Source organism: Salminus brasiliensis, chromosome 5 (assembly GCF_030463535.1).
Source record: "Salminus brasiliensis chromosome 5, fSalBra1.hap2, whole genome shotgun sequence".
In the NCBI taxonomy this organism is placed as follows: domain Eukaryota; kingdom Metazoa; phylum Chordata; class Actinopteri; order Characiformes; family Bryconidae; genus Salminus; species Salminus brasiliensis.
The window spans coordinates 12,219,852-12,796,278 of NC_132882.1; the positions used below are offsets into that span (position 1 = coordinate 12,219,852).

The window sequence follows — 576,427 nt, forward strand, 5'->3', positions numbered from 1 at the left end:
CACCTATTGTTCAACTAGATTGCAATGCTGACAATGATTCATCACTGAATATGAGAGTGAATCTAACTGTGGAAAACAGGCCATTGCTAGGTGCACTATTACCCTTGTACGAGGAGATTTCACTAACTGTTTTTACCATTTGTGCAAAATTATGTTATGCATACACATTTAACCAGAGTGACTTATGTTTGAATCATGTTACACCTGAAGTAACATTAGTAATCTTGCCCAAAGGATCCTAGTCTACCACAGGGAAGGCAGTGTTGTTAACAACTTATACTACACTAACCACCTAACAATAAGCTTTAAGACAATCAATAAGACCTGGCTGTTAAGTCATTAATCCTCTTGCTTGTGAAAATGAAGAAGTTTTTAACTTTTAACTGCTATTTTTGGCCTGTATGCCTCATTGACCTGAACTCATACAATTGATTTTTCAGCTACAAGAGCACATGCTTTTATTATTTTAACTATTACAAAATGAGCTAAAGTTAACCCTCTGATTGTAATCTGTCAAAAAGTTGTCTCTCTTAAAATTTTTTTAATGTAATTAAAAATGTCATTTTTAACATAATTATCATGAGCATTCATGATTTTGTACACACAGGGTCTCTGAATGCCCCACCAGTTTGTGCAGTCCCTGTAGTTAAAGGTGCACATATCTGTCACTGTACAGCGAAATGTGTCCTCTGCATTTTAGTGAGCACACACACACCCAGCCGAGCCCGGGTATCAAACCCACAACCCTGTCATCAATAGCCTGGAGCTCTAACCGCTGAGCCACCACTGTCCCATAATATGCAGAAATAATTGTGCCCTAAGCCGTATTACTCAATAACTACGGGACTTCTGTACAAACTGGTGGGGCTGTTCTTTGGTAATAGAAGTTTGGAACAACACCTTTGGTCCGTCTGCGGGCCATAGGCTGTTTAAGGGTTAAAGATCTGTCACAACATTATAGGATAATTGATGTAATATCATGGATTGTTAATTAATCATAATAATTTTTACCAGGAACACAAAACTAGTCAACCTAAAATGAACGCAACAGGAGGTTTAAGGTTCATTGTGCCATATCATCCCCCAGTGTGAGTCATTGTCAGTCCAGTTGTCCATATTTTCACCATCATACTGCACCAGCCAATTAAGGAATGTAAAGAAAAGCATACAGTTCCTCTGAGACACACAATCAACACACCTTTTGGTGGTCCTGAAAGCATAGGTTCTGTACCCCAGACCTCTGATTGGTCAGCATTGCTGTAAACAGACAGTAGAAAGAACCTTGGAGATGGACAAGAGAAAGGTAGTAAGCTTTAGAGTCAAGCCGGGAAAGTCTGCACATCCCTTTCACCTTTTATTACGACACAGGCTTATTCTACAGTAGATTGAGCTCAATTTGTCACCGCAAACATCTACACACACTCGCCAATAATCATACTTTGGTAGCAATTACAGCTTGGGAAAGAAGCATCAAGCTTAGCACACATGTTTCTTGCCATTTTCGCCCATTCCTCTTGGCATATCCTTGCAAGCTCCATCAGGTTGGATGGGGGAGCTTCGGTATGCAGCCCTTTTCAGCTCCTTCCACAGATGTTCAATGGGACTGAGGTTTGAGCTCTGGCTGGGCCACTCAAGGACATTCAGACTTTTTCTGGAGCCTCTCCTTTGTTCTCTTGGTTGTGTGCTTTGGGTCGTTGTCATGTCGGAAGGTAAACCTTCACCCCAGTCTGAGGTCCAGAGTGCTCTGATTGCTTGGTGTTGAAAATCTCCAATCATGTCCAATCAACTGAACCACATGTGGACTCCAATTATGTTGTAGAAACATCTCAACATCTCAAGTGGAATCAGTGGAGCCTCAGCTCACTTTCAAAGGGTGTGCTTGTGTACCTGCTTTCATTTTGTTATTGTGGGCAATTTTATGTAGAATTATGTGAGAAAAATTCTGAATCTACTGTATATATAAGGTTCAGTGACTATTAAACAGCATAAGAACATTTAGTCCTAGCAAGTCAGGGTTCTTTGAGCGATGCCACTGAAGAACTTTACTTTAACCTTACTTTACTACCTCACTGGACTCTGGACTACCTCACATTGCACAATTTGCACACTACCGTCAATTATTTATTATCCTCTGTCTGTACTGTGTTGTGTTGTCTGTCCGCACTTGTTTGTTTGTGTTGCACTTGTGTTTTGTATGCACTGTCTATGTTGCACCATGGTCCTGGAGGAACGTTGTTTCGTTTCACTGTGTACTCTGTATGTAGTTGAAATGACAATAAACCCACTTGACTTGACTTGACTTGACTAAACCTTTAAAAGCTTCTTAAAAAATCCTTTTTGTGTTTACAAAGTGGTTCTTTAAGGAACTAAAAATGGTTCTTCTATGGCATTTCTTAAAGAACCATTTGTAACACCTTTTTTTCAAGAGTAGCACGGAAATACACGGATACACAGCGCTGCTGGAAAGCAGAAGTATCTGTGTGAGGTTTCTGGCCCTGTCTTTTCTAGGGTGCTCATAATTAGAAGCAGACTGAGGGGGATAATATTAACTATTAATCCTGTGAATCCTTGTTCTGCGTGATTTACTAATCCCTCAGAATAGAATTTTATATTAGTCTTGTTCCTGTTCCTTGTTTCGACTGGGCCCGTGACCCAGATTCATTTAAGAGAACTGAGAACATCCACCTACAGAAACTGATCTATGGGGAATTTCTATATTATTCATTTTAAAAAGTGACTTTTGCCACTTTCCAAGACATGTCAGACACATGACACAGGCAAAGGCGACGTATTTGAAAAAGAGGTTTTATTCCTTAGGCACCAGTTAAAATAAAAAATACTCCTCACTAAACACTGCTCGAGTTCTTTGTTCTTAATTTGAAGCAAAACGGTAAGAAAGGACATTTGTTGCTCTCTGTTGCTCTCAGTCAAATTTCCATAAGTTACAAAAATGGAAAATCATTTTCATCAACAGAGATGCTGTATAAAATCTTCTCTTTTATCAAAGAGGAACGGAAACAGGAGCAGAGTTCATCTGAACAACTGGAACTATAAATTACATATTCATCCTCATATTCAACCATCTTTTGGACATATTTAGATTATGTGCGGTCAGGTATAAATAAAAACACTGAAATTAAATTAAATACTGACACATCTTTTGTTATTCAAGGTGAAAAGATGACTTGACGTAACAAAAAGACATCTGTGGATTTGGAGGATTAGAACTGAGAAACAAAATGAGAAAAATGAGAAAATACAGTGCATCAAAATAGCGAGTTTTGGGGTTGAGGCCCGGTGCATCCCTCTGCTGAGACACGAGCGTCACGCCGCTTTACATTCGGAGAGAAATGGCTTTGCTTTTGCTACTGACATCCATGTGATGAACACCTGACGAAAGAACCGCACTGTGGCGGCTTATTGGCTTCTGGACGTCTCAATGTGGTCTTCAATCAGCTTACGTATATTTACACCTTCTGGAATGTTGACGGTCTAACGGCAGAGGCTGTAGTGTGGCATAGACGTTAATATCTGTAATGCCAGCGTCTGTGGCGGTACTGTGCCCGTCTGAGCTCTTCGATGGTGTTGTGGTCTGGACTGGTCTCGATGCACAGGACGATGAAGTGGTTGGAGCAGCTGCGGGTCTGCTGACTCAGCAGGCCGCTGTAGAGGAAGGAAGCCTGACCTGTGATGGCCATGTCGCCTGCCCTCCACGACTCGCAGTTCTTAGCATCCAGGCGCCTGCCACCCTCCGAGGAACCATGCCATATGGCCTTCTGTGGCCTGTGAAAAGACAATGCATTCATGCACGCACGCACACACACACACACACACACACACACAAAACACACATGCATATTTGAGTGAGTGTTGCAATACATAAACTATCCAAAAGTTTGGAGACATTTCTAGTCACTTGTTATATAAATGTTAATGTAATTGATTATGCGTTATGCAATATTACCTCATACAGTCTAGATTGAAGTATTATGAAATCAAAATGTATTAAAGTAACACGATTGGAGATGTGGGAAAAGTGATGTGACAACTGACTCTGCATTTCTACATACACTACAAGGATAAAAAAAAAGTATTTGGACACCTCCACTTCACACCTACAGGATTTTTCATGACATCCCAGTCTAAATCCATAGGCATTTAAATGGAGTTGGTCCCCCTTTGCAGCTCTAACAGCAGGTCTGGAGCTCTGCAGTTTGTAGGAGACTATGAGCTACACTATGAGCTGAGCTCAGCACTCTGGCCCTGACCACACTCTGTAACTTAACGTGGTCTGCCGCTTTGTGGCTGAGTAGCTGTGGTTCCATCTGATCGTGTTGCAGTGGTGGCTCCCATTACAGAACCACGCTGGAGTTCTTTAGAACAACCTATTCTTTCACTCACATGTGGAAAGGCAGACCGCATGGCTAGGTGCTTGATTCTATACACTTGAGACTAAATGAAACAGCTAAATTCAATGTTTAAGAGGTGTGTCCCAATACTTTTGTCCATATAGTGTACGTTGCAGTTTTGGACAAATGTGGACCAGTATCAGGAGAGGAGTGGACGTCTGTACAAACTGATGAGGCTGTACAAACACTTTCGGCCTGTCGGCGGGCCATAGGCTGTTTAAGGGGATAAGGGTGGCTGCCGTTCAGCAGTTTTTTGGTATTCGCTTGTCAGCTGTTCAATTAAAATACAAGATTAATCAGGTAATCGGGTATTCCGATCAGTAATCTGCTAATTCTTGATTGATTGGCATTCTGTCTTAATGCTTTAATCTGGACATATCAGTTTTAATATTTTCCTTCTGTTACGTTGCTGGAAAGCAGAAGTATTTGTGTGAGGTTTCTGGCCCTGTCTTTTCTAAGGTGCTCATAATTAGAAACAGACTGAAGGGAATAATATTAACTATTAATCCTGTGAATACAAGTAAGAGAACTGAGAACACACAAAACTGAAAATGCACTAATTATTAAATTATAATGAATTCCTAGATTATTTATTTAACATTCAGTTCCATTGCCAAGTTCCTGTTTTAAATTTAAGGACAACACATACAATAAATTGACAAAAGTATTGGGACACCTGGTCATTCATTGTTACTTTCAAAAATAAGGGTATTAAAAAAAAGATTCATCCTGCTTTTGTTGGAGTAAATGTCTCTACTCTCCAGGGAAGAATGCTTTTACTAGGTTTTGGACCATTGCTGTAAGGATTTGACTGCATTTAGAAACAAGAGCGTGAGAGTGAGGTCAGGATGTTGGCTGATCACCCTAATTCATTTCCACCTCTCCCAAAAGTACTGGATGGAGCACCATTCATCATTCCAGAGAACACGGCTCGACTGCTCCACAGCGCAATGCCACTACTAGCATTAAACTATTACTAGTTTTTGATATCTATCTAACTGATATATGAATGCTTACAAGTGTAACGATTCCTCTACTTGTCTGCTTTGTGCAAAGGTCAAGTAAGGGCAGTGAGGAAGAATGCATTTCCTAAAGTTCATCAGTGTTCAGTTTCAAAAGTCTTGAATTAATCTTACTCTTGGAAGAGCCAGGCACACTGGAAAATGATATTTAAAGGTCTCTACTTTCCATGTCCTTATTTTCCCACAGGAAAACAATATTAGAATAAATACAAAAAACATGACTACAATAAGAAGGGCAGCAAAAGCTGGTTTATCTAATCAATGCTTCACTAAAATCAAATGCTCTGCTGATGATTTTGAACAGGTTGCTTAGGTGCCTAATACTTTTTGCACAGTCCTGTAAATGTATCACTGCTGAAAAGCTGAAATTGCTGCAATTTGTTTCCGAATTGTCATGTTTTCCTTTAGCACAAAGCATCTAATCAATGTGATGGAACTGAACTTTACAAATCAGTTCATCACGCTTTAAGTGGCTCCCAGACAAAGTGTATACTCTAATATAACTAGTTATTATTGCCCTCTCGTGGCCAAAGCTTTTATATAGCTCATCAATCTCATTCAGAGACTTAGTCCCATGGGCTACTTATCAAACCACAACATGGCGTGCAAGTGGTGCAGCAATGGCTGCCCACACTGTCCAACTGGCTCTCCTTTAGACAGCTACTATAAATGGAAGCCACTTCTAATAAGAGTATTGAAATGACTATTAATATTAAGCCAATGAAAACTCAAAGGACAGGGAGTTCACTGGCATTCTCAAATTCCCTCGCTGGTTATCTTTCGGCAGGGCAGTGCATGTGTAATCGAATATGAATTAATATTATAGACCTGTCAGGACATCCATCCATCATAGTCTGACAATGTAAAAGAAAACAGTTCCTAATATGCAATGAAAACCCTTTTGTGGATGGTTCTTCAAAGAACCTTTTCAAAAATAGTTTGGCTCTTGAGTGGCGCAGCTGTCTAAGCATTGCAATGATCATTGGCTGATTTGATCCCCGGTAATACCACAGGCACCCATGACTTTAGGCACCAGAGATCGTAACTGGCCTCACTCTGGGTTGGGGGTTTAGCATCCTCCTCTAAGTGCACTCCAGTGCAGTGCAGTGCTGTCCAGTGATGTTGCCTATGTGGAAGTTCGAAAAAAGCACTTGGCCAGCGGTTTAATCCCAAATTACACACTACTTCCTATGTAGTGTACTATGCAAGCCAGAAATAGAGCATTATATACTTTCAACTGAACAGTATTTACACTTATTCATGTATAGAAATCTGAAATCTAGTGGCATCTGGACATTGTAATGCTGTGACTTATGTCGTTTGATACATAGGGAGTCTCAAAAGCAAGGCATTTGAGATTCAGCCAGGAAAATGCATGCACTGTGACGTCAGCATTTTCATGAAGCTCCGTTTTCCCGGTCCACACGACAACACAGAAAACAGAGTTTTCAAAAATCTCCATCTTGGAGAGCATTTTCAAAAAGCTTCATTGTTACTGACCAGAAACACCAGAGTGTTTTTGTGTGGACAGGAGGCCAAAACGCAGACAGAAACCTCCTTTTTTTAAAATAGCACTGTATATTAAAGAAGGTGCAAAAACTGAGGAATATCTCTACAGCAATGTTCTGTACAGCACCTGTACAGGTCCCCTAGTTTTAAGAACCCTTCTTCTGACATTCTGTTTAGTGTGTATGGCACCAACACATTGCTCTTAGCTGTAAAGATGTTGGTGATGCTATCCAGATCTCATCAGCAGATGCAGCCATCTTCTGCTACATCCATTCATACCTCAGCTGAAATGGGAGCTGCCACATGGCTCAGAAAAGCCCAACTTCACAAACAGCTCTAAAAAGGCCACGCACTAACCACAATTGCAGCTGTACTGTCTCAGCCTCCCCCCTGTGCACGGTACGAGTAGCTATATTTACCACCCCAGGGTATAAATAGACATAAACAGAGAACGAAAGAGCAAAGCTAGTTGTAAAAAAAAAAAAAGCTAGTGGAAGAAAACAGGCAAGGGGACGGATAGGTGCAGCCTCTTCTGTCTGGTTTGTGGCTGGGCAACCCTGCTTGTCTCAAGCGTCATTTCAGGGAAGGGCTCTGCGTTCGGTGCTGCGTGCTGGAACCGCATTAGATGTTTGGAGCAGGTTGTTCATAAATATGGGGCAATCAGTGTGATGGGATTCCAGAAATAGCAGCGGATGAAAGCATATTTTCCTGTGTTTACGTTTATACAAAATTTTCCTTTGAAATACAGCAATTTGCTGAACCTAGAAATCCATGGTGAATATTTTAAGTCCTTCACAATTACCAAGACACAATTACATCACTCCGCTTACTATTCATATAAAACAGTCAACAACAACAAAAAGTTCACGAGTGCTGTGTTTTGTGGCTGAAGTAATTAAAAAGAGCTGGTTTTGATCTCCATCACTAGATGAGTCACAAATGGTTCAGTGAGTCACACTGCATTGTTTCTTTTCAGTGAAGCTTCATAGAAACAATAAATGCTGCATATATCACCGCATAATAGCACTTCATATGCGCCTGACATATGACTTTCCATTACAGAACTTTAACACAGTACAATAAATCTCTCTCTCATGCGTCGCTCCAGTGCTAATACACAGACTCAGTGAGTCACCTCAAAATTTACAGGCTCCTCGATTAAGCTAAAAGTGACTCGGCAAACTGATCGCCATCTTTGAATTTGAATTTGGAGTGTTAACTGACCAGAAGGGATCGCTCATCACATCCCGTCCATCAAAGGAGTAGAGGGGGATCCCAGAAGGGAGAAGGTGGTTGGAGAAGATGCTCTCCCAGTTCTTGAACAGAACCTCACCCTGCAAATGAAAAGCCAACAGTCACTGACTCACACACACACTCACACACTCACAGAAGATACGTCTTATTTATTCAGTGGTTGAAATACTAAAATCACACAGCTAGACACATTAGAGCCTGGGAGCATTACAGCTAATTGAGTGGGCCTCATTCACTGATATCTTCCTAGGAATTTTCTTAAATTTGTACTTCATAAAAAATCCTTAAAAAACGTCTAAGTCAGATTCATGAACTGTTCTCAGCTATGCCCTTATAATGATGGATCCCATTGTGTAAGTGGGTTTTAAGAAGACATTTCTACTTAAGAACGGTTGGTGAATAAGGCCTGGCAGTCAAAAAGTGTTGATGTTTCAGTGAACTGCTATAAATGATATACTATACCATACTACACCGTGCTGGAGAAACTGCTGCCAGTAACGTACTGTAATTGTATTGCTTATTACTGAGTACTGTGTCCTTCCCTAAGTAAGTGCTTTATACTGCTTTGTTATATATTTAAAATATTTTCTGCCAGTCTTTATTTGTCTTTGGAGGCTGCTTTCCTGTTTGTTTAGCTGTTAAGAAATCATCACTGTCATGCAAAAACCTTGTATCTCCATTTTTACTTTTTTACATAATGTTAATCTGGCAGTTGTTCTTTAAATTCAATTGCATGATGATTGAACCAATAGAAATGCTCCCAAATCTTTTTACATTGATTTCAACTAAAAGTTAAGAAGGCATTTCCTTCTCCTTGAAAGTTGACATTTGACAGATCCAAGGATTGTTTTGCATGACAGTGACCAACTGATCTAGAGAACATTCACAACTTTTCTATGTACAAACTAAAAGAATATGCTATATGCTTTATTAAATTGAACTATAGTTTAATATCCAAATCCAACATTATCCTGACAAAACCTCCCCACAGCGACCACATCTGAAGTAGAGTGACAACGTCTGGCTCACCCTGAGGTTAACAATGGGTAGACTATTGCGGTAGGGTGCCTGCACCACGTCGATCAGGTCCTGGAGGTGGTGAGAGAGGAAAGCCTTGTACTCGTCACGTATCCCCATGGCCTGAGCCTGCAGCCGGCACTGCCTGTTCGCAGAGTGGATGGAGCCCAGGTCCCCGGTCAGCGGCGTGTTCAGTGCAACCATCCTGAGCTGTAAGAGGGGTCAACCAGCACAATATGATTAGAAACCTCAAGGGCTTCATTTTAGGCAGGCGGACACACTTGGGTTTATTTTTCGCACAGTCAAGTCTGAATTTTCTTTTTTCTCTTTTTTTCAAACACATATCTGATCTGATCAGTTCTGACATTTTCCTTGAAGTCTAAACTTCAAAAAAAGTCATGTCCAACCAGATCTTTCAAATTCTGAGCTGGATCACATTCATCACGTACTAAACAGCCTTTCTGGCAAATACTTACAAACTGTCCGCAAATCTAATAAAACACACAAATCTAATCAGGTAAAGATGGTAAACAAGTCTGATTGGCTGGTGAGCAGAGCTTGAACACATTTGATCTCAGCATTAAAAAAAGCTTAACCCCTTAAAAAGCCTTAATAAAGTGTTTGTAAACAAACTTGTAGTGTTAAGGGGTTAAATCATTTAACATACTTATGTTGCACTATAGAAGAGCACTACCTCACAAGTGAATGTTTCTGCTAATTCTATATTAAACATAACACAATAACAAACACCATAATATTTATTTATGCAGGTGAAAGGGTTTCATATTACAATAGCAACATCACCTGTAAATTGTGACAGCTCACTGACAGACATTTCTTTAAATATCAGCAACAGACTGCTGTTTGTGTGCTACACAAGAAACTTTGCTTATCATAAGAGTTGTGTGTACAGGTCACAAAACAAATGTGCTGTATTTGGCCCATCCTCTGTCCTCTAATCAGATTTACTCTGACCCAGGAACTTATACTGTTCAGATGGAAGCATGTCTGGGTCCAACAGCATAATACTGAATATTTGTGTTTTTATCAATTTAGCAAATTAGTAATGTACAGCTTGTCTCCTTACACACTTAATTCCCCCCTGAACACTCCAAGGCTTACTAAGGTGTATTGTTCAGTAACTACAGGAACTTCTGTACAAACTGGTGGGGCTTTTCTTTGGTAACAGAAGTGTATAATAACACGGCCCGCCGAATGAGCTGCTTAAGGCGTTGAAAGCAGGCAGTTAGAGTGGTGTGCAACTCAAGAGCTGTGATATTACACTACATATAATATATGTATAAATAATATGTAAATGTACCTTTCTGCTCTTTCTTGGACACAGAAATGCACTTGGTTTAATGACTTTAGAGTGGTGCAACTGTCTAACTGCCTGCTCGTTAAGATAGAGGAGATCAGAAGTTCAGACAAAGTCCTTATAGGCAAGTACGTTCACGTGGCGGCCATCTTTGCAACGCCACCGGGCAGTTATTTCCAGTCATACGAATGAAGAGAGACCAAAATACTCAAAACTGAAGGTAAAATTACTGTTTCAAAACCATATTTTGAATCAGTGATAAAATCAGACTAAAACCGCAGGAATAGTTTGTAGCATTTGGCTTAAACAGGCACAGAAACTTGATTTTTTGGCTTGCTCTGGCCTCCGGATCTCCACTTAAGGGGAGTTTTTCCGATTGCGGCGTAACCTGCAAGCTGACTGGCTCATTTTGTTGAAAGGTGGGACTTTGTCTTTAAACAACCGCCATGTTGAGAGTTACTAGGACTCCTATTTATATTTTAACCAGTGTCTGGTCTGCTCATTTATAGTGTCTCTGGTTCAAATCCCATCAACACCACAAGCCTCTTTGGTCAGGAGTCTGAGAATAGAATAGCCTTCCCCAAGTAACACAAAATACTGCAGCTGCAGCTGGTTTACTGATGTTTTTAAGGCTCAACTCAATCAGCGTTGCTGACTTGGGTTTAAGTAGGACTAACTTGATTTTTTTTACAGTGTAAAGTTTATTTATTTATTTATTTTTGTAGCAGAGATGTCTGTATTATGCCCCCCCAATAAGTGTTATAGTGATTAAAGACTTCTTACCATTACATGTGCACATGTGGACACACACAACGACTTGTTTGTTTGTCTTACTATTCTCAGACAAACCCTTCTTTGCCTAAACAGAGCATGGCCCTATTTACCCCATTGTCCTCATCTTTAGTGAGCGTGTGCTTTAGAGAGGCGATCCTTCAACATGGACTTGCCCTGCAGCTAACCACTAACATAAACCTAGACTGGCTGAGATGCCCATTCAACAGTGCTGGATGGACAGCACCATAATTTATTGTCTAAAACTGGATCTCTGGAAACCACAGGAACACAAGCTAGAACCCAGCCAATGGTTTTTCCTAACGGGTTTCATACGAAACCATGACAAATTTCAAATATCATGTATTTCTATCTTTGAGGAAGCGGAGAATGGCCTGGGAAAGGTACATTATATACTTGGGGTTCTGCAATATATTCCTGCACGGCTTTGCTTTACTATAACGTCTCCAAATGACATGAAACTACGAACTTTCATGAACGTCCTGAGTGTTTCTGTGAGCGAGTATTTACTGGTGTTTATCAGTATGTTTATATCTAAACGTGTAATTGGTCCATGTGAAACATGCATTTAGACATGACACACACATACACACACACACACACACATACATCCATACTTACCGCACTTCCTGTGTGGATTGTAGGAGTATTGCTGAGTCGAGGGGTCAGCATTAAGGGGCCAGCCTATAGAGGATTAGACAGGAATTTTTTTACAGCTGACATTGGTCAGTGCAGTGCACACACTCCGTCAAACCTCCCTTCCTCTAAAAGCTCTCCTCACATACTAACATATCTTACAGAGTAAACATCTCACAACTGCTCCTCAATGCAGCCTGCACATATTCTAGTCAGGGTGGGCGATATGGTGTTCTGTCTATTGCTATGTCTAATAGCAATAACATATGATATCATCACTCCACCCATTCCTAGCTTCAAGTATATTGATTTAAGCCTGTTTATCAGTTGGTACTGATGTGGCTGATCCTCCTAGTCCTCAGGGATGCCCAGTCATTTTTGCAATACAGAGTTCAGTGGAACCAGAGAAACTTACATCATCTTGTGAGAGGATCTGAGAGGGATACACCTCGACCAGCCCTCCAAGCTAGGGAGAAAAGAAAATGTATGTAAATTATGTAAATTACTGTTCAAATGAGTGATCATTTTATTATGTTTCATTTTGTAATAATAATAATAACAATAAAAAAATCATACACACACGGTATACATTTAAATACTATAATATCAGGGTATTTACAGTATTTATTCAAGTAGTATACACACTATATGTCACTAAATGTTTCTGGACACCTCTTTCAATTAATGCATTTAGCTACTTTTAGTCGCACCCAATTGCTGACACAGATGTGCAAATGCACACACACACATACACACACTGCTTATCTAGTCCCTGCTGAGAAGTACTGCCAATAGAACAGGACTCTGTAGAGCAGATAAACACGAACCTATTGGCACTAAGCTTTTTAAAATGCATTTATTTATTTTTTATTTGTATATTTATATGTGACACGGTCTTAACTTCCTACTAACCATTTGAAATATATAAAGTTGCACAGGCCTAGGATTTTATGACAAAAAATAATAATTTAATAAACTTATCAGCAACTAAATAATTGAAAACACTTAATTTTTAACAGTGGGTACATTCACACCTTGCAACTCATGTATGACACAGAACATATCATTGCTGTCAGAATTGTACTTTTTATCATAATTCACATCCAGTAGTTGTTCTTTGTATTGTAGCAAAATACCACGATGAACGAACCAATAGAAAAGCTCTAACATTTCCCCCTTTCCTGTAAAGGGAGCATGAGGTAAAAGTTAGCATGAGTAAAATGTTACCTGTATCTCTCTCCAACCTCCTGACACTTTGAGGTAGAGTTTACTTGTATCTGTAACCAAGGCGAATGTTCCCACATCATCCATGTATGAATCACGTTTCATTGCTTCAAGACTTGAGTATTTCTTTATCTGTGAAAACAACACCATTATGGTCGCACTATCCAGATACATTGTTCTTCATCTGACCTTCCATCTGCCACTCCTTAACTTTTCCTCCAGATTTAAAGGAAGCTGCTTCTCATGCAGCTGGCACTATGCGAACTGGTGGCTATTAACTTACAATACTCATTAGCCACATTAGCCACTTGGCTCCAGTGCAAAACTAAGGCATTAAGCATATCTTGGCTCATTGACTTGACTACATTTGGGAAAATGGGATGGGATGTAAATGTGTCATTTGACTAAACCAGTGCTTTGAAATTCAAGAGTACTGTTCATGATTTGCAGATAATCCAATGTTTTACAGAGAGGATTTTTAATTTGATCTGAAATGACTGTGTGAGATAATGGATGTCACTCACTGAGCTGGAGGCTGTGGAAGATTGTCCTGGGGGACCAGGTGGACCTCGTGGCCCAGGTGGGCCAGGGTAAGCAGCAGCTGAAAGAACAAGAACACATTAGTATTAGTCTATTATTCATAGTATTAGTCTATTATTATTATCTATATCTGTATAATATAAGATAAAGGAGGTCTGAATCTGCTGAGGTGCCAGCGTGTCCCGTTTCTTTGCAGTTAAACAAATAGCCAGCATGGAGGTGACCTCAGCGGGACAGAAGTTAACAGGCCAATTGGCCCCTCAGCACTGAAGTTGATCAGTGGGATGGCTTTCATCACCAGAACAGAGAGTTTAACATTGAAACATTAAGAACAGTTCCAAAAGTCAACATCATCAACAGGAATGTCTGGCTGATGGAGGCCCTGATTTGGTACATTGAGCAAGAAAATCATTAGCAATGCGTGTAGTACTGAACAGATGGCTATACAGTTCAGCTGGCCAACAGATGGACAATTGTATTTTTTTGGAGGTGTGCGTTATGATACTGATCCTCAAACATACCACATGTGAAAACTGAAAAGAGACATAGTCAGATAACACTGTGCGTTTTTACTACTTTTTCTTCTCACCAGAGCCGTAGCCAGGTGGCCCGGGGGGTCCAGGAAGCCCGGGGGGTCCGGTGGCACCTGCTCGCCCAATGCCAGGAGCACCAGTGGGTCCCTGCAGTCCTGGACGACCAGGAGGCCCAACGACAGATTCTCCTTTAGGTCCCTTCAGAGATAAACCATGAGCATTAGTAATATGATGGGAAATTATACATTTCTGTAGTCTATAAATGTTAATGAGCTTATTTATAATTAGCCAGGCTTTTATTATGTAGTGTTTATTTAATGTAGTTTTTTTATTTACTATCACACAAATTCACAGTTTTAAAATTTCACAAAAGTCAAAAATCGATTATCTAAATGTTAATTGATAATGTAATGTTAACAGAGTGCAGAAGGTGGATTTCAGAAATGTGGGAATACGGATGTGCAGTCTGTAGCATGAACATAACAGGGGCATAAGATAGGTGAGTGAGAAATCGATGGGTGGAAAGTCGCATCGTCCTTTCTGAGTTGAGTGGACGCTTTCACATTACTTGCTTGATGGTCCTTTGGTTGGCAGCAACTACAACCGACTGTTTTTCATTGCTGCCAACAAGAGGACCATCGAGCAAGCAATGCCAAAGCTCGGAAAGCGTGAAGAGCAGCGAATTACCAAGTCTATCGCTTACTAACTTTCACTGCTAAGGATTTGTGTCCATATGTAGTTGTTAAGAAGCTGGGCTTTAGTGCTATGTTGCACACTCTGCATCAATGATCACTTTGTCATCGCTTTGCAGCCCTCTGAATCTCAATCGAGTCAAATTCTGAGGTGCCTGAGATTGCCACCCTGAGTTTTCATTTACATTCTTATAGGTGTTACTTTGGATAATCATATTAATGATTTTATTTTTTCCTTATTATCTTTTATTATTTTATCTTTTGCCATTTTTTTAAGTATTTGTTTTGAATGATGTATCAATGGCCTGTAAAACACTCTGATTCTGAACGTAAACCTGATTTATCTAAAAAGTGCTACATAATTGAAGTTAATGGGGCTGAAGAAAAATGGGACGTACTCGCTTGCTGCCTCTCATATCACTGCAATTTGTATTTTGTGAAACAAATGAACCCCAAACCGATCTCCATCATTATATTTTACAGAGTTTTGCAGCTGATGTTTGGTTTTTGTTTCCGCATGGATCCTTTTTCATCTCGAACGAAGAAGGCCCGCCAATCCATCCATTTCTAATTACGTGAGGCAGCGCGGCAGTGAGAAATTTGAAGGCGGTTTGTCATCACGGCAATTAATTTTCACAAAGGCAAATCAAACATGACTTTCCTTAGTCACAAAGACTAAGATCAAACAAGCTTTGAGATGAGAGGGATTGGGTGTGCCCGAGGAGGAGAACTACAGATAGGGAAGAAATATGATTTGAGAGTGGGAGGCAGAGACGGAGAGAGAGGGAGGGAGCGAGAGAGATGTGAAATGTGTAAAGGAGAGAAGAGACAAAAAAATAACAGAGGAATGGAGATGGGCGAGATCAGAGAGATGAGAAGGGGAGATAGAGAGTAGGGGAATAAAGGAGGGGAGAGAGAGTCTGTAATAAATCTATTAGAAAAGGTCAGCTCTATAAGAATTAATTTATCTCTGTGATCACCTGATTTACAAAGACAACACTAGGCTGTTCAGAAATGGTCCTGTGTGTGTATGTGTGTGTGCAAGTGTGTGTGTGTTTGGGTGGGCATGTTTACTCACCACCAACCCAGATCTTCCAGGAAGTCCAGGTGGCCCTGGCATGCCGGCCTCTCCTTTCTCCCCCTTCTCTCCCCGGAAGCCCAGGTCACCTTTGTGCCCCTGTCATACACATGCAGGAATGTAAACACGTCCCAAAACACAAGCGCGAACGCAGCATTAGGCGCAACCACACGCAAGCGTGCCCCGGGCCAATGCAGACAAAAACAAAGGGTGTTATGCAGGTTTACACTTCTAACGCAATTTCACTCAGACACGGTCTGTCGACTTGCATCAAAGTTAAATACGATAATCAGACGGTTCAGACTCACCGCGCTGCCCGATCCCAGCATCGGAACTGTGATGGAAAAACCCAAAGCTCATGAACACGTTCAAACCGATGGCACAATCAGTTACAATAAACAAGCCAAACAACATGTGCTTAGAGAACTGTAAGAGGTTATGTGAAGGAGAAGCGATGCTCATAATGGGATTGCCTTGCACCACTGAAACTCAGCCTGGCCATAAGGAACATTTGTGTATCTCAGAAACAGTGGGCCTGGTTCACCAATATAAAAGAATTTTCTTCAACTTGGTCTTAAGAAAAGGCCTACCAAGAGTCATGATGTGCAGAACTGATAGCAGGTAGTCTCTTAATGTTGGACCCATTGTTCTCGTAAAGTGAACAAATCTCAAACAAGGAAACGCTGCATAATTGGGTTTTATGAAGATTTTTTTTTCTCAAAGACGATTGGTAAATAAGGCCCAATAACTATATCATCTTTACCTCTTTAACCTCTTTCAGCATAGCTTTTTTAAAAGTGGTCTATACACCGTAAAATGTCTATCATCAAAAACACTGTAAAAACATTAAAACCTAAAAAAACACAGCAGAGGCTCAAGGCCTTCTTATGGACAGTAATGATAAGTGTTCTGTTGTTTTAGGGTATTAGATAGTCACATACTTGTGGGCCCGGGAGGCCCTGGGAGGCCCCTTTCGCCCTTCTCCCCTTTGGCTCCAGTTGATGTACAGTTAGCTCCCTCTTTAGGTGGAAAACAGGGTAAGCAAGGATAAATAACATGAACAAGCTGGATAACATTTAAGAAATAATAAAATAACACTTGAATCATTCTGAGAAATCTTATCACTTTGAATTGAACAATCTACTGAATATGATTTTCACACGCTGATGATGATCTAACAAACCAAATCTGTTCTTTTCTTGTCTTTTTCTTTTTTTGTTCACTTTAACGTTTTGAGCACCAGTTATGATTTTGGTTTAATAAAGTATCAGCAACTGTTTTTCACATCATCTTTGCCTTTTTTTCTGAGTTTTCTTTTTTTGTCTTCAGGAGAATGATCTTTTGAACTGATGTACCTTGTCAACACTAGCTAATAAAAGGGAACCCTGACTTCAGACTTGTATATATATTTTTTAATGTAAGTTGGTTGGTCAAATTTTTCCCTTTTTCTTTAATTTGGCACTGCCAATTAACCCACCTGTCCATAACTCCCTCTAGCACTATTAATGCTCCTGAAACCTGGAGGCAAAGGACATGTCCCCTCCGATACTTGCAAAGCCAGCCACCGCCTCTTTTCAAACTGCCAATGTAGCATCGCCAGGCAGCCGAAACCCTCAGAGGAAAGCACCGGGTCTGGTGCCGGTGATGAGGGGAGAGAACACCATCTACCCACCCAGAGAGAACACGGCCAATTGCGCTCACTTGGACTCTGGTTGCGGATGGCAAAGTGTCATGGCTTGGGTTTCGAACTCGCAAGCCCTGGTCCATAGTGATATTTTGTTTGTCTTAAATAGTGAATTTGTTCAATACAGTAAAAATGTGATGCATAAACTACATGGAGTTGTTTTATGAATAACACAAGGACTGGACTGGTCCTACAGGGCACAAAACAACCATAGAAGAACCACTTTTGGTTCCCTAAAAAAACGTGTGTGTAATAGAGATGTGTGATTGTAAATTGGTAAAGCAACATCACGTCAAAAGAAGGTCCTTTAGACCTTTAAACCAAAAGCATCTGAATGGGTAGGGAACGTGCTCATGTGATTGCTGCTCAACCATTTAGGAATCATCTTTGGGCTATGATGATTTATGGAATGCAAGCCCAGTAACACTGTTCTTTCAGGTGATGTCTCGCTGTAGCTAAAGCTGGAAAAACTTAATAAAATATCTGAGTTTAAATAGATAGATAATTACAATGTTTCGCTGTCCCTCACTCAGAGAACAAGACAGAGGGCAACAATGTGATGCAGTGCTGTAGGTGCTGTGGTAAGGATAGCATGTGTGTTGCTGTATCTGTTTACTAGAACATATATTAGTGAACAGAATAAGAGCTACAGCTCTACTGAAGCATGAATTCAAAATCCAAACACAAAATATCATCAAAATTCCCCTCCTTGTTCTAATGGGTGTCTTTATTCGTTTGTGATTTCTGCCTGACCCACTGAATCTGAAATGAAAAAAGGGCCCATTTAAAGAAACAGTAAATCAATAGACCTGCAAAACTCACCTGTAGTAGAATCTCCATTGATCTGCGCAAGCCCCCAAAAAGGGAGAAAAACAGAGGAGAGAGATGTGAGGCAGGATGAATGGCAGTGTTTGAACAGTAGTAAACAGAGCACTGTTAATCTGAAAGAAACGACTTTAGAGTGAAACCATCTGAGACAGAAACTGTACACTGGACAAACAGAATATTTAGCCACACGGAGCAGAAAAGAAAAGAAGTGCAGAAAAAAGTGCAGATGTTTTTATGAAATATGAAACAGTTGCTTTATGTGAACTTGTGTTTTTCATCAGACCAAATGTGCCGTTGCTCTTTCTTCAATTGCAGTACGCTGTCTGACATAGAAAACATATTGGAGAGGTCGAAACACTGAGAAGTTACTGAGACGTTATGCTGTTGTTGGATTTTTAAGAAACATTTTACGTTTTTACAGTTTTACACTTTCTTCCAAATCTCTATAGCATAATGTATGTTAATCACATGTCACACAGTTACAAATAAATAAATAAAAAGGAAACAAAAACCTACATAAACATATATAAGAAACAGCAATTCAGGAGTGCAGAGTCAGCAACCACATAACCAAACATTCCCATGCAGTTGTCTGATGATATCTAATTTCTGTTTATGTGCAGTACTGTTCAAAAGGCTCGGGTATTTGTCTGATTTAGTGTGTGTTGATAGCTTAACCATTTCCAAAGCTCACCTTGAGAAAGTCCAGAAAGTGTTTCCAGTTTCCACCCAACACCTAGTTTATCTAATCAGTCCTTAATTACAGTAAATCAGGTAAGCTGCTGGTGGAACTGAGTTTTCTAACTGTGCTCTTCTAACCAACATATCAATAACTGACCTTGTCATCTTTTAGAGGCAAAATCTCTGGTGGGTTAATGTGTTTGTGATGCCCAAGCCTTTTGTACAGCACTGCATTAGTGTGAAAAGATGTCACTTGGTAAGTCCATCTCACAGAATGACACTAAAAGAGATGCAAACTCAAGCCATGTCCATCTGACATGCAACATGCCGGGAGCAGGTTCATCAATAACACAAGTTAAGTTACAGGCTACAGAGAGAGAGTGAGAGAGAGAGTCATATCCTCTGTACAAGCTGAACTTCAGTGATATCTTTTTAGGAAGGTTTTGACTAAAATTTCAAAATGACACCAGTGCTTCTTACTCTCTTAGTCCTGAAAAGCTCCACTGCATCTGCTTCAGCTTAATAGAATAAGCGCTTTCTAATCTGAACCTGATGTATTATAAACATAACCTGTGTGGCACTTCAGGACTGGGAGCAAACAACTGCTTTAGGCTATGAACTCTAAATAGTGCTGAAATATGACATCAATTAAATCTGCCAATCAAAGGTGTAATTTTATCTTAAAGATTTAATAAAATGTAATAAAAAATGATTTATTTATATAGATTTAATAAAAAACAGACTAACTGGAGTAAAGTTTACTGAAGTTTAACCCCCTAAACAACCTATGGCCCGCCAGCAGGCCGAAAGTTTATTACAAACTTCAATTACTAAAGAATAGCCCGACCAGTTTGTACAGAAGTCCCCGCAGTTACGGACTAATACATCTTAGTGTGTAATACGCCTTGGCGTGGTAAGGGGTTAAATAAAGTTAATAGGTTTCTACAGTCCATTTATGGAAGCTGTAAAAATCATCCATTTAAGTTCACTGTTTTTTTAAATATGGGTAGCCAATCAGAACAAAAGTATTTCAAGTGTTTCAATACACAAAAATCTGCTAAATAAAGGTAGGATATGGTTTATTTAACCCCTTCAAGAGCCTATGTTCCACTGGTGGGACAAATGTCTGTTACCAAAAAATAGCCCCACCAGTTTGTACAGATGTCCCTGTAGCTACTCAATAATACACCCTAGTGTGTAATAAGCCTTCCTGCGTTAAGGGGCTAAATCAAAGTGAACACAGACGGGCTTTAGACTCTCTACAACTACTGTACGTACTGTAACTACTGTAAAACTGCATGCAATGACAATAAACAGTTACTGGGAAGATCATGGTTAAAAAAGTTTGTTGTAGAACAAAGAAATGCCCTGGTCAGTTCCAAATACATGGTGCGTTTCCAAAATGAACAACCATGCAGAAAGCACCATGTACTAGGCCTGGTCAACACACACAGTAGTGAGTTAGGCAATCTCTGAGAGTGAGACTGAGCTCAGTGCTACATACACATACGCAGTCACTTACAGTCTTCTTGCAGTGGGGTCGAGGAGGGACCGGGAACACTGTCTATATAAATATGAAGGTAAAGTGGACATTGAGCATTGAGGAGTCACATTTCCATAGGTGATAGAGAAAGAGGGAGAAACAGAAAGAAGGGGTCTGAAGGGGTCACACTTACTCCTTTAGGGCAGTTAAATATCCCAGGACGTCCAGGTGGGCCGGGAGGTCCGGGCGGGCCCTGTCAGAGGCAAAAGATAGTGGGATGAAGAGACAAACAGTTGGATGGATGGAGGGACATCAATGAGAGAGCATGAGAGAGAAGGGAAAAGATCATTTAGCTCTCCTGACGATACATTGTGCATATCCAGATTTGAGGGAACTGGAACCTATGTTATGTAGATCATGCATTCATCTATAGCTAAAAAATGCACTGTGTATTCAATTATTATTCAAATAGAGGCACTAAATTAAAGATTTTCATAACATATATAATCTCATAGAATTTTCATTTGTGAATCGTCTGAAAATCGTATTTCTTTAATAGTATGAACTTGACCAGCACTGGACAGCAGGTCATTTACAAAAATAGAACCACACAAGAAAAAACTGTCATATCCTCAATGTTCGTGCCCAACCTAGACACCATAAAGCTCACATCTTTTATAAAATGCTCCAAAGGATGAGAACAAAACCCAAAAAAAACACCCTTTAAACAATACATAAGGCTAAGAAAAACTTTATGGGATGCTGAGGTTGGTGCGTTTTTGTCCACTAATTATTGACACATAGACATGTGCTACGGCCAGCTTGTTAAAAGCCATCAAAAAGCCGTTCTGTTTACAGGATGTTTTCTAAGGCACACGTGATGACGGGCTGTTGCGGTTGTAGAGTTGTTTTCCCATGTGGCTGTTTGGGCACAACTATTCCATTAAGAGAAGATAAACGTGTTGATCAGCATCATTATGGTCGCACTAAAGTTCTTCAGTTTCCTTCAGTGTAAAAACGACCATGACTGAGTCTTGCGAGGATGAATGTGTTTTGTGCATCTTCAGGACCTGCCGAGGCTCTGCAGGAAAATCAGAATGGGGCGAGGCTACAGGAGCTGCAAATTTCATCTCAAGGAAGAAGAGCTAAAGGTTGCCAGATTAGCCCAAGCATGTAATGCTAATAGTCGCGAGTGAGTGAAACACAAGTGAACTCCAGTGAAACTGTGTCTGGGTCCTGTGGCTTTGTGATGAAAATTTCCCTAAATAACCTGTAATATCTGCTTATATGCCTTTTGCCCCACTCTGGGCCTTTTGCCCCATTCTCCCCTCCCCACAATCCCTTGATATTTACACAATTTTAAAAACTTCTTCAACTTAATGTAAATTCCCCCTTCCTTGGACATTAAGTAAATGCACTGAGATGTATTTGGCCTCCTCAATTGATCAGGAGAGGAGAAAATATGGTAGGGAAGGGTATTTTCAGTCTGTTTTGAGTGGACCATGCTTTTTTAAAACGCTGGATGATCTTGACCACTGTGCTGCAGCTCATTTTCTCAATCTTCTTGTAGCTTTGGCCATCTTCATGTAGAGCAACAATTCGTCTTTTAAGATCCTCAGAGAGTTCTTTGCCATGAGGTGCCATGTACTTTCAGTGACCAGTATGAGAGAGTGTGAGAGCTGTACTACAAAATTGAACACACCTGCTCTCTAGTAACACTAACGAGTCACATGACATTTTGGAGGGACATGACATTTATTGACAAGCAGTGCTCAATTTGGACATTTAGAGGTGTAGTCTCTTAGGGGTGTACTCACTTTCGTTGCCGGTTATTTTGAGGGAAGAATAAATTTACACTGTTAAGCTGCACACAGACTACTTTTCATTGTGTCAAAGTGTCATTTTGTCAGTGTTGTCCCATGAAAAGATATCTGCAGAAATGTGAGGGTTGTACTGTACTTTTGTGATACACTATATTATACATAACATATTTTATGAGGTGAACGCACCAGTGCAGGTAATTGATGGCTTTAAAGTGTAAGATGAAATTCTTCAGAATTGTGGCAGAAAAACAAAACTGATAGACAGGGACCGTCAGCATGTTTTCTGGCTTGTGATTGAAAATTGATTTGCTTCCAGGCAAGAATTGCTTCTAAAAGTCACAACCAGTTTCTGAAAGAACCCTCTGCAAGAGACTGCATAGCATCAACATATGGAGCAGAGTGGCAAGCAAGAGGACTTTGCTCACTTCTGATCAAGACTGAGAAGGAGACTGTATGCTGGGATTTCTGCCATTGCTGGTAGACCTGTACAACCTTATGCTTCCAAACACCTGCAGATTCAGCTACTTTCTTCAATCTATGGCCCAAATGCAATCACTCCTATTTGACAATCATTAACATCATTAACATTTGCTGAGAGTGACACTCACTGCATCCACCACTGCCACACACCCCACAGTTATTCATAGCCCAATCATCCTGCAGGAGCCTGAAGGTACTGCCACCTCAAACGTACATGGAGACTAATGTTGTCCAGCAATATTGCGCTTTGTGACAGTATATATAAAGACGTATTTATGTACGTGAGTGTGTACATATGTGTGTGTGTGATACTTACCGGCAGTCCAGACGAGTCTCCTTTTTCTCCCTTGCGTCCATTTACACCAGGACGACCCTAAAGCAAACCACACAAGTGGTCTAAATCTTACAAAGTACACAGAGCATGACTCCAGTCATAACATATCTGCAGGTTTGGATGAAGAACATCCGCATATCATACAGGCGCCCCATAAAGTACGTTGTTGAGTTTAGGAGATAGAATATTAAAATAACTTACTGGACGCCCAGGAAACCCAAATTCCCCTTTAGGTCCAGTTGGTCCGACAGGGCCCTGTTTGATAGAGCCAAACACAGAAACATGATGTTCTTTGTGGCAAAGCTGTGTACTAATCAACACCAAAGTCTCTGTAACAGGTGCACAGTCAAATGAAGGCAATCTGTGAAAAAAGGAACGTGCCAGAAAACAGGCCGAGTGCTCCACACAGTTGCTCCAGTACAGGGCAACACTGGCCTCACAACTTTTTCCAAAACACTTTGAACAGAAGCAGCTGTAGCCATGCAACAAAAGCATGGGAAAAGAGGAAAAGACTTCAAACTAGAGCCGGGCGAGCACAATAACAGTGACTCTAACCACTACCAGCATGATGACTACTACATAGTGCTGAGAGGTACTGATAACAATCAGTGACATGAAATCGAATATCACTGGAGGAAGTTATTTTTATGTAGTGCATTAGCATTCAAAGTACACCTATTCTATGATAAAATAATGCCAAACCTTGACATTGGTTTGATGGTTCTATGTTATATACAAAAATATATAAAGCAGTTTTTGCACTTACTGTTATACCAGGAAGTCCAGGAACACCACTTTCACCCTATAAAGAGCATACACAAGTAAGTAAATAGTGGTTACATGGGCATAGACTGACATACTCACTTTTTCCACTGTGTATTCTGGGAAGACAAACAAAACCCAATGTTTTAGAGGAGGATGACTGCATAAATTAGACTTATTTCTTATGAATTGAACTTTGCTTTATTTTCGGCAGCAATTCCAAACAAGTGCTAGTCGAGTATAAGTGGTAGTACAAAAATAATGGCCTCCCACATGATGTATTTATTATTAATTTAACCAATGCATGTGTGCAATCAGTCTAATCTATAGTAAGTTCAAAATTAATCTGATTGAAACTTTTGTACTAATTAGTTAATCATTAGTTAATCAACTAATAAACCACAATCATATATGCTGTAAACACCAGTTGGAAAAATATTAACATAGATCTTAAGGTCAAAGAATGAGATTCTGGAAAACAGCATTAGTAGAGAATGAACTGGATGACTTTGTCCTTAAAAAGGGTGGTGTCAATGCACCAGTTTGGCAGTGTTTTGGTTTCCAACCTATTAAACAAGCAGATCCACTGAATGTTAACAGGGTAACATACTGTCTGTGGAGACTGTACTTATGCAATAATTATTAATAAATTATTAAGTATCATTAGAAGCTAGCAGTTGATAATTACATACTCTAACAGACTAGGGTAAAACTAGTATACAATACACTGTAGCTGGACCTGGATCATCACACCATCATTCTAATCCCTTCTCTAAAACTGCATTACTGTCCAAGCTTTAGAGTAGTTCAAGCTAAATATCCCAAATAGAGTGAAAGAACACTGTCTGAAACTTCAGTAATCCAATAATCCCAGCTCTAGCAATAATCCTACCCAGTAGGTAGGACTTTTCCCTCACACCAGGTATCATTCAAAAGTATTAATGTGTGTGCAGCTGCTACAAATGTGAGAAATAACCTGTGGTGTCATTTTAACTTTTACATTATTTAAAAGGCCCAGCTCTCCATGACAAAATGTGAACCATTAGAAATTATCCTTAATGACTTCCTACATTGACATCTATTGAAAGTCATAATGCATTACATTTACATTTACATTTACTTATCCAGAGCGACTTACAAAAGTGCTTTGCTATTTACCCAAGAAAAACCTCAGCTAGTTTGAATAGACTAATAATTGAAAGACTAAGTTTAGACTCTACTAAACACAAGTCAATAAGGAGACTCTGCTATTCGCCCAAGTACTCTCGGAAGGGGTGGGTTGCTCGGAAGCGAGCGACTCTGCCTTTCGGACAGCCAAGGGAAAAAAAGCCTGGACGCTTGTCTTCCATGGATTTTGAGGGATGGCGGGTCGAGCCGAACCGCACTAGAAGCTCGAAGGGCTCTTGGTGCGGATCGGCTTTTGACCATTGCCATCAAGTACGAAGGGGCTGGTCCAGTCTGGGCTTTGTAGGCCAGCGTCATGGTTTTGAATCTGATGCGGGCAGAAGCTACAGGAAGCCAGTGAAGAGAGAACGCAGCAGTGGAGAGACATGGCTGAATTTAGGGACGTTGAAGACGACTCGTGCCGCTGCATTTTGGATAAGTTGCAGGGGCCTGATGGTGTTTTCTGAATGCAATGGAATAGGAGTCAACATGTGTTGTATTTCACTCTGAATTGGCTGCATTTGTGGGATACACTATATGTTGTGGGAAGTCACTTGTGTTAGTCATTAACCCATAAGACTCCAAGGCTTATCACACACTAAGGTGTATTATTCAGTAACTACAGGGACGTCTTAACAAATTGGTGGGGCTATTCTCTGGTAACAGAGGTTTGTAATAACACTTTCGGCCCACTGGTGACCTATCGGCTTTTTAAGGGATCAATGATGTTTTTAAATGTGTGTGCGTGCATTGATCCAGTTACCTTGGTTCCTTTTGGCCCCTGCGGCCCAGTCAATCCAGATAACAGTGACCCATCTGCAGCGAGTGTGATGCCTGGTTCACCTTTCTGACCCTACACACATACACACACACACACACACACACACACACAAATACACAAATTAAAACAAGTGCAAACCTTCTTCCCCGTCGACTGTCGAGGATAATATATGTTGAATGCAAACATATTCAGACAGGTTAACCCGAAGCATAGGGGCTCATTACAACCTGAACAAACACACACACACAATACAAACATGCATGTGTGCACACACACACTGACACACACTTGCAGGTTAATACAAACCACATGTCACAAAAAGCACCCCAGGCACTTATAAGTGAGGTTAGCATTGGATAACAGTTTCATTCTCGTTTTCGAGTTGGTCTGGACTGAGTTTGCTGGTGTATGTGTGTGTGTGTGTGTGTGTGTGTAGAGAGGGCTTGTCTGGTAGTCATTAAGTTCTTACACATCAATGCTTTGTACTCTCCAGCAGCTCAATATGGAGGTGCTCTTTAATCTTGAACGGAGTGGTTCATTTCACACACTCTCGACTGATTAGGATCTAACAGGTTTAGACTGAGATTATGGCATTCTCAGGAGAGCAGGATTATGACACATCAGCACATTGATAGCACAAGATGACAGAAAAACAGACCAGAGAGACTGAAGTCAAATGGCTTGGGTTTCTAAAGGGATCAGATAGAGTTTCAATGCTTGAATTGGATGCAAAAATGCCCCAGTTCTTCTAAACGCTCTTAAAAACAAAGGTGCTACAAATGGTTCCTTGAGGGATGCCATAGAAGGGCCATTCACACTTATGGAACTAAAAGTGGTTCATCTATGGCATTGTTCAAATAACTATTTTACCAGCTATAATTGTAAGAGGGATCTTTTCCTGCATCACCCTTACCTTCAGTCCTGGGGGGCCCTGAACTCCTGGATCACCCTTTGGACCTCTTGGTCCCTAAAATTAGGAAAAATTAAAATAGGCATGTAAACAATGTCAAGTAACATCCATTCGTTATCCATAAAGTTTAATATAGTATAATTGATTAACTACCCTATGAACCAGACTGCACAATCCATTGTTTTAGCACTGCCATCACAATGGTCACATTGCAGGACAAGCAATGTAAGATGCAATGTCAAATTACATCAAACCCATCATGCTACAACTTTTTAGCTGCTTAATATGAAAGGTAAATCCACAACGTTCTCATTTTCCATCACATATCTACCAAAGGAAGTTAATATCTACACATTATTGTTCATTTTACTCCAATGTTGGGTAAACAGGGTGCATTATTTAAACCCTTTTGCAGGTAAGTTGGCTACATGTAATGATATGCCCAGTTTCTTTTCTGTTACTTTTGCACCATTTAAGGTGGAATGGACAATTCCTGCATTTTCCTCCATAGTTACAGTGATGAGGAAAGCGATGGCTCAGTGGTTAGAGAGCTGGGTTATTGATCACAGTGTTGTGGGTTTGATTCCCAGGCCTGCTAAGCTACCCCACTGTTGGACCCTTAAACAAGGCCCTTAGCCCTTTATGCTCCTGCGGGCACCATGGCATGGCTGACCCTCTAACCTCAGCTTTCTAAATTGGGATATAAAAAAAAAACTAAATTTGGGGGCAGCTTAGAGGAACAGAGCTTTCTCCTTACTCACCATTCATAGCTGAGGCTCATAACCCCCAATTTCTACCTGGTGCTAAGATGGTTGCTTATCCTCCGAACTGCCCTATTCACCAGTTTGAGTGTGTGCGTTTCTGTATTTTATTAATTTAGTCTAGTTGTTTTTAAAATGACATCAAAACAGGACTGAAATTATATCAATATATCAATACTGCATTATATCAATTATATCAAAAAATATGTTCTGCATGAGATACACTAAAATCTTTTCCAATTATTAGGAAATGTACACCCCTGGTAAAACAGAGAACCCACATACATTGCAAAAGTTCATAGATGTAAAATCATGTAAAATCATATACAATGAAATATGACAATTTAGCTAAATGTTGCCAATATATTTCATTGTCATTGTGATAAACATTGTGCTTTTCTAAGCTTGTTATAGATATGTGTAGTACTAATCGCTGACTGACTGCATATTTTAATACAGAGAGCAAAAGGAATCCCGTTTAATTTGGATATGGTAAAGAACTGTACTGTTGACACTGTACTGAGTGTTTGATAGCACTTCCAAAGTCTGCCACTTCTAGTGCATTCTCTCTATATGTCAAAATATCGTGATACACATTGTGCATTGTGAAAAAGTGTATTTTGTATATTGTTTTTTTTGTGATATCACCCACCACTAAGTCTAACTATTACATATCCTTTGTGTAACAGTAAGGATGGCCTGTTCAGTGGCCACCCTTTAAATCAAATCAAAATCAAGAGGTAATTCAGTAGAGAAGCAATTTCTCACTTATGTTTCTGCTCTGCATAATTTTAGATGTTGGGCCCAAACCTCACTCTCTCCATTCTATTCCAGGTATTGTTCTACAGAAATACTGTAATTGGGCAGAAATGTACAAACAATGCAGCATCTGTTTCTGTTTCCATATGAAGTCATGTTGGGCATGTTGTTTTTAATCAGAGGGCATGTTTACATGTTCTCCGGGCTTAATATCTGATCTCCCAATGGAGTTCAAAGCAGAAAACTGAACTGTGGAGATCTGAGCCTGGCTACGGACTGATCCTCTCATACTGTACATGCAACAACAATAACTGCAGAACTACAGAACAAGAGATTTTATCTTAAGTAAAATATGGGAGCTTTAGAGCTTTCATGCAAAGTAACAGGAGTCGAACCAATTTAAACACAACTTGAGGTTAATTGTTAGCCAATATTTAGGCTAATCGTAACATCATTAGGCATACACTGATATGAATTTCTGGTGATATGATATGAATAATCAAAATATAACACTTTACTGGGGCTTATTCTCATACCAAAGCTGATAATAATTATCCTTTGTCTCTATGTATGCCAATCAGCCCTAATATTGAGTAGGTCCCCACAACAAATCTGACCATTCAAGGCATGGGCTCCACAAGATCTCTGAAGGTGTCCTTTGGTGTGTTAGCAACATAGACACGCTACCCTTAGGTGTCCATGACTGTCCTTTCTTAGACCACTTTTGGTAGGTACTGACCACTGCATACCAGATGCCTGATGTTTTAGAGATGCCATCTAGCATCACGATTTGACTCTTGGCAGAGTAGCTCAGATTCTTAAGCTTGCCCATGTGCCCTGCTTTTAACATGTCATCTTCATTTGCTGCCAAATATATCCCACATCTCGACAGATGCCACTGTAGATGAAGATAATCATTGCTTTACACTTCACCTGTGAGTAGTACCAATGTTATGGCTGATTAGTGTATGTGTATTAGTGTACAGATCTGATACTTCAGTATGTCGATCTAACTGATTAGTTTAAATGCTTTACACTGTGTTCATTTTGTTTTTGTGCATCCATGCTGCACAGCTCCACAGGCAAGCATCACTAATGCACTAATGCAATCACAGTCATCTTTATTCACACAAAGTCAAGCTTCATTCAAGCTTTGTCCTCAAAATCCTACAAATTGATGCTGGATGTGCATTTGCAGCTTCCCACTGAGTGTCTGTGTTTTTCTCAAAAGGCCTAGAAAACAGCCCAAAGGTTTTAAGGCTGTCTAATACAAAGGTTCTCAAACTTTTCCTGTTATACAAAAGGTTTCCATTTTGTCCAGACAAAAAGGCTGAAAAATGGATTTAAGGTTTGCTGAAATAACATCAAGACCACGAGTGTTCCTCGCAAATAAAAAAAGCAACTTCCAACTGACGTTAACTTTCTCCATCAATGGAGACAAATAATAATAAAGTTTAAAATACATAACAAATGCAGGTATTTGGCAAGACATTATGTGAAAGCCAGTCAGTTTGTGATATGAGCTCAATTCATATCATTGCATTTGTGGCTGAAATGAGCCTGTTTTGCACTGCACATCCTTTTAAAACAGGTTTGTAGGCTTGATACTTCTGCTCTCAAGTCATGCTCAATGTTGAGCTCAGATCTGCACTTTGTTTTCAGAGAGGCAACAGCAGAAAAGCCCATCTCTCAGAGATAGGATGTGATGAATGGAAGCAGAATGCTGGCTGATAACTGTTACTTATTTAGTTGTTTTTTTAAAGCATCGCCCGTTTTTCTTTTCATCCCTGCCAAATATCTCTCCATTCTGAATCCAATGTGAAAGCAGGGTTTGTTTACACATTTCCCGTCACACACTTTGACAAATACTGTTCTGTAATACTGGGAAAAATGGGAAATGTCAACAGTCTAGCATAACAGACAACATACTTGTCAAAGTCTTTCATCTTTTACTGTAAAATGACGACTCTATCATACATGCTTATACTCAAAAACCAAAAACGGAATAATCAAAGAACTCAAGTGTACTCACCGCTGGTTCAAAAATCCCTGAGAAGTTGAATATGCCATCCGTGTCGTTCAGCATTAACTAACATGAAGACAACGGACGTAAACAGATTTTTAGTTCAGACAGCATTTATTTGTGCCTGATGAGATCTAGTGGCAGCATACAAGTAACAACTCGACTGCATGGATTTGATGTTGTTGTAAGAAATGATTCCCAAAAACATGCAGAAATCAGATGCAGTTTCATTTACTGTGCGCACTACTGTGTAGATAGTTCATAAGAGTTGATGAAGCATGAAACATCATGAGGTACAGAGTAATTTCCTAGAGTAATAAACAGATCAAATCTAGTCCGAGATTTACATCCCTATTAGAAACATGTTAAAAAGATTTCACTCACATCCTGGAGGTTAATGACAGGCCCTGGTGGTCCGGGTGGGCCTGGTGGACCAGGAAGACTCAGGCCATCCTGACCTCTCTCTCCCTATAACACACAGACACACACATAAACACTTAGTGTTACATTCACCATTTTCAACAGCAGCAACATCCAGGCTGTGTAGGCATTCATGTACACACCTTCTGCCCCATATCACCTTTCTCTCCTTTGTCTCCCTGAAAGAAAACGAAAAGGCAAAGTAAGGAAGATATTTGTGTCAATGTGTCTGTGGTAAGCATGCTCCTCAAATTGCACATGTTCCTCAAATTGCACATAAACCAAGTGTGTAAATTGAGTAAATAGTGAAGCACTTTTGTAAGTCGCTCTGGATAAGAGCGTCTGCTAAATGCTCTAAATGTAAATATAATGTAAAGTGCAGTTTACCAAATTGACCAATAATCATTAGGTGTGTAACAATGTGTATATATGCATATGCATATATGCAGATCTCATCCAATGAAAATGCTTCAACGCCAACATTTGCAATCAACACCTGACTCAGTCAGTCAGTCCTCTGTACTTGCACTGGTAATGAAAGCTGATTCCAGGCTGAGACTGACAATCCACTCAAAAAGCTTTAAAAGAGTGTTAAATGCTGGTGACATCCTTATAAAGATTCTTTCAGTGAACTACTTTGACCCCTACAGCATTTCAAACATTAAACCCTTACACTTTGTGACCATGCAGTAAAGATATACAGTATATGATAAATAAGAATAAATAATAAGAAGATAATAAAGGTTTTAACTGCTCCATTTAAGGGTTTAAACCAGGGGTCATTATTGAAACCACAAAAGGCCAGTGAGGTTGCTGCTGGCTTCCATTCCAGCCATGAATGAGCTCACCTCATATAACAAATCACCTGTTTGAAGACTGAGACCAACTGATAAAACAAGTGGAATCAGGTGTGTTCAGGCTCCAGTACCAAATAAAAACCCTGCAGCCCCACTTCTCCTTTATGGACAAGATTAGTGACCCATGGTTTAAACAATTGATAAAATACTGACATTTCTTCCAGGAAGTCCAGGTGGTCCAGGTAACCCATCAGGTCCTTGAGGCCCAGGCTCCCCCTACAGGAGGAAATGAATATGGTAATTCTCACATATATATATATATACACACACACACACACACACACACATATATATACATATATATATATATATATATATATATATATACATTGCCTATAGAGGAAGAGTGACTAATGTAGAGTATATGAAAGAAGAGTTAAGTACAATGAGTTCCATTGACCCCAACAGATGTGTTATGGAGGGATTATTTGCTAAATTAAGTCCTAATGGGAAGCAAATGGGCGGGAACAGCAGGCTTCCTCTGGCAACCAGGAACGGGAAACTGTGGGCCTCATTCATCAAAAATGATCAAACGCAAGCACGTTATAGGCTTGAAGATGAAAAAGAGCCAAATGAAAAGCTGTGCAAATCGCTGCTGCTCTCGTGATCTGAATGCAAAAATGGCAAAGGCAGGTGCACTGTATATCATACTGATACAGTACAGCCATTTATGGCAATTTACAGTCAATTCTTCACATGTACAATAACAGATTATCACAATGCTATGAGCAGTAAATTCCATTCCCATTAAAATGTCCAGATGAGGACCGTCCTGCACTGTAGCAAACAAGCGTAGCTCCTGAGATTTTCAGACAGTGAATATATTTATATATTTGTGGAATAGTACCTACTTAAGGCTTATTGGAATATGTACAAACATCATGTCAAGATACATAAGGCAGAGACTAACCTTTACTGAAGTACCAGGAAGACCATCTGCACCATCTTTTCCCTGAAAGTTTAAAGCATCATGCAGCTGAATGACAGAAATAGCACCACTTTTCCTTTTCCGACACCGAAACTGAAGTCTTGAGTTTCATCCCATAGCAATACTCTGCTCTCATAGCTCTATTAATTATTTAAAAACTATTAACTCTAAAATAAGCTATTTTTAATGTAAACACTTCACTTAAGATCTAAGAATGCATCTAAAAGTATGGTGTTGGGCTTAAACTAATCAAACACTACAAAACACTACACAGGTCCGTGCTACTTCAGCCAATATACCAACCAGTATTTTCTACCAACATTTTCTCTCTATTGCATGATAAAACTATACACTTCTGAATACACAAACTGAATTTATGGTATTAACCTTCATACAAATGACTAATCATACAATAGGCACCCTAACATACTGGGAAAAAAATGAAAATACAGCATTTATGTGAATTTCCAATCTAATTTCTAAATTAATTAAGTTTTTTGTTACTGCTTTTAAATATACTGCTAACACAAAAATGTATAATAGTGACAATAAAGACTATGAACCAAAGCAAAGCGTTCTGTAGTACTGTACACTTAAACCCACCTGTGGTCCTTGGGGGCCAGGTAGACCTGGAAGACCCTGCAAGAAAGAATTTTGTGTGTTGAGTTTGTTTCTGCAAAAAAAATATAGTAAATCTGCACAAACGCCAAATAACTCCAAGCTGAAGTAAAGAGTGAACTTACAGGTGGCCCTTTAGGGAGCATGGGCCCAAAACCACTGCCTCCACCTCCTGAGCCCTCTAAGTCCTACAGAAACAAACACACACACACACACATACAGAGATGAGAGATGCAATACTTTATCTTTAGCTGTGATGTGATCATTAATCATTAGATATGATACTGGGGCAAAGTCAGACGTAATTTTGAGGTTGTTTGTGTGATCAACCCACAAATTGTTTCCTGTAGATTTTTTCATATGTTCAAACGATGGAAACAAGTTGAACATGGGATGATAAATGAGCTGTCTGGAGTGCTCAATGTTGAGTTTTTGAAGTGCCTGGTTTTGTTTGGCCACATAAGCTGCACTTTTAAGAAAAAACAAACGAACAGTGGTGCAATTATGGTGGCCTCTGGTGGATCCTACAGGCAATACATGGTACCTACCAACAAGCAACCCAGTACAATTTTAACCAAGCCCTGGCCTTAAACTTACCAATGCATCCAAACTGAAGCGTGCTGGGGGGCCTGGAGGCCCGGGAGGTCCTGGAGGGCCTGTCTGCCCCTTTGGGCCTTCTGGTCCTACAGGCCCTGGAAGTCCTGGAACACCTGGCTGACCCGAATCCCCCTAAAAGAGAGAGAGAGAGAGAGAGAGAGAGAGAGAGAGAGAGAGAGAGAGAGAGAGAGAGAGAGATAGAGAGCACTAGAGAAAGCTGGTTTGTCGTATCTATAAAGTAGTTTCAATATGTGCTACAACAGAGTGCAGCACTGGACAAATGAACTGCTTATATGTCATGCAAATAGTGCCTAAGTAAACTATGAAGGATCTATGCAGTAATTCAGACAGCTTACCTTTGACCCTGCCAGTCCAGGCAACCCTGCTTCACCCTGTGAAAAAAAAAAATAAAATAAAAAAATCATTAATGCTGGGAGGCTTTATGTGGAAGTGAAATGGAAGCAGTGCAAACCAATGAATATACATTCCTCAATAATTTACCTATTACTAGCACTTTACCTTCTCTCCTTTTGGTCCCTCTTGTCCTGGTTGACCATCCCTGCCATCAGCACCCTATAAAATCCACAAGAACTTAATCAGTACCATCACTCAGCCAATCACAAAACCCTCAACAAATTTCCAGATACTGTTACAGTACCAAAGAAATACCTCATAACTGAATAAAAAATAAACATTACACATAAAATGTTTATATTTGGTCGCCGAACAGTAACTGAACAATGACCTGTGTCATTTGAAGACAGGCTTTCAAGTCTTATTTCCCTTCATATACACAGTACTGTGCAGGTACCTGATTATGTTACATTTTTCTGGACAGTAAGTGTTTATTTGTTCAAAAATACACTAATATTTGAGCTGATTCATATATCACTAATACAAAAAGTAGTTATTTTGGTTAACCCCTTAATGCAGCAATACTTATTACACACTCAGGCGTAAGGTGTATTACTCAGTAACTACAGGGACTTCTGTACCAACTGCTGGGGCTATTCTTCGGTGATAGACGTTTGTGGTCCCTAGGCTTTTTAAATGGGTTAACTAGCATCTATGTGATGGATGGAAGCATCAAGAAGAAACTTTCTTTTAACAAGAATTAATAAAAAAGAGCATTTTATAGGCAAATAAAATGCACATATTTTCCAGATGAACAGCCTTTTAAAAAACAGATTTTTAAAAATAACTAGCTTGCAGAACTAAGATGTTTGAAATTGTGTAGCTTAATACAACACAAAAGCAATGAAGGACCGAATACAGGTTTTGGAATATACCAAAATATTCCTTTTATCAATACTAAAAGCCTAAGGAGCAAGAAGTTAATATAACCCTTTAAGGACAGACATTGTGACAGTGAATTTAGAATGTAATTATTAATTTATTTATATGAATATATGATTATATTTATATAATATTGCTTTATATTATATATAATTTACATTTAATTATAAATGTAGTAATCTGGCATTAAATGTTTTTAATTGGTAAAAGACTATTAAACAAATTATATTTATAAAAAGTAGCAATTTTACATCACTGTGTTTTATTGATAGTAGTATATTTGATCATCCAACACCAGCTTTGGTAAATTAGTGAGCTGGTAATGGAACTGAAAAAATCCATGCTCTGGTTGGTGGAGTCCAGAAGGAATCTGGAATCAAGCTTTGTTCCTCACACTATTATAATACATCAGAATATCCCATAATCCTGTCCTTTTTTACTGTATTTATTCTTACCTGCATCTGTTCTGGAGTTTTAACAAGCAAAGTCTCTCTTATAGCTAAGTTATATAGTTTTAAATAATGTGCTTAGGTGGCTAAAACCTCTAAAATCTTTGCTGTCCAATGAAAAACATCTCCGAAATGGTGAGTTTACAGGAGAAGGCAAAATGAAAACTAAAGACGGACAATGAAGAAACATGTTTTCCATTGGACAGCAGCTATATATATTTATACACACACTAGACACACACCAGAGACAATAACCGAACTTCATCATTTTATGATCTTCACTCTTCAGATCATGTGTTCATATTTATATTCATGCTTTTTGTTGTTTTTCTTTTTCATGTCAGCTGTGAACTACTGAATTACTGAAAGCCTGGGTTAGTCCTGAATCCAACGATACTGTATAAAGCCAGTCTAGACAGTACATCACATCATTACCTCATGGTTACATGTAACAAGCTTAGTCCTGAAAGTCCTTAAAGGGTTAATGGGAGTTTCATCATGGATGAAATGGATTAATGCTTGTCTTTATGTTGTCAGTGCAGCACATAACAGTATTTGCTGGATTGCTTGAGATGTGATAGAGCAGTTAGTTGAAGCTTCAGTGGGACTCGTTCATAAAAGGCAGCTTCCCCTCAATGATACACTGATGTTCATGTTCCGTGAGAAGCGTTTGCTTTCTGTGAAATCAGCTCTCTCTCTCTCTCTCTCTCTCTCTCTCTCTCTCTCTCTCTCTCTCTCTCTCTCTCGCTCTCTCTCTCTCTCTCTCTCTCTCTCTCTCTCTCTCACACACACACACACACACACACACACTAAGCAGTTCTCAGACTCCTTTTCACCAACAGGTTGATCTTTTGACCAGCCTCCCCGCCACTCCTTCAGTTGACAGGTTTGCAGTAGATTCAGCTCTTTGTGGCCAAACATACATCTTAAAAGCTTATGGGATTAATTCAGTATCTGATTGGCCGGAGAAAAGACTCTCTCCTTCCCATTCCCTCTCCTGAGAGGTAGAACATTTGGAAAGAATTACTTTGATCTGGTCGATTTAAACACTTGTAAAATATTAATATGCACATAACTTAACAAGTGCAGTCTTTAGAGCGCCTGTAATAACAGTTTCTGACACAGTAATCCCAGCGCAAACATAACATAACACAGCCATTCCATCTCCAGTCGGACTTTAAAGCAACCGTAATCATGAATAGCAAATGAGTCTGTTAAGAAACCATGCTCAGATCCTCTGTATACACACTCATTTTCTTACTCAATTTGGCAGCCAGACTGCATGTTCTTCAGCCCACTTGGCAAACACCCAAACATGACAGCCTCAAACACAAGGGGTCCTGGACCAGAGTTTGGAGTGAGGTTGTCAAAAATACATCTGCTCTGGAAGAACACAAGCATTAGACTCCAGAAAATGTCAAACTGAGTAGAACTGGGAGTCTTTATACACTCTAGATCCAACTATATGTCCATATGGACGCCCCTGTTAATAAATGTTAAGTTAAGTTGCACCCAATACTGACACATATGTGCAAATGCACACACAGACACAGCTTGTCCAGTTCCTGTAGAGAAGTATTGTCAATAGAATAGAACTTCTTGGAGTAGATAAACAAGGACCTTTTGGCACCATGCCTAATGCCAGGCGTGGACTAGAGGGGTATAATGCTGTGGAACAGTGCAACTGTGTTCTCTGGAATGATGGATGGTACCCCATCCAATGCTATTTGGATGAGTCGGGCAGTTGATTATTAAGTTATTTTATATGGACAAAAGTATTGGGACATCTATATTTGATCTACTAGAAAATACCAGCACTGTTCACTGTGCATGCATCAGGTGTCATTAGGTGTAATTATCTGCTATAATTTCAATATTCCAAATATTCCAATACAGACCCAATATTTAATAACTAACATATATTGCCCCTACAAATCAATAAAAAACATCTTCAAGCATCAAGAATGCAACTAAAATCTAAAAAGAGTCAAAGGCTGCTGGTTTACTCTGCAAAGTTCCTGACATGCTATAAAATAGACACATCCACACTTCCCTTAACAAATGTGATTAACAAGTCAGTCATTTTCATAATCTCTTTTAATCCATTTTGACTAACACCACACACACCCTCTCACACACACATAAGCAGCAGATGAAAGCAAAAGCAGTTAGTCAGCCAGAGGCTAGACGCCAAAGGCTGAAGGTTACTGTAAGCTGCACGCAGGTGGAACATGTTGAGGGGAAATCCTGCCTTTTGTGGCCAGTGGCTTTAATTTACCAGCCAGGACCAGACACTATACCTCGGCTAAGTCCAGCCCTGAGCCAAGCTCAAATGCAGACCCAGCCTCAATTCCAGACCCAACATCAAATGCAGAACCAGCATCAAATGCAGAACCAGCATCAAATGCAGAACCAGCATCAAATCCAGAACCACTAAACCAGTCCTCAATTACCTGAAACACAGCATGGATCAGCTGAGACAGAGTGTCAAGACACAGCACTCATTCACAAGTGTAAACATGTGCTGACGCAGCTTCAACAAAACTTTCTGCAGCATTTCGATATGGAAGTGCTTCACCATAACAAAGCACATAGCTGAGCCACCTACACTGATGGTACTGCAGGGCTCATAGTATTATTACAAGTCATTTAATAAATGCTTTGAATGAAAGCAACACAATCAATTTATAGTCGATAGTAAGCTCCCAGGACAAAAAATGAGTCGCCTTGCGCTTAAAGTGGTAGTAACTTCAGGGTCCTGTAGAGGGCATTGCATGAGGATGAGCAGGCTATAAATCCTCTGCAAATCCCCTGCAGGATGCGCGATGGGACCCATAGATTGATAAGAAGTGTGCAGACTCGTTTGATGTGTGGAAAATGGGACGAAAAACATATGATGGAAAAACAACTTTATTGCACTTGGGTGTGCCAAAGGCCCTAGTGTGAAGGAAGTAGCTGAATGTGCAGGTCTGTCAAAGTGTACGGTCATACGGGTCTACCAGCAGTGGCAAAAATCCCAGTCTACAGGAAATATGGCCAAACTGCGAAATTTGTTGATGCAACAGTGGCTTGTGGATGTATTACATGCTATTTGGTCACACTATTCAACCGCAGGTGACCATTCTTTTGTCCTGTGAGCTTGTTTTTTTAAGAAAAGCTAAAAAAGTCGTCTAATTTCGTTTTGCACTGGAGTTGTAAGCTAAATCTGTCTGGTATAAACTTCTATTACTTGCTAGCTAAGTTAGCCTCACTGCTCCAATGCAAAACTAAAGAAGAATATTTGGATGTCAAACATATGTTGATTGATCAACTATATTTTAGATGAGAGCATAATTTACTAAATTAGATTAGTTTAGCATCACTTTATCCTGCATTCCAGTTAGTTTTATGCAAATATAACACTTTTTAGTATTCTATTAGAAAGAATACTTACTGGAATTCCAGGTTTACCCATCTCTCCGTCCTTCCCATCTTTTCCAGGAGCTCCTGGAGGCCCTGATGGTCCTGGAGAAAGACCTGCAGAGGGTCCAGGAGGGCCAGGCTGCCCTGGAGGACCTGGAGGACCCGGTGGACCCTGGTGAAGACACACCAAAGGCAAAACTTACTGTCTACCTATTTACCAACCATTCCCTTATTCACTAACTACTCACTATTTCACTGTATGCAGAATTATTAGACAAATGAGTATTTTGATCACATCATTCTTTTTATACATGTTGTCCTACTCCAAGCTCTATAGGCTTGAAAGCCAACTGCCAATTAAGTAAATCAGGTGATTTGCATCTCTGTAATGAGAAGGGGTGTGGTCTAATGACATCAACACCCTATATAAGGTGTGCTTAATTATTAGGCAACTTCCTTTCCTTTGGCAAAATGGGTCAGAAGAGAGATTTGACAGACTCTGAAAAGTCAAATATTGCGATGTCTTGCAGAGAGATGCAGCAGTCTTGAAATTGCCAAACTTTTGAAGCGTGATCACCGGACAATCAAGCGTTTCATGGCAAATAGCCAACAGGGTCGCAAGAAACGTGTTGAAAAAAAAGGCGCAAAATAACTGCCCATGAATTGAGGAAAATCAAGCGTGAAGCTGCCAAGATACCATTTGCCACCAGTTTTGCCATATTTCAGAGCTGCAACGTTACTGGAGTATCAAAAACCACAGGGTGTGCGATACTCAGGGACATGGCCAAGGTAAGGAAGACTGAAAAACGACCACCTTTGAACAAGAAACATAAGATAAAACGTCAAGACTGGGCCAAGAAATATCTTAAGAGGTTTTATGGACTAATGAAATGCGAGTGACTCTTGATGGGCCAGATGGATGGGCCCAAGGCTGGATCAGTAAAGGGCAGAGAGCTCCACTCCGACTCAGACGCCAGCAAGGAGGAGGTGGGGTACTGGTATGGGCTGGTATCATCAAAGATGAACTTGTAGGACCTTTTCGGGTTGATGATGGAGTGAAGCTCAACTCCCAGACCTACTGCCAGTTTCTGGAAGACACCTTCTTCAAGCAGTGGTACAGAAAGAAGTCGGTATCATTCAAGAAAAACATGATTTTCATGCAGGACAGTGCTCCATCACATGCATCCAAATACTCCACAGTGTGGCTGGCCAGTAAGGGTGGTGACATGGCCCCCTTGTTCACCTGATCTGAACCCCATGGAGAATCTGTGGTCCCTTATAAAATGTGAGATCTACAGGGAGGGAAAACAGTACACCTCTCTTAACAGTGTCTGGGAGGCTGTGGTGTCTGCTGCACGCAATGTTGATCGTAAACAGATCAAGCAACTGACAGAATTTATGGATGGAAGGCTTTTGAGTGTCATCGTAAAGAAAGGTGGTCATTGGTCACTGATTTGTTTGTCTGGTTTTGTTTTTGAATGTCAGAAATGTTTATTTCTAAATTTTGTGTTGTTATATTGGTTTACCTGGTGAAAATAAACAAGTGATGGGTATATATTTGTTTTTTATTCAGTTGCCTAACAATTCTGCACAGTAATAGTTACCTGCACAAACAGATATCCTCCTAAGATAGCCTAATCTAAAAAAACCCACTCCAACTTCCAAAAATATTAAGCTTTGATATTTAGGAGTCTTTTGGGTTGATTGAGAACATAGTTGTTGTTCAATAATAAAAAGAATCCTCTCAAATACAACTTGCCTAATAATTCTGCACACACTGTAATATGGTAGTGTTATTATATGTTAATGCATTATATCAATATATTTGTTCATTATGCATTTAAGCAATCCAACAATTTTGGATTAGATACTCACCCTGATGATCTCAGTGTCACTGTCAAAGTCCTCAAATCCAGAGCCGTCAAGGGCATCCTGTACATGGATAACAAACATGATGATGATCTTACTTCAAGACACATATCAAGAAGATCCTTATGATGATCCTTAAAGAAGTAGCTTAATACAGAACAATTCTCTAATTCTTCTTTTAACACTTAACACTGTTAGCACTGTTAACAAGTAGTGTGAGATACAGTCCACTGACTGTAGCCATGATGTGGAAGAGTGTACAATCATAGACGTCCAGGTGAATCATAGATATTTTTCAATGAATGACTTCAAGCATAAGAATTTAAAAAAATGAGATGAGTAGTTGGTGTTTCTATCTAGTGAAAGAGCAAGTGGTATGTGTTGAGCAGATTCTCTCTTTCCACAGACCTGCCTGACAGCTGGCCTGAGAAAAGATCAAGAACGTACCACATATGGATTCTTTCCCAGTCTTCCTGGTGGTCCAGGAGGTCCAGGAGGCCCAGGTAGACCAACTCCAGGATCACCCTAAAAAACAAAATGATCAGTTCATTGGGGTTTTCCATTTAACCCTCAGAAATTCTGATGAACATTGAGTCAATATCACATGTGATTTGACTTATAACGCATATAAACTGAAAGTAAACATAATCCTTCTGTTGCTAACTATATAATTAATTGCTATTGTGTAGTTATATAGAAATACAATAATAAAACAACAGCAGTAACAGTAAAAACACCTCCAAGGGTTAAACACAGCTTCACCATGTCAAATGACTGTATAGGACATGACCATGACCGTGTCTTCACAGGGCATTGTGCACTTGTTATTACCTTTTCACCTCTGAGGCCTGGATCACCTGGTATGCCTGGAATACCTGGAGCTCCTGTTTCACCCTGTAAATAATATTACCATTTAAAGTTATTATTAATATTAACATATTACTAACTGTGATATTTTACCACTGTAGAAAAAAACAGATTTTGAATATAACATATTATTAAAGCAATAGAACAAGAGAGGAAGTGCGTTATCGTGAAATAACGATAACAAACGGCTGTGATAAAGCTTAAGATGAGTGTTGTATTTCATCACAGCCATGCTATAATTTCACTAAATAAAATATTATAAAATGAAAATGAATAAAATAATGATTAAATGTAGCCGTGAATTTAGCATTAATTATGTTTTACATTTACATTTAGCATTCAGTAGAAGCTCTTATCCAGAGCAACTTACAAAGAGCTTCACTGTTTACTCACTGTTTACTGTCTACAGACTAGGATCCAAAACATACCTCTAAGCTTAGACGCTACTAAATACACGAGTCCGTACAGAGACCACAACACTATACACTACACTTTGCTCAAGTACTCTTGGAAGAGGGAGGGGGTCTTCAGTTTGTGTATGAAGACAGCGAGCGACACTGCTGTTTGGACACCAGGGGAAGTTCGTTCCACCACTTCAGTGTTTTACTATTAGCATATCCTTACCCCCAAATTGTAGTTCCTTAACCTTGTTGCAACGTCACAGAAACAAACTGCATTCACTCACTGCACAGCCTGCAGTTCCTTCTCCAGTTCCTCACACAGTCCAACCCATTAAACTCGTTTTGTTTGTGTCTAATTCATTATAGTTTTGTTTTTTGCTCAGGGTGTTTACATTAGTTCTTGGTTAATTATATGATTGATAGTAATGGCATTCGGCGGAGTGATACAGTGTTTGTGAAAAAGGTACAGTTCAGTTATGGTGAAGTGAAAGCATGGGTAGAGCGCTTCCTAATCCATCAGCTTGCATGGCTGCATTAACTGTTGGAAATAATATAATACAAAATAAAATAAAGTAAAATAAGATAAAATAAAATAAAATAAAATAATAGAGAAACATTCCATGATATATAGTTTTGATAAGTAATAAATAATATAAATTATAAATAATATATTGTAATAATGTATTATTAATAATTTATTGATATGATATCTGCCTGGAATTTGGGAGATCTGAGAGCTCGAAATAATTAATAGAAGTTAATTTGACTTTCTTAATAATAAGGAATTTATGTACAGCTCTGTTCATCACTCTGACACATGTAATATTTCTTACTACTAATTATTTATAATCTGTGAAGGTCCATATTAGTAGCACTGTGACAGGATTACTACATTTCCACATATCTGCAACCTTTTTTATTTTATAAAGAAAAAAAGCAAAACAAAACAGTGACTCCAACCCAGTGATTCTAAACTTTTGAATTTCAATGGTAGTAAACGCTTACATTTCACACAGTCCATCTGAAATAAGTAAAAGTAGGGAGCACAGCACCTCCACACACCTACACACACACACATGCACCCCATATGTAAGAACTGAACCCCTCTCTGTGAAAGGGAAGGGAAACAGGTCACGGCACTGGATTTGGTTTAATCAGGCACACAGGTGTGGAGGCAGGTGCTGCTATTATTCCCCAATCAAACCTACAGACAGATGAAAGGCCCAGGGACCACCAGTGAAGCCTCGCTTTGCTTCTCCGTGCCTGCCGCTGGGTCACACTCTACATTTCAATCAAGCAGCCATGCCTAACAAATAATGGAGCTGCATCCAGAGTTCTTCTGCTGCGCTCATTTTGCAAAGCATTTCCATGCAATTTCACCCGCTGTTTTGGCTTAGAGGTCCGCTCTGCTGAACATGTGTGAGACACTGTTCGGGTTTGAGCTGGTTTGGACAGTGATTGGTGTGGTATGAGTAAACAATGACCTCAGAAAATATGTGCTTATTTGATAGCATACAGAGTAAAGGATATAAACATACTCCCACTGAGACTAATCATGTTGGCATTCCAAGTTATTTTGTGAAATTGGTGAAAAGGTTGGGAGGGGGGTCACTGTTCTTTTGCTGCTACAGCGACTTACAGTGCAACTCTAAGCAAAATCACATCTAAATATAACACTCTAAATACACTCTAAACGAAAGGCCAAATAATACTCACTTGCGCTCCGTCATTTCCACGGCTGCCCTGAAAAACAAATGATTTTTCACATTTTCACTTATCTTAAGTGTGAAAGATGAACAGACTGATAACTAGATAACTACACCACTTTCCTACAGATGAAGAAAACATGAGGAATCTCACAGTGATCACCAGTCTTTTACAGAATTCCCTGTCTTTTCCTCAAAAGATCCCAAATCTACTGTTATAATGTAGCACAAACAAAGCTAATCTGGACCAGACAGGTATGTGTTTCCTTACTTGGACAAGAAGCAGGGCCAGGCCTAATCTATTTATCTATTTACGGCTTTAAGTGAGATCTTATTTTGAAGGTCCAGCAGGGTACATTAACATTTACATTACATCTTATCCAGAGCTACTTACAAAAGTGCTTTGCTATTTACCCAAGGATAACCTCAGCTAGTTTGAATAGGCTAAAAATTCAAAGACACCTCTAAGTTAAACATACCCCCATACCCCAAACAAAATAACCCCTATCAAGAATTAATGTTTTTTTTTTTTTTTTTTATCAGCCTAGTATATTATTGGGTGTTAATCAGTTCATGACCAATTAAAAAATATAAATAAGCACTTATAATACAACTAAAAATAGGCAATAGTGATTTGTTGCTAGCAAAACCAAACAGTGAGCCCACATTTATCTATACAGTTAAACCATTCGTAAAGCCCTTTATAAAGGGGCTCGTATTGTTAAGTGGTACACTGTTAACTTGTTCAGTCATCTATTGACTTATGATGTTATTACCTAGAACATGTGGGCGCATCTAGCAATTATATAATATACATAAATAATATAAACCTTAACTAAGTGGATCTATATTAAAAAACACTAATAAATAACAATTAAATATGTAATAATAAACTAAACAATAATAATTAAAAAACTAATAAATAACAAAAATAATACGTTGTTTGAGTTATTAGAGGTTATAACTGGTGAACTGGTAGTGTGTTAAAGCAGCACTATGATTTGCTGGCATTTCTTGCTCCTTGGCTCCCCCTACAGATGGGAAGTGTAATTTGCACTTTGAGACTGAATTGCACATGTGTGTGAATGAGCTGAGAGATACAGAACTTTGCTGAAAGTGAGAGAAGCATGTGGACTGAGGCAGTACAGTAATGTAACCAGATTTTACACAAATGTGACTTAATAGTGACGCAGTTCTCCCTATTACAGTCAGTGGATCATCCCAATGACTCTGAAGCTATTATTTGTAGGTAAAATGCTACATAATGCTGCTTTAAAAAAAGCACAGATAAATCAGCATATAATTATTTTAATTAGCAAACTATGAGGTGCAAGGTTTTGATTCAGATGATTCAGATTTGATTTGTGATGATACACAAAAAAACCCAAAAATGGTAGGGTAATAAACTATAAAAGGGTATATGGGGGTTCATTGCCTGTCTCAATCATTTGTATATGGCAAAAACTAGAGGCTAAATTTGTATAGTGTGTACTTGGCATATTGTTGCTGTAATTTTGGCATATGATGCCAATTTGGCATATGATGGCAATTATTGCCATCACATGATGAATGAACCAATAGAAATGCTCCAACAGGCTCCAAAAATATTTGTTTATATTGACCCCCACTGAAAGTGCAAGGTTTTCCCCTCTCCTGGAAAACTGCCATTCTGGAGATATGATTTTTTTGCGTAAAAGTGACGATGTCAAACTTGCAACTGCATCTTTTGATGAGGTAAGGATGTATATGCTGACTCTATGCTATTATTTGATTCATTGGAAATTGAATTGAAGTGAGGCATAATTGAATGTGAAGGAGTGTGGTAACACTATGGTAAATTCTGAATCTAATCCAATGAGATTGTGTAAATCTGCTGTCTGATACAAATAGGTGCAAGAGAGGATATAGGCTAATTATTACTGTCTCCATGTGTGGACTTGAAGCAGTTGTGTAACACCATGAAATGACGTTAACGCTGCTGCTGCCAACAAATTCTTGCAGAGAATTAAAGAGCAAAACTAAACCCAGTCTTACATTATGAAGAAATACAGGACAAACAAACCCACTATTAAGCAGTTCAAGTCAAAGGTCTGCATTACAAGGTACTGACAAGCTCTTAAATGAGATTTGTGTCCTCTGATGTATAAACAACAAAATAAAATCGGGCTTAATCCTCAAATGACTCTCAAACCAACAGACTGCTGAAAAACAAAGTTTGTTGATGACTGAGCTGCCAAATAAGTCGCGTTTGTTGAGCAAAGAAGAAGCGATGTGTGTTCTGAGTCGAGAGAAAAGGTTTAATCATCTGCCAGAGACCTTAGTCTTAGTGGATGGTGGCAAGCTAAGCAGACACAGTCAGATGTGGTGCAGCATGACGACAGTGCTAAGACACTGTGGTCCGATACAAGAAAGCATCTTTTCAGCAGCTCAGATTTACTGCTACGATTCCTTTATGTGAACACAACACTTTTAACACAGTAATGGCTGCAATAGGCGTCAGTTTCTTATTATGTACTTTACTGCCTTACTGTTTAGGATCTGTTTATTCCCTAAAGCATTTTGTTATAGTAAGGAGGACTGTTAGCCTGTTGAAAGGTTATTTCCATGCAAAGGTTCAAGTTCTGGCAAACTTACAGGTAGGCCATCGTTCCCTGGAGCTCCAGGAGGTCCTGGTGGTCCCACAGGGCCCTGGGCACCTGGCGTTCCAAACCAAGCTGAGTTGTCTCCTCTTGGGCCAGATGGACTAGATGTGCCTGGTGGTCCTGGAGGTCCAGGAGGCCCACGTTCTCCTTTCTCCCCTTTGTGTCCTGGCATCATCAAGGGATACTCCTGGTCATGAGCAAATAGGAAAAATTAAATAATGGGCCAGGAAAATAAGACCTTACAGCAGATCTATAGCATTAATTAACTCTGCTTTTTAAAAAAAATGCGATTTTTTAAAATCAAATACTTAAATTTGATTTAAAAAATAAAATTTTAGGTTAATTAAAGATTAAAAATGGGATAAATTCTTTATACTTCTTTTGGCAATAAGTGATTCAATGTACATGTCTGGGGAAGATAAAATTAGGACACCCCATGAAAACTTATTTTTCTGTCTTTTTTGACATTTGATATTCATTTTAAGAATATTGAGAGAAGGAGGTAATATAAATAAACGGAAAGGAAATAAAACTGTAAAATGTAATCAGTAGAAATGCACTGATGATTTTTTTCCACTTGATGGTGAAAAAATGCAACCAATTGGCAGATTTACATATATTTCATACAAATTTATGAATGCTCACAGCTCGACAAAACCAAATCCGTGGGTAAACACAGATTATTTTCTGTATAAAACATTATGCATAGAACGTTACAGCAATTGAAAGCCAAATTTGCAAGCAATTTGGCTTCATAATAGCAGACTGATCCCCCTTACATCTCCTGTTTGATATACTGCTTCCTCTGTCCTGGTTGGCTCTGTGTGTACAAACAAAAACAAAGAGCATTGCAGCCGTTTAACAGAACTGAAGAGAAAACACTCAATCTGCTATGTACTATAAAACAGAGCTACACACAAATAGGGAATTGAGACCCTGAGGTGCCAAACAAGGAGTCCAAGTAGCTCATTTCATTTCTAAGTAAGAAGAAAACCATGTTCTTCTGAACATTCTGCCCATTTTCCTATTTATTAAAAACTGTGCACCCATGAAACAGTCCAGCCAGACTAGAAAAACACCATCTGATGGTGGGAGGAACTTTTATTAAAGTACAGCTGCTTTTGGTGTGGATGTTTAAAGGCAAGCTGTCTGGAATATGTTCTCTATATTCCACTGTTCTCCATGCCCTCCATGCCCCGTGCCCCAAAAAAGTTCCTCCCACCTTCTACATGGGGCATCAGAATGACAATTTTCTTGTCTAAAGCATCCCAGATGTAGCAGCACTGCCCCTACTGGACAAATAAAGAACTAAGTCTCATCCAACCGTTAATCTGACCAATGTTAGAAAAACAGATTTCATCTGATCAACTTTTGCTTAAGCCACTTTATTCAATTAGCCAATTAGTCAAGAATACCAATTTTCAGCCATTTAAAGATGAGCAAACTCACCCTTTTCAGTGATGATCTCAATCTCTTGACCAGAGGACCCCTCCTCTTCCAGGTCTTCATCATCAGATGGAGCTCTAGTAGATGCTTCAGTAGGGGGAGCTCTGACAGGAAGTGTCTGATCTTCCTCTTCTTCTTGCTATGGGAAGAAAAGTGTGAAACTGAGTAAAGGACATTTCAAGACTTACAAGAGTTCCCAGATCAAGAGCCGTCAAAGACAGTTAACAAATATTAAGGGGTGTAAAATAAGTACGTCTACAATAACACACTGAACAGGAGAATCATCCAAGATGTTCAACTTTCACTCTTCCCACAACCCTCTCTTGTATCCTTCACTGTTGTAACGTTGATTTCTTGTGCCAGGAAGAAAAGGCAGGAGACGAGATTCGAGAAGAAGGTCTTCATCAGGTGATCAGTCTCACTCTCAGTCTGAAGAAAGTCGTTTTTTACCCAGGTCTTTATAGAAGGTCTTCACCCAGAGGCAAGGAGGGCTATAAACTGGTGTGCGTATCCATTAAACAGATGGTTAACTCTGACCCTCACATCTGCTGACCTGTATCCTCTACTTTCTTATTATTGTTTTCTAGGGAAATGTAGTAATCATATTAAACCAGGAATGTGGAATCATATTACTTATTATCACAGGCACACAATTTTATCTTGTGTTGTCCCAAAGAGGATGGGACCCTTTCTTGAGCCTGCCTTTCTCCCTGTAATCTTTAGCTGAGAAATATGTCTTCAACACAGTGCTTTTAGACCTTCTCAAGCTAGGACGAGAAGGTTTTGAATAGATTTTTGTCCTTAAACTTCAAAATCTTCATCTGCAACCTGCAAGCTCTTACGCATGTTAAAGATGCAGATATTTGTTTTCTACACTGATTCTAGGTAAATACTTATTAGACAATATATAATAAAATCATATAATTACTAAGATCTTATATAACAAATATGGAAAGGGGTAATAGCACCCTAAAACAATGGTTACTCATTAAATGTATCAAGTAGTTGCATATAAATGAAATACACTATATGTCCAAATATTTGTGGACACATTTTCTAATGAATACATTCAGCTACTTTAAGTTGCACCCATCGCTGACACAGTAGAGACATACTGAGAATAGAATAGGGCTCTCCAGAGCAGATAGACATAAGACTATTGGGCTAGAGGGGTAGAAAGCCCCCCAGGATTGAGATGTGGAGCAGTGGAACTGTGTTGACTGGAATAAAAGTGCTCCACCCAGTACTTTTGGGATGAATTGGAGAATCTACCTTAATCACATTACCTAAAAACCTAACCATTGGTCTTTTTTTACCTTTAGGTGTCATAATGTAGACACCCCCTCCCCCTATTCCTATGCCAGGGTTACTTTACCCCACATTTGCCTTATCCTGCTCACTGGGGTCTGGGCCTAGGCCTCTCTAAGCTCTGGTCCTCATTAGACCACACAGCAAAGCACCGGAACCACACAGTAACATAATCACTGAAGACAGGGCAAAGAATTCCCAATATCTCTGTTATAAACAAGCATGTGTGTTCAGAGGAGGAGACAGGATGTTGGAAGGATGTGTGCATGTGTGTGTGTGTTTGTCTGCTGCAAGTCAAACTGCTGTTTGAAGTGGATCTGATCTTGACATCAAAGCAGAATCAGCTGAAGGTCTAGTTTATCCCATCACAAAATATATATTTCCACGAGAATTTTGCAAATGGAGAAGCATTTGTACTGGCCAAATGCCAGCGTTATCAAAATGTTTGGGCTTCCACGATGCCTTCAAAGACTTTCACATCAGAGTCATTCAAGGACAAGGCAGCCTTCTGAGGTCAGGACGCCGATAGCAAGTGAATTCTGCGTCCTTATCTCTAAAAGCAGACTGTGCAGCCATTAAGAAGTGCAGAACGCCAGATCAGAACGCCTCAGTGTGACAGAAAGACTTTCTTTCAGCAGAGGAAATGTTTTCCTCCTGACGCTCCAGCCGTGTGAGTGCTGGCTCGCTCACGAGCATTTCAGCACGACTCGCTGAGAGCACGGCCAAGCGGTTGTGTGTGTGTGTGTGAGAGAGAGTGTGAGATGGTGTGCATGTGAGAGAGGGTGTGTGTGTGTGTCCAGGCGCACAGTAACTGTCTGTTCTGGTTGTAAGACGGAACTGTTTAAATGTTATGATGTCTTTGCAATTTTGTAGCCAAGACATCTGAGCTTAGATATGTGAGCGTGGGAGTCTGCGAGAGTGTGTATGAGTGTGTGTCGCTGCTCACCAGGGGGTATTTTCTCTCTTCCACTACTTTCTTCACTTCGTCCATCGTCTCTGTGTCGTCATATGCATCATCCCCACTGCCGTACCCAGATGCCTGCAATGGCCACACACAGTCACACACAATCTTTATTAACCACTTAACACTCCAAGGCTTATAGTCCCACCAGCTCTGTACAAACTGGTGGGTTTGTTATAACACTTTTGGCCTGCCAGTGAGGCCTTACCTTTGTCCGTATAGTGTGTGTAGCATATGCTGTTGTCTATATGCAGTTTGGACCCACCCCCCTTTGTTTTCTAAGTGAAAATACATATATATATATATATATATATATATACTTTACTTTTACTTTACATCACAGTTAATATTTACAATATGTTAAATTAAGCAAAGAACAGTAATTCTGCTTCAGATTTACTGTGCTTTAGAGAGTGTCTCTGTAAAATATGTTTTAAAATATAATTTTTTTTACTTAGAAAATCAACAACACATGATTTGACCAGGGCTGTTGAAATATGACCTGTTTTTCATTTTGTTAAATATGAATGATATTAAGCCTGCATGTGTATTTTGTGTTTTTATGTGTAATCACTACAGGAAAACCAGACCAATCCAGAGAAAAACATATTTTCAAGAACACTGATTTGTCTTACAATGGCCCACATGTATCTCTCCAAAACTATCATAAATCAGATTTCATAAACACTTCATTTAATAGATTATACAAGAGCTGTGATGTAGACTGCTATTACTATCACTGTGAACAATAAGCTCCCTCAGAACAGAGCATTTCACACCAATCCACACTGAGAGTAATCTGATTAAAAACTCACTCACAAAATGAGACAAGACAACCACATTCACCATTAGTGTTGGACACAGATGGAATTTGGCCTCTACCTTTAACCCATCCTTGCAGTGAACACACACACACACACACACACACTAGTAAGCAAACACACACAATGACAGTGAGCACACACATGCCTGTTGAGTTGGCAGCCATTGCTGTGGCACCTGGGGAGCAGGGAGGGTAAAGGGCAGAATAGTGGCAGCTTGCCTAGCCCGGGTATCGAACCCACAACCCTCTCATCAATAACCCGGGGCTCTAACTGCTGAGCCACAACTGCACAAAAATTGTGCATCTCCAAAAGGACTTTAAAGAAGAACGCAAAGAGCCTGAGAACTTTTACTGGATATAAATGTAAAGTGATTCTGGAGCAATAATTTATTTTGGAGCATTTCTAGAAAATATAAGATAAACAACTCATGAAATCTATGTAAATAAATATTTTAATGTTGAATGTGAAATATATGACATACACGCTGTCCTGTCCTGCAGCAAATCCTAACACTACAATATTAGCCATCAATACTCGATTTACACCACTAGAGGGCAGTATAACTCCATTTGTAGAGTCCTCTAAAAAACCCTTCAGCCCCACTGTTAAGAGAACCTACATCACCTCACACTTTCTAACACTTCCGCTCTTCTTCTTCTCATCTGTAGCTCTTTGTCTGAACTACAGTATATCACTAAATGTGCAGGTTGTGACGGTTACGTGTTCAAAGCTTCAACAATTATTTGTTGATTTTATAAGAAACTATTGGGAGAAATGTCAACCTCATCATTTTTTGGGCTTTCATGTTAGCAGTTCAAAGCTCTGGAGGCGAATCAAAGAAAGAAGAAGTGGATGTGAGAGAGGACACTGAGGACAGGGAGGAGTCCCAGAGGGCACTCACATAGGGGTCATCCTCCTCACACTGCTCATCAGGGGCTCGGGGGTCTGGAGTCAGCACCAACTGCTGGATAGATCCCTGTACAGAGAAAGAGAGAGAGAGAGAGAGAGAGATTAACAATAAAAAATGAGAATATCAGATTCAGAATAGATCGCATCCAAAAAGAAACCCTGATACACTCTTAACATTAAACATGGGTCGAATGGTTCTTTGAGTGATGCCATAGAAGAAGAAGAAGAATAGAGATGTGTGAGTGAACAACCAGGTGTAAAGGCTCTTCACCTGATTATTAAGGGGTTTTACTGGTGTAAAGGCTCTTCATTTCTGCCCAGTGTCTTTCTTAAAGTAGACAGACAGATGAGGCAGGTAGTTCTTTTGGGTTCTTATGTTCATCTGGGTTCTTTTGTGAACTCCTGGATGAGTTGTTAATGTGCTCTTGGTGAAATATTGGTTGGCAATTCATGGGAAGGTTCACCACTGTTCCACATTTTCTCTATTTGTGGATAAAGGTTCTCCCTGGGGTTTGCTGGAGTCCCAGATCTTAGCAATGGCTTCGTAACCCTTTCCAGATGGGTGTGTAGATTTTGGTGACTTTTTCACATCTGTTTCTGAATCTCTTTAGAAAGTGGCATCACGTGCTGTTTACTGAGACACACTGCCAGCCAGGTTCTGTTTCAGTGATGTTTAAATTCAGCAGGTCTGACAGTAGTTATGCTTGGGTGTGGCTAGTGAAATTGAACCCAACTGTCATTTGAATTTGGTTAACTGGTTGATTTAGTAGTTAAGGGGGTGATTACTTTTTCACATGGGGGATATATGTTGGTTTTGAATAAACCTTTAGTGTCAATAAATGGCCAATCTGCAAAAATTGGGTAGACACTTTGTACATAATGGGCAGAATTTGCACTGTATATAATTCAACAGTCTGTCTACAATTAACCCCAGTTTGTATGTGTAACCTGGACTTTTCCTTTTGGCCAGTTCTAGAAGATCTAGGCCATTAAATCCTAGTCTGACTTTCAGCCACCTGCACAGCCATCAACTCAAAGCCTCTTACTGCCTCTCTGCACAGCAGAGTTCAACCAAACACACAGAGGCTGAGCTGGCAGATTATTTGTACACAGCATCCAGGGTTTGACCACCTGTTTTCCATTCATTCAAGCCTTTAAAAAAGTTGGAGAGAGACAGAGTGTGATGCAGTTGAGAGACACGAAGAGAGTCTGCCTGCAAACATGGGCAAAATAAATCAACTCCACATGCCAGAGTAGTAAACAGAGCTTAGAGAGAAACCAACAAACTCTGAGCAATTTTTTACTATTTCATTTTTGTGCAGTACCATCCTTATCAGGCTAAGGAGAGGTGAGAAGACAGCGAGCGCATAAACATGTGTAGAGTCGCTAAGTTGTCCCTTGAAGTTTACATTAAGAAGGATCTATCTAATAAGCACACATAAGGGTCCACCTCAAATTCCACTCACTTCATCATTTATATGTTACATTTATGGTTATTTTCAATTCTTTCAATTATATTTTTATAGTATTTACTGGAGAATATAGCTGTGTCCACAATCTGGGCCCTGTTCACTACATATGGCACTATTTTGGGGTTCCACTATTTTGTAGCGGTGTCCGCAAACATAGTATTTAATTTTAGTGCACTCTGACAATCCCACAATACATCGTAATACACTCGGTACAAGCAATGTACACTTATGGGAATACCCACAATTGCCTTGTTTCTCTGAGGAAGGTCATAAAGGCGCCGTACTCTACTGTCACAAAGCAGTGAGCTCACACACATAGCAAGGTGCCCGAAATCGTTCACCACCTTGTTGAATTCTGTTCCCCATAACAGTGCTCTGTAGAGTGATCTGGATTTTTATACATGTGGGGGAGAGTGAATAGGGCACAGTTTGGACACTTTCCGACAGCTGATGTCCTAAAAAGGGAATTCCACTGATTTTGATTTAACATTATGCTTGTTCTGAGAATAGTATATTTGCTCCAGGGCTCCCCCTACAGTTGTGGAGTATAATTAACTTTTACTCCACTGCTGTAAAAACAAATTGTGGTTTGAGCTCCTCCTTATGGACAGCTACAAATGTGCATTTGTTGACAAGCTAGGAGATGACATCTGAAGTGAAGGTAGCATGTAGACTGAGGCAGGATTTTACACAAATATGACTTGAGTTATGTAGCTTCATGCGGTTCTGGCTAGAAGTTACCCTGATGTTGGCCTACAAAGCCAAGAATGGACGGCAATGGTCAAAAGCCGATCAGTACCAAGAGCCCTTTGAGCTTCATGTACGGCTCGGCTCGACCCGCCATTCCTTTAAGATCTACGGTAGACAAACATCCAGGCTTTTTTCTGTCCTGGCACCGAAGTGGTGGAACGAACTTCCCCTGGGTGTCTGAACAGCAGAGTCGCTCGCTGTCTTCAAACGCAGGCTGAAGACCTGCCTCTTCCGAGAGTACTTGAGCGAAGTGTAGTGTTGAGTATTATGGTCTCCTTGTTGACTTTTGTATTTGGTAGCATCTAGATACTAGCTGGCTACTGAAATGGCTAAAGGCTATTATCTGAGTACCCTTTTGTAAGTTACTCTGGACAAGAGCGTCTGCTAAACATGTCAATGTAATGTAAATATACTGTAGATACTGCAATCCCTGGTTCCTGAGACTGTTAGGTTCTCTACAATTAACCATTTAACATCAAATCTCTGTGAATGACTATGCTTGCACCTCAGTCACTGAATTATGCAAAACTTTTGTTTTTCATATGTGTGCAATTTCCCTTCAGGATTGAAAACTGCACCATTCCTCAGCAGCTGAAGAGGTTAAACACACATTCCTGATTTATACTAACCTCAGTTGTCTGCTGTAGTGGGATAGCCTTTGTTGTATAGTTGTATAGTATGTTCCCATGGATACAGATGACCAACAGGAAGTGTGAGTGAAGCCTGCATGAATGGGTCTCCCTTTGGGGCAGACTATCCTACTGACTCAGGCTGTTTTCTGTACTCTGAGCTGCAGCAGGGGAAGCCCGGCTCCTCAGATTCAAACGACTGCGTGACTTGTTTAGAGTAATCAGGGATTTCCACTGAGAGATCTGCAGCAGTCTGTGATGTGGTCTGGATCAGGAGTTTAGGCGCTTCAGGCCCAGATTTCAGTTCCTGTCTCTAATATAACTAGAATATAGGTTTATAGTTTCTGACTTATTTATAGTTGTTAGGGATTAACGAATCCTAAGAATAATAGCTAGCTCACTTCACCAATCAGGAGCGAACCAAACGCAATGTCTGAGGGTTAATAAGACAGGCTCCTGCAAAATCCCCTCTAATGATGTTCTAATCATCCGCAGCTGATGTGCTGCTCCTGATTCTAATTTTAGCCATTTAAAGTAGTAATAAATGTAGGGATGTCCTCTTAAGACAATTGTCACCATCTCTGATTTCTGTCTTTAACACTTCCAAAAAAATCCAAATCTGGAAGTATCTTAGGCTGAACTCACACTAGGCGACTTGTACTGTGCCTGAGCACGTTTCACCCTCAAAGACTGGTTTGTTAGACTAGTGTGACCATCCCAACCATGAACACAGTGAACAGAGTGCCCAGGCCCGCTTGAAGAGGTGGGCTCGGGCATGGTTCAGTTGGACATTGGCGCGGGAGCTCAAACATGACATTAGTGATGCTGCCTCCATCAATATGTTCTTATGTGTGCAGCAAGGCATGTGAGTGTTGTGTAGCAGTGCACACAAAACAACTCATGACTGTCAATAATAAGCAATAAGCATCAAAGTAAGTCAAATGTGTGCATGTGCAGTCTAAATCTGGCAGGCGACTCAGCTCGGGTAGCGATGCGATCCTAGTGTGAGTACACCCTGAAAGACAGAACTGTGCAGAAATGTTTTAAAATCGGTGGAATTCACCTTCAATTGGCCTAAAACCAAACTGACTTAAAGCAACTTGATGAATAACTTTACTCCTAAATAGAAGCTCATTTCAGACTGCCGTTCCACTACAGGTTAAAAGTCTGGAAACTAGGGATGCACCAATCCAGCTTTTTTAGTTCCAATAGCGATACCTATACATAAACTTTGCATATTGGTCGATTCCCCATAGCAATCCAATACCATTTCTGAATTAATAAATTGGATACCTCACCATGTGGGCGAGACTTAAGGTATCAGGATTGACGTTTACTTTACTAACTTTGTAAAACAAAATATAACAAATTAACACATAGATGTAAATAAACTAAATTGCTATTTCTTTGTCACTAAAATAATAAACAATTATGCAGGACTTTGACACAGCATTCAAATTTAAAATAAAAAAGTTAGAGTTAAACTTCTAAAAATATATTAAAATAAATAAAATGTATCAACCAAAACAAATAAAACAAAAAAAATATATGTAAACAAACTGTAATCAATCTTATTTTTAAATATTTAGTGTAAACAGTGTTTCAAAATAAAATCTAGCAGCTGAACCTGAGAATAAATAAGCAATGTGGCCAAGCAGTAATCAAACACTGCTAACAGGTAAACATTTAGTGCAGTCTCACACCAAGAAGTTCAAGTGAAAGGATCAGTTCCATGGATAGGCCTGATTATCTGATACCTGATCCAGCTAATTTTGTTAATATCGTAACCGATATCTGATCTTAATATTGGATCCCTGCTGAAAACGTGCCATAACTGTTGTTCTTTATGCAGTAGTAATGTATGCGATATGCTGCATTTAAAAATTCATTTCCTATAAGACATGAAATCAGTTGTCGGCTCTTTTAGGATTGGACTTTGTAGGATTATTGTAGGTGTTAATCTGATAATGACAGTTATTATACATTTCTGATTAGATTACTGAAAACACTGATTCCAAACTTTATAAAGGTAGTGTATTTATTTGGTATGTGGATGTGTGTGGTGTGTGTGTGGGCTGGTAGGGGGAATGGCACAGCCTGCATCCTTACTGGCTAGTTCATTGCACCAGACAGCTTTCGGACTTGTCGGCGCAGCATATGCAAATACCAGCTGCAAACAGTAAAGACATTGACCCGGGCAGGGCAGGGCAGGCCACACACATTGGCAGTGGTGTCCACCTGTGTGTGTCTGAGGTTGTATGTGAGACTGTATGGAGACACCATGATGCTAGAGGTTGTAAATCTCTGACCTCACTTTAATTTGTTTAGGAAAATCATAAATTTTATAATTTACAATTGTTTTGTCATAATTTAGACCTAAAGACACTGAATATGTAAAACGTGATTGGAGGAATGTTGACAAAATATGCCATATATCAGTGTCACACAATTACCTTGTATCGTAGAATGGCAACAAGAAGGAAAAAAAGGTCTTAACTTTGAATGGATGTCCACTTTGGCAGGTAAAAATCTTTCACTCCAAGTCATTTTGGAGCATTTCTGTTGATGCGTTCATCATTAAATTTCAGATTCAAATTATGTTAAAAAGCCAAACTGGAAAAATGGAGATACAAGGTTTTGCAAGGCTTTAGCAATGGTATATCAATGTATATATGCTATATCACAATTTTATATATGAACCTGAAGGAAGTGCAGAATAGTTGCACAGCTAAAGAGGATTTCACCTCCAGGACGTTGCTAGGCTGTGGCAACATAGTTGCTATGGCATTCATGGTGGTTTCAATAGTGTTTCTAGGTATTTGCAACGGTGTTGCTAAGTGGTTGCTATGTGCTTGCTGTTGTATCCCAGGTGGTTGCTATGATGTTACTATGTGTTTGCTCCTGTGTTTCTAGATGGTTCGCTAGGTGGTTGCTAGATGGTCTCTATTGTATCCCAGGTGATTGCTATGGTGTTGCTAGATGGTTGCTATTGTATACCAGGTGGTTGCTATGGTGACTCCCTAAAGAACCATTCAGTGGCTGGTTCTTCCAAGAAACCACTCTAATGTTTTTCAGTGTAATCTCCCATTTCGACCTTTACTTGGTAAATGAAGGGGAAGCCTATTGGAATCCACAGAGGTCAGTGGGCAGTCGCTATTAAATATAAATATAAATATAAATATAAATATGTATAAATAAATAATAAATAAAAAATAGTGGACTATTTCTTTAAGTCTCTTTAGGGACCAAAGGTGGTTCTTCTACACCAGTGGTCTTGAACCTTGCTCCTGGAGAGCTACGTTCCCGAAGATTTTGGATTCAACACTAAAGCACTCTATCTGGTTCAGAAGTCCGTGACTGGATGAAAGGGGTGTGTTAGATCTGGGCTGGAGGTGAAACCTGCAGGAAGGTAGCTGTCCAGGAGGAGGACCACTTTTCTATGGCATCACTCCAAAGAACCTGTTTTGGCACCACTGTTTTTCAGCAAACCAAAATTTCTGTAAGAAACACAGTGGCCCAGCAGCAACAGCTCAGTAAAGCTCAGTGAAGTAGAGCTACATGAACGGCGGCCAGGGCTGCATATTGAAAGAATATAGTGTATGTGGCAGCGGGGTGGGGGGATTTGGAGCCGAGCGGCAGAGGAAATACTCCCTGCACAGCATCACTGCCGCACAACCAGGAAACCATTAAAAAAGAGAAGACGCACAGCACACAGCAACTGCACTTCGTATTTATGAACCTGGGTAGGCTGCCAAAGCCACATGTGTGCATGTGCATACGCGTCTCTGCGGATGTATATACATGTGCATATGTGTGTGCGAGTGCGTGTGTCCATCAGCTGGTCTGCACTGCATCTTGGCATCCATATGTAACTGCTCTGAGGCAGAAATGCCTGTCTGTGTGTTTGTGTGCATGTGCATCATATAACACTGAGGGGAATAACACTGATTTTTCTCAATCTGAGCATCATTAAATGGTTAAGATGTAAATAAAGTCCTTCAAGGAGGTTTGATGTGAAACACGCTATTATAGAGAAACCGACAGAGTCAGAATTGGGCAGTGTGGTGATGGGAACCAGACATCTGAAGTGTTTACTGTCTATGAAAGCTACCTCGAAGAAGGCCATGATATGCAATAAGGGTCTAATTATATACACTATATAGGATTGCTGATGTTTTCCAATATTTAAGATATTAGGACAAAAAATTGTTAGCAGTACAGAGAAATGCAGTGTACCAATGCATGTATGTGGGGTTTCTAAATACAGTGTTGCTAAATGCTTCATTAGGAGTTGATAGATGGTCACTATGGTATGGTTCTGTGGTGTGTTTCCCTTTAACTGGCAACTTAGCATACGTACACAGACAGTACTGACGCAGAACTACTGTGACTTTTCACACTGTTGGACATCATCACTTCTCTCTAACTCTCTCTCTAACCTTCTCCCCAGATTTCCTCTCTCTCTCTCTCTCTCTCTCTCTCTCTCTCTCTCTCTCTCTCTGCTCTACTCTCTCTCTCTCTGCCCAAATTCTCTTCCTCTCTATGTGCTCTCTCTCTGTCTCTCTCTCCCTCTCTTTCACATTCTTAATCTCTTACGCTCTCTCTCTTCCATATCAAATCTCTCTCTCTCGCTCACTCTCTCTCTCTCGTTTCATATCTTCTCCCTGTCTCTCTCTGTCTCTCTCCATGTATTCTCTCTTCCTCTCTTCCATAATCTCTGTTTCTCTCTTTCTCTCTGCCCAAATTCTGTCTCTCTCTCTTCCATATCCTGTATCTGTCTCTCTCTCCCTCTCTCTCCCTCCATCTACTCACATTTCCAAATTCAAATTAGCTTTATTAGTATGACCCAGCATGATCACTCAGCATAAACACACACACACACACACACAAACACACACACACATACACACAAAAAACACACACCTTTTACACACAAATATACAATTCATTATGATAATACAAACGTTCAGTCTTACATTTAATAACAGTGTAATTATGAATAATTTGATCAATTACATGCATCTGATTATTGTATAAACTGGTGTCACTATTGGCAAAGTGTTATTACTGCCCTTTCACATTCTCTCTCTCTCTCACTCTCTCTCTCCCTCTCTCCCTCTCTCTCTCTCTCTCTCTCTCTCTCTCTTTCATAATGTTTGGCAAACGTTCAGTCACCATAATGTTTGGCAGTCACTCAAACCATATACCGGCAGCTAGAGCCCTTTTTCAGTTGCTCTTTCCAGCTCTTTAACAGGCGTGTTATTTAGGGTAACCTCTGAATGTAAATATTCTCTTACTCAGAGTGAGGACAGCCATGAGCACACAGAGGTCCTTTATATACATTTATAGCCATTACAGATTCCACCATTTCTCCCAGTGTTCACCAAGCCTTCGCATCAGAATGACTTCAAGCCATTTTAAAGCCAGAAGCCGCAGTTCTGTTACTGGTTGTCAACAGGAGCAGCCGGGCCAATGGACAGGCTCCTGTCTGCTCAGGCAGACAGTTCAGTGCTGACTTCTACTGCAGTACTCCACTGACTTCTACTGCAATTCTAACTCCAGTGATCTAACAGCGTTCTACAGTCACGCTGATGTAACATGAGGCTGCCACGTTGACAACACTGACATTACTCTGCTGTTGTTGCTTGTTGTTGAGGATTCACGTAGAACATCTGTCAAAGTCCTGATCAGTGGCCCAACCGCAGAGCAGAATCAGCTATCTGCCTGCATAGATGCTCTGCATTTTCCAACTCAAAGAAAAGAAAGACTTGACTGATGATTTCCATCATTAAATGCTCATGTTTGTTCAGGAAAATGTTATCTTTTAGTCTGAAGGAGAAAAAACTATCAATGAAAGATGAACTGCACATAACGATTCATTCAACACGCAGGCAGATAAGGTATGGGACTACTATGTCGTCCTTATCAGTTATGGATACGGACAGCATTTTTATGAAAGTGTGTAATATCTGCTATTGAGACAACCACTACTAAACCACTACTACTGTCCTACTAGATAGTTATTATACCCGTAAATGACACATTTGCTGGTCTTCTTTATTAAGGATGATGAGAAGAGTCATTAGGCCTCTTCCAAATACTTCATAACAACCATCAAGGATCACTGCACACACAACCTTTACCCCTTCAATAATCCAACAACCCAGACTGATGATGTTCACATTCTCTGTACTCCATTAATCCACACAGAACTAATTCCATCTCTTTAACTTGCCCCAGGTATATGACCGCCTTTCTGACCATCAGGCTCTCCTGCTACCCACCTCAGACCAGCTGCCCACCCTCCAGCTACTGCATAATGTTAATAACATTACCATCATCATTACTCTTATTATTCTTACCATCACTACTATGACTAGATCAGTACTCCTATGCATAACAACAGTCTTATGTGTTGGTATAGTGACGTTTTATTGATAATGTATATGTGGTTTTGACCAGATGAGGACGAGTCCCTCCCAAAGTTTCTACCTCCAGCTCTAAAGGCGTTTCATGGAGGTCATGGGCATCTACGACTCATTGATGTGATGCATGAAGGCCCCACCTCACAACTTAGAAGACTTAATGGATCTGCTGCTAACGTCTTGGTGCCAGATACCTCAGGATACCTTTAGAGGTCACGCCTCAAATGGTCAGATATGTTGTGGCAGCACAAGGGGGGCCTACTCAACATGAGGCAGGTGGTGCTATGCTATGCTATGGCTGATTAATGCTGGTGTATGTTCATATGTTGGTTGGTTTCATGACATTACAAAAGCAATGCATTTAAAATGAGCCATAAATGATACATTTATGACAGTGGTCAAATGGGTTAATTCTAAATAATTTGATCAGTTAGTGTTAACTCTGTCAGATCTCCCTTGCTGCTGCTGCATGATCAGTAGGTCATGACCCAGAAATATGCAGTGCCTTTATGACAATATCTATTGTAAAAGAGGCTACACAAATAAAGTGGAAGAAACCACCACACTCAAAAGTGCAGGTCAGTACAGCCATAAAGAACCACTCCGCAGAGCAGGTGCACAAACACAAGGCCTCAAGCATAAACACACTTACTTGCACAAACATACCATGGAAAAGCCTTTAATACACAACCGTAAACAGCTAGTTACTCACCACAAACCTCTCCAGCCTGGTCCCTCCTGCATTCCCCACAAAGATCCCGGAGCTGGGCTGGAAGGTCAATCTCTCCTGGCTCCTATGGAAAGCCACTCTGTGGTGTTCCTCACAATCCATGTAGAGCTTCACCTCCTCACCCTGCACGGCCAGAGTAAACCTGGCCCAGCGGCCTGTCAGGTCCCCCATCTTGAAGGAAGCAGCCTCCTGGGTGCGAGTGGAGCCTGGTTCAGTGTAGTACAGAACCACTCGTTGTGAGCCATCTTCCACTGGCGCTAACGCTACTCCTAAGTGCACAATCTTCTGCAGGGCATCGGTGATGGCGAAGAGAACTCCACCGCGGCGAGTGGTGGGCTTGGCTGTGACGATGATGGCAAAATCCTGGAAGAACGGGTCAGGGATGAAGGAGCGTGTGAGGCGGCCAACGTTGGCATCTGGACCAAAGCTGTATGCAGGGAAACCCTCAAAGCCAGTGATGAAGGAGACAGAAGGAGGGAGAGGAACACCAATCAGCTCTGTCAGATCCAGCTGCCCACTCGAGCTTCTCTCTGACAGAAAGGGAAAGTGAGAGAGAGAGAGAAATTTGAATCTCAAAAGAGCAATTTTCCACATATTTCAGGTCCAGCTATGATGGGTGAGTGGGATTATGTACCGAAAACAGTCGTAACTCATTTTAACATGACCATTTTCCAACCTCTCCTTATTCCTTAGAACTAAACAAGCTGTATTTGGTGCAGTGCCTTTCAGGCTGATTTATGTAAATGATGTATGCTCTAACTGGCTTTCATTGTATTATACCTCATAAAAAAGTAGTTCAGGCTCAAATGTGGAACAGTTCCAGCTAAAATCTTCAGGAGAGTCAGAAAAATACATTTCGGCTGCTACTTCTGTCTGGGGCAGTGGTGGCTCAGCGGTTAGAGCACCGGGCTAATGAAGACAGGGTTGTGGGTCTGATACCTGGGCTGGGCCAGCTGCCACTGTTGGGCCCTTGACCCTCTCTGTTCCCCAGGCAATGCAGCGATGGCTATCCACCCCTTCGGACACATGTGTTCACTCCACTAATATAGTCATCTTGTCTTGTATAAGGCTAGCAATAGCTTTTAGCCTACTGCGGATCATTATTTGCCCTCCCTTCCCTATTCTAGATTGGACTTGTTCAATGCATAGCAACGCATATTTCCATTAGTACCAGAGTCTAGAGGATACTGAAGAGGTCTCCCGTATCAACAACATATTCTCCTGAAGGGGCCATCGTGTTTACTGTTACACCAGCTTTGATCAGCACTGCTGCTAGTGGGGTGGGTGTGTTAAATTTGCCATTGTAAACATGACCCTCCACCCATCCTCACCCTCTTCTATAGAGGGACCACAGAGAGCATCCTGAGCAGCTGCATCACTGCCTGGTTTGGGACCTGCACAGCCTCTGACCGCAAGACCCTCCAACGTATTGTGAGGACAGCTGAGAGGATCATCAGAGTCTCTCTCCCCTCCATCATGGACATTTACACTGCCCGCTGCATCCGCAAAGCAACCAGCATTGTGGATGACCCCACCCACCCTTCACACAGACTGTTCTCCCTCCTGTCATCAGGAAGAAGGTACCTGAGCATCCGGTCCAACACGACCAGACTCTGCAATAGCTTCTTCCCCCAAGCCATCAGACTTGTCAGCAGTGTTTGAGGTTCACAGTATGTCACTTCCATGTACAGAAGATTTTTTTTTCATTCTATGGCACATTTAACAGTGTAGTTTTACATAGCTAAAAGCATAGTAAAGACGTGAGCTTTTAGATGATGTAATATTTTTGAGTGTTGGAGGAGTGTGACAGACACATGATGAATCACGACGAATCACTGAAATAACAAACAGGAGTTTTTCTTTATTATTCTTTCAGTAAAATGTCTTCAGTGAAAAAGAGTCACACTACACTGATAAAGAGTCATAAACTGCTGTGTGTGCAGTAGTTGCAGGAGTTAGTCATAACTCTTCATAATTACCCCATAGATTTCGCATCATACTTGCATAGTGAAAGAATAGCCAACTATCCAGCTGTGCTTGAGCCACACACACACACAGACACATTAATGGGTTCCTCTGTATAGATCCAAGGTAACTTTGTAGGTCTCTACATCTTGTCTCCTGCCCACATCAATCAACTTCTGTTTAAAAAAGACCTTCCCACCTCTACCCATTCATCAGTTTCCGAAAGCATTACCATCTGACCAGCACTCCCAAACCAAGCACTGGACCTGATACATCAGGAACGAGCACACAGCTTTGGCCCCTGAACAGCAGATTCAGGCAAAATCGAATGAAATCTCGAGACAATGCTTCAGCCCAAATTCCTACTCCCTCCCAGTATCCCTACCCCACACACACACGGTCCTAATTAAGTCTGCAGAGAACTGTAGAAACAATTGCTCGCTCTGTATGAGGTGAACCGGCGTGCGACAGAATCATCTGGAAGATATTAGCTGAAGCTAATATGAGCAATGCTGCTGAGAGTGCTCCTGTGAACCAGGGCCGAACCATGCCATGCACACCTCAGCCTCCACCTCAGAGGGTGGTTTTCAGACATGAGCAATGCTCTGGTCTTTTTCGGTTGACACTGCGATTTTTCTTTTGTTAGCAGAGTGTGTTTAGTCGAGTAGGTTGAGGTTGGTGGTCTATCTTGGGTTCTTATCTTAAACAAAGTGCTTCAATTACTTCATCTGATCAGTATCAGGACAGGATACTCAAGTAGGCTACTTTCAGTATTGATAATGGAAAGTAATAGTATCAAGTAGGAATCAAGTAGGCCTATACAATTAAAAGCTTTTTCCAAGTAACCCATGGTAGTAAATGTGCATTCTGGATCCTCACAAGACATTTGGTGAGAAAGTCCCGATTCAAATCTAAGTCAGCAGTCAGATATTTGTTTGTTAACAGGAGGCTTTGGGCGTTGCCAGGCTTCATCACAGCCCAACATCATTGCACAAGTTTGCGTGACATACTGCATTTAATCCCACAGTTGGTAGCCAACAGAATTCCAATTCTTGCATTGATTAATGACTCAGATATCACAAAAAAACAGGTGTTCACAACCGCCCAACACAGTCAAGGCATGCTACAAGTATTTCAGGAGCAGTATGATCATAAAGCAGACAGTGGGATCTTATACAGAAGCCAACAGTGTCCAGTGTCACTGTCATCAGGTCACTAAGTTTACTTTTATCATCAACCTACTGAACCGTTGTGAAACTATTGTCTGCAAACCAAGGCCAATGTGCTCAACATTATCTCATCTACTTGGCCAGTCAATAAGCAGCTGTGCAGTTGATGTCCCCTTGATCGGACCTCAATTCCCATGATTCCTCAGTGAAATAAAGGACACTGTCTCATGCAGCTGTGAAGAAGGGAGCAGTAACTTCATGTTTGGCCTGGAGAGGTTTTTGTAGGCCAGATCTCAAGTTCTACATGACTGTTTGGACAGCAGCCTCTCTCTCTTGCCAAAGTTCGCCAGTGCAGTACTGACCCACGCAACTGTAAAAGAACTTAAGCTATAAAAATGAATCTCACTAAGATGATTAAGGAGAAAGGTTCGGAGAGAGCGTATGAAACTAACAACTAAGACTTTCCATGTTTGTGTTACTAATGAGCGTTTCGAAAGCAGTTCAGAGAAGCTGCAGTTATATAAGCAGATCATCGTAATGCCTTGGCAACTCCTTTTCCTATATTGTTTGCCTATAATTACAGCTATTACTCACTGCACATACTGCAGGTCATTTTTATGAAATAGCAAATACACAATCACCATACTGACATATTTATTTATCACATCTATTGTACTGTTGCAATGGATATTATTTAACCCCTATTTTAAATGAGGTTTTTTAGCACAATGTACAAAAGCTTAGCTGTTTGCAATAAACCAATCAAACAAGACCAATTTAAATAGATCAACACAAATAAAAAATGTGGGGTTTTTTTATTCAACACAAAATGCCACTTTTAATGACTACTGATGTCTTAGAATTATTCAATCTCTTCATGTGGTTGGTGTGGCACAACAGATAACATCGTAAGCTGCCACACCATGTGGGAGACTGGGGTTCGATTCCTGGTCTGGGTGACACACTATACTGCACTACACCAATTCGAGTCCTTGGACTCCTAACACTGCATTGGCTCACATCCATAATACGAGTAACCTTGCAAGTCGCTCTGGATAAGAGCATCAGCTAAATGTCACAAATGAAATGAAATAATAAATTACAAGCATATTTGGTTGAGCAACTGTTTGCTGTTGTGACCTGCTGCAAACGTGCTTCTGAAAAAGACACCAGCCTCTGGCAGTGTTTATAAAGGAAGCTTAGCCCATTCCCCATTCACAGTGGCTTTCAGTTCACTAATATTCTTGGGTTTGTGTGCTGCAACCACCTTCTTCAAATCCCATCTAAGTCAGGCGAATGTGACAACCTCCTCCAGGACTTCTTCTGAAACCAAGTGAAGAATTCCTGTTTTGTTTCATTGCTCCACAGAAGTTTTGGGATTCTATTCTGTGAAACAAAACTGGAACATTTATGATCAATGGGTCAGCAGTATATCTGGAGAAGGAAGAATGAAGCATACAGTGAAAGAAAACCTGTAGTGTGTGGAGGGCAAGATGCACTCAATCAACTATCAGAAAATCTTGGGAAAAAACATCATGTATTTTGTGAGGAAGCTGAAGCTTGAACATCATTGGACCATCCAACAGGGTGATTATCCCAAAGATACCTCAAAGCCTTGGTATCAGTAGAAGTCCAGGAAGATTTTGTCTGTCTTGAACCCTATAGAAAAACTCTGGTGGGATTTGAAGAAGGCCGTTGTAGCATGTAAACCCATGGCCACTGCCCATGAGGAATTGGATAAGATCCCACAGGAAAGTCGGTGTGTGGCCATGCATCATGTTTGCATGGCATCATGTAACAGCAAAAGGGTGCTCTACTCAGTAAGTACTTAAGACACTTCTCATGAAGGGGTTGAATGAAAGCCCTGACATTGTGCAAATGACAAATAAACCTAGACATGACATGACTTGACATTAATGTATGTTTGAATATAAAACACCCTATAACCTATTAAATAAAAATTTGTACACATCAACACAGTATGTTCTGTAGTTCAAGTAAAGTAGTAATAAAGTTACTGGTATGTTGGTTTTGGTTCATGATGGCTCTGTGCTCTTTAACCACTGTATGGATTTGTTCATTTCCACCAGCAGCTCACCCAATTTACCTTAATGAATGATTGATAAACTAGTTATTGTATAGGAACTGCAAATACTGGACTTAGGGGTCCAGTAGAAAATATAGGCTCCTGCACAATTCAACTGAAATACTGAAAATACTGTTTGTTTGTTTGTTTGTTTATTTATTTGATTCTAATATTAGTGGTTTTCCTCAAACACTCACTGGCCAAATACATAGCTTTACCCACAGTATATAGGCCTATGGTAGATATAGTTATATATATATATAATATATATATATATAAGTTTTTATAAACATTGACTGGTGGTCATTACTTTATGGTCCTTGGGGTCAGGGTCATAATGACGACATAAATAAAACATTTCTTTGTTAGTTCATGCTTTATAGCGTATCAGACAACCCTTTAAATGTTTCAGAAAGTTCTAATAAAGGCTTTATAGATGTTGGCTTACCGTAAGGTTACCAGAGCTACCAAGCTTTTGCTGGAAATACCCAGCTTGAAAGAGATCCATTTGGGAGCAATCATTCTTCATTAGCACATTTGCGCAATGGAACAAGGAGTCTTTGCTGATCCAGATGTTGCCTATTACCTGAGTTAGCAAGTGGCGTAGAATGGAAGAATATGGACAATTGTCATCCTCCAAATGAAAGGTCTGAGTCCATACTTGGCACTCTTTCGGTTTTAAGTATGGATGAATTGGAGGAATTATCTAAACATGCGAGTATCACTGTGGCTCTGTATGAAATATAATGAGCATTCTGTCCATGTATTGTTTATTTTGCCATAAACATTTGCTTGGATTCATTGTGTGCAGCCCTGGTTGAAGGCAAAGAGACCTGAGACATGAATATTATAATTATTAAGTGTTTCTTCCCATTGGGTAGCAGAGTGTTAAATGATTGCCACCAGTATTGTGTGGAATTGTGCCAACTCTGGCCCTGAACATGGGATATGGAAGATGATCTGAACCCACATCTCAGTGTATTAGCTATACTGAAGCAAGACAGACATCAAGGCTAAGGAAGACAGAGATCTTCATCATTTTACTTCATTTGTAACGCTACATTTGTAATGCTAATACAGGAGAAATTTATCCTATTGCTATGCAATGTATTGGCATCTGCTGATATTTACATGGAAAATATTGTATATTGGCATCAACCCACAATTGTGATATTGCTGCATACCTGTTTTTAAGGAAAAGCAAAAATCACAATCCAAGGAAATGCAAAACTATAAACCATATACATTAACCTTACTTCATATCCAGGGTGATATATATGCCATTTATATTTTGTATGATATTATTTCTAATCAGAGTGGAAGAAACCCTGAAACACAATGAACTTTCATGGTGGTCCACATCTGGGTCACTACATTTTAAACTGTGTGTGCATGTGTGTATGCTGGGTCTCCACAGCTAGTCCTTCAGCCCAGAATTACTTAATATATCAGCTCTGCTGCCATCTGTTATGAAACCACAGACTCCAGTGTAATCTTCACCCTAGTTAGTGGTCAGTTCTCGAAGTCCCAAGCTGAAAGAACTCATACCATCTGTAGAGCAATCCGCCTCGATTAGACATCCACAGGACTCTGAGTATCTAGAGACCAACAAAATCTGTGACCACCTCATAACCAGATGCAGCACTGGACAAGGAACACTCCTTAGCGTCTCCTCAGATGACGGAACCCCAACGGCACAATTTTGTGGAACAATTTATGTGCAATTGACTGTGATGACACTGCACATCTTTGGTAACAGTAAACTTTTGTAACACAAAGGTTTAGTTTAGAGCTAATGATTTTTTTATTCCTGGAGAATTTTGGCAGAATATTATTTTTAACTGATCTTAAAGTGCTTCTTACGTTTTTGTACTAGTAAGCCAGCCAAACACTGGCTGTTTCAACACAGTTTATGAACACATATTGTGTGCAATATCTTCATATTGTTAAAATACTTTTGTACCTACAGCTGATTTAATCACACCTACACTCTTAAAAACCAGGGTTCTACAAAGGGTTCTTTGAGCAATGCTATTGAAGAACCAATTTCTATAAACCTTTAAAGCAGTATTATGCAAGAACTGGTGTTTCTTGCTCCTGGGCTCCTCCTACAATCAGGAAGTGTCATTTGTGCTTTAAGATAACCAAAAAAGAGGTTCTTTACACATTCTGGACAAGCTGAGAGATACAGAACTGGCATCTGGAAGTAAAAGAAGCATGTGGGCTAAAGTGGTAAAGTAATATTACAGGATTTTACACAAATATGACTCGGGTTACGCAGCATTACACAGTTCTACCAAGCATTGAATCACCAAAGTTACATAGTGACGTTTCTTCCATGCTGAGCCTGAGGTAGCAACATTAGCAGCAACACTCTTTCTATTATATGTCAGTGGAGCATTAACAAGTTGTTGATATTGTTATTTTAAAGTAAAAATGTTACATAATGCTGCTTTAAAAGGTTACACACACATACAGTTATTTTACAGAAAAGGATCTTTATGGATCAAAAATTGTTCCTCTATGCCATCACTCAAGTAATCCTTTGTAGCAACTCTAATTGTTTGGTAGTGTATGGGAGCATATTTAGCATATTTAAACAAATACAACCTGTTTTAAAGGTAAAGGTAAAGGTGTGTCCTCCACATTTAACCCATCTGTGGTAGTGAACACACACACTAGTGAACTAGGGGCAGTGAGTACACACACACCCAGAGCGGTGGGCAGCCAACTCCAGTGCCCCGGGAGCAGAGAGGGTAAAGGGCCTTGCTCAAAGGCCCAACAGTGGCAGCCTGCCAAGCCCGGGAATCGAACCCAAATTTACATGAATCTGTGTGTCAGTTGCTAATACTCCCATCACAAACAATGCATGTTTTTATGGACACTGGTGGAGTACAACACCACTCTCTTCCTTCAACAAACAATATCTTTAATACCATTAGGTGGGCATTCCTGTAAAACTGTGTGCTTATACTAAATGTGATGGTTCCCGTCCACTCAATGATTTTCTCATTAGTCAGAGCTCCAGTAGAAGGACCACCATAACTAGAGTGGAGAACCACAGACAGGAGCACAACAAGTGATTATACGAGAGTCATAATTCCACGGCAGTGAGTACTGCGTTAAAAGCCACAGCAGGAGTGAAGCTGTGGTAAACATTTGAGGTACAAATTAGGCTCACTGTGGAATGTATCATAGTTTCAGTGGTGGGATCCCTCTGAATCAATACAGCAGAATATTACAGCAGCAGTATTATCCCTACTGCTGTGCCAGACACACAACCTTATTAGCAGTGATAATTATGGACTAGGAATATTTTATATTTCCAACAAAAAACACAGTCACAGCCTCCTCCCCATAGCTTTCTTTGTATAAAGTGAGTTGGAATTGTGAATTGTAGACATGGTGGTAAGAACCACTGAATTAGGCCTCATTAAATTGTCATGATATTTGGGTGTTATGATATGACATTCATAATGTGATTGACATTACTTTAATGTATTCCCTAGAGACACTTCTAGGTATAGCAGTGGTGGTCCTGCCTGGACAGGAAGAAAACCCCAGTGTCTGATGTAATGTGGAACAGTGGTGTTATCCACTACACTATCCTAAAAAATATAGAAAGGGTCTTTAGTCTCACCAGATTATTATTTTATTTTTTTGATTATGTAGATTTTGTATCTACAGATTTTGTAATCATTTTAAGATATAAACATCTACATCTACTATCTGCTTCTCCCCCATCCTACTACACAAGCTAACTTTAGCCTGAATATAAAAAATGCTTCAATTTTAAAAGGTCTGACTAAAGAAATACAGCAGTGGTATTGGTACGGCAGATTTGTTAACAAATAGTAAAAGGCTAATAATCAGATCTTAAAAACTGTAAAAAAAAACAAAAAAAAAAACAACAACAACAGTAGCTGCTTTCTCTGACTGACAACTAGGTCACTGACTGTCTACCGCTAACTTTTAGCAGTACATAAAATCATATCAACACCATGTATTACATGCAGGCAACATACCAACAGTGTGCAATATTTTGGCAAAGCAGTAAAACCTTTACCACATTAACAAACTAATTTCATGTGAGATTCTGATTGATTCTGTGAAGAGTGAAGGATATGTACTGGCATAAACCTGCCATTTAAAAGTAGTGTGATGTGTAATTTCCGTCAGTACTGCCCTTATTCGGGTGGCCGTGGAATTCACCACTACTGTACAGCAAATCTGAAGATTTCCAGTAGCGCTAATCACCACATGATAACTGTCTTATCCACAGTGAAGTGAGAAGTATCGAAATCACTTGCTTTGACCTGAAAACAAATGCACCTGTGATCAAGCTACACTTTTACTGCTAAAGTGAGACATGTCTTTATGTTTAGCCCACAGTGAACAGAAGCCACTGTGTGGAAAGGAAGAAACCGAACGCTTGTTGCCGAGTGCTTGTTGGCACGTGTGTGACCAGAGCAGTAGCCTCAACTATGTTAAATCAACCACTAATGTTTCAACAGAGCCTGTTCATAGAAGAAGGGAAACTTTTAGAGATAAAAAGGTCTAAAAATGTTAGAATTTCACATCACAGCAATATTTTAAAAGATTGTAGGTATCATTTAAGCATCCATTACAACCCGAGCTGCTAAAGATTACCTGGGCTGCACCAAAACTGGATCTAATTCCTTCACTTTTGTGAAAAACTGAAGTCTGCGGTCGAAAGTTGCACGCAACATGGGCATGAATGTCAGGGCACTATAGAGTTTTCAGAGTTTTTATTTGACCGGTTCTTTTTCTGGGGCAGAATGAGTAACAGCATACATCTTAAGGAATTTGGTGCTTCTTAACCAAAGGCCTCTTAAGTTCTTGTTAGTGATCATGATTGACTACATCGGTTGCTTTTTTAAGGGAACAAAGAGGGTTTGTTTGATGGCACCCCCTGGATTGCTCAACAAAGGTTATAATGGCAAAGCCCATGGAGGTCAGTGCAGATCTGAGAAAGATGATCATAGATTTACACAAGTCAAGAATATTTCTTGGAGCCTTCTACACAAAATTGCAAGTTCATTAAGTTTGCTCTTATACATTTTGTAAAATCAAAGCCAATCAAAACCCTGACGATGTGCCATGTGATTCTGTAAAACAGCTCAGTAATATCTACTTTTTAATAAAATAGGACTATTGGTGTTATCTATTGATACTAAACTAGGACTATTGATATCTAGTGACACCTGTCAAATTTATATAGCTGGATTAATACAATACATGAAAAACACTACACACTGATTTTGCTAGCTATTGTAATGATTAAATGTGTTAAATTGCAGGGTGGGGGATATGGCAATACTACACTTAAAGCCAGTTTCACAATGCATAATATGTATCATATTTTGACACACAGACAGCAATATACTAGTGGTAGTGGATACTAGTGGTGCCAGACCCTGCTGTCAGGACTAATTGTGTTCTTTGTAATGGGAACTGCAAATTGCCCAATTCTATTTACATGTAAAGCTTTTTGACCTGGTTTGTGTTCCTGTAAAGTTGCATGGAAATTACATTTCATGCATCTCACAGCCTGTAACTGTTTGCATTAAAGCCAGACCTAGTCCTGTGACCCTTAATCAATGTAATATCATAGCAACGTCAAAAACTTTTAAACTCCATCTTACACCTTATCAGTACATCAATCTTATCTTAAATCTCTCCATCAAACCAGCTGCACAAAGTTATGTAAAGTATGCATAAGACATAAGCATGCAGAAAAGACTTTCACCTACTTCAACTGCAAAAAAGCTACAAATCTGCTATCATTTAAACTGCCTTCTGCTGACAGTTCTAAGACTTTAAGCATGTGCTTCAGACAGACCTCTGAACTGAGACGTTTTCCACTATAAATCTCACATTAAAAACCCATCTCTAATGAAACTTTGCTGTGACACTCAAGCAGTGGATTAATACATAGAGCACAGTGGTTTTAGTGCCGTTAAAAGTTCGCTTAGCAACACGTTCCAGATGGCTCCAGGCATCCAGCATAAAATGGGTGTCTATGCAAGTCTACTCTTACTGAGCCAAACATATTGTCTTCAATACTTAAATCACTTTCTTGGCATTCGAAAATATAGCATGAAAAATATATACCAAATGCTGGTGATTAGGTGAATCATTGTTTTATTGATGTTTATCAAAGAAATCGTTGCTTTTGCAAGTCTCTCATTAGAAAAAGATCCTGATCAAGTTGCTCTAAATGCTTTGGTGGGACATTTGGAAAGTATTACAATGCTACAATCATGGCAGGAATAATGACAGGAATGTGTCTAAAGGTCCTAAAAGTGTTTTTTGTTGTTATTTCTTTTACCTATCAATGGATCTGGAGCATTTTCTGGTGTGCAGTGTGGCTCATTGTCCAAAAAGTGTCTAAAACCTTAAAGGAATGGTTGACCCAAACAATCCCATTCCTAGTTTGGGAGTCACAGATCTATGGCGTTTACGAACCAAAGTACTGGCCTCAGTAACACCATATGCTCAGTATTAGACTATAGACTTCATGAATGACCCTCGAGTTATTACAGTGAACGGCATCATCCGTCATCAGTGAGATCATCTAGCTCATAATGAGTTAGTGAGAGAGGCTGTGAGCGAGTTGGGAGTGATGGAGAGTGTGAGAGTGAGTCCAAATGGGTCATCGCCACACACTAAGGATGGTATTTGCCAAATGAGGCAATGTGGACTAGAGCATTAGCTCATCACACAGCAGCACCGACATTCACTCCATTCCCATGGGCTGCTGCAAGGGAAACTCTAGAGGAGTGCCTAGTGGGGTACAGTAGGGGGGACAGTGGGTTTTACTGTGCTTTTTAGTGGCTTATTCCAGCCTCAGGGAGGATTCAGTTGAGATGAAGGTGAAAGCCTAGCTGAGCTCTTGTGCTGAGTGTACGATTAACAGTATCAGGGAAGGAATTCGGTAATAGAGCTACAGTACAGTCAAGCATCAGGCAATGCACTGAATGTATTTGATGTAAATGTGTACAACCTATAAAGACAACTTTCAGTCTGCTTACTTTTGGAATCATTCTATTAGACTAATATTATTGGAATAATGAAGACTGCCCACCATGCAACAGACAAGGTTAGACCCCTTGGTTAGTCCTTGGGCAAGACGCCTAACACTACACTCTCCAACCTTTGTCCATGTGCATTCAGTACATTCTTTTTCCAAGAGTACCAAAGCAACACACAATATGTACACCTACTGTAAACAGAGACATAAACACAGACACAAAATGTGTATTTAGGTGATTATTTGGTCAGTGTTTTGAAGATCTGAATGAAATCATAAGGAGTAATTAATAATTACCTCTAGTAATTAAATATCTTCCATCCCATAGATCCAAATGGTGCATTTAATAACATATTAGTGTTCTTAGAGAGAACATACTGTAGGAGTCCATCCAAACAGGCCCTATAACTTACATATAGGTAATACCAAACACATATATCAGTCCCTATCACTCAACAGTAGCCTGATTCCATCATGGGAACAGCACAGAGACCTTCAGTCACAAGGAGAGACTGTAGACTTCACCCAGAGCAGCAATCTGCAAGATTTCATTAGCACCAGCCTCTCATGCAATCTCATTTCAGCACAGCTGCACAGGCAATCAGGTCACCTCCCTCTGGCCTCATCATCTTGTACTGTGTGATCACCAAGCCAAAATCAAATTGCCTTCCATTTCTTCAGCCATGTGAATTCAAGCCCTGTAAACACTGTAGTTGTGTACGAATAAATCATTTGATTATATTTGGATAATCAAGATTTTTCAGAAATCTCAGGAAACACAAACAAAGAGCAGCCCAGCTGTGGATAACTGCCATGGTAAACTGCCTTTGGTTAGGGTTGGGAGAGATGCACACAAGCACTTGTCAATCATCCGTGATATTAATGGGCGATTTAAGCCACAGCATTGCACAGATTAACAGTACCCTAGTTTCGGCCTCAGAACCGACCCTGCAGGGATACGTGGACTATTTGAGATATATATTGTAGAGTAAGATGACCACAGTTTTGTCAGTTACACTCTATGCATATGTCCTCCTTTCCAATGTGGATGTGGATATGCCATCCACACTATGCATATGTCATCCTTTCCAACGGGAGACAAGTTTTCTTTAGCAAAAATCATTTAGTGTGCCTGCTGTGCCAATAAATCGTGTAAAATGTCCAGGATTTTGCATTGTTCTCACTTCAGAGTTTGCTTCTATAGTCACAACACATTCTGTAAGCTGCATGCTTATAGAATACTCCCTCTTACCCTCACACATACACACAGTCACGGCCCTACAACTTGGCCTACTTGAAACCACAGCCACAACATCCTAACCACGATGGACGCTCGTGTGACCACAGTGTCCAAAATATGGTCACCCTACAGGACGGTCTTTCATCTCCCATATCACTCACTGTGATGCAAGCCAGCATCTGTTAGCTGACGTACCAGGATTGGCAGTTAGTGTTCTCCTCCAAGCATGTTCAGCTTTTCAATGAGGTTGTCATTGTGTGACGGAGGAGTCCAAACTAGTAGGTGGGAATAGGAAATGACTAAACTGGGGAGAACATTGGGGAGAAACATTCAGATAAACATACAAAAGGTTTTGCATGCAAAGCATCTCACAAACCCAACTGTGCAAATCTAGCAGAAAGGCTCCAGTGTCATGAAAGATGACAATTATTTTACAATATTTGCTACATAATATCTCTTTATAAACACACTGGGTCAGATTCATTAAAAACTGCCAAGTTTTATCCCTGCCAAGTTTACAGAAGAACGATCTTGGTCACACTGAGCGACAAAAGCCTCAAGAAACCAAAAGCAGTCTGTCGGGCAGGAGCAGAAGTTAAGTGTTTTGGCAGTACAATAGCACATGTAGACGGGAAGTGGCAGTGAATGGCATGGATGACAATTGTCAGAAGTCTGGCTTGAGAGATTAGCATTACCTTCAACTACAAAAGTCTTGATGTATTTATCTGCAAGCTAGGGGAAAACAGTACACTGATGGGCTTGACTGATGGGTCAGAACTGGAACGGTTCCCCTGCTCTGTGCTATTTAATATCACACATGACCTCAGTGCCAGGACACATTGAAACTGGGCCAAATCAGACTCAACCAAGTCTGACCTAGCTGTTTTTGGCTAAACTCCTGGTCAATTATGTCTCACAGTCACACCCATTGCACAACTCGGGGAGAAACAATTAGCTATTCACCACTTCCTGTCTACATCTGCTAACGTGCTGCCAAAACACTTAGAGTCCGCTCCTGCCCCACAGACTGCCTTTGATTTCAGAATATTATTCTTTAGGGATCTCTCTTATAAAACGCATCTTTGAGATAAGGTTTCATTAAAGTCTATTTCACAGCCGATACAGGCAATCTTCAGTAACGGCTCCTGGCAGCTTAAGCAGGAAATGTTTGAATGAACAGTCAAATGGCACATAGCGTCATAGGCCTAGCGTAAACATTGTTCACGTTGCTGGATTAGCTTTAGCAGAAAACACTTTTAGTTACCCTGGTAACTTTTAATCACGTCTGACAGTGAAAGCTGCTTTTAAGCCCAGCTTGACTTTGTTATGCACAGACATGGGAAGCCGTACAGTGTAAATGTAGTGTAAATCACCACCTTATGATACTGAATTCAAGTGTGTCGGGCAATCCACCTCCCCCTTATGTTTACATGCTACCTGCGTTTTGCTTACGTGTGCAACTAAACACACACGCTGCTTTCACTTCTGAACTGTAGACATGAACCAGCATACAGGGCAGCATTTCTGTGGTTTTATACCCCTTGAAGTTCGCCTCTCTTCCTCAAAAGCTCTAGTCAGGAGCCTTAGTTGGGGATGTAAAGTTATCCAGGATTTTCAGACATATTTTCATTGACTAACATTTCTAGGAAGACTTAAGCCGATATGCTCCTTAAGCCCTCCACTCCTTCAGGACTGTTTCATGGCTCAAATATCTTTAAAGATAGCGAAAGAATCCTGAAACCTTGTCTCGTATGTCGCTCTGCAGTAAGCAACTACAAATTAGTCTGCATTATCATTTGATTGTGAAATGACTTGTCTTGGACAGCTAAATATAAAAGTTCTAAATGACACCTGGAGCATCTTTTGCGTACACCAAGCAACGTCTGTTTAGGCTGCAGCCTTCCAACCAGTAAATGACTGGGTAGTCTAAGTTGGATCATTGGACTTGTGCTGGAGTCAAAATGTTGACATTCACTCAATGTCTCTTTTTACAGCAGGGAAAGGCTGTGGGAGTAGTCAGGTTTACTAAATGGTGACCATTTGAGTGCTCTAAAGTGAGCTATGATTCTCATTGGGAGTGAACTTTGCAAAATTAAGAATGCACAATCTACACATGGTAAGAGAAGTAGCACTTTAAGTGCTTTTGTCTCTGTTAGTCCATTAGAATTACAAAGCTTTTGAGATACTGGGTTCAAAACACTAAGGAACAGATTGTGCCCTGGTCATGTTAGACACCCAGTATCTTAATTTCTGGTGATTTACGTCTTCCCAGTTACTGCATAGACTTCGAATTCTAAGAATAAGCCCCCCAATCTTCTTCCTCATAAAATCATGGTTACATGCTAATATCCCGAAAAAAATGCTGCTCATCTGCTGGGCATCCAGCTATTCATCAGATTTGAATAGCATTTCCTAGCTTAGTAAGGCTCAGCCATGCTATGACATCCCTGGAGCAAAGAGACAGGGTTAAGAGCCTAACAGTGTCAGCTTAGTGAATCAGGTATCAAGTGTTCTAACCACAGAGTCTCCACTGCTTCTGAACATCTGGTGGGGGATTTCTGGTCTCACTGTGCTTTTTTTCAAGGGATTTTAACATTCTCAGGCCCCCTGGTGGCTTGGGACCTTAAGCTACTGGTTATGCCTATTTACATTGACGGATAATTGCACCCATATCCCTGTACATCCATTGTCTATACATATAACAATGTAATGATTATGCTTATACTAATATTCAGGTATACCTGAAGCTGGCTAAACCTGGCTAAACTTATCACATGACTGTGGACTTCTGAAGCAGTGGAAGGATTGCAAAGCCAGACAGTCATGAGAGCCTTTGCAAATTTAAAGGACAAACAATTGTCCCATCTTAAAAAGGGAAAAAATTACCAAGCATTAGTTGCTTTGACACCAATGATTCTCCAGCATTCAGTACTGGCCTACCCCAAATTCTTCACAGTGCCACTCGAGGAATCTTTAGAATACCTATAACGCTAACCATTTGGTCAAGGATGCAGTCAATGTGTCTCCGTCATGTGTAAATATCTAATGTGGTAAGTGTTGAGTTCTTCAGTTTCTTTAAAAAGGTCTGGTTTAATGTAGTATAGCCTCAATGTGAACTTCTGCATTTCAGTGATCAGTACGTTTACAGGCTAACTCTCTGCAGAAAAGTCCTCCAGTCTTGAGGAAATGTAAACGTATTCATCAGTTGTAAATCGCCACTCATCGCACAGTCACTAATAAACACCCATTAGCTATTTAGACCAAGGTAAACCCAGGCAAGTAAGACAGCCAGCAAGCAGATTACAAACCACATGAAACTTGGAGCAGAAAAGAGACACGCTTCAATACAGACTTCGGTTTGTAGACACAGTGGTGTGAAACCATGAGAGGAAATGGCATTCACCTGTGTATACACACTCTATACTGTAATGCAGTATCCTCACAACCAGCGGTGGAATTTGGGAGGGGGAATTTTGGGAATGCAGTATTCTCAGCCCAGGTCCACCCTTCTCTCATTATTCATCACTGCAATGCTCAAGTGAACATGTTGGGATCGCAAGTCGAAGATACCACAAGCTAATTCTGTGGTAAAAGGTCCACAACAAATCTTTCTTACTAAAATACCAGAAAATAAATCAATGGCAATAAATACGCTGGATGATGGCTGTTCTCCCCTCCAATTTAAAACTTCCGTCTGTTGTAAATGCTCATTCACTTCTTAAATTTCACAAATGTCCATATCTTAAGGTTATTAAATTCTTGGAGTGTTGAAGTATTTCTATTTCAGGACTCTAAATAGTAGGGGTGACCTGTGGCACATAACATCAACACCTCAGAGGTTGTAGACTAGTGGTCTAACAACGACACAGTGTGAAAAATCCCCCAAAGTTTGTCACAGCAGAGCGAAAGGGAATTCCAAAGCCTGCTCTAATAATCAGTATCTGTTTGGACTGACACAGCCACCCTACTAAAACTCACTAAAAGACATTGTACAAAATGATATATATATATATATATATATATATATATATATATATATATATATATATATATATATATATAAATGAAATATATCACTTATTATTATTATTATTATTATTATTATTATTACCTCCTGCTCATTGCACATTCTGCACTTTGCACTCACACTTAAGAACTCGCCTCTACATTGCACAGTACTGTTAATTCTTCTTTTCTGTATTTAATGTATACAATTCTTTCCTTTCTTATATATATTTTTATTTATATATTATCTCTGTATCTTTTTCATGTGAGTGGGCAGTTGCCAAAGCATTTCATTGCTAGTTAAACCCTGTATGACTTTGTATGTGACAAATAATATTTGATGTGGTTTGATTTAATACTTCACAGTAGATCGGATAACAGCCACAGACATGTGAAATCAGAACAAGCAAACATGTCAGATAAATCTGTAAGCCAGCTAATGAAGTTTTTGGCTAAGTTAAAGGTGCCCTAGAACTGAAAACTGTATTTCCTTGGCATTGTTGAGAGTATATACTGTTGTCTTACTGAAAGTCAATCCAAAACAGGGCTGTAAAATTGGCCAATTCCAAAACTGTTTTTGGAACTGTTTTCACTCACTATATTTATGCCCCCAAATGTACATACATCCAGAACCCTTGGTAAAGACATTTCAAGGCTAAACTCAATGGCTATGTCAGGAGATTATGGAAGCGGGGCTAAAAAGGACAAAAGCTAAAGCTAGGATGACCAAAGATGGGAGAATGTTCCAAGAACCATAAAAGGAAAAACAGCATGCTTCATTCAAAAATATCAGGGTTGATAGGAGGCTTAAAAAACAGCATATCTATACAGCAACTGAAATACTCAATAAATGCATTATCTGCTATTTTTAAAGCCAACTGAAATCAATTTGACCCTTTATACCCCTGTCCCTGATCACACTGAGCATAATTCATATAATAGTAGGAAAAAACACCCTCTTGACACAGCGCTTCGCTCAGAAATACCTCACGATTCAGAAGGAAAATTCCACTTTATAAAGACTTTAACTCAATAATGGAAATGTTTGGTAAGAGATCAAGTAACATCCAGCCTACTAACACCTGCTCCTGACAAATTGCTACGGGCCAAAAATCAATAACCTAACATGAACGGAACAAAACAATGTAGGATATGTGGGCTCACATTACGTGGTGCTGAGAGATGGTGGGCGTTTGGGACTCAATAATGAACATCTGCGCCTGCTGATATTACGAGCCTCTGGGCAAATAATTATTTTGCCCTGAGCCAGGCCTGTTGCAATTGTGAGGTCATTACCCACTGTGGCCAAAGATGGCACTGAAATTTAGACAAGTTTATAGGCAAAGCTAATGTCTGGGAGCATTAAACTAAACGCTTAGCAGCAATAAGGGCCTGCAGATTTCAACCACTGACAGCCTTGATGAAGAGTAAATTGCTGCTGCTGTAACAAAATCTTAGGGCTTATTTTTTTCAACTGTTCTTTTCGGGCCAGGTTGAAGTTCCCTTCAAAGATACCTACAAAGTGTTGTCTTGCTGTGGTAATATCACTGTATTATTTATAAAAAGAATTAAAATCCTTGCTCCTAGGCTCCTGCCCCCTGCAGTTGTAAAGTGTATTTCACTTTAAGCATTAAAAAGTACCAGCAATTGTTGCAGGATTTTGCAAAAATGCACCACTGGTTTTCCAACAGTACAAATATGGAACTCTAAGCTTTAACAGGACGGCAGTGAAAGGGCAATGGGTACACGGCACTCAAGCAAATACACTAACAACTACGAATGAGAAGCGATGTCAGGAAGAGAATCTTGAGGTCTTTAGATGAACATGCTTTTTAGCTTCCAGGAAAATGTTCCAAACCAGCCTGGATGTGTGTGTGTATGTGTGTGTGTATGTATGCCAGGACAGAGTGTGTATTCCTCTGTAAGGCTCAGTTTGGAGCCATGTGTGTGGTCAGGGCATCAGGCTGCAGCCAAGACATACCCCATCACATCGCCCACACCATCAATGAGTAGTGTATGGTGAATTTGTCTGCTTCTGTACAAACATATACACATTCACAATACACACTCACGCTGTGTGCAGATATGTAAGCCCTATATGCACTTTCCCATTTACATTCTCAAGCTTGCATATGCCTATGCACACACTTATAACATACACATACACACACAGAAATGCGACAGGTAGGGAGTGAAGGAAAAGCCGTCCTTGGGCACATTCCTGTAATTCATCCAAAATTCTCAGGGAACAGGGGCTGCTTCTTCTTCCTCTACATGCACTTTCATTATGTTCTAATCTGCTGAGAACATAATGAGAAACTACAGGGTCTTGCAACCTGATAAATTTACGTTTATGATGTAAATGAAGTAGATAAACCCAAACAATCATGGTTCTTCATTATTTTCATCTAAAGGAATACAGGGCTTATTGTCCAGGACAGCCACAGCACTGTGCTTTCAACTCAACTCAATTAACCCCTTAACACTCCACGACTTATTACACCCCAAGGCGTATTACTCAGTAACTACAGGGAAGTCTGTACAAACTGGTGGGTCGATTCTTTGGAGAAGGGTTCTGGCGGTCCACAGGCTTTTTAAGGGGTTAAGTACCTCTTTGTGAATTGATCTATCCCTGCCCTGCACACAAATGTGTTCTTTTGTTGCTACCGTTGAGCCGTACATAAAGCTGACAGAAATCCAGTTCAATCCAATGAGAAATTGTAGTGATCTTTATAATAAGTGTCTTAATTATCACTGCATTTCCTGTTGAACATGCTGCACTACCAGGCTGGACATTGTTTTTTATGGCTAATCAGCTAACTAGCTTTATAGCTAACTAGACAACACATTTTCCATGAACAGTGTTGCTGTTCCTACAGATACCTCAAAAAGATACAAATCTCTAAGGATGCATAGGCATGGGAATTCTGTGCCGATGCCAGTATCTGATGGTATATATAGATGGAGAAATATAACATTTATTTCTGTCAGGCTATACATGCAGATATTTTTGCCTACAGAATCACCTACACATTCTGCTATTAAATTCATACTTCATTTAATCTCAGTCTAAAATATCAGTGAAATCTAAATCTAGGCAAAGATTGTTCGTCACAAAATGAACAAATAGCAAATAATGTAATTCCTAATATGGGAATTTGATGTAAAACATATGACAAAAACTAAATTAAACATTATATGGAACAGCCTTTTTGGCAGCTTTCAATAAAGATAGTCCAACCTCACAAAACCGCTGGGAAGTTCATAAAAGAACACATTTGCATTGGAGCATGGAGAGATAAGCTGTGTCAGAGCAGGAATCTGCAGGGACATATGAAACTTCTTGTTTCATATGAGTACAAGAAAAGATGTACTCTTCTTCACCCTTCTTCAGGGGCCTACCATAGGCTAAAGATGATGTCTTTCACATTTAAAACATTTAAAGGATGTCTTCTGACCTGGAGGAACAAATATAAAGCTCATCCAGAACCAGTAAGATCCAGTAAAACAACCATGTGTTCTACTGCAATGCCTCTTCACCACCAAGTACTACATTAAAAAACATGCCTTTGACTTTGACTACTGAAACTACTAGGTTTTACTAGAAAGAGTGTGTGTGTCTGGGGGGGGGGCATTTATGACCTTTATGATTTTTCAGGAAGTGGTTATTAGATGATTTATGTTTACCCAAGTTTAACATAAAAAAAACCACACAGTGTCTTTAGGTGGTTTAGATGTCACCACTCTGTAAATCACTCAGCAACAATCTGCACAGATCCCACTGAAGCGACGGGTAAAGAACCCCTGCAGATCTGCTGACAAATCCACAGAATCCACAAAATGTTAAATGCTGAATGCTGCAAACTGTTCATGGCTCAGTTTTACGTTGAAAACTGACCCACCTAAAGCTCTGTTAAGCGTATCAATGATGTATCATATAACTGCCTATACTGAGAGACTGAATTTCCTCTTGGAAGGAAACCAACAGTCATTTAAAAGTACACAAGGCCATCAAACTCTTCCCCTACTGTTTGGAGAAACAATTTAACTGAACGGTTGCATCTGTGTTAGTTTGGTGCCAAGAACAAGAGATCAGGAGGGCAGAAGACAGAAATTAGCTGTCACTCATCACTCGGGCCTGACAGTCTGTGTTTGATGGAATTTGATGGAGCCGTGATAAAGATAGGAACAGCATTATTTTTAATTTGTGAGAAAATGAGACAGGAGAAAAAACATGGGAAAGGAATTTGTGAGAATTTTCAGGACACAGTCTGCTGCTCCAACAGTACTGCTTTGTACATTCTTAGAAATGGTGCCAAGACGTTATTCAGCAGAGCCATATTTACGGCCCTGAGAACCTTTACAATGGAGGGTTCTTTAAAGAGCTATTCTTGTAAATGGTATATTTGAGGATGATGAAGCTTTACATATTTACAAGTAAAGAACAATGTATGTCCAAGCCTGAAACTTGAATCTTAAGCTGAACAGTTATAGCATTATAAATGAACATACTTAGAAATGTGTGCCGGCCTATTTAGAACTACTGTAAATACAGTTGAACCTCCAGGACAGCCGACATGTTGGAGCAGTGCCCAGACTAAACCTTCTGTTTTACAGTTTGGATCACTTTGCACGGAGCAAGATAAAGCGACCTACTGAAGTCTAACACAGCTTACTAAAGAAATTTCCGACTAAGTAGTGAACGACTATTGGCAAACAGCACATAAACACTTAAAAATTAATGTTATCAGCATGATTAAAAAAAAAAAGAAACCCATAAGAAACTCATGCTCATATTTTCAAATTTAATAACTTTTAAATGTTCTAATGTTATTCTCTTCACCTCCAGCTAATCAGTAATCAAGGCACTGCCGTATATTGACCTAAATGTTACAAAAAATCTAATAAATGCTGTGTTGTGTCTTCCAAACATAAACATCCTTATACGCTCACATCTCAGTAATATCTCAGCAAGCATGAAGAAGTTCTGTGTAGCACGTCCCATGGGTAAACCCCAAGGCACTCTATGGCCCCCATCTGTGTTTGAGCAGCTGTGAGGCAATATACCCAAAACCCAACGTTGTAATGTACCTAAAATTGCTGGCACTCTTTGGCAGATTGCCTTAGAGTTTGAGTGTGAAGCTTTCTGAGTGATGGGGAAGGTTAGAGACTGGGGGATGGACCAAGTGGGACAATTTATTTGCACTGATAAAGTGACAAAGACAGCATGGGGAAAGTGTTGACTTTTGAGGAGAACTCAAGTGGGTGTGAATTCTTTCAAATGTCAATGAGAGAAATAGAAAGAGAGAGCGAGAGACTGTGTGTGAAACAGTGGATTATAAACTGTAGACAAGACAGGCACTGTTGTATGTGAATGATGTCACTCTCTTCTCACTGCTAATATAATCAATGAAGACTGTCTTAATAAGAGTGATCAAAGAAAAGCAATTATAGGATTGCATAGTTGTGCAGTTTCAATCTATAGTTAATATGACTTTCTCAACAGCATGGAAGCAGTACAGGTTCACCAAGATTCTGAAAAGCTCCAGAACAGCATGGGTTCCTCCATCATTCAGAAAAGCTCCAGTACAGAACAGTACATCTGAGATTCCGAATAGCTCCAAAGCACCCTGTTTTCTCCAAGATTCAGAAAAGCTCTAGTATAGAACTGTTCCTCCAAAATTCAGATTAGTCCTAGTACAGCATGGTTCTCCATGATTCAGAACAGCTCTAGAGCATCATTTAGAAAAGCTCCAGAACAGCACAGTCCCTCCTAGATTAAAAAAAAGACTCAGAAAAGTTGTAGATCAGCATAGTTTCTACAAGACTCTGAAAAGCTTCTGAACAGCATGGTTCCTCCAAGATTCAGAGCAGCTTTAGTGTAACATGGTTTCTCCAAGATTCAGTAAAACTCCAGAACAGCACGATTCTTTAATGATTCAGAACAGCTCTAAAGCACATCGGTTCCTCTGAGACTCATACTCAAGTATATCATTGTTCTTCAAAGATTCGGAAATCTCCAGAACAGCATGGTTCTTCAAAGACTCTGAACAGTTCTAGAGCACTATTTAGAAAAGCTCCAGAACAGCACAGTTCATCCTAGATTCAAAAAAGCTCCAGTGGTTCCTCTAAGACTCAGAAAAGCTGTAGACCAGCATAGTTCCTCCAAGATTCAGAAAAGCTCCAAAGCTCCAAAACAACATGGCTCTTCAAAGATCCAGAAAAGCTCCAGAATAGCACAGTTCCTCCTAGATTCAGAAAAGCTCCAGTACAAACATGGTTCCTCTAAGACTCTGAAAAGCTTCAGAACAGCATGGTTCCTCCAAGATTCAGTAAAACTCCTTAACAGCATGATTCTTTAAAGATTCAGAACATCTCCAGAACAGCACAGTTCCTCCTAGATTCAGAAAATCTCCAGTGCTGCAGTCACTTCTTTCATTATGTCATTCTTGAGTTGGAGCCATGCATTTCAACAGCACTTTTTTGTTTCCATTAGTAAGTTTCCTACTCTTCAGTAATGTGGAGGGCTGAGATAGTCCTATAATGTTCCTAGCACACACTTTAGAAACACCCCTGCAGGAACTGGGTAATATTGAGTTTTGTGATTGAAAACAGCTGTCCTTCACATCACACTCAAAGTGATATCACTTTGTGATAAGGCCTATAGTAGTTAGGAACGTTTTGCACAGGCTTGTGAAACGGGACTTTACAGCACAGCAGCATAGATGATTAGTCTACTAAAGAATGGGCTATTTTTAATGAGTTAGAGGTTTTACAAGTTATTTTTATAGCATTTGTTCACAAAGATGTTGTCTCAGACCTTAACAATCAAGAAAATGGCAGTGGCAAATGTTCTGAGAAGCAATAAAGACTACATGTTGAAGGTATTTAAAGTTTTTGCAAAAGGGAATGTAACTCGGAAATGGAAAGATACACAATCTTTAAAATACAGGTGGAAACCACACGGAAGATTCTCTAAAGAACCACTTGGTAAATGTGATTCGCAAGTGTTATGCTAAATCCTTTATTTTAAGAGTGTGTTGTATATGGAGAGGATTCCAGATGTTTAAGGCAGCTTGTAATACAGATGGAGTGAAGTATTAATGAGTATTGATACCAGTGGTCTTACAGGACACAGCTACAGACCTAAACTATACCCAGGCTATATTAAAATCTTGTAGACCAGGTCAATTTTCCACTGACATTTCAAAAAAGGGATTATTTATTGCTACTGTACCAGTATATATTTGGCAGGGAAGTGTTTCCAAGACACGGAAAATGTTTAGCACACCACTGGCAAAAAGAGTGAAAGCTTGATTCATGGAGTACATTTAAGGGAATAACAAACATGGCCTATATAAACAGCATCACTGGCCAAGCCGTATTCGCTGGATGATCCAATGGCCCTGCCTCTACAGTGTATGCACTGCACACTTTTACTGACTATCTGCACTGTGAACCCATTTAAACTGTGTTGTTGCATCTTAAAGGTCCCCTCACCAACACACACACACACACACTCACACACTACATACTGTAAATATTTCTGCCTGAAAACTGATATATGTTCCCAATGGAGCAATCAGTCACATGTTTGAGTCGGTGCCGTTATTAGGGTTAGCCAAAAGCTTCTGATGTCTGTCACCCATCTGTGGAGCACTGCTTTGCGGAGCAACTTGGGGTTTCTGTGTGGCCTGTGGCGTCCCAAGAGGTTTACTCTTGCAATGGTTGGGAGGTAAGCAAAAGCATGGGGCACTCTTTCAGGAATGGGTTCTTTTTAGTACCAGCTTAATAAAGCAAAGCACTTACAACACTAAGGCAGTGCACACAACAGAAGCAGACAATAAATTGAGAGAAGTACCGCTAGCTGAACTGGAGTGTTAGCTACTGAAAGCCCTCATTCAGCTATAAAACATCTGCAGCTGAAAACACACGTAGTAGTTAAATGAGAATTTCCTTCCAAACGTAATAAGCCGACTAATAATTCCACATCAGAGAGAGAAAGATGAGAGAGTGAAAAATCAGTACTAAAACACTTTCACCTGCTCCTGCAATACAAGGAACTTAAGAAACTGTTACAGACGAAACTCATTTGCATATCTGTAGTATTTCCAATTAGATCTTTGCTGGCTTTGCTGTTTAAAAGCATGTTTGCATATCTTATTGCTCTGGCTTTTGAGTCTAAAAAACACTATAGTACATGTCCAAATGCTAGACACCTCGTCTAATGAATGCATGCAGACACTTTAAGTTGCACCCATTGCTGACACACAGCTTTTCTAGTCCTTTTAGAGAACATTGTAAGCCCTAATAAGTTATGTTTACTTAAATCATCTGAGGCAATTCGATGCCGCAAATGAATTTGAAGTTTTTAAAACTACTGTATTAGTCTTCTTACTGTGTTTGTCTAACCGATATCAGTAACTTTTATGGAATTAACACATTCTGACAGCTGTATATATGTTTATTTCTATGCATTTTAATGTTATGTAGTGTTGTACTGGCACAAACATGCCTACTGTTGAGATAGCTGCAAAGTTTTGAACAAATTCTGTGACTACTTAAGACTTAATACAGTACTGCTCATTGCCAAAAGGTATTTCCGAGTTCTAGTGGCTGCCTACACACCTACAAATAAAGGTGCTTTAAATGGTTCATGGTGTTATTCTATATAAGCTCTACTTTTTGTTTCATAAGGAACCATGTTTGGCACACAGACACGTGAGTGTGAAGAACCTTTTAAACCTTTAAACCAACAGTGGTTCTTCTATGACATTGCTCAAAGAACCATTTTTAGCCTCTTTATTTTAGAGAGTGTAGACATTTCCAAGACTAGACAAATAATTAACCTATGTCTGATGGCAAAGCATGTACCCAGAACTTCTAGATACTTTGTGTTATGTTTGAAAACCATGTTCAATTCCACTATAAATATGAAGATGATGGTCCTAAACTGGGCTGAGGAAAGATTTATGGCAAAGGGTTTTTTTCAGTTATGTTCAGTCTGCCTCCCATGAAGATACTGCAGTCCACATGTTGGACTGACACACGCATAGTTTGTAGGAGAGTCCACTCTTTACCCGCTCTCTAGTAATTTCTTGGAACACTAGTAATATGTCCAGGAAAGCAAATCGGTCATTTTCTAGCTGATGTAACAGCTATAGCCATGTACAATAACTGATACTGAATGAACCCCTAAAAGTAACAGTCATTAATTTGATTTATCACAGAAGCTAGCCCTGATTCCTTTTCCAACTTTACTCCATAAGTTTCTGCTCTTTGACTCCCTTTTTCTGTGACATAAGATGCTTCTAGCGGCCCTAAATCTCACTTCATGTCTTGTCCCCTCAAATTAGCATCTCTGCTGCCCTCAAAACCTTCAGCTGTCTCCCTCATGACCTCTGTATTTCCTCTGCTTTCACCCAGCCAGCTTATAAGTTTTCCTTTCCTTTGCTCCTCTCACCGCCGAACAACCTCTAAAAGGATCTAAAGGGCGATAATCTCATATAACCCTGTGACACAAAATATAAACTTGCAATTGCTATCAATTCTACACAGTACTTGGCAAAGCTGTAAAAACACACATAACTAATAAGCAAGCAAGTAATTTTTAAACATCTCCTCGCATTTCCACTGAACCACATGCCGACAGATGAGGCCACCGCAGCCTTATTCCATGTCCCCTCGTCTCAGCTATGCGTGAAATAAAGAAAGAGACGGCACCATCCAGTAGAACATCAACAAAGACCTTAGCTTTTGCGGGTCTTCAAAATGAACAAGTCAAAATAAACAGAAGAGAGACACACTGACAAATGAAAACCACTTAAGCTGCCACGACAAATATGACCCTTCAGAAGGCCAGCCAGAGACATCATAGCGCTGGAGGATATTTAAGAATATCATCTGCAGCTTTCTGAGAATCCAGTTGGCCAGAGCTCAGGCACTATTCATTTTAGTAAAGAAATTTATTATTAATGAACGTGGCTTCAAATACGCATGTTTCATTTGCAGTAACTCAGGAGCTTGGTTTGTTTTTGATTTGCCGAATTGGAAAATAAGTCCAAGGATTTTGAACAAAAGTCATACATAAAATCCTTGCTGCAAGCCTACAATTTAGCTGGGTTTTGTTCAGTTTTGTACTTATTAAGTCTTTTTCTCAGTACAGTCTGCTTGTTTGATTCAACACAGTGGTTAACAAAATGGCTACTGTCTCAACGTGTTTGGCATTTGCTCTGATATGACAGACTTTGACACTGACTTACTGGCAGAAAGAAGCCATGCATTCTCAGCTGGCAAGCCACCTCTGGAATAGTGAAACAGCCGTGGTTTCCAAGAAAATATATCACTTGGACTCAAAAACCCACCAAAATAAAAACAAATCGTCTTCGTAAATGAGAGGATTCAATCAAATACAAGACCAAAACATTTCACTGAAGGGACTGAATACAAACTATGGTCAGAGATATATAAGCATAAATATCACATAGCCCAGCTTTTTACCCATTTTTACCCCTTTGAGGTTGTATTTTTCTGGACTGGTGAAAATGGCTTGAGTTCATTTATTCACGTATTTAGTTGATCTGAATAAAACCTGCTTGTTACCATATGAAGTAAATTTCCTAGTCGTGATAAACTTTTTTTTTACAGTGCAGATGTAGGATTTTAGTGCCATCAATCAATGTTGGACAGCTACTGTTGCCCAGGATGAAGTCTGGAATCAATCGGCTCTCCGGTGAGACTGTACTGGATCCAGGCACCTTGCATTTACCTCAACACAACTGGAAACAAATCTACCTCGTAATGAACGGGCTCTCCTAAAACTCCATCTGTTTCTTGGATTGGGTTGCCTTTTACAGTGACCTACTCTGTGGTTTTATGGAGCAGGTTAGACCTGAAGCACAATGCAGACATTTTGCAGATCTCAGTTGTACACTATATGTCCAAACATACTCAAATCAGTGAATTCAGTCAATTTAAGAAGCGGCGCACATGATCCTGAGGTCATCATGCCCAATATCATACATCTTGAAGGTCTTTCAGCACTGGGCTCTCTAGCAGTGAAACTATGTTCTCTGAAGCAATGGAGCACCATCCAATACCTCTGGGATCCACAACTAATCATCCTACATCAGCACCTGACCTCACTAACGCTCTTATGGCTGAACGCAATCAGAGCTTCACAGCAATGTTCCAACATTTAGTGTACTGCAGCAAACAGAAGACCAACTACCAATGAATACCCTCCATTTCAGAAGAAAGAAGAAATGTTGGATGAGCAGATGTCTGCAGAACGCAGCTCTTTTGTTCACCACAGCTAATGATATGTCAGAGTTATAGAGTCCTTCAGTAAAAAGTGACTGCATGCCACCACAGTCACGTTCTCGCTGTCTCTTCAAACTTTGTCAAAAATATATGACATCATCACTTCCAAGAGCTCTGTTCCTTCCCATTTACTGCATTTCGACTTCAAGACCTAATGAAAACACAAGCTTAAGGGTTCTATTCTGGACTTATGTCAATAAAACCATATATGGTAATAGGGCACACACATAGGATTTCTAGACCTGACTCAGCAAGTTGCTCCTGGTGATGGGACTGACTCAATGGATTCAAACCAGTTGGATTGTTCTCAAAGTAATGGTGACTCAAAAAAAACTGCTCCAGGGCAGGTGTCTGGCTGTTAGATTTGGACTGTTGGACTGCTTTTTTCAGCTAGAACCTTTGTATCTTTAATTCTAGCATAATACTGTTAGTAGAGCTACAAGCATTACACAGGGTTTGAGGGTTACCTGATCTGTGTTTAAAAGGAAGCAGTCCAAAAATTCTTTTCAGGGCCTACACACTTTGTCTGCAGTTTAATACTGATTAATAAGCAGTCTATACTGTAATACTGCTATTGGTTTCTATGTAATTCTCTGAGCACTTAAGTAGAATTCTGTTTCTGGAAATCTTGGGTTTGTTATTGTAACTTGTTGGATGTTGCGAGTGGATTAAACTATAATGTGAGCACAAACGTCTGGGGAGTTTTTAAAGAGAAATGGAGAACAGTGGTGCAGCATAACCCCTATTAGCTGTACTAGCACCCTGTATAGTACACATACTATACATACTATATAATCTTTAAACTGTATACATACATTTACCTCCCCCTACCAATGCTGCTTATTTTTCCATGTCATCTAACTAGTGTGCTATTGCTGTTTACTGGCATTTCTATTTTTATTTACTGAGAAAAGCTTTTTAGACTTGCCAACAGTAATCGATTAGTGGTGATTTATGTAAGATTAAGAGCTATTCAAGCTGCTGAAGCTCCACTCTAATATAAAACAACACTCTATATCCAAATATTTGTGAACACCGCTTCTAACAAATGCATTTAGCTCCATTATGTTGCACCCATTGCTGACACAGATGTGTAAATGCACACACATAGCTTGTCTACTCCCTGTAGAGAAAAGTACTGCCAATATGAGTCTTTGGAGCTAATAAACATTAACCTATTGGCACCATGCATTGAACTGTCTTCTCTGAAGTTATGGTTGGTGCTCCATCCAATACTTTTAGGATGAGGTGGGGAGTTGTGGATGAGGTAAGGTGGTGATCATCCAACATCCTGACCTCACTAACCACTGATTGCAATCAAATCCTTACTGCAATGCTCCAGAATCTAGTAGAAAGCCTTCTTCCCTGAACAGTAGAGACAGTTACTCCAACAATAGCAGGATCATTTTTTTTTATAATAGCCTTGATTTCGGCAGAAACAATTGCCTGGGCTTGAACACAGGGACCCTCAGTCCCCAGAAACAGGCAAGCAGCATAAACAGTCCTATTATTGTGGAGCAGTAGAACATTGTCCCATAGGTACTACAAACCATGTAATTAGTGCTTTTCAGAGGTTTTAGAGGTATTTTCTCCAAGCGTGTTGCTTAAGGAGCTTCATTTCTCCAGAGAGGAAACCCAAATGCTACATTTGATTATTAGCTACAATCCGTGCACTGTTGGAGGTATCTGCCAGAACAGACCTGGAACATTTTCAAAAAGGTGCGGGAGGTTTCTTGGCCCCACACACCTCAGCATGGGTAATTGCATCTTACTGAATTAAAGCTAATAGCACAAGTTCTGTCTGGATAGTTTGGCAGCATGGGCTTAGATATGATACCGTCTCTTGAAGAGCATATATGATATGAACTTCCTGAGTGCCAGTGCTCCACTGCTGTGCTCTACGTCTGCCAAGTGGTCGCACGTATGCTTTAGCCTAATCGTTGCTTTAATCATTTCATGACTTGGCTTGTGCAGCCTGACCACAATTTGTGAGCTATAGCGTCATTACAAAGCACCTCTCTGCAGAGTGAGACAAGAAGCCATGGCTGCACTCTAAACACAAGAAAGCAGCAACAGCTTTCACCATTAGACCTTTAACAGCTTAATCAAGCCTGTGAGGAAAGCGATGATTAGCCACTAAAACAATCCATTTGGGTGGGAAGACAAGGGATAAATAAACTTGTTAAATGAAAGAAACGAGAAAGGGAGAGGAATAGTAGGGAGTGTACAAGGCTCCATGTGGGCGAATGTAAATGTGGTAAGGCTGATGAAGAGCAGTCTGTTGATGCCTTTGCGGAAAGCCTACATGCCACCCCTGTAGGCCTACAGTATGTGTTGTGCCTCAAGAATGTGATGCAGCTGCAGCACAGCTGAGAAATGACATCCTTGCCAGATTTCTTCTATCTACTTAGCCATCTGTACTTAGGCCATTATCCCAGAAACATGACAAGAAAACAGGACCAGTTATCACTGATTGTGTCCAATTTAATGCACGGCCATATGTAACTAAACTAGAAATGTTCAAGCAGAGAAATGACTGCTGCAGAAGGTTGTTTTACTATGCATACCTGACAATTTCATTCACAGCATTTGGCAGATGCTTGTATGCACTAAACTAAATTACAGCTTAATCATGTTACAGCTCTCACCATTAGGTTTTTAACAGCTTAGACAAGAACAAAGGAAAAGCGATGATTATCCGAATGCCGTTCAGACTCTTGCCCAAGGACTCTTATAGGTAAAGCATAGTGTGTGTACCAAACACAGCAACACAGCACTGTGCATGCAAGATTTCAAACCTTCAGAACCTTCTGAATGATCTGAAGAGATTTTGCTCTGTCCAAATGCCTTAATCAGTCCTATCATTAAGAGTCATCATAGTTTTTTTAAACCTATATGTACAATGTACAAAAATGCTGATTTGTATATGTATATATATATAAATATTATTAATAATAGGACTGATTATGGCATCTCCACAGAGCAAAATGTCTTCAGATTAGATCTGTGTTTTGTTTTTTTCTGTTTTTTTTTTTTTAATATAATGGCTCAGTTGGACTATTAACTACAAATTGGTTTAAAGTGTGTACTGGTTTACCATCCGGTAGCATTATCATGGACGCCTTAAAATACCTTAGCTCACACTACCTTTGCAAAGGCAGGGCTACAAAAGGTGGCCACAGGTCAAAATATTCGAGTTGCAGGGTGCTTTTTTGGGCTATTTTAAAAATGCACCTCAGCCGCCAAACATTATACAGCAGACAGCAGGAAATGGAACCAAACTGCATCATGAGTGTATAAATGGATCCTTATCTGAGTAGCTGGAAACCTAAGTACAAAAAGGCAGGCGTAGCTGACTACAGCCGAGATAGAGAAAGAGAGAGAGATAAACAGGGTGTGTGTCTGTGTGGCATGGAACAGGGAGGAAGCGAGTGAGGCAGAGAGAGAAAAAGAGATGCGAACTCAAGGTGAAGTAAATGTTTAAATAAAGGTAACGTTAGCTTGTGCAAGCAAAGACAAACGAGAAGTCTAGGGATTTGTGTAGTCGAGAGTGCTCTGTGGCAGAGGTTCTCAACTCCAGCCCAAACCGAGATTAAAGTGGGTCCAGCCACAACCATCAAAACAGGCAAAGTCAATACATCTGTTCACACCATCTCGCTTTTCTCTGTCATTACCAGTTCTCTATGCTTGTGCTGTAACTTCTTTCATGTTCCGACTCACCCAATAAAAGTTCAGAGAAACTTTACTGCCTGCAGTGTATAGCCATGTGCACCCTGTGTAGGTTCAGCATAGGCAGTCATATCCTGTCTCTCTTGTAATCTGAAAACATGCACACCTGCTGGAAGTCCCCGCTGTTCTATTGTCCAGTGTTGACAAGAACTTTCCAATTGCTCACTCCATCCAGACTGGATGAAAATAACCTATAAATGTCTCTGTACTGCATATAGACGAACAAGTGCTGATAACACATTTACATTCATCACATCTGGTACCCTTATCCAGACGAGTCTGCATTATAAGGGAAAAATAAACCTAATCAGTCCTATCATTAAGAGTCATCATAGTTTTATAAAACCTATATGTACAATGTACAAAAATGCTGATTTGTACATATATAATCATGTTACAGAGGTCCGAGAACACCACCTGACAGCAATTATCTGCAATGATTTGTGATTATCTAAAGCAACATTACATTTATTAAATCTTTGTACAGTGGAGGATTGCTGGTTGGAATCCCAGGTCATGCAACCCATCATCAGCAACCGGAGCCCAAGAGAGCACAACTGGCCTCTCTCCGGGTGCGTAGATGTTATGCGTCTTTTCAGTGTGAAGCTGGCTGGCACAGGCTTCTGCAAGCCAATGAATTAGGCTTTCCTGTCTGGTTGCCCAGTGATGTTGCATCCACAATAGTTCGAAAAGAGGCACTGGCTGGTTAGGCATGTGCCAGAGGGGGCGTGTGGATTGGTGTGTAATTGGCAAAAATTGGCTAATATTGGGTAAACACAAAAATAGCTACACGTTTTTTTTTACATGACAGCAACAATAAGCAGTGATAGAGTGACCAAATCAGAATGTACTGGTAGAAACCTAATAAGTCGATACTGCCACACAAAACCCTGTATCTCCAAAGTGACAAATTTTTGCAAGAAGGAGAAAAAACTTCTTAACCTTTAAAGGAAAACAAAGTAAAAAAGATTTTATTCCAAGTTATTTTGGAGCATTTTCGTTGGTGCATTCATTATGAAATTTAAATACAATGCAAAAAACAAATGCCAGAATCAAATTATGTCAAAAAGTAAAAAACAACAAACAGATACAAGGTTTTTTGCATGACAGCAACAATATGCTATCCTGTGCCAGCCTGAACAAAGTTCTCTATATAACTATGGGCACATTAAAAGTAAAATTACATCATCAGTATAGCATTTCATGTTAGTGTAATCTTCTATGATCTGCTAAAGTAAATGAATAAGAAGAAATCACGTTTAATCAGTCAGTTTGGCTAGAGCTGGGTGATATGGAAAATATTTCCATCACAATATTTAAATACATAAATGTTTGTTGTGTAGACAAAATCACCAACAGTGTAAATAAAAAAAATCAGCTATCCAAATACTCTCCCGAACTGAGTACTGTGATTTTTACTCAAAATATGCTGCATTCCATTCAATCAAATAAGACTGATTACACTCTTTGTAATGAAACATGCAGTTAATCAGTGCTCTTTACGAACTGACGATATTCACGATACACTCATAAAAACATATTGTGTACCGCGATAACCAAATATATCACAATACGATAAAATATTGTCATATTACCCAGCTCTAAGTTTAGCTGTAAAATCAGTTTCAAATGAAAATAGTTACTAAATTATTCAATTTATCTTTTCATCCTCTTTCTTATTTTCTCAATACAACAGCGCCTCTTACGCAACTGAAATACCCTGCACTCAAAAATAAAGCAGCCATTTAAAGTAGAGTCCCATAATTACTTTGTGATGATAGACATATTTTAATAATAACAGGAAAGAACTAAAAAATAATATATAAGGAATGTTGCCATCAACTTGATTGTAGTTATATTCTTTATGTATGTTCTCAGAGACTGACTAACCAAAAACACTCTCCACTTGTTTCATATGACTCATATGATCATACAAGTAACAGTTGCATGTGATGAATTACTATTCTGTTGTACAGGAACGACCGACTGACTCTAGGGGGGGGGGGGCATATACTGTACTGCTCAGTAATATATGCCATTACTCAAAGGCTACCTATGGCGTTTATCTTTCCAGCGGCTGTAATGTGTCATGGAAGCTACGGAACCATCCCCTGCCTCACTTTCCTGTTTTACTTTTAGCCATCAGCATATTTCAACACAAATATGTTGCCCTTTTCAGTCAGGTCCTTTGCCATGCCCTTACACGGCTACATGTTTTCCAGAACTGTTGTTTGAACATTCTTGTTGAGGTCACACAACGAGTAGGCGATGGAGTACAACCCCTCCCCATTTGCCTTTGATATCTACAGTGTTTTATCGATTTATGGAGAGTGTACAAAGTTGAAAAGAGAGACATTTTAAAATTCAGAAAGATCACATGTAAAATTTAGCAAACAAAGACATATTGGGTTTGTAAAACGCTTTGTTATGCTGTCCACCTGCCTCAGCGTTTCTGTAATATAAGCAACCTAAAAATACATGGCCTACTTGTGATCTGTCCTAATGGGTACAGTGAATTACTTGGAGATGTCACAGCGGTAGTGAGATTCATCCTTTGCTAAACATCCAGGATTTCTCTGGAGGAGCACGAGGCTCAGGTTGCTGGGAGGGTACGGTCACTGTTTAATAAGCAGATGCTAAACAGATGCACGTTGGGCACCATTCTGAACCAAGACTGTGTTTACAAAACCAACGGCCAGGATAACTGAACCTATTCTCCTGGTCCAAAAGCCGTCATGTCTACCAGCCTCTCAACATCTCCAATATCTTTAAAATGAAGTAAGTACATCACAGTTATGGCATCCATCACTAACATGAGTGAAGATGAGTAAATGCCAGTACTATCCATTTTTATGGGCCTTTTTACTGAGATCACAAAAAATGAACAAAAAGAAATATACATACAGGCTGAGTTTGCCACAGTTTTCCCTGATGTCACTCTGGGAAAGTCCTGTCACTACAGCTGTTGTTTGGACAGTGCTGAAGACTTCCTCTTGATGCATTGACATTTTCTGTTTGATTTTTTCCAGAAATTGGAAGCAGAGTTGCTAAGGAAAAATCCTCTCACTTTTGTGAATCCCACATGCAAGCGAAGCAGCACAGTTGGCCTTCATCTATTAGGCTACTTCTCTAGTTGTTACATAAGCAGATCTAAGATATGGTTGACTTATTTTAAGCTGTTAATGGTTTCTGTGCAACATAACTGACTTATGGTAATTACAGTGAATCCCAAATCCATCCAGAAATTGGCATCTAAACTGCCTCTATACATGTTTCTAAAAAAAATGGTCACAATCTTCCACAGGCACCATATTGGCACTGCCATACAATAACTGGCAAAAACTTTACAGGAGAACAAAAATATCGTAATTTTCAATAAAATTGAAAGTACATCGATTCACCAGGTCATTTTTAGAGCATTCAACACTTTGCATGCCCTAAAAGTAACATACTTTACCATGTTCTGACCATCTTTTCTTCCTGTCAATGTAATCTAATAGCATCTAAAGCTGAAGGTCAGGATCCTGAATCCAGTTTCACTGTCTGAAAGGTGATCCTCTCTATCTTCCCTAAATGTCTTTGAGGAATGTAATACCAAAGCCATAATAGATGCCATTTTTGAGTTTGGACACATGGGTCTTTCTTTATTTGAAAAAGGCTGATTGTTTGCCCCCCAGCCCCTATTTGAGTGTGCTGGCGGTGCAACCAGATACAGCACATGATAATGAAACAGCTTCAGTCAGCTGAGTGAGCGTAAGAGCTCCCAAAACCAGCTAATGTGATATTTTAAATCCCTTATTGGGATGCTGCTGGTTGGTGGTTTCCACACTTGAAATCAGCATTCCCCACACAACCCTCACTAAAGAGAGAAATGTACAGAAAATTCCTCAGAACTCCCCAACGACAGCCCTCGCTCACTAAACCCATTTCAAGCTACATAATCATGCGAATGTTTTCCACACTTTGGAAATTTCTGTATTTATAAAATAAAATGTAATTGCTGGTATATAAACAAAGTCATTCAGAGTGTTTTATAGTAAATATGGTTTTGCAGAAAAAAATGAATTTTGTTCATTGGTAGTGATTGGAACCAGTGGGTGCACAGTCTATACTGTCATTTTATTTGCCATCCAAAACAAGTGGAGTGTTTTTATGTAATGTTGATAAGGGTAAAATGATAAAAGGGGAAAATCTGTTTTCTTTGGGAACTATATGCCAGTAACCACCTTATATTTTACCCTTCGCCCTGAATCTACGCCCCTCTGCCCTGAATGTACCTCTACGCCATGCATGTATTTTCCATTTCATGCCAAAAAGCTTTTGTTATCAGTTAGTACCATTTAGAGGCATTACATGCTTTAGACGTCTCGTTCCTATCACCACCACTGTGAGCAGTATTGACTCACTGCATTTTTTTGCGATGCATCACTTCACACCAAAGCACTCTCACTGTGATTTGCTTAAATTGTAAAAATTTAATTAAAAAAGCGGTGGAATTCCTCTTTAACTTCTCAGCATTTTATATTGGTGTCTAACTTCTCAACACAGCACAAACACAACCACCGCTTCATAGAGGAGATGATCCTGCTTCAATAATGTGGGTGAGAAATGCTGAACGAATGTTTCTCAATCGTGATAGGGCAACTCTGCACCCCTGAAACACTAATGGTAGGCCTACTACTGAGCAGAGTTCAGTTCCTCAGCTCTGGAACACAGGAACCCACCTCAATTCTCCCTTCCAGCTGTGTGGAAAACTAATAGAAGAGAGAAATACTTGATGTAAGGTCAATACAGATGGATAGAGTCCCAAACTACACTGGCAAGCAAGCTGCTTTGGCTGATAAGATAGTTTCCGCCATTAGGCCCACTTAATGTCAAAGGCAACAAAAAAAAGGAAAGCAGGAAAGTGAAAGGGGTTCTCTAGTATGCTGATTACAACCTGTATAGATGACTGTAAACAACAACCAAACACACACAGCAAGCAGACTGTGGGAATTAACACCCATGCTACTGCAGATGTGAAGCTTAGGAATCAAACAAACATTTGAATTAGAAAAGAACCTGGGTTCCTGCTAACACACGGAGATGGGCCGTTTCCATACCGACGGCTTTATTTCTTTTGTGTTTACAGCTGGGGCTGGAAATATTTGTCCCCAAACGGTCTGCCTGGCAAATACACAACAGTGCTGGCTGTGTTCTTCTACATGATGACTCATAGTGTTACAGAAGTCCTCATGGAAATGGCAACTCTACAACAGCCTGTTTCACTGAAGCCTCAGGAAGCATTGTGCGATATTAGTGATCACAGAGCAACACCTCTAACACACATCCACACATGCCTGCCTCACATTTCTTATAATTAAGAGCTATTCTTCCAGAACTGGCACAAAAAAAAGCAGTAAAACTGTTTTCCATTCACAAACCTGTCCAATTACAGCACTCCGGTCAGAACAGCCCTTCTACATTGTATTGCATTAAGCTCACAATTACCTTCGAGTGTGTGTTTCTTTGGCATGTTCCATAGCTGGAGCAGGTCACTCTCCAGACCCTGATTTTACAGACTGAAAATAATACAGCCTTTGTGTGTGATGTCATCCTTAAGGGGCCATTATATGGTCTGCGCTGCTTGACATAATAGCAATTTGCTAGTGACTCCTACAGATATGGAGTCTACATTTGGTCAACCATCACTCAGTACTGGGGTAATTGGGGTAAAAATCACAACTTGTCCTTCAGTGGTATTGACCTTGAGGACCATCACAAAGGCATGCACCTGACCTATCCAAGGGTATAAAATACCATAGTTTCTCTTGAGTCCTTGGTCTATCTGAAAGGGACAGTGCCTTGGATGCAACTGTCAATAGTGCAGTTTCTAATATTTGTAAAGAACTAAACAGGACTAAACTAAACTCTTAAGTGTTTGACCGTGTTGGGCTGAGAGAATTAATTCTGGAGTATTTAAAGTCCTTAACATATTGTCAAGAAACCAGAGATGACATAATGATGTCAATGGGTATCAGTATTGAGTTGATAACAGAAGAAAACAGTGCATCAGATTTTATAGGGTAGAAAATGATCAATCAAATAAATCACTATGAGATGTAATGTTGTTAGCTGTGTGTTTTGTCCAGTGGGGTAGAAGAGTGTTTCAGTAGTTTGAGCAAGATTCCCAACATTGAGATGGTCTTCTTATGCCAAGGCCTTCAAATAAAAACACCTAATTCTCAAGCTTAGCAGTTTAAAGCATAATTGAAGTCCATAAACACTGCGATAGTGAGGAAAAGTGGTATTATGCCATCTCTGTACCAAACATAAAGATCTAAAACAGTATAAATATGAATAACAATTTGAGCATAATAATTGGGTAGAAAAAAGTACACTATTTGGACAAAAGTATTGGGACACCTGCTTATCGATTGTTTCTTCCAGAATCAAGAGTATTAAAAAGAGTCTATCCTGCTATTGTAGGAGTAACTGACTCTACTGCCCAGGGAAGTAGGCTTTATACTATATTTTGGAGCATTGTTGGGAGGATTTGATTGCATTCAACAATGAGAGCATTAGTGAGGTCAGGATGTTGAATGATCACCACCCCACCTCATCCCCGACTCCACAACTCTTCCCTAACGTATTGGATTGCACAGCTCAATGCTGGGGGGCTTTATACCCCTCTAACCCATGCCTGGCATTATGCATGGTGCCAGTAGGTTCATGTTTTTTGGCTCAGGGAGTCATATTCTATTGGCAGTACTTCTCCACAGGAAATAAGACAAGCTGTGTGTGGGTAAAGTAGCTGAATCCATTCAATAATAATAACAGGGGTCCACAAACATTTGGAAATCTAATGTATATTGATATGGTGACCTTTGTTCTATTCTGTTACTATTGCTCACAGTATCATAAAACAGACCCCATTCTTAATAATGTGTTACAGCTCTTGGCCTCTGTAGCAAAGAGCTGACAAACATCTTGCTTTACTTTACTGATTAACTGTGAGCATCCTAAATAACAGAGCTGTGACAGGGCACTGAGCTCTTCTGCCTCCAGAAAGGAAGAAGAAGCGCTCTGCTGCCAGAGCATCGTGAGCATCATCACTGCTGTCCAAGCTCTACAATCTGCATCTAAACCTCCTGTCTTACTGTGTATGGAGAGATACAGGATGGTTGCATTCCAATGAGCTGACTTGTGTTGAACTTTTGAACTGATAAAGTTCTTCAGATGAGAGGCACAATGTGCTCAGTGTGATACAAGTCACCTCCATTCACCGCTACACTACTGGGCTGTGTTTCTCAGCGCTGGAGCTGGAGGAGCCCTATCTGGCACTTGACTCAAGTTGATGTGGGTGTGTCAGAGCAGAGGAAACACTGTGCCATGAGAAACACTGGCACTAGAACACTTTTCTGTTCAGGAACCAACACTAAACGTTCTAGACAGAATGCAACATTGGTCAGAACCCTTTTTGGAGGTATATAGAACCAAAGAACTATATGCAACAGAAGAAGAACCATTAACCATGCAAAAATGCTTATTTAAGTTTAATAGTCCTTTGATGTGTCACAGTTCTATACAGAACCTCTGCCCTTATTACAGAATGTCTGAAGAACACACTTCTTTAGGAGTGTGGAACCCCAAAGTGCTAATTAGACCACATGTATGCTGGCACGCTAGTTAGAATAAAAGTATGCCCTTTAGAACAAAAGTATTGCAGTTAGAATGCCAATACACTTCTACACTAGTTAGAATGCATTTACACCAGTTAGAACACAAGTACACCCGTTACAGCTAGCTAGCTAGTGCAATTAGAATGCCAACATACTGGTTAGAACACGGTAGCACTCTAGTTAGAACGCAAGTGTGCCGGTTAGTTCACCAGCTGATTCGAATGCCAACAATGTGCTTAGAACACAAGTAATCCAGTTAGAACACAAATACTCAGGTTAGAACACAGGTTAGAACACCGAGGTTAGAACACCAGCACACTGGTCAGAACCCACACACTCTGTTTAGAACGTCAGTACCTCAGTTAGAACGCAGGTACTTCAGTTAGAACACCAGCGCATTTGGTCAGAACTCTGGCACTCTGTTTAGAACACACCGGTACCTCAGGTAGAACGCCAGCACGCTGGTCAGAACTCTCACACTCTTATTAGAACGCAGGTACCTCAGGTAGAACCCAAGCCTTCAGTTAGAATGCCAGCACTCTGATCAGAACTATAGCTGTTAGAACATCAGCACTGGTTAGAACGCCGGCACAATGGTTAGAACTATAGCTGTTAGAACACCAGCGCTGGTTAGAACTATAGCTGTTAGAACATCAGCACTGGTTAGAACTATAGCTGTTAGAACATCAGCGCTGGTTAGAACTATAGCTGTTAGAACATCAGCACTGGTTAGAACTATAGCTGTTAGAACATCAGCACTGGTTAGAACTATAGCTGTTAGAACATCAGCACTGGTTAGAACTATAGCTGTTAGAACATCAGCACTGGTTAGAACGCCGGCACTGGTTAGAACGCTGGCACTGGTTAGAACGCCGGCACTGGTTAGAACTATAACTGTAGCTGTTAGAACGCCAGCACTGGTTAGAACGCCAGCAGTGCTTAGAACGCCAGCACTGGTTAGAACGCCAGCACTGGTTTAGAACCCCAGCACTGGTTTAGAACGCCAGCAGTGGTTAGAACGCCAGCACTGGTTAGAACGCCAGCACTGGTTTAGAACCCCAGCACTGGTTTAGAACGCCAGCACTGGTTATAACACCGGCACTGGTTTAGAACCCCAGCACTGGTTTAGAACCCCAGCACTGGTTAGAACACCGGCACTGGTTTAGAACCCCAGCACTGGTTAGAACCCCAGCACTGGTTAGAACTATAACTGTTAGAACGCCAGCACTGGTTAGAACGCTGGCACTGGTTAGAACGCTGGCACTGGTTAGAACCCCAGCACTGGTTAGAACTATAACTGTTAGAACGCCAGCACTGGTTAGAACGCTGGCACTGGTTAGAACGCTGGCACTGGTTAGAACCCCAGCACTGGTTAGAACTATAACTGTTAGAACGCCAGCACTGGTTAGAACCCCAGCACTGGTTAGAACTATAACTGTTAGAACGCCAGCACTGGTTAGAACGCTGGCACTGGTTAGAACGCTGGCACTGGTTAGAACGCTGGCACTGGTTAGAACGCTGGCACTGGTTAGAACCCCAGCACTGGTTAGAACTATAACTGTTAGAACGCCAGCACTGGTTAGAACGCTGGCACTGGTTAGAACGCTGGCACTGGTTAGAACGCTGGCACTGGTTAGAACGCTGGCACTGGTTAGAACCCCAGCACGCGTACTGGCGCGCAGCCTCAGCGCGTTCTCCACAGTGAGCGTGGTGAGGTGATGGAATCGGCGCTGGAGCCGCAGTAGATCCGCTGCTGTCAGTGCGTCCCGTGCAGCGCTAATAACCTCCATAACTCCACGTGATCAGAAGTCCCCTAAATAAACACTCCAGACAACGACTTTCATTCACACCGTGAAGCAGCGCGAGAGCAGCAGCAGCAGCAGCGGCCTGTTTAAACCAGCAGCAGCACTTCCAGACAGAAGCTCCTCTCAGCTCCAGGAGCTCCTCATCTCAACACGGCTGCAGTCAATGACAGAGAGCGCAGAGAAAACACGCTACGCTGCTTCTAGGAGACAGACTGAGCACAGCTTACCTTCCAGCAGCTGAAAGGCAGACCCCGGATGGCAGTGCCACAGCGCAGCGAGGCAGAAGAACCTCAGAGTGACTCTGAGAGGAGAAAAGTGGAAAGATGGCATGAGAAAACTCTCCCCTATCACTTACTCTCTCTCTCACACACACACACACACATACACACACACAGGCAGTGTGGCAGTAAACAGTGTTAGTGTAATTCACCTCAATATTGCAATGTCTCCCCGAGCCATGGCACAGTCTCAACGGTCCTGCAGCGCGCACCAGGCTGCCTCTCTCTCTCTCTCACTCTCTCTCTCTTTCACTCTCTCTCTCTCTCCTGCTCTCTCTCTCTCCTCCCTCACCTCCCTCTGGTGAACAAAGGCGGTCTCAGTCCGGCCGAGCTCAAGCGGCCCACGGAAAAACAGTGAAACCTGAGTCGCGCGGTGGAGCTGCGCTTTATCCACACCCCGCAGGCAGAAGGACGACGCGCGCCGTGTCTCCTCCTTTAAGATTTACGATAACGCAGGATCTCTCCCACTCTGTATCTGAAAGATGCCCAAACTCATATTTCAGAAGCCATTCAGATGCTGTCTCGTGTCCTCACTGATAAAAAAAAGGCCTTTGATTGCTTTCCCTCTTTTGCACATTTGCAGAAAGAGAGAACCATATATGCACTCTGTTATACGTATAAGTTCCCTGAGCAACTTTTAGGGGTTCTTCAGTTTAAAACTGTGGAGGAATCCCCTTAAAACGCTTTGAGGAACCTTAGAGAAAAGGTTTTTAGAAGAAGAAAGGTTCTTTGAAGGGTTCTCTTATGCACCTAAAGAGGTTCCTCCACAGTTTCAAATTGAACAACCATTAAAAGTTCCTCAAGGAACATGTACTTGCTCAAAGTATTGACCTTGAGACTCTCAGATTTGTAGAAAATCTTATTTGGGTACCAATTAAAAGAATTATGGGAAACTGATTTTCTCAGAGTCTCTTATTTGACAGATTTCTGAGGAAAGTCCAGATCATATATTGAGGCCACAAGATAATTTATTGAGGCCACTAGAAAATATATTAAGGCCACTAGAAAATATATTGAGGACAAAAGTAATATATTATCTTGTGACCTTAACATATTATCTTGTGGCCTCATTATATTATCCTGTGGCCCTAATATGTCACTACATATCTTTAATATATTGCCTCATGGACTCATTGTCTTACTATATTATCTTGTGGCCTCAATATATTATCTCATTGCTGCAATATATTTTCTCATGGCCTTAATATATTATCTTGGGACATTAACATATTATCTCATACCCTTATTACATTATCTCACAGCTTCAGTATATTATCTTGTGGTCTCAGTGTTCTATTTTGTGGCTTTGACATTTTACCTTGTGAATGTGCCTGAATATATTATCTAGTGGCCTTAATATAGTATCTCATACCCTCAATATCTTGTGCCCATGATATATTATCTTGTGGCCTCAATATATTATTTTGTGGTAACAAAACAACCAGACTAAAAATAGCTAGGTAAGAATCAACAGTGGCAGCATTTCTGGCAACATTGAGATGTATTTCCAACAAACAAAGCTTTAGTGTTTGTCTTTAGACATGAACTGAATCACCAACCAGAGTATGGAGTGATATCAGTGCCTCTACACCTGGCTGCCTGGACAGACAGATATTTCATTCTCCTTCAGGCTGTGACCAGTTAATCATCACTCAGCAAAGAGAACAGCCAAGCCAACCTACTGTTCATCAACTCAGGGATGTACCTAAAGCACTGGGAGCACATCACCAGTGTTTTTATGTTTTCTGTCACATGTGAATCAAGTGTGATAAAATGTTTGAACTGAGATTTTAATATTTTTTGGAGACAAAGCATTAAAGGCATTTTTATGATTCACATGAATCCATCACCACTGTGCTGATAAGCAAGAAATTTATGGGGAACCTATGTTACCTGTGGTGAACAATTTAAATGCCATCAGATAAGTCCTGGAAACTTAAGTAAGGTAATATGTCAGGTTGAGTTGGGCTTTATGAACCATCTGCTTAGAAATAAATGAAGGGAGAAGAGAGCCCAGGGAGTCCAGCTCTAGATAAAAGCCCTGAGAAAACTCCATTGTTAAATTTATATCTTTCTCAGTACACTTTCTGGATTACACAAATTCTCTAATTTACATTTGAATAGAGTCCAGATATGAGTTCTCCTGGGTTACAATCCAACTTGTCCTGTGTTCTGCAATATCTGTAGTCACAAAACGACGCTCTTATGAGATTTGTCAAGTGTACTTTATTACAGCCTGAAAACAGTACCATACAAATGCACTTCATCCTGGCTTAACCACACCATTTAATTCAGTTCCCAGAAGAGTTTCATTACAGACCATTTCTGACCTTATAGCCTTGAACAAATAAAGAGTCTAGGTAAGACAGTCTGCTCATAAACTCAGATGACACCAGGTTTTCGCTGTCAAAACAAGACCTGAGGATTTTTCAAGGCTTGTGGACGAGACTTTGAACAGCCTTGAAGCTGTCTATGATCCTTCAACCATGGGGAACCTCAGGCACCGCAATGTGGTCACCACAACATATGACTTCACTTTTGTAGACGTCTGGGAGATGCTGATCAAGCATTGGAGAACGTCTTCTGAACGACTAATGGCTGAGTACAGGCCGTGATTCATCCATAGGGTTATTCTAATAGGATGAGGTATGGAATGTACTCCCCCAAGGCAGTCTGAAAGGTGCCGAGGGGAGTAGATAGAGTCAGACATTGGAATTCCTGTCTCCAACCGCACTGATACAGCAGCGTCCAACCAGCGGCACAGCCGACAGTGGACCTTCAAGTAAGCACAGAAGCAACAGGCAAAGACAAGCCTGATGGCTCCATTGTTGTAGCCACATAGTTCTGGGTCTGGGAGTCCATGGTTGTGGAGCCACTGTTCGGATGGCTCCTGAAGGCTGGTGTGTGACAGCATGCCACATTACATTTACAGCCGTGTTTTCTTTTCCAAATGGGTGGGGATGAATACAAGGCAGACAGAAGCTCACAGGAGCATGTAGTCGATGCAAACTGAGGTTCAGGGGAACGTAGTGGGCTTAAAGAGCCGACGTTATCTTGTATTTGATCTTTTTTCCCTTGAGGTCTTTATATACCAACAACAGTTTCACTGTGTGGACATTTTCCATCCTGTCTTTAGTCTTTAGTCTTTCGGGAACAAACACCTGGGTGGCCACCTCAGCACCGGGAACTCAGTTGAGGTTAGGTGCCTCGTTCAAGGGCATCTCAGCTGTGAACACTGAAGGAGGAGAAAGTGTTGTTCCTTCACTCCCATCACCTCCCACTTCGGTCAAGGGGCTAGAAGCAGGGATCTCCTTGTCCCAGGTCTAGCCTTTAGGCATGGCTAGCCAGACATGGGCTACAGAAGTATAAAGCCCTTCATGTGTTGCTGTGGAGCAGTGGAACTGTGTTCTCTGAAATAATGGTGCTGCCCCCAATACTTTTGGGATGAATTCGGGAGTTGGGGGTGACCTCACTAATGCTCTTGTCGCTGAATGCAATCAAATCCTCACAGCAATGCTCCAAAGTCTAGTAGAAAGCCTTCCCTGGACAGTAAAGACAGTTACTCCAACGAAAACACAATAAACTCTTTTTTTCTTTTGGAAGAAACAATGAGTGAGCAGGTGTCCCAATACTTTTGTCCACATAGTGCATTTTCATTTAAAACCCCTTTCTATAACACTTTCTAAATGAGTCACAGTGGTTTGTTTGATTGGTTGAGGCTTTAAATGCAGATGTTTAAACATTTGCTGTTACAGCTTCTCAACCCCTGGTAGTTGTTAAAAGCAGGCCTCTTGAGTGGGTTTTGCTCTAATAAGAAAAATATGCCCGAAAATGAAAACACTGTTCTTAAACCAGATTGTTTTAGAACCTAAAACACAAAAACAAGGCTAAGGCTAGACTCGACTGGGCCTAAATGCATATCATGCAGCTAGTTCACATCATTATGTATAACTCATGTCATGTCATGTCTTTCAGACTGTGATTAGATGCTAAGGCAAATGTAAATAGCTTTATATTGTGGTGATGTAAATGCAAACCACTAAACACTCCAAAAGACAGCATTTTGAGAAGCGTGTCAGAGGAGCGTAAGGAAGTGCAAAGCATCGTACAAAGTGAGTGTTAACTTGCTAACCGCCCACTGTGCATAATCCATAGAGCCCCATATCATAGGCAGAGATTTACAGGGTGGCAGTGGGAAACATCTGGGCCTTTTTGCCATAAACATCTTTCTCATGGGTGTGTGGGAGTGTGTGTTTGTGTGTGTGTGTGTCAGTCAAAAAGTGCTAGCATTTAGGCAACTCTGATATGTTCATCTTCATTTCTCTCAAAAACAAAATCAGTGACATACTTTTGGGTCAGAGATAATACCAACTACAGCCATGCACTTAGATCATTAATCACCACCCTCTTGCTTAAATAGCTTCAGTGTTTTTACTTCTCCTTTTCTGGGAGGGGGTGGAGAGGGGTGTTGCTGAAACCCAATTTCTCTCAGTTTGACATGTTTCTTGTATAAAACCATGTGGAGTGTATATAATTGTGCTGAGAAGTAGCTGATCTTGCTAACACTTGCACTGTCAGAGTAAAGGTCTCCATGGTGATGTGCAGTTGTTGTAGGAAAACAGCGATGTTCAAGGGTATCGTCAGTGATGAGGAGAGAGAAACTGTGGGTGGGAGAACTGAGGCACATTCTAAATGAAACTGCAGGTTTGTAGTGAGTCAGCACAGCCTGTGAGAACAGACGAGGAGAGAGAAAAATGTGCCCGAAAGCACATCCTTTCCTGAGAAAACAGCAGAACTATTCCCCACAGGGAAAAACTAACTTGGCTGAAGGTAAAAGACAACGGGACTCCTCTTAATTACTCTGCTTTATAAAGCACACTGTCAGCCCAACAGTTTGTAGACATTCGCTCTTCCAACAGTTCTACTGAAATCAAGGCTATTAATCGAGAGTCTGTCCCTCTCTGGTGCAGTAACAGCCTCTACTCTTCTGGGAAGGCTTCACACGAGATGTCAAAACATTGCTGCGAGGATGTGATTGTGTTCATCCACAAGAACATTTGGGAGGTCAGGTACTGATGTTGGATAATTAGTTTTGCTCAACAGCTTAATGCTGGGGCCTGATGCTTGACATTGATCATTATTGAGCATGGTGATCCATGTTATGTAAGATTTCTGTATTGCACCGTTGAGAGGTTTTAATTCATTAATGCTGACATAGGTTATTAAAACAGGAATTTGTTGAATAATGGTTTTCTAAAATAAATACAGGGTCAAAATTATATAGAGAGGATCATGTCTATCTTAAATGTCCCTCAGCAGGTTGCACCATATTTGTTGGTGACTTTTGGAAGCTTCTAATGGAATTCTGTTCTTGGCAGAATAGTTTTAATGACATTTAAAAGCACAGTTTTTAACCACATTCTTTCATTAAGGTGAAAAGGTAAGGGCCATAGGGAAGGCAATTCCAAAAGCTTCGTATTAGCCTGCTTTATCCATTTCTCAGCCACCTTGGATGTGTTTGAGGGTCATTGTCTTGTTGGAACACCCAGTTGCGTCCATGTTTCAACTGTATATCTGATGTTAAATTATGCTGAAGAAATCTGAAGTTCTCTACATTGTCACGTGGGGCTCAGATGGGTGAAACGTAGGCTAGGTAGGTTCCAAGTGGCCATGGACTCATTGCAACAGTTCACCCAAATCTCACATGGGTCCCATCTAGACCCCATGTGCAGTATACAACCCTTATCCATGTTTAATTCCTCCTGGTCCCATCATTGACCCTGGTGGGAATCCATATGTGGAGACAACACAGAACCCACAGAGAAACCCACAGAGCCACCCATATAGGCCCCATCTGGGCATGTTATCTGGGTTACAGTGTAGCAGTTCCACTTGCAACAAAACTGACCCGAAGCATGCTTAACAGTTGGTACAGTGTTTATGGGGTTGAACGCCTCGCTTTTACCCCTCCAAACATCTTTGTCTCACCTGACCACAAACTTTCCTCCAGGAGGCTTTTTCGCTGTTTGTGTGGTCAGCTGCAAGCTTTGAATAGTCAAGCTTAAAGATGTCAATTTTGCAGTGGGGGCTAGCTTGACTGTTGACAGCAGTAAACATATTTTGTCATTTGGAAGCCCCTTATTTAAATGTCTGTGACCGAAAATGTTGATTATTCTGTTAAAAAAAAAAAAAGAATTTGTCATTTCAACTTCAAAAGTAATGAACAGGGATGGTTTTAAGCCATTAGACCCTGTATGTAAGCCCACATATCATCTACTCTCATACTGTCTCATAATTAACAACAGTTTCAGAGGCCCCAAAATTGATCCCTGTGGGACTCCACAAGATATGCTACACCAAATGGTTTACCAAACAGTTCACAACAGTTTCTACATTAGAATGAAGAACTAAATAATAAACCCAGAATTCAAAAAGTTAATTAACTTAAAACACAAGTCATTGTTAACAAAATATTTGATATTCAGCTGTTGTAAAAGTTTAGATTATCAACCAGTTAATTAACTGGAATACAAAACCTTAGGGTGCATGTTTTCCTTTAAAAAGCAACATTTAATGAGTTGTATCAGTAGCACTGAACTGAGAGAATATATCCTTTAGCCCTTCAGAACTGTGACCAGAAAGACATTTGAAGTAGAAATAAAGTACAAGGACCTCCAGTGAAAATCTTCCTACTAAAAGATGATTGTTTTTTGATAGTAGCTCTCTATGAAGTGCAGTATTAACTGGCAGATACAAAGTGTATCTTGCTAATGATGCATGCATATATGTTGGACCTATTAGTCAACTGAAACTGTAAGCTAGAAGGAAGCTAGTGGAAAGGTAGAAATACTCAGTTCTATCTTCCCACATTAATAAAGTTTACCTTTTAAACAGATAATAAGTACTGACACAAGCAAACGTAAAAAAAAACAGCTGAGATTTTCAACGATAAATAGCAGACTTTGATGCTTGTTTGTTTTGGCCACCCACCATCACACAGCATTGAAAGAGCTTTGTGTTATCAGATGGCATTGGCGTCAAACCAGTGTGTAAACACAGGCTCATGGTGTGCGGATACACACAGAATAGAACTCAACACTAACCTGCCAACACAACTGAGAGCTTTCCCCCGGAAGACCCCAGAGAAGCATCCTCAGAAACTCAGAACTTTACCAAAATCCAGCTGATATGTGTAACGGTAACATTATTAAACACTGTCTTGGATTTAGAGGCTGAGGAAACACTTAGGGAAGAATAAAACGTGGGAACTGAAACAAACTAAAACAAAGATCTAAGAAGCACAATTAATGCTATTTTCAATCAGCCAAGCAGTTTTGAAACCAGAAGCTTCTGAAGGATAACGCAACAGCACTCAATTTAAGAAGATTCATGGTCTTTATTTCTTGCAGTCCCGGTTGAATTCCCCCAAAAAGGCCTTTATGAAAAAAAGGAAATAAAGACCCAAATAAAGCTAAGAAAAACCTCTTCCCGTAACGTTCTCCTCATAAGGTCACAGTTTGTCAGTGCAAGACTTGGAGGAGGGTACAGCAACAGTGGAGGTCATGTTGACTCACGCTCTGAGAGAGAGTGGCTTCTATGTTTGCTCATTGGTTTTCACACACATGCTACTTCTCTCCATCTCTTTGTCATACACCCCCAGCCCCCAACCTACAGATAAACAGGAAGAACCAACAGTTTCTTTAAGAATGCTCATCACAGCACCATTGTAGTACTGGAGTCTCTGTATTTAATCTATCAGTGGGCTCAAACAAACACACCATAGATATGATGATGAAGAAATTATAATAAAAATCACTGAGCTATCCAGCTGTCTGAGGTGCTGCCACTGTAACCCAAGGATTGCTGGTTCAAATCCCGGGTCATGTTCGTCCAAGACTGGTGCATAATTTGCCTGGTTCTCTCTTTGAACAGCGTGTGTGTGATATGCGATGCTGTTGCATCAGAGCTAGGTAGCTGCCACTTTCCTCCATACATTTTGGTTGCCCAGTGTATCGGCAGAACCTCCAAACAGCAGAGAAGGTGTCGGAGCATTACATGTGAGTACTAATAGATGGGTAATTGGCTATATAAAATTGGGGAGAAAATTTTGGGAAAATGGTTCTGCCCTTTCTTTTAGTCTTTTACTTAAAAAGATACAGTAAATTGATTAAGGACATTATGTAATATTTTATCTATAGCAAACACTTGCATTTTTTCATTCATTCAATTATTACATTAAAGGTTTGCAGGCTTAGGGCAGGTTGGTCGCTGGTTTGATCCCCTGGACCGGCAGTAGGTGGGGGAAAGTGAAAGAGCAGTGTTTTCTCCTCGCTTAACATTTATGGCTGCATTCAATACAGTCAATTAAACCAACCAGTTTGTAAATAACTAGAAAGAAAACATTATTAAAGTGCTGGGTTTGTTTTGAGTAAATGTGTCAACTGAGGTCAGAGGTCATCTTGGGATTCACCCTCATGGGAAAGGAAGCTAAGCATAGCATTAGCTTTAAACCTGAATGTATACCTACATGTGCACAGACACACAGACACAGACACACACACACACACACACACACACTAATTCTAAGTGTTTTGTGTGCTTCTTACTGTGGGAGTTCCTGGAAGGAGTCTGCAGTTTGTCATCTTTGGCAGCTGTGATAAGCTTGAGCCTTTAAAAGAGGCCATTTATATCCTACATTCTCTTGGCCACACACTCCTGTTAATGTTACATGCTGAAGGTTGTGCATCTGTGCGTCCAGCTCTTTGAATTTTTACAGTCTGGATACGTGGCATATTAGTGACTATATATTATAGAAAATGGAAAAGTCAATTTGATCATATTTTAGACCTAAGCCCACTGCCTGCACATCTGGCTCAGAGGTGTAAAGCTATCATTAAAGATCAGTACTGATATGTCTGATTCTACAATTATAAAATAGAGGGTTCTTCAGAGATCTCCTTGGTAAAAGCAACTTATTGTATGGATTAATTATTGTGATAGTGATAGTAGTAGAAGCAGTAGTAGTAATAGTAGTAGTAGTAGCAGTAATAGTGGTAATAGCAGTAGTAGTAATAGTAGTAGTAGTAGTAGTAATAGTAGTAGTTGTTGTATTAGTAGTAGCAGTGATAGTGGTAATAGCAGTAGTAGTAATAGTAGTAGTAGTAGTAGTAATAGTAGTAGTTGTTGTATTAGTAGTAGCAGTGATAGTGGTAATAGCAGTAGTAGTAATAGTAGTAGTAGTAGTAGTAATAGTAGTAGTTGTTGTATTAGTAGTAGCAGTGATAGTGGTAATAGCAGTAGTAGTAATAGTAGTGACATTAGTAGTAGTAGCAGCAGCAGTAGTAGTAATTGTAGTAGTAGTAGTAGCAGTAGTAGCAGTGATAGTGGTAGTAGCAGTAGTAGTAATAGTAGTGACAGTAATAGTAGTATTATCAGAAGTAGTAACAGCATCAGTAGTAGCTGTAGTACTGGTAGTGGTAGTAATAACAGCAGTACTAGGAATATACCTGCTTTTATTACAATTATAAATAATCTCAATTTCTGTTGAAGGTCACTGAACCATTTATTGAAGTTTCTATTAGAGCTAGGCCATATAGTCCAGATCCTGAAGACCTAACCAATAGGAGACCTTACTGGGCTGCTTAGATACTACACACATTTTGACTGGGCAATTTCCAATGTTCCTTTGTTTTGAAATAAATAGGAATATGGCTGCGATACTTGAAGAGATCAAGTACAATGAACATGATTCTCCCCAACATTACATATATATATATATATATATATATATATATATATATATATATATATATATATATATATAGATAGATAGATAGATATAGAATACTTTTTGCCAGGACTGTACCCAACCCAAGGCCTCTCCTCACAGTTCAGACCCGAATCAAAAGAGCACTATCATAAAGGGAAAGCTTTCTTCCCTCTAAACAAAACCAACAGTTGATTATTACCCAACAGGTATGGAGAAGGTCACTGATATTTCCCCCCGTAAGTCTTTCTCTGTTGTACTGCCATGAGAAACTAACTGAACTCCTTCTGAGACTTTCTTCAAATTCTGCCTTGCCAGAAGATTTTGTGCTGTCACAGTTTGTCAGATAATCGACTGCTTACTGATGCAATGAAATCTGCACTGTGGCATATAAAGTCAGCCTAGCAGGCCTGGTGTTGAGGCCAGATCCATTCAGTCTGAACAGAGGTTCCACGGCCTGGGAAGCTTGCTCATAAGGGAGGAGAGGAAAGCTGGGAAAATGCCAAATACTGAAGGCACCAAGAGGAGTCCTTATGCAGTGCTGGGAGAGGCTGACTCCTCCACTCATACAATAAATGCAAACGCTTCAAAGTCAGTCAGGACATGCCACAAGACACCCTCAAGGACACACCCGGAGTTTCCTCCACCCTCACATACAGCACAGCATACAATGAATCTCCTGTTTAATGCTGCTCTTTCACTTCCGATCCCATGTTCCTATAAACAACACATACTCACATATATACATGAGCTGGTGTACAATGGATAAAAAATCTGAATCTGACCTGATTTCCAAAAGGTATACGTTTAGAGACAAAACATTACTGTAATATTTTAGACAACATTTATTTTATTGCTATATTTTACATTTAAAAAAGTTAAAAAAGCAAAAGCAATAGGTCTAAAGCAAAAGTCCTGGCAGGCTGCATGGTCAGTACTTAATAATACCCTTTGGCAAGCTTGTTGTAGACTCCTTTTTCAGGGATTTTCAACCACTCCTCTTTGCAAAAGACGATACGTTCTGTGAGATGTTTTGGTCATCATGAATGCACTGTTTTCTGAGGTGTATCCACAGATTTGTGATGATGTTTTAGCCAAGGGACTGTGAAGGTCATGTTGAGCTGTTTAGGGTCATTAAGCTGCTGTAGAAGCTATCCTCTGTTCATCTTCATCTTTCTTTTTTTAGGTGTTATCACAGTGTGATGTTGGCTTTCAGAATTTGCTGGCTTTTAATTGAACCTGGTTTTTTTTCTACCAGTGAAATGTTCCAACACAAGCCCAAAGACGGGTCGATCTATTCCCTTGCTTAACAGTTGGAGAGGTGCTCTTCTCATGAAGTTCCACACCCTTTTTTCTCCAAACATACCTTTGCTCATTGTAAAAAAAACTCTATTTTAACATCAACAATCCATAACACTTTTAAAATGCATCAGGCTTTCTTTGAAAACATCTGAGCCTGAAGTTTGTATTGAGATACAGGATGGTTTTTCCTCTGATGACTCTTTCATTAAGGTCATATTCATGCAGGAGTTCCTGCACAGTAGAATAGTGCACCACCACTCCAGAGTCTGCAGTCAAACTATCATTTATCATTATTTATCATTTGCCTTTCAAGCTATTCTATGAGCAGTGATTGCAGGAGTCACAGTGCACAGGAGCTGAATGAATGTCTGATGTCTGGCTTAAACTGATTCTAATGACTTGGTAAATCCAGAAGGTTTCTTTGTTGCGCATTAACTGCATTAACTGACCCTTATAGCCAACTCTTCGTTACACTATCAACTTTTATATGGCTGTAATAATACTAAACGTACACTAAATTTAGTAGGTTAGTCGAAGCGAGTGTACACTCAGACTGCAACAGAATGTCAACCATATTATGCCCTGAAGCTAATGGCAACCGTGGTAATGTTTCATGTCCAAAGAATGACTTGGGAAAAGTACGTCATTGCATTTCAAACACTAAACCATCTGCTATTGCCTCCTTCTCTTTGCTCATCCATCCAGCCATCTCTCTGGACCCTCTCAATTTTATGAATGACCATGTCATTCTCACACTCCGTTGAGACCAGCACAATTACACCAAGTTTAATTAGTCTCTAAATTACATTCATGTCACTTCCACTGTGTCCTACTTCACCATTTTATGGAGTGGTTTTAAAGCGTGGTTACAATCACAGGGTCATACTTTCCATTTTGAATCACTGCATTCCTGACATGAGCGGATGCAGGTTTAATAGAGTATAATGTAAAAAAAGAGTAAACAGATCAGTCAACATAAACAAGCTGACACTGGCTCTTAGACTCAGGACAGGCTGTAGACATCTACATGTTAGCCTCTGCGTTCATGGCCTTCTTGGACGGACATTGAAATTGTCCGGGAGGGTGCATTCTGAGAAGAACACATGACGAAGTAATTACCTCCAGGAACGATCTCATGGCTCGAAAAACGCTGCAACTCTCAGGGCCAAGCTTTGATGTGAAAAGGCTGTTTGGGAATTTTTGTGTTGGGTGCCGAGTGAAGTGAGCATTAGAGGAACGCAAAGACGTGTTTATCTAACTAGGCATTTTGCATTCTGCCTGAGTGTAAACACAGCACAGGCTCAGTAAGCCACAGGTTTGTGAGTCTAGTGACATCATGTTCACAGTTCGAGAGCTTATCCAATATATCTTAAACAGCAATAGCAAAACCAATCACAGAGAACAACAACATCTATATTTACATGGACTATATTTACTTCATACACGTAAACTATCATAAGTCGAAATATGAACTTACAGAATTACACAGCAGTAGCACCATTGCTGGGTTGTCCAAATCCTCAAAAATATCAGATTGGGTCATTTGCCTTCTTAAAGCAACATTATGCAAGAACTGGTATTTCCTGCTCCTGGGCTCCCCCTACAGTCAGGAAGTGGAATTCATGTTTTGAGCCACCTCTAAAAGAAACGCTGTTCACATGCATTTTACAAGCTAAGAGATCAGCAGTCAAAGTAAAAGATGGGTGAAAGAGCATGTGGATTAAGGTGGAAGAGTAATATTACATAATTTTTCATGACTATAACTGTAGTGACAGAGCATTGCGTAGTTCTCGTGAGCATGGCAACGCCTCCGTTATCCTGCCACTATCCCGCTTCACCAGAGTTACATACTACAGTTTCTGGCATGCTGAGCCCTGAGTAGCAACAATAGCTATTCTCTTTATTACAGGTCAGTGGAGCATCACAATTTTGTTATTTTCAGGTAAAAAAGTACATAATGCTGCTTTAAAATTAATAGGCAGATTTCTGAACGTTAATACCAGCTAATAAGATGTGGACATGTATCTAGGACCAATCAAGATACTAGGGATAATCATGGGAAGATTTAAGAGATATACAGGCCACAAGATGATTTTATCTTGTGTCGGCTTTGCCCATATTCATGAGTAAGTATGTATATTACAGTGTATAGTACATTGCTGTTTGCAATATTTGCAGTTTTACAGTACAGTGAAGTTCCTCTCATTGCACATCCAAGCTTGGAAAGCCAGGATCACAGCGCAGGGTCAGCCATGAGCCATGTTGGGCCCTTGAACAAGGGTGCTTTCGCTTTGCCTAAGGGCCAAAGCTCAAAGCAACCCAGCTTGCTAACCAATGAGCTAGAACCCCTCTTTGATGTTAACTACGGTAGCTGATGTTTGTTAGGTTCATAAACAGTGAAAACATATTTCTCTCACAAAATAACATGTTGGCTTGTAGTCCACTGAGGAGAAAAGACCTCACATAGAAGACAGCTTCTTTACTCAGTAACTCATTTCCTGAACAAAGGGTTTACAGTAGCTCTGTTGATCATCTGACAAAAATACCTACAAATTTCCTTCAGCTATTTTTATAATAATATTATTCTAGTGTATTCTTCTGTGTGCAGGTAAACTGTTGTAGAACTGAATGTTTTTGCCACATAACACCAGTGCTATCATCTAAAAAATAAGCCTACAGTCCCACATCAACTTCAGCTTTTTTTGTTGTTCATTACTTGTTAATGGTTGATAAAATACCATTGTTCAAATATATGACTAATTGATATCAATGTTAGTGAAATTGTACACCCCTAGTAGCAAAAGTCTTTGTTTTAGTTTTCAGTTGTCAGTGGGGTAGAACATCTGTATTTTGGAAATGGCCCAATTAAAACAAGTAGTCCTTACATAGAGAGTAAACAATGCAATCTTTACAAATTCCTGATTACAGCTTTGAGAACTCAAATCTAAACACACTATAATCAAATTCAGGTTCACCAAATAAAGGCTACTAAACAGTTCTTGTCCTGGATATAATTAGCATTGAACCATGAGAAAATTCAATCAACTTTCTTGATATTTGAACTTCTCATTTACAAATATAGTTCTTTAAGAGCCGCCTTTAGGGATCACAAAGTGGTTCTTCTATAATTTCACTCCAACAAACCCATTTGTAGAACCTTAATTTTTGTGACACAGCATGGAAGGCCATGGTTAGTCAAAGCATGAAATAAATAGATAATCAACCTAGAAATGAAGTAATAATAAATAAATAAATTGTGAGACATTAAAAGAGTGCTGAAACTGTTAGAAAATGAAATATTTTAAAAGCTGGATTGAGGAACACTCAACATTCAGAGTCATGAATAGTGATAGAAGGGTACAGAGATACCATCGAAGTCCAGAAAATACACAAACCTTAAATAAATTACAATGGCAAAAGATGGGCCATATAACAGAGCATTCAGACAAGACACAATTGAAAATGATTAGAAAGCGAAGGTGTGGCATTTGGGTGGAGCCATACAGGGTATTCTATTACACTGGTAAAGCTGCTATCATTTTAAAACTGGTAAGAAAGGCTGCCTAAGAAATATCTCAAAAACTGAAATCAGTAGCAGGAGGCTCATTTTACCCAGGTATAAAAACTCCCCCCATCCTACTCCTATGTACTCCTGACCTCTGAGAGACAATCTTTTACTAACTCATCTGTCCGTCATTGTCAGGCTCCTATTTAACCAGTTGTCTTCCAACTACTGTCTCTGACTTCACTTATGCCAAACATGTATTCCTGATTACTCAGTAAGGAGATAATGGTGCTATAACCTTCTCCTGTCTGCCCTGTGCTGGAAATTACAGAGCTGACAGTCAAAACTTTGGCACACTCTCCATATTCTGTAAATCTCTGTAAGAGTTTTCTGAGCACTGAGGACAGAACCGATCACACATAAAAAAGGAATAGAGATAAAACACATTAAAACACATAGGCCCTTCGCAACTTCCAAGCAAAGATTTATCATCTTTCTAAATACTTTATACAGAGTTATCTTCTTTAAGTGGCATGTTGGCAGCATTCAGAGACTGGGAGGCTGCAGAGGAGTATCTGGAATTGAAATCAAGCAGTCTTGGGAAAGCCTTTCTGTCATACGTATGAATTAAAGTTGCACTTTGTGCTTCAGTAACATGATTCGGTTCACAGAACATTTGGTACATATCACACTCAAAACGAAATAAACAACAATCTAACTCTTACTCAACAGAACCCAGTGAAAACACCAATGATGCGACTGGTCGGAGGTGAATTACCTTTGCAGAAGTTTCTTTCATTCTCATTTTTCCCACTTCGCTTCCATTTGGAAGTCCTTTAAAAAGGTCTGGCAGTGAGTACAGGCTACACCCTCTGCATATGTAATGGTTGGCACTGATGGGCAAACTGGGCAGACTTGGTCATTGCAGCGGCTATCAACCTTTGTCCAGATCCAGCAGTACTGTAGCCCACTGTGTTAAACTGCAGCCCACTGTAATCCAGCTTTGTACATTGCATTACAAATTTAATTCAAAAAGGTAATCTATCATATGTTTTATGCTCATGACACATTAAATGAAAATATTTCAAGCTTTTTTTGTTTCCCTTCTGATCAGTTTGGCTTATAGCCACATACATTTAAATTTATATTTAAGGCATTTAGCAGACCCTCTTATCCAGAGCGACTTAAAAAAGTGCTTTGCTATTTACCCAAGAAAAACCTCATCTAGTTTGAATAGGCTAAAAATTCAAAGATACCCCTGAGTTTAGACACTACTAAACACAAGTCAGTAAGGTGACCACTCTATTATTCACCCAAGTATTCTCGGAAGAGAGTAACATGACTTGCAACATGGCTTGAGAACGATAACTGATCGTCCATGACTACACCAAGGCTATATAGAAATCTAATATCCAAAATTATTCAGAAATTTAATTTCCAAATGACTATTATAACAGTATGAGTATTGCATATCTCTCGGTCTAGTTGAGCACACACAACCCCAATTATGGGAAATTACAGGAGGCCATGGCTGAAAAGGCTAGCTGTTGGCAGAGTGCTGTATCGAAGCATATTATGGAAAGTTGTCTGGAATTGGAAAAGTGGTAGGAAAAGGTGCACAAGCAACAGTGAAAACCGCAGCCTTGAGAGAACTGTCCAGCCAGAGACAATGTCAGAAGCAACAATGTCTAACCTGGATTAAAGAGAAAAAGAATTGGACTGTTGCTTAGTGGCCAAAAGTCCTCTTTTCAGATGAAAGTAAAGTCTGCCTTTCATTTGGAAATCAAGGTCCTAGAGTTCGGAGGAAAACTGGGAAGGCACAGAATCCAAGATGTCTGAAGTCCAGCATGACGTATCCACAGTCTGTGATGATTTTGGGGTACCATAGTATCTGCTGGTGTTGGTTCACTGTGTTTTATCAAGTCCAAAGTCAAAGCAGATGTCTACCAGGCGATTACACAGAGCACTACATGCTTCCATATGCTGTTTAATGAAGATGCCAATTTCCTTTTTCCAGCAGGACTTAACACCCACCCACAGTGTCAAATCCTACTACCAAATTGTTTGCTGACAATGATATTACTGTGCTTGATTGGAAAAACTCTCCAGACCTGAACCCCAAAGAGAATCTATGGGGTATTGTCAAGAGGAAGATAAGAAACACCTGACCCAAAAATATAGACCAGCTGAAGGCCACTATCAAAGCAACCTGGGCTACAACAGCATCCTAGCAGTGCCACAAGCTGATTGCATCCATGCCATGCTGCACTGAAGCAGCAATTCATGGTAAAGGAACCCCAGGCAAGTATATAACCGAGTATATAAATAAACATTCTTGTCAAAAGTTGGACATTTCTGCATTGTACATTCTTTTCTGTCTGATCTAATGAAATAATTGAATAATTTTAGATAATGGATTTTTTACGAGCTATAAGTCCTGCTGAAAAGTAAAACAAAAAATATGTGACATACGCCCATTGTATTTGTACTGAACATAAAATATATGACTAAATTATGAACAAAAATTAAAGTTTTAATATAATTCTATTTTTTAAGCGAATGGTGCAACTCGCTGTATTGTGACCTGGTCTAGGGTCAGGCATTAACAGAAACTGAGAGTTGGGCACCATCCATCATTCCAGAGAACACAGTTCCACTGCTCCACAGCTCAATGCTGGAAGCGGGCTTTATACCCCTCCAGCCCACAAAAGGCATTAGGCTTGGGGCCAACAGGTACATGTTTATCAGCTCCAGGGAGTTCTATTCTGGACTACTGGCAATCGTTCTCTACATAGACTAGACAAACTGTGTATGTGCATTTGCACATCTCTGCCAGCAATGGGTGCAGTTTAAAATAGCTGAATGCATTCATTATAGAAGAGGTGTTCACAAACATCTGGACACATAGTGCAATGACACTGGTTAGTACTTCACTCACACACACACACAGACACACACACACACACACACACACACACACAAACAATTCAGCTTCCATTCCTAGGAGCAATCCATGTCTTCTCTCCCCTGGAATCTGCCTGTCAGGGATGATTATGCTCTTTGTCGTTTTAATCCATATGAAATAGTGCTCAGTTTAACTTTGGCTTCTGGCTCGTGCTGTGCTTCTGAAGAGGCAAGTAAAAGCTCAGCTCGCTGCTCCCCATAGACCTTCCAACAACAGTGCGTCTGCACATACCTTTACACAGGCAGGAATGACAGATGGATGGAGTGATGAGAGAAGCCAAGTACTGGCTCACACAGGTGAATTCACACCGACATGTGGAACATGTGTTCACTGACTGCTCCTGCAGTTTGCCTCTTTGGCATTAGCTTAACTGCTGCTTCAGTGCTAATGAAGCAAAGAGATTGTGGAGGATGGGACCGGCTGCCACTGGTAATCTTTTGTGTGGTTAACCCATTAAGAGCACAGTGAGAGGGAAAATGGACGTGCACTAGAATACATCTAACATCAGAAATCACCTCCTTGTAATTTTAGTAGGCCTCACTGTTGGAGTGTGTTTGCTATTGCTACATTCTTAATTTTAGCATAAACCTGCAACTAAGCAGATGTCCAGAGAGTGGGTAAACAAGGGAAATTGCAATTTTCCAAATGTTAATTGATAACTCACTATTGGTGAACACAATATGCAGAATTCGGGAGTGCTGAAGAGCAGCGCCGGACAGTCTGTGGCATGCACATAACAGAGACGCAAGATACATAATCAAGAATTCACACTTTGACTCTCAAGACAAAACAAGACATATTCACCATTTGTGTTGGACACAAGGCTTCCGTCTTTAACCCATCCGTGCAGTGAACACACACACACACACACACCAGTGAAACACACATAGTGACTGTGAGCACACATGCCCGGAGCGGTGCCCGGGGAGCATAGAGAGGGTGAAGAGTCTTGCTCAAGGGCCCAGCAGTGGCATCTTGCCGAGCCTGGGTATTGAACCCACAACACTGAGCCACCACCGCCCCGCCAGGACCTCAACAAGATCATCAAGCAAATGATGTCAAAGCTTACACCCATCTCAACACTGCTGCCTCCCACGTGCCAGCTTGGCTGCTTGGCCTATCACCTGCATCAGTATGGCACCTGGGCAATACTCCTAACATTATATTCACCTACCTGTGTAACATGACTACACAGTCAGTTGCTCCTGACCATTAATGGAAATGTAAACAGAATAAGATGCTCTGGAGTAGCCACAAATGAACCCTCAGGGTAACCATAACAGCAGTCAGGATGGGTTCCACAGCCCAGTGAAGCACCCTAGCATTCTTCTAGCATTAGGGAGGCATTTTTAATCCAGAACTAGAACTAATCGTCCGTATTACTGCTCTTGTGGTTGAATTCAATCCAATCTTTAAAGCAAGCTTTCGCAGAGGTCAATATGGACTCAATATTTATTGCACCTTGCATAATTTGCACATTACCCCTAGATTATTTATTATTCTTTGTCTTGTCTGTCTGCACTTGTACTGTGTTGCACTTGTGTTTTGTATGCACTGTGTCTATGTTGCACCATGGTCCTGGAGGAACGTTGTTTCGTTGAAATGACAATAAAACCCACTTGACACTTAACTTGACTTGAGGTGGGGGTACAGGTTTAAACAACAAGAAAATGAAGACATAAAACCATGTCAGGTGTAAAACACTGATCTTCATTTCCTAGTGTTCCACAGTTAATAGGGGCAGGAGTGCAGTATTGGGGTTTTGGGGGGAGTTGGGATGATTCCTAAGGACATGTGACTGGGCATTAGGCATCTTATTTTGTTTCTGATTTCTTCAATGCAAAAAGACTTTTATTCATATTTATTTAGGCAGATTTGTACGGATATGTTAATGTGAACAAGATATGGTGAGTGGTAAAGCTGCAGACCTAGACTTAGAATGATCTAGAACCAGACGTGTTGTACATGAATGTCAAGTTCATACAGCTTAAATGACTGCACATGAAACCCGATAATCTCGGATCAGTTGCTTAAATAAGTAATCACAGGAGCACGACTCAGCCGGCCAAAGTCCAGCCCTGACAATAAACAGACAAGATACTGTGGATGTGCAGACTGCAGAACGTCATCACCATAGAAACGACAAGGGGGATATGAACCCCTCTTTCCCCGGCGACTGCAGTAATGACCCTGCTAATGAAAATCCATCACCCATTACTCTCTTACGCTCTCTCTCGCTCTCTCTCCCCCCTCTCTCTCTCTCTCTCTCTCTCTCTCTCACACACACACACACACACACACACACACACACACACACACAGGTTCAACTGAGGTATGAAAATAATCTGAGTAATGCAACAGAGGGACATCTCATTTTACACCCCATTCTGTATCTGGGTTGTTTTATGAGCATATGGATATTACTTCAGTGCTGATGTCAAACTGATGAAAGCACCCCCCCCCCCCCCCCCCCCCCCAAAACCAGTCTTTATTGTGAAACCAATTAGACGTAAACGTCTAAAGCATGGAGAGCCCAATTTTCATCCTGAGGTCATCTGTCTTTGGTTGCCAGGTCTTCCACGGGTGAGCAATTAGATGAATGTTCAGATTCAAGCTCAGATTCAGGTTCAGCCAGGTTCAGAGATTAAAGGTGTTTACATTTACCAGACTGTGTATTTAAATTTAAGGATTTTGTGACCCAAGGCTTCTTTAAAATGAGCCAGAAAGTGTTTTTTGGAGCAATGCCATGGAAGAACATTTTTATTCCCTAACAAAACCACTGAGTTTTAATTGAGAATCATCAACTATAAAAAAAAAACTAATCATGTGGAATGCATTGTTCTACACTCAACTTTTTTATTTTATTATATTTTTTTACCCAATTTTACCTCTCCAATTTTAGTTAGCCAATTACCCCACCCACTCGCTAGTACTCTCCCCCCTATTACATATAATGCTCCCAACACTGGAGGGGTAAAGACTGACACATGCCCCCTCCGACACATGCGCAACCAGCTACCAGCCACCTCTTTTTAAATTGCCACCAATGCAACATCACAGAGCAACCAACGCGCTCAGAAGAAAGTGCCGGGTACCCAGTTCTGATGCATTAGCTAGCAGATGCCTGTGCTGGCCAGCATCACATTGAATTGATGTGGGGAGAGAGTGCAAACCATCTACCCACACAAAGAGTGCAAAGCCAAATGTGCTCTTTCTGTCTCCGGCTGCTGATGGCAAGGAGGTTCTACACTCTTAAAGCTAAAAATGCTACAAAGGGTGCTTTCAGCCATAGAAGAACCACTTTTGGAAAAAAGAGAGAGTGAGAATGATCTTTAAATTAGTTAAGAAACTTTGCATCAAGAAAAGGTTCTTTTAAACTTTAGAAGGGTTAAAGAACCCAACAAAAACCCACTAGAACTCAATAGAAACTTACTATTTCAGACAGTGAATAAAACAGCACTGTAGACATCACAACCCCTGGCTCCTCTCACCACCACTGTAAAGAAATTCTGAAACTGTAAATAAATATATAATACTTTCTCTTTAATTGACCAATCTACTATACATGGTTACATTTATAATTCAGTGATTTAATTTTGCAGAAAGTTGAAAATTGGTGCAATTATTTGTCACTTGGTTCATCAGTGGCATCATATGAAAATATATATATAATTTTTTTTCCAATCTCATGTTTGTACCAATTTAAATGCAACTCGGTTCAGTACTTCTGCACAAGCCACTGGATCCTATAACACAGCATTTGAGGAACATAAAGTATCAACAGAGTCTTCAGACCACTCTGACGCTTCTTATTAAAGTGCACCTGTGAAATCCGACACTGTATGTCCTCCAACTGAGCTGTCTTTGTTTCCACAGTAACACACTGTGTCTTTGAGCAAAAGTGAAAAGTACTGTTAAACAGTGAAATGGCATCCTACACATGACCAGAGTTTGACCTCGCGTAGATGTTCCATTTCATCCAGAGCAGTAGCTGCAGTGTGACAGACCCGCACTGTTCTGTCGCTGGTCAGCCTTGATCAAGGCATCATCTGACATAGCAGATACTCAAAATATTGAGTAGAACTCTAGGGTCGCAAATTTGGTCTCCATATGAGCCACAAATGCTTTAGAAGGGAAGTGATGTGAGGCTTCTTGATAAGGGTTGTAGGTTCAATACCTGGGTCCAAATGTCCAACCACATTTGTCCATAGTAATACATTGCTAATAAAAAAGAGACACTGTTTGAGTGACCCTGCACTCTGATAATTGTAAAATGACAAATGAATTGTAAAGCATTTCCAGTAGAGTAGTTGCTGCACATTTAAAAAGTAAATGTGCTTTAGTTGTTTCTTTGAGACATGAGTTTATAGAGCTCAAAAAAGAACCATGTTTTAACCATGTGTAGAGGTGTGTAGAGGTGTGTAGAGGTGTGCAGAGGTTTGTGTGGTATGTAAAGGTGTGTAAAGGTGTGTAGAGGTGTGTAGAGGTGTGTAGAGGTATGTAAAGGTGTGTAAAGGTGTGTAGAGGTGTGTAGAGGTTTGTAGAGGTATGTAAAGGTGTGTAGAGGTGTGTAGAGGTTTGTAGAGGTATGTAAAGGTGTGTAGAGGTGTGTAGAGGTTTGTAGAGGTATGTAAAGGTGTGTAGAGGTTTGTAGAGGTATGTAAAGGTGTGTAGAGGTGTGTAGAGGTTTGTAGAGGTGTGTAGAGGTTTGTAGAGGTTTGTAGAGGTGTGTAGAGGTTTGTAGAGGTGTGTAGAGGTGTGTAGAGGTTTATTGAAGTGTGTAGAGGTTTGTAGAGGTGTGTAGAGGTTTGTAGAGGTGTGTAGAGGTTTATTGAAGTGTGTAGAGGTTTGTAGAGGTGTGTAGAGGTTTGTAAAGGTATGTAAAGGTGTGTAGAGGTGTGTAGAGGTTTGTAGAGGTGTGTAGAGGTTTGTAGAGGTTTGTAGAGGTGTGTAGAGGTGTGTAAAGGTGTGTAGAGGTGTGTAGATGTTTGTAGAGGTGTGTAGAGGTTTATTGAAGTGTGTAGAGGTTTGTAGAGGTGTGTAGAGGTTTGTAGAGGTGTGTAGAGGTTTATTGAAGTGTGTAGAGGTTTGTAGAGGTATGTAAAGGTGTGTAGAGGCTTTTAAAATAAATAATTTGCAAATGGAAACAGAGAGTCTTTGGCTAACATTCTGTTCTCCTGGCTTCTACAGAGCCTTCTTTAATCTCCACGTAGTAAAGTCATGCTTGAGACCTTTTAACAAAACAACAAAGACACATCATGTGGAGCTGGGTGAGTTTGGACAAGCTTGACAGCAGCAGAATCGAAGTGTATGTCACAGGAAATGAACGAGCACAGATGAAGCGGTATGAAAACTTCTCTTGTATCCATGGACAATAATCCCTTGGTTTATGGAGAGGAGCTGGGAGGCTGGAGTCCAGGCTCTCTGCGTGGTGCTGTGGGATGCATCCCAAAACAGACAGCAACAGAGCACCAGCATTGTGTGCTGGAGTAGCTCTTTTTTTCCTCGTACACTCCTTCTCAATCTCTGTTGTGAGCATATAAATGCTGGAGAAAGAGAACCATCTTAGCCTTCCAGAAGAGTAAACGAAAAAGAGTTCTTTGTTGGTGCTGCTGCTGTTATTACACCATTAATAACTAATACACCATTTATTATTCTTTAAAAAAAAAAGATCTGTTAGGAGTTGTTTACTATGGGGGCTGCATCATTTAGTGCCATACCTCCTAAAGGAACTGCACCACACTCACTTCTTTCCAATCTAAACTTAAAGGGAAAACTTTCCACACTGTTAAAGTGTTAAATTATAAGCACACTTATTTAAGTGGTTTGATGTGGGATGCTCAGATTCAGTACAGGTACATATTTGTTGCCCATAAGGTCCAAAAAATTTAAAAGTACCCTCTAAGGTACAATAGACTTCTGTTGGACTGACTTTTAACAATGTACCTTACTGATTAACATGGAAAAAGTTGTATATTTCTTACTCAAAATAATAAACAGCTTGGTGTCAGACTCTTGTGTTTAGGGGAAACAACTGCAATAGAATATTGCATACTTATGTTCCCAGACTAAAGGTACCTTGAGAATTCCACCCCAGTGACAGTTTTGTGATGGTAGAAGAAACCAGACGTCTGAAGTGTTTAATGCCTCTAAAATGTAAGTCTCAGAATATCAGACATATGTTGTCTGTTAGTGTGTGCAATCTAGGTTCATCACAATCATCTGATAAGTGATTGTTTAAAGTGGAGCAGTTTTACAAGAAGCTGCTTTTCCGGCCACAAATTAAAGTGCAAGGGGATTCTCCCACATGCCTTCTTTGGTCTTGGGGTAGATTTAAACTGTGTGTGGAAAGTTAGATTTAGGAGTGTTAAGGCTGCACGTCTGGTGAATCATCCAGTCTTACCGTTTCCAAATGCTTTCCACAATCTGCATCTCATCTACTGACTAATTCAGCTAGTTCTCCAGATCTTTCCTGGTCAGCCTTGATCATTTTGTTCTAGCCACAGATGCCACAGATAGCGTTCCTGCCACTAAGGCTCAAGCAAGAGTTAATAGAGTACATCAGAGTAGGCCTTGCTTTTGTTTATTGTGGGAATAGTTAGATAATTAACATAGAAATACATAAATGTATGAAGAGTGGAAATAGGAAGTGAGGAAGTTCCTGTTTTTCCCCCTTGTGGTCAGTACTACGTCCACTCTAAGCCTTTATGAATACCAGTGAGGTTTACATACTAATTTATCTCAGAGACTTTTTATCTCTGATTACTGAGCGCTGTACTGAGGGCTGGTCATGGGACACATCTGCCAGAATATGGAATATTTTAGATAAATGAACACAATGATAAATAATATCAATTAATAAGCATGTAGAATTAAACATTAGTCAAAAGGCATAGTTAAATGTTCATAAGTTCATGTGACACAGTCACGTATGTTCATAAAAGTTATTCCATTTAAATGAATAATACAGTAACTAATGATGCATACTGTAACTATCTATGAACAGTACTTTTTTGTCAAGTGATCTATCCTGAGGTTTGCCTCCATTCTGAATATTATTATTATAATAGTTATTATAATAACTGTATAAAAGTCATTTTTAGAATACAACAACCTTGTTCATCATTCTGGGCTGGACGTAAAACAATGTACTGCAAGTTGCAAAGTTGAACACAGCTAGAATATTAGAATTTGTCTACAGAATTTATCTGCAGTCAAGCCTGATTTAGAAAGAAAGGTCTTCAGGTCTTCGTCTTATTTTTCTGCTGTTTTTTGCCAACTAACTCAATCCAGTTTTCCAGATGTCAACACCATGCCAGCTAGGGTTTCACAATGTTAATAATGTACTCCAATGAATAGAGTAAATGAAATTATATTGGGCATAAATAACCTGCCTCTGGTACTGTCATGGAAAATGGGAACAGTGTGATTTTGGTTTTGTAATGAGCAACAAAATATTTTTTAAAAAACAATTTTTTTTAGACATTGTGATGTGACTGTTGTGCTGAAACTATATATTGCGCAGACCCTAATTCCAATGCCAGATTGTTCAGTCGGGTGGATGATGGTTTCTATGTGCAGATTTTTCTGGGACCTAGGGACATAGGATTTGTGCACAATTTGTATATGCCAATAATACAAATTTAATACCCAGCCATGCACACAGACATCTTGGCAATGTGCTAGCAACCACTTGAGATCTCAAAGCAAAAACAACCTGGGACACCATAGCAACTGCCTTAAAACCACCTAGCAACCACTAAGCAACTCAATAGCAGCCACCTATTAAAAACCCTACACTGTTATTACACTGTTTTACCCTACACTGTTATTACACTGTTTTACCCTACACTGTTTAAAATGAAGGATCTACAAAGGTTTTCTTGAGCAATTCCATAAAATAAACATTTTCAGTTCTTTAAAATACTATATCTGTGATAAAACATACTATACTACATATAGTATATATGTGAAGAGCTTTTGTTTTTTTGTTGAGCTTTTTGTTGGCTTTTGTTCACCTGCTCTGATTCACTGAATGCATGTCAGACCAGATAGACTTGACTCTCTCGAGAAAGAGCCAGCAGCTCTCTCACACACTGTTGTTTTAAGATCTTCGGGGGGCAGTTAGGCGACTGCCTGCCACTGCAGACAAACAGAACCTCTCTTTGAGGAATCAGAGTTAACACCCCCACATCATATAAACACATGCAGACCCCCAAAACCGACAGGGTTTCAGTAGCTGTCACACACTGCTCCCATCTTTGTTTGCAGAGTTGTGAATACACACACACACACACACACACACACACATATCAAGGAAAGCAGCAGTCTTGTGAATGCAGCTCCAGGAAAAGTGAGAAGGTTTGAGGGGAGGAAGGGGGTAAGATTGACCCTCTGGTACAATAGGCAGAGTGAATGTCTGCTCTGCATATGTGTGAAAGTGTTTCTGAGTGCGTGTGTTCTTTTGAGGCTAGGATGTTTGGGGGGTGGCACCAGTACTCGAGTACTTTCACATTCTGGCGTGTCCTAAAACAGCATCTGACATTGATTACGGTTGTGGGGAGAGCTATAAAAAGCTGTACAGCTGACTATTGTTTTTCCTGTTTGTGACTATTATATATACATGGCAAGAGAAGAAGGTGAGCAGAGGTATTGCCGATCTTCACAGCACTGTGTCATTATCTTGGATGAAATTAGACCTCCACTGATTCATTTAGTGCTCTCTTGATCCATTTCAACATGAAGAGGAGTTATCAGGTATACTGAGTAAACACTACAATGTGCACTTCCTGGGGAACTATTAATGGAAAGCTCTAGAGCAGTAAATTATGAGGGCCTCATCAATAAATGATCAGTTATTTATCTCAGTGTTACTGAACTCTACTAAAACATGAGTAGACTGATAAATCACTGTGCTGATCAGTTATTAATCTCAGTGTTACTGAACTCTACTAAAGCCTGAGTAGACTGATAAATCACTGTGCTGATCAGTTATTTATCTCAGTGTTACTGAGCTCTACTAAAGCCTGAGTAGACTGATAAATCACTGTGCTGATTAGTTATTAATCTCAGTGTTACTGAGCTCTACTAAAGCCTGAGTAGACTGATAAATCACTGTGCTGATCAGTTATTAATCTCAGTGTTACTGAGCTCTACTAAAGTCTGAGTAGACTGATAAATCACTGTGCTGATCAGTTATTTATCTCAGTGTTACTGAGCTCTACTAAAGCCTGAGTAGACTGATAAATCACTGTGCTGATCAGTTATTTATCTCAGTGTTACTGAACTCTACTAAAGCCTGAGTAGACTGATAAATCACTGTGCTGATCAGTTATTTATCTCAGTGTTACTGAGCTCTACTAAAGCCTGAGTAGACTGATAAATCACTGTACTGATCAGTTATTTACCTCAGTGTTACTGAACTCTTTTAACAGATGATTAAATTAAACTCCTTCCGTGGTGGAAGTGATAAGCTCAGTATCAGTATGGTTTTACAATCATGTATGTTTTGTGCCATGGCTTTGCAAAGAAGTAATTTACTAAAACTCAGCTACCCACTTTTTATTAAACGTTTGCAGGACATTTAATTTCTATATAGTAGGAGGTTATTTCTATATAGTACGTTTTTTGCTAAGCTGATGAGACACACAGTAGTTGGATTCTTGTTTTGAAAACTTAATTCAGATAAAATCTGTTATATTGACCAACCAGCAGTTTTCCCATATTATCAAGATGTTGAATGTTATTACACTTATACATAAGTATATTCAGATTATTATGTCATCAATACTTTTTTGTGGTTTTCTGTGCAACCCTAAAAAACAGTTTATTACAGTTATGATGATTATGCTCTGTAAACTGATTCAGTGGAGAGTTTGTCAGATCAGTCAGATCAGGACAAACTGTAAAGATGTGATAAAAAATAAAAAAGGTGATCTCTCTATTTGGCACAGTGTGTGAAGCTGGAGAACCCCTTCTGGAGTACAAACAGCAATTAATTAAAACACACAGCTTCTACAAGCTTCTACTAAATCTCTCACTCAGGATCTGTAGATCTGTTTTCTCTACATCAAACCGCACTTCAACCAAAAAGTGAAGAAGATGAAAGGCTTCTGTACTTCCTTTTCTGAGATAAACGATCAACTCTAAATGAGAAAATTGTTGATGCAATTTAGCAATAATAAGTAACAACTGGATGTGCAAACTCTCTAATGTCTTTGTGGGGCTCATCTGGAGCAGTGAAAGTGGATTGTTTGTTCCTGCCGTCTGTTTAGGCCGTTATTTCACTTGATTGGGGCCATTAAGAAGCGAAAAACACAGGAACTGCTAGTCATCAGGACATTGAGCAGGGATAATGGGCACACACAGGACTTCCTGTCAGAAGTGGGGCAGGAACGCATACCAGGAGCTACTCAACACACTGTCAGTACAGTGTCAAGTATTAAACACAGAAGGCTCACTGGAGGCTCGGAAAACTCACAGGTAACTTTAATAGAACCCTGCTGTGTGGATGTTCTCTGGTTTCCACAAATGAACACAGCGGAGGACAGTGATACTCAAAGACTTGACTGTGTGTTAATAATGATCCAGAAGAGGAGCCTCTGGTCGAACATAGCAGTTTAAAATCAGGGTGACCCCTATACACTGATTTACATTCATTCTAGTAGTTTATCCGCTGTTGTTGGATATAAAGACTGCCATTCTACAGATGCTGGTGGAATCCCCCTGAATAGCAGTCACTGTTCCTGTGAGTAACCTGAGCCTACTCACAGGTGAAAGGTTAAAGTCAGGTAGACCAATATAAGACACTAACACTGAAAGGAACAGGTGGAATCCTTTATCATCAAATTAGCATTTCCCCTAAGGAAGCTTTGTGAGAGACAGAATAGATGTGTCCATTATGACTACATAGGCATATACAATGACTACACCACCAAAGTACCATTGATTACAAGACATTCTACCAATGTGTGGTGTAGGGGGTGTATATTTTTGTGGAGCATTAATAACAGACAGAGCATTGTTTTCTCACACAGTTTTCGAGTTATTGACACAATTGCATCACATTTTTTTACTTGAACTACCTACACAGGCCTTCATAACGCTACCATTACCGTATTCTGGCAGATACTATCTGTTGTTTGATGTCCATCATCAAATTTGGAATAAAGGATATTGCAAGGGTTCAGAAAATGTTTTAATATAAATAAACATGGGGACAAAATCTCTCTTTCTCTGAGCACCAACAATGTCAGCAATGTCAGCACCAAAAATAGGACAACCCTTCCTTTTCTCCAAGCATTAACAGCATACAATCTATATTTACTATCAGCCTTAGTAAATTAATTCTTCATTACATTTCTCCCCTCTCAATATGTTGTGTTTGGAGAGGGAAACTCCTTCAATACAATGAGGTAAAAGCTCTAAAGCACAGCGACCAAACCTTAAATCCTATTATGGGTACTAGAGAGCTGCTGCACCTATGTTTAAATGCAAACACAGGTGGGTAGGTGCTAGTGCAGTGGTAATAAATCTGCCCCTAGCGGAGGACTTCTAATTTCAGTTTGAGAAGCACAAGAACCTCTTTTTGAATACTGACCTTATATGAGATGCTAACTAAAACTGTAAACACTTGATAGTGTGCACCACAGGAGTTTTCGAGACATGCATGCTAATATGACAACTCAATCAATCACTTACTGTACCCTAACCATTTCATGTTGGGTTGCTTGAAGTTCCCTCAAGCTGGTTTCCTTCCTGAGGTGGTTTGGGGGTTCCCAAGCACAAAATCTCCTTTTAAAAAAGCTATCCTGCAAGAGAGGCCTGCTATTAGAAACAGACCTGTAGGAATAGCATGATAGCCCCTGGTTATACTGGCAGTGGGCTATAACCTAAAACAGAGGTTCAATGCTTCTCACAAAATCTTGGAGAGATCCTTCCCTCTATTTCTGCTACCAGACTAAGAACACCAACAGCTGTGTGCGAGCCATGAGCCACAGCAGCATTATGTAGTCCGGAATAAGCATGCGCCAAACATAATCAACAAAACCTTATTAACTTATTAACCCATTAATGAACATGTGTTTGCATATGCAAGCACCTAATCAAAAGGAAATAAACTAAAATGCAACCAAATACCAAGAAAATAAACACTAGACACTGAGACAAAAAGTAAACATACACCATATGGACAAAAGTATTGGGACACCTGCTTCATAGTTTATTTTGTTTTTGTTGGAGTCTACTTGTCTCTACTGTTTCTGGCTTTCTACTACATTTGGAAGCATTGCTGTGAGGATTTAATTGCATTCAGTGACAAGAGCAGTAGTGAGGTTAGGATGCTGAATGATCACCAACCCATCTAATTCCAACTCCTCAACTCACCTCAACAGTATTGGATGGAGCACCACCATCACTCCAGAGAACACAGTTCTACTGCTCCACAGCTCAATGCTGGGGGACTTTATACCCCTCTAGCCCACACCTGGTAGTAGGCATGGTGCCAAGAGATTTATGTTTATCTGCTCCAGAGAGTCCTATTCTATTGACAGTACTTCTCTACAGGGACTAGACAAGCCATTGTGTGTGTGTGTGCGTGTGTGTGTGTGTGTGTGTGTGTGTGTGTGTGTGTGAATTTGCAATCTGTGTCATCAATGGATGCAACTTAAAGTAGCTGAACACATTTATTAGAAGGGGTGTCCACAAACATTTGGACATATAGTGTGTTAATGTCTATTACTACACATTGTTAGTGTGAAAGGAGTACAGTGCCTCATCTGCAAGCTGCTCAATAGCAGATGGTTGGTCTTGACATCAAGATGGAAAAGGAAGGGAAGGGTGCCATCCTTGAGAATACAAACCTCCAGCCATTTATTGGCATCATGTCCAGACACCAGTCAACAGGAACAGCCTCATTAGTCAGTTAGGCAGATCCTTAATCTTACTATCAAAACTTATTGGGAGAGAAAAGGAACACGCTTCAGCACTCAGACAATCTGATATTTGTTGTGGGCTAATTTTGTGGTGGGCAGCCATCGTGGCAGCGCTCGAGAAGCAGAGAAGGTGAAGGGCCTTGCTTTCTGAACCCAGGTATCGAATCGACAACCCTGTCATCAACAGCCTAGAGCTCTAATCACTGAGCCACCACTGCTCACAGCACCCCACGCCTCAGTTTGTTTACTGTTCATTCCCATTTGTGGGTTAGGACTCCCCCATCACATGGAGGGATGCCTTCCTATTTACAGACTCCAGACCATGGAGGGCTGTGGTGATGATGGGATTTAAACAGTTAGACAGTTGCATCACTCTACAGCTGTGAACCCATGGACATTTCAGTGTCCAAACAAGAACAGGAAGGTAAATTTACTCAGAACTGTGGTTTTATGTAGTGCAGTTTCACAGCTCTAGAGTGGGCCAATGATCTAAATGCCTGCTCATCAACTGTGAGAAGAACTGGGTTCAAATCCCAGCAAGGGCTCAGTGCTACATTGTCAAAAGGCTCCCAGTCTGGAAACGTCATGTGAGAGGGGGAGTTTTAACATACAGACAGGACTAAACAGTACACAAACTGAGGGGCGGGGACAGAGACTAAGATGTAAGAAAGTAAGATGGAGCAGCAAGATTGAAAAATGTGAGGATCACATCTTTAAAAGTTAGCTAAGAGTTTTCTTTGAACTTACAGATAATATGTTTTACATATATGTAATATACAGATAATTATCACTAGTTTGTGGATCCATACAATACAATTTTTTTAGTTTTCAGGTCTTGGTTACAATGTGTTCTTTGAGCTTAGGCATAGAAGAACCATTTTTGGTTCCAAAAAGAGTTGTTTTTTTAAAAGAGTTAAAAAGTAAGAAGTAAAAAATTGGACCTAAAACCTATAAACCTATAAAAGCTTCTGGTTTCTTATGGAACCAAAATTGTTCTTCTATGGCATTGCTTACAGAACCCTTTGTAGCACCTTTATTTGTAAAAGTGTACCAGACTCTCTAACAATAAGCAGCGACTGACCTACAAGACTTGCTCAGTTGCAAAAGAGTTTAGAAACCTCAACCATTTCCCTGAACACTGTTTACTGTTTGCTACCAGTCGGCACGTCTCTCTTAATATTTAGTTCTGCTTCAGTTCTGTTAAACAGTAGCTAATTATTCTTGAATTAAACTTGAAGGTCAAAAAAGGCAAATACTGGAAAACAAACCCACTAGAATAGGGAAACAAGGGGAATAATGAAATAAGAAATACAGCTAAGAAATTCAAGTAAACACTAGCATAAATTAAGCCGGAAAGTCCATGAACAAGAAACAGGAGCAGGTAATAATGATAGGAATGTGCCAATCAGAGGCACAATCGTAGCCTCTAAGGTTGAGTAGGGCCTGCTGGGATGAAGAATCTCTGACACATTCACTGCATTTCTCACATGTACATCTCCAGGCACCTCTATCCTGTGTGTGCGTGTGTGTGTGTGATGGCCAAATGATGCACAATGCCTTAGCTGTGAACATTCCAGCCTTGATATGATTACTGGAACAGCAGACTAGCAGCCTGAGACAATAAGGGAGTCCATAAAACACCAGCCTTCTAATAAAGGAAGTCCAAAATCAGTCCCAAAACATATTTTGAGTTACAAGCCACACTAAACATAGTGTGTCAACCTAATTGCTGTAAAAACATTGTTTTTTTTTTTCACTTTTATGTTGTTGGCTTTATCTTTACGTAAATATTCTGTGGAGTTAATCAAGCTCTGGATTTGATTTGTTCTGTGTAATCAATACAGTAATCAATAACAGTAAAATACAGAAAAATGGCCTGTTATAGGTCAGAGGGGGACACTTTGTGTGGGTGCTGTACACTGGACACCACACATGGCCAAAGATGGGTTGAAAAGAATGCAGTTTACAATGACTAACACAAACGCTTCCTTCTTACTCCCCTCATTACTACAGCTGTTTCACAGGGGACATATCCGCACAAACGCTGTATGTTGCTGTACAAAAAGCAGCTAACAGACTAATAATAATAACAATAATAAGTTTACAGAAGTTTATAAGTTTACAGAAGTTAATCCCAAGGTCAACAGGTGCGATTTTGAAGGAAGAGACATTAGTACAGGCCTGGAGGGACTGTGGTAGGGTTTTGTGGAGCTTTGGTGCCACAGCTTGGAGAGATCTGCCACCAATAGTGACGAGGGGATAGTGAGGACATGAGGGCACAAGGGAGGCAGTAAGGGTGGAAGAGCTCTCTAAGATTCACAGGGGCCAGACCATGAAGTGGTCTTAACCTTAATACAGGATGTTACTGGTGGCCAGTGCAGTTCTTTGAGAATGGGAGGTGAGATCTCTGGAGAGAATGGGAGGTGAGATCTTTGGACATTGAGTTTTGAATGTGCTGAAGCTTGCTTATGATCTTAGCCAGGAGATCAGTGAAAAGGGAGTTACAGTAATCTGGATGGGATGGGAGAATATAAGGTAAGGAATCAGGGTTGTCACATCACTAGTAGTACAGACTGGACATGGGTAGTATGAAGGAATGCAGTTTAAGTTAATGACCTGACATGAGCCTCAAAGCTAACAACAGGCAATGGCCTTACTGACAAGCCATCTATGTCAAACCAGTAGCTGAAAATTCTAGACCTTACTAACAAGACCCCGAGACACAGTAGTGTATCAACACTGGATTACAAAGACACACTTACAGTGTATAACACTTTCTAAATAATATGTCTCATTTTTTATTTCCTTGAACTCTGGGGTTATTATTTAGTTATCAGTATTAAGATGTATTGTCCAGGAACTTCTACACTAAGTTATGAGCATGAGAAATTAAATATGTAACGTATAACATCCTTTTAGTTCTCCTGCCTTTTCACCAGCTCCATGCAGGTGTAAGCCACACTTTGTGTACTGGATACTGTAGTTTGTCAATATAGTAAATGTTATCAGATAGCCGGTGTTTCCATGTCCTGCTTTTAGAGTTTTCTAGGCCAGGCCGTACTGCTAAAAGAGAAGCTGATAAGAGATAAGGGAGCCCCGCTGCCATGCAGGCGATTACATGAGCTGGAGCATGCTGGGGTAACATAGGGGACACCTCATTCTCCTGCTACTCCTCCTCTATCTGGAACCTTATCAGCCCATGGGGAGGAAAGTGGAGCCCCACTGGCTAGAACATTCCCACAAGCAGCCAAAGTTAAGTGATGCATTACTGCTTTCCAATGTGGGAGGTGGGAGAGAGAGAGAGAGAGAGAGAGAGAGAGAGAGAGAGAGAGAGAGAGAGAGAGAGAGAGAGAGAGAGAGAACATATAATACAATAAGTAATAAGTAAACAGTTCCTTTTCTAAAATCTGATTGGCTGAGTCATTTTCAAAGCCATTGTAAAATACATAAAATATACTCATATGAACCCACACATTTAAAAATATCTTCTTGGTCATAAATGAATGGGTCACGGTGAGTCTGGAGCATACCTGGAAACACTGGGTGTAAAGCAGGAATACCCCACTGACAGGACACCCTGTCCATCGCAGGGTATGACACACACACAAACACCCAAGGCCAATTTCGGATTGCCAGTACACTGTGTTTTTTGGGAGGGCGGATGAACACCAACCTCCTCACAGACTTTGCCTAGAGTAAGGAACAAACCCAAAGGTGGTTCTTCTCCACATCACATCTCATAAAGAACTATTTAAAACACCTTTATTTTTTAGCATATTTATGCACAATGGCTAACACCACTGCTTAACTGTGCTCAGATCACTGGAACACACTGTCTCTCAGGACTTATTGGCTCATTGTCTTATACAGACCACATGTGCATAAAGTAAATGCATGGGCCGGAATCCAAACTGGAACTCCTGGATGAAGGCCATCTATGACCAAGACCTATCAGTATAGGTCCCTGTTGAGCGGAAAACATAAGCCAAAGGCCAAACAAGTTGCGGATGATGTGATGAGTCATGCTGCAGAATGAGGCCCTCTCGGGCTCTAGACTGCCCGAAAATCCCCCTTTTCCAGCAGAAGCAGAACAGGGTTTACTGGGTCAAGGTTGGCTATACAGAATAGGAGAGGGTAAAATATTTAGTACATGAGTGTAAAACGAGGAATGTTCCCAAAAAGGGTGGTTTGATGTCTAGAGGTCAAGAATACAGCTTTATTCATTGTCCTGTCAGCAGTAGTAGAGTATGTTCATTCTAGTTATGATGAGAAGCCCTGTGTTCTGTTATATTACTGTTACATGCACTCACCAGATGAAAAGAGAAGAAAGTCTCCAGAACAGACCACAGAGGATGGGAAAGTCGTGTGAAAGGGTCACAGAAGAAGTCCACCAGGACAGCTGCACTGAGACAAGCAGAGCTTACCAGCTCAATCACCATGTCTTTATGAAAGATCAATGGAAATGGACAACAAACACTGACAGCCTTTGAAAACATATCGCATATCCCTTTTTTAATTTAGGATGTCCTTTCTGTGTTTCTTTGATTTACAGTAATGCTTACAAGTGTATAAAAATGACCTTGGAACTTGCAAAGAACACCATGAAGTGCAGACAGGCAGCTCAAATCAGATTTTTCGGTGTATCCGAGTCAAGACGGACAGATTTTCTGCAGTCTGAACAGCAAAAAACACATGGAGCCTATGGTTTCAAATCTGACTCAAACGGGATGTGACTTAGCAGCCAGATCAGACTTAATTTTATTGGTAGTCATTCACGTTACTGCAAATCTTGATGGCAGAATGCATTTTTAAGCTCTAATATGATTTTAACTTATATCTAGGGAGCAATTTATTAATACAAATAGAAATACAAAAATACATTTAAACAGTATATATATATATATATATATATATATATATATATATATATATATATATATATAGCCATTTTTGTGCATTTATTGGCATAATAATATAATATAATAATATAAAATGGCTCATTTGAATATAGTCAGCACATATTTTCAAGATATACATATATATTGTACATATATTTTTATTATGAGCAAATGCACATGCATAAACGCTAATGTCATATTCTTTATATACTGTTTTTAATAAAAAGGGTAGTGCTGATGTGAAATGTAACATGTCTGTTCTGTTAGCTAGTTATAGCCATTAAGTGGTATTGACATTATCAACAAGTTCATAAATAGGTCCAGAATTCTGCCCCTCCCTAATCAGCATATGTCATTTTTGCTTAGTACAGGTTTTAAAGTTTACTTGCTAGCTAAACCGTTATGTAACCAGCACATGTTTTACTAACAGGCATCAACTTTCCCTTTAAAGATGTAGGATACAGGTTAATGGCTCCTAAAATAGCCATAGACAATTGACAAGCGGAGTTATTAGATTATTAGGAGTACAAGGAGAAGGAGAGAAGAAGGGAAGTTTGGGCTGAACAGTGATAAAGGGTGTGGGCACAGTTAGAGAGTTAACTCCTAGTATCATGCAATAGTCCTGCATTCCGGTCTCACAGACACAGTTCTAGTAGATGGGATATTTTTAATGCATTGGCTCAAATATTTGTGGAAACTGTGAGCTGCAAGTGATTGGCAAGAGCACAGGATAAGGTCCCTGTGCCAGTGGAAAAAGAGCTGGAAGGAGCAGGCCTACCGCATGTGAGATGCTGAATCCTGAACACGTCCTGTGCCTTGGCTAACACACACACACACCTTTTCTCTCTTCAGGAAAGTATGTGCTACAGGACAGTGTATAGTGATGGACTGAGCGCTGTGAGCACAGTACAAACACTAGTTATCTTATTTTGATCCTGAAGCTTCTGCTAGGGCTGAAGCGATAGTGATGGCGGGTGGGTATGAGGACTTGTTACACAGTAAGGTGTATTATTGGGGCTGTTCTTTGGTAGATAGAAGTTGATATGGCCTGCTGGCAATTAATCAGTAGAAATGTTTGGAGCCGTAAAAGCAATTAAGCAATGACCCAGAAAGTTGTACAGCATAAAGCAAGCAAATTAAATGATAAAAAATGAATATTCTGAACATCTCTTATTTCAAAATTGATGATATGAAATATAATCAACCAGCTTAAAATACACTATATGGTCAAAGGTGTGGACACCTGTTCTTGCAGTTTTTCTTCCAAGGGTATTAAAAAGGACTTGGTGACCCTTCTGCTGCAGTAACAGGCTCTACTCCTTGCAGAAGGCTTTTTATCAGATTGTGGAATGAGGATGCTATTAGGATCTGACTGCAATCAACCACAAGACTATCAGTGTGGTCAGGTACTAATGATGGATGACATCGGTTCTGCATACAACTTCTAAAGCTATCGGATGGAGCTCCATTACTCTAGAGAAGACAGCTCTACTGCTCCACAGCCAAACGATTAGGGGCTTAATGCCCCTCTAGCCAACACTTGGCATTGAGCATTGGTGGTCCTAGGCTCATGCATGGCTGCGTCAGAGTGTACAATTCTATTGGCAGTGCTTTTCTATGGAGATTATATTTTTCTAAGTGGATGTGTGCGCTTATAAACCTGTGGCAGGAATCTGTGTGTCTTCATCTTATCTTCATCTTTAATGAGGCCACCATGGGTTTCCTTAAGATTTCGGCCCAAAGAAAAGCTTTTAAATGTCCACCATATGAGACCTGCTGCTCAGAGCTAACAGATTTATTGGGCAGTCTAAGTTTTCCATGCTTAACATGCAATGTGCTAATAGCCACACTGATACACCCAACTTATCTGGAACTGAGAGGGAGAGACGAGGGTGGGAGAAAAAGAGAACGAGAGGGAGAGACATAATTGGCAGTGAAGCAGAATGAGGCAGAAGCTGAGTTGCCTGCAGTAAGCAGGGAGGGTCATCGGGGCTGGGATCAGGAAGTCTCACGGGACAGGAAAAGTCAGAATGGGACATTCCAGCGTCTCTGCACCTGGACAGGCCTGAAGATCACAGGAAAATGGAAGATGAGGATCAGCTAAGGACAACCCTCCCAACCCCTGCAGGATTCCCAGCTTTAAAACTCATCCTTTCTAAAGAAGAACAAGCCAGTCCTAGTCCACAGCCAAAAAGCCTTTTCACTGGAAGAATCACATTTGCATGATTCAGGCCAGGACTTCATTTAATCTCTGCCTGGAAAAGCAAAAGCCAGAGAGTGTAAATTATATTAAACGTTCAGTAAAGGGTTGCTAAAACAACATCATGGCTGTTTCAGGGTCAATACTTTTGACTTGCAAAGATTTCTTGGAGTGTAAGCAAGAAGGAGAAAGACTGGAGCTCAGAAGATTATGTCCAGAAAGTGGGTCCAGAAACTCTCAGCTTGAACACCAAAAGGCATGGAATCGGAGATGATTTCTACAGTGGACTAAAGTAAGGAGCAGACAAGAGTCTGACTGAGATGTGGTCAGTTTCATGAGACAGGTTCAGAACAGGTAGTATATTTCTCTCTTTATCTTTAAATCTTTAAAGTCACGCAAGAAAGCATCAGTAAATCTCTCTCTCTACGTCTTTCACTCAGTTTAGCCAGTAATGTGTGAGACAAATGAACAATTAATTCCTAGACATCCTAGCACAGTAAGACAGCTTGCAAACATAAATGCAAAATATCTTCAAACTATTTTGAGGTGCTCTGAAATTGAATGGGAGTGTATGCAATGTAATATGACAGTGAGTTAACTGCTCCCTCCGCTGTCCAACACTGATAATACATAGTTGGAGCTGCATCTGCCAAACTGTGACCAACAATAATCCATGCCATGCAAAGTTATGTTAATAAAGGTTTTGCACAGTAAAATAAATCAAGGATCAAATCAATTTGAGATTATTCCTCAAATTGTTGCTTTATTATTCCTTTATTAGTTAAATTACTATTTTGAAATGTTATATTTTAATCAATCTGTGCCTAAATGATTCCACTATACACTGTACTGCCACAAATGAACACTTGAAACGTTTGAAATGTCAATTTTGCTTGGTAATTAAATAGATGCGATTCCCGGGCTTGGCAGGCTGCCACTGTTGGGCCCTTGAGCAAGGCCCTTTACCCTCTCTGCTCCCCGGGCGCTGGAATTGGCTGCCCACCGCTCTGTGTGTGTGTGTGTGTGTGTGTGTGTTCACTACAGATGATATATAAGATTTGAGTCGACTATAATTCTACTATAATCATTCAGTTCATTTAGCACCATATAGCTGTATGTTGAGGTCAGGTGTAATCTCTTTATTTGATTGATCCTGAGGGTTTAATCCCACCCTGTAAAACATAAAGCTAGTGAGTAAAGTGCACCTACAGCACAGCAGAGTCAAAAGGACCCCTAAACAAAGTTAAGGTGCAAGTATTTGTCTTTGTACACAGGACACAACTGTGTCCTGCACATTTGACCCATCCATGGTGGTGAATACACACACACTCACACTAGTGAACTAGGGGCAGTGAGCACACACAACCCTGGAGCGGGCAGCTGCCAACTTCAGCACCCGGGAGCAGAGAGCATGAAGGGCCTTGCTCAAAAAGGGCCCAACAGTGGCAGCTTGTCGAGCCCAGGTATCGAACCCGGAGCCCGGAGCTCTAACCGCTGATGTAGCCTAAATTTTCGAATAGCTCTCTACACACCACATAAGTAATGGGACAGTAACGGTTAATGTGATGTAGTCGTGCAGCCCATGGCTGACAATAAATGCGTTTTATTAGACATATAGTACAGGATTTGTGTGTTGACTGCTCCCTCTGCTGTCTAACACTGATAATACATGGTTAGAGCTGCAGCTCCATGGCAAATATGTGGAGGTTTTGCACAGCAGAAGAAATCAGGGATTTTACAATTTTTTAATTATTATTATTATTTTAAACATTATTTATTAATTGTTATTAGTTCAAAGTGAAATTCAGGTTATTAATCTGTGATTGAATAATTCCACTATATACTATAATGATACAAATGGACACTTAAAACAACTGGCTGGAAATACATTTACAGACAATTTATTAGACATACATTACACCATTTGGGTGATATATCCGTTGTTTTAGTGGTTCAGCTACATAGTGCACTACATAGGGAGTAGGGAGCGACTTGAGAGCACTGGCTGAAACGCGTGGTTCCTCTATTACCGCTAAGCCCGTAATAGCGGCGCAGTGAAATGTAAAGGGCGGCTCGTGTTTTCGGAGAAAGACGACTCAGAGCTCAAACCAAGATGGCAGAGGTGACAGGAGCGCAGATCATCGCAGAGGCTCTGAAGTCTCAGGTTAGTGCTGTAACACTGGCACTAGTTTATCCTAAAGCTGAAGAAGCTTTTTTTTCTTTGCGCCTGAAAAAAATAAGTTGCTTCTTTAGCTTATCTTTGATGAGGGAGGACAGAATCAGCCACAGTTAGTCAGTGAGGTCATTTTTGGGACACTTTCTCGACTTCAAGGCAGCTCAGATAGTTAAAACATCAGGAAATTGAGTTAGAAACGCAGAACCCATAACATAACTCATATCCATTTAGGGTTGAACTCTTTAGTGGATGAACTGGGACAGGAGGGTTGGCTGGTGGAGACTCACCTTTGGCACAGTGATCAGGTTCAGGTTTGTTTATTGCACTGATCACCTTCCCTAAACTAACTAACTAATCTTAACCTGGATAACCCTCCTCTGATCACCTGCATTTAGTTACACCACGTGTCCAAAAGTATCCAGACACCCCTCTGCAGCTGCTGTAAAGGGGCACCCATGACTGACACAGACCTATAGCAGCTCATGTGGAGAATGGGAATAAATCTGCCTGAATTAGTATTAAAGATATATACACTAGCTACGCTGTCCTAATACTTGTGGACACCCCTTCTAATGAATGCATTCAGCTACTTGAAGTTGTATCCATTGCTGACACATATGTGCAAATGCACACAGCTTGTCTAGTCTGCAGAGAAGTATTGGCAATAGACTAGGACTCTCTGGAGCAGATCAATATGAACCTATTGGCATTACCCTAATGCCAGGCTTGGGCTACAGGGGTGTAAAGCCCCTCAGCATTGAGCTGTGGAGCTGTGTTCTCTGGAATGATGGATGGTGCTTCATTCCACTTTTGGGATGAGTTGTGGAGTTGGGGATGAGGTGGTGTGGTGATTATCCAACATCCTGACCTCACTCACACTCCAGTCACTGAATGCAATCAAATCCTCACAGTAATGCGTTAGATATCTAGTAGAAAGCCTTCCTATTTGGACAGTAGAGACAGTTACTCAACAAAAGCAGGGTCCACTTTTTTTATTTTTTTTTTTACAAGAAACAGTGAATGAGCAGGTGTCCCAATACTTTTGTCCAAGTAGTGTATGTGCCCTATATTATGTCATGTATTTTCTGTAGACTCTGATTCAGTTATTTACACCTAATCATATCGTAATGCTGTTGTGTTGCAGAATGTGGAGTACATGTTTGGCATTGTCGGGGTGCCCATCATTGAGGTGGCCATGGCTGCTCAAGCTGCTGGTATCAAGTATGTGGGCATGCGAAATGAACAAGCAGTAAGGCCACCTTACCTCACAGTGTTTTAAACAGGGAGCTGTGTTAACAGATTGAACAAGACCTCAATTCTGCTCTTCACTGATGCTGTTTCTGTCCAACAGGCCTGTTATGCTGCTTCTGCGATTGGATATTTGACAGGACGGTATGTGTTAAGTCTGTTTCCTGCACACCAAAATGATCATTTGCTTTTTGTGTCATTTGCTTTTTGTTGTGTGTGAAACTTTTATCTTGCATCATGTATTCGTCTGTCACAGTCCAGCGGTGTGTCTGGTTGTGTCGGGACCAGGACTGATCCACGCACTTGGTGGGATGGCCAATGCCAATATGAATTGCTGGTAATTCATATACACTTTAATTGAATATCATCTGAATCTCATTCTGTGTAGAGCTCATAAACAAAATCATTAGAAACATTTGCAAAACAGGCACCAGTCTGGCACCCTTTCACAATAATTGTTGTCACAAAGCACTTTAGAGAGATCCAGGTCCATGCCTCTTATGAGCAAGCACCACAATACAGGTGGTAGCGACAGTGGCAAGGAAAAACTTTCTCATACTAAGAAGAAGAAACCTTGGGAGAAACCAAGACTGTATAGGGAGGCTATAAGCATTTAGTAAGCTTTTGTGTGCATCATTAAACCCACAGCAGCAAAATGTACTTGGTTGCTGTCACAAACTGCAAACCTAGTATCTGCAAAATGGTAACTTTACAGGAAAGTGGAAAACACCTTTAATGGAAGTCAATATAAAAAGATGGCCTGTATTTTTATTGGTTGAATTTTTAACTGCCAGTTCCATGTCAAAAAGTGAAAAGAAAAAAAAAATAGAGAAGCAAGCTTTTTGTGCAACAGCAGTGATATGATGCTAAACGCCCAAAACCGTGCTAAATGCATGCACCCCATGTGAGTTCACTAGTTCAAGTTCACAGAGCAATGATACTTCAGCTTGGTGGCAGAGCTGACCAGACAGTAGAAGCACCAGGTGAAGAGCTCTACATTGATGACACTGTGTATCCTTGTTTAATGACAGGCCTGTGATAGTCATTGGAGGCTCCTCTGATCAGAACCAGGAGACCACTGGAGCATTTCAAGAATTCCCTCAGGTTTGTTTTATAATGTGCACACATTTCCTGTTCTGTGTGTCAGTTGGGTCCCAGTGAAAGCGAACTGGCCTCCTCTTTTTTCGACCAGGTAGAAGCCTGTCGCCTTTACAGCAAGTTCTCTGCCCGCCCGAGCAGCCTGGCCATGATCCCAGCTGTAGTTGAAAAGGTAAAGTTAGATTATTTTTCCTTTGTTGTGTTCATTTGTGTGCCTTCTATAAGACATACACTATGTGGACAAAAGTTTTGGGACACCTGCACAATTATTGCTTCTTCAGAAATCAGAGGTATTAAAAAAGACTGTCCAGGGAAGGTTTCTCCACTAGAAAGAGCATGAGGTCAGTGAGGTCAGAATGTTGGATGATCACCACACCACCGCATCACCAACTCCCCAGCTCATCCCAAAAATATTGGATGGAGCACCAACCATCGTTCCAGAGAGCACAGTTCCACAGCTCAATGTTGGAGGGCTTTATGCCCCTCTAGCCCATACCTGACATTAGGCATGGTGCCAGTATTTTCATGTTTATCTACTCCAGACAGTCCTATTGTATTGGCAGTACTTCTCTACGTGGACTAGACAAGCTGTGTGTGCAAATCTGCACATCTGTTTCAGTAATGGGTGCAACTTTAGTAGCTGAATGTTTGCATTAAAAGGGATGTCCACAAACATGTTTTTAATGGACTTTTCCAAACTTTACAAATGTTCTTTTAAGCGTATTATTATATCTTAATTGGGATAAGATATAAAAAAGTACACTGTAATTATCAGGATTTATAGCCATCTATTTATATTGTTTAAGTATTTGAGGCAGAGTTGGTGTCTGTATCGGTACTGGGTATTGGCAGATATCAGAAAATCGTGTTTTCCAGTATCGGAAAGGAAAAAATGGTATTGGTGCATCCCGAATCTTAATTTTATGTTTTCTCTAGGCAATAAGGAGCAGTATTTACGGTCGTCCAGGAGCATGCTACATAGATATCTCTGGAGACATGGTGAATGCCAAAGTGAACCAGGACAGTGTCAGGTGAGGCAGCCTGTGTAATTTCTGTTAGTTTTATGCTGGCAGAATGCAATTCATGTTGATTGTTTACACACAAAACCACTTGTAAAGAGCCTACCAAAATAACTCTACAAAGATTTAGTAAATAAACACCAAATATTAATGTTTTAAGTGAACTAGTGATTGCTATGAGTAGTTAAGAGCACATTGATGAAGCTGGGCTGGTGTAGTCTGTAGGCCCGGTGTCCTCAGTTCTGGTCCTGGTGTGCTGGAGGTCATGTCCTGTTTGATGTTTTCTCTCAGACACAGATGGTGAATTATTAAGTTTAGTGAGTTGAGCATCTCCAACAGAACAATTGATGACCCCTGCTGTAGGAAGAACAAATACCCTTGTAACAGGAATGGTCTATTTATAATTTAATAATAATATAATACTCAGAAATCCAATTGTTTTGCACTTGATTACTTAAGTTTAAAAGTGGTAGGAACATGGTGTTGTTATTTAGCAATTCATTTTTTTAGCTTTTTAGCTCTTACCAGTAGGGGGTGCAGTGCTCCAGACTCTTTCTAAGTGCCTGTCACTTGTTGTCACTCTTCTCAAGACTATATTTAAAAATCCGTTTGGAAGACTTTGGTGGATGAGCCCCATGGTTCTGTTTCTGTGTGAGTTCAGGTTTGTATCCTGCTGTCCCCCTCCTCCAGTGAGCCTGGCTAGCAGCGCAGAAATCTCTGTGGCTGTCCGAGTACTTAAACAGGCCCAGAGACCACTACTCATCATCGGCAAAGGTGACAAGGAATACATTTCAATCATACTACTAAGACCCACTCTCCTACTGCAGTGAACATTAACTAGTTTTTAACAGTTTGCTGATCTTTAGGTTAACCTAAAAGTTAGTTGACTTCTCCACGTCATGGCAAAATCAGCTGCTGAAGCTGAAATACGAGTAATAAAGTACAGTGAAGATCGTGGTTGCCAAACATTCTTATTAGTTGAGGATGACATTGCGTTAACGAGTATATCCACCCTCCATATTAGAGGGTCTCCTGCTCCCTTAGCTGGGCTTTGTGAGAAGCAAGCGGAGTATAAAGCTTTTGCTTCTGCTTCATATGCTGCGTCAACATTGTGAATCTCATAAATAAACTACAGTAAAGATCATGGTTGCCAAACATCCTTACTGGCTGAGGATGACCCTACACCTGACCTCATATGTCAAACACCCAGTCTACAATGGGTGTTACCATAAATGTTTGTGTGTGTGTGAACAGTGTGTTTTCTCTGGTGTAGGTGCGGCGTATGGCCGGGCAGAGAAGGAGATTAAAGAGCTGGTGGAACTGACTGGGTTGCCCTTTCTACCTACTCCCATGGGGAAAGGAGTGCTTCCTGATGACCACCCAAATTGTGTAGCCGCTGCCAGATCAAAGTGAGTAGGAGTGCGTGGTAATGTGTTGTATACAATCTATTGCTAGCTGTCTGTCTGTCTGTCTATCATTATCTGTTGTATTGTATCTATATATCTGTCTATGTATCTGTCAGAGCTCTCCTGCAGGCAGATGTGGTGGTGCTGCTGGGGGCCAGACTTAACTGGATCCTGCACTTTGGCTTCCCTCCCAGATTCAGTCCTCATGTAAAAGTTATTCAGGTAGGCTAAAAGTACACATTGTCTGGCTCTGTTTTGACTGACTGTGATGGGCTGAATTATATATAATTACATAAAATACATGACCTGTGTGCAGGTGGATGTGTGTGCAGAGGAGTTGAGTAATAACGTTAGAGCTACAGCAGCACTGCTGGGAGATGTGAGGGCTGTGGTGGGCCAGGTATTGACAACACAGCAGTAATCATTGTTTTTCTTTCCCATTCTTCACCTTGTACTCTATAATTTTCACACAGTCAATACACAGACTTTCACGGCAGGAGACGTGTGTGTTCAGTGTATAATGAGTTTTAATGGCTGATTTTGTTTTAGTGAGTAATTCTACTTTGACTGAATTCTAGCTGGTTGAAAGTTTGAGGTCAGACAGATGGAGATACCCATCAAACACTGAGTGGTGGGTGACACTGAGAGAGAAGATGGCTTCTAATGCTCAGATGTCAAAGGTAAGGACATTTAGTTACATTTTCTTGAAATTCTATTTTATTTTTCTATTTTTATTTTAATTCTATTATTACAAGTTACATTTTCCTCCTCTCATTTACAGGCTCTTGCTCTCCGTGCTGCTCTGCCTATGAACTACTACACAGCTTTCCACCACATTGCTGAGCTTTTGCCCAAAGACAGCATCATTGTGAGTGAGGGAGCCAACACAATGGACATCGGCCGCACCATGCTTCTCAACCACTACCCCCGGCACAGGTCTCCTCTGCGCTTTTTGAGTTCAGTAGTACTGCAGCAGAGAACCTTAAAGCATAAGAATTAGGAAGGACACAGTAAAGCTTAAACCTGAAAGTAAAGTTGTGGGACTATTTGCTCTGAGGTCATGCTGTAAGCTGTTTTTTTGTTTTTTTTCTTTTCAGGTTGGACGCTGGGACTTTTGGCACTATGGGAGTGGGGCCAGGTTTTGCCATTGCAGCTGCAGTACTGGAGAAGGCTCAGCAGACAGGTCGCAGAGTGGTGTGTGTGGAAGGAGACAGCGCCTTTGGCTTCTCTGGCATGGAGGTAGAAACCATGTGCAGGTAATCTTGATGCTGCAGGACACTCTAACAGCACTGTGTCCGTATGCTGTGTGAAAGACAAAAGCATTGTGTTCATCATGTGTTCAGTAAGTGCTTTTTTGAGCACCTACATGCATATAATTATTGCACACCAAAATCTTGTATCTCCATTTATGCCGTTTTTCACTTTTTTGGCATAATGTGATTCTTCAGCTGTTCTTTACGTTATGTCATAAGTTCATGATGAATGAACCAAAAGACATGCAACAAAATAGGATCTTTTTACATTGACTTCCATTAAAAGATCAGGTTTTTACCTACTCTAATGAAGTTACCATATTCTGTGACCTGTGAGGTTTTTGTGCAACAGTGATTATGTTCATTTTGATTATTATTGTTATTTGTGCATAATTTACATAATGTATACTTTATACATTGTTAGTAATATTATATGTAACTACATAGCTTATTGTATGGGATTATGTCTCATGGTGTATCATGTCTAGCATGTTAAATTGGGGCAAATGTTATTTTGTGACTAGAGTTTCAGATATTGTACTATGATGTTAAATGCTCTAATAACCCTGAACTGCAAACATTAACACATTTACCTCAGACACATGTTTTAGACACTCCTTATTTTTAATGAATTGGAAATTGTCTGAATTTGAGACCCACTGTAACATATATAATAATATAGCATTTTTGTATCATGGTAGCCCTAATAAGTGCTTATGTTAAATGGTATTTACATTGACATGTTTCTATTTCATTGAGAATGTAAACCATGTTGAATGCATTTTCTAACAGATATAAACTACCAGTCATCATCATTGTCATCAACAATAACGGCATCTATAGTGGAGTGGATGCAGATACCTGGAGGGAGATGGAGAAGATAGGAGACATGACCACTATGTGAGTTTTGTGCCTCTGTGATTGACAGGAGGCTTCTAAAGTTAGTCTCCCGGGTTTAGTCCTGGTTGTGAACTACAGGGACATTGCTCTAGTGATATTGTGTCATGGACCCTCTGCTACCACATGCTTACCCTTTCTCATAAGAAATGTGTGTGTTTGTGTGTGTGTTTTAGAGCCCCTCCAGTGACTCTACTGCCAGAGGCACGGTATGAGCAGGTGATGTCTGCGTTTGGAGGCTGTGGGTATTTGGTGCGGACAGTGGAAGAACTTCGCAGTGCACTGCAGCAAAGCTTAAGAGACACAGCCAACCCAAGCCTGCTCAATGTGCTGATAGACCCGGCCTCCGACCGCAAGCAACAGGTAGCCTGCAACCTCTGTTAGATCTGTGTAAAACTATTCATTAACACAGATCAAAGCTTCCATTTCTCACTTCCGTAACGTCATGTTTTGCCTAGCAACTTCAGGGTAGTTAATACATCATTTGTATTACTTACTGCATGATGGTTTTGAGCTTATTTTATTGAATACTTCCAAATATCACCACAGTGCATGGTACTACTAACTCTTCTGATAGTTTAGACGATAATTTAAAGGATGAATTCCAGTGGCTGGTGGTGGAAGGAACTTTTTCTGACTAACTGCTGCACTGGTGACAAAAGTCAGTACTGTACAGCACATTAAAACAGACCGTAAGTTTCCCTGTGTTTAGTCAAACAGCCAAAAACTGTCTAATCTTTATTCATTTAGCCCTTTTCTTTTACTGTAACGCATAAACCATAAAACATAGTTCCACCCATGAATCAACTATTATTTGATTAATCGATGAATTTGACCATTCTGCCATTTTCTTTTACAATAAAATACATCCACAATAGTTTCTGCAGTGTATTGCAACCCTTTTTAATGACTGCATGCATTATATGGCCATTATAGACAAGGGTGGAAATTTGGTCGGCCTAGAATCTGTAATAATCTACAAATTATGTTAATGAGAGAGTTTCTCTTTAAGATTAAGCTTATTGTTCAGTTATTAAGTGATTAATGCATTAAATTATGTGAAATTCTCTTATCAGTATAAAGGGTTTCAAAAAGCACGGAATAAATACTACTGGAAGGTGAGGAATGTCAGTGATGTCAACATATTTCTCCACTGTGGGACTAATAAAGATTATCTTATTTTATCTTATATTTCACCTACTCTCCTCTTGGACTGCCAGGCTGAGGACTATGCAATGTGAGCATCGCAGGATCACATAAAGCAAATTTAATTACATGTTACAACATCATTGCTGCTTAATGCAAAAGAAAAAAATCACTGTTATCATTTTTCATGACTTATCGACTAGAGGCAGATTATATGCCCAATATCATTTATTCTGGTGATTCTGGCGAGTTGTTGTTTTTTTTTTTTTTTTTTAAATCGCAGTATATAGTCAGTTTTTTTCAATATCGTGCAGCCCTAGTATGACTGCAGGTGCAGATATATATATATATATAATACTATAGACTACCCTATATTGTTGGGTACCCATCAGTAAATTACTATCATAAACCAATTAACACTAAAACTTGTTTATCTCTATAATAGTTATTGTAGTATAAGAGGTCTCTGCCAAGTGTAAAGAGTGTTAATTGCACTACGGGCTACTAGATACACACACATACAGACACATATAAACACCTCTGACCCCCCTGACCTTGCTATTTGTGGACCCATTATTAAGAATAGTGACCTGTTGTGTTAAGCTGCTCGTGTTCTGGCAAACACAGGTTGAGGGATTGGGTGTCATATTGACTGTTGAACACCCTCAATCTGCTATATGCAGATGAATTGACTCTATGCAGTATGTACTATGCAGGTTGCATTTCAGACAGGAGGCAAAATGTGCATCAGAGTGCATCAGTCATTTTCAGTAAGAATTATATTTGTTAATGTTTTATATTAGGATGGAAAATGCGATTCCCATTCAGTCCACAAGGTCATCCAGATCCATACAGACTCTATACAGTATGTTTTCAGCAATTGGATTGGGACCCTTACTGTAATAAAGTGCTCCTCTCATTCTGTCCGTCTCTCTCCAATTTGTGTTTGTTTGTCTGTTGCCTGTTTGTCTGTCTGTTTGTCTGTCTGTCTGTCTCTTTTAGGAGTTCCCCTGGCTGACTCGCTCCAATCTGTAACCAAGTTAGAGGAGGCATTAAGCAAGAACACTTTGCCATCCATCACTCTCCCTCTCTGCTCTTGCCAGTGATCAGCTCTTTCATTACTAACGACTGCAGTGCCTTACTGTGAGGAATCTACTTTCTGGATAATGAACTCTAGAGATTTTACTATAATAATCATAAATGGCGCCAATTCATGTACATACATTACAGTATGTTTGGAATCACAGTTGTTTTTATAATAATAAAAAAAAACAATATTGTTGCATCAGTTTTGTTGATGCATATGTGTAAAACTTCTAATGTTTTCAGCTTAATTTGTAGGAAACTAATTTATGTGTCCAGGATGATAACCAGAACGATAGAGGGAAACGACTGAGGCTGTGCAACATTGAAAATTATGTAATTTGTAATTCATTTAATATGTAGAATGTTTGATGTGTAGAAATTGGTGATCAGATTTCAAGATGAATATTTTGAATTGAGAAATATTGTGAATAGATAATTACTGTATATAATTTGTCCTTTAATTACTTAATGTTTTTTCAATAATATTTGAAATACTGAATAAAAGTTCTAAAATACCTTTTGTGTTGTTGATATGATCTAATTAATATCTGTAAACTGTTGTTTAACTGTTATTATGAAAATGTAACTGTTTAACTATTAATAAAATGTTATCATTAGAAGTATCATTAGTATCTCATTAGAAACTATTTAAATAACACTTGAGTCCCAAAATGAAACACTTCAGTTCAAATGTTTGGAATCACAGTTGTTTTAATAATAATGAAAAAATAATTAAACAAATATTATAAAAAATAATAATTTTGTTGCATGTTTTGCATCAAATGTTGATGCTTATAGAAAATGTTTCTAATATGAGTCATGTTTGTGCCTTCATCAAATCTTTGTAGGAAACTAAGTGAATTTGAACTAATGTAATATGTGGAATGTTTCATTTACAAGTTGGTAATCAAATCTTAAGGTGAATAATTTTATTTGAGAAATATTGTAAATAGATAATAACTGTGTATAACTTATCATTTAATAACAAAATGTCTAAAATACCTTTTTGTGTAGTTTGCATTATGTACATTTTGAATCTATGTATGTAAAAACAAATATGCCATTATTATTATTATTATTATTATTATTATTATTTATGTTTAACTATTTAATTTTGTAAAAATACATAAAATATATATATTAATATATTTAATCTTTATAAGAATGATTGACTGATTTAGAGTCCTGCTGATTCTACAGCTAATTCTACAGACATCAGAGCTGTGAGGATATCAGAGCCCCCAAATTCTAGAAAAGGAATGGAAACCTGCAAGCGTGGGGTTGGGTATCCCTGGTCTAGATCAGTAGTTTCACATTTTCTTTCTCAACACACATCTAATACACTCAACAAGTCTGGGTGTGTATATGCAGGTATTAATTGTCCTAGGTGAAGATCACTACACTCTAGGCAGCACTTTGTAGAATAGAGAACGTTCATTAATTGCATGAAATCATTTTTGTAACATATTTTCATGGTCTTGGGAGCTAGAAGTGTTCTGATCATCCCATGTGGCCTTGTTGTATTACCTAATTGACCTTGCCTGGGGTTATTGAATTATTGACTGGTCATCTCTTTATGGCCACGATCCACCCCTTGCCCACCAGCATCTGCTGCTTTACGGGAATGGTGACAAACCACCTAGTTTGTAGCCCCCTCCCACCCTGAAGTCACTACTAGTTCTTGTTTACATTGGAATATACACCAATCAGCCATAACATTAGTACCAGTTGCCTAATATTAAGTATGTCCTCCTGGTGCTGCAACAACAGATCTGACCATTTGAAGCATGGACTCCACAAGACCTCTAAAGGTGTCCATCTGGCACTGAGACATTAGCAGCAGATCCTGAAAGTTATGAAATGGTGCCTCTGTGGATCGCATCAAGGAGTCTTAGGTGTCCATGACACTGTCACCAGTTCACCATTTGGACCACTTTTGGTAGGTACTGACCTCATGTATACCAGAAAACCTGATGTTTTGGAGATGTTCTGACGTCCAGCCCTTATCAGTGTGGCTTAGATCCTTGCCCTTTTTTGCTGCTTTTAACACATCACCTTCCAGACCTGACTGTTCACTTGCTGCCTAATATATCCATTGTATCATTTATATCTTTAGACGCCACTGTAGGTGAAGAGTCATCAATGTTCTTTAATTCACCTGTCAGTAGTACTAATGTTATGGCTGATCGGTGCTTTGTACTTTACATGTATGTCAATGTGTTGGCAGTGGTCTGATGTCTGTCGCAGAGGTAAAAGGGCTGGAGACGGGCTCTGGTTACGCTCTGTTCATCCTCCCCTTAATTAAAACCTCCCTGTCCTCTGTTTCCCCTCTGTGTCAAAGACCATTACCTCATGGATCTTCTTTAACCAAACAGCAAAGCAACACTGCTTCTTGCAGGTGCAGATTTCTAAGGTTATTTAACTCCTTGAACCCCGCATAGGCCTACACTTCAGTTGGTCACCCTCTTAACTGCATTACTCCCATGATTAACATCAGTTTTATAGATCCTAAAATTGAGTCCTGTGGGACACCACAAAATCTGCAAAAATGTTGCCACACAATCTATATTAGTTTCTGCATTAATAACAGAACAATTGTAAATGTTAAAAATCTATTTCGTGAGGATGTCCAGTTTAATGGATAAGCAGGTGCGGGTGGTTCGGGTTTTACTGTGCTGTTGGATGATGAAAATGACTTGCAAATGAAATGTGATTATAGAAACCCCCTCTCTCGCACTTTCTCTCTTGCTCTCGCTCTCCCAGGCTGATAGGTTGGCAGCTACGGCGGACGGCAACAGTGTGTTTCTCTCCACTGCAGGACTTAAGTGGCCCTCTCCTTAATTGCTGTGTCATTAATTCCAAGGGAAAGAGAAGGCCAGTGGGTTCTGTGCTGCGCTAGTCGATACGTCCTGCCTGAAGGACAGCTGAGGGGGGAGGGAACAGGAGAAGATCTGCTAAGTTCTGCTGTAACCCATTCTAACTGTGTTACTAGGTCCCATGTTGTTGGACTTCAGGTGGTGCTTTTTCAAATGTTGACATGTGTTTTAGGTCCTATATTGTTGCATTTAGGTGGTATGTGAGTTTTTGTAAGTCTATCATCATAATCTTTTCCAACACGTGCATGTGACCTGTCACCATGTCCACTGAGAGGTGTGTACCTACTATATCTATATATCTGGGTAAGCCCGTAGTAAAGCACACATATGCATGACGCATTGACACCTCAATGTCAGGCCAGTTCGTGCCGTCGGTGTTTTCTCCCTGCTTTTGTGGCCGGGGAAAACAAAGGCAGTGCCAGTAGTAAGAAGCTAATACTGACAACAAAGAGCAGCTGACTCCTGTATATTTAGCATAGGGCCAATCCAAGGGAGCAGTTTAACTGTGGCATGGGCTGGCATTCCCTTCTCCTTGAGGCGTGGGGATAGTGAGAGATGCAGGGAGGGGAAATCTCTGGGTGTGTGAGAGAGAGAGAGAGAGAGAGAGAGAGAGAGAGAGAGAGAGAGCAGGAGAGAGTAAGAGTGAGAGTGAGACAGAGAGACTCAGAGAGAGAGAGAGAGAGAGAAGGGGGAGTGTAGTGGTGTGAAGCCTCAGTTTGCTAGCCAGAGCGGTTGGAGGTAAAGAGTGCACTGCAGTCAGCAGCATGTTCCTTCTCACCCTTGGACTTTATTTGCCTCTCCTCCTTCACCATGCATCATCATACTCCTTCCTCGACAACATTTTCCCCTTTCCAGCAGGTACGGCAACCCGAGTTCTGTGATCTGTGTATGGCAGAATGTCACTTCTATCTGTGGTCTAGTTTGAAGTCTGCACTCTCTGTACTTGCATTTTCAGCATTTTGCGATGTTTAGGGTCTGCACAATCAAGAACATGAACCTTTGTATTATTGTACTTTAGTATGTTTAAATGTTTTACAGTTTGCAGCATTTCTGATGTTGAAAGAGGTGCATGTGAGGGAGAACATGGTTGCACATTACCTCATACATTACTACTGCATGTTCCACTGTTAGACATTTGTGACAAAATAGGATTATAATGCTGATGCCTTGCAAAAAAAACTTGTATCTACATTTGTTTTTCACTTTTTGACATAATATGAATCTGTTTTTTTTTTTTTACATTGTATCACACTTTTATAATGAGTGGACCAATTGAGATGCTACAAAAAATCTTACATCTTACATTTACATTGACTTCCATTGAAAGTTAAGAAGGTTTGTCATTAGAGTTGCAATTTTGGAGAAACAAGGTTTTTGCCTGACAGTGACGATAAGGTTTGTGCCTCTTTTATCTGTCAAAATAGCAGAAATGTACTGAAGTTTAAGATGTTTTACCCACTTACTCTATATGAAACCTAATTACACAAGCTTGGCAACTAAATGCATGGCATCTGTGTACAGTGAGCTGCGAAGGGTGTGAAGTGCTTTCTCTCTAATAGGTTCAAACCAAGCAGCAGCAGATGCAGCAATGTAAAGAATGTGTTGCATCTTTTCATTTCAGTATACTGATTAATTGCTTGTGTCCAGTTGATTTTCGGCTACTACACTGGCCTAAAGTCTTAATACTTGCCTCTGCAGATGCAGGCAGTGGTTTAGGAATCCTCCTTTGTGTCTTTTTCCTTTGGAGGTAACTTTCTTTTTTTTTGAATGTAGATAATTTAGTTGTATCTCATAAATAGTTTCTGTGATTATAAGTTCTTATAAGAACTTCAATCACACTGACAATGGAGCTTGTGCCCTGTGACTGCAGCACATATTTCTTGTAATTTTTAGCCCAGTTCACTTAAAATCATATGTTTTTGATGAGCATACTGCACCTTTAAAACCTTTGGCTCTAAATATCTTAATGCAGTAAGTCCTGTACCTACAGATGTACCATACAGTACATACTGTACTCTACTACTGATGTAGTGAGTAGTCACACCCAGCAGCAAAACAGCTCCAGCATACCTGCCAGTGTTTATATCTAACACATTTTAATGTGGTGTGGCCATTCTGATCCTTCTGAACTGAGTGGCCTCTGGATAATAATGCAATATCCAACAATTGCCAGTTCAGCATCAGAGTAGATCTGCATAATAAGGACAGTCGTGCAGTCCTACAGTGATGCTGGTACCATGCAGGTTCTTCAAATGGTTCTTTGGGAGATGCCATTGGTTCCATCTCTATTACAAAACCGCTTCCTCATGGCACCAAAATTGTTTCCTCTATGGCAATGCTTAAAGAACTATTTGAAGCACCTAGATATTTAATATATATCTTTATACTGTAGTTCTGCAACTGATTAGAAAGGTACCCGTGAATCAGTCATGTGACTTCAATCCAATCCAATGAAAGATTTTTTATCTTTGATGAACCACATCAACACTCATTTGGATCTGCACTATATGTCCAAATGTTTGTGGACTCCTTATCTAAAGAATGCATTGAGATACTTTAAGTTGCATCCATTGCTGACACAGATGTGCAAATGTATCCACACAGCTTATCTATCCCCTGTAGAGCAGTGCTGCCAATAGAATAGGACTTGCTGGAGCAGATATACTTGAACCTATTACAGGTATGAGCAAGAGGGGTATAAAGCCCCCAGCATTGAGCTGTTCTCTGCTCTTTGAGTGTTCTCTGGTAGTGATGGTGTTCCATCCAATACTTTTATGGAGGAATCGGGGATGAGGTGGGGTGGTGACCATCCAACATCCTAACCTTACTAACACTTGTCACTTGTCACTGAATGCATTCAGATCCAGCCTTTCCTGGAAAGTAAATACAATTACCTTAGCAGAAGCAGGATAAACCTTTTTTTTTAAATACCCTTGAATTTGGAAGAAACATTGATTAAGCAGGTGTCCCAATACTTTTGTCCATATGTAGCAGTGTATGATCGCTCTAGATGCTTACAGCAGTCACTGTACACATAAAATGTGATTCGTTATAAGGATCTTTTGCATTTTTCAGCCTGCTATCGGATCAGTGTTGCCTCTATTGGTGATTAAGAAAAGCTATATTATGCAGAAAAGCTATATTATGCTTTGGGCTTCCAAAGACTAGCTATATGCTTTATAAATAACAGTATATACACCATATATTCAATTAAATTCCTTTTAGTGGATGCTGTTTTCACAAATTGGCCCCCCACCGCAGCTTTCCTGCAGTTCCTGATTAGTTCTTTAAATCCAGGACTTGGCGGAGAAGCACTAGACTCAGGAGACTCTTACTGTCTGGGCCACTGTCTGTTTCCAGTCTCATGCCCAGCTGTCATGCTCCATCCACAGGCACTGCTTGTACTGTACAGCAGGGTTACCATGTCCCGCTGCTTTGCTTTGCATGTTTGTTGACATGCTCTTCCATTTCTCCCAACCACAGATCTGGAGGCACTGGAACCCAGGAAGAAATTCAACCCATGCTGTTTACTGGCTCCACCCCCACCCCCCTTGTTCCCCCCACCCCCTTCGCTGTGGCGCAGGCCTACGGTAAGACATGTGACCTGACCCTTGCATCAGTAGCTATGATTTGTCCTTGGAAAAACGCCATGGTTCCTATGGTCCCCTCAGGTGCTCAAGTGGTGTAAGTGGTGGAAAACTGAAGAGGTGTTGATATTCTGTGAGTTGATGAGAAGGATTTCATCATGGTTGTAAAATCATTAGGGTGATAGAGATATCTTGGGTGTGGGACTGGTCATGATGACACTGATACAGTACCTTGTGGACGGTAAAATAAGATTGAAAGCAAAGCCATGCACAGGGGTTCGATGAGAAATGCCAGAGAAATTTGCCAACTCAACTGATTTGTTTAAAATTTTGCCAAAAAATGTCTATAATGTAAATTTAACCATTTACCGGGCAGCATTCATAACCATGCTGTGCTTTTTGTGAGGTTGCTTTTAAAGGAACTGAAAGCTGTTGTAAACCATTGTAAACGATTCTAAAAGTATGCATTCTAACATTTTAATTTTGACAGAATTGTGTAATGTCCCTTTTAGGGTGCCATAAAATGCATTTCTTTAATATTGTAAGCTGTTCTTTGATGTATAAATAATAAGCGTGAGGCTTTGGTTGGGGTGCAAAATGCTCAGATACTGGTTTACATGCTTTTACAACCCTGTTATTTTGCTTTTTGGGGAAAAAAGAGACCAGCTCTGCTTTTATTGGCTGGTTCATTGCTGCTCAACAACTCACAGGATGCCATGTACCAAAGCATAGCTTTTAACACATCAACAAGAGCACTGTTATTATTCCAGAGTCTAGCCGAATAGTGTTGCTGTCCCCTCTGTGACCCTTCACGTTCCTTTCAGCGCAGTGTGGGGTTAGTTTGCTGAAGAGATTATAGCTAGGTTAGCTTGTAGCCTAGCATCTATTTGCTTCCCTGAGTTTGTCTTTCTTGAGTCTTACTTGAAAAAAAATGGTGTACTGGTGTCTTTCCTTCTGATGTGTGTTTAGCTCCAGTTCGGTAGTCAACTGAGGAAGTCTGTTTGTTTTTGAGGAGGGTGAAAAAGCCACATGCTGTAGCCTCTTTTGGGGGCATAAATAAAGTGAGTGTGTGAAAGAGTGACTGTTAGAAAGGTTTTAGGGTTAGAATTGGCTGCTTCTCCCGCTTCGTTTTAGTTATGCTGGATTTGCTTTTGAAAGTGGACACAGCAGTGTTTGAGGTTCACAGTATGTCACGTCCATGTACCAAACACACATTATTATTAAACTATGCCAAGAAAAATACATTTTTCGTTCTGACTGACAAATCAATTATCAACGTTAAACAATGGATCAAACTATTTCAAACTCAGATGTCAGTCTATAGCTGGTTGAGGCAGGCTTTCCCCCTGACCTTAACAGTGAATGTAAGATGCACTCTTGCCTATTTTCTCTTATAGAGTGATGATGGCAGTACATGGGGAAAAGGAAACTCAGAGGAAGAAGATCATAAGCCAACAACCTCTACCTGCTCTGTGGGACCACCTGGACCAGCTGGGCCTGCAGGACCTCAGGTACCACCTTTACCTCCACCAGTAAAATCATGAAACTCATGAAGCTGTAGATTGATTTTTCAGTTCTTATTCTTAAAGCTTGTTGTTTGCTACCATGAAACTGTTGTGTAGTTGTGAGACTGATAAAAGTCTAGTTTTGTTTGGCAGGTTTCTGAGGCAGTGGTCTTCAACCCTGTCCTGAATCACATCAAATCAGATTTATGTGCATAGTGCTTTTTATAATGGATGTTGTTGTAAAGCAGATTTATGTTTATACTCCTTTATACCTTAGGCCCAGGGTGTAGACAAGCTTTGTGTGCTGAACAGATAATAATATATTTATATATATATATATATTTATATGTGTCTAGTGTGTGGTGTTTTAAATTAAGTTTAATTTAACTTTGTTTAATAGGAGAACTTAATAGGTATACTGGGTTACAAAACAAACTGTAAATAGTATGATCCACATTGTCTACTCCAGGCTAATAGTAATGTGTGGAAGAACTTGCCCCACATTTCTGAAGTACTCTGGAGCTGCACAGGCTGGAATTAGCAGGCATGTAATTTGATGGCTTGGTGGTATTAGAAAGAGAATACCACCTATATTAAACGTTCAGTTTTGGAAACCTAAAATAAGATGGCAAAGTAAGATGTCAAACAAACTGACTTGAATATCATTCCTCACATATAAAAAAACTAAAATCATGAATCTGCATAGTTACATTAAAGTTATTGTCCTATTGTAGATTAAGTTACTAAGTTACTATGTTACTAAGAAGACCATATGCGTGTAGTCTAATCTAATGCTTGGTAATATGCTGTTTATACTGATACTGGTCTTACACTGGTCTTACATTATTGAATACTAACATTGAAAGCCTAGTTTACTGCAGAGCATAATAGATAGATAGATAAATAGATAGATAGATACATAGATAGATACATGAATTCCCCATCTCAAATGAACCAAACCATGTGAGCATTAATGAGTGCTAGCTCCCTTTGTGAGCGTCTTCTTGACTTAATCACGTATAGAGTTGTGGAATGCTTTTGCTCAGAAAGCTCCACGGAGGTGTCAAGTCCTGAGTCAGCTGTATGTTGGTCAGATCAGTTTTGAGGGTGCTTCCCCCCTCAGCATGTGAGACCCATGTGACTTCCTCTGGTCACTTTCCGCATTGACACGGATGCACGGGGCCTGGCTCCATTGCAACATGGCCACCCATTAACGCTCTACATTTAGAGCGGACGGAAATAGCCTTTTTCCACTGCACAGCTCTGCCCCACGCACCTTTCTTAGAAACGGCCTGCTGATCACCACAGCTTCCTGAGTCCAGTCTGCCGGACAGACTAAATAAAGACGCTGTTTGTCTGCATGATATGTGGGATAGTATCATCTCAGAATGGATAAAGAGGTCGTTTGTCTGCATGATATGTGATATTATCTCACCATTATAGGTAATGGATATTCATTATCATATCCTCTGAAAGGTTGTTCGACCGCAACCTCCTTTAAAACGGGTTCGATAAGCTCAAGCGGCCTGTATGCAGAATCGCACGTCAATTCCTCACCCTCATAACCACAGAACTGAGATGTGAAACTATAGTTTCATAGTAGTTATTAGATAACTAAGCAGCTACTTGATTATAAGTATTAAGATTAAAGCAGCATTATGTGAGAATGAGTATTTTTGCTCCTGGGCTCCCCCTACAATCGGGAAAGTCATTCGGTAATACAGAATGTGCTATGATTGCCCCCTCATGGACAGCGATAACTGTGCATATGCTAACAAACTGAGAGATACTGCATCTGAAGGGAAAGCAGCATGTGGACTTACACAGTAGAAGGATAATACAGGATTTACAGAAATACGACTCAAGTTAAGCAGGTTAACACACAAGCTGCCTCCTCCAAAGTTTCCGCCAAAGTTTCATAGTGCAGTTTCATAGTCGGCTTTCCAGGCCCGTAGTGGCAGTGACATAATTTTTGCTATAACAGCCTTCAGCATGCTTTTGAAGCTGTTGCTCTAAGATATAATTGCTATATAATGTTTTTTTTTACATTTGAATGACAGGCTAACAATTCAAAGGTTTAAGGGACAGTTGTAAGTGCAGATGCGCTGATGTCAAATTTCTAGGACTGTTATGATAACCAGTAATTCATAGTAACCTAAAACAAGACTGTAAAGATGTTAAATATGGATTATTAATTATTGAGTGTGTTTACATGCACTTATAATGTAATGCCTGACTCATGTAAACCCAGAGTTTTCCCATTATTTGATTACCCAAGTGCTGGTTAACTCATTGATCGAACTATTGACAAAATCTAATTTTCTGCAGTTATCAGATTATTAAGTGTATGTAAACACACTCATTGTCACATGGCACATCAAATCTGGCATTTTATTTTGCGTAACATAAAACACAAGATCCATAGAGCCCTTCACAATATGTTAATCTATCACATAGAGTTCTGCCCAATGACTTTGGCACTCAAATAGCAGTGATTTGCTTATAATAATAAGAAGACGATAATAAGAAGACATTTTTCCATTTAAATAATACTGTATATATGTCCAAATGTTTGTGGACACTCTTTCTAATGAATGCATTAAGCTACTTTAAGTTGCATCCATTGCATCCATTGTCACACACTGTGAATCTGAAGAGTGAATCTGAATCTTAAATCATGTTTTAAAAGTCATTAAATATCTAAAGAAATGTTTTATAACATTTGCAGGGTCTTCCTGGATTACCAGGAGTAAAGGGACCAAAAGGAGAAAAGGTACTCCACACACACAACAAAGAAATGGCACAATTAGAAACTAAATATACCAGAGTACAATTAAAGCATCTCCATCTCTGCTAGTTCCAGACAGTTAATGAGGTGCTTGGTCTTTTAAATTCAAATCGTGGCAGTCGTGTGCAGCCCTCTCCTTCTGTACCCCCCCTAACAAGTAGCAGCATTGGACATGAACCACTTAGTCCCTTATTGTGGAAGCTTTAAGAAGCTTTCTAATGAGACGCACAGAGTACAGCAACAAATGAGGCCATGTTGATTATGCAGCACATTGATGTAGTGCCTCTTATCTTTTTTCTGCTCTTCTCTGCTCTTCTCCACCTCTCCACCCTCTCCACTTCACTCTCTCCTTTCTGTGTTGCCAGGGAGAAATTGGGAGACCGGGACAAAAGGTGAGACCTCGCATAAACCATTCCATTTTCTCCCGTAAGTGGATTTCAATGAAAGAAACGAAGGCTCTACTCACATGCGCTTTCATACACACACTTCTTGGCCCCTGCTGCTGGTTTTCCTTCACACCACAGCCTCACACACGCAGACGGTGCTAGCTAGTACAATGAAATTCTAAGCAAATGCAACCTTGACACAAATACCCAGAGTGCAGCAGATAGAGCACTGCAGCTGTGGAGCCAGTGTATGCTTAATGACAGCAGCAGCCACTGGCGTTCTCCCTTATTCAAGTCTGAACCACATCCAGCTCTCCATGGAACGTCCCTGTGGCCCTCTTCCCACAATCCCACTGACACGCAGGTGTGGTTTCCTGGAAGGCTTCAGAGAGCAGCATCAGTAATCGGACTGGTTTGATGGAGGACAAATTATCGGGGGAAAGGAGAGCAGTGGCACTGGTAGAGGAAGCTTTGCAGCATTGCGGTGCAATTTAGCTTAGTGCCGTAGCTGCTCTATAAATCATCTGCTTTCCCACTAGCCCTGGCTCCTGCCCCCTGCACATCATTTAATTAAAGCCGGCAGAGTGATGGGCCTTGTCCTAGTTATCCCCCTCTCTCTTTCTCTCTCTCTCTCTTTCCCTGTCCTTCAATGCTGCAGGCTTTGAAAAACCCTCTGGAGACACACTGTCCTCACCTTGTGTTTATTGTCCTGTCTTTGAACCCTCAAGCAAATTCAGACATCGCTCTACATTGATTTTAGGAACGTCGTAAAATAAAGAACGGGAGCGCTTTATGTGATCGGGCTAATTCAGCAAGCAACCACTCTGAGGCTTTAGCGTTCTTCTAGGCTGTGGTAAAAGACTGTGGGGACATTTGTAAGCTATGATAGTGGAACAAGCTCTGAAACTTCATGAAGACATTAAGGTTTCAGTCATGACCTAGAACCTTGTGTTTTGGTTCTGGATCGAAGCGCTGGCTATCAGGTTCCTGGCTTTAAAGGGCTCAGCTCCTCAAAACCGCATTAGATACCCTCTCCACCTCTGGTGTTTGACTTCCAGGCTCCAGGCTAAAATCTAAACATCCTTAAACTCCTGCCACTAATGGTTCTTTCAGTGATTCCATAGAAGAAGCACTTTTGATTCCATAAAGAACCATGTTTGTGATAAAGATGTGTGAGTATAAAGAACTTTCAAATTGGTAAAGAACCTGTAAAAATCCTTCACTCTCACAATCTCTGTTGCAACCATGTGTTTTTGGGAGCCAAATGTGGTTCTTCTATGGCATTGCTAAAGAACCATTTAAAGCACCTTTATTTTTTAATAAATTGCTTTACTGTCATTAATAGAATGAACTTCATCCTGAACTATACCCAGATTAACACCTTATTGCACCCATTCATACTTCATCTATGAAGAACCCCTGTGCTCTTCATCTTGCCCATCCATCTTTAGGTTATTCAAGTTCATTTATTACAGAATCAGAAATATAATCATTAAAAAAGAGTGTTATTAAAGTTCACACACACACACACACACACACACACACACACACATATATATAATAAATGTTTCATTTGCCTTGGAATTATCTTTACAGTGTCTTCTGCCATAATAATCTACGCCAAAATAATGTCTGTACATCACACACACACATTACCTACATCACAGCACATATTTTTACATATATACTATTTCACACCTTTCATCTCAAAGCACTTTGTTTTTTTACAATGGATAATCTATGTTTCCATATTAGGGGGTTAAAGAACTGAGTGCATAGTGCCGAATGCTGATTGAGCCAGGGGGCCAATTTCAGATACAGGGGTGTTATAAAGTTCTATGTTAAAAAAAAAAACACAAGAGTTTCGGGCTGGAGGAAGGTCGGGATGTGCAGACATTGAGAGATAAGCTTATTTTGATAGTCTGGGAACTTGGGAGCTGATGTAAAAAGGCTCTTTAATTCATATTTAAATTGTTTAAACTTGCTTATCTTTAGCATGGTCTTTGTCTTGATTTTTATTTTTTCATCACAAAATATTTTTGTCCAACGGTTTCATCCAATAAACTGGCAAAACTACCTTCGGACTCGGACCTGGACTGTTTCCACACCACAACGAAAATTTCCCATTTTTTCAATATCTTACAACTCTCTGCACTAAAACTTCAAAACCTTCAAACCTTCAAAACCACACTTTGGGAGGGTAGGATGGCCCTCCATCTCCTCCCATTAGTCAGTGCAAGCCTTGCCAGCCCTGGAGTCTGTTAGCTGAAATAACAGAATTAGCAGTTAGTGCTCTGAGCTGTTCAGTGATTTTTATGACATGTCTCAGAGGAAGCATGTGCTAGCCTTTATTAGCCTGGTATTGATATATATATATATATACTATATCTTAAGTCGTTCTGGATAAGAGAGTCTGCAAATGTGATTGTTTGTATTATTCCAGGGACGCACCGGTCCTCCTGGCCTCCCAGGGCGACAAGGACCAAGTGGATGGTCAGGACCAAGTGGGCCCAAGGTGAGTGAATCACATTAGGATCCACTGTATGGCATACACTATATGTCCAAATGTTTGTGGTAACCCCTTCTATTGAAGGCTGACTCAAATGCACACACAGCTTGTCTATGTGTAGGCGTGGACTAGAGGGGTATAAAAGCCCCCCAGCATTGAGCTGTGGAGCTGAATGCAATCAAAGTCTCACAGTAATGTTCAAAAATCTAGTAAAAAGCCTTTCTAGTTATTCCAACAGAACCTGGATACACCAATGATTTTGGAATAAACAATGAATGAGCAGGTGTCCCAATACTTTTGTCCATATAGTGTACTTTGTGTATGAAGTTACATGCTGTTTGTGTGGTGATCGTGGTACACTGTGAAATCTAAATGTAATGTGTTTGTCAGGGAGAGAAAGGTGACCCTGGACTTATGGGCATGCCTGGGTCAAGAGGACCAATAGGACCCAAGGTGTGTGCTGCTTGAAATGAAACATTCCTTAAAGTGTTGCTGTGGAACTTTCAGCCAGACCTGACAGACATCTAACATCAAAGAGTTATGATAAATATATAAGTAATAATATAATATAATATAAATATTATACAGTACTTCTGCATTTCTTTGTAATGTCATCTTCTTTCAAACACTGTTTTTGTTTTTGGTGATGCAGGGATTGCCTGGATATAAAGGTGAAAAGGTGAGTTTGCTGGGTTGGTGTGTGTGCCTGAGTTAATGTATCTGAGGTCACTGAAGCTTACAGTCTTACAATGATGGAACTGTGTTACGGAGAGTTACGTCTGTACTAACACTGTGTTCTAATGACGATTTCCCTATTGTCTCATTAGGGCTCAAGAGGAGACAGAGGTGAAGCCGGCCAGAGGGGTGAGAAGGTAAGTCAGCTACGTCATTCTTCTTACTCCACTTCTTTAGTAAAAATGTGACATTGTGGATCTGGTCATTTTTAATGGGGAATTGTATTGCATTTCAGGGCACAATGGGTCTGCCAGGAATGCTTGGTCAGAAGGTGAGAAATGAGGATTTTACCATTTAGAATCAGCTCTGGATCGATTTTCTTGTAAATTTAAATCTGGTGCAGTTACAGTTTCATCAGAAGTTCTGCTCAGAAAGTCTATTTTTATTTATGCATCTCAGTTGTGCTTAAATTCTCATTATTTAATAACTGAACTTATTAACATATTAATAACTGAAGTTATTAAGCTTAGTTATCTTAGGGTGAGTGCTTAGTGCCCTATGGTCAGAAGTCCCCCAGAGATATAATGTAATAGTTCTAGCCTCCAGGTAGGAATTAGCAGTGCACAAATTGAAAAGGAAGATACTAAGTAACTTGTAAAAGAGTCACTATGTAAAAGAGAAAACCATAGATTGGATCTTAGGACAAATCGCTCATTTTTGTTGTTCTTTATTTTTTTCTATATTTATTATTATTTTTCATAATATGAAATCGGAAGATGCTCTTTGCATGGTGTGAAAAATATGTTTTTACAATTAAGGGGAGCTTTTAAGCTAGTAAAATTACTATTTTGGAGATATGTGGTACTTACCTGAGAGCAACATACACAGACTTGCAGAACTTGTAAATGAGATGTCTTGAAAGAATGTTAATCTTTTTTCAGGGTGAAATGGGCCCAAAAGGAGAGCCTGGAATCTCAGGAAACAGGGGGCCGACTGGTCGACCAGGAAAGAGAGGCAAACAGGTGAGGGTTTACCTATATCTACAGACTGCACAGCTGCCCTGTTCTTAAATAGCAGTTATGTCCATCTCTGATTTCTGTTTGTAGAGTTGGAAGTGGATCTCTTATTTGCCTGTTGTCGTTTTCAGGGTTCAAAGGGAGATACTGGTCTCATTGGACCAATGGGACCTGCAGGCCTTCAGGGCCCTCCTGGTCATCCAGGTCCTCCTGGTGTGCCTGCTTCAGGTAAGAGTTTGTGCTAATGACAAATCAAAACTCGGTTCTTCAGAGTAAATAACTGAAAGCATTAGTGTAATTCCAAGGCCATGCTTGTAGGAAAAAAGAAGATATGCATGTACATGTTTTTTGCTTTTGCAGAAAAAAATTCTCCATAAGTAATTGGAGGGAGACCTGATTATCATTTTTGTTGTGTTGTTGCAAATTAAATTATTAGGATGAGGGATAAGGGGTGCAGAATGTCAACTTAGTCTACTTAGGAACCAGGGCCCTTGGCACCATTTTAGGGGATTATAACAACTGGACAAATTAACGTACATTTACATACATCTCCACAAAAATGTATTTCATATAATTGTTAAATGTTCAGTCTCTGCTTGTTTGCTGGGCATTCTACTTTCTCTAATCATATTTTTCATCCTTAATCAGTGAAATGCATACTCAAGGGTGTTGCAAGGTTAGGTTACTTCTTAGACCAGTCAAGAACATATGTAAAATAGGATTCCTGTAGAGGTTTTCCAATACCGATTGCACATATCCTCGGTTTAAAGCTGATGCCTTAGTCAGTGTGCCTTTTCAAATCCGGTTCTGAAGTACACAAGCTAAACAACAAAAGTTGTTTTTACTCTTGTTATGAATCACACTGCATACCACAAGTGTATGGAGGTCATCAGCTGTGTCCGAAACTGTGCCCTAATCACTATTCCCTCCATTCAAAAAATCTGGCTCATTATATAGAGCGCTATTATAGGGAACTGTGCTTGTGAGGGTTGTAAACGATTTTAGACACTACCATATGCAACTTTGTTTATTACTGATTGACAGCAGATTCCAACGCATAAACACACAACACATACAGCATGCCAGCTGTCTGCTGTAAGCATAGTCTCACTACATGCGTGGCACACATGAGATAATAGCTTGCACATGCTTGGAAATGTACACTCACTAAGCCCTTTATTAGGAACACAATGTGCAACCAGTGGTCTTCTGCTGTTGTAGCACATCTACCACTACAGTTGTAGATGTAGGTGATCTGAGTTACTGTAGCCTTTTCTGTCAGCTTTAGCCAGTCTGGCAATTTGCTGTTGACCTCTTCATTAAGGAAGTGTTCTGTCTGTAGGAACATCCAGCTTCTCAGTGGATGTTTTTCTTTATTGTACCATTCTGAGAAATATCCAAACCAACCCTTCTGACACCAACAATCATACCACACTCAAAATCAGTTCTTTCCCCTATTCTGATGGTTGATGTGAACATTACCTGATGCTGCTGAGCCGTATCTGCATGATTGTATACATTGCATTAGTGGCACATATTTGCCTGATTGGATAAATGCATGAATGAGTAGGTGTACAGGTCTTCCTAATAAACAGTGGGTGTATTTCTTCACTAAATCTGCTATTAAGGGTGGGTATCTACAGGCACTAGGCAGTTCTCCTTAGAGCACTTGTGCATGAATCATCAAACCAAATACCACACTGCATGACGGGTATTCCTAATCCACTAGGGGTTCCTCATTTGTCCACTACTTATTACACTGTGGGATTTTTAAAGTACACTAGATTCTCACCACTATATAATGGTGAAACCCCAAAAGAGTGCGCTATATAGTGAACAGGGCACAGTTTCAGACCAAGTGGTTGTTTCATACCACAGTGTGATTAGCTGAATGGGAATAAGAGCTTGCAGTACACAGAGCCAGCAGAGCTAAAATGACTTTAAATCAGTACAGGATGTCACACCAATGGATCTTTTTAGCTTCAGAGCAACCTGATATACCCTGCTGGATCCCAGAACCATGACATCACATCTTTAAACTGACTGAGAGAGAGGCCAAGCTCCTCACAGATACACAAACATTATGTCATCACTGTATTAAAGTGACAGCTGCTGTCTTGTTCAGATTTCTGTACAAATGAAGAGAAATTGCCCTTTGTGGTAGACGGTAGAAAGGTTTGGCACATTAGAGAGAGACGTCGCCTTTTGGTTCTTTGATTTAGCCTGAAATATACATTCCTGAAGAGGATGGTAGTTCTGTTTAGAAAATTTAAAAAAACAGAGAGATTTCTCTGGACTTGGTGTGAATGACTGTCTCTTTCTCCAGGGCTGTACATGGTGGGGCCAAAAGGGGAAAAAGGGCAGCCAGGAATACCAGGCCGCTGTGGCTGCAACTCCCCTATGAATATCAACAGCCCAACTTTTGACAAGCACTCGTTCAGGAGCAGCTACCCCAAAGTGCCAGCAGTAAGCCAGTGTTACAGTATTTCATTATCTACTACATTATTTACTAATTGTAGTAGCATTATAATCTACATCAACTACTAATACCAACACTAAGAATAAGACATTTTACTTAAAGAATAGAAAACTGGCTATAATTAGAGTTCAGTACATGGACGTGACAAACCGTGAACCTCAAACACCATTCTCTCTCTTAATTAAAAAAAAAATCGTTAACCATCCATAACCAAAACATGATCACTGTGGTCCACTGGCTTTTCTTACACCACCCACCATACATGTCTAGTGTTGCTTCCTCTGATTGGATAAGTTGATGGAGCAAACAGGTGGGAGGTGGACGCTAAGTTAAAAGATCTCTGTAGCTAAATAAGCATGCTGAAAAACCTGTGCTGTGCTATGCGTCTCCTATGAGAACTGTGAGTAAGTATAGAAAGACTTTGGTCATATAAACCCAGAAAAATGACTAGACATCCTAAAAACCTCTATAAGCAACCCCATAACATTAATAATTCAATAAATTGTTGGATATTTTTTTTACTGATAGACATTTTTACTGTCTTTCTAGGAAATGTATACATTTTGATTGATGCTAACGTAAAATGTGAAAATGTTACCTGAGAGCCTCCTTCCAACTACATAGCACAACTCTTAATAGCATTATTACTAATAACAAATAGTGGTATTCCTTTAGGGCTTGTTATTTTTTTCCCATAAACCCACCATAAAAGGAAAATCTGTGTATTTTATTCTGAAGAAAAATAACAAGGTTGTTAAACAGCATCTGGGCAGTTTTTACCCAAACCAGTCACATCCTTACTATTTATATATCCATGAACAACTTAAAAAAGTAATTGCATTCTGTGGCATCTTTAAAGGGGAACTCCACTAACACAATTTGAAATGGTGACAGACTGATTTCTTAATGATGATGAAACCAAGGATCATTATGTTTGCTGTGCAAGTTTAATATCTATCTATCTATATATATACTCTTTAAAATGAGGTAGATTTGTCTACATTGACCTACTGACCAGACCACATTTTATTAGTTATCAATCTATAAATAATAGGCATTTTTCTGTAGGTATAGGGTTCGTTTACTTTTTCTTGCAACTGTAGGTTTTACTTCAGTACTGTTTTGCCAGACCATAACATGTGTGTGTGTGTACCTCTCGATATAAATGCTTTAGGCCAAATCTCACTGTGACCAATTCTGACTGTACAAGTTGTTCACAATAATGAATCATCCCTGAATGATCTTTGATTGTTTTTTGATCCCCTTTAATGCATGTATTTACAGTGCTTACAAGGACCAATTAAAGAGCCCCTATAATGGACAACAGGCCCATACAATCTGTGTATATGTAAAACATTTGAAACGCATTTACATATCTCATATTTCCACAGTTTAGCCCCGCCATTAATATAGCAGTTCTCACAAACCTTTAAGCTCTGAGGAGCTTTTTGAAACAAGACAGACAATCAGAACAGAGCTCATTTACCTTGTATCCGTCTCAGAGGCAAAATAACAAAAAACAACTTTCTAGAGGATAAAGAGAGGTCATGGTCATGACCGCTTGGTCATGGAAAAAAATAATTATGGCCATTTTTGGAACACAAGGCCACATAAGCGTTGTAAGTAAGGTTTGGATGACTCATCTAATTCATATAATAAAAAGCTCTACTGTTAATTAATTCTGCTTCTTCCTGTAGTGCTTTTCAGAAGTATTGCACAAATCCATTATACCAACTTGATCCCATTTCAAACCCACTGTAAAAAATCCATATTCTATTGATTTGCAATGGTTTGCTTGCAGATTTTTGTGGTGGATAATGAACAAGAGCTGGACCGTCTGCACACTGATAATGCACTGGCTTTCCGCAAAGACCAGAGGGCTCTTTATTTCAAGGACATTAATGGATGGCTGCCAATTCAGGTACAACTCAGTTGATAGATTACTTATTTCACATTCATTCATTCAAGCATTTGCCGTTTGCAGTTGGGGACACGTATCAGTAGAGCAAATTTATGCTAAAGCTGAAGTTTCTATTCCAGCTAACACCTTTCCAGTCAATGGAGCATGCTCCCGATACGGATGGTTTCTGCGGGGACGGCATTGTGCAGGTGGAGAATGGAGAGGAGTGTGATGATGGAAACAAAGTGGTCACAGACGGCTGCATCAGTAAGTATGACCTCTGAATGGCGCTTTTCCTTTCAAGGAAATTAATCTTGTCTGGCACTCTGCTTCAACTCCACCACTGTTTCTCAGAGTGCAGACATGCGTACTGTGGAGATGGCTATCGCTATGAGGGAGCTGAGGAGTGCGATGGAAAAGATTTTGGATATGAGACCTGCAAATCTTACCTGCCTGGGTAAGTTCCAGTTCAAACATTCCCCAAATATGATCCATGGGTAGTACCACTGCTTTAGATGCACAGGGAGAGATTTAATTAGCGATGTTCTTTTTCTCTTCTCCAACATCTCCAGAACATATGGACATCTCAAGTGCACATCTGACTGCTTCATTGACTCTACAAACTGCAAGTATTTTACATGAGGAGGCAGGAGAACAACAGTGGAGCCCACAGTCTCGTGTGAGCGGCAGGGGACAAGATTCAGGTAACCTGAGACACTGCAAACAACGAGAATCCAAGGACGTGACAAGAATATGGTTGACGGGGGGAATTAGTAAGAATATGTATATTGTGTTCCTTTGTTGAAATGCTGCTGAGAAGCCACGTAGCTCACTGGGAAAAGAGCAGTCCATTCAGTCATGGCAAATGCACAGGACCCATCGCTCTCTGTCTTAAAAGAACTCAACCGGGATTTCAGACACTGTTCTCCGATCAGCCTCCTCTCTCTGGTGCTGGGCACCTGGCTCAACATTCTGCTTAGATGATTTGCTACACTAAGAGGAACCTGGAGAGCCTGCTGTCTTGAAAAGACCAGCCCAGGCCAGTCCTTTCAATACCTCAATCTAGAACATTTTCCACAAGAAGGCCATCTTCTCGTGGTCCAACTCCACTGTCCTTTGCCCAGGGTGCTGTGTATCTGGACTGCAATGTGAACAATTTACTGTATAAATGGGGCTTTGCATGGGGCTGAGGTCGCTGTCTCCAAGGCAAAAAAAAAAGAAAAAGAATAAGGCCACTTCGTACATAGACTTTGGCCAAATCTGGAAACCAGGCATCGAGTTAGAACGTTCTAGGTTATATAGGCTGGCTCTGCTTTAGTGCCTAGTGTCTTTGATTCTAGTGCTTAAGAGGTCCTTGATCTTTTCCACAGACAGGTGGGCTGCTAAGCCAAGCGCATGGCTGTCAAAGCATCAGCTGAGCCGCAAGGTCAGAAAAGCCCTCTCTATGGAAAACAATAGGAAGATTTGAGCAAGCTTAAGCTACTAATGCTTCTTGACTGAAGCAGTATGTGGAGGTGCTCTGGCTACAGTCTCGTAAAAGGTCAGGGGTAGATTTTAGCCCGACATTCGCATTCGTACCTCAGGAACTCTGTGAAGAGTTCTCGCATCAGTATTGAGCCTTGTCCACCTCTATGCCCAGGTGGAGCAAGGCTGGCGTATTCCAGTATTCTTAAGATGATTCTTCTGGTATTGCTGACGTTGCTGTCTTTCGTCTACTCTGTGTATGCTGAAATGCTTCACAATGCGGGAAAAAAGGCCCCATCTTGATCCTTTGGCTCCTGCCATCAAGGTCGTTCCAGGTAACTGTCAGTAACTGAATCACGTGAAAAGGCTCTCAAACTGTTATAAAGGTTTTCTGTACTGTCATGCAGATTTGGCAGAGGAAGTCTATCGCTGCTATCATGTAGACTAAAGACTGTTGGAATGAACCTCAAATCTGGACTTGTAACATGCCTTCGCTCTCTATGGTCAGTGTAGCGTATAGCCCTATATTGTACTCATTGGTATGCTTTTCTTGTATAAAAGTGGTATGTGACAATTTTGATACAGTATACTGTAAGCTACGTTTTTCCATAAGCTATTAGCAGCATTTGCTATGGAGACCTCTCCTTACTTAATGATGATTTCTGGGGTGAAACACCTGACCTTTCTATCTGTATGTATATTAAATAAGGTTAAAAAACTGTCTTGCTCTGGTGCATGTTATTGTTACTGTATACTCCAACTGAAAAGATCACAAATGCAGTATGGTAATGATTTAATGTATGTGTATAGTTTTTATTTCCAATATAATGAACCATGTTTTTAATACCATGTTTTTGCTCAAGCAAGGATGACTGTTAGCAAAGTGCATTAGTTTCCCATGGACTGCTACCTTCTTTTTCAGCGATCTGAGGATGTATGTTAATGGCGTATGTTGCACTGTATACAGCAAACGGCACAGAGGCACAGTATGCATCCACTAATGCAGTTGCATGTAGAGATAAAGTGCAGCGATGACTGTTCTGTCCTGTTGTAATGTGGAGGTTAAACAAATTCTTATGAAATTCTTATGTTTGATACAGTCTTGGAGAGAAAGAGGTCAATAAAAGCATTAAAACATTGCACTATGGGCTTTTTCTCATTTATTACTTAATACAATGGCATTATTTAAACAGAGCCTGAGCCTTTCTTTTCATACAGTTGAAACCAGATGTTTACATACACTATATAAAGAGACGCATATGCATTTTTCTCTCACTGTCTAACATGAACTTAGAATAAACGTTTTCCGTTTTAGGTCAATTAGGATTACTAAAATGATTTCTATATGCCAGAATAATGAGAGAGGGATTTTTATAAGGTAATTTTATTACTTTCTTCAAAGTCAAAAGTTTAAATACATTTCATTAGTATTTGGTAACATTACCCCCTTAAACTGTATGACTTGGGTCAAACGTTTTGGATATCCTTCCACAAGCTTCTCGCAATAGTTGGCAGGAATTTTGGCCCATTCCTTCTGACAGAACTGGTGTAACTGAGCCATGTTTGTAGGCTGCCTTGCTCGCACATGCCTTTTCAGCTTTGCCCATAAATGTTCAATAGGATTGAGATCAGGGCTTTGTGATGACCACTCCAAAACATTGACTTCAGTGTTCTCCTTAAGCCACTTTGTAACCAGTTTGGCAGTTTGCTTCGGGTCATTGTCCATTTGGAAGACTCATTTGCGCCCGAGCTTTAACTTCCTGGCTGGTGTCTTGAGATGTTGCTTTAGCATTTCCACATAATATTCTTTCCTCATGATGCCATCTATTTTGCCATCTAGGCTTGCAAGCTTCCCCCTTTTTCCTCCAAACATAACGATGGTCATTATGGCCAAAAAGTTAAATTTTAGTTTTGTTAGACCACAGGACATGTCTCCAAAAATGAAGGTCTTTGTCCCTGTGTGCATTTGCAAATATTAATCAGGCTGTTTTATGTTTCTTTTGAAGTAATGGCTTCTTACGGGTAGAGTGGCCTTTCAGCCCATGACGATACAGCACTCGTTTCACTGTGAATAATGACACACTCTTACCAGCTTCAGCCGCATCTTCACAAGGTCTTTTGCTTTTGTTCTTGGGTTGATTTTGGACCAAAGTACGTTCATCTCTGGGACACAGAACCTGTCTCCTTCCTGAGCGGTATGATGGCTGGAAATTGGCATCTTGTTTGTACTTGCAGATAATTGTTTATACAGGTGAAGGAGGCACCTTCAGGCATCCGGAAATTGCACCCAAGGATGAGCCAGACTTGTACAGGTCCACAATTCTCTTCCTGATATCTTGGCTGATTTCTTTCAACTTTCCTATGATGTTACACACAGAAGCAGTGTGTTTCAGGTGTGCCTTAAAATACATCCATAGGTGTGTCTCTAATTAACTCAGATGTTGTCAGAAGCTTCCAAAGACATGACATCATCATGTGGGCAGGCTCAAATTGTATAGTAAAAGGCATAGTAATCTTAGTGTTTTTAAACTTTTGACTTTGAAGAAAGTAATAAAATATAATTGCCTTACAATTCCCTCTCTCATTATTCTGGCGTTTAGCAAATAGAAATAATTTTGGTAATTCTAATGGACCTAAAACAGAAAAAGTTTAATCTAAATTCATGCCAGACAGTGAGAAACATGCATTTGTGTCTTTTTATATAGTGTATGTAATATAGTGTATTCTGGTTTCAAATGTATTTTACATGGATTATAGAGGCAGTAAAATTCACTGTTACTTTAGAAAGTTTATAGGTGAAGAACGAGCACTTGTGTACAAATTTAGTGGCATTTTGGCTCCATCCACACCGTCCAGTCAAACTCTCTGCTGCTGTACATAGTATAGTGAGTAGAAGATTATCTGATTGGTGAAAAGTATGTAAATAAAAGTTTATTTCTTTTTTTTCTGTTTTTAGCAAAATTACTTTAGTTTCATCTTTTACAAAAAAGGAAAAGCAATTAATAACATCCCCCTTGGCAAGTAGGACACTTAGTTAGTACATTTTCACCCATTCTTCCTTGCAAAAGGCTTCTAGTTCTTGAACACACACTGCTCTTTTAAGGTTTTTATTGATGTTTAGGTTGATAACCTGTAAGGTCCATGGTCATGGTCACCTTTAGCTTGCTCCTCTTGAGGTAGTCCAATGTGGACCTTGAGTTGTGTTTAGGACCATTTTCCTGCAGTAGGAACCATATTTTTTTATTTTAAGCCTTTTTTTTACAGATGTTGTGATGATTGCTTTCAGAATTTGGTGCTGGTATTTAATTGAGTCCATTCTTGGCTGACTGCAACAGAAGCCCAAATTATGATCAATCTACCCTTTGCTAAACAGTTAAGTTCTTTTCATGAACTTTCTATCAATCCTTTCTATCAATCCTAAGTGCAGTTTTCTTTGAAATGGTTCTTGCTTTTCAAGAACTCAGCTTGACCTCTAGCATCACTGATCACTGCCATTCCTTAATTACATTATGAAATAGCTTTCTGGAAACTTCATACAGCCTTTTTCAGCTTTATGAAACCTGGCATCACCTGGTCTTTCCTATTGATAATTATGATCAAGAAATAGCCCAAACAAGCTATTTCATGCCTGAGACCTGAGCTAGTGTTGCTGCTGCTACTGCTTAGAGCTGAGCAGTGTCGGCAGTCTAGCACCTGCTGAACGAAGGGATGCATGTAAGCTGGTGGACCCGCAGTAATCAACGTGCCAAGTCAGTGTTTTGATGCAGAATCTGACTGAGAAGCTGAATAAGGACCAGTCAGCAGCTGACTTGGTTAAAACCTGCTGTGCTGCACCTTAAGCTCTGCCACCGGCAAGACACCTGAGTCATGGTTTCTTTCCTGACTTACTCCTGGTGTCTGTATATATGTATAATATATGTGTGTGTGTTTGTAGGATGGAGACGGCGGGATGGGCGAGGGGAGAGTTTTGAGGCTGTGTGCTCTCCTCTGTAACTGTATTACACAGCCATATCTCTCCTGTTCTAATTACATCAGGGTAATTTGTCCATAGACGAGCTGGGTTAGAGCTTACACATGCCTTTTTTGCATTCAGTCATGGTCACTGTACGACGCGAGGCAATGTGATTTGGAAATGCCTTTATGTAACTTCAGAGCAAAGATTAGCACTTTGTGTAAAGTGATCTATGTCTTAATGCTGAGTATTGTTTGCTATAGATACCAACTCAGAAGGCACAATGGAAACTCACAGATGAGCTGGTATAGCTGGAGAAATTATTAAAAAAAAAATGTAGGGGAAGGCAGCTGCCAGCCCCAACTTGCAGAGATTATTTTAGTCCACGCGGGGGGAGGAGTGTCGCATTTCGGCAGCGGCCAAAACAGAAAGCCTCACAGACAGGAAGCTCTCGGGGCCAGCTGTCGGCTCAGGCCCAGCGAAAAGCCTTGACCTATAGGATGGAATAACAGGCATGTAAGGTGTAATGGCCTGTATAGGTCTAGATCATGCCTCTGATTACAGGCCACTAACGAAACACTGACCAGATATGAAGTAGCCATGACAACATATGATGTTTTCATTACAGACCAATGACTGTAGAAAACAAGAGCTGTGTCATATATAGGGCACTACTTCAGAGGTCTGCCATTTTGTAGTGGCGTTTGAAAGCGCAAAGGAGAATTTTCAGTGCACTGTAACAATCCCACAATGCTCCATAATATATAGAGTACAGACGATGTACACAAAAATGGATGTGGAATACCTACCTACATACCTATAATCCATTGTGTTGTTTGGTTTAAAGATTCACAGCATAACATCTGCTGGTGGTTGCAGTGTGCTGTGTGGCTCCGCCCATCCCCATGTTTCAATGACAAGACCCCATTTATCATCTCTTTCTATCTTCAGTGTTTAATTTCAGCATTTAGTTTTCTCTGTGTTAATATTAGCACATTTTTTTTTCCTTCTGAAATCAGCTTTATCATCAGCACTCAGGAACGTATCGTTACACTTAGGCAGTTTGAGATGCTTGGTTTGGGAGAAGGGGACGGTACTATGTGGTACCAAATGAGTAGGCGATGACTCTACTGTGCAGACTCTGGTTGCAAGCTTGATAACATGGGGGACAGTTTTGGCTTCATTTCTTTAGAGGGAATGGAACCATGGCATCCATGCTTTCTTCAGCAACTGTTACAAACCACTTACTGACCGTTCCCCCAATGTTGTTTCAAAATCTCTGTTTTTGGACTTTGTAATTACTAAACCCAATAGAAACAGTCCAAATGTACTTGTAATTACATTTGATTAAAACAACTTTTCGACTTTTTCTGTATCCTGTGCCACAAAGAGTTCTTCTAAACATTTTTTGAAGGATTTGAAGATCCTTCCCAGAAAATGAATACATTCATGCACTCGCTATAAAAATGGTCTTCTAAAGAAACTTCAACTGAAGGTTCTTTAGGGATCCAAAACACGGATGAAGCCAAATTGTCCACCATGTTGTAAAATTTGCAACCAGAGTCTTCACAGTAGAGACGAGAGGTGGAGCCAGACAGCGTTGAGCCTGCTCATTTCAGTAGACCCACCCCTTCTCTCAGACCAAGCGTGTCTCAGACCACCTTCAATGAGCTTACAGCGCAGAAGCAGAGCAGATTTCTCCCCTGGATTCCCAGTTTGTCCAGTATGTGTGATGTTTCAACAGTAAAAGTGCAGCTCGTGGAAGTTCCAGTACAACTCAGCTACTTCATGTAATGAACAGAAAGGGTGAGATGCAGATGGTCTCCTACAGCCAAGGCTGTCCATGACTTCATTACGATAGAGCAGAATAAGATTTTAAAAACCTTCTGAGGAAAATATGCAAATATCAGCACATAGAAAACTAACTGCTGAAATTAGACACTGAGGATGGACAGACAGTTCACAGGAGGAAAATGAGATGGAAAATGGGCTGTTTTGTCATTGAAACATATGGTAATGGGTGGAGCTACAGGTCATACTGAAACCAGCCAGAAGAGGTGCTTCACTGTTAAGAGACTGGTTCCCTACAACCATTGGTTCCAACGGAAGGTCTATAGAAAATTTAACAAGGCTCCATAAGTGTACAGGCCTAACTGTTATTGCAATAGATGGTGGTGTTAATTAAGATGGATTTTTCTAGAGCTCATTCTCCACAGTGTTTCCAAACCTGTCTTTATAGACGAGCACTCAAGAATTCTAGCAGAGCGGAATAAGGTCACATAGTAAAAGTGTTTCCACAGTGTACGGAATGTGATGCGCTTACCATTCAACCCAGCTGCGAAGTCCATACTATTTCTGTCTTACAACTACAGTAAATTTAGTCACAGCAGAGCTATACGTAATACCTTAAACAAAGGGAAACACAGGCCCCCGATCGTTCAGTCTGCTGAATTTTGTCAGAGCTGAATCTGAGGCCTCTGCATGACTGTCAGGGAGAGAAAAGCGATAATCTTAACTGCAGGTGCACAGGGCAGCTGTCCATCTCTCTCACCCTTACAAACACACAATCCTTCTATTCCTGGACCCCATTATTGGGGGTGGTGACCCTTTTTTGTTTGTGTTTTGCATCCTGGCAACCACATGCAGACATATTGAAAGATTGAGTGTCATAGTGACAGCGGTACACACTCATATACTGCATCCATAAATGTATGAAGATATGCATCAATGGCATGTTTTTCTTCTCAAGGACTGTTTAACCTTGAATTTATATGAATATGTGGATATAAAAGCAAATGTGCTTCATTTAGATTTCCCAAATTTCCCAAGTCCAAAGCTAGACTTGAGCATCAGTGCTAAAAGTACTGTGGGTTATTTATGTTAAATTATTTTAATGAATGAGCTCTGTTAAGGAGGCCTGTATGTCTGCAGTCAAGAAATAACTTTTATACATGAGCTTATCAAAATAACAACAATAACTGGTTACGTAGGCCAATACCTGTAGGATCCCCATGTTATAACTCATTAGCCCAACAAACAGCTTAGCTTTGACCTTTTATCCCCCCCCCCCCCCCAATTTCCAGAAATGAACATAGTAACTCGTTTTAAACCTTTAACACATTCTTATGAAAAATGCATTTCCGTGTTAACCATATGAATAGGAAAGTCCACCCGTGTCACTACTGAATGATATAACACCCTCCAGAATTATCACAAGATAAAGAGGAAAGTCTGTGTCTTTGTTGTTTATGAGTTTGGTCCACACTGACAAAACAGAGGACTCTTAAATATAATCAAATACAAACATTGGAATGGACTCCCTGCTTCACTAGGGTATAAATATGAGAAGACACACAGGCCAAATCTCATCATCAGCATAAGACAAACAAGACAAATCATATAATACTAGGTCAATACTAGGTCTATTAAAAGTACTTAACATGAAAAAAGTATTGGGACATCTGCTCATTCGTCGTTTCTTCTAAAATTAAGGTTTTTAAAAGAGATGATCCTGCTTTTCCTGGAGTAACTGTCTCTACTGTCCAGAGAAGGCTTTCTACTAGTTTATTTTCAGACATTTTTGTTAAATCTCTCATCTTTACCAAGGGTGCCAAATATTCTAAAGGACACTGTAGGACAAAAACATATAACAGGATCTAGGATCCAGGGCATGTCATGAAGAGAGATGCCTTGATGTGATGTTATCCTGGAACTTAAGTAAAAAAACAAGCTTGAGGGAATTCACATTTACATTACATTTACATTTATGGCATTTAACTGACGCTCTTATCCAGAGCGACTTACAAGGTTACTCGTATTACAGAAGTGGGCCAATGTAGTGTTAGGAGTCTTGCCCAAGGACTCTTATTGGTGTAGCGCAGCACAATCACCCAGACTGGGAATCGAACCCCAGTCTCTCACAGGGTATGGTAGCCCACAGGTAGTGGTGTTATCTGTTGCGCCACACCAACCACAACCACCAACCACAATTCACATGTGCTTGACCTCCATTCTGTCCTTTAACTAAGGATTTGGTAATAATATCTACAATTATAATAACTTAATATTAAGTAGGCACAGGATGCACATCTTAGCATTTGTGGGGGTGTTTAATCTTTGTCAAAGTCATTGTGCTTTTCTACTGGAATTTACTTTCATCTGTTTCACAAAAATAAAGTAACCAACACGTCTTGAAAACAACATAGAGAGCATACCCTTCAGTTTGTTTTAGAGAGAACTAAAAAAAGTTCTAATCCACACATTTTTGGTACGAATTAGATGCTCAGAAGACACTTCATTAGCCTCCATCATGAATGGCTAGTAGGTGTCTAGAGTAGTAAGTAATGACAGAGTATATGTAATTTAATAGGCTTATTATTCCATTATTGTTACATGTTTTAATTATTTAAAAGGGACAGAGTTTTAATTCCCTGCTTCTGTCATTTAAATTAATGTAGGTCATTTAAATTCAGATGCACTGCATCTCATGTTGTTACTAATACATATGCTCACTGTTTTGCAAAAATGTTTTGCGGTTATCCCCTGCTAACATCAAACCCCTAATAACGTGAATCTGACAGCTGTTTATATTTTGTGTCAAAATTTCATAATGAATGGGCCAATAGAAATGCTCCAAAAATATATATAATTTTACATCCATTGCAGTTTTTTCCTATTCCTGTTGCCATTTTGGAGTTTTTTGCGCAACAACATACACTCCATCAACAAAAGTATTGGGACACACCTCTTAATTCAGATGTTTCATTCAGTTCCATTGCCACATGTGTATAAAATCAAGCACCTAGCCGTACAGTCTGCCTTTACACACATTAGTGAAAGAGTGGGTGTTTCTAAAGAGCTCAATGAACTCCAGCAACTCCGCTGCTACAAGGCAATCTGAGAAATTCCCTTCCTCCAAGATATGGCACCTTCAACTGTGAAAGCCACGGAAAAAGCTACAGAGTGGGGGCGAGGGGGCTGAGGCTTATGGTGTATAAAATTCTCCACCACTCTGCTGATTCAATAACTGCAGAGCTCTAAACCTGCTGTTGGAGCTGCAAAGGGGGACCAACTCCATATTAATGCCTATGGAAGAGAGTAAGAATGGAATGTCCTAAGTGTAATTTTCAGGTGTCCCAATATTTTTGTCCATAGGGTGTATTTGTTAAACACAGTGTACACAGTGTACATTTCAAAATATTCCATGGTCTCAGAACAGGTCATTTATTAAAGAAACGCCTGAAAATAGTGTATAAAAAGCCACTCTAGTGAGCCAATTTAGGAGCACTTGGTGCCAAAGATGTGTGCATTACAACCTACATAACTGACTGTAAAGTAAAGTATATAAGCCTAATTTATAACAGCTATAAACCAGATATGCCAAATAAAGTGACTGCTGAGTGTACGTGCATAAATGGAATGTAATTTGCTGCAGTACAAACCCATTTTGTACAAACCCATCATTATTTTGTTTCCTAAGCAAAAGGGATGAGGAGCTGTGTTTGGACTCCTTGACTTCTAGCTGCACAGCCGTATTAAGCTTTCAAGTATAAACTATAAGGCAGAGTTAGCCAGCTTATAACTAATCACTACAATATTTAAATCTGGGTTAATTCATCTTTAGTTGGCATACACAAAAATGAACCAAACCCATGCAATACAACATGCACAGAATTGTTCATTAGGCTACATTAATGAGTAAACATGGCACGATTCTTACAATAAATCTACTCTTAATTCTTACTTAAGTAAATAACTTAATAAATAAGGTTGGCTAAAAATGATGATTTAAAATAACTCAGAAAAGGTTTTGACAAATTGTATATTGTCCATCATTTTGTCTTTGGTCCTTCTGGCCTGTCTCAAATAAAGTCTGTGAGAGTATCCTTAAAAAAAAACAAAAAACAAACATTGTGTGTGTGTGTGTGTGTGTGTGTGTGTGTGTGTGTGTGTGTGCGCACTGGGAATGTAATGATTTTGTTTTGTCCACAGACTTGTTCACAGGCTTTGTCCTCTACAATATCCTAGGCCATTAACATCAGAAGAACAGCTGTGTAAGAGTAATGTTGGACCTTTGTCTGAATACTAGAAACCAGTCGAATATTTGTAAATTGTGCTTGCTTCTGGTAGTCATGTAAAAAAGAAAAACTTGAAAACCTGTATTTTCTAACTTATTTAAACATCTGGACATTTGAGTTAAAGGGAATATCATTTAACAAATAGAACTAAAGAAATCTCTTCATTTCTAAAAAAATAATTTGTATTATTTTTTTTTTATTTCTTGTGAGGAAAAGTTAGGATACCCCCACATTCGTTACTACATTAGAACAACATTAGAACCAGATGCACCACATCACTACCGTTCACACTAGCAGGCGACAGAGTGACAAATGACCATGATTTGTAGTCCCATTGATGATCAAAACTTTCCTTTTTTCCACAATTTCCTACTGCCAATTAAGCTGTTGTTAATTAACCTTACATGAGGGTAAAGGCTTAACAAGTCTCCTCCAAAACAGACATTTAGTTTGGTTTGCTCTTGATTGTTGAAGTAGCATAATCCAAAGAGCTCAGAAAAAAGGCTGTAGATGCATAAAACAAATCTCAAAACAATTAGAAATCAGCCATTTCTCGGTCTGCAAAATAATTTAGTGAAGAACATTTAATAGCAATAGCCAACATGGACAAGTCAGGCTGTCCCAGCCTACCTACTGTTCCTTTAAAAAAAAAATTATATTGATTATATTGATCGTTTAAAACGTTAGATATTTTTAGTTTTATGTGTTCAGTCTTGTTCACCTCCATCTCTCAATAATGTACAAATGAGGATCAAATGTGCATGTTTAAATAGGTTTTCATGGGTGTTCAAGTTTTTCTACATGACAGTATGTGATATGTTAGTGGAAGTAAATGGTGCCAAAGCAAAATAGGGTGCTGCAATACAAAATAACAAGGGTATTTTAAATGTAAAAAAAAATTAAAACTGCATGCAGAGCACAAATACAAATACTGAGGTTTGTATACTTTCTGATTGCTCTGTATAATCACCACATATGTGCATGATTTCTGCATAAAACCTATTCTGTAACATTTTTTAAATGGTGTTTCAGAGAATCCACTGATGGTCTAACAACTATCAAAAAGAACCCAGCGACCAAACTCCAGAAGTTCTAGAGGTTACCGAATATTTAGCTGTTCCCTGAAGACAACATTCACAGTCTATGAGACGTACAATTCTTGGCCCCTCTTTCATCACTGAGAGATTAGGTGACTGCACCATCAAGCATATGGGCAATATTGCTATTCATAGAAGCCCAGCCTTCTTGAAGTGTTTGCTTTGTCCCAGCGGACTTGACTAGCAAGTATCAGGATCTGACACAGCAAATGATCCCTGTTTAACAGAATGCCCAGTGAGCGGTCTTGTATTTGCCCGTATGCATGTGTTGGCAAGTGGCTCACACCACCTCGTCAGACTCCAGGCCATACTCCTCGTACAGACTATCCAGGATAGCCAGCTGGTTCTCCATGGCAGGCAGGTAGATGGCCAGATCTCTGTGCATGCTCGTGGTAAAGCCCTCCTTCTGCTCATCACCCTCATGAGACACCAACGCTGCCATAAAGCCACTGTAGGAAGGAGCTGCCCTCAGAGCCAGCTGCAGGCCACACAAACAAAGCAGTCGGTATGCGATTTAAAGAAGCTTAGGTTAATCTATATACACACACACACACACACATACACATACACACACACACACACACACACACACACACACACTAATTGTAAAGACATTGTTTGTTTGTTTTACTTACAGCAAAGACTCCCCGTACAACCCATCCATGATACTGGCGGAGTGTCTTTCCATAGGCATTGTCTGGAAAAAGGGAAAACTGCGTTTCAGCAACTACATGGTTTTAAGGAGCTTAACTACTTTGCCATCATCGACTGGAGTCAGAGAAAGCACAATTGGCCGTGATTTCAACAGGTGAAATCCAGCACAGGTGTCTGTTAGCTGATCTCTTTCTCAAACGAGTCTGCATTGGTGGCAGATCGAAAAGAGGCAATGGCTGGCTTTGTATGTATTGGAGGAGATGTGTTAAGTACCTTACCCTACTAGTGACAGGAGCAACAAGTTACAATCGGGTGGGTTAATTGGCAGTACCAAATTGCGAGAAAAAGGGAACCTTCACCAAATAAATTAATATTATTCTTAAGGTGCCTCAAATGGTGCTTTGAGTGATGCCATAGAGTAACCACTTTTCCATGGTCCCATAAAGAGCCATGTGAGTAATGAAGATGTGAATAAAGAGAATAGAGTGTGAAGAACCTAAAGAATAATAATAATAAAAAAAAATTATATAAACAAAAATGGTTCTTTTAAGGCAGGGGTGTGCAATGGGCATCAGAGCCCACCAGAGTTCCATGATTCCCCTGCTTTAACAGACCTACAAAACCTGGCAAAAGAGACAAGTTACATCAGGTGGGCTTGAGCAGGAAAATAAAACTGTGCTGGAATCCGGCCCTCCAGGCCCAGAATTCCCCACCCTGTTCTAAGGCATCGCTCAAATCATCATTAATTACACCTTTATTTTTAAGACTGAAGCACATGAGTTGAAATTAAATGTTAGGTTTGATACAAACTGACAGGAATTTACTTTGCAGCAGAAATTTAAATCTAAAGAAATCATTATATGGTGCTTTTCCCTGACACTTAAAATGACACTATGAAACAACCTTAGTGGCAGTCATTCAACAGGAATGTGTGTTCATTTAATCATCTGGTCTTTTAGCTAGACTAAAGTACATAGAACTTAATATTGTAGAAATTGGAGTAGAAACAAGAGGGCAACTTAAGCAGTTGGATCGTTTGGCTATCGTTATAGATATCGTTAAGCTAAAAGAGGATCACCATAAATGGTTGTCCACCTTGGAGTTACCAAGTAGTTTCTGGCCCACAGATTCAGCAGCTGGGATTTCTAAGATTCAGAGGTCTAAAATATATAACCTGTGGGCTACCTGTAGGTTTTATACTGCTATCATCTTTGAAAAGATGAGGATTAATGCATTGGGTGATCAATCAAGGATTTTAGGATTTTGAGGATTTTAGTATATGACTAAGCTTTAAATGTTCTTAATTCACAACAATGCAGCATATATATATATTTTTTTTTTACATGTGCTCCTGACACTTACTCAGTGCTGCGTGGATGTCCTGCTCTCCAGTGTTCACCTCAGACAGAAACTCTTTGAGGAACTTCAGGCCTCGTTTGAGCCACAGCAGAGCTTCAGTAGCTGAGTTGCGCACCTGAGCCACCTCCATCTCCACTTCATGCAGAACGATGCTCTGAAGTGTGGGGAACACGCCGGGGTCTGACAGCAGCTTCTGTTGGACTTTCTAAGGGCAGAATTAAACATTGTTCTGGATTTCAAAGCTCCTCTGACGTTCAAAATGATGCTAAAATATTGGATTTTTCTTAATTTTGTGTGTGCTGTAGTAAAAACAACAAAAATCACATTATTAAAGATTGTCTTGTTGAAGGCATTGTTACATTTTGTCAGAAAGAAAACATGACATTATATAACAGGGAGGACTGATCACTTTTTTGTGAACAAGACCTTTAATAGAGTATCTAGACGGTGTAGAGACCACCTAGTGGCCATTAAAATAACTTGCTCAGATGATAATGTGCTCAATTCTCAACTGCACTGAAGTGACTAATATGTTTTTGAACTGCAAAAACAAGACCACTAGTTAAACTAGTAAACTAGTAAAGGGGGGGGGGGTTCTTCCACACTACCGTAATTAATGAAATGCATAATTTAGATTATACTTTATTGCACTTGCAATGGTCATTTTGATGCCCAACTATGCTCAGTCTAGAATAAGCACAGCATGGCCAGCATAACAGCACCACCTAGGGCAGTGTAGGGTGCAATGCCTTGACCAAGGGCACAAGTAGTCCCCAGCCCAGCCTGGAATTTAAACCTGGCGACTGCCTAGCTGCTGGCTTACCTTTCCTACCACTAGGCAATTAGCCACTGGCCACAATATATGGGCATTGTTTTTGGAATTAAGGATTCTTGTCCGTGAACATTTTTGGAATAAGTGACCTCTGAACTGACATAAGATTAAAATATATTTTTTTAGGCAGAAACATTGTTTCAATGGTAATTCTATGTGGACCATTTAACACTGCTGAAAACACTATAGACAAAAGTATTGGGACATCTGCTCATTCTTTCAAAATTAAAGGTATACAGTATACATTTAGGGTATAAGGATAAACAGTATCCTGCTTTTGGAACTGTCTTCACTGTCCAGGGAACACTTTCTACTAGATTTTGGAGCATTGCTGTGGGGATTTGATTGCATTAAGCAACAAGAGCCTTAGTGAGGTTAGGATGTTGGATAATCACCACCCCACCTCATGCCCAACTCCCCAACTCCTCCTTGAAGTATTGGATGGTGCACCACCCATCATTCCAGAGACCACAGTTCCTCTGCACCCCAGTTCAATGCTGGGGGGCTTTATACCTCTCTAGCCCACGCCTGGCATTAGGCATGGTACCCTTATGTTCACGTTTATCTGCTCCACAAAATCATTTTTCCTTGATAATACTTCTCTAAAGGGATTAGACAAGCTGTGTGTGTATTTTCAATAGATTTAACTTAAAATAGCTGAATGCATTCATTATGAGGGGTGTCCACAAACATATAGTGAATATAGTGGCCCTGTAAGGGCCTTTAGGGTTGCAAGTTATTCTTCAAACTCAGTTTGACACATAACAGGGTTTTTCAACTTTCACATTTGTGGCAACTTCATAGCACTTAAATGAGTATTAGGCAGTACCTAAGATGTCTAGGGTTAATTATTTTAATTAACATAAAAAAAAAACCTCATATGCAAAATAGACTGCTATTATTCCTTTTACAGAAGATCCTAGATTAATGGTGAAAAAGCTTGAAAATTACATGTAATCAAAAATCAAATGAGAAGATCTTCCATGATCCTCCAAATCGATCTAACTGGTTGTGATTTTTCATCATCGTATTAAATTTAGTTTAGAACAGAAGTGTTTTTTTTTTTTGAGTCACTCATAGATGTTGCCACTTACCTTAATGTTCCCCACAAAATCTATTTTAACTGGAGCGAAGACAGTTGGTCCCAGCTTGTCTGAGAAGAAAAAGCCTGCATCATTTTTTTCTGTTGAGTATTTACAACATCAAAGGCCTACATATATAAAGCTGTGTACTGGCTGATGAAGTGTCCCACAGGCGAGGAATTGGCCCATTCACAGCAACGCAACAGGTCATGGCAAGCAGAAAAAGTCCATAGTGCTTCTGATTGAATGTGGGCACTTTGTTTAAATCAGTGGTTCTCAATTTTGTTCCTGGAGTGCCACGGTGCTTCACAGTTTAGTATTTTCTCTGTTCCAATGCCTAGTTCAACTCAGCGCAAGATTGGTAAAAAGCCAGCGAGTTGGATCAGGTGCACTGGGAGCACAGCAAAATACTGAAATGTGCAGAGAAGTGTTACTCCAGGGCCTGGGCTGAGAAGCACTGACTACACTCTTAAAAATAAAGGTGCTTCAGTGGGTTCTTTGAGCAATAGAGCAGATCTTTGTGCACTTTATCCAAATGTGCTGTTTCTATGACCAATATATATATCTTGATATATCGCTAAAAGAACCACTTAAAGCACCTTCATTTTTATGAGTCTAGAACTGATTAAGAGCAGAACTCTACTGGGTCTTTACTTAGCACCAGCCTATGGCCATCCAGCAGTGAGAGTGCCTTTAGCTTTTTGTATATTTGGCTCTGTCCTTATACCAGCAATAACATTGTCTATTCCTACTGATCAGACCATGTTTAGTGCATGAAAGAAAAAAAAGCATGCATGATCGATCCCCCAGCCAACAAAGACAGCGAAGCACAAATAGCAATGACTGTGAAGTGGAGACGAAGCAAACAATCAGAAGGAAAAGAATACAGCTGCCAGACCACGAAGAAAAACATGTTCAGGGTGAAGACGAGAAAGCAATGGAATCGCTGTAGATCGGGAGACTGCCTTTAAATGGTAAGAAAACGGGATTGATGTAGAGAGTGAAAGGAGAAAACATCCTACCTAATACTGGCACTATAGCATAGCAAGAGTCCAAAAAGGCCTGTGTGGGGATACCACTGTCGTCCTCCAGTCTTATATCACTAAATCTACAAAAGGAAAAACCACAGACATTCAGAAAAGGACAGCGCATTAGTGCACACTTCAACTTGACAGACGTTTATTTGATGAACACAAACACCCAAGACAACAAAAAAAAGAATACAGCTGAAGCAAAGTCATGTAACTCAAGCAAACTTAGGAAACAGAAAAACAGAAGAACATGCAGCCCTTTCTGATCTGCGTCACAAATCTAAACAACGTCTAAAATCAGCACCAAAGACTGGATTTGTTAGTTATGAGTGATTCACTTATGAATAAGTAACTTTTGGACAGTTTATTGATGTCCTGCACTCCACTTTGCCTTTGAGTGCAAAATTCACCAAGGTAATATTTCACAGTATACATTAAATAAAATATTGCTCAAGACTCACTCTTACTACTGTGAGAGAATGATGGTGTAAGAAGTTATTGACAATTTCATTATTGCACAAGGGAAATGATAAGAGCAGTAGTGTAACAAAAAAGTCTCTACAAACCCATTATCACAGGCAGGGCCTCGTTTTCAGTGTAATGTGAGAGAAAACACACTCACGTGAATACCTGATCATTCACAAGCTATCCTCCAAATATTAAACTCTGTGTAAGTGTTGCATTGAAGTGCTGAAAGACTGCCAAAGTTATTTTAAGACCGATCACCTTCATACCTCATCAATTAGAATAGTTCAATCTACATAACGTGATCAGCAGTACAGCAAAGGGATACCAAATGACTACCGTTGTGAAACAAACACTTCAATAACAAACAAATACTCAATCTCAGTAAAGTGAATGAATTTTACTTCTTACTACATGAAAACATGTGCTACATGAAATGCTCCAAAATTTGGTCTTGAATCTCTATATTCATTTGTTACGACCGAGTACATGTCTCATCTCTAGCTCATAGCGGTAGATGTTCCTCATACCTGTGGCTCATACTACTGAAGAATGTTTCCACCTGATCTTCTTCTTCCTTGTTACCATGTGACTCGAGCTCAGCTTCTTCTGGAACAACTTCTTTTTGATCGTTGGCCAGCTGCTCCTGGCTCTGTCTGGAGCTAGGAAGGACTTCTTCCAGGGCATGATCTACTTCTTCTGGACATGTGTCAGCTCTTGCCTCCTCTCTGAGATGCTCACCCTCAGGAGCACTCTGCAGGGTAGAGTGAGTATCATCCTGGACCTCCGGTAGGTCCCTGTTCTCCTCCTCTGCTATACTGCTGTCTGTTACACATACTGAATACAAGGAGAAAGACAGGGTTAGAAACTGAATAAAAGGAAGAGGACTAAATGGACTAAAAACACCAGTAAAGACAATAGAACAATAAAGAATATAAGATCAAATTAATTTAAAAGTTGTTCTTTTTGGACACATGCAGGTGCTCTGCGTTTCAGAGTTATAGGTGACTATGAAGGGGTATTCATATGACCCAAGTACAACTAAATACCTGTAAAACAAGTATGATTTACAGAAAGGCAGGCATCTGTCAAACTACGTACACACACAATCCAAGACATATGATCTTACAATCAATCACATGATCCTTACACTCTCATGTCTAACAGTTAAAGACGTTCTTATGGTAGAAAGCTCTGTTGGTTTTAACAAAACATGACTTTTCATTGAAACCAAAAAGTTAAATTATAGATTAATCTGCCCACAGAACGTTCTTCCAATAGGCTTCTGGTTTATCCATGTGGTCCTGGGCAAACTTCAGATGGGCAGCAATGTTCTTTTTGGAGAGTAGTGGTTTCCTCCTTGATATCGTGCCATTCACACTGCTCTTTAATGTTTGCCTGATGGTAGAGACTCTTCAACATTGACACTGTTCAATTCTGTGTGTTCTTAAATGATACTTGAACTTACAGAAATATTATTCGTCATGCTCTTGGGAGTTATTTTTGCTGGACAATCACTCCGTAGGAGAGTAACAGTGGTGCTGAATTTGTTCTACCTTTGTATATCATATTTCTCAGGAATCTCCTTTTGTGAAGTAAAGACCAGACTTTGATAGGGAAAGCCTGCTAAACTCATATAGTAAACTCAATCATTCATATAGTGAACTTGAAAACATATTTTAATATTGTCAAAAATGTAATTATCAAGATTAACATTCATGCGTCTACCTGTGGGTATGTTATCTGGGGGAGGAGAAGGGGGTCCTCGTTGTGATCCACTCTCCACACCCTCATGTGCTGATGGTCTAGATGAGCTGTTTACCAAGCCCTTCTGCCTGCAAAATACATACAATATATGTTCTTTCTGTACACCGGAAAGCCCAGATACAATACAAACAGTTACACACAAAAGGATAGACATAATACATGTCAGTCAGCATACCTTTCCTCTGAATGGTGACTTGTTTGATTAAGAGGTTTGATCTGCAAGTCCAAAAAAAAAGAAAAAAAAAGAGGTCATTATAATTCACATCAGCAGCAAATGTTGAAACTAAGAGGACTGTGAGGTGGATATTACATGCAGCATATAACTTTTTTTATTAATAGAATTTAAATGGTGCAATTTATCCACACCTTTTGAGGTTTCACAGCAGCGACAGGGGGTGACCCTGGTGGGCTGTGGCCGAGCAGCTCAGGGCTGAAGGTTCGGCTGGCAAGCTGCATGCACTCCTCCAGAGTCTTCAGAAAGGTGGTGCATGTCGACTTCACCAGAGTTCCCGAATCATTCCCTGTCTGAGCCCCACACAGAACACTTGTCACAGTAGCCTACTCCAGTGTACACAGCAGTTCACTAAATGTACACTTCCACAGACAAGCTTAAATTCCAGATCACTGGAGGATCAAGGGTGGTTTTAAGCTTTCACACTCAACGTATTTGGCTCTCAGGACAATCAGACCGTGGTCAAGTGTAAAAGTGGTGTTTCCTCAACTTACCTCTGCAGAGCCAGTTTCCTCTTCACCCAGAGGATTCTCCTTGATTTTGTTGACTTGCTCGAGAAGGAGGTCACAGTATAGCCTCAACTCACACATCTTTGTTTTCAGTGCTTCTGTATTCTCTTGGAGCTCTGAGCAGACACAGACAGGACACAACAACACCTATCTTACACTGTTGCAACAACAGATACGACTAATCAGGAACTGACTAATCATAGCTTTGCCATTTTCATTCGCCTAAAATACGTAATCTCAACTTACGGTTAAGATCATGCAGGAGAAAACACAGGAGGTTTATCTCTTACCCTTCTCTCTCTTGGTCCGATTGTCTGTCAGGCAGGCTTTTGCTGTTCCTAAAGCCACCAGCCATTTCTGTCTCTCTGCTGCATTGATTGCCCTGAGGTAGAAGTACTGCTCTCCTGGTATGGTCAAATCAACTCTTGTGACATCTGATGGGTGCACTGTAAAGAGTTTAAGAGTTTAAATAAGCAGAAGCTGGTGCTTGTCAGAAAATGACGTTGGGTGCAATAAAAGATAATATAAGTTAATAGTAAACTCTGGACATCACATTACACAACACAAAACAATGAAAAAGTTTACATGTAGTAGGTGGGAAGCCTAACCTTGATCAAAAAAGGCCAATCACTGAAGACAAAACCAACTCTCAATTTCCACTGCAAAACTTCATTAGCCTCTTTATATTACCTTGTATTTCGCACACAGAGATCTTGATGCTGCCCTTGCATCCTTTCCAAGCGTCTTCTTGAGAATCATAGTATGAAAGGGTGCCTCCAGCTAATACAAACCAGCGAGGCTGCCACCCTAGAGAGGGAAGACGAAGGTCAGTGATATTCTCCAATGTAATAAACAGATAACTCTGAGAATCACAGCTTCATTGACAGAGTATCTGATTATGTATTTATATTTAGCTGAGTTTTACTGTTATCACTGCAGCTTTGTAATGGAATGAATCAGACTGTCATCAGACATCATGACAGGTCAATGTCAGATCAGGTTAGTTTCATGTGACCAGTTCAGTGAGCCAGAGTGACTCTCTGTTTATTTAGAAAATACCCTTAGCTAAATTCTATAGACTAGGATCCAAAAGAAACCTTAGACACTACTAAATACAGAAGTCAGTATGGAGACCATACAATACTCAGCACTACACTTCGCCCAAGTACTCTTGGAAGAGGGAGGGGGTCTTCAGTCTGCGTTTGAAGACGGTGAGCGAATCTGCCATTCGGACACCCAGGGGAAGTTCGTTTCACCACTTTGGTGCAAGGCCAGAAAAAATCTTGGATGCTCGTCTTTCCTACATCTTAAGGGATGGCGGGTCAAGCCGAGCCGTAATTGATTAATTAATTGATTGATTGATACTAACAGTTAAGGGGTTCCGATACTGATTACTGTGATGGTTTACTACAGTTTCACAACACATGTATCATTTACATTTGTGGCATTCAGATGACGCTCTTATCCAGAGCGACTTACAAGGTTACTCGTATTACAGAGGAGGACCAATGTAGTATTAAGAGTCTTGCCCAAGGACTCTTATTGGTGTAGTGCAGCATAGTCACCCAGACTGGGAATCGAACCCCAGTCTCCCACGTGGTGAGGTAGCTCACTAGCAGGTAGTGGTGTTATCTGTTGCACCACACCAACTTAAAACTGCATTATTATACAAGCCCGACGGCTTGGCTTGGCTTGTCTAGCCAAGGATTTAAACCTCTGGTCTGCAATGGGGAAGATGGGTGATATTACCCACGGCACTGATAAGTTTGATAAGGTGGGAGTAGTAGTGTCATCACTACTAGTGCTAGTGGTATCAAACAGTGAGTACAAGGAAATTCCTCATACTACACTGCTGTTCACTGTACACTTACAAGACCCATGACCCGGGTTTTGTAAGCGGACAGTCTGTTTTCTGCACAGGTATCAAGGCAGAAAAATATTTAGAAAAATGTAGACACTTCCACTGTTGGCTCAATTACAATACATTAATTTATAATAAAAAAAAATATTATATATATTATATAATATTATATATATATAATATAATAATAATTAAAATATATACATTTTTTTTGGAGGAAAAAAAAAAGAGAAAATATTTGTAGAGACTTCCACTGTTGGCTCAATTACAATACATTAATTTATAATAAAAAAAATAATATATATAATATAATAATAATTAAAATATATACATTTTTTTGGAGGAAAAAAAAAAGAGAAAATATTTGTAGAGACTTCCACTGTTGGTTCAATTACAATACATTAATTTATATAATATAAAATAATATATATAATATAATAATAATTAAAATATATACATTTTTTTTGGAGGAAAAAAAAAAGAGAAAATATTTGTAGAGACTTCCACTGTTGCCTCAATTACAATACATTAATTTATATAATATAAAATAATATATATAATATAATAATAATTAAAATATATACATTTTTTTGGAGAAAAAAAAGAGAAAATATTTGTAGAGACTTCCACTGTTGGCTCAATTACAATACATTAATTTATAATAAAAAAAATAATATATATAATATAATAATAATTAAAATATATACATTTTTTTTGGAGAAAAAAAAAAAGAGAAAATATTTGTAGAGACTTCCACTGTTGGCTCAATTACAATACATTAATTTATATAATATAAAATAATATATATAATATAATAATAATTAAAATATATACATTTTTTTTGGAGAAAAAAAAAGAGAAAATATTTGTAGAGACTTCCACTGTTGCCTCAATTACAATACATTAATTTATATAATATAAAATAATATATATAATATAATAATAATTAAAATATATACATTTTTTTGGAGAAAAAAAAGAGAAAATATTTGTAGAGACTTCCACTGTTGCCTCAATTACAATACATTAATTTATATAATATAAAATAATATATATAATATAATAATAATTAAAATATATACATTTTTTTTGGGTTTGTTTGCAATGTACCACGATAACGATATAATATCGTCACACCGTCCAACCTCTCCAGCAAGCCAAGTATCCAGCTAACGTCGCTGTTCCACCCCATACCATCATTAAATCCCCTCTGTAGAGAAGTTTGCTAACGAGTTAGACAGCCAGCTGTAGGAGTCCAGCGAGCAGTACACATTTTATAACCCCTACATCTCCTCAACACCCTGAACACCGGCGTATTCAGCTATGTGAATCGGCTTAACGCGTAAATAACCTAGTGCTAGGATAGCTAGGATAGCTGGTGGGATAGCTACAATAAGAGCTACAAGAGCTTCAACAGCCACAGGCTTAGCAGCAGAGAGGCGCTGATAAAGCCGAGCCTGGACTCCTTTCCTAAATCTGTTCAAGTACGTTGGCCTTTGGGGCGGATGAACTGACCCAGTCTAGAAACACTCGTGCTACCAGCTAAGTTCTCTGACATTTGGGCTTCAGTAGTTAAACCAGAACTACGTAACGTTCGCTAGCAAACTCACCGCTTATATAATTGGTCCATTTATAAAGAACTCCCTCCATGGCAGCGCTTCTAAAGGCAGCACATTTTCCAAAAGCTGCCCAGCATTTAACAGACACTTGTAAAATCGCGAAATCCGCAGGTTTGCACTGTGCTGGAGCTCATCGGTGACTTCAGACTACGGACAGACGCAGCGCACACACTGTACGAGAATACCGATCCATGTGACCTGGCGGGGCTCAGCCCGTGTGGGTGACGTCACACGGATGTTTCGTTCTGGCATGCTTCATTCTGATTGGGAGCCGTCGGTTCGCGTGGGCGTGGCTACGCCGACAGCGCTCCAATGGGAACGCTGCTTTGCGTTCTGAGGCGGGTTCTTCCGTGAATTCTACCAATAGCGGTGAAACGGAGCGTCTGGCGAACTGGGAAAGGGGCTGTTTCACGCGAGGGAAAGTTTGGGAGCCTTTAGGAAAACTTGCGATGCCACGTAGTCGGCGAGACTGGCTGCAGGGTCTTCGACACTTTGGCTGGCTAGTTTGCTGTTGTTCTGCAGATATCTGAGTGTAGTTTGTGTCGATATGATCCTGGAGCTGTGCTTTCTCTCTGCAGTCCTGGTCTGTGTCCATGGAGCAAAACTTCCCGAGCCGGAGGTGAAAATCGAGGTTTTGTACAAACCCTTTCTGTGTCATCGAAAATCCAAATACGGGGACATACTTTTAGTGCACTATGACGGATTCCTGGAGAGTAATGGCACTATGTTCCACTCCAGGTAATTGTTGCTGTAGCTGCTGCATGATTTCTGTAGTTAGCTGCTGATGAACTTTAATGCATGGTCTTCATAAACAGTGCACCGAGCTTCAGTAACTTCTGCTATTATAACTACTAACCAGTGTTTTAATGCTTAAAATGCTTAAGTAATGCATGCACGTCCATTGCAGTGTTGAGGCCTTCTAAAAGTCTTGCAACTGCAGTGGATGAGCAGTGATTCTTTTACACATAGCCTACACCTCCTAACACCTATCCCTTCACCTATTAACCAATGATGACTGGAAGCTCTCCAGATCCAAGGTGTGTAATATCAGCATATGTAGGCCTTCTTTTACTTGGTTCCTGTTGATAGTCCAATGGATAGTCCAGTGGATAGTCCAGTGGATAGTCCACTAAGCAAGTGTGAAAGCTGAGCAGAAGACTGGCCTTAACCCTAATTGTTTCTGCTCCTGGAAGCCGTCTTCATGGTGATAAGAATCCAGTGTGGTTCACACTGGGGATCCGGGAGGTCATCAAGGGCTGGGACAAGGGCCTCCAGAACATGTGTTCAGGGGAGAAGAGAAAGCTAACCATCCCCCCATCTCTGGCATACGGCAAGGAAGGCAAAGGTGGGTCGCTTATGTTCAAAGTTCTTGCTCCAAGCAGTCAAGGCCTTCAGATTTCTTGTAGTGTACGGTCAGTGCACATTAAAGCATGTCTACGTCCAAAAGAATTCCACAGAGAAGCTAAATGCAGTTGCTTCTTGCGTATACATAAGGTGTGCTTGTGTTTATATAGGAAAAATCCCACCAGAGAGCACCCTGATCTTTGAAATCGAGATCATGGAGATCCGAAACGGCCCGAGGTCACACGAGTCCTTCCAGGAGATGGATCTCAACGATGACTGGAAGCTCTCTAGATCTGAGGTGTGTAAAATCAGCATTTGTAGGCTTACTTTTGCTTGGCCAGTAAAACCAATACATACAGCCAATCAATTAACACAAAGGGATGCTTTCATGTTTCAGACCTGACCTACAAAATGTGTCTGTTTCAGGTGAAAGAGTATCTGCGGAAAGAGTTTGAGAGACATGGATATCCTGCCAATGACACCCATCATGAGGCCATGGTGGAGGACATCTTCAAGAAAGAAGACGAGGACGAGGACGGCTTTATATCTGCTCGAGAATTCACATACAAACATGATGAACTGTAGACTAAACTATTCACTTTTTTAGTGATACAGTTCCCTCCTCTAGCAATGTTCAAATTCAGAGACTCAACACTAACCACAGCTGATTACACTCCATAGAAAAAAGTACATTTACAAGTGAAAGCATCTTAAGTCTATACAAGGTTATTTGATAACTTATTTCTTGACTTTTTTTACATTTTAAGTCATTTTATGTGATAAAATTGCCTCACTATTATTTATTGTGTACACATTATTGCTTAAAACCCAGCAAAATGATCTCCCAATAGATGTTAATAAATACATAGAATATGTTCTCTAGATCTGGATTGTTCAGGCCACAGGGGGCAGTATGGGTGCAGGTTTTTGGTCCAACAAAGCAGGAGTCCACACAGGGACAGATATTTAAAGACTAAAATCAACTGCAGCCATACCAGCCCTTTATTGATATGAATGGACACCTTTGCTCTAGACAAAATTACACAAAACCAGTAAAAAAATAACTATCTAATAATCTGATAAAAATGTATGTTTATATATAAGTATATATATTTAAGATGCTTTCACAAAATCTTGTTTTCTGTGTAGTATCAGTTTAAATGGTGATGCAGTGAAATGCAGTATATGAGAATGGAGATTCCTGTCAATATGAATATGAATATGCAGTCAGGTGGTCACTGAGTTGAATATATGTTTCTGTTCTCAGAGATCGGTCAATTTCTATGCTGTCTAGCCTTCATGCACTGAGAAGAGGTGTGTGAGCCATTGTTTGTTCTTGAGTGCCTGTTAACATGTGGAACATACGGGATATTTCAGACCAAAGTGAACGTGTTGCTGTTTTTCTACAGTGTTTTACTAAAGAACTGAATGAGCTTTTATGAAAAATAAAAATGTCTTATTAGTGACTTTAGTGTTGTATATTTTAAGAGAACCGTTCTACTGCTGTGGGTGTTTAGCCTGGTGTCCTGGCAGGGATTAAGCCTAGTCCTGGACTACACAGCATTTTGAATGGAGATTTCCCACTAAAAGGAAAGTCTGGGTTTAATCTCTGCCCATGATCGTTTGTAGACACCTGCTTGTTAACCATTTCTTCTGAAATCTAGATTCAGGAGTATTAATCGGGTGTTTTGTAATGTGGAAGTGTGTACCATGCCATCAGTATGTGGCTGAACTGGTGTTCACGTGGCTTCTGCGTTGAGCAAGAAGGCCAAACCCTCCTTTGATAAATGAAGCTAGGATTGAGAGATCTAACTCAGTTAAAATGAGGAGATGAGGTGGTGGTGGGGCAAGGAAGGTAGATTTCCATCTACTACTTCAGTTTATTTATGATTAAATGCTGGAACATTACTGTGAGGATCTGATTGCATTGAGGCAAAAGAGAATAATAATAAGTGAAACCAGGTTTTGATACTATATAATACGCTCTGGATCACCCAGCCCATCCTGAGATGTTGGCCAATAGCTCCATTACTCCAGAGAATGCAGTTTCAATGCTCCACAACCCATTTCTGGGGGGCTCTATACTCCTCTATTTGAAGCTTGGTATTGGACATGGTGACATTAAACTCAAATTGGAACAATACTCCATACTTTACTATCTAACTATTTACAGTTGCTGTGTGAAGCACCAAGTGTTCATTTTAGATATCACCAGGAGGAGGCGCTCTTCATTCAATAGATCAGGGGTGTCCAATCTTATCCACAAAGGGCCGGTGTGGATGGAGGTTTTCATTCTGAACAACCAGCAACACACCTCCCACCTTCCACTGTTTAATCAATTGATCAGTCTAAAAACAACTGATCACATGTGCTTCTCTGCAGCCACACTGGCCCTTTGCGGATAAGATTGGACACCCCTGCAATAGATGATGCTAATCTTTGAGTACCAGAGAAATCAAGTGTATGTGCACCAGAATGACCAACAATCATGAAACAAATGTGACCCAGAAACAGACATTTTAATAACAAAGTTACATTTACATTTTACAAAAAGGGCTTCTGCTTGCTGCCATTAATGATAAAGCATCTGCGTTTACTTGTTCATTGGGTTTATGTGTGTACTGGACGTCACCACACCTGATGTTAAGCATGGTTTACTGAAAAAAAAAGAATAAAGATGATAAAGATGGCCGTGTTTAAATGCTTAAAAAAGACCAGACTTCTTCTCATGTTGGAATGCATGGAAAACAAGAACAGTACTTGCTTAAAAAATCAGCTTATTGAAAACCCAGTGATCTTTTACAGTAACACAGTGCAGTCAGTATGCACGTCTGTATGAGTCCCCACCCTCCTAAACGAGACAGTGAAGAAACAATAGTGTGCTTTTCTTGCGCTTCAGGACGAACTGGACTATGCAACACTTCCATCTTCCACAATAAACCACTCTGTGCTTAATGGCCCATCGCATTCCATCTGCGTATGACAGCCTGTCTTTACAGTAGAGCTTCCTGTCACAACACTCTTCTTAAATAATACAGGACCAGCACCGATGCTGGGCACGCAGCCACACCTCTGAAAAGTTTGTGATTACATGACATCTTGTCGTCTTGTCAAAGTCTTCTCTACATCAGACTAAATGTTGAGACATTTGTGCTGCTGTGCACCCAAAACCAGATGTTGAAAACTAGGCTGAATTCTCAACACTTGACAAAGAAAATGAGACTATTAGTATGAAGGTTGTGCTGAATCCTGAAACAATGGCTGATTGCTACACAGCCATATTCAAGAAACCAAAACTAAAACTGCCACCTCTTACCATGTAAAAGTGCAGTGTTCATGGATGTAAACACACACGCACACACATTACATTTACATTTATGGCATTTAGCTGACGCTCTTATCCAGAGCGACTTACAAGGTTACCTGTATTACAGAGGTGGGTCAGTGCAGTGTTAGGAGTCTTGCCCAAGGACTCTTATTGGTGTAGCACAGCATACAGTCACCCAGACCGGGAATTGAACCCCAGTCTCCCACATGGTGTGGTAGCTCAGTGGCAGGTAGTGGTGTTATCTGTTGTGCCACACAAACCACCACATTACATTTCATACAATCTAAATCAGACTTAAAGCATTTAACCATAGCTTACTGTAAATATCCTTCATATCAACCATATTTATAACTTACCAAAGTACCAAAAGTACTCAAATTCCCTTTAGATAATAAATAAGTGGCTGACGAAATTAAAAGCTGACCAAATGGCTACAGCCATGCACTACCACAGTACGCATGTGGATGAGGTTATACAAAAGCCTTTACAGACAGAAGTCCACAGAAGTCCAAAAATCCACAGAAGTCCAAAAATCCACAGAAGTTCAAAAATCCACTGCTCAGTTTACACTCAGACAGGCAGACGGCTGATGGGAGAGTTACTACTCACGTCAGCTTTTCGACCACTATATTAGATCCTGGAACAGCGGAACAAAGCAGTTTGTGGTTTGTAGCTGGTTTTGGTTCAGTTCTGAGGTTTTTAAACCACTGAATATATGGGCTTGTTTGACTGATCTTGGATTCGATTTCAGCGAATCAGCCCTGGCCATGGTGGTGGGTTTTGGTTTAGGCATTAAGCCTAAACCAAACCCACCACCATGGCTGAGAAATCCCATACATGCAAAAGCTGTGAGGGTTTGATTCCATTCAGTCACAAGACAGTTGATTTGCGGTGGATCACAAACATCAGTCCAACCCAGCCTGAAAGGTTTTCAGTGGCAAAGGGTTCACTCCAGAGAGTGCAGAGCATTGCTGAGTTGTTGGTCAGTGCTCTTCTATGGAGAGCAATATAAAGGTAAGTAGCGTTTAATAACTAGAAGGGTGTGTGGAAACCTTTGAATGAATCTAAACACCAAGATCATCCAAAGTCTAGATATTTTTTTTTTCTCTGTAAAAACAGTAGGGGAGCAATGTGGTAATATGTATCATTATTGTGAGGAATTATGTCCCATAGGCTTTTCAGAGCATGTGATTGATGATGTCAGCACAGTGCTAGAAAATTATATCACAATATTTATAGTGATATTTTGACATGTGGAGGGCAAAATTTGAAAAACTGCTATCCAAACACTATCACATACTTGGTACAATGATTTTCATTAAAATTTCCATTTGCTGCACAATGTCCAATTAAACAGGACTAGTTATGATCTTAGTAATATGACGTGTAGTCGGTCAATGTACTTGATCAGTTTGTAGTTGGTCAATGTAGCCTAGCTGGTAAGTCTGTAATTGGTCAATGTAGCGTAGGTGGTCAGTCTGTAGTTGGTCAACGTAGCCTAAGTGGTCGGTCTGTAGTTGGTCAGCATAGCTTAGCTGGTCAGTCTGTAGTTGATCAATGTAGTTGCTTAGTCTGTAGTTGGTCAATGTAGCCTAGGTGATCAGTCTGTAATTGGTCAGCATAGCCTAGCTGGTCAGTCTGCAGTTGGTCAATGTAGTTGCTTAGTCTGTAGTTGGTCAATGTAGCCTAGGTGATTAGTCTGTAATTGGTCAGCATAGCTTAGCTGGTCAGTCTGTAGTTAGTCAATGTAGTTGCTTAGTCTGTAGTTGATCAATGTAGCCTAGGTGGTCAGTCTGTAATTGGTCAGCATAGCCTAGCTGGACAGTCTGTAATTGGTCAGCATAGCCTAGCTGGACAGTCTGTAATTGGTCAGCATAGCCTAGGTGGTCAGTCTGTAGTTGGTCAATGTAGTTGCTTAGTCTCTAGTTGGTCAATGTAGTTGCTTAGTCTGTAGTTGGTCAATGTAGCCTAGCTGGTCAGTCTGTAGTTGGTCAATGCAGTCAGTAAGTCTTTAAGAACGGATGATATTCACAATATGCTCAGAAAAAGCATCAAGATAACAATATTTATCCAAATATGACAAAAAATAAAATTCTAAATATTGTCATCTCAGAGAAGCTTTTAAGTGCAATATTTTGGCATTATATAAAAAAAGTTTAAAACTGATTCATGTGTGAAATCATACATTTTAAAATAAAAAACTCTCTTCATGTCGTAAAAATATGTATATCATGATACTACTGTCCATGTTAGCCTACCTGTATCCTACCACCAACCAGCTGACAGTTGTGGACATGAGGATTGTGGGTATTGTAGTTTTTTACAATGGCAAACAAACTGGTTGAAGCTTCTCACTTTTGCAAGGAACAAAATTCACGAAAAACACCGGTGTTAGACCTATAAACCTGTTACCTGTTACCGACCTGAGTCGATATGCTACTTAACCGGCGAGAAAACACAGCAGGAGGTTGTGTCCACTGGGCTGGAGGTCCAGTTCATGAGCTACTTCGCCACCGCGGTGCTGCCCTCGTAAAAGCTGCCGGTGGCCGGTAAAGTCCCCCTCACTCTCCTCTTCTCCTTAAACCTGCCAGAGCGGGATACCCTCAGGTTCCTCCGGCAGGTGTTCTCGTTGAACACAGGTTCGAGCTGGGAGTCGTCGTAGGTCTCGTTACTGAGCAGGTTGGAGTTGGTTTGGCTCTCGGTGCCTTGTTTAGCTGAAGGTTTGACCTCTCCGTTTTCTGCCTCATGCTGGACAACAGTCTCTTTCAGGATGTTGGTTTTCTTCCTGCCAGTGAAGGACTTCCACCAGGGATACCTTTCTGCCATCTCTGACTTGTAAATGACCTGAAGATAAATCATTACATAAAAGCCTTTAATAATCAGTGTAATAACAATCATTTCACTTATTTTAGCTACAGAGTTTATTCTCTGTAAAAGAACTTACCAACGTCCCAAACTGTCCGAAGGCTTTGCAGTAATTTGAGATCAGATCTTCTGTTGTTTTGTTTGTTTGTTTGTTTGTTTGTTTGTTTGTTTTTTGATCCCACTGTCTAAACTGTAAAATCAGCGTCCTCAGAGAAATCCCACTGCATCTCATGACACCGTGTTGAACTGCCTGTAACTGTGACAGTATCAGTGAGCTTAGACAAGCACAGAATACACAGTTTACAGTTGCCGTTCTGCACAGACACACACACACACACACACCTTTGTAAAGTTGTAAGACGTCCCCCTGCCTCTTTCATTGGTCTGCTGACTCTGGCAGTTCTCCACACTGCCCTCAAAAAACTGGTTTCAGGTTATCTTGCTGTCATCTGTGAATTGGCAAAAAAGTCGCCTGCGGGCATACCTGCTGGATTGTTTGCCGGTGAAACATTGTGAGCTGCTTCACACCCTTTTATTTGGAAACAGGTAGCTGGGCCACGCCAGATTGCATCGCAACTATTTTACTAGCTTGATAAGGAAGAGCGGGGTCAGATGTCCCAGTCGATAGGTTGAGTGGGTCAGCTTCTTCCTGTATCCAGGGATCTGTGAATAGTTTTTTTTTTCCCTCATGTGACCGAATGTTCTGGGGTAAATCGAGCCAGTGATTTAACTTACTCCACCATATGATTCCCTGAATCAAGCAGCCAAGCTGCCTTGATGCATATATTCTAAGGGAAAATCAGTCCCCAAGAAGGGAATGTGATACCACGGCCTAACAGCAGACTACGAGTCAGGCTGGGATAGGGTTTTTTGCTAGTTTGGATCATACCATCAGCATATGAGGATATGGGAGGAGAACGAAGAGAGGGGAGAACTGGACTGAAGCTCAGATGGCTTCTGCTTATGGAGTTAAGACTGAATTAAAGCAAGAAGACGGGGTGGTGAAGGGTTGCAAAGACTTTGTCATAGACATATGAACAAGGTAGTGATTTACATGAAGTATTTATAGGACTATAGATTGGGAGGACGGGCTCCCGGCATGTTCCTCCTCCCAAAGTGTTGTTATGTAATACTTTTATACAAAACATTATTGCATGAAGGTTTGCACGGCCTTCTAAATATAGCCTCAGAAATGTATTACTCCTTAGGTGTTGATTGGCATTAGGCGTTGAGACTGGTTAGGCAGCTCAAGTAATCTCATTAGGAATCGTCAGCTGAGGACAACTTCAGAGTGTCATAAATTATCTGACTCTTCAAACTTTATTTCTAACATTCAACAAGCATGAACTATCCTAAGCAGCTGGCTGATGATCTGTAATTAATGCCTACAAAGCAGGTCTCAAAGCAGTTCAAGCTCACGATTCCCACTGTATGAAATATCATTAAGACATGACAAGTGAAGAACTGTGAAAATCAAGGCAAGATCTTGCAGACCAAAAAAACTCTCAGATAGAACTGCTCTTATGCTGGCCTAAAAGGCAAAGCACAACCCCCAGATGACAGCCAAGTACCTTCAGGAAGGTTTATCTCATCTATCTACTGTGCACTGTTGCTTGCTCAAAGATGATATGAATGGAATAGGCGTCAGAAGGGGACCTTACATGTTGCCTTTATTACAAAAGTCAACTTCTGAAGTACACACATTTTTGGATTGTGCACTAATGCAGTTATTTGGCCATAATCACCAAGGATAACTTTGGAAAACCAGAGCAACATTTCATGACTAGAAGCACTTGCCATCAGTTAAGGATGGGGGTAGAGCTGTTATCATTTGGGGTTGACACAGGGAACTTTCCAGGAGAAGGTATAAGCAATGAATTCCTTTTAATTAGGGAATGAGTTCCACTATATTAAGGAATTAATTCCACTAAATATCAAAAGGTATGAAAGGTCCGGAAGCAAAAATGGAAGATAAAAACTGGATAATGATCCAAAATATACCTCAAAATCCTCAATAAACAATTTAAAACAATGCAAACTGAAGCTTCTGCAATAAGTTCTTAGTTTGGGTAGATATTAAACATGCTGTGCCGCCAGACAGCCCAAGAAAACTGCAGACGTGGAAGAATTCTGCAAGAAAGAGTAGGTGGAAAATTCCATAAAAGTGTTTGCAAGCTGTGATATCAGCCAACGGAGGTGCTACGAAAAACTGACTTAGTAAGGTGTCACACTGCACATGCTACAATAACCATTTTCTTCCATATTGTTATTCTGTATCGAGTAACTTAAATAACTGGTCGGGCATTTTTTGCTGCAGAAATTTGGCAGAAAAACACATTAATTGTTTACTTTTGTCACAAACAAAAGCTGCCAAATGATGATTATTTTGAATTAATACACTCCAAGCTTTTGCATTTTGATTCTTTATATCTAATTTCAGCTTCTTCACAACTAACCCAATGTGTTAAACCATAACTTGCTTTCCATCACCTGCTCGTTCATAGTTTCTTTCAAAATCAAGGGTTTTCAAAAGGTTGGTCCTGCTTCTGTGATAGTAGTAACTGTCTCTACAGTCTACTAGATTTTGGAGCACTGCTGTGAGGATTCGTTTGCAGGTCAGGATGTTGGATGATCACCACCCCACTTCATCCCCAGCTCACCAACTCATCCCAAAAGATGGATGGAGCACCAGCTATCATGCTGGGGGCTTTATACTCATCTAGTTCTTATTAGACATGGTGCCAATAAGTTCATGTTTATCTGCTCCAGAGATTCTAGGACAGGATTCTAGGATTACTAGACAAGCTGAGTGTGTGTGCATTGCAATTTAAAGTAGCTGAATGCATTCTTTAGAAGGGGTGTCCACAAACATTTGGACATATAGTGTATATTAGGAAAAAATATGACTTAAAATGGAATTGTCAGTGGTTGGGTTTACATATTGCCTTGGATTAATGCACCCCTAAACTGGGACGAATTGAACAACAAGACAAGGGAACATCTTAAAATAGGCATAGTCATTATGCAGGCATTTCACTTCTGTCTCATTAGTCCCTGGCAAGGGGACAACCTAAGTAAAAAGTGGCTCATTTACTCCCACTGTTGCTACATGAGCTATGAAAAGAATTGACAGACGGAATGTATCTCTTACCTTACTTCTAGACAGGCTGCCAGCAGGTATCAAAACAAGCTAGCTTACCACTGAAGTAATAATAACCTAATCTTATGATCTTTTTAGATTATATACTTATTTTCTTACCATACTTAAAAGAAAATAACAATATCATATATATATATTCTTTTATAGCCCAGGCTGCTGTTTCACGTGTGTAAGCAAACTTAGCAAAAAACAACATTTTTGTCATGCAAAAATAAAGAAAATATAACCATGGAGCTTTACATAATTTAATAAATCATTATTTGATAAATTACAATCATAATTACATTCTTCACAGAAAATACTTTTCATAAAACAAATTTTTAGAAAGGTCTCATATCAAATGAACAACTTTAACAGACAAAGACAACAGAACTAGCTGTGATTATGTCTTCCCAGCACCCAGTCCACATTGGCTCACATGCCTGCATCACAGTCTGAGACGGTCAAATCGCTCCTTATGAGTACCACCCTTTAGACAGTAACAAGCAGTGTGCTACACGAGTATATACAAGCACAAAGGAACCACACTGAATGTTTTCTGTGCCTTTTTCTCCAGGTTTTCTGGCAAAAAAAATAAAAAGTAAAAGGGATTTTGGGGATTATATTCATGATCATTGACGACACAGAATAATGAAGAATATTTACACTCTTTGCAAAAGACAAAAGTGCTTAAAATTGGGTCATCTCATTGTAGCACACATTACAAATGTGTGCATATTCTGTACATATCACTCATTACAAAGAATAAACAACTTTTGAATCAGACCATGAAATCAGTATCAGTGCAACACACTGAGCACAGTCCAATCATGTACCATGCAGCAATTTACATTATTTGGTTTCAGGGGAAAAAGTACTTTTACAGTAATTTTACTGCATCACACAAAGAAATAAAGATCAAAAATAAAAAATATACTTTTTGTTTATACTTTGTAATTATTGATCTAATTCATTGATTTGCATGGGATCACATTAAATAATAATACATATAAAAAAATAAAGCAAGAGCATTTTAACTGATCAAGATAGCACAGTAACTCGAAGTCTCAAGATCATGTGTTAGAGTAGCACTCTGATTTCACAAAATTATTCTAATAACAATAATAGTAATTATTATTATTATTATTATTATTATTATTATTACAGCACATGTAGTGTAATCCAGAATGCAATGAAGCCATGTTTTGCAGTTGTCCACCAAAAATAGGGTCTGATTAATGGCTACCATTGACCATTCAGAAACCACTTCAGCAAATGAAGGCCATCTGCTGTTCTGTTCAAAGTATAAAACTGTTTACAGTTGAAGTGTTTAGAACAGGATATCTTCATGCTCAATCAATAACTGTACAATTAGTTTCTGGTGCCTCATGTCGTTGAGGCTGGCGAGTGTGTTCTGGTCTGGCGGCTGCATCAGAGTTGGGCCAAAGACGATTCCCAGGTTCTCTGCATTCATTAGATTGTCTTTTTCATACATGGTGACCCTAAAGGCAAAAGAGAAAGCACTTCAAATATGCCAACACTGCAGCCTTTCAGCGGTAACCATGCAAAAAGAGACAAATGACCAAACTGACTTTCTTCATCTTCCTTCAGACTTTCTAGAAAATGTGTGGAAGCCAGTCAAATCAGTGCATACCAGTAAAGCCCTTTTCTTAGAAAGACATGCTATACTTCTTCTTTAACTGACAAGCACAAGCACATCTGGACAAAGTAGAACAAATGGATGGGGAAGTCTAATATTTACATTTATATTTACATTTATGGCATTTAGCAGACGCTCTTATCCAGAGCGACATACAAGGTTATTCATATCACAGAGGTGGGCCAATGTAGTGTTAGGAGTCTGGCCCAAGGACTCTTATTGGTGTAGCGCAGCATAGTCACCCAGACTGGGAATCGAACCCTGGTCTCCCACATGGTGTGGTAGCTCACTGGCAGGTAGTGGTGTTATCTGTTGCGCCACCAACCACCTAATATCCTACTATTTGACTGCAATTCCTTTATTAAACTACAGAAACTACAAAGAAAGTGCAAAATTGAGATGTGTCTCACTTCTTTAGGTGGGTCATCAGGTAGCGAAGGGTTTCATAGTGGGCAGGAGGAAGCTGTAGAAGGCCATCATGGACTGCTTCTAGCCTGGCGTCAGGGTCATTTATTTCTGTACAAGAACACAATGTCTAAACATAAGGCTAAACTGTGAATTTAAACAGTTAAAACAACACAAAAAGCTGTGTCCAAGTTGTTTTGCCTTACATTATGGTCAGTTAAAGCAACACTATGTAGCAATTTTGCCTTACAATAGCAGCTTCAAAATAATTGATCTATTGACTTGTAATAAGGGAGAATGGTGTCTCTGTCATTGCAACTCTGGGCTATAACGCTGCTACTGCACTTTGTCACTTTGGTGGAGATGCACAAGGACTTCTCACAAAGGTCCATAAAATCCTGTAAGATTAGGTTCACATTACACTTTAAAAGGCTAAAGTAACTCTCAGCCAATTTTTTGCCTAAATGTGACAGATTTTTTCAGGGCTGTGTGGACATGTCACTTTTGAGTCACTTTTATATGTGGTCCTAAACCGGATATGTATCCAATTTGTGGGCATGTGACATGAATTTCAAGTGTTTTTTTTTGGCTATATGAATGTGCTTAGTGCGATCGTCATCAACCAGCACGGGCAGTACGGCTAAACAACAGAGGAGAGGAACAGCCGTGACAACAGCGGTCTATCTTTTCGCTTTTAACTTGTCAACAAATGCATGCATACAGCTGTCCATAAGGGTCCAAAAGGTACAGCTGTCCAAAAGGCTCATAGAGCAATTTATATATATAGCAGTGGAATAAAAGTGAATTACACTCCCCACCTGTAGGGGGAGCTTGGGAGCAAAACATTCTTGCATAATGCTGCTTTAAATCAAATATGTCCAAAAGCTCTTACTTGCTGCTTGTATGAATTTGGAATAGACGTCGAAGGTGATGACTGGAATAGGCAGATCGCGCAGATAGAGCTTCAGGGCTCCGGTAATGGTGTTGATGTCTGAATAGGCACTGGCACTGATATCTGCCTTCTCCCCATCTGTGGAAGAGAATGACAATGACCTGTCATCTTGAGAATGAACATCCAGACTGTATTGTGTGGCCTCAGACAAAATGTACACAATGGAATATGGCTATTCAGTGTAGATGGCACATTTCCAGCAGTATCTGGAAGCATAGTTTCATGGTTGTTACATCAGATGCATCAATTTTTAAAGATTTTTTTTTCTACACCCACCTCTGTCAAAAGCCAGCCTTACGTCTTCTATATGCTCTGTGAAGCCTGACACTCTGTAGAGCCCCTCTGACTTCAGCCCTTAAAACAGCAAAAAGGCAGCATTCAGCTAAAGGTTTACCATATATAACGTTTATGCCATACAGTAAAGCCAAGCATAACTTTAACTATAAGGTTTAATCAGAAATACATGTAAACTGGAGAGAAATTAATGTCTGGCCAAACCTGGTTACACCATATTACATAAGACTTACATAATCCTACTATTTCATGTTTAATATTTCATTTAAACAGAGAAACTACACGGTACAACAGACAGGAAAAACAAGATGAGGTCAGGGCTATCGAATGATCTTAGGATTAATCTTTTTTTAAAACCTAATAGGAAGGGAAAACACCAATCAGTCATAACTTTAGCACCACCTGCCTAATATTAAGCCACCACAACCGATCTGACCATTCAAGGCATAGACTCCACAAGACCTGTTGTATCTGACACCAAGACATTAGCAGCAGATCCTGTAAGCAAGTCCTGTAAGCTGTGAGGTAGGGCCTCTATGGGTCACACCTATGACTCTGTTGCCGGTTTACAGGTTGTCCTTCCTTGGAGCACTTTTGGTAGGTGCTGACCACTGCATAAGGAGGACACCCCTGGCAGGAATACCTGCCTGATGTTATGGAGGTGATCTGGTCTAGTCATCTAGCCATACACAGTTTGGCCCTTGCCAGTTTGGCTCAAGTTCTTATGCTTTTAACACATCATCACCTTCAAGAACTGACTGCTCACCTGCTGGCTAATATATCCACCCACTGACAGATGCCACTGTAGATAATCTTTTTTTTTCACTTCACTTGTCAGCGATGCTAATGTTGTGGTTGATTGGTGTATATGCAATGTAAAATATATACAAATACTAACTTTCGGATGCAGAAATAAGCCACTTCCACAAGTTGCCAGTATTTTTGCTAATGGTAAAAGGTAAAGGTACACGTATTTGTCACTGTACTATGTACAGCGTAATGTGTCCTCTGCATTTAACCCATCTGTGGTACACACACTAGTGAACTAGGGGCAGTGAGTACACACACACCCAGAGCAGTGGGCAGCCAACTCCAGCACCCGGGGAGCAGAGAGGGTAAAGGGCCTTGCTCAAGGGCCCTGCTCAATAGCCTGGCGCTCTAACCGCTGAGCCACCACTGCCCCACTGATAAACCAGTAATCAGTCATTTGCAATGTAATAGACCAGGCACTCACATACTAGGCCACTGAGAGTATTAAAAAAAGTGTGGAAGTTGTTACATTTGGTATTAAATAAAATAGATCATCGATATAGTGATTGATGATGCTGAAACCATAATCATTTGTCTGCTTATCATAATCAATGTCTTTGTATCTCTTGTTGAATGTGCTGACAAATGTAACTTTTCAACATTATGTGAGTTTTAAGTTTCTATTTGTTAACAACATTAATTCAGTATTAAACATAAAAAATACTAAAAACTTAATTCCTAATCTATTTGTATACAAACGCTACTAGTTAACTAAAGCTCAAACCTCATTTTGAGGCAGAGGGAAATGGCCTGATGGTTGTGGCTGAAACGCAGTTACCTCTGTGCTCTATCTCTCTGATGCACATGTCCAGGACCATGGGTCGTGGCGTATTGTGAGCTTTAACCAGTGTAGTGAGGTCACAACTGAAGACCTTCTTGATGCGCCGAAGGTCCGGCTGGCAGTCGCTGGGCACCAGCTTAGAGCACTGCTTATGAACATTCAGTCCACAGTCTGCAAAGAGATCACAGGACAGAAGGTCAGGAGGTCATCACCCTAGCTTCTCCAGAAAAGCAGGCACTTCTGGGAGTCACTACTGTGGTGTGCGCATAACGTGTGTTTATGTGTGTGTGTGCTGTTCTGGCTGTTAAGTGTTGAGGTCTGGAGACAGGTGAGTCAGAATGACTATCTCAGCCGAGCTGGATAGAAAAGGAGAGTGTGGGAATGGATGACAGTGTGTGTACTTGTTTATCACAGTGATGGCGTGGGAGAGTGAGCCATGCACGTGTGCACACATACAGTGGGTGGAACCCCATGTGTTTTCATCTGCATCTGTATGTGGACGTGCTGCTGACTGTGTCTGTATTGTATGTAATGCATCTTCTATGGCATCACTCAAACAACCGTGTGAAACACCTTTCTTAAGACTGCTGACTTTGAGCTCCGGAATCAGATGTTGCAACAAACAGTGTACATCTCTTAGCGCTAACAAAGATGTCAACCAATGGCTAGTTCTCGAATAATTAATAAATAAAGGTTTCATATGTTGCAGCAGAAGCCTGTTCAAATATTAATACTCAGTGAAAACAAACTCAACCCTCTGTGGCATGTTTTTAAATAATGTCACAGAGATTAGTCTTCATGACAATAAAATTAGGGGTAGAAGTGTATTTGACATTTCACCTGGGGGTGAAGCAATCCTTTCGGGACCATGCACAATGGATTAAGTGCCAGCAATTAGTATGTTTTTTATAATAATAAAATTCTAAGAATAACGTCATAAAAAAATGTATGTGGACATGAATATGTAAATAAGTATATTTGGTTATTTACATTTTACTTACTAAATGGAGTTATGACTACATTTTGGGAGAAGGACCACCCCCCTCCCCTCCCCCCTTCTTACATCGTGGTATGGCTTCATGTGGAGACCACAAGGAGGCCGACCCGGACTCAAACATATTCCACCCTCTCTTTCCATGTCAGAGCGTGGTCCACATGAGCAAAACCAGTGTTTTTTCATTCGTTGCCTCAGGGCAATACTATGCAGTTAGACCACCAATCATGCTAAAGTGGTGGTTCTCAACTCTGGTTCTCTGGACCCCCTGTCCTGCATATTTTAGGTCCTTTCCTGCACAGGTCCTTCCAAAACACCTGGTTTAAATGATAAGCTTGTTATCATTATATGAATCATATGAATCAAGTGTGTTGGAGCATGGATGGGATTATAGTGGAGTGGCACTTGATGTTTGTTAAAATAAAAATGAATATTTTGTATAAATCAACACGTTTTCTCCCAATTCCATTAAATTTGAATTTACAGAAAACCTTGATATTGTATTACACTTGAAACATGAAAAAGTCTGAGGTACCATTTACAAGCATTTAGATATATTTTGAAAACATAGTTTTATCTTAAGCAGCATTTCTGAAACATTCACAAAACCAGCCCTAAAACACTTGCGTGAGCCTGTTAGCATAGCCTGAGGCACAAATAGATCTGAACGTTTGATGTCAGATTTCTTAAGAAGCAGCATAATGTCCAAAACAGACCTAAAACAGTGCAAAGAATTTCTCAGTGTTTTATTAAAGCTATAAGCATATATACATATATATATGTGTACATATATATATATATATATATACACACACACTGTATGGCTGCATAGCTGTGAAATCAAATGCAGTATACACTATATGCCCAAATGTTTGTGGACTTCCCTTCTAATAAACGCATTCAACTAGTTTAAGTTGCACTAATTGCTGACACAGATGTACAAATGCACACAACTTGTCTGATCCCTGAAGAGACAGTTACTCCAACAAACATACCCTTGATTTCAGAAGAAAAAATGAAGGAGCAGGTGTCCCAATACTTTTGTCCATATAGTGTATTTTCTGATACATACAATTGTCGTGATAAAAAAAAGAATAAAAATCACTGAGATAATAAACCATTTTGCATCACCTCAACATCTTGTGTTAAATTGAACATTCCCCTACAATTTCACTGGTGAATAAAGAACATAAGCACATTTTTAAGTAAACAACATGACCAGACTTCAGGGTTTTTCATAATCGTGTTTTCCAATGACTAATAGGCGTCTGTGACTAGCAGCTGCCTCCCTACTGTCTATATATGTATTTGTTTGTCTATCTGCCGGCCTGCCTTCACAAACACATGCTGTCCCTACTCTCAAGCTTCATCAGCCCATCCATCACACTGTCACTTTAACTGCCTCCCTGGCCTGCCTGCACTCCTCCCTCGCTGTCTCTTGTCTTTGGGGCACTGAGAAAAGTAGAGAAGAGGAAAAGAAAAGTCTTCTGTGTCCCTGTGCTCTGTTGTAGGGCTGCGTTCACATCAGCTCTGCGTCTCAGCATGTCTGATGATACCACGTCCTGCCTGGGGCCCAGGCACCAACAAGAGTATCTCTTGTGTGAGGAAAAAGACCCGGACTATGTTTAAAACAGCTGAAAAACCACTTATGAGAGAAAAACAGCTGAAATAAGGCCTCATGACTGGATGGTGTTTCTAGCTCCTCAGTGTCTTAAGCCTCAATAAGAGATAGAAGTTAGTTCTTATTAACTAGGGCAGAGATTTGGGGAATTAAAGGTGTTTATAATCCAACATGTGCTTCTTTTCTACAGGCGATAGATTTAGAAAAACTGGACCATGGTCTAGATAGAAAGATTAGGAACAGTAAAATAGTATTTCAGGACAATTTCAGTTGGAAAGGAAATAAGAGTAAATGGCAGTTAAATAAATACGCAGTGGAAAACACCCAAATAAACAAGCGCTTAGGAGAGCCTCCTGGGAACAGATATGTTTGCGTCATTGTTTACGTACATGCAGACAGTGCAGCTTTGTATAGGTTCAAAAGAACATGAGACCTTTCTCATTGTGTGTGTGTGATTTGGTAGAGAGCCAGTTTTTACTTTGCACTGATACAGTTTGTGCCTATCCTGGTGTCACATGGGTGTGTCCCTCACTCTCTTTTCTCTTGCACACAGTGTGCATGCCACTATAAATAGTGAACTGGCGGAAGAACTGGTCTGTACCAGGTGTCAGTCAGGAATGCTATATACCCACATTGCAATGGCCTAGTTAAAACGTTGAATTGCTTGGTACAAACCAAACGGCCACTGCTTGGGATTAAGTGAACGGGGGCAGGTCTACAGCCAAACTGCCTGAGTTACTATAGCAGCTGATCTTCCTGACTGGACGATTGACATCTAAAAAAAACTTGTAATTTTGTTGTCCTATTTATGCAAAGAGTTCATTTGTGTTGGATGAAACCTTAACTGGATGGATCCCTAAAGAAACGCATATATATATAGCTGCACATCCAAGTCAAGAACAAGAGTATAGTGAAAGGTGTTGAGTTACCTGAGCAACGTACACCCTGGGCTATGAGACCCCACATGAAGTTGGCACAGTATTCACACCAGTGTGGCCCTCTGAAGGTGTGTACCTACACAGCAGACAGCACAGACAATGAGTCAGATTACTCTGCACACACACACATATACACATGCTCCCTGGCATAATCATAGCTATTTCACATGGACAGACACTGCTCAGGAATGAGGAATTTTACAGTGGCATTTACAGAGAACTACATAATAAAATATGACAAAGCAACAGAAGTCAAAGACTCAATGACGGGGCATTGACTTGACCCCAAGTAGCTACAGGGGAACTATCCCCTTCAAACGGCTACATACACTACAGGTCAAACAGTAGTTTGGAACAGTAGTTTTGAAAGCATTTGCTAGTACATATTTAACATATTTAATATGCATGGTATATACGCTATATGGCCAAATATTTGTGGATGCCCCTTCTAATTAATGTCCAGCTTGTCCAGTCCCTGTGGAGATGTACTGTCAGTAGAATAGAACTCTCGGGAGCAGATAAACACAATCCTATTGGTACTGAGTCTAATGCCAGGTGTGGGCTAGAGGGGAATGAAGCCCCCCAGCATTGAGCTGTGGAGTAGTGGAACTGTGTTCTCTGGAATGATGGTGGTGCTCCATCCTATACTTTTGGGATGAGCTGGGGAGTTGGGGATGAGGCGGGGTAATGACCATCCAACACGCAGAATGCAGTCAGAATCCTCAGAGCAAAGCTCTAAAACCTTTTAGAAAGCCTTCGCCGGACAGTAGACAGTTACTCCAGCAAAAGCAGCATAGATGAATGAGCAGGTGTCCCGATACTTTTGTCCATGTAGTATAAACATTATAGATAACAGAATTTATTACCACTTTGAGGCCATTCATCATTCTGGTCACATATTAACATATTATTGAGAACACACTGATTCCAACTTTGTAACTTTACTATAGGATATTGGTTCTCAAATTGGTGCTTAGGAACCCCAAGAAGGTCCAAACCTTACTCTGGATCATCTATGGGTCAGTGAGAACCACTGCTGTTCCTTATTTTGATCAAACATCATGACTGAATGCGAGCTGATGCCACAGAATAAACGAAAGCAAACAAATCACCCTTTTCTTTGATAGGCTTTACAGAGTCTATGGGTATGCGAGCATTTACCCAATCAGTGAATCAGTAAGTGAACATTAACAGAACTAATACATGAAGACATGTTCCATCTGCTTACATTTTACAAGGACATGAACAGTTGTCAGATGCCAAACTGTAATCAGTAACAAACATGTATAATCTCAGTGAACAGTAGACCAATGTCATCCAGCCTGTTCTCAGAGCGATTCAGTCAGTAAACAAAGATTGCAGCAGTGCTCTCAGCAGGGGGGGGGATAACAGGCGGAAGCCCGGGTGAACCCCCTGCAGTGGCACAGGCCTGATTTATCTACATTCCACTTTGACTCCATAATCTGAAACAACTCATCTAGCATCTGTTGTCAATATGGAGAAAAGTCACACACATGCCCTCAGGCTATGACACAATACAGACCAGGATGAAAGAGCACGCAGTACAACAACAATCCAATTCAAGGTTCATTCTGCGGTAACGCTCTATGAAAGCCAGCCCCGTGATGATGACAAAAAATGATGCTCCTCTTCATTATTGTGAGATGAGCACCAGTGTGAGAACTTTAGGAGGGAGTGCCAGGTTAGGGTGTGTGATAATCCATGTCTGAGTTTCTCAATTGAGAATAGCACAGTGTGAACGAGAAGGCTTACAGGTGGCATGTCTGGATAGCTGAATTCTCATGAATCGAAATGACCGCAAATGACAGGAAAACTCTTAAAAATAAAGATGCTTGAAATGGTTCCTTGAGTGATGCCATAGAAGAAGCCCTCATGATTCCATGATTTGTGAGTGTGAAGAACCTAAATGGTCTAAAGAACCATCATTTACTTTATCATCTTAAAGGTTCTTCACAGCATTCATATAAACATGGTTCTCTATGGCATCATTAAAGGACCATCTGAAGACCCTTTATTTTAAATAATGAATGATTCAGCAGACAATGTCCTCTCCTAACCATCTATACATCCATACTGCTGTGCAGGACCACCAAAGAGGGTCTGTTAGTGTGGGAGCCACTGAGCTCAAGGGATCAATATCTACTCATCAATATTGGTGTTAATTGATTAAAAGCTCTGTCAGTTAGATCCATTCTATACATTATGGCTTACTGATGCCACATGCAGTACAGTATAATCACATGCTCAAAAGAATAGTACAAAGTGGAAGAAACAGGAAGATGGGATACAGGATAAACTAGCTCACTCAGCACTCACCTTGAAGTTGTGGACTTTCTCATAGTTGCACAGCTTCTCAGACCCGTCCTTCAACGCGCTGCGCCTGCCCACTGGAGAAGTGGATATCTGTGGACAAGTCAAGAGCTTTAGTGGTTTCCAGAGTAGCGTACCCTTAGCCCCCAGCCTCACTCCTAGAGCCAACGCCAGCAACTCCTGCCGCTTACGCTCCTGCCGCTTTGCTCGAAGAGGAGCCAGCTCCCCCCCTGTAGGCACTGGGAGGCCTCCGGGGTCCCGAAGAGCCTGCATCTCCTCTAGGAGGGGGGAGAAGAAGAGAAGGTAGAGGAGGAGAGGAGATGGTGAGAAGTGAGGAGGTGACAGCAGCAGACGCTCAGCAGGGAGACGATTGCTGTGGCTGTTCCTTCCTCACTGACCAGTGGGGGCAAGACTGAGTAGTGGGAGCTGCTCCACTCTGCATGGGAAGAGGAGACGGGGGAGGGGGTAGGTTGATGGGAAGGGGCTGCCTGAGGGCTGGAGTGTGCCTCACACAATGGGACTCATTCAACACTGCCAAAGAAGGGTAGAGGCAGAGGGAGGGGACAAGAGGATGATGTAGGGCAATGGTCCATAAGCAGGGACTGCTAAATTATTCATTTATGATTTTTTTTGTTGTTATTTAATCAATCACATGTAATCAAAAATAGCACATATGTAGTTCATATGCTAAATAAAAACAAATTATGGTACCTCAAACTTTGGATCTACCATGGAACAGTGCCACATCCCTTTACATATTTTGTCCAGGCATTAACACAGCTAGAAAATAGGGCTTACTAATACTACGTTAGTTAGTTAGTTATAGTTGCAGGTACAACAAACTTAATCTGCAGAATTCAATTAAAAAAAATTATCTCAACCTTAAAAGGACCTATAGGATCTATTATTAGAGTTTTTTGCATCAAATAAATGAACATTAACATTTGAAGTATTACTTGAGAAGTATCTGAAAGGACAAATGCTTGTAAAAAGCATTAAAAAAATACTGTGCGGATAACAGAGTGAGAGAGGGAGAGGATAGAAAAGGGGGAGGAGGAGTTGTCGGTGCCGTTTGGCACGGCTGAGTGGCTCTCAAAGGCAGGATCAATGGAGTCCAGACTTTCTGTGCTGGATGAGGCACGCGTCTGTTAGAGTACCGCACTGCCAGTTACACATTTCCACTCCAGTTCCCTCAGACATGGATCATCCTGCACTTCTCTTGGATCATCCTGCACTTCTCTCTTGCACTTTCATCCACGATATGTCTGTATATCGTCTGTATACATCCTGATCATTACAATCGTTAGAATGTAAAATCACGCTTTTACATTCTACTCATCAGCCTTTACCCTCACAACCTCAAGCCAAACGGCCCGCTTAGGCCCGGGCCAGATTAAAACTGTAATCTCACCTCATGGTGTAATTCCCTGGTGCTTAAAACCCCAGCCCAGCTTAGTGAGGGGCTTTACTGGTGGGCCATGGCCCACACACTGCAGGGGGTAGTTGCCAAGGCCAGAAACAGTGTCTGAACATCCATCACAACAATAAAAGACACTGAACACTTTATTCACTGCCATTCGCAAAAAAAGGTTTTTGTGGTTTTGTGGTAAAAGACACTGAAGATTACTAGACTAGGAGATTCAGGTGGGGTTTAGGACAAAGTAATACATAAATCAGCAACCATACCAATGTATACCAATGCTATGTATATATACTCACTAAGCAATTTTTTTGGAAAACCTGCACATGCCTCTATTCATTCAAGCAATTATCTACTTAACAAATCGTGTAGCAGCAGTGCAATGCATTAAATTATGTGAATACAGGCCATCAGCATCAGGCAATATTCATATCAATCATCAGAATGGGAGAAATGTGATCTCAGTGATACAACAGGCTATACTTTTACTCAAGATTGCTTTTACTCCTGATCTTTTGTGACTTTCATGCACAACAGTCTCTAGAGCTTACTCACAATGGTGTATAAAGTGACATCCAGTGAGAAGCAGTTCTTCATACAAAAATGCCTTGTTGATGAGAGGGGTCAATGGAGAATGAGCAGACTGATTGGAGCTGACAGAAAGGCTACAGTAACTCAGATCACCACTCTGTACAATTGTGGTGAGGAGAAAAGCATCTCAGAATCTCGAACCTTAGCTATAGGCAGAAACTACAGCTACAACAGCAGACGACCAAGTCACATTTGTCAGCCAAGGACAGAAAGCTGAGGCTGCAGTGGCTGCATGCTAACCAAAACTGGACTGTTGAAGACTAAAGTGAATCTGATGAATCTCAATTTCTGCTGTCAGATAAAGTCAGAATATGGCGGCAACAGCTTGACTCCATGGAGGCAACCTGCCTTGTGTCAACAGTCCAGGCTGATGGTGTAATGATGCAGGGAATGTTTTCTTTGCACACTTTGGGCTTGTTAATACCAGTAAATAATCTCTTTAATATGAATTAACAACCTGAATATTGTTGTTGACCATATGCATCCCTTATAGACACCATTTACCCATCTTCTGATGTGTACTTCCAGAATGATCAAACTGATTTCATGAACATCACAGAAAGTTGAGTGTTCTTTAGTGGCCTTCCGAGTGATCGGATCTAGTTCAATGGAACAAATAAAAAATATCTATATTAAAAAAAAATAATATTGTTTTCCTGTATCCAAATAAAAGTGACAATGCGAAAATGTGACACAGAAAAAATTTGTTATTCAATTAAAAATTAGATTAAAAAGCAGAATTCTTGAAACTGCTTTTCCACATTGGCATTAAAATGTTAAGAGAATAAATCCAAGGCTAAAGCATAGAGGATTTTAAGCATAACAGTGTTTGCTGAGCAGGGCATCGAGGTTAAATGCCTGTGTGATTTTACTGCTGCTGACTTTTTTCAGTCCTGCAAGGCTGGACTGCAGCCTGGGGGGGCAGAACAGGTGACGCCACCTACAGTGAACACAGTGGACCTTTACATCAGCAGAGCAGCACTGCAGGCCATCAAGATAAGTAGGGCTGATGGAGAATGTGAGAATGTGAGGATTCTGACCACAACACAGTCATAAATAGAGGGTTCATTACAAAGACAGGTTTGAACCCTGGTGATGCCACAGCCATTCTTGACTGGGAGCACAACTGGCCCTCCCTCTCCCCCGTCACTCAGCACATTGTTAGCCAGCGCCTGTTAGTTGACGTAACAGAACTGGCACTTAACGCTCTCCTCCCAGCATGTTCAGCAGTGTCATGGGTCCTGAAGTAAGTAGATGCTAGGCTTCACCCTCCCAGTGCTGGTAGCATTGTGTGATAGAGGGAAACCCAGCTAGTGTGAGAGTTTTTTAGTCCAAAGGTCCAGACCAAGGTTCAGGCTATACTGTATCTACTTGACCTAGTTAGTTTCACACTGCAGTTTAGCGAGCACACTAAATAACTTAATAATACATAATTGTCCAAGAGCATATTACTGAATATACCCATGTCCAGTCGTCATCACCTACGTGGGCTGCGTGTCCCTATACATGACACTGATTGGTTTGTAGAAGGGTTTGTCTCTGATGTTGTCAATTCAGCATCTAGCCTTTCCCGGGAAATCTTAATGAAGAGAACAGGTTTGCACTACACTGATGACATTACCACCAGCAGCATGAATTTCAAGGGCAGACTTCAAGACTAGTTTGAATTGGGCAAATGAACGCACTCGTCACACAGTAATTATATTGTTACATAAAGACATAATAGTCCCCGTGTGCTTGTTCTGCTCATTTTCTGACATTTCTTTTTCTTCTTCCATTGTTTCATTGATGACTATAGTCTACCTCAACGTCTTGCTATTGGTTCAAAAGTCTAAACCATCTAATATATATATATATATATATATATATATATATATATATATATATATATATATATATATATATATATATATATATATGGTTCAGTTTTAAGCGAATCGAGACCACCTTTTTTGGTCTGACCAAATTTTGGTCCTTTGGTCTGGATTGTGGTCCGAGGCACATTTCATGCCTGCTGTTTTGGTCAGACTAAACTGAAAAGTCTGAAAATCCAAGACCAAACAAGGTAGGTGTGAACGTACCCTCAACAGCCTGTAATTATTGTATTCATTTTTGTTCATCATTAATTATATAATTAATTATATTCTTATTTTTTTGTTACTTTTATTACTTTTGTTACACAGTTATCATTATTTTAGTCATTTAAGTTTGGCTCACTTTTTCTCACTTTGACCTAATTACTTAACTAATAATTTAATTTATTTTGGTTCATTTATACAATTTTTCTTTTTAAAAAAATGTAATATTTCCATTCTATAATATCAGTTATGTTTATTTTTATTGCTTTCTTTTTTGTGTTTAATTAGTTAATTTACCTCTGTTGCTTTCAGTTTAAGATGATGAAATAATCACAATCAATGTACTTCTGCGTGACAATAAGGGCTGATCGACTGATTTGGGACAAAAAAAATAGTCCTTTTTAATTTGTTTATCTATCATTATTCATATGCTTATTTTAATGCTAATTATTTAAGTTAGTTCAGATTTATTTTGGTTTATTTCTCTGATCTTGTTTTCAGTTTTATCATTTTGTTTGGCTGTTTTAAAATCTTACCATGACCCATTCATTTTAAAGTTCATTTTAATTTGGTTGATCAATTTTTTTTGTTCTCTCTATATTCATTAATTTTTTTCTTTCTTACTAATTATATTTTAACTTGTTAATTTTACAATATCGGTTTTATTCTAATTGCTTTTTTTTATTTTCATTTGTTTATTTACCTCTGCTGTTTTTAGTTTAAGCTGATTGCTGATTATTTTCTCTTTTAATTCTGTTTACTGTCAATGCTTGGCTACATTGGAAATGAGGGTCACCCTCAAAGTACGTCCAAGTGAAAAATAAAGGTTGATTGATTGAACTATAGAGAAACCTCAGTCTGAATCAAAGAGAAAAATTGGCTCTGAGAGTGAGTTTATTATAGGAGCATAGGTAGCAGGAGCGTCGGCCACAAGGACTGTTGTACTGATACTGGTGTTTCAACAGGAACAGTGATTATAGTTACATCTGCATTTTAGATCTATGGTAAAGACATCAGTACATAGGGTCAAAGTGAGCACACTCAGAGAATGTGCTGAGGAGCAGCTGTTCCTCAGGTGACTAGGAATGTAAGTGCAGTACAGGGCTGAATGCTTGAGACCTACAGTGAGGGTGAGTATTTTGCTACCATGGTTTAGGGTATGTGTGTTTGTGTGTGTGTGTGTGTGTATATGTGAGGGAACAAGAGCAGGACTTGCACTTTTTGTCCTTAGGCAGATGGCTTCTGGTCTGTTAAAGAAAGCCAAGAGAAGAAATAGCACAACAGAGACAGACAAAGCGGCCTGGTCTCTTTTCAGAGCACGCTCTATTCTCCTTAGTCACGACAGCTGAACACACACAAAAAGGAGGACACTATGGCATAAAATAAAACTGCACAAGTGTTCCTCTGTTGGTGCATAAAATACGCAAGCTAGCACATCCTGCAGTACACAAACAGAGTACAGTAAAAAGCAACTGAAATATCATGAATGCTTTTATATTATCAACAAACACTGGCTGAAATAAAGAAAGAACATGTGCGGTCAATGCCTCTTTATAAGGGGGGCTATGGTGTTCTACAGTGAATACAATGGTCGCTGAAGATACCATAGATCTGGGAAAGAAAAGAGATAGATGTGATCTTAAATTTGGTCTTAATTAGTTATAAAAACAATGAGCAGCATAAAATCAGTCCTTTTCTAAGGTTAAACTGGGGTGTTTTCCTCCAGACATTCCACAGACAGACATGCCACACTGTGTGATCTAAAGATTATTTCATAAGAGAGAAATACATTTCCTCAAAAGAAAGAGAAAACAAAGAAAAACAGCAGCAGGACTGAATTAAACCATGGCGTGTTATGAGAGAAACAAATACTGCAGCATGAGACCAAGCTATTCATCCAGTCCATTGGCCCATTTTCTCCTCACAGAAGCTCTGCTGAAATAGCAAACAGTAACGCAGAGCTTCAATTTATCATCTGCAAGTTTCTTTATGTGGAATTTGGCAGGCAGTACACACAAACAGTTACAAATACAGAATGTGTGTGTGGGAAGTTCTGAGAACTGGTGGGTGGACAGGTAGAGTGAGTCAATGAGGTATCATTAGAAGGGACAGCATGTAAAGAGCATCACACCCTATCAATGTGCCCATGTTCATATATTAGTCTGAAGCTGTTGTAATCCAGTGAGTGACAGCAATTTGTGCAATCTGCCTCCAGGGTTAAAGCCTGTAGTTAAAGCCCTTCAGTACTGTATGTATGTATGACAGACTGGGATTGAGTTGCAAACTAAACATTTTTATTCAAAATAATTAAAAAATAATTTTATTTTAACCGATTTTTTACTCATTTCCACCAGTTTTTTGGGGATAACAACAATAAGGACAGTAAGCAGCCTGCCACCAGTGGACCACCTAAGGGGGGCTGTAAGAAAGAAAATGTCTCCAAAGATATGCAGAGGAGAGACCATGACAAGTTGAAAGTTGAAAGTAGTCATATTTTATACTGCAGGTTTTCTGTTGCAAGTAGGCACTTTAGTGTCTGAATTTTGGGAGTCTGGGAATAGTTTTAGTTGTGGCTCCAGCAAAAGAAGAATTCCAATCCAAAAAACAAGAGAATATTGTTGCTGTCACACAAAAAAAAATCTCTAAAAAGCAACTTAACAGAAGAAAGGAAGAAAACTTCCAAAAAAATGGAGGTCATTGTAAAATTTGTTAATCCAGGCTATTTGGGAACATGTCTGTTGGTCATCACAACATTTAACCCCAATGTGAAGAACAAAGGCCAGACTTACATTGTGTCAAAAAGTAAAAAAGGGCCAAAATGGAGGTGCAGCGATATGAATCCATGGACCAATGTTTAGGTATCTTATAAAATGTAGTTTGAAAGAGGGGTCTAATATACAGGATTTCTACTTACTGACACCTTTTATGTCAACAGATCAGTTGGACATTATAGTGACTAGAGCTTTGGAACCTACCAACAGAAAGTCAGGATACGTTCTAGTGAAGTACAAATATGCCAATCATGGTAGAACCAATCCTGCCACTGTACATACTTGTGTACGATATATTGACAGCCATTTCCTTTCCCAAATAAAAGGGAAACTATCATTAATATTTGCCTTTCCACACCTTTGCACTTTCAAATTCAAAATTTATTAAAAAGTGCTTAGTTTGAAATCTAATTGCACATCTTAGTCAGCTCAGAGAACACCACTATTAAACGTTGCTATGCTTCCAGGCACCTGTATATAAACAAACCAGAAGCTGCAATATGCCTGTATACTAGCATATGCCCCCGCAGATGGCACACAGTACATCTAGGACCTCCAGCAGGAACTCCAGCTGTAAGGAGCACTTGCACAACACTTCACAGTGCACTCCTTGAAAACTAAAGGTGCTACAAATGGTTTGATGTAGTGAAAAGATTCACCGATCAGTCACCAATGTCTTGCTAAGAAATGTCTTGAATATGTTTTTGAGAAAAGTCTCCGTCAGATTCATGATGAGTTCTTAATCCTCAGAATTGTTCACAGATCTGCTCTTATAATGATGGATCCCGCAGTCCTCGTAAACGCAACAAGTCCCAAATAAGAAAACATTAGTGAATGTCTCTTAGCACTTTTCCATTGGCATAGTGCCAGCACTGGTGCCAAAATCCTGCATAATGTTTTAGGCCAAAAAAAAACCCAAAACAACCACTCTGTGTCGTTCTGGCTCCATAATCTTGCTGGTCTGGAACCAACAAATCAAAACAGAGCATTTTACTGATAGGATGCTCTTAGCATATCTGAATATTTTACCTGCTGCTTTATTTAGGCAGCTGTACCTATAAATATATACTACTACGTTAGCATACCATGACAAGGTAGCACAACCTGCAGATCAGCTGACTGGTACATTAAACCCTGTGACTGCAGAGCATGAGGAAATGTGTGATCGTCAGCAACCACCTTTTGATGGAGTGCCCAGTGGACACACAAGGGTCAGTTCACAAAAGGTACGCTAGGTTGCAGGAACCGGCACCAGCTGCGGCACGAGCACCAGCACTTTGTTGGGGGAAAGGGTTTTTGGTGAAAAAGGCTTTATGAGTAGGCTTTATGAAGAGATTTCTTTTGAAGAACAGTAGGTGAATGAGGCTTCATGTTATTAATAGAGATGTGCGAGTGTGAAGAACCTTCAAACTGGTGATGTGGAGTGATGGGGCTTTAGGCTTTAATAAGGTTCTTCACACATCTATATTACAACCATGGTTCTTCTATGGTGACGTTACAAAACTGTAGCATCTTTATTTTAAAGAGTGTGCTCTGACTGATTTAACTCCACACATGCTGTGAGTGTGAGATGTTGATGTTAAGCTACACCAGATGCTGGGTGACTATGTTGCGCTACACCAATAAGAGTCCTTGGGCAAGACTCCTAAAACTACATTGGCCTTCCTCTGAAATAGGAATACTCTTGTCTGGATACAATAATAATAATAATGCTCTGGATAAGTCAGCTAAATGCCATAAATGTAATTACGATACCTTATAAAACATAGAGAAGATCGTTGCAATACAGTGTGAATAAGTGACAACTAAATCTGTCCTGAAACCATAATTATAGCACTTACATTAGTACTTAGGATTAGTCTCTCTCTCTCTCTCTCTCTCTCTCTCTCTCTCTCTCTCTCTTTAGGCTTTCTTATCCAGAGGATGCAGAGCAAAGCAGAAATGTTTTATGCATCCGGCTGAAGGAAATGTTCTGAGGCTGAGATCAAAGTGTTCGGGAACATCAACCCTACAGATTCCAGCATCAGCCCGCAGAAACTGGGAGAGGAGGAATTTTATTTGCATTTCTTGTAGCCTAGAGGATGAAACGAAGCTGTATCGTATTACTGCACACCAGATTTGAGTTAGCAGCAACGCGGTTACGTAATAACAATGTGTTGTTTTCTCCTTGTTAGGACAAAGACTTGAAGCTCTCCTACTGACAGTTCAATAACTCACAGTAAAGCCAAATTCATATTCGCTTAATTATTCCTGCAGTTTCAATTTCTGTGCTTCATTTCCTGAATTGTTTACTGCTGATGAAGTCCTCCAGAGGATGCAGGGTTTTATTCAGCGCATGGCGTTCTGTAGTGGTTCACCACTGACAGAAATGCCTCGACGGTATGCTCAAAATTGTGCATATTCTTTCTGCTCTAACTCTAAACAAGAATTTTTGATATTATTTTCTCTGTCAGCAGGTCTGCCCAATAGCATCACTATTATTAGAATTATTCATAAGAAATGCAGCAAGCAAATCAAACTGGTCCCATCCAGAGCTATAACCAATACAGCACATGGTTCAGACGTCTAATCATACCGCATTGCTATTTACAAAACAACTGTGCTGCAATTTCATTAAATACGCTGCATCAGTCTGTCAGTTTGGTCTGTTTACACCCCCTAGTGGCGACTAGCAGAAGAGAGGGAAAATAACTTTCTAATTGCAATTTGCAAAGCCACCAACTCCCCAGGCAACACACAGTTCATTAGCAATCCCAAATTCAACATCAGCAGAAAATAACCTCCAAATAAGATTATATGAGAACGCTAATTCACAGAGCTAATCACAACACTGCTATTATCAAGGGAGACCCCTGTGAAACTAACTGATAACACTGTAAATAGCCAACATTGCTTCAGCATTTAATTAAAAAAATAATTCACTGCCAGCAAATCACCTAGGGTCATTTCACTTGGAGTGCATCAGATTAGAATGCACACAATAGAGCGTGCAAGCCTGATGGTGGAGGCGGCCCGGACTCATCTGTCAGAGAATCAGACAGTGTGTCTGAGAGATGAGAGACTGAATCGGATGAAGTGTATGAGAGATGAGAAAGGCAACGGCACATTTGCCACCATTATCTTCCATCAGAGCCACTCAGGCGAACAGGAGCGCTGCACTCCTGGGACACTCCATCACACTCTGTCACGGAAGTGTCCAAACTCTCAGATCCATTCCTTTTTAACATTTATCTTATGTTTCTAAAGGACAAATGTTTGTCATAGCCATTACAGTCATGATAACTAGAAGAAAACTTCATTTTGTAACAATCACTGAAAGATATATACACATAAAAAAAGGTTTGAGGCGTGTCTACGATACTGTAATATTGTGCCTTTAACCCATATGTGCAGAAAACAGTGAGCACATGTGCCCAGAACAATGAGCAGCCAACACTGTCGCGTCTAGAGAGCAGAATAGGTAAGGGTCTAACACTGTCAGCTTACCAAGCCTGGGTATCAAACCCACAAAAATACCCTGTCAATCAATAGCTTGGTATGCCCACTATGCTACCACAGCCCCTTATATCCCCTTTTGGTTCCCTGAAGATCCATGTTTGCAACTGAGATGTGTGAAGGGCCTTTGTCGTCTTGCTGCCTACACGCGATCACTCAGGTTTGTTCAGGGTGCACCCGTGTCCGTGTTACCTTCTGGCTCTCTCCTTTTAATTAGGCTGTTATAATCAGACCTGCCGGAGTCGTCAGACATGCTCTGATGCTGATGCTCAACATTCTCCGCCCTCCATAAAATTCCTCTCAGAACAAACTTTCTCTTTCTCTTTTTACCTTCTCTGAGTAAATGGCCACCCAGCCCGACCTGCTGGAAGACTGCCCGCTGAGGTCCCCTCTACCAGCTGCCACCTACCAGTCCGGCCAGCGGGCCCCCCCACCCGCCACCACCCATGGGGGATCGGCGGCTCTCCCACCTGCCGCTGCTGCCTGTTTGGTGGCCGTTTGGTAATTTTTCCAATTCCCAGCCACTTGTGAGACTCCTCCCATCACACAATGCTAACAGGTTAAGACTATCAAGAGCTCACTAAGGCACTGAGTCCACTGTTTAGCCCACTAAAGCAAGTTTCAACCAACCACGTTGGCATGGCAATACATAATGATTCAGGTAATATTTTCTTCATTCAAATTTGTCATATCTAATAACACTGGTTGTGATACTGCATAGTACCTGCTAGAACCAGTTTTCTAGCCCTCACCTTCTCATCCTGTTGGAAAGTGACTCTCTTGGGCTCGGATCGTGCCCGGCTCAGGCGGTTGGTGATCTTGTCCCTCAGTAAGGATGTGTAGCCCAGGTGTTGGTAGATGGGGTTGGTGGTCATCTTGGCGATGTATTCGGCCGCTTTGGTCTCGATGTAGAGAGTGATGAGGCCGTCTGTGACCAGGTCATGCACCGACTCAAAGCGCTTCTCCCCCACAAAGTGTTTCCCATCGTAGAAGAGCCTATAGTTTAGTGTCTGACCCCCAAACCTGTGATGCAGAATGCAGGAGAAGAGGAACATTCATTTAGACAGAGGAATAAATAAGGAAAGAAATAAAGGGCAATTACTGAATCCCCTATTTGTGTAAACTCTCTCTATCACTAGAGATGCCCCCAACACTAGGAGGGTTGAAGACTAGCATGACTGGCACGACACATATAAAGCCAGGCATCGCCTCCTTTCAAACTACCGCTGATGCAGCATAGCTTGATCCCAAGCTCCAATACAACAACAGCAGCTAACAAATGCCTTTTCCGATAAACATCACAGTAGGAATGATGTGGGGAGGAAGTGCCATCAACCCAGCCCTGAGAGAGCGAGGCCGATTGTGCTCTCTCAGACCCCGGCTGCTGATGGCAAGCAGCATGACCCGGGATTTAATCCAGCGACCTTCAGATCACAGAGGCAGCACTTTAGTCCACTTGACTAAAGATAGATAGATTCTCTTTTTTTAATACAAAATATTTCAAATACAATGTCAAGTTGATTCTGTGTGACGTAAATTAAGTACTGAGTATTGAGTATTGAGACATCCGGGCATATTCTGTCCAATTTTTGTATTCTTTAAATGCTTGTATCAATGTGTATCAGTATTGGCAGATTCGCAGATGAAAAATCTCAGTCAGCATCTGCCCAGAAGTCCTATATTGGTGCATCTCTAGAAGTAACACTTGTGTGTTACGACCGGTCTCATGAGTATGCATGTAAAGTTGTGTGTAATGCATGTCCATGCGTGTACCTCAAGGCGAGTGTGCAAGTGCCAGACTGCCGCTGGCTTTCTCTGATGAGGTAAGCCCCTTCTGCTCCAGCCAGCAGCTCATCTGCCTGCTCTCTAGAGATTAGCCCATGGAACCTGCAGAAAGAGCCCAGTCCACATACATGAATGCATGCACAAACACACACAGACAATCTCATTTCCTAACACACTCAAATACACTCCATCCCAAACTACACACTCAAGGACATGCACACCCTCCATCACACACTTGACACATCCCCATTCATCACAGTCCTTTTTTCTTTCCAACTCTCGCGCTCTCTTTTATTCATATCCTCTCTTATTAACGCCCACACATCTGAGTGTCTTGCACCACATCTAATTCCAGTCATAAATGACACATCTCGCCGACTCTCTGCACATCAGGCAGACTATCTGAAAAAGGATGAGGATGGTGATAATAAAGTTATACACTCACTCTCGGCCATAGTACTTGGGCCTGCTTTCGATCTGAAGAGAGAGACAGAGAGAGAGAGAGAGATGAACAAGTGTAAGCATACAAATTAGTTCCAGCCATGACACACCTTCTCGCAAATCACGTCTTCAATAGGCAGGTCTATACAAAGCTGGATCAGTGCAGTATATTTAATGGTAAAGCCTTAATGTAGTCCCGTCTGTCACGTTGCTATTTCAATTACTGTGTAAATCTGCTCTAGCTTCTGGAAATGTGACATGGTAATACTTCAAAATTAGATACCCACAGGTTAACACAGGTGAGTTAAGTGAAGAAATACCCTGGCGGTGACCAAAAGGGCTCCCTATTTACATTTTAGAGTCAGCGTTCGAATTTTAATCAGTGTCCAAATCGCAAAGTGGAATTCGAGTGTGATTTTGAGGGCACTACAATATCCCACAATGCACTGGTCATTTCTAGCAAACACTGTAGCTTACTACATCAGCTGAAGGTGGACCAAAATGCATTGCAAGTCTCTTGTTCCTAAGCAACTGACAGTGGATCAAAATGGAGCCGACGACGTTTGCTCATTTAAACAAGATAGTTACAAGCAACCATACGTTGTGAATTTCCATGCACTATAATGTCCAATTGTTTGTGGACACCCCTTAAAAATAAATGCATTCAGCTATAAAGCAAAAATGGGGATTGTGGGAAGTGAAGTTCAAAGAGTCAGTAGAGTCAAAAGGCTAACCTAGAAGCATGGCACCCCTAAACTAAAGGACTTTCTTCTTCCCTAAGATTTACAGCTGAGGTGCCCTTGAAAAAGGCAACTAACTCCTGATTGCACCCCAGGTGCCGAGGTGGCTGCCCACCACTCTGGCTGTGTGTTCTCATTTCCCTGTGTGTTTTCATTGCCTTGGAGGGTTTAAATGCAGAGGCTGAATTCCACTGCACTACTATGCAATGGCTGTAAAGTGTGCTTTCCTTCCTTCCTTCCTTCCTTCCATTTATTACGCCATCCATCAAGACACCGCTGTAGAACAGATATTATTTAGGTGGTGGACCACTCTCAGTACAGCAGTGATACCAACATGACAGGGATGTGATAGTGTTGGGCATAAGGGCATCAGGTATTGCATTGTTATTAGAACTTTTACACACCACAGTGTCAGTGGGTTGGGAATAGTCCACAATCTAATAAATCAACCAAGAGTGGTTCTGTGGTCAGAAATTGACCACTGCTGAAGAGGATGGTCCTTTTTCATTAAAGAATAGTGTGTATTGTGGCTGATAAGTGCAGAAACAGTTGGGTTACAGTCAGTAATTGTAAACTGTACACAGTGCAAAGTGACTTACAGTTGCGAGAAAATAATTAAATCATAATTATAGACAAACACTAAATCTAACTAAAGTCCTAACACATAAACAAGTGCAGTGACCTATGCCTGCAGGTACAACAAAGGTGAACCTAACGAACTGATAACTTTTAAGCATTTAAGTGTAATCTTAACATTTTTTCTGGGCAGGTTTTAACAATATTGAATCCCTGGTCTAGTTCAGAGTATCTGGTCCATTCCAGTTCTGAAGGTAGAGTCACAGAGCATGTGATGTAAGAAAATGTACACTGTCACTAACATGCACCTTTACTGACCTCCTGTGGACATGTGATTCTCTTTGGCCTTGGTGCCTCCTGCTGTAGTTGGTATACTGTTAAACAGACAGACACACACACTTTCATTTGTCAGTTATTTAAAAAAAGAACAACACTCTGCACTGTAAGGTGTAGATATTTTATCCTGGACATTTAACCCATTCAGTTCATATGAACAGGGTCAGCAACGGAAACCCTTGAAGGTAATTTATCAAGCTGCATGGCACTAAAGCTATGAATGGTTAATGATCAGAGTATGGACCAAAAACAACTGGACACAGGAGATATTTCATTCCAATGTTCATAAACAATGTGTGCTGCTTCACTGCCTTTAAAATAAAGGTTAACTAGAACGATTCCATAGAAGAACCTCTTTTGGTTCCCCAAAGAGCCTTTTAATGAGGGCTGTGAGTACATACATCACCCTACTTATACTGTAATACTGTAAAAGCAAGATGATATAATAATGAAATAAACAGGAATATATAAAACAAGCAGGAAAACACTGGCTCAGTGAGCTCTGGAAAGCTACAGGTCACATTACCGTGCATGAACATCAGACCAGTCTCTCTCACATTGTGTATTCTACTATGTGCCTTCTCATGTTCTCAGCCTCTTCTCCCTGTACCAGCATCAGTGGCCTGCATGAAAGTGACTGTTGCACTGCAGAAGGCCTCCAACCACATGATGCTTGCTTATTTATTAATCCTACCAGCATATGTCATCAAAGCAAGTGGCTATGGATTATGCATGTGTGCTGGTAAAAGCCACTGCAAAATAAACTTCAGGCTTTGCAGAAGTAGAGATGATAAATCAGCAATAACAGTTAGTCAATCAGAGAGAGTGGACCGGAGAGTGTGCTGCTGCAGTTACTGTGTGGCTCAGTTCAGCAGTAATGTCCTTCAGGAACACCAGGTTTGGGGATGATACCTTGCATGTCTTGATCGTGTCTTGAGCTGTTGTAGTTCAATGCTCAAAATTCCACAAAACTAGATTGCAGACCCCACTCATCGCTCTCATAAAGACAGAGCTAACATACTAGTTTAAGAGTAGTTACTAAATAATTCCCAGTATATGTATTTTTTTCATTTCATTTGAAAGATTTTAATTTGATACTCTAAGGATTTTTAACAGGGTTTTACTGAGTAAAGTGATTATCAGTTACTGATAATTACAAACAGAAACTCAGTAAAGTAACAGTAAATAATAGAAACACTGGAATTTTTATTATTTCTAATTTTACTTATTTTTCATTAGTTCATAAATAAAGGGGTTTGTCAATCTCATGCCAAAGGTTGAGTCTGGATTTACATAAAAAATATCAATTTGACATATTTAAACAAATGGACATATTATCTTTCTTTAAACTATATGGAGAAATGGAGGTACTATACACACACAACACACACACAACACAAAAAAAGTACTGACTCAGGACTATTACCTGTGCCATTCAATATCCATTATTACCAATTTGAGCTCCATCCAACAAGATGAGTTTAGCAGCGGCATACGGATCAAAATATCGAGAGCAGCATGGCTCTATGGATTGACTGGGACATAAAAACAACAGCAGATGTCCTGGGGCACTTTAGGGTGACACAGGTTAGAACTGCTCTTGATGACTTTATTAAAAGAACAGGCTGTCCCAGAGAGGAGCACAATGCAAGCGCAGAGAGACGCTGGGACTTGCAGCAGATTTGCCATGTGGGAAGCAGGAAGGCATCCGGCAGCGATGCTGTTCTTGTGTCAGGGACGCTCAGGACAAGCAGCAAGGCCTGGATAACATCCACCAATACAACAAGGACATGGCAGGCCCCAAAATACCGCCCAGACAGAGTGGCGAACTGAACTGAGCAGTCATGAAAGAGAGAAGAAGAGTGCAATGTTCTCTTCACTGGCCTTCATTAGCTCCCCGCATCAGATTCAAAACTGTTACCCAAAGGCACTATGAGTTTCAAGTACTGCTCGGCTTGATCCGCCACCCCTCAAGCTGTTGGGAAGACTATTATCTGCATTCAGACTATTTTCTGTTCTGGCACCAGGGTGGTGGAAGAGTCTTGAGTCTTCAAATGTACAAAAATCAGCACTAATCTTGGAGTAGAGCTGGGCGGTGTGGTAAAAATATTGTATCACAATATTTAAAGATATTTTCACGATACACGATATTCATCAGGATAGACGTGATTGCAGCCAAAATGCATCAGTAGTGATGGAAACACTCTCCCATGTTTATTACTGTGATTTTTATTGAAATGTGCTGCACTTTATCCAGTTAAACCAAACTATTTAAAGGTGCAAAGGTAAAGGTGCACGTATTAGTCATTGTACTATGTACAGCGAAATGTCTCCTCCGCATTTAACCCATCTGTGGTAGTGAACATACACACACACTAGTGAATTAGGGGCAGTGAGTAACCCACAACCCTGTTATCAATAGTCCGGTGCTCTAACCGCTGAGCAATCACTGCCCCTGCCCCACTGCCACCCACTGCCCTACCACTGCCCCACTACACTGTTTATAATGAAAAATACAGATGATCAGTGTTATGCGTAAAGAACACTGATGAACTGCGAGTTGCATTACTAACAGTGTTATTAGACTGGTTTCATTAGATGAAGAGCAGCAGATGTGGAATAAAAATCCCAGTATTCAGTACGGGAGAGGATTGTCATGGCGTGCTGGGCCAGACACGAAGTGATGAACACTCACAGAGATGGAATCCAATGCAAGGGGGTTTATTCAAACAAACGAACATAAAACACCAAGAGTACGAAAACATGAGCAGCAATGAGAGGGAAATAACGTGAACAAAATTGAAATGTGACAACACAAAGGGCGAACATAACAGACCTTTGTAACATAACAGAGGAGTTGGGAGCTGAGCGGGCACTCCAGAGGCGCTCAATACATAGACAAGGAGAGCTGGGGAACCAGCAGCTAGATAAAACGTCAAGGCCGACCTAACCTGAAACGGCAGCGTGCTGCTGCAAGCTTGGGTCGCCTTGTTGGGACGTGGGTAACCAGTGAATCCTGACAGTGAGCGAGCGAGCCTCGCTGATAACGTAGTTAGCAGGGTGAGCTGCTCCTGAGTCGTGGATACCAAGCCAAAGCTGACCGTAACACACCTCCAGTCGTATGGGTAACCTCTCGAGCGACCTCAAGGTTCCAAACGATACAATTCTCAGCGCCGAATGGCAGTGTCAAGGCTCCTTAAATACCCCCAATCCCAGGTGAAAAATGTGAACCAAATGAACATGAGTCGATACACTGAATCAAACACATGAACGTAAATGACGGAACCAAAACACACATGAGCACAAACGAGGCGGTCCTTATTTGGGCCTGTGGGTGGGGGCTGACAAGGATCTGAAAAGGAGTCTTTAATAATCTGTCGCTACTGATGTATTTAGTCTGTAATTACATGTAATGTGATAAATATTGTGCATTGTGAAAAATGTCTGGTATTTTTACCATATCGCCCAGCACTAGCACATACTGTAAGTCCTGTTACATTTGAATGCATTTGAATCAAGCAAAAGTGCTTCCCCTTCCTCAGTGCACCAGGTCAGGTCACATTCCAATGATGCAGTGAACTTCTCAGACGGATTATGAAATGTTTCTGTGATAAGAACAATTGCAACAGCCCAGACTTGTTGTGGTTAGGAGCTCTAGTTTTCATGTGGTGGTTATGTACCCACACATTACTTCTCACTTAAAAGGGAAACTTAGAAAAGCATTCCATTTTTACTTAACGGAAATGGGATTTTGGCAGAAAGTCAGCTACTCAGTACAGCCGAATTAGGTTTAAGCTCTCTTATACTTACAGTAGGATTTCCATATTGGTGGCTGGTAGTCTTCAGGATCTGTAAAACAAACAAAAACAAGGAGAGATGGCAAGTCAATACACTGCAAACCCAACTGCCAGCCTAGGTTGTGTACCTGAGTGTTGAAATATGGTGCTATTAAAAGCTTATTCCCTGTTCAATAGGTTGTTGATTTATTTAGTGTCACTAAAACAGCAGGGAGTCTGTTTTAACATTGTTTCATTAGAGAGAGTTATTCTGCTAGCAGTGGCTTATACACAGTCACACGCTTCTGCCAATCCTCTTTCAAATCCCTGCAGGGGGCATGTGTTTTAATGTGATTCTGTTTAGTCCCCACACTCAATGAGAATCAATATACACCCGTCCACACCATCTCTCCAAAGCATACAAACCCACACCTATACTAACACACCCTAACTCTAATACATAATACTGCCATGAATGTGAGTGTGTGCGAAAACTGGTGTCTCTAATCTAATATAATGGTGTATTTAATGTATTTATTGTATGCTAATAATGCAAAATGCAAACTTAACCACTTTACATTTCATCAACAGCGCACAAAAACCTCCACTTTTGAATCTGTCAGATGTTCTTTACATGCTTTTAAAATCTCATGACGAATGGCCCACAGACAAAGTCATCTTATGCTGTGGCTTTAGTCCAGCAAAATCCTTGTTTTTCCATTTTAGCCATTTTACCTTTTGACATAATGTGAATATAGCAGTTATTCTTTATATTGTGTCAAAATCTCATGATGAATAGGCCAATAGAAATGCTCCAAAATGACTTGGAATATGATCTTTTTACACTGACTTGGAGATACAAGGTTTTATGCGACAGAGATGATTTAGTTAATTAGGTGTTTGCACTTGGTGGGTCTGGTTGACTGGGTGACCGCATCTTCAAAACATCAGCCAACTCTTGTAGTGGTGTTCCTTGTATGCAGTGGGCAGTACCTACCAAAGGGGGTCCAAGAAAGAACAACAGGAGAACCGGTGAAAGGGTTATGAGCACCTAAGGCTCATTAATGCACATGGAGGCCCCACCTCACACTTGACAGGACTTACAAGATCAGATCTTGGTCAGATCTTTCAAGGATCTGATGCTTGGTGCCAGATACCACAGGATGCCTTTAGAGGTCTTGTGGAGTTCGTGTCTCAAACAACATTTAAAGAGTTTCTGAGTTATATGTGCTGTGGGACGTGCATGGTGGAATATTCTGCCATAACCACAAAGGCACTGGTTCAAAACCACTTCACAAATTGCTACCAAGACATCAGACTGAACATAAGAAAGCAGCAGGTTTCAGAACTTTTTTAAAAAAAGCATGCTGTCTCTGCTGTTATATTATTTTTATCTCTGAAACTTTTTGTATCTATAAAATATACATTTATATATATTATATTATATACATACATTTTAACTAACAGCTACCTGTTTGAGAACACATTTGAGTTTCTTTAGATGTTTTATGAAGTCAACGGCATTGTAATGACATACAGTGCCACTAGGAAGTCTGTGAACCCTTCTCTAAACTATATTTCTGTAAATTTGACCTGAAATGTGATCGGATCTTCATCACAAGTCCTAAATCTATAGTTTTTACGATTATTTATTAAACAGAATTGTCCACCATTGCCATTTTTGTCAGTTACTTGTTTTCAGTAACTGGCGTGACATAGAGTAGCGATAACTGCAACTGCTGGTAACTGATGACCTAGTTCTGTGCAACAGGTTGGAGTGATTTTGGTCTGCTCCTCCTTACAAAGCTGCTTTAACCGACTGATGCTGGTGGGCTTCCTTGTATAAACTGCTCTTCTTGACAAAAGCCTTCCTACTGCTTTAACCGTTTCTTTGTAGGTTTACTTGTGTGTTTAGGGACACTGTCTTGCCGCATGACCCACTTACGTTTAAGCTTCAGTTCACAGACAGATAACCTGACAATCTCCAGTGGAATATGCTGGTACAATCCAGAATTCATACATCCATCAACAATGGTAAGCTGTATGTGTATGGCATAAGGTAGCATAGCAGCCCCAAACCATGATACTGCCACCACCATGCTTAATAGCTGGGGAGAAGTTCTTGTGTGCAAGAGTGTTTTTTGCCAAAAATACTACGCTGGATTTATCTGTCCACACAACATTCTTCCAGCAGACAACTTATGTGATGTTGAGCAAACATCAGATGGTCACGAGTGTTTTTTTGGGTTTTTTTTTGGAGAGTTTTAAGGGCTTTCTCCTATGATGCACATTGTTCTTGTTTAGTGTTTGCCTGAAAGTAGGCTCATGAACATTGACATTATTCAGTGCAACAGAGGCCTGAAGGTTCTTAGATGTTCCCAAAGTGAGTTCACATAATAGCATTCGTCATGCCCTCGGAGTGATTTTAGAGAGTAACAGCAAAGCTAAATTTCCTACATTTTTACATCTGAATAATAGGTGGAGGCCGAACTCTATTTCTAGCCTGAAAGGACATTAAATTGTAAGTTTTTGCATCACTTGTTTAAGTGGTATCAGGTTTCAGGGATTGGATAAACATTTCATCACAATTCAGGTCAAACTTATGCTGAAATACAAACTTTCTACTGGCACTATCAGGACCAGCTTATAAGTAACCCTGTTGTAAAGCATTGTTCCCAAGCAATGTAATGGCAAATGCTGTGAAAGGACATTTCTATTCTGTTCTTTTGTGCTGAGGTTTCAGTCTAGTTTGCTGGATTTGAACTGAGCTCATATCTGCACTGTTTCTGAACCGCTAAGTCACTGCAAGCTCTTTTTACAGCAACACTGTTTGGATGAAAGTATTGGGACACCTGCTCATTCATTGTTTCTGCTGTCTCTACGGTCTCTGCTGTCCAGGGAGGACTTTCTACTAGATTTGGAGCAATGCAGTAAGGAATGCATTTAGAGACAAGAGCTTTAGTAATGTCAGGACTTCGTCCTCAACTCCCCGGCTCATCCTAAAAGTGTTTAATTGAGCACTAAACATCATTCCAGAGATCACAGCTCCACTGCTCTACAGCTGTGGCAGCTCTGGTGGCTTTACACCCCTCTAGCCCATGCCTGGCATTAGGCATTAGGTGCCAATAGTTCCATGTGTATCTGCTTTAGAAAGTCCTATTCTATTGACAGCACATTTCTACAGGGACTAGATAAGCTGTGTCAGCAATGGGTGCAACTTAAAATAGCTGAATGCATTCGAATAGCTGAATGCATTCAATAGAAGGGGTGTCCACAAACATTTGGACATATACTGTGCATGATGACAATGTTACATACCGACTAAACCCCAAAACATCTTCTTTAAAGTTCTTTAAAAGATACAGGGTGAGTTAAGGACTGCTTCTTAAAATGCTGCTGTACTCTGGTCATTTTTAGGGCAGCATCACACAGTGCGAGAGACAAGACCTAAGGAACTGACTCACATCTTGTAAATGGAGTGGCATGATATAAGACATGGCAAAAATGGCATGAAAAATGTTAGGACAAGCCTACAATCTTAAAGATGACAGGGAAATATTGCATTAGGTTGCATTAGCACAGAATGTCTTTGACAGCTGGAGTAATTGCCTGTGTGTGAATATAAATAGCCTAAAACAGTATTCCCTCATTTGGAAAGCGGTTGACTTTCCGGCCATCCATCAAAAGATCAATACTGTCTTTAAAGACATTCTGCATGGTAAGTGGCGGGAAATAAATGTGTGTATGTGTGTGTGTGTGTATGTGGTCTATTTTCTTTTTTCTATATATATATATATAGGTATGTGCATCTGTACGCACCAAGTTTCCAATAACTACACACACCATCTCACACTTACTGGCCATTTGATCAGAAACACCTAGGTGTACATTGCATAAAATTATTAATACAACCTCCCATGCCTCTATGTTGTCGTTAACTGCTGTGGTAAAAAGGTCCATTGCTAAAATAGGATCAGTGCTGGTTTAATGGTGGTCTATCCAGGGACGGTGTAGAAGGGAGTTGGTGGACTGTGCAGGAAAAGATCAACTACAGTCAGTAATTGTAAACCCACAAAGGACACCTACTGCTGAACACTTACTGGAAGTCTGAGTTTCTGATAAAATGGCAAAAGAGGGTAAACACAAGGTAAGTGTACCCAATTAACTTGCAAGCTCCTTTAATGTGTGTTTTATACGAGCCTGGTGTGAGTGTACAGTGTGGTAGCATACATGCACAATGTAGGTGTGTGTTTCCAGATCTTCTGTGCATGTGTGCCACACTCTATAGATTCATGCCTTATTTCAAGCAGACTGTCTACTCTCTGTCAGCACTTCCAGCCTGCAGCCAGTCAGCACTTTTGCTCCTGTACTGCCTACACACTCAAACAAAAAGCACATATACACTTAAACGCACACACACACACGCACACACACAACCAGAGCCATTATCAAGCTTTGACCAGAAGCAATTTTGTTTTATCCCAATCCACCCAACCAACACACCACAACAACTCTCTTTGTGGACCCAAAAATCAGTACACTGTAAAAGTCCTGTATTCTCAACTTCACTCTGTATTTCTACTGATACCACTGATTCCTACCCTCTGTAATGTTACTGGCCTCCCGTTACTAAGGCAACACTCATATTAGCATTTTGAACAGTCATTAATCTGATCAAATTTCTTCAGACGTGTGTAAACACACAAAACTATTCTATTCAAAACGAAGTCAAATATATCTATGTATATCTTACTCTCCACTGTGAGAAGACGACTGTGGGTCTGAACAGATGTGGAGATGCTTGAGAAGCTCTTACTGAGCAAAGGAGAACCGGTAGAACATGTGCAAAGAAGCTGCTGGTGTTCTCAGAACAATGAACTGGCCTCCCCAGAGCGCAGACTTCTACTTTGTACTCTCTCACATCAGACCCAGACTTCACCCCAGAGTCCAGACTCTAACATCACCCAATGTGTTTGAGACTACTTTGATGATGAGAAGCAGAAAAAAGCTCTTTTTTCTAAGAACGAAATTCGAAAGGCTTGAAAAATCTCCCTGGAGAGCTCATTGAAAGTGAGTCCCCTGAACAGAAAGGAAGCTAATAAATGGACACACTAGATACTGAAACACTGACATTATTATTTAGTTTCTGATATTAGGTATCCAATATATCGTCACTGTCCAGTGGAAAACATGTATCTCCAAATCTTATGGAGATCCCTTATGGGAGAAGACACTGAATAAAAGTTACTGTAAAATAAGTTTACTAAGTTTACTCCAGGTAATTAAGAGATATTGCTCTATCGATCCAGAATGATGTACACAGTGTACAGAGCAGTTACAAGGTTCAAACCATGGACAAAATTACAATCAGACAAAAATGGAGATACATGTTTTTCATTGGACAGCAGCAATATAAGAACATATACTATATGTTGGATATACTGGATATACTGTGTGTTAAATGAAAGGCGGGCTCCAATCTAATCAAGAAGAATGAGCCCAACCACAATACTCATTTATTTAGTGCAATAGGTATTAGTATTGAGCAGATACTGTAAAGATGTTTGAGATAAATATGTATTGTAAACAAACTAAGGTGCTCCAAGTGCCTGTGCTCTCTTTTTGGGTGGGTAGATGGTGCTCTCTCCCTCATTACTCTTAAGCATTCTTGGCCGGCTAGCTAGTGTGATAGATCTGGGGATCCGGCACATCAGTGTCAGTATTAAAAAAGTTGGTGTCTGGCTTTGCATAGTCTGGAGGAGACCTGTGTGAAGTCCACCTCCAGTTTCAGAGGTGGGTTAATTGGCAGTACCAAATTTGGAGGAAAAAGAGAAACATTCGTTAAACTAATTCTAAAAGTTACTAAACTAATCAGGATTTCATTACTTGATTTTTTCCCATCTTAAGAATCACTTACAGCTGTGCAATGATTTTTCGCAAATGAGTTCTGCACAGGGTGAGGTGAGTTCTTGAATTTGACCGTTACTCGGTGTAAAGCAGTGTGGGGAATCAGCAGGCAGTTACTGCAAATGATCAGATCAAAAATCCTATTTGTTATTAATACAGCAGTTCTTTTGACAGTTTTAATAAATAGTTCTCATTACTTGGATTCCATAATTTACTGGATCTGTCTGATGTAAAATGCTCCAGAGTATCAACATATTAAAGATGTTCCATTAAAAATATGTAAATAAATAAAATGCTGCACTTATCTCACAGCATTAAATCTACATTCCATCTTAAAACAGCACTGCGATCACATGCAGAATGCCAGATCATCTGCACCATTTAAGGTGGAACAGAAAATTCAAGCATTAAGTTGGAGTTTACCTCCGCCTTGTGAGTGTAGGCGTGTTTCCTTACAGTTCCATGAATTGCCGAATTTGATGTTAGAAATGTACTTTCTGCACCAACAAGGCTGGAGTTATTCTCCAGCTTTTTACTGGAATATTTCGTTCCACCTCAAGCAATGTGGAAGACAGGGCTTTCTGCACTTAACTGCAGAGATATTTTAAGGTGGTATGTAGATATGTAGGTTGCCAGATAAGCAAATGTGTTACTTTAAAAGTATATAAGCAAGAAACGGAGCTTACATTTACATTTAAGGCATTTAGCAGACACTCTTATCCAAAGCGACTTACAAAAGTGCTTTGCTATTTACCCAAGAAAAACCTCAGCTAGTTTGAAAAGACTAATAATTTGAAGAGACCTCTAAGTTTAGACTCTACTAAACACAAGTCTGTAAGGTGACCACTCTGCTATTCGCCCAAGTACTCTTGGAAGAGGTGGGTCTTCAGTCTGCGTTTGAAGACAGCGAGAGAATCTGCCGTTCGAACACCCAGGGGAAGCTCGTTCCACCACTTTGGTGCCAGGACAGAAAAAAGCCTGGACGCTCGTCTTCCGTGGATTTTGAGGGATGGCGGGTCGAGCCGAGCCGTACTTGAAGCTCGAAGGGCTCTTGGTGCGGATCGGCTTTTGGCCATTAAGCTTAAACAAGCAAGTGGACCAGCCACGGCAAATCCCACTGGTGGGGTCGTACTTGCCAAAAGGGTAACAACACACTTAAGCAAAGAAACACAGCAAACAGATACAGCAGTTTGTAAATCCCTGTACTAGAAAGTGCTATATCACTAGTAGGGAAGTTTTCTCACATCTCTCATTCCATTCTGATGCATGGGAGAGTGAGACGCAGGGAAATTACTGATCACGCTCCAACATCACTTTCCTAAGATGGATGGGCCTTCCATATGGCTTTCCATGAGCACACATTTTGATTGGTTTAGGGGAACGTATTGTGTATGGAGGCTGGCGGGTACTGCTGCTCTGTCTGAGCACTGGCAAAGCATCTAAATGAGTTATTTTACTGTGAACCATTTGGAAAATGTGATTTCTTTTGGTCACTCGCCAGACGTTTGCTTCTGCCTTCCATCCGTTTTAATGAGAGGGGTCATCTGACTTACTCTGCAGTGGGACTGCATAGCAGGTAGTTTGTATGAGCTGCTAATGTACAATTATATGTTGCGCCACACTGCCCATTATATTCAAGTAAGTGTAAAGTACTTGACATGTAATTCATCCTATAATTGCATGCGATGTTCAAGAAGGATTTGTGAAGCCTAAACATATCAGCAGTAAGTATGTGTTGTCTTCTACACAAGGTGTTTTCTAGCTACAAGGTGAATCTAGCTAAACAACATCCACAGTAGTCAACATTTAGCTAACATCAGTTAGAGTACCCTGCTGAAAAGTCCAGCTCAAGACCAACTTTGGCTGGTAGCTGGGTTCGAATGGTCTCAGCTAGTCTTTAATGGGCTGGGTGGTTGAAAAGCTGGTCATCCAGACGAAGACATACCCTAAGGTTAACCAGCTCTTGACAAGCACAGTGTGTGTTGCATTTGATTTTGGTCAAGCATGGATATGCTGGTCGTACAGCTTGGTGATGGTGGTCATGCTGGTCGGCTACCTTCGTCTTGTTGGTCATGCTGGTTGTCTAGCTTGGTCAGGTTTATCAAACTCTAATGAAAATATACTCTAAGTCTAGCTTACATAATCTAGAGTGGATAACATCTAGCTGAATGTAAGCTAGAGTAATTAACATCTAGTTAAACACCACCTAGAGTAGTTAACATTAAGCAAGAGCATCAGCTAGAGTAGATAACATCCCATTAATGTAGGCTAGGGTAGTTAACATCTTGCTAACGTAAGCAACAGTAATTAACATCTAGCAAAAAGCTTATAGTTAACATCTAGCTAATGTCACCTAGAGAAATTACAGCTGCTCTATCTCTGCCTTCTCAGTCCGGCCCTTCACAGCGTGGCTCACGTTATGGTGCTAATGTTTTGTAGTAGAAGAGTGTATTAGATTAATATACATACTTTCTAGCAAGTATGAACGAAACTGTCACATTTTACAGTCCTGTTAAAAGACAGACAGTCTGTTTGGCCTGTATATTTTCTCAGTCTTCCTCTGATGAAACAGAACTACCGGAATGGTGTAGTCTAGGTACTCAAATACTGGCACCTCAAGCGATTAACTCAAGTACTGTAGTACAGATACTCAAAAAATAATATTTATATCATTATATTTTTATTATACATTTATATAATACAACAATAGTTTCCGCAGTCTAAGAAACATGACCATAGAGAACGGACAGTCATATTTGACATTTGATATTTACAGTTGACACCTCTAAAACCCTCTTTACTTAAACTACTGGAGTATGAAAATAAAATCTAAAATAACAATTAAAAAAATGTATTGGCCAACAAAATCTAAAATCTTTTATATGTACAGTCATGCCCGAAAGTATTCATACCCCTGGCAAAGTTTGACTTAAATTTACTTTTATTTAACCAGAAGTTATATTTTTGCCTTGAAACGACACAGGCATCTCCCAGGAGATAACACGATGATGTACAAGAGGCATCATTGTAGGAAAAAGTATTTCTCAGCTTTTATACACATTTGAACAAAAAGTGGCATGTCCAAAATTATTCATACCCTTTGAAAACTGTCACAGTATATGGGAAAATCCAAAGTTCTATACCATTCCAAATAGTCCAAGCTGTTTTAAAGCATCCTAATTACCCTGATTCATTAGGAACAGCTGTTTTAATCAACTCAACAGGAGAAAAACAGCAGCTCTCTGCAGTTGGTTTGTGGACAGTCATGGCTAAGACAAAGAAGCTCACTAAGGACCTGCGGCTGTGCATTGTGGCCGCTCACAAGTCAGGAAAGGGCTATAAAGCCATATCAAAATGTTTTCAAGTTCCAGTGGCTACAGTGCAAAGTATTCTTAAAAAATACAAGAAGTTCCGCACTGTGGAAAATCTCAGAAGATGTGGTCGGAAGCCAAAAGTGACACCTGTGCTGGCCAGGAGAATAGTGAGAGAGGTGAAGAAAAATCCAAGGATCACCACCAAGGCCATCCTGGTGAATCTGGACTCTGCTGGTGGCGACATCTCAAGGCAGACAGTTCAACGGACACTGCACACTGCTGGGTTCCACGGACGCAGGCCAAGGAGGACACCACTTCTCCAGAAAAGGCACACAAAAGCCTGCTTGACCTTTGCAAATGCTCATCTGGACAAAGAAGAAGACTTCTGGTGTTCTGTTTTATGGTCAGATGAAACAAAAATTGAATTGTTTGGCCACAATGATGTGTGCACCATTTGGCGTGAAAAAGGAGAAGCCTTCAACCCTAAGAACACCATCCCCACTGTCAAACATGGTGGTGGGAACCTAATGTTTTGGGGGTGTTTTTCAGCCAATGGACCAGGGAACTTGATCGCAGTAAATGGCACCATGAAAAAAGAGCAATACATCAAGATTCTCAACAACAACATCAGGCAGTCTGCAGAGAAACTTGGCCTTGGGAACCGGTGGACATTTCAGCACGACAACAACCCAAAACACACAGCCAAAGTGGTGAAGAAATGGTTAGCAGACAAAAACATTAATGTTTTGCAGTGGCCCAGCCAGAGTCCTGACTTGAATCCAATTGAGAATCTGTGGAGGGAGCTAAAGATCAGGGTGATGGCAAGGAGACCCTCGAACCTCAAAGAGTTGGAGCTCATCACTAAAGATGAATGGGCAAAAATACCAGTGGAGACATGCAAAAAGCTGGTCAGCAGTTACAGGAAGCGTTTGATTGCTGTAATAGCCAATAAAGGCTTTTCTATTAATTATTGAGAAGGGTATGAATAATTTTGGACATGCCACTTTTTGTTCAAATGTGTATAAAAGCTGAGAATTATTTTTTCCCACAATGATGCCTCTTGTACATCATCGTGTTATCTCCTGGGAGATGCCTGTGTCATTTCCAGGCAAAAATATAATTTCTGGTTAAATAAAAGTAAATTTAAGTCAAACTTTGACAGGGGTATGAATACTTTCGGGCATGACTGTATATACTTAAATATTTGAAAATATTTTAATTTAAGTGGACATATTTTAAATAGGCCTCAACATAGAGTATCCATTTTTTTAGGTCATCTCAGAAGGACGACGCATCTGATAACACCACTGCCCAACAAGGTCCCACAAAGTATAAAAGAGAGATGCTAGAAAAGACTGAGAAGCTTATTGGCAGTACAGTTATATTTCCACACCGTTTTCACCAATTTTTAAGTCGCATTAAAGATACTTTAATAAAATGTTAGAAAAAATGTTAAAAGAGACATTATCTTATATTTTAATATAAAATATAATAAAATAAAATATAATATAAGACATTATATTGTGAATAAATAAATAAATGAATAAATAAAAAATAAATAGGTTGTGTGTGTCAATATTGGCCACAAAAGATGTTAATCATCGGTAATCGTTATTGAAATAATCAGCACATTGCTGAATGCAATGAATAGCAATGTCACTAGAATGAGACAATGTAACAGACTGCTGAAGTGATTAAAATCATGAAGCGTGCATAAAAAAGCCTCCTCCATTCGTCCAAGACAAAGAACCAAATATGAGAAATGCATTTTCTCTAGAAAGAGAGGAAGCTATTAATTGTGCTCGGCTCTGCACTGCGCTGACAGTGTGGCTTTCTTTCAGAACAGTATTGAGGACTGTTTGCTATTAGAGAAAAGGAGACAGCCAGCCACAGATGAATACAGCATGGCTGGAGCTCGCCAAGGACAACATCCTTGCACAGAGATGCTTTGCGCCAAAACCAGGCCGTGATAAAAGGTGCCCATGTTTGTCGAGTTTGCTGATAGCAACAGTACAGGTGTGTATTTAAAGCATCTCTCTTGTGGGTTGAGTCGGGGATGTGGTTTGAGTGATGGGTATAGGATTTTGTTTGTTGCATAGGCAGCAGCCTGTCAGGAACCGAAAGCTGGCAGAGGAAATGATTCCACTGAGCGTTTCCAACGTGTGACGGCTGCGTTGAACAGGGAGCTTTGGCTGCAATCTGCAACACACACACACATACACACACACAAACACATGTAAATACACAACACCCACTCACACACTCAGAACCGCACTCAGAATGGCTTTTAACTATCTCTGCCTCCATGTCTGTTTCCTACTCTTTTCTCTTTACCCTTTACCTCTCTTAACTCTGTAAACCTACATAAATAAGCCCAGCTGGCCAAAATACGTTATCTGGTTGAATGTAGGTTTTGATGTTAAGTAATGTCACATGCCAACATCATAATAAGGTAAAATAGTTTGTGTTATTGCTATAAAAAAGCACTGCCAGTATGACAGGACGCATGACTGTAAAGTCAGCATGCCCAGTGCCATCTAATAGATAGAAAGGTATAAAGCCCAGCAGCACTGGACAGGGGAGCAGCCAAACTGACTTCTTTACAGTACTGGAGCTTCAGTCAATGGAGCCTCAGCCTGGGATAAGTCTGTGTGGCATTTGTGATCTATAACTAATCATCCATTATCAGTACTTGACCTCATTAATGCTCTTATGGCTGAATGCAATCTGATCCTCATAGAAATGTCCCCAAATCTAGGTTAAGGCCTTTGCAGAAGAGTAGATGCTGTTACTAAAGCAAATTGCCTATTATCACCCTTGATTTCAAAGGCAACTCTGGGGGTGCACATGTCTACAAACTTTTGGGCATATTGCATACCAGCATTTAGTTGTGAGCTACAGCAACCCACACCCAACGTCTGCTAAACTTCATAATGTTACTGTCCACACAACGTGAAATTCTAATGTTGTTAGACGTTGAAATGCTGTTGGTTTTCAGTCATGGTGTTTACTAACCAAAATTCAATGTCTGTACAACTTTGGAGGTTGATGTCAACCCAGTGTTTGTTACGGGTATGTGACTTTGATTTCCAACTAGGGCTGGACGACATGGTACAAATACTATATTAAAATATTTAAAGACTTTTTTGCGAGACACTATATTTATCACGATACATGTAATCTAAAACATCAATAGTGTCAAATTCTTAAAAACTGCTCTTCAGATCTTCTCCTGAACTGAACACAATGCATTTTATTCAACATCTGCTGCACTTTATCTAATTAAACCAGTCTAATTACACAGTTAGTAATGAAACCTGCAGCTGATCAGTGTTTATTAAGCACTAACAGTCTCTCTCTTTATCATAATACGATAAAATATCATCATATTGCCCAGCTCTATTTCCAACCAGGATTCAACATCTGAACAGCTTTGGGTTTTGAAGTTAACCTGATTTTCCTGGACATCTGTCCAACGTTAAGAGTTCAACATCTTTCTGATGTCGGTGGGAGAACAAACTGAAAACACCCACACTACGAACATAAAACACACACACGCACACACACACACGTAAAAAGCTTCCATGCAGCCTAATCCTAAACTAAACCACAGCCGAAAATGGAAGGTGGTCGTAGTAAAACCCCACACACATATGTTACACACACACTCCTCCCATCCAACTCACACAAACACATATGTTATCCATCCCCTACCCCCACAGTCATTCGCTCACACACTCACCCTCACACACACATACACACCCATGCAGATCCAGCACTTGTGGGGACATGTGCCGTCTCCTGTGGGGAGGCCATCTGTACATCGGACTGCTCTGTAAGTGCTGCAGTTTATTATGCAGGGATACACTTCATAATGCACCTCTCTCAGCCACAAACAGCCCATTAATGAGACACCTCTCGATATGCTTTTCCAGTTCACACAATGTGTGGGCAATATTTTAGGGTAATTTGCAAGTCAATGTAACAGCAATTGTAAAATGAAACATATTAAATGGGTGGTTCTGGATCTGAAATCTGATTGGGCTGAGCCACTTTTAAAGCTGTACACACATATAACACTCAATATACACACATGTATGACCCCCACACAACCGTTGAGTTTTGTGGTAATGCCACAAATCATTTCTGTTTGTGGAATAGATCATTTTAACAATTGTGGATTTAAGATGTTTGGCAGTCATGGGCTACTGTGAACAGGTGACTGTTTTTCTGCTATGACTAATACTACTAATCCTAAATTACACACCGTGACTGCTTTGAAAATACATTTAAGGTAAGTCTGCATTAGTCTGACCAAACTATTTATTATTAGTTATTATTTTTTATCAATTAATAATAATAATAATAATAATAATAACAACAACAATATTTTAATTGTTCTCATTTTTCAGCTTGCATTATATTGCCTCCCTCACACAAAAACCTCACATCTCCGAAATAGCAACTTCACAAGAGACAAAAGAAAAAGAAATCTTAACTTTCAATGAAAGTCAATGTAAAATATTTTATTCCATGTATTCCAGAGCATTTCTATTCGTCATAATATTGCCAGCTTTACATTATGTCAAAAAGTGAAAAACAGCAAGGTGTCTGAGTGACACTAACCATGAACACAGATCAACCTTAGCCTGACTATCTGTCAAGGGGTGGGATATATTGGGCAGCAGATGAACTCAAAAATGATTCTGAGCCACTCTGACAAGGGCCAAATTGAGATGGCTAGACGACTGGGTCAGAACATCTCCAAAACATCAGGCAGGTCTTGTAGGGTTTTTCTGATATGCAGTGGTCAGTACCTACCAAAAGTGCTCTAAGAAAGGACAACTGATTAACCGGCAAAGAGTTTCAGGCATCTAAGGCTCAGTAATTCTTAAGTAGGCCCCACCTCACAACTTACAGGACTTAAAGGATCTGCTGCTTATGTCCTGGTGCCAGATACCACGGGACACCTTCAGAGGTCTTGTGGAGTCAAGCTGTTGAATTAGTACACCATGTATTCAGTAAGTATTTAACCGATCTAAATAAAACCAGTTATAATATATAATAAAACCTCAGTAATCAGAAAGAAATGGTGTTGAGCATTTGCTTTTAAAACACATAAACACACACACACACACACCACTGATGGTAGCATGAAGATTCATTATTTGGTAATGTGATTCCAGCACTCTGTGATGGATGACACTGAGGCTGTCCACAGCTGTAATTAATAATGAATGCTGAGACAGTTGATGCATTGGGTTTTAAACAGAGCCTATCCAAAACTCTGGCTTTTCCTACTCCCGGGCCCAAGGACACCCCACACATCTATAAAACTCCAGGCTTAAATAAGCACCATATTTCACTGAGCTTCACTGGTCTTAAAGATCTGGATAGAATCATGGGACACACGCACAGTGGAAAATGTCTTTAAATAAACACAAATACAGTGTGTGCTTCAGCAGCCCCATCCAAAACATGAGCGCTGTACAGTAAGTACTAGACAGCCCTTATGGAAAGCTTTCAGGATTATACAAAACACTTAACCCTTACAAGTCTGAGTGATATCCAGTGATGAAAAAAGCCTGCTATAATCGGAGAAATTTGAAAGTATTTTTTACCTATAGCTGGATAATTAAAGTGAACATGCGGATTCAAAATTAGAATAGAACATCAGACCTTTTATTGTGATCTGGATTTGTTAAAAATTCATTATTTATAAAAATGCTGTTTATTTCTGCCACGGTTTTGTTACTAAACAAATAATTTGGCAAAATATAATAATATTTTTAAAATACCATGGTTTATGACTTGCCCCCAGATGCAATCGGCAAGCCAAAACATCTTTGGTAGATTTGCGAAAGTTTGCTTCCTCTTGCTTCTGCTTTTTTAGAGCAGGAGATGCTAATGTTGTGAACAAACACTGGACTTGAGGCTGTCACCAATTTCATCTTGGTACATACATGTCCAGAAATGTATTTAAACCTGCTAAAAAATCGTTCAATTTGTTTGGTGCACACAAATCAATGCGTTTTATGCTTTCAATAAATACAAAAATAAACATTTGTCCACACTTAGCTGGCCATTTTTTACTCAGCCATTCTGAGTAAAAAAGTTTAGCTTTAATGTTTTACTATATTGCTTTTTTTGTACTTGTTTTTGTCACTTTCCAATACCGTTTTTAAGGCACATGAATTACGAATGTATTTACCTACGAGGCTGGTGACAGTCCAAGTTCAATGTTTGTTAGCAACATTAGTCTAGCAAATAAACCATAAACATAAACCATTCCTTTAACCCTGAAGTCAGATCCGAAAGAAAACTTGCATTTGTTGGTAAAGACTGTAAATTACCAAATAAATATGTAACCTCAAGGTGAAATTGTCTACCATTCAGTTAAATTTGTAATAAGTGTCTGTATGGTAGAGACCAGAGGCCAGACTCACATAAATTTGGTAGGCCCGCCCCCATCTCATTAACCAAGCGTGTCTCAGACCGCCTTCACTGAGCCTACAGAGCAGTAAAAGAGCAGATTTGCCCCCTAGACACCCTGCTGATCCACTAAGTGTGATGTTTCAACAGTAAAAGTGCAGCTCATGTTCCAATACAACTGAACTACTGCATGTAATTTGAAGGGCACCATATAGATCCTGCAAATGGTCTCCTCCAGCCAAGGCTGTCAATCACTTAATTCCTAAGTTTAACCCTGCCTTCATACATATGGCAGAGTAACATTTTAAAAAATGTTAAAAATGTGCTAATATCATCACAGAGAAAACTAACTGCTGGAATTAGACACTGGAGATGGAAAGACTATTTAGAGGGGGAAAATAAATGGAAAATGGGCTGTTTTGTCATTGAAACAAATGGAATGGGTTACACATCATACTGCAACATGCTAGCAGAGGCGCTAGACCTATGGTCACTTTACTTTTAAAAGACGTTGCCCTGTCCACGTTTTCTACAATCCCTGATGTAAATAAACATGCAACAGTGTAGCTACGAGTAAACAGTAGTTATATCAAACAAATGACAATATCTCCATACTGAAAGAAGGGCTGAAAAGAGGTGTGCTTCATTTTCCAGCTTTGTCACTGTGGGTTGAGGCCCATTAAGACTCCATTCATGTGTTTTATTGCCTCTTGTGGAACTCAGGCATCTACATGGAGGTTAACAGGGCTTTTGTTCTTGTCCACTTTCTTATGATGCTGGTCTAGGAATCCAGGAATGGCTGGCTAACTGCGGTTCCTCAGGACAGCCCTATGCCCACACAACACGGCATAATGGCATGATCCATCACAATAAAAAAGAATGGTTGGGTGTGCATAGTATAGTACAAACGCATGCAATCCCTCGTCATGTAGTCCTGAATCCTACTAGATTTGTACTACTTAACCTTCACATGCTTGCAGCCCCAGGCTGGTTTTGTCTAGCATGGAAGACGTCTTCCCTTAAGGGGAACTTCAAAGGGCACTGACTGGCCTTTCATGTTAGGCGCACTGAACGCTGCAGCATCCAGACAGCCGGAGCTGCTCTCTGCTTGTTTTCAGCCCCAGTTTAGCACAGAGCAGAGCTAACGCGAATTCACATCCCCTGAAAAAGTCACATGCAAACAGGGTTAGATCGTTCAACCGCGAGCCGTGCCAAAAACATTCCAGGAAAATAATGATACCCTTGTGAGGGAGTCTGGAAGCCTGGCAGAGGCGCGGCGAGCAGCGTCTGATGATTGGGCTGAGGGCACGGCGTTAATGACAGCCCTGTGCACCACAGGCCGAGGAGACTTTCCTCTGCTCCGAGCTCGTGGTCGCAGCACCAATCCACTGCTTCAGCAACACACACATGAGATAATCTATTCGGGAATGTTTGGGGACCACAAAGTTGGGCTGGCTCGGCCTCTTCTCTCTCTTGGATTGGCCAGCAGAAGGAAATGTGATTCAGTTTGTGTTATAAGTGTGTGTGAGTGTGTGTGTCTGTGGAGGTAGGAGAGTTAGAGGAAACGTAGAGTGAATCACAGTGTACACAACCAACCCAAACTTGAGCTGAGGCCAGCATGTGCAAACACAGCTCGCTCTGTTCAGCTCCAGAGTAGTATTTTATCTCAGAGAGACTTTATCTTCCTCCACACTGAAGAGATGTTTTATACCACAGCACTCTGACAGTAGAGGCTCCCTGCTGAAGCAAACTGTATAACCCTGCTCCACAGTAAAATATCATTGCTGTCATGTCAAAACCTTGTTCCTGCTTGTGTTATTTATTTCTTTTCTATCAGATGCTGTCTGCTGCCCTTTACACTGTGTGAACCAAGATAAATCCCCACTACTCATAATACCATCTCATTACATTAATGCATATTAAAGTTAACTGAATAAAAGAGTTAATAAAAGTTAACTCTGTACTTTCAAAGGAAATCAATTTAAAACATCTGATTCCACATCATTTTGAACCATTTCTATGGGTCCATTCAATATTAAATTTTGAGGCAGTGAAAAACCTCAAAAATGGAGATCTAAGATTTTTGTGGGACAATGGCGATATGGAAATTATGGACGATCTGTAATGTCATGGCAAATACGAAACATTAACATACTGTACCAGTCAAAAGTTTGGTTGAATGTGTGCCGACCATCATCTTAAAAACATTCGGATCATTAGATGCTAGGGTGACCATAGTTTTGCCTTCAAAAATTAAGACACTGGGGACACACAGGTATCCACTATAGTTAGGATGTCACAGTTGAGGGGTTTCATGTAGGCCTAAGTTGTAGGATCGTGGCAGTGTGTATGTGTGAGGGTGGAAATACCTCTCAAACCATGTAGCTACAGTGTGTTAATGTACATTACATTACATAAGCATTTGTTCATATAGCAAGACCATTTCCTTTCAGTTCAACTAACAAAGACCTACTTGAAACCCCAAGCCAAAAAAATGTTTTTTAAGATAATGATCAGCACCCATTAAACCAGGTGTGTCCAATCAGTTCAGACCCATCCATTCATAATTTAATTAAAATCGAAACCTCCAATTGACTGCAAATAACCTTCAGTAAAATTCAGTCAGACTCTGGAGAGGTGGTGCACTGTTCTACTGTGCAGCAACACCTGCACAAATACAATCATTATGGAAGAGATATTGGGAAACAATTGTCCTGCATCCACACCACAAAATTCAGTGTCTGAGGTTTTCAATACATTATACATTTTGGAAACAAGTCATGTGGACTGATGACATTACAAATGAAGAACAGCTTCTATTTAAAAGGGTGCAGAATTTCATGAAAAGGACACCTCTCCAACTGTTAAGCATGAGAGCAGATCAATTATGCACCGAGACTGTGTTGCAGCCAGTGGCACATTTCACTGGTAGATGGAAGAACAGATTCAATGACATACCAGCAAATTCTGGACGTGAACATCACACTCTCTGGAGGAAAGCTGAGATGAAAAGAGTGTGGCTTCCACAACATCTTAATGATCCTAAACACACCAAAAGATCCACAACGGACTATCTCAACATAGTCCAATAGGGTGAGGGATTCACACGTGCCTGATCACAGTAATAGATATTTTTACCAGGGGTGCCCAGAAGATTGAATGCCACGGTTTTAAAAAGAAAGAGTTTAGGAAACCCAGAACATTTCCTTTGCTTCATAAACCCACACAGCCATCATAAAAAGTAAATAAAAATAAAACATAAAACTGCAGCCTTGGAGATAAGAGGTTGTGACAATCTGATTACCTGCCACAGAAAATGCCTGCACTTGGCACACCCACCGAGCCTGGTTATCTGAGCTAAGGTCAGGGGTTAGTTCTGCTTGTACCAGTCCACCTTCCACCTTCACTGAGCCTCCCTCTGTCCTCCCGTTGGATAGACAGAGCATTTTTCTGGAGGAGTGAGCCTGAGCTGGACCCACCGTGTTTCCACACGGCCCTTATCTCTCTCAAACACTCCAGCTTGCTGTGTGTTTAAACACCTGCATGCTCACTCGCTCTTCACACGTCGCCAGGCAACGCCACCAGCCATACACAACATCTTTATCACGGCTTTTGAAAATGTTCGATCCTGAGGCAAAATGATGCAGCGACTCCAGCTGCATTTGTCATAAGTGAGTGTGTATTGCTGTACAGTGCACAGACATGAATGCTGCATACCTGATGCATCTGTACGACTGAAAAGAGAATTCAGTGCCAATTGAAGCTAATTCATTGCCAGGCACAGCCTTCTGTACCTAATGTGCCTATTACTTGGTTAATGTTCCATTTTAAGCCATAATGTGGACACGCCTATGTTCAGAAAGTGTACTTCACCACTGTATATGTATCAGAGCATGCCTTAGGAGTACATTATGCACAGATGTGGGGTGCAAAAGACGGCAACTGTCTGCCCTCACTGCTGTCTGGTACACAAACCTCTCAGCATTTATAATGACAAACGATCTGAGGAGCTCATTTTCAACTGCAATGATTTTTCAGGATAATAAGGCCGGGATAATAGAAAATCTCCCTCAAGTGAATAAAGCGAAGGGAAGCGGAGCTCTTTGGATAATTAGCTTGCATCGGGCTCACAGCACAGGGCTTAATGACTCACTCAGAGTGGGAAAACATTTCTCACATCCAAAACCGCTTCACGACTTCGGCTTCACTGCGGCTATTACCTGAGCCATTTGTGCTTGTTTTGTATTCATATTTAATAACCTTTAGACTGAACAAAATGTATTATGCCTCCTTTGAGAGGTAAGGCTTTGGCAGGGGGAGAATCGCACTCCCGCCGACGTCTCAGGGGAGCTAAATAAGATATTAGGGGGCTGAAAACCTTGTACTGTCCCTTCCCTACAAACCCTGCTGTTAAATAACATGTTCATACTCGGTGCAGTTAACAGTGTTAAAGCTGTGATCACATCTGCCTTTCTGACTGTGGTTAATCATTCCCAAAGTTGGAGAAACTGGTCAACTGTTACGACATGCATAATCATCAACCCTTCCCTAGCCTGCCTTCTTCAGGGGCACACAGAATCATCGGCTAGTTTATGATACAAACTGCTCAGAGATGATCATCTTATGCTTGAGATCTAGGGATGGATGTTACTGATAAAATCAGTTTGATCAACCTGATGATTTTTAGTTCCAGTGGTGGCAGCAGTGGTGGCTCAGCGGTTAGAGACAGGGTTGTGGGACAGGTTGTTATTTATGACAGGGTTGTGGGTTCGATTACTGGGCTTGGCAAGCTATCTCTGTTGGGTCCTTGAGCAAGGCCCTCCCTATTCCCCCCGGCTGCCCACCGCTCCGGGCATATGTCCTTATTGTGTGTGTTTGCTCACTGGTGTGTAAGTGTTTACTGCATGGATGGGTTGAAGGCCAAACACAAAAGGCATTCATACATGTAACAAATCAGAATAATGTAGGGGTGGGTAATAGGACAATATTTTAGTGTATTGTGATAAATGTTATGATACAAAATATGCTTTTCTAAGCATAACGAAGGTATTGGCAGTGCTTAAAGAACACTGATCCACTGCAAATGATCTGGTTTAATTTGATTAAGCGCAGTTTTTAAGATGCAATCTCATTCAGGGTGTGATATAGTGTATAGTAATAAATATCATGTATCATGAAAATGTCTTTAACTATTGTGATATAGTATTTTACCATATCGCCCATCCCTAGCATAAAGATCTACTCACACCAAATACAAATTTTGGGACAAAATAAACAAATGCAATTTTTGACATAATGGAACCTTCACACCAAGTCCGATGTGGGACTACACGGGGCTAGAAACTCCACAGCTCTACTAAATTCCCACTCTTTGTTTTTCTCTGCTCCCTGTCCGCCTTGGCTCTCTCTAGTTTCCCTCCTCCACAGGAGTGCTCATTAGTGAGAGAGACTATAGGGATTAGCAGTTCTTTAAGGACATGAACAGACTATATGAACAGCACCTAGACAAGCTTAAAAAACGTAACGTTGCTGTAAAGTTCCCACCGTCATTTCCCAGCCTCTCCGCTCTGCGCCACCATACATTTTCTGTAACCTCTGCATTTTTATAGTCAGCGTGCCGTTGCGTTGCTGCTCCTCATATAGCCTTTTGTGTTTTTCTACGAACAAGATGATATGTTCTGCCGCCGCCTTGATGCTAATTTGTTTGGGCTGCAACCATGACTGACGGATTTACACAACGTCTCAGCCCATCAGTTTCAGACTCTGTGAAAGACATCATTAATATACATGTTCGCTTTGAAAACCTGATGTATTTTTACGTTTTTCAATGATCGTTCTCAATTAAATATACGTATTTATATATGTATTACACATATTAGTACATCTGCTTATTTTTTTTCTGAAATCAAGGCTATTAAATAACAGTTTATCCTGCTTCTGTTGGAGTAACTGTCTCTACTGTGCAGGGAAGGCTTTCTACCTACTTTGGAGCATTGCTGTGAGGTTGTTGGATGAGCACCACCCTACCTCATCCCTAACTCCCCAACTCCCAATCCCAAAAGTATTGAATGGAGCACCATCATTTCAGAAAACACAGTTCCACTGCTTCACAGCTCAATGCTGGGGGGGCTTTATACCCCTCTAGCCCACGCCTGGCCTTAGGCATGGTGCCAACAGATTCATGCACATGTAGTGCTATTCTATTGACAGCATCTCTACAGTAACTAGACAAGTTGCTGTGGCAGCAATGGCTGCAACTTAAAATAGCTGAATGCATGCATTAGAAAGGGTGTCTACAAACATTTGGACATATAGTGTATTGCTAAAAAACTGAAAAGCAAAATAATAGAATAAATGTATAGCTTATTTATCACCCAGCATGACATTTCCATTTGTGTGTGAATAGCCTCTTACCACTATAAAGAGAGGAACTGTCCACTACTTCCCCTATATTAGATTACCTGAGCTGTAGTTCACACAAGACTTGATTTTAGAGGGCTCTAAAATTCTTCATTATATTGTTTTAAATAATAAAACTGTACCCAAAGCAATCATAGTTTCAGTGAAGAAAGGGCAATGTTGGTTTTGCAGAAAATCGAGTGGCAGGGCGGCTACTTTGATCTAAAAACAGAACATGCCCTCTTAAAACTAAATAACGGTGATCAGAGCGGCTCCCTGTATCCTTTATTACAACCAAGCAATCTGTGCCTGCCCGAACCACAAGGCGTGCACCTCTAACTAAAGCAATCATGGCAGCCCAACACCAGCATGTTACAGATCTGTTCCAGTTATGAATGAGAACAGACATGTTTTTCACACTGGAAACAAGTGCTGAGCAGTGTATCTACTATGCTGATATAACGTGGGACAGTTTTAGCTGTGTTAGTTATTAGTGATGTTTAACAGATAACCGTCATTCTAGCCATGATATGATCCACAGTAAACAGCAATGTCCCTGCTGGCCTGTTTTCTAATTCTATTTGGGCTCTTTACTAATGGGATCTAGGACTTGGCAGTTAATTAGTGCATGTGTTTTACTAGGTGCTTTAGACTGCTTAAATCTGACAGTTTACAATCCATAAAATTGAAATGGTGGTTTGTGCCTGGTTAGCATTTACAGTGCATCGCAAGCAGTGGCTGAAATGTAAAAACTACAGAAGGTAATGTAATAAAATATAATAGAATAACAATGTTATTCTATGTATATTATCATTGTATATTCAGATATTTCTTTAAATAGAACTATTTTTTTGAAAACACAAATAGAATTGATAATAGACATATTAGGTGATCACCCTGAAGTAATACAAGACATTGCATCTTCTTAAACTCTATTGAACCACCACTAGTTTAGATATAGACTGCTCAGGCCTGTAACTTACTGACAACAGACATATTAAGTGATCATTACCAATAATCCTATCCTCATTACCAATCATTACCCATCATACCTTTTAGGATAGAACTTTACTCTTTAAAATTTCAGATATACCACACACACATTGTTCTGTAACTACAGTGGCTACTATGCAAACAAGCTGACTTATTCCCAAGGTATAGAAGTGTGTAATAAATGCAATATGTCCCAGTAATGTAAGACGACTCAGAAATGCAATTCAAGTGTACACTAAAATGTATAAATGCACCCAATAATGTGCAACAATGTGTAATGTTGTGTAATAATGTGCAATAATGTGTAATATTATGTAATAATGTGCAATAATGTATAATATTGTGCAATAATGTGCAATAATGTGTAATAACATTGCCTAATAACAGAATACGGGCATTTGAGGTAGTCTCACATGCCTTGGTGTTTTTAATGTTATCATTTTTTACCAATAAAGTATTTTTTTTACATTTTTGGGTTTCATTGCTTTTTATGTGTAATCATTTTTATATGATTTGGACAGTACTACAATATTAAGTGCTACAGGGCGTAATAAAGATCACAGAGTTTAAGAGCTTAAAATGATAATAGACATTTTAAAAGAGATCACATAATTGCATTAACTTAAAAATGGAAAGGAAAGAAGTATGGCAGTTTTCCAGATGGGAGAAAGATTACTTATTTTATTTATTAATTAATTCACTTAAATGCAAGGGAAAAGGGATCTCTTTGCACCCTCTCCTTCCCAGCCAGGCACTGAAGACTGTCTTTGGGGTCTTATAAATAAATGATAGCAAGCAAAACATTTTTTCTTTCAAAATGTAAATATCATCTAATACTGTGATATTGCACTCCATTCAACATATATATCAAAACAATGCTACACTACATGTCCAAATGTTTGTGGACACCCCTTCTAGTGAATGCATTCAGCTTTATTATAAGTTAGACCCATTGCTGATTCAGATGTGCAAATGCACACACACACACACACACACACACAGCTTTCTAGTCCCTGTAGAAAAGTACTGCCAACAGAATAGGACTCTCTGGAGCAGATGAACATGATCCTATTGGCTTAATGCCTAATGCCAGATGAGGGCTAGCATATAGAGTATGCAGCCCCTCCAGCATTGAGCTGTGTAGGAGTGGAACAACTGTGTTCTATGGAAGGATGATGGTGATCCATCCAATACTTTCGGGATGAGTTGGAGAGTTGGGGATGAGGTAAGGTGGTAATCATCCAACATCCTGACCTCACTAATGCTCTTGTCACTGCATGCAATCAAAATCCTCACAGCAATGCTCCTCCAAAATCTAATAGAACAGCAGAAACTTTGTAGTTGGTGTGGCGCAACAGATAATACCTCTACCTGCCACTGAGCTGCCACACCATGTGGGAGGCTGGGGTTCGATTCCCGGTCTGGGTGACTATGCTGCGCTACACCAGTAAGAGTCCTTGGGCAAGACTCCTAACACTGCATTGGCCCACCTCTGTAATACGAGTAACCTTGTAAGTCGCTCTGGATAAGAGCGTCAGCTAAATACCGTAAATGTAAAAGTAGTTACTCCAACAAAAGCAGGATAAGATCTTTTTAATACCCTTGATTTTGAAAGTAACGATGACATGATTGAGCAGGTGTCCCAATACTTTTGTCCATTTAGTGTACTTACATGTACACTCTTAAAAACATAAGAGATCTGTGAATGTGAAGAACCACTTGATGTTAAGGTTCTTTACGAAGGTTCTTCATGGAACCAAAAGTGGTTCTTCTACAGCATTGCGGTGCAGTGTGTGAGTAGATCTCAGTACTCCTCAGCATGCTCCTGTGTGAAAGAAGGGGCATGTTCCTCATCCAGGAACGAGGAAAGCAGACTTGGGAGCTGAATGACACACCTCAGCATGTTGTGTCCTGCTTTGATGAGTTACTAATATCAAAGCCACAGCCTCACAGCCTGCTGCAAACCAGCACACCACACCACGCCACAGCGAGAGCTTCTTACCCTTCTAGTAATGCTGGAGGCGCAAAAGGCGCAAAACGGTGCAGAAGGATCAGTGCCTAGCAGAGTTCCTAGTCCTGTAAAGGTGTTCACATGGACGAGCAGACTACTCACCAGAAGAGACGGAGGAACCTGAAAGACTGGAGTTACTAGATGCTGCCATATCAGTCAGTCAATCAGTCAGTCAGTCAGTCAGCTTCTGCCAGCTCGTCCATCTCAGTCTGCCTCCTGTGTTCCCTCTGTGTTCCAGTGAGAGAGGCTTCCCCTCCAGAGGCTCTCCAGCTTTCTCACAGAGCTCCGTGGCGCTCCACAGCAGACGGGAGTCGCCAACGCTGCCGCATTTACAGCCTCTTCAAAGGCAGCCTGGCAAAAATAGTCGAGACACGCGACGTGGGACCGTGTGAGGAGCGCGCTGGGTGACCTGTCAGTCAAACTGGGGAAACTCAAACTTTCACTCATTCCCTGTCACGCCATTCTCGCCTGTTTTCGCCATGTTGAACGAGACCAGCCTGTCGTTGCTGTATCTTCTCCATGTGCCACTCCAGGCTCGGTTAGAAACACACCACGCTCTGCGGCTGGATCCGCCTCCTTAAAGTGGAAGCGCGCCGCGAGGACGTGGACGCGCACCATGCTCGAGCACGTCGCCCGCGCGGGCGTGGGCCCGAAAGCGGTGAGCAACCAGACCAGGTCAAAGGGGTCATTTTTAACCAGTTGAGTTTTTGTGAATTTGTTGGAATGTATTTTTACAGATTCTGGCTGATGCTCTGTAAGCAACATTTTGGGGCAATTTAACCCTATAATAATCAATCAATCAATCAATCAATTAATCAATAATCCATATATTATAATAGAGAGCATAGCGTCTCTATCGTTGCCACTCCAGGTCGGAACCCTAAAACTCCTCTATCCCTGATAGTAACGTTTACGAGGTCCAACCTGGGCCACATCTGGCATTATCTATTGGCCCACTTAGAATGATGGCCCAGAGGTGGAGCAGAGGCGGTAGCTGAATTTTTACAAGTTGCTAAAAAAGTGGATGAGATATTAGATATTACATATTAACAGACAGCTATATTATTAAATGCTGCACAGTAACTTGCAGAATTATCATACTTGTGTAAAAATAATACTTTTTATTTAATTTATTACGCTAAACTGCACTGTTTATGTTTATATATCAATAAATGTATTTACAGTCAGCAGATGTAAATCAAAGGGGTGGTTTCCATTAACGGTACGGCATCTGGCCCCCTTTCTGGATCGTCATTCCAAGTGGTATGTGGGCCACTAGTAAATGCCGGTTACATCCCTGATAGCATTACATAACATTAATGTTACTATTAGGGATGTAACTTTGGTGGAACTACACAAAACCTTGCACAAGAACTGTGTAAAGCTGCTTAATAATGAATCATATTTGTATAAATTCCTGTAATATGACTTCAACCTCGTCAGTCCACATACTCCTTTATCTTCAGATGACAGTTCTGTATCTCTCAGCTTGTCAGTAAATGCACGTGTACAGCTGTTCAATAGTGGGAGCTCAAAGCGATGAGCTAGGTTTTTGAGTATTTAGTATAGATTAAAGTGTCAAAGTTGAGTATATTCAAAAGTCCCACAATGCAATGCACAACGGAAGGGAGGAGCTACTCACCTGTTGTTGTTTTTTTTTTTGTTTTTTTTTACGGCAGTGGCATAGCAACACTTTATCACTTCCTGATAGTATGAAACATATTTTTTGTGTATTAACTTGCCAATCCTGCACTAATAAGATTAGTGCATTGTATATACCTTGTAGTATTAGTGTATAGTGTGCAATGGGGACACAACCTTTGTATTTATGGCAGTGGTGTAAAAATAAATTGTAATGTTAGGAGTCTTGCCCAAGCATTCTTATTGGTTTAGCGTGGAGGGGCTTGCCCAGTCAGGGGGCTCTAATGAAGTGCTCTGTTGTTACTCACTATGCTAGACCAGCCACCAATATACTAACCCTAACCCTATGGATTAGGGTATGCCCATGTGGCCCATGGCTGACACGGGCATTCTGCACCCTTAAATTATATAAACCACATCCTTACAAACGCACTGCATATAGAATGGAACAGAGAACAGTGGACCAGAGCAGCTGGACGTAGGCGTACTTTACCCATGTCCAGTGCCAAGCTTCAGGTAGAGGGCTATAAAGCATATGGCTGTGGAGCAGTGGAACTGTGTTCTCTGGAGTGATGGAGCTCCATCCAATACATTTGGGATATGTTGGAGTGGTTGTTGAGACTCAAAAGATTAGGCCTGTAACATGACATTTCTTCTTTTCTTTCTGAAAATAATTAAATAAATGTTGAGCAGCCAGTTGTGTGCAGATAGGAAGGCATGTGTCTATACAGGCCTCTGTGGTGAAACTTATAATAGCTGCTGGGGGCTGGTGGATCCAGTTACTTCAATTCTTGTGAAGTAATCAAAACAAAGTCACAGTATAGACCAGAGACACTCAAGTCTCTGGGGAGTTGGAGTCAAGTCTCTGGGGAGTGAATCTGAGTCCTGTAGCAATCCTCTGGGGTGTAAGTCTGAGTCAAGCCACCAGTCTCTGGGTGGGACTCCAAATCAGGTTCTTCTGTGCTTTGGACAGAGGTTTTTCGGATGAAAATCATGTTGTGTGAACTTGATGTAAAGATGTTTAAATATTAGAAACTGGGTTAAACTATTTAACAGAAAGCATTAAATGTTGAATATAAATTAAATATGCCATGTTTAATATACCATGTTTATTTTTTGTTATTTGTGACAATTCGTGACCTGAAATGTGTAAATCAAGATGTTTCAAAAATGTATCATTTATTTGTACATAGATAATAAAAGACAGGGTCAGGGGTACCTGATGCTCATAGAGGCCCCACCTTAGATGATCTGCTGCTAACATCTTAGAGCCAGATACCCCAGGACACGTTCAGAGGTCTTGTGGAGTTCATCCTAAGAATGGTTAGATCAGTTAGGATCTTTGACTTTAATATTGTGGTTTTTGTTTGGCAGTCATTGCTACCAGTGAGTTGACTGTTTTTTGAGTGTCCTTACTTTTAATGAAAGATTAGTACATTATATATACCTTATAGTATTAGTGTATAGTGTGCAATTGGGACGCAACCTTTGTATTCATGGCAGTGGTGTAAAAATAAAAATAACAACCGGATATGGAGAAAATTGGGATAAAATGAAAAAGATAATAATAATAATAATAATAATAATAATAATAAGATTCAAGATGCAAGAGTTTATTGTCACATGCACAGTAGAAATAAGCAGTTACACTGTACAATGAAATTCTTACTTTGCAGTTCCTGCATTTACCGACAATATATATATATATATACACTGAAGTAAAGCTAAGTATAAAGAAAACAAGTAAAGACAGTAAGAAAGAGTAATAGTAGTAATAATAATAATAATAATAATACTTTTCTCTAAGAATATGAGGTAGTGTTTGGGTGCAGAGCGGGGCATTGTAGAGGCAGACAATTATGCGACCAGCATTTGATGAGACACAAACATTGTGTCCAAATGTTTGTGGACACTCCTTCACCCACAGAATGCATTCAGCTACTTTAAAGTTGCACCTATTGCTGACACACATGTGCAAACGTACGTACACAGCTTGTCTAGTCCCTGTAGACAAGTAATGCCAATAGTAATGTCAGTAATAGGACTTTCTGGAGCAGATAAACATGAACTTATGCCAGGCGTGGGCCCCAATCATCATAATCTTCCCAAAAATATTGAGCGGACCACCATCCATCATTCCAGTGAACACAGTTCCACAGCTCCACAGCTCCATGCTGGGGGGCTTTATACCCCTCTATCCCACACGTGGCATTAGACACGGTACCCATAGGTTCATGCCTATCTGCTCCAGAGAGTCCTAGACTATTGGCAGCACTTGTTCACAGGGACTACTACACAAGCTGTGTGTGCATTCGCACATCTATGTCAGCAATGAGTCCAGCATAAAGCAGCTGAATGCATTCATTAGAAGGGGTGTCCACAAACATTTGGACAATCAGTTAACTCAGGTCTGTCTCCGTGTTCACGCGTTATCGTGTTTTTGTGCAGTCGCAGCTGATTGGTCAGCAGCGATCACATGACCCAGGTTCGCCTCCATATGATCATATGACTGAAACCCAACTACAACGTGACTAGCCTAGCCTGCCGTCTTCTAGTTCTGCTTAGTCTCAAACCCGAGGAGCTCAGCAGTGCTCACCTTCACGGTATGTATATTTATCACGTATATTCCTGTGTTTAATAGCTTGATCAAATATATGGGCTACTTGATTTATTTTGGGAAAAAGCAGCTCAAAGCTCGGCGGTTGTTTGGCTGAATTAGAGAAGCTATCAGCGCTTAAATCTCCATGTCCAGCTGGAGCTTCTCAAATGTTTTCTATCTGCCCTGTCCTACCATACGATTACCTGCCGCATGCCCCACACCGGCTCCCTGCTACTGCAGGGCTCAGGTCCTGGCATGCTGCAGCATGTCGAGCCAGGCTGCTTCAGACCCCAGCCTGGGAAATAGCTATAATCCTTAATAATCCTTGTCTTTCTTGCCTCGTCCGTGTCTGAAGTTTCACGATGCTGAGAGAAGCGCTGGGTCTTCTTCTTGTCTGGGCTGTGGTGGTGGATCCAGTGGGCTCCAGGGGCTGCTCCTCATTCTTCTGCAGGAAATCTCACCGCGTGAGTCACCCCTATGCACAGGATCCCGGAAAACCTCTCTTCCTCACCCCATATCTGGAACAGGGCAAGATAGAGGAAGGTATGGCGTATCAGACCTACACTGTAATCTTATGTGCATGTGATGTATCTGATTCCCCAAAAACCTTAGAGTACAAAGCCTACCTTTAAACACTCTCTCTCTATTAGTTCATTTGATCCTAATATCAGCTTTAGTGAAACTAGATCCAGTTCAGTGATGTGAAAGTCACAGATCTGTCTGCTGTCACTCAAGAACCTTGTATCTTTACCTTTCTCATATTATGTATGCGAGGCATGCATGAGCCAATATGTATAATGCAAATCTGGCAGTTGTTCTTTACATTGTGTCAAAATTGACATGACAAATGAACCAATATGACTTGAAATAATAATAAATAAACAAAAATTAAACTATATGTATATTAATTTATTCTTGGTGTCTCCTGTCAAGTTGGTATTTACACAAGGTTCTTGCATGAACAAAAGTTGAGAGGGACTACTTTACAGCCTTTATAGGCCTACCTGAGTCTAGAGCAGATCTTTAGATTTTAAATTAGATAAAAATGGTATATAAAGAAATAGAGCTGAAACTTTTACTAGAACTTTGTTTAGGTTGTTAAGTGCAACTGAAACTGCAGATCAAGCCCTCATGTGTGCTAGTCAAAACCAGTTGTAGTTAAAACTGCCCAGTTCTGTTAGCAAGTGACGCCTTCCTCAAAATCTGTGCTTTAGCGTGCTTAAAGGCCACTTTCGTTCTTTATCAGTTTCCATCCAGCAAATGAAATCTCTTTTTATTCCATCTTTGACCAAAAAAAATTAACTGTCCCCTTTCTTCTGCAGCCAGAAAGCTGAGCTTGGTGGGCAATCTACCTGGTGCAAATGTGACGAGCTACTCTGGCTATCTCACTGTTAACAAGAACTACAACAGCAACCTCTTCTTCTGGTTCTTTCCTGCACAGGTAACACTCCACAACCAGACCCAGCTGTTAAACACCTGACTTATTTCACTTTGGACTCATGGCGTCATGTTTACCACTTTAACAGCTGCACTGAAGATAAGCACAGTGCTAGTGTGGGTATGCTGTAAGACTCGGGTGCTGTGAGGTATTTGCAACTCCTTTCTGGCTGCTCTTCCTGTGCGTACCATCAGGCCCTTGCAACTGATCCAGATTGCAGGAGCACTACTTTTTTTCAGTGATCCTAAGATTAGCCACATAACTCCTCTGCTGTATTCTGTTTACTGGCTTCCTGTAGCTGCTCACATCAGATTTAAAACGCATACCTGATGGCAGTGGATAAAACCTGAGCCATAGCAAGAGTATGGAAGACAAGCATCTAGATCTTTTCTGCCGAAAGGAGAAAAGCAGCCTGATTGAGGGATAGATGGATAGATACACTGTACAAAGGCTAACAGACATATGCACATTTATTTTATGCATATACACAGATCGACCACTGCATTGAAGCTATAGATAATAATCAATAATTAAAAATAAATAAATAAATGAAATTAACTCTGCCAGCAGCAATGATCATCACCGGGTATGGCAACACCAGCAAACCGCACCATAAGCACACGCAGCCATTTCCCATTTTCCACCTTTCACTGAGGTTCAGTCTACTGCTGAAAACACATCTATCATGTATTTTTTTCTTTACCTTTCTAGTTCATTTGCAACAGTCCCTAATTACATTTTAATATCTCAACTCAGGGACAATTATTAACCCATCTATGCTTTTATCATAAATTTCACATAAACAGAAATGCAATAATATGGAAATTCTGAACTGATGCCAATGTTAACTTGACAGATAATTACACCACTTATTTAGAGTTACAGGTGCAGTGAATGAAACATAATCTAGATGCTTTGGCACCGTAACCCAGCATAATCTACTCTGCTCTCCATTAAAGCATTAACTGCATCATCAAATATCACTTCAATCAAGTCTATGTATCTTAAAAGCAGTTGCCTAGTAATACTGCTATGAGTTTGATATTAGTCGTCCATAAAGGGGGGGGGGGGTCATTGTATCTGTTTATCAGCTACTTTCTAAATTTCCACTGATTTTTGTTTGTATCTACAGATAAAACCAGAAACTGCCCCAGTGCTCCTTTGGCTGCAGGGAGGCCCTGGAGGCACCTCCATGTTCGGCCTTTTTGTGGAGCATGGACCCTACTTTGTGTATAAGAATCTCACATGTGAGTGTGTATTCTCGAAAGACAAAGAACACACACAGTGTTATCTCTGAGTTTGCTGATTACTGTGCCCCATTTCAATTCAAGGTCATGGTTGTAGTATTTTAGTACACAGGAAACACCTTAACCTCTTTGCTGTGTTCCCAGTGGGCTACAGGGAAATCCCCTGGACCTCCAGATACTCGGTTATATACATTGACAACCCAGTAAGTTCTCGCATCTCTGTGTCCTTCCACTAATTACTGTCACCCCCTGAGTTCTGTTTCAGTGCTTTACTGGTGGACAGTAATTCACAGTAAATAAATAGTTTTTATAACAACCCTTTTAACCTGTAACAGTCATTTGAGTAATTTGTCCTGCAGGTGGGTACTGGATGGAGCTTCACTGATGACGATAAAGGCTTTGCCACAAACCAGGACGATGTTGGCCGGGACCTGTACAGGTAAGATGGCTGAAAAATTTGCTTATTGCAAGGGTAATCTTTTTTCTTAATAGATGATGAATGTTTCTCGTTGTAGCGCACTGATTCAGTTCTTCCAGCTCTTCAGCGAGTTTCAGTCCAATGACTTTTATGCCACAGGAGAGGTGAGTGAGTGCTCCTCTCATCCACCCCCCCAGATAATGATGTTAACAAACAGTGCTCTTATTGCTTATAGCTTCTTCACCTGTGTATCCAAGTTATATGAATGAGATGGATAAGATGATGCAGGAAGCATGTCATCAGGGTCCTATTAAAACCATAACACTGCATTTCTACTTTCTTTTAATTTTTATTGCATTGAAAAACATCTGATTCCATTAACCAGGATTGCCACGGGTCCTTAACTCTGTCGTTAATGTCGTTAATACACTTTTAAGACAAATACAACCATATTCACCATTTATGTTAGATACAGATGGAATTTGGAGTGATGGCCAAGGCACTCAGAGAGCAGGGAGGTTTTAAGGGCCTTGCTCTGACGGCCTAACAGTGGTAGCTTGCCAGGCCTGGATATCAAACCCACAACCCTATCATCAATACCACTGAGCCACCACTGGCCCTTTTATTAATGGAAGTATTAAATTGCATTAAGAGTGGCACTTTGAAAGCTGCAAGTCCTACTTTTATTTATTCATTCATTCATCTGGAAAAGTGTACCTGTGTGAATAGGCTATTTGTCTAGTTATTGAAAAAGTTGTTTCTTAATTTTGATTTAAGTAGTATTTTTGTCTTATCCTACGCAGTCTAGCATTAATAATATCTTTATATAAATTTTTTTTTTCCTTCAAAAGAACAACATTTTTCTAGTTATTTAATTAAATTAGCATTCTTTTTATTTAGACATCAGTGTTTTTTGGAGTTTTTTTGTTTGTTTTTTGTTTACCTAGAAAGAGTATATTTTCTCTTTTGCTGTGTTATTTCCATCACAGGTGTGCTCTGTAGTCTGATTTGAATGGCATTAAAAAGATCTTCCTGTGTGTTCACACTAGCAGGCATCAGCAAAAGCGCAACCAGTCATTTCCTGTCGGAGTATGTGACTTGTAGTCACAATTTAGGGACACTTAGCAATCAACAAATCAAACTGCTTGATATTTTCTCAACATTATGTGAATAAATTATGATGCGGTGAAGCATTCTTCTGACCATTCATAGACCCAGGGGTCCGAGGTCCCCAGCTTCTGTTCTTTGAACTTTTTGTTTCTACTGGTATTTTATTCCTGTTTTCACCAGTGTGGTGCTAAACATGGATGAGAGGCTCATAACTTCTCTTTCTTCTTTTCCCCATATGGACATATCAAGTAGGAATAGAAGTGACCGGGCAGTGAATGTTAATTGAAATCCAAAACATGTCATTTATACATTTAAACCACATCTAACCTAAGTTCATGTATTTTAATTGACATTGTTAAATAACACTAAAAGTAGTGATTCATATATAGTTTTTGTTGTGGCTATTACATTGTCCTTTCAGAAGCTGGACCTTGTACATGCTCACAAGAGACAAACTTAAGCCAATGTGAGCAACTTGTCACCTGCTAGTGTGAATGCATGGTTAAAGGTAGACAGCCTGTTTACACTATGTGAACACTTTAAAAATTGAAATTATGGAGATCTTTTTTTATATATTAAAGTTAAAGGAGTACAGCAGTGATGTTGTCTTCTTATATTAGAATGTCGAAATCTATAGTTGGAAAAGAACAAAGGTTCACTTTAAATACATTGATGATAGAAACCATTTTTTTATTGTAAGTTTTTTTTTATTGTTTGTTTTTAATCACCACATTTTCTGAGGGATTTGATTGGAAAGATCTCATGTTGTCGCTTGCTTTTCCTTGTAGTCCTATGCAGGGAAATATGTTCCAGCCATCGGCTACTACATCCACAAAAATAATCCCTCGGCTAAAGTGAAGATCAATTTTAAGGGAATGGCCATTGGGGATGGTCTGTGTGACCCTGAGCTGGTGAGTGGGTGGAGCGCTTCCCTTCAGAGCCTTATTTCAGAAATGTGTGAGTGTCTGTGTTTGTAAACATGGAGTTCTGGCTTTTTCTGGTTTCTGTTCTCTCTGGTAGATGATGGGTGGCTATGCTGATTTCCTGTATCAGACTGGCTTGGTGGATGAGCAGCAGAAGCAGTATGTGAAGCTGCAGACAGATGCTGGTGTCAGACTTATTCAGCAGCAGAGGTGGATCGAAGCCTTTGAGGTACGGGTTTTATTTATTTTTTTTATTGTTGGAGAGGGGATCTTCACATACATCAATAACAGTTAAAAGACGGCCTGCAAGAAAAGGATGCTTGCATGTTGCTACTGTGCATCCTCATAACCATGTATCTGCTCTCCCCAAAAAGGTTTTTGACAGCTTGCTGAATGGAGATCTTATTCCTTATCCCTCATTCTTCCAAAATGTTACTGGCTGCACGAACTACTTCAACTACATGCAATGCCAGGTATTGAGATACTTCAGAGGTCCCTGTTTTGATGCTTACATGTTCGAAATCATGGTAAAATGTTACACATTGAATTGTCTAGCCTGCATGCTGGATGTTCAAGACCCTGTGTTAGTGTTTATCCTTGGAGATCCTGGATATACATTCACTGTCTTACCTGCCTCTGCCTCTGCCTATCAACAGGAGCCTGTAGATCAGGAGTACTTTGCAAAGTTTTTGACCTTGCCCATAGTAAGGAGCTCCATCCATGTCGGAAACCTTACATTCAATGATGGATCTGAAGTGGAGAAACACCTGCTCCAGGATGTCATGAAGTCCATCAAACCCTGGCTAGGAGTCCTCATGGACAACTACAGAGTGAGTGCAGTTCTGCTTTTGAGTGATGCTGAATTTGAGTGCCGTGCCAGGCAGTGCTGCTAGCTTCTGAAATGCAGTGGAGTGTGACACTGCTGTGGGTTTGTGTTTAGGTGCTGATCTACAGTGGGCAGCTGGATGTGATTGTGGCGGCTCCACTGACTGAGCGCTTCCTGCCCACAGTGAACTGGACAGGGGCAGACGCATTTAAAAGCGCAGAGCGCTTCCACTGGAAGGTCCGTCCCAGTGACACGGAGGTAGCAGGCTACGTCCGGCAAGTGGGAGAATTTTATCAAGTGAGTGAGGATTTCTTTCAGAACAGTGCTTTGAAGGGGTTGCTCAGTACGGTGGTCAGCACATCTGATTGAGTAGTAGGGATGGGTATTGTAACCAATGTTACAGACGCATGACCTGAGGAGGCACACCAGATGTTTAATTGACTCATCATTTTGTTTTGGACAGATGTGATTTGGCTGCACAAGGCAGGTTTGCCCATGGGTGCCGTGTAATCTTCAAAGTAGTTGGCAGGCGGGTGAAATTTGCAATTTGCTATGACTGTGGTTATAGTGGGCAAGGAGCCAACAGGTTGCGGGTTAGAGCAGGCGGGTATAATCAGTAGCTGGGAACTGAGAGCGATGGTTAGATTATTGGCTGCTTGTGGAAGCATTTATTTATTTATTTATTTATTTATTTAGGATTCATGCACAAAATGAAGCAAAAAGCTTCCACTAGACAAAATGTCTTAACCCATCAGAAAAAAAGGACATTAAAGCTGTTGGTGAAGACAAATTGATGAAGGCTAGATAGCCCACATCTAGCCTGTGTTAAAGTGGACAGATGCAGGTGGGCATGACCTAGAGGGAGCAGATGGGCGTGGAAAGTGAAGTGTAAATGCAACAGGCATGAGGTTGTAGCGGGCGAGTGCGGGTATTAGAAATCAAGATGCAGACCTCTCATTTACTATAATTTCAGTTGAATTTAACAACAAATGGTATCAATTTTAATATATTTCTTTATATGACTTCATCAAATATCCCCATTTTAATTGAGACAATGAGAAAATTAGGACTTGTCATGAAAACCTTTGTCTTTAACATATTTACACACATGGACATTTGATCTTCATGTGAACAATACTGAGAGCTGGAGGTAATATAAGTGAACACCTACAAGTAAAGACTGAAGATGTCTTTTAAACATAATTGTAAGCTTTTATTAACAGAAAAAATCAATTTTCCTTTCAATATTGTTACATGAAGATCAAATGTCCAGATGTTAAAGACAATGGTTTTAATGGGGTGGGGCAGAAGTGACCTTAACTTTCCTTCCAACTAATTTAGAGAATTTCTATTGGTCTTTTCATCCCAAATTGTGTAGATAATTTGGGATAAAAAGACCAATAGAAATTCTCTAAATTGATGATAGATGTGATAGATGCTTTATTGATCCTGACGAAAATGTAGCATCCAGCAGCAGCAATAATGAAAAAATAAGTGATTATGTAACACCAGTTGGATGAATTAAGAAGTAAAGTGGCTTAGTGAATAACTGAGAGCATTCAGGGTGTTCAGAGCTACATGGTTCAAACCATGAAGAAAACAGTGGAAAGTGGAATGGAGATGCATGTTTTTCCTTCAGACAGCAGGTTTGGGTACGATCTAACAGTTAACTGTCTGTTAATCTTAGTCTCAGTGGGCTGACCACAAAATGCGTTGCATGTGTGCCCACTTTTTACTATGTAGATCCATTTATATTGAGTCCATTGACATTCTTGAGAATCTCACGTATAATATGCCTTATTGTTCCTCTCTAGGTGATTGTTCGAGGCGGGGGACACATTTTGCCTTATGACCAACCAGAGAGGTCTTTTGACATGATTGACCGATTCCTGTCCACACTGGGATTCTCAGCTGTCTGATACACTCCAGACCTTCAGTGTTTTACTCACCCTGACTGGGTTAATTTTGCAGCAATGACTGTTCTTTCCTGTGACTCAGAACTGCTACTGAATGGATCATGGTTCAGTGGAATGTATATTTGGCCACAAAAAAATAATACAGTAATACAGTCAGTCGTTATTCCAGGGAATGTGTGTAGTTTGTTTTGGTTGTACTTCATTATTTTTTTTTTTGATTAAAGTCAGATTTTAAATAAATTGTGTGGTTTATTAATTAGTTTGTGGATTATTATAGCTAATAGTTTATATCTTGAGGTGTGAGTTCGGCTCGAAAAGTATCAATCTAGTTGGATGAGTTTGAGATGGTTATTATGCCAAAATGGACACCTGCTGATTCATTGCTTCTAGCAAATGAAACAATATTTTATAAAGAGTGTATACTGCTTTTGTTGGAGTAGCTGTCTCTACTGTTTAGGGATGGCTTTCTACACTTTAGTAATGGAAACAAAGTGTTGCTGTGAGGATTTGATTGCATTCAGGATGTTGGATGGTGCTTCTGTGACACTTTGGGGGAGGGGAGATCATCATTCCAGAGAATTCAAGCTACTAGTTCCACTGCTCTATAGCTTGTACACCTCTAGTCCACACCTGGCCAGTAGATTAATGTTTATCTGCTTCAGGGAGTCCTATTCTAATGGCAATACTTTTCTACAGGGACTAGATAAGCTGTGTGTCTACAAACATTTGGCCATATAGGGTATGTACAAATTAATGTATTGAGTGCAGGATGTTTACTTATTATTATTATTATTATTGTTATACAGAATACATATTTAAGGTGTCCAGTATAGGCTATGTTGTGTATTAGTGAGCGCTAGATATAAACAGGTGCAGTGTATTCAGTATGTGGGCAGAAGTGTTTATTGGTGTAGTGTGGAGTTTAGTACCATGAAGAACCTGGTTCTAGATCAGCTCTCCTACTTTCATTAATATATGCAATCCAAGATTAATAAATCCAGTCATTAGTTTGGACACCTGACGTCACACATCTTGAAAGTGATCTTCCAAGTCAGCACTTTGGAGTAAGTCTATAAGTGCACATGTTTTGAAGGAGTGCATTTGGGGATTTGGTGTCATTTAACAACAACAAAACTTTGTCATCCTGCTTTTTTATGAAATTAAAGTTAATTTCAGTCATTGAGTGCACAACTCTGATTTCTGAAAAGAGAAATGGGACACTCCATGGCCTCGTGCACCTCACTGCTACACACGAGGGCCAGAAGACTGCAAGGGTCATATATATATTAAAACGACCCTATATCCTATATTAAAACAACAACTTTTTGCTTCAGTGGAAGAGAGGGGGTAGTTAAGCTATTTTGTGGTGCCACCTACTGGTTTGCATTCACTGACACTCTCAAGCCTGAAGCTGCTGAGCAGGAGACTTTGACTGGGACTGCAGGATCCCTGATCAGTCCCTGTAGCTTACATGTAACTCAGGGAAGCAGCAGTGTACATGAACACACAGCATATGAACTGTAAATGAGTCAGAGGAAGTTACCTCTGGCATCACTGGGTGTTCTATCGAGCTCTGCTACCCATCGACATGTCCTTTTTATTTTTTCATGTTTTTCATGATAATTCAGTTTTTCTTAGGGTGCATTATACAATCTGAGCTTAATGTTAATATTTACCTGAGTACTGCAAACGTGTACATTGCAATTTAAATTTACAAAACTATAAATAATATATATTTCTCATCACCTTCGCTATGTCCAAATATCTCTCCTATACTTCTGCTGGGAGCAGTCTCTGACATGATGCCTTTAGTCTATCGAAATATCTTACCTACTGGTTTATTTAGGCAGCTTTATCTATGAATATCCACTATGGAAGCATGCTTTGATAAGGTCGCACAAATCGACAGGACAGGTGAGAGCAGTATATATATGTATTTATTATTATTATTATTATTATTTTATTTTATTTTATTTTATTTTATTTATTTACACTATAGTGTCAGTGTTTTCATGTGATTATGGCTTTAGTTTATTAGTGTGAATTTACTTTACCTCATTTCAACCTATCCCTCAATGGTCAGGACCTCACAGGACCACCACAGAGCAGGTATTATTTGGGTGGTGGGTCATTCTGCAGTGACTGCAGTGACACTGACATGATGGTGGTGGTGGGTTAGTGTGTGTTGCACTGGTGGTACGAGTGGATCAGACACAGCAGTGCTGCTGGAGTGTTTAAACACTGTGTCTATCCACTCACTGTTCCCTCTATTAGACACTCCACCTTGGTTGGTCCACCTTGTAGATGTAAAGTCAGAGACAGGAGCTCACCTATTGCTGCACAGTTTGTGTTAGTCATCCTCTAGTCCTTCATCAGTGACGCTGCCCACAGGACGCCGTTGGCTGGATGTTTCTGGTTGGTGGACTGTTCTCAAATAACAAAAGCTTATATTCCACCAAATAGCATCGTTCAAAACACATTAAAAAAGCCTATTTAGGACTAAAACTGAACGTCACTTGGTTTACAGCAGATATGTGATGGTTTAGGTATAAAGACTGCACATTGCTTATTGCAAGGAGCTTCCAGTACCCTGTAGTTTTAGTGCAGGGCTAAAAAGCTAACTGACAGTATTTAAGAAACAATTACAGAAAGCTGTGTGAATTCGATTTTTCACCAAACTATCACTTAAGTAAACCCTTAGCCTTGCATTTCCATTGTATGTCCTGAAGGGGGCAGTAATACACAGGTATAAATCAGGAGGAGGCTAATCCACTGTGTAGACAACAACACTTACAGACATCTCCAACTGTCTAGTGCAGTCACTCTAGAAAATCACTAATATTATCTCTAATCTATTATTATTATTATTATTATTATTATTATCATTGTTGTTGTTGTTGTTGTTAACATTTACATCCAGGACCTACATACTCTTATAGACTTAAGACTTAAGACTTAATACTGTGTTTCCTACAGTCTTAAAGAGGTGGTTCTGTAGTTTATTTAAATACCTAAAAGAACCTTTTAAACTGGCACCAAAAAGCGAAAGTGTAGGTTTTGTGGATTACACTGATGTCATTTAACAGGTATTAAGTCATAGCAGTAAAAAATGTAGTAATACGCTTAAGAACCCTGAAGGCTAACACAGAGAGAATGAGGAGGAGCTTCTTTCCACAAGCCATCCGTGCCTTGAATGGGGACAGGGACTTAGGACACTAAATCAAAGTATCTACATACACAAACTGGACCCTCACTCACTACAATACACAACCATGGCTCACGGAAAACACACTACGGACAACAATGGAAATATTTCTTTTAACTCACACATACACTCACATACAGATAAATATGTACATATGTATATGTATGTATATATACACACACACACACACAGACACGCACTATTTCATCTCTGTATATATATTTGTATATTTGTATTCTGTACTTTTTTTGCTTATATTTATATATTTTCATTTTTATATTCTATTCTTTAACTTAAATGTAACTTATTCTATTTTTATTTTCTTCATTTTTATTTTATTTTTCTTTTGCACTTTTGCACTTTACTTCATTAAGTTAAGGTTTAGTTAAGTTTAAATGTAGATTTTTATTGTATAGCTTGATGTGAGCAGACTGTCAAAAAAGCATTTCACTGCAAGTTATACTGTGTATGACTATGTATGTGACAAATAAAATTTGATTTGATTTGATTTGAAGTGTATGTTTATGAAAATGATGAGAGTCATGGGAGAGGATTTTAAATAAAGTGCAGAATCACTTCTACCTAAATAGTTACACTTCACATAAAACTTTTTGTATTTTGTGAATGTTTTTGCATTTATAAAATAAAATGAAATTAAAAATTCCAAATTCATTAAATAAACATCATAGTTTTCATGTTCACCATTTTGAAGAATATAAATTTGACCATTGTGTAAAATGTTGAATAAATAATTGTAATATTTTTTATTTTATTTTTATGTCTAAAATAAGAGCTATATTTTCTATAATTACATGTTTTCATTTGGAAAACCATTTATTAGAAAAAAATATATTTATGTGAATAAGATATATTTTGCTGTGACAAAGTCTCAGATAGTATTTCTGTATTTGTTTAGAAAAATATTATATATATATATATATATATATATATATATATATATATATATATATATATATATATATATATATTTTAAATATGAATGTAATAATGTTAGCTTTTAACCCTTTTCTAAATCTCTACTTCAGGAACTCCAGCATTAATTAAAATAAATCTATATGATGGCTGGATGGAGGGGGGCAGTTTATAACAAACTCAGAAGAAATCAGTTACTTCTCTGAAAACAATGAATTCTAGTTCATTTACTGTGGAGTTTCTTTTGATTGTTTTTACTGTATTCTAATAGCATATACTGTACATACCAAATATACTATACCTACATATATACACATGCAGTATATTTAGCTTATGCAGTATACTGAGCTGTGGAAAGATGTAGCTCCATCCAGTACTTTTGGGAGGAGTTGGGAATGAGGTGGAGTGGTGATCATTCAACATCCTGACCTCACTAACGCTCTTGCCGATGAATGCTATCAAATCCTCACAGCAATGCTCCTCCAAAATATAGTCAAAATACTTCCATGGACAGTACGTAGAGACAGTTATTCCAACAAAAGCAGGAACAACTTTTTTTTTTAAACACCCCTGATTTCGACAGAAACAATGAATGAGCGTGTGTCCCAATACTTTTGTCCATATAATGTATTTGCTTCGGTTCTTTTGTCTTGCACTAAATTGCATGGTATTGTTGTTAAATACCATTTTCCATTAGTCATAGCAGTAAAAAATGTAGTAATACTGTAGTAAACACAGTGATTAACTGACCACTGTCCAGCCTCTCTCTCAGTGAAGAAAAGTTGAAGGGCTTGCATCGTTACCGAACAAGTGCTTTATTTATTTCCATAATGTAATATAGCTGCTGTGATCTCACATCTGTACATATGCATAAACAAACAAATGAGCAAACACAAACATTCAAGGCATTAATGAACATATATAAAATGTACAAAGTTATGCAGGCATGTCTGAATTCATGACGTGTAATAAACAACGGAGTTTTAAGCACAGAAATGAACAGACGCACATTTGGAGAATGCAAGTGCTACGCAGACATTATTTACAAACATGTACCAAACATTGACTCCTTTCAAAAAGAAAGGTGGTTGCATTACATGAGCAAGATTACAGAAATTAATGCGAATCTATACAATATTTATAGTTTTATGTTTCAAATGATACATTTATATTTTTATTAATGTGTACTCAGTCCACCACCTCACAAAAAAAAAAAAAACACACACGCACACACACACACGCACACACACACACGCACATACACACAAGCATACCTGCACACACAAATGTTCCTCTGTTGCCTAAGAATGCTGATACAAAAGACAAATCTATTCGCTCGCCTTAAAAAAGGACAGGTGTCCACGCAGGCGAACCGACACGTTTGAGATTAAACACTTAAACACTTAATCTGCTTCATGATTTTTTTGAAGAGCACGTTTACAGATTATTCCAGTTGAGTGTGTTTTGCTTTCTGTCTCCATCAAGTCAGAGGTGGTGTCGTCCTTAGTGGACGTTAAGCCCATCTGGTGTCAGTTGCAAATAAAAAGGCAGAGTGGATGAAACATGGCAGGACGTCTGATGGTCATTTAACTCTGCTACTCCAGGATAGCTTGCGATCCAAGCAATGTTAATTGTATCCAACAACAACCATATGGTCCTCCATAGAGACTCAGCACAATTCCCACTCTCCAGTTCAGCCTGCTGCATGCATTGCTGAGGACTGGAGAGCGTGAATGTAAAGACTGAGAGTCATCACAGAAGAAGCTTCGCACTTGGTTTCAGTCCGGCATGGGACAGCAATAGGGGTCAGCTGGCCGGATCACACTAGGATCCTATCCAGAAAGCAGAGTGCAGTATTGAAGCCCATACTGTTCCTATTCAGCTGCAACAGACCAACTGAAAGCTACATGTAGCATGTGCTGGTTTAGATTACAGTAAGTTACATTACTACATGGTTAGCGTGGGGAAACTGCTGCTGAAATCTGATCAAACATAGCGGATGAGTCTTACACTCAATACAAAACTACTGCTCCTTTTTTTATTTTTTTTATTTTTTTTTACCATACTACCATCAGCTACCTTCACAGTGTGAAAAAAACAAGCTACCTACAAACGTTTGCAGATAGAAAGACAGACGTCTGAAATGTTTTAAAGCTATAAGCATCTGTCTGAGCCAGTCTATCCCAAGATACGAGGCTGAAGGCTGGGAGTGACGCTGGATGTTCCCTTTTATTCCAGTAGGAAGTAGGACCCATTACGAGTCATTCCTTTTTTTCTTTAAAGGGGAGTGGGTTACAAAAGGCTGTGGGTGCCATTGTCTCTAGAAGAAGACGACAGTGGCTGTCTCTCGCTGGTGTGGGAACAGAATAATCGCTGAGTCTTCGATAATATGGCTATTCCATCCTCTGCTGGACTCGCAGAGGTCAAAGTGCATAGACAGCTACATGATTTCTCCTCTCAATGTGGAGGTTGTTTAGCACGCTCCCGTTCCGGACATAGCGCTGCGCAGAAAGGCGAAGGGAATCAATATGTTCCATTTAAGAGGGGTGAGAAGTCCTCGGTGATCTGTGAGATATGTGAGTTCAGAGCTTAGCTGCTGGAAGATAGGCCCTTTTTTTCCTTTGGGGAAAGACATTTTGGTGCGTTTCTCCTCTTCCTTAGACGGGTGAACGAAACTCAAGTCACGTTTGGCCATGGAGGTCTGAGAAAACTAAAGAAGGACTTCAAGGTGCTCTCATCGCTGGCCTCCACGCTCTAGCCACTGTCCATCGACACCAAAATGAATCCCTGACAAAACCCCTTAATGCAACCAAGCGATTCGTTTCAGGCGTTTACAAAAGAGCCTAAAAAAGTCACAAAAGCTTCATCGTTACTACCTGATTTGAAAATAACCAACATAAAATCGGATGAATGCGATAATAATGACTGACATTCTTCTGCATATGGGTAAGACACAGAATAGTTCAGGCACGTTGTGAGATTTGGAAAGCATAGTTTAGATAGGTACCTATTTAGAAATAGTAAAATGCTACATCCTCTTAAAGGCAGACAGCTGAACATAAACCAATAGATTGTAAGTCAAAGTTAAACGGAGCCAGCTAATAGGTGCAACCTCATCAGGGCCTCCAGCCCTACTCAGCCACTTAAAGCCACTGTGGCCAACTTCGGGTCTTTGACTACGCAATCCTGAGGTAAAGAGGTCCTTTGCACAAACAACCCGAAACAAGAACACAACGGGCAAAAACGAAAGGTTCGATATTGGAATGTCCTCATAGTAATAACGGGCTGCCTGCTATACAAAAACTTCCAGTGCGGCAGCACGTTTCCAGAACCTCCCATAGACCTCGACAGAATCTGCTCTGGACTCCTAAGGAATCTTTTACAGACTTCTACTGAGGTTCTGCTTGGTCCATGTAAGGAAGAGCTGCCCATACACTTTCCTGCACACACTTAGGTGTCACAATCCAGACACCAGCTTTATCAACGTTGCCTGGTGTCAGCTGTAATGGCTGATCCTGCATTTTCAAGGATTTCATTTTTTTCAGACCACTATTAAAATGCTTGTGTGGTCCTGTACTGTGACTCAAAAAGCAGTCCAGGCTGAAGTACTCCTTATAACATGGGCTAAACTGCTGAAGGCAGAATAGGTGGATATTCTGCACATATATGACATAAAAGTGTGTATTTTTGTGAGAACCCAAACTGCTGTATGGACTGAACAGCACATTTTGCATAAAACTCTCTTTTCTTTTATTACATTGGGGACAATTCAGTGTTCTTGTGATCTGAGCCCTTTAAGAAAATGAAATCGTTTGGCTTTTGAGTGCAGAAAGGTCTCCCCCTCTTCCCACAGGCCTTTTGGGATGGTGGTGCAAGAACAGGAATGGGCAGCTCAGAGACAGACTCTTCTGGCCATGCTCAGAGCTGTAAATCCATACATAGATTTTGTAGAGTCCTTAGTGGTATTAAACTAACAGAATATTGACCAAGCGGTCTTAGACAGGCATAGGTTACTGGACAGCATTTTCTTACTATACAGAAGCTCTTTGTAGGTGGCTGTGGCAGGTATGCGGGATTACAGAATGGCCTCAGAGACGCAGAGACAACTCCTACACCCTGGGCATGGCCAGAAATCTGACGCATGATCAACAAGGCAAGTGCTCAGACTTCATACGAATGACTGATCACACCTAGCAAGCCTATTAGAAAAATTCCTGTCAATGATGGAGGCTTGCTGCATTTCCAAAGGGCTTATCAAAGCTGAAAGCAGCAGAGCCAAACTAGTGCAGTTCATGAGTTCATGAATGAATTCTGGGAAATGTAAAGACAGGCACATTGTTGAGCATACGTCAGAGAGATGTACAGTATATTGCTTCCATCGAGCACTGCTATCGCTGCGTAAATGGCTTATTAGTCAGACAACTTTCCTAGCTCGTCGCTTTGGAGATAGTAGTAGAGATGAAAAGGGGGACTGAAGAATACATTTCATGAATCCTTAGTAGAAAAGAGCACAGAGTCAGCTTTCTTTTGGCATTACAGTTCAGAGCGAAGAGAAAGCACACATCATGGCTACAATCGGACTGTGTTGCATAAGTGTGAAGGCAGTAGTATTTGACGAAGGGCCAGTCAGTGAATCAGTAAAACCTTCGGAAAATGCAAGAGCCTCCGAGCTCCCTCTTGTTCTGTGAAACCACAGCGACCTCTTGGCGCTGTACCTAACGTGTGAAGCATGTCTTGCCACCCAGATCAGCACTGGATGAGTTTGAAAGGCTTTCTTTTTAAGCTAGTCCCGAATGACGAAACCGAAAAAAACAAACAAACAAAAAAAAAAGACAAAAAACCTTTAAGATTTTACATGAACTAAATACAAATGGAAGAAAGAGTTGCCGCAGAGGCACAGACGCGTGAGTCTGTTTGTGGAGCTCATGGTGCAGCTGTTAAGAGTGTCCACTTCTGGGGCTTGTACAGGACGTGGCCAGTCTCTAGTGGATGGGGTTGATGTCTGTGCGGTGATTGGGCGCCGTACTGGAGGTGGTGATGGTGTTGTGCTGGATGACCTGCTGCTGGGTCACAGGAGTAGGACTTCCTGCCGGACTGCTCTCTGGACCTGAGGAGCAGCAGGGTAAATTAGTTAGATGTATGTATAAAACCTAAACCTAAACACATGTGACTGGTGGAGCTGTTTACTCAGTGAAATATAAAAACATTCAAATCAATATAGCAAGCTTTTTATATTTGTAAATAGATCACATATTATAAACTGTGCATAACACTCGTGAAAAAGCAGAAGATATTGAATATTTCTTTATTTAGAACTGATTTGACCAGTGCAAAATAAATGCGCTTAACAAGCATTCAGATTTATACAGTATGATCACTGCCATTCAGTAGTAGACTAGTTGTCTAGTTTGGTGATGGAATATATGACAAATATTTATAATTCTCTTTCCTCCCACCTGTCCTTTGCTCTCACTATCTATCTTGTTCTTTCACTTGCTCTCTTTCACTTGCTCTCTTTTTTGCCCATTTGCTCTTTTGCTCTCTTTCTTGCTCTCTACATTTCTCTTGCTTCTCCTATCGTGCTCTCTCTCTCTCTTGCTCTCTTTCTTACTCTTTGCTCTTTTTTGCTCTTTCAGTCTCTTGCTCTCTCTCTCGTGCTCTCTCTTTTTCTTGCACTCTCTCTCTTTCTCTTGCTCTATCGTGCTTTGCCTTTCTTTCTTTCTGTTTTTTTCCCTCTTTCCACTCTCTATCTTCTATCTATTTCCTTCTTTTTTACCTTGTTTAGGAAGTTGCAGGCATGGCAACAGTTGGAAATAAAAAAATAAAAAAATAACAGTACCTGTTTTTTTTTAACAGTTAATGAAGAGTTAACTATGAAGAGTTGTCAACACCTGGGAGGGACTAACATCTACAAATTTCACAAATGTAAAAACATCAGCTACCTACATAGTCCTCAAACACATTCACACACTTTCTGCCTTTGCTCTGTTTGCTGTTTCAGTCCTTCATGCTTCATGTCGCTGCCGTCAAATGAAAAACCTGTCTCTCCATTTTAGTCTGTTTTTAGTTTTCTCCATGGTTTGAACCCTGTAGCTGCTTCTGTAAACTGTGTAAATAATTCTGTATGAATGGACCAATAGAAATGCTCTAAATTACTTGGAATAAACTCTTATTTTTCATTGACCTCCATTCAAAGTTATGAACATTTTTGCCTGCTCCTGTAAAGTCACATTTGGAGATACATGTTTTTCACTGAACAGCAACGATATGTAGCTTCATGTACCACACAAAGTGAAATATCTGTATTATGTATATGTTCTGTATTAATAGTTTTACAGGATGAGCACTATTATAAATTAGACCAGTATCTGAAATCAATTTCCACAAATATGTAGCAAAATGTATGTAAGACGCCTGTAAAATACCTATCACTAGTAAAATGTCTAATTTGGTTGGACTTCAGGATTAGAGGTTAAGAAGAATCTGATTCTCAGTTTAACATTAGCCAATCAAAACCCCTCAAACTATATTACAGATAAAAATAGCTTATTTGGGAAAGATATCCAAAGAAATTCAAAGTACTGGTGGGATACTTCAGTGGCTACTTTAATATTGGTGGGATCATGACCCTCACGTCCCTTGGGAAATCTAAGCTTATTAGTACTGGTCTATACAGGCATTAGGCGTCAGTGAGATTTCCCATCAAGGCAAATGGTGAACTGTCTTACCTAAGGTGCCTTTAAAAAGCTGTGGCCTCTTATAAAGCTATTTCTGAGTTTTCTTGTTTTTATTATAATTTGTCTGCGGACGTAATGGAGTCTTTCACTGAATGAACATGAGCATGTTTTTCTTATAGAATAACACCAGGGAGGGGCTGCCTGCATACATGTGGAAATGTCACAAGTATCCCTATCACTGGGTGCGTCCCTGCATGTGTGTGTTTCTGCACCAAAAATAGACTCAACAATATACATCATCCATTGTGTAGTGTCACCTCTGGCCATGTGTGTTTGTTGCTGGACTCACTGAGGTAACCTTGCGACTCTTTCTGCATTGCCGTGATGGGACAGTCTTTGTGGGTCAGCAGGAGTTGCTTGAGCTGGGTCACTTCGTTCTTCAGCATGGTTACCTCGTTCTGCCACAAACAAAAACATCAGAAAATCCACTTTTAACATCTCTGACAGAACAACAAGACATTTATTAAGATAATGAGATGGAGCCCTGATCTTGTGATCTTGGAATAAGAGAGAATCCCAATGCTCAAATTGCACCATTCCACTTTTACTCTTGCTGGGTAAGTGACATAAAAAAAAGGCAGAGCTGCGGAAGAAAAAGCCAACAGTTTGTCAATGGGCTACAACATAACTCATCAGTCTGTAGAAACAACAAAAGTAGCTGCTAGCAAAAGTAGTGTGGTTCCTTGCACCATGTGAGAGCTTGAGGAAAGTCCTAAAGGGGCTAGTTGTCATCGCTGCTGTCACAGCATATGGTTTAAGTCAAAAGTAACCTACACATCTCTGCTACAACTGAAGTGTAAAATTTGTTCCCAGCTTCTACCATTCCTGAACAAGTGTGTGTCCTCACAGCAACTCCGACAGATAGGGTTAACTGTAGCAGATGGAGGGACTGGTTATAACATGGGACTGGTTATAAAACAGCCAAATGAGCTTTCCAACCTATATGGCAAACACTGGCAAATTTATTTTTCAACATTAAGAAGAGCAGCACATATCAGAATGACAAATATAGATAAACAAAAAAATATACATATTAATATGGCATGGCAAGAATGTTTCTGATGAATCTGAGGATAAAATGCCCAATCAATCCAAATCATTTATATGGACAAATACTTATATGGACTTCCTCCACCTTTTTTAAGCTTAGCTGTCATATATATACACTTATACTCAGTTTTCAAAAACACCTATGATATAAATGGTACTTTTAGAGTGAATGTGTAGAAGTAAACGAATACACAAAAAGTACACTATACGTGGACCTGTTTAACTATATAAGCAAACAGTACTACATTATACCATGTGTTAGTTTGTGCCGCACTCTCCTCTAACGTATGGGGCTTTGTACAGTACAATGTAGTTCACTGATATACTGCAATAAAACACCTTCCAGAAATGACATAGAAAGCACTGAAAATCCGCTGTATGCTTCAGCTGTAGTCCAGAGTAATGATGTTTTGATGTTTACTAAGTATTGCGCTCAGTGCAGAAAGGTATCATTATGGTTCCCAATACCATTTCCCATGATAATCATCATAAACAAGGTCTAAAAAATGAACTTCAGTGGGTGGTTAGTGAACCTCACAGCAGACACACTTCATAAAAGGTCTAACTGTCTGTGGTTGGGAGCTCATTACAAAACCTCATAATGAGCATACAGAACACTGTCTGCAATTACAGCTACAGCCAGTGCCAGCGTCTTATCAGGCGTAGAATCTGAACATGCGACGTTCAGCAACATCTTTAGTGGTTGGTTTATAAAGAGATAGAACCACTTCAAGGACGGCTGGCCGTAAGAAATCCTCTGATTGAGAGCCGCCAGGACGTCTTGGAGTGCCAGGACACAGCGAATGGTGTGTGATAACCAAAGCAAGCCTGAACAATGGATGCGTATGGGAGTGCCAGGGTGCTGGGAACGTATTTTTGTCCCACCCCACTCAACTATGCAGCAATGAAGGAAAACAAACAACTTTATCATGTTTTTTTTTCATATTGTCTGTGGAAACTTTACATAAGGAAGGATAATAAGCATGGAGATGGCACTGTGGGGATAGAGAGTGAGGAGGAACAGCTCAGTAACTCAAAGTTCATCATAGGTCGCTTTCTTTGAGGAGCTGTAACGAATATTTCGTAAAAGGAAGGAAATTTTCTAATAAAGTAGTGAGATCCTGCAATAGCCTTAGTAAGCCACCCAGGTTCTCCAGTTGCGTAGACGCCATAAAACCCACCTTTTTCACTTTATTTCAGAAACACGTTGTTGTGAACTCTCCACATTCTGTGAGTTATACATTTGTGGAAGTAGAAGAAATATTATATGTATTTATCATATCTTAGCTTTTTACTCTGAATTAATGAAAAATGCTAGAAATGTAGACTTAGATCTGTCAATACAGAAGGTAAATTAAATCGAACTAAATGTAAGGCGGGTTCTACACTGGTTCTTTAGTAAAGGAAAAGCTTATATTGTCACTGTCATGCAAAAACCAATTTTTTTCCCATTTTTTTGATTGGTATAGATTAAACCTTCTTAACTTTCAATGAAGATAATGTGAAAAGTGGTTAATACAAGTCATTTCGGAGCATTTCTATTGGTCCATTCATCATGAAATGTTGACACAATGTGAAGAACAGCCAAAAAGTCAAATTTTTTAAATGTCAAAAACTACAAAAATAGAGATACAAGGTATTTGTATAACACTGAGGATATAAAATCATGCAAACTCAAATGGTTATTAGCCTGGTTACAGCTAGGCGTATTACGCTCTTAGGCGTATTAATCAGCAGCTACAAGGTCTATAGTACAAACTGGTGGGTCATCTACACTTTCGTAATAGAAGTTTATAATAACACTTTAGGTCCGCTGGCTGACCATAGGCTGTTTAAGGGGTTAAATGGATCTTCTCCACAACAGAAGCGGGAGTGTAAGACTACTTAAAGAGCCTTTTTACAAGAAGGTTTTGAAAAAGAGTCCCACCAGAACCTCTTCTTCCTCAGAGTATAACTAAAGTATGCAGTAAATGGTGGGATTTCTTTTAAATCAAGTGGATATTTCTATCATTCTGAACTACAGCTGAACTCGTTTTTTTTGTGGGAGTGTTTTTAACTTTCATGTAAAATCCCAATGTAAAACACACTTGTGCTGAGGTGCTCAACTGTCCACACACTTGCAGTTGCCTAACATGTCACAGCCTCTACAGCGCATTGACTTGGATCCCATGGTGTTTGGTTTTACAGCTCTACAAACTCTATTCTCTGCACCAACTGGTTCTCTCTAGTTGCTCAGCAGGCCTCGGTTATCCTGTGCCCTTTCCCCTCTCAGACCCAGCCCTGTCTGAGCTCCATCTGCTCTTTGTCTTCAGTAGCATCAGCTGTCATCTTCAGCAGCATTTACGGGCTACTGTAGCTTCCCCGAACTAATACTTCGTGAAATACAAGGGATTAATGGAATCCACCGGGGAAATTTCAGCAAGAGTAGCGCTCTCTGTGAAGAGCACTCGAAGGCCTTCCAGCTGAAAGCTGAGTGTTGGTAGGTCATTAGTTCTCAGTGCTGGTCCTGATGTATCCCTGTCCTGCACGGCAACAAATGAGCTAATTAACTCTAACGACTAACAAACAAACGAACGAACTAACTAACAAACATCTTGAAGTCTTTAGATCTTCTGTTTTTTCCTGATCTTCTGTTTTATGTTATTTACACATTTTATATATTTAGCAGTGCAACAACCATGCATGGAAATTTCTTTTTTTTTAATTTTTTATGGTGGCATTGGGCTGATGCTCTCATCCAGACCAACTTACATTTGAATTATGTTCCACAGGTAGGTGGATGTAGAATTAGGAGTCTTGCCCAAAGTGTAGTGTGATGTTCTTGCCTAAAATCAAACCCTAGTCTCCCACAGTGAGGGTGGTGTTGTCACCCGCTACACTTTTAGTGAAAAACGATGGACACACTAAAATGTGCAGGATAGAGAACTCCAAGTTCACGATTCACTGCTGTAAGTGAATAGGAAGGCAGCAGGTACCTGTAGCTGCATGTTGGTCTGCGTGAGCTCCTCGGCTTTCTTCTCCAGAGACATCACCCAAACTTTCCTCTTCTGCCTGCAGCGCGTAGCGGCCGCCCGGTTCCTCTCCAGAAACTTCCTCCGTCGCTCGTCAGGGTCCTCGTCCACTACCCGCCTGCGCCGTCCCCCACTGGGCGGTGGAGACTGCAGAGTCTGCGTTGGCTGCATTTGCTGTGCAGCTGGGGATAACTGTAAAATACAAGCAGAGGAGTGTACCAAACTACTGCAAGATAAAATACATCATTCTATAGAATTATGTCTAAATAATACATAAATAATTCATCTATGATAATTAAATCAAGAAAAACTATTAACATCACTAAATAAAATGACTATTTATAATTGTACATTTTAGATACAATAATAACTGAAATATGTATTATTATTATTATTATGATTATTATACAAATTGTTTTTTTTCCCACATATTCTGAGAACAATAAGAACTGTAAAAACTACTAAAATTACTATAAAATTAGGAAATATTAATAAAACAATCCATTTAAATGATACTAATTTACATGTTAATCTGCCTCAAGATAGAAAAAGATGTTCTTAAACTAGGTGGTATATTTCTAGGTATTGCTTAATATTTGCATTATTTTATTGTAATTTATATATTATATATAACTTAATTCTTGCATAACTTTATTTTAATGCTACATACACTTGAGCACATCTAAAACTAATTTTTACAGCTTTATAGCCTTTGGCTAATTGTTGAATGGGATTAGCCTATTATAATTATTTTTAAAATTGTACAATCTGCAACCTAGTTTTTTATATTGTTTTTAATACTGAACACAGTAATGATTATAACCAATAGTTCCAGCAAGAGAGAGAGAGAGATAGGGAGGGGGGGGGAGGGTTGATAATTGATCAGTGCAACAATTTCCCCTTATACCATAAAACCAGCCATCCATCTCCATAGTTTTATCCTTTTGCTCCAGACATCCTGGCAGCCAGCCAATCGAGTGTATGAACCTCCCATACCCGCCCCCCCACCCCCACCAGCCCCTGCCTTCTGCAGACAGGCACCCCCGCACTCAGACGGCAGCGGTGTGTCTGGGAGGTTCCTTTACAACAACATCTGCTCTGTCCATGTGCCCCTTTGGCCCTGTGATGGACGTGTGCCTGTGAGAAACAGTCTGATTTACAGGCTGCCCCGCCCTCATAAAGAGGTGTCACACCTCAGTTTTCCACTGCCCAGCTCCGCTCACACTAACACCCTCAGACATCCGGCGAAACAGGCCTGCTAACAGCGCAGGGTGGCCACAAAAAAGGCTCTTTGACGTGGACCTGGCTGTGGCTGGTACTCGCAGTCTTCAGATCATTGCAGGTTGTGTTAGGGTGATGGAAAATGCAGCGGCTTTGATGGTTGGTGTGGATACAGGGCCACTTGTTTGGTTTAATAATACACTGGAGGCAGAATTTCTGATTCACAAAGACACGGACTGAGTCAGAAAGTTCCGCAAAGAGATCAGGACAGAGGTCAGCATCAGGAGCATTTTTCTTACGGGTGCACATGAGAATACTAGACATACTGGTATACTAGACATACTGGTATACTAATCTTAATGGTATACTAATCTTAATGGTATACTAATCATGATGGTATACTAGACATACTGGTATACTAGACATAATAGTATACGAAACATACTGGTATACTAGACATAATAGTATACTAGACATACTGGTATACTAATCTTAATGGTATACTAATCATGATGGTATACTAGACATACTGGTATACTAGACATAATAGTATACTAGACATACTGGTATACTAATCATAATGGTATACTAATCATGATGGTATACTAGACATACTGGTATACTAGACATAATGGTATACTAGACATACTGGTATACTAGACATAATAGTATACGAAACATACTGGTATACTAGACATAATGGTATACTAGACATACTGGTACACTAGACATAATAGTATACTAGACATACTGGTATACTAGACATAATAGTATACTAGACATACTGGTATACTAATCATAATGGTATACTAATCATGATGGTATACTAGACATACTGGTATACTAGACATAATGGTATACTAGACATACTGGTACACTAGACATAATAGTATACTAGACATACTGGTATACTAGACATAATAGTATACTAGACATACTGGTATACTAATCATAATGGTATACTAATCATGATGGTATACTAGACATAATAGTATACTAGACATACTGGTATACTAATCATGATGGTATACTAGACATACTGGTATACTAGACATAATGGTATACTAGACATACTGGTATACTAGACATAATAGTATACGAGACATACTGGTATACTAATCATAATGGTATACTAATCATGATGGTATACTAGACATACTGGTATACTAGACATAATGGTATACTAGACATACTGGTACACCAGACATAATAGTATACTAGACATACTGGTATACTAGACATAATAGTATACTAGACATACTGGTATACTAATCATAATGGTATACTAATCATGATGGTATACTAGACATACTGGTATACTAGACATAATGGTATACTAGACAATATGGTATACTAGACATACTGGTATACTAGACATAATAGTATACTAGACATACTGGTATACTAGACATAATAGTATACTAGACATACTGGTATACTAGACATACTGGTATACTAGACATAATGGTATACTAGACATACTGGTATACTAATCATAATGGTATACTAATCATGATGGTATACTAGACATACTGGTATACTAGACATAATGGTATACTAGACATACTGGTACACTAGACATAATAGTATACTAGACATACTGGTATACTAGACATAATAGTATACTAGACATACTGGTATACTAATCATAATGGTATACTAATCATGATGGTATACTAGACATACTGGTATACTAGACATAATAGTATACTAGACATACTGGTATACTAGACATAATAGTATACTAGACATACTGGTATACTAGACATAATGGTATACTAGACATACTGGTACACTAGACATAATAGTATACTAGACTTACTGGTATACTAGACATAATAGTATACTAGACATACTGGTATACTAATCATAATGGTATACTAATCATGATGGTATACTAGACATACTGGTATACTAGACATAATAGTATACTAGACATACTGGTATACTAGACATAATAGTATACTAGACATACTGGTATACTAGACATAATGGTATACTAGACATACTGGTATACTAGACATAATGGTATGGGATTGGTGTTTTTTTTTTAAGGACATCCCCAGAACCTCTCAATTAAATAAATGTATGTATTTTTCAAGAGACAAATGAAATAAAAAACAACAATATATACTAATAAAATTTAATCACAGTATATATTTTACACTGTATGGTATGTTTCACCCTATGTAACGAAATAGAGCATTTTGACTAAAGTCTGGTAATATACAATGTAACCCAACCCAGACCAACCTAATATACACTAAATGTCCACATATTTGTGGACAAACCCTTCTAATAAATGCACTCAGCTAATTTTGGTTACACCCATTGCTGACACAGCACACCCACAGCTTGTCTAGTATCTGTACAGAAGTATTGCCAATAGAATAGGACTGAAGCAGATAAACATGAACCTATTGGCTAATGCCAGGCTTAGGCTAGAGGGGTATAAAGTCCAGCATTGAGCTGTGGAGCAGTGGAACTGTGTTCCCTGTAATGATGATGATCCATTCACAACTTCTGGAGATAGGTAAGAGAGATGGGTGAGGGAATCCTGACTATTATTTTGTTGCTGAATGCAATTACATCAATTTCTACCTCACTGACAGACAGCAATTTGTTGCTATAGGTAAATATACATCGCCAACTGCACCTGTTACTCAAGGGGTCCCTCAGGGATCCATTCTTGGTCCCCTGCTTTTCACCATTTACATGCTTCCCCTCAGGCCAAATTACCCTTTGCTACAATCTCAAGTTTCATTGCTATGCTGACAACATTCAGAATGACCTCTGACCTCAGGCTCTGGTAGAATGCGTTCATTAACTAAAAGTGCTTTCTAAAATTAAATACAAAGATTTTGATATTAGGGTCCAAAACCCCTCTATACTCACTATAATGTCCCACTATAGTATTGACGTAGATGATGTTTCAGTGAGGACTTTGCTAGTTCTTGGAGTACTGGCATTTTTCAGGCTCATCTTAGATAACCCATACTGCATTTTTCTTCACAATATTGCTCATCTCCAGCCATGATTTACTTCAAGTGATGCCAACTGGTCCATATCCTCATATTCTCCTGTATTGATTCCTGCAACTCTCTGTTTACTGGTCTAATTTCACTTCATTCATAACCCTTGCTAGTGAGCTTCACTGGATACCAGTAACATCATGCATTAGGCATAAAATACTGCTTACTTTCAATAAAGCACTTCATGGTTTGGCTCCTGTATATCTTGGATTGCTCTTCCACCCCTAAAGCCCCCCTTGTACCCCCAGGTACTCTGACAGTAGTTTACTTACTGTCTCCTCTATGGGTGGCATATCCTTCAGTGCTGTAGCTCATGAACTGCGAATTCCTCAATACCTCAATCTCAACAAGACTGTACTTCTGTCCTTTCCTTTAAATCTTTTTCGAGGACTTTCCTTCTTAAACAATACTTCCCTCTTTCCTCTGCTGTTTTTTCCCCTTCAGCTCCTCCTATCTACAGTCATAGAGGGCTAGAGGGCATTATTAACTGTACTATTAACTGCATTGCATTGTACTATAAAGCATGCTTGAGATTCTAAGTCACTGAATAAATTAAACTTTTTTTATAATTATTTTTGTTTAATAATAAACAAATGAAGCCCGGATCATCCTAACTAATCCTTGCCTATCCCGCTCAACCCATCCCTACCCAGCTAGATCAGCACAGACACTCCCACAGCTTTCCTACCTGGGAGGCGGCAGAGTGCATTGGCGGGTGAGGCGACGTCTGATGCCCGTGTGCGGGGTGAAGGTGACCCGGGTGAGAGTTGTGGTGCCCGTGGCTCTGTGGGTGGTGGTGGCCACTCTGGCCATGGTTGTGGTGGTGGGCGTGGTGAGGGTAGCCATGAGGCGGAGCCTGCATGTGCTGGTGAGGGTGTGAGTGCAGGTGGTGGTGGTTGCCTTGCTCCTGCCGTGAAGACATCATCTCCATCATGTGACCCATTGTGTTCATGTTGCCATTGGCGATAGGGCCCGGATGGTGAGCCAGAGCAGCTTTCAGTCTCTTTAAAGAAAAGAAAAAGGAGTAACATTAGAATTATGACAATTCTAGGGGTGTAATAATTATGGGCGACAAGCATTCTATTGATTATGATATCTAATGCAGGTGCATTGTTCAAACACTAACATTTGCATATCAATTTTTTCCCAAAATGTTTTCCAACATTAACCAACAACCCATTTCAGCATGCCACGCGCCACAAACTTCTGTCTCCCAGTTCTAGTTTTTAATAGACGGTGGAACAACAAGGAATTCAGAATGAGCTCATGTAAAAACATCCATATAGGTTAATATTTCCTGCCCAAAAATATATTTGGTTTGTTTTTTCACACGTCCACTTGTGGTGCCGTTGAGCAAAACACAAACATATAACCTGTCATGTAATATTGATAAAATATAAAATATAGCTTATACAAAGAAATTGATGGACCGGCATCAATGGAAAAACGCTAACGATTTCTCATTTCACTGTGGTTAAGGTTAGGTTTAAGTGTAGATTAAGGATAAGTTAAGGTGTAGATTAAGGTAGCTGTTTAGGTGTAGATGCAGATGTAGTTCAATGCTTGGTTTAGGTGTAGATCAAGGTAATAAAATGACATATTCATAGGTTTGCTTGGTTACAAGTAGGGCTGCACGCCATTGGAAAAAAACTGACATATATTTTTGACATATATTTTACTGGGGCAGTGGTGGCTCAGCGCACTGGGCTATCGATAACAGAGTTGTTTGTTCGATTCCCGGGCTTGGCAAGCTGCCACTGTTGGGCCCTTGAGCAAGGCCCTTTACCCTCTCTGCTGCCCGGGCGCTGGAGTTGGCTGCCCACCGTTCTGGGTGTGTGTGTACTCACTGCTTCTAGTTCACTAGTGTGTGTGTGTGTTCACTACCACAGATGGGTTAAATGCGGAGGACACATACGTGCACCTTATTCTGCAATATATATTGTGATATTAAAAATACAGGAATGTTCACAGGAATTTCAAGTCAATGATTCAACATGCTGTGATAAAAACAACCAGTATGGACAGTTTCACTAGGCCAGCAGGCTGCACTATACTACTCAACTATTCTTATTGGTGACATTATTGAGAAAAGCCTTGGTCTCGCCAGAAAGACGTGCTACCCCCTCAGTGCCAACCTTTGGACAACGGTGGCAGAGAATTTTTTAATGATCAGACTGATAATGGATCTTGAAGCTTCCATGTATGAGCACTATTTTAAAGCCCATTATTTTCTCTTACCCTTAGTTCGAATCATGGGAAAACATTTTGATGAGAAAACACCTCTAGTTTGGCTTTGCTGCCAGCTTGTTTCACAGAAAATAATGAGGATAACAGTCTCTCACTAATGAAAAGGCCCTTTTATCCAAACGCTAGGAGGCTGCACCTGAGCTGCTACATATTAACCATATTTTTTAATGATGCATGACCAAAACTGCCTTCCTTGCTGCCAAAGGGTGCAACCATGAGTCATGACAGACAAGTAAATGGAACTCCTCTTCCCTCTTAAATGCACATAAAACTGAGGATACAAATATGGCCTGGATTCTTAAGTTGAGTCGCTCACTAATATTTACACTCTGAGCCACGCTGATACACAATGCTCTTCGCCTCTATTTACACTGCTTCTTACATGCATATAAACACACCCTTCCACTGTCTGTCATCACTCTCACAGAAGACCATCCCGACAGGGCTCTGTTCGGTGCATGCTCTGGCACTAATGGGCCCGTGTGGGCTGTACACCACTTCCATTCTGTCTGCTGTCTGTTGCTTTAGCCGTGTGGTCTACTTAAGAGAGCGCTTGGCCCTTGAGACGTTAAGTCAAAGTGTCTGTGTTCAGTGTGTGTTTACCTGCCTGCGCTCTCTCTCCCTGAGCTGTTTTTCTGGGCAGCTATATAAGACAACCGAGGACTATTAACAAACCCACAAACCCAGTGCTTCTCTGCCAAAATGTGGCCACTAGTGTGATCTGCCTGACAGCAAACGGAGGCAAAACAAAAAAAAAGGGCAAAGTCTATGTCTGTGCCCATTCACTTAGGCTTTTTAGTCTTGCGCTGGAAAGTAACAATATTTTTAGACTGTGTTGAGTCTACAGCGTATACAGTATTTCCATTTGTACAGGTAGAGGTAGGTTGTTTTAACAGAAAATGCTTATGAAGCCCACAGAGAAAACAGAAATCTAAGAAAACAAAAATGTGTATTCTTTTTGATTTAGGAAAAAAACTACAAAGTAGACCCATAATCAATGCCAGCAATCATTTTCGGAAATATACTGCTAAGACATGCACTCTATGTCCAAATGTTTGTGGAGACTTCTTTAAATGAATGAATTTCAGCTGTTTTAAGGTGCTGACATGGGTGTGCATTGCCAATAGAATAGGACTCCCTGCAGCGGATAAACATGAACCTATTGGCACCATGCTTAATGCCTAGTGTGGACTAGAGGGGTATAAAGCCCTCCAGCATTGAGCTGTGGAGCAGTGGGACTGGGATTGTGTTCTCTGGATTGATGGTGGTGATCCATCCAATATTTTGGGATGAGTTGGGGAGTTGGGGATAAGGTGAGGTGGTGATCATCCAACATCCTGACCTCACTGATAGTCTTGTTGCAGAATGCAATCAAATACTCACAGCAATGCTCCTCCAAGATCTAGTGGAAAGTCTTCCCTGAACAGTAGAGACAGTTACAACCAAAGATGGGTGAACTCTTACATGAACAAGCAGGTGTCCCAATACTTTTTTCCATATAGTGTTTATTGGTACAGTACTGTGCAAACGTCACCCTTTTGTTTATTTCGTTTCCAGGCAAAAATTCAACTATGTAAAAGTTACTCATTTCTCATATTTATAAAGAGATTGGATACGGAAGATGGGACTCCTAACGACTCTGCAACACCTGGTAGACCACCATAACTGCCCCCATCAGTACACAATACTTAATACAATAAAGCTTTCATCTTTAAGAGAGAATAAAATCAAGCTCCCCTCTCGCTTCAGATCTGAAAACATCCACAGGTGTTTCTGTCCATCCTTCCACCGTAAGTAAACGACCCGACACTGCTGATCAAGCAGCTCATACTGAGACAAGCAGATGGAAAAAGAGCTGCTGAAGCTGATGGTATTCTCATAGGAACTGACCACCCCAGACCTCAACATCACTGAATGTGTTTGGGATGACTTCCCGAGACTGAAGACGTACTAAATACTGACAATTCTACTTACTTGTTGAGGTTTCTGTGTCAATTATACTCTTATACATTTTCTGCTCTTTTTCTACTCTCTCCATTACACCTTTCCAGCAGCCAGAGAAAGAACCATCTCGGAGAAAACTTCTCTCCGTCACTCCAGCTGCTGTCAATCAGAGGCCGTGTCTGAAGCTGGGTGTCTGCAACAGGCAGCACATTCGCTCTTCCAGCCAAGAGCCAGGGCCAGCTGGCCTGCATCAGAGCACGGCCTCGTCCATCCATCCTCCCCACCTCCCTTCCCTTCTTTTTTCCTCTCCTCCACACTGTATCACTTCTGCTCTCTTCCAGTCTCACTCCCTTCACTACTTCAGGCTAGATAAAAAACAGAATCTGGCAGATGCCTTTTTTAAATGACACCCAAAGTGACTGTTCTGCTCATAAAGGACTGCAGTGTTTCTTCTTCAGAGTCAAAGCACATGACCCCACTTTGGACAGGATATGAATCAACGACACCAAATCAAAGTCTGTAAAGACCTCTTGTCACCCACCCATGCACTCCTTCTTTGTTTCTCAGACACGTCATGGTTGCTATTTACTAAAATAACCCCTGAATTGATTTTATAATTTGATCATTTGCGAGGCCTTCAATTCTGACTGCTAAAAAGCTCTTCTCTTCTCTGCCAGCCAAGGAAAGCCACCCAGTCCCTCCCAAGCTCTTTCCATTCCCACGCTTCTTGGGGCTGCCAGCCACCATCACTGCCTCCACACATACCTCTGCCAGCTGCATAACCACCTACCCACCCACGCTTCACCCTTGCTCCTGCCTGGCACTCGTCCTTCACACTGCATCCACCAAAACCACCGACACTGAAGCAAGCAGCCACAACCAAACATGACCATTCACCATAACCACACAGTACAATTAGAACGAACGATTTCACAAAACTCTTAACAGCCTCGAGCGAAACCACACCTGCTGAACATCTCACACCTTCCACTGGCCACTCTGACTAAACTCTAAATACACTGCATCCATCAAATACCTCTAACAGCAAGTAGCCACAACCAAATTATGAGCATACATTGGTGTCTTACACAGTCACAAATGCACTATATGGACAAAAGTATTGGGACACCTGCTCATTCATTGTTTCTTTTGAAATCAAGGGGGTAAAAAAGAGTTGATCCTGCTTTTGTTGGAGTAAGTGTTTCTACTGTCCAGGGGAGAAGGCTTTCTACTACATTTTGGAGCATTGTGATGAGGATTTGATTGCATTCAGCAACAAGAGCATTAGTAAAGAGTATCATCATTCCAGAGAACACAGTTCGGCTGCTCCGCAGGTCAATGCAAGAGGGCTTTATACCCCTCTAGCCCATGCCTGTCCACTGACTAAACATTGCTAAGCACACCATGAAGAGAGTCCACCAACTCCAGTGTAATTCCCCAACTGCCAAAGGCCCGCTCTCACCATCTGCCTCTACCAGCTACCATCATTACTTCTGAATAACCACCAGCAGAAGAGAGATCCAAACCCCTCTCCAGAAGCCACTAGCTAACCATGTAATAACTAATGAGAAAACCCAGAAAATTTCAAACCCCAGATAACTCCACAACTCCACAGTCATGAACCCGAGGACAAGCGTTCCCTCAGCAGCCCCTTTACAGACGAGCCAATGACTTAAGTACAACCCCTCAATCCTTCCATTTCCCTCTCTCTGACATGTGTGTGTGTTGGTTTGTTGGTTTATTTGGTCACCAAAGAGACCACTTTGGGATTTTTACTGAACAGTGACTGACTTAGTTTCCCCTCTGTTTATCATTTCCCTGATTTCATTGATTTGTTTACATCTCGGTTAAATATCCCCGGGATGTTTGTTCTCTGTAAATCAAGGATTTTGAGCTGCAATAAACAGAACTCGTGTTAGAGATATCTTTAAACTGACTTCCTTGGAGTAAACCTATGAAAGTTGGACAGTTCCACTGCCCAGTAACTGCTCAAACATAGAGCAGGCCAACATTGTTAAGAACATCTATTGGAGAAAATGTAGGCTGTCACACTGAAAGCATGGTTTTATAGCGCTGCACTCAAAAGTATTTAACTAATCTCTGTGCAAATTATATGTATGTGTAAAATAAAATAATAAAATAATCTCAACACTAATAAAAAAAATCAATGTGGCTATTTCTTTTAATCTTGCCTTCTTCTTTAATAACGATTTCTCTCTTTTATTGTCACAATCATTTTGCATGTAAAGAATTAGATCTAACAAAACTGAAGATTTGATTTTTTATTTCATTTGTAACACAGTCGTTCAAATTATATGCGTTGTTTCTGAAGGAATACATTTTCTACATCAGCTAAAAAGGTGCTCTAACCAAATGTGGCATTTACAAAGGTTATGGCACATTTTAGATGTTATGCGTTTCCAATACGTTACTTTTAGCAGATAAACAGAAACTATGCTCTACAATAAAAAAATGTGTCATATAATAAGTACAATATAGAAATATGTGCAAATGTGTGAATAAGGCTGAGTGAAAACTAGCAAAGTTACTATTCAAACAAAGTTATTATAGTTAGTTACAAAAGTTAGTATAGTATACTAATAGTACAATGGAATAAATATGTAGCGCAGCGGTGTGTTTTGCATGTAAATGACAAAGTAAAACAGGGAGTTCAGGAGTATATGCTGAGGTAGACCAGTCTGGTGTTATAGCAGCATCACATATGTAAACAAAGTGTACAGATAAATTACGCTGTAGCACTCATATACATAAGTCCATGTTCTGATCCATTTTATTGCCCTTTTAACTCCTCATGACTGTGGATCACAGCTCCTTGATGAAGATTTTAGTAAGCCAAAATGTCTTAATGTATATTCTTAAAAAAAAGATTCTTTAAAAGGCTTAGATGCAAAATAAACATCTAGAAATGAACTCCAATTAAACCTTTACATCATACTGACATTCTCAAGTCTCTTCACACATCAGAAATGGTTCATCCAATGAAAGCTTCTTTAGGGCACTAGTTGTCTGTGGGTCACCACTTACTCATGGGTGTCAATGTGTGAGCGAGTTGGTTATGAGGAAGCTGCATCAATGCATATAATTTTGTATATCCCAAATGAGATCCGTGCTAAATGAAGCACGGCTTAGATCTGAAGTGTTAATCACTCCTCTTCTAATTATACTGGCTGTGCACAGCAAGCATATTGATCTTAAAACTTGTTGTTGAGCTGCATGCTACTAGACACATATAGAAATTACTCTACTGAGTATGCTTCTGCCGTGCTGCTGCTACTGGCGTATTAATCAACGCTGGTTAGAGTGCAGAACTGCAGAAATACCATGATTTTGGAAGAAACAAAAAATGAGCAGGTGTCCCAAAACTTTTGTCCGGTATGTTCCTGTATTGTTGATGAAAGAGCAATATGTTCAGTAAAACAGAGGAGATCTTTTACTGCACAAATTATTTAATGGGTCGTAAGACAGCTCTTTTCTTAGGTCCCGTCAAGTAAGCTTTAGAAAAGCCATCTATCGCTCTGAAGAATTCAGGTTCTGTTCAGCACCTTCACATTTTAGAGTGCACCGCTGATCGCTTGATAGGTTGGACAGGGTTAATGTGTGTGCAGGTGGGGCCTACTATCGTGCCCTTACGGCTGAACAAGCTGGAGAGTGTCAGAACCACCAAATCTGAGAGACCATCATTCAACCATCCCAACACCAGACATATTGGGGTCAGAGGGCACAAAAACACCTCTGACTGATTGGACCACCCGTCAATCAGCAGTGAGCTTACAGCAATTGGACCAGCACAGCTGTGCACCTATCTCTCCCTCCCCCACTCACACTGCAGGCTTCTTTCAGTTCCCACGAGCTGGAATGCCACTGTCTGGGGCCCTGCTAGGGTGGCTAGCATTGGGCTAGCATCGGCGGAATCGTGCTTAGCCTCAGCTTGGCTGTGAGCCAGCCCATGAGGGGGAAAGGAAGAGAGGAAAATAAGGGTGGTGGGGGTCGTGCAGTGTCTCTCTTTCCTCCACGGAAGAGCCATCCATTCATCATTCTGAGCAGCACTGGAATAGTGGGTGCTATCAGCGTGCTAATGCAATCACCAATCACTCCAGCTCTGGAGCAGACCCCCACAGCACTGCCCAGGGGCAGGACCCATGTCTTGCAACAGGCAGTGTGTGCAAGAACGTACAACACACACACATTCACACTGCAATGCACACTCTGTTAGTCTGAGATTAGATACTGAAAACCAACTGTTCATTTGGTACATGCACTTTTGATGTAATGCAACATTTTAAATAAAGGCTATCTACTTTAGCACTTTATAACACATTATTAAGCACTGAATAACACATTTCTAAATCAATGATTGAATATTAAACAGCTTACAGCTGCAGAAAATGTCACAAAAAATATACTTTTGTACTTTAGCTTAAGTAAAAATATGCAGAATTTAATAATTAGGCCTCTGCCTTGCTATATGAGGGTTTATAACAATGTAATAAACAGAACAAATGTTTTAAGTTACATTCCATCATAATAAACAGTTCTTATCTGAGATTCTGTATCTGAACCATTTAGAAAGAGCATACAGAAAACAATAAACATCAGTAATGTGTTTGTTGCATGCAGGGTTACAGTTCTGAAGCACTAAATGCCATCAGGCAAACCCAAAACCTGCTGTTTTGCCAATTGCACTGACTGAACTGGCCCTGCACTCACTCACACAGAAATCCGTCTGCTGAATGCCAGCAGTGGAAATCTATGACTAAGAAACAATCTTCCTCACTGTACACAGAAAAGCTACAAACACTCAATATTCCCATAGCCATAGGCAAGAAAATCAAAAGGTGCTCACCGAAGTACAATCTCAAGCCAATAGCAACATTTGGGTGCAGCAGAAGTTTCTTTTCCAACCCTGTCTGGTAATACTGAACTTCACTGGACAACTTCGAATATATCCGGTGCGTATTACGTACATACAAAGCCTCTATGACGTTAGCCAAGAGGCTAGCTCAGCATGGCTAAGAGTGTGTGCAGCAGCCTCATCAGGCGTGATGATGAGGTGTAAACAGACATTAGAGCAGTCCAGGCTGGCTGGGCTGCTCACACAGACCTGAACCAGCAGCTGCCTGAGCCTCTAATGACAGTCCAGCCTCTCCCTGTCACGGCAGAGTCACGGCTAAACACTCATTATCTTGCTGCAGGTGGAGGCCTGCGGGGGCACAGACGTTTCGCCTGCGCCCGTTCTTTCTTCTTGTCGCTCACTTTTTGCAATGTCATGCAATGAAACGAATGTGATGCATTTATTCTGAGGCTAAAGTTCATGTGAAATTGTCCATATTCTGAAAAACATGTGTAGAGGGTTCGTCCAACATTCACATTGAAATAATGTTCTACCATATGATTTATGTTTTGGATAAAACGGCAGGTCAGGACATAGATTATCTCTCATCAGATTCTCTATATAAGCCAGAGTCTATAAATAAAATCAAACAGGCCATATTTCTATACTCCTATTTCTTGCAATACTGTATATCGTGTCTATTCTGTGGGTGCATATATATGAGGGAGAGTGAGGTCAGAATGTTGGATCACCACCACCCCACCTCACCCCCAAATACCCAACTCATCCCAAAACTATTGGATGGAGCACCATTCATCATTTCAGAGAAATGTTCCAGTTGAACTGCTCCTCAGCTCAACGCTGGGGGGCCTCACACCCCTCTAGCTTACGCCTTGCATTAGGCATGGTGCCAATAGGTTCATGTTGATCTGCTTCAGAGGGTCCTGCTCCATTGGAAATACTACACAAAGCAATGCTGTGTCAGCAATAGGTGCAACTTAAAGTAGCTGAATGTGTTCATTAGAAAGGGTGCTTACCAACATTTGGACCTATATTTAACCCTATATTTATCTTAAGACCCTGCGTCCTCATATGGGGACATTACATTTCTGCTTCTCTGCACCATGATAATTCATTTTATAAAACTTTGACCCTTTGGTGTCATGTGAGGACATTGTTTTGTGCAAAAACTACTTGCTTGACTTTCCTGTACAAAGACTAAGTTTAGTTTTATTCTTGTTAGGTCCTACTACTAATATCAAATAGCTAGGAGAAATTAAAAATGCACACCAAGCAAACTGTGTCTCAGAAGCATGTATACATGTAATAACATAATACTAATATTATAATATATACTGTATACGTGTAATACATTTGTGCAGTCAGGTCCATAAGTAATTGGACAATTATTTTTTCTGTGATTGTTGAGAATATATACTGTTTCTGTTGGTCCAATGTCCAATTATTTTGGGCCACTGTAAAGAACAAGATATTTACATTATGATCAAAAACTGCAAAAATGGAGATACAAGGAGATAGATACATGCCCATGTCTCTATGCTAATCTTATGATTTTACTCTAATTACCCTACTGTTCCAGTAATGTTCTGCTGTCCTTCCTGTTCTAATATCGACTTCTCTTTTTGCCACCTTTATTTTTAATAGTGTACGCAATTGCTATGCAATTAGCAATTACTGTGAACTATTTCTCATGTACATGTATATCAGTGTGAAGGTTTAAAATGAAGACACTGTGTAAATTCCATCATTTTTTCCCTCACCTTCAGCCTCTGACCTCTCTGACTCCTCTCTCCCTGGCTGTCTCTCTGATAGAGTCGTGGTGCAGGTGTATAATGGCACTTTAATGGTATTTATTGGCACTACCACTGTGACAAGGTGTCTTTTGAATGATGTTGCAGTGAGTGCTTTGGGGCGCATCCTGCCAACAGGCTCAGGTTCCGCTGGATGGAGGGATGACTTCATATCAATAAAAGAGTGTAAAGAGAGAGGGAGCGCCCCGCCCGTTGCTGGAGGAATAAATCAGACTGAATGAGGTCAGAGGGAAAAGGGAGCCCCTGGGTAGAAGTGGAGCAGGGCAGACAGCGAAAGTGTGTGTATGTGTGTGTGTATGGGAGTGGTTGGGGGCAGTCTACTGTCTGCCAGACCTCATTGCTCTTACATCTAAATTCTATATGAGGCCTACCACAGAGTACACTACCTGTTACTGCGTCTGCGTACACTACCTCCAGCGGGAGCTTGACTATACTGAGTCTACGTGGTTACAAGTGATTGCTTATAAATAAATAGAACAGTTACAGTGAATCTAAATTAAAGATATCAACTGCATTGATGTAACCCTTTATTTATTTACTTTTTTAATTACAGGCCCTCTTTTCCTCAGTGGACTATATTGACTTCACTTTAAATATGTTCAAATATATAAATAGACACCACGCTGCTGCCACACAAAAACCTTGTATCTCCAAAAAGGCAACTTTACAGGAGAGGGAAAAAAACTCCCTAACTTTCACTGGTGGTCAATGTAATAAAAAAATATTTGTCATTTGTATTTCTATCCATCTATCATAATATTCTGGGACAGTGTGAAAAACGACTGCCAAACTGAAATTATGTCAAAAAGTGAAAACCGACAGTGGCAGTATATTACACTCTAATTGTCACATGTAAGTAAACTGAAATACACAACTGTGATGTCACATTTGATTAATGTGAAAACAGTAAATCTTTTAAACCCCTTAACGCACACTAAGGTCTATTACTCAGTAAATACAGGGACCTACGTAGAAGCTGGTGGGGCTATTCTTTGATTTGTAGGCTGTTCAAGAGGTTAAATGAAGTGAATTCAATGCATCATTGGTTTCGGTATGACTGTAAACTAAAATCCAGAAGGAAGCTCTCCGCATGAGCACCACTGCTTAGGGATTAGAAATGATGACAAGTATTCACTCATATTATAAAATAAACTCTGCATGGAAAAATGAGAAGCTTCATAACTGCACAATTAAAATAAACCCATAATGGCATTGCTCACTCCGTCAGGATCCCTGCCAAAATGATCCAGGCACTCCAGAGCTGAACACAATGAACTACAGGTGACATATGACTTCATCACTATGTAATAAAAAAAATTGATGTTAATAGTAAAACGCTACGTTATATGGACAAAAGTATTGGGACGCCTGCTCATTCATTGTTTCTTCTGAATCAAGGGTATTACAAAATAGTTATCCTGCTTTTGTTGGAGTAACTGCTGTCTCCACTCCTACTGTCCTGGGAAGGCTTTCAACTAGATTTTGGAGCTGTTTTTTTGTTTGTTTATTTTTGCTGTAAGGATTTAATTGCACTCAGCCACAAGAGCTCACACTCAACTCCCCAACTCACCCCAGGAATATTGCCTGAAGCACCATCCTTCCAGTTAACACAGTTCCACTGCTCCACAGCTCAATGCTAGAGGGCTTTATACCTCTCTAGTCCACGCCTGGCATTAGTCATGGTACCAACAGGTTCATGTTTATCTGCTCCAGAGAGTCCTAGTCTATTGGAAGTACTTCTCTACAGGGACAAAACAAACTGTGTGTATGCATTTGCACATCTGTGGCAACAATGGCTGCAACTTAAAGTATCTGAATGCATTTAATAGAAGTTGTATATAGAAAAGGGTGTCCACAAACATCTGAACGTGTAGTGTATGTTATAATCCTATTTGAATGATTTCTCACTGATAGTTCTTAAAAAACTAAAACAAATGGAGAAATTATTTAATTATTATTTTGTATCATTTAGTCCACATCTGTGATTGTAAGCAGGACACTAAAACCTTTATTATGATTTATCCAACCCAAAGCACATTATCTAATTTTGCAGAAGAACATTTGTCACATTGAAAAATGTAACACTGAAAAAAGCTAGAGTGAATCTAAATGCCACTGATCATGTTATATTTATGTAACATGTAACATTTCTGCTACGCAAACACGATGTTACCATTTTAATATGTAAATCTGGCAGTTGTTCTCTATATTGTGTTACAATTTCATGATAAATGAACCAATATAAACGCTCCAAAATTAGAAATATATATATTTTTTACATTAAAGTTACTGTAAAATTTTGGAGATATAGATTTTTTGCTTAACAGTAATGATAAACATGTAATTACACATAAACAACAACTTAATGTAAATCACATGTATAAAAAAACAATAATGAATAGGGTAAAGGAGCTCTGCAAGAACAGAGCTCAGCAAGAGTCCCGCAGTCTTGATGTTTGAATCACAGCCTCATAACCATTCCAGGCCCTTGGAGAGCATGCTGGGCTTTATGTACATACTACTTCTCATTGCATAAATCTGAGCCCCAACTTTCCTGGCACTGTTTCCTGCTCTCTGTGGGCTCCAGGGGATGCGATGCCCATCTGGTTCCCCACCACCCATCAAACTTCCCGGCCAGACACATAGAGGGTCTCTCTCATCCCTCTTCATCCCGGCTCGATTGTCTCCAGTGCGCATGCCCAAACGCTCCACCACACCCCCATTAGCTCATTTTATGAGCTCCCCCACCACCACCCCCTTTAGCCAACCTCTGCCAGCAGCTGCAAGCTGGGGACCACTTAACTGATTTCTTATGGAGGGAGAGGCACAAAATCTGCTAGTGCTGCAGCCTATACTGCATATCTAGCTAACAAGACCATGTGTGCCATGTCCAATTACTGGAACTAATTTCATTTGCAGAGTGATTACAAAACAGGTATAAACGCAGCACTAAGCTAATGAGAATGGCCACAGCTTATATTAACCCTTAGAAGTCCCAATTATCGCCTGTGATAATGAAAGACAAGTATTTTGTCTAGGAAGTGGCTTCTAATTATTTTTTAGTGTATGCCAAATTTGTGTTTATAAATTAATGATTAAAATGATGAATCACAGTAGTAATGTGTAACTCAAATTATACCATGCATCTTGCTCAGTTTTTTTCCCCATTTTCTTCTTTGCCAATTCCCACCCACTAGCAATGCTACCATGACTGGAAGGGCGAGGGCTTGCAGTTGAAGCACCCCCGGAGGAGACCATTAACTGCCATTTCTGTTTAGCACGGTACTGAGTGATAGGGGAGAATGAGGGCCATGCCAGACAGAACCCTCACTGAAAGTTAAAGAAGTATGTGAAGTAAGGCACTAGAGTAATATTACAGGATTTTATACAAATATGACTACACAGTTCTCGTGTTGTCCCGCCCACATCAACAAAGATACAGTGCAGTTAGTACTCCGGAGCCCAGAGTAGCAACGATGCAGACACTATACTCCCTATTACAATCAGAGGAGCATTAACTATGATTTTGAAGCTGCTATTTTAAGGTAACAATGCTACCTAATATTAACCCCTTAAACAACCTCGGCTAGCAGGCCGAAAGTGTTGTTAGGAACTTCTATTACAGAAGAAAAGTTCCACCAGTTTATACAAAAGTCCATATAGTTACTGAGTAATACACCTTAGTGTGCAATACACCTTTCTGCGTAATGGGGTTAACCCCTCAAGCTTTGTGACACCCTAACAATTAGTATTCGGTACTACATGCAAAGCTATGTGAGTTATTTCTAAGTTATAACAGCGTGGAAAAGGCCAGGGACCACCAGTAATTCTGAGGAATTTAAGAGGTTAAACACCATTAAAAAGCTGCATTTGAGTGAGAGGGCCACAACAGTAAGGTTTCAGACTATAGCTGGTATAAAGCTATCGTGATATGTCTTCGTCAATATCATCAGTGCTTAAGGAACCCTGTCCGACTGCACGTTTCATTAAAGAGAGTGTAATTAGTTCTGTTTTTTTAGACGAAGAAGAAAAAAGTATATAAAAATCACTGTGCTTTGTATGGGAGAGTATCTGGGTGAATTTTGTCTAGTGAAGGAAAATGTGCTGAAGGATTCTTGCTCTCGAGTTAATGCATTTGCTTTGTATTGCGTTTTCAGAGAATAAACTCAAAGTGAACTGAACTACACTGAGAATCTCCTCTTACTGGCAATGAGAGTAGAAAATGGAAGAGATCAAGACAAACTAAATGTGATTCAATCACGCACAGTGATTGATGTCAACAAACAAATTAGAAAACAGACCTACAGTCTACTTTTCGCATCAAGCTACAATTAGTTACAATTGCTCTATGCTGTACAACCTATACAACCTGACAGGGCTCTCCTTCACTCTGGGAATGTGTTCTGAATGGAAGCTGCACAAAATAATTTCCCCTCAACAACAACAACAAAAAGAAGGCTGTGCCTGAGGGTGGCAGGCCTGGTAATGCAGGAGAGGCCTAATCAGGCTCGGTTAACAGAAAGCACAAACACTCAGCCCTCCAGAACTAACTAAGGGTAAGCAGCTGTAATCAGGGCTGCTCGTACTATAGACACAATCATCCATCACTTTACAATGTAGATGCTGCAGCGCAAGACATTGGAGAAGTTCAAGACCCTGCAGTCCATCCGCATTAGTTATAAGTGAGGGTTTAAAAGCACCTCTAAGTAGAATACCACCTGGATCATATAACTGTAAAAACAAGGCTGATTGTACCAACCGTTGCCAACCTTGCTGTGACATTATAACTGAAAAAGAAAACGTAAGACTTCAAAGACTAAGCAGAAGTTCAATCAATGGTTTGCCTTGCCTGTGATTGTGGAGGTCACATTTGGTACTGATCTATAAACAGTTAGGATTGTCCCGGAGTTAGTTAACTTCGACAAGTTGGAAAGCAACGTTTATTTGTTCGTGGAACAGATTTCAAAGGTAAATGAATAGCTCTGCTTAAACACAGAGCAAGCTCCATGACTCTGGGATGGCTTTGGGACTCAACCAATAAACAGACTGATAATTAGCTGAATTGTGTCTCCCTTTAATTGTTCGGTTTCAAAACAGCCCCAAAGGGGGTATAAAACCTATAAAATCTTAAATTAAATAGTCCTAAATCTACATTAAGTAGCTACTTTAACCTAAATAAAGGTTTCCACATCATTTCAATGCTCCATTGACTTGTAATAGGCATCGTAACTCCAGGCCAGAACGTCCACATGCTTCTTTCACTGCCGGTTCTGTATCGCTCAGCATGTCACCAAATGCATGTGCACAACTGTGTGTCTGTAAAGGAAAGTTAACAGCACTATTTGCCTTTACGACAGTTAAGGGGGAGCCCAAGAGCAAAAACCTTATTCTTGCATATTAAAGCTGCTTTAAATTCACTGTATGAAACTATCTAACTGTTCTGTTCTTCTTCTCAAGGATTAAAACATTGCTGCCCTGCTCACAGCAGCCTGGGGTTAGACCCCCTGCCTAAACAACCTACCTCCATAACACGATTCCAACATCTGCCATGTCATGATAACTATGAAAAATGCTGATAAATACTAAAGCACTATTTGCTCTGAAGAACATATATATATATATATATATATAGCATACATTTCTCTGCAGTCATTTGGTGTTCAGGTGAAAGCTTAAAGCTTATTTACATGCAAGTGACTAAAGGTATTTTAGACTGAACAGTAAGTCTGCAATCATCCCATGTCATCCCGTAATATCACAAAAACTCAGGCCAGTTTCTATAGTGGCTGACTACACTGTCAGCCTGTTAGGCGGCCCTGAAAATGGGACGCCTATGCAGCCTGCTATTGCAGCTAAAACAACAAGCTGCCACTCTTAGACAAACACATGGCAGGCTCTCGCAATCCCGACTCCATTCAATAAATAAACCTACAGCCAGTTGCAAAATGAGTGACTCAAGCTGAGAATACATGCCATCTCCTGTAGTCCTGTAAATCCTGTCAGTCCCTAAACTTTACCAAAACTCCCTATTTTCTGCTTTCTGCTTCTCGATGAGAATCCCAAGCTTCTTTAAGAGAGTTACAAAATTTAGGCTCTATATCTAAACATTCATCTTCTTCCTTTCTGTTGATGTGTTTTTAAAAGCCTATCTACTAACTGTCACACCAGCCATAATAGTAATGTTCATGTAGCTGTCAAAAAATATTATTAGCAGCAGGGTCCTGGTGACAACTACATGCAGCCAGTGCGCGAGATGCTAAAACACTCAAAGTGTCTCCCTCGGCCACCTAAGGTCGGCTTGCAACAACTAGACCGATCATGGTTGGTACTAGTGACCTGAAACGTCCTGTTCTGTCCAGTGACTCAAAACATTCAGACGATGCTGATTATGAAACTCACAAATGCACATGCTTGAGAAGTTCTTTATAGCGCTTCCGTATGACTCAGGATTTCCTTTTATTACGGCATGAACTCTACTCTAATCTTCTTAATCATATGTTCAGTCACAGTAGTGGTAATTTTGTATGTTCAAGCTTTTTGTAATGTTAACTGTTCGTAATCAGTTTGTAATGTGGACTAAATGTGTGCAACTTTATGTGTTCAGTCTCTATGATGTTAACTGCATGTGTTCAGTCTGTAATGTGAACAGAATGTTTTCGGTCTGAATGATGTTAACTGTGTGTTCAGTCTGTAATGTTAACAGCATGTTTTCTTTCTGTAATGATAACTGTATGGTTTCAGTCTCTATGATGTTAACTGTGTGTGTTCAGTCTTTAATATAAACGAAATGTGTTAAGTCTCTATGATGTTAACTTTGTGTTCAGTCTGTAATGTAAAATAAATGTGTTCAGTCTGTAATGTTAACTATGGCTTAAGCCCGTAATGTGTGTTCAGCCTGTAATGTGTGTTCAGCCTGTAATGTGTGTTCAGTCTGTAATGTTAACTATGAGTTCAGTCTGTAATGTGTGTTCAGTCTGTAATGCTAACTATGAGTTCAGTCTGTAATGTGTGTTCAGTCTGTAATGCTAACTATGAGTTCAGTCTGTAATGTGTGTTCAGTCTGTAATGTTAACTATGAGTTCAGTCTGTATTTGTGTTCAGTCTGTAATGTTAACTATGTATTCAGTCTGTAATGTTGGATAATCCTTTATTAGTCCCAGAGTGGGGAAATTCTATGTGTTTAGCTTATAATATTAATGTGTTTAGTCTTGGTAATGTTAACTCTGTGTGTTCAGTCTCTGCGATGTTAACTGTGTGTGTTCAGTCTCTGTGATGTAAACTGTGTGTGTTCAGTTTCTGCGATGTTAACTGTGTGTTCAGTCTCTGTGATGTAAACTGTGTGTGTTCAGTCTCTGCGATGTTAACTGTGTGTTCAGTCTCTGCGATATTAACTGTATGTGTTCAGCTTATAATATTAATGTGTTTAGTCTTGGTAATGTTAACTGTGTGTGTTCAGTCTCTGCGATGTTAACTGTGTGTTCAGTCTCTGTGATGTAAACTGTGTGTGTTCAGTCTCTGCGATGTTAACTGTGTGTTCAGTCTCTGCGATATTAACTGTATGTGTTCAGCTTATAATATTAATGTGTTTAGTCTTGGTAATGTTAACTGTGTGTGTTCAGTCTCTGCGATGTTAACTGTGTGTTCAGTCTCAGCGATATTAACTGTATGTGTTCAGCTTATAATATTAATGTGTTTAGTCTTGGTAATGTTAACTGTGTGTGTTCAGTCTCTGCGATGTTAACTGTGTGTTCAGTCTCAGCGATATTAACTGTATGTGTTCAGCTTATAATATTAATGTGTTTAGTCTTGGTAATGTTAACTGTGTGTGTTCAGTCTCTGCGATGTTAACTGTATGTGTTCAGCTGCACATTTCAGCTGCGCCTGAGCTCATCGTCACTCTTGAATGACATCATCCCCTGACAATGCCACCATTCATACAGATGTTGCTCCAAAAACCTGGATTCCTAACCCCCACCACACACACACACATGCACACACACACACACACACACACACACACACACACACACACACGCAACTTGTCCTCCAGCCACAGGTGCTGCTACAGCGAGTGCAGTGGTCAAACTGTAATCCTGTAGGTCTCATCAGAGACTGATACTGGTTTAGTCCCTCAGCTGTGGCCCACAATGACCATGAACAGCTACACTGTGTTGAACTTCAGTGAACTGTATGTCTAAAAACAGGTGGTGTGTAAATCTTAAATGTGGATGAGAGCAAACTTTAAATGATGACATAACAGCATTAATCCAAAAGGATTTGATATTGGATGTGAGAATTTTACAAGGGGGTCATTTTTGTTTTCTTGCATGTCATTTAAAGTGAGCCCAGAGGAAATATTACAGGATTCCCTGGAGCAGATAAACATGAACCTGTTGGCACCATGCTGCCTAATGCCAGGCGTGAGCTAGAGCTGAGCTGCAGAGCAGTGGAACTGTGTTGTCTTTGATGGTGGTGCTCCATCCAAGACTTTTGGGATAAGTTGAGGAGTTGGGGATGAGGTGGGGTGATGATCATCCAACATCCTGACTTTACTAATGCCCTTTTCGTGAATGCAATCAAATCCTTTCAGCAGTGCTCCAAAATCTAGCAGTAAGCCTTCCCATTTGAGACAGTTACTCCAACAAAAGTGGGATAAACATTTTTGAACTTTTTAATACCCTTGAATTAAGAAGAAACAATGAATGGGCAGGTGTCCAAATACTTTTGTCCATATAGTGGATTTCAGCACTGATATTTATTTCTGTATATGATTTTGAATCTTTACATATTTCTATGTTTTTAATCATAGTTGTTTTTTTATGCGGTCTCCTATCTTGTTTCTGGTTAATCAGACAGTCGCCAAAGCATTTCACTCCCAGCCGTGCCATGTCTGATTGTGTATGTGTTCAATAAACTGTGATGCGATTTGATTTTAACCAAAACAAAGAGCAAAACTACAGCGACGGATTACAGCAAAGCTAATCAGATCAGAGCTGAGAATTCGGTTGACAAAAAAACCCACAGCAGCAACAAACACACAAGACATTTGAGTGGAAGTGCAAACGAAACTTTCTGCAACAGCGCAGAAACCCTTCATGCCTGCTTCTGAACAGGTCCCAGGCCAGCCCTGATCTTCCACGGCTGAATGCGGGTTTGATTATGTAAGTCTAAAGCTCCAGCTCGCATCTAAAGCCTTTACATCACTTTGATGGCAGTATCCCTCAGTGAAATGTTTCTTTAAGAGAGGTTCGTTTTTTTCCCCCTTCTCTCCAAGTAAAAAGGAGTACATTTACAGCATGCCAAGAATGATGTCACCCAGCGCGGCATGTGCCAGCTCTGGAGCCAGCGGAGGAATGGTGCAGGAACATATAGCATTGTTTACCTCGTAAAAAAGAAAAGCTCACCTCCTAGCCTGATGCTTAGTGACAAATTTATTGTCCCTAGTAACAATGCAAACAACAGATAATTACCCTCTGATAACCAATAACACATTTTCAGAGTGCCGGCACTGACACAACTATCAAGGCTGGCGTTCCAGCGGAGCTCAGCTTGAAAGAAACTTCATGGAAAAAAAAACATAAGTGTGTGTGTGTGTGTGTGTGTGTGTGTGTACATCCACAATGCTCGACTAAAGAACTAAAGTGTGGTCTATTATATTCTTGGAAAACTAAGAAAGTGAAGCAGTGATCAGTATAAGCTTCACACTTCCATTAACTTCCAAACCTTTTCCTTCCTCAGTGTGTCATTGAACTACAGTTTAACTGCAATACACAATTAATTACAGATTCATAATTTTTATGTTTGAACTACATTATGTATGTCAGGATACAGTTTTTTTTGGTATATATATGTATTTTTTGCAGTGTTGTTTGAGGTAACTCAACTTAGTTTAGTCAAAAATTCTCTTAACTCACATTTCTTAGTTCTGCATCTCAGTTTGGGCAACAATACACTGAAGTTCAGCCTCAAAAGCATTAGTAAATGAGCTGCAGTTGAAATTGCTCAACCCTTTAAAAAGCCTTTGGGCCGCCGGCAGGCCAAACTTCTATTACCGAAGAACAGCCCCACTAGCTTGTACAGAAGACCTGTAGTTACTGAATAACACACCTTAGTGTGTAATAAGCCTTTCTGCGTTAAGGGGTTAAATAGTTTGCGAGATGTTTAGTCTGTGTTCCTTCCCCTCAGTTTGTTTACTGTTTATTCCCATATGCAGGTAAGAACATCCCCTATTACATAAGCGAGGCCTTCCTATTCTCAGACTCCCGACTGTAGAGGGCTGTGGTGTTGACAGGGTTCAAACTCATGATCACCTGTCTTTTAACAAGCAGGCAGTTAGACAGCTGTGCCACTCATGTACATTTCTGTGCCCAAGAAAGAGCAGAAAGCTAAATTTAGTCAGAAGTGTGTTTTTATGTAGTTTAACACAGCACAGCTCTACGGTGGCACAACAGTCTAACTGCCTGCTCATCCAGTGTGTGAAGATCATGAGTTTAAATCCCAAAAAGCTCTCTGTTTTTGTCAAACGTTTCCCAGTCTGGGTATGTCATGAAATAAGGTAGGGTTCTAACAAGCAGTTGGTAATGAGCTGTAAAAAAGAAGGGGGGAGGAACACGTTACACTATATTCAATCAATTTCAGCTGCAGCTTATTTACCCATTCAAAAAAAAACATATATATATACAGTGAGTCCAAGAAGTATTTGATCCCTTGCTGATTTTCTTTGTTTGCCCACTAATAAAGACACTATCCTTCTGCACTTTTAATGGTAGATATATTCTAACATGGAGAGACAGAATATCAAGACAAAAATCCAGAATATAATTTTAAAGAATATATTTTAATTAATTTGTATTTCAATGAGGAAAATAAGTATTTGATCCCTCTTGCCAAACACACTCAATACTTAGTGGCAAAGCCTTTGTTTGCAAGCACAGCGGTGAGACGTTTGTTGTAGTTAACCACAAGTTTAGCACACACACCAGGGGGAATTTTGGCCCACTCTTCTTTGCAGATCCTCTCTAAATCATGAAGGTTGGTGGGCTGTCGCTTGGCAACTCTGACCTTCAGCTCCCTCCATAGATTTTCGATCGGATTGAGGTCTGGCGACTGGCTGGGCCACTCCATGACCTTAATGTGATTTTTCTTGAGCCAATCCTTTGTTGCCTTTGCTGTATGTTTAGGGTCGTTATCATGTTGGAAGACCCAACCACGGCCCATTTTCAGATCCCTGGCAGAGGGGAGGAGGTTGTCCCTCAGGATTGTGCGGTACATGGCTCCATCCATCTTCCCAGTGATGCGGTGAAGTAGCCCTGTACCCTTGGCAGAGAAACACCCCCAAAACATTATGCTTCCACCTCCATGCTTGACGGTGGGCACAGTGTTCTTGGGGTCATAGGCAGCATTTTTCTTCCTCCACACATGGCGGGTGGAGTTGAGGCCAAAAAGTTCAATTTTGGTCTCGTCTGACCACAAAACCTTCTCCCAATAACTTGGTTCATCTTTCAAATGATCATTGGCATACTTGAGGCGCGCCTCCACATGTGCTCTCTTCAGCAGGGGTACCTTTCGGGCACTGCAGGATGTGAATCCATTGTTGCGCAAAGTGTTGCCAATTGTTTCCTTGCAAACTGTGGTCCCAGCTGCCTTCAGGTCATTTGCTAACTCCTGCCGAGTGGTTGCAGGACGATTTCTGACTGTTCTCAGCATCATTGCCACCCCACGAGGCGAAATCTTCTTTGGAGCACCGGGCCGAGGTCTGTTGATTGTCATGTTATACTCTTTAAACTTTCTGATAATTGCACCAATAGTTGTTACTTTCACATCCAACACCTTACTAATCTTTTTGTAGCCCATTCCAGCTTTGTGAAGGTCAACAATTCTGACTCTGAGGTCCTGTGACAGCTCTTTGGTTTTACCCATGTTGGAGACTTGAAATCTGTGTGATCTGTCTGATTCTGTGGACAGGTGTTTTTCACACAAGTGATTAGTGAGAACAGGTGGCTTCAGGTCAGGTAACAAGTTGATTGGGAGTGTCTAACTGGTCTGTAAAAGCCAGAACTGCTAATGAATACTAAGGGATCAAATACTTATTTCACTCCATGAAATACAAATCAATTAATATATATTCCTTAGATTTATTTTCTGGATTTTCTTTTTAATATTCTGTCTCTCCATGTAAGAATACATCTACCATTAAAAGTATAGAATGATCATGTCTTTATTAGTGGGCCAACGAAGAAAATCAGCAAGGGATCAAATACTTCTTGGACTCACTGTATATATATATATATATATATATATATGTGTGTGTGTGTGTGTGTGTGTGTGTGTTGTGATGTAATGTAAGGTTTAGCTTACATTAAAAGTTAAGAATGCCTTTGCCTTCTGATAAAGTTAAAGTCAGGAGGACATTTATTTATGTATGCATGTATTTATTTATTTATTTATTTATTTATTTGGGGCAGTAAAGATATCTTATTGCATGAATCCACATCTTGGACATACATTCTCCACTTGTTTCACATGAGCTATTAGGGACAAGTAATCTGTGTGAAATTACAGCAACATGAAAGCACTGACTTGTCACTTCTGATAGTTAATGACTACAAATTGATAATAGATATTGAGGTAAATCTTAACATTTCTGGTCGTTGCCATAAAAACCTCTTCCTTTTTTTTTTTTTTTTTGCATAATTTTGCAAACCTTTGTATTGTATTTAAATTAAACAATGGACAAACCAGCAGAAATGATCTGATATTACATTTCAAATATTAAAGATACATAGAGCTCCATTACAAGTTTATGAAGGTTTTTCTCCTGTGAAGTTACCATTCAATACAAGGATGATATTTAAAGGCTTATTACTGGGTAACTACACTGAAACAATGCAAAATGGCATGGAGATCTTATTCAGCTATAGCACAGTGGATGTGTGGACTATCAGCAGGTCTGAGAAAGGGCTTAAAAGATGTGCATGTTGGTGTAACACCAGCAGTTCCACCCTATCAGTTCATCCAGTATTCCAGGACTGCAGCGATTGTGGTTGAGAGCAGAGATAGCTTCTGAGAGAAGAAGAGGAGAAACTTGATCTGCCTGGAGCCTGACGTTATACAGTTCACACACACACACACACACACATACACAAACACACACACAGGCTTTTTACTCCCACAGATAAGTGTGTTTGGGCTTCCCTCTTCACAGAAATGTAAAGGCTTTCATTTCTCCAAACAAGCCAGACTGAGCCAACAGAGCAGTGAGGAAAAACACCACTCACACCCTGAAACACACACACACACACACATATTCACACGGCACCGGGCACACACACATACACTGTATGTTACAGACTATGAGGAAAGCACCAAGCTGTGATTGTTCAAACTGTGTGTGTGTGTGTGTGTGTGTGTGTGTACCTTGCTGTAAAGCTATGTTGAGTCGTGTGTAGTTTTGAACACACACAGAGACACAGAGGAGTGTAAGATGGCCCGGTGTGTGATGTCATGTTTTCAGTTGAATGGAGTATTCCCTGCTGCACTTCCTCTCTGGACACTGATTCCTCAAAAAACAAAACACACGCACACAGACACTCCTGCACACCCACATGTAGTCCTACACACAGTGATCTTACATCACCACTACCAACATGCATGGCTCGCACAGAGCGCTCAAGGTGCTATGGTTATGTTGACATTAACATAAGTTTGTGTGTGTTTGTGTGTGTGTCTGTGTGTGTGTGCATGAACACACCACTGTAATAACAAAAGCTGCAGTGCATGCTTGGCTGTGCATGTGTGTGTGTGTGTGTGTGTGGGAATATGCACAAACATACACACCAACATTGCAACATTTTGCATGCATATGTCTGTGTGTGTGCGTGTGTGTAAGAGAGAGAAAGTGTGTGTGTGTTTCTGTGTGTGTGTGTGTGAGATGCTCTGATACCCGGCCCATGAGGACAGCAGCAGCTCATGCAGTATTAAGGCCTGAAACCCCCCGGCCCACCGCAAAATCAATTTGGCCTCATCAACCCCGGAGCAGAGCTCACTGTACAGCCCTAGAGGCAGCCACACACACATTTGTGCCCATACAATGTCAGATTGTGGGGTCTCATATATATTTGGCTGTATGTAAGTGCCTCTGTCTAATAACATAGAATATTGTATCGCATCTATGCCACACAAAAACCTCATATCTCCAAAAGGACAACTTTACAGAAGACAGGAAAAACCTTCTTAACCTTCTTTAAATAGAAGTCAAAGTAGAAATATTTGATTACAAGTCATTTTGGAGCATTTCTATTGGTCCATTCATTATGAAATTCTGACAAAATGTAAAGAACAGCTGCCAGATTTACATTATGTCAAAAAGTGTAAAATGGCAAAAATGGAGAAACGAGATTTTTACGTGACAGTGACATTGACATGACAGTGATATATACGTACATCCATGTACTGTATATGTATATTATCTACAGTTAGAAGGACATTTCAGTTTCTCTGCATGTCTCTCTCTCTCTCTCCTTCTCTTTCTCTCCCTCTCTCTCTCTGGTGGCCGGGGGGCAGGGTATGGGGTTACAGTGGGGGAGATATTTCCCATTTGGAGTAAGTCAACATCTCTGGATAATGAGATTAAGGCAGATCTGGGCTGTGTGCAGTGCTTGGCAGGACTGGGCTGGGCTGTGGGGGGACACATGGCTCTGATCAGCGCGGGGGTCATCCGATAGGACCCGCCGCAATCATCCAACCCGGATGGGTGTGGAAAGCGCGTTCATTAGAAAAGAAAGGGGTTTAAATTCAGGTTTAGATAGTTACTGATAGAATACTTCTTTCTGTTAACTTTAAATTGCACAGTGTAGTGTGTGTGTGTGTGTGTGTGTGTGTGTGTGCATATGTGTGTGTGTGTGTGCATATGTGTGTTTGAAGTAAAAAAAAAAAAATGGTTATTGTGTGTCCTGGCACAGCCAAGTTCATGAACTCAGTTTAACCTCCTGAGATTTGGATTAGTAGGACCCAACAAGTATAAAAACTAAACTTAGTCTTTGTGCAGGAAGTCCTTTCTGAGGCCAAAGGGTCAAAGTTTTTTTAAATTATCATGGTGCAGAAAAGCAGAAATGTAATGTCCCCATATGAGGACACAGGGTGTCAAGAGGTTAAGTGTAGCTAGAGTGGTCAGGTGTGATAAAGTTCTCCTTATCAAATGATTTTAGCGGTGTGTTAAACAGCACAGACAATAAAGGGGTGGTACTGATGTAGGGGTGGGAAATATGAAGAATGTTATCATTACAACACCATACATCAAGAGACCAAATATTGAGTAAACAACAACCAGAGTAAACCCGTTACCACATAAACTATACCCATGCTCATTTAAGCAGTTACCTAAAAACTCTGTTGGACTGCAACCCCTGTTTGACTGCAACTCTGAACCTTGAGGAAGATTCAGATTTAGACTCTGGAGTGGTGGCACACTTTTCTACTGTGCAGCGACACAGTAGAAAAGAAGAGTCAACAGAAATAAAACTTTCCTGTATCCTCACTTCAATTTACACTTTGTGAATAAGTCCTGTGGACAGATTTAATTAAAATTGTTTATTTTTTGGGCTACAATAAGCAAAACAAATATGTTTGGAAAAAAAAGATGCAAAATTTAATAAAAAGGACACCTCTCCAACTGTTTAGCGTGGAGCTGGATTGTTTGGGCTGGTGTTACAGCCAGTGACTAGGACATATTTAACTAGAAGAGAGAAGGATTAGGATTGGGTGGCTGGATTTAATGGAATAGCAGCAAATTCTGAAAGCAAAACATTGCACCATCTGTAAAAAAAAAAAATGAAAAGATGACAAGAGGATAATGATCCAAAACATCTAGAAATTCCATAATGGACTACCTCAAGAGGTGCAAGCTTAATGCTTTGCCATTATTCTCTCAGTCCATCAACCTACAAATATTCAGAAATCAGACTGACCTAAAAAAAGCAGTGCATGAAAGTATTTCCTAGAAGCCCTTTGCAAGTAAGAAAGAACTTCAATGCCTGCAAAAAACTTTCACAGGCTGCAATACTTGCCAAAGGGGGTGTCACTAAGCACTGACTAGTAACTTTAGCTTCAGGCCCTTTTTTATTTTGAAACTATATAATATGGAAATGAATAAAAGTAAGCTTGAACCTTTAAAGAAAGGTTTCATTTTTAACTACAACCGACTTGGAAATCTTTGGTTATCTTCTACTCACTTTTCATAGCAACAGAACATTTGACCAGGGGTGCCCAAACTTTTGCATGCCATTCTAGAGACAGATTAAACCTAGTCTTGAACTACATTACTCTGTCAGTCAGGTTTAAAAGACAGCCAAGCTTAATCTCTGTCTGGAAAACTGACTCTACACTATGCATATTGCATGTGCTGTTCACAGATGATTAGATAATCTACTATTAATGAATATGGGGGGGGGGGGGGGCTGGCTACTAATGGGACACATATTACTGTCCATGAAAGCTTTTTTGCAAAAGCACAAGCAGCAAAGCTTGGACTAGTGGACATTGCTGGACATTTAGACTATTGCCGTGTGCAGAGTTTGTACGTGTACGTCTGTATAGCGAACAACAAAATGTGAACAGTGAATAAAGTGAATCTTTAAGCTGTTTGGCTCTGACGGCGCGGCTGTGTGCGATGTGTGTGTTGGAGAAAGAGATGTACGTTTCTAATTGAATTACAATCAGAGGGGGAGCTCTGAGAGGATGTGCCTGGCACTGAGCCAGGGAAGTGATAAGACGGCACATTAGACTAATATTATGTTCCCCCTGCCTGTTACCATGGGGACAAGAGAAGGGTTTAAAAAATACACAAGGCGATCAATCTTGAGCACATGAGAGAGAGAGAGAGAGAGAGCGAGAGAGAGAGCGAGAGAGAGAGCGAGAGAGAGAGCGAGAGCGAGAGAGAGTCTTGTGAATTCCCTCTCTGATATCTCAACCACTAATCACACACATTCTGACCTCTCTCTCTCTCTCACACACACACACACTCTCTCAAACACGCACACACTTACACGGGCCTTTTTGTCGGCCTTTCTGTTTTTGTTCCCTTTTTTTTCTGTTTATTTCTCTCTTATCTCGTCTTTGTCCCTATTTCATCCCTCCAACACACACACACACACACACACTTACACACACATGCCCACACTGCTTGTCCTTGCTGTGGTAAGCAATTTCCTCTTCTTTATGCCAGATTTATGCTTTCGAAATCCAGAATTACAGGATTATTAAATAGGCTTACAATTCCCAGATTATAAACTAATTACTGGGGCCAAGCACAATCTGCTCAGTGTAAAAGCAAGAACAGCAACAGAGCCAATGCAGGGTGAGACTATTCGAGTAGTAATGCATGTTAAATAAAATTACATTACTGCAGCTTTGGTTGCTTTACAGTTCTCCATCAGTGCTGTCAGAAGCTAACTGACCTGACTTTCACTTTGTTGCTACGACACTCACATTCATGTCCTGTGGTTCGTCAGCTCAACTTGAAAAAGTATCCTAATTAATGTGCGAACAAGACCTTTAGCTGTTTTCATTCAACTCTGAGAAGCACTTTAAATGAGCCGATGTGACGCCAACATTCAGTTTAGATGGACAAAAGCTAAACTTTTATGTCAGTTCAAACCTTCAAACCTCGCTCCATGTTTTACAGAGTGCAGGCTATTCACTTTGAGGAAAACCACTGTCTTATGTGGTTCGATTTGGAAATGTGCTCTAATTAGTTCACACCTGAACTTTCCACATGTATGTTTTAGGAGTAGTCTGGCACGCGACAGTGACAGAGCTTAGTTTAGAGGATGAAATTATAAAGGACCCCTTCATTACGTCGGTAATGAATGAGCCCCTTATTTTTGGCATTCCCCCTGATACTGAAATTAAAACCTGGACCACTTCCCTGGCTGCCTCAGACAATGATATACGGGCATGGATGTGTGTGAACTGAAAGTACAGGTGCATATGCTTTGCCTTTAGGGCAGACTGGGGTTTATCATTGTACTCAGTGAGAATATGAATGAACCTGGATGTATGTGTGGATACTGTGCTTTTATGTGAAAAGGTCTCTGTATATTGTGGAGACTTTAACCCTTCACTCTCACAAATAAAGGTGCTCCAAACCGTTCCGTAAGTGAAGCCATTAAAGCAGCCTGGTTTTATAATGAATTTCTACATATGAGCCTGAAGGACCAGTTCAGGAATTGTACAGATCGACCCTCGTGTCTATGCACAAATTACTGACTCATTTAAACATTTTGAACAGAGAATGTTACAAAGCAACCAGTGACATTTTATCACCTAAACATAAACTTAACCTAACTCTAACCATAATGCAAACTTTACCTATTACCCAAACCCTTACTTTTATGTTGCCATAACCTAATCTTGCTTGGTGTGCATTTTTAATTTCTCCTATTTGAGATTAGTAAGACCTAACAAGTATAAAAACTAAACTTAGTCTTGGTACAGGAACAAAAACAAAAACAATGTCCTCATATGAGGCCAAAGGGTCAAAGTTTTAAAAAATTAAGTATTATGGTGCAGAGAAGCAGAAATTTACCCTTACCCTAATCATACGCCTAAACTAAACCATAGTAGACTGTGAAATTTTTACAGTTTCTGCAGGAGTTTCCGTACATTAACTCCATAACAGAGAAAAGCAAAGAGCTAAGACCGGCGTTTTCTCAATTTTGCTTCGTGTACTTGGCCGGCTGAGTTGTATTTTGCAAAGTAATTATCACCAGTGAACAGAAGCTCCTTGTGATTCGCAAAATAAGTATGAAATGACGGGACGGGAGCTTTTTGTGAATCATAACATTTGTATAAAATATCATAATATCATAATATCATAATAATACGTGCAAATGTTACAAATTCATCTGGATACACACATACATACAGGCATATCTGTATAAATGTTATGTATACCTTGTTGATTAAAGGACCATGTCTGTAGTAGAGACGTGAACCTTAAAAGGTTCTTCACTGTCACACATCTCTATTATAAAAACTGCTTGGAAGAATTTTCTTAAATTTGTTTCTCAGAAAAAGTCCTTAGAAAAAGTCTGTAAGATTAATGATGTCATTGTAAACTGTATATTTTCTGCAGCTCTACTCTTATAATAATGAATCCCATTGTCCTTGTAAACTAAACAAATCTCATAATCATCATAAAAACTTTGTGACTCCTGAAAAAAAGAAGAAAGTTCTTCTTAAGGATATTTTGTAGATGTGGCCCCTTGGTTCTTCATAGAACCAAAGTGGTTCTTCCATGCCATCACTCAAAGTATCATTGAAAGCACCTTTATTGTTAAGAGATGTTTTTTTTAAGAGTTTCTTCAGCAGTTTATATTTGAGATTTGAGCCTTCAGGTCCACCACGATCAAAACATCTTCTCTTCTACTTGAAAACACAAATTTAGTAGTGTCAGAGTATGAGAAACGCTGTGTATATAACTTATAAACCATCATATCAAAGCCACTGGAACTCTTCAAGTGCTGCAAGCTCCACTGAAATCGTCCAATAAGCTGTCAAGAACCACACAGAAAAAAATAACCCACAGTGCTACAAAACACAAGCATGTGTCCTTCTCTCTCTCTTTTCTTCTTTCAGCTCTGCTCCACTCTGACTGGCTGCTCTGCTGCAGATTAGATCACCGCACAGTTAAACTAGTGCTAACAAGTTGCAGAAACACTGGTATGCACCCTTTGCATGAAGATACACATCAACCTTATGGCCTACATAGCAGAAACCCTATGTGAACACATGAATGGTCAACCGAACCTCTTCAGACCTCACTTTAGCATCAACAAGGAATAATCTTTACTGTGATTTCACCTCAAAGTTTTAATATGAATGATCTGTTTGTTTGGCATGTACTGTGAGTGTGTGTTGACTGACCAGCTTTGCCTCGGAGTGCATGGATGGCACGTGAGGCGAGGAGCAGGAGCCGCTGTGGGCGGGGCCTTGCATGCCCATCATGTTGGATGCCATGGACATTTGTCTCTCCATCTGTGAGAGGGAAGAAAAACAGTAGTACAGTAAATGAGAACATGAACCCAAGCCACATTCATAACACCTGTCAGTGCTTATCCCGTATCCGTCCAAGCAAACTTTTAAAATTGCACAGCAACAGCACTGAAATGAACAGAGCTCTTATGAACTTTTTTTGTTGCTTAGTTTGATGAAGAACAGACCTCGGTGATTATTTGAAACACCAAAGCACAGTGTATTAGAAGGGTTTACAAAAAGTATGAGGTGATCGATCAAGAATGGTGTATGTGTGTATTATGTGTATGAGGGCTGTATGTATGCATATATGGACAAAACACAGTGTTTCAGATATATTTACATTTATAATACATACTGTGGCCGCAATATATCTTGCAGTACTCATTCAAACAGCACTGATTCAGGCTGACCTTTGGTTTGGTCAGTATTCTCAAAGCACTCAAAGTCTGATTCCATGCCGTGGGCTGGGAGGGTATAAAGCCCCCCAGCTTAAGCCTTGGAACAGTGCAGCAGTGGAACTGTGATCTCTGGAATGATGGTGCTCCATCCAATACTTTTGGGGTGAGTTGGAGAGTTAAAGATGAGGGGGGGTGGTGATCATCCAAAATCCTGACCTTTATACTGCTATTGTTGCTGAATATGATCAAATCCTTACAGAAATGCTCCAAAATCTAGTCGAAGGCCTTCCCTGGACAGTAGAGACAGTTACAAAGGCAGGATAGACTCTTTTTTATAATACTCTTGATTTCAGAAGAAATTATGAATGAACAGGTGTCCCAATACTTTTGTCCATGTATACCATATATTATCACACAGCTGTGATGTGTGTATTTATTTTGATCTATTTTATTTAGGACATATTTTGTTCATGTGAAAATGTACACATTTGAATCACACGTTTCTTTGTCCTCTGTATGTGTGTGTGGTCGCATGTGTACAGACATTCATATGAGCATCGTGCAAGCGAGGGAGTGTGCGCCTGGTGTGTTCTTGATTTCACACCACTTGGTCGTGTGAGCAGAGCAGTGGTCAGTGGAAACTAACACAGGAAGTTTAAAGCTGCAGAGCCGCGAGGCACAAAATAGCACCTGGTCTTCACACTTGAGGTACATGAAGTGGTTTGGTGGTGGGGCTGGATGACTTACAGGTGTGAACAGCAGAGTCCACAAGGGTATGCATATGCCTGATGGGGTGTGTGTGTGAGAATCATGAATATTTGGGTTGCTTGGGAAGCTGTACTTCCTAAAATGTCTATGAAAGGTAACCTTTTCCATAATAAAGCTGCGGCATGATGCTGTGCATTAGGAAAAACAATGACCTTGCAGTCCATGAGATAATCTGGGCATCACTCATTCTGGATTTTCCAGTGGAAAGCTGGACTTGTAATGTGGGGTTTGGGATGTGCTGAGATTGACCTGATTTAAACGACCTTTGCAACAGTGCTGGAAAGGTTTGATTGGCCAGCCAGTGTGGATTAGTGACTATGCATGATAACAAACTACTCCTTAAACTGACACTGGCCCGGGCCAACCAACAATTACAGAAACTAGAAAAGTGCCTTTCCTGAAGGAAACACAGAATCCCCACTGGTTACTATGGCACTATGGTTGATATGGTGTGGCTAGGTGGTTGCTAGGTTGTTGCTGTGGTTGCACTGGACCATCCAACAATTACAGGGAAACTAGAAAAGTGCCTTTCACAGAATGATTGTGCAGGTAAAGTGGTCCCCACTGGTTACTATTGCACTATGATGGTGACTATGGTGTTGCTAGGTGGTTGCTAGGTGGTTGCTGTGGAATCCCAAGTTATTTCTAAGGTGTTGCTTAAGTGGTTGCTATGGTATTTCATATGGTTGCCATGACGTTACTTAATGGTTGCTGGGGTGTTGCTAGGTGGTTGCTATAGCATTGCAGGTGGTTGCTGTGGTGTCTCCGGTGGTTGCACCGGTGTTGCCAAGTGGTTGTCTTAGCTGGAACTGGGAAAAGCCAAGCAGTAAGTATCCTTAAGATCCTTTCTTGGACTTACATTGACTTTTTAAAGGCACTATGTGGACAAAAGTATTGGGACAACTGCTCATCTTTCGAAATCAAGAGAATTAGAAAAGAGTTTATCTGCTTTTGCTGGAGTAATTGTCTCTGCTGTCCAGGGAAGAAGGTTTTCTTCTAGATTTTGGAGCACTGCTGTGAAGATTTGATTGTATTTATAGACAAAAGCATTAGTAAGGTCAGGATGTTGGATGATCACCACCATACCTCATCCCCAACTCCCCAGCTCATCCCAAAAGAATTGGATGGAGCACCAACCATCATTCCAGAGATCAATGCTGGGGGGCTTAATACACTGCTCCACAGCTCAATACAGCTCTGGCCAATAGGTTCCAGTGTACCCGCTCCAGAGTGACCTATTGTATTGGCAGTACTTCTCTACAGAAGCTAGACAAGCGATGTTGGTCAGCAATGAGTGCAACTTAACGTAGCTGAATACATTCCACATATGTCCACATACATTTGGACATAGAGTAACTTTACAGCAGACTTTGATTTGCTTTACTCTGATTATAAACCTACAGAACCAAAGAAAATGCTCCTGACTTGTTCCTGTACCATTTGACCCCTGTCCTCCTTCTTCTGTCTGACCCCCTAACCACCTCCTCTGCTCCCTGTTAGCCTGGCTTAGGTGAAAGCACGACAGACTGCAGTAATGACCTGAGGAATATTTGGTATAAAAATATCTTCCTCACTCCTCACCCCTTTCCTGGGACGTCAGTCTCGGGCCAAAAAACTGTCCCGCTTTAATTCAATTATCTCCAACTTTCTACCTCCCCCCCTTCCATCAAAATGGATGGTCTTGAATTACAGTGAGAACATGTGTCATTAGAACTGTGATACAGGCACCTTCAGCACTTTCACACACAGGCTCTCGCTCTAGTACTACATGTACATCCAGCTTTTATTGACTTTACTACAACAGAATTAATAAAGGGGATGCTGTGGTAGAAATCTATACTCCAGGAAGACTTTCTCTTGAAAACAGTCATTGATACGTGCAGGTCCCTGGGAAAAATGACTTTTTTACAGCCTGAAAAAATGGACTGAGGAAATGGTGTGCGAGACTAAGCTATGTGTGTGTGTTTTATATTTCTTTAAATAGGCATTTTAAGACCAATATTCTAAATTGGCAAATGTCAGCATACACAGATTAGACTAAACAGTAAAACAAGAACAGGTCCATACAGAAAACAAACAGACAACTATGGATTTATAACTAATATATCAATACCTGTACTGACAAACACACTCGAACTATGTTTCACTGCATTTAGGTTTAATTGTACTTATTTTAATATCATGCACTGTTTTTTTTTCACTGGCAAAAAAACTCACGCTTTGTTTTTGTTTTTTTTCCTTTATTGCCTTTTGCACACTACTGGAGTGATACGCTGTTCTGAGGTTAGTAGGTGATATTCACTTCAGCAAGTCACACTGTGACAGATCATATGTGTTAGTAGTTAGCTTGTCACGCAAAAACCTTGTACCTTCAAAATAGTAACTTTACACTAGAAGAAACAACTCTTCTTCATTTTAATGGAAAGTTTTCAATAAGCTTTCCATTCCAAATAATTCAATTCAATTCATTTCTATTGGTCCATTCATCATGATAGTTTAGCATAATGTTTTAAAACAACTGCCAGATACATATTATTTCAAAAGTTGCATGACATGGCAAAAGTGTGTTGTTCAAACATTCAGTATTAAAAACAGAAAACCTAAAATGATTGGTTAAAATGTTGAAATACCACATAATCAATAATTACGTTACTTTTTCGTTCATCATATGATTTACAGCAACGGCATTTGGCAGAGTGATACAGAAAAAAAACTGTGCTGTTATGGTGTGGTCTGAACTAACTGTTGTAAAATGCTTGAAATATTATATATATAACTTCAGAATTTTCCTTTTAAGCTTACTGTATCCAGTCCACTGTCACGCAAAAATCTTCAATCTCTGCTGTTGCTGTTTTTGACTTTTTGATGTAACATAAATCTGGCTGTTGTTTTTTACATTGTGTTAAACTTTCTTGATGAATGGACCAATAGAAATGCTGGGAAATCATTTTTCATTTTCAAAAGTCTTCGAGAGGAGGTTAATTCCATCTCCTGCAAAGTTGTCATTTTGGAGATGCAAGCTTTTTGTGTAACAGTGACAATAATAAAATCATAATTTTTTAAGCTATTAGAATTTACAGTAAATAAAATTAATATTAAAGTTAAAATAAAAAAATAATTAAAATGATAAAATAACAATAATGATTTCAAACTTTTGAAGTGTATTGTGAGTGAATATGCGTGTGTGTGTGTGTGTCTGTGCGCGCATGTGTACTAACAGGCATGAGCACGGCGGACGATCCCTGCATGGTGGGGTCTGGCAGAGTTCCAGGCATGGAGGCAGGCAGAGGCTGTCGCTGTCTGTTTCTCAAGTGCAGCAGTGATGACAGGGAACCAGGGACTGGCCTGAAAGACACAGACGGATGGACAGATGTGTGAGATAATATTCTGATAGACATATCTGCGTCAATGATATCTGAAGTCAATGATGCAAACTTCCTTTAAAATGAAGGGCCTTTAGTATGCATTTCCAGAGTAAGCTGAGTTCCTGTTCTTGTTGGCCTTTCTAAGAAGTCACTTCTTCCACTTCCATTCTCTCACTGAACCACAGCAACTTCTCCCTGACCAGTAAGCTGTGAAGGTCTTGGAGATGGCACTGCCACTTCTACTCCAACTCAGAATCTACAGAGTACATCTATTACGTCTGGTGTATTGCGCTGTTTGGGACCTCTGACTAGGTGTTGATTGTAGTAGACTTCTTTGGTTTAGATGTTGTCTACCACTCTCTAAATTTGGCTCCGAAAAGTAAGGTGTGGTTTGGACGGTGTGGTTTAAGGTGCTAAAAATGATATGATGTTTATGACATATCATCCTGCTCCACTGGTTATCATGACAAGGTCTCCACACGTATGAGAAAGTTTCACAATGACAATTCACAAATAATGAATTGTCATTAAATGACTTGCTTATCCATATGTTTTGTTAATTAAAACAATTGGATAAATCCTTTATAGGAAACTAACTTAGATATAATATAAATAGCTTAGAGTCCAATTCCTGTCTGAATTAATTATATTATATTTAATATGCAATATTTCTTTTGTGCATGCCACATTTAATATCTGTAGTTTTCTTAATGAAGCAAATAAACAGTAATTATGCTTTAAAATATGCAGAAGTCTGTGGGTGGATTTCTACTTAGAAAATCAACACGTGTCATTTGATCAGGGTGCCCACACTTTAGTATACAACTAATTTAAATAATGCACAAGAAATACTTGCATTCATTTCCTGTCCCAGAAATTGATATTCAAGTCCCGTATTGTGTGTTTTAAATAATTGTATTACAGGATGACCAAGTGAGACCAGCTTTCCCTGATTTAATATAGAATATTAAAACATATTAAATATAAGTGTTTATTATTGTATATCTCAACGTTAAAATAAACATTTAAAATAAAAATTCATATATGTTTTGTTTTTAAGCTCTTGTGTGTAACTGTGCAAGGGTCTGAAAATGTTCTGAATAATTTCTAAATACTTTCTGAATACTCTCCAAATATATGAAGGTTAACTGTGAATAGTAAAAATGATATATTTTATGCTTTAAGAAATAAAAGCAGAAAGTAACAGAAACTCAATAGCTACCGTTATACTGTCTCACAGTACTGTGTTGGGATACATAGCAATGGCTTTGTAAGACAGCAAGAAGGTACGTAGGTAAGACCTAAAGTACTGGATGGAGCACCACCATCATTCCAGAGATCAATGCTGGGGGGCTTTATACCCCTCTAGTCTACACCTGGCATTAGGCATTTAGGCATGGTGCCAATAGGTTCATGTTTATCTGTTTCAGAGAGTCCTAGTCTATTGGCAGTACGTCTGTACTGGGACTAAACAAGCTTTGTGTGAGCGTTTGTATTTCAGGATTTCTGACAAACAAAAACAAAACAAAACCTAATCTATGATGCACTTTTCATTATTACCGAATGGGCAGGGTGGCACACCCCCTTTCTTGCACATGCCAATATGCTGAGCAGACACAATTCAGTTTATAAGCCTCTGAAATGATGTTTTCGCTGTGATCCCACAGGTATGTAAAGCATTAGACTATAACCACAGATTACTAGCATCTCTCTCTCTCTCTCTCTCTCTTTCTCTCTCTCTCGTTCTTTCTCCCAGTGTGACTGGCAGACCATTCCACTTAGCTCCCCACATCAATAAGTCGCTGAGAGCCGGCTTCTTGCGCAGCCTATACTTTAGAGTCAATCACATCGAATCCTTCTGGCACTTCTTGCACTGCTAAAGCTACACTGTATAGTACTGCCGCTCAGATGATGTCATTTAAAGCAACTGCCATCAATTATTAGTCTGGTAAGACCACGGCTTTACAGCTGCCCTGCTACAGGCAAGACAAGTACAGCTCTTTCGGCAACAGCCTGTGTGGATGCTTACATTTTTGCATGCATGTTAATTTCATAACGGGGATGTGTTTAAGCAACCCGAATAATCCATGTCTGGAGATGTCAAATGCCATTAAGGCCAGAGGAGAGAGGTGATGGACAGCTGGGAAGAGGAGGAGGGCGAGGAGGATGAGGGGGAAGGGGGAAAACTTTCCTCACCTGAACAAATACATGTATTTATACAGGCTAAATGGCAGCAATTGCACTGCTGATGTGAGCACACACATACATATATGCCATACACACATCCATGCATGCACATACACACATAGTCATTAGCATTTTGACATATTGTCATTTGTGTCCAACACTCTAATCCATCACAATCCATGCTAGGGCCCCTTTACAAACCGGTGTGACATGCTAACTACACGACTGAACAGCTCCCCCCAACCCTTTCTGCATCTCTCTGTCAAATACACACATGAACACAATTGCACTTCAGTCAGGGGAGTCACTAGGCCCAATATGCTGTGGCACGTGCCCCTGTAAAAGTTTGCTATGCCCCACTATAAAAACAAGAAACAGCAACCTCGATTGCTGGGCAAATTAACATGACAAACATTACAATTGTGCAAACTCACTTCAGCCGCCTCAGTCCTGAGCCCGAACACTTACAAAAACATGCTTGTATTAAAGCATTTTCATTACAGCCTTTTATCTGACATTACTCTCAAAATAAATACATACATATTTAGTGTAAATATGTTTGGAGTAAAGGGCATTACATCTGCAAGAGTTTTAAAATGAACATATTAATTGCAACCAATGCAACAAGACTGGTTGTACTTAATGTTAAAATGCATTAAGATTCTCACACAGACTGAAAGCCCACCTCCCAACATTCAATACACTAATTCAAAATAACCAGCCAGCTGGATATGAATATTTTGCTTTTTTATGTGCAAAATATAAATAAATATTATCTAAAAGTTAATATCATTATTTTTCACAACAATAAACATCTAAAAGATATATGTACTAAGACATTTCAGTTATTTATGCAGGGTTAAAACAGTCACAGTCACTGACGTGGTAAGTGTCTTTTTTGGGAGGCCATCATTTTAGGGACTTTTTTTTAACAAACTAAAAAAAAAACCCCACAAAAAACGTCCTTGTCCTTGATCAACCAATAGAAACCCAGAGTTGTAAAGTAATGGTTTAAAATGGAGGAGGTTAGACACTACATTTCCCAGCATGTTTCTACTGAATGCTATTCATTTTCAGCCTCAACTCAGGCGGTGTCCTACACTAACTGTTCTCAATACTATCAGAAGGTAAAATGGCAGGCAGCAAGAGGCCCATCAACATAATGTTGTCTGGGGGCCCACAGTTCCAACCCGTGCCCCTGAGGTGGACTCCAGCAAAGTACATAGTACACATATTTCCCAGCTAACAAGAACTCAGTTAGAGTATCTTTATGTTAAAGTCCTGCCCTAGTAAAGCCTCATCATAGTCTTGCTCAATAACTTAATACACCATTAATATCGTATGTAATATTTTATATCTAAAAATAGGATATTATGCAGCTTATAATGTTTTAAATACAAAGTCTTTACAATAAAAAGTGCAGTACAAAACCTTGTATCTCAGTTTTATCATTTGAATCTGGTAGTTGTTCTTTACATTGTGTCTAGATTTCACAATCAATGGACTTCCATTTTTCTTTCTCCTCTTTCAGATATACAAGGTTTTTGTCCAACAGTGATGATAAGTAGAACTGGTAGATAAGGTGAAAGCAGACTGAGGACATGGAGAAGGCATGATTCTATTAGATTGGTGCCAAAAGATTTGTTTCTATCTACAGAAGGTCCTATTCTTCATTTGCACGTCTGTGTCAGCAGTGGGTGTGACGTTAAATAGCTGAATACATTCATTAGAAGTGTCCAAAAACACTGTAAAAAGTGATCAGATGGCAAACTAGCGCTTCGTCACTGCTCTTGCAATACCGTAATGAATTATGTGGAATTTAGCAGTAGGGTAACTAGCATTAGCATTAGCATGGCAGAGAGCAGCAGTATAAAACAGTTCGGCTCGACTCTGGGCCTCCACCCAGGCAACACGGGGCTGAAAAAACAAGGCTGGCCAGCTAGCTAGCCATAGGGTGGAGAAAAAAAGGAGGGGGGGGGGGCAAGGAAAAGAGACTTAGAGACAGCTCTCAACGGACCCGTCTCTGCGCTTATGAAGGCGCCCAGGGCAGGAAGGGCTCCTAATTGCAGCTGAGCTTGGCTGCAGAGAAAGAAAGCAGCTTTTGAAGCTGTACAGGTCCTGCTGTCAGCACCACTCACCTGCTCCACAGAGAGCCGGGGGGAGGGCTGCAGACAGAAACTATTTAACACACACTGAGAAGTTCCCCTTGAAAGGTCTAGAAAAGTAGTCCCATGCATCTATGTGTGTATGTGTGTGTGCATGCATTTGTGTGTGTAGGTTTGTGAGTGTGTGTGTGTGTGTGTGTGTACTGTATGTCTAAACTGACAGTGGGCAGATTTGGGTGGTGATAATCAGGGTCTCTCCATACACACAGGCGCTGCAGCCATGACCCGTGCTGCTCGGATTACACATGCCGACTCCTCAGTCCTCACTCTAAATGACATCACGCCGCCTTCTTTCTCTACCTCTCCCCTTTTGTATTTTCTGCTTCTCTCAGTTCTGCATACACTACTTTATTCTACTTATTTACTGGTTTATTTACAGCAGTTTTGTACACATTCATTAACATCATTATCTCATAACGCTAATGTGCTGGATTTAGCCTAGTGGCTAATTTTCAGATGCAGTTCCTGGACAGTTGATATAAAGAGTAAATTGGCACTGTTATGTAAAAACATCAATACAAGTCAATATAAAAAGATTTTATAAGAAAATAAAAATAGAATAAAGAAATAAAATCTTAATAAAATTTCGAAGTCATTTTGAAGCGTTTCTATTGGTCCACTCATCATGAACTTGATGAATGATATGCCATAAAGAACAAATGCCCAAATCAAATGATGAAAAATCAAAAACCCATAAAATACATAAAACAAGAAAATAACACATTCATTAGGATAGAACATGTATAATACTGTGTTTTGAGTATTACTGAGTATTTAAGTATGGGGGGAGGGGCTTTCCATATTTTCTCCCCAAGTTAGTCCACCCACTAGCTAGGACTCGTCCTATCACACGATTCCACCAGTGTGGGGAGGGTGAGGGGTAGTGTGTGCTTCCTCTGTGTGTGATGGGAAGAGGAAGGGCTATTCTACCCACCCAGAGAGAGTGAGGCCAATTTTGCTCCTGGTTACGGATGGCTGTGGCATCACTAGCAATCTCCTGATAATAGGGTCAATGCTTAGAAGGTTGCATTGGTTGTTTTTTAGACAGCTGACCAATCTCAAAGTCAGAGAGGTGGGTCCAGTCAGGACCAGTGAAGACTGACCACAAACGTTACATCCCAAGTTGACCAATTTGTGACGTTTCATACAAACTCTCTAAGAACTGATAAAAACTGAAAAAACGTATTAATATGTTTGAAAAATGAACCAGATCCAGATTTTCCTTTTCATCTGAAATATTACAAAGATGGTAGTGGTTGACTTCTTAACTGAAACTATAATTTACATCTAGTTTTACATGTCTTTAGCTAGCCTGTTTGATAAGAAATAATATAAGGAAAATCACTGTCCAAATGTTTGAGGACACCCTTCAAATGAATGCATTCAGCTACTTTAAGATGCACACACTGCTTACACAGGTGTGCAAATGGACGCACATGGCTTGTCTAGTTCCTGCAGAGAAGTACTGCCAATAGAATAGGACTCTCTGGAGAAGATTAGCATGAAACTTTTGGCACCATGCCAAACGCTTTTTCAATACCCTTGATTTCGGAAGAAACAGTAAATGCGCAGCTGTCCCAATACTTTTGCCCATATTGTGCAGTCCTTATTATTCTAAAATTTGTTAAATTTGAACATAAGTATAGCTCTCTTTACACTTTTTTAAAAGCTGTAAATCCAGTATTATGGATACAGCAAATTTGGTTGGGTTGGCCTGTAGGGCTCAGTAGCATTGTCATAAAATGCCCCTTGTCAGAGTAAGTTCACAAAATTTCTGCCTTCTATTCTGCCCTGGATAACTGTTAGTATTGTGACGTGGGAATGTCCAAGAGCGACAGTAGCTTGGTCATGAAGCTTGTGTGGCCTGCTACTTATAGAAAAGGGCCACTGAGAGCTAAAGCACCTGCAAGCCACTTGTCCTCGCTTCCAATGCCAGCAGAAGCAGCCCAAGAACTCTTCAGTGGGATTCTGAGGACTGAGCAGCCGCCCACACACCTACATTCACCTTGTGCAACACCAAACATCCAAAGAACATCCAAATATGTTGGTCAAGAACCATTTTAGCACCCTTATTTTTAAGAATGAGCATTTATATGAGTGTGCCATTGACCTGATCTGACCTACACCCGCGCTCTCTGTGCAGCCTGTAAGTGCATGATGTAAGGATTTCTCTGCATATCACGACTATGGGCTGATTGCATTAGTAAGACAGAAGGAAGTGCATGATCTTTAGGAAGCACTGTATGCACTGTAGGTATTGACAGTAGTGCCATCATGGTATTTATAAACAGGCTTAGGCTCAGTGGTTTCAACACTAGTGGCCTGGCTGCAGGCCACAGGGGGAGAGAGAGAGAGAGAGAGAGAGAGAGAGAGAGAGAGGCACAGTCAGCCCACTGACTCATATCCTTCCCTTCTTCCCTCCTTCTAGCAATGATGTAATGCTCTTGGCTTCTTGCCCTCCCCCCCACCCCCTGCCTGCCTGCCTGCCTGCCTGCCTGCCTTGCGCTCTTTCACACACACTCTTTCTCTCTCTCTCTCTCTCTCTCTCTCTCATACTCGTTCTCCCTCTTTCTTCAGTTAAAGCTCTTTCCACTCCTTTGCTTCTATCTGTATTATACTCCCTCTCTCTCTGTCTCTGTCGGTGTCTCTCTCTCCATGCTGTGCTGGTGAGGTCAACGCTAACTCGAGCAGACACGACAGCAGCTAGCAGTGCAAGAAACTTTTCTCTTTCTTTCTCTCTCTCTCGCTCTCTCTTTTTTTCTTTCACTCTGTGTGAATGTAACCAAAACAGCCCCGGGCCTGCTTCCAGCCGCTGGGAGACGGTGGTGCGGTCTCCAAGGCGACGGGCCTAAACAGCCAGAGAAACAGAGAGAGTCCAAACAGCTTGCAGCTGCCTGGTGCTCCGAGTAAACACAGCGCAGGACCTGCTCCTGATTTACCACTTTAATCACAGAGAGAGAGAGGGAGAGAGAGAGAGGGAGAGAGAGAGCAATATAAAAAGTGGTGTGGACCTACAGCGAGTGCCACAGTTCCTGGTATAGTGCTGTAGGTGGTGGGCTTGAGGGGGTGGGGGGAGGTCATACGAATCTGATCACATAAATCAAGTCCTAATGGCCTGTGAGAGAGTCTTAATACAAGAGGAGACAATTACTGCATAATGGTGGCGGATGGTGGTGGTGGAGGTTAGTCTTGGTATGTTGTTTCTACAGTATTTGAGGAGTAATGTTTAAAATTGCACATGTGTGAAGGAGTGAGGGGCCGAGGGGCTACAGATAAGCCAGCTGAATGCTAGACAGGAATTAAGAGATGCAGTGAATTGGACTACTATACATAACTCACAAATCCAAACTCTCACAAATAATAAAAGCGCCTCAAATGGTTCCTCAGACGATGTGGCAGACGATGGAAGAAGCACTTTTGGTTTCGTAAGGAACAATAGGGCCTTATTCACCAACCATTCTTAAGAAGTCATTTCGTCCTAAAACCCACTTTCTATTTAGGAATTGGTTGGTTTAAGACTATGGGGTCATAATTATAAGAGCAGAGCTGAGAATAAAAACACATCGTGAATATGATGTAGACTTTTTTGTTAGGGCGTTTCTCTTTTTTTTAAGCCTTTGAAAGATATTGGTGAATTAGGCCCCATGTTTGTTATAGAGATGTTTGAGTGTGAAGAACATATTTAAGCTCTAAAGAACCTGGAGTTGATGTAAAGGTTCTTTATCAACTTTTAACATTAACAAGGTTATTAACAAGGTTATTCACACTCACACATCTCTTTCACACACATAGTCTTCTTACAGATGCAAAAGCATGGCTCAAACAACCATTTGAAGCACCTTTATTTTATAGAGTGCATCACTGACTGACAAGTCCATGCTCCACCCACAAATCCATACTCCATACAGTTCAATTCAATTTAATAATAAAAGTAGCATTAAAAAAATAAACATCTTCAGATGTAAAAGTCGTTCCCATTAGTTTAGTTTAGTAGTTCTCTCTAAGTTCTCATTAGGGTAAATGGGATTTGTGCCAAAGCCTGTCCGCTCCAGCAACAACTGCTATAAAAGTACACTCTTATGAACAGCAGCTAGGTCCATTTACCTGCTTTAAATGTGTACAGTACTCCCACATGAATAAAATATATAAACAGGTTAGTCTAGAGGTTTTCCCATGCTTCTTTTGGCAGTTGATGTAATATATTGTTTAATTCACATGGAAATTAAAGCCTATGTACACATTTGAATGGAGTGAATTGAGTGCATTACTTCTTTCAGGCTTTCCTCAGGGCAAAGGCACTGTCCTGCAGTTGCTCTAGTCTACGACAAACCTCTAATTACACCCTGATACATACCTCTGCACAGCTGTCTGAGTTGGAGGACGCTCCACACTGCAAGAATGAAGGAATGATCCGGCACAGCGCCAGTCTCTCAGTCCTCATGTGACTGAAACTGGCCCAGGAGCCCTGCCCTGACCTGTCAATCAAACCCGTAGCCCATATATCACCCTAAAAGCTTCACTCATCGTTCTGACTAAAGCCCGCCCACCAGTCCTGTTGATTGTAATCAGAACCAATCAGACAGGCAAGCAGATAAAAGTGACACTTAGGTCCAACTGGCTGGGACAGGGTGGCCAATGAAGCGAAATGTTGCATCTGGAAACAGAGCGTGGCTCGCTGCAGATGTCCAAAACCTGTTTCTCAGTTTCATCACAGACACACTTTCAAAAACAAGGACAGTGGTGTGTACTGTAAGTTTCATTCCATATGCATGTATTCTTGTATAGCACCTTGTAGGTAGAGTCAATCCAGAATTATGATGAGGATTAGGGGAAAAAGGCAATGAAAAAAGGTAATTACTGAAACCCTTGGTTTATATGCACAGGAAAATCCATAAGATGATCCATTCCGTCATTTTATAGTATAGCTTGAATATATTTGCTTCTAGTGAGGACTGTGAGGAGAATCTTTACCAAAGGTGTCCAAACTTTTGGATGTCACTGTATTCAGGTTACCATCTTTTAACACAATTTTTCTATTCTATATAAAATGATGGAGCGGCATCACTCCACAGAACACACTTTTTGGAGCTGGGGGTGGGGTGGGGGGTTATATGCCTTTACGTGATGCTTGGCATTGGACATAGTGATCTTAGGTTCTTATGTGGGTGCTCCAGAGCATCCCGTTCTATTGGCATTGCTTTTCTATTGAGGTTATACATGCTGTGTTTGCACAACTGAAGGCCTGTGCCAGCAGTGGGTGCATCAAAAACAAGCTAAATGCACTAAACAGAAGAGGTGTTCGGACACTTTTGGCCTGTTAACTTTTTACTCTCCTTCTGTAATCACCCTAACCAGACCCACACCTCTCTTTCATCAGTCTCTCTTGCGTTTTCGTCCTCCATCCAGTCTTGTCGTCAAGCCCTCATGCCTTTTACGTCCGCATACATCTTTAGACAACACTCTCTTCCTGACTTCCCCAACCTGTGATCTCTTTCTCCAGTCCATTCTTGATCCCGCTCTTCCTCTCTCCCTCACTCTCTGTCTCTTTCTCTCTCCCCCTTTCTACTCTCCCATGGCGGGCGGCCCCAGGGCTGTGGATGACACAGCGGTGGAGGAATGAATGGAGCAGGGCCTGGGCGTTCCTCTCCAAACGCACTATTAAAGCCTGCGCTGTACACAATGAGCTCACTCTAATTCAGCTCAGATGTACATCCTGCCCGCCTGCCATCTCTTCTTCTTCTTCTTCTTCTTCTTTTTCTTCTTCTTCTCTCTCCCTTTCTCTCTCTTGCTCTCTCTCTCTTTCTCTCCCACAAGCTATGCTCAAGACATGGCATTGTACACCTGAAAACCCTGGGAATGCTGACAGTCCTCCCTAATCCTGAGCCATTATAATCATCAGCACAGGATTACACGATTAACTGTGCAAATAAACACAGTTTGTTTTTCAGCGCTGAAAACCCGCTACACATCAACTTCATCAACTTTTCATCAATGAAAAGTTATGACTCAAAAGGTCTGCAGAAATCTATGATGTCATCTTCTGGCCCAAACGCAGAAAGGGTGGGAAAGAGGTTTAGTAAAAAAACAAACAAAAAAACACTGCCACCCACTGCTTTAGTTAGGTACATTAGAGCCTTAGAGATCCCACGTCATGCTCATAATGAGCCTGAGGATATCTGTTAATTGTCTTATTACTATTATTTAATTTGGGAATTGTGCTTTAGCCCACAGCTACATAATACATCGTCTCAGCATCATCACTGTCACATCGCAGGACTTATTGGCTGCATTGTTCTTAATTATCTTACATTTGAAAAGTTTTATTTCTAATTTTACCCAGTCTGGATCGGCAATTACCCAACCCATATTCTCACATGCATATTCTCTATCACATGCAATGCTCCTGACAGTGGGCGGGTGAAGACCGATACATGCCTCCTCTGACACGTGTGCAGTCAGCCACCGCCTCTTTTTCCGAACTGGCACTACTGCCAGCCTGCATTGCTCTGGAGTGATGTGGGGAGAAAGTGCCATCTACCCACCCTGGAGAGAGCAAGGCCAATCACGCTCTCTCTGGGAGCCGGCTGCCGATGGCTAGAAGCATGACCAGAATTCCAGTGGTATGCACTGTTTTCAATTTACATGGCATATCAATCAGAGGTAGATTATATGTGCACAAGATTATTTATTTTACTCTAATCTTGAACACACGAGGTACATTATTAATTTAATGACATGTTGGATCATTGACGTCTGGAGAAATCTGGTTAAAATTCCTGTCATTTTTAATATTTCGCAATATACATCACAGAAAAAAATACTGCAATGTCCATTTTTTACCAATATCGTCCAGCCTTACTTCACTCTATTTAAAAGTACAGAATTACAGCAATGAGAGAACTTATCAATTAATACTTTGGGTAAAATGTACAATAGCAAACTAATAGACCTTCACCTAGACCTTCCCCTTTTTAACTTGACTACAAATGCAAGACTAGTCCAAATACACACACAAATCTAAAAAATAGACAAGGTTTGCTTATTTATTATGCAAATTATGTCATTTTCACTTCTGGACTTGAAAGTAATCAATTCATTACTTACATATTTCAAAGTCCATCTTAATCCAAGCTCACATGTTAAGTGAACTTCTGAAACCTTCTGTAATCTTCCCCATTGACTCCTAGCACCATCTGTTTGCATACTGGGCATACTGGGGCTGCTTTCATTATCATTAGAAAGCTATTTGTTTAGGAAACTTGGATAGGGAGTTGATTTCAGTCAAAACGTGTAGTTGCTTGAGAAAAATCATGGATACACTGAAAATGATCAAATCAGAAGTGAAACATGTATTCAAGCACTGGAGAGAGACAGAAAGTGCCACTCTCCGGGCATCCAAAAGAGAAAAAAACAACCAGCCTGGCTAAACGTCAGTTGTGTAAACTCATGCATTCCGGACCTAGACGACTTCAAGCTGTCATCCAAAGCAGGAATGTGCTGCAAAGTTCTAACCTCAATAAAACACTAAATACTGACCTACACAAAAGTGCTACAAAGAGTAATTTGAGAGATGCCACAGAACCCTGTGTGTCTGCAGAACCTTTTAAAGAATTAAAGAAGTGTAAAGGTTCTTCATGCTCACATTTCTTTTCCGAATATGGCTCTTTATGGAACCAAAAATCTCTAAAAAACCCTACTGACCTACTGTCCTACTGTTTGAGTGCGTTTACTTACCTAGGCCAGTCAGTAAACCGAGGCCCAGTTTTCCATACTCTTTATAGTATTAAGATCAACTTAACTGATGGAGGGAGTTTAGTGTGATGCTCGCTCTACCATTTAAAAATGTAAAACTTTGCCTGCTAACAGGCATTGGAAAATCGAGTCTGTTACACCTTTCTGACAGTCACAAATGAATACATTATAAGTTTAGGTTATATATCATAAAGATATAGACTGAGCGTATCTCATGACTACTTCTGAGCACCTGATGATAATGTATGGTGATATACTGATGAGTTAGGGGCAAAAATCTGCAGTAAATAACACTGCTCTTTTCCAATCCGGACAGAGTGGGAGTGCGGGAGACAACTTCTGGACATGACACCAGTGCTTCAAGCCCTCTCCAACTCAGTGGTCTATTGTGCTCTCTCTCTGTCTCTCTCTTTCTCTTGACTGCTGCACTATTTAAGCACTCAGCTTCCTCTTTAGTCATATAAAGCACCTCAGGATGTTTTCTGTTCTCTGGAGGTGTGAAAACAAGCATGCTTGCAGAGCTATGTGCAGAGTCTCTATCTCTCTCTCTCTCACACACACACACACACACACTCATACACACACTCACACACACAAAGAAACAATTGTTCACTTTCTGTAAGTGAGCGATAATTAAGAGCTCTTCATGGACAATTTTGCCACACTGTGCTTCACTCACGTAAATCTTCTTTTAAGGCGCCACTCAACCTGCTGTAGAACTGCCCTACACTGCTTTACACTGCACACAGTCGGCGATCATGCTTATTGTGTCGTGATAAGCAATCACACTGTCACCACACTGTTTCTATAGGGGCTTTCACAGCGCATAGAATGATAATTCCACCCCACGGAGAATTACAGCTCAGTGATTGCAAAAGGAATACACACACATATACACACACAGACACACATACTTACAAGGGTGACCTTATGCCCCATGCTAATTTGACCTTACCATCATGTCTGCTAAACTGCTTATTACTATTACTGTCATAAAATTAAAAAAGTAAAACATGGAGAAACAAGGTTTCTGCTCGACAGCAACAGGATCTTTGGTACATCTCCTCCAATACATGCAAAGTCAGCCATCGCCAGTCTGTTTAAACTGCCACCAATGTGACATTGCTGGGTAGCCGACACACCTGGAGGAAAGAACCGGGTCCACCAACTAACAGACGTCTAGGCCACACGGCCAATTCTGCTCTCGCTGACTCTGGCCACTGAGGGCAAAGAGCTGATCACATGCACACAGATTTAGAGAGAAGTAGAGCACAACATGACTTACACACGGCACCACACCACACTGATATTATAAGGAACATCTGTCCGATTCAAACTATGATGATATTATGAATCGGAGATACATGGTTTATCTATGTATCCATCTGTCTATCTATCTATCTATCTATCTATATATATATATATATATATATATATATATATATATATATATATATATATATATATATATATATATATAGCCACACATTCAGCATGCAACCCCGCCTATTCATGTTGAAGTTATAAGGAGTGTTTCAGTAACTGTTTTTTGAATGAAGTACAATATAGAACAGCCAATCAAAACAGAGATCACAAAGAGAGGCTGTTCAGTCACAAGGTCCACTCAGGTTAGAGGTGGAAGAAAAGAATGTGTAATTTTGATGAAGCAGTTTGTGAAGTGAAGTGCTAAACATATGCCTAAGAAGAGATTTCAGAAATTTCAGGCATTCTGTAGTCATGCTTCCGCAGGTATGTACTGAAGTTGCAGCGTCTACCATGGCATTAGCACACCGAACACTTCATCCTAAGTCCACCAGCATACAGGCTGTTAAAAGCTAGCAACACAGTCTGTGATTGTGTAAGAGGTTTGTCATGGTCCAGTCACTGCTCATTTTCCTACTATTGAGTGTGCTAACAAGTGGTTGACTACGTCTTACCCAGGAGTATGAGCAAGCTGTCACAGTCTCCATAACTTGGGCCGTTGTCGAGCATTAATCATACACACTCAGCTCATTACGGGTCATTCATATGCTTCGTCCAAAACTCCTGGACATTGCATATGGTACTGGTTCAGGCTTTCATGCTTCCATACAGTGAACCCACCCCCAACCTGCAGCAGCAGCAAAAGGGGTTGAGGGCCTTGTACAGTGTTTCATCTGATGCGGTTGACTGGCTATGTCTAACACATTTAGCGCTGACATAACTCAGGAACAGATGTTTGCAATTCGAAAAACTGAGAGCATTCAAATCATTCGGACACCCCCTTCCCCCGCGCCGGGCGATAATGATAGCCATGATGCTCAGATCTTCTGTGTTGTGTCCTTTTTCTCTGCTATTTTCCTGTTTCTTCTGCTGGTTTGTGTCAGCCAGTGTCTCAGAGGGCTCTCTTGTTCAGGGACGGTGCCGGTGTATGCTGGGAGGGGAACCGCTGGGGGAACATAGGTGAACCTCTTGGAGAACATTGAGGTGGGGGCGGGGGGGAGAGGGGGGGTCCTTGGTTTAACAGCTGTGGGCCTCCCACCTAAGCAGGCCGCTTCGAGTAAAGCCAATCTTAATTGAATCCAAGCCTCGAAAACTCTTTAGTAAACACAGCGGAGCAATGAAAATGACTTGTTCTCTTAATTCAATGGAGGCTCTTTACCTCTCTCTGTCTTCACAGTCCAGAGAAGCCAGAAACCAGATGGGGAAAGGATTAGACCACAAACCGTTAGCAACGACTGTATGGATGATTATGTTCTCGGTATGAAAAGTACGAAACACTTGATCCTAGCCACACCTTTTTAACGCATTTATTATAAACTGAATGAATTTTTATATGTTTTATAAGATGAACTAATTATTTCTGTTGGCAGAGTCTCTTTATATGTATCTGCACATTAATCTATGTAATCTAGACAAAGTGTACGCTCATGCATGGAAGGTCATTCATTGAGAGGACAGTGCACATGCCCAGCACGTATGCAAAGACTCTGATTGTGGGGTTGATCTGATTCAAATGTTTAGATGGTGATTATTCTTCCAATTAATGAAGCATTAGTGTTATAACTGTCTCTTTTGATTGGATAGAAATGTCATGGATTAAACTCAGATGGATTACCCTAATCCAGTTGAAATGTTTTAATTAAGATTTGTTAGTCTGCCTGATCTATTAGTCACAGTATTACAGGATTATTAGGTGGCATGTAAACATATCTGTGAAGACTACACTCCTAAACAAGGGTTCTTTGACAATCATGACAATTTCAAAGAACTTTTGTTGGTTCTTTGCCTGGTTAAAGGGTTCTTTGCATTGGTAGAAAGACAATTTCCACTATTTTTAAGACAGTTCTATATACCGATCAGCCATTAACACTATCTGCCCCCCTTGTGCCACAACAAATAGATCTGACCATTCAAGAGGCATGGACTCCACACGACTTCTAAAGGTGTCCAGTGACATCTGGCACCAAGATGTTAGCAGCCGATCCTTTAAGTCCTGTGAGTTGTGAGGTGGGGCCTCCATGAGTCGCATCAACAAGCCATGGGTCGAGTCCATGAACTTGTCGCTGATTCGCCGGTTGTCTTACTTGGACCACTTTTGGTAGGTACTGACCACTGCATACCAGAAATAAACCCACAAGACCTGCCTGATGTTTTGTGGATTCTCTGACCCAATCTTCTAGGCTTCACTTGTTAAAAAGTGGCTCAGATTCTTAGGTTTGCCCATTTGTCCTGCTTTAACACAACACTGCTGTTTGATATGTCCCTCCCCTTGACAGATGCCACTGTAGATGAAGTTAATCAATATTTTTCACTTCACCTGTCAGCATAGTTAAAGTAAGTAACTAAGTGCATTTTATGCACAATCATGTTAAATTGTTCTATAAAGCACCATCTATTGTTAAGAGCCAGTTAACTCATTTGCAGTCCTATTCATGACCCTTTTTGCTTAGATGTCAGAACCAAGCCTTCGTCAACTCCACAGTTACGAATCTCTGTCCTTCTTTATCAGTTGCACTGATGCAAAGTTGACTCCCTTAATGTTGTTAAACCTTCTATTATAACTTAAGAATTATGACTGATAATCATTTGGCACTGTTTTCGTTATAATTCCTAAACAATAAGCCTTAGGATTTGAACACACTTTTGAAAATTATGGGGGCAATAAAACAGCACTGAGCCCATGTTATTGTGACAGTGGCATGTATGAATAAGATCCAAGCTATCTGGTGTGACTTGTATACCGTATCTTGTGGGTGAGAAAATGCTAAAAACACAGGCATTCAAGCCTTATTATTTACAAAGGCCACTGAGGTCTGTGGTCATCCTGAAGAGGCGGTCAACTATGCATGTGGAAATGTCCACCTCAGCGGGAAAAGCCAAGCAAGGAAACCCCTCTGCGCTCGAACACTACTTCCTGTGTCCTAAAGGCCTGTCCTGCAGGAAGCCAGGGGGTCCGTTAGCATCCCAGATCACTGCCTGCTTCTCAGGCTCTTCCTGCTCATCAGAACAGTGGCCCTGTGCCTGGGTCACACTCTCCATGACCCCTTAAGCACTGCTGGATCTGCTTTACTCACTCAACTGCTTTAGCTGAAGGTTGCTGCACAATGACGGAACAAAACATGCTGTGTTTTCCTGAAGTACATTCAATTAAACCAGCACATACAAATCAGTGTCCAAAACTGAAGATTAAAAATGATTCAAATATACAGAGAAAATGGGATCTCTAACAACCGTGCAAGACCTCATCACTCCTCTTTAGATAACAATCAGGCTCTACTTCACTTCATGTACACAAGGGTCTGAAAATTATGACACCCTCACATTTATTACTACTTCAAATGACAACAAATAGAATCAGGTGCAGCACAGCAGCTGAAGAGGATTAGAACATGGTTAGAGAGGATTCTGGAGGAGCCTGTCTTATTTGAACCTCAGACATTTAGTTTGATTGGCTCCTGATTGTTGAAGTGAGTGGTGAAGATCACCATAGGCAGATCCAAAGTGCTATCTGAGGCCTAAAGATGCAGATAAGTCCAAGAAGGAACTTAAAAGGATCAATTAAAAAAATCAGATGTTCTACTGTCCGCTAAATCATTTACAAGTGGAGAACATTTAAAACAACTGTCTTCATGCAGTTAAAGAAGTCTCCAACAATCCTAAAATGTCATCACAGGATCTACATGTAGCTTCTGCCACAGCTTAAAGTCAAAGTACAACATCTACCATCAGAAAGAGACCACAAAAAAGTGCACAAGGAGGAAGCACATTGTTCCAGACATCCTGGTCTTTGTCATGTGGTTTTCTTTTTCAATCAGTTATTAAATAAGTATAAATCTAATGTTCAAATGATGTACTTTTTAAGAGGGAGACACTAAAGTGAGAGCCCAGTGACATACCCCTTGGTCTTTACGGGGTTAAAAAGGTCCACAATGTTCGTTATGAGAGCATTCAGAGGCTTTTCATTTCCACAAAGCAGTGAGTGACTAACTTAATTATTTCCTTGGGACTTGTATAACAGCTTGTAACATTATTATTATGTGTCCACAGTAAATGAGGAGACAGATGTGAATTTTGAATTAAGCTGTATATGAAAATGGAGCTAACAAACATCATTGGTATCACTGCTGTGTCTGCTCTACGTCTCTTTCTCTCGCTCTGTTCTTCTCTCTGGGTGAAATTCCATCCCTCCCAGCGAACAAAAGCCACTGTCGGCCCGTCAATCAGGCAGACTGACAGACCTCCCATCCAATATTCACAAGCTGTCCCATCTGGGCATCTGCCCCCGTGATGTCTCGACACTGACATAGAGAATGCATTGTGCTGTCCGCTAACCTCGCAAAACGGCCTGACACGCTGCAACACACACGCACCACAATCACTAACTGTAACTCTGACCCTCCCCCAATGCCTGTGTATTTGTGAGTGTGTGTGTGTGTGTGAGACATAGTGATTGTTTTGGAGTGGTAAGGATGGAGGAGGATGGCCTGTTTGACAGATATGTACAGGCAGAGTACTTCAGGGGGCCTCGCTAGTCCACTGAGTGCTGAAAAAGGCTCATCTGTTATCGTGGTAATGAAAACACGTTCTGTCTCGGCCAACTGGCCACGCTTTAAATCTGCACCATCCAGAAAGTTTGTTTTATTACTATGCCGCTTCCTTAATTACTGCTTTCATTAGAAGTATGATACTTCCATTATTACAGCTTCAATAATCGCTATCATGCTTCCATTATTACTGCTTCCATTATTAACATGATGCTTCCATTATTACAGCTTCAAGGATTACTATGATGTTTCCTATACTACTCTGACATGTACATCATTACCGTTCCAATTATTACCATGGTGCTTCCATTTTTATCACTTCCATCATTTCTATGATGCTTCCATTATTACAGCTTCAATAATCACTTTCACACTTCCATTATTACCGCTTCCATTATTAACATGACACTTACATTATCACAGCTTCAAAGATTACTAAGATGGTTTCATCATTACTATGGTGTACATTATTACCATTCCATTATTACTATGGTGCTTCCATATGTATCGCTTCCATCATTACTAGGATGCTTTTATTATTCCAGCTTTCATTATTATTATGATGCTTCCATTATTTGCACTAACATTATTATTATGGCATTATCACTGCTTCCATTATTACGATTGTGCTTTTATTATTACCACTTCTATTATTACTTTAAGACTTCCATTACTACTGTTTCCGTTGTTAGTATGGCACATCCATAATTACTGCTTCCATTATTACTATAACACATTCATTATTACTGCTTCTATTATTACTATTACACATTCATTATTACTGCTTCCATTATTACTATTACACATTCATTATTACTGCTTCCATTATTACTATAACACATTCATTATTACTGCCTCAGTTATTATGGCAATTCCTTCATAGGAAGCAGTAATAAAACAAACTATAAACAATATATTAAAAACTAAATTATCATTTTATAACTTCTATTTGTTCTAAAAAATGTTTTGATGTTTGTCTGTTTTGATGTTTTATTTATTATAGTGTAATCAACATTGTTATTATTTGTGTGTAAAAGGACAAACATTCTGAGAGCAGACGCCTGCTTCACCTCCACGACCTCGGACCTGCCCCTCTAATCCCACTCACAACCCCTAAACCACACACACTGAGCTGGAAATAACACTGTACTTTTCCTGCTGCACGTTATTTGTGCATTTATGTGAGCGCTTGTGTGTGTGTGTGTGTGTGTGTATGTGTGCACGTGTGTGGGTGTGTGTGCGTGCACTCAGGTGATGATTATGTTGCAGACAGGGTATATTCTGACGCACGGAGAGAGACAGAGAGAGAGAGAGAGAAGGAAAGAGAGAGAGAAGGAGTGAGAGATTAGCAGTGGGGAGAGTGTGCTTGCGCAAGAAGGGCGTCAGCCCCAAAAAGTCGATATCCCCACCAGAGGACCACGATTGATGTCATAAGTGTGGGACACACCCGAGCTGGCCACACGACACAGGCCCTTCAAGAGCCAGGGCATGGACAACCGAGATCCCCTCCTCCCCACCACACACACACACACACATACATACACACTTAAGCACTTGTTTTTGTACAATTGTCTACATGTACTAATAATACATCCCATATGTATTATATATATCCGAACCGATACGTAATAGTAATCATATTATATCCCATCATATTATCATGTATATTATCATATACATATTATAAGTATTATATATGTGTGCATCAATTTAGTATATACCCCATTACTATTACATATGTAAGCACTTATTTGTAACCATATTATATCTCATTATATTATCATATTATATATTATATTATTTATCCCATATTATATTTATTATATATGTATGTACAAATTTGTAATAATATGTCCCATAAGTATTACATATGTAAGCACCTATTTGTAATCATACTATATTCTATTAATCATAGTATATTGTATTATCATATACTATCAAATACACATTATATGAATTATATATGTATGTATGAATATGCTTGAATAATATGTACCATATGTACTACATACAAAATGTCCTATATGTAATCACAAAGATTCTAATATGTATTATATGAACTAAAAATAAAATATTAAATTAATCAAATTTAATAAAAGTGATATTACTTTGTATTAAGAATTTTAATATGCTGGGACAGTTCTGGGTATTTTTGGCTCTTTGATGAATGCAGCTTCATGTTACCCATTTTCAATGTTCTCAATAAAACAGTGTTTTTATTCTGAACATGTGACAGTACTGCACTTGTGCTTGTGTGTGTGTGTGTGTGTGTGTGTGTGTATCTATGCATGTATTGTAAATGTGAGTAAAATGCTTAACATCTTCACAGTGACGTAAACCTTTCCTCAGGGAGACCCTCTGACATGCAGCGTTGTGCGACAATTACTTGCTACCACAAGACACACATACACACACAGCCCGCACCATGGTGAAAGGATTACCTCACACCATAGAAAACAATGCATAAGAGTCTATCCCCTTAACACACACACACACACACTGACACCCACACTTGCACACACACACTGAGACCCAGACTTGCACACGCTCACACACTGTCCCACTACTGCAATGGGGGCCCGACTAATACAGAATGCAATGTGCTGACAGAGAAACACAACTGGAAGAAATCAGTGTCACAACAACACTGAGAAAAGCAAAACGCTCCTTAGAGATTCTTCAAAGGTTTTCGATGACAAACTGAGGTTGAACCCCTCCACAACACATGAGGAAGTGCAGAACAACGTGCTATCGCTATGGCGACTAGAAGAGCCTGATAAAAAAAAATAGACTCCACTGCAGTCTGTCAAAAGAGCATCGGTATTGTAAAGCCTATTACATGAAATATTACCTTTAATAAGGAGTAACAAAGGCATTCGTGTCTGCCTTTGGGCCACAACATGCTTTTCTTATTGGAAGATGCGGAAGAAACGCATTTACTGCACCAAGCGATTAACAACGAGAAGCTGGAGAGAAGGTGAACTCCTTGAACTTTACCTCGGGTGCACTGTAAAACCATGAAACTAGGCCAACTAAAAACTATGAAGTTTTTACAGAGCGTTTTTAGTTCATTTAATGTAATTTAGTCAAAGGTTCTCCTAACTCATATTTTTAGTTCTGCGTCTCAGTTCAGTCTAACCCTGGTCAACAATATATTTGAAGTTGAGCCTCAAAAGCATTAGTAAATGAGCTGCAACTGAAAGTGATTAACATTGTGTAAGCTGTTTAGTCTGTTAGTTCCCATCCGCAGGTTAGGACCCCCCCCCCTTTCATATTTAGGGCTGTGGTGTTGAAGAGATTCAAACTGGGATGGGATTAGACAGTCGTGCCACCCTAGAGCTCTAGGGTGACACAACAGTCTAACTGCCTGCTAATCAAGTGCGAGAATATCATGAGTTCAAATCCCAGCAAGGGCTAAACTCTCTATTGTCAAGTTCCTCTCGTTTGAGGAACGTCATGTGATCATGGAAGTGGTAACCTGCAGATGTAAAAGTAAAAGTAAAAGAGCTATTTAGCCAATAAGCCAATAATTTAGCTATTTAGTATAAGACATATTTAGCCAATTTCAGCTGCAGCTCCAGCAGCATCTGACCACGCTGAGATGCAGAAGTACAAAATGTGAGTTAGGAGAACTTTTAAGTGAACTTAATAGAAAAACCCTAAAATCAGTCAGACTGACTTTAAATTGGTACAGTGTGTGAACTCTAAACGGCTTTCCACACCTTCCATTAACATGCATTTTTGGGTGACCAGATCTCATTAGGGTTTCACTTGACCACATAAAAAAGCCAGGTGTAAAAACGCCCAGGATGCCTTGTGTTTAGATTGTAGATTACGACTGGATCACTCAAACCACATTAGGAGGTGGTCAGAGATGCATCCCGACCACATTTAACACAAGCGTAAATGCAGTCCAGCCAAAGGACATGCATACGCTATGAGGATATGAAATATGTGTTAATGCAAGGTGTCAATAGCCTCTAACACAGTCACGCCTGTGTAACTAGTTTGCTTTACTCTAGCTGTAGCGTCAGCAGAAAACACATCTAAAATGTTTGAATGAAGCAGGAACATCGCTCATATTTATGCCAAATCTTTGCCAAAACTAATAAAAATATTAACTTGAATGCTCCTTGTCTATGTAATAAAGTACAAGTAAATAAAATAAAATATTTACATTTAAGGTCAATTTGCTTTTAAGGTAATGGTTTAGAAGGTTGATAATAAGCGCATCCCATGAAAAAATGAGCATGACCATGGACAGCAAAAGCATTAGTTAAAAAAAGTATATTATCAAGCCCAGCCAACACACGAGGCCATGCTGTTAAGAAACCTTAACTAAAACTGTTTTCAGTTCTTACCGTGGTTTTGCAATTAGATTCAAACACAATGTACATAAGCTGCTAAAAAAGTACATTTACATTTAGTATACTTAACAAATGCAACAAAAGATTAGTGTCATTTTTCACACTGTCTGACATTTCCATTTGTTTTGATGTCAAAAATATCTCCACTTACTTACAACCTGCCCTCTTAACAGAATAGGTTTGTTTCAATGAGCTCAGAGTGAGAAATCATACATGCTGAATTACGCCACACTCGTTATGAAGTGCTAAGTCAGATCTTTGTGGCGGTGCACAAGCGATCTCAGTGTGCGATCACTGAGTAGCCTCAGGCAGAGCAGCAGTGGAGTCTCTGGAATGAGAATGCACTTGTGTCCCACTCACCCGATCTGTCTGTTGGTGGAGGGCGCCTGAGTGATGACTGAGCTGGACTGGGGTGAGGGCAGGGCCTGCTGTATCACTATGCTGCTCTCATGGTTGGCCATTCTGCTGTGAGATTGCTGGTGCTGGTTGGGGCCTGCCTGTCCGTGAAGAGCTATATTCTACAGAGAAAAGAGAGAAAGAGAGGATGCTCATCAACCTGCTGATGAAGTTCCAGCTGAGCAGAGCCTGGACAGCATTAACACACATTGTGATCATGTTCTCTAAATAATAAAAAAAAGAAATTATGAAATTAAAAAATGCTAATATTTCAAAGGGAAATTTTTTTTTTTTTTTTGGGTCAGGTTGCTATCGCTGAATGTTGCACAGAAAAGCATTTACATTAAATTTACATTTAAGGCATTTAGCAGACGCTCTTATCCAGGGTGACTTGCAAAAGTGCTTCACTGTTTACTCAAGGATAACCTCAGCTAGTTTGAATAGACGTAAAATTTCAAGATACCTCTAAGCTTAGACACTACTGAACACAAGTCAATAAGAAGACCATAGTACTCTACTCTTCACCCAAGTGCTCTCGGAAGAGGTGGGTCTTCAGGCACAACGCCATGGTTGGACTGGTTATACACAGTATGGTTATATTTAACAATGTTAATGAGAAGTGTGTGGGTGTTTCACTAAAGGTCATCATGGTCCATTTGTTAACACATCATCTTGTTTTTTAATGGTGAAAAGAAAAAAAGAAAAGAAAGAGCTCAATCTTGCCCCAAAAACTAAGGATCTGATTTTGAAACACACTCAGCCAACAGTAATTTTAACTGCTCTAAATGAAGGAAACTAGGAAGTGGAAAAGATTAGGTCAGGTTAAGAAATATGGACTAAGACTACATGTTATTCTCACTCTTACAGACACAGTCACTGTGTTTTCCTCCTGTGAGCTTCACTGATATCTAATGACTTCAAACTGACTCCCTAAAGAATGATGAAGTACAGCTGAACATGTGGTCAGATGTCTCGGTGCGGACACTTCTTCATACAGCAGGTTTTAGACTGGATTGAGAAATATGTGACATGGTTTCTAAACCACCTTTTTTAAAAAGGAACAATCCCCTAAAATAACACCAGCACACCAAAACCAACTTACCAACTTCCTTTACAATGCCCTTTGTGCTACCTCTCTCTATCTCTCGCTCTTTCTCTCTGTGCAATATATATATATATATATATATATATATATATATATATATATATATATATATATATATATATATATATACACACACTCTGAATATGTTAGCACAGGTAATGATATGTTGGTTAGGAGAATGCAGTTAAAATAACACAGGTTTGGTTCCTGAGTTCTCTGAAGCTTGATAAGATAAACTAGGTTTATCAAATTAATCTCCCTCTCCCTGCATGAGAATGGTATTGGATAATAACTGTAAAAACCGGGCTTCCTCGAGGAGCACTTTGGAAATAATTAAGCTACAAAAAAAGCATTGCTTATTACTATTTATTCTAATTTTAGCAGAAAATAAACACTTACTTCCCTGATAAACAGCTTTTCAGGTAATTTGCTTAGATTACTTCTAGCAGCACCCAAAAACAGGCCAATATGTCTTGATTGATGTCATAGCTAAACATAGATCATTCATCTTTCCCCTTTCCTGAGAAGTTGCATTTCAGAGGTTTTCTGGCAACAGCATCAATCTGAGAAGTGTGAGTGGGAATAGAGAAGTTAGCAGAGCTGCGGTCCACTGAGGGACACTCCCATGGAAAGGAAGAGGGCTGCTTCTTCAAATCACAACACTGTGTCCTGAACCTAAATTAAACTGCAGGTTGAAATCTGGGGAGTGATCTAAAGCAGAGCTTCAGCTACAATCTTTTATTTATTTATTTATTTATTTTAAACATTGTTCAAACTGCTTTACCAAAGGGGATTTCAATGTATAGTCCTGTAATCCTGTATTTTATCTACAGTCTATGATGATGATGTATGCGGTTATACACACACCCCTGTGATTTCCAGAGAACACAAACAAAACAAAAACAAAGCTGGAAATGCTAGCTCGATCTTCGTCGTTCTGGGTGATTTACGGATGTTGAGCTCTTAAATTACTCAAGAAAAGCTCATTTCTGCTGTTTTAGGTTAGGGGATTCCAAATAAGCATGTAGTCCATGCTTCCGAATTCCCCTTCACAGCCATGGGCAATATCCGAGCTGTTCTATAAGTCTCAGTTCTTAACATATAGCTCCGCTTATTTACTCGGCTCAGCGAAATCCTGCTACAACCTGCTATAAGCTGACTGCTGACTGAGCATGGGGCGCTAACTGTCAACCACAGAGGTAAACTTCCCACACCACCCAGACATCAGCTGATCTACCAGCTAAGTCGGAGAGCAGTCTGGAAGCTGGCCATGCTGTGGCTACGGGCTATGGGTTATGGGAGCACACTGGGTTCAGTTAATGCCAGTCGCGTCCACAGAACACAAACGGTGTGAAGCAGACACAAGGCCTGACCACAAGTCTGCGATTATTCTACAGACATCAAAATAATCACTTTGCACGGCGTGAGACAGACGATGATGAAATACGCCTGACTGTGAGGGATGCACGCTGTGGTTTAAATGCCACACTAAATCTAATTTAGTGAACAAACTCCCTGTCTTGGCATGCGCCACACTCAGACAGACTGTATTGATCTGGTTGTCTGCTTTTGCAAGCTGGCTGGCATTGCCTCCAGCTATAAATTTTCTGTGTACTTGAATAAGTGTGTGTGTGTGTGTGTGTATGTGTGTGTGTGTGTGTGTGTGTGTGTGAATCAGTAAAGTTGGTCAAGTATTTGAAGTTCAGGTGCAGTGTGAGAGTGACCACCTTTTTAAAAATATCAAGACCTTAAAACAGACGATGTTACGCAAAGGACCAATAGAAATGTCCCAAAATGTCCCGGAGTATAATCTTTTTACATCCACTTCCATGGAAAGTTGAGACCTTCTGTTCCTTCTCCTGTAAAATTGCTGTTTGTGTGTGAACCTTGTATCTCCAAACACCATACACACTGCTTCAAAATAAGCTGAAAAGCATGTCTGAGCTATTAGGCATCCGATGCTGTGTGTGACCTCCTGAATGAGGTGGTGAAAGTCTCGGTTCTCGGTTGCCACCAATGAAACTTCCCTTCTTGTCTGCAGCCGTTCCTTTCGCCTGATCTGGTGGCAACGGCCTCACTAAACATGGGCAGAGCTGCCAACTAGCCAGCGGATCCACATGACTACAATATCAGGCAAAATCAAGGCAAACAGACAGGAAAGGAAGCTTCATTTAACTATTGGGACACATGCTCTCCTTCTGCTTTTCTAATCTGAACACAGGCTACAAGCATTTTACAGTTAACACACATTCACTCACTAAAACCCCAAATTAGCGGTACAGGTATGCTGGTCAGGTCCTGGTTTTGAGCGTGTCTGTGTGTCTGTGTGTGTGAAGGCATAGGTGTGGTGAAAGTGGTTAGTGTGGGATGAGCCCCATGGTGCAGCTGCATGGCAGGCCCCACTCTCTGACCTGTTTACTGTCCTCCTCCTCCTGGGCCTTGCAGAACTCCTGCTCGATGGAGCAGTCCAGCTCACTGAAGAGCCCCACCTCCTCACAGTTCTTCAGGAAACGCGTTGGTGTCGGCGTCTGGTCTGCAGACGACAGAGGTGTGAATCTCTGACCTTACAATGATTCCATTTCAATTCAATAGCTTATAAAAAAGGATTTGCTACAAGTTCACCTTAATCTTATCAGATTATGTGGGTACAATTCGGACAACATGCTAAAACTATAAAGAAACCATTAATGTGACAATAAGAACAATAAACTAAGTGTATTAGTAGGACTTTTATTTTGGGAAATTAGCCAGTCATTTTATTTTGGTCAAAAATGAGCACTTCCTTCATTGAATAATATTATAATGGGTTATAATCAACACTAATGTTTCAAAAATTATGTTACATCAACAACTCATAATTAATCACTGCAATTAAAACCTAAAAATCTAAAAACAAGATCGAAATCCCTTAAACCCGGTCAGGCATCATTTTGAACTTCTTTTGGGATAAATGTCACCCCCGTATACGTTTATGTTTACTGTTTGTTTTGTAGGAACAGTGTAATAATCTGCCTTCGTCACCGGCATACTTCACTAGAACACCCTGAATATTTTCAGCATAATGGAGGCAGTCATACAGCTCACATGCATGCTCATTTCTTACAGAAATATAGATGGCATGACTCAGTCAGAGGCAATCTTGGAATCTAATCCATTATCATCTGTGAGTCCTTGAATTGCGGTCAGATTGAGTCTGTAATTTTCACTGTGGGAAAGATAAATTATATGATAGTCTCATGTGTGGTTTTGATGGTGGTTAGAAACTGCCATCTTTTACAAGCTCAAAGAGGTTAATGTTGATATGCTGGTTGTTTATATGACTGTGTTCGTCTGACTGGGAGTGTAAGAGAAAGAAGAGGGAGGGAATGAGTGTGTGAGTGAGTGAGAAAGTGAATGAGTGAATGAATGTGAGAGTGACAGAGGAAGGGAGTGAATGAGTGTGTGAGTAAGTGAGGGATTAAAGGAGTAAAGGAGTGAGTGAATGATTATGTAAATGACTTAGTGAGGGAGTGAGGAAAGGGTGAGTGTGGAAGTAAGTGAGTGAGAGAGTAAGTGGCCCTCTTCAATTCCTTGCAGGCCACTTCAAGAAAGGCCTGAGGGCTTTGGGCAAGAATTGGGACAGGGTTAATAAGTGAAAGAGTGAGTGAGTGAGTGAGTGGGAGTGTGATTGAGTGTGGAAGTACGTTGAATCAGAATGTGTGAGTAAGGGAGGAAGGGACTGAGGGAATGAGTAAGTGAGTGAGTGAGGGATTTAGAGAGTAAGTGAGTGAATGAGTGTGAGAGTGGGAGGGAGTGAATGAGTGAGGGAGTGAGTGTGGAAGTGTGTGAGTGTAGATCTGAAGAGATTAAGGGAATGCGTGTAAAAGAATGCGCTCTTAGTGAGAAACCTAAAGCTGCATAGCTGCTCTGCCCAGAAACACGATCTGCTACCCTGACAAGGGTAAATAATGAAGAGGAGAGAATCACTGCGCTGCTGCTGCTGCTACTGAGAAACACACACACACGCAGCTTACACACGTTCCTGCAGCCAAAACGGCACACCATCCAATCCCCTTACACCACCTCATATCATTTACTGGCTTTTTAATACCCTTAAAGGCAGACAGATTTTGAACAGACCAGCCTCAGTACCGCTCTTTGTCTGACGCTGTAGTCTCTAAAGGAAAACACACAGAGAAAACACTGCTTTTTTGCAAAACTGCATGACAAATATTTTCACTATTGCAATTCAGAAATTCCAGAAGTTATCTAAGGTGACTGTCGGTAACCGCTCATGCAAAGTGTTTGCATTTCTTCTGCTAAAACAGCGTAATGTGGGCATGGTTGGAGGCCGGCGTGGAATCTGTCTCTAAATTTGCACTCTGGAGTTCTCCCCGTTTTCATCGCGCCGATTGTGGTTTTGGGGTTTGTTTAGTTTTGTCCTGAGACGGCCAGCCCTCTAATTGATATGGGGCCGAGCGTGCACGAGTGATAGGGGGGATTAGAGGAGTGAGCTAGAGGGCAGCACAAATATTATTTTAACCACAAAGTTCTGCGTTTTAAACTTCATCTACACACTCCTAGCACATAATGGCCAGGCTAATGCTTTCTAATCAAAGACAGACGTCAGATGCCTCAGCCTCAGATGGTCTGTGGAGCTGTGGCTGCTTGTATGCATTAAAAACAATAAAAAAGTAAAAAAAAACAAAAAAGTAAACCTAAGTAATCTTATGTGTTTATCTTATGCTAAATGCTTAGGGGATTGATTTAATGCTGTTAGTGTCTATTTCATTTTGCTACTGAAAAAAAGAGAGTTTACACAGTTACGAGATGGAAAGTTGAAAACCTATGAGCATAATTCACTTTAGATCCCACTGGTATACTTGTTTGAATGCATATGTGTTTATGTGTGTATATCACTGTCTCCAGGAGGGACATAAAATATCCCCTTAGTGAGAAAAAAAAAAATGGAAGTGTTGCTGGTGACCACGTCAAACTTATTTTTCCACAGAATAGACTTTATTTCGAAAAACCAAAAGAGCCAAGAACTTCCCTCTGGTAATGAAGGCGCGGGTTTGGGTTAGAGTCCGATATAGTCATGAGAGTACACCTAAGTATAAACAGCTCACTGGAAACCCCCAATGAAGACAATAATACTTGCATACTCTTAAAAATAAAGGTGTTACAAATGGTTTCTTGAGTGATGCCACAGAAGAACCATTTTTGGTCTTCATAATGAATCCTCATAATGAATGTGTGAAGAATCTTTAAACTGGTAAAAAAAAACCTTTAGACCATTGGAAACACCTATTTATTATTAACAGTGTATGTGTGTGTCTGCACTGGTGTGTCTGTGATGGGTCGCAGACTCCGCTCACCTGAGAGCATGTTGTCGTTTTTAATAGAGGGGAATTTGAGGGTCATCTCATGCTTGTGGCGGTGAATCATTAGATGGTCCTCCGTGGGGAAACGCTGTTGGACACAGAAACAGTCGATCTGAAAGCAGTTGTGGTCAGAGTTATGATTAAAAACAGCGAGTGGGGTTTGTTTGCTTTAATAGTTTGGCAGAAGCTATTGCAACAACCGGAAACACTATGGATTCTTAAAGAGGAACATTCAAAACAATGCTTGTGATCGAGGGAACTTAAGAGTATGAACCATTAAAAAAACCTCACTGTGCAAAGAGTCTAAGACTGGTCAATGTGCAAACATCCAATCTCGCTTCTAGCTGATACAGTCTCTGTAAATTGAAGGCAGATGGTTTCGCTTTGCTCTTATCACGCACTATCATCTATAGCATGAGAATGTGCCTGTAGGACGCAACGCCTTGTTAACTGCAGTAGATAAGGTTTAGAATGAGCTGCAATTCTAAATGCTTACAATCCCATTAGACTAATGCCCAGCTCTTTCTAATAATTCAACAATCTTTTAGTTGATATACTTTTTAATAGTCTAGTACCAAAGTAAATATGCACATAACATGACCTGCACAAAGCACCGTAATAACCATCTGCTACTGCTATAGTCAGTTATTTTGTTAAAGTTCTTAAGTTCTTTATGCAAAGAAACAGTGGACAGATTCACAAAAACATTTAATAAAATCTTAAAAGTTTAAAGTGACTTTAAAAGGAGTAATCAACTTTCAAAAACGATTATTTCTAAATATTTTCATTTAATGTACAAATGAATTTGTTACTGATCACAACTAATCAAGTTTTTGTACTTGGTCCCTTAATTCTTCTGAACTTCTGAACATTAAAACCATAAAATCAAAGTATTTAAGCACTCATTTTAATACTCTTCCTGAGGACTTGGTAAGCTGAACTGACCTGACCATGACCCAAAAACTTTGTGAAAAGGGCTACTGGCCTTGGCATTGTCCCATGAAGGTCACTTGGGGTCTTATTTGTGTTACAACACCCTTTCTACCGTGTATTAAAGGCATGTCTGAAGGAATTTCATTTGAATATGGCTGAATATGGTTTAAGGATCTTTTTAATCATTTTAAGACGATTTTTTTTACAGCTGCACAATTTTGCACCACGTTTTTAGCAGTTTGCGCTACAGCAGCGCTTCTGTGGAATCGGACCGGGGGGCTAACCTTGAATCTTTCACAACAATGAGTATTAGGTGCTCATGGCCCTGTCGCTGTCCTTGGACACATATTAATGGCCCAGTCTCCTTCCCTGAAGCACTTTTAGTATACCAGGAACATCCCGCAAGACTCAGTTGTCGAGCCATCAGTTAGTTGTTTGGTAAAGTGGCTCAGATTTTTATGCTTGCCCATTTTTCCTGCTTTTAACACATCATCAATTCAGGAACTAACTGTTTACTTGCAGCTTAATTATCCACCTCTTGGCACATGCAACTGAAACCAGTTAATCAATATTATTAAATTCACTTTACATTAATGGTTTTAATGTTATGGCTGGCAGGAGTAATTGCCTATAATCAGCTTCATTCTGCTGCACTTAAAGGTTTTAATAGAAAAAAACATGAGGAAAGAGAAGACAAACAGTAGCTGTGTTCTTCTCAGTCTCATGTTAGGCTCACACTTGTCTTACAGTGAAAGAGAGGACCAGGTAAACCTCTCAAACTTTAACTTCTGATCAGTTAGACTCTGATGATGTCGTACAGATCAAGACTTTCTTAGGGTGGACTGAACTTAAGCAAATTCTTGTGAGCTCAGTATTTGTCTTGATGATCAAGCTTTGGAAAGCTTTTGTGAACTGCAGTCCCAGAGGGCTAACAGTTTTCTAAGCAGGCTACCATTTCACTGTTTTCTGTGCGGCAGCGTTTCCCTTTGAGAGCGACTCTCTCGGGTTACTGATGCGTTCATCCCCGCCATTGTCCTGCTGGACTCACCTGAGAGCAGCCCGGAGCGCTGCACACGAACGGCCGTTCCTGCTCGGAGTTCATCACTGTCGCCGGCTCCTCATAAACCTGCACACAAAGACACACAGACTGAGAATCCACAACTGATTTGCCTGCAGGACACAGTGGCAGATGTTCTGTTTGGCATCGTGTTGCGTCTGTATCGTGTGCCGCTGATGTTCAGAAGAACTACCTGCCGGGACTTTGCTGGAATCTCGGGGTTGGGTGTTTAGTTGCCTGAGCCCTGGGAGCGGCTGTCCCGAGCTACCGGGGTTAAGTTTGTGTCGGGGCAGCGCTGAGCGGAGGAGGAGAGTGTATTTACTGGCCTGAGGTGTCACCCTGCCTCTGCGTCTCCATGGTGCTGCTGCTGACCACAGCGCAAGGTGTAAATTACTCACTAGCTCTCCAGCGCACAACAGGGCTACGGCAGCTCAGGCTGGAAGTCAACAAACTGCCATTCACTAGCTGCTGTCTTGACCCCTCAGCCCTGCTGTCCTCTCAGTATCCGGCCAGTCATGGTTCTAGCTGTGGGGATGAGGTCAGTTTTGAGACGCACTGCTAATAATGGCCGATGCTAGAGGCTCTGTTCATTAGGGTGATAATGAGTGAGCGAGCATCAGATGGACACAGCAATAATTCATAGGGCGGGACATGGAGGCAAAACATGTCTCAAAACACTGGCAAAACTTTCAACAATTTCTAGCGCTCATCTGGCAAGTAGTCCATATATTTCCTCCCCATCAATGATGAAGAATCTCTCTATCTCTCTGTCTCTGTTGTTCTATCTATCTATCTCTCTCTCTCTCTCTTTCCAGAGAGATCCCTTGCTCAGTGCCATGATGCTGCTAAATGCCTCTAGTGACAGCCCGACAATGGAATGGTATGCCAGGTATTCCGTTTCCCCTCACGCAGTGTGTAACTGGGCCGTTGCACTGGTGTTGATGGGAGCTGGTTTGCAGGCTAGTTTTCCACAGCTGTCATGTTTGGGGATCTGGCCCTCAGGCAGTGGAACATACAGGCCAGCGTGTGCACATGGCTCCAGAGGTTCCATTCTATTTCCAGAGATGATGATATCGGAGGCACTTGGTGTGTATCTCGGACTGCCTGGCCCAGTTCGTGCCTGTGCGGCCTTATGTAACTCAGTGACCACACATCTATGATTAGATCCTGAGGTTAAGTTCACGTTGGGGTGGAGTTGAGGTAGCCCACCCCATCATACGGTTTCTGTAAGTTTCTACGAATTTATCACACTGCAGTGTGACATTTAATGTCAGGCACACAGTATTGTCACTGTCCCATAATATAAGCACAAATGTTACTGCTGCAATGCGCTTGCAATTCAGACTTTATAATGGAGTGCTTTTAGACCCAGGTCTGTAAACGTACTGCGGCCTACAAGTCCTAATGAGTAGCCGTCTTAATAGAGCATGAAAGTCTGTGTCGAGCCCTCCACATACAACAGTGCAGCCAGACTAATGGCTGTGGGCTACGGTATGTATTGACACGCTGGTTAGACAGCTAACAAACACCTCTCTTTCCAAATACGTGGAAAATAAACATATTAGGGGCTTTGAGAGATGAAAAAGGAGGCCCATACAGCTCTCTTCAGACCTCTTCAGGTTAGCTCTCTCTAGAGGCACACAAGCTCTACTGCATGAACGCTTTCATACACAATTTGCATGCAATTCCACACACACACACACACACACACACCCCATTCGGTCTAGCCAACTGTTTCCTCTCGTGCAGTCAAAACATTCAAATTTGGCGTTACGTTAGCCAGAGCACTTTTTCCTTACTGACAGGCCTTTGGGCAGAACCCCTCCAGCCAGGCCCTAACACACAGCCTTCTGGGACACACTGGTTTGGTCTGGACAGGGTGTCTCGCGGGTTCTCTGTATCCACTCCTGTCTCCTGCCTGAATCTCTACCCTGCCATCCTTATAAATGACTCCTCTGGCAAAGTAGCAGTCCAACATGCACTTGCTCTTATTACGACTGATTGTACATTTTCACCCAATATGGTTCTTTCCCTCCCTGTGATTGTCTCACTCTCACATGCCAAGACACATGGCCAGATCCACCATATGGGTGACCTGGCTGACTGCTCTGGGGTGCAAATGTCCAAAACATTGCTCCCAAAATAATAAGTGAATATTTGCATATTTAGGTTTCTATTAGCACAAAATTTGTCTGACTTTCTATTGTGTCTTTTATTAACGATACATGTAATAACAATGTAACTACTGGTGATTTCACTGTTGTTACCGCTGGATTACAATGCAGTACAGCTTTAAAATATTAGGAATTAGTATAAAGCTTAATATACACACATATGTCGACCTTAGTTGTATCTAAATAGTAACAGCAGTTTATTTACATACAATTTCCCTCAGTTATAACAGGTATATAACAACATAAGAGAGATACACTTGTGTAATTACAGAGTTAAAAGTGATGTTAATACACACATGTATTTACATAAGCTGTACTGCTATAATCCATTTGTAACAGTGAATGCAGCTCCAGTAGTTGCTTTGTTGTTGCTGCTGACAGAAAGGGTGTGATGTTAGTTACACAGAGTTTGCGGTGAGGGGGAACCATAACTCTTACTCTCAGGGTACAAGAAGACCTCACTCTGAACCTGCAGAGGTACCACGAATATGTCTGTAAACATCTTCCCACCCAATTCGCCATTGATCTTCTTCACAGACCTATTAGCAGCATCACTCCTTCCTCAGTACCTTTTGCATTGTTTTAAAGGTAATTACTGATAAACTAGCCTTTGGCTGTGGAAATTCAAGAAGGTGTTAAGATGAGGTTGGCACCTGAAGCCGCTCACTCACCCCTATAAATAAAGGTGCTACAATAGGTTCTTCGAGTTTGGTTCCATATAGAAAACACAATTTGTGATAACACAAATAAACACAAAGTGTGATAGACCTTTAGACTGTTGAGGAACATTTACATAAAGTGAAGGTTCTTTAAGCTTTAAAAAGGTTCTTCACATTAATGCACTAATCTCTATTACAAAAAATGGCTCTTTATGGAACCGAAAGTGGAACCCTTTGTAACCCCTTTATTTTGAAGACTGCAGCCCATTTGATCACCTTGGAAACTTTAAACTCACATACTTTGATGAACAGCTGATAAACGTGTTGCTTTAGCCCCATGTTAAAATCTTGCTAAATTTCCATTCACCTGTGGAAAGAGTCCTTTATGTTTGGTCTCAATTAAACATACGAAGCTGCTTGTTTGTGAACAGTATTTTTGTATCACTTCACAAACACATACACATCAGCACACTGTAGCATGAGGTCCAAAGCCTTCTGAGGTGACGTAAAGGAGCTTCTGCTGGTTATTCTGGTGCTGATGTATCACGGCCGGCCTAATTCAAACAGCAGAACTCACAGTGCAACCTGATCAGACCTCTGCGGTCCACACCACAGACACACACACACACACACACACTGCTCATGCCGCTTGCACCCTCTTGCGTGTGTGGCCACAAACCCAGCACATCCTGCATACACTCCCAAGCCTGTCATCACAGCTGCACAGGCCGGGTTGTGCCTGTGTGCCGTGTTACTTTTATTTAGCCTCCGAAATGAAGGAGCTTTTCTTTTACACAATCCACATGCTTTAAAATAAAGGTTCTTTGCGGGTTCTGTTCATTAGTGGTTGAGGGACCACTTTTGGTTACTTTCACAACTGTCAAATGGATAGCTTGTTTAATGGAAGGGGCGGTTTTTATAAATGAGGCAAATGTGTAACTGTGTACTCAAAAAATAAAACTGCATTGGCAATGAAATCGGATCTAACATCAGATTGTTGGACTTTACCCTTTATGTGTCGTCTTACCACCTAGACTAACTTCCCCTGTGTGTTAGAATATGTGTGTCTTTCTTAAACTCTTCGGTTAACTGGATCTGACGTTCTGAACATTCAATGAATGACAATGTAAACATATTTTATTCCAAGTCACTTTGGAGCATTTCTATTGGTCCATTCATCATTTTCTCAATCTTTTTACATTGACAACCATTGAATGTTCAGAATTTTTTTTCCACTTGTAAAGCTGCGATATACAAGGTTTTGCATGACAGCGACGATATATGTACATATACAATTCTAATGACCTGAACTGGCCTTTCTCTAAACATTTATAGTGGTAAAATAATCTTATCTGCTTATATATATATATATATATATATATATATATATATATATATATATATATAATTTATATATATTATTATTATATATAAATTCTAATGACCTGAACTGGCCTTTACCACTACATTTATAGTGGTGGCTATATATATGTATTTATAGGATTATATTCACACTATAAATGTAGTGGTAAAGACCAGTTCAGGTCATTAGAATGTATTTCAGACCATTTTGGGTGATTTACTCGGGTTACACATTACAAAGTATCTCAGCTATCTTAAACTACTTGACCTGACATCTCAAGTTCAACATTTCATTTTCGTACAGTGCATCTAAAATTTACAGCACAGTAAACAATGAATTACAATACAACTACAACATTCCTCAAATAAGAAGCTAAATAAGAACAGATGACTGAGATTCAGAAGAACTTCAATTAAGAGAGACAATAAATTCTGCAGCGATCACGTCATAACATCACTAGCTCATTTGTTGTCCAACATTGTTGGGCTTCCTGAAAGCAGAACAGTACAAAGATGATTTCTAAAGGCTCGAGTGAGCATCAAACCAAACACTCTATCTACCCAGTAAGATGGTTTTAACATTGAAATGTTTTAAGAGAAAGGCCAGTACGGGGCAGGTTCGATCACAAGCTACTTAACAGCTACATGAAACAACTGGACCTCACATTTTTACGTAAACTTAACCTTTATTTTTGTTTAGTTTTTTAGTGTATATAAAATTATACAAAAGATACAATTATTATATAATAAAAGCAAAACGCTTTTCAAATAAGAAGCCTTTTTTAAGCCAATTTAAAGAGATGATGGCTAAATCCTGCAATTGCTGCATCAGAACTGGTCCATTTGTTAACATGTAATAACCTAATTATAAAAACTACAACCTAAATAAGATGTGAAAACTTTTCCATAAGATAAAAGATCCTCACTGTCACGCGAAAACCCTGTATCTTCAAAATCTCACCTTTACAGTGGCAGGAAAAACTTAACTTAACTTTCAATGGATGTCAAAGTAAAAAGATATTCATATTCATATTTCATATATTGTTCATATTATGTCACAATTTGAAAAACACCAAAAAAAGACAGCGACAATATCCCCTTCTAAACTCATGACCCTAACTCTTTAGGAGAGCAGACTGTTTGACCTCAGCAGACAGCGCAGGCCTGCGGTGATGTCCGGTTGCTGGCGGCTCGACTGCACCTTCAGAGCAAAAAAAAGGGGCACTTGACTTTCCTTTCGCTGATATGTTTTCATTTAGCAAAGGAAATTCGGTTACATTTCGCAGTAAGTGGGTCCCGATGTGTTTCGCCGCGTGAGGGTTAGGGGAGCAGAGTACAGTTTCATCAGGAACTCATGTCTCTCCAGCTTCGGCAGAGAATTCAAACAGTATGGTAAGGGAGGAGGTGAGCGGAGGTTATGGCAAGCACAAACTTGCACTGCAATTCAAGTCCCCCCAACACACACACACACACACACACACATATACACACATCCACTGATCCCTGGGCCCTTGACAGCACAAGTTCAAGGTTGGATCAGTGCAGGCCCTGAGGCGAGGAATAAGGCTCACACAGACAATGCACTGAATGTCATGAACCCCTCATAATGAACAGACGAGGGGGCCCCGCAAAGGCAACCTTCAACCATTGCCAATCACAGCACCCCCTCTGAGGCAAACTTACAGACGTGCAGAGGACTCGTATCTAAAGCGAACACGTGGAGTCAAGCGGAGTGCTGTGCACTTTCTGTCTGCACAAAGGTCTGCAGGACAAGCCGGACAGACCTTTACAGCTCAGGTACGGTGAATGCTGACAGTGTTCGAACTCGGCTGCAGAAAATCACAAACTGCACAGTTTTAGGACGAAGCTGGAGGAGGAATGTATGAGCGCTGCCTTCGGCTACAGCAGTAATGTTGAAAGATGTCACTCTTGTAGAGCTGAAGGCTGTTACACTTCCAGTTCAGCTGCAAACACAAGCCGCAGCAGCGAGAGGCCCTGTTTTAGTTTTACTCTTTCTTCAAAAAGTCGTCAATTCAAAAAGGGTGAGTTCTATGATAGTGACAGCGTTCATTTATTTATTTACTTATTTATTTAGCTCATAGATTTACCAACTAGTCCAATCCACCTGAACAAGCATTACATTACTGTGTACGGTTGGAAGCAATAAGACTAAGAGACTCAGCTACTAAAGTTACTTTCCATCAGCCAACAGATTTAGATGATATTATTTCATTTCTATATTATTTATTATGATGTTTTTTGCTATACACACAGCTTATCATCACTCTCATAAAAAACGTGTATCTCTAATTTTTACTTTTTGACATAACTCGAATCTGACAGTTGTTCTTTATATTGTGTCCAGATTATATGGTGAACAGACCAATAGAAATGCTCCTAAATGACATGGAAAAAAATATTTCATAAAATCTTCTATGGAAAGTTAAGAAGGTTTTTCCTTCTCCTGTAAAGTTGACATTTTGGAGATCTGAGGTTTGTGCGTGTCTGTGACATGTTCTAATTTGTTTTCTTTAATCTTTTAAAGCCTTAATTAATTAATGAATACATGAACCAGACACTAGAATTGTAAAAAGCAATTCACATTATGGATAAATCCTGAAACATCATAAATACATATTATAATGTGTAGTAGCCTTATAATAATACTACTACTACTACTAATAATAATAATAATAATAAAAATAATAATAATAATAATTAGCCATCAGACAATCATTTGTATTATTATTATTAAGTATATATGCTTTATGTAACTATATATGTAACTATGCATAACACATATACATGCTGTACCTTGTTTTTTAGAGCAATTTAGATTAAATACAGACATTCGAATATGAAGCACCTTAAAAATGTAAACATAAGAAAGATGAACATAATGTATTAACATGATAACTAAACCCTAAAGCAGTCAGATAACAAACAGTCCATTTTGTATTTTGAGTCTTTAAAGAATTTAAATTTAGATGTGCACAACTATCAATTACACTTAAACATATGACAGTAATGAAATTAACATTATTAATAATATTAACAATAATATTAACATCATCATGGGAGTGTTAATATCATTAATTAGTCACTTTAGTTGTTCCTGATCCTGAGACTGATCGTCATTACTGGGATTTTGCTGCTGTAGATTAAACACCGTTGTGTTTAGTGGGCTTTTTAAACCCCCCAGTGTGCTTGCTCAGCACTAAAGCCCCTGAATCCTTCAGTATCTCGGCGGTTAATCAAACACACGGGCTGGCCTGCAGCATGACGTAATGCTCCGTCGCAGAGCGTCGCTTTTATTGAAAAAAATTTACAAACGCCATATCCAGAACCCTATCTAGAACCCTACCCAGAACCCTATCCAGAACGATGCAGCTCTGCTCGCTAATGTGAGCTGAACGCTCTGGGACAGACAAGAGGGGAGGGGTGGGGGGGGGGGTTCAGGCTGCTGTCAGGGGCGCCTGCTGCTCGCGCTGCCTGCCCTCCTGCGGGACAGAGCAGCAGAACCAGGGGGTCTTTCATATCAAAGCTGCTGGTCAGGAGGGGTGAGGTCGAGCAGCGCGAGCAGTAAAAACAAGCATGTGCACGCGCGGATGAATGAGTTCAGGTCCCAGAACCCGCACGCACCGGTTGCATGCGGCTCCACGGGACACAATACAGCGCGCTGCTGTCAAGCTCGCGGTGGAGTGGAGAGAGCGCGCGGCCCGGGACAGACACAAACAAACATACACGCGAGCGAGCGCGAGAGAAAGGGAAAGAGAGAGAGGGGGGGGGGAAGGGGGGAAAACGCTCAGCGGGGTCTCTGCTGACAGGGGCAGCACTTCGCGTGAACTTCAACAGGGTGGGCGCGCAAAGTTGAGTGAGAGAAACTCACGGCACGAGCTCCTTCTCCTGCGGCTCCTGCCGTTTCTGCAGTCGCTCCTCATCCAAACACGCGCGAGCAAACCTGTTACGTGCAGCTAACTTCTCGGACAAACGCGGAAAAAACCGCGGAAAGCTCGCGCTACACGCGGAACGGCAACTTTAAGACCCCTGCTCGGCGCCGCAAAGCACAAAAGCAACTTGTCACCCGCGCTCGAGCTCCACGAGCACGAACGGCCATCACCAACGCCAACGGCACGAGCTCAAGTTCACACAGCCCGCGAGCGTGTTTCTGCTGCAGGGCTTCTCTCTCTCCCCCTTTTTCTCTCTTTTTCCTGCAGCTGAAAAACCTACATACTGTTGACGGCAGTAGCCCAGCGACTTACCACAGAAGTGCAGAGAAGATGCAGCGCCCTTTCTGAAGGAACCACGTTGGACTGAGGAGAGATTACAATACGAGCTATTTAGAGAAGCATTACATCACCCTCCGGTGACGTCACGTGGGATTCCTGAACTTCTAAATCATTGCGGTCCGCACGGAGGGGCGGGGCCTCGCGAAAACGGGGCGGGGGAAGCGGGGCGTGGGCGTGGGCGAAGGAGGAGCAGCAACAGCAACTTACAGCTGGCTGCCTTCAAGCTGGGTTATAGGACTTGTTGCAGGACAGCGAGGGTTCACTCAGGAGGAGCTGCTCCCAGTTAGGAGACGAGGGTCAAAGCAACGAATTTAAGACAACTCAACTGCATTTATGCGTCCAATTTAGTAATAATAATAATAATAATAATAATAATGAAATATTGAAAAAGCTTGCATGTTAAAGCCTATATTTGTGCCTTTAGGACTCTGGCAGTATTCCTGTGCTTTGTGCTTCTCTTGTCCTTGATTAGCTCATTATATTGGTACATGTCAAGGGCTGGGATGTACATGGACAGTGAGCGAAGAGTCTTTCTTTTAGTTGTCAATATTGACGGCTAGACGACCGGGTCAGAACATCATAAGGGATTTAAGACATCGCATATGAATCAAACATTAACGTACCTCTAACTCATTTGCATTCAATACGTCCAATAGAATAGAAATTTCAGCAAACAGTGAAAAGGTTTAGTGGTAAAGCCCATATTTTTAACATTAGGACTTATTAGACCTAATAAAAAAAAACTGTTGTACTGATATAAGAAAATAAGTGAAATTTTACCTCTTATAATATTTCTGTAATGTCAGCCATAACAAGTGACAAGTGAATAACACTGATTATCCCCTTATATTGGCATCTCTCAAAGGGTGGGGTATATTAGTCAGCAAGTGGGCAGCCAGGTGATGATGTGTTCAAAGCAGGAAAAACCGTCCAACTGGTCAAACTGTGACGGCTAGACGACTGGGTCAGAACATCTCCAAAACACCAGGCAGGTCTTGTGGGTTTTTTTGGGTTCTGGTATACAATGGTCAATACCTACCAAATAAGGTCCAAGACATTCACATACTTAGCTAATCGGTTTACTTGTGAAGTGTCCTATAGTAATCGTCCTGGTATCCTATCATTTCAGTGAGTCTGGAAGCTCTACTGACGTGTAATTCACAAAAGAGTCAATTCTTTGATTCCACACATTGGGAATCGACAGGCAACTCCAAAGCTTTGAACACGATTCCTCAAAGAGAAGTTTGCTCACACACACAGAGACGTTTCTGCTGCCACAGTCTAGACAGCCTGTCTGGAAATGTGTCCTTCCACAACACACATATCAATAAATTGGCTATATTTAACTTTGGGCAGAGCATAAAACTACAACGGCGACTTGCAATTGAACAACATCACCAGTGCTGAAACTGAACCACTCTACTCATCTAAAGGCACTGACAGGAGGATCAGATGCAGTTTGGCTACAGTGGAAGTGGCTAATGCAAGTTTATGGGCACCCCTGGTCAGAAAACACGTGACTAGTTTAGTTAGAGAAAGATGAACTGATCTCCACACAGCATAAGGTTTAACACAAAATATTGGTTTCCATATTTTAAGCACGATTAGTGTATTATTTCTGTAAAAAAAATAAAAAATAAAAAATAAAATAAAAAAAAGGAAAGTAACACCAAGCAAATGTTTGGGTGCCCCAAGAGATTTGAGCTCTCGGATAACATTTATCAATATCTCAGACCTTAATTCGCTTATTACGGCTGTGGCTTGTCCCCAAGTCATTGTGAGAAAATGTCAGGTAACTTTCTAAGCTTTATAAATACTCTGACTCCTCAAACCTTGTCTCAAGGGCTTCTTTTAGCAGCTGCCTAGAACTGCCTAACATTTAAATAATCAATGGCAACAAAGCAGTGGAAGGCTATAAGGCCAGAAATATACTTGCTATTTGGCAATGTGTTAACATAGACAGCCAGCTGTTTATATACTTGCCTCGTGCTATGTGTTTTACTGGAGGCTTCCACTAGAGGGCGGACCAGAGGACACTGACCATAAAGAACTTCCAGATTTATATAATGTAAACATGGTGACACTCGAGGAGACTAGCCTTTGGATAATTCCACGATCACGGTAGAAAAAGCAACAACAGTGTGGCTTTCGACGATGGTGTGACAGTGGTAAGTACGTGTCTCCAATGCTAATGTATGTTTCTTCAGAAATTTCTGTCACTTTGGTGCTCCTGAGTGTCTGCAGCGCTCCTACTGCTTCTGTGTCTACTGCACCTTGTGTAGAACTAGTGTTAATTTTTGAGGCTGTGCACAACTGAGAACTACGTGAGGCAGCCATCTGCACAAGACTGCACAAGACCTTCAGGAAGATGTAGCAGTCTCTGGAGTGGTGGTGCACTGATCTACTGCACAAATATCACCTTCATGAAAGAGTCCTCTCCACAGATTTCTTAAAAGAAAAGGAGTCATGTAAACTAATAAAGTTAACGAAAATGGGCCACAACAAGCAAAGGTATGTTTGGAGAAATGTGTAGAATTTGATGAAAAGAGCACCTCACCAACTGGTAAGCAAGACAGTGGGTCAGTCATGCCTTGGGTTTGTGCTGCAGTCAGTGGCACAGGGGAAGATTTCACTGGTAGACTGGACTAAATTCAATACCGGCCAACTCTGGAATCCAATATTACACCATTTGTTAAAACCAAAAAAGCTGAAGATGAAGAGTGGATGGCTTCTACACTTCCACAACAGACTCATATGTCAATAGATGCAAGCTGAAATTTTTGCCATGGCCCTCACAGTGCTCTGACAATTTGTCGGTAGAACTATGGATGAAAAGACGGTCCAAGAATCTCACAGAACTAAAAGCCTTGTGCAAGGAGGAATGAGTGCAAATCCCCCAAACAAGAACTGAAAGATTCCCAGCTGACTTCAAAAAGTGTTTACAAGCTGTGATACTTTGCTATGTCCTGATTTGTGGAATTGAGATTGGGACTGACTCTAGGAATGGACTTCACTGACTGCCATCAAGTGTGGAGAACCTTCTGTTTTCATAAAGGTCCTTCACCTACGTGGAAGGAGAAGGAGAAGGACCACTCAATCAGCATTTGTGTTGCACATACAGCAATCTAACCTCTGCCTTTAACCCATCCGCGCTGTGAATGCACGTGCCCCGAGCAGCGGGTGGCCCTGGCTCCTGTGGAGCAGTTGGAAGTTAAGACCTTGCTAAATGGCACTTCAGTTGTATCTTGCCAGTTCAGGGGATTAAACCAGCAACCTTCCGGTCACACAGCTGCTTCTCTACCTTCAGGCCACGGCTGTCCCCGAAACAGGGTTCTTTCTGGACCCAAAAGTGGTTCTTCTATGGCTTTGCTCCCAGAGTCTAGATGCTGCAGAATCATAATATCTGAAATTACACCTAATGTCCACTTTATTAGGAATGTTGACCTTATACCTCAGTGGTCACTTTATGAGGCACACCTGCCTTATAGGTTCACTTTACTGATGCAGCTTTATAAACTGCACAATCTGTTGCCTTCTAGTCCATCAGTCAGTGGTCAAGAGCTGACCACTGATGTTCGGACCAGTGATGCTCAGATCTTATTTGGAAGGAGGACGATTGTCAGCACAGCAGTGACACGGACACAGTAGGGTGTGTCCATGGTGCTGGGACAAGAGTATCAGGCTCTGCGGTGTTGCGAGGGTGGTTCGGTGGTCTAAAAGGGTCACTTATCGAGGGCTTTAGTGTGTGTGTATATGTCTAATTATCAGACAAACTAATGTCGACAAACATAAATGATGTTGTCTCCAATGTATTTGACTGCACACACACACACACACACACACACACACACAAGCACACACACACTATTACACCTGGGGCACTCTCGGTTTTGTCCCATGGTCAGCAGGCCAGCGTGACTAATTGTGCCAGGCTCACCAGTGTCTCAGTTCATACTAAATAATGGAAGTGCCAGTGGGTAAATAAATTATTGGCAGGATTATGTCTGCCTGCAAGTGTTGGATTCAGAAGATGGTGTTACAGAATCAAAGCTGTGACTTCTTTGTCCTGAGATAATTTCCAAGCAGACGTAATATGATGCAGGTAACATCGTAACACAGCCCGGTTCCTTATTTATGAAAAGGAAGTGCTTTTCGTAGCTTCTAGAAGCTCGTTCTCTGTTTAAAGACAGGACTATTAATATTGTTCAATTATCCATATACATGCTCACAGTGGTGCACATCATTAGATCATGCAAATATGACATGGTCATAATTTTGAAAGGCATTAAATACCATAATGATACCATGTCTAATGCACCTGTTATACTGTGTATTACGTAGAGTGTTCATGAAGATAATTTGTATTAATGGAAATATTACACATTATTTTAAATATTATTAGAACATGCATTTAAAGCTGTCGATATTAATAAATGAAATAATGTGAGATTTCACACCTTATTCATATTACACAATGGTCTTAATACCCATAGCGTAGTGAGGTAAAGTAATATGGCAAGTTTTGATACTGATCTTGAAGGTCAAGGCAATAGTGATACTGTTGTAACCTGATAATGTAAAAAACAGTCTGTAGCCCTGTGTTTTTTGTTTTTTTTTACTGGCACAGCCCGCTGTGCACAAGGTTAAAGAAAGGATATTACTGCCAACGTGGAGTAAAACAGCACAAATTCAACAGTGGATCCAAGGTGCTGCTAAAATGCTTTGAGAACAATGGGCTTGTGGCTCATCATGACCATTAAATGGACACTCCAGCCATTTGCAGGTAAAAATGAAGAACAGGCCCACCCAGGAGGCAGGAGACAGAGTCACTGCCCTTTAGCGCTTTAGTGGCTCTGCTGGTGGCAGCGCGGGTGATTTCTGAGGCTGGAGGCTCGCTGGAGGAGTCTGAGACGGCTGCAGCAATTAATGACCGTCTGCTCCGAGGGAGAGGGGGGCTGTTTACAGCGAGCTGTCCGCGCTAAGAGCCCCGTCACGGGAACAATAACAGCGGCCCCATCCGCTGCCATAACTCAGCCTCCTCCCTCGCCTCTGTCTTTTAACCCGGGCCTTAATCAAAGCTTTATGACAGTCTTTTGTGCCTTTATGGCCTATATATTTCCCCCACCGATCCAAACATCATTTGGCGGGAGAGCTGTGCGATAAGTGGCATAAGTGCACAGCCAGTGGTGGGTCACTGACCCCACACTTTAGAGAATTTCGTCTCTAATGCACAGGAGAGGTTAGCGTGTCGTGGAGCAGCTTGCTGAGAAAAAAAGGACAAAATATAACAGAGAAGCCTTATTGAGACTGAACTGATTTTCAGTGTTGGCCTTGATCTTGCTCATCAGGCTCACTAGGCTCATTACAACACTAAGGTAAATACAAAAGAACATCATTTACAACCTGCAAACATAGTAAATATAGACTAATATGCTGTGGGTACGCCGCATGCCACCAAAACAGTTCTCAGTCATCCATGTCATAAAAACAGGACTCAGTGGACCAGGGGATCTTCTTCCACTGCTTGAATGTCCACTTCTGACACTGACAAAATATCCATTAAAGGCACTTTTGATGGTGGACAGGGGTTAGCATGAGCACTGTCACCGGTCTCTGGGTGCAATGCAATGGTTTTGTAACACATTCTCCCTGGCTTGTGCCACAGTTAAATGGGATAACCTCTGTTGCCCTTGCGTATCAATAAGCATTGAGCACCCAACACCCAGTTGCCAGTTTGTGGTTTGTCCCTCCTCAAACCACTGTTGGAAGGTACTCACTGCTTACTGGGAGCAAACCACACCCCTTGCCTTTTCAGAGATGCTCTGGCCCAGCTGTCTGGCAATCATGGTTAATCAAAGTCGCTCAGGTCTGCCCATTTCTTCAGCGTCCAACACATCGACCACAAGAGCCAGCTGTTCAGTTATCATGTAACATATATCCCAGACCTAGACATGCACCATTAGTTTTTCACTTTGGTCATAATGTTTTGGCTTATCAGTGTATATTATCGCTGTTCAGAAAACAGCCATGGCAGAAGGCAAAGATGAATGAAATGAAAGTCAATGTACAGACAGATTAAGACATTAGCATTTTGGATCATTCCCATTGGTCCATTCATTATGCTATGTTGCCATAATGTCATAATAGCAGGTGATGTGTTTAAATTATATAATAAATTCCCAAAAAAATATATAGATACAGTACAGGTCAAATTATATGCCACAGTATACAAGACACTAGCCATTGGAACATTGCTGTACAGACTTGATTGCATTCAGCCACAAGAGCATTTGAGATTTCACTGACTCATATTGAATCACAAACAGCCCTTTAACTCATCCCAAAGGTGTTGGATGAAGCCCTATCACTCTTGGATAGAGGACACATCCCAAAGCTGTACTCTTTAAAAAAGTGTTCTTCAGGGTTCTTGAGTGAAGGCAATGGTTCTGTAGAACTACCAAAAGTGGCCGAAGGGTTTTAGTCCAACCTAGTCCAGTTCTACCTTATACTCTTATATTTTACATCAGGTGTGTAGCAGGCCTACTGGACGTCACCAGCAGAGGTTGCATTGAGGGTTAAGCAGCTGATAGTCCGTCCGTCTGTCTGTCTGTTTGATCTTGTTAACGGAATGTTCCACTCTCGCTCTGTCGACTTATTTCCATGTCTTGAAATGCCTGCAGGGATGGAAATGTTGAAAGGGTAAGGATTTATGTAATGCTGCATGCACTCTCTCCACAGCATATTGTAAGGCAGGCAAAGATAGAGGTTTGACTTCGATACACATACCATATATATCCACTTCTCAGGAATAATCAAGGATGATAGTCATAAATTGACACTAAGTAATAATGAACTCGAGTCTTTGTCAGAAACATAACCTGGAACCTAAAGTGTGGAGTAACGGTGAAACAAGTGCACTATTCACCCTCGAGTGAGCCACCGACTGCATTTGTACAAGCTCAAATTCCATGCAGCCTGAAATTCCATAAGCAAACAGTCCTTAGCCAAAACAAAAATCCAAGGGCTAGTTTTTCCAAAATAAACATGATCCTGAAAGGGTACTGCTCACTAGTGCCTAGGAAAAGTCTCACATCCCACCAGATTTCCACCAGCAGGTCATTACCATTGTGAAAGGTTGTGAAGTGTGGAACAATTACCATACAGGCAGACCTGCAGCACGAAAAAAAAATGTGACAACATTTTAGCTGTCAGAGGTTGAAGTATGAGTATTTAACATGGTGGGGGCATGAAACCCTCCACACTGCCAGAGAGGAGGACCAGCGAGTGTAATGGTTGTGTGCATGAACATTATGAAGTCATTTAAGTCCTTAATGGGGTCTGAGGGTTTGCTTTTGGCTGCACTGAAGGATCGGATTGCGCCAGTGGACCTCTTTAACACGTTCAGGATTTAGGCCCAATGTCTTTCTGCTATCACTCAGCTCAGCACAAACTCCTGCTCTCGGAGGCCGCTGGGCAGATTAGAGCTGATACACTAAAGAGAATCCAGAGCAGAATAAGAATGGCCATTACTCAGGGTTTTATTACACTACTGAAGCTGGCACTTTTACTTAACCTCACTAGTATTTATATGTTAGCTTATTGTTCAACATGGATTGCGGGGTACTACTGACTGGGGGGATAAAAGCATTCATTTACAAACAAAAACTGGGCTGGGAATTTTTTTTTTTTTTTTTTTTGGACAAATTACTAAGGTAAGTAAGTAATGAAGAAAAACCAATAACCTCCATTATGCAGAGTCAATGCATTCATCCATCCATCTTCTTATTGGCTTCTTTCTCATCAGGGTCACATGTGTCCAGAGCCTACCCCAGAATCATTGGCCACAAGGCAGGAATACCCCCTGGACAGGGAGCCTATCCATGACAGAGTACCACATGCAACCATTTACACATAGTAGCAATTTAGCATATAGCTACTTTAAGTTGCACCCATTGTTGACACAGCAAATGCACATACACACAGCGTGTCTAGTGCCTGTAGAGAAGTATTGCCACAAGAATAGGACTCTCTGATAAACATGAACCTATTGGCATCATGCCTAATGCCCCCCCCCAGCATTGAGCTGAGGAGCAGTGGAACTGTGTTCTCTGGAATGATGGTGCTCAATCCAACATGTCTGGGATGAGTTGGGGAGTTGGGGTGGGGTGGTGATCAACCAACATCTTGACCTCACTAACACTCTTGTTGCTGAATACAACAACAAAGCAATTATCTAAAATCTAGTAGAAAGCCTGAAACAGTGAAGAAAGCCCTGAACAGTGGAGACAGTTACTCCAATAAAAGCAGGACAAACTTCTTTTTAATACTCTTGAGTTCAGGAGATGAAATGCACAAGCAGGGACAGAGGAGAACACTGCAGCATCATAAATGTTCAATTCAAAACTCTATGTCCTCCTAAACTCTAAAACACCTGCTTTTAGACACCTACTTACCCAGCATTTCTACTGAAACCAAGGGTTTGAATATGGAGTCTGTCCCCTCTTTACTGCATTCACAACAAGACAGATGTTCGATCATTAATGTAAAGATTTGATTGCATTCAGCCACAAGAGCATTAGTGAGGTCATGTACTGATGTTGGATGATTAGTTCTGGATCACTGACAGATCCCAATGGTATGTGATGAAGCTCCATCAGTCTTGGTTGAACGCATCCCAACACTCAGTCTTAAAAAGTCCCAACAAACACACTCATGTGGGGCTCACATGGGTGGAAAGTGGGCTTGGTGGGTTCCAGGTGGGCATGGGCTCTGAGTAGGTTCGTACATGTGTACATGTGGGCTTTCCAAATGGGCCCCATAATTACAGCCCATCCTAAACTCACATGGGTCCCATCTAGACAACATGTGCAGTGTGCAGCACAGATGAGGCCCATGTTTAACCCCTCCAAGTCCCATTACTGACCCTGGGCATCCATGCATGGGGCCAACATGGAACCTATGGACAAAACTTTCTGGCTCCCAGTTGGGCTACCCATATAGGCCCTATATGGGCGTGTTATCTGGGATGGTTCCACATGGAACAATGAGAACTCGCCTGGTTAAAGGGCTCTCCAGATTGGTTTTTAAATGGTTTTGTAAATCATACTATTGGTTTTGGAGTCATAGAACATGTTCAGTACTATGCTGTATAGACTCCTTTTTGCCTAGAGTGTGGAAGGGTTTTACACCCCTCTAGCCAATGTTTGGCAATTGGCATGGTGATCTTAGGATCATGTTTGGCGTCTCCAGAGCGTCACATTCTAGTAATGGTTTTCCGTGGAGGTTATACATGCTGTGGTTGCACAATTGAGAGCATGCGTCAGCAGTGAGTGTACCTAAAAGTAGCTAAATTAATTACTTAGAAGGGATGTCAGGATATGTTTGAATATGTAGAGTACATAGCTTTGTGTGAAACATCATGTGATGTGATTTAGTTGTCAAATCTATTGAGAAAGGAACAACATTGTATGGTCATACAAATTCCCTCTCCCCTGGAAAAGTGACTGTTCAAACCCCACCAGTCCAGCAACAGAGTCATAAAGTTGTTCCTTAAATGCACACACAGCAGATTGCAGCACTTCAACAATACTAGAACTTACTAGAACATGTGCTTGATTGTCAATTAGAGAGTCTTATTACCATCATTGCCCCTCACTATAAATTTAACAATGAACTTTGCTTTCAGAAATGCAAAATGCCAACCTTGTAAAACCATTCACCAAATTAGCGGCGCTGAAACAGACTTGGATACATACACACGCGTGCACTAATAAGCTGCACTTCTTAGTGTATTACTTCATCTTAATTTCACCAGTGTAAATAAAGTGAAGGAGCACTCCTGTGTGATTACAGGCAGCTTTTTTGCATTGGCCAGACGAGGCATCAGTAACGCTAGATGGAGATGGAGAGATGGCTGGAGGCCATGCTGGAGGACGCTGCCCCGGAGCTCTGGAGCTGCTCAAAGCCACGAGTGAGCTAGTGAGGTAATGCTTTCATAGGCATGTCCCACAGCGTGCTCCAGCGCTGCTGGAAAAAGCGAGTGGATTGGAGTGGGGGAGGCTGGCCGTGCTGAACTGAGTTGAGATGGGGCCTGCTGTGGAGCCTGAATTAGGCCCAACCCAGCAAGGTCCCCATTACAACACCACCCGGGCACAAAACCAGCACCGACAAGCTGCGCCAACAAACGTGAACAGGAAATCATGGAAAAACAGAGGAGGAGTGTGTGTGTGTGTATGTGAAAGGAAAGTGGGGGTAGGGGGTTGTAGTGAATTGTTTGGATATGAAGAGGAGACATAGCTTTCTGGGAGTGAGGTTGTAACTGGCATCTAAAACACAAAAGCTGCAATAAAGTCTATCTTTGCTGGACGTGAACTACGTGAATAGTGCCAACAAAAAGGTTCCTTAAAGGTTTCATTGGATGATTCTTTAAAGAACTCAGTCGAGACCACTCAACTGAAATGTTCTTTGAGAACCAAAAACAGTATCTGAAGTAACAGTGTCTGAAGGAGTGGAAATACTTGAGTGACTGCACTTTAGTTATTATGTTGAAAGATCTGTGCACTGAATTTACACATTTCATTCATTTGCCACTAAGCTGCAATTCAATTAGTGTCTCTACTGTCCAGGGAAGGCTTTCTACTAGATTGCATTCAGTGACAAGAGCGTTAGTGAGGTCAGGATGTTAGATGATCACCATCCCACCTTATCACCAACTCCCCAACTCATCCCAAAAGTACTGGATGGAGCACCACCATCATTCCAGAGAACACAATCCCAGTCCCACTGCTCCACAGCTCAATTCTGGGGGACTAATATACCCCTCTAGCCCACGCCTGGCATTAGACATGGTGCCAATAGGTTTATGTTTACCTTCTCCAGAGAGTCTTATTCTATTGGCAATACCTTGGTGCACAGACTAGAAAAGCTGTGTATCTCTGTGTGTGTGCGCATTTGCACATCTGCATCACCAGTGGGTACAACCTAAAGTAGCTGAATGCATTCATCAGTAGGGGTGTCCACAAACATTTGGACATGTAGTGTACATACATTTGATCAGCACAGCTCATGCTTTTTTTAACCATTATTATTAAATATGATAATTTGCCTTTGTGCAAAAATTGAATCTCACCCTTTATTTAGCACATCACACTCAAGCTTATCACCACCAAAAAACATATCTGGTGAACCACTTAATTTAATAATTGCAAGAATAATACACATTTAATATTATCTGGTCAGCACAGTGATCGGTAGAGCTGAACTGGGCTGACAATTTGTGCAGCAACAGATACAGCCAGTAATGCATACCATACCATGGTAATGCAATGCATACCATAGCCAGTAGCAATGCAACCATACAATAGGTGCTCTTATGTCTTAGTCCTTATGTGTGCCTAAACTGGCAACCTAATACTACACAGTCATATCAGAATATTATGAATATTGAAATGAACTCAGCCCAGGATGTCACAGATGCCACGTGACAGGGGTTGCTGCACATATAAATAAGCGAGCACACCAGTCAGTTGTAGCAGAGCGCAAAACGATCGCCATGGCCAAATTGGCAAAGCACGCAATTTGACTGATGTCCAAAAGGGCGGGTGGGGGCGGGGGGGTACATCATGGAAGGTGCTATGTTTAAGAGCCGTCGTAGTGAAGGTGTACCGAGAATGGAGGTACACCTACTTTCCAAATGCATACCAATCGTGCCCCCACGAGCTACTGATGCCAGTGAGCAAAGATGACTCTGTGGAGCAGTTAACCTCTATACCTTCTGTCACCTAATACAGTCCATGCCACAGCGTCTCGCTAGTGTCATTTGAGCCAAGGGTGGTTCTTGCCACTATTAGGAAGGTGGTCATAATAGTCTGATAGTCTGATTATTTTTGATATATGTTGCTTCCTGACTTCCAAGACAAATTATGTCACACAAACTCTAGACTATATATCCTACCTTTCCTAACTCGTTTTGTGTTTGTTTATAGAGCTAACTGAAATTAAACATACTCATGAAGTTACGTTAACTGTGTCTGCGATACGCCTTGACAGCTGGCTTTCAATGTGTGGGTATCAGCAAAAGTTGGGGTCAGATGAAATATCAGTGTCTGATACCTGATCACCGTCTGGCTCACTATGGCTCACTGTCACATGCATAGGAGCAGAGTGATTGAGTTCTGGTCCTAGACCTTCCATCTTTACATGCTGGTCCCACTGGCCTGGATCTGTAACCGCACAACACACAAATTCCAACACAGCCCTCAGAGTCTAAGACTATCAAGCCTAGAGATCTAAAGAGATCAGATTTTCTGTACAATTACGTAGCTTGTCATTCTATTCTATTGTTTGGATTTTGGATTATGAATTTCTGTGGCTATCTTTAGACACTTTGTTAAACAGTCACTGCAGGTCCAAAAACAAAGTGAGGGAAAATTTATATTAAAAATAATACACTCTTGAGTTTCTCTGCTGCAGATGAAACAGACTGAGGTGTTAGATGGGAAGACTGTACAGCCATTTGCACAGTAGTACTGCAGATCTCAGCCTCCACACACACTAGCCAACTGGGGCAGTGAGCACACACACCCTGGGTGGTGGGCAGCCACCTCAGTGCCCAGGTAGCAATTGGGGATTAGGTGCTTTGCTCAAGGGCTAAAGACAGCTTCACTCCACCATGCCCCCACTATGTGTCGGTCCAAGGGACTGAACCCACAACCTTCTGGTCCCAAGCCCGCTTTTCAATACAATTCAATACAATTCTATATTGCTAGAATTAGTCAAGCTTTCCAACGTAAATACATTAAAATGTGGGCATCAAAAAGGATCTGTGTCAAATAGGGTACATTCAGTTTTGACCAAAGCCAGAAAAATAAAACTAAAATAGATGTGATTACAGTGTACTTTACTGTACTTTAGCCTGTCTAGCTCTCACTGTAAGTTGCTTTCATGCTTCATACTTTGCAGATAGGAGATGCTACCATGTTACAGTCACCTAAATGAAGATTAATATAATATAGGTGTGAATTCTGTGACACAATTTAGAAAATACTTCTTTATGTCCTTTTAGGGAACAAAAACACACACTTGTTTGTTCCCTGGTCTTCCCTACATATCATATAGGTGCACCTTGGAGGTTGGAGTTGTGTTTTTGGGCTTTGCATCTTTAGGCTTCTAGATATTGGTCCCATTAGATCTGCAGCCAAATCACAAAAAATAACGTAACATAGAGTGTGTGGCCATATCTTCTAAAGTTATGTGTTGTTTGTTATTGTTAAAACGTTAAAAAAGTGGGTTTTGAAGGATCCAGCTACGCTACTGACCCCCGAAAGTGAAAGCTGCTACAGGCCTTTTGTGCCCCCATGTGGCTAAAAGGTAAAGTTGCAGTGCATTCTTATCTGCTTCCCCAGGAAACTTGAGAAGGTGGCAGTAATGTCCACCTGCAACCCAATCTGCTACAAGGACCACCCTTATGTACACACGTTTCTCCATACTTGACAATAAGCTTTTTCCACAATGCTGTATATATTTATACAAGAATACAGTCTTAATGTTTAATGCACTTCAATTTTGTGTTTTCTGCACAGTGTGAAGGTCTGCCCTAATTATTATTTTTTTTTTTATTAAAAATAAAGAAAAATAAACAGAATGATGAAGATAAAATTGTTGATTTAAATTAAGCAAATAAACTGTAATTGTGTTTTATAGTACATTAGTACAGTATTAGTATAGTACAGAAGTGAGAAGATGATGTAAACTATTTATATATATATATATATATATATATATATATATATATATATATATACATATATATGTACTGATGTGCCTTAAGATCATTAAACAGACAAGTTTTTATGAATTAAAGCACTGTAAATAATATTAAGCAAAGTCGCAACCCCCCTTAGGGGTTCTAACAATCCACAGGCCACCATGTTACATGTTATTACATTATTACAATTAATATCAGAACCTTATTCCAACTGTTAAGCATGGGGGTGGTAATGTCATGGTTTAGGACTGCTTTCCTGCCTCTGTTTGCTTGCCATTATTATTAGTGGACCTATGAATTCTGGAGTGCGCCAGCAAATTCTACCAGAGAATGGCAGGGTAACTGTCCACGAACTGTAACCTAACTGTAAGTGGGCCATGCAGCAGGACAATGACCCTAAGCACACAAGTAAGTCTAAACAAAATGGTTAAAGCAGGAGAAATACTGATATTACAATATATCAACATTTTGGAATGGACAAGTGTATGACCGGACCTTTACTTAACAGAAACACTGAACTTGGTTCTCTTTAAACGGTTTTACAGGTGAAATGATATGTTTTACAGATTCAGACTACATCTCTGATATGGACAGATTAGAGGTGCACTCTCCCACCCTTCAGCCCTCCTGTTCACGCAAAAAACATGACTGAACAATTGCACAGAGACCACCTGACTGGACCTCTGACTCTTCATCATCATCATCATCATCATCATTAGGAGGAGGTCAGGAATGCGTGACGTCAGCGGGCCTTGCTGACGGACCCTCCCCCGGTCCGATCGTCTCGCTCTCCCGCTGCTGTTCCAGCTGCTGCTGCTGCCGCCGCTGTCTGGCTGCCTGCCGGCGTGTGTGTGTGTGTGTGTGTGTGTGTGTGCGAGTGTGTGTGTGTGTGTGTGTGTACGTGCCAGCTCCGGCTTCTTTCCGCTCGCCCTCGCTTGTCGTTCAATGTAGCAAAGATCATGACAGGCATCGCCGCCGCCTCCTTCTTCTCCAACACTTGCCGGTTCGGAGGCTGCGGGCTGCACTTCGAGTCCCTGGCCGAGCTCATCGTGCACATCGAGGACAATCACATCGGTAGGTGCTCGGTGAAATCCCCCGCCGCTGCCTCCACCACCACCACCACCGCCGCCGCCGCTGCTGCTGCTGCTGCTGCGCCCGGCTGCTCTTCCTCTGCGTCCCGGCTGCAGCGCTGTTGCTCGGTGTGGTGTCGACGGCGCCGCGGCTTCGTTTCACGCTGATTTGTCACAGTTTCTCCGTTGCGGTGACATGGCTGTGCGGCTGCGGTGCTTGTTTCCCGTTTTTGCACCATATAAGACCGCTGGTTTTGGTCCTGAGGCTGTAGGATAACGTCTGCGCTCCGCTATGCCGCGTTAGCGCTGCGCTGCACTGCGCTGCACTAGGCCTGGGCTCGTCCGTACACTGCAGCAGCAGCAGCGGCAGCAGCAGCCGGGGCTGCCGCCTCCGTTTACACGGCAACCTCCTACACTCCTCGGTTTCTCCGCCACTCCGCGGCTCAGAGCAGCTTCAGCACCGGCTATTGCTGCAATTCAGACCTGTAGCAAATGCTCTGGTCGACACCGGGGCGTAATCGTAGCTTCCTTCGTTTAAAAGTTTAGGAAATAGCTCGGTGGCTAGGCGCTAGGTGGTAGCTCCGTTAGCTAGCGCAGTATAGCGGTAAGGCTCCGAGCTGGAGCGGCTACTAGCAGTAAACCCTAACCTAAGACTCCTGTGCTCTTCATTTACCATTAAACTACAGCTTAACTCGAAATGAACGTGTCAGGAAACACGTTTGTCTGTTTTAACTGGTATCTAGAGCTTATTAGGTGCCTGGTTAGGGTGTGCTGCTGTGCTGAAAGGTGTCTAACGTTACACTTCAGGTTGGTTTGGGTTGATTTGGTCTTAAAATAACATCAAATGAACCCCTAAACACTAATGTAAGCAGAAATTGCACATCTCCAGATAGCAAACAAGGGCCCAGGAACAGTAACACCTACAGTTGGATCTCAGGAAGACTGCTGTGCAATAGAAACACCACTCTTTAATGCATATAATGTGTATTATTTATTAAATGCATTGCAATGCATTGCTGAAAGGCTGAGAAGCAGCTCTGAGGCATGTCCGTATCATGAAATGGACTTCTAATTAGGTGCTTATGGGGTTCTGCTAGTCTACGGTTGTCTGGTATAACACTTCAGCTTGGTTAAGTTCATCTGTTCTCATTCTAAACCTAATGAACCCCCTAAACACAGCCAGAAATGACACATGTCCAGATAGGAAGCAAACACCCATTAACAGTAACACCTACAGTTAGATCTCAGACAGACTGCTGTGCAATAGAAACACCACTCTTTAATGGTTAAGCAGCTCTGAGGCATGTCTGTATGTCTGTATCATGACATGACCTAAGCTTGGGGGATAATGCTAATAATAATCTTTAGAGAAGAACGTTTTTTTATTAATTTTACATCAGCTATCATATTACAATTGATGACAGGGTTGTGGGTTCGATACCCGGGCTTGGCAAGCTGCCACTGTTGGGCCCTTGAGCAAAGCCCTTCACCCTCTCTGCTCCCTGGGCACTGGAGTTGGCTGCCCACTGCTCTGGGTGTGTGTGTGTGTGTGTGTGTGTGTGTTCACTAAAATGTGGAGGACACATTTCGCGGAACATAGTACAGTGACAAATATGTGCACCTCACCTCACCTTACCTTACAAATTCAGATCTGAAGTACCACATATGACCATTACTGGGCCTTCCCTTTGGCCGGTAGTGTCCCTGATTGTGTCTAATACTACTCCGTTATTTATAACCATCACTATATTCTGCACAGATGGTGTGAAAAACTGTTAACATCCAGTAGTTTTTGCACTTGTTTGGTAAGAAACCAAAATAATGCTAAACTGGTATTCAGTCACCTTTCTTCTCAACAAGCTCATCCAGTTTGAGTACGCTAAGGCCTCATATAGCGGAGTGTAATTTGCATGAACTCAAGCAGTCCTTTTATGAAAAATCTATGTTGCAGACTGTTGTAGTCTGTAAGGTTCATTAATGAATTAATGCTGTTTTTTGTTGTTGTATACATTTCTAAACTAACTATATATTATAATGGTTGCATACAGGCAGGAAAAGTCATATGACATTAAAAATAAAATGGCAGGAAGATCATTTGCATAATATCTAATTTAAATAATTGCGATACTCGATAATATCAGTGTGCCTAAAGTTAGTATACTGGTTGTATCACTCAGCCCTGCCTTAAACAACTGAATGAAGTCTTGCTAGAAGTGTAGATAGGTTTATGGAAGATTACACTCTACGTTTTCTACATTATATGAAGCAAAATAATTATGCTCTCATTAGAGTGATTTACTGCAATAGATTAAGGTAGCATTAGGACTCTTGCTCCTTAAGCATTAAGACTTTTATTGGTATAGCAGATATTGGTATCTCTGGTATTTTGCCGAATGCTGATATCCTATTAATCTACAAATAGGCTTAAAAATAATGTAAAATATGAATTATACCATATTTATGTTGCTGTTTATCACCCAAAATATCACAATACTGCATTATATCCCTCATCCCTGCTTTCTGTGGGCTGGAATTTTATATTTCAGCCTCACTCAGGTAAAGTCCTATGAAGTTTAACAAGGCAAACTCTGATCCATATTCCATATACGTCCTTATTAAATGACACATCCTTATTAAACGGACAATAACGCATTGTCTATGATGACTACAGCCAGTTCTAAGCTGTCATGTCACAGGTATCATTTGAAGTAAAATACATCGTACTAAACATTACATTAGCTTTACGTTTCCCACACGTCTTCTTGTTGGGCCTTGAGAAGAACTAACCCATTCTGTTGCTGGATTTCTGCAGCATCCTCTCTCAATTCCCCGCTTGCATTGTTTGCTTGATTGCAGTGCAGGTGGTTAAGCTGCTGGAGCACTTGTAGGCGGTTCAATATTTACTAAGGTTGATAAGGCCAGAGTCTCTCCCCGGAGCTGCAGTGCATTGTTTCTCTCTGTGTGGATGGGGTCACTGTGGGGTCATCCTGAAAACATCATCTGTCTAATCCAGAATAGCAGATGCCTGGAGTCTTAAAAATACAGCTACAGCTGTTGGCACACTTACACTGGTGTTCTATTATGTGAAGTGGTGTTATTGTGGGTGAGTGTGTGTGTGTGTGTGTGTGTGTGTGTGTGAGCGATCTGTGATAATCAGATTATTTCAGTATTCAAACAAACAGCAGATATCATGAATATTAATGCTTAAATTCAGTCACATTTCATGACATATCAAGGTTTTCAGTGCAAACAAGGATTAAACTTAGATTTTTATTTTATTATTTTTGGCCAAAATACCAGTTTGCCTGTGATCGTACCAGCTGGGAACATGATCCCCTGTTGTGATATATCATGCTATGTTTGATGCAAAATAATCTGATCTGATCTGGTATTAAGCAAATATTGCTCACAGTCATTCCACAGTAGTGCTGCATAGCAACTGTGGGTTGCTTAATATGCTGTACATCAGGGAAGGGGAACCAAGGGTCAGAATTCAGCATAGTTTGCTATACTATACCTGGCCAATTACAGGTGAGTTGAATCAGGTGTGTTTAAGCAGGAAAACCACAAAGTTGTGCAAAAATTCGAGCCTCCAGGGTTCCCAGACGCCACCCCCTTGCCTTACATGACCCGTTTCTAAAAAACAGGCAATTTGTTGATTTTCTCCTATTAAGTAAGTTGTAGTGTGTAAATCTGAAGTGAGATTTTGGTGCATTATTTTAATTAAATGGTTTTATTAGATTATGTGTATCCAAAAAACAAAAAAAGTGATATGTAGGCCTCGCTTGCTTATTCAGAATCAAGTGTGTTACACATACAAGAAATTTTACTTGGTGAGAGCAACACAAGTATGACGTAAACTCAAGAGAGAGAAGTACTGAATGTAATGAAGAGAAAATGAACACCTGTACAGCTGTGCAAATACTCATAGTGCAAATGAGCAACTTGTTATATAGCAGGACTGTGGTTCAGTGAAATTTGGAAGCTCAGCTCAGTTCAGTTATAGATTAGGTGTCTAGACTAGAGTGTGAGGTGCCCACTGTGGTTTAGGAGCACTGTGTTGTTGCGACTGTTGTGCAAAAAAATCATATCTCTATTCTTGTTATCACTTTTTGACATTGTGTGAATCTGGCAGTTGTTCATTTTGCTGTCTTAAAAAATCGTGAATAATGGATTAATAGATATGCTCCCAAATTACTTGGAATAAAACCTTGGTTGACATTAAAAGGGATTTCTTTCTCCTGTAAAGTTGCCCTTTTGGGGAGGCTTTTTGCATGACATCTACAAGCCAATTCCAGGAGCAACTTAGGAGCTCATTTATATTCTGCAGCTGAACCCAGTGTCCCAGTGTTGGGCAGCAGTGGGCAGAAGCTTCATCAAACAGTGATCCATATAGATGACATGCAAATGACAAGAGCAGCACTGTTCCTGCACTGTGGGATAGGAAAATATGTTTTACTGGCATCAACATTGTCATTAGAATTACACTTCTAAGCATCAGAGTTAACTTTGCTTATGCAGTAGCTTCATTGGATTGAGCCTAGCTGCATTCCACATAGCTGAGCTGTTAAAAGTGAGTTCCCTAGAGGTGCTTTTCTACCAGACCGTTTGCACGGGCAAGAATAGATATTCTAATAATTACGATATCTAATGCGGCTGCATTGTTGGAACGCCAAAGACTAACAAACTAGCAAACGTCCAACACCAATTAACACCCTTCTCCAGCTGGGTCATGCCTTGCACCACACACCTCTCACATCCACAGTCTAGCCTGAGAGAGGCACACAGGCGTATCATTAAGATAATTGCTGTGTTCAGTTCTGGTTCCCCCTGCGTTCACACTGACAGATTTGACATCAAACCAAGAGACGTGATGTGGGCGAGAAGTCCCACCTGAGGTTTTCTGACATACGTCTGGCGGCAATAAGTGCGGTAGCGTGCACTGAACCTTCTGAAGCTCGCTGTATTCTGGTTCAGCTGCGGTTGTGGCTTTTAAGCATGATTTGTTTAATCTGTGTGTGATATTCTAAAACACGCTGGAGGCCACAAGAGGCCCTGGGTTGCCGGAGTTGCCCTCGACGGCAAGCGGTGTGAGGTCAGTGTAGCACGCCCTCGAGTGTATTACTAAAGAAATATTGAAAACGGTCACTTTAATACGTAACATAGTACATTAGTGTGTGAGTGTTGCTGTCATGCATATATCTCGTAGCTCCACAATGTCAACTTTAATGGAAGTCAATGTAAAAAAAATGCACACTCTATTTACTATATGTCCAAATGTTTGTGGACATCCCTTCTCATAAATACAATCAACTCATTTACGTTGCATCCATTGTTGACACAGATGCGCAAATACACACACATAGCTTGTCTAGTCCTTGTAGAGAAGTGCTGCCAATAGAATGGGACCTATTGACACCATGAACCGATTGGCACCATGTCTAACGCCAGGCGTGGGCTAGAGGGTTTAAACGCCCCCAGCATTGTTGAGCTGTGGAGCAGTGGAACTGTGTTCTCTGGTTTGATGGTGCTCCATCCATAACTAATAAACTTTTTTACCCATCCAAGCTTATAAAAGACATGATAGCACAGCCACATGTCGAAAAGTTCAGAATTTGCACAGACAAAAGCGATCAATTTTGGTCCGTTAAAACATCATGGCCTGCTTCTTTTGTTAACATGGTGGAGTTTGGATTCAATCAATTGGAATCAACCTACTAAATCTGAGGAACTGGTAGTTACATTTTGGAGTACGTTGCCCAACCCTGGCTGTAGTGTTTCTCAGAGTACCAATAAAAACAACAAAAGAAAATCTTAATTAAATAGTCATTATAAAAGTGATACTTTTCCAGTGCTTTTAATCCTTTATTTAATTAAACTAGAGGAGTTATACCTATAAGAGATTAAAAAATATATAAAAGTGAATTAAGTAAAAAAAATGCTTTGTCTGTGTTTAAGCCAGTAAACATTTGGGGCCAGTCCTCCCAGACCCAGATTAAGGGCTAATCCTAAACTTAAACAGTTCCCAGTAGTGAAATCCCTACTGGCACAATGAAGTTTAGTGGAAGATTAGGTTTAATCAGTGTCCTTGGTGTTCAGACAATGAGGACTGTTATTTATTGGTGTCATGATAACCCTACTGTCTCATTGTACTTGTTGGTCGTGTCCACAAAAAAGACAGATCACTGTTTCTCCTCCAGACTCCGGCTCCAGTATTTCATTATCATGACCGAGTCCATGCTGTGTGGATCTGATATGTGAGCTGTGAGCTCTGATTCTTTAATCTCTTCCCCTGGTAATGTGACTCCCAGGCTGTCGGTCTCCTGGAGAGCTTGGCTGGTGACTGAGTGTGAAAGGATTTGTAATGAGAAACCCACCTGTGGGGGGAGGCCTCCACCTTTCTAGCTGACTGGCACATGCCTCAACCAGTTAGAATGGTCCTGGCATGGGGCGAGCAGCTGGAAGTCTTCTGCAGATCCTCATCACGGTCATCCATCTTAGCGTGAAGTACTCACTCATGGTCAGGCACTCAACACACAGACAGTGTGAGAGTCCTCAGCAGTGCTTTGTTACAGTGTAGTAACTTACTTACTTGCGCCTCTAACGCACTGCTGTAGGGTGTAGCTATTTCCACACAGTATTGAATATGAAAACTACACAGGGTGTGAGAAATGAATGCAGTGTATGTTGCCTAAGACTTTTCTGCACATGTCTGGTATATCACATTTTATTGAAACAGGACAGCTGACAGTAAAGTGGGTGGGGAAGAAGATGGATTGGACACACCTACATTTTGTTTTCCACCCTGAAGGACTGGGTTTTGTAATGAGTTCCATGGTGTTGGAGGCGGAGCTTGGGTCTGTAAGCAGTAGCGCCATCTATAGTATATAGATATAGGAAAAGAGTGCAGTACCTGTAATGACCAAATCATTAATAACGACCCCTCTAAAAACACTGAGGTGAAACACATGCTAATAGATGTTTTGTTGTTGTTTAAGTATTTAAATGTATAAGCAATATATAATATATAAACTAAAACTAAAAAAATCTCCCAAACTATAATTAATTAAAATTTAAGCTCCTAAATGAGCTCGCTTTTTTATTTTACATTAAACGTTATTGAGACAGGCCTAACTCTAATGGGAGATTAATATAAATAATTATTCTTTAAAAAAACATAGTAATAAGTGATGAGACTCCAGTACCTTAAGTACCTTTGGGAACAGTGGGTATGGCTAATCACCTAATATCAGTACATGACCTCACTAATGCTCTAATGCTCTGAATGCAAACAAATCCTCACAGTAATGTTCTAACATCTAGTGTAGTGCCTTATCAAAAGAACCTAAAACTATGCTTCATCTCCACAGCGGAAGCAAGAGCTCTACTCCTGGCTTTAGCGAGAAATCAAACAAACACCTTCTTGGCTCTGTGCAGACCCCGCGTCCAGTCTCTTAGCACTTGATTCGTTGAAAACAGACCATCACTTCAACAAGCATATTATCCAGAGTACGATCATAATGTAATGTTCTGCTGTGTACCTGGACATTGTGGAACTGTGGCCAATGAACGGACTGATATGGCCGCTAAGAAAGCTCGAGAAGCAGAGATTAGTGAGGCACTTCTTCCATCATCAGCTCTACAACCTACCCTGAATCTGTATGTGGGGAATTGTAAGTGGCAGGAAGAATCGGATGAGCAGGACAGGAACAAATTGCACAAAGCTAATCCGTTCATTCACATGAGACAGACGCCGACCCCTCTAAATCGAAGAGATCCGTCAGTGATCACAAGATGCTGAATAGGCCACTCGAGGCTGACACTCATTTCGTCTCGGGGGAGACCATTTCCATTCAGGACACGTGCTGGAATTCTTGTCTCGCACCAATTACAAATACCCGATTTAAGACACTCACATCAAACTACAGTTATGAGATCCCGACTACACGCAGTGTTTCCTCAGGGATCCACCTTTGTCGAGTAGTATGAGACTAGACTGCAAACCAGGCTTTGTACTATTTAATTAGATCCATTTATACACATGGCATCTTTCCCCCACTGTGAACTGAGCTGATTCGAGCTGCACGGGCTGGATAGTTTACCTGAAGACAGGCTGCTTTTCTCAGTGTAAATTTCAGGTCACATGTGATGTACTGTGGCTCTCTGTGGTCTGGATATGGCTTTAATTTAGTATAGTACTGTAATAGTGCTGCATGGTGCTCATTGTGGTGCACTGAGGAATTGCAGAGTGGAAGTGTGGAAGCGCCTATGTGCAGGGCCAGTGCCCTGTATGTACCTTGTTATAATGCTTATATAATAAATTTCCCCTTTACACTTCACAACATAAAGACTGGCTGTAAACACTTACCTGAAAACTGATTTTGCTTGCTTAGGGAGCAAAGAGAACTGATTGGGTTCACCTGTGATTTGTTTACCTGGGTGAGTCCGTCCTCTGTAGAGGAGGAGGGACAGACAAAACCTGCAAGAGTAGTAAATTGGATAAGAAGTGTACACTGTGTTAGAAACATGGATTAATGATGTCATTAATGTAAATTATTAGTGAATGATTAGTAAGGAAGCACATTAAAATGATTTACTGTTGCATGTAAATAAATATTTAGATATATGAAGCATGTATATTCAACCCAGGCCAGTAATGGTAAATCCTAGAGAAGGAGCACCCCAAATATAAGCAGCATTACTGGGGGGGGGGTTCTTCTTTCAGCTTGGTGGAAGAGTGAAGGTGATTTGCTAACCATGTAGACTGCAGACTGTGTTTTTATACATGTCTCTATCTGGATTTAGTCATGAATATAGCCTCAGCTGCTGGTATGGCAAACAACAACTAAAACAGTATACTCCTCAACATGAACCGTATTTGTAATGGAAATGTGTGAGTGTAAAGAACCATTAGAAGGTATAAAGAACCTTCACAGGGCAAAGCTTCATGAATTTAGATTAGTCCTAATTTGTGGATGAGGTCTGATTGTAGTGTGCAGAAGATGCTTCTGCAGACGGTTTGCTTGCCTGGTGTGTGGACGTGGCTTTGGCACTACTGGTCTCGGCAACAGATTGCAAAGCCATGAGTCATGTGTTGATGTTGTCTTTTAGAGAGACGCTGGCCATCTGCTGCTGTTCTCACTTAAACCCTGCAGAGCCCTTTCAGTGCAGAATGAGGTAGTGATGCAGCGTTTAATGTAGCAGAACTGTCATTTCATCTCTAGTGTGCTTCAGCATAATGACTGATGTCTGTGAAGCCTCGTCCCACACTGTCATCAGAAGATAAATGTTGGCGTGCGAGTTGTGTAGGAACCAGTAGCCAACTTTAGCTTGTGTGTTGGTTAGTACTGTAAAAATGCACCTGAAGCTGTCGAGTCCATTCTGAAATGCTGTAATTGACTATAATAATATAATAAAATTGTACCTCATAATTGTTCAACATTTAAATTAATATTATTCATTAAAATGGTCTTATTTTGTTTATCATATTCATCTGTTAAAGCAGCATTATGTGAAAATTGGCATTTCTGGTACCTGGGCTTCCCCTGCAGTTGGGAAGTGTAGTTCATGCTTTGAGCCACCACTGAAGGACATGCTTTACACATGCATTTCTGGACAAGCTGAGAGATATAGAACCGGCGCAGAAGGGCTGACTCGGTAGATTAATATTACAGGATTTTACACACTAACATGACTCGCAGTGTTACACATTTCCCAATAGTTTTTTCATTCCTGCTTCTCCAAAGTTACATAGTGCAGTAGGCGGCCTGCTGAGCCCGGAGTAGCAGCGATAGCATCGCTGTTCTCCCTATCGCAGGTCAGTGGACATCAACATGATTTTAAAGCTTCTGTTTTAAGGTCTAAATAATACATAATGCTGCTTTAACTGACAAGCCTCTTAATTGACCCTGTTTGCTGGTTAATAGGGGTGTTTATGTAAATTAAAATACAAATAAAACTCCAACAGTGTCAAATTTGACAGAGCTATGATCACGCATGCTAGACATTCAATTTATAACACTCTCTAGTGCAGTTGCAGTAGTTAAACACCAAAGTTTGCAAACAATCAGCATCGACAGCACCTCGCTCCAGCATGGTCCTCTCATGTACTGCACATTAATTTTAATTAAATATATTTTAATTCATTTATTTAATGATTAGTGTAACTTAGTGGATAATAACACCACCTTCCCCATGGCAGACTGGAGTTTGATTTCCCAGCTGGACGAACACAGCGCACTGGGCAAGTCTCATAACTCTGCATTCTCCTACCTGTGTAATATATTTCAAAATGCAAGTCGCTGTGGAAAAGAGCGTCAAAAAAAATCCAAAATTGTAAATGTGGGATGAGTGTAGTATTACTTTATTACATCATTAAAACTGGTCTCTTGATAGCTTACAAAGATTAGTAGCTCCCAAATGATGACAAACATGTCTGAACGTGTCAAAAGTATTGTTTATTTTCATGTATTTTCCTCAACCCAGCTTCTAAGATGTGCCCTCATTCTGTGCATTTACATTCACATATTCATATTAGTGAACCAGACTAAATATAACAGGTTAATTATTTGATCTTTTTTCTGGGGCCAAAGTCAACTTCAAGCTATTTTTTAAATGTAAAATAATGTAATAATTTAAATATTTTATTAATTAAAACTGTTGGTAAATGCAAATTAAGTCTCTATACATGAGTTTATGTTTTTTTTTTATACATGATTTGATTTTAGCATTTAAACATTTTTCTAATAGTTGAATAATATAGAACTGATATTTAGTAACATTTTAAGTTCTAAAAATAGCTGGAAATCTTATAGTAAGGTTATTGTGTACTGTGTGCGTGTGTGTCTGTCCTAGTTCCTCCAGTCACATTTGTTTAATCAGTGTCTCTGAGTTGTACTAAAATGGTGAGTTTGTGATGTTTTGACTTGCCCCCCCCACAGCCATGTTTCTGTGCCTCTTCAGATTTGCTTGTGCAGAGCACGTCTGACCAACAGAGGGGGGTAAACAATTGCGTTTAGGCCCGAGCTGCTCCAGTGTCTGCACAGAGTGTGCTGGGAATGTCTCTGCCTCATTTATTTGGAAGGCAGATGTCTGGCATAGTTGGAATTTTATGGCGTGAACCTGAATGTGAAAGTCGAATGGTTTTGGCACTGAGGCAGTAAAAGCAGATCTGACAGGAGAAACTGGAGCTTCTTTACTGGAGAGGAGTTGATATTATTATTGAACCAGTTTGCTAGTAGTTAATGAGCCGCCATTCACAATCACTATTGTCCATCTCTTTTATGGTGCACATGAGAAGAAAGTGCTGTCACCAGGATTTCACAAGGACGCTTTTATGACACATTAGAATCAACAGGATTAGGCTGCTGATGCTCCCTGTTTAGACCTGTTTTATTTAGGGATGCACTGATGGCTCTTTTTCCTTTTCAGTACCGATACCAGATTTAAAATATCTGTCTAAACTGAGTACCGATACTAACTTAACACTGGATAGATCCTGATATTGTGTTCCACTTTTTATAGGTCATACTTTTTATATCTTATCCCAAATAAGATCTAATGATCTTGAAAGAACAGCATTGACAGGTGGAGTACCTGCACATTTGAAAAGTTGAAGAGCTATGAAAAAATTAAAATTGCCACAATGCAGAAACATTTGCATATAGGGAAGCAAAATTTTGCTAAGCTTCACCAACAGCTTTTTTAATTAATGTTTAAATTCATATTTCAGAGCAGTGAAAACAATCAGTTTAAAAACAAAAAGTGCTTATGCAGCAATTTTTCATTTAGCCACACACGTCTCAAGCGTTCTAGCGTGTGGCCTTTAAACAAGCTGCTTAAACTCCCAAAAAGTTCCATTAAATGTCTGTTTAATGGTAATAACTATTTATAGCTTACTAGTTTGACTTTACAGGTTGTTTAAACGTTTGGTTTCATAACAAAGTTTGCAAACAAAAATGTTCTATGAAAAAAAAATGTAGGGCGTCAGTAATCTTCATGGTATCGGTGCTCTCTATTGCCAATACCGATACTGTGGCAATTACACGCTTACACACCGCGTCGGTTTCAGTTTTGGTATCGGTGCAACGCTAGTTCAAACCTTTAACTCTCTGGGATGTGTCAGACTGGTTCAGCTCACATCAGCCGTAGATTTTTGTCTAGTCAAGCTTAAAGCAGCGTTATGTGAGAATTGGTATATTGTGCTGCTGGGCTCAAAGTGGCAACATTTTTATGGCATTTAGCCATAAAAACATCAACATCAGAGATGCCATTCTCCATATAACAAGTCCGTGAAGCATTAAAATGATTTCAAGCTGCAATTTCAGGGTAAAACTGCTACATAATGTTGCTTTAATGTGACTTCTGTAAATTTGATCAAAGCTGCCTAGGCCTTTCTCTCCCTGTCTGTCTGCCCCACCCTCTCTCTCTTCCTCTGGGTTCTTCCTAGTTGCCTAATAGTTGGGCTCTGTCTTCTAGATGAAGTGGCTCATATGGGTCAGAGGTGTGAGCTGAAGGAGCGATCGGCCTTATTGGTCAGTAACGAGGTAATTAGTGGGCCCTGGAGTGAGGAAGTGGGGTGGATTTCTCCTGGAACCTCTCCTTCCTCCCGCCTCACTCCTGGCGAAGTGCGAAATCTGGCACGCCCTGCCCAGCACCAGGGAAGCCTAATTACAGAGAGCGATGGCAGATTCTGGCCTCTCTTCCTCTCTCCTCATCTGGGGACCTGCTGCTAAAACACATTCTCTGCTTTAATTAGTACCAGGCTAAACAAGGCTCACATTCTAGTGCCCAGCTCCCCTCAGCTCAGGTGCTGTGGTGATGCAAGGCCAGCAGGTGACGCTGCCTCACTTTCGAAGCAGCTTTTGGACCTGCTGAAGCGTTGTTTTTTTCCAATGGGGGCTATGGCAGTGCAGCTGATAGGCCTCATTGCAGGCAGCAAATGAGCTCATTAAATGTTGGGTCTGTAATATTTTATTGACACATAATTTAATACAAAGTTTTTTTGGACGGAATTTCATCTTTTGTGGTTCCTGCAACAAAACCTTGGAACAGTGCTCGAATCAAATGGGAAATGAGGGAAATGGCCGCACATCTGTAGATGCATTGGTGTGCTCGTGTTTACTCTCTGTCTCTGTGTGTGAATCAAACCGAGGGTACGTCATTTGTTGCTCTTAGAGCTGGTCATCATTTTAGATGGTGTGGCTTCAGCATTCGGTCTCAAAGGCCATTCAGATGAAGGTGTTAATACAATGAGGAGATGGTAAAATAACTGGAACGGTTAAGGCCCCCAGTCAGACCCAAAGAGCTCTCTGTTTTAGGGATAACTGGGGATAGCTTAACTAAGAAAAAGTGAGTTCTGTAGGTTTTAGTGCTTCTGATGTTGGAACCACAGCAGTAATTCAGGGTGAAGGTTTTAATGGACCATAAAATGGTTTTGGAGCACTACAGCTCCAGCTAACTGGCCCACGTTGTGATGAGACGTGTATTAGTTCAGAATTATTATAGGATATTTCTGGATCTGATGCAGTTATGGGTTTATTTCTGGGGTTATTAGTTTATAAATGTGTTTATTTTATTTTTATTTATTTATTTTGTTTGTTTTGACTTTATTTAAATATCACTTCTTAAAACGAAATGTGTTGAGAATGTAAATCTTGGTGTGTTTATTATTGATATTTCACTGCTGTGCTGTGCTTTATTTAGTCATGCCAAAAATATTATAGTTTAGATGTTATGATTGTATTTAATAGAACTGTATGTAATCCAGTGGTATTACATGTCTGTTGTATTTATGGTCAGCAGTATTGTACTTTAGGAAGGGCATGGCATATAGCTCACAGTATTCCTCTGCTGTAACTTGCTCAATTCAGTTCATGCAATGAATTAGTAGATAAGTGAGGCCTGTTAAGTCAGGGGAAACCCTACACCGTGTCGTTCTTTGTGCTTTCATAACTGGAATCTGACACCTCTGTACTAGACCAAAAGTCTACTGTTCTAAAAGTTCCCTAATTGGAGGACTTTCTAGCTTATTATTGCCAGCAGTCATGTCACACTTATCACAACGTAACCCTAATATACTTTTTTACGTTTATCGCACGCTATAATACAAAAATGGGTTTGGCACCTCAGTGATGCCACAACCATTCATTCCTAGAGAGCACAATTAGCCTCACTCCCTCTGGGGGAGGTAGGATAGCCATTCCTCTTCCCCTTCCCACCACTCAGTATGATGCTAATCAGTGTGGGTGTCAGTGGGTGTCTGTTAGCTGAGATTACAGAATTGGCTGTTAGCGTTCTCCTCCTAGCTCGTTCGGTTTCCCATTGATGCTGCATAAGCGGCAGTTCAGAAAGATGGAGCAGAGGAAGCATTCGGTTCTTTAGTACTGGTAGCATCTTGTGATAAGGGAAGACCTAGGTAATGTGTGGGGATTAGAAATGGAGAGACATCTGGAGAAACCGATCCAAATGTTGGATTTGGGCAACGTATAGTCAGTGTCACGCAAAAGCCTTGTGTCTCCAAAACAGCAACTTTACAAGAGAAGAAAAACTCCTTAACTTTCACAGCTTTTACTCTCGTTAGTTAAAAAAAAGTTTAAAAAGTCATTTTTGGGGCATTTCTATTGGTCCATTCATTAAGAAATTCAGGCACAATGTAAATAACAGATTCGAATTGTATGTGAAAAAGTGAGAAACAGGTGGTGATCGTGTTTTTGTGGTGATATTAAAGATCTGGTCAGAAATATCTTTTGTGTTTCTCTCACACTTGCAGGATATTCAGGATAGAGGTGACACAGTACCACTTTTTATTTTCAGATCTTGATACCGACATTGAAACCTAAACGTAGACTTTGATGCACAAACTACCTAAACCTTCTCCCACCCCACAGGAAGAACGAAACACAGCTAATAGCATCACAGTAGGGCTGGGCAATATGATGACATTTTATTGTATCGTGATAAATTTAGTTATTGTGATACTGTTAATACTTAAATAACACTGATCAACTGTAAGTTTCATTATAGACAGTGTAATTAGATGAAGTGCAGCAGATTTTGAATAAAAATCATTGTGTTCAGTACGGGAGAGGATCTGAATAGCCTGAATAGAACCTGTTGCTACTGATGTATTTAGTCTGTGATTACGTCGTATTATCGTGATCAATATCATGTATCGTGAAAAATGTTTTTAAATATCACGATATAGTATTTTTACCATATCGCCCAGCCCAACGTTACAGCGTGACCGTGGGTTGTTTTAGCCTTGCTCTGTTAAAGGGCTGAATCTGATTCTTTCTTTTTTTTTATCAGATATCCGATCCAGAATTTTCTGCAGATATTGACCCAATACCGATACCCATAAGCCATCTCTAATTTTAGATTTAGATTTTTTTATGAGGAAGATATTTGGCAGTTGCAGCCCTAATGAAAACCTTCATATCTCAAGATCTGCTCAAATAGTCCTTGGGCTGAAGTCCAGTATCAGTGGTGCTTTCATGTTGTTGAGGCTAATGAGGACTTCGGCCAAACTGTATCTTCAGTCCTCTGGAACAATGAGTCTTTTTCTGCCTCTGTGCTCTGGGGGCTCATATAGGGCACCTGGAATGCATCCTCCAAAATCTCAGCGGAAATAATAAATTTGAGGAGCAGTTACTGGTGCTCCCAGAGTTGCACCTGGTGGAGCTAATTACTGCTACCCCATACCCCCCTTCGTCTGCCTCTTCCAAGTCCACTTTAGCTGGGGTGAGGGGTCCAGGAGCAAGCCCAGCCCAGCCCAGCACTGGATCCTAATGACAGGAAGGCCTGGGATTACCTCTGCTGGTCGAAGTGGGCGGTTTCCTCTGCTTTAAGTAGTTGTATGCCTACTTTTACTACTTTACCACTTTACCTAAGCGGCCTGAGTTGGGCCTGTTTATTAGATATTTTTTTGAAGCAGTGTATCATGGCGATGCACTGCATAGCTAGCTGTGTTTCTCAGAGGTTTTTAATAATTGAAACCTTTATCACCACAGTCTGCAGGTTTTGCCTGAGACTCCATGTCAGTTTTGCACGTCTGGATTTTGATCATAAGCCCTTATTCCCAACCACAGGCCTTGCTGTAAACATGTCACCATGACGAGGGCCACACGAAAGCATGAGGATAAAGAAGGATTTTGGGAGGCACTCATGTCTGAACAGTAGATTGATGTGGGGAGGAAGGGAGGGGGTGTTTTACATGTGGTGTATAAGTAGAAGGTCCTGGCGGATGTATAGGTGACCGGTAATATCGGTCAGTACTGAAGTCCACACACTTTATCCATATCTGCTGCATACAATTACCAGCTCGTTGTATACTATGATGACTTAAATGAAAAATAATGATAATAAAAAGAAACACACATTAGAACCCCCCTGCCCCTCATGTGTCAGGTCTTTATTCCAGTATTACACTCTGAACAGGTAGATTTGAACGCAAAACACCATAATGCTTCAAATAAGGAAAACACATGCAACACGCCTACCAAGCTAACCTTTATTATGAGAATAAGCCGTTTAAACTGGGTGTAAGAACTGACAATCATTTGACAATTCTTTAGAGATGATTTCACAGTCATATTGGTATCAAATAATTGCTTGTAATTTAATTAAATCTAATTAAAATTGTCGCAGTCGAACGTGTGTTCAGACTTGACCAATATTTCAAACTGATATTTCGTGATCTGTTTATTGAACTCCAGAAGAGCTATCGGCGACATTGGGCGTCTGCACTTAAATATATACATTTTATTCATTTTACTGCTGTTCCAACTCTACAAAAAATCTGTTATACTGATCCCATTAGATTTTGTCCCAATTTTAACATTTGCTAAATGTTTATATATCAGTATTTGTATTGCCAGTTGTCAGTACAGTACAAAGTCAGACCTCAGACCATACAATTCATTGTTGTCAAAGTACTGTTTAACCGCTTAAAACCTTAGCTATATTACACCCTATGGCTTATTATTATTATTTTGTAACTACAGTGGCTACAGTGCAAACAAGCTTACTATAGGTATAGAAGTGTGTAATAAACGTTTACACCCACCGCTGGGTTCTGGGATTATTCATATGTAACAAAAACTACTGAAATAGTATAATTCAGTGTAAATGTACTGTTATAATGGCTGATTGGTTATTAAATTTTTTTGTTATCTATATCGGTCAGACAAGACTCTCAGCTGACCTACTGAACAGCATTGTTTCCGGTATCCTGATCAGGTGCTAAAAGCTGAATGAGGTACAACCAAACAAGACCGGACTGAGATATTTCTCCCGCCTCTCTCACGCCCCGTTTTGTTTGTTTTTCACAGTCTAATAATACTTCTCTCCATTTGTCATCGTCACTCATTCACCTCCCTTCTACCCACAGCCAAGGCGTGATGCAAATTTTGGCTCAGTTTTAAAGCGATGGTTCAGCCAGAAGTCAAATGTACACAATGTTCTCCGCTTAGCCCAAATGTAATAAGTCAGGCCAGGCATCTTTGCTTCGTTTAGCCTCATTAGTGCAGAACTAAAGACATGGTTCTTTCTACACTAAAGAGGATAACCAGGAGGGAGGGAACAGTACAGCAAATTATATTATATTGTTGTATCCTGAGTTGCAGCGGTGTACCATGGCATACCAACAATTGGTGGTTATCACACTGTGAACATGTGCTCAATGCTGGTAAGATAAGATAAGATAATCCTTTATTAGTCCCACAGTGGGGAAATTTTCAGTGGTATTGGGGGGAAAACAAAGCAGTCAGTCAATTAATGAAAAAAAGAAAATAATCAGCAGACAAATCCATAATGACAATAATCATTAGCTAGATATCATGTAGTATAAAAAAGCTCCACCCCATTTATTTATTTATTTATAAAAGAGAGACTTTTTATGTACTTTTATTATTAAAAATAGATAAAAACAATCACATCTGTTGTAAAGCATTTGGTTTTTATTATTTTAAGGGTCATTGTATCTGATAATGATAATAATTTAAACAAATAAATAAATAATAAAAATGATAGGTTGTGTGTTTGTTTGGTACAAACATATTAGTTCTTGGCTGCAGCGTTAGATTATGGGTAAAGCATAGCTTTGCTTTCAAATATTGTTACATAATCTGAGCATAGTAACATTTACATAACGCAAATTTTACCTTATTCTTGATCTGAGTACTGAGTACTAATTATTCTGGCTATGAAGTAATGGTGTATAGCTAACACTGTATCAGCCATGCTGAAGGCTGCATTTGGCCACACATTTGGTCACATAAAGTTTCAAACCAGTCAAGTCCACCTAAGTCATGATTACCCAGATTCCAGTCCATTTTAGATTACCCAGAATTCTGTGTAGAGTATGACCAGTCATGATTTAGCAGTGCAGTTGGGACGAGAAATAAAAAATATTTTGCCAAGTTGACTTTTCGCTTAAACACTACATTGAGTAGCGATGTATGTGTCCGTGTGGAATATAGAGTCAGAAGTAGAAGGAAGGACAGACCACCATGGTGGACCACCTGTCTGTGTGCTGGACCACCTCTCTCTCCTGCGCTGGTCTGGCTGCAGGCCCCTGATTGGCAGCTGGCCCTGGGGGAGCCCTGCAGGGCTTCCGGACGCTAGCGTGTGATTTACGGAGTGTGCAGGGGATTGATCCACAGCTAATTGCGTGGCTGTTGAGCAGAAGTGTGTGTTTGTGATTGTCTGAATGTGTGTATGGAGGTTTCATAGCTCTAATCGTTTCTGCTTGTTAGGCTGCAGGACAATCAGGGTTTCTCCCCACTCCTGTATCTGGGGTCTCTCACACACTCAGGCCCTGCACTCCTGCACACACACCCCACCCTCTGTTTTTAAGCAGAAGAGTAGTGCTGATCCTAATGCGTGTGTGTGTGTGTGTGTGTGTGTGTGTGGTAGGCACTGGAAAGTGTCTGATCTCTCTAATGAAACACTTCAGTAGGAGCATGTCCTGAGTGGACAGCCCTCAGCATTGGCAGGGATCAGATGAACACACAGTTCTGTAGGATCTGATACGATGGTGTATCAGATAAGGAGGCTGACAGTTTGCTCTATGTTTACATGTTAATATTAAATTTTCACTTCCTGGAAGTGCTTTTTAGCTGGTGAGCTTTGTTATAACATCACTGCTACGCGAAAACCTGATATATCCAAAATGACAACTTAACAGGAGGAGGAACAAAAGCTTCGTAACCCCTTAAACAGCCTATGGGCCACAGATGGGCCAAAAGTCCCGTTATTACAAACTTCTATCCCCAAGAAATAATAGCTTGTACAGACGTCCCTGTAGTTACTGAGTAATACACCTTAGTGTATAATAAGTCTTTGAGTGTTAAGTGGTTCAAACTTTCATTAGAACCCAATGTATACAAATATATATTCCAAGACTTTTGGAGTATTTCTTTTTTTACACAATGTAAAAAAAACTACTGCCACATTCAAATGATATTTTGGCATAAAAGTGAAACAATATAGATACATAACTGCAGTTGTATAGATATAAAAAAAAACATATTTTTAAATGATCCAAATATTATTGTTATAGAAATTACATGCAAAAATCAGCATATTTAAGCGGAGGTTGTTGATAAAAGCACACTTGTTTTGTTTGTCTGATACAAACCTAAAAGCTTCAGATCTATTTTAGTGTTTATTATGTTGTGTGATGTTGTGCGATAACAGTCCAGCAAACTCCAAAAGGCTGCAGTTATCATTGTTATAACTGTGTGCATTATACAAGTAGGTTTAGCTAGATCTTGTTGTATTTGATAATCTTAAATTATAAAGTACAATATTTCCTAATAATTAGCTGTGATATCAGAATCATATCGGCAGAAATGTATCATCTGATATTTGCTGTTTTTTTAAAATAATTTTTATTTTTTATTATTACAATCTTTGAAGATCTTTGATCTCCAGAAGAGTAGAACGTTTGCATGACGCTGGACTAGTGAACTAAATATCTGCATTTTAATCATTCAGGTAGATTGTATCCGGTTTTTGTAACATTTTATAAACCTTTAACTCACAGTAATCATAGTTCTCCATTATCTCACTTTATTTTACCATCATTCGACTTTTCATCCGATACGACTAGACGATCAGAGAATGATGGGTTCCTATTTGAGTCTATTTGAGAGGTTCCTCTCAAGGTTTCCTCCTCTCGCTCTGAGGGACTTTTTCCTGCTCCTGGCTCGGACTCAGATCTATATAGCTAAATTAAAATATTTAGCTATATAGATATCTAAATATGGTGCACCCCTAATAATAATACACTCTCCATGGGTTAATGAGTTAGTCCAGAGCTAATGAATACTTCTGTGGAATGTGCTTCTTCTCCTTGCTCTCGATTATTTAGAGGTAAAGAAGCAGCAGAATTTCTCTCCTCATCGAGAGCTTGTGTTTCATTTCTATCCCACTTCAAGCAGTGCTTTATTTACTCCAGTCTGTTAAATCTGTCTTTTTTATTTATTTCTAAGTAAAATCATTAAAAATATAATCTGAAGATTAACTTTAACATTGAATATCATTACGATCAGTTGGTGTAAACAGCAGCTCCAGTGGTGTGAGTGACTGTCCCGCCTGCAGGCACCGTGTGAAGAGCCCTCAGCTGCTTGGCAGGGGTTGCCCGGGTGACTACCAGGTGGTAGCGTCTGCATGCCTGCGTAATTATGAGGTGCCGGAGAGTGTGTGTGATGCCACGCTGGCCGGAATTGCGCTGCAGACACGCACACACACACACACACACTCTCTCCGGGGGTGTAGTGTGGTTCCTGGAGAACTGAGACAAATATGGTTTAGTTTAAACAGGGCAGAAAGCAACGTGTTTATTCACAGCAGCAGCATAAAGAGAGGCATTGAGATGCATTGCGGGGTGTGTGTGTTTGTGTATGTGTGTATGTGTGTGTCTAGGTGGAGGCAAAGTCTCATTAGATGAAGTCCCTTTTTGTGCAGCGTTTGTGTTAATGGTGTTGAATAATGCCCGGAGAGATGGGCATCTTGAAGCGATTACCCTGGCAGGACAGAGAGAATGTGGGCAAAGCCAAAGAAAAAGAAGACGTGAGGCTCTGGGACCTGCAGCAGGAGCGTCACTGGAGGCACTGGTAGTAAAAGCCTTCTCCGATTAAAAAAAAAAACTAGCTTAACCCCTTGTACTCCCCTTGGGCTAATTATTCCATTATTAATCCTTATTAATTAAACTATTATAAAATATTTGGAATAAATGATTGGTTAGGAATATCTAATGGTGTCCCACAAGGTTTTAGCTTGGGGCCTATAAATCTGATGTTAATTATGACAGTAATAGAGGTATTAGAGTGAGGAACTGAAGTGTGAGCTTACACACAGGATCTAATGGGTTAATCTGCTTGAAGGAATACTCCAGTGGTTTTCAGCCTAATATCTACCTGCTACATCTGTAGTGTACAATCAGTTGCCACAGGCTGTAACATACAGCTCTGTGTAAAAGTTTTAGACACCTGTAAAAACGTCTTATCTGGGCAGCCAGTGTTTATCTGCTCAGTAAAACACTATTATTAGAAAACGTTTAAATAACAGTAATACAAGAAGTCATGGTTTACATCTCCATGTCCATTAGAACATCTCCAAAGCTCTCCTCGTGGGCGTCTAGTATTATTTATAGTGATCATCCAACACCTGGTTTGGTAAATCAGTGCTTAATGATGTTAATATGGGTGAGCTGCTGATGGAACACATCCACAGGGTGGCTGGGGGTGTCGGGTAAGAAATCTGAAGACAAGCTTTGTTCTTCAGATTAGCTGAGATGATGGCATGAATGGAAAATAGCTGTCCATGATGACACGGATGACAAGTATTTTTTTAGGTTATCTTACTAAGACATCTGGCTTTTTTGAAAAACACAGCTAAATGCTACTGCTATCACCCTGCACAGAGCCTCAAGTCAAAGGTCAGTCTGTTTGGAAAGGTTCTCCTTTGCCTTTTAAGCCCAAAGTCAAGTCTGACCAATAGCAGATCAGATTACTACTACATTACTATTGGATGGCCCTGAATTTGGATGCAGACTATCCAATTAACTGAGAAATTAATGCTATGTGAAGTGATCCTCAGCCACTGGGTCAGTGGTTTCACTTGGTCTAACTTAACACCAGGGGGCAGTAGTCTCACACAGCCCAGCACAACCTGCTCCTTCCAGTATTAAGTGGATGTCATTTGTTTAAGAAAGTCTGTCTCCACAACACTGATCCTGGATCAGAGCTCAGTTTCTGTGCCTGAGGTATAAAGTGTTGGGCTGGTTCCAGGTTGGTCATTTCTAGGTGTCTTTTACTCACACCAGGCCAACAGGATTGGATAGCTAAAAGAAAGAGCAGGGGTTCTTTGGTTCCTGGAAGCAGAGACTGCCCATGAGGAGCAGCACTAGCATGGAGCAGACCAGATGTCTGGGACACGCTGCAGAAAGAGTGTGTCTAATGTGGTGCAACATGTACCCGAATGACTAACTGTTATTTTCGCAATTAAGTCAAAATGAAACCAAAATGCTGGAAAGACGAACCATGTAACTTCTCTTTCCACATATTTAGTGAGGACCTCTGACTAATTCTGCCGTCAATTTAGGTTTTAATGACGAAAACTTTATTAATGGAGGTAATTGCCATCTGGGAGTGATTGGGGTTGGGTGAGTGGTGAGAAATCGCTGTCGTTTTAGAGAACCACTGGGTGAGACAGTGAAGTGAGTAATAGCTTGAGTAAGGCTCATAGAGGCCCTGAATCAGAGAAGTGTGCCCAGCCTGTTTGAAAAGGGTCTCCCAACAGTCTCCCAAAGTCAGAATTCTCCAACAGCAGATGTGGTAAGGGCAGTCCTGACTTATAGGGCCATACTGACCTCAGACGCAAGTTATCCAACTGAGACATCCTGCTTTTTACAATACTGTTCCTACAGAGCTCTCTCACACCAGTCAATCTCTCTCTCTCCCTTTCACAGACACAGACCCTCGTGTACTGGAGAAACAGGAGCTGCAGCAGCCCACATATGTTGCCCTCAGCTACATTAACAGGTGACACACACCAAAGACACACACACACACACACACACACACACCTTTGTTAAACCTATATAAATAATATGCAGTTTATGAAAAATAAAGTACTAATTGTGGGGTGTGCAAAAGTTTGGACACCTCACTAAAGCCATTCTCACACCTGCACCGATGTGAACACAGTAGTCACACTCCCATGCAAATCAAAACAACCGCACCGAGACCCTTGAGAGGAGGTGGTCTGCCTCTGGTTCCAAGGAAACTCTGGAGCGGGACGTTTGTGGTTAGAACGGGACCTGTCCTCAAACCATCTACCCAACTAAGTGTTGGGTAGATGATTTTTTGGTAACACTGTATGTCCAAATGTTTGTGGACACCCCTTCTAATAAATGCATTCAGCTACTTTAAGTTAGATTAGGACTCTCTGGAGAAGATAAACATGAACCTATTGGCACCATGCTGCCTAATGCCAGACTAGTGGGGTATAAAACGTCCCAGCATTAAGCTGTGAAGCAGTGGAGCTGTGGTCATTGCACAAAGGCCTTGGTAACTGCCTGATGAGTTGGATTAGGTGTGCAAGAGTCTACAGTAGGGGTGGGTGATAGGGTAAAAAAAATATTGTAGCACAATATGCAAAGGCATTTTCACAATGCACGTAATTATTGCAGTATTTTGACAGACAAAATTCATCAGTAGCGGCAGATTCTTAAAAACTGTTATTCAAATACTATCTCTTACTTAGTACAATGACATATATTCAAAATATGCAGTATTTTATCCAATCTTTATATCCACTGTGTATCACAATAACAAAATTGATCACAGTATGATAGAATAGTTATATTGCCCGCCCCTAGTCTGCAGTGCTGTGGCCTGGAACGAACTAGTTTGACACTGGATTTTGTTCATAGCATCTCATCACTGTCACTTAAAAAATATATTTACAAAATGGCAACTTTACAGGAGAGGTAAAAAAAAAATCTTCTTAACTTTCAATGTAAATCAATGCAGAAAAAATATCCAAAAGTAATTGTGGAGCATTTCTATTGGTCCATTCATCATGCACTTTTAACATAAAGTAAAGAACAACTGCTGGATTCAAATCATCTCAAATATTAAAGAAAAGAAAAAAGAAAAATGAAGAGACAAAGTTTTTGTATGACAGAGAGGATAATCTGTTTTGCCTACATCCAGTGCTTCATTCTCAAATAAGTAGCCTTTTAGCATTTTGTTAAAAGAGTTACAATACAATAGAACCAATGTACGTTTTCCTGTTTATGGTAATACACACTGCTGTATTGCCATGCATGGTAGTGTTTTAGATTCTTGAATGGCTCCAGTCCCTTTATGGTTCTGTTAGGGACTTCAAACCAGCACAGGAACCTACATGTGCTCCTCAGACTGCAGAGGCTGCAGAGGCTGCATCAGCTTGTGTTATGACATTCTGTGTGCATTGTGGTTTCTGTATGAATCCTTTGGGATGGAAGAGTGAGAGGGACTCGTATGCTGTTGGACCGGCGGCTTATGTAACAAAGAGGAGCCGCTTCTGTCTCCACTTGATGTGGTTTCAAACTGTAATCTGTTAATTTCACCCCAGCTTTAACAATGTCTGTGTGAATGTTTTATGTTTATGACACACGTTTATTAAGGCATTTACAATGTAACAAAACAACTAGTGCTGAATGCTGACATTTGATTTAGGAGAGACCACAGCAGATCAACGTGCTGTATACACGTTCATTAAAGAAGAATGATCATGCTTTTCATCTCTCTCTCTCTCTCTCTCTCTCTCTCTCTCTCTCTCTCTCTCTCTCTGTTTCTTTCTAGGTTTATGACTGACGCAGCAAGGCGAGAGCATGAGACTCTAAAGAAGAAAGTTCAGCCGAAGCTTTCCCTCTCGCTGACAGGCAGCCTATCGCGAAACAGCGTGTCTACACCCCCCCGACACAACAGCGGCAACCTCACTCCACCTGTGACCCCACCCATCACACCATCTTCCTCCTTCAGGAGCAGTACCCCTACAGGTAAACACCTCAAACACACGTTGGCTATTGCAGCAGTTCCCTGTTCCTTAACCCCTTAGACTCTGTATGTAAGCCCATAACAGTCATAACTAACATCATTAACATCAGTTTTATAGGCCCCAAAATATAACCCTGTGGGACTCCACAAAATATGCTAACGGTTACCAAATAATAATAACCGAATAATAAACATGCAGCTTTGTAGGACTGCACAATATATTGTTTGAGCACTGTTTTCTCAATGTGCTCAAGTGTCAATTTTTTTTTGCTGCTTGATGCAAAAGGAAAATTCTCACTGTTTTCATTTTCCATTGCATATCTACCATCTACCATACACAAACCCTGAAAATTGTCTTTATTGTTGCTCCTCCAGGCTCAGCACGCTGGCTACTGCCCTGTGTAACTTTAGCAAACCTGCAAGAAATGCATGACGCTGCAAAATCCCGAGTCATATTTGTGTAACATTACTTCTTATTAGTTATTAAGTCTTATTAGTCTATACGGTTCTTTCACTTCAGATGCCGGTTCTGTATTTCTTAGCTTGTCAATAAATGCATGTGTAAAGCATGGAAGCTCAAAATGCAGTTTGCTGCTTTAGTGCAGTGGTTTAAAAGTGAATTCCACTTCTCAGCTGTAGGGGGAGCCCAGGAGCGGAAATAATACCAATTCTCACATAATTCCATTTTTTATTCTGTGCCTGTGAGCAAACATTGAAAATAGTGATATTATCAAACCCTTCATCTGCTGACACCGTGGCTCTGTTTTCCCATGGCCCTTGGTGGTGCGTCATTTCTTCTCCAACCACCACAAATTAGAAGTTTTCAGGGCATTTTATTTGTGTGGGTTTGGAGAGCAACCCAAATAGTCTTCTAGTTGCTGGCATCATACTATGACTGCGCATTAACCCGTAACCCTTCACCGGACGCTCAGATGTTTTTCCATAAAAGCACAATGGCAGCCTGTCCTGAGGGATCGTACGCTACGATAATGACACAGCAATGAAGGCATGCGAGAAATATGATAATGTCCGTTCTTTTGCCCAGCTGGGGGCCCATGGGAAATGTAGTTTTTTTGTCTGTGTGCTCCATGCAGGTAGTGAGTACGACGAGGAGGAAGCAGACTATGAGGAGTCAGACAGTGATGAGTCCTGGACCACCGAAAGTGCCATTAGCTCCGAGTCCATACTCAGCTCCATGTGCATGAATGGAGGCGACGAGAAACCATTTGCTTGCCCCGTGCCTGGCTGCAAGAAGAGATACAAGGTAGGGAGCGGATGCAGACATGCTTCTTACATGTGGGTCCGAGGCCTGTAAGTCATATTGGAACAGGGAACAACTGAGTAATCAGTAATTTGGACAAAAGCGACAGACCAAAACCATCTGTTTCAGAGGGCCGCTCAGGAAAACTGTAATGCTGCAGACTCTGAAACCCAGCGGGGGATTATTTGAAGCTATTGATAGAGTGGGGCTCTAGGCTGATGAAAGCTCTGAGAACAGACTCCTGTGAGGCATTTTGAGTGGGAATGCTTTTGCATGCGAGTAAATGTAAATACGGCCATGCAGTCCACTTAAAGGGCTGCACGGTTTTATGGGTTTTTCCGCTGGCATCTGGTGCGCGCTGCCGCGATGAATTATGTACAGCTTGAGTGAACTGTATTCATTAGGAGGCACAGGAAGTGGCTGGTGACAGTCACAAGCGAGACTTTCCATGTTCAGATAGGCCGTCAGATGTGGATTTAATTTGGCCTGGGCTGCTTCCCTCTGTACCTGGTCTTGCCTCCAGCAGAGTGACAAGTTACCCGGCTTTTCGGAATATCGGGCCCACTGCTTTCTCCAGTACGTGTATTGAGAAGGTGATGCTGCCTGTTAGTGCTGCTCAGTGTGGCCTGAAAATCTGTCTGTTCTCTGAGGGCGTCACTAGCGTAGAGTAGAGCATTAGAGTATCAGGAGAGCTTTACAGTCAGTGCACATATTTTCTGATTAGAACCAGTATGCCCAGATCTCTGCTGCATTGCCAGTATACACCTGGTGTGAATGTGTTCAGTAAAGATGGTCCACAAGTACCACATACAGTGAGTCCAAGAAGTATTTGATCCCTTGCTGATTTTCTTCGTTGGCCCACTAATAAAGACATGATCATTCTATACTTTTAATGGTAGATGTATTCTTACATGGAGAGACAGAATATTAAAAAGAAAATCCAGAAAATAAATCTAAGGAATATATATTAATTGATTTGTATTTCATGGAGTGAAATAAGTATTTGATCCCTTAGTATTCATTAGCAGTTCTGGCTTTTACAGACCAGTTAGACACTCCCAATCAACTTGTTACCTGACCTGAAGCCACCTGTTCTCACTAATCACTTGTGTGAAAAACACCTGTCCACAGAATCAGACAGATCACACAGATTTCAAGTCTCCAACATGGGTAAAACCAAAGAGCTGTCACAGGACCTCAGAGTCAGAATTGTTGACCTTCACAAAGCTGGAATGGGCTACAAAAAGATTAGTAAGGTGTTGGATGTGAAAGTAACAACTATTGGTGCAATTATCAGAAAGTTTAAAGAGTATAACATGACAATCAACAGACCTCGGCCCGGTGCTCCAAAGAAGATTTCGCCTCGTGGGGTGGCAATGATGCTGAGAACAGTCAGAAATCGTCCTGCAACCACTCGGCAGGAGTTAGCAAATGACCTGAAGGCAGCTGGGACCACAGTTTGCAAGGAAACAATTGGCAACACTTTGCGCAACAATGGATTCACATCCTGCAGTGCCCGAAAGGTACCCCTGCTGAAGAGAGCACATGTGGAGGCGCGCCTCAAGTATGCCAATGATCATTTGAAAGATGAACCAAGTTATTGGGAGAAGGTTTTGTGGTCAGACGAGACCAAAATTGAACTTTTTGGCCTCAACTCCACCCGCCATGTGTGGAGGAAGAAAAATGCTGCCTATGACCCCAAGAACACTGTGCCCACCGTCAAGCATGGAGGTGGAAGCATAATGTTTTGGGGGTGTTTCTCTGCCAAGGGTACAGGGCTACTTCACCGCATCACTGGGAAGATGGATGGAGCCATGTACCGCACAATCCTGAGGGACAACCTCCTCCCCTCTGCCAGGGATCTGAAAATGGGCCGTGGTTGGGTCTTCCAACATGATAACGACCCTAAACATACAGCAAAGGCAACAAAGGATTGGCTCAAGAAAAATCACATTAAGGTCATGGAGTGGCCCAGCCAGTCGCCAGACCTCAATCCGATCGAAAATCTATGGAGGGAGCTGAAGGTCAGAGTTGCCAAGCGACAGCCCACCAACCTTCATGATTTAGAGAGGATCTGCAAAGAAGAGTGGGCCAAAATTCCCCCTGGTGTGTGTGCTAAACTTGTGGTTAACTACAACAAACGTCTCACCGCTGTGCTTGCAAACAAAGGCTTTGCCACTAAGTATTGAGTGTGTTTGGCAAGAGGGATCAAATACTTATTTTCCTCATTGAAATACAAATTAATTAAAATATATTCTTTAAAATTATATTCTGGATTTTTGTCTTGATATTCTGTCTCTCCATGTTAGAATATATCTACCATTAAAAGTGCAGAAGGATAGTGTCTTTATTAGTGGGCAAACAAAGAAAATCAGCAAGGGATCAAATACTTCTTGGACTCACTGTATGGTCCTTGTGCTTGTGGAATCTGGTCAACACAATTTATGGAATATTAAATGACATTTTTAGAACATTTAATTATAGGCTATTCAGGTAGAGGTTGTAACGGCTAGGAAATGGCATTATAACCATATGTAATTGTAATCATTATGAATGACACTATATGGACAAAAGTATTGGGACACCTGCTCATGCATTGTTTCTTCTAAAATCAAAAGGGTATTGTTAAAAAAAAAAGAGTGCATCCTCCTTTTACTGAAATAACTGCATCTACTGTCCAGGCTTTCTGCTAGACTTTGGAGCATAGCTGTGAAGATTTGATTGCATTCAGCGGCAAAAGCATTAGTTAGGTCAGGATGTTGGATGGTCACCACCCCACCCCACCTGTTCTCATCAATCCAGAGAATGATGAGAACAGTTCCACTGCTCTACATCTCAGTGCTGGGGGGCTTTATACCCCTCTAGCCCCTCTGACATTAGGCATGATGCCAATAGGTTCATGTTCATCTGCTCCAGAGAGTCCTATTCTATTGGCAGTGCTTCTCTACAGAGACTAGACAAGCTGTGTGCACATTTTTGTCAGCAATGAGTGTAACTTAAAGTAGCTGAATGCTTTCATTAGAAGGGGTGTCCACAAATAATTGGACATATAGTCTGTGTCACCATGAGCTTAATGTGGATAAAAGGGGCTTAAAAGACTTAAAGGACTCAACGCAGTGGTTAGGTGGTACATCGTTTTTTCTGCTTACCCCAGATGTAAGTCCATTAAGTCATGTTTGGTATCTGAAGTTGTCTGCTTTAGTTTTGCACTGTTGGTTAACATTGCCAACAAACACTAGAAGTTAATTATTACCGAATTTCTTTCTGTAACTACATGTCCACACTTCTTTTAACCCACTTAAACCGTATCAGTCTTCATTAAGGTAGTGCAGACCTGTCAATATGGGTTAGGACACAGTGAGACTTACTCTGAATTCCTGTGACACGTGCACTGGATGATGAGTAGCAGTAACTCTAGTCCACAAACGCACATTGAGAGGTCTGTGTGATCCGATTAAAGACCTGGTGCAGTTTGAGTGGGGTAAGAGAAGTGCATGTGTATCTGTGGCAAAGATTTGGATGTTCATTGAGTTCTAGAGTAGGGATTAAGGCTAGTCCTGGGTTTTACTTTCTCGTTTTTCTTTCAATTTAGAATCTCCATTCACAACAAGGTGTAGTTTGGCACTAGGCTTAATCCTTGTCTGGGAAACTGGCTCCTAGTGTTTGTTTGCAATATTGGCCCCGTAGCTCCAGTTCAAAAGTAAAGAAGCAAAATTTGGACTACATTTTTGGGAAGTGGAAAAAGTCTGTACCTGTTGCGTGGGGTTATTATATTTGTTTTTATAAACATGGAGAGCAAACTTAGTGGATCTATTGTAGTTACTCATACTTATTGATAGTATTGTTTAAGATGTGGCACTATTTTTTCTCCAAATTCTCAAACTAAATATTGTGATGCATGTTGTGACAATTAATTGTGATGTATTTTCCCTAATTGCCCTTGATTCCTTGATATCCACTGTAATAAATATAGTGCAGAGTACTAGTGTAGTACATCAGCACTCTTCACTGTTGATATACTGATATTATTCTGATATAATATACTGAGTGTTTATGTTTTAACGTGTTATTATAATTAAAATATTCAGTGTGTGTTTGTATAACACTGCACTGCTGAATTGTGTTTTGCAGAATGTGAATGGTATCAAGTACCATGCCAAGAATGGCCACCGCACTCAGATCCGTGTGCGGAAGCCCTTTAAGTGCCGCTGTGGGAAGAGCTACAAGAGCTCACAGGGTCTCCGCCACCACACCATCAACTTCCACCCGCCCGTCTCCGCTGACATCATCCGCAAGATGCAGCAGTAGAGTGGGTCTCTGTGCCAACAGATTCTAATACACACACACATACACACACACATCCCATCACCAGAAGCTGTTGCCACGTCTAATAATTCTGACCTCCTACTTGAGGAGGTCCTCTTTGCTCTCATCCCTCCTCTCCATTTTACTCTTCCACAGGGAAGACTCTGTCCCCTCTTTCCCCCCCTCCATGAGGAATCCTTTACCTTTTTATTTAACTCTTCCATGAGGAAGACTCCCTCTATCTGTACATCATTTCATACCTTCATTAGGAGGTTCTCTCTTTATCTCCCTTTCATTCCATCTCTTCTTGAAGAGGAACCTCTCTTTTTTTTTTTTTTTTAATTCCACACCTCTTCAAGGAGCTCCTACGTTTTCATTACACTACACTTTGAATTGCATGCATTTATTTTCCCATTATTTGTATCCTATTATCTGTTCTCTGCCTATTTGAGATGATGTATCGTATTAGAGTTCACAGTTTTGTACTTTTGCACATTGAACTATCATTCTTATTGTTTTGTTTTTGTTTTTTTGTCTTGTATTACTATTGATATAAGGTGCTTCTTGTAAAATAATTATGATATGCTTGGAGAAGATAGGGCTTGGCATCATTGTGGGAGAGGTTCCCAAAAGTTGCTGTCACCTCTAGAGGCGGTGCATGATGTTTGCAGAGGTTTCAGACTGAGATGAGTCGAAGCCTGACCATCAGAATTCAACAAGCCCGACCATGACTCTGGTGCTTCTGGCCGTGGTTCCCAGGATTCTCCAAAGTTACACAAAGAGGAAGGGCAATGAAAGCCTGAATGTCAATGTTTAAACTACCCAATACTTCTATATACGCAACATTTTTAGTTAGAGATTGTAAATATATATATATATAGACTTTCATGATCAGATATTAAATCTATGCTTTATTCCCAAATTTTGCATTTCCATTTGAAAAAAAGAAGAGGAGGAGATTGAGTATGGAAACTCATTTTGGGAATGTTTTGGCCCATTTCTCGTTATCCTTGGACAGATCCCGTTTCCGTACCTAACCTAACGATCTCAGGTGACAAATTGCCAGCATTTCAGAACTGTTCTCCTGCCCACGTTCTCTGATGGTATTTTTTTTTGAGTCCGCTGTTACACAAGTCCCAGGTCAGCTGTGGCTGGTGTGTTCTAGAACCTCTGGAGCCTTCTAGAACTCCATGGCTGATTCCGTTGCCTGGTGAAATACCTAAAGCACTTTGTAGTGACTAGTTGCCAACATAGTTAGGAGGTTTCCATTGCCAATCTGTCAGGGGCTGCAGAGTCCCACCTGCAAGTCACTGAGTAAAGTTCAAGGACTGATGTGCCACTCTGGGGGTTGGTGTACCTGTACTAGTGTTTTATTTTACTTTCCAACCAAGGGAATTCTTTTTATTTTCATATTCTTCATTAGACCTCCAAAGTGCGTATTGGTTGCAATTATCAAAGCTGGTTGCCTTGAATTGTGGGAGACTGCAGCATTCCAATACAGTATACTTGCGTAGCTTCAAGTGTAGCCAGGTGTTTGTATGACGAATTAGCCCAGATTATGTATTTATCCTCTGGCTCTGGCTGACCTCTGGTGTCGTTTCAGTGGCCTTTTGGATGGACTTATGCCCGTATGGACAAGGGAGTTAATACAGCTCCCAATTGTGAAGCAGCATAAGAGGAGTTGCCCATTACTGTCTCAATGCTTTGATTTCAGGAGCAACAGTGGGTTTTAGATAGTTTCAGTTTTTAGCCTGTTCCACTCCACATGGGAATTTATGCCTGGGAGCAGGGTTCCCAAACTTCTCGGAGTAGCAGTGCCCATCTTGGCCGTTTTTGCTTTTTCATCCAATGGATACACAGTTATACATGAAGACACAGCCTGATCCAAGATCAGTACTTCTACTCTGGGAGTCTTGATTACGATTGGGCCCTAATCCTTCTAAGGAGAAAAATAATGTTAACAGAGAATCCAGAGAGCAGCCAGATCAAGGACCTGCCAATCACCCATCATGACATCACTGCATGGACGTCAATGTTGTAATGGAACTGCGTTATCTGTTTAGACAAGCATTGTGACAGTATTATACTGCCAGTCTGGAGGGAAGTGAGTATTTGACATGTTGTGCATAGTTTATGTATTATGTCTCTGTGTAAGTGCATTAAATTATATTTTCGTATGTTTCTTCAGAAAGATATTCCTACATGTAACGAAGCTGACACCAGAGGCTGTTTTAAAATTGGTGACTTTCAACAAAACTGGGGGGAAAAAAACTGACAAAAAAAAAGGTGCTCCATAAATGTAAACCTGGTTCCAATTTAAATATTAAATAGCCTCTGAGGCGTGTTTGGAGAGAGTTGTGTGTGTTTGTTTCTTTAAGACACTGTTTCTTTTGTCAGTCACTTTTAAAATTTGCTAAATCCTGTCTAAAAAAAAACAGACCAACCCATGATGACCTTTTTTTAACATTTAAACATATTTGATCTTCATTTGAGAGATGAAACTGAAATGTAATTAATAGAAATGCAATTTAGTTATGAGGACACCCTACATTTATTACTACTTAGTTGTCAGATCAGCTGCAGATGATTAGAACATGGTTGGAGTGGATTTTGGAGAAGCTGGTCTTATTTAAACCTCAGATACTTAGTTTGGTTTAGTCTTAATTGTTGAAATGAGTGAAGATAGCCATGGCCAGATCCAAACAGAGCTATCTGAGGCCTACAGAAATAAGACTGTAGATGCTTAAGAGTCTGTGAAAGGAATTAAAAGGACCTCAGTACAGTTAGAAATCAACTGTCAACTGTCCACAATATTATTTACAAGTGAAACAACTGCCAATATGTCCAAGTCAGACTGTCCTAACAAGCCCAAGAGACAACAATATATGGGTTTGGGGTCATCAGAAAAAGATCAAACAAGTTTTCATGGGAGGAGTGCAAGGAAGAAACCCTTACTGGGGGAAAATTATATATAAATAAATTAATACAACACATCAGTGCAAGACTTAAGATTTATCTATCCAACGCCCACTCACAGTCTTTGTTTAAAGGTTCACTGGCTTGTAACTTGTGTCTCACCCTGATGTTTTTTATTATTATTATTATTATTATTATACCTTTATTATAATTATATTACCTATATTTTTTAATATTGTTAAGATGAAGATCAAATGTCCAGATGTTTCAATGTGTTTTAAAAACCAAAGGTTTTCATGGGAGACCAGTTTGTTGTGTCTTCACATCACTGTTAAACATAACTAGCTATTGTTCCAAACAAAAATCTTTATTGGTATTGGATATAGAAGAGACACGCGCGCACACATACATACCAAGAAAAATATAACTAGAGGACAATGTGTCATTAACTTAAACAATGAAATACAGGAGTTGGTTAACTGATACAAATTAAGTCTGGCATAGAGCTGTTTTTAGTAATACGATGCTGTGGCATTAGAGGTGCCAGAAAAAGAGCAAACATGATCTCATGCACTCTTATGCAAGCTCAAATTTGTCAAATAGAGCTTGGCCTTTTATTTTTTTTTTACCTAAAATCCTGAACTAATTCACTTGCACACGTTGTGGTCTAAGAATTTAGTCCAAGACCAGGCTTAATTTGTGTCAAGGAAACCAGACAGAGAGGTCTTAAATTCAGTGCACAATAGCAGATGTTAGGCATGCAACTAAATTAGAATCACGGTTTGTCTGCCTGTTGATTTAAATAGAGAGAGAGAGAAACAACAAAAAAATAACAAAGCTATCAAACAATTTAATTTGCCTTTTAAAGCCTGTATTGTACTTCTTCAGAGATCTTAAAAGCTTATTCTAAAATAGATTACTTTATGATATAGGATCATTGTGTATAAACTAATATGTTGCCCTGACAGTACAGAACTGTGCAAGATCGGCACAGAAGAAAATAGGCAATACCTGACATATTCCATAAAGCCTGGAGACTGCTAGCGGCTCAACGCGTTAAATGTTTAAGTGTTCCACCTCACTGGCTGTGATAAGTCTGGTAAAGTGAAAGTGAATGAGTCTGTAGAACACCCTCCAAAGACATAAACCCATAAATAAATAGTAACCATAATCAGTCAGTCATTCATCCTGCTTTTATCTCTAATCTCACGTAATTCAACGATGGTCTCCCCTCATCTCACTGCTTATGGGTAATGTGAGCTTTAAATGTCCTTAGCAAAGAGATAGTGAAGAGCTAATTAACTGATTGCCTAGAAGTAAATGCTCATGTGCGGCTAAGAGTTAACGGCAGCGGTTATGAGGCGGGAAAAAAGCATGTTTGAATGGAGTAGAGGTGGGCGTTTATTTTCACCCTCTCAGTCGCTGGTTTAGTTGTCTAGTCGAAGTTGAGCACGTTGCCGTCGAAATGGGTGAGTACATGCTTCTCGAAAAGTTGCTGATCACAGTCGAGAGGGAACTGCTCGCTGCACATGGGACACACCTTCCAGTGGCTCTCCACATGCTCCTCGAACTTCGACTGATCATAATGCGGTGGGAAGATGACCTCGCACAGCGGACAGCGCTTCTGCAGCTCCTGACTGTAGATATGAGAAACACACAGTCGATTTGTAAGAAAACGGTAAAAACAAAAGGGGGGGGGGGGGGGGGGGGGGTAAGAAGAGAGAGAGAGAGTGAGAGAGTATGTATGTAATAAGCTGTTTGGATGATGCTAAAGCACCAGTGAGTACGGCAGTAAAACAGCATCTGCGTGTTGGGCGATGTGGGTGGCCTGTACAACTAATGCAGTTACTAACAAATCTCCTGCAGAGTTCAGCAATATGACAGATAATAGCACTTCTCTGTGGCACAGCAGCATGAGAAACCAGTTTATGGGGAAATGAGGGAGGGGTGTGGTGTACCTGGAATCAAAGCAGAAGGGCATCTGTCCGTCATTGAGGAAGTGGGTGGGCGGGTCGCTCACTGTGGGCTGGTCGTTGGCTTGCTGTAGAGAGGTCAAATGTAAAACTTCATTTAGTACATACAGTACTTTCTTACTGGTCATTTTGAGATCTGACGTAGAATTTGACAACAAATGGACAAAGACAATTTTTCATTACTATCCGATATTAGATTTACAGCTTATAATACAATACATATGCACTTGCAATCAGAAATATTCAATCCCCCCAAGATAAAGTAAAAAGCTTGTGTTGCATGACGATGGGGACAAACTCACAGTGCTTGGCTGTTCCTCGGGCTCCTCCAGGCCATCGGGGCGGCTGAGGTTGCGTGCAGGCTGGCTGCAGACCACGTTACTGTCCCAGGACGGGGGGCCTGCAGGGGGCAGCCTGGGCAACTGCTCATCAGAAAACTCCCCATCTGCACTGTCTAAATTGAGACAAGTGAACATGAGACATTCCTGGTTTGGACATTTCCATCTCCATTAAGAGATGCAACAGGTTGTCAAGTTATGTGGGAATGTGGACAAAGAGGACAATGACCTCTGGTTTCAGAAGAATAAGGGTTCCCAAACATCAGGTCGGTAGGGCGCTGAGCCACCAGGAGTGGAGAGGGGGCGTCTTGTTGATATGGCAGGGGGTACTGCAGAAAAACTGGCTGCACATCCAAACTACCATCGTCCTCCTCTTCCTCCCGGCTAGCACTTCTTTGCAACTCCTGATGCCAAAGACACACAGATTAAATACTTGACAGAGGACTTCAAGAATACTAGGGGACTCTAATTCTAATAGCAATACACCATAAGATTCAAATGTTCAAATCAATTAGATAATACTGCAGTATAGTACAGCCAGGCAACAAAACAGCTGATGAAAAGCTTAAGATAAGGCTGAGAACCTTTTTTTACTGACAGTTGTTCAAATTTCCTTCAGTTTCTCTCTCACTCTCTCTCCATCTTTAGCTCCAGACAATACATCATCCACCACAGTATTTTAGTTTCAGCAGTGTGGACATACTAGCCACCCTCACACACAAACAGTTTAATTAGCCTCTTAATTAAAAACTCCTCGGCTTGTTCAAAGGGATGCAGAGCACTGCTTTTTATTGAAGTTTTCAGCAGGCGCCAATTTCATTTACAGTCGCAACCTCAAATTGGGTCATTTTGCTTGTTGAAGCGTCAGGCTCTGCGCTCTAGCTACCTCTCAGCAGTTTTTTTCCAGGCCGCTGTGCATCCCTCTCTGTGGTCCAGAGTAATTGAATGGAAAATACGGCCTTGCTGGCTCTGCTGCCCCAATTAGAGAGATATGTTAAACCCAAACCAGACCCTGGGAGGGGGGAAAAAGGCCAAGCGTTCCACGGGCATTTTTAGATTGGCACAGCTCTATAAAGGAGGAAAAAAAAAAATGAAACCCGCACCCCTTCCAACTGCTCCTTCTCTTTGGATAACGCGGCAAGACTGTCCTTCAGCTCCTTCAGCTCCCGGCCCTTGGCTGCTACCTGGCTCTGCGTGATGAGAAACGTAGACCAACGTTGGTAAAGAGCAGATCATTCAAGCCACAATGGGAGTTGGGCTAGGAGGACAGATTCAATAGGCTGCCCTGCCTTGACTATTTCTCTTAGTCCTTGTTGAGCTGTCTCCAGCTCTCATGTAAACAACTGTAAAAGACTGTCTCCTGCTCGACATGCTCATAAACCTGCTCTGTCTGTACAGTTGTGCTAATGGAGTGATAGCATTCTAAGAGCATTGGAAGAGCCCGGAGTCAAAGCAGCTATAAACGGCCAAGACTGAAGCAGAGTGGAGATCAGTACCTATGGCTAAACTGCCTCAGAACTTTATTAACAAACCAGCATTTTAGTCAGATCATTTTATTGAGTTTTATTTTAATTGCTAAGCATGAAGTCAGTCTTAGGTCCATAAGCATTTAGACAGTGACCTTTTGTATTGTTGCCTCTGTTCACTGGTAAGCAGGTTTGTTCTTGACTGTTCCCTCATTATGTCATGACAAATGAAGGAGATAAAGTGTTGATTTATGTGTTAATTCTGTTCACCCCTAATATGTGCTTCTCAATTTAAATCATCAACAATTTGGTTCATTCTTAAAAGAGGAAGAATGCACTGATGAGCACTGATGACTGAGTCTTCATAAAAGTAAATCCAGAGGTTGTACATTCAACATGCAATTAAGATGGGTTATATTAGTCTAAACTGGCCTTTCTTTGTAGTATTTTTACCTTCAAAATCATTGTGGTGCATAAGTGTATAAGACAGCGTCTTTATCGTTGCTACTCCAGGCTTGGCACACTGCTATGTGCTACAAAGTCAAACTTGTGAAAAATCTGGTAATATCATTCTACCGCATGTAAGCACGTCTTTCTTATATAGGGGCTCCAGACTGTAGGGGGAGCCCAGGAGCAAGAAATACGTTTTTCTTGCAGAATGTCGGTTTTAAAAGCCTGCCCAGTTCATACAGAACTAAGACTAAATTAGAGCAGATCACATTATCTGTCAAACATGGTGGGGGCACTGTTACAGCAGGGACATGTATTGAAGCCAGCGGAACAGGGTCACTGCTGATTATTGAGGATTGTTTATATTAGAGGCAGAGTAAATTCTAATGTGGAGAGAGCAATACTTTCTGCTCAGATTCAGTCAAATGCTGCAAAACTGATCGGCTGGCACTTCACAGCACAGTTACACAATGACCCAAAACATTTGCGAAAGCAAACCAAGACCTTCAGCACAATTAAGCAGCTTCTCACTTACCGAAGACAAAACTGAAGACAGAAAAACCCACCAACAAGCAGAAACTGAATGCTGCTACACAGAGGCAAAATTACAGAAAAATTGTGTCACTGTCCAAACAGTAATGGACCTGACTGTGTTTGTTATAGTCCTGTTGTGCTCTTTTTGGGTTTGGGTGTATATGATTTCTTTCAGGAAAGGCTGGACTATACTCTGAACTAGACCCACAGCTCATTTGTTAGTCATCAAATGAGCTATTTTAGAGTTATTCTCTCATGAGACTGGAGCAAGTTTGACTACATTCCAAAGAAACAGTACATTCTCACGAAGTCACACCAGCCTGCTAATGGAGAAAATGGTCATTCAAATTCACCCTGTTATGTTATGTTGTTGAATTACAACATTACTGGCTGTGGACTTAGGGGTAAATAAGGCTTACCGGCATAAATGGATAATGGTATTAACAGCAGAAAAATTAGAAGGGATGTTAGAGCGAAAAATGAGAAATAAATCTGATCCAATCTCAAACCATCTATCCTAAAGTTGCTGTGTGATGTAATGTGTGATTCAGTCTGTGTGATGTGATTTTGTTTTAGTGTTTGTTTCTGTGGGGTAAGTAAAGTGCTTTTATTATAGCCTGCTAATTGTAAATAAAAATATTGGACTAATATAAGCTTTTTTATACTCATATCAATGTCAGTATCAAAAAAAAGTGAGACTGTGCCATCTCTAGCTGCGATGTTTACACCCATTTATCTATATTCAGATTTAAGTGCAGGTAGTCTGACTGCGGTCTGTAATGGAGAGATTTGTGAACGTTTTATTTTCTCTTGATACTCGCCATGAACAGTGATTATAAACCAGATTTTGTTTCCATTGTTTATTTGCTGGTGCAAAAACTGAATGTGTCTGGAATTCAAATGGTCTTGTCTTTTTCATTATCATACAAATGATTAGATATATAGATAGATAACTTTATTAATCCCAGAGGGAAAATCAGGTCATTACAGCAGAGCAATGAAAAGCAAACCAGAGTAAAGCAAAGTTAAGAGCAAAGAAGCCTCCCATATATGTACAGATACGTATACAGAAGGAAGATTAATAAGAATATAACAAAGCAGTTAAAGTGAAACGTGCAGCAAGTATGTGCATAAATATTATGCGGATTAAGTGATTAAGTGTTAAGTCTTATTTGTTTTTGTTTTTTGTTCTCTATATCAATCTATACATGTATAAAATCAAATAATGCTAAACAGACTCTTCAGAGCAGTGCACGTTTTATAAATAACCTAACCCTAACTGAGGATTACGACAAGAAGATGGTTTCCATCGCTCTAACCTAACTTTTTAATTCTCACATTGGCAAATTAGAAGCTTGAACACAAGGGGGCACTGACCTTATAACGATCCTCCTCGGCAGCCAGCTGCAGTTTCATGCTCTCATTTGTCTTCACCTGCTCCTTCCACTTTAACTCCAATTTGGCCAGCTCATCCATCAGCATGCTGTTACGCTCCTTCTCCTCCTGCAGGAGAGTATGGAAGTTATACACTACACCATATACAGCACATTTCTAACTACTCTTGCTGCTTGTTTGACTGTGACTGTAGCACATACTATGAATCAGTGTTGTTAGTGACTAACTGTCCACTCTCCACACTTGGTTAAAGGCAGGACTGTGGCTGGATGTACTATAAGATATTTTATGTCTTGTGCAAGAACTCAAGATTAAAAATGTTTACTCCCACTCCTTCTACTACCAATACAAACACTAATCTGTTCAATGTATACAGTGCTTTTCTCATACCTAAAATGCTTCACAAGTGTTCAGACTGACAGAAAATCAAGTAAGTATATAAATATTGAAAATACAAACTGAAACATCACTTACACTCAACATCTGTTTGCATTTTCTGTACTTGTCGCTCTTGTCACAGACCTCCTTACTAACACCTTTCAGCTTACCGTGGATGATGGCATCCAACACATTATCTGATGAACCTGGACTTCCTGTCAAACAGAGACCAAAAACACAGTTGCAGTTCTCCAGTCAATACCAGCAAGTACCTATGCAAGATCATTTTAATGGATTCTCTCAGCTTGATTAAAGCCCAATCAGGAGCATAGCACCTGATATATAATAAACTCTCCCTAATGGAGGCTGCCCACTTTTGACTTGTTCCAAAAGCTGCAATAAAATGAACAAAAATATAACAAATTAAATCAGAGGTCCAAACGCTTACTGGAATCAGTTAGAAATGTTTTTTGTTTTTTTTACTTACCTGGCACAGATGCCTCTGGGCTGGCAGACAGAGGACCAGCTGCTGCCTCTGAACCTGGACTTCTTTTTACCTGAGGTGAAGTATATAAACATAATGTATACCATTCTTGATGCATGGTATATCCTAATGTTCATTTGAGCAATAAGCTGCATATTCTGTACCACTAGATCAGCACTACCCCACTCTAGTCTAGAAATGCAAAGCCTTGTGAGTTTAAAGAGTAATTCTAACATTTACACATCCACCCCAATCCTCACAGTACTCCTAAAGTTCTTTATTAGATCAATCATATCCATTAAATTAGAGCTGGAACTGGTAGATCTCCAGAAGCAGCCCCAACAGACCAGGCAGCACAATGAAGAGATAAGTTAACTCACCCCTTGCTGCTCAGAGAGCTTGAACACCTGTTTCTGCAGTTTCTGGCATTCCTTGTACTTTTCCTTATAATGTTCTGCAGCCATCTGCAGTCTGAGCTTCAGGTCTTCCACCTCTCTTTGAAGTTCGGCCACAGCCAAGATATCAGACTCCTTGCACTCCTGAGAGACAAACGAATTACCTTAATATGTGAATCGAGATTAACAGTCACCTCAGCTGATTGCTGAGATGGAGTAAAAGAATGTGACCAAATAAGATACTAGTACAAATGGATGGATTACATGGGTGTTACAAGAGTATGGGTTTCAGATACTGGTTTTGGTATGTGAGCCTAGGTGTTCACTTAGAGTAAGTAAGGTGTTTAATTTAAGGCAGTATTAAAGTGTTTTAGTTTACTTACAGCCTCCTCTTTAGCAGAGTTCTTCATATCCTCCAGCTGTTTCTCTAAGCGGCTGCACTCAGCCCGTGCTTCAGCCTGGCCCTGTCTGAGAGTGTCGACCTCCAGTCGGGCACGGTATAGCTCGGACATGCCCCGGTCCCGAGCACTGGAAGAATCTCGCAGCTCCGCAGATAGCATGGCAGCCTGCTGCTGAGTGGCCTGCAATTGTTCCTCTTTCTGTCTCAGTTGCTCCTGCAGAGCCTTACTCTCTCCCTAAGAGTGCATACACACACATAGATATGAGCATGCATGCAAGCAAACATACAAATTCACAAACAGTATAGATAGCACACAAAACCTTTGTATTATAGCATTGATAGATTGATAGATTTCCAGTTGTTAGATATATTAGACAGAGAGAGATTATGTAAATCTTTATCAATAAAATCCCATCTAAGTACAAAAATGTTAAGCACCTTAAAGTAGCTGCACTCACTAATTGGACAGGGTGTCTGGATACATTTGAACACACAGTGAACACTGCACAATACATTCTAGAGATCCTAGCTGGGGTGAAGCAGCTGGAGGTACTGTTAGAATCTATTACCGAGGGAGAGCTGTTGGCCAGTAGCTGGCGGTGCTGTTTTTCTTTCTCCGCCAGACAAGCTTTGGCTCGACTTAGTTCTTCTTTCAGCTGGGCAATGGTGTTCTCCTTATTCACATCCACTGATCTCAACATTTGTAGCTCTGCACTCAACTTAGTGTTTTCCAGCTCTCTGTTCTTCAGGTGAATCTAAGCGATAATAAAACACTAAATAAGAGATCATCCTTTACAGCCATTGCACAGCAGTACAATGAATTAGCCTCTGCATTTAACAAATCCATGGCAGTGATCACAAACACACACACACACACACCCACACTAGTGACTACAGGAGGTGACTGAGGTGAACCGGTATGTCACAAGAGAGTACGCACACCTGGAGCACTGGGCAGTAAGCACACACACCTGGAGCATTAGACAGCCAGCTAAGCACCCAGGCAGCAATTGAGGGTTAGGTGCCTTGCTGATCTTAATGTTAATGAAGGAGAAACGCTAAAGGTTCTCTAACCTTTAGGTCTTGGCTGCCCTACACACGCAGACACACAGATAAGCTGTTTAAACAGAGCCACTGGGTTAAGACTCTAAGACTGTCCTGGCACTCAAGCAAAAACACTCAGTAATTATCACCAGGCTGCATTTCCGCTTTGCTGGGAAGTGTGCTGCCTAACTCTAATTATAACAGCAATGAGACAGAAACAGCAGCTCTAGGCTAACCCCCACCGCCAGGGGCAACAGCAATGAGGTGTGGGGCAGCAATTGCTTCCGTAGTTATAGCTGCATGTCACGCCTAGTTCCTGTGCCTACCACAAAAAAAGCAGGAGAGACAGGGAGAGCTTCCTGCATGAACAGAGCCTGGCCTGTTCACAGAGAGAAAGTAATAAAAAGAGGGCAAAAAGGGTGGGCATGCAGAAACTAAGTGTCAGCCTAATTAAGAGCTCTTCTAGGAATATTAGAAGTTAAATATATTTTCTCTGATTGAAATTGGAGATTTTTGTTCTTTTTCTAAAAACGAAAGTTTAACACTTAACATATTAAAATAAAGGGAAACTATAAGTCACCTTGTAGAGCTCTTTCTCATCCTTCTCATTCTTCAGCTGAGACTCCAGTGCCTCTTTCTCTAGAGTGAGCTTCTTCACCCGATCTTTGAGGCTGTCCACAAGAACATAAACTTAATATAATTAAATTATACATGTATAACAGCATCAAAATTTAAACAATAAAAAATGGCAATGATGTCAAGCATCCTTAAAGCAAAACTCATTTCTGGGGACATACCAGTCCAGCTCAGTCTCTTTCTGAAGACCCTTCTGGGTGACCCCAATAAGGTCTTCTTCTAGCTGGAGCAGCCGTGCTGTGTTTTCTTCCATCCTCCGCTTCACCTCTTCTCTTTCCTCCTGCAAGCTCTGAGAGGAGAGCTGCAACTCCTAAGGTACACATTAATAAACAAAAACTGCAGTAACAGTCACACAAGAAAGGAAGTAGAAATGAGCCAACACACCCTGGAGGGTTAACATTTCTAAAATATAATGAATGGAGAACTGTAATGATCTGATTGTTACTGACTACACCTATACAAACTCAGGGAAAGACCCATCAGATAGTAGCAGGCAAATTTCCTAAAAAGCCATTCCTGTTGAATTCCCCTCAACAGTATGCTTTTATGAGCAATATTTTTTTGGAATTATTCTAGCAGCACATAAAACAACATATAAAAGCACAGTCATAAAATTAACAGCCACAAACGGTTGGGCACACTCATTCTAACTCCGTTTCCTCCAGTGCTCATACACATATCCTTCATAAAACTCTTCCATTCAAAAAAAACACCCAAAAGTAGTGACACTAATGGCATGCATGTCACTCATGAATTATGCTTTTTTTATGATGTGGAGGAGACCCTGCATATTCTATAAAGCCTCACACTAGGGGGTGCTGACAGACTGCACTAGATTTGCACTCAACACTTGAACATAAACTCTACAAGAGCGAATATGAGCAATATGAACATTAATTGGTGCGAACGCACAGGGCAGTCCCTTCTTGATATGACGTGGAAAAACCCAAGGACACAAGGCTCGTCCTCAAAGGGTTGGAATGTTGTTCAGTTCTATTCTTAGTAGAACATTGTAACACAAGTCCGGGTGTTATTGGTAGAGGAAAGGCAAAGGGACCTGGGCAGAAGAGATATCCTGCTTGCTCACCTGCACTTCTCTCCGGAGCTGAGCACTACACTCCTGCTCTTGCTCGTATTCCTTCTGCAGTCTGTCCTTCTCTTTAAGGAGCTCGTCTTTCTCCTGCTGCAAGAGGTTCATGCTCTTCAGGAGTTCCTCTTTCTCCATTCGAACCTCCTCCATCTTTTGCTGTGAAACAATTCAAACAAAACCAAACCAACAAATGAAATCCCACAAATGGGGGAATTCTGTATGTGACTCATACATAAGCAGCAAACAGGAATGTGACTAATAACTCGGTCTAAGCAGACATGCTGACTTAACATACACCTCATGTTATTACTACACCTGCACTCAAGTTAGTAGCAACGCTGTCTGAGACACTTACAAGCACGATAAGCTGAGGTCCGGTAGTGTTTGCTTTCAGATAACATAGCAAAGTGCTCTCTAGATAACCAAAAGACTAACTCACCTCTAGGTAGCTGGCCTTGGTGGTGACAACCAGGATGTCTGATCCACCCTCATCTTCAACAGCCAGTAGCTCCTCTTCAGTGGGGCTGTTAGCACGGAACTGGAAAGGGGTACTGGCCCCACGGATCTCTCCTTTATGAGTGACATAACAGAACTGGTAGAACTCGCCATCATCATTGGGGACATAGTAACCTGTAAAAAGAAAAATTATAGACATTATAGTGTATTATTAAAGAGGGGAGAAAATATCCACATACACAGTAGTCACTAGTCTAGGGCATCTTAATCCTACTTCTAGGGACCCACAGCACTGCATAGTCTCACCTAACCCAAATCTCACCACCTGACCCAACTCCTCAGCTTAACATTCATTCATTCATTTATTTATTTATTTATAATATGAATGCACCCTGCTGGCATGGACAACTGCGGCAATAAGATGGAATTTACCACCCGATCACATACCACCCCTTCACACTGTATTATAATATGGCTCCCATATCTAAATTAAACATATGAATAAGAAATTACTGCCTTAGGTGAAAACATGCATTCATGAGGATGAACACATCTTTCATGCTGACTACATACAATGACTCTTGCAGGTCACCAGGAGCAGGATTCAGAAACTCTGCTGTATGAACAACTATTATAATATTGAAGCTTACATTTAGCACTATAATTTATAATTCACAAGAGCAAACTTAAATGATGCTATTATTTTCTTTCAGTTACTCCAATACTCTACGAGCACAGTGAATGTCTCTCATGCTTTTTACAAAGATCCAAATATGTGACCTAAACCACTGCAGTAAAACTGGCCCATCAACACTCTGGTGCTTTAATAGGGGACCCCAGTGTTTCATATTTTACTGCATCCGTCATTTGGATATTAAAGCCTTTTAACCACACCTCTGACGGAGCCCATGCTGCTGAGCTGCATCTGGCTCCGTAAGAAGCTACAGAAAATGCGTTGAAGAAAGCCAAGTTACCTTGAAAGACCACCGATCTGTTGACTGCAGTGCCCTCTGAATAGTTCTCTGGTAGCGGAGACCACAGAAAAGTGTAGTAGTCACGAGCTGTGCTCCAGCCAACCTATGAAAGACAGGTTTTATATGCTAATTACATTAAACCAGCAAGCACACAGTAAACCGAACTGAAATAGGAGTATAAAACTTTCACTTTAAGTATTCCAGGAGTGGGCATGACGTTTGGCACCAACAGTTCAGTACATCTGTAATTCAGAGGAATACTTTAATACAGTTCTATCAACTCTTCTTCCCCACTACGAAGTCCATAAAGAAAACAGGATTTGACAACCTAATTCTATAAAGTGGTTCAAGTGTTTATATAGGCTGCCACATGCACATGCAGGCAACTTCTAAGACAATAAATGCAGTGTTCAGAAGGTCATAGTCAAACCCACTGCTTGACTTGCTTGTTTATTTCGTTGTTAAGCTTTTCAGCACCAAAGCCAAAGGGAAACACTCCGAGATGTGTGCGCATGCATGAACTGTGCAAAGAGTTACAGTGAGATGATTGAAACATAGCTCTTCCTGGCTGCCACGTGTCCCGTGCTAAACCCTCGTGAATATGTTCGGTTGAGGGAACATATCTACAACTCAGCCTCGACAGGAAGAAGAAAATAGGTGAAAATTTTACACATACTTCAAAATGGAAACCAAAATGTAATTATATGAATTTTATGTGTTGTTAACTGATGGCTGATGAGGGGGTGTACAGAAAATACAGTGAGTCCAAGAAGTATTTGATCCCTTGCTGATTTTCTTTGTTTGCCCACTAATAAAGACACTATCCTTCTGCACTTTTAATGGTAGATATATTCTAACATGGAGAGACAGAATATCAAGACAAAAATCCAGAATATAATTTTAAAGAATATATTTTAATTAATTTGTATTTCAATGAGGAAAATAAGTATTTGATCCCTCTTGCCAAACACACTCAATACTTAGTGGCAAAGCCTTTGTTTGCAAGCACAGCGGTGAGACGTTTGTTGTAGTTAACCACAAGTTTAGCACACACACCAGGGGGAATTTTGGCCCACTCTTCTTTGCAGATCCTCTCTAAATCATGAAGGTTGGTGGGCTGTCGCTTGGCAACTCTGACCTTCAGCTCCCTCCATAGATTTTCGATCGGATTGAGGTCTGGCGACTGGCTGGGCCACTCCATGACCTTAATGTGATTTTTCTTGAGCCAATCCTTTGTTGCCTTTGCTGTATGTTTAGGGTCGTTATCATGTTGGAAGACCCAACCACGGCCCATTTTCAGATCCCTGGCAGAGGGGAGGAGGTTGTCCCTCAGGATTGTGCGGTACATGGCTCCATCCATCTTCCCAGTGATGCGGTGAAGTAGCCCTGTACCCTTGGCAGAGAAACACCCCCAAAACATTATGCTTCCACCTCCATGCTTGACGGTGGGCACAGTGTTCTTGGGGTCATAGGCAGCATTTTTCTTCCTCCACACATGGCGGGTGGAGTTGAGGCCAAAAAGTTCAATTTTGGTCTCGTCTGACCACAAAACCTTCTCCCAATAACTTGGTTCATCTTTCAAATGATCATTGGCATACTTGAGGCGCGCCTCCACATGTGCTCTCTTCAGCAGGGGTACCTTTCGGGCACTGCAGGATGTGAATCCATTGTTGCGCAAAGTGTTGCCAATTGTTTCCTTGCAAACTGTGGTCCCAGCTGCCTTCAGGTCATTTGCTAACTCCTGCCGAGTGGTTGCAGGACGATTTCTGACTGTTCTCAGCATCATTGCCACCCCACGAGGCGAAATCTTCTTTGGAGCACCGGGCCGAGGTCTGTTGATTGTCATGTTATACTCTTTAAACTTTCTGATAATTGCACCAATAGTTGTTACTTTCACATCCAACACCTTACTAATCTTTTTGTAGCCCATTCCAGCTTTGTGAAGGTCAACAATTCTGACTCTGAGGTCCTGTGACAGCTCTTTGGTTTTACCCATGTTGGAGACTTGAAATCTGTGTGATCTGTCTGATTCTGTGGACAGGTGTTTTTCACACAAGTGATTAGTGAGAACAGGTGGCTTCAGGTCAGGTAACAAGTTGATTGGGAGTGTCTAACTGGTCTGTAAAAGCCAGAACTGCTAATGAATACTAAGGGATCAAATACTTATTTCACTCCATGAAATACAAATCAATTAATATATATTCCTTAGATTTATTTTCTGGATTTTCTTTTTAATATTCTGTCTCTCCATGTAAGAATACATCTACCATTAAAAGTATAGAATGATCATGTCTTTATTAGTGGGCCAACGAAGAAAATCAGCAAGGGATCAAATACTTCTTGGACTCACTGTACATCCATAACTTCAGGCCTCCACCATAAAGCTGTCAAACAAAATCAGCCTCACGTTGGACTGGCTGCTTTTCCAAACATGCGCGCATGCGCACAAGCGCACTAAACAAGTCTGCTCTCTGCTATCGCGGTCCACCAAGAAAACCAACAGCAACAGTGGGGAGGTAACATGTCTGTTATGACACACACACTCAAAAATACATGTTATTATAAAAAATTACTCTATGAAAAATACTCCAGCTGTACACTTCTCCACTAGAACATGAACACTGCTGTAATCCCTGGACTGTATGCAGGAGAGTTGCCTGGGGTTCTGGAGTTGTAAAGACCAGGAAATCATTAAAGGCAGTGTCATTACTGCACACTGGACACAGCTCACTCATTAGGTCTGTTTGGAGTGAGAGAGGGTGGAGCCAAGTCCCTCAGTGCCTCTCATGTAGGACTGGGGAGCGACTTACAGCCAGCAAAAAGTAGAATGGTGGATCAACAGAGAAGAATGTGACACCAAGTGTAGACTTTTGGCTCATTCTGTACTATACTACATAGTTACTGGATAACAAACATAATAGTGAGGGGAAGCTACCATAGTTTAATAATAATTCTGAAATGAAGACTCTGTGAAGTTAGTTGGGGAGGGTGTTCTGTCTGTGCAGCAACTTTTTTCCATGACACACACTACCGGTCCAGATGTTTGTAGACAGCCCTTTGAATGAATGCATTCAGCTAAGTTGCACTCATTGCTGGAATGATGATGCTCCATCCAATGCCTTTGGGATGAGCTGGGGAGTTGGGGAAGAGGTAGAGTGGTGATCATCCAACATCCTGACCTCACTAACACTCTTGTCGCTGACCACAATATGAATCCGCACAGCAATGCAGTCCCTGGACAGTGGAGACAGTTACTCCAACCAAAGCAAAATAAACTTTTTATATATATATATATATATATATATATATATATATATATATATATATATCCTTGATTTCAGAAGAAACAAGGACTGAGCAGGTGTCCCAATACTTTTGTCCACATAATGTATCTACTAGAGGTGGACTATGTCTTCACAACATAATTTAGTTCATTATTGATATTATAGCACACTGGATCACTAATGTCTGGTAAAATCTGGTGAAAATATTTTTTCTTTAGTTTATTTTTTAAATATTGCGATACATATCACAGAAAAACAATGGCTGCAGGAGTTGTGCAGGTTATTGTGCAGCTCTGATGTGAATGTGTGTACTGTTACACTCTAGTGCATTGAGATGCTCTTTAGGTCCATATAACCCACCCCTTCATTCTGGACTTACCCCTACGGGTTTTGCTAGGATTTCTATGAACATTAATGTATCATGGTCTTAATGTCTGATCTGTAAAACACACACTTGCTCTTTTTCAACATTTGCAAGTGGCCAGGGAAACCACATCAGGGAACTGAATTTCAGCTGTAAAACTCCCACAAAGATAAACAAAAACATTGTTGCTCTGATACCTAGGTGGACTTAAATGGACCATTTACATAAAAAAAAAAAACACCACATAGCACACTCTTCAATGGGTAACCACGTCGGTACAACCACAGAACTGAGGGAAAGTTCCTAGCTCTTAGTCACGTGCATACACAGACCTGAACAGTCTACCTGCAGCAGTGGGAAGAACATATATCAAAGCACAGTGCTGATCACTGGTCCCATTCTGACAGCATAATTATAAAGCACTGCCCGTCTTCTCCACTCTGTTGGCATGCCTCGACACTCCAAACACGAAGTTCCCGGCTTTTCAAATTAGGCCTTTTGCAGGCACTCTAGTTTCAAAAAGCTAGAGGCTGCGTTGTGCAAGCTCAAACATAAAGCAATGGCTTATTTGTTTAGACTTGGGGTGAAAATCTGAATCTCTGACAAACTGTGCTTCTCACTGGGCAGTCCAGTACAGTATGGTACAGTGACAAAGCAGTATTTCTTTTACCAAGCGACTAGTACCCTACCCAAGTACCTTGCGCCAAATTGGGTTCCCATTCTTGCCAGGGTACCAAAAGTACCAAACAGAAACATATGGTTGGAGTTAGAAAAGGTGTAGACCACAACCGTTACATAATCATACTCCTCAGAACTCCCTCTTACCTTCGTAAGTATAGTTATGCAGTGTGAACCGAACACTGGCACTCAACTGGGGTAGATAGATTTCTGGATTTGGCTTCATAACCATTTGATCAGTCTCAAGTGAGGATCACGTACTGTTAAGTCCTCCCCTGAACACCAGGTGGCAACAACATCCTACTGGCTGCCCACAACCACAACACTGCTTCAGGCAAGTGACTCATGGATCAGGTATCCATCTTGCCATTGTCTAGTGTTTTTGGCATAGAACTCCCTTGTCTGTCAGCAGAGCTGTGGTCATGTGAAGGATTTATGTGCTGTGGGCTCTTCCTCCCAGGGTTTAGTCCTGCGTCAGACGGTCTGTGTTCACTGCAGAGGTGCAGAGGAACATATTTGTCTCCAGGCAATTGCAGTACACTGTATGCCAAGAAACTAGAGCCTGGAGAACAGGCTCCAAGGGCAGCTCCAATCAAGACTCTCTATAGCGGTTTATGACTCCAAGATACAAAGTAGCTGCTGCAAAATCAGTACCACAACTAGTTTGAAGGAAGGTAAACCACTGCTAGTTGGCTTTTTAGAACTTTTATCAGACCAATTTGTCTCCATCTATACTTTGCCCTTTTCATAAACCACACTGGTCTGTAAAGAACTACAGGAAGCAATTTCAGTGATCATAAAAGCCCTTCCTTGAATCAAAATTGTTCAGCTTTAATTTGCTTTGAAGCCATTGAGCTTAAGTCTAAAAGGCTGGATCTTACACCGTTTTTCACAGTGGGTTAATCCTATAGCTCTTAATAAAGAACACTGCCTGCCTCGCAACACAGCTGCAAAGGACCAGAAGCCCTCCTGACAGCTCGTTGTAAAACCGTTTCATCAAACTCTGTCCAGCGCACAGACACACATACACACCCCAAGAGCCTCTAAAATGTGTCTTTGATCTCAAGACCACAATCCAGACACCGAATCTCGACAGTTACTATCCTTCCTTTATACTTCAGCAATTATTAAGTCAGCCCTTCTCTCTCCATCAGTATTTCCCTAAATAATGTCAAAGCAGACTTTTTGTTTTGTTGTTTTTTCTGTCCTTAACCAGTAGTGGCAGGGGGGAACTCCAGCAGGCAAAGCAAGCCAAAACAACCGTAATTCCAGCACACATAATTCATCCCTACATGCTCCCACGGCCTTCAAACTACAGCAACTCAGCACTCTCTAACTCACTCTCTCTCTCTCTCTCTCTCTCTTCCTCTCAAAACAGGCACCCACAGCACTCCACTGTGATGCACTGCATACTGCCACACTTAGACAAACATTCTTTTCAATAATAAATAATCCACACTACATACAAGCATTTTTTTACTGGTTTTCTCTTTTTTTTCCTTTGTAGTTGTTTTGCAATAGCTCATCTGCCAAGCAAGTCATGTATGTTTATACATCGTCTCAAACAAGGTTTTAATACTTAAACATTTACAGTGGTATAAGCAGCTTTAACTGAATTTTATCTGAAACCAGTCTTTACATTCAGCAGACAAACAAATCCAGCCCCTCTCTATAATGTTCAGTCCAATGCCTTGCATTCAAAACAATGCCTAAGCTATATCCTCTGAATGCTGATGCTAATTTGGCTGTGGTGCTAGACTTGGGTGATATCATACATTTAATCTGTTCATGTTAATTTTAAGGAGATAAAAGAAAATCACTATGGATACCAGTGTCTGCTAAAAATGGAAAAAAAGAAAACACGCTTTCTGGTCATGCACCTCCAGTCATGAGATGCACTGTGTCAAAAATAGCTGACCGACACCAGAGGCTTTGGTGTTGGATGAGTAGGAGGAGCCTCTTTATTTAAACTTGAGCTTCAGTTAACAGGTAAATAAGTGGATGCTAATGAGGAATCATCGCCTTCAACACAAGATGTTTTCTCCTCAGTGAACAATGTGCCAACTGAAGCAACTCGCATGCTAATAGCCCCATGCTGGACAAATGTCAAACTGCAACACTGAGCACTAAATTTTAATGCCCAAGTTTCAGTGTTAACTAGGGGGGTGGAGAAGAAAAAACAGGGAAAAAAGGAATAATCACATTTGAAGCATCACTATTAGCTTACATGTCAAACATCGCCAATATGCCATTACATCCCCATCACCCAGTATCAGTACTGAGCCAAAGCCAAAGTGCTGGACTGAATAATGGATTTAAAAAAAATGAATCAATCAATCAATTAGGTTTAGTAGCAAAACTGTAGACATAGCACAAATACAATCTTTTTTGTTGGGAAGAAAAGTAGGTCATGTGATAAGAGGAGTCACATAGCCTACTGTTAACATAAGACCAATGAGGAGCTAGCGAAGAATGCCACTTTTCACTGTATTTAATTAATTTAGTCTGATTACACTGAATTACCTTTACAATTATGCTAATTTTCACTAGCACATATGGTAGTTGCAAGGTTGTGTTAGTACCAAGCTGATTTATGTATATCTACATAACAGCTAAATATCTGCATAGTTACAACTATTTGTTTTATTGTAAATGGTTAAAAGACAACAATCACACAGACGCATATCTTATCTATACAGTTACCTTGAATATGCCAACCCAGTCTTTGGGGTGGGGCTTAATGAACTGCGTGAGTGTGTAGTGGCACTCCAGAGCTCCGTGGGGCAGATAGCTCTTCCCCACATTCTGGAAGATGACATGGGCAAAGTTGGATGTTTCCATGGCGCTGCTTGCTAATGTCCCCTCCTGGAATAAGGCCATCTGTCAGTCAGCAGCTGGCCCTGTCAGAGGGACAGATCAGCCCGGAGAAATGAAAGAGCACAGAGGTTAATTTCAGAAATCACTATTCATGGTTACTTGGCTACTTCCCCAAGCTACACCACGAAAAAGTGACTGTGTGACTACAAACCCAGATTTGTTTAGACTTCTCTGAAATCTTCCTCAAGGGTAAATTTGCTAAAACACGTCTACTTTATTTTTACATACCACACATCATTTAGAGTAAATCTTCAGGTCCTCTTTAATGGTCACTGCTACAACAGGAACAGCCCATGTGTCAGAATAACCACATAAAGAGACCTCAGGCATTCCCCTTTTAAATTGTGAAGATATGCTGGGATTACATCAGTGTAGAAACATGCTATCAGATGGGACAATGAGGGTTCAAGTTTAAATAAAAGCACATTCACATGTCGATGACTCAGCAGTTACGGGTATTTGGGAGGGGCGAGCAGAAGACTTTTTTTCTGGCATGTCTAGCTGTGAACACTCAAAGGCGACGACACGCACGCACTTTATTTTGTAATCACGGTAATCCAGAGCCAGGGGAAATTTTCAGAAAGATATGATTAGCAGCAGTATAGGCATTATCGTAGTGTTGGCAGTAAACACACTGCTGTTCTGTACAGATCTTTTATATTTTAGGTTTCATAAAGAAAAAGACAACTATTTATTGGGTACTAAAGGATTAATCACCTGATCAACAGCAAAAACAAAATGCTCCTGTATATGTTAGCACCTACAGTACCTATAAAATGTCCCTTTATCTGTATTCTCTACATTATTATTAGTATTAGTAATAGTAGTAGTAGTAGTAGTAGTACTTCTTTCAATTTCCAACAAAAACTAAACACAAGTTACACCATTAACCAGTCAAAAAGTAAACAAAAGAAACCATAGATGTAAAAATTACAAATAGGTTCTGAATGACTGTTTCCCTCACGTTTTTTTTGGGAACGGGTACAGGGTTTTTTTTGTTTTTTTTTGACATTTAAAAACATATGATGCTATACTCCTAAAGCAATTTATGACAGCTTCACTGACTGCATTCACATGAGGACCATTAAGACGACTGATCATTTGATTAACAGCATAAATGCTCTTGTATAGAAAAATTACATAAAACACCACCCATGACTCTGATTCACTGATAGTAATGCTGGGAATGTACATCATGTTGAAAAAAAAAAAAAATATATATATATATATATATATATATATATATATATATATATATATATACATACATACATACATACACACACACACACACATGTTGAAATTATATTATTTAACCAAAACTGAATGGCAAAAGTTGCCTGTTGCTTTGGAGACTATCATCAACCACTGTTTTAAGCCAAAGTGTCAATCTAACATGACATGACATGCAATATATTGTGTGTTAACCAAGCAGAATCAAAAACAAAAGTGAAAACAGCTGGCACTGCATTGTTTGAGACTTACAAACTGTAAGGCTATGTGGGGGTATGACGTTTAACATGATTGATAGAAATGCAGATACACCCTACCTGTACTGACTGGGTGAGTACAGGCAAGCGATACAGTCAAGTATGCAAGGAGAATTTTAACAAATTTCACATGTACGGATCTGACGCTGTGACCTTGCTATTAACATTTACCCTTTAGGCAAAAGCTCGCAACCGGTGATCCACTGGTTGTCTGCAGACAAATTCCCCATTCTCATTCCCATTTCCATGAGCTTTAAAGTGGTAAGCGACTATGAATTGGTTTCACTGCTGCACCGAATGGAGACACTACTGTGCTTAATAGCTTAAATTAGAAAACACCTAAATTTCTTTATCATTATTAAATGAAATGTCATTCATTTGAGACCCTCCCATTATTATGATGTTCTTATTTTTTTTTGAGACTCTAAGTCATTATATGGAGATATTATGCCATTTTTGAGACACCAAGTCATTCTTTTGAGATGTTATGTTATGTTTTGTATACTTTCTCCACGATTTCTTGCTCGTTTGAGTCTGTGTGTGTGTGTGTGTGTGTGTGTGTGTGTGTGTGTGTGTGTGTGTGTGGCTCTACAGATTGGAGACTAATTTCAGGACCCACTTCCTATTTACGTGACGTTGTTTGGCTACATTTCCGTGAGACAGGTGATCAGACATGCCACTCAAACACACTTACACACTTCAACCAAAACAGAAATAAAGATTGTCTCGTTTTGCTCTGAACTTTGATAGATCATCAACCATCACTCGAGCTGAAATGTTCGCCAGCTAATCCAAAACCACCCGAATCGTCTTAGGTAGCTGGCGAACACAAGCAAAGCAGAAATCTGTCTCAAAAACAAAAGTAAAAACACTTGACATCGCTCCAGACTTGGTAATGACCGTGTCTTTTCTATTTAAACCTCGATTAAACAGGGACAGGTTACTGATCCAGCTGTCTAACCTGTTAGAAATACACCATGAGCTGAAGTAGCACTAGCTAGCACTGAAGTTCCCCGCTAGCTGCTATAGCAAGCAAGCTAGCTAGCTAACCTTAGCGACCTAAACAATAACAAACGGACAGACCCCAGCCTAGAAACGGGTGGCATGGCTTTTAGCTAGCGAGCTATATTACTGGCAACAGCCTTAAAAGGTCCAAACATATATATTTAAATGTTAACCTAACGTTAGGGGACTAGCGCTAGGTTAGTGCGAGATAAACAACGATAAGGGGCCGAGTTACGCCGTTAGCGTTAGCTTTAGCGTTAGCTTTAGCCTTAGCTGGCGATCTATTGTTTTGGTTAGCTGTTCGCCCTCATTAACAGCGTATTCTCGTATTCTTTTTATATAAAAAAAGACGTATCCTGTGGCAGGAATGATGTACATTGAGCTGTAGTGTGGATAAATAAAGGCAGGCCTACCTCATGCTGTCAGAAACCTCCTCACTGCTGTTGACGCACTTTCCTTAGGACGGTCAACACAGCGCAGAGACGTCAGTTCCGCACTGCCTGCACGAGCTGATCTGTTGTGAAAGTGTTTGCAGGCTGTCTTCAGCTGCCCAGCCCTGTCCTTTACTTCTTCATAGATGACACCTCTGTGTTTTCTGTGAAGCAGAAGAAAATCAGGAACTTCCCTTTTGCATTTCCTTATTACACTCAGAGACATAAACCCTGTCCTCTCTTTTCTCTTAAAATAGACTGAGATGTACTCAATGCAATGCAAATATATCACAACATAAGAAGAATTAGTTGATGTACATTCAGGTCCATCAGTATTTGGACAGTGACACAATTTCGTTACACTCCCGCAATGGATTTGATATGATTCTGCTTGGGTGTGATGTGCATGCATGGTTTGCTCGGACACTGAAACATTTTATTTGCACCGGACCATTGATGACAGGGCTGCGGGTTCGATACCCAGGCTCAGGAAGCTGCCACTGTTGGGCCCTTGAGCAAGGCCCTTTACCCTCTCAGCACTGGCTGCCCACCGCTCCGGGCCTGTATGTTCACTGTCACTGTGTGTGTGTTTGTGTGTTCACTGCACAAATTAATGAACTTTCATCTGTGTCCAACACTAACGCTGAATATGCTTGTCTTGTCTTGTCTGCTATAGATTCTCATCACTTTCTCAGCAGTTTGTGAGAGATTTACTGATGGCGTTCTCATGATGTCCCAAAGTAGCCTATGTCAGTGTATCAGAAAGGAAAGAGGGAGCCACACTCGAGTAATATTCACATCTCACTATTTTATAACACTTGAGAAGTGTTAAGGGATAATATGAGTATCAAATCAAAACCTTGGTTAGATGTGGGTGGTGGGGGTACTAGTCTAGACAAGTCCATTTGAGAACCAATCCTCATGAATATATCTTTCTTAGAGGTGTAGGACAAGTGTCAGTACCTAATCTTGTAATCATAATTATAATTATTAGATACCAAGTGTATATTTTGTGTGTTATACCAAATAGACAAACTATGGTAGTGTATAGAATATCATTACATCTTTTACATTCACGGTATTTAGCGGACACTCTTCTCCAGAACGACTTACAGGGTTACTCATATTACACAGGTGGGCCGATGTAGTGTTAGGAGTCTTGCCCAAAGACTCTTATTGGTGTAGGGCAGCACAGTCAGACCAGGAATCGAACCCCAGTCACCTAGATGCTGTGGTAGCTCAGTGACAGGTAGTGGTGTTATCTGTTGAGTTAAAGTGGTGGTGGTTGGTGTGGCGCAACAGATAACACCACTACCTGGCACTGAGCTACCACACCATGTGGGAGACTGGGGTTCGATTCCCGGTCTGGGTGACCGTATGCTGCACTACACCAATAAGAGTTCTTGGGCCAGACTCCTAACACTACACTGACCCACCTCTGTAATATGAGTGGATAAGAGCGTCTGCTAAATGCCATAAAGAAAAGTGGATGTGTCTAAGCAGGGAAAACGCTACAATGTGCAGGACAGTGGACCTCCAGGGCCAGGGTTGGGTCCTGAAATGTAATCCTGGGGCAGTGGTGGCTCAGCGGTTAGAGCGCCGGGAGATCGATAACAGGGTTGTGGGTTCGATTCCCGGGCTCGGCAAGTTGCCACTGTTGGGTCCTTGAGCAAGGCCCTTTACCCTCTCTGCTCCCCGGGCGCTGGAGTTGGCTGCCCACCGCTCTGGGTGTGTGTGTGTGTGTTCACTACCAGATGGGTTAAATGCGGAGGACACATTTCGCTGTACAGTCCACACTGTACAGTGACAAATACGTGCACCTTTAAATGTAAAACATCAACATAAGCCATTTTTTGATCAACCTTTATTTTTTGCTGTACTGAAAAATGTATAGAATTCATCATATTAAGCCAAATTCAGAATTTTGTGAGTCGTTACACTCCTAAAAATCACAGATAAATGTATAAATGTAGTGGTTGCACCAATGAAGCATTTCATAAGCCACAAGGCAAAATTAGAAACAGGCCCAAAGACGAAAAAGCAGTGATAACCCTCATTATGAAACATTCAGCCAATCAGACGCGTACCTCAGAGGATGTCCCGCCTTCGTGTGGGTCTCTGATGAGGCGGAGTCCACACTCTATTGGACAGAAGAGCCGTCAGTCATGTCCCACCCAATACGTGCACTGGAAGTCGGAGGTCAGCAGCACAGCAGCATGGCCGCTCTGTTAAGGGGGTCTCGGAGTCTTGTGGGAAAGTGGCACAACCATGTCGCCTCCGTGCAGGGTATGCTTCCTCATATTTACCTAAAGTTGCCGCATTTCCTGCTTGCATGTAGGCGTAACGTGTATTTGCACGCTGCGTGGCACCAAAACAAGTGGCCAACTTCAGGCGAAGGCGAGGATTGTGGCGAGCTGGCTGGTGTTCAGTTGGCTAACGTCGCTAGTCTGTGATTGTCAGTCCTTACTCTCACGCTATCTCCGTATCTAGCTGTTGTTTGTCTTATGATCTGATGTATCCGAGCAAACGTACCGATTTACGCTTATATTTAACAGTAATAAGGCTGGTAACGTTTCAGAGACGGTGTAAAATCCACCAGCTGTCCTGCTCTTAACTTTTTCCACTGGGGATCTTGAATAAATGTTGGTTGTGTTGGTTCACCTTGAGATTAGTTATCTAAAGGGCAGAGCTGCTTTACAAAGACTTGCAGGTGAAATCTTCTCTTTTTTCAGTTTACAATTTTGTCTCAGTCTCCAGGTCCATGGCCTCCAAGACCCAGGTGGGCTTCATTGGCCTGGGAAATATGGGAAACCCAATGGCCAAAAACCTCATCAAGCATGGTTATCCTGTGATCGCCACAGATGTTTTTCCAGAGTCCTGTAAAGAGCTACAGGAGCTGGGAGCTCAGGTGGGCACAGTCATGGTTCCTTTCTTCAGAACCCAACAATCTTATATTGTTGCATATTAGGCATAGATACTATTCAGTATTGTGATATTTTCCTTTTATGCAGTGACATTAGATCATTTTTAAGTTAAAGTCAGATGAATGCAGCTCCAGTAAAATAGTTGAGTCTGAGTCAGGCTCCCTCATGTTTTGACTGTACTATTTGTTCCATGTTTCTTCTTAAAATGTACAGCGAAGTAAGCCTTGCTGTATTTCCTGTAGACAGAAAACAAAAGCTCAGTATACAAAACCTACTCTTTATTTAATGTTTATAGATTTTCATATGTTCCTTCAAAACTGTCTGAAGTGTTTTAATGCTTATAAAAGCTTCCTCACAAACATATTACGATATTTGAATGCATCTGCACTGTAAAGAAATCCGTCAGGATAGTCGTGGCCAGGATTTTTTTTAGCATACTCATCATGGGCATGAATATCATGACTAAATTTTTCAGTATATATATATATATATATATATATATATATATATATTTTTTTTTTTTTTTTGGTACCCATTAACAATCATCTGGTTGGATGTTTGACAGAACAGATTTCAGTTAAATTGGTGGCTTCCTGACACAGAGCGAACTTTTTAAGTGCAGTCCACAAATGTTCAATAGGATTAAAATGTATTTGTTGTTGTATTATGAAATGTGTCCTCCACATATATTCCATCCGTGGTAGTGAACACACACATCCGGAGCAGTGGGCAGCCAACACCAGCGCCCGGAGAGCAATTAGGGTTTAGGTACCTTGCTCAAGGGCACTTCAGCTGTAGATTGAGAAAGGAGGCAGCCTTCACTCACCCAGCCACCCCTCACCCCCAATTTTTACCTGCTGGTAGGATATGAATAGGCAGGCTTCCAGTCTCAAGCCCACTTCTCTAACCATTAGGCCACAAACTTAGTAAACTTTGTGAAGACGAAAGTCTAACCCCAGCCTGCTTTATCCATTCCACATACGTTTGATGTGTATTTAGTATTGTTGTCCTGCTGGAACACTCAAATGTTTGAACAGTCTCAGGGGTGAACAATGGGGGGTGCGCACAGTTTGCTGACCTCCCTACCTGATGGACCTGCTAAACCTGGCTATTTTCAATTGAGCAAAAAATCAGCCCTCTAGGACAAGAATTGGCTACCTTTAAAGTAAACTTGGGAGAAAATAGTATCACAAAAAAGTGGCACAATGACATTTTCATGATGCATGGTATTTAATGTGAGCTTTTAAAATGCAGACAGAATTCTGCATTTTCTTCATTTGTCCTCCTTTATTATTCCATCCAGCATTTGACCCCCCCCCCATTAACCTGTGCACTAAATGTTTTTCTTTACCATTAAAGATCTATGTTGTGCACTCAATTAACCTCAGAAAAATATTTGAAATTATTTTAAAAGACGTGTTGCCATGATATGAGTGTATTTAACATCTGAACACACTTAAGCCTGTAAGTTTCTCTACCGTGCTACAATTAATACCTAAACGTTTTGAATTATTTTTGTTAATCTCTGTGACATCAGATCATAGACTTCTATTCTATAGTTTTATAAATAATTTTATTCTAACTGACAGTTTTATCAGCATTATATTAGACAACTCACTCATTCAACATATCACTAAAATTTAAAAGCAGTATCACAGTATAGTTTCTGTGTTTTATCATGTTTCACATTTTTCTCCTTGTTATGGACTTCGGCCTTAGATCCTGGACAGCCCTGCGGAAGTGGCCGACAAGGCAGACCGCATCATCACAATGCTTCCCTCCAGTCCTAATGTTATTGACGTGTACACTGGCCCTAATGGCATTTTAAAGTAAGGGCCTTCTTTCGATTTTATTCTTAGTTTTATTCTTTATTAGTGCTCCTTTAAAAATGTTGTTAAATGAAATCACATTCCTACATTAGCCTAATCTTAACCCATCCTTACACCCAAATGCCTTCATCTTGTCAGAATGAATTGCTCTATTGTTAAATTGTAAACACGAATCTACCAAACAACAAAATCTTTTGCTTCTCAGAAAAGTAAAGAAAGGCTCATTACTAATCGACTCCAGCACCATTGACCCTGCTGTGTCTAAGGAGATGTCTGTTGCTGCAGAGAAAATGGGGGCAGTGTTCATGGATGCTCCAGTATCGGGAGGTAAAAAGATTGAGCACTTTGATATGAGTAATCTGAGCAGAAACGAGTGTTAAACAGTGATGATTGTTTTCACACCTATATGCCACACTTTACTGATTTACATTACGCCACTTCTCTTGAATTTGGATCGATATGAGAAAAGCATGATTCAGGTTTCTGCAATGAAGCAAGTTGCTATGTCTGACTGGGAGGAAAGACAAAACAATAGTTTTTGCTCTTCCATTGTGCAGTCAGACTCCTGTATAATGTGATCAAAGAGATTATAGAATAATAGAAATATATAAGTCTGTAACTTGATAGAATTACTGTAATGCCTCCTGTGGCCTTTTTATTTGCATAAACCTGTAACAAAATACATAATAAAATACACTAGTGTTCAAAATGTATTAATAGTCATAACAGTAACCATTCTATTGGCATTCATTAAGCTGTCCTTGAGTAGATACGCTTCATTGTATTTATCGTAGTGTATTTCTGGTAAACTTCAATGGCAGAGAGAAATGTACATGTAGGTCTCTCTCTCTTTCTTTCTTAGTCTACCGTCATTGACTTATTCTTCTGGAGAGGGGAATGAGTTTTTGTATGTTTCATCTTGTGCATCCATTTCCTTAATCCAGCTGCTGGTGTTGAGTAGTTGAGTTATGGTTAGCACCAATTTGCAGCATCTGGGCAGTGATCCTGTGACCCACACATAGAGATTTTGACAAGTGCTAATAACGAGCTGGATCTTGTCCTATAGGTTCTCATACTTGGTCTGTCATTGGAAGCTGCACTTGCAGAGACGCCTGTTGAATACTTTAATGGGGCTCCATCATGGACATGACTTTCCATATAGAAATAAGAGTTTGTAATAATGTGTAAACATTGAGGTTTTAGCTCCTCAATTATTAATATACACAACCAGCCTATTGCAGTTTAGCTCTGTCCAGTCTTTAGAAGTGTTTCAGCCTGGCCTGCTTTTTTGAATGAGACACAATAAAGGACAGTCAGTTACCATAGAGGTCATTTAGCATTTATCAGTCATAAAGACACAGCAAAAGTGTTTTGGGATGGGGAAAAAAACACAAAGTGGATCTTGAAAGGGAATAGAAAAGTTAGGAAAATGCAGGACATGATACCTTTCAATACAGAGTAGTCCTAACAAAGTATTTCCTTATCTTTGTTCATCAGCCAGGTTTCTAAGTGCTTGTGTTTGATTGTGCTTATCTAGCCTGTATGTACTTATGTAATGCAGCAAGACACTGAAGTTACAGAAACTGCACAAAGCAGTAGTCTCATATTTCTACACAATCCTATTGTCTTTCATAGCAACATACATTACATTACACAAGAATGGTATTGGTTTAATGTTTCTCCCTCTGTGTTTACTGCTCATTTAGACACAGGCCCATAAATTGAAGGAGGCCGCCCTTCCTCAGCTAAACTGACCTATGCTTTTAGTGTGGGGGAGAAACAGACAGCTCATGGGAAGAAAGATAGCTCATGGCATTGAAGTTCAATACCCACACACAGACTGACTCCTGGTTTCTCATGCATACATACAGTGTATATATATATACACACACACACACGCACATCCTTCATGCTTTCTTTCTGTTTGTTCTCCACCTCTCAACCTAACATGACCCACTTTCTTTGAGCTCGTCAGCCAGGTTTTACGATTCAGCCCCTGCAGATTAATGGAGATTTATGCCTTTGCTTCCCTTTCCCACTGCACTGGGATTAAGGCTGTCCAGCACCCCACTCTAAGCTTGACTGGGGGCAGGTTAGTGCTGTGGTGTAGTTGGAACATCGGTGCTCCAAGAGCTGCAGTCTCTCCATTAGCTTTTAATTTGAAATACTGTCCTTTCAGCCTTTCAGCCATCAGCCTTACCATCTGTGTGTGGATTGATTGACAAGGCGGTGGGTCAAAGACTACGCGCAGGAGGTTTAAACCTTTCGCCTTTCTGCTTCACTTTTGGGCAGCTGCTGGTTAATTAATCCAGTATATCATTATTTTGGGCACCTTTTAAAATACATGGACCTCCTTTGTTCTCTCTTTCTCGCGCCCTCTCTTTTGAGATTTGCTCGTTGAAAGGTTCTTTGGCCACAAATGTCAGATTTGTGCAGTGGCAGGTCTAGGCCACCAACAGCAGCACTTGGAGTGGGACCCTCAGCAGACTGACACATCTGGCCAGTCTATGTCAAGAAATAACATGCAAAAGTAAACCCTTTAAACTGTATGTTTTGAAATGATCACATACAGTCACTCTTATACAGAAATTCGCTGTGGCCACGCAACCCTACTGTCGTGTAGGCTTGGCTGCGTGCATGAGGTAAACCTCATGTTCTAAAGCAACTGGGTATATTACACTTAGCCAGCGCCCACTCTGCACTTTATGGCCAATATTTCTTTTTAATCAGGAAGTTGTTGCCTCTGGTTTTTGGGCACATAAACGACAACATGCTACTAGTTTTCTTTCCTTAAATTGTTGCTTGTCCCGACTAGACTGCGTCAGCATGGTTTGGCATAAGGGTCGCTGAAACAGCTTTTGGGTTTGCAACACAGTCAAGAATTCCACAGACCTGCTCAATCTCTGTACTTACCCACTCCGGTAGGTATTATTCTCAGCTCTACGAATGGGCTGTAATGAAAAGCCAACCACAACAAAACCCAGCCTGACGTCACTGTTGTCCATGTGTGAAAGCAGATGGAGCTATGCTGTGGTAAATATAGAACTTTTCCCTGCCTGTATAATTAAGGTTCTGTGATTGAGTTAAAGGAAAGAGCCACACACAAAGTCTAAGCTGCTCTTTATAATTTGACAATGCAGTATGTAAAAAATTAAATTAAAATATTGTTCATTTTTGTAGGGATGAATACTACTAACTACTAGAATACTGTGATGCTTATCATGTTTTCATGTCACCTGCCTCTAGTATAAGCCCAGCTTCTCTCTCCCTTTGTGCTTCTGTAAGAGCACTTCTAGACATTTTGTTTAAATACAGCTTTAAACACACTTAATAATTGTTTTTCAACAAACCAAAAAAGAGCTTATTAGACCTTTTACCTTTCGCTTATCTGATTCGTATAGGTGTGGGAGCAGCTACTTCTGGTAAGCTGACCTTCATGGTGGGCGGAGCAGAGGAGGAGTTTACAGCAGCCAAGGAGCTGTTGAGTTGCATGGGTGCCAACGTGGTGTACTGCGGTCAGGTTGGGACAGGGCAGGTACATCTGTGGTACTACTTGTTACTCTTCACCCGAGATTTATCCACTTCTTATGAAACATTCATTGTCCTTATGTAATCCTGTATTTCTCACGTTCTTTTTCTAGGCTGCCAAGATCTGCAACAACATGCTGTTGGCAATAGGAATGATTGGGACCGCTGAGACTATGAACTTGGGCATCAGGTGTGTGTATTTTTATAAGAGATGACAGGAGATACTTTGTGTTGCACTCTTCCACTGCACATGCAAATCGAGTGTCTGTCTGGTTTTGTCTGACCTTATGTTGATCACTTTACATCCTGCTGATTGGTGTTAAGTAACCTCCACTCTGATCCACTCTGACAGACTGGGCCTTGATCCTAAGCTGCTGGCAAAAATCCTCAACATGAGCTCAGGCCGCTGCTGGTCTAGTGACACCTACAATCCGGTTCCAGGAGTCATGGAGGGAGTGCCTTCGGGAAACAACTACCAAGGAGGGTTTGGAACGGCACTAATGACTAAGGTAGGATTTTTGCCATATTTTCTCTTGTTCTGTCTCATTCATGTTCTGAACACTTTGCTTAAGATTTTCATGATTATAGGTTTGCTTAAAAGTCTAATGACATAATAAATAATAATGATAAACATTTCATCGCAGGATCTGGGACTTGCACAGAACACAGCAACAAATACGAAAACTCCAGTACCACTAGGTTCTGTGGCTCACCAGATATACCGTATGATGTGTGGACGTGGCTATGCCAGCAAAGACTTCTCCTCCGTCTTCCAGTTCCTGCGGGAGGAGGAGGGCCAGTAGGGGGGCGATTAATTTTCATCCCTGAATATAGCCTTATCCTACACTGCCTGCCTCACCAGGATTTGGTGAGCATAGCATTTGCACACTTTTTGTGCTGCATTAAAATGCGCATTCGCAACGGTTTGTCTAATGGGTGAGTGAGTAGAAAGGGAGAATGTTTGTTTCAAATTAAGTCTGTACCTTGTTTTTGGAATCACGTTACCTGTTCGGGCCTGTCCTGTACAAGCCACACTCCAATATTTGACTCTAGACACTGTGAAGCAGAGGTAGTGGTTGTCTTGTTTTTGCTTGTTTTCGGATTGTGTTCTCTTCTGTAGACTGACTTACGGTTATGAGTGTGGTCATTGTTGGAACTGCTCTCATCCTTTCATCTAAAGGAATTGATGGTGGCTGCAATGAAGAAGTCTAAATAAATACTCACTGCACCAGCCAGTGAGCCACAACACACAATGTGTTTCACCAAAACACTGCTTGTTTTACTGTTTTCATTGATCTTTGTCTTTTTTTAATAGGAGAGTTCAGACCCTTGTATCTACATGCCATATTCATGTACATCTGACCAGTAAGAAGAAAAACTGTTCTTAAGCTGGTTTTCACCAGATGTGACCCTCAGATACTTGGCTAACACGCTCACACTAATGAACTGCAAATTGTCCTTGATTCATTCCTTACGGTTTATTTTCAGATTCCCACAGTCTTTGTGACCTTCTGATCCAGTATGTTCTCATGGTGGACCTTAGTTGTTATAATGCTGGAAGAATGATTAAGGTCATACCTATCTAATTTGATTGACCATAGGTTTGATACATTGCTTTCACTGGAAAAATTATACAATTATACAATATACCATTTCCATAATCCAATCAATAAAAAGATTTAGAGCATTTATCTGCTCAAATAATCCAAATAAATGATTATAATAATTATAATGTGAAGATGTCACACGTAAAGATGCAAATTTAAGGAAAGAAAAGTTATTAAATTAAATTAAGACATTCCACAACAATGATTGTACACACCATAGAAGCCTTGCTAAATTTCTTTTGCATTTAGTTCACTTAAGCCTTTGTATTAAATCTTCTTAGACATTCAACCCAAACCAGGTTTTCAGTTGTCTAAAGAGTAAATTCACTGCAGTTAATCTGTATACTTTCAACATGGGAATGTCCTCTTGTGTGAAATACTGTAAAAACCAGAGAAGTTGTAGCGGCTACCAACCTTCTATACCAAGTTTCTCTTAATTGTAATACAGTTTACATGCCTGGTCTAGTTGATAATATTTTGAATTAAAAAAACAAGGGAACTTTCATTAAGCAGATTTTGGGAGGGGAAACGGCAGGAAAGACAAGACTTAGCATTGATTTAGTAAATGCTGTCATTGTTCTGTCTAATAGTACTCAAATGCACACCATGTCTAAAGTTATCCAGACACTCATAAGTTCTGAATTCAGCTGCTTTAAGATGCACCGGTTGCTGGTATAGCAGTTTGACTGCATTCAGATTAAATCTTGCAAGTGTCTTTTAAAGGTTTGGATATGTAAAAACTAAATGTAACTTTTTTGTATTGTTCAGTCTAAAAAAAGTAAGTTACCAGGCAACCTTCGGTTTTGAGATGATAACTTCTGTTTTAGGAATTATATTAACAGTGTAATGCTTTCTTTTGCAGTGCCTGAATTAAGGTTTTTATGGTGTCATGTTGAGTGTCGAAAATGCCAAATGAATGCCCTCTCAACCTCATATGTAGTACAACTCAGGAGAGGCTCTCTGCTTAATCATGTTGAGTATAAAGAAAGTCAGATAAAGTACATGTGTTGAGAATCATGAAATTATAAATGGACACAACTTAAACCAAAATTTAGACACCTTGTCTTTTGCAGGACGTCAAGTACGTCATTGAATATAAACACTTATCAGCGGCATGATGGGGCATATGCCGCCTAAGAGTTGTGGCTCATTTGGCGAAAATATGAAATAGCTGTTGCATTGAATTGAATAGTACACCTGTGTTTTCACGTCTAAGCCATTCAGTTAAAGTCTGTCTTTAGGGAAGGCCACCATTTGCAGTTACAAACCTGTTTATCACTTCTTCAGTAAAAATAATCAGATGTACTGCTATGTGAAGACAAGTCTCTAACCATAAAACCTTAAAATGTAAATTATAAGGCCCATCATTCTTCCTTGATCACATTGATCTGGGTTAACTGATCTGTTCATTATAGCATATGTATCATGAACCATGCTTTTGTTCACTCCAGATGCAATTATGATATGCCACTTTATTAGCAGTTGTTCTGACCCAGTGTTTTTTAATATAATACACAGAAAACTACAACTTGATGAATAATTTCTGTCAATTTAATGTTTATTAATCATCAAAAACACTAAAACTGCAGTATTACAGTGCATTTATCTCATTTAAATGTGTACACAACTGCCACATGGATAAAATATTACATGAGCACTATTGTCAAATGTACATGTGAATAATGTGAATTCAATGCATCACTTTTTTTTTTCCTGTGTACTTGCATTAATACAATAAGTGATAACATTGATATTTAAACTGAAACTAACACAAGACTGATTAAAGCAGATATAACAAGTGGAAATAAGTGAAGCACCAAGCATATAATAATTAAAGCACGTATTTTTTAATAACTGTAGTTGTTAAAAAAGTGTGACCAAAGCAGCAACAGCAAGAAAAGTATTTCCATCATGTTGTATCCATGTTTTCAGCGGCTTGTGTAGGTCATGGGTCTAAAGAACCCAGCATTCGCAGAAGGAATCGTATCCTTGAATTATCCATTTCCATTTTTTTTATTATTGGTATTGGCACGATATGAACAAAGAAAACAATAACACAATGTGGGGGGAAAAGCCCAGAAAAGTAAAATGCTGGTAAATACATTTCAAATCAAATCAAATCAAATTTTATTTGTCACATACATAGTCATACACAGTATAACTTGCAGTGAAATGCTTTTTTGACAGTCTGCTCACATCAAGCTATACAATAAAAATCTACATTTAAACTTAACTAAACCTTAACTTAATGAAGTAAAGTGCAAAAGAAAAATAAAATAAAAATGAAGAAAATAAAAATAGAATAAGTTACATTTAAGTTAAAGAATAGAATATAAAAATGAAAATATAGAAATATAAGCAAAAAAAAAAGTACAGAATACAAATATACAAATATATATACAGAGATGCATGAGGTAGAGCTTTAAACAGTCATTCAAAAGAAACCTAACTGTTCTTTTCAGTTTACACTGTTGCTGGAGTGACACTCTTAGGGGGACATAATTGTAACAGATTTCACTAACCCTGTTAACTATCTTGAGTTATGGAAATCTTAAAACTTTCTTCTACTTAAGTGAATTGAAAATTAGACCTTGAAGACTTTTATTGTTTGAACCACTTTTTTTCCCTGACAGTGTATGTTAGTCAACTACATATAAATAAGAAATTGAGTAGACATATAAACCTCCTACATATTTGTGTTCTGACAAAAAATGTTGTCAGAAAAACATTTTTTTTTTCTGCATGTGAGGTTCTGGTATCTGTAATTACATGTGTTAATGTAAATGTTCCACAGAGCAAGTGCACATTCAAATGACAAACTAAAACAGGCTTGACAAGAACTTTTACCGTACATCCTTTTCTTTATTCCCGTCACACTTCTTGTATGTCATGTCATTATTATGTAACTAAAAAATCAGGAAAATGCAACATCACAAAAAATAATAGCATTTAATGTCAAGTGCCATCTCATCAGAGTTTCCTGACATTAGCCAAAAAAAGCATGTCTGACTGAATATACACTGGTCGACTCATGGAGTGTGTTTTTATTCATTTGAATCTTAATAGTGACATACACCACCATATAAGTGTATATTTGTTGACTTGTATCTTTTTGTCATCTTTGCTGTATTTGTTTTTTATACATTTTTATTTAAAATAATTTTTATATATCACTAGTCCATGTAGCTGGTGCACTTACATGTCATTGTTAATGGAGCTTAAGGGTTCCTTGCTGGCTGGGCATGGATGTTAACCTAGGACTGGAGAGTTATAATGTCCTTCAATTGGCTCTTCCCAACCCAGAAGCACTGGAAAAGACCCTCTCAGCAGATGCACTGTGGATAAATAATAGATAAACAACATAAGGTTTCAATGCAGTCTCTATCTTTAGGTCCAGCAGGATAACAGGTCCAGCAGTTGTTAGCTGTGTATGTTGTATATGTACCACTTAAGTTGTGTTTTAATGGGCAGTTCATAAGCTGCTTTCCCAATAGCTCTTGTGAGTTTTCTGTCCACAACCACAGCTGTATTCTACAGCCCTGCCTGGACACCCTTGGCTAAATGACACAGGTAAACGTAAACGCAGTCTCTAAGTAATCGAGCATAAAACACAATATTTCAGCATATTCTAATGCACATAAAAATACAAAAACTTTGCCTGTGCAAATGTTTGGACACCTTATGAAAAATATAATTATATTTAAGGTCAGTGTACTTAAGGGTCAGTTCATAGATGTTTTGATTTTTGCATTGAGTATTTGTTTGTATTTCCTGGCAATCATATGAGGGTTATCAGCATATGAGCAGTTTTCTTGGTCTTTCAGACCTCATGTTGACCTTCACAGTTCCCCTAAACAATTGTTTTTACAGTTTGCACTCTAGAACCTGCAAGCTGAAAACAGTCTTTCTGTGCGTTGTGGGCATTGATTGTTTCATTTTTTTCTTTTTCTTTAGACAGCTGCTCAGAGGTTGCTTAGTGTAAATACAAGTTTTGACGCTTAGAGAATGTATAAAGAAAATTTAAAACTGCAATTAATATTTATAAATAGTGACAAGCCTCAGACCTGCTCGCTTTTTAGCATATTTAATAAGGCCATTTTTGCAAGATTTCTTTAGATTATACCTTAATTATTAACTTAATTCTTCTCCGCACATTAACAACTTTTGCCTTGGAAACAATCAAATCATCATTACTTTTTGACTCTCTCTCTTATGAAAAGGAAGCGAATGCAAACAGCTGTATGGTTCAGATCTGAACTGCAAAGACCCACACGGAGGCTGTAACGCCAGACGTCACATGATCACAAGACAACCCCATAAAAAGTCCATTAAGCTCGGAGGCCTAAGTGCTGGGTTATCGAGCTGACAGCTCTTCCAAACACAGCGCCGCTGTAGTGTGGTTGGTCCACTCTCTCACATTTAGGTTGCTGTTAATTTCGACTCTTTTTCTACACATTTTTTCTGCAGAAGTCAGCTTGGTATCTCAAAGCTCTTCACATCTCCGCCTCCTTGCGTAAAATGAAGAATTTTTAACATTTTTAATAAAAGATATTGCTTGATCATACGTGTCTCGTTTATATTGCACGAGTATCTTGCATCTATCTGTATGTAGGTCTTCGTAGGACTGTAGAATGTTTAATGTCAATGTTGCCACCATTTCTAAAACATTCACTGTATATGTTTTTTAGATTAACATGTACACGCCCTTAGATTAGCACGATATTATTTGGTTACTGTTGAGCAGAAGAACACAAGTCCCATACTTATGTAAAAGTTCAGATTTACAGTTGAACATACTTAAAAAAAAAGTTGAAGTAGGATTTGCATTTCTACCCAGGTAACAGTATAGTATAGTAAAGTACATGCTCCAAATAACTGTTTTATTTCTTTTATTACTTTTTTAACATGGTAAAACGGCATAATCTGCGAAATCATACATACACAGCATTTTAATATGTTCTATGTTCTTCAGAAACTAAAATTAACGTAATTAAAATACTGAGTTTCATATTTCATTCAAAGACGACACATGAACATATGATTACCACTAATGGCCTGTTTCTCTTTTCACTTAGACCTTAATTTGAACAGATTTACTGATATACTGTTTTAATACCCATCTGAAATCAACAACCCCTCCACTCCCGTTTAACTGTGTCGATTTGCAGTTAATTACTGGTTTTAAGAAATTAGTGGTAAATATGCAATTTAATCTTAAATGTTCTCCCCTGTCATTGCTGCTCAGACAACTGAACCCCCCAGTATTTCTACCTCTCAGCACTAAATGGTTTAACTTCGTTTAATTGGTAAAACTGATTGGCAATATTAATCAATATTATTCCATATTAACACTGCCATCTAGTTATAAACATATGCATTTGATGCACGTCATGTAGTAGGAACAACTTTAGATTAAACATTGCAGTTTACTTATTTATGTTGAACAAAACTGCTGTTTGAACCATCGTTTGATTTAGTTTCTCAGTGTATCTGACAGCAGCTCTTACTTTTACTGCAGATCGAAGATATAGACAGAAAACGGGGTTAGATAAAGTAATCTACATAAAGGTAGAATCCTAAGTCATGAGAACACAGGTAGTTGTTTGATGAATATTATAACAGATAAAGTATAAATACTCACAGAGCTCATTTAAACACTTGGCGCTAGAAGACGAATGAACGTGAAACGCTGAGGTTCGGGGGAGGGGGAGGGGAAGGCTGCACGCAGTTATCTGTTAGTGCGGTTCATCATATTAAATAGTTTAATAGTTTAAGTAGGACATCAAACGGTTTAAATCAGATTACAGAACAGAAGTTCAACTCAACCTTTTTTGCACAAACCGAAGCTTTCACAGATGTAAATGTACTTACAGCAGTGTGCGCGACTAGCTGTCTGATTACGAACCTTGCGAATAATAAAACAGTTCATTTAAAATGTTAAAGTAACGAGCCTGTTTAGAAAAAGTAATGAGGAAAAAAGAACTGAAGTGAGTAAAAAACACATTGTTTTTGTGATATGTCGGAAGTATTAATAAAAAGTATTAAGTGACAGAAATACTCAAAAATACTCAAAAATCTACTTAAGTACAGTAACGAAGTACTTGCCCACTCTGTGCTTAAGCCTTTCGTGGAATGAGTGACGCTGTCTAGTCAACATCCAATTTCAAGTGATTAAGCGATTACTGAAAGAAATTCGAGATTTTTAATATTGTTTACAATTTTACAGTTTTACATATTTCAAAGTTGAAATCTACAATAGCTTACACTCAATCTTTATCTGAAGCAAATAGTTGTGGTCATTCTAATTTAGAAAAGTTAAATAATGAATTTATATTGTACGCAGTTATACTGTACTCATGGACATTTCAATTGGCTGTCAGAAACCGTGTGGGCGAATCAAACTAGTCACGTATCTTTAGCCTAGCCAAATTACAAAATGTAAACTGGAATCTGTATGAGTTTAATGTGTAATTTTACACAAATGTAATTAATTATATATAATCAACGTTATTTCATTGCATGAACATTAGTGTTGGTGAGTGTTAAGCTCTATTACTTTGAATATAAAAATGCGATTTTATCCAATGACCAGTAGTTGAATATGCCAGAATGTAGAACGAATAAAAAAGAAATACAGAATTGTTATATTCTTAACAGTAATTACTCTATTCTTTAAATGCGTTTAATTGCGGTACGAGTTTTATAGAAAATTAAATTTCTATTTTTAACATATAAAACTTAGCTACACAGATTGAGAGGAGAGGAACCCTTTTTGAATCTTGTTATTGTCATTTCGTGTTTCCAATGTGTTAGATCTCTTCATGGTATCACAGGATGAGCACAACATAGCTGAGATGTCCATCTCTCCTACAGTTCTGTAAAACCTTATCCCTACACAAAACCAGTCCTTAGAAAATGAGGTTACCTTTACAGTAGAAATGTCCTGACGTCCAGCTCTCGGATAAATGCACCATTAATTAACTTTCAATTACATGTTGCAGTTCTAATTATTTTGCCTTTTCTGCCAACTTGCCTATTTGGTTCGTTCTAGTCAGAGGTGAGTCGTAATAAGGTGTGTTTTGCTTAGTTCAATGACTTATCTATTGATCTATTTTATTTGTTCTGTTCATTAATCAGGTTCGTCGAATTTAGTTTGTGCTCTAACTTTCATAGCATTAGGATCCAACAAAAGACCAGCAGGGCCTTCTCTTAAACTCTTCTCTCTATGTCATTACTTACTGAGTCATCCCTACTAAGTCATTACTGTTGCTTTATATCATATTCTATGCTAAACTATTCAAAGCCAAGTAATAAATAAAGAAGTAGGCAGACTCAAGGTGAAATTTAGAAGGGCACGTGGAGCCGAACCGTTCACCATGCAAATACAGAAAAGGTTACAGCAACAAACTTAATATGTTTTGAGGAGCACATCTAATCTCGCTTATTTCTGCATATGACTCGCCTTCTGCTGCCTAATTACAAGAGAATATGCGTGCCTTTACCTCTAGAGAGGCTGCAAATGGCGCAGACAGCGTCCTGGCTCTTCGTGTGTGTCAGCGGGAGAGATTTCCTGCGATCTGCTGGGTGGTAAATAAGAATAGACCTTTTCCAAAAAAAAAGGTATAGATGTAGGCTGGTTGTTATTTTGTTTTATAATGGTTCATCATTAGCAACGTTTTTTAATTATTTCTATAATAACCACAATATACTACTAACAATTATACATTATTATTATTATTATTGTTATTACTATTATACGTTCTAATATATACTACAAATTAAAGTACAAAAATATTCTTACTAAATTATTAAAGGTACAATTATTTCGATTTGTTGTTATAGGTATTATTTTTATGAACAGTATAAATAGTCAAAAAATAAAAAAAAATGGGTTCGCAGCCACATGGATTCCCTTAAGAATTCTTAAAGTTATACATAATAAGTACTTAATTACTAAACTTACAGTTATACCAAAGTACTAAATTACAGTAGATTTACTGTTAATACTTTTGTTTAATTAAAAGCGAGCAATTTAGGTCTTTCACCACATTAATACACATTTACTCGAGTAATTAAGTATGTCAGCGTTTCCTCTGACTTTCTACTTTTTTATTCAGTAGCAGTATGAGATTTGTTATTAGCAGCGATGGTATGTAGCCTATATGAATCACATGTGTCCAGTTGTTCGTCCGTTTGAATTATTATGCAAATTTATGTAATAAACATCTGCTGTCTTCGTATTAATATATGACAAAGGTGTATTATAATATAGATTAATTTAACTTCCTTCACCCGCAGTTTAAAACGCACATCAGCAAATATGACAATGAATCATTCATGGAGGTGCTACCAGGGAGTCCAGGCTTTACGTTTATCCTCTTTAAAGTTTAATCAACCAAACTACAGAAACGGTGATGAATGTGATGTTATATGTTAATCACCTCTAACAGCTTGGAGCAGCGTTTCAGCGACAGTCCACTATTAGCACGGTGTCCTCTTGAATTTTAGATAAAGTCGACGGTGTGTCTGCATTTTCTCGCAGACGACTACAGCTATTAAAACCTCACTCAGGTCATGTAGGAGCAGACACAGACTGAAAACCCCCTCGCCCTTTTATCTGCTCTCTCTCACTTACTCTTACTCTCTCTCTCTCTTTAATTACACATTTTTACATAGCCTTCCAACTATAGAATAACCTCAACAGCGGGCTGGACACATAACTATCCCATGGGACAAAAACACACACACACATACACACACACATCTAGCGATTGACAACACGTCCTGCAATACCTGAATCCAAGTTTTCTTTCTTTCTTTCTTTTTACAATGTAGGGGGAGATGTGAGGTCGTTTCCTGCCAGACGGGTGAAGTTTGTATTGACACCAGTGTTGGACTGCAGCTCTTTCACCTTGACCTTGGCCTCCAACCGAGCGGGAGTGAGGGCTGAACCTACTGCTAGACACACCAGTGTTTACAATGGGATACTCTTAGTTCTTAAGCTCCATCACTGGCTTGTTAGATCCACCGTTCTCTGCCTGATCATTAATGCTCATGAGAGAACAGCTACTGACAATAGACGTGCGTTTGATTAAAAAGGAGCTGCCCTGTGCTTTAAAAGAAATGACTCCAGCACTAAAATACATGTAAGAATGTGCCCAATCGTTATAAATTGGCATTTAACGGAATTAATGCGCTGTAAATTAATTTAAATTTATAGCTTATAGGACTGGACTAAAATGTGCTATAGACCCGCCTTCGGGAGCAGCTAATAAAGAATAATTAAGATTAAAGATCAAATAAAGTTTCATTGGTTCACCTAGTGGAAAACCAAATACTACTCGTATGGATAAAATAACGAATCTTGACATTTCTTTGACTTTTTTAATATGCATTTTGCAAAACTGTAAAAAAATACTGCTACAAAGGCAAATCTTTGTAAAAGAAATGTATGTTTGAATATTTAAAAATCTTTTGAATATTTAAATACGTCGATTAATTTTTGTTTATCAATTTAAAGGTCCTTCACCTGTACTACTTTTTCAAAACAATATTATTAATGGAACCAAATCGGGTTCCTCTATGACATCGCTTAAATATTTTAAGACTGTTCTAAGATAATTTTTAAGAGTGCACGTAAGAAATGTCTGGTTTGAGTAGCATTCCATCCATTCCATTTCCAATCATAACGATCGAACCCGTTCTGCTTTTTAATGGATGCGTTTTAATCATTTAATTCTTAATCGGTGGTTTTGATTTTTCATTGTCTTGTACCACTTCACAGTAGACCGCCTGGTCCTCTTTGCATATCACGTGCCCACGTGCCGTCCAATCACTGATCGTGCGCCTACATCGCTTACTCTCCCACATTCTCTCACTCTTCTGTTTTTTTTTACTTTTCCCCCGGTGGCGGGGCATTTTCTTGGAGAGCTGGGGGAAAACAGGGGGCTCGCCGCTGCGCGTGCTATGACAGCGTCCGTGCTCCTTCCCTCGCGCTGGACTGAGCCAGTCATGTTCCTGTACGACGGCGGCTCGGAGGACGTAAGCGCGGGTATGGAGGGTTTCGGGGCAGGAGCTGCTGGAGCAGGCGCAGGAGGAGGTGCAGGAGCAGGAGCAGGAGGAGCAGCAGCTCACTTCGGCTATGTGCCCAGTGAAGTGCCCTCGTCCGGCGTGGCCGAAGCGGCAAAGCCGCCGTGCCCTCCGCCGCAGCCCGCTCTGCCCTACGGCTACTTCGGCAGCGGATACTACCCGTGCCGGATGGCCAAGCAGTGCGCGCAACCCGCTGCCGCTTTTGCTGCGGATGTGTCCGTCTCGGGAGATGGAGACTTCTCCTCCAGGGCCAAGGAGCTTGCCTTTTACCCGAGCTACTCCGCTGGACCCTATCAGCATGTGCCAGGATATCTGGACGTGCCTGTGGTGCCCACTGAGCCCAGACACGAGCCCATCATACCCGTGGAGAGTTACCAGCCCTGGGCCATCACCAACGGCTGGAACAGCCCCGTTTACTGTTCCAAGGAGCAGAGCCAGTCCGGTCATCTGTGGAAGACCACTCTCCAAGGTGGGCTAGTGTGAGCTGCATTATATTTCATGGTTGTATTGATACAATCAAAACGCAGAAAAGGTCCTTATTTCACACTAGGCTAATACTGGTCGTGTAACACTTTCAGATATTTTAGTGCACGTAAACACACAAGGCACAAACTCGAGCATGAACGTAAAATAACTGCGCTAATGTGCCCAGATAATTAGGAAATATTATTAAATATTAATTAAACCCACGTAAACCTTGAGAAATCGTGTAGGCATGCATTGACTCCATCCCATAGCAGTTACTGCATAAAAAGTCTTCAGGTTAATAACTAAACAACAGGTTTTGAGGTTCAGTTGAGTTTACTCTAAAAATATTGGCAATCATTAAAACAACAGAGATGAGACTGAAATCAGCTGGTTTCTCAATGATACAGTATAATCAATATACAGAACGTACATTATTTAATATACATTACCTTATTTAATAGTAGGCCAGTGTGAAGCATTAGCAGTGCAATATAGTATTACTGATAGTATTAAAACTGATTAAAGAGAAGGCTACAAATCAATATAATATGAAGATAGACTAGTATCCATTGTTTAGGCTTGTGAGATTAAGGCAATTGAGAACGATTGCACCGTATTTCTCTGCTATGTAACAGTACAGGTCATCCACAAGCATGCACACTAATTCGTATTCATCAATAACGATGGACAAAATGCCGCTGTGAGGTTAAAATAATGAATATGAATATAATAAGAAATGGCAGCACAGACACTGAAAACAAAATTTGGATTTACATGGTTTAAGTGCGTCCGTCGTTTGCACGTGACCAAAATACACAACATATCATTTAAGACCCTTTCAGATGAATCCATCTCAATGCTCATAAACACACACCGCATTAACTGAGACATGAGCGTAAATGAACGGCGCTGGTGTGTCCAGATAAAAGGAAATGTGAATGAATGGATCTATTGTTGTTCCCATCTCTGCAGAAAACTCGCTGATGTGTGCTCTCCTCTGTTTCTGTCCCTCAGACAGCGTGTCGGCAGCTGAAGGCTCTTCAGTGCGCCGCGGCAGAAAGAAGCGCGTGCCCTACACCAAGGTGCAGCTGAAGGAGCTTGAGCGTGAGTACGCGGCCAACAAGTTCATTACCAAAGACAAGAGAAGACGGATATCAGCTCACACCAACCTGACCGAGCGCCAAGTCACCATCTGGTTTCAGAACAGGCGCGTAAAGGAGAAAAAAGTGGTCAACAAATTCAAGAGCATCACTTAAACTAGCTCGAGCACGGACCAAGTGAAGACATGTACAAATGGAAGGACCCGCATGGTTATTTATTATCACCCACCTGGAGTGACAAAGAGATATTGCCTGAAACCTCAGTGGCGAGAAAGAGAACTTGCTACAGTATCACACGGATACAGGGCGACCAGAACTGATCATTTCTATGCCTAAAATATGCCCGAAATCCACAGCTGTTTTTATTTCTTTCTGTTTGTTTGTTCGTTTTTCTTCGTGACGACAATGTAAAAAGTAACAACCCTTATTTCACATTGAAACACAAGACTAGCTGTTTAAATTTAATTGAAAGTGAGACAAAGTCTGTTTTTAAATTTAATGAAAGTTTTAAAAAATAGCTGTTGTAGACAGCGAATGTTTTTACGACCTCGAAAATGCTAAGAAGACTGTGGATACTCTTCACATGTTATGTAAATAAAGAATTCGCATCTTAGATAAAAACACATGCTATTTTAACGCCAGGGGGAAATTGCCCTTATTCATATTTTTTCAACATTTTGTACAGTTTTAGGGATGTAGCCGGAGCTACTGGAGGTGCTAACTCCTATCTGTTACTGCCAAACACATTTTAATAAACATCCTAATGTAAAGTATGTTTTTTTTTTATCCAAATGCTATTTTAATGCTTCATTCTTTAAAAATAAATATGCCTAAAATGGTTCTTTGAGTGATGTCATAGAATAACCACTTGTGGATCCATAAAGAACCATGTTTGTAATAGAGAGTGTGTGATTGTGAATAACTATTTAGATGTCTTAAAAACCTTCACTTGATGTAAATGTTCACACTCACACATCTCTACTGCAAACATGGCTGTTCATGGAACCAAAAGTGGTTATTCTGTGGTATCGCTCTAATAATCAATTGAATCACCTTTTTTAAAGAATGTTCTTAAGGTTTCATCACTAAGTCGGTGTTCTTTGAATATACTTTAATGTGTTTTTGTTGTTATAGACCTACAGTAAATATGGTTCAGATAGCCTACTTCCAAAAATGGAAAAAAGACAAAACATATAAAGCGAGGTTACATTTTGAAATACTATGATTTAGTTCAAAACGGTTCTTATTTTCTCTTAAAGGAATTGTGTTCAAAAGGCTACACGTCTCCTCTTTCAATTAACGTTACAATGATGCCATCTAGCGGTGGAGTTCAGTCGTTGCAGTTATGATGCCTTTATCTCGAGTTTTAGCCCACACTTAACCGGTTACTGTTATACTGCGTGGTTTGTTTACGGTTAAATAAAATTTGATGGATGATCGTGATTAACGACTCTCTCTCTCTCTCTCTCTCTCTCTCTCTCTCTCTCTCTCTCTGTCTATCTATCTGTTTGTGTGTGTAAAGTACAAACAGTGACGATATATGACTATTTATTTCTTTCGTAAGAACAAACCACGTACTTAAAATATTCTCGCATTAACAGAGATGCAGAGATAAAGACAGATGCAGTTAAGATGAAGTTAGGAAAGCGCAGTCCATCGCATTAACCGCCTTTGTCTAGGCCATATAGACACTGTGGATAAGCCATTAAGAGATTAAGAGACTGGACAGTCTCAGGCTTTATCAAAAGCTAAGTGAATTAAGTGAAAAACATGTTTCAGAAGTGTATTTAGATGCATTAGTAAACACAATGGGACAGAGAAATCACTTAAAGAAACTATTAAGTATTTTAGTGCAAAATTGAAAGAAATTTAGATTTAGTCATTTAGTGTTAAAAGTTTCCCCTGTTTACAAAACGCACTTCTATATGCTACTTGTAGCCTTCCACGTTTATGCCTGTAGGTCTATTTGCATCAAAAACAACAGAAGAAAGCATACATTTATCACTCTATTTTGGAGATCTTTGAGCTACGAATTAAGGCAAAGGTAAATGTTTAATTTAAACAATGGACCTTTTTTGCTAAATGTACGTGGAGATAGAATGTTTGGCTGCAAGGCTGACATCAAGATTTTAAATGGAAATCTACGTTCTAAATGAAAAAGAATATCCGACTGTCTGTGTATCATTATATCCCTGTTAAATGACACTTTAGATCGTGTGTAAATGTCAAGAACCGGTAGTTGAGGAACCTGCGTCCTTTGAAATGCTTAGTAATGTTTTTACTTCTGGGAAAAGACTGAAATGCCGTAAAACGCACATTAAAAACATCAGGAGAGATACAAAAGGTACCATATCTGACCATATCTTAATACATGCAGCACCTACTATTCTTTTAAGCTATTTTTCAACTGTTGTATATGTATTTTAATAAATCAAAAATAGTAACTTGATGTTGATGTCAAAGTCATCACAGTTCTGCTGTTAGGAGAATAAATCGTATATCACATTCCTAAGAAATACTGCCAAATAAAATCCAACAAATAATCAGAAAATTGTACATTCATTCAAACACGTACACGTATTTACTTGAGCAGGCTCCATACTCACAGTCTACATCGAAAAAAATATAATTACTTAAAAGACTAAAGTAAATTGGAGTAAATATATTGGGTATAAAAACTCCTCATTTCTCCCTATAGAACTATAGTGGTAGTTCTTAGGACATCCAGCATCTATCAGGAGCTGATTTTTTATTTGACTCCTTTTATTCTCACTTGTGGGGATTGCTTTAATTTAAAAATATCTCTTATATACCTATAATGGTTAATACAAGTATTATCTTTGGAAAACATCCTGAAAAATATATTTTACTCACATGGAAAGAGCAAGTATTTTACTATTCCCTCTGTTTAAACATTTAAAAGACATTCATTATTCTTGTCTAATTAATCTAATATGATGTAAATCATTATGAAATAATAGCTTAGGAAATTTACATTTTATTATATTACATTATTTAATTGTGAATTAATAATTTCTAGTATTTACAATTCTAGGCTATTAAACTTTGACAAGAAACTGTAAATGAGGTTTAAAATAAATCGTGAGGAGTACCTTTAAACCCATGAATAAAATATTCTGTTAAAAGAATTAGAAAAACACATTTGTATCTTGGTCCATCATCACATGTTGACTAAATATAAAGAAAGCAACTGACAGATTCAAATAATGCCAAACAGTTGAAATATATCACAAAAACATATCAGCAAGTTCTGTGGCTTTTTAGTTTTATCTATTACTGACCATAAACACATAGTCAAAACAAACAAAATACAGCATCCTCCTCAACTCCTGTGTACTATATCACCACTCCTGTTTCAAAATTAGTATGAGGGACACCACAGCCTGTCCTGTGTAGTCAGATATCAGTTACACCAGACCAATCCCCCTGAAATACATCAACATTTGCGACCCCAGAGCACTGACTCTCAGGGATGTGTAAAAGAATAGTTATTTCACTGAAATAAGGACTTGGGTAAAAGTAATACTCAGTGTCTAATAACTAGAAGCAAAATTGCCAAAGAACTAAACATTAACATTAGAAGACTTTTCTAGCACACCCAGCATCTATCAGCATTGGAGCTGACTTGTTAAATGCGGTTCCTCTCTTTTTAGGATCATTTTGCCAAAACACATCCCAAACTAAGAGGTGGGAGCAACAGTTAATGACTAAACATTACATTAATGTAGATTACATTTTGTTCACCTAAATATTGTTTCTTTACTCTCGGTAACAGTATTCTCGTTTACAACTACACAAAATTTTACTTGACTACATTTAAGTGAACATAATCAGTTACTTTTCACCTCAAAGTGACTTTGAAGATCAGTCCATAAGCGAAGACATAGAAAAGCACCCGGATGTGAAGAAAATCTGGCATTTGCTGCCACCCAATGGCTCAATTAGGAACTGCATGAAGGTTTTGAAACGCCTTTCCGTACAGTTGTTGCCCACTGTTGCCCATATTTATGACTAGACGATGCAAACTATTACTAACTGTTTTAAGCCATATGCATAAAAACATGTGACCAGTTAGTGTTGGGATTTGTAATTGAATTAATAAATAGTGTGCATTTTAAGAGGCTAAAGTCAAATGGCAAATGAATGGGTATAATCGCTTACACAAATGTATTATAGGTAATGTGTTCACATCGCGCAGGATTTTTAAGTCAAACAAGCATTTGTGTCAAATTACGACATATTGAAGCAGGTATTATTCAGCAGTACTATAAACGTTTCTGAAAGTGAAAAAATGAAATTGTGGATACGCGTATCCAAAAGATTAATTATTGTGTGTCATTTGTTCAAAACCGCAATGTAATCGTTTGTGTGAATCATTAGGTACTTGTAAATACGTTGCTGGTTTTGCTACTTCTATAAAGTAACGACTACATTTATTCTACTGTTTCTGCAATAAACCGCTAATGTACACGTCAGCTTCTATGACCTCGTATATCTGATCAGAGCTGCTGTGTCAACTAATGTGGGCTATAAATTACTAATCATATCACTGTTGACAAAATTAGGTGTCTGCTAAATAAAAACTGCACAACTGCAGTAGATTTAATAGACCATGGTCTAGGCTACAGCATGAATTGTTTGTTTTTATAAGCATTTATTTCTACTCTGTTAGCTTATTCATTTTGTTATATATGCTTGAATGCATTAAATATATCACATAATCACATGTAATTAAATGTCAAATAGTTTTACAACAGTAATTGTTATAATACTTATATAACTTATAAAAATCTTTTTTATTTCAAACTAATTATTTTTTAATAAACATTGCTTCACATGTTTAGGAAGATATAATAACACACCACCAGAAATAAAAGATACCAATGGGCTGGCACTGCTGTCGTCTGGCTTTAATCACATTTACTTGATTTTCCGCTTTTTTCTAGTTCGTATCATATCAAGACATGTATGGTGGCTAAAGTTTATATCTGTATGTTTACAGTTTGTCTAAATGGTCAATATAGACCTAATAGAAGACATAATTTCAGTTCCAGCTACATTGACTTTGTAGAAAAACAAACATGTATGGTTACCATATTTGGGGTAAAGAGAAAATTAAATTTTTGGTTAAGCATTTTTTCAAGAAATACATCAGTATGATAGAATCAAAATGTCTTCGTAAATCTTCGTTGGTAGTTGTATTATCCCTTGTTGTTAGGCGAAACCAAGAGTTAGCAGTACAACGTCTTTAAAATGTTTTTATTGATTTCAGAATAATGACATCAAAGTTTAAATATAAAAACCTAAAAACACAAAAACAAGCAGCTCTCTCCGACCCCCCGCACTCACCAGGCTGAGAGGCAGTTATCGATAGTCATGGACATCTCATACTGCTTCACACCATTCTTACGTAGAATAATTACATTAATAGATCAAATACATTTACTGCAGGCTTAAAACGTGTTTGAATTTGCATAATTTACGTGTTCCAAATCGTTGTGTCCATAAATACAATATTTAACAGAAACACAGTTGCTGTCTTTCAGTTGACTGTGGAACTGTGCTGATGTGTCATATTTCCAAAACACTTTATTTCAGTGCACAGCTTTTTTTACTTTAAATGACTTCAGTTGTGGACATTTCGACTTACTATATGTGTAAATACAACACTAAATCCAAATAGATAGTTAGCTCCAGTGTACAGCTGCATATGTGTAGAGGTCCGTCCATACTGGTAGGTTTGACTTAAACTGATTAGACCTTTTAATTGCGATGAGCAGTTCTGTCCGTTTTTCACCTTTTTACATTATTTGAATCTGTTAGTTATTCTTTACAATGTGTCAAAATTGATGATGGTATAAATGATGGAAATGTTCCAAAATGACATCAAAAAATGTTTTTATATACGTACATAGGAGGTTCTTCAAAGAAGTTCTTCTAGCTGTACAGCGACAGTATTTTGGCAATAAAAAATAAGCATAGACTGTACGTTTTTATTTTATGTATATGTATATGTATTTAAATGTCGATGAGATTACATAGTGCCAGCTCTATTAAGGTGTGTATGTGGCGTAGAGCTGTAGGTTATTTTGCGTTTACACAGACAAATCATCTTAACGGACACCTGCAAAAAGAAAAAAGAGTGAAAATGTGATTTACATTACATTACATTTCCCAGGTAATCTATTTTCCGAGATTAGCAGAATGTACGCCTTAGTGGAGCGGGAGCAAGTGCAAGGCAAAGGTTGGGGTTGGGTTCAGCCAGTGTCCGTGGCCCCCAGTAGCACATCCCCCACCCTACATCTACAGCTATCTCCTTCTCCACAGAATGAGTGCCAAGGTTTCAGCCATTCTTTTGTTACATGCTTACCTTTTTACATTAGTTTTCCTATATGTCAAAATGTTCTTTATCTACACCTTCAAACTAGAGTCTTATAGATAAGGTTTTCAACAGAGGCAGACCCTCTGTAAAAAATGGTTTTGTTTTTACAGTGCATATTATATTATTTCATCCTGTTTAAAATGTATTTTTGACTGTAACAACACAAATGTACAAAACATATCACACATACATACAACATTTTATATCAAATAAAATCTTTAAAACGAGACTGTCCAGAACAGTTATTGAACTTTGTTGGGAAATGTACCTGCTAACTAAACACAGCACCTCTCTGAGTCATCTAGCCTGTTCCTGAAAACATCGACAAATTAAATGTTTGAAGCGTTAAATGAAGGTAGCATTCACGAAACATATGCCATAGAAAACTGGGACAGTACAATATTTCCATTGTTGAACAATATTACTTAATTTATTTTTGTTTTGCTTTTTTCAATCTTCAGTCACTTTAATGTTGTAATAATTTAAATTATTTGAAATAAAACTAGTTAACTACACGTTACCACATTAATATATAGAATATAATGAACGTTTCTTTAAAATATCCACAAATTAAACAAGTCACAAATTACGCTTTTTTGTATTTTATCCATATACAGAAGTCACATGCTTCTCTTAACCCATCTCTCTGATGCAGTGAATGGGCTGTATAGGTTATAGGCCACATGTTCTAAGTGTCTGTGTAAGTCTATACACATGTGTCGAGTATTTTAAAACGGAGTGTCTTTTTTCAGCCGGGTAAAAGTAGCAGTAGCAAATGCCATTTTCTTGGACGTTCAATTTGATGTAAGGCGTTCTATAAATGTTTCATTTGAAAAGAATTGCATATTTGGGAGTTACACGCCTAATTCATCAAATATATAGAAACACGACTAACTCTGCGCTCCTGGGAACTTTGTAAAGATGGAAAATATGTTCAGTTTTATTTGTGTGATGTGACGAAAATCGGGCCAGGACTTCAGGCTGCCAATTAATCAGTGCCATTCAAAAACACTGTTAAATTCAGTTTTGGATGAAAAAGTGTATCGTCTGTATAAAGCAGGACGGACAGAAGTAACAGGAGTCTGAATTATTTTTAAAAGGTGAAAAAGAATTAGACTTTGTTCTGAAAACATGTACTTCATCCAGGGCACAGGGTATTTGTAGGCTTGGTCCAAGTGATCCTGAACCCTCCCCCGAACTTGAAGCACCCAGTGAGACATAAGCTACATCTACAATCACGGTGCTTTTAATGAACGGGCCTATTTCGTCCACTATGTTTAGTGTTTTAAACTATGTTTAAAAAGTATTTTTAGTATAATATATCAATCCTAACAACAATTAGTTACCGAAATAATGTAGATGAATAATTATAAGCTGAAACATTAGAATGAGGGCTATTATAATATTTTGCAAATCGTCGCTGTCACGCAAAACCTTGCATCTCCATGTTTGCCTTTTTTCACTTTTTGGCCTAGCTGTTCTTTAAATTGTTTACAAATGTCACGATGAATGGAATAAAATCTTTATACACTTGCATGAAGTATTATGCAGTTTTTTCCGTTTTATGGTAAGGTTGCCATTTTGGAGATATACGGTTTTTGCATCCATATTTAACTTTTAAAGGCAAAAGTTGAAAGAATTGTCATGTCGACGATATGAATCTTACCAAGTGAAAGATATATGCCGTTAAATCTTCTCAGTCTCCCGTTACCCATGACTTCAGGACTTCAGGTCTAATTGAAGTTCACGAAGTACGAGTAAGTGGCGTCTCATGATCAGCCGAGGTTCGTCTGCGCAGACAATGGCTGGAGCAACTGGAGCAAGCTACAAAGAGCCCCATAAAACACTAGCCTGCATCTCAGACTGACTTTAGTGCTCCTCGCCACCCTGCAGTCATTCAAGCTTTGGTCATAATAACAGTAAACGAATGTGACGTTGCCTCCAAGACCAGATAATGGACAGTCTAGAAGATAGTGTGGAAAAATAAGACTTGCAATAGGATAGTCTAGATTATTTATCAAGCGAAAACCGGACGGTATGGAAATGTGTCGCCTCCTTTTTCCGGAGGGTTGTGTTCACATCCCTCCCCGTAGGCCTACACGTCTGTAAGAGCACCTTTGCAGCCGTCTTATTGAGGCCAATGTAATTTTAACAGGGCTACAATCCAAGTTAAAACTTTATGGCCCTAAACCGTGTTTAGACCACTCGGATTCTTCACTGCAGCTTGAGGCCAGCTATTCCGCTGCTGTTGCCCCACTGCACCACCTGAAAATTCATTGTACGTAAGAAAAGTATTCAACAAAATGTCCAACACTCTCAGATGAAATGGGTTTGAGTAAACGGTGCTCTGTAAATGTTGCGCAGACTTGGTACACTCGGATGTAAAAACAGTACAAACCCGGAATATAACTTGCTTACATTGTGTAAATTATTTTAGCTGCATTTGTCTACCTAAACAATTTTATGTTGCTGCATAGTCCCGTGTGCTACTAATAGATGTACTTGAAAGGTCGCCCTAAAATATCTCCAAGCGTAATCCACTCAATATGTTATATTAACACAATTGCTGTGCTCTTTTAGCAATGTTTGTACTGGTGCACTTTTACAAATAAAGATTTGTAGATTTGCGATTAAATAAGTAGATTTGCGATTGACGTAATTATGCAATGTACATCAAAACACCGTTTCTTTTCAGTGGTGAATGTGCAATTGATTACAATTAGGTCCTTAAGTACAGATCCATCAGAACTAGTGCACATGTTACCCTGCGATGATTTGCCCCATTTACCCATTAGAAATATATTTCGTACTTCCTCCACAACCCCCATATTCAGGCATAAACTATTACGTCCTATAATAAATTGAGTTTGAATTAATTAATTCGCATAATTAAGTCATAAAACTCGAGGTTGTAGAATGAATTTTATGACAGAATGTTACTTTCAGCAAAGTCCTGCGCTATGATAGCATTGCGCTTTAACAGATAGGTGATGCGTAACTCAATACATAAATAAATAAATAAATAAATAAATACATTCATTAAAAAACGCAACACGACATACAGTGAAGTGTATTCTAAAAGATAGATATTTTCCAAGCCTTCATAGAGACAAACGATAGATTCTGACAGTACCAGGATGGATAAACACGAACGGAGGAAGAGAAGATAAGTAAATGAGACCTGTCTATTACTGCAAGAGGTGATCTGCCACTGCAGATCTCAGAGCAGCCCAGCGTAGAGCAAATCAATAAAATGTTTCTTATTGCACTACACGTGAACACTCACTCACTCACTCACACTTGCTGGCATACTATGACCCACTCTTAAAAGTAGATGTCAATTTCTGCCCACGGTCACATGACTGGCGCTCTCTGGAATGGATGGAGATGGATCTCCACGTCACCTCGCGTCTCAAAATTTCTGCTCGGCGATTCAGCTCTTGAAACCCACTAGGGCTCAGCTCAGCACAACGATGTGAAAGCAGGGACTGCCCTCGTGGAGCGGCCAGACAGATGATGGATTATGATGAGAGGGTGCCCGTTGGTTCCAATATGTACTTGCCTAGCTGCACCTATTATGTGTCGGGAACGGACTTTTCCAGCCTTCCTCCCTTCCTTCCCCAGACCCCGTCTTCTTGCCCCATGCCATACTCTTACACCTCGTCTAGTCTACCCCAGGTCCAGTCCGTGAGAGAAGTGACGTTCAGGGACTATGCCATTGACCCGACCAGCAAGTGGCACCACCACCACCACCACCACCGAAGCAACAGCGTGCCTCACTGCTACGCTGCGGAGGACGTGGTGCACAGGGATTGCTTGCCTAACATGGGGGACATGTTCTCAAAAAGCAGTTCGCTGGTGCACCACACGGGCTCCAGTCACGCGCCCGGCAGCGTGTACGGCAGCGTGGGAAGAAACGGCGTTTTGCCCCAAGCGTTTGACCAGTTTTTCGAAACGGCCTACGGGAACGCGGAAAGCCAGAGCTCCGACCACGTAGCCAACGGGACAGCGAGCAAGGCTCCGCCGCCCACAGCCTTAGGCTCCCATCCTGACCGGGACGCGGAGGAGAATGAGCGCCGAGAAGAGACCAGCAGCCCGGAGTCGTCTTCCGGTAACAACGAGGAGAAATACGGCAATACCACCAGTACGTAGAAAGAGCCGGAGCCGGCTATGAGGGAGAGTTTCTAATCTCGCGCGCCACCGTTAAAGATTTTATATGCTGTTTTATAAGCATATAAGGTTTATGGAGGGCCTGTAGATTTACCCCAACAAAACTTTGTTATAAACGCGAGATCACGTGCTTAAGGTTGAAATTGGCCGTGAATGATAGGGCATTTCCTCTCAAAAGACTTTGAAGTCTTCTTTGCAGTTGAAGACTAAACAAAATAGCTGTGGCTAACTCGGGAAATGCAAGTCGAAGCACGGCTGTAATAAAGATTCAGGTTTCAAATGTTTTTTTCATGTTATTCAGGCCTGCTCTGTTGCATATTTTATTTATCTAATTTCTAAATCATGTGGTAAGGCAGTCACTGCTTTCCAGCCAATACAGTTTCACCTGTAAAGGTAAGGTTGACGCAATGACAAGTATAACGGAACTTTCAGAGTATTAGTGTAGTGTACACTCTTAAGTGTTAAAAATGTTTTTACACAACGACATTCAAATGTAAATAACCAATGCCTTCAAATACCGCAGGATCAAAGTACTGATTTCACTATTGTATATGAGTAGCAATAGTAGTAGTAGCAGTAAGTCTTTATATAGCATCTTTCAAAGCTGCGTCGTAATTCTAAAATTAAACAGAAAAAATGAAATGTTAACAAGAGGTGTTAACATTAGAGCTGTGTTAAAATTAGTTGATTTTACTCATTTAATGTAGCACATTAGACAGATGGAGTAGTTTAAAATGATAATACTGTTACCGCTACTCAAATGTATTTGTATGGAAGGACACATTATAAAGTTAAATTTCAGATGTTAACATTTAGTTCCTATTTACATTTTCTTTTAAATCAAAACGGCATTAAAAAAAAGAACAATACAAGTAACAAGCTTCAATTTATATCTTGATAGATGCTCAATGTATAATTTAACTAGTGCTTAGATTTAGATTTTGGTAGATTTTGTGCCTGGTCCTTTTGTACTGCTACTATTTACATGGTTTTACACAATTGTGTGATGTATTGTCCAAACTAACGTTCCATTGCTTTAACCAAGAGTGGTAACACGTGTACTAGAGTATGCGACACCTCCACCCATCCATCCCTGTTTAGTCATACAATCTTAGCCTAAACAATCCAGCAAATTTACAATTAGTTTAATTTGTGTCATTATATTATTCTGTGAATACATAAAAAATGTAATTGTATCATATCTTGTCTTTTTTCAGCTGGACAGAAAACTCGTAAAAAGAGATGCCCTTACTCAAAGTATCAGATCAGAGAACTGGAAAGGGAATTTTTCTTCAGTGTTTACATCAACAAAGAAAAACGGCTGCAGCTCTCCAGGATGCTCAACCTCACCGACCGCCAAGTCAAAATCTGGTTTCAGAACAGGAGGATGAAGGAAAAGAAGTTAAACAGGGACCGCTTACAGTATTATGCTACGAACCCTTTGCTGTAGAGTTGAGGCCCTAGACTAGTCCAGCCATGAGAGGAACCCAGGCATGGTTAATTTCAAGTTCGCCGCTGCACATTCCCGGAGCTACAGCGGATCTGAAGCCCATTCATCTGACATATTTCTTCAACAAATACAAACCTCATTTACGATATATATTCTGTACAGAATCTACATTACTGTTTTTATTATTATTATTATTATTATTATTATTATTATCATCATCGTTGTTGATTATGTTGCATTGCCAATCAATCTCAGACAAATGTTACAGGGTTTGTTTATTTTTTTGGTATTTTATTTTATTTTCTGACCAAGGCGTGTGTTTTGTGCATATTTATAAATGTGATAATATAGAAAACGCACACCCTTTGACACGGTGTATTTTAAGGGGTAATCATTTTACCTATACTTCAAGTATTATGTAGTCTCATTAATACAGAATTGTATTTTTTTGGTTGCGTTTGTTTAAATAATGCACGCACAATTCCCAAGAGACCTATTTGATTTTTTTTAAAAGAACTGGACGGTATTCTCTTTGGAATTATTTTTTACTTGAATTTCCGTTTCTGTATGATAGGCTTTCACACAGGCCTAATGCATTGACTGGTACTGGTGTGACTGAAAAATTGAACTGTTTCTGAAAGATATAGCGTTAATTGAAAGCAATAGCAAAGTGAGCCAGAATACTGTTCAAAATATTCCCCAAATCCTCAGTTAAAATGGATGTGAACTGCAATGTTTTCTCTCATTTATCAATTACGTGATTTTATATTATGCTGCAGAAACGTTTGGTTTGTATGGCTTTGAAAGACGTTGACATCTCGTTGTATAAATCGACCTCTTAAAACACAACCTGTTTTTCCCTCTTTTCCACCCTTTCCCCTTTTGCAGGATCAGATGTTTGATGGATATTTTTTATTGCCCGCGAGAGTTCAAATTGATTCGGGGATCAAATAGCTGCCATCATTAATGCCTCGTATCCATTACGGAACTGCCCAGAACACGGCGATGGATGGCCCAGTGAATCAAATCGGCTCTAAAACACACTTGCTCCAGTTTCCACCTCCCAGCTAACCTAATGCAGGGCTGACAGCACTTTGATTCAAAGGTTCAGTCTTCGTAATGAAATCTAGGAAACAATCTATAGGCAAACTGCAACAGAAATGGTTGACTTTCATTGTAGCCTCAAAGACCATTTTATAGTTTCAACCTATCGCCATATCAAACAGACAATCCGTAGCGAGAAGGGTCACAATCCCAGTAATGGCTCAAACTAATATGCTAATATGGTATTTTGCATTGCGCATCCTTTTGAGGTTTTGCGGAAATTTCGAGCTCGTTGCTGCATACACACACAGACACCCACCCCACCCCCACCACCTCTGCTGTAGCAACCCGGCCATAAAACCCGACTTAGTCTGGAGCATTTGTACAATTGGAGTGCGGGTGCAATAAACTGTCTGAGAACCAAGGTTATTAACTGTGACTAAGAGCTTGAAAACGGCGACTGGAATCACTGAAAGCTTGTTGTTCTCTGACTTTTCCGGCATTTGTCTCCGTGTCGGCTGTTCGACTGGAAGGCTTAGAAGTTCTGGCATCTGTCGCTTCCTCCACACGGTGGCGCCCTTCAGATCAATGTCATTGCCGTGGATTAAAAAAAACTACCGAATTGACAATTACGTTGTGTTCTGAGGATGGACCGTGTCCTAGTGATATTACGAGGTAATTCAGGTAAATATTCATATCATTGTTTAGCTCTAATAACTATAAGGATCAATTTTACACCCATTTTGGAACACTGAGCCTAACTGTAGTCTACATAAGGTTGTTGCTAGTATGGATGGGGTTAACCGCTGCAACATGGCTATTTTTTACAGTTTGGCCCACAAAGATAATTTAACAAATTTATCAAAGCCTTTGCAAGAAGACTTGTAGATTAAAGTACATTTTCATCCTCTAAACCATTATATTTATATTCTCTTAGTATTTATTATTTTCATATTTTTCATTTGGAAAATTAAAGGTTATAGTTGTATCTTTATTTACATTTTATTAATCTATTAATTTTTAAAGTTCTGCAGCAACACACTGCAGGTCACTTTTCGCTGTGTCTTTGGACATGCAAAAATAATTTGCGCTGCGTGAAAGTCGAGGGAAGAGAGAAAGGAAGGAACACTGCTGGTTTCGTCTCAAGTGAAAAATAAAAGCTTCTGGTAATTATCACAAAATCCTTCATTTGGGCCGGTGGGACAAGTCTGTAGCGAAAATGGTTTCTTATTGCATGTATAATAATAGTACAGTGTGTGATTTCTTATCATATAAAAATGTCAAATACAACCAAAAATGTATGCCATGAAGGAAATTTCAGTTGAGTGTTATTTAAGCAAGATGTTTTATAGATTAGTAAAGTTAAAATAACCTCCGCATAATAATGACATAGTTCTAGTTTAAAAAAAGAAATGGAACCCCTTTTTATAAAGTGAGAAAAAGAGTGCATCTTTAATGGTATACATCGTGTATGAGACAAAGGTTAGATACTCTTGGGACATATTATAACCTACGCACGTTTTCTTATAGTAAATTATTCTAATGTTTGATCGTAAACTACTTTATTTGTTTTGTGCAGCCTTATATTTAGCACAATCAAATAAGGCAACAAGAAAACACCGTAAACAAATTTTATTCTGCTATTTAAACACCTTTAAGCTGCATTGAACAGTAATTCCAAAGTGACAGTGTCATTCGGACGTTTACTTTTACATCTTATTCAGATTCACGATAAAGAAGTAAAATACCAATAAATAAATATTCATGCAATCTCGAACACATGCTGATTTAAAGGTAAAATCACAGCATGAATGCAGATACAAGCAATGGGACTGCACGTGTAAAGAAAATTCAGTAGGAGTTTTATATTTTAGTTTGATGAATCAGTTTTATTTTTGAGGACACTCACTTTCGATAATTTGTAGATCTGCCTGCATAAAGTAGAAATTAATTCATATACAAAATGCTTTGATAGCACTGAAGTTAAACTGATTTAAAGGGTGAAGCATGTGCCACCTTAATATGCCACCTAATAAAACCAAATTTTGCTATATACCCAAAGTGTTACAGGTTACTGAATATACATATCATTTTTAATTTTGAAGCACATAATAGATTTTCTTTGCAGGCACCAGTTTGAAACCTTCTACAAACAGTAATTTGCCGTGGAATTACATCCCACAGTATCATTAGGGTTTACCATTTTAACTCAAGTTGTCTTTATAGACACATTTCCCTTTTTCCTTTGTGATTTACTCTCAGGTGAAAGGTAGTGGTCATGCCATTAAAATGGGTTTAGTCTCATACCCATATAAACAAATACGCATTGTGTGTGTGTGTATGTATGTATATATATATATATATATATATATATATATATATATATATATATATATTTATATATATACAATAACGGATGCAGATTAAACTTATTTTGTCTTCTTTTAAACAATCTGGCAGCCAGAAAAGGAGAGAGCACACAGGAGTTACGTACGCAGAGTGGGAGGAGTCCCTAGTCTAGTTGCATTTTAATTGGCTGTTAGCTCGCACTGAGTTGTACGGTTATCAGTAATTATATTCAGCATGTTTTGCACAAGAAATGTCATCCAGAAAGGGCTATCTTCTTCGTCCGTCAAATTATACCACGAAGATGTCATGCTCCGATAGCCCATCTGGACATTCATTTTTAGTAGACTCGCTCATCAACTGTAGGGCCGAAGGAAGTGGTCACTACTACCAAAGCAGTGGGGTGTACTTGCCACCCAGCACCGAGTATTCATATGGTCTGTCTAACTGTGGTTATTTTTCCGGACTCAAACGAAACGAGAACCATAACATGGTCCCTACGTCCAGCCCATACGTCCAGGGCATGGAGCCGTGGCTGGAGACATCAAGATCGTGTCGCGTTGAACAACCCGGTCACCAAATTGGCCCCAGGTCCTTCTCTCCTGCCATAAAAGAAGAAAACTCATACTGCGTGTACGAGTCGGAGAAGGGTCCAAAAGACACGGTCACGGAGGACATCTCATACTTGAGGGGGACGCCGAGCTCGTGTCCGACTGGTACCGATGGAAGTGTCCCCGTGCCCGGTTATTTTCGACTCTCTCAGACGTATTCGTCGGCTAAAGGTTATCCCGACGACGACCGGCCTGATTCTGTCCAGTTCGCAGTGAACCGACTGGACGGCGCCACCGATGCCGTACCCACAGAGATGCGAGCGGTGGAGAGCCGAGAGCCGCTAGCCTGCACTCCGTGCGCCCCGGTTATGGATAAAGAGAGCCGTAAGTCACCAAGCGGCCCTGCTTCGTCGCCAGAACATCCAGAGAGCGGCTCAGACAGCCAAGAAAAGGCAAATAAAGGTTAGTGCTACTGTTACGCGAAGAATCGTCATTTATTTTTTGATTGCCCTGACTGCAGACGATTGGTGGGAATTTCTGGACATCAAAGGCAGATGGAGACAGTCGCACTCACTCTCGTTTAGATCAAAATATGTTGCATTGTTATATTCAACGATCCTTCTGTAGTGCTTTGGTTTCGCCTTTGAGCCACGTTAGCCAGTTGACTGTACAATCCTGAGCGAGCTTGCTCTTCTTGCTGGTTTTATTATTATATGACGAGGGATAGCACGCCCAATCCCATTCTTCAGTGCTCTACGATGTTTGAAGTCACCCTGTAAACCTTTACAGCAGGAGGTTAACCTGATCCTGCCATAAAGAGGAAAGGTGTGTGCTATTATGCTTTTGATCACTAACTATGGGTTTCCTGAAGTATCTCATGCAACACTAAATTACGACGGACTATATATAGATACCATGGTAACTATTAAGTTTGGCTCATTTTGAATTTTGAAGTCTAGTCTAAAGTTAGGAACTAGCCTTGAAAAGCTAGATTAATGATGAACGTGTACTGCAAAAATAACATTTGGTAATAAGCATAAATCTTGCATAATTCGTTTTTGCAATCATTTTTATGGTATATCTGATAACACACTAGTAAAATATGAGATTAAAGATGAACTATTCCTTTCGGTTGTTTTGTTTAAAAAAATGTAAATGTAGGCAGACTTGAAAATAAATGCAGTCTAATCTGAAAACCACAACAGTCATGGTATCGTCATTTGTTAATTCATTATCTAACTGTTGGACTTATGCTTTCTCCACTTTTTCAACAGGCGAATCCAAATGTGAGAACACGGCAAACTGGCTGACTGCAAAGAGTGGTCGGAAAAAGCGCTGCCCCTACACGAAACACCAGACCCTGGAGCTGGAGAAGGAGTTCCTCTTCAACATGTACCTAACTCGAGAGCGTCGTCTGGAGATTAGCCGCAGCGTTCACTTAACGGACAGACAAGTGAAAATCTGGTTTCAAAACCGCCGCATGAAGCTTAAGAAAATGACTCGAGAGAACCGCATTCGTGAGCTGTCGGCGAACTTCAGTTTTTCCTAAGGCCTAATGGAGATCTTTGGCGCCCTCCAACCACTTAAAGGGGTACCAGTTCAAATCGTGCATATTTTACTCCTGCAGGATACTGATACTGATAACTTATTGTGTCATACGCTGTTGGGAATTTTTATGTCAGTGCATCAGCTTTAAATTGACACTTTTCGTGATATCACGATTCGTGATAACCAATAATGCGTAATTATTTATAAAAGTCAATTGTCAATTGAACTACTTAAAATGTTTTTTTTTGACAACTGTAAATAGGTTGACGGAAGAGGATATATATATATATATATATATATATATATATATATATATATATATATATATATATATATATATATATAAACTGTACATATTTGCAATATTTGCATGATGTAACATTAATTATAATCAAAAAAATTGTTATGTCCTCGTTTAGAAATTGTTGGTGACTGTTTCGTCCAAGCCTTTGGGTAAAAAAGCTGAGCTAAGGGTATTTGTAGAAAATGTACAAAAATAAACACGACTGGTAAATCTCTCATATGCTTATATGTAATTTAAGTAGCCTACATTATGGAGAGGCGGACAAATGCAGCAATAGCACAGCTGGACTGAACTGTGAATTAACTATTGATGTATGTTAGACTATATATGCCTACAAAAAAAATAATCTGAAACAATTCACACATATTGAGAACTACGTCTGCACATACAGTGTTTCAATGTGTCCAGCTTTGTCAATTTAATTCAAGTCTGTATTTCCAAAGAAAAACACAGAAGCATACATTTAAATGATCAGATTGTTTTTTTAGATTACACAGTGATTTTGCTGCCAAATAAGTGTTAAAATACCTCTCACTGTACATATTGACTGGAATAGTAACGTCACCGTATTATCTCAGTCTGCTGGTATTTTCATTAAAGATCTGTTGTAGGAAAATTCTGTGAATTCTGCTGAATTAGTATGTATTTGAAAACACTGCTAAAAACGCGCTCATGACAACTGACTAATGACAACTGACGTGTTTTAGCTGCCTGTGAAATGGATGTGTCTGGATAAAAAATAAATGGAATACAAGTGTTTGCTTGCTTTGCTTAGCATCATTCTTCCGTTTTCTCTTACTCTTTAGTCCTCGGGGAAGAGAGAGGACTGCTGAGTGGTTTAGGTAGTTTTATGTTGTTGGGCTCTGTTTTGAACCCCCACAACACGAAACTGTCTGAATTGCCTCGCAGTGAAATTCGACTCAACATCGACCTCATCAACAAGGGAACTTAAAATAATCAAGAATAAACGATGTTTTATTTTAGGGCGGAATTGCATTTTGTACATTCATATATGATATGGTGTTATCCACTAAATAATGGCAGGAATTAAGAAGATGTATGATATTCACAGTTTAACGCAGTTTGGCAAATGCAATTACGAGAATACCCTAATGCTAATCTTGTTTGTAACCCAGGCTTAGCTGAAAACGTTACAGTGATCCATGCATAAACACTAGAGGAGCGCAAAGAAATGGGAAAGCTTTGAGAGGATGTGCCATGGAGTCGCTAAGCCACCGCAAGGCCTCGGTTACGATCAAAGCACTTCGGCCAAAGCCGTGTGCGCAGTGCAGGCATGTATAGGGCCCACACCGCCCGGATGTTTCTGCTGCTCTGGAGAAGCAACACAAAAGCTTTATTGGTGATATTCAGTCCAGACTGCCGAGTAATAACCTGGAGGAAAACAGCCTAATAGCCCTCTTATAAACGCAGTCTGTTGTAGCACTCGGCTGTCCACACAGGTCAAAAAAGAAAACTGTACTAGTGAAAAAGAAAATAGAAAGCTTGATTGTGTACAAACGTATCCTGTTGCAGGTAGCCAATGTGTGGAAGACCATCTGAAAGGTAATACATAATTTTTATTTTTAGTTACTTCGGTTATTTTGTATATTGGTATGTTGTAGTGTTTTATCACTTCTGGAAATTCGTTTTTAACATTACAATACTGTGCAATAGTCTTCAGGAAAGAAAAGTGGCCTAAACTCCTTATCTCAGCAATAAGTGCGCTTGAAAATATATATATATTGTTATATTGATTAGAATAAAACACGCAGTGTAATGTATATTTGGTTACTTAGCCACTGTTTCTTTTATTCCACCTCACCTAATTTTATTTAATGACGAGTTTACACCATAAACGGTATTTGGATGGAAACTGAGGAGAAATGTCGTAGTGCACGTGTATAGTGCATGTATGTGTTCGTAGGCAATTTATTCCAATGTTAATATGTTTTTTTTTCCCAAACAAATAGATACGCATTACTTGGATAATACATTACATATTATACTTTATATATAGTATGTACTTTACATATACAGTAAACTAATATATCTTTCATACAGCGGTTTTGTTTTTATGGCTTTCAGTAAAGCTAATCTAAAGCTGGTCTAATACCAGGTCCTCCAAAGATTTATCTTGTATGTAAAGGTTAGTATTCACGATTATCTATATTTTCACAAAAATACCAGAGCTTTCATGTAACAGAGATCATTCAAGAAACTCTCTGCCATTCTAAGACAACCAATTTGTCGATTTTCATATATGCTCGATATCATATTCATTTTATTTAGCCATTTTAATTCTTAGAGTATTGCAGTGCAGTGGCACTTTTAACAATTAACAAGATTGTAATGTGGACAATGAGTGTATTTGCATCATTCTAATCTACACGTTTCTATTTGTTAAAATTAACAAATGTGTCCAATTGTAAAAACGACCAAAACGACTAACATAAACCATGAAATTTGCTTTTGAGGTCTGATTTTCAGCACCATACCTAAGATATAAAACAATCTGCCATTTCAAAACATCTTGGTAATATTTTTTACATCTCGTTAAAATGACACGTGAGACGTTTATATTTATGCGTTTCAAACGCAGTACAATAGTTGCAAACACCTTTGGAAACCCGGCAACGTTACTAAATTACTGGCCACAGCTAGTAGATCATATCTCAACTATTCCATGGCACTTACTGCCATATAAAGCTTACATATGGCTCACGTAACGATTGACTTTATTTCTTAAACATGTCTGTTATGTTTTATGTCGCCTCGTGCTACTATAAACATTAGCCTATGTGTTGGTCACACACAACGTGTAAAGTCTGTAAAATATAGCATTTCTTTTCGTCTAGATTGTCTGGATTCGGCTTGTAATATGCAGACTAAATCATTAAAACTTTGGCTTAAATATTTGTGATTTCACTGAGATACAACAATGGTGTGGTAAATATGACAGTTATCAAACCCTCAAACGCGCCCGTTTCTAACACGCCAAAATGAACTAATTTAATTGCAAAGAATAAAATTAAATCCACGGTTATTAAAACGCACGGCTCTTCCATTAACAGTTTACTGCAAAATGGAGGCTATGTAACTCCGTGCCCCTTTATTGTTCTCTCTCTTGTTCACGTGACTGCGTCGTCCAATCCAATCTCGGCCACGGTTCAACTTATCCGAGGTCTGTAGTTCACAGTGAAGTCAAGTAGTTACTAGAATTGCACATTTGCACAGATTGCGCTTTTGTGGCCATTTGGTGGTGAAGGTGGGTGCGGACGCCAGGGTCGCGCGCTCGTGCCTTGCTGTTTTGTTATGTCGACGCTGGGCACCCTGGGTTATTACGCTGACTCGCACATTCCACACGAGGATGACGATGATGATGATCATCACCCCCTGGCCCCGAGCTTCTCTGCAGCGCCGGTTCTCCAGCACGCTCGAGAGCTGACGCTGTGTGACTATGGCGAACAGGACTCTTATGCTTTTCAGGCCAGGTCGGCAATTTTCGGCGCCTCGTGGAGCCCAGTGCCCGTGCAGCCGCCGGGGAGCGCGTCCGTAGCTTATCAGCCATACGTGCACCACCCGTGTCCCACGGCAGAGCCGGAGGCGGCGTGCGCGCGCCCCTGGGCTCCTGAACAGCTGTCCGCCTCCCTTCCCTTCGCGGGACTACCGACGGATACGCAGCAGGACATCAAGCTAGAGCCGCTGCTCCGACACGGGGAGTGTACGGCGCTCGTTGGGGCTGACGCGGAGCTGCATGACGGAACACCCACGACGACGAAGAAGGTGTCCAGCCAGGCAGACCCTCCTCAGCTAAATGACGAGAAAACGTCAACAGACGCTAAACCAGAACTGGACCCAAGTAAGTGCAGTTCTAAACGGTTTGGCTCCTGCATGTTCTGAACTGTTGGTTCAGCTGTCCAACTAATTTTACGCAATGTATGTCATTCTTCATTAAAATAGCCTTAGGTGTGGCAGTAATAAACAGTGTACAAAGACAGTACTGCGCGCAGACACAAGAGAGCGAGCTCTATTATTTGCTAATAAACCAAAATAAGGCACCTGATCTAATAACGCAATTTAAAGTGAAAATATCAGACAATGTTTTTTCTTTTTACTCCGAAATCTAGGGACTATGGCTCGCGCTGTTAAAAATAGGTTCCACGAAGAAGAAAAAGATAAATATGTGTAAAGAACATTTTGTTTTTAAAAGGTTTAAAAAAGTCAATGTAAACGTTATTTACCAATTTTCAATTTCGAGGTCTTTAACACTCATAGTCCCTTTAAATACTGTTTTTGTGGAACCAGAAGTGGTTCTTCTATGGCATCGCTTAGTGATTTGAATTGAATGACAACTACGATGACATTTCTATATTTTTAATAAGCTGTATGTCACAGTATTGCTGCTGCAAATATAGAGGCCTTATAATTATTGCATTAATCTTGGCCTGACTGCATGGACTGGTTGACAGATTGAGATCCTCACTTTATAGTAAAGCCCTTGGTTTTACATAGCGTTGATGGTAAATAAGGAGTGAAGAAAAATGCAATTTGCTAATGTGAAACTGATCATTCAGAGAGCTTTATACTCTTCACAAATGTTTAAACAATGTAAGAAATCTGGTTGCGTTCAACAGACGTTTGGTAGGCTGCACATTTCCCCCTTTCAGGCCTACAAGATAGTCGCAGGCCGGCAGTCATAAAACGGTCATAAAATGGCCGCAGTGTGTAATCTTCAGGGCAATATGACTAGCCTCTGTGTTTTCCTTTTCGACCCTTCTTGCAGATAATCCCGCTTCCAACTGGCTACACGCGAAGTCCGGCCGAAAAAAACGCTGCCCTTATACTAAGCACCAAACTCTCGAGCTGGAAAAGGAGTTTCTCTTTAACATGTACCTATCCCGCGACCGTAGATACGAAGTGGCAAGACTTCTAAATCTCACCGAAAGACAAGTCAAAATTTGGTTCCAAAACCGTAGGATGAAGATGAAGAAGTGCAACAAAAATCGCCCAAAAGACAACTGTGAATAAGAGAACTGCAGAGCGCACTGCAGTGGTTTGTACCGCTTTTCTCCTCTGCACAGATTATTTTGTAAACAATGCATCTGCTTTTTGTGTAAAGCAACAAGAAAAGAAACAGAAAAAAGTAAAACAGTGTCCTCTGCACAATCTCTCCAGCTGAGGATGTGCCTGTGTACTAGTGGCGTCATGTGTAAGACTGTCAGTCCTTCTGTCTTGTGTTTGCTTATAGGCCTACATGTTTCGTTGGTGTCCATTTGTCGAGCCTCTTTCAGTTTTGTGGAACTTTTCCAAGCTGGCTACTGATTTCAGGGATATGTACTGAAATGCTCGATGTTTAATAGTGTTGGTTTGCATGAGTATCAGTGGCCCACGATGTCGATGTTTTATGTAACTACCTAGATGTATTTAAACTACCTATTTGCATTATGAATATTCGTGTTTTGTCATGACGACATCAGTGAATTTTGTATAGTAAACATGCTTGAATTTTTTGTGACTATAAGACATGTTCGATAAATACCTCAAATTAACAAATCAGCCATTCTCAAACGAGAGACCATCTGTGTAGATGACAACAATAAAGTTGTGAAAAATGTGAGATTTGTTACTATTTTATCCCAATTGCTAAACAGTAAACTGATGTAAAGGTTTATTACATGATGTAAACCTTAATTACATTAGAATTACTAAAGGTTATAATTCAATAATTTCATAGAGACAATACAAAATAAAATGATTCCTATGTTATAGGAACGAATTTATTTCAACAAATCATTTGAACTTCTGTAGAGTTAAGTGGAGTTAAGAGGTTAGATAAAAAAATATTATATATATTATAAATATAATAAATAAATAATAAATAAATAATAAATATATTATTATTATTATTATTATTATTATTAATAATATGTTTACAGTTACACGGACTTGTTAAGACTGTAATAATCAATAACCAATTTTTTTAAACAACAAAATAAAAGTGCAGGAATTTCTTAAGGCCACAGCTTTCAAATATAACCCAAAGTTTGCTGGGGACATGAGAACTGTATCAACCGTATCCTGTTTCCCCAGCTCGTCCTGTATCTTTCACTGGTCTGCTCAGTGTCGCCTAAACTGCCTGCATAAATAAGGTTTGAGTGTGCTGCTAGTGGACGAGCCTATGTGTTATATGTACGCGCCCTCGCAGATGATATTGGTGACCATACGGCAATAAACCACAATCATAGTCTTAACTGTTTATGGGGTGCAAAGCGATTGAGGGTCGACCTGGAGAGACTTTTTTTCGACGCCACACTCCCTTATCAACATTAGTATAATAACATGGGCCAGTTTGTGGGACAAACATAGGAGGTGGCCAATTACATGAGCACTGGTCTACCGCATACATCATAAAACTTTAACACAGAAAACATGCATGAGCTCTTGTTTCGCTACACGAATACACCCATTTGTTGCCTTATGTGGTACTGTATGGAATTGTTGCGGAATTATCGTCGCTATATATTTATGTCTATCTTTCGATATATATACCTAGTATATATTATAAGATTATTGGGTTTTAAGTTTGTTTGTTTTTTTGTTTTGTTTTTTGCCGTAGGCTCTGACATGGCTGTGCCTGTGATGAGCCTGTTTTTAAGAGTTCAGTCACAGGCAGTGCCATAAAATGTGAGAACTGTCTGAATTTCGACACTAATTACTTTATTGCCCAACAATTCCGGCTTTCCAATCCAGACCACCTATTTGTTGTCACGTCAAACACAAAGGCGCAGTGAAAAGCCACAAATTCAGTCACTGGCCAGTACTTGCCATTGGCTCTGTGAAAGCCACAAAATATTTGAATTTTTACAAAAAAAACATTTAGCTAAAAACACTTACACTTCAGTTAAAAAAAGAACCTCAAAAAAAAAAAAGTTGTGTGTGCTATTTGTATACTCACGAACGCTCTGTGACTAGGTAGTGAATAGAAAAATAGACCACACAGACTTTGACGCGTCAGATCTAACAGTCTAATAGTAATCTACATATGGATGATAATGTAAACCTGAGAATACAGAGGTGTCCAATAGGCAATAACAGAGCAGCACTACTGCCTTTTCCGCTGATATCCAGCAGGTGGAGGCAGTGTTCCAGCTAAAACTCCCAATGCCACGCCTATGTGTACTCTGAGCAATAAAACTATTAAACATCATTGAATATGGCATCGACTGACCAACGTCTTGTCCTCTCATTTCTTACTTATTTAAAGAAGGTCCCCTTTACAAAGGAGTAGTTTATCACCATGAGTGACGTGAGTGGTCATAGAGTCGGTAATCCTGTTTCTGTTGGCCTCTCTATACTATCTTAAATTTAAGTAGTTTAAAAAATCTTTCAAATGCACACCAATTAAATCCATATCCCTGCTGTAAAACAAACAAACAAAAACCCAAATGAATGTCGCTGGTTAAGATGGTCACGTGGTAGCGTCCAACCTAATGCCGCATGTTTTTCTAAAGTTTGTTGTGCTTCAACTGTGAGGAAAAAAAAGATAAAAATATTTTCCATGATCTGTAATACTATAAGCATGCAAACATGATTCAGGACAACTCGCACTTGTAAATAAATAGTAAATCACACATGTAAATATCTTACTATATCCCACGTAGTCTACTGTCTAATCACAGGCGAGTTGAAACATTTGATTCTTTTCTGTATACTCTTTAAAACAATGTATCTTGTCTTGGTTCTACGAAAAATTGTTTCAGAACCATGACATTCAACTTTTAAGAAGGTTATTCACACACACACATATGCCAATTACAAAATTAGTAAACAAAACGTTGACATTAGCTCTGTATAATAGCTCTGTTGCATTGATTTGAAAAAAAAATCGGTTAAAGAATTATATTATTTTATCATTACAAATTCCTGTACATACAGATGCTGTCTTGAGCAAGGCAGGCCTCAAAATATGCTAATTGTGTAATATGGAGAGCGAAAATGAATTTGTTTACATCTCTGATCATTGTGGTTTCATGTTTTAATGGATAGCCTGGGGGGTTTACTTGTAAGTTGCAACCGTACTACTTAACTGACCTTAATCTGCAATAACAAGCTTCTGACCGGTTTAAACAGATCTTATAATTTATGCAATATTTGTGAACAACTAAATGATAAAATCTATCTATCACATATTGGTTCAACAACTTCAAGAAATGTTCAGCAAGACATGACGTTCATGACGTTCTTTTCATCAAAATCTACTTGTACGCTTGTAAGCACAGTGAAATTGACATTTCGCTGTGGCTTTTAAAGATGATCACTAGGGGCAGTACTGAGCCGTTTCATTTCACCTCAGCTTCCATTACTTCGATTCACCGCTGAGATGGATACCCCCAAACACAAATAATAGACCATTACCTTTACGTCAACCTGGTCTCAGATTGATATAAAAAGACCCCCCCCCCCACCACCACCACCATATTATGTTTTTGTATTTCCATTACAGTACACACTCTTGTTGAAAACGAACTTAATTCCAATAAAAATGTCCTATTTAAAAAATGAGGGAGGAATTGTCTTGGTTCTGTATGCTGGAAAATAGCAGTTTAGCTGGCAAAGTACACATTCCTAAATGTAGGGTAGACTTATATTTTTTCTACCTTGGAATTGGATCCTACACTTTACATCGTATCATGTTTTGGAGACAGGTTTTTAGACAAGGAGCTTACATTCAAAACCCTTGCAGCATACACGACACTTCCGTGAGGGCTGGTTTCAGTGCTCTTTCCTGACCCCACGACCTGCAATACATCAAACTCGAGGTCAACTCCAGACAAGCAGGGGCATTTTCGTGGTCCGTTGCAAGATGTTCAAGTGGTGGCTATAAGGATCAGCACCTGGGTTCAGGAAGTTTAGTGACATTGCAAACACAGCCCCATACCAGACAACCATGTGCATGTGTTGGTCACTTTTTTATTAGTCGTTGAATGAAAACCTCTGTCTCTTTCTGGTACAGTTACATACAAAGTAAACAGCAGCGGAGACACAATGAAACACAACTCAACTGAGGTCTCCGTCACGTACATACGACGTTAGGGAGTGTTCTTTTTTATATACAATGTAACTTGGATTAAATACACTGAAAAATGGTTGATTTTACAAAAGTGCTTTTACTCAGAAAGCATCCCTAGTTAGTGAGACAGACTAGAATACTGTCAGAAACAAAAGTCAATTTGGAAACCTAGATACAACGATGAACAGTATTCAACAGCTACATACATACACTTTACTGTAAAAAAACGGCGTTAAAAATTGCAAATTAAAAAATACCACATCAGCACAATTGTTACATTAAGTTCTTCTTCAGTACATTGAATATGTTTAATGCATATTCGATATTCTTGAAACAGTTTATACGCATGTGGTGCACATATTTATTTTCAGGATACACACACACATATATGACATCAAATTTTCTTTTTTTTAAACGTCACAGGAATGAGCACAGTCCGCACACACACACACACACACACACACACACACACACACACACACACACACACACATATATATATATATATATATATATATATATATATATATATATATATATATATATATATACACACACACACATCCAGAAGAACAATGGCTGCATGGATCTCATTTACAACCCGGTGCAATGTGTGTGTGGGTAGAGGGTCATCCATCAAACGCCAGAGTGCTTGTGCTACTGTGGGCTGCTGCTTTTGCAGACGCCATAAACACCCCGTATACGCCTTGCCTGTGCTCATTCACACTGCATGCGTCGAGGAAAAACACAAGAAGAGTGTACAATAGCCTATTAATAAACCTAACTGTACTGTTATAATGATAATGATACCAGAGCGGAAAGTGTGCCAGTATAATCTCACCTTGGTGATGATTTTGTTCCGCGGAGGCATGAAGCAGGAACCATGGGCCTTAGGTTTCTGTTTCTCTATGCTGTTGGTTGAGTCGGACTGTTGTTTAGGTAGGCTAAAGTGTTTTTTTTTTTCATAACCCACTATGTTATAGTTCTGTGTAGTTATAACGTTTTGGAAAAGCGTACCTTTATGTTTATTACAATGCTTTATACATTCAGTAATATTTACTACATTCAACAACAAGAACAAGAATAACTACTACTAATACGACTACTACTACCACTAATAATAATAAGCATAGTAGTAGTAATAATAATAATAATAATAATAATAATAATAATTATTATTATTATTAATATTATTATTATTATAACAATAATATCACAGACACTGTGTAAAAACATGTGCAGAAATTAGTAATGAACAATTAACATACGTAAAAATCAATGTATTTAAAAATGCTTGGCTTATTGAGTAACTCATTTTAATGATCTATGGTGATCCAAATTACTGACCCAGTTAGTGTATTCGACAATGTAGTATTTACCATTTAATTTAGCAGGAGTTAATGTCAGCGATCTGCACTGATTCTTATGTCTAACAGACGGTAAGCGAGGCTCTGCGTCGTGCCAGACACGTTCACAAAGACACGGAGCTGGAAGCTTAATTAGAGAGAAAGGCCAAATAATCATATACTCCTTCCATATTTCAATAAGAAAACTATTTTTTTTCTAATAAGGGAAACGGATTAACACATGAACACATTAAAGACATAAAACACATTAAAGACATAATACAATGAAAATGAGTCTTATTTAAACTTTGTATTTACAAACAAACACTGACCAAAAAACTGCATTTTTATTATGGCCATCTTTGACTACTACTCCTTTTATTTAGCTATTCAGATTATTTAGTAGTGTTAGCACACGAAACTGTAATGTAACGAAAATATAAATATTTACGTTGATATTTATTTAATAATTAATGCTAAACCATATATATATACATATATGTATGTATGTATATATATATATATATATATATATATATATATACATGTATATATATATACAGCTTAAAATGACATTCATAGTATGAAATAATGTTATATATAATATCGTATAAATATGAATAAATATATGTATGAAATAAGCATTTGTCATTTGTTCTATTCAATAGCTTCGTTTTCTGCCGTTGTTCAAATCGTGAGAAAAACATCAGTTGGTAGAAAATGTGTAGGAAGGAGTGGGTATTTTTAAAGAATGCCAACACCCACTTTCTCTGTGTACAATAGATCCTGTGTAATGGCAGAATCAGTCGGTTTGTCTCTCGTAGTCTTTAGGTAATCCTATTCACTTTTAAATCCGTTCTTCCATTTTGGGATGGAAAAATAACGCAGGAATAAACGAATATTTGATCCAAAAGTATCCTTAAAAATATCCTTCTCGAGAATATCCGTCCTGCTATTCCTGTTGAGGTCAATTAATTTGTCTCCCCAAAAGAAATACTGTATAAACGTATTTAAAAATCAAAAGAAATTCTTCAGCGTGAGTTCTACGTTGTTCCCCTCTCCCCGGCCACATATGATCTAAGAGAGTGTTAGATGGTTTAAATGTGTTCTTAGGGCACGAAGCTGTCAGACCTTTTGGCGAGTAAGATTGATAGCGTGCAGGCTTCCAGGGCTCTTTGTTTGGAATATAAGCAATAAAGTGCTCATGGCCTAGTCTTGCTTAGCTGAGCCCTTCTCAAGGCACAAGGGAAAAAGTCACTTGCTAAAAACAGTTTATACGTTTATCATGTATTCATAAATATGAGCTGTGTTGCAGACTGAGCGTCCAGAAAACAGTGCTTCAAACCCTCGATGTCACTGTAAGGTCAATGGACATGTATAACGACGTGCAGCGACGTATAACCTCATAATAGTTTACCTTCTGTTTACGTGTAGTTAGAAGAAATTAGGATTTTCATGATTTAGTGAGGTATTTTTGGTTAGGTAAAATTATAAATGTATAAAGGAATACGGAAGACAGAATTGTGAATTAATATGAATTCATTAGTGTGTCTGTATATGTAAACTTATATATTACTTTGGTCGAGATCTATTATGTAAATATGAATAAACACACGCCTGTCTATTCATAGTCTACACAGGTGTGTGTATATTCTCACCTTTGTTTATCTAAATTGTATAGTTAGATTTGAATATGTTTGCAGAGTAGTGTGTATATTTATATGTGTGTATTACTGATTTTAATGAAATCCAGTCACCCTTGAATCACATAGTTTAGGACGACTGTGATTTGGGACAAAGCCTGTGCAAGTGCGCATGCGCGCGTCAACAGTTCCAACCTGCGTGAACTGCTGGAGTGAGAACTGTGGAGCCCACGTGCTCCTCCCTTCCTGAATGCGCGTACACGCGCCTTTACGCGTTTCTTCGCAATGCGCGTTCCCTGTCCGAGAGCGCGCATTGTTCTAACAAAAGTTGTGGTAAAACTCACAAGCAGGATGAGCGCGTTTCTTTGGTCGGGACAGTCTTCGTGTGTGAATGTGGCGAGTGGGAAGGAGGGGTGGCCCGGAGTCCGACTACAGTGGGAAACGACAAGTGGGGGAGAGAAGGAAGAGGAGGAGGAGGAGGAGGAGGAGGAGAAAGAGAAGGAGGACACGCTGTGTTTCAGATAGAGCTGTCTGCAGAAAGATAGAGCCAGAGCTACTTATGATCTACCGAGCGGCGGACAAACCGGCCATAAACGCGCGAATAAACTGGCCCGTCCCAGAGCGCAAGGCGTTCCTTTTAGACTTTTTCTCGATCAATCACACAGACAGTGGCTTCTTTCGATTAAACCCCAAATTGTCATTGGGTAGAGGTAATCATGTGACAAGCAATACGGTCCAATTTCAACCTTGTCTCCATGAAAGCAATAGTTTAATAGTATCGCCGTCCCCATACGGCCGTAATCAGCAATATAGTTTTTTTTCTTTTTTTCTTTTTTTCACGCACGCACACGCACGCAAACAGTGCATTTCATTAATTCTTCTCGAGCCATAAATCCGTGAGCGGTGACTTGTGAAGACTCCTCGGAGATGAATTACGAATTCGAGCGAGAGACGGGTTTTATCAACAGTCAGCCGTCGCTCGCTGAGTGCCTGACGTCTTTTCCCCCTGTCGCTGATGCATTTCAAAGTTCATCAATCAAGAGCTCGACGCTTTCACGCTCGACACTGATTCCTCCTCCTTTTGAGCAGACCATCCCGAGCCTGAACCCGGGCAGCCACCCTCGCCATAGCCGCCCCAAGCAGAACCCCAATGGCTCCTGCCCGCTGCCCGCCGCTTCCTTACCCCCGGAATACCCTTGGATGAAGGAGAAGAAAGCTTCAAAGAAGAACCAGAACTCGGCTACGGTCACCACTGAGCCTTCTCCTGTCTACTTCTCTCCTCAAGGTAAAACGAGGCATTTTGATGGTGCGATTTCAGTTAATTTTAGCATTAAGCTGACCTATGTATGTTAAGTATGAGTATATTTTTCCCCAATAATAACATTTATTTCAAGTTTATTTAAGACATTACCCCAATTTCCCTTAACTAATGTTTCATAAGTCCATTTCATAAGTTCCCAACTAACGTAATTTACCAAAAAGTAGTTGGGAAATGTTTGGTAAACACGTCTAAAATAGCATTCGTCGTGGTTCAAATCAACGTCAGTTTATGCATTAGTTCATATTGGAAGTATATAACCGCTTTTTTGTAAGTGGAGAGTATTTGGTGTTGACTCATCGCCGCATAGCAGGGTGTGAATTTTAATATTTGACAGTAATGAAGAGTGATAGATTGAGGTATTCCTCGAGTCGGCAGCTGCCTTGTTCATTAATCTCCTCTCGGGCTGGTCACACCAGACACATCGCTGCTTTCTGGCTTTTGGGGAGGCTAGGAACACAAATTATTCCCAGCACCGTGGCTTGAGTCCCACAAACAATTTATGCCCCCCTGAGAAGCACCATATATTTGACAAGTTTGCGAGGTGCGCTGTAGGGCCCACTGCGCTGTGTTGTAATTAGTGGCATCTCTGTAATATATAACGTGGTGATGTGATTTTCCCCTCCAACCCCTGCTGTACAGGATCACCGGAACTCGCGGATGGAGGCGGCGGCGGAGCGACGACCCGCAGGCTGCGGACGGCCTACACAAACACGCAGCTACTGGAGCTGGAGAAGGAGTTCCACTTCAACAAGTACCTGTGCAGGCCGAGGCGGGTGGAGATCGCCGCGTTGCTCGACCTCACCGAGAGACAGGTGAAGGTGTGGTTCCAGAACCGTAGGATGAAGCACAAGCGACAGACGCAGTGCAAGGAGAACCACCACAGTGAGGGCCGGCCAGCAAGCCTGGAGGCCTCGGGCGAGGGAAAATCCCTTTTGCCGCAAGTTTCTTCTGGAGCTCTCTCGGAGAGGGAAGGCTACGCGTTTCAGCACAACTCATCTCCTCTTCAGCATTCACAGAATGGACACAATGGAGATGTCCAAAGTTCTACTGTTTCACATTTGAGCAGCAATGAGAAAAATCCGAAACATTTTCCCAACCCGTCACCCACTGTTCCGATCTGTCCCGCAACAATGGCCGAGGAGAGTGCATCTGCTCGGGACAATAGCTCTCCCCCGGCCCTGGATTTTCACTTTTTCTCCTCGGATTCCTGCCTTCACCTCTCAGATGCCATATCTCCGAGTTTGTCAAACAGTCCTATGGGTTTATCAGAGGAGACTTTTGATTTCTTCTCCGAGACGCTCACAACGATCGACATGCAACACTTGAGCTATTAACTAAAACTTTTAACCGCGATGGATTCGCTATCTTTCTCAAGTTGATGGTCAGTGTGTTTTGATTATGACTTCAGAAAAGAGAATAAAAATTAGACATAGACCATTAGCATACGATGTGTTCAGTTTAATTGTTTAAAATTGAATGATCGTTTGTGTTTATAACGTAAAAAGGCGAAAAGATATTTTTCTCGTTTTTATTTTTGTATAATTTCCCCCGTATTTTCCTAGAATAAATTTTTACATGCTATGGAAGATAAAGCATGCCGTTGTGTTTTGCATTAATTTATTATTATTTGTTGTGAGTGTTTTTTTGGTCAGGACCGAGTCTTTTGGTCAACGGAAATGTATCTAAAATTCAAATCAAATGGGGAAAAAAATAATTATTTATGTTCTTTATTTTGGAAGATGCTAACATAATATTGCTGTGTTGGCTGTTTAGATGTAGTTAAATGCAATGCGTTTTATTTGGATACACACAACGCTCAAGCATTGTGTAGTTAAACTATGCACATTCAGAACTGCAGTGCGCCTTTATAATCTTCCCAAATATTTACTGCTAATAACCTCCACGTGGATTGGGTAGTTTTAGTAGTTTCCAAAATAAATAGACTGAAATACATATTGATTATATTGGCGGATCGGTAGAGGCCTTAGCTGTTGCAGTGGGCATGAAGATGCATTTAAATGCGCAGCAAAATCAGTTTAAAAGAAAGTGTCATAAAAGATGGATACCACTGATGGTGCACAGCCTAGAAAATAAACTCTGAGTGTATCGGAAAACGCAGGGAGTTCCCTGGCCAAGAGCTGTAACGTTTAGGAGTTTAGCAATTAAATTTTATAGCCTATTAAACCTTCGACACAGGCTTAGTGTTGAGGCAGCAGTCTAATTCAATCCGTCCCCGAGAATGAGCGCTGACTTCAGCAGCACTACGAGTTTGCATTTTAATGTATATTTACTTGATTTAGATTTAGTTCGGAAATGGAAAAGTACTTTATTATTATTATTATTAGTATTAGATTGACCGAACTATGTATGAAAAATATAACACATATTATACCATTCATACTGAGAAAGGAATGTTTTGAGTGTTTGTAATGTTAAAAAAGTATCTAAGCTACCGTCAATCTTTTGTTTGTCTACATAAAGGCATACGAAAGAGTATCTTGTGTCCTCGCCCAAACACTAAAACGGTATCCAAATGGCTTACTGATTTAACCTCTTTAATGATTCGTGTTTTCTTTGGGCCCATGTGTGCTAGATTGCATCACAGAAAAGGAACATAATCTGCACATTTCGCTAGGGCCAGAGTTGATATTACGTTCATCATATCAAGAAGGATATTTATGGGAACCACTAATTGTCAGGTCAGGGCAGTTTGTGTAGGCTTATATTAAACCATGCCAGGAAGCAATGGTCATTTTCTTGCTTCTGACATAAAGCCATTCTGGGTAGTGTCTGCACCAGTGCTGTAGGCCCCAGCATGAGAAATGTTGAAGTATATGAAAAGTTATAATCGCATTTATTAATGTACCGCTCTGTGTTTTCTTACAACTGTCCATGTTTGCTCGTTTGAGACTGAGTCTCAAGAGAAGTCTCTCTTTTCACTTTCGCATTTAAAACGCTTGAGTGGAGCGCTGTGGGTTGCGCGGTTTGTCTTTTCAGTTACCATGACTATTGTTACAGCTTGAAGCTCTTTGTAATTAATACATTCACATTTTTATGGGGAATGCTTCCATTCTGATAATTTAACGTTGGTTTATAACGTCATGAAGTGTGTAAGCCTATAGCCACATGTCGGTTTTGACCCCAAAAAAATCCATGAGGATTTTAAACTATTAACAGTCTATATGTAGACCTGTGCTCTAATATTGAGTTATTTACAAGTCACGTTCAATGGATGGCCGTTGACCTAATCATTCCACAGCTGACGCCACGTTGCAATTCCGAGGTAAGTATTAAAATGGAAATGAGCTCCACCAGGCAACTCTTTGGCTGCGGGCTTTTGGTCGAGGCTACTAATAAGCCTCATCGGAGCGTGAACCTACCACTACAAACTTTTCTGCTTAAGTGAACAGCAGATTAGGATTGCTGTGAGTACTGGGTTAAGCATACTGATGCACTCACTTGATGTTAGGTTTGCTAAGATTGAGGGGAAAAAAACACAGTCCCACACTCCAGTAGAACAGGCCTGTAGAGGTAATTCACCCCCACCTCATGGACTGCAATGATTGCAAGATTTTTTAATACAATGTATCTGCATTAGTGGAGTCCCCTTCCCTTCATATGTGCCATTTAAACTGTTTTGATGAGAAATCTGCTAACTATATATATATATATATATATATATATATATATATATATATATATATATATGATCAAACTGGGCTAGCTACAAGCAATGAGCATTTGCCTACTGACCACATAGACAGAACAGCAGTATGAGTGACATATTTGCACAGCAGAGATATACTTTAGATATGTTACAGATTTGTGCTACTCTGAGTAGGAAAATGTACCAATCTGTCCTACGTGGTGATTTATATGTTTACTTAGCCATAGAGTCCTAAAAATATTTAAATTTGACAGGCTTACAGTATGTGCTGGCTGGTCATTAAAATATAATCTAGTTCTTTTGTTTTTGCATCAACAACAATCCAGTCAAATTCAAGCTACAACATAGCATTATATATCATGAATGAAAAACATAAATTGATACTTTCATGAATAATGTTCTGGTCATGCCTATTAGCACTGAACATAAAGTTGGATGGTCACATCTTACGCACCATATACCTTGGATGAACAATGTAACTGTTCTATATTATCAATAAGAGTGACATACAGCTCTGCAAAAGTCACCATAAATAACACAAAGTCAAATTTTCCTGTAGCACATTGGATCATTGAATATGACAAACATATATCCACTAGCACTTTTGGAGTTCATGTGGGATTGCAGATAGTGACTATGATCAATCTCTAAAAGAACACTGTCTAATCAGTGTAACATTATAAGTGTCCAGCATGTTGGTGTCAGAATCGTTGATGCCAGTAACAGAAAACCAAACAGTGACTTTGTTGAAGATGTAAAGAACATCATTTTTCTCAATGTTCTGGTGACAGAAGGGAAAACCCCACCGCTGTTCCACTGATGTGGGATCTTAAGCCTATGCAGCCATTTAAAGCCTGTGTGGTCAGCCTTCAACTGGTTACCATGGAAACACGGCAGTTGCTTTTGCAGTCCCTTTCGTCATTCCCATGCAGAGCTTGGCTTCCCAAAGGCATTACAAAAACGACCTTCATTAAATGGTAGAGCAAGTCTCACTCTCTACCGCATAGGGATGATGATGATGTTAAAACTTTTGGGTAGCATAGCCTAGGTTGGCTGCATGAATTACAGAGGCTGTACTGTATGTTACAGTAGCACCATCATCAGCAGGAGAACAATTTTACACCGGAAAGCAGAAGGCAATTTGTCAGTATTGTGTAATACAGAAATCACTACAATATTAAGTAATTGTAAGAACATTAGGTGTACACACATTGGTGTACAGCAACTCACCTCAGTGATACAGAAAGAACAGACTGTTTGATAAAAAACTGCATTATAATTAGAAATGGTCTTAGTATTGCATTGTTTGTATTAACACGATTGACATGTTATGGACTATGAAATGTATCCAGTGTAATTCAAATTTAGTCTACAGTACAGTTGTCAAACTACCCCTCAGGGGTCCCTAAACTTTCCACATTTGGGATTGGGATAGAGCAAAGTTTTGGACTGCCTGAGGGATGCTGAGGAATTGTTTGAGGACCACTGTGGACATCATACACTATATGTTTAAATGTTTGCCAACAACACTTCAAATGAATGCATTCAGCTACTAGTTGACACATATGTGGGGCAGTGGTGGCTCAGCAGTTAGAGCGCTGGGATATCGATAACAGGGTTGTGGGTTCGATTCCCGGGCTTGGCAAGCTGCCACTGTTGGGCCCTTGAGCAAGGCCCTTTACCCTCTCGGCTCCCTGGGAGTTAGCTGGAGTTAGCTGCCCACCTGTGTGTGTGTGTGTGTGTGTGTGTGTGTGTGTGTGTGTGTGTGTGTGTGTGTGTGTGTGTGTGTGTGTATATATATATATGAACACTCACTGCCCCTAGTTCACTATACATTATACATGTGTGTGTGTGTGTGTGTGTGTGTGTGTGTATATATATATATGAACACTCACTGCCCCTAGTTCACTAGGGGCACAGATGGGTTAAATGTGGAGGACACATTTTGCTGTACAGTGACAAATACATGCACCTTTACCTTTTTTACCTTTATATGTACACACATAGCTTGTGCAAGAAACTACTGCCAATAGAATAGGACTATCTGGAGCAGTTTAACATGAACATATTGGCATTATGCCTAATGTCAGGCATGGGCTAGAGGGGTGTAAAGCCCCCCAGTATTGAGGAACTGTGTTCTCTGGAATGATGGTGCTCCATCAGATAAATGGGATGAGTAAGGGTGGTGATCATCCAACATCCTGTCCTCAAAAATGTTCTTGTTGCTGAATGCAATCACATCTTCACAACAACACTCTCTCCACAATCTAGTAGAAAACCTTGCCTGGACAGTAGAGAAAGTAACTCAAACAAAAGCTGGATCAAATATTTTATAGCCTTGATTTTTAGATGAAACAGTGAATGAGCAGGTGTCCGAATACTTTTGTCCATCTAGTGTATCTGTGAGAATTCACCTCAAGGACTTGAGAGTGCAACAAATGGATGTCAAGTCGCTCACAGCTGTGTGCAAAATGAGACAGTGAAAAGGTGTGAAGCTCAAAGCACTGGAGTGTAATATCTGCAGGCATTAGAATCACTTTAGGAATGAACAAAAGTCATACCTTCACTTGAACTCACTCTGGGCAATTCCACAGTTCGTCAAGGTCAAATTTTCTAAATTGTGGATCTTCTGCTTCTTTCAAAACATTAACATAAAAAGAAAGTGTTAGAGTTTCTGTGTAAGCTAATTCTAAGTTATTTGAAAACAACACCTGAGTAGGCTAATCCTTTTAAGGCCAAAGGGGAAACGTACCCTTATTTCCACCACAGAGTTTTCACTTCAGAGGTACCACTATACCCCCTAGGCAGGGTGAATTACAGTGGTAAGTACATATCATCATATGTGCTGCCTTCAGGCTCTAGAGACTGCTCAGATGTTCTGACACCGACCTCAGCTGTGTGCAGCACAGCACTGTTCACTCATCCATCCAAACTGAGTGTTTTCAGAACACTGAAAGTGATCCTGCTCTTGTTATGTTTTGGGACCCACCTTTCAGATCAGTCAATCAATGTATCTATGTTATTTATTTATTGATTTATTTATCGAGTAATCAATTTACTGATTGAAATTGTTCAAATAATTATTTAATTATTAACAGTTTTTAATGAAGCCATGACAACAGTAGTAGTAGTATATAGTAGTAATACAGTGGTAACAGTGGGCACAGATCAGATTGCAATTGAAATTAATTCATGAGGCATCAAAGAAATAAGATTACATATTAGAGGCATGCAGGATATGTAGGATATGTTGAGGATATGTATGTATGTAAATGTATTCTGTATATAAACTTTTCAAATTAATTTTGAATTTATTATTGTCTACAAACATGAACTGTACAAAGTAAACTCAACTTGAACATGTTCAATATGGCTTTACATGATAGAAAAACCTTCATTCAGAACTGAAGGGCTGTGTGCAGTAAATGTGTTGAAATGAATATTTTAGCCATACATTTAATGTTGCTAACAATTATGAGAAACTAGTAGCCACCATTTTACATGATGACATTTGATTAATGCTTGAATAATGGTGACTGGAATTGGAATTCTTTTAAGGTAGAAGGGTTTGCCTTCAAGTTATGTATGTATTTATGAGATGAGTGCACATGAACACATCCACAAACCCATATTTAGGTGCAGGAAACTCAATTTTTTAGTGAGCCCCAACTTTCTAAATTGAAGGAATGTCAATAAAATATGCTGATACTGTTGGTTAGTTATTTAGCAGCAACACATAAACACTGCAGTCTATATGTTTAATATTTAATGCACTCATGCACATGTGAAAAAAAAAGATTATCAATAGATATCAGTACATGCTACTGATACTTCCTACTGAATAAAAATATTGCTCACCTAATGCTCATACCTTGTTCCTCGTTGTGATCAAAACCAGCTAGCAAGCTAACTACCATGATATCAAATGTAGTAGAGTTTTTTTTTGGTTATTTTAATGTGATGTGATCTATAACTTGTTTACCTAAGTCTGTTTACCTTTTCCAGTGTCATCTTCTTCTTTCTTTTAATGATGTCCAGTGCTCCCAGTACTACATTCTTCTCTTTGTCTGACTTTTTTCTGCATTCCGGGACTTTTCACAAGCTGCTGGTACATCAAAAATCAATAATAAAATCAGTGTTACACACAGCATTTAGCTATTCTATTAGCTAGTTAACATAATTCCTAAAAACTACATTACAGGCAAGTTGTTTTGTCTTTCTTTTAAACAGTGGTTTTAGCACATGTAGCAGTTCTGTTCTTCAGACAGAAGGTTTTTCTGTCACAAGAGCCTCATAAGTTCAAGCTAAACTGAACTTGTAAGATGCGGAAAAGCAGTGTTACATGTTTCCTTTTAAAGTGTCCTCTTCTTTCTTTTAATTATGGCCAGTGCTCAAAGTGGGCTGGTACTACATTTTACTCTTTCACTGCTCACAAGCTGCCAATGTCAAAAATGGATGGAATATCATTGTTTGCATCTACATTGTGTGTGTGGATTTTAACAGCTATAGAACAAACAGACCTGTTTAAGCCCCACCTTGCCACTATTGGTCTTTATGTACCTGCCAATACGTCAACCATTAGTGAAACTGCTTGAGAGAGAGAGAGAAAGAGAGAGAGGGAGAGAGACACTGCATCCTCAAAATACCTAAATTCCAGTGTGAATACACAAATCAGTTAGAGAACCAAGTAGACCAAAATCTAAAAAGTCAGTTGATTTTCAAATCAATAATCAAATCAGTGTTACACACAGCATTAAAGCCTGCCAGACACACCAGTGTCAGGATTGAACAGTGTCCAACAGTGGATGTTCTAGTAGCAACTGACTTTTTTGTTTATGCATTTTTTTATTGGAATGAAAATAAAGACAAAAGAACTCCAACAAGTTAGGCCTACTTGAACCCCCCTTATCATACCATCCAAACCATTGTGGACACTATCATGTGACCCCAGTGTCCCCATTTCTGAAAACCAAAATATCACCATACTGCTGTATAAACTGCATTACCCAACTGCGTTTTTCCACTTCAGCCTCTGATTATGGCCTAATGTGTTTGTAAAAACTTTGTGGTAACTACCTCACTCTGATGCAGGGCTGGATGCAGTCAAGCCCTGCTGTGTTCAATCGACTGAATCTCATCACCAATTAAATTTGGTTAATTGGTTTTCTGGAGTCACCAAGGAAGCACTTTTATTCAATGTTGATTTGCATGTTGGATAATCTTGCTTCTTAAAGAAACGAAATACAATGCAAACGATGTTTTTTTTTTGTTGTTTTTTTAATGAGGTTCTCTTTGTCAAATATTACATTTTCTTCAAGACCTAAAACCATTCACTGTGACAAATCAGGGAGGGGGCAAACACTATGTGTTGCCTAGATGTGCTACTTATAGTAAAACACCCCTGTGCTGAGTTGAAAAGTGGTCCAGAACTGTGCTGTGGAAACATTCTTGTAATCAAACATCATTGCCACATTAAGTATGAGGATAATCCTGCAAAGCTACATGGTTTAACACAGACACACATGTACACACACATTCCTCTCCTGAAGGTTGCTGCTAAAGCGGAGACACATGAACTGAGGTGAGTCCAGATCAAACAAGGCTGTCTCAGAGGGGATGAGATACGAGTGTGCTGCCCTCTTCTTCAAGAGGTTAAAGGTCACTCCACCTCTCCTCTCCCCCTGCGTGCCGGATGGATCTGTAGCCAGGTCAACTGAGGTTCAAGCACTGCTGCACGGTTTTAAAGCAGAGGGAGTACCAACTCTCAGTGCATATGGCACAGCAGCACTTTCAGCAGTCTCCTAACTCCTACTCTTTTGTGCTTTAAAGTCGAGGTCGTAGTTCTCACATTTACAGACTGTACAAGCCATTGTTCTTTTCCGCTTTTCAACGAGATACCTTTGTGACATGGTCATGTTCTCTTTTAAACACTGTGCATGCACAGCAAATTTATATAGGAACAACTTCTCTCTGCTGTCAGATTTATCAGTGATGAATGAAATGTGATAATGGTTCACCATGATTTTCCTTTATAAAACTCATCTGCTCAAGAACAAGATCAGATAGCAATTCAAATGCTTCTGCTTTCCTGAGAAACCTGTGTGTGTGTGAGAGAGAGAGACTGGGATCGGGTAGTGACACTGTGCAGGTCTACTGGCAGGTCATCAAGGTTCTGTACACTGCAGTAATCTCCCTGAAAAAGTGCAGGGCCAATGAGAGAGAGCAAGACAGAGCCAGATGGAGTTGGACGACTGTGTGTGTTTTGCTGTGGAAGCCCTACATCAACCCAAGTCATCACCTGCCTCTTTCTTCGGCACACGAGGGCCCCTCTCCAAACAGCAGTCTTCCAGCTTCCTAACCAGATTCCTCCAAACGCTGTGACATGACTTTCAGTATACGTCCAGAAGATGTCAGACGCCTGCTTCTGCAGCGTCTCTTCTGAAATCAAGGGAGTTTGTCCCCTGTTGGCTGCAGTACCAGACTCTGTTCTTCTGGGAAGGCTTTACACTAGATGCTGGAACACTGCTATGAGGATTTGATTGCAATCAGTCACAGGAGCAGGTCAGGTTGCTAGTGAGGCTGAACGCTGCTTCAACTCATCCCAAGGTATTAGATGGTGCTTCATCACTCCAGCGTTGCACTGCTATCCAGCCCAAATGCTGGCTTATAATGCTTTGAATTAATCTCATGTATTGGCAATGTTTCTCTGAGCATAATCAATAAACTCTGGTGTGTCTGGATACATTTAGACGTGTGGTGTGCGGAGAGTAAAGGCGGAACACTTATATATAAACAATATATAAAATAACTATATAATAAATTAAATACTATCCTTAAAAACAAAAGTTCTCAGCAATAATCTTTGAAAAAAACGCCATTTTGCCCTGGTGTCACGTTACTGCAAAACCACAGAGGAGGATAAACAGATTTCGTTGACAAATTAATATGAATTACCTCTATCATACAGACAGCTGAGTTATCTACTGAGACACAGATCCTAAATTATGGCCCCCAGAGGGTACACCGCACTGCTGGTTGCCAGAGCAGAGTGAGCGTGTGTAGCCTTTCGCATGTGTGTTTAGCTTCTGTTAGAATTGATGTTTTCAGCGGTTTCCCCTTGAAGTGGTAGTTTCACATGCATGGTTACTTCCGTGTCCCTCAGGCAGTCAGGTCACTCGAAGCTTCCGTGTTTCGAAGGCTACCGTGGCCGGAGAGCTGTGAAGATATGAGGTCCATCCCCGAGGATCTAACTACGCTCGTCTCAGGTAGCAAGCTGCTCCAACTGAGGGAACTCAACAGCCACCATGGAAGTGGCAGCTTCCAGAAGCTTTTAGAGTGTAGCAGTAGAGGCAGCGGAGTTACTATTTTGCTCAGGTTTCTTTGGCAGAAAAGAGGAAGTTGAGAGAGAGAGAGAGAGAGAGAGAGAGAGAGAGAGAGAGAGAGAGAGAGAGAGAGAGAGCGAGAGAGAGAGAGAGCAATGCTGAACGATGAGTGGGAGAACTGTAAAATGCCTAAAAGAGTCTGAATGAATTTGGAGATGCTTGATTTCAAGTGCTGACTAACTCCTTAGTTAATCAGTGTGGTGATGTAAGAAGATCAACGTCTAATAATACATCCCAGTGCATTAGGATTAAATAGTAGATTGAGTAGATTACAGGTAAAATTCAGCCCATACTATCTGTGGTTCAGTATCAGAGAAGATAGGGTCTGATGGTAGGGTCTGATGGTCTGTTGCTTCTTGTTTGGTGGGGCATATCATAGTTTTCAAATAGTTAATGATCTGAGGTCAGTTCAACAAAGCCCAGAAGAGAGACGGCTATTTTAAGATTGTTAAGACCTATTGAAGAAATACTCTGTTTTCAGATTTCGAGACCTTTCTGACAGAAGTTCTGAAAGGTGAGAATTTGAGTAAGAAGGCTAAGGAGAAAAAGGATGCTTTTATCAAGAGGATCAAAGACGTCAAATCCAGGTATTGGGAAAATATGGACGTTTGTTGCTGATGGTTTGGTTAGGTTGATCTCACTCATGATATCATTGATGTTCAATTTTGTTCAAATTCATTCAAAATGTTCTCTTTTTTCCCAGTTACCCTCAAGATTTCAAGGATAAACGTAAGTTTTTGGTTGTGTGTGTTTGTGATGCAGTCATTTGAGGGAGGCAGTCATTACAAGAATAGGGAAGTTAAGAGCTGCTTCCTATTCCTATCTGCCCTAATTGCTCACGATCTGGAGAATGTAAAGCATGTTAGATTGTATTTATTCATAGCCCCATTCAACTTAATGGTTAGGGGAATCTATGGCTTTTTGTAGCAGCTGTCTTTTGCCCCTAAACAAGATAAGATGACCTTTTGTGTTAACTGTGGTGATTCTGTGTCAAGCTCGGTAGAGGAAGCTGAGGTGCTTTCACTGTCAGCAACCGAAACCCCAGTGCCCAAGTACTTGCCCCTTTACCTTCATACTAGGTTTCTTTCGACAAGCATAAGTCATTTTTTCAAATACCACATACATCTGGTTGCAGTTGTAGATGTGTTCAGTTTATCGTTTGTGCATACAGCAATTATTTTCATGACATATGATATATCATTATATGAAAGCGGTTGATGGCATTTTCCCAAGCATTGTGCTATTTGCACATATTTCCCCATGCATTGTACCATGTGTACATTTGCAAATATTTCCCTAAACAGATTATCATAGATACCTGCAATATTCCTTTGGTTGTATGAGCAGGGTAAGGGTGGTATAACAGGTGCACAATTTACCCATACTCTTCATTTGGTTATTCAAAATCTATGCAAAGTATTGTGTCTTTTGAATGTGTGTATGATTTGATTACCAGTTTAAGGAAATGAATACCGTGTGCCTTTCAGGCAATGACATAAAATACTTAAGACAATCCGGTGTTCGTGTATTCGTCTTGCACCTAAGAAAGCTTAGCTTGTTGAGATCTGTCTTCTTCAGTGTCGGGTGATGTGGTGTGTGTGTTTGCTGCTTGTACAACAGTTGACTGATGATGCCTTTGTCATGTAGGAGATGAAGAGTGGGATGAGCTTGAGGAAGCAGACAGCAACAACGATGGTGGTTCGCTGCACTCAGAGCGTACAGATAGGGATGAAGACACAGCATATGATGGTGGGTATACTGGCAATATGCACAAGTTGCAGATTTAAGCAAACACAAATGCCCCTGGGCCACAGGTAGCATCTGTTAGTAAAAATGTTTTTTCAACGCTCTCACTTTCACGCACTTTTCTTAAGAGAAGATAGTTGTTTGCAGTGTTGGGTTATAATGGACTCCTGGATTGACATATCATGGACTATTTTAGATTACATATCGTGATTACAGAGATCAGTTACTTATCAGACAAGAATAGCTTACAGTTACGTTTTGTGAATTCATCACATCTTTGATTTGGTGAATCATGTTTAATTACCTGAGCCTTTCTCTAAACTGCATGACAGCTGTGTCTTTACAACTGCTCATTAAAGTTAGGTACAGTTTAGAGAGGAGAAAGGGGAAGGTATATCATGAGTGTAGACAATCTTCAGATGGTTTCAATATGATTGAGAAGTTTATGCAATTTAAGCAATTTACCAAATTTGAAACTAAACAAACTAGTTATTTCAGAAATAGTCTAACAGTAATCCAAGAGTAAACGTATTACATATAGATTACACCTTCTAAAAGACCCATATCCTACTTAAAATGTTAGTCTGGTTTTATGTACCAAAATGGACATCATTCATTTATCATGTTGTATATTATAGGCATGGTTCTGGATGGATGTTCGGTTTTGTTTCTGGTTTTAAAAGAATGCATGCAAGTATGTGAACGATGGACCTTATTTTAAGTAATCCACCCAGCACTGATTGCTCTACATCACTGTACACCATGTCCAAATTTTTTTTTAGACACTCTTCTAATTAATGCATTCAGCTACTGCATTGCTGACACAGATGTGCAAATGCACACCCACACACACACACACAGTTTGTCTAGTTCCTGTAGAGAAGAACTGCCAATAGAATAGGAGTCTCTGGAGCAGATTAACATAAACCTATTGGCACCATCCCAAATGTCAGCTGTGGGCTAGAGGGGTATAAAATCCCCAGGATTGAGCTGTGGAGCAGTGGGACTGTGTTCTCTGGAATTATGGTGCTCCATCCAATACTTTTGTGAGAGTGGAGTGGTGATTTTTTTTTTTAATTATTTATTAAGCCATCAACCAAATTTATACCAATATGAGATGCAACTGCTCACAATTATGCCAAGTTGTTTTTGTGTGGGCTAGTATAACAGAGTTAGTCACTGCATTACAAACCTCCACATCACACACCAACAAACAAAGAAAAAGTTTTATTTTTATGGTTTGGTAAAATATATTATATTGATAACGCTCAATTTGACGTTTTATTTTCTCTTGTGTGTTTGTGTCTCTGGTGAAATGGTAATACAATACCCAAACTTTCACTTAAGTAAAGTATTTCTGAATGTTTTTCACTGTCTGTTTAGTGAGGTGTACTGATGAGTGAACTGTGCACAGACCAGACTGGGTACAGAAACTGGCAGTACTGGGCAGACATAAATGACTTCCAGTCCAGTTTATTTTCAATGGCAGCTTTTCCAACCCATAAGAAAAAACTGTACTTTAGTGTAGTGCTCAATGAATACAATGCCTGTTTGTCTCTCGTCTCTCATATAACCGTGTACTTCCTTTCTGGGAGTTGTAGAAAATGACATGAGCTGAAACAATGGGTGTCGTAGCCCAGCAACGGGCTTGGGAATGACTAAAAAGCACTGGTGAGACTGAGCGCTCCTTTTGTCCAGGCACCAATGCTTTATGACATGAACCTCAGACAATGCCGCCCACAGCCAATGTCATTTCAGTCCCCCGGTTTTATTAGGCACAGCTCAGAGAGCATCCTATTGGATGAAGCTAAACCTCAGAAAACAACCCATAAATTGAACACGTTTCAAATCTTGATGCATTTCTTATCACATGAGCCACTTGTATGTTCTGCTGCCATTGCTGCAGCATGCAGATCGATGTTACAGTGGGTATGTGTGGATTGCTTCTGGGTCTATTACGTTCGTCTGCATGTCTGTCTTTGTGTGTGTGTGTGTGTGTGTGTGTGTGTGTGTGTGTGTGTGTGTGTGTGTTCTGTGAATTTTACTGCCCTGGAGCACCGAGGTGTTTTATAGGCCCTTTTGCCCTCAGCCTGCCTGATAGCACATCTGCTCTTACACCCAGGAGAAAGTGCTCTGAGCCAGCGCTACTTCAGGAATGACATTAAGCAAACCTTAAGATTGCACAGTGAATTTCTTTCACTTGGCTTCTCTCCTATCAAAATGAACAACTATTCATTCTGATTAATGAATAAAAAGACTGAATTATCTTCCTAAGTATAAATATGTTTGGATTATATTTTTGTGAGAATGGTCACGACTGCCAAGCCTAGTCACATTAGTAACATGTATCCCCAAGAGGCAGTGCACTTCTGCTTTTCATTTGGCAGGGTTTTTTTCGTCTTGCGCAAAGTTGTATAAATACTCATGTGTTGCTATTGCTGCTGCTATTTATTCCTGTGACTGAAAAAAACAGCTAATGTAGGAAGTGGCTATCAGCTTGCTATCAAAATGTATTAGAAACTTTGTCAACTTTGTCAAATCTTTTTATCTTGTCTATCTTGTCTCCAGATCATCGTGAAAGTGGTAGAACTTAAAGATCCACAAAAAGAGTTGTGGGGCTTTGGTGAACTTTGCATTTACTGCATATAAAAATCTTTGCTTAAAAGTAAAAATGTTTAAACGTCTACATTATCATGCGTGTCTTTTTGATCGCTTGCTCACTGAATGTTTGCTTGTGTGCTTACACAGTAGGCCCATTTGTCTGTTTTTTTCTTTGCATGCTGTATGTCATGGCTCTTTGTCAACTGTAGTGATGATGGTGGTATGAATGTTTTATCTCAAAGGAGGTCATTCATAAGTCATCTGCTTTCTCATACCCACTCAGATATGCAAATAGAGAAATAAACAACTGGGTAAGGTGGATTTCGCAGTTTTGCAATGCAAACCAGGGCCGCATATGTGTTGCGTTCATTGGGGAATCCGGGAGTTTACAGAGTAACATTTAAGGCATTTAGCAGAAGCTCTTATCCAAAGCGACTTACAAAAGTGCTTTGCTATTTACCCAAGAATAATAACCTCAGCTAGTTTAAATAGGCTAAAAATTCAAAAATATCTCTAAATTTATACACTACTAAACACAGAGTACAGCCTACTACTACAGTCTATAAAACGCGATGAGCCATTTTCATAATGATTGTCACTAGATTAACCATGTTAAGTGGCTAAGCAGCAGGGCCATCGTTTTCTAAGACCTGTATGTTGGATTTCTTTAGGAGGTCAGCAGGCCCCTCCTGTGGCAGCCCAAGATCTCCAAGCTGTCTTCAAGAGTGGCTACCTAGAGAAACGCAGAAAAGGTGGGAAACCCCAAGATATCCAGAGTCATTTTGTTTGTTGCGCTTGATCTTTTCATGTAATCTAACTTTTAACTCTTCTTTCTGGCAGACCACAGCTTCTTTGGCACAGAATGGCAGAAGAGATGGTGTGCTCTAAGCAGCCACACATTCTATTATTATGGAAGTGAAAAAGGTATGATCATAATTAACCAAAATGCATTTTTTTTTGAGGCTCAATAATTATTATTTCTAAAATTGTCTCATCAGATAAGCAGCAGAAAGGGGAGTTTAATATTGATGGCTACACTGTCAAAATGAACAACACCCTGCGCAAAGATTCAAAGAAAGACTGCTGCTTTGAGATATCTGCTCCTGACAGACGTGTTTACCAGGTAGGTCTCCTCTCCAGTAGTCTGCTAGTCTTAGCTTCCGCCTAGTTGTGTAACCTGTAATACAGTGATTTCTGATGTGAGTGCAAGGGTATTATTACTGTAGCTAATCATCACCTCACCTACACTTGCTTTCTGTAGTTCTGTGCTGCCTCTCAAAAAGAAGCAGAAGATTGGGTGGAGCAGATTGGCTTTGTGATAAAAGGTGGGATTCATGTTGTCGTTAACTCAGTTGTTAGGGGTTTGCTGTCATGGTACCCTGTGGACCAACCGACATGCTCTTCTGCACTCTTGCACAGATATGGAAGGCATCATTCCTTTAGAGGAGGAGCAGGATACCTATGATGATTGCGTACCTCTGAGCTCAGCAACCATGTCAGAACCTATCGATGATGACATCTATGAGGAACTTCCTGGTTTGCCATTTTAAGCACTCACTCTGTTAAAGTTTAATTTAACAGGAAGACAAGTCCCTAGATACTAATACAAAGGGTGGACTTCGGAGATTCAGGGCCTTAAGCCCATGCTTGAAACTTTACTTGCTAATGATTGTGTTGGCTTGGCCTGTTGTTCTTTTCATAGATGATACTAGTATGTTAGTTATATGTTTTTCTATTAGGATTTGCATTTCAAATGGAATTTTATAGATTTCTTTACAGAACGTTCTGCATAGGTCACTGATTAAAGATTCACTATTCTTAAGAGGTATGCAGAGTCAACATTGTTCATAACAATGGTTTTAAGAACCAGCATAATGTAATTTATGAGTATATTTAATTGATCAATTAATTTAAAAAAGTCAATTTACATCAAAAAGCTGTTGAAAGACAATGTCTCAGGTATTGGGCAATATATTAGCTTTTTTGAGGTATATTCAGAGACAATCATATCATTTTTTTTAATTGAACAAATTTGGAATAACAACAATAACAAATTTAAATAAACAAACTAAATGATTGTGTTTAGTTTGTTTACATCTTGAATCATTGAATTATGCAGTTCTGTGGAATTCCTCTAGGAATACACACAAATACCTGAATCATGCTGGTGTCATCTTTGAACAGGAGAACAATCTTGGCCAACATAACCTTTAGACGTGGACATTTTAGCATGGGTGCATAATCCTAAATCGTCTTAAAAAGCAACCCTAGCCTTTTTTGTATATACATATAAATATGGCTGTATTTATATTGTAGACACTATCACCCCGCTGGTTCCTTTCACCATCACTGTAAAGAAATCTAAGTCTGGAAGTTCACTGGAGCTTTTCTTTACAGTAACTGTACCATGTACAAACAAATATTTTTTCCCATGTCAGCAACTGAGGTATGTGGTGTCAGTGGAATTTCTCTGACTGTAATTCCCTGAAACTGTCTCTTCGCTTCCTTAGAAGAGGACATGCCTGCTCCTAAAAAAACAGCACCAGAGCCAGTCAGCAAACCCCCTGTAGCAGCACCAGTGACAGGTAATTACACTGAGGCCACCAGGCTTCTCCATGCTCTTTCTGCCCTCCAGACTTTCACTGCAATGCTGTGCCTGTATGCTGGCCATCAGAGATTTGCCCTGGCCTTTACCTGCGTTTCCTTCTGGGTTTTTAATCCGACGCATTATTAAAAGTAGAAAGAGATGCAAAATGGGTAGATGGATGTGTGCTGGAAACAGAGAAGAGGGGCCGAGAGCCAGAGGATGAGTGATTGAGGTGGTGGAGGGAAGAAAGCGACTGCGTGGAAGAGCAAGGGAGGTGAACTGAGAGATAAGAAGAGGTGGATAGATGGTTGGAGAGAGGTAAACGGATTGGTTGGAATGAAGCTGATGACATTGGTAGGAGGGTTGTCTGGACCACAGGAACCAGCTGGAGGAAGATAATGGGCCCTTTGGAAGCACTTTGAGGTTCAAGAGTACTGGGCTGCTGTCAGCACTATAAATGTTGCTTTCTGCATTTAATGTCTAGCAGAGCTGTAACTTCTGTCATTCTCCTTGTTTGTTTGTTTTTATGGAAATGTAGACCTATATACATTTATATTATATATATTTATATAATATATATAACCAAAATATGTTATTAGTGCTGTGTTCTCTTCTGCTGTCTGGTGTATGTTTGGGATTTTGTGGCTTAGTCTCAGAGCAGTGTGTGCCCTGGCGAGTGTTGGCCGCTGGGCAGGACTTGGTAGGCACTGTCAGGAAGTGGAGCAGAGGGGCTGCCAGTGGCGCGCTGTGGCCCTCCCTGGCCCTCTGCTCTCGGCTCACAGCACAGGAAGTCCTGCTGACAGGAGCCATGGCTCAGGCAGGATCTCATGACAGATGCTTAGGAAAAGAGGCCAGCTAACACAGCAGAGACAAGCATGGTGTTGGTAAAACAAAAAAGGGCTTACAGCAAGTGCCATAAACTAGGCTTGATTGGATCTTGCTTGCCCTGGGCAAAGCATGAGCTTGCTTTAAATTAAGTTTGATCAGATCAGATTTTGACAGCACAGTGTTCTTGTCCAAGTTCTTGCATTAGTGAACAACTTACTTTTACAGTTGGATTTATGTACTTAATGCAATTGGAAAAAATGCATTAAATCAGTGACTCAAGCAGAAATGCCAGTAAGCCTATACAGCTGCCTTAACACTCTTTCAAAACACAAGATGAGGAAAGCTGGCAGTAATAATTGCCAAGACCTGACATGAGAAAGGAAATGCACTTACAATCTCCCTTGTTGCTCAAACAGCTTTTGAGAATTTCTTACAGATATATTTGATAATTGTATGTAAGTGAATGTATTTGGCTGCAGTTCTCTGTGGTCTTTGATTACATCAACCTTCATACCAGTGATCAAGGCTTTACAGTTCAGTTTATCTAGTTGTGGTTTATTTTTTTCCTTAATCTTTCTAGGATCTGTAAACCTGTCTAGTGAAAATCCTAAATGGTCTGTTGTGCTAGACCATCTGATAACTGAGCATCTGCTGTGCCAGGGAAGCATGCAGCTCTTTAGTTCACTGCTCAGCTGCAGAACGAATCTTGCTCTCTGCTGCCCACTGCTGGGCGTATCTCTTGAAATTAATGTGGGGGAAATATAATAGTAATTTTGCTACACATTCTCTCCATGGTGTTCTGTCTTCTGTCTTCATGACTGTTTTAAGTGACAGGAATGTCCTTCCTTCCATCTTGACTATATGTGCCAAAACTTTTATTTATGTCTTATGATTTAAACTTTAAATGCTTGAGCTACTATTATTTAAGATTGATTTGTACATACTTTATATTCTCTTGTTGAAAAAAGTCTTTCCCCCCCACATAGCAGCAAATAAGGGTACGGACTACCAGAACTACTTCCAGGGTTTGTGGGACTGCACCGGAGACCAACCTGATGAGCTGTCCTTTAAGAGAGGAGATTCCATCTACATCCTCAGCAAGGTATGATAGCAGAGTATGTCTTGTTTAAATTAAAAGGCAGTGATGATTTTGGGGCTCGTGGCTGGAGAGGGTGGCAAAAATGCTGGTGATATGTATGTATGAAGTTAATGATGTACATCAGTGATTCTCAACCCTGGTTTTGGAGCATTTAATTAAATTAAATTCAATTCAATTAAAATGTATTTTATATAGACTTTTCATTAAGGTTGTAACACAGCAGATTTACAGACATCTTTTGAGCAAGCCAGTGGCAACAGTGGCAAGAAAAAACTCCCTCAGATTGAGAGAAAGAAACCTTGAGAGGAACCAAGACTCAAAAGGGGAACCCATCCTCCTTTGTCCGACACAAGCAAAACAGGAAAAAAACAACAACAGTAAAACAAAACTGAATTAAGAGAATAGAAGAGTAACCCTGCCCTACACAGTTTAGTATTTCACCTGTATCCAACATCACTGGAAACACAAGCAAAAGCTTGTCGTATTAAATACAACTGCAGGTTTAACAAGGTGACAAATGACAAAAGCTGAACAGTGGAAGTGCAGGACAGGATACAACACAGTTCCAAAAGCAACAAGAAACGAAGGGATCTAGGAGCAGTCCAGAAGTTTATATATTCACTGTCAGTTTATATAGTCACTGTCACACACACATTATGTGTATGATAAATGGACCAGTAGAAATTACTTCTATTGACTTCCATTGAAAATTAAGAAGGGCCTTCTCCTGTAAATTTGCCATTTTGGAGATACAAGTTGTTTTGCGTAACAGTGACAAAATGGTGTGTGTATATGTGTATGTATGTATGTATGTATGTATGTATGTATATCACACACTCTTTTGCATGCTAATCTGAGGATTAGTGTCATGGATACAGAAATAAAGTCTGAGGACCTAAATGTCAGACTGAGATGAACCTTCTCCCAGTGTGCAGTGATGGGATTAGTCTTGTCACTACGGAAACTGTTTTACTGCTTTTGGCCTGGAGTGTGGTGGACTGGCAGCCTGAAGCATTCCGCCACCTCCACTTCTCCCTTCACTGTGTGTGTGTGTGTGTGTGTGTGTGTGTGTGTGTGTGTGTGTGTGTGTGTGTGTTTCAGCAGTGTTCGACTGGGAGGCTTAATGCCATGTTCGGTTAGGGCTTTCGTCCACAGACCTTTAGCATGGCTCAGTTGCTCCCCCTTCGCTGTTTGTCTTTAATGCCAGGTTGTGTTCTCAGGAAGCTCTGAATCCAGCTCTAGATTTGCACCAGGTGTGCTGGAGAATAACTTCCCTTACCTGTCAGCTGTGATGTGCAGGCCAGCTGTGCAGAGCCCAGTGCGCAGTTTTGGACAGAGGTTGAGAAGATTACCTAGATAACCTTCAGGTTAAATGAACACGGGGCTAGCGTTCCAGTTCTGCCTATAGCAACTTGATGTGAAATATCCACATGACTGATTTGTACATACTTTTGCATAAATTCACATTTAACTGAGGATATATTGATGACCTCAGTGCTGGTTCTCTGTCTTTCCATTTTAAACTGTTAAAGGCATTACAGTAATAATCTTGCTGTTGAAGTCTGAGCTAGTGCTTTTAGACAAGGAGACCAAAGCTTAAGGCTAAAAAAAAAAAAACAGTGAGTGGTTTATACAGGCTTCTGGACTTTGCTCAGTCTATTCTTGTAGTCAGAATGTCCCTGTGGGAGACACAGCGGGTTTATAGTAGCCACCTTTGTAAAACAAGAAAATGTATACAAGATGTGCAGAAGAAGACTTCTGAAATGTCAAAAAATCCACAAGTGTGTATGTGTGTGTGTGTGTGTGTGTGTGTGTGTATATATATATATATATATATATATATATATATATATATATATATATATATATATATATATATATATATATATATATATATATATATATATATATATATATATAGAGAGAGAGAGAGAGAGAGAGAGAGAGAGATAAATACACACATACACACACACACATATATATATATATATATATATATATATATATATATATGTGTATGTGTGTGTGTATGTGTGTGTATGTGTGTGTATGTGTGTGTATGTGTGTGTGTGTGTGTGGCATGCCAGTGAGGAAAGAGCCCATTCTCCTAGCGGTCAGAAAATGACAGAAGGGAAGGCTGAATAAGATACAGTAGCGTTTGTCTTTTCAAGAGCAAGCCTGCCATCTGGTGGCTGCAAATAATGAATCATTTCACTGCATGAAGAAAACTCCAGTCTGGATTTGGTTAGTCCATACACAGTGCATACATACAAAATGAGTAGCATTTAAATTGAGGGCATAAACTCAAACATTACAGTTTAACTAACCATTTTACTGATATTGCTTTGATATTATATAATTTGCAAATGAATAGTGTAGAAGATTGCATTTCTCGATAAGTAACATTCACTGGCTGATCCTGTGATTTACTAATTACTGATCCTGTAGATGCTGTTTTCAGTTAATGTGTAGACATAAAGCTTGTGTGTGGTGTGGTTTGTTGCTTTAGCTCTTTGTACTGAAGCCCCCTTCCCCCTTCGCTCCAGCCAGGATGACCATAAAGCTGGTCTGGGTTTAGTGTACAGCTGTGGCTTACAGCCAATTGAGTGCAGTCTGGAGAGCAGACTAGTGGGGCTATTAGTGGCCAGGCTTCTTCTCCTTGGCCATGCAGCAGCTGCAGGACACCCCCCCCCCCCTTTCCACTACTATTACCCAGTCAGACCCTCAGCCACTTTAAAAGGGTATTGACCATCAGACCAAGGGGAGGTGTCAGGGCCCTAAATCACACAGACAGACAAAAAGACAGACCCACAGATGCGCATGCGCGCACACACATAGACACACACACATTTGTCAAAGCAAAAATGTGTTTTAGAATTAGTGTAGTAAAGTAATTCACTCAAAGTTAGGATTGCGTAAATACTGTCTGAAGTGAATCATTAGAGGAATGCTTGCTTCGTACTTAATGATGGTGATTATAGTTACTGTAATCGTACAATTAGAACAAAGATGTAGCCAGTGTTTAAGCCTAATATTTGTTTATTTACTGGGGAGGCGAACACCAATGATTAATGTGCGTTAGTGTTCGTGGTGGAGGAGGGGCTAATGTAAATGCATCATAAATGCATATTTAAATTAATTGAATACAGGGGAAAACTGACAGAAAAAAAATAAAATATGCAGCTTCTCAATGTGATTATTTCAAATAATTGACACTGACTAAAATGGTAAATTTGAAGTTATTTCCGCAATTAAAATACATTTTAAATATGTATTCCACCTTAATAATTGTAATAATTTTAATAGTGAGAAAATGACACATGTAACCCATACACATGCAGTATAATTTTAGCATTGGCTAATTAATACTCCTACCATACCAACTGTTATGTACATTATGTGCATTAGCTGATAATGCTTATGCATTAACCAGACCTTGCGGTCCAGACTCCTCATGCATGTTCCATGAGCACAGAGAAGTAAAGGTTACACTTCATGCGCTTGCCATAAGCCACGGTCCAACATATTAAGCTAAGCTCCTATTGATACTACTGGAAATAAGAATTCCAATGAAGGTTGTTAATGAGTATTTGGTGTTTGCTGTATGTGTGTGTCTATGTGTGTCTATGTGTGTTTGCATATGTTAAAACCCGTAGTGGAGGAGTGTGAGGTCTGTTCTCTCTTCCTGTTGCTGTCTCACTTCTCACACACGCCTGCTAATCTGTGAGTGCGGCCGCCCTGCACGCACAGACACACATTCGCACACCCAGAGAGCCTTGATCACCAGGGCGGCCCTAGGCACCGGCTGATGCCCCTGTCAGTGAGGTGTGGCTGTTTCAAAGGACTGCTACAGGAAGCTTCCCCTTCCCACAGTCCACGTTCACTTCCTGAGTTGGTTCACATGGCCTGACAACTGCGCTGTTCTGTTATATGGCACTCTGTGTGAGGTCCTGCCTCACCATGGACACTAGGAGTGGAAAAATCGATAGAAATATCTTCCTTTTTTTTAAATCATTCTAATTTGCTGAGTCACTGCGACCCGTAGCATCTTTTCACTTCGTAGAATAAGACGACGAAGCAACCAAGCCAATGTATTGATTAGGGCTTTCAGGTCTGTCTGTTTTTCAGATCTATCTAAATGCACACGTGGTTAAAGGACTATTTATTAATTCCACTCTTATCCTTTCTCCTTATTCCTATACTTTGGCTATTATGATCTTAATGGAAAAAGAATGGCCATGTTCATTCTCCCAGCAGACAGACACAGCACAGTGCTGTGGGCCTACCTCTCAGTAATGTGTCTACCTCTCCATTACAGTGCATGTCTGTGGGAGCTGTCAGCAGCAGCATTAAGCAGCCTTGTGTTTTATAGGCTGATCTCTGTGCAGAGGCACTAAGAGCTTCGCTGGCTGGAACCGAAATCTTTACATCTGTCCCTGCTGCACACCGGGAATCACTTAAGTCCTTACAGGTCAAGTGGTGGGCCGCAAAACTTCATATTTAACTTCTACGCCAGTATGATGCAAACCACATCTCTGATACCATGCCCTGCATAGAGACATTCACTCATGCAGTGCGTCTTTGGAAGAGGATGGATGGAGGGCAGGTATCTCGTCCGCTGTGCAGAGATCAAAGCCTGCTGTGTCGGAGAGAAGGAAAGCTATAAAAGTCCATGGAAAGCACCATGGAAAGCCGGCTGCTGCGGGATGGAGTTTGCTAGATGGAGATATTCGGGGGTCAGACCCAGTTTTCCAATTTAAGCCTAGCCTAGTTAAGACCTTATTAAAATGCCACAGTTTAAAAAGACATGGTTTGCTTAATCACCTCAGTGTCTTTTGATCTACGTGAGACATGGAAGCAGTTCCTGATTAATTAACATCAACATTGTAAATACACTACAACATTTTGGAGAACCTTGCTTTCTTTGCATGTATTTTTTTTTACTTACTTAAGAAATGGTACGTGCAGATCTCTGCAAACATATGGAGCCAGTTTCCCAGACAGGGATTAAGCTTCTTCAGGGACATTGATCTTTATTGATCTTTAATTGGAGAATCTCCATTTTGAAATGCTATGTTGTCCAGGATTGAGCCTATCCCTGTCTTGGAAACCAGACCAGAGTTATACTTTATTTGCCAACATTCAGCTTTATGTTAATCAAAGTTTCTTCCTTGATAAGAAGAGCAGATTGTGCCTAAACTATTGTTAAAAGCACATACTGAAACTGGGAATACAGGACAGGTTTTATTCCAATGGCTCTTCCATGAAGGTCATGTTTGTGCAGGTATGGTTGTAGGACAACAGTGCAGCACCACTCCAGAGACTGGAGATGTTTTGAAGGTCTTTTGCAGTTAAACAGGTCTTTTGGTTTGCATTTCTAGCAGTCATTTGAGCTGGAGTTCCCTTGGAAGGTATTCTTGGTTATTCAGACCTTAACTCAACCTCCACCTAGGTCAAGGCAGTTGTCCAAAATGTAGGTCTTCTAAGTCATTGCAAACGTGCAAAGATTCCCTGTGCTTTGACTATGTTGGCCTGGCTGCCAGCATGTATTTAATGTGACCTGATACTGACCAGGTCCCTCCTGTCTGCTGAGTGTCTTTGAATTATGTCGAAGCAAACTTTCACATGGTCCTCCATCCTTCATAAGGTCTTCCTAGGGTACTCACACCGTTCATCCACCACCACCCCACTTCTCTTCTTTTTTTGACTACGTCCACTTCTTATATCTCTTTTTCTGCTTCAGTACTAGTCCTCAGTCAACAAAGCTTCTGTCAGAAACACACAGCCGATGATGTCAGCCCAGAATCTGCTTTTTGTAAAAGTGATACACTGTGTGAGAGAGACACTTGTGTATCTTGTATCTTCTTGCTCGTCCATGCCACGAGTTTGCAGCTGAGCATCCATCTTAATAGTGATGCTCTGTGGGGAAAAGCAAGCTATTTGCCAAACCTTAAGTGGTTCGCAAAGAATTTTGTTGTTGTCATAAGTTTTTAACTTTGCAACTTTATTTTTTATGTATGTATTTTTATGGATCCATTTGTATGTATAAATTTTATGATCGTGCTTCACTTGTGATATGATATGATCATTTTCTTGTGCTCTCTGAGACATCTTCAAGACATGTCCTTGAGTTGCTCCCTGAAAGATGAAGTCAAAGGTCAGATATATGACAGGAGGAGGGGAGAAAGAAATTGGGGTGAACGGATCAGTGACCAAATGACAATTGACAAATGGTTACTTTTTGGACCACCTTTACGCTTTGACCCAGGTGCAGGTGATCGCTGCAGCACAACTCTGATGGTTCCTGGGCTCCTGTAGTGAGCAGTGAGCTTCACTCAGCTGAAATGATTAGAAATTAAACACTGTGTGTGTCTGTGTGTGTGTATGTGTGTTCTGTCCCTCAGGAGTATGATACCTTCGGCTGGTGGGTTGGCGAGATGAAAGGCATGATTGGCATAGTTCCCAAAAACTTTCTGACCGAGATGTACATTCTGTAAGAAACTTGTAGCGTGTAAGTATGTGACGGGTGGTGTTTTGGCCTGCACTGCATTCGTACATCTGTTCCTAAACACTGTACTGTTTCGCATTCACCTGAGACTGCAAAAATATCAGCCAGGTCTGTTTTAGACCTTTTTCTCATGCTGCCATTTGTTGTTTGTGTCATTTATAGGTGTGATGTAGCCTGAAATTCATCCTCTCTGCTTACTGCATTTCATGTGCTTTGTTCAAGTATTACCACTGCCTATTTCTGTACATTAAACAGACCAGCAAAATCCATCTTTATTAAATGTATGACTTGAAATTTAATTCATGTATAAAAGCACTTCTGTATTCATGTTTTTGTTAGTATTTGGATTTTGTATTTAAGTTGTGCTGTCCAATATTAACTTGTTTAAGAGTTGTATGAAATAAAGGTTTATGAAATGTGAAAATATTTGAAGATGTGTTCAGGTTATTGGTAGTCGTCTGTGTAGTGGGGGATTTGTGTTTCAACCACCAGGTGGCAGTAGAGGTTCAGTTTTTATGACTACAGTCAGCCTCTCTGTATTGAATTTCAGACAAATGTCTTAATTTGATAAATGGTATAGATATTAGGCAAGTCAAAACATCAGTGATTATTTCTTCTTCTTTGTTGCTGATGCATGAAATCCAATTTTATCAGATATTTCCCATTTTCCCTGTTGATGCTTTTGATGTGTACTAAAATTAACACTCGATAAAGGAAGCATCTGACCTTTTTATACTCAAACATACAAACAAATCAAATAGCACTTATTTAGCTGCTGAATTGATTATCTTGTGTGGGAGAATTGCTTGGTATATTGGATTGGATCTTCATGGTCCGCACGCACTGCCGAACTGGCGTGCACAGAATGTCTGGGCACTGGAGTGAGAAACTTAATTAACAACACAAGACAGACCGTTACCTTCACAGAATGCTCCCAAATGAATTGTTTCTATTAGCATATTAACTCATTCAGCCAAGCTGCATGCAATAAATACTGAAGACATTTTAAATGGCCGATTACATAATGTGGCAATGTATACTAATGCAGCCTTGATGTTGGAACCTGTGTATCCAACAGACCTTATCCCGTCAGGAACGCTTAAATTCAGGAATAGTAAACAACATTAAAATAGAAATGACTCTTCATTGAAATGGATGTATTTAAGTACCCTAGGCTCGTCTTGATCATGTTAACATGTGCTTTTGGTAAAGTTTGTGTATGAAAAGCAATGGCCGTCTTAAATTCCTCAACAATGCTACACATATAAGCTGGCAACATATGGGCCTCATTGGCTTTTTTTTATCAGGCATGCCTGCCATATAGATTCACATTGTAGGATTACAAGTTGCTAGCACCCTCTATCCCATTTCTTCAGTGGAAGTAAACTACCACAGACCAGATATTATTTAAATGCTGCAATGCTCATTCTCACCTGCAATGAACTGGAGCTCTGTTGTGAAGGTATTCCTGCCTTGCTCCCAATAATTCCAGATTCAAGGCTCTGGACCCACCATGACCCTGACCAGGAAGAAGTGAATAAGAAGCTGAATGAAGATGGATAGACAGTTCTAAGTATGAATAGTAGGTGTTTATCATGTGTAGTAGTGTCACATGGGTTTAGAAGACCACAATTTCACTACTGAGAGTGGTCCATCAACCAAAAAGATCCTGCTAAAAAGGTCCTGTGGTCAGAAACTGACCACTGATGAATGCCAATAATTTGTTGTTGCTGTAGCAGGAATATATATATATATATATATATATATATATATATATATATATATATATATATATATATATATATATTAATAAATATATATATTTATTTATCTATGAGGCTCTTTTCCCATTGATGGACAGTAACTATAATCCTGTAAAGTCTGTCTATATGGTAGATATGCCTGATAAAATGGGCAAAACCTGTGCTGTTAATACGAAAGAAGGTGCACTTTATAAACTGGCAACTCACAGGCAGCTATTAGGTTAATCTAACTGCATCTTAATCAATACATGCAAAGGCTGATCAGTTCTGGGAGTTGTATAATGTGTGGAATCCTAGGGCCTGTCTGATGGCAGTGACTACACTTCTAATGGATGTCTCGGTGTTGGAAGGCTTAAATGGATGAAAAAAGCTTAATTATTCTATTGTAAAGAGTTTTGTCCATGAAGTGCAGTGCACTAAGACGAGAGCTCTAGAAACACATAACACACCTATCCAGATCATTAAGCTTTTTGTAGTACATTTGCAAAACTGATGATCTTGCGATCACTGATAAAAGCTGAGATAATCAGCATAATCAGTCTTTATTAAATGACTTTAAACAGATGTATAAATGTATTTCAGTAGTTTACGACTTCCAAACATTAACTGTATAAAAGATTTGTTACATTTTGTTACGCTTTGTAATGCTTTGGCATATCTAAGGCCATTTATGTTCTGATGTTAGTGAAATGTCTGCATAGTTTAAGGAGATTTACTACAAATATTTCACTTTTTCTTTAATGGACGAGACGGTTCTCTTGGCAGCATTTCTGCAGCCAGAAGGCAATTTCATCCAAGATGAGATGTTTCTATACGTCTGAACACATTGTTTATCACTCATTTTTAATACATCAGTAATACTGAGTAATCCAGTGGCACAGGAAGCGAGCCTGAACCCTGCTGGTGCATGCATCATGTTTTACAAATAAGGTATCAAAAGGTCATTTGTAGTTTGGAACTTTCTCCATGTTTTAACCTTTCCATAATTCTGTCAACAGGCTCTACTAGATCTGCACTGGTGGTTGATGGTAATTACAAAAACAGCGGTTTCATAGAGTTATGGGCTTTGGGGAACGTTCCTTGGTTCACTTGGTTGTTTTTGTGGTTTTCCAGCTTATTATAGATTGTTTATGGTCTTTTTCTATCAGCCTCCAATATCCAGCACCAAGGGCAAACACTTGGACATAATTTCTCATAGATGTACTGTACAGAAATACCATGAAATACCATCTGTTTATTTCTAAACAGATTGTTTTTTACAGAATGTAGGAAATATTTCCTATATATTTTATATATGAGATGAAACTCTATGGCAGCAGCCACTGAAATGTTGTTTGAGAAAGTGAGAGAGAGAGAAAGAGCGAGAGCAGCAAGTAGCAGTGTGGTTGTAAGACACCTGTGGTGGGAGGTGGGGGTTCATTAGTATGCATTATACATTTCTCTCCAGTTCCTGGAGACAGAAAGGGGAGGGTGGTGAGGGGGGAATCATCTGTCCCCTTCAACCGGCTCTGCATTTTGTTAAGGGACTTAAACAAAGGAGAGAACAATGCTATTTATTGACACGTCTTTCAGAGAAATTATGGAGATTATGTTGTATACTAAGCTATTCATAACTATGTATACTGATTTGCCATAGCATTAAAACAACAGACAGGTGCAGTGAAAAACATAGAATATCTTGTTACAATGGCACCTTAGGACACACACACACACACACACACACACACATATATATATATATATATATATATATATATATATATATATATATATATATATATATATATATTAGCAAGTTAACAATTAGTTCTTGATGTGTTAGAACAACGACTGGGTCAGATCATCTGCAAACCGGTGGGTCTTGTGCAATGTTTCTGGTATGCAGTGGTCAGTACCTACCAAAAGTTCTCTAAGGAAGGATAGCTGGTGAACCAGTGACAGGGTCATGAGCGCCTAAGGCTCATTGATGTGTGTGGTGTAAAGGCTAGCCTGTCTGGTCCGATCCCACAGACGAGCTACTGTAGCACAAATCACTGAGAAAGTTCAAGCTGGCTATGGTCTTGTGGAGTCCATGCCTTGAGAGGTCAGGGCTGTCGTGGAGGCATAAAGATGACGTACCCAGCATTACCCATAGTGGTTATGGACGATAGTTATGTTATGGCTGATTGGTATATTGATGCACAAAGAAGAATGTGGTCTATGAGTAAAAATGAAAAAAAGTTGAATTGAGCTTTAGTTGAGGTTGTAATCGTTACTGGTAGTCTGATCCTGGTGCACCATCAATTATGGTATACACTGATGTTTATTCAATTTAAGGTAAAGGTGCATGTATTTGTCACTGTACACTGTAAAGCGAAATGTGTCCTCCGCATTTAACCCATCTGGTAGTGAACACACACTCACATGTGTTAGGGGCAGTGAGTACACACACACACAGCGGTGGGCAGCCAACTCCAGCGCCCAGGGAGCAGAAAGGGCCCAACAGTGGCAGCTTGCCGAGCCCGGGAATCGAACCCACAACCCTGTTATCGATATCCCGGCGCTCTAACCGCTGAGCCACCACTGCCGAGTGGTGGTCAAACAGGGGAACAATTTAATGGTCAAACAGGGGAACAGTTCAACAAAATACAGTGACACATTTAACAAGCACTACATTAAGTGTTTAAACACCTGCATGTACAGCATGCTACTTGGTATCAAAATGCTAGTATTGGCATTAGCATTATAACAGGGTGGTACTGACTATGCCTAGTTGGTTTATCTCTCTTTCTTTGGGCTAGTTGCTGTGGTCTTCTTTTATAGGACCTGGGAGGGTTTGAGGCAGCAGATGGGTTGCCCTGCTGTGTGCCTGATTGAAATGCTGGAGCTGGAGCGCACTCCTAACACAGTCCCCAGCTCCTGTCAGGACCAGCGAAGGCAGGGAAACAAATCAGCCTCCCAGGGGCTCTGCTGCACAGAGCTGAACTCTGCCAGGGGCAGCAAAGGCCTGCCCATCTGAGTCCTGCCCATGACTCCAGCAGCATTTACAAACCTGCTCGCTGCCTTGGTTGAGCTTTTATTGGGCATGTCACAGCTCGGGTCATCATAGACCTGACATGTGCATTGCACTGATGGAATAGGTATGTCACGTACATCTGTACATACAGCACTACTACAGCAGAATAAGCCCCTATATGAATAGCTCAGATAAGAAGCTTTTACATTTTTTATTAATAACTTATAAATTACAAGTTGTTTGTTCATGAATAATAATTTTATTATGAATAATATTTTTTATTTTAATATTATTAAATATTTTTATTTAGTATGTGTTGCAGTCTTGTAGCAATATGGCTTTAACGGCTCCAGTTTTACAATAATCTCACAGTGAAGCTGTACAGATCTGTCTGTCATTCGAGACACATGTAATGTTTTTCATTGTTCTACAAATTATTTAAACCATACCAATGAAGCAACAAAATGTTGCCATATTACAATAATTTCTTCTATTCATCTGTAACTAAATTTGTTTTAAATTACAAAAAAAAAAAAACATTTAAGCAATAATTCCATAGTTTTGAACAGTACTATTGCTCAGAAATGACGAAGACACAATAGGTGGTAGGCTTATAATCATAGTCATGTCTGTGTAGGGATGGGCAAGTTTGGGGTTGAGTGGAGCAGGATGGGGAGTCTTTGTGTCTTTCTCTGATGATATACGGATCTCCAGGCTTGGAGGCTGAATGATGAGGAGCCAGCCCGCTGTTCTCTGGGTGACATTCAAAGCCTCTATAAATCCTGCACTTTATGGGTCCAGCTTGCCATAAATCGCACAGTCTAATTGGAGGTGTAATGAATTACCATAATTAGTCATAGGCGATATTACATTAAAAGGAGGGTGTATGTGCCGCAGGGACTAGTCCATCATGGCAGAGGGAGCACTGTGTGCCTGCATAATTGAGGTATTGGTAGAATTTGACCCAACCTGCTGATCCGATATCAGCCTTTTCCTCTTTGTCTAATGAATCATTTGGTTTTGATTAGGTTTAAAGCAAAAGCTTGATTTTCTTTATTCTATTTATTTTAGAGTCCATTTAAATGAGGGATGTGCATTGATGAATATCATACTAAATGAGTAATCACTGATTAGAAACAGAGGTGCAGCTCACCCTGTGGTTTGATGCATGTTCAATAAGTCATTAAAACATCCAAATCACAAATGCAAGTATAGCAATTTAACTATGTATGAATTCTGTTGGTGTTAATCATGTATGCAAAACCAGTGTAAACTGTTTAATGTGCAATTCCCAAAGACCTCCTGAAGAAAGGGGGCAGTGTATCACACTCATCCCTTTACCCCTTCAGGAAACTTTGCTTGGTACTGAGAGAACTACGCTGTCAAAGGCCGTTTGGCTAAATATTGCCCCTCAGTTTTATGATGCTAATAAATGATTTTGTTAATGGATTCGCACCCTGTCCTGCGTCCAGCATTGGACGGCTCAGTCTCTGACTCTTTTATTACAATTTTATCCTAAAATATAAGGTTTTATAGATAAATGCCATTAAACTATTAATCTTGTGGGCACTAAATTCCATTAATGATTCTGAAAAGCTGTTAATTAAAACCGGCAACTATAAAAGGATGAGTTTGATCAGACAGGAAAGAAGAAAAAGAAGAGAAGAAGAACCATGAGTTCAGACCAACTTTTCACTTAGAACTGCTTTTTATTTTGTATTTATTAGGCCGTGATTTCAAGACACTTTGTTTCTTAGGCAGGGTATTACATGTGTGTGATACAGAACACACTTGGGAGATAAGAGCTTGTCTACGGAAGATTACAATGAAACAATACTTTATTATTATACGAAGAATTCTTCTAAGTAATGCTCATTGCTGACACAGTTGTGCAAATGCGCACACACACACAGCATGTCTGGTCCATGTAGATAAGTATTGCCATTAGAACTCTAGGCACCATACCTAAGGAGTGAGCTAGAGGGGTATAGTCCTAAGTCCCCTAGCCTTAAACAGTTGAGCAGTGGAACTGTGTTCTTTGGAATAATGGTTGGTGGGGATGAGTGGAGGAGTTCTGATCACTAACACGCTTGTCACTATAATACAATCAAATGCTCACAGCAATGCTGTGAGTATATACAACAGAAACAATGAATAAGCAGATATCCCATTTTAGCATTTTGTCCATATATATATATATATATATATATATATATATATATATATATATATATATATATATATATATAGATAGATAGATAGATAGATATGAAAAGGCTCACTGAGAAACAGTCCAGTTTCTTGGATCAGAAGTGGCTTGATATTATGAATGCAGCAGTTGTAGTCCCTTTCCTGGAGACATCTGTGCGTGGTGGCTCTTGATGTGCTGACACCAGCCCAAGTACTTGAATCTACTTTTTTTTCTGACAGTTTCCCAAAGCTGAGGTTTTTCCTTTTGCTTCCTACCACTTTTACCTCCTGTGGCTTACCTTCCTTGTGAAGGGTGTTGATGAACATCTTTTGCACAACTGTCAATTCAACAGTCTTAATAATGTAATTATTAAATTATTTATGAATTTATTTATATATACATATATTTATATTGTGTATTTTTCATCCATTTGTACCAGCTTTCACGAATAGCAGGGATGTGGTATCCTGAGGCATTCCTCAGGGAAATATGTTACATTTCTAACTGGCCTTCTATCAGCATACCATTAAAGCGCTGTCTTCATTTTCCCCCACTAAATCTGACTCAGACGCTGCAGAAATGTAAGCAAATATTAATTGGGGTCATCATCCATAGACGCAACTCATGCGGGCGACTAATGTAAAGTACCTTGATAGGGCCGCAGTGATACAGACAGGGATGCTGATGCATTACATTTCTTATGAAAGCTGGCCACAGCTGTGATGATTCATAGTGACCACTGCCCTCATATTTTACCTGCTGAGTGTTTTATCAATTAAGAAGAAATGCTTGGGGTGGTATCCTTGTGACTCGAAAACCTTTAACTTCAGACTTATGCAAGTGACTTGCTGTGACCTGTCTGTTAAATTACCTGCTCATACTAAGGCAGATATATTAAACTACAATCTTCAACCGCCATCAACTACCCTTTAGCCTCAGTGACCTTTAAACTGCAGTTGCTGAAAACATTGTGGCATTACTATCACTGGAGATGTTAAGTGGACCAACGACTGGAAAAAATAGAGCATTTATTCATCATTCACAAAGTATTTGCAGGAGATAGGAATGAAGCCCAACTTCCACAAAGCCTAACCTTGAAGGTGCTTAGAGGAACAATCATTTTATGAGCCACTGTCTGCAGTCAGCTCTTTTGTTTCAAATCAGGGGCTCTTCTTCTGTCTGGGCAGCGATGCTGAGGGAATGGATGAGCAATTATAGCAGCACCGCATTTATCACAGAAACGGGGAGACTTGAACACCCTCAGCCTCAACCTCAGCTTGTGGAACAGTTCTCCAAGTCTGTCAAGCCCAACATATGACCCAAGCAATAACTCTCGCAGCAAATACCACAGCCTGAGTTGTCTTCCAGGGAATTGTTCAGTGCATCTTTGTTGAATTTCAATTCGCTAATTCATTGAAACAGAGGTAAGAGATTTTTGCATTTTGCATTTTGCATTGCGGTTCAAGGAGTGGCTCATGAGTTTAAAAACAAAAGGATTCCCCACAGTTTGGTTTCACTTGCGGATCTTCTAACACTGCTTTGCGAGAGAGAAAATAGAGAGAGAAAAAGGAATGGACTTGGCAATCAAAGAAGACATATGTGCTGAAGTTTCTCCCAGAATAAATCAGAGCTATAAGTATGACAGGTGTTTGTCCACCTGCTATAAACATCTCGCCCGTGCTCTCGGCCGGCCCATCACGGCGTGATTATTTACTGGGCCGCAGTCCTGTTTACTCTTACGATGTCCCCAAATCTGATTGCATGCCAGCTGTCCAGCTTAGTGGCCTAGCGCTTGTTAGTGGATGACTGATGGTCTTGCATGCCCATGGAGTGAAGCTTGCCAACACGAGGAGTTGCCTGAAATGTCAGATGATACTAGAGCTATCCGAGGCAGGGGATCAGCTGCCTAACTCAGTCTTAGCTGGAATGCTTGTAAAGCTCACACATACATGCATGCTCACACTCAGAAATGACTCTAGGTGTCAAGCTAGAACTAACCCCAAGTCTAGAGTCAAACTGAATGTCATGCTTCTCAATATAGCCCTGTAAAAAATCCCATGCACTGTGCGGAAGTGGAAGAACCTGGAGTCATGTTTAGGGTAGAAGCGCTGAGCTTAGCAGCATTGCTGCCAGGTTCAAACTTCATTCATGGCCAGGGCAGGGATCCTCAGAGTAGCTGCCAAGTGACCAGAGGTGATTTAGCACCCCAAGGCCAGGAGAGCTAGCATCTGTTGGAGGTCACTGGAAAGGTGCCGGGTGCCGGCTCAGGCCATGGCCAGGTCAAGAACTCAATGAGGCAAAGGGATGAGCTATGGCTTTGATGTATGAGTTGGTATGACTGACAGTCATTCTGAGTCAGGGCCAACGGCCAGGCCTCTTGCCCTGTAGCACTCTTATGTCTAATTTTGCTGTGTAAGAAACAGCAGATCTGCGACACTCCAGAAGTAGCAACAATTCTGTTGTATCATAGATAGGTATCATGAACATTAGAGAAGATAAGTAAAGAATACTTTGTCAAACAAAGTATTAACACAAAATCAATAATCAAAATCAATAATTGGATAAATGGCAGTTAGCAAGAATGATATTTAGGACCAAAAAACTTCCCTTTGGGTCTTACTTTGACAAATCAAAACCTCCATTTGACTACAAAAGACCATCAGCCAGATTTAGAGAGCCTGAAGTGACGGTGCACTATTCTACTGTGCGGTGACACTTCCACAAATATGACCTTGAAGGAAAAGTCATCAGAGAAAACCATTCCTGCATCCGGACCATAAAAATCATCATAGGCGTTTTCAAAGAAACATCTAAAGTCCTGTTGTGTTGCAGCCAATAGCATGGAGAACATTTCACTGGTGAAAGGAAGCATGGATTCAATTAAATTACAGCTACTTCTGAAAGCAACATCACACCGTCAGCAGGATAATGATCTCAAACACAAAATTTAAAAAATCCACATAAAGCTATCTTAGGGGTCTGAAGCTCAGTCCCCTGACATACACATTATTAAGAAACTGTGGATGGACTCTCTCAAAAGTGCAATGCATGCAGAACAGCCAAAGAATCTCACAGAACTAGAAGCCTTTTTACAAGGAAATGAATGGGAAGAAATCCAAAGCTGTGATACTTGCCAAAGGTGGTGTTACTATTTACTATTTTAATAATTTGAAACTGTAAAAGAAGGAAATTAAAAATGTAATTTTGCTATTCAACTATTCAAATAATGTGTGATCTGTAACTGTATGTCTTTTGGATATTAGGTCACATTTTACTCGCCTAGCTATTCGCAGTAACAGAAACTTTGACCAGGTGTGCCCAGACCTTCATATGCCACTTTTTACTGACACACACCTCTGATTACCTGAATGTATTTCATTATATTGTTCACATTTGTACATGTATAAAGACAGTAGCCTGAAATGAAATTCAATTGAGAATGAAATAACAAAGTTTAACAAGGCTACGCACATAATAAAACAGTTCTATACCAATTAAACTTTTCCTAGAACCATATCTCCTAGCCAAGAACAATCTATATTTTGAAGAGCGTATGACTCCATGAGCAGTCCTATTCAGTACTGGTTTTCCTCCGTGTATTATTGTACGTCTTTTTCTGCCCATGTGCACCATGTAACATTAGGTTGTCCTTTTGGAATTTCGGCCTAAACAATTACCTGAGTGTGAAGTACGCATAGTAAGAGTATTATACGAGGAGCAGGTGTGGTAATTTGAGTCATTTGTGGCAGTGCTATGATGAATGGCGTCTGGAGTAAACAATCAGACCAGGGCAGTGGATCTATTGCAGAGTAAGGAGAATTTAGTCTCATCATAAAAGAATTCTCCCTCCCTCTATTTCACTCAGACACTTTTATGCTTTTTTTATTTTCTAGCTCATTGCGGCCGCAAGCTGCATGCTGATTTATATGACCTGGCAGGGATACAAGGGGCCCTCAAGAGACCGAGCCCTCTCCCAGGCACCCCCCCTCCCTCACACACACACACACACTCATAGAAAGCTCACCTAGTGCGCACCTACCCCCATTCCCCCCCAGCCCTGTTCTGTATTTCCCGCTTCTAACAAGATATTAGCCTAGTGCTGTTATTCAGCCCTGGGTGAGGACCTGCAGGAAACCGTGCTCCTTAAAGGCCAGCACGCAAACCCATTTAAAATGTGCCAGAGGAATTCACAGACGCCCGCTGATTCAAGTGCAGGGTATAATAAAGCCTTTTCTTTGTGTGTGTGTGTGTGTGTGTGTGTGCTCTGCTCGCTTCTGAAGAGAGCTTTGTCCTTGCTAGTGCAGCGACCTAGAGAAGATATCATACAAATGCTGGTGGATTCATAGCCGTTAGGGTTAAGAAGTCAGTGGAGATAACTATCAGAGGGTTGATAGCGAGTATGATTCAGGACTAAACCCAGGGAGAACCCAGGCACTAGATCTGTTAAAAAGGCATTGAGGCAGCTGCATCCAATTCAGTTTAACCCTTTGAATGCAAGGAGGACAGACCCTAGAGGTGAAGGGCTTTAAGTTTATGACTTGCTTATGAGTATATTCAGTAGATATGACCCCGAGGCATCTCTGTCCAATGATTTATTTTGTCTTTTCAGTAACCATCAGTTAGCCATTTGCTGGTTAACCCCTTAAACCCCAGCATACTATTCATTGGTTAAATGTCCAGTGTGCATACAGTAACTACCATAGATTATCCAGCAATTACATGTGAAAATAGTACATATATAGTTAGAGAAGTGAGTAATGAATGAAGGCCTGGACTCATGTATATACCTCGACAAACTCTGACAAAAACCCTCATTCTCAGATCAAGTTATTAACCCCCATTGCTTATAAAATACATAGTGACATTACACATGCATTTTATTAAGCTTACATTCTGTATCTACAGGCTCAAGTCAATATTCCAATGCTTTCCCATTTATTTAGGTGTCAAGAAATCACATAAAATACTGTAAAAATGGGAAAACAACTTTTGGCAAAACCAAAATAGAGTTCAAATCATAAGAAAATAACTCCTCCTTGACGTACAGACTCAAAAATTATGTTAGAATCTACACTTTCAACATAATTAATGTTTTTTTTTGTTGCTAGCAATAAGGGAGGCTACCATGTTATCATAAGAGGTTAAAGCAGCATTAGGAGAGAATTGGTATGGTTGGTTTTGCTCATGGGCTTCCCCTATAGGTGCGGCGATTAACTCAGTTTTACACCACATTCATTAATACAGATCATGCCTTGAGTGTCCCCTCATTCCGTATACATGCATTTCTTGACAAGCTGAGAGACACATCTGAAGTGAAAGAAGCATGTGGATTGGCATGACAGGATTTACCACAAATACGAAGTAGTTCTCGCAAGAGGTCTCAAGGAGCTCCACCAAAGTTACACAGTGCAGAAGCAACATTCTGGCCTGGAGTGGCAATGACAGAGACACTGTTCTTCCTATTATAAATCACTGGAGCATCAACATGATTTTGAAGCTGTTATTTTAAGGTCCAATTTCTACATAATGGTATCCACAAGTTTAGGTGTCTTTAGACTTTTAAAGGTTATCCACCTCAACAACTACGCCTGTGTTTTCAGAGAGATGCCTATAACACAAAGTAGCAGCCTGTATCTATGGATGATTCACACCTCAGAATCATCTATGGGCTGGAAAATGCAGCTCGCTGATGACATTTAACACCCAACCAAACGACACTGCGCCTGCAATCTGCCCTGCATCATTTCTCCATAATTTCTTCATCTCAGGCAGCAATGTGCCATCGCTGTCTGCTCCATACTGCAGCCCCACCCAAGCGGAACCAGGCAAAGGTAGCCTGTCAGGCTTTGATGAACGAGCGACAAGCTACATCCAGATTCATTTCCCGCCCGACGTGTGATTGACAGCGGGAAAATGTCTGGCCCTGGTAGCAGTGGCAGAGAGAGCTGTTTCTCAGGCTGAGCTGAATGCAGAGACAGGACACACAGAGACAGGACACATACACACACCCCATCCCCCTACGCACACACATCTCTCTAAAGCAGCAGAGTCTTGCTTCTGATGAAAGACAAATGAGTTATTGCGTTGGGACGGCATTGCATTTTGTGTAAAGATAGGAGCAAGAGACTGGGAGGACTCTGGGCTTGTACATCATGTTTTCTTAACTCTGCATCTAACTTTCACTCTTTCACATACAAGCGCTTATGTGTGTGTGTGTGTGTGTGTGTGTGTGTGTGTATGTGTGTCCAACACTTACATACAGTTGTAAATAGTACTTGTAAATGTAGTAAATAGTAGTACAAATAGTTGTAAATTTGCCTCTGTACACTACCTCAAAAGCAGTCATGATATGATTGAGGTGTAGACTTTTAGCTTTAATTCTTCATTAGATCTTTATTAAACAATATTGCATTAACTGTTTGGAAATTACAGCCATTTTTTTTTTAAAATGTGAAAACATTTTTTCACAAGCTCAAATGTTTTTGAACAAACTAATAATTTATAGATTTAATTAAAGAGCATTTTTAATGCAAATGCCAGGTCTTTACAGTGACCATCTTCAGTTGCTGATTGTTTGTGGGTCTTTCAGCAGTGTTGTCTTTGACTGAATCTGAGAAAAAAGTATAGCTCTGTATGTTTCAGAATTCATCCAACTGTTTTTATCAGCAGTCACATTATTAATAGACACCAGCAGGGACGCATTGGGAGGTGCCTGCATCATGTTTGACAGATAATGTGGTCTGCTTCGCATCACATTTTCTTTTTCAGAATTTGTGTTGTTTTCCAAATACTTATGGACCTGACTGACTTGACCTGACCTGACTGTTTTGATTCAGCCAAAATAAGCTATTAATTGGTGAACTATTGATAGGTTATAAATATGGTTAGTTTTCTGCATAGTGTTTAGAAACATTGAGCACCCCATATTTGACATATAGGTAAGTTAACTAATGCTAGCCATACACTAGAAGGCTTTTAAATGACTAAAATCTGACACTCTTTCACATCTAAAGACAATATGCCATTATTTATAGATTATTTGGCAAAGACTAAGGACCGTGCAGGGTCACAATTTGCAAGACTGCTACTATATTCATTCATCCTGGTGGAAATTTACAAGAAGTGAAACTATTGAACAATAGAGCAGAAACAGAAGCAGCTTTTGGGCACAGCTAAACTTGTGTGTGCAGTAGTTTGTTCAGAAAATAAAAACAGTGCTTCTTCTTTGGTGCTGGAGAGAGCTTACATATTGGTTAGTCATACTATCCATGTCACAAGTTGCATGATCCAAAAACATTCTGTTCATATAAAACATGCTTCATTTTATTGAAACCTCAAGATGAGAAAAATACTAAGTTACTACAGCTAGCCTGACCACCCTACACCAAACGATTGAGATGATGGGAGTGTGCTGCTATGACTCAAAAATCTAACCTTAATCTAACACAACATGACCCCCCCCCCTCCCTCCTTAAAAGTCATAGCAACATGCAAAGCAAATTATTGACCCACATGTAGTTTTTTGGGGTTTAAACATTTGAAGTTAACTGACTGATAGTTTAAAAGATTGATTGATTGATTGATTGATTGACTGATTGACACTATGTACTTGACTATTAAAATATATACCATACTGCACATATTCCATAATACACATTGCGCAAATCTAGGATTAAACCACAAGAACCCATGAAGCTTATTTCCATTATACCACATTGAGAATGACAGTTTCCTTTGGTGAAGTGAAAAAACAGGCGCTTATCCATCACAGATTCTGGTGACTCTGGGAGATGTCTAGGTACTGATTGTAAAGCACAAAAAAGACATCACGATTTATATACACTTTATAGCTTATGACAATATAAAGGTCAAATGCAAAAAGTGTGTGTGTGTCCGTGTGTGTGTGTGTGTGCATGTGCATGTGTGAGTGTGCTGATTTGTGATTGGAATGGACTGCAGTGCTGATGTGCCCTGCAGCAGATGGTTGAGTCCCCTGTGGAGTCTTTCTCTTCTCTCTCACCTTCTGCAGCTTCTGTTGGAGAAGCATTCCGCTCGTTCAGCACTAACCAATGACCTCCACACACACCCATACACACACACACACACAGACAGACTAAATAACCTTTTTTTAAAAAAAATGTCTGGCAGAGATGAATCAAGTCAGCAATCCAGACTCTCTGACTCTCAAACTAAACTGGTTAAATAATATAGCATTTTGTTTAGAAGCTCATGTGTGTCACTGCTTGTCAGTTTTGCCACACGTCGGCTACCTACACAAAGGCTAGAGTTGGGTAATATAGGAATAGTGCAGAGGAGTGCATTGCATTAAAGAAATTGACCAGCTTATTGTAAACTTAGGCAAAATCGGTATCATTATTTTGTCATTTTTTGTTTAATAGGCCCTTTTCACATTTCATGTTTCAGTCGGACGTACTAGTTGGTCAGATTCCCTTTAAAACAACAATACAGTCCAAGCACAAGAGAGTACCAGCCTTCGTAGAGTTACCATGTGTTGAATCAAACAGCTTACACTGATTTTTATACTTTGCATCTGATATCCAATGGGAGAACACGTTTACTGCTGCAGACTACATAGTTTCTCAGTAGTTCAGGCATTTGCAGTGTTGTTCCAGCCACTTTCAGTTTCAAGTGCTTAGTGCAGAGCAGATGTTTACTCGCTGAAGCCGGTGGCTTTGGAAGAAGACTATACAGCGCATCTCCTGCTGGTATGTCTTCTTGTATGTTTTCCTGGCTGTAGCTAGTTATCTGCAAGCCAGCCACATCTTTCAACTGCAGGTGTTAAGTGATCTCAAGCAATCCTGCACACATCACTGAACTTCATTCAAGGCAGGGATGACAAAAGAACTACAGGGGAAATCTCACCTGTGGCCTAAATACACAGAGCAGTCATAACACTAAAATCGCTGACATGATGTAAATCATTGCAATGGCACCTGGAAAGGTGTGGGATATTCATATTAGGCAGTAAATGAACAGTCTGTTCTTTAACCCCTTAAATGGCCTATGGTCCAGCTTCCATTACCAAAGAATAGCCCCACCAGTTTATACAGAAGCCCCTGTAGTTACTGAGTTATACGCTGCATTGAGGGGTTAAGGTGATGTGTTAAAAGCAGGAAAAGTGGGCAAGCATAAGAATCTAAGCTACTTTGACATGGATCAACTTGTGATTGCTAGATGACAGAGTCATCATGATAAGTTGGCCTTCTTTTCACCTATACATGGTGAACAGAACAGTTGTTCTGGACTTTCTTTAGAGTATGTTTGTGTGTTCTTTGTCCAGAATCTCTTCCACATTGATTGCTGGAGAGGTTTTAGTGTTGTCATGGCAGCCGATCGGCGTTAACAGTCGGGGTCTCAGCTGCTCTCTGCTCTTCTTCAGACAGCTCAAGGTTAACTGTCTATAGACAAGTGAAGCAGACAATTACAGAGCAGTCAATAGTTCTCCACTGTCCTGTGAAATATACTGCTAGCGTCAAAGTTCAGATTAGTGGAACATCCTGAGGAGCAGACCCTCCTTCTGGAGAAGCTCTGATCCTATTTGTGAATCGAAGGTGTGACCGAGTTCTCTGCTTCATTGAGATATTGAAGCTTTCAGGTATTCTTAATCTGAGGATAGTGTGACTGATGGCAACTGAACTGTAAGAATCAGGAAACATGATGGGGACAGCAATGCATTGTTCATATGTGTGCATCCATTAAATCAGCGCAGTTACTGGTAAAAGTAATGGCTATGAGGTTCTTTCATCACTGCTACAGTAAAAACACTTTTTAAACTCCATGACAAACCAAAGTAGTTCTTTTAGGGTATCACTCAAAGAACATTTTAAAGAACCTTAATTTACCTGAGGATCAAAAGCAAAAACAAAAAAACCCACAAACATACATATTTCATTTATTGAAACAGAAATAAAAATGTAACAAAATGTTAATAGACAATAAAAATAAAATAAAAATAGACAAATTGATAAAAGTAGGCATTCTAATGTTATATGGTAGGACTAATCACATTGAATAGGATGGTAATTATGTCACATACATAGATTGCACACAGAACACTCAACACTCAATACAATTATGTGTACATCATTATGTAAATTATGTATTATGTATGTTACCACCCTTAATGTGGTTAGTTCTACCATATAACATTTGAATTTCTATAGTCTGTGGTAAGTTGAAATTAATGTCCGGTGTCTATATGGCGTGCATTCGTCAATGAATGAACAACCACTGGCTTTTACTCCAATCATATGTCCATATGTCTGCAACCTATGGAGTGTATCTCAGCTGGAAGACAGAGTCCTCAGAGTCCTCAGCCTGTAGCAACCACATTTTCTACACACCATAGGAGCGAGCTTATGCTGTAAGTGCTGGTCTTGGACCATTGTGTTAGTCCTCGGTGAACCCTGAGACAGTGTCAGAGCGTGTGTACTGTTCTGGGTGATGGTTACAGTAGGCGGCCCTGTGCCTGGCCCTGGTCTCTGCCCTCTGCCTCTAATTGGACAGTTCTGTCATGGGCAGGTGACGGCTCTCCCATTTGAATATCAGCCACGTTCACACAGCGGCAGCCATGACAGCTTCATTACCACAGCGCGTGAAAGGGACGGGAGGGGTAATGTAAGCAGCACACACACACACACAGACACACACACAAACACTCTCTCTCTCTTTCTCTTTCTCTCTCTCTCTCTTTCTTTATGAGCAAGTCGACAGACCCTGAGAGGATTAATAAGACAGCTTCAGTAAAGAGTCCTCCCATTTCCAATTTGGTGTGCTCGCCCCTGCCCTTCTAGTCCATAGTGAGCAGAGGAGGGCCAGAAGTGCCTTTACCTGTCCGTCACGGAGCGAGGAGCCCTTTATTTCTCCTCATTATGAATTTATAATGAATATCACCATCACCTCAGGACGACACAATAATCTAATTAATGTAGCAAATGTGTCAGACGTGTTAAAGCTTTTGGCGTATGACATTACCACACTGTAGTCTCTGCTACAGAGCCACAGCCATATACAGAGCTTTTGCAGTTAGTGCAAGAGTAAAAGCAAAAATATTTACATTCCAACTTTTTAATGCAAATATGTTCGCATATTAACAGTAGCAGCAGTGTTAATACTTTCTAATATGTTTCTTGTGTTGAGCTATTTTACAACACACAACAGCTTTAAGGTGACATATTCTAAAGAAAATAACTACATTTATAGCGCTTGTGCACATACATTTGGGTGTCTGTATCCTACCAAGCCACAAACCCCCTGTATGTTTTTTTTGTGGGCTGCCTAAGAAACAGGCCATTTAACACACCATTCACATTTGCCTTATTACATGACAAGCTGTCTCATTAGAATTACACTACCCCTCCTATTCCTATCTTTGCAGCTTCACCCAGTATCTTTGCGAAGGCAGTATTTTATGAGGCAAAACATTTGTCAGCAGAAAATGAAAATATACTGATTATCATTAATGTATATATATATATATTTCCCAATTTGAGTAGCTGGAAATCTAAGGACAGAAATGTAGGTACAGCAGACTACAGCTGGAAGAGAAAGTGGCATGGGTGAGCAAGCAAGAACAAAAGAGTGTGTATGTGATGCAGAGAGAGAGAAAGGTGAACTCAAGGTGAAGTAAATGTTAGTTTCTGTTCCTTTAAATGATAACACATCAAACCAGATGTACTGAACAGAGCTGTTTAGACAGGGTGAGAAGGGTGCTTGTGTTTGATTTGTGTGTTATTTTGACTAAAGTATATCAGGTGTTTCATTAAGACCTCAGGATTCTCCAGTATGTCACTTTTCAAGTGTGCTTAAAGCTCTAACACACATATACATTTAATCCAGTAAATAGTATAATAAAGAGATCTCCTACTTTAGTGGAGATCAACCTTGGTCCTGGAGGCCCCCTGCTCTGACTACTGTAGTACATGCCCATTCCAACACACCCACTTCATCTTAGGAAATACTTGCTAATTAGATCATTTCTTAAAGCAGGTGTATTGTAGCAGGAAAAAAGACCAAAACGTGTATAACAGGGCTTCCAGGACCAAGATTGAGAGCTCTACTAGGGCTCTACATAAAATATTTGAAATTCTGATTCCATAAAATTAACTGCTTCCTCAGTTTCCTGGCATTGGACTCTTTCCATAAACCTGGACTTGTTCTCCATTTAAATGGAACCTAATTTAAAAGGGGCTCAGATATATGTGAAGGGTCTAAATCACAAAGAGTGTTAAACTAAATCCTACATAAAAGACACAAGAAGTGCATTCATTTCAAGTTTTTTATTTTCTAGTTGTCATAGAAAGCTGATATTTGTCATCCAATAAAAACAGTAGTGAGAAAAGTGAGGATGAATGAATCAACTCAGCATCTTGCACCATGAGGAAAGCCCTAACTCATGCAACATATATACAATTTGAGTTATAACAGCGCTGAACAGAGGACGGAGCCTGGGGGAGGACGAATTCCGTGGATGTAACAGTATGACTCAAATGTCACCTGCTCTGACTAGGCTGCAGAATGACTAATCCAGCTCATGAAGGAGTCGGTGGAGGGGCTGGCTGTGTCAGCCTGGTAGGTGGACAGAATGACAGCTTAATGACATTAACCAACACACACCGTAACCGCACTGGGAGCAGGCCTGTCAGCGTGGTAGGCCACTCACACTGCTGCTAGAGCTGCTCTCCTGTCTGACACACACAGGCACAGGTTTGTTTTTCTATACTATCAGGTTGTGGGGTGATTATAAGAATACAAATTAATAAAAAGACACTACCTCACATATATGGAGAGTCGATGAATCCTTACTGCAGAGTGGTGCGCATAAGTTGATGGAAATTAAATATTATTAAAAGATACTACTATTTGTATTCTTCTTTATGGGACTATATTCTTATGTGTATGTAGGTACGTGTATGTATGTGTGTCTTACTTTGTTTAGTTTTTTTTACTTGTTAATTGTTCTGTTTTTTTTTTTTGTTGGACCCAAGGAAGAATAGCTGCTATTGCAATAGCAATGATGATGATGATCCAAATAAATAAATGAGGATCCAAATAAAACAATAAACAATAAAACATGCACATTATTAAAACAATGGGAAATAGTTTTTTTGGGAGTGTAACAACACACACACACACACACACACACATACACAATATATATGTGATATATATATATATATATATATATATATATATATATATATATATATATATATATATAGATGTATAGCAGTGGTTCTTTACATTGTTTTAGCATTTAAGTAGCTGTATTATACAAGGTTTTTGCATGACAGCAACTAAACCTAACCTTAGCTGTCATGCAATGTTTTGGGTCTTCTCTATTAAAAAAATATATTTCACATTGTCCTCAATAAGTAGAAAAAACAAACACATATTCATACACACTCTCACACACTCTTTGCACAGCCTCACACACATACAAAGCTCTACCAAAATGAGTGTGTATACTGTGGTAGTCCACTGGGAGCTCCTGGGTCTCTGGGCTGCCAGTTTTGCTAAGAGGCAGCTGACTGCACGGGGAGCCTATTAAGACACTCTCCATTGTTAGAGAGGCAGCGGTGGACAGTGACACACTCCTTACTGTAGTGGCTGGGAGCAAGAATGATGTTTGGGGATCAGGAGATTAGAGGAACAGCTCAACTTGTTGAGCAAACCTGAACATGCAAGCCTTTAACAGGACAGGACAGTGCAGGAGGAGACAGTAGAGTCAAAGGCTGTCTCTTGCTGGCTGAATCCTCTTACAAGCGAACAGGAGATGCACTCTTAAACATAAAGGTGCAATGGTCCCATAGAAGAACTACTTTTGGTTCCATAAAGAACCATGTTTGAAATAGACATTAGGAGATATAAGGGTGAAGATCTTTACACATCTGTATTACAGAAAATAATATGGGTTCTTTTACAGCATAGTTTAAAAGAATAGTTTTTCCCAAACTAATTTTCATTTGCTGTGTCTGTAGCGTATGGTTTATAGTCAGGGACACTCATTTTTAGGCACATGTACAGTGACAGTTAATCTCTTAGACCATGTATTTAATCCCGCGCTCTGTCACTAACATAACTACATTACTGCCATAACATCAGGTTCATTAGGACCCCAAAATAGAACCCTGTGGGACTCCACAAAACATACTAAACTAATAACTGAACAACATAATAAACCTGGGGTGTGAGGAGTTAATAGGCAGGTGCTAAAGCAACTTCTGATTAACTTCTTTAGGTTTAGGTTACAAAATGCAGATGTATCACTTCAGTTGTTTCACTTTGACTTATGTGCAAACAGTATGGGTTCTTTACGTTACACAAAACCACTCATCTCAGTTCAGTTTTTTAATGTGTTTGTTTAACATGTTTTGCCCATATGTACATCATGAAACATATTCCGTACTTACACAAGCTGAACAACAACAAAGAACTGAAGGCTTAAAGAAGGGGCCTCATAGAAAGACACATGCGTTACAGAGGCGCCATCTGCTGGTCAAAAACACACTCCATCCTAACATCTAAAAACCTAACAATGGAGAAATTGCATTTTGGACTACATTATGATCGCCACTAAAATCTGCAATAAAACACACACACACACACACACACACACACACACACACACACACACACACAAACACACACACACACACACACAGTCTGCAAAGGAATTGGAATTCAGTTCTCCAAAGGCTCACTTAATTCAGCACATTACAGTTTAGGGACATCATTTACAAGCCTAGCCTACAGTAAATTATTTCCAATAAACCTCTCTGGGCCCATCTGTGGTTCTAACAACAAAATAGTTCTTACAGAGACTGCATTCTGGATGTTCTTACAGAAATTCAGCCAGGCTGCTTGATGAGTAATAACATAATAAATATCATATTGATATATATCTTCACATTGGAAAAAAAATAAGACAATAGGAATGCCACGGAGCAGCTTTCGAAATGGACACCCAATCTAAAAATGGGAAAGACTTCATTCATGACCTAAATTCAAGCTGTTGTGGCACATGCATTGCCATGATTGAATGTGATCCCACAGTAATACATTAAAAGTGTAGTTAAAAGTTAAGGACCAAAATAAATAGGCCCAGTCACTCTGAGTCCGTCTCTCCCTCCTCTTGTAAGCTCTCTGAGCCGAAACGTTGGATCTGTAAGCCAGAATTCTGAATGGCCTGAACGACAGTGTAGCGACTCCTGCCCTCAGCACATGCCTCAATCTTCTTCACACTCAGTCGAGACTGCAGGAACAGGTGCAGGCAGCTGTCCGACAGCAGCACTGGACTGCGCACAATCCTGCAGGAAAACACACACAGTATTGAGAGTCACTGTGGCTGAGTTGTAGTTGGAGTACTTTAAGCTTGTTCAAACTCCAAAACTGATGACCAGCTCTGCATTAGAGCCTATAATATTAGGAAACATGCTTTTAAAAAACAAACAGAAGAACCACTTTTAGTTCCCTAAATTGAATTGCAAAACGTAACCCTTTCGCAAGTAAGTTCTTTTTACTGTGACTTCTGCACTTTTTAAGGTGGAATGGGAAATTCCTATGTTTTAGGGATGCACTGTATGACTACATCATAGATTTGATAAATCAGTAAAATGAAACTGATTGCTGCGTCATTTTCAAAGCTGAACAGTCGGATCCTATGGGTGGGACTGTATATATACTGTATATTTATATAAGAAACAAGCTCAGAACATATATGAACATACATACAGAACTTATTTTTGTTCATCTTTTAAGTTTTATCTGTTGTGAAAGTTTGATTTTTATTATTTTTATTTTCTGTTTATTGGTGTAAACTAATGTTTTTATATGTTTTTACAGCACTATGGCCTGAAAAGTCCCCTATAAAGCAGATATAGATTTTAAAGTAGATTATAAACAGATTTTTTCTTAATAGTCTGTTCTGACTTACTCTTGCAGAAAGAGCCTCAGTCCTTCCATGCGGGCAGTGATCTGTCTGGCATTGTTGAGGCTGAAGAAGGGGTTCTTTGGAGGAAGCTCAGGTAGATGCACTCTGAAGGACACACCACAGTTCAAACAGTTAACACAGAAGCATAGTTATATGATATGACATGTCATATAATAAGCAACTGTGATATCAATATTCAGTAGGATGTGAATGCATGCTGAAGTCTTGGATACTAGAAAATCATTATAAATAAAATACATGGGGGACATTCATCACAATGTCTGGATCAAAATCTGGATGATGCTCTTATCCATCCATCCTACATTTGAATCATGCTACACAGGTAAGTAAATGTAGAGTTAGGACTCTTGCTTAAGAACTTTTCTTGGTGTAGCGAGGTGTGGTGGCCCAGCTGAGGAATGAAGGTGGATAGTGGGTAACACCACCTACATTTCCTGTGATAGACTAGGGTTTGACTTTGTGCATGCACACCATGACACATCAATAGCAGTCCTTGGGCAAGTCTCCTCACACTACATTTGCCTACCTGTGTAGCAAGATCCAACTGTAAGTTGCTCTGGATAAGAGCATCAACCAAACGCCGTACATGTAAATGTATATTGTCATATGGAGATTCAGTGGGTACATACAAGAGCAAGGCATTATCCTGCAGCTTCTGCCTCAGCCACACAAACTCACTGTACCTCCTCCGCACACAAGAGCTCTTCTTATTGAAGGCCAAACTGTTTGTCTAGGGGAAGAGTGGGAGTCATACAAAGTGACATTAAATCAGTAAACTCTTGGGTATGTAAAATGTCCATAACAGCAGAACTGCCAATGTTCTATGAAACATGTTATAAGCACACTTACATGTAAGCAGATTTCATAATCCATATAGGCATGCCAGAAGTCCTCCTTTTGAATGCGAGGATCCCGCACCCATACACTGATAAACTCCTGCATAGGATAAACTCCTGCTATAGAGCAACAGTGCGACAAAAGAAGATATCTGTTATGGAGGTAAAGTCAGAATGTCTGTAACAAAATAGGAAGTTGAGAAATTATAGGGAAGTTTAATAGCACTTGTGGACTCATTTGGGCTGACTCACTGGAGTTTCTGTGAAACAGTTCTCACTTTAAGCCACTGACTGTCAAATGTGCTGAAGTTTTACAGATTGCTGCAAATCCGACAGAAAACAATAAAATACTGAAGCAGATTTATTACTCCCATTATTAATATCACAAGGCTATAAAGCTTCAGGGAACACTGTTCCACCGTACACTGAGGTGAGGACACTGTCAGACAACAGACTCATTCCTTCTCTAGGCTGACATGTAGATATATCCACTGGCAGTCTGAGATTCTGTGATTTAGCCCGTTTACTCTAGGTCACGTCATGTGAGTAGTATCTAAATTGTATCCTGATAAAATTTGAGCCACATGCATTTACACCTGATAGTCAAATCAGTCTCTGGTTAGTCAGACCAAAATCTGATTGCTGTGTGGGGCGCACAGCAATTTTTACTGGATTTTAGTTTTGGTTGTAGAATGCATCTCGGGGAGACGTTACACTGCTATAACATGTGGCTCAAATGCGTCTTAGACCACCTCCTGCAGTGGTTTGAGAGATCGGATTTGGATCTGGTTTAAATGTGTCTTGGTTGTGTTTACACCTGCAGTTTTATGTGGATTGGCCTTATCTCTATATAAACCTGATAGTCAAGATGGATGACGTGACCAGGTGTAAACGGAGTGCCGTTTGGGACAAGGGGAGTTAGGATGATTCTAAGGGCCTTAGACTGACAGGGGCCCTAAAAATGAATTGAGTATTTCAGCAGAATTGTTTCAGTTGTGAGGGCAAATGTAATATCTTTCCATGGAGCCCCAAATCCCTGTCAATGCCCCCATCCATATGTCTAGAATCTGAATTGTATCCTGATAAGGTTTTACCCACATGCATTTACATTTGGTAGTCAAATCAGTCTCCGGTTAGTCAGACTGAAATCCGAATATGCAAATTAGCTCATTGCACTGCCACTACTGGTGTTTCGGTTGTACTGAGAGATGTTTTGATTGTCGGATGCGTCTTAGACGTTACGCTGCTATAACAAGTGAGACATTCTGAGGTAAGGTGACATTTATTAAAGCACCTGGAGTTGCCCACTTAAGGGCTACAAGAGAACATGAAAGTAAAAACAAACAAACAAACAAACAAACAAACAAATGCCCTTCTCACAGCACTGCCAAAAGGGAGATGGAATAAGACATTATGCACAAAGTACTGCTGGTTCTTTTTAGGGAGAACTTGTTTGAACAGCTACATTTCTATGTGCAAATGACGGAAACTACAGCTTTAACCTCACAGATCATTGGTCTTAATCACAGTATAGTAAGTGCTAACTGGGGGCGTACAGAAAGACACACAATGAATGACAACAGCCCATATACCATTCATCACTAATGTTTGATCAGACAAGGGTCATCCCACATGCTATACTCCCTTATGTCCAGTCCAATTCCAAATACAGTAACTACTAATATAACATACTTTTCTAAACAGCAGTCCTACACCTAAAATGCAGTACTAATTACCCAGTCGACTGCAATAATCTAGATCATCTGATATGCAAAACAACGACTTAACAGCGCATCTCTACAGACAATTCAACACTTCTACAGGTTCAGTGTACTGAGACAAGTTTCACAGTGGTGTGGGAATTCACACACTTTCACAACATGGTAAGTCAGACAAACACATCTTAAGTGTGCTTGGGGGAACTTTTAAAAGCTACCACGAGGTATAATCCACTCTAATTATCACGGCTCCTCTTCCGCATGCCAAGTCAGCTTGTCCTCATAGAAACCGATGACCATCTGAGGCCATCTTGCACTGGCCTCCCTCGCAGTCAGCAGGGCTACGTCATCTGTGCCTTTCCTGCAATAGCACAGAGATTTGAGATTTGAGATAAAAGCAAAGCAGCTGAAAAATCAATGAAACTACAAATAGCACCAAACAAAGATGCAACAGGAACAAACGTACCATTTGATGAGGAACATGAGCTCTCCATGTCGGTCAGTAGAGCCGATGATGCGCTCTGGCTCTGGGGAAGCTGACGGGTCATCGACAGGTGCTGTGTCATGATCACCAGGCCCTCCGGTCTCGCACTCTGTCTGCGCACTCTGACACTGCTGTTGATGAGCCTGTTGATGAGAAGTATTAGTACACATGCGGAAGTTTGAATCAAATGTCTACCTGGATCCACATTATTATTGGTTAAGGAGGAGATACGAGGTACGAAGATGTGCTGTGTGATATTAGTCCTCATTCCCAGCACAATAGAAAACTGGCTTCTTTTTTTATCACTACAAATACAGGAATTTCTTAGTCAGTGAGTGAGTGAGTGAGTGAGGTCACCTAACCAGTTTAAACTTTTAAACCCTACTGACATCCAGAATGGTAACTGGTTAATTTGACTTTTACTTGAATTTTAATTATTATAATATTTTTCTTTTTTTTTTTATCTTAATTCCTAATGTAATTTTATTACCTCCTTGTTTAATACTAATAGGTTCATTTTATTTTTTAATTTCCCATTTATTTACTGGTAAGTTTTTTATTAAACCTCTTTCACAAACAAATTAACTACACATTAAAAAAATATGCATTCATCAGCATTACTATTACTTACTTTTCAAGTAGTTTAATTATATAGTTATACTAACACATTCTGGCAGCAGTAGCACACTATTTTAATACTGTCTTTTAAAGAGACAGCAATCATACAGTTATTATAAATGATCCAACTTCAAAATAAAATGGTTATCAGAGGGTTATATTCTGTGGTATATCACTAAAATTGAAACCAGTCAACCCAATGACTTTTGAAGGCATAGCCTGAAAGTTTTGGCCTAACTGGACCAGCATGTGAGAGGAAAGCATGTGCATGGCATTGACATGAGATTTTTATTTAAGGAAGTTCACTTCATGGTTAAGCATGACCATTCTGACATTGGTATAAACACTTACTGTGTCAGCATCCAGCTCAGTCAGTTCTTCTTTGGGTTGGATTACTGGCTCCAGAGAGGGACTGCCCTCTCTCTCAGTCTCCCCTGAAACAGCCATGTTTCTGAGAAACTCCTCTATAAGCTCAGGGCAGTCCAGATTGTCCTCTGGCTCCCAGGTGTTTTCAGCACTGGGGAAACAAAGCAGGAGAAGTTGCATTATGTCTGCATTATACCTTCAGCCATGTTCAAAGAGCAAATAAGTGTGATTTCTCTCTCTCTCTGTGTTAATGTTTTTGAAATGGACAGTGATCACACTGGACCAGCAAATGTATGCAGAGATACATCATTGATACACACTTTAACCTATAGAGCTTATTTCTGCTCTGAGCAAGAACATTTAGTTCACATTATACACTTTATAAATAAATAAGAGATGTTCAAGCCATTTTTAAATAATGTGACGGGTGCATGACCGATCCTTCCACCTCCCGGAAAAAGAACATGGGTGTCGCCAGACACACCGTCAAATATTCCTCAACACTCACTCAGTGAAGCCTTTCCACTTCAGATAGTACTCTACTTTTCCATCGTTGACTCTTCTTCGGATGATTTTTTCCACAGCAAACTCCTGGACCACTGTTGTCTCCTCTGCCTTCCTGTTTTTCACATTCTGCTTTTTCCTCATATTTTCCTGAAACACATGGAGAGAGATATTTTAAAACTGTTGTTCATATCCATTTTTATTGACCCTACACAAAGTCTGGAACTTCCCAGGTTTAAAAAGCAGATCCTGCAAAACTTCCTAGCGTTGATCTCCCCTCCTAAAGCTGGGCTTTACTGTGTTTGCATAAAACGAGGCATAATACATAACACCAAGGTAAAATGCTCTGTAACACAAAACCTTATTTTTGACATAACGTAAATCTGACCGTTTCTGACAGCCTCAAGATGAATGGACCAATAGACATTGTCCAAAATAAATGATCTAGGTGGATTCATATCTTCCGGTGGGTCTTCTAAAGCAAAAGCAGCTTGGGCACCATACACGTCTTGGCAGAAACATAATCATTTAAAGAGGCATATATATCTTGCCTATGTTTGCAGTATGGGGAAGAAGTGTGTAGGACTGACTTTTCACATATGGGTTATAACCACCCAGTCCTCACTACGTCTCTTAAGCTCTCACACACCCACAAAGCAGCTATTCCTCAGCTTACCTGGATAAGGTAAACCCAAAATTAGAAGAATAAAAGGTGTGCTGGTGTTTGATAGTTTAGGACAACTTTGAAGTCGAAATAAACACATTAGTAGGATGTTCTGAGTCACAAATGTGGTATTTATCAGATGCTTGACAAACCAGCAATTATTTATTATGCTTAATTTATTGAAAAACTAAGTGCATACCACTGTAATCCGGACGAAAGTGGGGAATCCCGTTCCAGGAAGCGCACGTCCACTCCAGGGTTTTGTTCCAACTGCCTGGACGGCTCTGCTGCAGCAGAGCCGTCCAGGCAGTTGGAACAAAACCCTGGAGTGGACGTGCGCTTCCTGGAACTGGATTCCCCACCTCTAGCTGTCGTAGCCCACACCGCTAACTCTACCCCCCTCAAACACGACCTCCAGCTACACTGACGACCACTCTGCCCCCCAGAAAGTACTAAACGAGCATCTGAGCGTCTGTTAGCACAGGAAAGGCAACCCGAGGGCATTCCCACAGCACGCTGGAGGTCCCTGCTAGCCCACCTGACCGCCGCCACTGTTTATCAGGTGCTTTTCTTTTTAAAGGATCCCCAACGCAGCTGAGAGCGACAGTGGACCCTGACCGACCGCGGCTGCTCCAGCAGGGAGAAGCCGGTGAAGCGCTCAGCAATCGCCGGGTGTTTGCTTCGCTATCATCACCGCGGGCAGGTCGCCACCATCAACATGGCTTTCAGCGTCTTTGGCCGTGTTTACATAACTTTTCATGAATGAGGGAAATTTAAAATGGCCGATTGGGAGTCGCGGCGGAAGTGCAGGGAGGAGGATTGGGGGCCTTAAAGCGGCAGGATTACACATCAGGCACCGCAAAGACGGGGTCGACCTGTTTACATCAATATTACAGTCACCTCCTTCAGTCTAAGTTCAGGTTTAAACCTAGTCCAGCTCAGCAAAGCCTGAGCATTAGCTAGCTAGCTAACTATTCACTGCACGGAAACCTCCACGTGGTAGCACTAGCTAGCTAACTTTACAGGGGCAGCACAAAAAAAAAAACCCAAAAAACTTTCAATGGAGGTCAACGTAAAAATAAGATTTTTTTTTCGTCTCTTTATTCATTATAAAGGTTAGATATATTGTAAAAGTAAAAAAAAAATCAAATTTCACATTATGTCAAAAAGCAAAAAACGCTTATTTATTTATTTAATATTTATTAGCAAATATATATTATGGTCAATTTATATATACAAATTATTAATAATATAAAAAAATATATATATATATTATAGGTACTTTTTGGTTTGCATAAGTGTATCCATGTGGCACCGGCATGTAGCTAACGATGAACTGCAGCCAGGCTACTTCACACACTCCCAGTAAAAGATTACACTGCCATACATTCATCACGTTTATCATTTAGGCATTAAAAAACTGTGTATTTATATATGCATACATATCAGAAACAATTACTTTAAAACATCAACTTTGGAAATTTGGAGGTCAATGGAGGTCAACATAAAAAGATAAATTTTTGTCCCTTTATTCATTATAAAGGTTAGATATATTGTAAAAGTAAAAAAAAAAAATCTGATTTCACATTATGTCAAAAAGCAAAAAAAAAAAACGCTTATTTTTTATTTTATTTATATTTATTAGCAAATATATATTATGGACAAATAATGGATACAAATTATATATATATATATATATATATATATATATATATATATATATATATATTAGGTACTTTTTGGTTTGCATAAGTGTATCCTTTTCTTGCCATGTGGCACCAGCATGTAGCTAACGATGAACTGCAGCCAGGCTAATTCACACACTCACAAACTCACAAACTCACAAAAGATTAAACTGCCATACATTCATCACGTTTATCATTCAGGCATGAAAAAGCATGTATTTACATCAGAAAAAAATAGTTTGATTTTACATAGACCTGGAAAAAAGATCAGTCAAATGATTTTACTATTGCGTGCTTTGCTATTGCCAAAAAACTTCGGGAGGTCAGTGGAGAGGGACTACACTCCAGCATTTTTATGGTTCCATTCATTATAAAGTTTTTAAACATTGTAAAAGTAAAGAAAGATAAGTTGTGATTTTTTAATATCTCTTTGCTGTCTTGCAAAAAATATATATAAATAACTTTTGTCCCAATTTTTGTGTTTTTTACTTTGTGACAAAGGGATGTAATTCCAGGCCATGGGGCATTTTTATGGCTCCATTATAAAGTTTTGATACAATGTAAACGTAAAAAAAAAACTGCCACATTAACATTATGTCACAAAGTAAAAAGTTGTTTATATATATTTTTGCAAGACAGCAAATACATATTATGGCCAAATTATAGATTTAAAAAAATGATTAAAACACGAGGTACTTTTAGGTATTTTTTGGTTTGGATAAGTTTGACTTTTTTCTCTTTCAATGGACTGCAGTCTGCAGGCTAATTCACACACTCACAATTAAAGATTACACTGCCATACATTTATCACATTTATCAATCAGGCATGAAAAAACTGCGTATTTATTAATGCATACATATCAGAAACAATTACTTTAAAACATCAACTTTGGAAATGAGTGACTATATAACTATATTTAAATATGTAAGAGTATATTTAAAATGGCAAGAGCATGTAACGATGCACTGCAATCTGCAGGTTAATTCACACACGCAGAATAAATTACACTACCACTGTGTGCATTGTGGTTGCAGTTCAATTCATACGCTGTTGCCACATTTTATATAAAAGCTCCAGCATCTAACCTGGACTCATAACTTATGTCATTACTGTCCCTAAACCCTGCCTCAGCATATTTCAGTCCTGATGAAGGTGGTCTTTTTTAGGAGAATATTGCAGTGGCCCTCTCCACTGTGCATGAGTGGTTTCTGGATCACTTGTCGAGCCTGAAAGTGATGTAAGCTGTACCTCATGTTTCTCTGACTCCATGTCTGAACCCATCTGGAAGGTCCAGGCTGTCCTCAGGGGCAGTAATTTCCATCACTATTACCAAAATGTCCAGCAGTATCATTTGGGACACAGACTGTGCTTGTGTCCAGAGGTCTACAGAACGCTGTTAATCTTAAAGATGCTCCACTGCTTGGAAAGCCCAGTCTCAGTATCCACTCTGGATCTATTAATCTCCCATGTCATCCTCTGTTTGGTGTCTATTTAAAGAGCTCTCAGCATGGAGACTCAGACTGCAACAACATGCAAGTGACCACTAGAGGGGACTCAGTTGCTGAGCCTCAGACTGAATCTCTTGGGTTTGTGTAGTTTACGTGCTCTGTAAGTGCAGACAGACAGTGCTGTCAGTGCCGTACCCGAAAGACTGAAATATTAAACTAAACATAAACAAAACCGCAGATTTCTTTTTTTTATCAGGGCCCCTGAACCTATTTAATGTCCGTTCTGTCAGGTGTTAGATTATACTTTATTGCTGATGTTTGGTTCATGTTTCAGATTATGGCTGGGTGAAGGCAAAGCAGTGTCTGAAATTGTGATATGTTGGTAAATATTGCTGTGGATCTCACCAGATTCCTTATAACCAGTCTATGTTTATAATGTACTAATTCAGATAGAGGTTAATGCTGCCTAATTGTGGCTTGTGTGTTTTCTCTGTTCGGTTTAAATAACAAAAGAGGAGCTTTTAATAAGCCCATACTGATTTTCTGCAGTTCTGTGGGTTCTCAAACCGGTTCTCAGGGCCCTGCAGATGTTCCACATTTTCACAGCTCAGCTCCCAACACTCCTCCTCCATGTAACCAGTGGTCCTAACTCTTCAGTTCAGGTTTGTTGGGAGCTGAGCTAGAGCAAACATGTGTAACGTCTCAGGGGCTCTGTGGACTGATCTGGAAACCTGTTTTAATGACATCATTGTTTCTTTAATTAAAAGCTCTGCAGATCTTTGCCTGATGGTAATTGTTCACTGTAAAGACCAACGCTGGATTTTCTTTTACACAGGACTTCAGATAGACTCTTTCTTATAGATAGTTCACTACCATCTATAAGCATACTTTATATTTGTGGTATTGGTGTTGTCTTTATTAGGTCAGTTCTGTTTAAGAGCCTTTAATAAAAAAAAAGGAAAAAAATCTAATATAAAAAAGCAGGAAAGGATTTTATCATTTTATATTTTGTATTTTTTAAAAAGCAGTTGCAAAAAAGCTAAAATAATCCCAAAAAAATTAATTTTCCTTCAGAAAATCATGTAAATAAAATTATATTTTTATGTAAATTATGTAAATGAATTGAACTGCTCATCTCTCAGGCTTCTGAGTCTCATTTAAAGGTCTGATTGGCTGTTACAGCAGAGCTCCTTCCTTCAGCTCTCTCTCAGACAACTGACCACAAAATGTTGTGTTGAGTTGAGGCTCCTCCCAAATGCTGAGCTCACAACATGACTGACAGTCTCCCAGTAGCCAGTCAGAAGCAACGGTGAGTCTGATTGGGTTAGACCTTTAACCAATTGCAAAACTTTGTTCTTATAAAAAAAAATAATAAAAAAGTTGTAATGGCACTGTGAGTGTCTGCTCTTCACAATTACAAAGTAAAGATTAAATACTTATAAAATACTTATTCTGACTTTTAAAAGTGTTAAATTTGTCATTTCAACCAAAACAAAAGGTTTCATGAGCAGTTTAATCTCTTTTTAGCCCAAATAAATATTGTAATTAAAAAACAAAAGCATTTTTTTACGTCAGCCCAAACTTCAAAACCACTTCACACCAACTTCTGCTTGTTCCACTTTTTTACAGTAAAGGACATCTTAATCAAGTGCTTATTAGTGGAGAGAAGCAGGCTGTTTAAACCCTTGATTTTCTGAGACTGCACACATGGTTAATCAGTGCGTGTCCACATGAGGGGGCTGTTTGACATTTGAAGAGTTTCTCTCTCACTGCACTAAAAACTCTTTACAACTGAGTTCAGATTTGTCAGCACACTTTTTAACACTCTACCAGCAAGAAGCCCAACCTTACAAAATAAGTACTGAAATATAAGAAATAAATAGTAAAATAAAATATATAATCAGTGAATAATTTGTGGTAGAAATTAAATGTTGTACTATTTTTTTTTTTTTTTTTTTTTTTTTTTTTTTACATATGGATACATTTCTGTTTTAATATTTTATTTTCAAGGCACACATTTTGCCTGGTCTGTTGTTTTAAAGTGAAGTAATACACTAAAATAGACCAGAAAAAAACAATTGCTCTCATTTAAAATATGTCTTCGCTGTTAGGCAAAAACCTTGTATGTCCAAAAACGGCAAAAAAAAACTTTGTAAACATAATTTTTGAGTATTTCTATCAGTCCATTATTTTAAAATGTACTTTTTGTCAAAATAAATAAATAGAAAAATAATGGAAGTCAACAGATTTGTAAAAAGAATTATGCAATATAAATACATGTAAATAAATACTACCAGATTCCAATTATGTAAAAAGTGTAAAACAGCAAAAATGGATATAATTAATTTACAAAAATTTCAAAATTTCAAAATAATGGACTGATAGAAATGCTCATAAAATTTGTTTGCAAATTTGTTGATTTCCATTAAAAGATGGAAAAACCAGGTTTTTACATGATGGCTCTGAATAGTGTTTTATTCATTTAATTTATTTAATACACTGTATTCACTATATGTCCTAACTAAATGTTTTAGGAAACCCCTTCTAATGAAAGCATTCAGCTACTTTACGTTGCACCTTTGTTTGGTTGAGGTGTGTTGTGGGCTGAGGTGGAGGAAAATGTGTAACTTTGGAGGAAAAAATAGATGTTGGGGGCCCTGAGCACTGACTTGAGAGCCTCTGCCCTAGGGAACACAATAGTGGAGGAGCTTTTTCTTTTACTTTTTAATGAGGTACTTTTTTTATTATACTTGTACTTAAATAATTCTTTCATTTAGTTATCGGTACTTTTACAACCTACTTCTGCCTGATGGAATATGCTCACTATAAATACCCACTCTGGAGGTTGTTTAAGTTTTAGTTTGTTCCTGTGCACTGTGGAGGTGTTGGTCAGCCTAAAGGCTGTGTGCATAATGGCTGACAGATGGGCTGCGGTGTGTAAGTGCTCCTATGTTTAAGAGTCCTGCCCTGGCTATTTTCTTGCTGTCCCCTCTCCCCCTGGTCTGGCCTATATCTAGTGGCAGTTTTGGAGTGTGCCGCGGGTGAATGTGCTCTTTACTTGCAGCCATGGGCCCCTGTCAGGCTGGAAATGTGTCCAGATGGAAGGACCCTGCTGTGCGTGGCTGGCCGGCACTCTGGGGGTCCGGAGAGTTGATCCTTGGGCTGAGGGTCTGCTCTGACTGGGGCTTTTTCTTTTCTCTCCCCAGCGCAGGGCTCACAAACCCTGGCAGGCCAGAGCCACTCAGCTCAGGTTACGGGCACGCTCGTGCCGTCCGTGTCAGACATGTTGTTTTTGCAGCGTGTCAACCCCGTGAACCCGAGCCAGATTAGACGGAGTTGATTTAATGAGTGTGTTGCAGGCTAGCTTAATTCATGGAGAGGTTTCTGAAAGGGTCAACAGATTTACAGTGAACAGATCCTGAGGGTGGTTAAGATCTCATACAGTACATTTGGCTGTTTCTTCTCATATATACATAAGTCATGCTCAGTACATTTCCACTCAAATTATACATTACCTCGCATATGAACTGGGTTATTAGATTATGGTTAGTCATGTCAGAAGATTTGAAAATTAACACCATTGAATGATGCAGATTAAGAGAGGATTTATCCACTAAGGAATATATATATTATATATATATAATATTCCTATTTTTTCAATTACTCTTCTCTAGTTAATATATATATACATACACACACAGTGGGAGGGGGGGGGGTATTTAGTCAGTCACCAATTGTGCAAGTTCTCCCACTTAAAAAGATGAGAGAGAACTTGCACAATTGGTGACTGACTAAATACTTTTTTCCCTACTATATATATATATATACACACACACACACACACACACATATATATATATATATATATATATATATATATATATATATATATAGACAGAGAGAGAGAGAGAAATATTTTTTATTGGTGTAAAATATATATAAATAAAAAAAACTAAATGAATAGAAATAAAATATATTGTTTATTTGTTTAATTTATATTATTTGAATTATCAATATTATTATTTGAATTATTATTTTAATTAATGTTTTATTTATATTGTAACTGGTTACATTAAAAATAAGAAAAAATATTTCTCAGTAGTTACCCTAAATCCTAGCACATTGTTTTTAAATTATGTAAAACTGTAAATTTGATATGTTTGATAGTTGTTCAGTCTCACCTGTTACAGTATTCCTTGTTGAATGGTTAATCGAAATTAAGTGATTAAAATAAACTGTTTATGTTAGGGATGTCCTGATCAGGTGATTTTGCCCCTCTGATCCCATTTATTTTTAGTATCTGTTTCTATAATGAGACATCCTGGACTGATTGATTTAGTTTAGTCCAGATATTTATTCAAATGTTTTCTAGTGTGTTTATCTTACTTCATCTTATCTTCCTGTGTGTGTGTCTGTATAGTGGTACACACTCTGGATATCTGTTGTTGTTGGTCTACTGATTTATAGTGGGTGAATGTGCTATGATTTGAGTTTTTATAACGTGTATGTATTATCATTAGCGTTAGCTTTTACACGTTCTTCAGTTCTGGTTTAAAAACACAGAAAGGTGAGCGGTTCTCCCGCTGGTAAAACGTAAGAGTGTTTCAGTGATATTATGGTCTGTTTTTATGTTCCATTGTAAAATAGCTGCACACTGCAGACCCAACTATTTATTTACCCTTTGAAAATATTCTTACTGCTGCCGTCTGGATCATTATGTCCATTAATGGTGCACTGAGGACACCAGATGGCGCTCTGAACACTATGGTTAAAACAAAGACTCTCAACTGGAATGAGGTTAAAATAGCCAGTACCCGATTCATTCAAATATAGCTGGATCGGCCCCAATCCCAATCCTCTGGACAATCCCAGTTGATGTGTTATGGGTGACTCTTTTAAGGCTGTTGTTTTTTTTTTTTAGCACACTGAAATGTGTGTATGCATCCCACAAATCACTCCCATATTATGCTATCCACTCTCCTGTGTCTGTAGCATCATTTCAAAGCATATTGAGATGTCTGTCACATAGAAGAATTGCAGCTCTGGGGAATTCTGGGTTGTCATTAAGCCGGTGCTTAATGCTTATGTGTTTTGCTTGTTTCTGTAAGTGTGTGTTTAATGTTTATTTGAGTGCCATTTAACATGGGGGTACAGACATTTTTGTCAGTTGTCGTCATTGTGGATTCTGTTGCAGTTGTTGTCTTTGCCCGAGCTCTGTGTTTGTGGAAGCTCTAGGAGTTATGCTGCTGCATGAATCATTTATTCCTTAATTCATTAACTGACTCATTGGAGGCTTTCTGTTTTGCTTCACAATAAAGAGCTCCTTTTCCCAAATACATGCTTCTCATGTGCTCGATCTCATGCAGTCATCTATGCCACATTGGTGTTAGAGATGGACAAGATTGGAGTCAGTAGTAAAAATGGAAGTATCACCCATAGGGAGGGGTTACAGAGTGCTACACTTGCACCCAACCTAAAGGGTCCAGACAGCTGGGAGGCCCTGATTGGGGTAGATGGCGAGGGTCCACCAGAGCCAGCCAGTAAGATGGCGATGAGTGACGGTGGTGGGCCGGACAGTGGTTTAAGAGGGTGTGCCTTAAGACTACTGTCTTACTACTTACGTACTTTGTGTGGGACTCTGCTGATGACATCAGAGTGTTTGCTGAGTGTCATTTTAAAGCGCAAATGGAAAGCATTTGGATTTGGCAGTGGATGTGCTCAAGCTATGTGCTATTCACCACCTCAAGTCTCAGTTTTGGCAAAGCTGTGAAAGCTGCTCGGCACCCAAAAAGCTAGAACCACAGCACTCTACCTGCAAAGCGATGGGATGGTGGGCACACTACACAGCTGGCCATCTGCATCGAGAAACATCAGCGTGGCCAGGACCTACACCTGCCCTTAGTGCTGCAGGCATTGGCTTTGCATGTTGTATGGAGCTGATGTTTGGCTGGCCACCCCACCTAGAGCTTACAATTGCACCAGTATGTGGTGGGGCTGCCTGAAGGGCCACTGCCCTAAACTTCAATTAGCATTTGAGGAAACGTGTTCCATCGGGATCACCTCACACCCATGCCAGCTCATGCCGAAAGGGCTCCAACCAGAGCCACCAGCCCCACGGTGACTGAAACTGCTGAAGGGTGGCCATGTTGCAATCGATCCACACCATACCCTTTAGGCTTTGTGTTGTAATGACTGGTGTTGGGCCACCTCTGACCCTAGTTGGGTATTATGTGATGTCTGTTGCTAACAAGCAGTGAATTTGGGCGGAGTTATGCAGATTGCTGTTGCAGGGTGTGTCTAGGGTACCATTAGCATTACTACATACAGCATTACTACTAACCAAATTAAATAATGAGAGATAATCTGTCCATATATATTTGAAACAGTACAAACAATTACATTTTTGTTCATTTTTTTTTACCCACAAGTTCATCATAAATGTATCATAAAAATTACACCTTTGTTTTTTCATGTTGAGAATGGCTACTTCTTTGTAGTCATCTTCAACAGTCTCTTTTTACTCTTCATAAATATTTTGATGCACATATTTCAAATATTTAGTTGGGAAGGCTTGTCTTCTTGAAACAAAGTATAATTACAATGAATGACTGCTACAACTAGGCCCACTTCCTTTAACTCCACCTTTGGGGGTGTGTTATTATGTTCTTATGTAACATTAGTGTTTATGAACAGTAGGGGCTAGAGACTATGTTTATGTTATCGGTTGTAGCAGATATGCACTGGTTGCTTATTTAAAAATTTTAATGAATTTTGCCCAAAACAGGTCACACCGTGTTCTTTCCTGTTTTATGCAACAATTTTTTTTATATTTACATTACAATCTTACAATCAGGCATTCAGCTTATTATTACTGCAAACTTGCACTTTCAACATAAGGCAATTTTAACAGCTGTAAAAATTCCACCTGAACCTCTGAATCCAGCACACGGGCGACTTTCAGTGAAAGCACCTCACAGTCCTCACAGCAGTGTGTTTGTAATAGTGGTGGGCTGTGTGTGTTTTGGGGGAGAATATCTGCCTCACACATCTCACTTTGCCTTTCCATATCAGCACTCAAATCGCCATTATCAGCGGCATGTCAGCCACACTTAGAGCCCTCATCTGTCATTCTGCCCCGCTTTGCTTTGAAAAGGCCGAACCTGACACCGACTGACAGCCTCTGTTGTTTACCCTGCTGCAGGGACACGGGCGATTGTTGGGTGAACATGACACTGCATACTGGGCGGCAATATGGCGGCCGGCTGGGCCCCCTCATCACCTAACGCTCAGCACCTCTGTCAAGCCCCAAACCCAACACAGTATCGGATTCACGGGCCCATATTCAAGCAATCTGCGGCCTGGGCGATGATTTGGGTCGGAGGCCAGGGAATTGGTTTAGATTGGAACTGACATCCTGGAGGGAGAGGGAGGGAGTGGATGAAGAAAGACCACCGAAGTTAGCTTTCAAAGAGCTGTCTTCTGCAACCCAAAGCCGTTTACTCATGCACTCTTAAAAAATAAAGGTTCCTTAATGGTTCTTGGCTTGAATGTAAGATTCTAGGGAACAATTTCCTTGAATTTGAATTGTAGCATCTTTACCTTATGTGAAATTGTGTGAATCTCATTTACAAACATTCTACCAATTAAAAGGTTCTTCAGATGGTTGTTTTATGAACAAAACCTCACAGAACACTTTTTGGCAACTGTTTGTAAAACCATCCTCTTCTGCTCATTCCATTTCTCTCTGGGCTCTCTCTGGACACACCAAAGCTGTTTTTAAAGGTGACCACTATGGAAATAGTGATTCTGAAAGATTTTCCGTGATCTGTGTCTTCTAAACTGGCCTAACATGAGTATAGTAGAGTGATATTATAGTGATGATGAGTATGATGTTGTAGTGCATAGTTAGTGGTTGCCATATGAGATGCACAAAGACAAATGCGTGATGTATATATATATATATTTTATGGACAAATATGTTGGGACACCTGCTCACTCTTCTGAAATCGAGGGTATTCAAATGAAAAAATGCTTTTGAGTAGCTGTCTCTACTGTTAAGGGGAGAGTTTCCATTAGATTTTTAAGCATTGAAGATGTAAAGCTGTGAGAGTTTGGTTGCATTCAGAGACAAGAGCGTTAGTGAGGTTATGATGTTGGATGATCACAACCCCACATAATCCCCTCCACTCTTCAACTCATCCGAAACATTTTGGATGGAGCATCATCCATCATTCCAGAGAACACAGTTCCACTGCTCCACAGCTCAATATTGGGGGGTTTATACCCCTCTAGCTCACTCCTTAGGCATGACATTAGGCATGGTGCAAATACCCTCTTAAAAATAAAGGTGCTACAAATGGTTCTTTAACCACTTTTGGTTCCATAAAGAGACACATTTGAGTAGTGGAGATGTGGGAGTGTGTACAACCTTTGGATCAAAGAACCTTTGTATCAAAGGGTCTTTAGATCTTCAAAAGGTTCTTCACACTCACACATCTCCACTCCAAACCTGGTTCTTTATGGATCCAAAAGTGGTCATTCTATGGAATCGGTTAAGGGACCATTTGTAGCCCCTTTCTTCTCTACAAGGACTAGATGAGATGTGGGTGCCAGCAATGGGTGCAACTTAAAGGAGCTGAATGCATTCATTAGGAGGGACATATAGTGTATTTTGGTGTGTATGTGGACCACAACCTTCACAGTCTTACCACGAAGATAAAATTTGTGTAGAAATATTGATCCAGTCAGTTCATCATTTTAATATAGCTTGTTTATTCATGGATATTTTATTGAAATTAAGAATCAAATATCTACTTTACTCTGATCAGCTCTGTTGCCATACTTGTATTGTCTTGCTTGTCAGTGTGGAGCCAGAAATAAAGCTCTGTATGGTTAAGAGTGAGCTCTGGCTGAAAGTGAGGGATAAAACAAGCCCTTTGCTTTTTTATACACAAATGTTTTCTTTGTGTATCATTGCAGTCATCATTGAAAATCTGCATTTACTTAAAAGAACAAAACTTTGTTCACGTCATTGCTGGCATGTTGTAGCCACTGTTGAAAGGTTCTTTGATGGTTCCTGTGATGTTTTCAGAGAGACCTGGATGAATGTGTGAGAACTTTGTGTATGTGTGTGTGTATGTGTGTGTGTGTGCACGTGTGTGAAGGGTTGTTTCTCTTTCTTTGACAGGAGGGCCTCTCTTGCAATACAGGCATGTGAATGGGTGTGAAAACACCAACAAAGAGAGATGTGTTGGCGTGGCTGCAGGCTGATAAAGGCTTTTCTGCCCACTCCAGCCAACTTTCGTCACTTTACATACATGAATGGAAGACCATTCAGTACAGAACAGAACAAGTGGAAATCAGCACATAGCTCTCTCTCTCGCTCTCTCCCTCTCTCTCCCTCTCTTTCGCGCTTTCACACTTTCTCAGTTGTCAGTCAGAGGAGTAGAGTATAACTGGTGCTTTAGTAATATTTTCAGTTGGTTCAGGTATGCAGCATTAGGTATGAGGAAGTAGCAGGTCTGTGTTGAGTTGTGAGTGTGTGTGTGTGTGTGTGTGTGTTGGTGCCTGTGAGAGAGTGTGCAGACATCCTGCATCTGACAGGGATCACATTCAGCACAGTGCTCCACCTATTTCCCCCTCAAGGCCACACACAAGCCCCTCACTCACTCTAATTAAGACAGAACTCTGTGTATGTGGTGAGGGTGGTGGTGGGGGGTGTGTGGGTTGGAGTAAGTGTGTGCTTTATATGTGCATATGTTTTAAAACTTGTAAAAAATGTAAAGAAACAGACCATCAGAACCAATAATTCGCTCCTGATTCTGTAAAGTGATTAGATTTACACTTAAATTCACAAGTGAGGTACATCCTTATCACATGTGGATATTTTTATTTCATCACCTCGTGTCGCTAAACTTTAACACTTTAAGCAGCCTATGGCCAACCGGAAGGTCAAAAGTGTTATTACAAACTTCTATCACCAAAATATAGCCCCACCAGTTCATACAGAAGTCCCTGTAGTTACTGAGTAATACAGCGTAGTGTGTAAGAAGCCTTCCTGCCTTAAGGGGTTAAAACATGTGTCTAGGAAGTACAGAACATGTTAATTACTTACCTAATTACTTTAATTAATTTACATTTAGGAGATGAGAGTTTATTTCAAGACATTTGTCATATTATATATAAAATATATAAATATACAAATAAATGTATATGTGCAGAGAACCATTGGTAATCAAGGACTGGGAAGGATGCATCACTTGCGTCCTGTAAATCGCTTCAAACGTGGGCTGCCTTTCTAGGCTGTATACGAATTTGGAACAGCTTCTAATGACAGTGGCCGAGCAGTGCAGCCTAAGCTTTGGAAATCAGCTACCGTCTCTTACTCTCTCTCTCTATCACTTTCTCCACCTCCCCGAAATGAAGACTATGACTGGGTCTGCCTCTGAGTTTAATTGCATTCAGTGAAGGCCTCTCTCTGTTGTCCCACCCCCAGCTGAAATAGAGATTCTGATTGGTGTGGAATTTACTGCAGAATTCTCCCAGTTTGTGTGGTTTAGGGAGAGGGGATTTCTTTCAATATGTGTCTGCACTCAATTAAAAAGTCGCCTTTGAGGACATGGATTATAAATATATGTGCAAGGCTGAATTAGATTAACCCATGTTTGAAACCCCTGATGTAGATTTGTGTACATGTAGACCAATAATGGCGGTGAGAAGGCGAAACTTGTAAACACTTGTACACTTGTGAACCTGGAACAGATGTGTTTAATCCCGAGAAGCATCAGACGTCTGATACATTTTTGACAGGCTGGAGGGCCCAAAAACAGTAAAATGTAGAGGTGCCAGTACGGCGTACTGGTGAGTTCCAGCCCAGTTTGAGCAATGCTTATATTATTATTATTTAATTCAACACTTTGTATCATTTTTACAATAAAATAACAGCTTCATAAACATTGTGATGCTCCACTGATTTGAAATAAGGAGAATAGCATTGTTGTTGATGCTACTCCGGGCTCGACACACTGCAAACAGCAGCAGCTAACTTGGCAGGATAACACTCGCAAGAACTGCATAATGCCATAAAATCTGCTTATATTACTCTGTGTTAGTCCACATGCTTCTTTCACTTTAATGATGTTCTGAAAATCTATCTAAATTAATCGACAAAAATGTGTTCTTTAATGGTGTCTCAAAACATGAATTACACCTGCTGACTGTAGGGGGAGCCCAGGAGCGGGACATTTTCCATAGTGTTGCTTTAAAGGCAGTTACATACATATTTCAAGAATTCTGTAATGTTCAGGATCACAATACACTGTAATTATCTTTTTTAATTTTGTTGTATTTTATTGTTATCTGTCTTGAGATCTTCTTTGAAATCTGATGAATTCTAGAAATTACTTTATCAGAGCATTATTAATGTAGCTCCTATTAATTTCTCACAGCTTTCTGGTCTCTTACTAATAAAGTTGCACAGGGCTAATATTTCTAACACTTATATTTGTCTGCTTGCAAATATATTTATATCACTTATATTATTGAAAGCATTGATTTATATGCAGTACAGTATCATCCATCCATCCTGTTTCAGTACAAAAACAGAAACGTAAACAGCATCTTAGATAAATCATCACAACTGTGAACGTTTTGAGGATCTGCACAGCTTGCGCAAATGAGTGCCCCCAATGCCTTAAGGTATTTTTCACACTACACGTGAGTAGACATAAGGCATGTCCATCTCATATGACCAGTGAATGTATATAAGTGCATATATGTATAGAATATATATGGGACACTTGAGCGTACATTCTGACATATGTACGAAAACAAACCAGTGTGTCAGGGTGAGTGTGCTTTTGAGTATGCATACAGAAGTGTGGTACAGACAGGGTAATGGGAGCTGGACATGCACCGACTGACCAGCGGGTAGACAAAAATAGAAAATGGAAAAAGTGACTAGGGGGAGAGAGTGAAAAGGAGAAGGGAGGGCTACACACAACCCCACAATTATCTTTTCCTTTTTCAATCTGTTCCGGGAGGTCTATGATTACTTGCTGTAAGTCTACTCCGCTTTTGAAGCTGTGATATGTGTGGTCATGTAAGCGCTGCATGACACTGTCGAGCAGGACGCTGTATTGACCTGTGACTGCAGGATATTCTCTGAGATGAAACCAGAGCCAGGGCCTGCGACAGGATCTGCTCCCACACAGCCTGCATTATTCACAGCTTCGCCCCAGGGGAAAGGCCGCTTAATGGGCTCTCTGAAAGCACCTGAGCAGACCACTGCGGTCACTGTGCACATTAATCTTCACATCACCTGTGGCATTCTGCTCCATGACAACTCACATGGTTCAGATTGCAGAGGTCACAGATACAGGAAGTATAATGTTTGGCGTGGTTAACGTGGAGGTTATGTGAATAGCACTGTGAATTATGAATGCATAAAGACTAAAGGGCAGTTGGGATTTTCACCATTTCACTGTGCAAAAGTTGTGGGGTTTGGTGGTCACAAAGGTCATTCTGTAACTTTGATATTAAAGTGTTTTATTTCATTCTCAGTGGAAAAAACTGGATTTGCAGTATTTGCCCAATTACTGTCACTTTTAGGGACCATGTGCAAAAACATACACTATACAGACCAAAGTATACGGACACATGCACATGTATTGTTTCTTAAGAAATCAAATGTATTAAAAAAGACTTTATCCTGCATTTGTTGGAGTAACTGTTAGGGAATGCTTTCTACTACATTTTAAAGCATTGCTGTGAGGATTTGATTGTATTCATCCAACAACCTGATCTCACTAAAGCTCTTGTCCCTAAATGCAACAGTAGTCTTAGTGAGGTCAGGATGTTGAATGATCACCACCCCACCTCATACTAAACTCCTCAACTCATCCCAAAAGTATTGGATGGAGTACCACCATCACTCCAGAGAACACAGTTCCAGAACTGCTCCACAGTTCAATGCTGGGGGGCTTTATACCCCTCTAGCCCAAGCCTGGCATCAGGCATTTTTGAAAGGTTCTTAAAACTTCCAAAACTTTTAAAAGTTTTTTTAGGGAACCTAAAGTAGTTATTCCATGGCATCTCTCAAGAGAACCTTTATGTTTACAAGTGTAGGGATATTTATAGTGTAAATTATTTATCTACATCTTTTGTAACTGAGTGTCTTGCTATCCCTTTCTGCTGTGACACTGAGAATTTCCCCACTGTGGGACTAATAAAGGATTATCTTATCTTATCTTATCTTATCTTATAATATTGCTGCTGTCCAATAAAAAAGCATGTATCTCTATTTCTGTCCATTTGAATTAATTACACTGTGTGTGAATAATTGTGGATTAATGGGCCAATAGAAATGCTTCACAATGCCTTGGAATAAAATCTCTTTTACATTGAGTTTGTTTCCTTCTCTTGTAAAGTTGCTATTTTGGAGATTGTTTTTATTAAACAGCAACAATATATTTAGGCAAACTGGTATCACACCTGAAATGAAACCATACTACTAAATAGCCTCCCAACAAACCGAAGGACAGGTGACTGTTAGCTAGTACAAGAAAGGAAGAAAAAGCAGTGTTTGTTTTGCCAATCAAATAATTAAATATATATCCAGACGCCTCTTCTATTTGAGCTAATTTATAGTACGCCCGTTGCGGTAGTTTTTGCGCACACTCAGCTTGTTGATCTCCATAGAAACCTACCACTACTAATAGAATGGGTTGCTCTGGAGCAGCCACACATCAGCCTACGATCACAAGCCCAGCTCAGGCGTTTAGCATTGGGCTGTGGTGCAGGAGAACTGTGTTCCCTGGAGCTTCACTCAGCACCTCGTCTCCAAAGAGTTGAGTGAGTTGGAGTGGATTGATCTAGAGCTAATCATGCAACATCAATACCTGACCTCACTAATGATCTCGTGGCTGAATGCAGTCCAGCCCTTACCCTAACATCTAGTTTGAAGCCTCCCCAGGAGAGTAGGGTCTGTTACTGCAAGGGGGTAACTCTCTAGTAATACCTTTGGTTTCAGAAGATCCATTTGATGAGCAGATGTCTACAAACTGAATATGCAGTGTTTTACTCATTATTGTGGTTCAGAGATGAAATTCATTATATTTAATTAAAAAGTCAAAAACAGTTTGTGCAACTTAGAAGCAGAAAGTGGATCCCCATTTTTTTGGTTTTGGGCCTTCAGTAAGATCTTGAACAGTAATGGCTTAGCATAGGGGCTGAATAACCAATAAAAAAACACCATTTGCTAAAGTTACTGAAATATAATTTTAGGTGTGAGTGTTTGTGTGTGAGTGTGTATGTGTGGACGAGGGTGTAAAAGGAACTGGCTGTGGAAAGGAGCGCACCAGTGGGAAACAGTGAGTCCTCTTTCACTCCAACAGGTGTTGATCCCATGGCAGTGGCTGACAGGAAGTTTCCGTAGCACAACACGAAGCCCATTGGAGCTGCCATCAGGCTGACAGACGGGTGAATGACACCAATGAGAATGGCCCACTATCCTGCGGGCCAAGCCGGCTGGCAGTGAGTGACAGGGTGCGGGCGGGAGAATGGGCCGCCTTTGAACCTGAAAAGAATCTTTTTCCTCCCTTTCTCTCGGCCCTTTTCTCCCTCTTTCTCTCCTCAAGGTGCATGTTCCCCCTGACCTCCTGGCTGCTGCGCTCCATTCTCCTCGGCACTGTTTTGTTTTCGGTGGGAGTGTGTGGTGGTGGGCAGAGTGGAGAGAGAGTCAGGCGTGTTAAATGCTCGCCTTTCAACCAGCGCAACGTGTCAGTCAGCTCATTGGCCCTGTTTTGTTTGGAGCTGTCAGCCCTGCTGGAACAGGGAGAGGAAAAAACAGAGGCGTGGAGAAGAGGACTGACTGAGAGAGGCAGAAAGAGGGGGGGGGGGGGGGTGCAGAGAGAGGGAGTAGAAAGAGTGGGTGGAGGTAGAGAGTGGGGTAAGAAACAGGGAGAGAGGAAAAAGAAGGGTGGGAGGAGAGAGTTGAGGCGGGAGAGTGTGGGTGGAGGTGTAGGGAGGCAGCTGGGAGGCCTACAGAAAGGCTTGACCCACCACAGGGTCACTCACAGGCCACTCTGAACCATTTCACCATCTCACAAACTCTGCAGCTAACCTATAAATCTTTTTTTTACGCTGTGTGTGTACCCAGATGTTTTTTAACCTAACAATGTCCACCATTCAGATCACAATGGCCTCATAAGTCAACAATTCAAGCCAATATTCATCTCAAATATAATGTTCAGTTTTCACGGGTTTAAATGCCTCATGGTACACCAAACTGGGTGACTTACGGGAAAAAAACACTCCATACGTCTGCATACTTACCGCCTTCCCAATTCCCTTCTCCTCAAGTCTCTTGTGTATTGAGTTATGAGCTGAAGGAGCTCTGTGTGCTTCTATCAGCTTGTTTGCTCTGGCGTGACTCCCTTTTGTAGCATGGCCTCCTCCACTCTGCCTCGAGAGCTTCCCTTAAAGACTGCCAATCAGAGTTCAGGAGAAGAGGCACTCTCTGACAGCTCCCCCTCCCTTTAGGGGCTAAGGGTGGAAGGTTAGGGTCAGGGTAGGATGAGTGGACTCACGGATAGAGAGGGTGGTGAAGGCGGGAGGTAAAGGAGAGAAATCTACTGAGAGATACAGATATGTGAGGATATTTGTACACACCTTATAATACTTGTCAATAAAACAGGAGTCTCTGGAGCAGATAAACATGAACCTATTGGCAGCATGCCTAATGCCAGGTGTGGGCTAGAGGGGTATAAAGCCCCGCAGCATTGAGCTGTAGAGCAGTGGAGCTGTGTTCACTAGAATCCAACGCTTTTTGGATGAGTTGGAGAGTTGGGCATGAGGTGGGCTGGTGATCATGTCAGGAGATCTTGTATCTGAATGCAATCACATCCTCACAGCAATGCTCCAAAATTTACCAGAAAGACTTCCCTGGACAGTAGGGACAGTTACTCCAACAAAAGCAGGATAAGCATTTTTTAATATCCTTGATTTCAGAAGAATGAATGAATGAATGAGCATGTGTCCCAGTACTTTTGTCCATATAGTGTAGTAAAGTGGTGCTGGATGTGAAAGCCAGTTGTAAACACCTTCAAGACGCAATGTGATCGGATTACGATCAGATCACCCAAACCACAATCGGAGGTGGTCAGAGACAGATCTTGTCCACATTTGATACAAGTGTAAACGGGAAGCATTTACTGCGATCGGATTCTGTCAGGCAAGCGGAAATACATCTGTCTAACAAATGTTAATACAAGAAATAATAACTGTGGATCTTGGTTACTCTCTCCCTCTTGCTCTACCTTGCTTGCTTTCTCAAGTGTGTGTGTGTGTGTGTGTGTGTTTGTGTGTGTGTGCTCATGCTAATGCTTTTCGGTAGATAAGAGCAGTATCACCGAGTTTGTTCCCTTGTGGTTGAAATAGTCTATCACATTTTCTGAGAGAGCTGGTACAGAAATGCATGTTGTAGAACCCCCACTGTTCCTCTAAACTGTTCACAGTCTCTCAGAGCAGGACCATTTTTGTTCACAGGAGGGAAATAATGGAAATTATGTACCCGTTGGTGCGTTTTTTATGCAGGAAATCAAAATTCATATTTCATCTGATCACGCGGGGGAGCATTTTTAATGACAAGTGTGAACCGAATCCGGCCAGAGTAGATCCAGATACTGTCCAGATACAAATCACACATTAATGCCAGGTGCTAACAGGTCCTAGATGTTTAGGTAATTATGATTATTATTTGTTCTTACCTGATTTAACACAGTGAGAACATTCAAACATGTCCTAATATATACACAAAAGTCCTGCAGTAAGTAGTGAGTAGTAAAAATTGGAAAGAAATCACTTGGTACAGGCACGTGACATGTATACATCATCTCCACAGAAGAAAATATGTTACATCAGTGCTATAATTGCCAAAATACACAGCAGATTAAATCAAATGGGACTGGGATGATGTACATACTTCAACGCATCACTTTTTCCAGTCAGTACATCACAGTGAAGGCTACTTAACCTTCATGGACATTCTGCGCAGCCAGCCTTCACCAAATGCAAGCTGATGGCCTTAGTGGTTTGATAGTGAAGAACTGAAGGGCGGGGTTTGCTGACAGAGCCTCTCTCCAGGCTGGAGCTGGAGGCTGGCATGCATCTATCCTGGCTCTGTGCCTCACTGAGTGTCAGGCTGCAGATGGAAGTGGTTATTTGTAATAATAAACCCTGGGAATGGGCGCGTTCTGTGGCCTCTCAGCTCATGGGCTGCATGCGTGACTCTGCAACTCGAGTGCTTCTCAGTTTTGGAGCAGCAGAAAGAAAGAAGAAGGAAAGTCCGACTTATCTTCTGCTGAACTTAAATGATGTATAGATCTGTTCCACATTATTAAAATACAGCTTATTACAACAGCACAAGTGTATCTTTCAGTTTAGAAACTCTGTGGCCAGAAGGTTAGAGAAGCGGCCTTGTGATAGGACATGACTGAAGTGTCCTAACACTCAAAAAGAAGTGGAGCAACGTCTCTGCCTATTTAAGACGAAGTGGACATGTTAAACTGCACAGTGACGGACAATGGTGTAGCTACAGTAAAATGTTCATCCCTGTGGCTGCAGGGTTTTTTAACTGTAGTTTTCTGGCAGAAGTCAGACATCTGTGTGAGTAATTGCATGGCAGAGGTAACAGGAGTGACTGCAGTAAGTAACCCAATGCAAGTAACATTTACTCCATTACAGTCCTGTGGTAGGACGATAGCTGTGATAGGCAACAAATCATTCTAGTAACATTAGCTTGTTGGCTATGTTAGATTTTTAGACATAGCACTAAAACAGTTACAGTCATTTGGTCGCATCACTCCGCAGTCAAGCAGACCTACAACCACTACAACTACTATTATTGCATAGTGTAAGTACTGAAGAAGTGTCCTCCCCTGTCTCATAGCAGCACCTGGTGCAGCTGCAGTAAGATTTGCGACTGACAGTGGCATGCAGCCGTGTAAATGTCACCATAGTGATAGCATTGGCATGCCTGTGGGGTGATGGTGTTATCGAGAATCTAAGCTATACAGGCACGTTTCACATTCCCCAAAATGTGGTGGATTTATCAAAGTGAAGTTTTTTTGTAAATCAGCGTGTACATCTGGACTTCAGCTGTGAGTCTTCATTGTTCACGTTTCCAGAAAAATCAGCATCCAGTATATTCCACTGCAATGGCCAACAGCAAAAGTTGAACTCTCGTCGGAATGTTCCACTGACCCCCGCGGTATACTGTGAACGCTGCTGGTGGTGGCAGAATTTTCAGTCACTGCTCCATTGAAAAACATGGAACAGTCAGTTTGCCATCATAAATCTACTGGTATAATATAAACACTTGTAGTATAATGGAGAATTTATGGCAAGGGGCTGTCACTAGGGAAAGATTTCACAGCTCTAAAAGCATAAATACCTTAACTAAATTTACTAAAAACTAAGTTGACTGACCCAATGATGGCGTTTAAAGACATACAGAAATACCTGGTCCTGGTTAACTGAAATGTGTACCTCTGCTAAGAGTCTACAGATACAGTCACACCAGTTTCATGTTTGGGTTTGTTGTGTTGTTGCTGTCAGATTCGTATTCATGAGCAGTGGAATTCTCAGGAATTACGCAGGAATTGCTCAGGGTTCTTCTGGTCAAATTGAACTACACTGTAAGGTCTTTCAACTGATTTTTTTTGTGGTTTGTTGACTACAAGTAAAAACAGGGCCTGTCTACATCTTATACAAGGGTGATATTTAACCCAGTGCTAACGGCAATGTTTACCATGAAGTGATTCATATATTTCTTCACTGGTATTGTCAGACTGAATTTACGTCAAAGAAAGTCCGACCGACCGTACTCAGCCGAGGAGAGACTCGAGTGAGTTGTTTTAAAGAGCTGAACAACCACAACATGTCAGCCGTTTCCCTCCACAAATAAATACACTGCATGTCTCCAGACTCCGCAGTGACTGCATGATCCCATCCCACTGCAGGAAAAACAGCACCTTCATTCTGGAAGAGCCCGAACTCTTATTGCCCTCAGCCTGGACACATCCAGGGATGTAGAGGCCAACAAGTAAATTTGATGAGTTTTATGTTTTATGGTTGTGGAAGCATTCACTTTATAGCTGGAAAGCAACAAAAATTGTGCAACTGACTTTGGCACTCCACATGCTGCTTAAATGGGCCAGGAAACTAATCAGTAGGCCTTCTACAATTGCACTGAATGTTGATGGGGTATAGTTATTGATTATGTATTATTAGTGTGGTGGAACAATTATGTATGCATCATTTAAACACAAATGTAGACCTGCTGATAGCTGGTCTATCCCAGCTACTAATTCATTGTTTTGCAGTAACCTTTTCAAGGTTGCACATCTTTGCATAATCTTGATTCCAATTGACTCAATGAGAAACTATATAATGTTTTATTTTGTCAAAATTAATTTGGCTGTGAACCGTTGCAGTTCAACATTGGGTTTTTAATTATAAATGCTTGGCTAACAAGCTATGCTTTTGCAACTTGCTTGCTTGGCATTTTAGATATTGAGCTGTAAATTGTGTCCCAAGTTTTAGTTTTGTAAGAACAAATGTATGGCATAGACAGATTAATTATAGAGAACCTGTCAACATCAACTAGTTTACTAGTGTATCATTGACCCCGTTTACACCTGGTCACTTCATATGACTAGTATCTGGATTGGATGCTGATGTATTTTTACTTTGTGGTCAGATGCGTCTCTGATTACTCAGACTGAAATCTGATTGCTATGTGGGACAAATATAGAAATTCACTCAGTACATAGCAATCAGTTGTTTATCCGTTCAGCCTCTTCTTGTGCTGCGCTAAAGATAGTTGTTCTCCATGATTATCTTCCTCACATACATGGATCATGTGCTGAGTGACGTACTGCCGGGGGAGGTGTTTTAGTTGTACTGGGAGGAGTTGTCATAAGCTTCTTGGAGAGAAGGATGTGTTTACACTGCTGTAATGTGACTCAAATGTGTCTCGGTTTGGGTGATTGGATTTGGAAATGTGTCTGGGGGGCATTTACACTTGCATTATTATGTGGCTTTGCCTTATCAAGAGATAATCCTGCGACCTATGATATGATTAAAATTGTTAGTTGCTATAAATACAGTTGACTAATAAATGCCATAAATGTAGTTTACCAGTGTAGATTAACTATATAAACTGCATTATATTAAGTACACTATATGGACAAAAGTATTGGGACGCTTGAGCACTTATTGTTTCTTCTTTTCTTCTTCTTTTGCTTATATTGGAGTAATTGTCTCTAGGGAGGCCTTTATACTAGATTTTAGAGAATTGCTGTGAGGATATGATTGCATTCAGCAACAGAAGGTAAAGATGTAGGATGATCACCACCACACAGAACACAGTTCCGCAGCTCCACAGGTCAATGCTGCATCTGCACATCTGCATCAGTAACTGACTGCCTTTATTAGAAAGGGTGTCCACAAACATTTGGACACATAGTGGATATAAAGAAAATTTGAGTCCTAACTTCATTCATCAAGAACAACCAATTAAACCCTGGACATGTGTACTGGCCACCATATGACTCAGCATCAATGCTCTTGTCAATATTGTGTGTACGATGGCTCTGATTGGACTTCCCTTTGTTAACAAGCAGGTTGGCGTGCTGACAGCACTGACAGCGCTGTGGCACGGTGTCTTTGTGCAGCAGAGAGGAGTGTGGGCCTGGTAGGCCTCGCTGTCACCTTGCAGCTGCTGTCTGTCTCCTCCCCCCATCCTTTGCTCCGCTCCGGGCTCATATACACAGTCTGTTGACCCTCTGAGCTTCGTGCTCCCTTTCTCCCTCACAGCTGTGCAGCTTTGAACTCTCAATCGGTGTGTTAAAAGCAGTCCAGGCCAAATGCTGTTCCCAATACTTCCCCCTCCCAAGACACCCCCCCAGCCCAAGGCCTCACAAGCTGTTCTGAGGGATCCTGCTTTCTCTAGGCAAAGAGATCAGATACGGTGTGTGAAAATGAGACAGTTCACATGCGTGGCTGAGCCACAGTCAGCCTCATTTCATCTCTCAGCCTGTAGTTAAGCTTTTTGGTCATTATCGTGTCAAGGAGAGTACAGCAATGTGGGATCATATGGTCAATGATTCGAAACGGGTAATGTCTAGCAAGAGTTTCTAATAAAATATAGTCTATAATAACTATAATAAAACACTAAGCTTAATCGTAGTGGTGTGTTATGCTTTACCACATAGATCGTTATTGCCTTGGTGGATCTAGGCATAAGCAGTGCGCAGCTTATTAATGTCTGCTTGCAATTGCCTATTGGCACGTTATAGTGTCTTCAGGGTTTGTTTGTTTGTCCCACAAAATCCATAATGGAACAGATTTATCTCCAAATAAAACACCATCTATCACTCAAACTAAATAATGACTGCTGTACATGGACTGACCTTTATCAAGCAGTCAGTTACACCAAATAGTTCTATACAGGTGAAACAGACTCTGTTAAAGTTCTTTTCTGTAGAGCAAACCACGCTCATAAACCGCACTACAACAACACAGTCAGGCCTTTTAGAAGCATGAAAGCAGGCCCCTCTGTTTATGAAAGCAAAGCACCCGTCCCCTCTCCTCTGACAGCTCACTAATTGAGTGAGACAGGCCTCAGCTGCCTGCCATTCACCCGCTGATGCTTTTTCACTTGAACTATTCCTTTGCCTTGATTGCTTTTAGCACTATGGCTTGACTCCAGTCACTGCATTGTCAGTGTTGTGTCTCGTTTTCTTTGCAGTCTTTCCAGAGTACGTGAACAAATATGGCAATGCTTTTTGGTTCTTTTTCTCCTGTGGAAAGTTGCTCAAGTGTTAAGAATTTTACATTTCTCAACAACTCAGTCTCAAGTCTCAGCTCAGAAGTCTGGCTTCAGGCCCAGGACAATCATGCTCAACAACAATCGTATGAAAGACTTCCGCAATTTTAGTCTACAAAAAAAGTGTTTAAAAAAAAACAAAACTTTATATGACATTCATATTTCAGAAGAAAATGTGTGGATGCAGAAGTGACAAAAAGAAGTAAGGAGAAGAACAGTATGTGATCTTTTCGCTACACCAGGTCCAGTTTCCTCAGCACAGAATCAAATCCTGAGTGGCTGCCTGAACGCTGACTGAATCGTAACCATGATTCCCTCTTTATTTAAGAGCATTATTTAAAAACTGCCAATGTTAACACCTACAATTCAGTTAAGCTTTCTGAATGAAAATGTTTGTTGGATACAATCAAGGTTGTATTGGATTATTTATGTTTCTGTTCAAGTTATTGTTGCTTCTATATGCCTATAGAAGCCTCCTATAATCCCAAAGTGTTGTTACTTCTACAAAAACATGAATTATCTCAAATAATATAAAGCTACTAAAAAGTTTTTAGCTACTAAAAACTTTTAAATATTTTTCCATGTAAAACCCTAAGGGAGCTGCTCAATGGCATGCTCCCTTAAGAAGCTCAAAAGACGCTCAAAACTATTTGTTTTTCATTAAATGCACTGCTGACCACGAACCACTGAGGAACAACATTCTCCTGACGTTCTCCTGAGTCAGTGCTTTTTTTAACATGTGGGAAACAGAAGGCAATGGGCCTTTCTCAAAAATTGCAAGGTTACTCAGTATTTGTCCCTATTTGTTAAGGTTTTGAATCCACTGAGTCCTCAAAGCCACAGCCTTCGGTTCTCTCTCTGGAACTGACAAATCCAGAAATGGATTTACATTGTCCATACTCCAAACTGTCCCTCTTAATTTGGAAGCCATTGTGCAGCAATCTGGAAAGCATTAGTCAGTGAGTCCTCACAGTAATTGCTTGCAGCTGAGAATTTGGTCCAGAGTGACTGAAGTTGGGGCACTGAGGGGAGTTTAGCTCCAGAGGAAAACTTTGGATATAACAAGTGCAATTGATCCTGTTCTGTGTCCCTGTGGGAGACGTCTTGTTTGGGCTGATGCTCAGGAAATGGGCTTTCTGCAAGCAGAAAACGAAGTGGCAGACGGAAACAGGCCTGTGTTTTTCTACATGTACGAACACACTTCAACATATACTACACGCACTGACAGTAATGCCTAAACACATACACAAAAGAATAATACAGAACAACACATGTATACGTACATCTCTCTTACACTGGCTTTGTCTGAAAACTAGTCATTGTACTCCATGTAATATTAATTAAGATTACTATAAAATATTTTATAGGATTATTGAGTCTATTCCAGGTGTTACTAATATTTTTATAATATTCTTATAACAAGCTCAGTATGTGCAATCTTGAATATTTTGACTAGATGTATTATGATTTCATTGGCCAAGATATCATTTTTATAAATAAACACTTCCATAAACACAGTCTGAGTACATGAGCATGTGCTGTGTGCTATTTTGATAATAGTAAACATAGTAAACAGTCTAACAGATTGTTTGAAAAGCACGAAGTGTTAGTGCGACTAGGTTGTAATCACATTGAAGGTCAGGGTGTGTTTAGCTGGGATTAGGTGTGTGTTCCTGTCGCGATGACTCTGGGGTCAGTCAGGAATCTGACTGGCAGGAGAAATAGAAGCTCAGGAATCCACATGGTAGAGTCACTTTGCACACAGGAAGACATGGAGTTTTGTGTTGATCTTTAAGATTGGTGTGTATTCAAATAGTATACATACTCATAGCTCTGCTATTAAAATATGATGTGTAAAATGTAAATTCTAAAAAAATAATATAAAAATACTTCTACTAATAGGTTCTCCGTTGTCACATTGTGCTGAATTATATGTTTGCATTGTATTTAGTTTTGTTGACAATAAGCCAGTCAGGTAAGGTGTTCTGTTGGGTGATGGCATATTTGAGTTAAATTAGATGTGTAGGGCACTGTTCCTCACTTGCTGGACACTTGCTTTATGTTCATTTGAATAGGAAAATAGATAGATATGCTTACAGCTGCAACAAAGCTATACAAGAAAATGACCAATCCCTAAATTTAACCAATCCCTTTATTTACTAATAATTACATAATTATTATTTTCCTTAAAAAGCAAAAGAATGTTACAAATGCTTTACAATATTTAATGATGGCTTGGAGCATGAACTGGTCAACAAGTGTTGTAAATGCAATTAAATAATGACTCATTCAGAGTCTCTTTTTTTGGTCTAAAATAAAACGCTGAAGATTGAAAGCTGAGCTTTGAACAACAGATGTTAAACCAAGTAAAAAAAATATAAAAATGGTTCTGTCTATTTGGAATAGAAGTAAAACTAGAAAGGAGGTGTGAAACGACAGGCCAGTTGAGGAAGCCATCGTTCTTTAGGAAGGAAGATGTGTATCTACAGGAGGTGAAATATGGGCGTTGTGTGGGTGTGTAAATGAATGAATGAATGGCCTGGTCAGGGCAGTAATGCTAGGAAGACAGCTTTATCTGTCTTGACTTTGCCCCCACACATAGAGTTGTAGCTGGTTTCTTTAAGTCGTAGAAGCTGCTGCTATTTAGTTGAGTAATCATACTGAGCCCAACAGTAACAGGAGCTCTAATTGATATTCAGCAAGAGCTGCATTGTTCTCTTGAAAACTGAACTTTGCAGTATGCAGCTGAATAAAAGTTCCTCTCTGAGGCTATTTCTGCCATTAGTTACACTTCAGATTGTGACACATGGCAGCTGGCTTGCATTTTCATAATCCAACACTTTACACTGGTCATATAAGCATCATCTTCTTTCTTTACTGGCATATCTCAGTGTTTATTCCATCGGCTTTGTAATATAGACCCAGATTAATCCGCTTTACTGAATATCCAATCACACATAGAGAGCGAATGGCTCTGCTGGGAACTAAAAGCCACCTCACGTTACCCAAAGCACAGCAGTGGACCGGCCATGCGATGACCGCAGCACAGCAGCTGCAGTGGCCGCTCGGAAATCAAACTCAACAGTGGGTTCTCCAGCCCTGGGACTGTGGCCTGGGCCTCCACAATGCTGGTTCTGGTAGGATTACTGTGGTGAGAACAAGAATAAAGCTAGTGAATGGGTCACTCATCAAGCACTACAAGGAGCTTATTTCCCATGCTATTAGGATCAAAACTACAAAATCCATTGGAATGTGTGCCATTTCTTTACTTGTGCGAAACCGGAGGGAATTTATCCTGATTCTGTTGCTGATTGTTTCTGATATTGCAAGTGTTGGCTATTTTAACCCCAAATTGCTCATTGGATTTTTCTTGGTTGATAATTTTTTGGCTGAGATAGTTATTGATTTTCTTTTTTCAATATGATATGATTTTTATCCAAACCAGAACCTACGAAGAATGAGATACTGCAAAGATCCACTTGAACTGACTTACAAGAACTTTAGAAACCCGTAGTTGTCTTAAAACTCAAGCTGTTTAGAAAGTTGAGTTTAGAAATGCACATGATGCTTCTAATGCATGCAGTACTTTTCTATAAAGCTTTTCCCATCTTAATCAAAGAGGCTTCAACACACAAGAGCCATTTTTTACATTTTTTCCATTGTTAAAATATTCATGAACAGTGGAAAGTGTATCCCCCCACTGAGAAAAAAATCTACATCCACGCTCTGGAGCCCTGACCTATCACCAGCCCAGCCATTATGCCTGCTCTGCTCTGCTCCCACAGGAGCATGGAGACTGGCTGACTCCTCAGCTTCCTCTCCATTCACGTCTCCTTGTGGCTCCTGTTACACTAAATGTCTCCATTAGTATTTTGCTAGGCTGGCTAATTTAATGAGAGAGCATTTAGGACATACAGATTATTGCATATTGTAATGGAATATTTCACATTTGATAGCATTAGGTTAAAAGGCTGTTTGCAATGGTTTCAATTTAGCAGAAATGTGTGCAGAAAAGCACTCACAGTGTCTAACAAGCAAAGCATTTGTTTGATATGCTTATACCAGATCCTCAGTAATGAAAAGAGCTCTCAGAAGCTGCAACTTTCCTGTAATCTCTCGATCGTGATTGCCTTATGTCATAAATCAGCCACGCCAGACAGATAATATAGTAATGATATATGGAATTAGAAGAACTTTCATTCATGTTGATGTGTTGGAGAGGTATGAACTAGATAGGCACGTCTCAATCCACCTTTGTTTGGTCGTCTTGTTTCGTCCACTGAATAGCTCTGCCTGAGTGAGGTTACCATTTGAATGACAGAGGTCTCACACATGTAGAGTTAACGCCTCACTTGTTACTATCCGGGGTGAAATACCCGTCCGTCCGTCACACTGATGCTTCTGACAGCCATTCAGAGGAGCCATTCAAAGGCTTTTGACTGAAGGAATCCAGGCCTGCTCTGGCAGGGAGGAGGGGAGGAGCCAGCTGTCAGGCTGAGGAGGCCCTGCAGCACTAAACTAGTCCTGCAGGACACGACTCCCACCACTGAGTCCCACTCTTCATCTCACCCATCTCAAACTGATGTGCAGGCTGTGTCTTTGCAATCACATTGCAACACCTAATCTGGAGCTCTCCATAATATAAAGAGGAAGGTGTGGTATGTTTTTCTAAATGATGGATGTTTAGGGGTACATTTCAGAGTAATGTACACTAAAAAGAAATGATCCATTGTTTACTTGTGTACATAATTCCCATGTGAATAAGATAGAGGCTATTACAGCAATACAGCTGTTACAAATATTTTAAAAAGTAAGTACACTGAAATACACAGTTGTGTTGATGCACAATGTACAGTAATTGATGAGGAAATAATGTTCACATTTATACTCAGTAAATTCAATTTCATCTTTGTCCAATGAAACCATGTATCTCTAAAATGGTGATCTTTACAGAAGAAGGCAAAAATGTTCTTTGAATAAATGCTAATGTAAAATATGAGTTTATTGAAAGCAATTACAGACATTTCTATTGATATTTTCATCAAAAAGATTTACACACTATACAGAAGCAGCTACAGGGTTCAAACCATAGAGAAAACTAAAAACAGACAAAAATGGAGATGCATGTTTTTCATTAGACAGCAGCAATTTGAGATATATGGCAGGTCTTAGTGTAGCATGGCTTAATAACTCTCTTTATGTGGTAATTTAACCTTGTATCATTGCTAATTAATAAAGAAAATCAGACAGTTTGTTGTATCAGCCTTAAGGTTGTGCCTTGGTTCAGTCCTCCTGATCAAGGTTTAATGTCTAATGTAATCACATGGGATAACACTACGCCCACATTTGTAATTATTTGTAATTTATTTGCTTCCCAGCAGGATTGGTGAGGTTCTAACACATATTTAACGGTTCTCAGTTCTCAGTTAGTGCCACTGGAGGGCACCAGTAAACAGTAAATCAAACATTAGTCATTATAAATGGCATTTTACAGTACCCTGATGAAATCTTTTTATTTTTGTCCCATGAAACATCTCTTATATGTATAGCAGGTGTTGCTCTTTGTATCAAAAGAGC

At 40.2% G+C, this 576,427-nt stretch overlaps 19 protein-coding genes across 27 annotated transcripts; 11 read left to right on the forward strand and 8 right to left on the reverse strand.

Moving 5' to 3' along the window:
* Positions 1–2,789: 2,789 nt before the first annotated feature.
* Positions 2,790–104,618, reverse strand: col15a1a (collagen, type XV, alpha 1a). The gene is made up of 42 exons (XM_072679392.1): positions 104,470–104,618; positions 104,267–104,340; positions 61,986–62,533; positions 51,990–52,064; positions 50,250–50,342; positions 47,999–48,134; positions 47,329–47,369; positions 46,542–46,736; positions 43,918–43,944; positions 41,765–41,827; positions 41,381–41,458; positions 40,940–40,996; positions 39,096–39,236; positions 34,437–34,490; positions 34,274–34,309; positions 33,918–34,049; positions 33,446–33,508; positions 33,306–33,341; positions 32,685–32,726; positions 31,928–31,990; positions 31,061–31,096; positions 30,882–30,965; positions 30,507–30,563; positions 26,958–27,011; positions 26,027–26,116; positions 24,104–24,139; positions 23,539–23,592; positions 23,320–23,376; positions 20,894–20,953; positions 20,740–20,781; positions 18,531–18,552; positions 16,966–17,043; positions 16,333–16,358; positions 16,025–16,123; positions 14,311–14,452; positions 13,706–13,782; positions 13,185–13,313; positions 12,373–12,423; positions 11,943–12,005; positions 9,224–9,421; positions 8,165–8,274; positions 2,790–3,783 (listed from the first exon to the last, which is right to left on the reverse strand). The coding sequence occupies exons 1-42, from the start codon at positions 104,496–104,498 to the stop codon at positions 3,525–3,527; spliced, it is 3,807 nt and encodes a 1,268-aa protein (XP_072535493.1). The 5' UTR covers positions 104,499–104,618; the 3' UTR covers positions 2,790–3,524.
* A 38,695-nt stretch (positions 104,619–143,313) lies between these two features.
* On the forward strand, positions 143,314–153,730 carry hacl1 (2-hydroxyacyl-CoA lyase 1). The gene is made up of 17 exons (XM_072679395.1): positions 143,314–144,049; positions 145,206–145,310; positions 145,413–145,453; positions 145,566–145,646; positions 146,341–146,413; positions 146,502–146,579; positions 147,344–147,438; positions 148,088–148,200; positions 148,700–148,835; positions 148,949–149,054; positions 149,149–149,232; positions 149,411–149,512; positions 149,614–149,768; positions 149,930–150,088; positions 150,878–150,985; positions 151,159–151,345; positions 153,131–153,730. The coding sequence occupies exons 1-17, from the start codon at positions 143,999–144,001 to the stop codon at positions 153,161–153,163; spliced, it is 1,707 nt and encodes a 568-aa protein (XP_072535496.1). The 5' UTR covers positions 143,314–143,998; the 3' UTR covers positions 153,164–153,730.
* Positions 153,731–156,833: 3,103 nt separating this feature from the next.
* On the forward strand, positions 156,834–174,203 carry colq (collagen-like tail subunit (single strand of homotrimer) of asymmetric acetylcholinesterase). Its single transcript, XM_072678722.1, has 17 exons — positions 156,834–156,948; positions 159,574–159,680; positions 161,075–161,188; positions 163,911–163,955; positions 164,336–164,362; positions 166,800–166,871; positions 167,256–167,318; positions 167,518–167,544; positions 167,693–167,737; positions 167,836–167,871; positions 168,482–168,562; positions 168,688–168,784; positions 170,883–171,022; positions 172,837–172,956; positions 173,076–173,202; positions 173,290–173,392; positions 173,508–174,203. Exons 1-17 carry the CDS (start codon positions 156,855–156,857, stop codon positions 173,575–173,577), a joined length of 1,368 nt encoding a protein of 455 aa, XP_072534823.1. The 5' UTR covers positions 156,834–156,854; the 3' UTR covers positions 173,578–174,203.
* A 10,073-nt stretch (positions 174,204–184,276) lies between these two features.
* Positions 184,277–197,111, reverse strand: plekha8 (pleckstrin homology domain containing, family A (phosphoinositide binding specific) member 8). Its single transcript, XM_072679396.1, has 13 exons — positions 196,928–197,111; positions 194,147–194,263; positions 193,747–193,902; positions 193,442–193,572; positions 193,082–193,240; positions 192,891–192,931; positions 192,677–192,783; positions 191,479–191,785; positions 190,475–190,560; positions 189,465–189,523; positions 187,542–187,743; positions 186,161–186,222; positions 184,277–186,003 (listed from the first exon to the last, which is right to left on the reverse strand). The coding sequence occupies exons 1-13, from the start codon at positions 196,965–196,967 to the stop codon at positions 185,806–185,808; spliced, it is 1,665 nt and encodes a 554-aa protein (XP_072535497.1). The 5' UTR covers positions 196,968–197,111; the 3' UTR covers positions 184,277–185,805.
* Positions 197,112–197,392: 281 nt separating this feature from the next.
* Positions 197,393–199,746, forward strand: fkbp14 (FKBP prolyl isomerase 14). The gene is made up of 4 exons (XM_072679398.1): positions 197,393–197,674; positions 198,130–198,281; positions 198,451–198,578; positions 198,707–199,746. The coding sequence occupies exons 1-4, from the start codon at positions 197,484–197,486 to the stop codon at positions 198,863–198,865; spliced, it is 630 nt and encodes a 209-aa protein (XP_072535499.1). The 5' UTR covers positions 197,393–197,483; the 3' UTR covers positions 198,866–199,746.
* A 4,364-nt stretch (positions 199,747–204,110) lies between these two features.
* LOC140555472 (proline-rich protein 15-like) lies at positions 204,111–204,434 on the reverse strand. The gene has a single exon (XM_072678723.1). It carries the CDS (start codon positions 204,432–204,434, stop codon positions 204,111–204,113), a length of 324 nt encoding a protein of 107 aa, XP_072534824.1.
* Positions 204,435–207,864: 3,430 nt separating this feature from the next.
* chn2 (chimerin 2) lies at positions 207,865–262,007 on the reverse strand. The gene is made up of 13 exons (XM_072678725.1): positions 261,566–262,007; positions 236,442–236,480; positions 232,614–232,669; positions 230,984–231,015; positions 230,527–230,640; positions 229,506–229,776; positions 218,405–218,491; positions 216,059–216,143; positions 212,512–212,685; positions 210,906–210,983; positions 210,570–210,707; positions 209,683–209,788; positions 207,865–209,114 (listed from the first exon to the last, which is right to left on the reverse strand). The coding sequence occupies exons 1-13, from the start codon at positions 261,612–261,614 to the stop codon at positions 208,943–208,945; spliced, it is 1,401 nt and encodes a 466-aa protein (XP_072534826.1). The 5' UTR covers positions 261,615–262,007; the 3' UTR covers positions 207,865–208,942.
* Positions 262,008–265,619: 3,612 nt separating this feature from the next.
* cpvl (carboxypeptidase vitellogenic like) lies at positions 265,620–273,831 on the forward strand. Its single transcript, XM_072678726.1, has 13 exons — positions 265,620–265,707; positions 266,059–266,246; positions 267,026–267,144; positions 268,274–268,388; positions 268,533–268,591; positions 268,748–268,827; positions 268,904–268,970; positions 270,705–270,827; positions 270,937–271,068; positions 271,214–271,312; positions 271,496–271,669; positions 271,780–271,962; positions 273,480–273,831. The coding sequence occupies exons 2-13, from the start codon at positions 266,066–266,068 to the stop codon at positions 273,582–273,584; spliced, it is 1,437 nt and encodes a 478-aa protein (XP_072534827.1). The 5' UTR covers positions 265,620–265,707; positions 266,059–266,065; the 3' UTR covers positions 273,585–273,831.
* Positions 273,832–278,538: 4,707 nt separating this feature from the next.
* On the reverse strand, positions 278,539–368,091 carry creb5b (cAMP responsive element binding protein 5b). The gene is made up of 11 exons (XM_072679397.1): positions 368,019–368,091; positions 359,553–359,630; positions 357,566–357,659; positions 354,620–354,741; positions 351,068–351,225; positions 328,064–328,190; positions 323,569–323,679; positions 293,459–293,773; positions 288,482–288,709; positions 284,746–284,854; positions 278,539–282,826 (listed from the first exon to the last, which is right to left on the reverse strand). The coding sequence occupies exons 2-11, from the start codon at positions 359,604–359,606 to the stop codon at positions 282,702–282,704; spliced, it is 1,443 nt and encodes a 480-aa protein (XP_072535498.1). The 5' UTR covers positions 359,607–359,630; positions 368,019–368,091; the 3' UTR covers positions 278,539–282,701.
* A 14,450-nt stretch (positions 368,092–382,541) lies between these two features.
* On the forward strand, positions 382,542–415,848 carry jazf1b (JAZF zinc finger 1b). The gene is made up of 5 exons (XM_072679399.1): positions 382,542–382,884; positions 405,856–405,928; positions 407,738–407,934; positions 409,027–409,196; positions 413,325–415,848. Exons 1-5 carry the CDS (start codon positions 382,770–382,772, stop codon positions 413,499–413,501), a joined length of 732 nt encoding a protein of 243 aa, XP_072535500.1. The 5' UTR covers positions 382,542–382,769; the 3' UTR covers positions 413,502–415,848.
* A 914-nt stretch (positions 415,849–416,762) lies between these two features.
* On the reverse strand, positions 416,763–438,647 carry tax1bp1b (Tax1 (human T-cell leukemia virus type I) binding protein 1b). 2 transcript variants are annotated; one of them, XM_072679400.1, is made up of 18 exons: positions 438,539–438,647; positions 435,457–435,653; positions 428,428–428,530; positions 427,437–427,627; positions 426,995–427,153; positions 426,069–426,217; positions 425,852–425,942; positions 424,797–424,982; positions 424,211–424,462; positions 423,813–423,971; positions 423,436–423,505; positions 423,045–423,163; positions 422,553–422,678; positions 419,829–419,915; positions 418,955–419,129; positions 418,690–418,841; positions 418,373–418,455; positions 416,763–418,051 (listed from the first exon to the last, which is right to left on the reverse strand). In XM_072679400.1, exons 2-18 carry the CDS (start codon positions 435,631–435,633, stop codon positions 417,850–417,852), a joined length of 2,481 nt encoding a protein of 826 aa, XP_072535501.1. In that variant the 5' UTR covers positions 435,634–435,653; positions 438,539–438,647; the 3' UTR covers positions 416,763–417,849. The 2 variants fall into 2 exon arrangements, with proteins under 2 accessions (XP_072535501.1, XP_072535502.1); XM_072679401.1 differs by lacking the exon at positions 419,829–419,915.
* A 2,110-nt stretch (positions 438,648–440,757) lies between these two features.
* On the forward strand, positions 440,758–448,105 carry hibadhb (3-hydroxyisobutyrate dehydrogenase b). Its single transcript, XM_072679403.1, has 8 exons — positions 440,758–440,842; positions 441,307–441,464; positions 443,200–443,309; positions 443,515–443,636; positions 446,711–446,844; positions 446,951–447,027; positions 447,190–447,346; positions 447,482–448,105. The coding sequence occupies exons 1-8, from the start codon at positions 440,773–440,775 to the stop codon at positions 447,638–447,640; spliced, it is 987 nt and encodes a 328-aa protein (XP_072535504.1). The 5' UTR covers positions 440,758–440,772; the 3' UTR covers positions 447,641–448,105.
* Positions 448,106–458,410: 10,305 nt separating this feature from the next.
* On the forward strand, positions 458,411–460,257 carry hoxa13b (homeobox A13b). The gene is made up of 2 exons (XM_072678727.1): positions 458,411–459,002; positions 460,016–460,257. The coding sequence occupies exons 1-2, from the start codon at positions 458,411–458,413 to the stop codon at positions 460,255–460,257; spliced, it is 834 nt and encodes a 277-aa protein (XP_072534828.1).
* A 9,716-nt stretch (positions 460,258–469,973) lies between these two features.
* Positions 469,974–472,967, forward strand: hoxa11b (homeobox A11b). The gene is made up of 2 exons (XM_072678728.1): positions 469,974–470,648; positions 471,892–472,967. Exons 1-2 carry the CDS (start codon positions 470,018–470,020, stop codon positions 472,122–472,124), a joined length of 864 nt encoding a protein of 287 aa, XP_072534829.1. The 5' UTR covers positions 469,974–470,017; the 3' UTR covers positions 472,125–472,967.
* A 2,613-nt stretch (positions 472,968–475,580) lies between these two features.
* hoxa10b (homeobox A10b) lies at positions 475,581–478,674 on the forward strand. Its single transcript, XM_072679409.1, has 2 exons — positions 475,581–476,527; positions 477,340–478,674. The coding sequence occupies exons 1-2, from the start codon at positions 475,768–475,770 to the stop codon at positions 477,612–477,614; spliced, it is 1,035 nt and encodes a 344-aa protein (XP_072535510.1). The 5' UTR covers positions 475,581–475,767; the 3' UTR covers positions 477,615–478,674.
* A 1,588-nt stretch (positions 478,675–480,262) lies between these two features.
* LOC140555990 (homeobox protein Hox-A2b-like) lies at positions 480,263–492,889 on the forward strand. Of its 5 annotated transcripts, none has more exons than XM_072679407.1 (3): positions 480,263–481,776; positions 482,701–482,970; positions 491,066–491,150. In XM_072679407.1, the coding sequence occupies exons 1-2, from the start codon at positions 481,230–481,232 to the stop codon at positions 482,943–482,945; spliced, it is 792 nt and encodes a 263-aa protein (XP_072535508.1). In that variant the 5' UTR covers positions 480,263–481,229; the 3' UTR covers positions 482,946–482,970; positions 491,066–491,150. The 5 variants fall into 5 exon arrangements, with proteins under 5 accessions (XP_072535508.1, XP_072535507.1, XP_072535506.1 ...); XM_072679405.1 differs by lacking the exon at positions 482,701–482,970 and adding an exon at positions 491,937–492,889 and having other exon boundaries at positions 481,636–481,776; positions 491,066–491,261; XM_072679408.1 differs by lacking the exon at positions 480,263–481,776 and adding an exon at positions 491,937–492,889 and having other exon boundaries at positions 482,905–482,970; positions 491,066–491,261.
* Positions 492,890–502,099: 9,210 nt separating this feature from the next.
* Positions 502,100–518,131, forward strand: skap2 (src kinase associated phosphoprotein 2). 2 transcript variants are annotated; one of them, XM_072679415.1, is made up of 13 exons: positions 502,100–502,229; positions 502,828–502,933; positions 503,050–503,075; positions 503,994–504,095; positions 507,365–507,445; positions 507,534–507,617; positions 507,692–507,816; positions 507,955–508,018; positions 508,113–508,229; positions 509,204–509,278; positions 511,095–511,210; positions 517,612–517,718; positions 517,878–518,131. In XM_072679415.1, the coding sequence occupies exons 1-12, from the start codon at positions 502,100–502,102 to the stop codon at positions 517,702–517,704; spliced, it is 1,119 nt and encodes a 372-aa protein (XP_072535516.1). In that variant the 3' UTR covers positions 517,705–517,718; positions 517,878–518,131. The 2 variants fall into 2 exon arrangements, with proteins under 2 accessions (XP_072535516.1, XP_072535517.1); XM_072679416.1 differs by having other exon boundaries at positions 502,127–502,229; positions 511,098–511,210.
* A 20,888-nt stretch (positions 518,132–539,019) lies between these two features.
* Positions 539,020–542,676, reverse strand: snx10b (sorting nexin 10b). 2 transcript variants are annotated; one of them, XM_072679414.1, is made up of 5 exons: positions 541,726–542,676; positions 541,487–541,593; positions 541,267–541,367; positions 540,620–540,721; positions 539,020–539,993 (listed from the first exon to the last, which is right to left on the reverse strand). In XM_072679414.1, exons 2-5 carry the CDS (start codon positions 541,577–541,579, stop codon positions 539,792–539,794), a joined length of 498 nt encoding a protein of 165 aa, XP_072535515.1. In that variant the 5' UTR covers positions 541,580–541,593; positions 541,726–542,676; the 3' UTR covers positions 539,020–539,791. The 2 variants fall into 2 exon arrangements, with proteins under 2 accessions (XP_072535515.1, XP_072535514.1); XM_072679413.1 differs by having other exon boundaries at positions 541,487–542,676.
* Positions 542,677–542,736: 60 nt separating this feature from the next.
* cbx3b (chromobox homolog 3b) lies at positions 542,737–546,580 on the reverse strand. Of its 2 annotated transcripts, XM_072679410.1 has the most exons (5): positions 546,366–546,580; positions 545,168–545,313; positions 544,645–544,810; positions 543,658–543,818; positions 542,737–543,552 (listed from the first exon to the last, which is right to left on the reverse strand). In XM_072679410.1, the coding sequence occupies exons 2-5, from the start codon at positions 545,305–545,307 to the stop codon at positions 543,435–543,437; spliced, it is 585 nt and encodes a 194-aa protein (XP_072535511.1). In that variant the 5' UTR covers positions 545,308–545,313; positions 546,366–546,580; the 3' UTR covers positions 542,737–543,434. The 2 variants fall into 2 exon arrangements, with proteins under 2 accessions (XP_072535511.1, XP_072535512.1); XM_072679411.1 differs by lacking the exon at positions 546,366–546,580 and having other exon boundaries at positions 545,168–546,040.
* Positions 546,581–576,427: the final 29,847 nt, after the last annotated feature.

What these genes read in the sequence shown, in the direction of transcription:
- hibadhb (XM_072679403.1), top strand. Translation starts at nt 440,773, where the DNA reads ATGGCCGCTCTGTTAAGGGGGTCTCGGAGTCTTGTGGGAAAGTGGCAC. An exon ending in ACTATGAACTTGGGCATCAG is followed by an intron (nt 447,028 to 447,189) that starts GTGTGTGTATTT and finishes CCACTCTGACAG; the next exon opens with ACTGGGCCTTGATCCTAAGC. An exon ending in GAACGGCACTAATGACTAAG is followed by an intron (nt 447,347 to 447,481) that starts GTAGGATTTTTG and finishes ATTTCATCGCAG; the next exon opens with GATCTGGGACTTGCACAGAA.
- LOC140555472 (XM_072678723.1), bottom strand. Translation starts at nt 204,434, where the DNA reads ATGGCAGAAAGGTATCCCTGGTGGAAGTCCTTCACTGGCAGGAAGAAA.
- tax1bp1b (XM_072679400.1), bottom strand. Translation starts at nt 435,633, where the DNA reads ATGGCCTTATTCCAGGAGGGGACATTAGCAAGCAGCGCCATGGAAACA. An exon ending in AGCTCCGGAGAGAAGTGCAG is followed by an intron (nt 426,218 to 426,994) that starts GTGAGCAAGCAG and finishes TGTGTACCTTAG; the next exon opens with GAGTTGCAGCTCTCCTCTCA. An exon ending in ACTCTGCTAAAGAGGAGGCT is followed by an intron (nt 423,972 to 424,210) that starts GTAAGTAAACTA and finishes TTTGTCTCTCAG; the next exon opens with GAGTGCAAGGAGTCTGATAT.
- snx10b (XM_072679414.1), bottom strand. Translation starts at nt 541,579, where the DNA reads ATGCAGGAGTTTATCAGTGTATGGGTGCGGGATCCTCGCATTCAAAAG. An exon ending in ATTATGAAATCTGCTTACAT is followed by an intron (nt 541,368 to 541,486) that starts GTAAGTGTGCTT and finishes CTCTTCCCCTAG; the next exon opens with ACAAACAGTTTGGCCTTCAA. An exon ending in CTGAGGCTCTTTCTGCAAGA is followed by an intron (nt 539,994 to 540,619) that starts GTAAGTCAGAAC and finishes GTTTTCCTGCAG; the next exon opens with GATTGTGCGCAGTCCAGTGC.
- creb5b (XM_072679397.1), bottom strand. Translation starts at nt 359,606, where the DNA reads ATGAACTCCGAGCAGGAACGGCCGTTCGTGTGCAGCGCTCCGGGCTGC. An exon ending in AGGAGGAGGACAGTAAACAG is followed by an intron (nt 351,226 to 354,619) that starts GTCAGAGAGTGG and finishes TTTTCTCTGTAG; the next exon opens with AATATAGCTCTTCACGGACA. An exon ending in TGCACTCTGCCGCCTCCCAG is followed by an intron (nt 288,710 to 293,458) that starts GTAGGAAAGCTG and finishes TGTATTTTACAG; the next exon opens with TTATCCCCAGCTGCACAGCA.
- skap2 (XM_072679415.1), top strand. Translation starts at nt 502,100, where the DNA reads ATGCATGGTTACTTCCGTGTCCCTCAGGCAGTCAGGTCACTCGAAGCT. An exon ending in TGAAGACACAGCATATGATG is followed by an intron (nt 504,096 to 507,364) that starts GTGGGTATACTG and finishes GGATTTCTTTAG; the next exon opens with GAGGTCAGCAGGCCCCTCCT. An exon ending in TTATTATGGAAGTGAAAAAG is followed by an intron (nt 507,618 to 507,691) that starts GTATGATCATAA and finishes TTGTCTCATCAG; the next exon opens with ATAAGCAGCAGAAAGGGGAG.
- col15a1a (XM_072679392.1), bottom strand. Translation starts at nt 104,498, where the DNA reads ATGGCTCGGGGAGACATTGCAATATTGAG. An exon ending in TGGGAAAGAATCCATATGTG is followed by an intron (nt 40,997 to 41,380) that starts GTACGTTCTTGA and finishes ATCCATGTACAG; the next exon opens with GATGCCCTTGACGGCTCTGG. An exon ending in CTTCCACAGCCTCCAGCTCA is followed by an intron (nt 13,314 to 13,705) that starts GTGAGTGACATC and finishes TTGTTTTCACAG; the next exon opens with ATAAAGAAATACTCAAGTCT.
- fkbp14 (XM_072679398.1), top strand. Translation starts at nt 197,484, where the DNA reads ATGATCCTGGAGCTGTGCTTTCTCTCTGCAGTCCTGGTCTGTGTCCAT. An exon ending in GGCACTATGTTCCACTCCAG is followed by an intron (nt 197,675 to 198,129) that starts GTAATTGTTGCT and finishes TGCTCCTGGAAG; the next exon opens with CCGTCTTCATGGTGATAAGA. An exon ending in GGAAGCTCTCTAGATCTGAG is followed by an intron (nt 198,579 to 198,706) that starts GTGTGTAAAATC and finishes TGTCTGTTTCAG; the next exon opens with GTGAAAGAGTATCTGCGGAA.
- hoxa13b (XM_072678727.1), top strand. Translation starts at nt 458,411, where the DNA reads ATGACAGCGTCCGTGCTCCTTCCCTCGCGCTGGACTGAGCCAGTCATG. An exon ending in GTGGAAGACCACTCTCCAAG is followed by an intron (nt 459,003 to 460,015) that starts GTGGGCTAGTGT and finishes TCTGTCCCTCAG; the next exon opens with ACAGCGTGTCGGCAGCTGAA.
- hoxa11b (XM_072678728.1), top strand. Translation starts at nt 470,018, where the DNA reads ATGATGGATTATGATGAGAGGGTGCCCGTTGGTTCCAATATGTACTTG. An exon ending in GAAATACGGCAATACCACCA is followed by an intron (nt 470,649 to 471,891) that starts GTACGTAGAAAG and finishes GTCTTTTTTCAG; the next exon opens with CTGGACAGAAAACTCGTAAA.
- colq (XM_072678722.1), top strand. Translation starts at nt 156,855, where the DNA reads ATGTTCCTTCTCACCCTTGGACTTTATTTGCCTCTCCTCCTTCACCAT. An exon ending in AGGGACCAAAAGGAGAAAAG is followed by an intron (nt 163,956 to 164,335) that starts GTACTCCACACA and finishes CTGTGTTGCCAG; the next exon opens with GGAGAAATTGGGAGACCGGG. An exon ending in ATGGATGGCTGCCAATTCAG is followed by an intron (nt 172,957 to 173,075) that starts GTACAACTCAGT and finishes TTTCTATTCCAG; the next exon opens with CTAACACCTTTCCAGTCAAT.
- hacl1 (XM_072679395.1), top strand. Translation starts at nt 143,999, where the DNA reads ATGGCAGAGGTGACAGGAGCGCAGATCATCGCAGAGGCTCTGAAGTCT. An exon ending in CATTTCAAGAATTCCCTCAG is followed by an intron (nt 146,414 to 146,501) that starts GTTTGTTTTATA and finishes TTTTTCGACCAG; the next exon opens with GTAGAAGCCTGTCGCCTTTA. An exon ending in CTCATGTAAAAGTTATTCAG is followed by an intron (nt 149,055 to 149,148) that starts GTAGGCTAAAAG and finishes ACCTGTGTGCAG; the next exon opens with GTGGATGTGTGTGCAGAGGA.
- LOC140555990 (XM_072679404.1), top strand. Translation starts at nt 490,904, where the DNA reads ATGAATTACGAATTCGAGCGAGAGACGGGTTTTATCAACAGTCAGCCG. An exon ending in TGTCTACTTCTCTCCTCAAG is followed by an intron (nt 491,262 to 491,936) that starts GTAAAACGAGGC and finishes CCTGCTGTACAG; the next exon opens with GATCACCGGAACTCGCGGAT.
- chn2 (XM_072678725.1), bottom strand. Translation starts at nt 261,614, where the DNA reads ATGGCAGCATCTAGTAACTCCAGTCTTTCAGGTTCCTCCGTCTCTTCT. An exon ending in ACCAATATGGAAATCCTACT is followed by an intron (nt 232,670 to 236,441) that starts GTAAGTATAAGA and finishes TCTGTTTAACAG; the next exon opens with TATACCAACTACAGCAGGAG. An exon ending in CCAGGGTGTACGTTGCTCAG is followed by an intron (nt 212,686 to 216,058) that starts GTAACTCAACAC and finishes ATCTCTTTGCAG; the next exon opens with ACTGTGGACTGAATGTTCAT.
- jazf1b (XM_072679399.1), top strand. Translation starts at nt 382,770, where the DNA reads ATGACAGGCATCGCCGCCGCCTCCTTCTTCTCCAACACTTGCCGGTTC. An exon ending in GCCCTCAGCTACATTAACAG is followed by an intron (nt 405,929 to 407,737) that starts GTGACACACACC and finishes GTTTCTTTCTAG; the next exon opens with GTTTATGACTGACGCAGCAA. An exon ending in CAGGAGCAGTACCCCTACAG is followed by an intron (nt 407,935 to 409,026) that starts GTAAACACCTCA and finishes TGCTCCATGCAG; the next exon opens with GTAGTGAGTACGACGAGGAG.
- cpvl (XM_072678726.1), top strand. Translation starts at nt 266,066, where the DNA reads ATGCTGAGAGAAGCGCTGGGTCTTCTTCTTGTCTGGGCTGTGGTGGTG. An exon ending in GTCTGTGTGACCCTGAGCTG is followed by an intron (nt 270,828 to 270,936) that starts GTGAGTGGGTGG and finishes TCTCTCTGGTAG; the next exon opens with ATGATGGGTGGCTATGCTGA. An exon ending in AAGTGGGAGAATTTTATCAA is followed by an intron (nt 271,963 to 273,479) that starts GTGAGTGAGGAT and finishes GTTCCTCTCTAG; the next exon opens with GTGATTGTTCGAGGCGGGGG.
- hoxa10b (XM_072679409.1), top strand. Translation starts at nt 475,768, where the DNA reads ATGTCATCCAGAAAGGGCTATCTTCTTCGTCCGTCAAATTATACCACG. An exon ending in CCAAGAAAAGGCAAATAAAG is followed by an intron (nt 476,528 to 477,339) that starts GTTAGTGCTACT and finishes CTTTTTCAACAG; the next exon opens with GCGAATCCAAATGTGAGAAC.
- cbx3b (XM_072679410.1), bottom strand. Translation starts at nt 545,307, where the DNA reads ATGAGGAAAAAGCAGAATGTGAAAAACAGGAAGGCAGAGGAGACAACA. An exon ending in CTGAGCTGGATGCTGACACA is followed by an intron (nt 543,819 to 544,644) that starts GTAAGTGTTTAT and finishes TCTCATCAACAG; the next exon opens with GCTCATCAACAGCAGTGTCA. An exon ending in CTCATGTTCCTCATCAAATG is followed by an intron (nt 543,553 to 543,657) that starts GTACGTTTGTTC and finishes GTGCTATTGCAG; the next exon opens with GAAAGGCACAGATGACGTAG.
- plekha8 (XM_072679396.1), bottom strand. Translation starts at nt 196,967, where the DNA reads ATGGAGGGAGTTCTTTATAAATGGACCAATTATATAAGCG. An exon ending in AGGAAACTGGCTCTGCAGAG is followed by an intron (nt 193,241 to 193,441) that starts GTAAGTTGAGGA and finishes TGTGGGGCTCAG; the next exon opens with ACAGGGAATGATTCGGGAAC. An exon ending in TGCTATAGTGCCAGTATTAG is followed by an intron (nt 189,524 to 190,474) that starts GTAGGATGTTTT and finishes TTTTCTTCTCAG; the next exon opens with ACAAGCTGGGACCAACTGTC.